The sequence below is a fragment of the Dreissena polymorpha genome, chromosome 2 (assembly GCF_020536995.1).
Source record: "Dreissena polymorpha isolate Duluth1 chromosome 2, UMN_Dpol_1.0, whole genome shotgun sequence".
NCBI lineage: Eukaryota > Metazoa > Mollusca > Bivalvia > Myida > Dreissenidae > Dreissena > Dreissena polymorpha.
This window is the reverse complement of record NC_068356.1, coordinates 53,939,357-54,516,072: the sequence shown is the minus strand read 5'-3', so window position 1 is coordinate 54,516,072 and position 576,716 is coordinate 53,939,357. Positions and strand designations below refer to the sequence as shown.

Below are 576,716 nucleotides of genomic sequence, written 5' to 3'. Positions count from 1 at the left end.
AATAAACATGATGGCTAAGATGGCCCTAGATCGCTGACGTAATGGGGCATGGCCAGATTCGTACCATGGGACATGATTTGAGCATTCTTGTAAAGGACCACTATACCATGTCTCGTTCCTAATAAAACACCTCTTGGAATTGTTCTTTTAGATAAGATTTTTAATCGAATGTCGCAATGAAAGACTTCATTAATAGTGTGAACCCGGTGAGGAGACCGCTTTAGACTCCAGGGGCATGATTTGAAAGATCTTTTAGGCAGTCTACCATGCGATTTTACATCTCAAATAGTACACCTCAGTACATTATTGTGTCTGATCTTTTCAAGCTTTTTACAATAGAATTCTTTATAAATCACGTACACCCTGGGGCCTGGTCAGTTTAAACCCCTACGGCATGATTTGAACAAACTTCTTAGGAGTCCGTTCCGCGATGTTTTCACATAAAATATATAACTCATTACCTGTGCAGTTTCAGAATTCAAAAAAATAAACATAAATTGTAAGTGACATACATCTGCAGTTGATTGGAATTATTTAAACAGCTTTGAAAGAGGGTAAACCAAAGATCATTGGTGTAATATTTCGTGAAAATCTGCATTGCAGTTAATGATGAACAGTTAACATATAACGGGCGATGTAGGACGGACAAAAGTTTGTTTAAAGGGCTTACCATGTAAACCTTGCACACAAGTAATCGAAAAATAAAACACATGATGAAACATAAATATGCTGGGAACCCAAATGAGACATGTTGACATCCTCAAAAAAGAAGGAATCAGCACAACTGTCGCTCTGACCTTTCAAATACATTTGTATCTTACAAACGCAACCTGATACATCGGGCCACCAATCACAGCAAATTAAATGCATCCTGAGTATATAGGATCGAACACAAATTATCATTTCATTAAATATTTTTAGGAGTTTTAACAAACATTCTAAAGTAATAAAAAATATGGTATGAAGTGGCAAAAGACGCGTAAGAGCCATTCTCACTGCTTCGAAACAAGAACCTTTCCACAAATTTTTGTAAAAGTATTCACAGATCAGACGCCTTTATAAGTTAGTAATGTCATAAGGAAAACATCACTACAAAAAATTGGTCAGTGAACAAAAAGTTAGTCACTGAAAACACTCAACTTATTATCTTAAATATGTTTAATAATATAATGAAATTATAATAATGGTTTTATAAAATAAGGAACGTTTTAAAGCAAGCGAAAATGCATGGTATATATCATATGTTTGTAACACCATCCATGAGTTTACTTTGCTATTTCCTATGCATGTTTCACATCTCGCATGCCGCAGAATATAATATAAAAAACCACTCTAAAACATGATGCATAACGAAATGTTATGTATAACACAATACACAATGCATATCAAAGTATAAAAACGTTTATATTGCAGAGCATGTTAACAGATCATATTTTATTCCATGTAACTTTAAACGTAACACGCTCGAATGGATGCTAATTCAAGATGGTAACAAACCATTAATGAGTACATGTATATCATGAATCTCACGTGCGGCTTGGTGAGCAATGGGACATTTCATTGAAACATGTACTACATGCATTTATATGAATGAAATATGTTGGAATAGACGCTTGCTATGACATGCCACACTAACATACATTCAACACACACTTACATACTAGACTAGTAGGCAATCATTGGCCATATCAGGGTAGGTCATTTATGTAAATGCTTTAGCTTTAATATGAGACGATACTTACATGTAATTTGCATTATAATCAATATGAAATGAACATATTATATTCTCAGTATGTCCCATCGGCATCAATACTGTTTCAAACTGGAATGATTTTTGTGTTACATTATCATGCAAGTTCAGTTAGACAACGCCACAAATATTTTTTTCACTTTGAACAATGTATATATATATATATATATATATATATATATATATATATATATATATATATATATATATATATATAGCTTGCACATACAATTTATTTATCATGGGGTAGCCAAACACTGGAGTTTTACTATAAAACAATATATACACCGTTAAATCATAAACAATATGAAATTTTAAACATAAACGAATACACATTGTACAATGGGTGTTGAATACAAAATCACTAACAAAAATAAATAACATAAACAATAATTATTATACAACACAATGCCTGCTTTGTTTGCAAACAAAATCATTTGCAAATACGTAGAAATCTGATATGGTTTTGATTTCTTCCAAAATGCTGCAGTACATTCACTGCACACATTAATATTGTGTTGTAGAACTTATGTAGGTATCAAATAATAGGGTGTCTTACCCTAACCCTAACCCTAGAACCGTTTCAGACTGTTGAGGAGTGTCTTTCGCCGTCACGGACTGTCTATGAGTCTGTATGGCACAGTCGTAGACTGTCTGAGTCGTAGACTGTCTGGGAGTGTCCGGCACCGTAACAGACTGTCTGGGAGAGTGTCAAGCACCGTCGCAGACTGTCTGTGAGAATTGGGCATGTTCACAGACTGTCTAAGAGTCTGTCTGGCACCGTCACAAACTGTCTAGGAGACTGAGCGGAACCGTCGTCAACTGTCTTGGAGTGTCTGGCACCGTCAAAGACTGTCTAGAAGACTGTTTGGCACCGTCATAGACTGTCTACCAGACTGTCTTGCAAAGTCGCAAACTGTTATGCAGTGTCTTTGAGTTAGGGTTAGGGTTAGGGTTAGAATGTAATAGAATGTCAAAGATTTTGTATATTGTCTGTTAGTGTCTGACATTGTCACAGACTATCTAGAAGACTGTCCGGCACCGTTGTAGACTGTCTGGGGGTGTCTGCCGCCGTCAAAGACTGTGTAGGAGACTGTCTGGTACTGGCGTAGACTAAATTGGAATGTTTTGCACAGTCACGGACAATCTTTGAGACTTTCTGGCATCGTCGATGACTGTCTTGGAGTGTCTGGCACCCTTGTAGACTGGCTGACAGGGTCTGGCACCGTCACAAATAATCTAGGAGACTGTTTAAAAACGTCTTAAACTGTCTTGGAGTGTCTGGCGCCCTCTGACACTGTCTGGAAATGTCTGGAACAATCACCGACTGTCTAGTAGCTTGTCTAGCACCGTCTTGGAGTGTCTGGCATCGTCGATGACTGTCTGGGAGTTTCTGGCGTCGTCACACACTTTCTAGGATACAGACTGGCACATCCAAGACTCTCTAGGACACTGTCTGGCAACTTTGTTGACTGTCTGGGAGTATTCGGCACCCTAAGAGACGGTCTGATAGTGTACGGCACCGTCACAGACTATCAACGAGTCTGTCGAGCACCGTTGTTGACGCTCTGAGAGTGTCTGACACCGTCACAGACTGTGTACGAGACTGTCTGGCACCGTCGTTTTTACCGTAATAGACAGTCTGGGAGTGTTTAGCACCATCACAGACTGTCAAAGACACCCTGTTGAGCCTTCGTTGACTGTCTGTCATGTTCACGGACTTTCTATGAGACTGTGTGGCACCGTCGTTTACTGTCTGAGAATATATGTTATGTTCAGAGACTGTCTAGTCGACTTTCTTGCACAGTCACAGACAATCGTGGAATGTTTGGCGCCGTCACACACTGTCGCTGCAATTATCTGGCACCGTAGTATACTATCTGGGAGTGTCTGGTACCGTCACTGACTGTCTAGAGGACTGTCTGTCACCATCAAAGACTGACTGTGAGTGTCTTGTACCGTCACAGACTGTCTAAATGACTGTCTGGTACCATCGTAGATTGTCAACGTTGCAAATTGTGTAGCAGACTATCTGACACCTTCGTAAACAGTCTGCGAGTGTTTTGTATCGTCACTGAATGTTTATTAGACTGCATGGCAACGTAGTAAAATGTCTGTAAATTTCTCTCTCCCTCCGTCACAGGCTGTCTAGGTTTCTGTACGGTACTGTCGTAGACTGTCTAGGGGAGTGTCTGGTACCTTCTGAGATTGTCTGGAGTGTCTGGCACCGTCACAAACTGTCTAGGAGACCGTATATCACAGTTCTAGACTATTTGGGAGTGTCTGGCATCGCCACAGACTGTGTAAGAGATTGTCTGGAACCGTCGTGGACTGTCTGGGAGTGTCTGTTTTCGTAAAAGACTGTATCGGAGACTGTCTGGCACCGTCGTAGACTATATTGGTGTGTTTGGCACCGTCGAAGACTGTCTAACAGACTGTCTGGAACCGTCGAAGACCGTCTGAGCGTGTCTTGCACCTTCAAAGACTGTCTTTGAGACTATCTGTACAGTAGTCGACTGTCTGGGTGTATCTGCCACCGTCACAGACTGTCTGGGTGTGTCTGACACAGTTACAAACTGTCTAGGAGACTGTCTGGTACTGTCGTAGACTATCTGGAAGTGTTTGGCAAGGTCACATACTTTCAAGGTGTATCTAGCACAGTCAACATAAACATAGTTTCACGATGTCCGAAAACCGTTAAAGATTGAATTACGGCCCATCACCGAAATGTCATTAAGCTCGCGTTAACTGAATGTCGTTGAGGGACTTAAGTAGGACGGTTATTCAAGTTTTAATCATTTTATGTTTATTACTGTGATTTATGAACGCTTATGGATAAAAAACAAGAAGTTCCCTCCTGATAAATTTTCTCGATCTTAATAGTTTGCTACATTGAAAAATGTTTGACGCAATGCCAATTTTTCTTTTATGCTATCAAAGTTTAACGCTGAAATAAGTCTTAAATTATCAAACAAAATCTTTTTCCAGTTTAGGGTATATTGCACTGCGTGTTTGGTATATTTGAAATAATCATCAAAAATAAATTGTTGGTAATTTTCTTCACCGACTTTTCTTGTTGATGTCTTACAGACGTTCAAGAAATATATGAATTCTATCTATAATTAAATTCCGATCTTTAAATATTTAAGATATTGGCACTAAGTTATTAGTCATTTAGGTCTGAACAAGCCTCCATCGTATAGAAATTTGAAGAAAGAGCCTATTTCGGTGCTATGTGTAACGTTGAAACGTACGTAATAATCATTCAAGTTACTTTGAAAAGAATGTTCCGCTGCTTTATGTTACGTTAAAAGCAATGTTCCAGAATTAAGTGCTACGATGTGTTGCGTGCATATACAAATAATTCATTCCAAGAGACAATTATCCCCTGCCGAGGTTCTTTTGACCTTAAATCGTGACAGTTAGTCAGCATGATTGACCAATTACTGATGGACATCTTCTGAGTCATATTATCTTCTCATGAAAACCATTCTATTAAAAACAGAAGAAATAAAGGAGAAATTACCAAATGATGTTTAAACTATCGACCTTAAACTGTGACCTTGAGCCGGTGTGACTGACACATGTCCTCTGCACATCTTCCATATAGCAGATGTATTGGAGATATGGAGCATATGGAGCGGACACGAAAATGGATGAACAAAACCTTGTTTTACGAACGTGACCTAAAGCCGGAATCACGGACTCATGCCTATGCCCATCGGCTCAATTCCCAAAAAACTTGATGCAAATTTATCAAATTCCGTCGAAGGTCATAAACGGGACACAACAGTGTTACGATGTAACTGACGGTATTCTGTTTATTCGTCTAATGCATTTCAGCGAGACATTTGAAATACAATGATTGTTGATTTCAATAAAAAATTTAATATCATTGTCAATAACAAGTGGTCTGCTTTATTAAATTTTTCTTTGGTTATTGGTGTAGTTTTAGTTTAAACAGAAAGCAGAGCACAAATAACAAATCGTACGAAAGCTTTAAACATTTAATCCTGTTTAAAAAAATCTAGCATTATAAATTACATTTTGAAAATTGGGTTTTCAAACTATGGCATTGACCTTAATAATAGTAAATAAAAAGCTCAGCTATCTAGAGTGGCATTATGGTAGGTGTTCGTACGATACAAGTTATACATGCCAGCAGTCAATGATAAATAACAACGTAAGATAAATTGTAAAGAACGCTACATGTACATGTTCCAAAGACTGAGGCTGATTTGATATCAAGATCATTTATTTTTATGACAATACAAGAAATAGCACTACGTTACCTGTACATGTACTTAAACAGTCTACTTTGTTTGCAGTTGGTTTCGTTTAAACCTCGAACTATAAGCGCTTAACTTACTTCAAACTTTACCAATTATCATAATTTTGATCTGCTGACGTAATTTTCCATCCTTACATACATATAATTTTCCGTTATAGCAAAAACATTGTCATTCCTAATAACCTTTGTTAATGAAACTCACTGTATTTGTGATTCAAAAGTTGATTGAAAGTGAACGACACAATAAATCAAGTATAACTTAGAAATACACATGAGTTAAGGGATATACATATTTGTGAAAAGAACAAAAACATTTCTTCTACGAAGCAATTGAATTCACAACTGAGAATCTACTGATTTCGGTTCACTGTTTGGCTGAGGCTGGGGTGTAGTCAGTGAGTTGTATATCTCTTGATTCCTATAAAGAGCAACTAATATATATCTCAGTTGATGAGGTATTATCTTAAGGTATTATTGTGCTATTTAACAAACATTATTTTAAAAATATGTATTTCATAGTTTTCAACGAAGCTTTAAATCACGTTTGTATATACTTAAAATGTTTAAAATTGTATCATGCAGGTATGTAACATATGCAAGATTGAAATTTTGCAAAACATATTCATTATAGTATTGATCAATATGTTACCTTTCTTACCTGTAGTTTGCATTGTATTGACATGTTTATCCATTACTGATTAATTTGATTGTGCATATGATCACGTATTGCAATTTTTTAATTAACAATAATATGAATCAACGATAATTTACATGCTTATTGACATCATAGTTTAGTAAGTAGATACACCTTGTAATTATTTATATAAAATATTCCCTACATACCTTAAGCACGAATCTGCAATATAAATGTATCAAACCTTCCAGTTAGTTATCCACTGTTTTTATCTTATTTATTAACAGTAAGTGTATCCGTGTTAGACAGTATATTAACGAGCATGTCAGGTTTAGCAAATAAATCAATACAACACATTTCAGAAACGTTGCGTTAATACAAAACAAACGAATTTGTAATAAAAAAGACATTGAGGATTTCTTACCTAATCGTACATACGCTTCTTGGTGTAGCTGATTTATGTTGGTTTCAAAATGTCCTGGTTCAACAACATCGTATTCAGAGTTTCTATCGAAAACATGTTAAATGAAACATCAATATAAAGAAGTGAAACTCCAGCTGCTGGAGCAGTATTGCATTCTCATTATATATAATTAGTTGGTCCTTTATTTAAGGCAAGTGACCAATTGCCAAAACAGTACAAAACAGCATAATACAAAACAACATAAACACATTAAAGAATAATAATTACATAAACACATATAAGAATAATAATTACAAACAAAAACGAATATCTTCAAATATTCAATGTTTTTTTCCGCATTCACTCTTTTATTGTCATGTTTTTAAGATGCATCTTTGAATGGAAACATAACAAATTATCGTATTACCTATCCGCGGTTTGACATAATGGCGTTATAAATTGTTACTTCATTACAGTGCATTACCTGTTTGCATGTAATCCCGCGTACATATCTGAAAGTATTTTGAAAATGTGCAATAAAACAGTATTGCGGTTTGTGTTTAGTTCATTGTGTAAGTCTCTTAAAGTATTCCAAACATGCACATACATAGTGTGATACGTATGAAACTCCAGATACATTAAAAGGAGAGAAATTCACCCGTTTGTCTTATATTGAAGACAAGTGGCCAATAGCTTATACAAAACATTGCAACATTTAAAACACGACATCAAACTTAAAGACGATGAAATCTTGTGTCGCCGCCTTGAAAAGGTCAATAAAAAGCTTTTAAGTATTAAGCTCAGTTGAAAGGCGCGTTTTAGCTCATAAATATTCTCCAAAATGCACGTGTAAAAACATAAACAAGATCTTCTTTTGAATGACGATATTTTTATTTTAAAATTCCATTAATGGAAGTGAATTTTGCTGAATAAATGGTATACGCATATAGTATTGTTTTTCTGTTAATCGTAAATCCGAATAGGTTTCAAATAAATAATGATGTTGACCTGCTTTTGTATTCAATCTTATGTAAAAGATACAGTGAGAAATGTTACATACGTCCTTCTTGGCTTCTAGCGTTCGCGTTTATTCGTGCGTATGTGTCACTATTGTCAGACTGATGACCTATCAACAATAATAAATATTCATTTAGTTATAATTTGTCTCCTTGTCTTAGTTTGAAATAAATATAAATATGAAAAATGCTGATATATTCATACAAAATTCTAATTAAGTACTTTAAATTTGATCGTTAACTATAACACTAAATGCACTATCTGTTATAATGATTATTGTTCCTATTCACAATAATTTAGTTTTTATATACAAAATACATTACCAGTGAACAATTTTCCATAAGCTTAAAAGTGTCAATAAGTGTTACATGAACGAATTCACAATTCAATGAACGTACCAGATTCTTCTCTGCGCTGACACGGGCATGTGACCCGATACCGGCGTCTTAGCACAATAATAACAATAACCAAAGCTACACCAGCGGCAAATCCACCAACTGATCCTCCCACTGCTGCCGCAAGTGATAGCGTGCTATCGTTATGTGTATCAGGATTGTTCGAATTCGTAGAGGACGAAACCGCTAAAACAAAAGTTGTGACATTCATTACATTACAAACATTATTACGGGAATTACAATAAATTCATTGACACAGCTTTCAGATTAAAAGCATGAACACATCTAAATAATTTGTTAGAAAACACGCATACAGATTGTTAAGAATAAAACATAGCGTTGTTTATAAATCTCACGTGTTCGCACGTTCGGTAAGAGATATTACGTTTTACAAACTTATAAAATAGTATTGCAGTTACGGTCTGAAATGCATGACGATTATTTTAATATTTAACTATATGATGACATGTCTCTAAATTGTTTTTATTTAAAAAAAAAAGATGAAGTTGATACCTATTTTAGTTTCATTTTATCCTTTCTCAAAATGTTACTGTTCCGTTGCTTTCTTTCACATCTCAGCATTGAGTACTTTACTGGTAACACAATTGAAATAAATTCTATTGTATTTTTATCAAATTTATATAGTGATGCTAATATGCTAATTTTCATTTTTATTTAAATGTTTTATGAATTACTCTCGGTAAATTGTGTGATTCGGACTTCTTTAAAATCTGTTACAGCCCCTAATGCTGTTTCAAAGATCATTCTGAGGCATTGTCGCAATTGTATTAATCTATGTTTGCTTGTTATGTGTCATTATATTCCATGTTTATGGGTCACATTGTTCTTTCCTTGCCATTAGTACCACGTGCTATATTATCACTGTTTTCCTGCTGATACAGGTAAAATTTCTTTTCACTATATACATATTTGGTATCCAAAGTTATATGCTGAACTAATTATAGCTATGTTAATAAATGTAAATTCAAGGGTAAAAAGTATTTGGTAATGCTTTGAACAAGAGCGACTTTTAATATCAACTCGCTGTAAGAGGGGAGTCCATATCACCTTTTTGGTTGTCAATGTACCTAAAAGACATAGAGAAAAAAACATATGCGGATATTAACCTAGGAACGTAAAACATTTTAAACTTCATGGGGATAATGTTGTGATAATTTAAAAAAACTATTTTAAAAATTCAACCATAGTTTGTTATCGCTAAAAAGTAATTTTTATCGATGGACGTTAGTTGCTAATTGTTCTTTAACAAATATAATGCCTATAAGAAAAGGCCGAAGATTTAAAAAAAAATATGTTTCTTTTTGAAAGGAGATTCAGTAGAGGTTATTATTTATTTTCTACATGTGTGTGGTATTATGTTGAACCCCGATGTCTCATACTTCTCATTTGAATTATTAGCTGGTCGAGCTTCTAAGGGAATTTTACAATTAACGTTTGTATTCTGAAATACCCAACAATAGCAGTTTGATACACATTTGCTAAACTTAACTTGTTTGATATGCCTGTTATGTCACATGTTCAATCTTTTTATTCTAGACCAACTGTCTTCACAATAACCGGTTTTGCAGCCGGCGTCAAAGCCGTCGCGGTGTGGTGAAGACGTTGCAGCTGCTGTTTCTATCGAATCTGAGTTACATGACACGCATCATCTAGCGGTGCAGTCAATGTTGTAGGCTCCAGCTGCGCAGACTCATGAAGTTTTCTTTTGGTCGATCTTTCCATCGTCCGAGGTGGAATATCCGGTAATTGAATTTGCCGAGAACGTGATTACCAAGCGACCAAGCTTAAAGTGTCACACTTCGCGTTTTCTCAGAAACACGCCCGGTATCCGTCGCCCTAAATATCCGTCCAAACATGATACTAACCAAGTTCCGTTTTCTTGGTAATATATTCTGCTATCGCAATCCTCGCATGTGATCTCATTTCGGTATTAAATCTCTGACATGCAGTTCTGCGTATAGCGGTCACGTACACGCTGGCAGTTTGTCAGACATTACATATTGCAAAGTAACAAACATGTTAGTAGCGCGTCATTCTAGGTAGCTTGGTGTGTAAGAAACCATGTGGGCAATGTTCCATACACGTGTTTAAGATTATACCATTAAGACATATATGATAATATTTATATGCAATAATGCCCCGGTGTTTATAAGTTAACGGGCAACCATAATTATTATTAAACCATTCGTATCTCATTCAAGGTGTTTAGGCTTCAAACATTAATATTTAGGAAAATATTAATGCCAAATTCACGTTATAAACAAAATCGATAGAAGCATCCGAATTATTAATGAGTATTATACCTAAAACACAAAACAGATGTATGTCCCCAAAACATGTACTCTAAATTGAGACGCATTAAATTAAAAAAACAACAACAACAGTTTAGCCGTAATTTACACGGATCATGCAACGACCGAAAGAGCACTGAAAAGATTTTGATTGAATATATTATAAGTTTCACAGCTTCTTAATGACCCGGTACGGTGTGATACTTGTTCAGTAAATTTACATTTGTCGAGAGCGAAGATTGCATACGTGTATTGAATATAATATATCATATTTAACCGCGTATCTTTATGTTTCTGTCTCCACAAAAGCAAGGCGTTAGTGTATATGGTTTATACAACTAAATATCTGAATTGTATAACCTCGAACCTGTTCCCGTTTAATCGTTCACAATTTTACAAACATAAAGCTGTTTTCTGCACTACAACTTTTGTACTTTCATCATGACGTTTATGTTGCCTGAACATTATGTCGAGTAGTACAAGAGAAATGCTTCATCTTATACCAACTCGTATGTTCCACAGAAGAAAATTAATGCCGTCGCTCTGGAGAGCGGCGACTAGTATGTAATGCATTTTTTTTCGCTTATGGGAGGAGAGGTTATTTTACGGATCAATGTATATATTTTTGTTTTAAGAATATCTTGCAAAGTGGTGGTTTTTTGTGTAAATTAGTGTAAATAAGTACTGCATGTGTGCCTATTACATTTATTACAACATTTATTACCAGTAATGCAAAGCTAATTGTTTTAATTAATAACTGATCCACAACTGATCACATGGGAAATATCACAGGGACTTGGCAAATACGCGAAGCGTTCTGGTTTTGTATAAAAACAAAACATAATCAAAATATATTTATCTTGTGGTTTTATCTAATTTGCTTATTTAGTGGAGAATCAATGTAGTACGATATTTGACGACCTATCGCGCAAGGAATACGGATACCATATAACCGAAACATACACGTAATTTGGTGGTTGGCATAATAATGGCAACATTATTTTATACATTTTAACATTATTGAAGTGTGTATGTGTAGTTTGCAACAACGTGGTAAAAGTATTGTATTCCGTGAACAAAGGTGTGTATTACGTCATCGAAACTGCGTATCACGTGCCGTTGCCTTTAATTGACTGTCGTTTTGTACAGCAGTTTGTTGATATTTTGTTCGTGTGGCATATGATGAAATTTCAAAAGCAACTAAGGATGTAAAATGATGGATGAAAAGTGATGGACAAAAAGACAGAACAGGACAGAACAAGAGGGATAGTCGTTTTTATTGAGGGGAGACCCGAACAACTTTATTTCGTAGTATTAAGTCGAACAGAAAGATACTCTTTAAAGTATGTACCATAAACTACATCTTACATCCATAGTTTTTGAATGATTTCATACAAAACGCGTATTTAAATAAAGTGAATTAACACACGCTTTATTAGCTTCAGTATTTGTCATACAATTTAATATTTTACGTAAGGGAATATATTTAAAACAATATTTACTTACTTATCTATATTTTTAGTTCGCATACTAATTGTATTCCAATGAGATTACAGATTTGTATTTATATGGAATCTGCGAAAGGAAGACATACCAATAAGAGAATGTGTTATGATTATATATCGTTAATAATTTGTGATCTATCGGAAGCAAAACACGTGCATCGTGCACGTGCATCGTTAGAAAACACTCTGGCTTACACACCACTAATAAGCATTTAAGCTATAGCGAAGACATTGTGAAAGCACATGCAAAACTCTCCTATCAGGCAACATTATCTAACTTAGGATGTTAATTAATGTTAATGTTTACGTATATATGAGTGTCGATTAAAAAACAACAAAGCATTTTACAATCAAACAATTAATTATGATCGGTAAGTACTTCTTTGTAGAAGTTCTATAATTTACGTAATAAAAATATGTAAGCTGAATAACTTAACTATAATTATGCTTAAGTAGCGTAGTTATACATAAAGCCTATTATAATTAAGTGTTATAATTTCTTTTGTTTTTGATATCACTTTTATTGGAAGCTCTTTATCAGCCAATTTAAACAACATAAACAACAAGAGTTGTGTTTGTCAGAAACACAATGCCCCCTATTGCGCCGCTTTCAAGCCATATATTTGATTTTTGACCTTGAATTATGACCTTGACCTTTCACCACTCAAAATGTACAGCTCCATGATATGCACATGCATGCCAAATATCAAGTTGCTATTTTCAATAATGCAAAAGTTATTGCAAAACTTTAAAAGGTTAATATTTTGGAACACACACAATGAATGACAGACAGACAGGCCAAAAACAATATGCCCCCGATATTTCGATCCGGGGGCATCAAAACGACTAAACTAGCTTGCACAAAAAAGCCACGTGTTAAGAAGCCATTGTATTTGAGACCTAGATAATGTGTTTAAAACGTCATAATTGGCCACTTACTTCCGGTTGGACACAGGATACCCGCGTTTGCGCCTTTATCACATTCCGCACATGTCCCAGAGTTGATGTCGCATGTTTTGTCGACACATGTTGACCGACAAATCGCGCCGCATGTCGGCGTATAGAAGCCAGGCTCACAAGCGTACAGGCAATTTCCAGTGGCCTGATTGCAGAGGGGCCCTTTCATATGCAAAGAAAAATTAGTTTATCGATAAGTATATACTGAACAGCACATGCACTAGTTGCTAAAACTGCCCCCGCCCCTCTCCCCCAGCTTCTACCACCCTCCCAAAACCCTTAAAATTGTCCATGTGTGATACACAATATCAATAACAGAAAATATTTTTAAATATTTTTTATAACTTTTTGGTTTGGATATTGTGTATAACAAATGGGCTATTTTAATGGTTTTTGGGAGGGGGGTAGAAGCTGGGAGAAGAGGGCATGTGTTGAATATTTGGCTATTCAATAATTCCAAAATATTTAACCAGTCTAGATGATGGTATATGACGTGTGATGTGAATAGCGAAAGTAAGAATACTGATGCATACTCATATAAACAATATACTATGTTAACATATATTTTACTGTAAACACTAACAACCTTTTTTCTTATAATAGAACAAGTGGTCTACTTGTTTCTATGCTGTGTAATGAAAGCATTATATGCCAAAAGTGTTCCGCCCTAATATCATTATGCTATAAGACAAGCAGCGGGAAGCATAGAACGGACTTTATTTTCTCTCGACATCGGATTCATCCATTTTAATAAGATTTTTAACAAGTGTATAGAAAACACGAGGCTGTGGTTACGCTACTAAGCACCTTAGATTTTTACTTAAACTAAACACTATGCCGACAATAAATAATAAGACATGGAACAAATATATTTGATAATAATAATCTAATGGAACACAGGAAAAATGGAGACAATAATCTTCAAATAGGTAAACGTCCATTGGTAACTCAACAGCCATGTACGATCATAAAAGAGAAGACGAGTGTTAAGATAATTAAGAACATTTCTGGCGATGATGACAAAACAATGAATCGCGAACAGTGAAATGCCATACACTGCAGATTTGTGACATAATGAACACTTTCTATTGAAAAAACGTACCCTTCTCTGTATTTGCGGGACTTCTTTTACAGAACTGGGAACATCCAAGCGTGCATTTCGCTCCGTAGAAGCCGTCCCGGCAACCATACGTGCAATCACCGGAAGTGAAGTTACAGTAAGCGAGGCCATTCGGATCCAAACCGCAGTTAACAGGACAGGACTGGTTACAGGTGTCTCCGTAGAAGCCGCTGTCACAGATGGGGTCCAAACAGGTACCTTTAGTGGAAATACATAAGGGGCACGCGTGTTTTTTTTCTCTTACGGTTTATTCGTCATATCGCAATCCTGTGGTCAGGGGAATTGTGATTGTTATAATTCGACAGCTTATTTGTATTGGTAGTTTGGTATAATCCCATGCATGTAAGTTGTGTTTATGGCATGTTGTGTTCAAATGTGTACAGTTTTTGTCACTTTCTCTCGCTAGTGTTATATTCAAATGCATCCATACATGATCTTGCAAAGTAATGCAGATAATCATGTCTCGAAAAACATGTACGAACTAGATTGATTCTACTCTATAAAATCTTATAAAAGTGATTTTTTAACTCAGTCTACGATCCAACATCACAGGAATGAACAACATGAACGCAATCATATAAGGCAGAATACGTAGAACTGCACCAATACTTCTCTATCAGCGATGTTTAAATCAATTCTGTATTGTTAAGATCTAGACCAGATTTAATATAGTTAGTGATTGTCATACTGTTAATTTCGAGAAGTAATATACTTGATATATTTTCTATAGCATTACGGTTTTTCTTATACTTAATATACGTTGTAATTGTCATTGTATGTCTGCATGATCTTACAATAAGTAAAATTTGCATTAAAATCCTCAAAATAACCAAAATACATGGATATCATTAACACAATGCATGTAATTCTTTTGATATTGCATGTTAAGACCTATAAAACCATAATAACAAGAATGTAAAAAGAAATAGTAAACCAAACATAATCAATAACTTTTAAATCGAATAGAAACATTGATAGTTTTCAGGATCTAAAATTAATTGTTCTGTTAGTAACACTCGTCTAGCATTGTCGACCTCTGGGTTACAAGAGCAAGAACGTCAGATCACTTTGGTAAAAGCGCGATCTCGCATCGTAATCTCGTGTCTTCGCACTTATACGACGCGGTCCAACATCGTTCCATTCGTGTTCTTGTATCGAGATTTTGCTCCGTCGTATGGAGTACTCGCTCTTTTGGACAGGAGATCGATCATTCGAAACACAAAGTGGCCCTAACAAAACACCATATGAAACTGCACACCTACCGGTGGATCTGTCACAACGGTCGTAATCACAGTTCGGACAAGATCCGCTGCAGTCATGCTTGAAGTGGGTAGGCATACAACCGTCTATGCATTTGCCGTCCTGTTAATATAAAGCAATTGTATTATATAACTGTCAAAATCGTGTTACTTCTCTTCAGTATATTGGTTTGGTTTGGTTTTCAGTAGATGAATCTATATTTGTTTATAACTTATTATGTGTATATGTTTAATATTGTATTAGTATTGAATAGAAATGGGCCGTGCTCTGTGAAAAAGCGGTTTGATGCATGTGCGTGAAGTGTCGTTCCAGATTAACCTGTGCAGTCCGCACAGGCTAATCATGGACAACACTTTCCGCTGAAACTGGATTTTTGCTAAGAAAAGACTTTCTGAAAACAAAAAATCCCATTAAAGCGGAAAGTGTCGTCACTGATAAGCCTGTGCGGACTGCACAAGCTAATCTGGAAGAAACTTTACGCACATGAATTAAACCCCTTTTTCACAGAGCACGGCTCAAATATTAAGATTTTCAAGTTTCAAGAGACGGACACTACATGCAGTGTGCGAATCATAACTTTGGCCCAAGACCATCGTGTGTTTCTTAGAGCAGAAGGTCACATAAAAACAGCATATGATATCAGTGCGAGTGGGTGCTTTGTTCTTTTAGTCATTCTCAATCGCTTGTGGTATAAATGTGAGTGGACACATTGCCGTAATAAATCAATTAAAAAACTTTATACTAGCTAAGGTTTCACACATGGCAAGTCGCATTATTTGTAAATTCATTTATAACTTTCGTGCCTTAATTAAACGTCTTCTTTCTGGTAAACACGAAAATTAAAAAACCTACACAGATATACTACTTTTCATGCAGTTTGGAAAAATTATCACAAATACTCAGAAATGACAAGTTAAACATATATGCCATATCGCGTTCGTTTTATGGAGATGACCTTAGAAGCGTTTACTGACTATTCGGCAATATTAAAGCATAACGAATTCATTGCATTCAGTCTCTTATTATATTATGATAATTTGGTACGAATTATCCGTACACTATTTAGTAAGCCATACCGATATATTGCAGTATCTTTGACCACTTGCACCACCCACAGGAACACAATTTACGCCGCACGTGAATTGACAACGGGAACCCCAAAACCCGGGCTTGCAAACAGTGCATCTGTAGGAAAATATATCAGCTTTGCTTGGTTTGTTTTTAACGATGCTGCTTCAGCATCGTCTAAATTATCATACCATGGAAAAACTGTTCACAATGGCGAGCTATGTAAAAGACTGATCCCGTCCGATTGAGATAGTGTCGATTTTCTAATCGGCATATCTCGCTGATTAGCATTGGCAACATTCTCCAGCAGAGTTGTCGTTCGTGCCTCAACATAGGGTACGACTAAAATGCGTATATGACTCATATCGGCGGATATGACTGAAAAGTGCGGATATGAACAGATAATGGCTTTTAAATGTATTTTCCTTTATTTTTGTTATATGAAAATCGTTCTGTGACAAAAATACACGTCGCTTATGTGTAATATTACGATCGAATGAATTTAAAAGCGTTTTTCATTGGCATTTTAATTTCAGTAACTCCAAATTAATATCCGCGAATATGAACGACCAGTCAGACCACCGCTTTTATTAAATTGCTCTATTTTGAGGCAGTCTTAACATATTTATCATATATTTTGAATTTTGAATTCAACAGTGATTTGTTCATAAAAAAACTGCAAAAAACGCATAAATATTGCCTATATTCGTTCATATGCGCACGTTTCATTCATATCCGCGGATATGAGTCGTATACGCATTTAAGACAATACGTATACGCTCAAGGTCATACAACAATGGCCGCGCCCATGAGAGAATCTTCACACTCGTGTCAAAACTTTCTTACAGCATACATCGGCTTGTTTGGCAATTTAGACACTGTCATTTAGGATATATGAGTTATTTATTAACTAAATCTCCGCTAATGTCAACAATTGATTGAATTCGAAGGATACATTCGATGTGAATGCAGGACTTTCTGTATCTTGACAGTTTGACACGGCAAAACTGGTATTTTTAGTTATTAATTTAAGTCACATTTTGCTTTGTAAATTGTATTCGAGCATTTTGCGACTTATTGAATGACTTTGATACCCGATATCAACATATCACATGGGATTTACAGATCACCAAGCTGTCCTGAAAACATTGATTACAAAGTCTTTACTCATATTACGGTTTTGTATTATTTCTTCTTTCTATTTTAGTACAGTCGATTGGTGTATAGCGGATTTTAGTGAGTAACGGATAGAATAAAAGTTTTTTGCAAAATACTTTTATTTATGAAAAGATGTATAGTGTTCTATGAATTGAATACAAAATACCTATCATTGTTCAGTCGATTTATGTTATAGTTGACGTGTGTCAATGTTTCACTTACAATTATTTCTTTTTTCGAAAGCAAAACAAGGTCACGTTATGTACGAATTTTGCAGATTTTGTTTGGTAAATATTATGTTCATTGATGTAAAATTGTAGTATAGTGTGTCCTTTCTAAAAGTAAGAATGCTCAGAAACCAAATTGATGCGTACCACATAAAATAAGCATGAGAGCTGTAACTCGTGATTTAGTGAACAACGGACATGTGGCGACTAAGGGTATCACCTTTATACGTTTAAACGGTCGCGTTCGTGTTTTGCCGATAAACGTTTACAAAATCAGTAAACGTTTAAACGGCAGTCAATATCAACATAATACATTTTAGTTCATTTCGTTACGACGTTGCAAAGCTTATTAACAGCTGCCGAAAAAGACTCATATTTGAATCATGGCCGCCAATGGCCCTTATTCACAATACCGTTAACATAACAATACACCATGTACCGACTAGACGTCTTGAATATTTAACGCGCGTCGGAACGAAGCGCTCGATACATTTTCCCCGCCATTTGTGCATGAGCATGCCCCGAATCGTCTTGAACATTCGACGCGCGTCGGCACGAAGTGCTCGAGGAAATTTTCCCGCCGTTTCTTCATCGGCATTCATGTTTAGAGATATGGCGAACAAGACAGGTCGCGGCAAAAAATCTCCGTATTGGAACTTTTTTTTACTAAAATTGAAGTATGCGGAAAAGAAAAGGTTAAATGTAACTTGTGTTGAGCTGAGTTGGCGTTCAAAGTTGGAAGAACGGGGACCATGGCGAACCACATTAAACTGGTTCACAAGTCTGTGCGACTGGATGCAACTAAAACGTCCGCAGACGATAGTGAGAAACAGCAGCGGAAGCTAACTGATTATGCCAAACCCACGATGCCTCGGCAAAAATGGATAGTTTGCACAGAGAAATTAGCCCTCATGTTTGCGCAAGATCTCCGACCTATTTCCATGGTAAATAGAGAAGGTTTCATTGACTTTTGTCGAGAGCTTAATCCGTCGTATGACGTGCCGGGCCCTAGCACAGTTTCAACTTACTTTACAAAAATGTACGAGTCGGAAAAAAGCGAACTGCTAAACGTATTATCCAGGCAGACTGGCGTGGCACTGACATCGGACCATTGGACTAGCCTTGCAACGGAGGGCTATATTACAGTAACTTTTCACTTCATTAATGAAGGTAAGCACAAACTATAAATGCATTGATATATTTTTAATTACATAAATTTATACCAAATCAGTTTATGGAAACCACAGTACAATGGTACATTAATCATTTAATTATTTGAAATTTGACATTTAATTCGCATACATTTTTATAAATTATAATGAAATAGGACATATTTTAAGTTTCCTGTAGTGATGCAATGATTAAGTAAACAAATATACGTCATATACGAGTTTGTCAATTTGGATGTAGGAAAAAATACCTCATCACGTTAGGGAAATTTGAATGTTGACTTTAGTATAATGCCAAAAATGATAAAGTATCTTGTAAAAAAATGCTAATTTAATCATGTAAGAACTTAATAAGATAGTTTAGGTGTTCCATTTTATGTTTGCAGATTGGAATTACCACAACAGAGTGTTGGCCACTCGAGCTGTCAAAGAGCGACACACTGCAGAAAATACAGCAGCGGAAATCAAATTGATAACCCAGGAATTCGGCATTAAAGATGAGCATGTTTCCGCTATTGTAACCGACAATGCGTCGAATATGGTGGCGTGCGTACAACAACTTCAGTGGACTCACGTAAGCTGTTTTGGACACACGCTACAATTGGTATCCGGACAATCGCTCCCACGGACAGTCGCTCCTACGCAAATTTTCACAAGGCGGACAGTCGCTCCAACGTTGTTTTGACAACCCGGACACTCGCTCCTACATTATTTTGACAACCCGGACAGTCGCTCCTACATAGTTGTAACACCATGGCAATTGGTAATAAGTTATATCCTACAATTAGATGCGAAACCTTAAAACATAGTATACGCCGATCTAAGCCTAACACCTATAATTAGCCGAAAATTAAATTAACATTTTAATTTATAAATGTAAATATGAGCTAATCTCCTTTCTGTACATTCGTGTGCAAAATAAGATAAATACAAGTTAAATAAAGAGCAACATTTCAACTTCTCATGCGTTTTTTATGTTTTATTCCATTCGCAAAAATGGCACTTATTCCAACAGATGTAATGTATTAACGGTTGTCCGGGGTGTCCATATAACGTAGGAACGAATGTCAAAATAATGTAGGATCGACAGTCCGGGTTGTCGGAATAATGTAGGAGCGACTGTCCGGGTTGTCAAAATAATGTAGGAGCGACTGTCCGCCTTGTCAAAATTAGCGAAGGAGCAATTGTCCGTGAGAGCGATTGTCCGGGATTCGCTACAATTGTCCATTCGCGGTGGGTTTGAGTAGTCGAAAACTATCAAAAAGCTACTGGTTTCATGCAAAAGATTAGTAAAACACTTCCGAAAATCCGTTATCGTCTCAAATGCACTCGAAGAAAAACAAAAGCAAATGGGCTCCTAGGAAATCAGCTTAATCATTGACTGTGAAACAAGTTGGAGTTCATCATACGACATGCTCGAAAGGCTTTTCGAACGGCGTTTAACGGTGTATACCGTCTTGCATGACCCAGCCGTAACAAACATGGCTGATGCGCGCTCTCTTAACCTATCTGATCACCAGTTGAAAAAAATCAAGGGTCTGGTCCCGGTTTTAAAACCGCTATATTTTGCAACGAGAACAATGTGTTCAGAGCTTTAACCTACCGTCGGTGGTATTTACCCGATACTTTTCAGAATAATAAACCACCATCTCGCTGAGAATGCCCAAGACACTCCCGCTGTTGCAAAATTCAAGAAACAGGAAAGACGTTCATTCTGATTTGGTGAAAAGGTATCACATTGACAGTGACGAAATCACATCAAGCTTGCCGGTCATTTGCACTTTTCTTGATCCCAGGTACAGATTATTGCCGTTTCTGACGGAGCCCCAGCGGAAACTGGTTCATGAGAGCGTGTTTGAGCGTGTGGACGCTTTACAGTTACCGATGTCTCAACCAACAGCCGATAGCCCAAATATAATCTCTCAACCAGGGCCAAGAAAGCGATCAAAACTTAACTAAGATGACATGGCATTTTTGTTAGGTGGATATTTCCAGGCAACAACCAGTGCTACACCGTCAAATGATGCCAAATAACTTGAGCTTTATCTGTGTGATAAAGCTGTCTCATTAAGTCAAAGTCCATTTCTATGGTGGAAATTGAACATGGGCACCTATCCACGACTTGCAGTTCTTGCGAGAAAATTGACCGGTGTCCCAGCAACTTCCGTACTATCGGAGCGAGTGTTTTCCGTTGCTTGAGCTACCGTTACTTAGCTTAGGGCGTCCCTAGACTCTACAACAGTGGACAAACTGGTGTTCCTCCACAAATCCGGTGACAAGTAGTGAGAAAACTTTTACGGGACGACGCCAGCGAGTTCATTACTGAATACTGATGCAGCCGTTTTAATGTACATCTTGTTCAATAAAACATTGAACATTTTACAACAGGTTTACTCTTATTGAAGAAATGTGGGTTCGATATTAATTCGTCTTTGTTACAAAATAGTACGGCATGTAAGTACACAAAGTGTAACCCAATGGTTCGACAACGACGAGTACAGTTGGTTTTAATATGCCGTCATTGCGCTAATGCGATATGCACTGAATATAACTTCCGGATATAATAAGTATGTGTACCCGTACTAATTTCAGTTTGGAAATGCGATGGCACTGATTTTTTTAAAACGAACATAGGGAAACCGTTCAAACGGTAACGTTTCGTTTAATTCATTTCGTTTAAACGTTTAGCAAAATCTGTAAACGTGATACCCTTAGTGGCGACACATTCGGGAATGTGGGAATTGTCTCAAACTAAATGAAAACTCAATTGAAGTTGTCCAATACACATGTGGGTAGCGCGTGGCTATGATATGTATTATAAAATAATAAAATTATAACGAAAAATCGATTTCTCTGAAAACATAGTTTTCACTATCAAATATATATAACAAGATTTTCAACTCAAAACGACCCGAATATAGGGTGCATCGCTTTGAACAGCCATTACTTCATCAATTGTGCAGCGATTTCCATGAACTCGGTCTTATTAAACGCAGACATGAAGTTCCTTTTCTGGAAATGTACATATCTTGCAATATGTTTTACAAATGCTGGGTAAAATTTCAAGAAATAACACGATACACATGTAATCCGATAAAGACCTAAGCGATCCGGTAATTGCTGAATCAGTTTACCCTGAAATTTGCGCTGTAAACAAAAAATATTTGTCGGAATTTTAAAACCGCTGGCATGTTTCAATAGGAAAGACATTTGTCTTTCAAGGTTTAAAGGTTTAATTACTGAATGCATGGTGTTTACGTTGAAATGAGACTCGAAGTCCTTAGCTATCCGTTATACACCAATCGACTATATTAAATATCGTTTTAAGTCAAATGAACTGTGTCACAGTAAAACAGACATTAAGGCGATTGTGGCCAATTTGGATCCAGATCAGCCTGCAGTCGCTTGAAAGCTGTTTGCTTAAAAGCGGTTTATCATTATTTGCATAAGTCAGAGGTTAATTCCGCCACGCCAGGTCAATAAATACGCACAATATCTATGAGTTAGCGGTCGATAGTCGCATAATTTGGTATATATAATAATAATAATGTTCAATAAATACGTTCAATATCTATTAGTTAGCGGTCGATAGTCGGATAATTTGGTATAAACAATAATAATAGTAATGTTCAATGTCAAATATCTCTAGAAGCAACAGATGTAAGGCGTCTTCTGATTGGCTTACACTCAAGGGTCAGTAAAGACTGAACGTCGAATTAAAATTTTGTACATGGAAGTACAAAAAATGTACTTCGACGTACATATTGTACGTCAAAGTACATTTCTCTTTTCACCTACTAGGTCTTGTTGACTTTCGACCCAAATGGTACGCCATAAATGTGTATTCATACTATTGCCTTCGAGGTACTTATCCGATGTTTGAAGAAAAGGGCCAAGAATGTGCAATTGTGGGTCAAGTTCCCCAGGGGTACCCAATTTTTTGTTCGTATCCAATTTTGTTTTCGTTCCAAAAAAAATTTCGTACCAAAATTTTTTTCGTACCAAATTTTTTTTCGTTCCCAATTTTATTTTCGTACCCATTTTTTGTACTCTAATTTTTTTCGTATTCAAATATTTTTTTTTGCATAATTTGTTCGTTCCCAAAATTTGTGTACCTACTTTTTTTTCGTACCAACATACACAATTGTGATGATGTAGATCAACTTAAATTGATGCTTTTATATATCCATCCTCTTCAAAAGCATCGTCACACCAGTACTGTCAGTACTTTGATTATGGGTCGCACGCACTTGCGCATTTGTGATTCTTATCATTGGTGTCTTGGCAACTTTTGTTATAAACTCACCCGCTTGGGACAAGCAAACAGATATGTCAAATTCAATTGATTAAGACAAACACACTTTCTTTATTAGTTTCACTGTCTATTTGCATTTGAAATATGAAAACAATTCCTTTAGAAACGTATGCACGATTTAGAGCGTAACGGATCGTGTCCGTTTTATATGTATACGACAAATTATTTGTTAGTCTCTCCGTCAAATATTGTTAAATCCAATTTAAAGCTTTTCATTAGTCTTCTTCATTTCTTTTCATAAACAAGTAGCAACGTATGCAGAATCTGTTCTTAACGTAGTAAAATTAAGTGAACCATAAACCTGTATTTACAGCAATAAACCAGTATATAACAGTCTGTCACACAATCACTTACGTAAATTCGTATCTGTTGCACTGAGCACAGTTCGCCAAACCTGATTCGGCGTCACATGCAACGTCACACTTGTCACCCCGGTAACCGGGTTTGCATCCACCCAAGCACGTACCTAGACATTAACCAACAACATATATATATAATATGTCTATTAAAGTAATGTATGTTTCCAACTTAATTCGACAAAACAATTTGTACTTTTATTAAATATGTTAGAAGTTTCTGTTTATCTTTTTGGACTTGCACGTTGTGACGTCATTTATCATCTTTAATCCCGAGCCCTATCTTAACAGCTCTGAAGCATCGAAGAATTAATTCATACTTTCTATATACATGTAGTAGTGGTTGCTATAGCTGAAAAAGTTTAATTCATAAAAGTGACGTATTGTATTTTCAACAAAGACATTATGACCGCTTTTCGTTCTGGTGACGTCTTTTGACTTAATATAGTAGTGTATTTTCTCACCATTGTGTATACATATGTCTCCGGTGTCCCTCAAACAGTTACTGTTGCATGGTGTGCAGTAAGGGCCGTATCTACCAGCAACACAGACAGCGCAGGTCAGGTTATCAGAGGACTCGTTGTAGGTACATGTGTTGCAGCTGTAAGGGAATCAAGGTGCGTATGGCCACCGAATCATATCTTCGCAAATGTGACGTTAATTGCTTACAGTATTGTTGATGAAATGCACCTTAAACACAGAGACTAAATTCCCAAAGTTTTAGATGTAGGATTATTTATCTAACGATTTTATGGAACTATTTAAGGCCGCACGATTAAAAAAAAATTGCACTGACCAACATAGTAGTTGACCTACAAGTATCAAATTTTATTCATTCGAAGCGATGCCATATTGACAAATATTGCGGCAAAAAGAATTGTAGAAACGATGAGTCTGTTTTTACTACGTCTATAATTCAAAATTGTTTATCACATCGATATTTTCCTGAAAAATCATTTGATAAAAAAAAAATTTCCATGAACACATTTGTGTTGTTTCCTTACGTTAATTAAATGCGATGATTATATAGTTTATTAAACATATGTATTATTCGTAATGCACCGTAAAGTGCACATAGGCAAAAAATACTACATCGACACTTTTGTCTTTGGCTTTTTATAAGTTACTTTTTTATTCTGCGGCAATTTCATACTATCTATACAATCTATCAATTTAACTATTATTGGCTGTTTTCTCTGATTTAAGATGCAATTTGATTCAGACGTAAGTACTTAAAAATGCTCAAAATCTTAATTTAAAAAGATCTCTTTGGCTAATTGTGAAGTATAAGCCTTATGTGCGTGTATGAATAGGATGCCAGAACTGTGTTATAAATTTGAAGACTGCGGTAACAAAAAGCCAAGTTACTCGTTGATGGCTTTGCTAGTTGGCCGACAAAAAGCCCTTTTCATGCCACTCTTTTTCAGTGATAAGCAAATGTTGCAATACCAATAATTTTATAAAGATACATCAAACATAACATTAAATACCTTTGACTCGCACATGTTACCTACTAGAGTGATACAAATATAAAAATATATTAACGTCCACACATTTTCAAAGAAAACAAAAGCGAACAGTTGAATTATCCGTGTCATATTGACATATAAACAGCTTACAGATTGGTTATTAATGTTTGTAAACTGATCGCAAGTATGTGTTTGAAACACAGCAACGACGGACGCTGAAGCTACAGTTGTTTTACGAGGTTTTAAAACCAGTCATTGCGCCATGTGATCGCCGCGAAATATGAAACGGAAATTCAGAATTGTTATTCTATAGCGCTTACAAAACGTATACGCAGAGTCCTTCTAATCGCGTCCTCACAGCATTGTCTCATCATCCTTATAGTCTCATATAAAAGCAAACATGTCTCGAAGCGCGCATGCACATTTTTCATTAACAGCCACCGTGCATATGCCGCCCTTATCCGCATCTCTCTTACAGCGTCCTCAAGACAAGAACATGGGGCTAAAATAGATCTTATTGCGCTGAATTTAATCTTATGACGTTGATACAGCGTTCCATCTCGTAGCCGCGGCGTCGTCAGAGTCAAGATGTCAACTGCGCAATAATCGCCACGACATGGCGTTCCAGGCGATGACACGGCACCCCACAGCGTAGTCTCGATGTGGCTTGCGATTTTACAGCGCAATCCTCGGCGTTCTGCTATTTTTTGTGAGAACGCTAAGCAAACGCCCTTACGGTGTGACTATGTTTTAGTGAATTAGAGTCAGAATCCCATTACGAATTGCACATTCAGCTTCTACTGCTAGGGTTTAGTTTTCAAAACTCGCAATGGACTTACGTTTGCGTAAGATTTAACAAATAACACACACAATGCGGCGCATGTTCTCCAAGTGAAAGAACAGACTTTATAATATATGGTATTAGTCTGTTATTGAGTATTACAGTCAATCACGCCATGACGTTATTAAATGGTTTAATGAAATCATTAATTGCGCATGCAATTATTTGTTAAACATAGTGAAACGTGCAAACGAAAAAAAAACAATGGACAGCACTAAAGAGTATTTATTTTTATAAATAGTTATGCTATCTAAAAATGAACTCTTTGTTTTCCAACTCTTATCACTGAATACATATAGGAACGTGTACTTTAAAGTTTAAAAAAATGAAGATTGTATGGGATGATATTGCGCAGGCAAAATATTAAAATACATACCATACTTTCCGCAAAACATACCAACATGGGTTATCATAAGAGCAGGACGAGAAACGAACCAATATGCGTTCAGGCTTTCTTTTACATGATAAACAGATGTATGAGCTGACAAAGTCTATAAAAAGTCGCTATAAATTAGGTTTAAGCCCATGTAAGGTTTCTGTCCATTAAGCGGAGACTCGATGTCATGTTTGGAACATGATACACGTCCATCGTCTTGTTTAACTGGGTGATTATTTTGAACCGTGCAATTTAACTAAAGACGCCAGGTTTCTGTTATAGTTAAATGATTGTCTAAAAACATATTATGAATATTTTATTTAACAAACTATTTAATGTTCTTGTTTCATAGTATATGTGTACCATCATTTTTTGCATATATAAATGCATAGCGATTTAATACAAGAATACAAATTCACGTTTATTTTTTTTTCTTGTTTATTTGCATCTATGTAAACCATACAAGACTTTGTATGATCTTTTGCTCAATAAACGTTTATTACCCTAAAATCCGCATACAATTTGATACCACAGCTTTTATTCATCTGACGACAGGTAAAGTATTCATAAACACTATTATTACTTAAATACGTTGCGAATCCCATCCGTCATGTTGTTTTCTTTCCGGTTTTAGAATTATGTGCAGTCATGCGATGGTTTGGTTCGAAATTGTAAAATGAAGCCTTAAACAACATGAAGAATAGTGGAAAATAGCAACATTTGGAGCAAAGATAGTTATATTAGCCACTCGTTTCAAACATGGTATTGCTAAAATGTATTAAATAAATCATATCATTCATTTGCCATGAAAATCAATCAAACGATATATCTATAAATTCAGAGTAAAATATTTCTTTTTTTTTAACAAAACACTAATGAAAAGGAACGTATTACGTTAAGACGCATTCAAAACAAATAGAGCGATTATATATTAATATAAAGGACAGGAACAACGAAGTAACACACATTCTGACTAACGAATACCACATTGATTACACAACTGTTTACATGCACGCACTCTTGAAAAGCCGAGTTCTCATATTACGGCGTTTACTAATCCACGATTGATTAAATCTATACTCGACAACAATATCTTGAATTATACTTATTCGACAACAGACGTGCGCATCTCAGACCGTCAAGTGATGATTATGACATACGGTATAAACTAAATACCTGGTAGACATACTTAGGTATTATTTGTATTGGGAAATATCGAAATACATGTAATAAAAATATGTGTAAGACATGTAGTGGTTCAGAGAGATTATATTGTGTTATATGATAAACATATCATTTTTGTCTCGTTTTTGAAAGTTTCATTTTATTCTTCTTCATCTGGTTTGTACCGAAAGCGGCATGTAAGTCTCCTGCATACGTTGAAAATAAGTTATGAAAAAGTTGCTTAAAATATCTTAGCCAAGCAGCAACCAATATAAATGAGTGAAACTCCAGCTGCTGGAGCAGTATTGCATTCTCATTATAAACAATTAGTTTGTCCTTTATTTAAGGCAAGTGGCCAATTGCCAAAACAGAACGAAACAACACAATACGAAACAACATACACACATAAAAGAGTAAAGCAGGGGTCACATTGGGAAGCTGGGAAGCATTTAACGTATTTGGGACTGTATTGCTTAAACATACTTGGCTAGGTTGCACAGTCGTTGACACTTTCTACCGTGGTAGTTTGGTTGACATCCGTAGTAGCAACTACCTGTAACCGGGTCACATCTGTAAATATACAAACATTTAAAAAATACAACAGCACCCAAGTGATAAGCTAGTTAAATCCTAAAGGTTTTTAGATAAATAAATATTTTAAACACGAATTACAAGCTGTTTAATGTTAATATATGATAAAAAATAAATCATTATTAAATATGCAACTGACCTTGCCGTTCCATTTGGTGGTGATACACAAGTGGTTCCACACTGGTCACATGAATTCTGGTAGAGAAACCAACCTGGCTTACAGGCAGAGCAAAATTCATCTGAAATATTTAATACGCAGCAGATTGATATTCAGAATGATTCATTCCCAATACACCATTTTGAATCTTATATATTAACAAAAGTATATAAACTGGCACTTGATGAATATTGAATGTCCGAAAGATGTTTTAAATTGTTAAGAATTTTTGTATCAGCTGTATGAAGCCGGACAGAAAACACATACTATCTGTAAATGACATAAAACTAGTGAAACACGCGCTCTAACCTAATATACATGAGAAAAATCCGGTCTTATATATCATACACATTTCAGAAAGTAGTGTAAACGTGTCCCATCTGTAACTCGTACAAATCGTTTTTATCAGATTTTATTTAAGTAAGGACGGTTGGTATGATTTGTGATTTAAGCGGATTTAATGTGGGTCCGCTTGGTTTGTACCAGAATATTTGTTTATATCCCATACTTGAAAACATTCCAGAGAAAGTGTGATAGAACTATTTGCCAACAGTATACTTTTGTTCATTAAAATTATGTCTTTTCTAGATTAACTGACAAAAACAATTCACGGTTTTACCTCTGAAGCAAACAAATAACCTCAACGTATCAAAGATACCGTTTATAAAAGATTTAGCTATAAAACATGAACAAACGCATATAACTTTTAAACATGCGCATTGTTCCCATGATCTTCTCGCAAACAGAGCGTTTACAATCAATTTGATTTTAAATAAGTACACCAAGATTCCAACGCTTTTCGATCGGTTCTTGGAAGACACTTACAATCAAATGATCGAAGCGTACTACGATCGGGCAATAACTGACACACCGTTCAGTGCATATGTCTTCTAAAAGCATAGAAGACGTTAAATTTTATTTTCATTTGTATTGATTTAATTAAATTTACAAACAAAATGTTTCCCCCATTGACGTTTTTTTACTCAGTATAGTGTTTTACATGTGATTGAAGTGCTGGTCTGGAAGCCCCAGGCATTTATTTGTGTGGGGGGGTTAAATTTTTTAAATCTCAAAATCTTTTATATTTCAAATGATAACTTTAATATATAATCACATATCCTCAATACATAATATGCAGTGTCTGATTTTCTTCTTATAACCATCTATAACGCACACAGACTTTATATAATTGCAAATGTTAAGCATTGAACATATTATTGACTATTTAATTATAAGTGCATATGCGCTTTTAGTCTAGTCTTAAGTATGTTCCGTTATCATTTAAGAATATGCCAGAATAGACAAAAGAGACAGAATTTGTCGAAAATTATTGTTGACTTCATATTTGCCACATGAATGATCTTACGTTGAGGGTTGGATCAGGTTAATATTTCCACACAGTACTTACTATTTGTTCCAGAGCACAAGTCGCATCCTGAGTTGCTACAGCACTGCGTCCGGTCTGTTGTACGATAATATCCCCTTCCACAAGTTATACATTCTATCTTGGAAGATCCTGCCAGTTCACGACAGTCGTCACACTTCTGAATTGAAATGGTAACAAATATATTAACTCTTCATCTATATATATGCCTTCGAACAACGTTATGAAACCCAATCATATGCAAAACCTTTAAAATGAAACAAACAATATTAAGCCCTAAATATAACGACTTTAAATATATATTAACAAATCGGTAACAAGTGCATTGGGAAAACGTTGTTGCAAAACACACTTGTATAAACATTGACATAAACTTTATTGAACGGAATACGTACCGGAATTGATGATTGACATGACGTGCATTTGGTACCAAAGAAACCGGTCATACATCCATCGTAGACACAGGTTTGGTTGACGTAACAGGCCTGATATCCCAAAGAGTCCATATAGCAACCTGAAAATAGTCATAAAGCGTTCTTACTTTTAATTCAAAGTACGGTTTTCTAAAAAAAAAACAAGGACATTTAGGCTACACATATATTTAATGTGTAAAATGTTGTGTGTTTTTTATTATGATTGAACAGTTATTTTTGTCTGGTCCTATTACATTTGAAATAAATGATGATTATTGTTTTCTATGTAATATAAATTAAATTGAAAGAAACCTATTGTTAAATAATATCTACTTTGTTTTCGTCACCGAAATGCTCATCAAACTGTAGCAACGATTAAAACATGTCTATATTTAAGACATTGATAACCCTATTTTAATTTTGTTAACACGAATCGTGCATCTTTAAAAACGACAAGTCACTAAGTTTCTTATCCTTGTACAATGAATTATTGTTTTTATAATAAACTAAAGCATCTGAACGAATCAAATATATATATATATACCTACCATCACTACAACACGCTGTCTGACCGACGTTTATTGCAGAGCCAACCTGGCATGTGAGGCATTTGTAAGCTCCAGATTGAAAAATACACGTGTTGCAGTTGTTAATCTGGCCACATTCTAGAAACAAACACAAATAGTACCATGGCATGACATATAGGATCCGTCTCTCTGACATAAAAAACTGAAACAAACTTGCTGGGGCGATCATCCATAAAAGAACGCGACACAGACGCATAGACAAATACTGAAGACGAATGGAAAAAACAAAAATCTTTTAAATAAATTGTTGAATGGGTTTTTCAAAGACAATTGTTTTTGTCATGATTTGGAGGATAGCCGTTTCACCAGTGTACACAATTTGGTTTTGAAACACAAGGACTGGACTACTTTTTGACGTGTTGTATTTAATTAAAGTTTGCGTTTCTATAAACATTACAGTTTGTGAGTTGTGCCCTACGTTGTGCAATAGCGAACATTTCGGTGCATTTTGAGTTTTTGAGTTATTACTAAATATGATCTTTCATCATTAAAAGGTAGAAATAAAATAACTTTATATGGTTCGATATACAAAGTGTGTCTTCAGATTTGAAGATCATGTGTCATATTATTATTTTCAATCACGATCTTCTGTTAAGGGTGTATGAAATAATAATTTCGATTATTAATATAATTAAGGGGTGCAGAGTTCTTTAACTGGGTTGGTAAGGGTGTCTGAAACCATGTTTGTAGACAATTTTCGACCGACAGCCATATGTGAATCTTGTATTGAAATAAACTAACATTCACATTTTTAAGGATGTACGCGGCAGTTTAGTTTAACGCAAATTTGTTTTGACTGTAACACCGGTTGTGCAATAATTGTATGCTTGTTCGAATATTCGAAATAAAACGGGATGCATATTCAATAAGGGATTAATACCAAGGAAAAATGTTTTATGAAGTTAAGAAAATTGATAAACAATTTGTAGCCCTTAAATAACTCAGTAGGAATCAACCATCATTCCTGCGGCTACAAAAAAAACATTTTTTATCGCGTGTTTGTAACAACAAGCCATAATCTCATTACGGAAATTAGCCAATACTTACTTATAACTGAATATGTTTGTGTCGCAAGTACGACTTGTTTAACATGGATTGCTTTCCTTCAAATTAAGCAATTTGTCATTGAATCATCATATATTTAAAACATGCCATCAAAGTATATGTGTTATATATAAAATATAATCAAAATTGTTATGTACGTTTCATATTATGGTTAAAAATAAATCGGAAAACTTTAATTTCTCAAACAACGGCTAAAGATATCAACTTTTATGTAGTGTTGTTTGATATAATTTACTACATAGAATGTCTGATTAAATAAAATTATTCAACCACGACGCTCTGATACTTCTGAATCATGTGCGGATGTTGGTACATCTTGCAGCACGTGTATATAAAACTTGCATATTTATGTATTTCTTTCGCTGAATTTATTTCTCTCTGACCAATATGATTCGAAAAAATAACATTGTGTTTATTTTTGGTAAGCAATTGATTAAAAAACACATACAGGCTGGTCAATCGTTAAGCAAAGTATGTGAACGTTCGCCGGTACCGCACCTGCAACCCATTTATGATACACACATAACGTCATATTACACGAAACCAATGCAATCCAAATCTTTCTACCTAAATATAGTGAAATCCTTTTCTTTTTTTTGCGACACGCTGAAATACTTTAGACAAGACATGTGATCACGTGAAGCATAGGGGAATTTGATAAGGCCTGTATTCTGGAATGGGAAATCATCAGCCTTTTATTATATATTATAATGGATTCTCAATAAGATAGATTCTTCTACCATTTAACAGAACAATGATCCTCATTATATTGTGAAAACAGGATTGGATATTTATTTATTTAGTGCAATTTCAGTCGTTATTTGTTGGAACTAAGCATTTATTGTTTTACTGCGAGTTGTATTTTATATTGTAATTGTGAACAAAAGAGCCTGGTGACTTAGTAAGGGCCTTGTCCGTCCGTACGTCAGTTCGTCCGCCCTTCTGTCACAAACAAAAGGTTGCGGGGGATATCAATTCAACGAATTTGCTGGTTTATCTGTTTTCTTATTTATTTTTGATAACCCACGAGTAATTTGGGTAAATTGTTATGAAATCTATATGCGGGAAGGTATTAACAGTTGAAAGTAATAAATTATATATTTTTTTAATTTTCCGATTAAATTTGCTGATATCCATTTGATGTTTTATAATATTTAATAAAAGTGTAATAATAATTATAAATGGACACAGAAAATTACATTATTTTCAACAGTTTTGTTCAACTGTGTGCTCAGATTTGTTCTTTTAAGGCATATAATTGAGGTGAACTCACACGTTGAAATAGTCGTTTAATTCAAAGCTCAGTAAAACAAATAAGAACATCCGTCACCCTCGAGTTTTATTTTATTTTAATATCAGCAAAATGGATCTATCAAACATTATGCTATATGTAAAAAAAAAATTACCGCGTACGTTCTTAAAATGTATTCAGTACTTTAAAATATCTGAGTCATTGTAGATTTAAAAACAAAATACTCATTTCAGTATTATTACATTACAATGGCGTGTCAACAACTAATAGATTATTATAATTATAAAAAAAAATATAGATAACGAAGTTAATGTAGGTAGTGAATGATTGCTTTACATATACGCCATAATTGCCTTCTGTAGTATCTCTATTCACATGCAAACTTGTTTGTAGCATGTAAACGTTTTCCTAAAAATGCAATACTTGTGTTGGATTAGATTCTTATCGTACACGAACTGTGAAGATAAATTTGTTTTTCATATATATTTTCCTAGCAATTTCAATAATATGGTTCTGCGTTTATATACACACATGATATGCCGTGAATTGGTTAAGTCATATCAAGAATCAAAATTAATTCCGTTGATATGCACCTTTAAGTGTTTTAAATACGTATTGTTTTTAATTAAACAGTTAACTTAATTAACCTAATGTAAAAAAAAAAAATCTTAAAAAATTAATTTCTTTTATTTGAAGTAGCGAATACATGTCTCCGATAGATAAATGTTTAAATCTCGTATAAATCATAACATACAAGCAGACGACAATAAACCATGCGTGAAATCGATTTCAGTAGTGACTGTCTGACGTCACTAATACGGTATATATGCTCGAGTTTCACGTATCTCGTTTCTTTTGGGGGCTGTTCGGCTAGCGCACGCTCGCTTCTCACCAAGGCAACCCGGGTTCGATTCCCGTTCCCGGCGCAAGTAAGTGTGGTTGGTGGTCACCATACCGGACAGGTGGGGTTTCCTCCGGGTACTTCGGTTTCCCCCCACAGCACAAGACCGCCTCAAAATTAAAAATCTTTCAATAAACAATAAATAGCTGGAAATTGCAGCTATCTTCAAAATTCGTCCCAACTTTCGTGAGTCTAACATCTGATTAGGAAGGAGTGCTGGGACACACTCCGGGTCCTCACATAATGCAGCCTCGGGCGCGGAGGGACCTCATAAACATGGCAATACACACACACACACACAAATCTCGTTTCTTTTGCGAAATAGCTTTCACTGAGAAACTTGTGTTTACACATCCATAAACTGAAATCTACAATGTCGGTAAGAGGTCGTAGCGTGCGAAGACGGGTGGGGCAAGCCGTAGCGAAACAGAGACAGAGAGAGGGACGGGGGATGCGGGCGGCAGTTGAACCGGACCCGGCGAAGGAACAAAGGGCCAGATGCGTAGAAGAAATGCGGCGGAAACGGCGCCGGTACCAGAGCCAGCATCATCTCCTGTACCTGGACCAAAGCCAGATGCGGAACTCGCAGCAGCGCCACCTTCAAAACGTAAATGCGCAGACGATAACGCCGCAAATGGTGAGGTTGTTGATTTCTGGGATATTTTTCGCACAGCCGATGGGCTACCACGTGGTCACAACGTGGGTAAGCACGAGGCACTAGCGTGCAATGCAAACGAAATCTCACCTAAGTAAAGTCTGTCTAGAATGGATAATATTCAAAAAATTTATATATTGCCTAGACAAACTAATGATGAGGTATCAATTTATGTGTCCGCGTCGCTTACACAGCGTCATGTATTTGTTGTGGCGAATATGTTAATCTTGCATTTTTGCTTAAAACCGCCCGAGTTGATATTTCTCACAACAATTTGGTTATCTCAACTGACCAGAATTGATAGTATTCGTCAGAAACATTCTAAAGCTTAAAACTCTTCCATACTGATTTTCGCAAAACTTGTGCCAAAAAATGGTAATAGCATCAAAAATATGAAACCTAATCATGAACATAACGGAATCCTCAAGACTATTATTAACCTGTAACGTATGCACGCTCTGGGTAACGTGAGCTCAAAACAAAGAAGAACTACTAAATAACACAATCAGTGTGTTTGTGTTTGGATCTAAATCCATTAATTTTAATATTTTGCACGTTTAAATACATATTTTAAGTCATTTCCTGTACACTAGCAAGTTATCTACATTTATAACATATACGATATCAATACGAAACAAACATGGCTGCGTGTGTAAAAAAAATGCATTACAACTGGATATACACGACACACTATACACGAGCTTAAAATAATCAAGTCAATGACATGTACAAATAAAGATGGCTGCGCCCATGAATTAAACGTTAACGAGCATTTTATATTGACAGGGTTAAATAAATCATAGCTGACGATAAAAGGGGTATCGGTAGAGATTTAAACCTGAAATTTGAACTACGTGAAAACAAGCGGTCGATAGTAAAGTTATTATGGGGCGGGTTAAACGAGTATTGAAAATGTAGTCATAAAGCAGACGGTGTGTATTTACGAATTAATCGGCACTAATCAAACAACATAATGTGAACATGATTTAAACGAAATGTGCATGTGTAAGACAGCATATATTTAAACTGGTAATGACATTATTATTCATCATTCATGCAAATGGCGTTGTTAACAAATTATGCAATGGTCACGTGGTTAGAGCGTTTTCGGAGACTGTATCCGTTTGCGGACACGGCAGCAACTCCAATGCCGGCTTATCTATGGAATGTATTCAATATAGAGCTAAATAATTGGAACTCGCAGGCATTTCTAAAAACACGCATTAAGCATATATAACGGCGATATGTTCATTTATTAAATTGAGGGAGTTGTATAGGTTAGCTGTAGTATGGCCATCTCTTTAAAGCCATGTTATTTTGTTGGTTTAGTATTGATTTGAGAAGCATTATTCGCCGTCTTCTATAACTACAGTTCGGGGTTGTCATTTTATCATAGGATAACGTTTGGTACTGCATTTCGGACATATTTTTTGTAAGCGAAATACATCAGGGCTGTCACAGGCAAAGGCCTGTCGTGGATAAAAGAGCCCCATATAACGATTTCTTTGATATGTTCTGCCTATGGTCGCTCATGATAAACTTGAATCTGTATTGGTCAAGAATATACCTACGTTGGCATTTATTATTGTTTATTCAGAATCAGAGAATTAGAATCCATTGAATGTATTAATAGGGCATTTCCGGCGAACATGATAGTATGGAAAAACACCAGGTTTTTCAGAAATGATGGCGTTCACTTATCTTACGTCGGACTCGAAATATATATTTAGATTCGTTGCGCGAGTGTTTATTAACATTGTTCCCTTATGTTTGAATGCCTAATTCTCCTCTTAAATCAGATGTGCTCAACATTAGCAGCAATTTCAACTTATTCATCAGCGGAATGGTTTCAGTCAAACGCACTAAATGTTCCCCGTTTTTTTTAAATATATACTAAACGATATAAAGTAGACATTTTATATAGCGTGTTTAAACAAAATCTGGTTTTAAAAGAAAAATAAAATACGCAACTTAATTATTAATGAATAAGATTTTCGTTTAGAAGAGACTTTCTATGATCGAAAAATTTCAATAAAGCGAAAAGTTTCGGTACTGATTAGCATGTGCGGACTTCACATGCAAATCTGAAGCATTCTGTCACTAAAGTAGAAATGCTCTTTAATTATAAGGAAACCACTTAAGTTTACAGAATATACATAACAGAATTTAAATACAAAAATACAGAGTTTTGTTAAGATATAAACATCAAACTCGTTTTTGAAGATCAAAACCAACATTTAATAAAAACAGCTTTTTTTGTTCTACCCAATTCTGCTCTAATCTAGATGTGCGATAGTGCAAATACGCGACTATCTCAAAATCTGTCGTTCAAGATTACGCAAATAAGTGACATAACTGTTTGATAAATTGTGAAATACACAATTCATGTCATGAATGTAATTACAGATCAGACAAATAGCGTTTGAATTATAGTCGTTTGTAAACTTGACTGAAATTTCAAGTTAGCTTAAGTTATTGCAAATTAAATGTACCAACACCTATTTAATTTATCAAAAACATATTAATAATGCTCATAAATTTAATTGACTTGATTTTAACCGCGTTCTGGGAAAACAGAGCTTAATGCATGTGCGTTAAGTGTCGTCCCAGAATAGCGTATGCAGTCCAAACAGGCTAATCAGGGTCGACACTTTCCGCCTGAATTGAATTTTCGCTAAGAAAATGCTTTCTTTTTACGAAAACTACAAGTGGGGAAAGTGTCGTCCGTGATCAGCCTGTGCGGACTAACTGAATATGCATATGCATTAAGCTCCGTTTTCCTACAGTGTGAGGTTTAGATTTTACAGATTGGAGTTCTGTTATCGGTTGATATAAAATAAATATATAAATAATGTAAGTGTAGGTCTTTAAACGAAGATACAAAAAGAGATAGCATCATGCATTTTTAGCAAATATACTGCATTTATCAAATGTTATAAATGATGATGATGACGATGAGGCTCATTATAAAGGTAAATGAATACGTTAAGCAAAAATGTTGTGCAATAGTACAATGATTGACGATGACATCACTTGTGTTTTGTGCTTAGATAAAAACACTATAATAATGCAATACAAATGAGAATCATGCTTGATGATTTTGATTATGATTATGATAGACTAGCATGGTGACAAATAATAAAGATGAGAAACATTCGATGACAATTATCACAAGAATACTAACATACGACGAGAAGAAGGTACTGATGTCGATACTTAAGGGAACATGCGTTTGCGATGTTAAAAATAATGCTTACTAGATCATGATAAAACAGTAACCATACTTACGTGCTTGAGAAGGTACGACAAGCGCCAACAGCGTAGAAACTACGATTAGTAGAAGTGGCTTCCACATGACCGTATATTTAACTGAAGAAACCTCTTGATATAATCTAAAATATTCAATATTTGGCATCATTGAGAAAGTAATTGTATTTTCAAAGCAGAACAGTTTATAGTAGTACAAGTAGTTAATGTCTTATTATAAGTAGTGGCAGTAGTTGCAGTAGTAGTAGTAGTAGTAGTAATAGTAGTAGACGTAGTAGTAGTAATAGTAGTAGTAGTAGTAGTAGTTGTAGTAGTAGTAGTAGTAGTAGTAGTAGTAGTAGTAGTAGTAGTAGTAGTAGTAGTAGTAGTAGTAGTAGTAGTAGTAGTAGTAGTAGTAGTAGTAGTAGTAGTAGTAGTAGTAGTAGTAGTAGTACAAGTAGTAGTAGTAGTAGTAGAAGTAGTAGTAGTAGTAGTAGTAGTAGTAGTAGTAGTAGTAGTAGTAGTAGTAGTAGTAGTAGTAGTAGTAGTAGTAGTAGTAGTAGTAGTAGTAGTAGTAAAAGCATATTAGTAGAGTTAGTAGTTGGATATTGCAACCTACAGTGAACGTGTTGGAATTCTGCACCTTAATGCATAGGTAACAGTACATTGATTTTGATTCACTCTCAAAGCGAAACCAAGTATTATCAACGTTCCATGACTCTTGGAATGCTTTAGTTGTTTGTGTTTTATTTTTGTTTGTTTGTTTGTTCAGACTCATTTTCGTCCAAAGGACGCTTTAAGGTTAAAGAAGCCATGTTAGCGACTGTACGGACAAAGTGGTTGCTTCCATTTATATTGTAGACAATATGAATTACTCTTCCTATGTGTTACAAATGTGTAACTTTGATTAGACTTTAATTGCAATTAAACCGCGTGTGTTTTTTCACGTTTTCCTTTGATTAAAATACGCCGCTGTTAGTTAGCATAGTGTGTGAGTAAAACGATCAAATTAATTAATTATCACCTTTTCATTTCAATCGAAAATCGGCAGAAAGTTGTAACATCAACGACATAGAACTATTTATTTAATTATCACTCTTTAATTTAGATCGATAGTCAGCTTGGAAATAATTAATTTATTGTCACGCTTATTTTCATGTTTAATCTTATAATACGACATTTGTGACCGGCCACTATTTTGTTTGCAGACGACAATATTAACTGTTATTTCAAAGCTCCACCCATTTTTACGTTTCATTCAACAACGTCATTTCATGTGTAAGGGAGCTCAGTTTTGATTGGCCAGCTACCATGTGCACTTCAATAACAATAAGGTCAAGCGATGTCTCGCTACAGGTGCAGACCGGTTTTCGTTCACTGTTCAAATTGCGAATAATTTCATTGAAACAAAGAGAAAAATATAGAAAATCAGTTTCGGGTTAAAATGGCGGCTGTTTTCAATGAAATTTTACGAGATTTTAACATTTTCTCAAATCGGATTTTTCTTGAGCCAAATTCTCAATATTTTCGCAAATGGCTCAAGTGGCGAACGACAGCGCGAGCCCTGAACTGTAATAGAAGTAGTAGTAGTAGTAGTAGTAGTAGTAGTAGTAGTAGTAGTAGTAGTAGTAGTAGTAGTTATAGTAGTAGTAGTAGTAGTAGTAGTAGTAGTAGTAGTAGTAGTAGTAGTAGTAGTAGTAGTAAAAGTATATTAGTAGAGTTAGTAGTTGTAGTAGTAGTAGTTGTTGTAGTAGTAAGAGTAGAAGTAGTAGTAGGTATAGTAGTTATTGTAGTTATTGTTGGTATTGAAGTAATAGTTGCCGTAGTAGTAGTTTTTTTATCGGTAGTAGTAGAATTAGTAGATAGAAGTAGTAGCAGCAGTATAAGTAGTTGTTGTTTCTGTAGTAATAGTAGTAGCCGTTGTAGTAGAAGTAGTAGATGTAGCACTATAATTTGTAGCAGTAGTAGTACCTGCATGTTAAATCCATACGCATACGGATACACTTTCAAACAATAATAAGTTGCAGATTTTAAAGCATTAAAAACGCGTAGTTTTCAGCAAATAATAAATACAATAAAAAACAATACTCCTTTCGCGAATGTTCCAATTCGATATTAATGGCTTGCAAAAAAGTCTATACTTTGCGCTCGCGTTTAAACATTGTTCGCGATATTTGGCAAATACAACTATTGTGCGGTACGGTACACAGTTTTCATGTCGCCTAGTTTATAGGTGTAGTAATTAGGAAATTTGAAACCTTTCCTTATTGTGCCCGCGAGCTCGTAAACATTCAGTTGATTTAAAGACGACGATTTTATGTCATTGTGACCACTTTTGTAAAACAAATTCAAACGCTTCTTTAAGAATTGATGTAATGTTTTACTGCGCTAACAATTGTATTCGAACATTATATTTTAAAACAATATTATAAATCAAACAGTTACAGTAGTTTTGTAAATCAATAGTGACAACATTGAAAGTTAAATTCGATCGCCTTTTCAATTAGGTCTGGAGTATGGAAGCAAAGATGAAACGAATAGTTTTCTGTACAGCATCCTATGCGGATTCACATGTTCCGGCCAAATATTTTATCTCAGGCGTTGACGGTTCGTTCATACCTGAAGTGTGAGTTAAGCCGTTTTTTCGGCTTCTTTGCGGGGTGACTTTGGAGACTACACGAGGTGGAATTTCTTGTATAATCAATTAAACCATGTACGCAGTGGAAATATTGTCACATGTTCTAGTCTGGAAAGGTGATGACGACTGTCGTCTGGCTGTTTAGCTCTGAACAAGCACTTAATTATGATTTACCTTTCTTGTATAATGACGCTGTGCTCCTACCGCTTTCAGCTTTGCCATTCTGTCGGCCTCGCCATGTACATGTTTTTTGTTATGGAAGGGGATCCATTGGATACAGTTCTAAAGCACTCAATGTTTTGTTGTTTGTTGACATTTGATATTTACATCATTGATGCATACTTCAATCTCAGCTCTTTAGTTTGTGCTGTTGAGGACTGTTGGTATTGTCTCTGCCTGCCTCACTCCGTCTGGACACTGCACGATCGTCCCAGTCACCCTTCGTGTTTTGTGGTGAGATATAGGACGGTGGTACAGACGGTGATGTTTCTGTTGTTTTTATTTTACCAGGGAGCGGGGGGTCGTCAGTACGTTTAATCGGATCCACCACTGCTTGCAGCTGATCCAGGGAGCGGGGGATCGTCAGTACGGTTAATCGGATCTACCACTGCTTGCAGCTGATCATGATGTATTCGCGGACAAAGCTAGATATTTTCATTCCCACTTCACAATGCAATACATCTGGTGATTCTCTTAGAGCATGGCTTTAAAATGGGCAATAATGAGTTTGATGAGTGAAGAAGGAAGTGAAGCAAATATACCATATTGCCCATAGCTCCAGGGTACGGATGCCAGAAAACACTTTCTACCTGTGCTAACAGGGTAAGACATCTGACCATGAGCTCATGGTATGGTTACACTGGTAGAGTCTTGAAGACGGACTTACCATGCTTCAGAGCGTAATCCAACCAACCATTGTACTACGCAGCAAAGCCCAAACATGATATTTGAGCACATAAGTATCAATATGAGAAAAGAAGTGTAATGTGTATTTTATAACCTCCTATTTGTTTACGTGTTTTATTGACACTTGCAGCAAAGGAATCCTCATATAAACATCTTAATATCACCTGTTTATAAGTATATACATGAATATTTTAATAATAATTAGTAGAAAAATGATACTTTGCGAGAAGAGTAAGTTAGATTAGTGGATGCAAACAACTTAAGTCTTGCTTGGCACTATTCGTCGTTGCCATTGATAAGCTTATAAGTTACTTCATGACACTTGTATTGGTCTTGAATGTTTGCAGAAGATTGTCATTTTGCTATTTTACAATTTGCAGTTATGTTTGAACACCTCTGCACGTGCATGTTTTATTGAAATATTCACTATCTGCTATTACTGCATCTCTGTAAAGTACTCTTTATCAGAGCAAAAAAAAAACAACAATAATCCGTGTTATTTTATTAAACGAAGTCTGCCTCCGTTCACATGATATAGGCTGCCTATTTCATAAATGCACAAATACACATAGAACGCTTATTGAATATAAAACATTAAAACCCACTCTTTACAAAGGCCAGGGCCGACTTTGACCACATTGTCATATTGCCCATCTTGCAATTGTTGTTTCAGATATGATTTTAAAGTGATATCGCTATAAGAGTTTACATACAACATGTTACCCCTTGCGCGTGGCAAGTTTTCACTTCAAAAGATTATTTGAAATAATTTTGCTTCAGAACAATTAACACAGTAAATGTTTAACTTCTGAATCTGAAAGATTAAGAAAAGAAAATATTAGAAACGTGTAGTACTATGTACCTCTATTTAAATCATGTTTGATTCCAGGGTTATTATTTGTACATCCGTGGATGAGTACTACTATCTGATATCACATAGGTGATATTTAAGCTTTATGCCTTGTAGTTTTAGAGATAATTTTAATTTCTGAGAACATAAAAAATTAGTTTGCTAAATAACATTGTATAAATCATGTGACCCACACGGCGGGGAATTTGTTAAATCAAGGATCATTATTTGAACAAATATGAAGAGGGCACATATGATGTTACATGCCAATTACCTAACCTCTGGATATTTCTGTTTCAAAATAATATATAATACAGGTTTTCGTTATAACAATATAAGGAAAACTAACAAACCAAGGGCAGAGTAAATTTGTACGATGTTTAACACAAAAGCAAAGCTTCAGTTTCAATACGCACAAAACAACATTTGATTATGACGCATGATAAGCAGCCTGTGTTTTGTTTTCGATGCATCTTGTTTAAGATCAGACACCGGAAAAAATAAGGAAGTGGTATTTCATCAACACGCAACTATACTTTAAGAGCACCCCAAATCTTCATATTCCAATGCATTTTCGAGTGAAGTGCACGAACATTATACAGGAAATAACCACAAAAGGCATATCTGCGATTGGTGGATCATTTCTATATCATTAGAAAAAGGGAACTAAAAAAGGTATTTTTTTCACCACGGATGCGCCACATGTGATCAACAACACGCTATTAGTGATGTATATGCGACATTACACTAGTCCCAGTTAGGGTTCGGGAAAATGGAAAGAACTTGTATTGAAAACTTGAAAAGCACAGACAGTGTACTGCATAAGAACATACAGGTGGGGGGGGGGCATAATTCAGCTAAATTTAAGGCCAGACTTTTGGAACTTGGTCAATGACCCCCCCCCCCCACACACACACACATACCCGAACACGCGCGCACACCTGCATACACAATTACCCTAACATCTGTGAACTTACGATTTAATACCTGTAGTAAAAACAGTGATATTGATATATTGCAATTTTACCTTATTCAATTGTTAGTACAAAAAGAGGTATAATTCTGCTTAACTGCATGTCAGAGTTATGGAATTTGGGTCAGTGACCTCGCACAATTTCCCCGAAAACATGTGTGAAGATTTGATTTAATAACATCATTATAAACAGTGATATGTCAAGTTGTCCCGTTTACTTTAACCGTTATTCAAATACCAAAAAGGGTACAATTCGGCTAAATTGCAAGTCAGAGTCATGGGGATTGTTCAATGACCTCAAACAATAACACCAAACCCATTCGGGTGCGTAGTACAGCTTTAAAGTGATATTATGCGCATTTTTCATTCCGAGTTAGTGAAAATGTGGTTACTTACCAATTATCTGCAACTCATCTTGCTACCAGTTGTTTATAAAACAAATATATTATATTCGATATTTTATATGACTGTACAGTCCTCTAAGCCGAGCGGAACTGTACTTTATTAGGATCGGAGTTAGTGTTCGTGTGTCGTATGGACGAATCTGCACTACAACTAAATTTAGAATCACATCGTACATGCATGATCAGTTGTCAAACGAAAGTACGGTTGATGTTCAAATGCATTATTTGTCTCTTTTCGAGATATTGTTTTAGTATATTGATGCTGCATTAACAAACATAAGTTTTATGAAGTGAAAACACCAAAAATAAACAACGGTTGCGATAGACACCTATAATCATAGCATATACATGTACTGTTAAATGCGCATAATATCACTTTAACTATTCCTCTTACTATTTGGTAAGTATTTGAGTCGAGTGTTCATGCGTATTTTGTTAAACAACATTTGAACATTGATAAATATTAGTTCGTAGTTCGTTTTGAATAATTTGAGTAGTGATAAATATAAATGCGTATTTTGTTTTACAACATTTGAATATTGATGAGTTTTAATGCGTATTTATTTTACAACACTTAAATATTGATAAATATAAATCCGCATTTTGTGTTATAACATTAAAATATTGACAGATATTAATGCGTGTTTTTTTACATTATAATATTAATACATATGTATTTGTTATTTTGTTTTACATTTAAAATAATCTTCGCTGAGAACCTTTTACAGAATTTACTAAATGTCAAAAGCGTTAATGTCTATTCTTGTTCATTTCCAAATACGGATGAATGCATGCGAACGTGAATAATTTAACTTGAAACTTTCCGAAAAGTATCATCATATGAGACGTATGTGGATATTGTTTCCGTTAGTCGCAATGTCAATAAAACAAGACGGCCATGGGCGCTACGGCGTTCTTAGACCCGGATGAAGTAAACTATTCGTAGAAGATTGAGTTCAGAATAATAAAACGTTTAATTTAGATTTGACTAGAAATGTATCTTCTAGATGTTAGCAAGCTTTTTTCTTTAATTTTATCCAGTGTCCTAATTTTATCATAAATGACCAAGTTTCAAACTTAATCAAGATTCGCTTGGGACACATGTTCTCACCATTTTTCATGAAGTTTTGACAACACATGTGACGTATGTAGGGTCAATAAGGTTTCACTATAGCCATATAAGTAAAACTGCCCCGCTACATGGCGGCCATACATTTCAAAAGATCGGAACCATTATCGACTCGGCTCAGATATCATAAGGATAAATCCTGTAGATTATACTACTTCTAGAGTATGAACAAGCTTTTACTATAGCCATTCAATGTATGTAAGGAAAACTGCCCCGCCGACGGGTGGCCATATTTTTCAACGAATCGCAACCATTTTCAAACTCCGCCAAATATCATTAGAACACATGTTTCACCCATAAACATGAAGATTGCACTATAAATGAGACTTCTAGATTGTTATCAAGCTTTTACAATATCCATTTAAGGAACATTGCCCCACCCTGCCGTCATGCTTTTCAACGCACCGGAGCCAAACTAAATAAATGTTCTGACCAAATGACATGAAGATTGGACAAAAAATGTGAGTGTTAACCAGTTTCACTTCAGCAATATAATACAAATTACCCCCCCCCCCCCCACACACACACACGCGCGTTTTAAAGAGATTCGAAACCATTCTCGAACTCTGACAGTCATTAAAACAAATGTTTCTGACGACGTTTCATGAAGATTGGACTATATATATGACTACACAAATTTTTATATTTTCCTTCAATTTGACCTGGTGACCTAGTTTTTTTTACCTCAAGTGACCCAGTTTTAAACTGGGCCATTATATAATTGGGACAAATCTTATGACCTTGTTTCATGAACATCGGAATTTAATGGGACTTCTAGAGTATTAACAAGCAAATGTTAACGACGTACGACGGACAAAAAATCGATCACAAAAGCTCATCATGAGCACGGTGTGCGCAGGTGAGCTAAACATTGCATTCAGTTATGTAAATAAAGCACTGTCATAAAGCAGCATCCTACTTATGAAGAAGTGCTAAAATTGAACTTCATATCTCTTGCGACTACAGGGATGGAAAAAATATATCATAACGCGCTCAAAAAATAAGTTAGCCCTTAGTGTGTAAAACTGTAAACCGCATGCGCAGAAGAACGGTTGATTGCGTGTGCCATCTGTCGAAATAATTCGACAAAGAATCAATAGGGATAGACATAGTAGATCTACACCACTGCAGTACAATTCCAATTTTCCAGATTCTTATTTTTGTCGCTATAGTTTTGTTGTTGAGATTGTAACTTAAAAGGATTTTGGAGCGCACAAATAACAAACTATGTGTAAGCATTCGAATTTTAATTCTGTTTCAAACAAAATCCAGCAAAATAAATTACATAAAAAATTGGCTTTGCAAATGGCGTTATGTACATGTACAATAATAATATTTAATAAAAACGCAACATTGCGCATTTGTCTAAAGATTGCCAATAACTCTAAACAAGTAACAAATGCCATAGTGATTGTAAAACAATAACATATGATATATATTGAAGAGACAAAACACGTTAAAATTTAACATATATCCCAAGAACGTAATTCGTGTGTGTTATACAAGTATATGCATATTATATGTCAAAGGCTGGTGGAATGGAGTTGCAAAATGCACTAGGGAATACAATTCTTCTTTAACGATGGAATGGCTGTACTTAAAACCATAACATTAGTAGGCATAGCCTCAAGCTAGTGATAATAATATTGTTTTGTAAACAGGAACATTCATACAATCAATTAAGTTTTTTTTGCTATTATCAAAAGCAACAAAACGTTTTAACAAACAATGAAACAATTACCATAGATGTGTTTTGATTGCTTTAATTTACATAAATTGTATTACATTTTAATAGGAAATTTAACTTGAAAATCAATTAAACAAGATGGTTTAATCGCCCGGAGATTGCCCACCTGTGTAATTGGGCATGGCCAGTTTAAACCCAGGGGCATGACTTTAACAATCTTCGTAAAGGACAACTATATCATGTCTTGTGCCCAATAATACACCTCTTGAAATTGTTCTTTCAGATAAAACATTCAATCTTATGTCACAATGAAAGACTATATAAATAATGTGAACCCCGTGGCATGACCGCTTTTGACTCCAGTGGCATGATTTCAACGATATTTGAGGCAGACTACCATACGATGTTACATCCCAAATAGTTAACTTGTGTGCATTATTGTGTCAGAGATTTTCAAGCTATTTACAATAGAAATCTATTTAAATCATGTAAACCCTGGAGCCTGGTCAGTTTTAACACGTACTGATTTGATCAAACTTCTTAAGCCATTCTGCGATGTTTTAACACAAAATATAAACTCCTTACCTGTGCAGTTTCAGAATTTTAAACAAAATAAAAATACATTTTAAGCTCGAGTGACATACATATGCAGTTAACTGGAATGATTTAAACAGTTTTGAAAGAGAGTAACCCAAAGATCATTTGTGTAAAATTAATTGAAAATCTGCTGAGCAGTTTAGGATGAACTGTTCACATACAACGGACAACACAGGACGGACAAAAGGTTGTTCAAATACCTTACCATACAAACTTTTCGTACAGGTGAGCTAACAATGCAACACATGATTAAACATCACAAAAAGCTTGAAACCAAAGTGAGACACGTTGACATCCTCAAACAAGAGCTCTCTTCATGATATGACATGTGCCCCCGAAAAACACTTTTTTCGAAACCTAAACGCAGATTTCGAAACCTTAACACGGACCCTAAGTTCAAGGTCAAGGTCAAAGGTGTCAACATTTTTGTGCGTATGGAAAGGCCTTGTCCATATACACATACACACCAAATATGAAGGTTACATCTGAAGCGACATAGAAGTTATGAGCATTTTTCGAAAAACCTAAACGCAAAAGTGTGACAGAAAAACAGACAGACAGTTCGATCACTATATGCCCTCCTGCGGGGCATAAAAAGAAGGAACCAGCACAAATGTCGCTCTTACCTTTCAAATATCTTGCAAACACAACCTGAGACACATGTCCACCAATCACAGCAAACTAAATGCATTCTGGGTATATAGGATCTGACACAAGTTTTCATTAAATTAAATATTTTAATTTATCCAAAACATGGTATGGAGTGGCAAGATGGGTAAAAGCCATTCACACAGCTTGGACACAAGAACCTTTGCACAAAAACTTGATATATGAAAAAGTGTTCACAGATCTCTAGCCTTTATAAGTTGATGATGTCACAACTACAAACAAGAGCACCGCATAGCGGGTGTCAATGCTCGGCTGTGGGTGCAGTTTTGAATAAATGAAAGCTTGTCAGAAGTTTTATATTAGAGGTCACAGTGACCTTGACCTTTGACCCAAAAATGGGTGTGGCGTGTAGAACTCATCAAGGTGTATCGACATATGAAGTTTTAAAATTGTAGGTGGAAGCACTTTGATTTTACAGCCTATGTGAAAGTTTTATAATAGAGGTCACAGTGACCTTGACCTTTGACCTAGTGACCCAAAAATGGGTATGGCGTGTAGAACTCATCAAGGTGCAGCTACGAATGAAGTTTTAAAGTTGTAGGTGGAAGCACTTTAATTTTAGAGCCAATGTTAAGGTTTTAGCACGATGCGGACGGCGGACAACGAGCTGGCTTTGACAATACCTCCGGTTTTCTCTGAAAACAGCGGAGCTAAAAATTGGTCAGCGAATAAACAGCTAGTCACTGAAAACACTCAACAAATTATCTAAAATATGTCTGAGATAAGAATTATTTTAATGGCTTTATAACAAGGAACGTTTTAAAACAGGTGTCAATGCATGTTCTTCATCATATGTTGGTAACACCATCCAATAGTTTACATTGCCATTTCCTATACATATATCACATCTTGCATTCTGCAGAATAGCTGCATAAATAACACTCTAAAATTTGGTGCATAACAAAACATTATGTACAACACAATACACAATGCATATTTAAGTATTAAAACATTTACATTGTAGAGCACGCTCACAGATCAGATTTTACTCCACGTAACTTTAAACGTAACATTTTACTTCTAGACCATAACAATTTACCCAGTTTAACAATACATTTGGAAAACATATATAGCTTTCAGATTTGTATTTCAATATATCTGGAATGATTGATAATTAAAATGTGATTTAATAAAATGTCAACCTTTCTAAGGGATACACTTGCTAGAATGGATGATAATTATTGATGTGAACAATCCATTCATGAGTACATGTATGTCATGATTCTCACGTGCGGCTTGGAGAGCAATAGGACATTGCATTGAAGAATGTACTTCATGCATTTATATGAATTAAATATGTTGGAATGGAGACATGCCACTCTGCCATACATTCAACACATAATGACATGCTAGACTAGTATTGACCATATCAGGCAAGGTCACGTATGGAAATGCTTTAACCTCTATATTAGACGATACTTAAATATAATTTTAATTACAATCAGTATTAAATAAATATTATATTCTCAGTATGCCCCATGGGAATCAATACTGTTTCAAACTGGAATGATTGGTGTGTTACATCATCATGCAAATTCAGATAGATAACGTCACAAATAATATCTTCACTTTGAACAATATACGTGTACCTTGAACATACAGATTATTTCTCACGGGGAAACCATACACTGGAGTTTTACTATACTACAATATATACACCAGAAAGTCATTAACAATATGAAATTTTAAACCTAAGCAAATACATATTGTACAATTGGTGTTGAATACAAAATCACTAACAAAAATAAATTACGTAACAAATATTTATTATAAAACACTATGCCTGCTTTTTGCAAAACAACATTTGCTAATAAGTACAAATCTGATATGGTTTTGATTTCTTCTAAAATGCTGCAGTACATTCACTGCACACATGAATATTGTGTTGTAAAACTTATGCAGGTATCAAATAATAGACTTATAAATAAATAACTGAAATATTAAACTGATCTTAAAAAGTGAATAATAGTGAATAATATGTAGAAAAGTATAAGTTGTGTACATCTATTACAAAATGTAGAAGAATCTCTAAACATAACAAGGGCTGTTTGTAAAACATGCATGCCCCCCATATAGGCTGTCAGTTGTAGTGGCAGCCATTATGTGAATACGTTTTTTGTCACTGTGACCTTGACCTTTGACCTAATGTAAGTTATCATCCTGAAACCATTGTACTATTTCGAGTCACTGTGACCTTGACCTTTGACCTAACAAGAGCTGTCAGAGGACAGCACGCTCGACTATTCGAGTGCTAGACAGTATAACGTAAGCCATCATGGGGAAATTGTTCATATTCAATAATTAATTTGACGATCTTTCAAAAATAAAAAAATAAAAAAATAATAAAATTTGGGGGGTGTAGGGGGGGGGGGGGTAGGGGGGTGAGAGGGGGGTATAATGTGGGGTGGGGTAATTTATTAGATGTTTAAAAAAAAATAGGGGGTCGGGGGAAGTGAGAGGGGGGTATAATGTGGGGTGTGGTAATTTATTAGATGTTTAACAAAAAAAATTGGGGGGGGGTGGGGGTGAGAGAGGGGTATAATGTTTGGTGTGGTAATTTATTAGATGTTTAAAAAAAAAATGGGGGGGGGTGAGGTTTGGGGGGGGAAGGGATTCTGGTAGGGGTGTGGGGTATTGTTTGTGTGGAATCCATTGTGGTATACAGGTAAGTGTTGTTTTGTCAAAGAGTAATAATAAAATGTGATCATAAATAAAGAAGTTATGGCAATTTAAGCAAAATGTTCAATTATCTAAGTGTAAAGGGGGCCATTATTATTTCAAAATGCTTGATACAGTGATATGCTCTTGTTTATAGGTTGGGGTCATGTTGGTAAACAAGTATGCAACATATAAAAGCAATATGTCAAAGGATATAGGAAATATTTGGGGTAGTACGCAAACTTTAACATAGATTTATCAAAGATATGCATATTCTAAGTATAAAAGGGGCAATAATTATGACAAAATGCTTGATAGAGTTGTCTGCTCTTGTTTATAGGTTGGGGTGATGATGGTAAATAAGTACGCAAAATATAAAAGAAATATGTCAAGGGACAATGAAAAAAACAACAAATGATCTCACACTGACATAAACAAATATCCTCTATTTATTAAACATGAAAATTAAACTTATTGCATTTGTTTCCCCTGTATATAAGAAAGATATAATAGTGTTTTACCTCCCCTGTCCTGCTTATATTTATATTAATCAACAAAATTAAACATTAACACAATATTTAATATACAAAATATACACACAAATCTCATATTCTGATAATATTTTTACTGATCCACTTTATTTTACTCAAATGATGATGTTTCATTGGACTGATAATTATAGATTTAGGATTACAGACCAGTTGCTTCAGTTATATTGTTCAGAGTTCGCCCTGTTGGCCGCGTATGCGTTCTTGAGTTACCATCCAAAAACCATTTGACCATTTCGAGTCACAGTGACCTTTGACCTAGTGACCTCAAAATCAATAGGGGTCATCTGCGAATCATGATCAATCTTCCTATTAAGTTGCATGATCATAGGCCCAAGCGTTCTTGAGTTATCATCCGGAAACCACCTGGTGGACGGACCGACAGACATGTGCAAAGCAATATACCCCTCTTCTTCGAAGTGGGGTATAAAAATACACCATACAACATATCCATGCATACCCCTTGGTACATAACATTTGTAGATACTTAACAATGTTGTGACGTTTGGCAGAATATATAATAATATAAGAATAAGTTGCCCAAGGAGTGTTCCCAGGCTGCAGCTAACACCTAACAACTAGTTTTGCTATATTAAGCTGTTCTGGCACCTCAATGGTCTCTAGGGCGATACTGGAAGGGTTGAAAGGGAAGGTAACAGAGTACGAGAACTTGAGGTCCATGAGGAGCGAGGTATCAGTGCTCTCCCTTTCCTTTAACTTTTGCTGGATCTTGCGAATGAACGAGATCGGAACACGTTCTTCAAACTCGTCTACTGGCGTGTAGAGGTTCAAAATCTTAACAATCTGCAATAGAAAACAACAGCATGAATTGTAATCCATCAATTAAGCCACATCCTGGGAGAACTGGGCTTAATGCATGTGCACAAAGTGTCATCTCAGATAAGCCTATGCAGTCCCTATAGACTAAACAGCACAAAACTTTCCTCCAACGCTGAATTTAAGCTGAGACCACCATTAAACAAAAAATAACATAAAAGCAGAAATTGGTCCCTAATTGGCCTGGGCAGACTGCGCAGGCTAATATAGGACGACACTTTAGGCACATTCATTTAACCCAGTATTACAAAATCAGATTTCAATTATCAATAATGACAATCAGAAATCAATCAAAAGTTCTCAACGCCTACCTGTGGTACTGTTAGTTTGGAGCACATATCACACACGCTGTCTACGTCTGAGTCTGTCTTGCGGGCCTGCAGCAGCTGGGAGGCCTGGATGATCGGCTCTAAACTGGAACCAGCGCCAGACTCCTGCAGCTTGTTGTCACGCAACCACTGCTCCATGTGGGACAGGTTGTATCTGGAATAGAGGGAAACACTGTTTGACAGTTTGTACAGGGTAATCATACTACACTAGGCCTAGACTGGATTTTTCTTAACAAGAGACTTCCGTTAAACCAAAAATACCATAAAAGCTAAGAATTGTCCCTGATAAGCCTATCTGGACTTCACAGGCTAATCTGGGACAACACCTTAAGCACATGCATTAAGCCCAGTTTTTCCAGAAGGAGGCTCATATACATGGAGTCTTGTGTATTACATAATTTGCATGCCCTTAGACCAGTTGCACATGTCCTTTATTACCTGATTTGCATGCCCTTAGACCAGTTGCACATGTCCTTTATTACCTGATTTGCATGCCCTTAGACCAGTTGCACATGTCCTTTATTACTTGATTTGCATTCCCTTTGACCTGTTGCACATGTCCTTTTTTACCTGATTTGCATTCCCTTTGACCAGTTGCACATGTCCTTTTTTACCTGATTTGCATTCCCTTTGACCAGTTGCACATGTCCTTTATTACCTGATTTGCATGTCCTTGAACCAGTTACACATGTCCTTTATTACCTGATTTGCATGCCCTTGGACCAGTTGCACATGTCTTTTCTCAGCAGGAGGTTGTTAAGGGCGCTTGCTCCCAAGAAGTAGTAGACCTGTCTGAAGATCTGCTTGATCAGTTCAGGGTCCACTGCATGCTGTGTCAGCACCCGCAAGAACAGGTTCATCTGGAATGGAAGGAGATCTGATATGTGGAACATTTCTAAGTGTTAACATGTGCATGTTCAAATCAATAGCAAAAATAAAATAAACAAGAGATTGCCAAGCAATATGGTCCTCTACCGGTGAAACTCCACTATTTTCAGATTTTTTAAATATTTTATTTGTTGCCATAGAAACCATATTCTTTAGGTAGGAACAAAATGAAATGATGTGCATAATGTCCTAATTGCCATCTGTCCATGTTGCAAGTTTCATGAAAAAATATGAAGAACTTTTAAAGTTATCGCAGGATCCAGAATAGTGTGACAGACTGACTGATAGACTGACAGACAGAGCGCAAACCATAAGTCCCCTCCGGTTTCATCGGTAGGGGACAAAAATGTCATAAATGTGGCACTAGAGGGTTAGGGTTAGACCAAAACAAGTGGTTAGACCTGGTGCCATGTTTTTGGACATACATGTCGCAGCCACATTTTTCAACAAATGGGAACCATGTTAGGAACTTAGACTTGATATCATTAGAATACATGTTCTGTGCAACTGTCATGAAGATTGGACAAATATGACTACAAGAGTTTTCACAAGAAGTTTCGTTCATTTGAACCTGTAGTGACTTAGTTTTTGACCCCAGTGTCCCAAATCCAAACTTGGCTGAGATTTCATGTCATCACCAACTTACAGGAAGACAAGGCAAAAATGTCGAATTTTCAAAGGGTAAATGTTAAACTTGAAAAAGGGACAACAAACAACTACTGACATACAACATGTTATCACAAAAGCAGGTCAGGCAAGTAAAATATAATGGATGTCATACAGACAATATATATTTGTATTATATATATACTATCGGCGAAGTACATACAGATTTCATGAGACTGTCCAGTGAGTATTCTGGTGTATCCTCTGCTCTACTGGAACTTCTACCTCTCAGACCGCTAGGTTTGCTACCTGTCAATCCAGCAATGGCCTCGTGTTCCAAAACTGCAGGCACTGGAGGAGAGATTCAACAGAATGTGAGCCGTGAGCATAACATCAGATCAAAATGCTAAAATAATGTATGATTACAAGTAAAATGATACACATGCAAGTCAAATGGCCAGGCCAGGAATCGAACCAGCAATTCTCATATTTGAAGCCTAGTGCTCTACCAACTGAGCTAGCCAGTCTACATTTCCAACCTTACCTATAGACGGCTGTATGGTAGCCTCCATGTTTTTGATCAACGTCTGATATATCCACACGGCAAGGTCACTGAACACCTGTCTGTACTCAGAGAGGTCAAAGTTTCTCAAGCAGTGCTCGTTCTGTCTCGGGGTGTTCTCCGTCTGGAACTGTTTCTCTCCGCTGTACTGCTTCAGGGTGTGCAGGAACCGGCATGTGTTGGCCAGCCAGAGGGTCACACGCTCTACATCATCATGGTGTTTCTAGGATATAAGAAAGTTAATTGTTTACAAATGCTATGTGAAAATTGTTTAGAAAGTTAACCATTTAAATCTCAGATACTGATGCGTTTGAAGTCTCTTAGAAAATCCAATTAAATTAAAGACCCATCTCACTCAATTCAAGTGTGTATGCTTCATTTCCAACCCTTAGATACTGATGCGCAGAAAACAGCATAAAATCTTAATAGACTGTGAGTGGCATATAGCAATTTTCACTTCGCTATTGAGAACAAACATATTCACATCATAAAAAAAAGGTTTAGTTTTTAAGTATATTCTATATTGTACATCAGACATCTAACTAACCTGTTCTGATGCTTATTCACAGCAATTCATGTTGTTATTGTTGCACTTCAAATACTACTGGTGCAATCATTCTAGCTTTACGAACATTGACTTTATGTTATACTTTTTTTTAATTTGATTACTTTATTGATGTAAACAGATCTATCTTATGTGGTTACAAATATATGGAGGAAATTTGTAACTGTCTGGGCTAAAACAGAGTTGTGCTCTCACATGTTGTTGTGAGCACAGAGCATTACCTTGACGACCTTGTTTCTGTTGATAGTTTTGAAAGTTAAACAGATCTATCTTATGTGGCTACAAATATATCAGGGAAATTTGTTACTGTCTGGGGTAATACAGAGTTGTGTTCTTGCATGTTGTTGTGAGCATTACCTTGACGACCTTCTTGATTCCATTGATCGTGCTAGTCAGGAAAGACCTGACTTTCTCATCATCGTTGATGAAGTCAGTGTGTCGTACACACATGAACAGTAGGTAGGCAGGTAGCCCTGGCAGGAGACATGTGGCCACCTTAGGCTTCAACTCTTTAATGACAAAATAGATTAAGAAACAAGTATTAATTATTTCATTCGAGTCCATAGACAAACAAAAATGGTGGGTAGTATAGTGGCAATTCTGCAATTACAGCTTTGCTGAAAAAAATGTCTAGTCAAAGTAGTATTGAAAATGAAATCACTATCTTGAGGTAAAATAAACCACATTTAAACTTTGTTCAAATGCATGACACATTTGTTTCTAGTTTACCCAATAAACTTTATGGGGTCATTAACATTTGCAAAGGACTTTTTAGAACTTTAATGCCCTGTTTGTATGCATTAAGGTGCTAACTTATTTTAGTCGCCTCTGCAAAACATAATTGACCTCATAAAAAACACCTTTTCATGAAAAAAAGATTTTTTCTACGAACTTCAGCTTTTAATTAACCATAAGCTCTTTACTACGACAGGTGTCTTACCAAGTATAAGAGCCTTGACTACAGGTGTCTCCTCCTCCTTCTTGTACTCCAGCATACCCATGTAGTTTCTCTCCCGATGTCGAATGTGGGCCACGTTCTCCACACTCTTTGTCTCCTCCTTCTCCAGCTCTGCCTGGATTTCTGCCGCTGTAAATGTAAATGACAACTGTACAACAAAGGGAGATAACGGAAATAAAGCAAATGGACATTATATCAAAAAGGAAAGCAAATTAATTTATTAAAAAACAAACTTAGTATTAAGTTAAAGAACTAAATTTATTCACACAGCTTAGAGCAGCAACTGATGTTATTAAAAGAACAAAGAAGAACTGAACTATTAAAATAGCAATTTTCAAAAAAAGGAAAATACTAGAAGTCCTTATTAAACAACAAATTATTTTGGATACAAAACAAATTAATAGGTAAGTGAAAAAGTTGAGGACATTCTAATGATTAAGGGATTTTGGAAATGGTCTAATGGCAAATTTACTGCAAACAGAGACAACTAAATTCATTTATATCAAATTACAAATTATAGCTTAGAGTAAACACTAAATGTATTTATAGAGAAGTTCAGAAGGAAGACAATTTATCAATAAAGTGTAACATTTAAAGCAAAGGGAGACTACTGAAGTCATTTACATTACAAATTTACTGAAAATAAAGCCAGCTATGAAGGAAGTTATCCAATTTTAAAAGTAACAGATTTTTGGAACAACTAAAGAAATTCAGTTAACATCTTAATTCTTAAACCATGTGTGATTTTTATGGACTCTCTGCATTTTTATGTCTTATGTTAATTTAATTTATTCATCAAAAACAAAATCTAACAACATGTCACTGGCTACATATTCATGCTTTAATTTGGGGCACTTGTGAAATAACGGCCACAAAAATGCAATTACTCACTGTACAATAAGAAATAATTATAAACCATAACTATATTCTAGTTATCAACTATAAAGTAAAAGCACTTTTGCCCTTAAATCATGCACACACACTATTTTCCCTACTTTATACGATATAGGTTGACACAAAATACACTACCTGATGTCGTCAATGTAGCAGGTATTTAATAAGGACACAGACGGAACAATATAACCCATTAGTATGCGATGTCATGTAAATGTTAAAGATTGTCATCAACAAACAGCGAGTTGGCATAAGTGAGATAAGCATGGTGTGCTGTAACTTGTAGCCATTGTATATCTAGAGATAAACAAAAAACTTGTTATTTAACCCTACACATATAAACTTCCGGCTGTGGGTTATTGACAATAGACTGTAACCTTCATGCATTATTTCTATTTAAACATGGTTTAAACTGAATAAAACTATGCTTGATTTCCTTATTTGTTCATATGTAAGTTTGCACATTAGAAAATTGGGCAACAGTGAATTTAAGAGATATACTCTATCTTTAAAAAAAACTAGAGCTTTGTCACAGACGTGACGAATACTCCCACATGCCGCATTGACACATAATATTTTGCATGTCGTCTTCACAAAAAACAGCCGACACCATGCTCAATTTTTAAAACACACTTAGTGACCCCTTGACCTAGTTTTTGACCCAGAAAGGCCCATGTCCTAACTTGGCCTTAAGATCATCTCCATAAAACTTCTGACCAAGTTTGGTGAAGATCGAATGTAAACTACTTGAATTAGAGAGCGGACACCATGCTGAATGTTAAAAAAAGCACTAAGTGACCCCGTGACCTAGTTTTAGGCCCAGAATGGCCCATGTTCAAACTTGTCCTAGAGATCATTCAGATAAAACTTGTGACTAAGTTTGGTGAGGATTGGATGAAAACTACTCAAATTAGAGAGCGGACATGGCGAGGTTTAAAACACACTAAGATACCCTGTGACCTAGTTTTTGACCCGGCATGACCCATATTCAAACTTGACCTAGACATCATCTAGATACAACTTCTGACCAAGTTTGGTGAAGATTGGATGAAAACTACTTGAATTAGAGAGCGGACAACATTGTGATGTTTAAAACACACTAAGTGACCCCGTGACCTTGTTTTTGACCCGGCATGACCCATATTCAAACTTGCCCTAGACATTATCAAGATACAACTTCTGACCAATTTTGGTGAAGATTGGATAAAAACTACTTGAACTAGAGAGCGGACAGCATGGTGAGGTTTAAAACACACTAAGTGACCCCGTGACCTAGTTTTTGACCCGGCATGGCCCATGTTTGAACTTGACCTACACATCATCTAGTTACAACTTCTGACCAAGTGTGGTGAAGATCGGATTTAAACTACTTGAAATAGAGAGCGGGCACCATGTGACCTGTGACCTTGTTTTTGATCTGGTATGGCCCATGCTCGAATTTGGCCTTCAGATCATCTAGATAAAACTTCTGACCAAGTTTGGTGAAGATCGGATGAAAACTACTTGAATAAGAGAGAGGACACCTGATGCTGAATGTTAAAAAAAGCACTAAGTGACCCCGTGACCTAGTTTTTGACCCGGCAAAGCCCATGTTCGAACTTGGCCTTAAGATCATCTAGATACAACTTCTGACCTAGTTTGGTGAAGATCGGATGAAAACTACTTGAATTAGAGAGCGGACAACATGCTGAATGTTTAAAACGCACTTAGTGACCCCGTGACCTAGTTTTTGACCCGGCAAGGCCCATGTTCGAACTTGACCTAGACATCATGTAGATACAACTTCTGACCAAGTTTGGTGAAGATCGGATGAAAACTACTTGAATAAGAGAGCGGACACTTAATACGGACCGACAGACAGACCTACCGACCAACAGACAAGTTCACTTCTATATACCCCCTTAAACCTCGTTTGTGGGGGTATAAAAACACCATGTATCATATTAAAGAAACAAATATTTGCACACAAAAAACACATACACACAAAACTAAAATACGTATAAATGTACTTATACAAGTATGGGCAGAAAACTACCACATCAAAGCCTTGCTCTGGTTAAACCAGGCTTAATGAATGTGCATTAAGCGTTGTTCCATATTCATCTGTGCAGTGAGCACAGGCTTATCAGGAGCAATACTTTCCACCTAAACTGGATCAATGCTAAGAGGAGATTTTCTTTAACCAAAAAATTCTATAAAAGCTAAAAGTTATATCCCTTATTAGCTTGTGCAGACTTAACAGGCTAATCTGTGATGCATTTTTACGCACATGCATTAAACCTGGTTTCCCCCAGAGTGAGGTAAGATGCACAGGTCCCTATCTTACCCGTAGTGGGACTGAGGGACATTGATGATGTAAACAGAGGTCGGTATGGTCGCCAATGTCCTGACATAGCAGCAGGGATACAAACAAGACTGGTTACCATAGCAGCAGGGGTACAAACAGTTTTGTTAACCATAGAGATGTTGGTTACCAGGGGCAAGATTGTGGTCAACTAGATTTTAAATCAAGAACTACATTGCAACCGGACAATAAACTGATTGCATAATAACTATACAGATATCAACTGTAATGAAGCAGAATCTAGGTCAAAATGAGATTATGGTTATTATTATTCCTTTTCCTTATATATTTTTCTTATCAAAAAGTTTAAAAGTTAAAGAAGCTTCTTTCATTAATAGTATCAAAGGTTTTTATACATTCAGATAGATTGTTGCATAACAATATTTAAACTTTGGCATGCACAAACTGAGACTCAGCTTTTCCCTGTTCATTTCATATTGAGACTTACAAACTAACTGTAGTTTTCTTATACAACTCACCTTCCCTACAATTTCCTTCAACAAACTTGCAAAATATTTAATGGGAAACAAGATTAATTCCATATTAACACACAATATCCAAACACAAGTTACCACAGTACTGCATTCACCATCTCCTTCCCTTTGTCTCTTTGCAAGGACTTTCAAGATCTTCAGTGCGAAAAAAAAGACTAACTCTATACTACAACACAATTACATGACCACAGCATTGCACTCACCCTCCCCTTCCTTCAGTCTCTTTGCATAAACCTTTAACATCTTCTTCAGTTTTCTGATCTGCTCCTCTTGCTGATCTACCTTCTCTCTGAGGTCCTGTAGCAACATAGACAGCAAAGTTAACAACTACACGTTCTGTAACAACATAAAGACAGCAATATTAACAATTAACTTGGTTTAGCAATTAGCAAATACTCTGAAGATTATTCTCATTAACCATACAAACAAGAGGGCCATGGGCCCTAAGGCACTCACCTAAGACCCTAAGAAACTTAATTATTCTGAAAAGGTGTTGTTTAAAATAATGAAAGTACTCAATGAAACATAAATATTAATTTATATGCCCATGTTTTATTTTAAAACTCAGCTGAGATATTTTATGATAACAAATGTTCTAACCACGGGTCATGTAGATTAGAAAAAAAAAGTGACTTGTAGAGTATATACATGCTTTTTTATTTGACCTAGTCGACTTTTTTTCTCACATCACTAAGTTTAAAAGTTTTGTGAAAAAAATGTTCTGGCCTAGTTTTATGAAGATAAATGGCCAATAAATGTGGCCATTAGAGCTTTCTTAAGGTTCAACTACAGTCATATAAGGAAAACTGCCCCACCCCTGATGGCCATGTTTTCCAACAGACCTGACCCAGTCCTTTACCCAGATATCATTAGAACAAATGTTTTGACCAAGTTGCATAAAGATTCCAAAATAAATGTGACTTCAAGGGTGTTTACAATCTTTTACTTCAATTTGACATACTGACCTTTATTTAACCTCACGTGACCCAGTTTCGGCAAACATATCATTGGGAAAAATGTGATGACCAATGACCAAGTTTTATAAAGTGGGACAATAAATGTGGCCACTAGATTGTTAAAAAGGTTCATGTCAACCAGGATGATACACTGCAGTGACGGACAAATAAGCAATCGAAAAAGCTAATTTCTGCTAAGGTGAGCTAAAACAACAAACTTATAATGAAAATTTCACAAGCACATTATTTTAAAGCAATTGAGAATTAAATCATTACATAATAAATCAATAGACTTTGCATATAAAATTAGTAAAAGTGATTTCATTAATCATAAACTTAAAAAACACATTTTGCAAATAAAACAACACTTTTTCAAACGTTTATATTAAACAAATAAAAAGGGTTTAAAAACAATTACAAATGGTTACGTCATTGACTACTTAAAGCTTCATTTCATTTATGTTCTGATCCAGCAATTTCACTTGTGAGACAAAAAACATTAATTAAAAAGGTGACTTGTATGTACAAGTCAAGTGTTTAAAAAAATTCTCAAACTTTTAAATTGTAAATTAGCCTGTCTCTGGGAAACTGGGCTTAAAGCAAATGCATAAAGTGCCCTCCCAGATAAGCCAGAGGTAAATTATGCGCAACCCTTTACACTTCAAAAGTATTTTTTGTTTTAAGTTAGTCTCATTTTAGCAAAAATCCAGTTTAGAATGAAATTGTTGTCCTAAATTAGCCTCAGGAGTGGCTTATTAAATCATTCACTTTTGGAAATGTTAATAGTAAATATCATTTGCCAATACTGTGGGTTGTCTACCATATATATATACAGACCAGGTTTTCTGAGGTAAGTCTCGTGATCTCATGCTGCATTGTAGCCTCTATCTTGGCTTCAGATGTGAGGGACAGCGACTGGAAATATACCAGAAAGAAAACAATTTAACCAAACGAAAATATTTCAACCAAAAGAAAAGTCATTTAAAGTATGCATTTAACAACAACTTTAATACTTAACCACTTTCCATGGTGTTGACAAATAAACCAGCAACTAGAATGACTCAAGCTTGTAAAATATTTTTTTTTGTTATATGCTGAACATACTGAATTCAAAGTAAATACCGAAAAAAACACAACAATTTACCAAATATTTCTCTGTCATGAGAACAATGTGTTGATTAATTTGAGTGCGTTTTTTTTTCTATGGGAACTTTTTTGTTAATTCCAGAGGTAACACATTCATGCCAGATATGACAAACTATATAAAGCTATTACTAAAAAAACTTAATAAAAAAAAAAACAAGAATATCTGTGACACTGCTGGACATGCCAATGATGCGCTTTATCAATATATGAATAAACAAGAGTTCCGCGGTCGGAGATGACCGCATTGAAGCCGGATTTTTTATTTAAATGACAGGAAAGTACCTTTCGTGTTTTTGTCAATGCAATACTTAAATTACTGAAATATTGTTCAAAGGTCAAAATGAAATGTAAGTACTTTTCAAGGCATGAGCAAACCTTGTGTTATGTTTTGAATGCATGCATTACATCCAAGGTCACAGTGACCTCGACCTTCAAATGAATGACCTTGAAATGACCAGTGGTCATCTAAGTGTGCTTGCAAACCTTTACGTCAAGTTTGAGATTCTAGGTCCAAGCATACCAAAGTTACAACAATTTTAACATTTTAACATTTAAGTTCACAGTGACCTTGACCTTCAAATGAATGACATTGAAATGAATGACCTTGAAATGACCAGTGGTCATCTAAGTGTGCTTGCAAACCTTTACGTCAAGTTTGAGATTCTAGGTCCAAGCATACCAAAGTTATAACAATTTTAACATTTTAACATTGAAGGTCACAGTGACCTTGACCTTCAAATGAATGACATTGAAATGAGCAGTGGTGATCTTCTAGTACTGGCCAACCTTTATGTCAAGTTTGAAGACTCTAGGTACAAGCATACCAAAGTTATAACATGGAATAAGAACTTTAACATTTTTACCTACCAAAGTTATAAGAACTTTAACATTTTTACATTCAAGGTCACAGTGACCTTGACCTTAAAATGAATGACCTTGAAATGACCAGTGGTCATCTAAGTGTGCTTGCAAACCTTCATGTCAAGTTTGAAGACTCTATGTCCAAGCATACCAAAGTTATAACAATTTTAACATTTTAACATTTAAGGTCACAGTGACCTTGACCTTCAAATGAATGACATTGAAATGACCAGTGGTCATCTTCTAGTACTGGCCAATCTTTATTTCAAGTTTGAAGACTCTAGGTACAAGCATACCAAAGTTATAACATGAAATAAGAACTTTAACATTTTTACATTCAAGGTCACAGTGACCTTGACCTTCAAATGAATGACCTTGAAATGTCCAGTGGTTACTTACTAGTTCTGGCCAACCTTCATGTCAAGTTTCAAGACTCTAGGTCCAAGCATACCAAAGTTATAACAATTTTAACATTTTTACATTCAAGGTCACAGTGACCTTGACCTTCAAATGAATGACCTTGAAATGTCCAGTGGTTACTTACTAGTTCTGGCCAACCTTCATGTCAAGTTTCAAGACTCTAGGTCCAAGCATACCAAAGTTATAACAACTTTAACATTTTTATATTGAAGGTCACAGTGACCTTCACCTTCAAATGAATGACCTTGAAATGACCAGTGGTCATCTGTTAATCCTGGCCAACCTTCATGTCAAGTTTGAAGACTCTAGGTCCAAGCATACCAAAGTTATACCATGAAATAAGAACTTTAACATTTTTACATTCAAGGTCACAGTGACCTTGACCTTCAAATGAATGACCTTGAAATGACCAGTGGTTACTAACTAGTTATGGCCAACCTTCATGTCAAGTTTCAAGACTCTAGGTCCAAGCATACCAAAGTTATAAGAACTTTAACATTTTTTATATTGAAGGTCACAGTGACCTTGACCTTCAAATGAATGACCTTGAAATGACCAGTGGTCATCTGTTAATCCTGGCCAACCTTCATGTCAAGTTTGAAGACTCTAGGTCCAAGCATACCAAAGTTATACCATGAAATAAGAACTTTAACATTTTCGAGCACGCCGCCACCCCGCCCGCCCGCCCGCCCCCCCGCCCGCCCGACAACATCAATCTATAAGCCGAGATTTTTTCGAAAAAAATCCGGCTAATTAAAAGCACAAGAACATTTGGAATTGAGAAAATAACTCTATGAAAGACCAAAGATCAGAACCATGATAGTGAACTCACATTGGAGTGGAATAAGACAATACCTGCATGTCCAGCCTATATTATACCTATTTGTTCAAACTTGAAACATAAACAACCAAGAACACATGCAGAAACAAATTATAACTCAAATGTCAATAAGTCCTTCAAACATCACTAATGCAGAATGACCCAACAATATGGGCACATCCTAAAATATTACCACACGTAAACTTTCAATAAATTCAGATCAATAGTTTGTGACATCTCAGGCATAAACATAAAAATCATTAAAAGATGTTTTATTACAAGCATGCAATAACTGAAAATGAGTTGCTAACAATGACTTGTCACTTGCGCACAAAGGCCATATAGTAATGCTGCTTAAAAAGTTTCATCAAATCACGATTCAATGTGTTCCAGACATTGTGCATCAGGGGCAATAACTCACAACTGACTCAATCCATAAATAATTGACAGATTGATATTCAAATAACTACCTCAGAAATCATCAGATCGGACCACCCACACAATTATTTCCATGTCCACCTTATGATCATATCATATAATTAAGGATTATAAGTGTCTGAGATTTCGCGCAGAGTGGGAGAAACTTATAAATTAGCAAAGGGAAATAACTCCCTGACAAATCATTGGACCCGAATTACCTATCAATGATTCAATTATTATGAGCATGACCAATGGAAGTTAATTCATTTCAGTCCCGAGCAAACTCAATAAGATCATAATTAGAATTTATAAAACATGCTAACATCTACAAACTATCATTTTAAACTTTGAAATGGAAATATTTTAATAGAACAACATACATGCACCTACAAATTGTTTCATTCACTTATTAAATTATGTAATACAATACTTTCTTTCTTTCATTATCAAGGCACTTCATAGCAAAACAAACAACACAAAAATCAAAGGAAACATGCCGTAAAAAAAATCCATAAAAAATTAATAACTAATAGTTTTATGCACAAAAATGCATCATATTTCCCCAAATTATAAACAACCTATATTTGTTTTTAGTATCAAAACCATAACAAGTATAATATTTCAATATGCTTCACACATTTCATTCCAAGAAACAGCTAGGTCCCACTTACCCGCATTCTGTGTTTATTCGTTGATTTCTGAATCATTATCTTATCCATAAATATTTAAGGATAATGTATATTATGGTGGTGAAAGAGTTACACCATAAAAAATCTATAATGATTTATCAGGAAGTTTTGTTAGTATTTTTGTTTTTTCTATTTTGCAAACCAACTTATTACTATGGTGTTTACAACAAAGTAACATTTTTGACATTGTATCCCATTTTTTCTTGAATACATGTTTCTTATATCACTAATATTTGGTTAAATAAATAATGCCTTTATTTTGTTCATAATATCCAAACTTATATGAACTGATCAATCATGATTTAACTTCAAGCATATAAAATAATACCAGACTTTTCCCATGTGCTACAACATTTTTGATACATTTTATAGATGTTTTAGCATTGATTTGAGAAAAGTGGGCTTAACACATTTAAGTCTAGTGTCATCCCTTGTTCGCACAGGCTAATCAGGTACCGTAGGTTTCCGCTTTCATAGTACTTTATCTCAAGGAAATCCCTTCTTATCAAAGTTATCCAATCAGTTTGGGTGGAAAGTGGCATCTCTGATCGGCCTGTGCAGGCTGTAAGGTAATCAATCTGGGACGACACTTTACACCAGACTGTAAGGTAATCAATCTGGGACGACACTTACCACACATGCATTAACCCTTTCAGTGCCGGAACCGAATTTTGAAGGCCTTTGCAAACAGTTTGGATCCAGATGAGACGCCACAGAACGTGGCGTCTCATCAGGATCCAAACTGTTTGCTATTCTGATAATATTCTTTGAAAAAAAATGAAGAAATTGCTAATTTTAGAAATTCAGCAGACGACATTTTAGCAGACGACAAATTTCCAGCATGCAAAGGGTTAAGCCCAGTTTTCCCACAGCAAGGCTCATATTATTTATTTAGATTTTGTTCTTATACTTCTTTACCTTTGCCACCAAGTTCAACCAATGAAAACTGTTGATATACATGTATTATATGAATTATTTTCATATTAGCAAAATTGTTTATAGAATAAACGTTAAGGTTTTTAAACAAACTTTTGATGAAGTTTCTTTCATTATGCAAACATTAATTTTGATCTGCTGGCCACATTGACCACTGGGGCATTGTCACATTGAATAAAGGGCCAACATTGTATATTATTTATCTCAGATGACAACCAAGTAAGAAAATATATCAACTGGATATTTATCTGTGCCAGTGATATTTACATAATAAATGCCTCACTCAGGGCTTTATGCACGAGCATAAAGTGTCGTCGCAGTCTGCACAGGCTAATCAGGGACAAAACTATCTGCCAGAACTTGACCCACATACATTAAGCCTTATTTCCTCAAAGACAGACTCATATGTCTGCTATTATTCTTTTCAAGGGATAATGAAGGGAGGCTTATTTGTCTGCAGCAATTAAAATGTTTAAGCATTTAATTTACTTGTTAGAAGTAAATACTTTCAATATTTTTTTTATATTTATTGTTTCATTTCAAACTAATTTTGAAAATACTGAAATAAAGTTCAATAAAACATTGATTGAAAAATGTACTTTCAACATAACATATTCACAACAACCATGATGGTTTCACAAACTGGCAAACAACAACAACAAGTTCAACATACTGCTCTGATATCACTCAGCTGCCATTTGTAAACAAACAGTTCCATGACAACAAATACTTCTCCATGACAACCAAAACTAGTGTCACTTTTACAATTTGTTTAATACATATTTGTTTAAATCACAAACACAGACTTTAGCCAGTTCAATAAAATGACAAGCATATATGATATAGATACCTAAAAATACTAAACCAGTGCTTCCACTAGCTTTCAAAAGTTGGAAGTCCTGACTTCCAAGCCTTAAATTTTGGACGTCCCAGATAATACAGTTGGAATTCCCCATTTTTTTTCAATGAATATTTTAGTAAACTATTTTGTGATGTTGGAATATAACATCAATCTTGGAATTAACTGTGATTTTCACCAGTTTATTATATGAAGTTTACATTTTGTATTTAATAATTTTGACAAATTATAAGTAAAAAGGACACTTCTATATTTAATTGCATCATTTAAATTGATTTTACTGCAATACTGAATGTTTCATTGACTTTAAATCCTCAACAAATGAAAGTGTGTCCATGTCAGAACACAGCTTAAAAATACATTTAAAATTTTTATAAAAAAACAATCACTCTTAATTAAAAAGTAATTTAACAAGGTTTATTATACTATAATCATAGACACAAGATTACAAGCATACATTCGGAACATGAAATGAACAGTTTTATGTAAGAAAATCACCAAAATGATGCCCATTCCAAGTTTAATGTCTTATTCCAAATTCACATAATACAGTGTTTTAGTCAGATATGTTAAAATCTGATTTATCATAATTACAGTATTATTTGTTAAACTTAAATACTGTGTCAATCTTTTTAAAAAATAAACCACAATGTGTTATATAAACTATTACACCTCCTGAGAGATACTTCATACAAGCAGATGAATTAGGTGAACAATTACACTAAGAGTCAAGGTCACCTATTTGTGTCTTTAGAGTAAGTACAGATTTTCATCACGAGGTATAACATCACATGCAGCATAAGGTGTTGCCACAATTGTCATAATTCATGAGACTCACATTGTATATTAAACCCCCTCACCATGATAGCAATTTATTATTATACATAAAAACAATCAGTCTGTATTAAATCCTTCATTTTACTCAATCAATTTGCAGTATAAAGTTGCATAAAATGTTTTATCAACTTCTTAGGGTGTCTGAATACTTACATTGTATGACACAACACCAACGTATTAGACTCATATAATGCACCTTGTTAAAAAAAAGATCCATGTGAAGTTTACAAGGGAATTTAAGGTGTTCAAATATAAATCTTTTGCAATAAGATGTTTTAAGTGTCAATCAAAGTAAAAGAGAACAATCAAGAAAAAAAATTCAGGTATATTTTATTTACATTAAACTGGCAGTGGAATATCCTTATAAACTGTAGATTTACACAAAGCACTTAAACAATCATTTACTGGTACCTGTATACTTAAATGGTTTCTTTTAATTAAACCTGATAAAAACAAAACAAAATGCCTTTGTCAGCTTTTAAAACAATTAATCCATCTTATAGATTATGAAACTATGGAAACCATCTACTTAACGTTACAGTGCACTACAAATATTAAGGCCAGAGCTATTCAAGACTAGTTGCTTAAAACAAATGTTATGGTTAATGCTATTATTAATAACTTAGGTGACTTCATTTTACTTGTGACTTATTTCTCATTTCTAATGCTAATACTTTTAGCCATTTAGTTCCAGTTATGTCAATCACAGTTAAAGAATAAGAATTTCATAATGGGTTAATAATTCCTTGTAAATTAGCCATAGTCCTGTAACAAGTAAAAATGAAAAAAAACACACTCACATATTGTTGTTAGACTTGTAATGCTCATTTATGTAGTCTTTCACATGTTGTAATAGATGAATCAATCAAAAACTGTTTTTCATAAGTTAGTTAGAAAAAAAGGGTACTATTTTGTGCGTTACTAAATAATAGTTTTGTTCAAGGATATTTAGTACTTACATGTTTGTATATATTCATCATTGTAAATAACAATTACAGTAAATGGCAGTTGTGAACAAATGTTGTTCATAGGAAAATATTGTGATTAAACAACAATTTTTTTATCACAGAATTCGAATTTTCCATCACCAATATAATTGTATATTCCACTGAATATATATATATATATATATATAAGAGCCTCGTTCTGGGAAACAGGGTTTCTTGCAATGTGTATCCGCACAAGCGAATCAGTGATGACACTGTTCGCATTTTATAGAATTTTTTGTTCAAAGGAAGTCTCTTCTAAATGCAAATGTAGTAAAGGTGGAAAGTGTTACCCCTGATTAGACTGTGCAGATAACACAGGCTGATCTATGATATCACTTTAAGCACATGTATTAAGCCCTGTTAACCAACAGCTAAGCTCATATTTAAGAGCGGTAATTATGGTATTCCAATGAAAAGCATATATATTAAAGCTTCACTCACATGTTGTATGAGTTTGTTCTGCTTGTCATTCTCCCTCCTCAAGTCCTGTAACTCAGCCTCATACTCTGATGTGCGACTCTTCAACTCCTTCTCTGTCTTCTGCAACTGCTGCTCCAACAATCTGGGGGAAAGAGACAGAATGATCAGACAGAAAACAAAGCAAATAGGTAACATTCCACTACCACAATAATCCACCAAAAAACTTAACAAAAGAAACATATCTGTAACAAAGAAATAGAACGGAAGGAGAGTAAAAATGTCCAGCTCACTAAACCTAAATATTTGGTTGAAAGAAATGCAATTGAAACACAAAAAATGAGTATAATTTCAGGGCATTCCAAATCTACCTAAAAGTTTGCAGGAAAACCAATTCCGGGACATTAAGCTCAATTTTATGGGATATTTGCCAATTTTATGGGACATGTATATATACATAAAGCTATATATATATAGACATATATGCATTTTTGGTACGCATTTTTTTTCACATCGTAAATTGAGTACATTACTAATCAATATGTTGTTAGGAGCTCAAACGATTTTATGCATTGTTGATTATCACAGGCATTTCATTAATCTTTTTTAAGTGTATGATCTCCATCGTTAATTCAATCTTTATTTGCCATATTTGACGAGTCACAATTAATTTTCTTTAAAGTCTGCTAACTTGTTGAAATGATGTAAGAGGAAGGTGCGCCTAGCAACGTAAAATCGTGTAATATATTCACCTAATAAGCGATGCGCATTTTGTTTAATTAGTATACGTTACAGTAATTGTTACAATAATTAATTATTTTAAAGACAATAAAGATACACATTGTTTGTGTGTGTTTTTTTTTAAATTTCATCTCGCGTAAAAATAAATGTTTTGATATAACTGAATTATGCATGAAATGCACAATTTCCACGAGGACATTACATCGATGTTTTCATCAAAAGTCTCCGAAGTAACTGCCCACGATTTTATCGTGGAGGAGTATACAATATGGTTCAATAAATGTGCTTGGTGTAACAAAGCCACTGAAACTATAGATTGATATTGACACAGGGTAAATTCATGCATGACTAATACACAACCACACAGCAGATGTGTGAACAACTCCTTTGCCCTTACACAGAGGGAAATTAAAATGTAGTATATTAAAGCCAATTAACAACCACATTAAACAATGCCACCTTTTGGTTTGACTGCGAGCGTGAGACAATCGATATGATAACAGGACCCCTGTTAATTGATCAATTTTGACACATAGCGTAGTCACCTATTCGGGTAGGCATTGCCATGGAGACGCTGCAGATTAGTGGGAACACAGATTCGAGGTGCAGTTAAGCCTAAGATAAGGTACATAGAGGATATTTGTTGGAATCCATGGAATATCGAGTTTATTTCACGAGTGATCGTATAAAATATGTATTTTTTATGATCACGAGTGAATAAAAATTGATATTCCATAAAATCCAACAAATTTTCTATTTATTTTATGCTTTTTTTATCGTTAATTTACATTGTAAAAGAGTTTAACTGGATAATGTCGCTGGATTTATAACGTCATTTCGTCGAAAAAATGACGTCATTTCTCAGTAATAAAACAGTGAAAAATATTGATATTTTTCACTGTTATTTTTCACTGTTTAAAACAGTGAAATACCAGTTTTCTTTCACTGATATTTCTCTATAAACCACAGGAAAGCATAAAATAAATGTATATATTGATTTTGTAAAAATCCTGGACATTTGACAGATTTCCGGGACTGCGGGACACATTCTTCATTTCCGGGACAATCCCGGACATTTCGGGACGTATGGCATGTATGGAATAAAGTGTATTAAATAACCATTTAACTCAGTGGTTATGGCATCATGTGATTTCTGTATTTAGTGTGCATTTATCAAATGTAACAGAAACCTGTTTTTCTGCATTCTTACAGCATAAATACACTTAAGTATTTTTTCCTTTTTAAACAAAAAAGCAACACCTTACCACAAAATAAGTAAGCTTACATATGTAAGTGCATTTTAAGAACGTGTTAGGAATATTTTTCAGTGTATTCAAACATATTTTGGTAAAAAGTGCACATAAGGTACAGACAAAATAGACACATGTATTAAATATGCAGGAAATATGGTGTCAATGCCACAGCTATTCATGCAAATTGTATACACTTTTTTGAATCGCTACTAATTTTCCACCAAAACTGAACAAATAGTAACATGAACACATCAAAGGAACACAGTAGCTGACATTCTATCCTTCCCAATGTTTCTCTGGTAATCTAAATAACTAGACACAAAATAACATCTATAAGAATCCAAAGAAAAGAGGCAACACATTTTAACTTTTTCTATATGTTCCCATCAAAATGGACAAATGATAACACAAAAAAGGGTGACATAAAACAAGAGACCTTATAGATCCTGACCACAAATTGCTGGTAGCACCAACATGTAACATAATCATAGTAAAGATAATAGGTTAGACCGCATCTTACCCTGACTGCTTCTCCAGTAAACTGAACAAAACAAATAAAAAAATAATTACAAGATAACATTTTCCCTTTCCTATTGACCTTTCTTTAGGCATATCAAAAGTATGTTAAATAACTAAATGAAGGGAAACAACAAAGGTGACCCTACAGCCCTGTACTAAAGAATAACAAGGGACAAAATTGTCACAAAACCAGGTTTTCATTGTGAAAAAAAAATCTGATAAAGGGAGAAAACTCAAACTGAACTTTTGAAATGAACAAAAAAAATTAACCCCCTTAGTAATTTTTTTTTTTCTTTTAAATCTATTTTTAGTCGTGGCGACCTTGACATTGGAGATATTGACGTGATTCTTTCGTGCGACACACCGTCCCATGATGGTGAACAAATGTGCCAAATGATTTTAAAATCTCACAATGAATGACATATAGTTATGGCCAGGACAAGCTAATTTATGGCCATTTTTGACCTTTGAACTCAAAGTGTGACCTTGACCTTGGAGATATCGACGTAATTATTTCGCGCGACACACCGTCCAATGATGGTGAACAAATGTGCCAAATGATTTTAAAATCTGACAATGAACGACATAGTTATGGCCCGGACAAGCTTGTTCCGCCCGCCCGCCAGCCCGCCAGCCAGCCAGCCAGCCCGCCCGCATTCGCCAATCTAATAACCAGTTTTTTCCTTCGGAAAACCTGGTTAAAAATCTGCCAAAAAAACAAATTGAACTACACAACAGAATAAAGACATGAAAATTAACAGCATTCTGTATCTTAACCTGCAACACCATTTTGCATAAAGAAAGTGAAAATATTACATGTAAGTCATAACATTATAAAAACATATGGAAAGTGTGATCATCAACATGAAATGGGTAATTAGATCTAGGGACTAACCCTACTTACCTCAGTGCCTATTGAAGATGAAATGTTTGCCTATGCTGATCATGAACAGCTTTAAAAAAATAATACTTACTTTCTGGGGCATTGGAGGTATATGTCTTCGTATGACATCCGTTTCAACTATTGTATCACTGACTTATTTGAGAAATACCCTTTTAAAATCCTGACAGGAGTATTCTTCGTTAACATTTGAGGTACAGTAAACTAAATAGTATAAAGATTGCATGACACCAATCCAATAAAGCGATAAGTCATACCTACATGATGGCTCCTTATTTTATAAGAATAAAGATGTTTCTTTTATGTGGATGGTAACCATGGTTACTGACCTGTTGATCTGGGCCTGCTGAGACATAGAATGTTGCGTGGGTGGGGTCTCGGTACAGTTCTCACACAGACATGCCCGGTCTTCCTCTACCTGACTGTCTTCCCCTGAGTGCACACTCCCCTCCCCCACCCCTACCCCCATCCCAACCCCTGGGGAACAGGTATTGGTTGTATCTCCGCCCCTAGGGGTAAGGTCGGTTGTCATATCCTCAGTCAGTTTGGATCTGTTTGTAGACATTACTCCAAATCCTAGTGAACTTGTTCTTACATTATCCTCACCTATTGATAATTTTGTGTGTTCCCCACCCCCTTGGGTTTCACTACTAACGTATCTGTTACCCACTTCTGTAAGAGCTACACTGTCATGTATTGTACCATCAACCATATCTACTGATGAAAGACCTTGACCTTTCACAAACTTGGTCAAGTGTTCCCCACTGTGGTTCACTTTATTTCCCATTGTAACACAATCTTGAACTAAATTATGCCCATCTAATAGTATGGTATCACATCTTAAATCTTTGAAATTGTGATTATTTGTCAACGTTTTGCAACTTTTTTCTAATTTAATTTCCTCACCATCTGCTAAGATTTTGGTATCACAACTTCCTGCACTGCTCTCCAAACTTTCTAGCCTACATTCTATTGCACTATTCCTGGCCACTGTGTCCGTCCTAGAACACTCTGGTGAGTTGGCAGACTCAACTTGGCTAATATATTCACTGTCACAGTCATCTGAATCACTTTTTAGCACGTCCTCATCAAGGGAGCTAAGTGTTGAACTGTTTTCTAAAGACTGACAAGAGTTGTCTTCCTGGTCAGAAGATGCTTCAGAGTTGTCTCCCTCATTCAAGGGAGGTAACATCCCAAACCCTCCCACTCTTGTCCTCCCACTTTTCTCCTCTTTCATCAGCAGCGAAATCTTACGCAGCTGTCGGATGTCATTTTTCATTAAATCTTTTGGGGTGGCAAGAGACATTGACCTTTGACCCTTGAACAAGGGTCTGTAACTTCTGCTCTCAGGTGTGTGACCTTCAACTTCCAATGATGACCTCTGCTGTACGCAGTCTTCACACTTACACTGGTCCAGCGCACCAATGTTGTTGTTGTTCTCAAACGACTCATGGTTTCCATGACCATGGTGCTGTTGCTTGTGCAGGTTGGCATAGCGACACTGGTCACACTGACAGGTATAGTCTGGCTCCCTCCACCTAGCAATGCACTCCTCGCAGTAGCAGGTCACATCTCTGGGATCAGATTTCACATCCCCAGGGTCAAAGGTCACATCCCTGGGGTCAAGGTCAAGGTCACCCTTAAGCTCCTCCAGACATGCCTCACACTGACAGGGGACATAATTAGTTCCAGTGACACACTCCTCGCACGCACAGGACATGTTTGCTTTGCTGGATTGTTCAACAGAATCCATTGAAGAATACATTTGATTTATTATTGTCTGTCCTCCACTTATTCCAGTTCTGTTGACAGCAACAGATTCGCCATTGGTTTGTACAACTTTAGGCATGATGTACACATGGTTGGAGAAACGCTCAGAAATTGAGTCCTCATCAGAGTCATCTCCCTTTGCAGACAAGTTTGTAATCTCCCCACAATCCTTAAGGAAATCAGCATAATGAGAGTCAACTCCCTTGCCCATATCCAGGTCTCCAGCAATATCAATCTTAGCCCCATGTTCGTGTACAAGCTTGCCTTGTTTTTCCCCTCCAGGTTTTATTGGTTTGAAATGCCGCACATCTATATCGTAACCCGTCAGAGTGAATTCTCTTGACAGACCCTTCTCATCTGTTTGCGCAATATCTGCATCACTTTCATACAATTCAAAGGAGTCTTCATCATATTCTGCATCAGCATCAACATCATCTACATTTTCATCCAGAGCATGTTCAAGGTTCTCAAACAGTTTGTCAGTCTCTGCAGTGTTTGCTTTCACAGACCTTTCCAACTTCTTCCAGATTTCTTCAATGTTTGCCATGTCTTGTATTACACTTTTTGTTTGATATCAGTTGTGTAAGTTATTTTGTAAATTTTAATTATATTCATTTGTTTTCATCCTTGCCAGGAATTTGCTAGGTCACAAATCTGAAACAAATGCAAACAATCTTGTATTCAACAATTATTTAAACTTGAGAGTCTCTCGAAGTATACTATCATAATAATAATAATATAATCATTGTGTTAAATACTTATAGCATGTATAAACATAATGGTCTCCAAGATGGTGAGGCATTTCACAAACAGCACTTAAAAACACAAGCAAATTCGTAGAATTGATATCCCCTGCCATTATACTTCTGAACACAAAAGTTTTCTGGGCGGATGGACAACGCCAACGTGCATCATCCTCTTATCCATATATATACTCATACCAAGTTTCGATGAAATCCGTCGAAGCACTTCCAAGATATGGGTCCGGACACACACACAAAGCATTTTTTCAAGATACAAAGGGCCATAACTCCGTTATTATCCGATGGTGTATAATGCCCGACGGACGGACGGAAGGACAGACAACACCAAAACAATATCCCTACGCCTTATGGCGGGGGATAATAATCGTGGAAATATTGATTATATAATTTTATATATGTATGTGAAAATCTTTGAGGAAACCCAACCCCCCACCCTAGCCCTGATTTCAGGTCAGTAGCAGGATATTTAATGTGACCACAGATATCAGTCACTGGCCCTGACATATTTACAGCTGACCATTCCCAACAATGTGATAATAGCTGGGGTAATTGACAACTTTGGACCAATATCTTGTGTAAACAATCTTCCGTGAAAACAAAACTTGTGGAACACATAACACTGAATTGTTGTATCACCAGGAATATAAAATTAAACTATGAGATACTGATAAAATCTCAGTATATATTCAAGCTAGCAACAAGCACATTGTAGAACTATTGGTTCATTGAAACTAAAATGATTTAAATGAATACTAAACAGAGGCAAACTAACCCCATGAAACAAAAACAAAACATGTTAAACTAGTATATTCCATCTCCCATATTCCCTAAATGATAGTAAAAACATTGATCATATATAGTTATTTGTTGTAAGCTAACAAATCTATCATGTCTTATATTAATCATGATACATCACGCCATGAGCCATCATAGTTTTGATCAATGTTTAGTAATACTTCTACAAATTGCTGTTGAACTATATAATTTAACCCTTTGCATGCTGGGAAATTTGTCGTCTGCTAAAATGTCGTCTGCTGAATTTCTAAAATTAGCATTTTCTTCGATTTTTTCAAAGAATACAATCAGAATAGCAAACAGTTTGGATCCTGATGAGACGCCACGTTCTGTGGCGTCTCATCTGGATCCAAACTGTTTGCAAAGGCCTTTAAAATTCGGTTCCCGTACTGAAAGGGTTAAAGACCTTTTTCAAAACAATGTGCAGCTACATGTACATTGCCAGGTGTCAAGTCAGTTAATCCTATATTCAACTTTATGATTGAACAAACAAATCACCACAAATATTGGGTCAATACACTTTTAACACAAAATTAATCATAAACATTTAAGCTAATATTTTTAGTTCAATAAATAACATAGTTCAATGTATATTTTCTTAAATAATTTAAGGTAGAATAACTACATTAATAAAAATATTTTAAAACTATTTGAATTAAAAAACAACCTTACTAGATCTCCCAATTTATGTGCCAAACAGCAAATAATGAAATTACCAACAAAACAGTCACTGTACTTCAAATCTCTGCCCAATTTAACATCAATAGCACTCATTTTCAATTAGCATATTGGTGTGGCAATTAAAATTCAAATGAATGGATGCCTAACAAGTTTTGTGTAGCCACTAAACACTGCTTTTTATAGCATTCAAAGGAGGGCTAGAGTGAATTGTTTTTGTATTTCCATACCCAAATAATGTCTCAATTCTTCAGTTTATAAAAGCCACGTTACATAAAACAGTTATAATATTTACAGTATTTAATTCTACCATAAGTATTACATACACATATACTTTTTCTTTATTATAAAACAAACAACATGTTTACACATTTATAATAAAACAATTACATGAACTTGTCTTTTTCTTTTCTAATACAATTTTAATATCATGAATAATAAAACAAACTTAAAAATTTATAAATTGAAATAAATATACTGCAACAAATAGATTGGATTTATGTTTACCTTTTCTTCAGGAGTTCAGAAGAAATACAACAAAACAAAAGTATAAACTAGCAAGTATTTTTTTAATAGAAACTATACAATTTAAGGATAAACTAAAATACCAAAAAATTACCTTCAAAACAAACAAGTCTAATCTGTTAGCTCAAGAGATAAAATATTTCCTTTTAAATCCAGTTTTGATTAACCACAGAGAAATGTCATCTAGATAATTGTCACTCTTTCAAGCTCAACATTTGAATGACAAAATGGCTCCATCAGATAAACCAGTCAAGGATGAAAGAAAGAAATTAGATACACAATATTTGTGTGAAAACTTAAAGTTACACTGTCATTGAAAATTAAATACAGTGTAATGCCTTATTTCTGGGAGTAGCCATGATATAATTGATTGAGATAAACTGATTAAAGCATTACCATTTTTACCTGATACCAGTGAGTGACCATAAGATCCAAATTGAATGCTTGAATTACTTTGTTAATTTCTCTTGAGTATTTAATGGGAACAAAGTTTGGTCTTTGTGTAATGTTTTATAACCTCATCTGAGCAAAAAAATCATTTGTTTTATGATCATGCCATACATGCTTGTAGGTCATTATCATGTCTATATATTTGACAGTGTTTATGTTTTCTATCTTGTCATTGTGACATCCAACTGTGTTGCCAATCATGACCTGTCATTATCATCCAATAAGTGCAATATGCATGTACCATAGCTATGAAAATACAGTCTTAACTGGCTACGAAAGAATTTGATAGAAATTTTTGAAAAGAAAAATAACAGAGATGTGTTTGTCAGAAACACAATGCCCCCCTAATGCGCCGCTTTGAACTCTTTTTTTTACCTTGAAGGATGACCTTGACCTTTCACCACTCAAAATGTGCAGCTCCATGAGATACACATGCATGCCAAATATCAAGTTGCTATGTTCAATATTTCAAAAGTTATCCCAAAACTTTAATCACGGTTAAAGTTTTGGGATAAAATGACAGACAGACAGGCCAAAAACAAAATACCCCGATCATTCGAACCGGGGGGCATAAAAAGCCACAAGCATTTGTGGGGTATTTCTGGAGTATTCAAACCATATCTCTAGCTGGTTTCAAAGGGATACACAACTAATACATGGCTACACAAATATAATTTTTCTCTAAAAAATGCCATTTTTATAAGAAACTTAATTATATTTTATACAAATCATTAAATAAATAACTTTATTAATATTTATATCTTCTAGCAGACAATGTATGAGATTAACTATACCTCCTTTTATATTAACCATTTTTACAACCATGCCATGTTTCTTTTGGAACAATCATGCCTCCCCTCTTGTCTTGTCATTATGCTATTTAAGAAGGTTCTTTTATAATCTTGTTATTTATTTTCTGCCGACAATAGCTTAGATATTAACTGTTTATGAAATATAATATATAAATAAAATGTTGTATCTCAAAGTTTTCATGAGATACTCCAACTGGATACTTTAACTTGATATATTTAAATAACTGTTAACTACAAACATTTCCACAAGAAACAACCATGAATTCTGATGAAATCAATGGAACACTGATTTCAATACGTGAAGTTTGTTTTCGTGTACAGCTCACAAGAATATTAAGAAACATGACAGGTCTTAAAAAACATGACAATTTTTGAAGACATAATGATAATGCATTATTATTATTGTATTTTTTTAAGGGAAGTTTTTCATAGTGAAAATCCACACGCTAATCTGGGAAGATTCTTTACGCACATGCATTTAGTCCATTTTTCGCAGAACGAGGCTCCTAAAGTCAGGTGGAAATTGTTACATAATTTCCTTAAATGACTTTTATTTTAACTTTTTTGAAAACTTTGTGATTTAAAAATTAAATTTAATCAGAAGTTTACTGATTTAAAATGTTAGTTATATACCATTGATAAAATAATTTTAAAAGACTTATCACGAAATATGATGTCTACAAAGTAAAATTGATTAAACAATAAAACATACCTCTTATCATGTGACAATTACTCCATCAGGTTCATGATAACAAAACAACATCCACACAATTTCAGGAAATTAAACTACCATAAATTAGCCTTATTAAGGTTAAAACACCAAACACACACAGGTAAACTGGATATATCTTCCTTCTTCGATATCATGTATAAATCCCACTAACATTGACAAACATAAGAAATACAGCCACATCTAGATGTCATTGTGTAGTCTTGATGTCTACAAAACCAGTGTTAGGGGATTATGCAATGAAAAGATTACTTTGACACCCCCTGTAATTGCATTGATATATAAGATCATAAAGTTGTACTCTATATTACAAGGTGTGAACAACAAGCTCTCTTTAATTTAGACTGGCTACCGCAGAACAAATAATTGTAATAATTTAGACTGACTCCTCCCAAAAACATTTTATTTAAACCAATGGCCACATTACTTTTTTATTTACAGGTGGCACCAAAAAATATACAAGAACTGCTTTAACAGCTGATTATGTGCATTCTAATAACTGCTTTAACAGCTGATTATGTGCATTCTAATAACTGCTTTAACAGCTGATTATGTGCATTCTAATAATTGCTTTAACAGCTGATTATGTGCATTCTAATATATACAAGAACTGCTTTAACAGCTGATTATGTGCATTCTAATATACAAGAACTGCTTTAACAGCTGATTATGTGCATTCTAATATACAAGAACTGCTTTAACAGCTGATTATGTGCATTCTAATATACAACTTGTTCTAGATTATACAACTGATTATTTTGTGTCCCCAAGTTAACATTTTTTTAAATGCCTAAGATAATAAAAAAAGATTTGCTGTGCTTTATACCTTAAACAAAACGCATCAAGAAATATTCAGAATGTTCCAGTGAATGTAGAAAGCCTCATGTTTTTATTACTCCAACATCTGTCTGCATAATTGTATAAGCTAGTGGTGATGATATTTCATGTACTGGTTTATATTCTCAGACATTTTAGCCAAGTTCTAGGAAAACTGGGCTTAATGCATGTGCGTAATGTGTCATCCCAAATTAGCCTGTGCAATCCACACAGGCTAGTGTCACACAGATGACACTTTCGCCGTACACTGATTATTTGCTAAGAAGAGACATCTTAAACATGAAAAATTGCAAAGCGGAAAGTTGTGTCCCTGATAAGTATGAGTGGACAGCAGAGACCTAATCCTGGAAGACACTTAACCCTAAAAAATTTGCATGCTGGGTAATTTGTCATCTGCTAAAATGTCATCTGCTGAATTTCTAAAATTAGCATTTTCTTCGATTTTTTTCAAAGAATACTATCAGAATAGCAAACAGTTTGGATCCAGATGAGACGCCACGTTCTGTGGCGTCTCATCTGGATCCAAACTGTTTGCAAAGGCCTTCAAAATTCCGTTCCCGCACTGAAAGGGTTAACACACATGCATCAATAATTTTTTCTTAAAGTGATGCTCACTTAGATCCATGAAACATATTTTTATGCCCATATGTTGGTAATCCTGTCGAGCTAAATCCCATGTTATTGTGACAACATCAGAATAAGTGCTTGTTCACCCACAGTCCATAATTCGTTCATGTGATGATTAAATGTGTTCAGACAAAGTAAAAGACACACTACCAATATAAAAAATTTAATATTTGTTGCATCTACTTAAACATATTCAACAGACACATCTAAAAATCCACTGTGTTTCATAATCCCTCTTTGTCAATGCTCTTAAAAAAACACACAAACAAAACTCCATTTTACCAGTGAATATGTAGAAGACTTTAAGATACATGTAAAAGTAAAATGAACATGCTGTATTCAGATGCGAAGATCCAATTTCACAGATATTTAACAATAATTGACTGCAAGGTTTGTTGTTTGCATTGAGGACCAGTCAAGCGTACCACAGACGACATATAAAGTAGAGGATGACTGGGCGTGACACGAGCGTACCTCATATAGCAACATTAACCATTTGCATGCTGGGAAATTTGTAGTCTGCTAAAATGTCATCTGCTGAATTTGTAAAATTAGCATTTTCTTCGATTTTTTTCGAAGAATACTATCAGAATAGCAAACAGTTTGGATCCTGATGAGACGCCACATTCTGTGGCGTCTCATCTGGATCCAAACTGTTTGCAAAGGCCTTCAAAAATCGGTTCCAGCACTGAAAGGGTTAAGCTGATATACAGTTTAGAACACAACCCTCCCACTGTCCCCTATACATCATCACACGCTTTGTTGAACCAATACGTCTTACCTCAGTTTCCCATTTTTAACCCATTTATGCCCAGTGGACTCTCCCATCCTTCTAAATTGGATCAATTTATTTCCAAAATTAGGGGTGTCAAGTATATTTATTTCTATATTTAGAATATTTCATAAAGAAATTCATTTAAGCAAACAGCGCAGACCCAGATGAGACGCCACATTATTTTTTCAGGACGCTAGGCATAAATGGGTTAAATACAACAAAAATTACAGATATTTTCATTGTTGCTGACAGTTTTCATGCTGTAATGCATGGTAAAAGACCTAATTGCAATTTTCAGTGACTTGATGGAAACCAATTTACAATCTGTCATCTTGTTACACTGCTGTTACATACACCAGTACTTTGTTAAAATGAACAGCATGATTAATACATATGAATTAAAGTAAGTTGGCTATAACATATAAAATAAAGTATATGTCTACAGAAAACCATACATTAAGCATGTATGTTCTAACAATAAAATTGAAAGGGTAAAATCCATTGTATTTTCCGTAAATCTAAACACATATTAAAATTATTCATTTTTATAATTCTCACTCATTATTTATCGAAACAATTATAACTGAATTAATGAAATATTTGTTTACAATATAATACTGAATTTGTCTTTGATATGCCCCTTTAAATATAAGCTTTTGAATGACTACTGTACAACAGATTAAATACTATCTGCACTTCACGCTAGATTAAGTAAACCTTAGGATTGTGTTTTGTGTTTTGGTGAATTGCAATGGAATGAGTGTAACATGAATCATTTTGAAATGGCAATTTAATTTCTAAATATTTACAAAACTACTTAAGATCCTTTGAGAATATGCATACCAGCTGGTTTAATTGAAAAAAAAAATGCTCAACAAAAAGCAATTAGGACAGAGTTAAATCGCTGACACATTTGGCAATTAGTTTCAAGGAATTGAGTGTACAATAATATACAACACTGCATGCCTAGATGTACTTCCCTTTGAACACTGACCTCTTGTAAGGGCAAGAACATGGCAACTTTTGTTGGAAAATTAAAAGCTCAGACAAACAGCTTCTAGATAGAACATTTGTTTCTTTTCACACCATAAAAATAATCTCACTGCATTAAACCATATAACACTTTTAATGTCACATATTGAAAGTATATTTCAGGCAATTAAAATACCCTTTCAAGTACTTGAATGAACGCAGTGAATATTTTCTTCAAGAAATCATCAGGCAACCTATTTGTACCTTAGCATTTTAAATTGTTTACCAATGATGATTAGGTTTTAATGTGGATAGTTTATTTGTTTGTCTGCTTCTTATTAAGCAAATTTATGCACAATGTTCATGCAGTTTTGAGGAAATGTAGAACAAGAGACAAAATATTTTCTTATGATCCACACCCTTGTCTGAAAGGAGGAATATATTTAAAGGGGCCTTTTCACGTTTTGGTAAATTGACAAAATTAAAAAAAGTTGTTTCAGATTCGCAAATTTTCGTTTTAGTAATGATATTTGTGAGGAAATAGTAATACTGAACATTTACCATGCTATAAAATATCCATTATATGCATCTTTTGAAGATTTGAAAACCTGAAAATTATAAAGCGTTGCAACGCGAAACGATTTACTAATTTGGAAAGTTCTGTTGTCGTTATATTTTGGGAAACTATGAGGATTGCTCATATAGGTAAACAGGAGCTGTCACCATAGGATGACTTATGCCCCCTATAAACGCTTGATAGGAGTTATGAGCTTTTTTCAAAACCTAAACACAGATTTCGAAACCTAAACGCGGACCCTAAGTTCGAGGTCAAGGTCACAGGGGTCAATATTTGTGTGCTTATGGAAAGGCCTTGTCCATATACACATGCATACCAAATATTAAGGTTATATCTCAAGGGACATAGAAGTTATGAGCATTTTTTCAAAACCTAAACACAGATTTCGAAACCTAAAAGCGGTCCCCAAGTTCAAGGTCAAGGTCACAGGGGTCAAAATTTTTGTGCGTATGGAAAGGCCTTGTCCATATACACATGCATACCAAATATGAAGGTTATAACTCAAGGGACATAGAAGTTATGAGCATTTTTCAAAACCTAAACGCAGATTTCGAAACCTAAACACGGACCCTAACTTCAAGGTCAAGGTCACAGGCGTCAAAATTTGTGTGCGTATGAAAAGGCCTTGTCCATATACACATGCATACCAAATATGAAGGTTATATCTCAAGGTACATAGAAGTTATGAGCATTTTTCAAAACCTAAACGCAGATTTCGAAACCTAAAAGCGGACCCTAAGTTCAAGGTCAAGGTCACAGGGGTAAAAAAATGTGTGCGTATGGAAAGGCCTTGTCCGTATACACATGCATACCAAATATGAAGGTTATATCTCAAGGGACATAGAAGTTTTGAGCATTTTTCGAAACCTAAACGTATAGTGTGACGGAAAGACGGACAGACAGACAGACGGACAGTCAGATCACTATATGCCCCCTTTTCTTTGAAAGGGGGCATAAAAATACATCCCCTCATTGCATGAGCATGGATGGTCAAGTGGTCTAAGCGGGAGACTTTTTACTCCCAGACTCGAAGGGGTCAGTGGTTCGAGCCCTGTTGAGGGTTACTTCTTTTTCCTTTTTTTAATTGTATTGTTGATTTTTTTACTGGAGATTTTTAGGTCCAATGTTTAAATTTATCAATATAAAGCATTTAATGACAAGCTTCAATACATGCCAAAATCTGTGAATTGGCCCCTTAAAGGTTCTTAATAATAGGGAAATATGACACTTAAGGTAACACTTCAATGAACAATTCACAGCAATTTCAAGGACATTTGTGAAACAGTCAAACTGTGCCCAGAAGTGGAGGGATGATTTTGTAATGTTTATCCAAGGCCAATTATATAACTGAGACGCGCTTGAGTAAAACGCTTTAACCCTTTCAACTCAGAGCCAGAGTGGAAATGGCTACGTACTAATTATAGCATAAAACCAGAATAGCCGGTGAGTAACTCACAGTTTGTTCAGGTTTTTATGTTGTTTGTTGCTCATCATTTTCTAAGGTTTGTAGATTAAGCCTTAAAAACTTGAATCTACTAAAAAAGGTACTAAATTTAATATAACTTTCTAAGGGACTACAAATGCATGAAAATACATATCTAAGTGGTAAAGGATTAATGCATGTTGAATGGTAATTTTTTGTTTGTAAAGAGAGTCTCTTCTAATCGAAAATTAGTTCAGACAAAAAGTGTTGTCCCCAATTCATCTATGCAGACTTCAAAGGCTAATCTGGAATGACACTAAACTCACATGCATTAAGCCCCATTTTCCCAGAGTGGGGCTCATATATTCTATAAATAGGAATATTACATGGCTGGTGGTAATCCTGTGATTTGTAGCACATATGTTTGATTGTGTGACATGTGTTTCATGATGATGCAGCACAAGTTTAATATAATTTAACACAATAAAATAGCACAGTGCATGATTACATTATTTTACAAACAATGCTGTCCTATTTTATCCCTTAATGATAATTGCGTTTAGATAATAAACAGCTAAATTGTTAAAATATTAAATAAATGAATGAATGAAAAAAAGATAATTATTTATTATGTACAGCGCAGTTAAAGTGGGCATAGTACTGCTGACACAATTGTTTAAGACAAAAAAGTACTAACTCCTATACTCTTATTGTTTTTGTTTATATTTAGTAATAATTAACAAATTAAAAGTTATATCACACAACCTACTGATAAATCATGTCAGCATATGCTTTTTATCATTTTTTAATTTAACTACATAGGACTATCTTAATGAACAAAGATACTGTTATCAGAGCCCATGGCCATTTCACACAGTCAGTTAATTAACCATTCAAAATTTATTCAGGAATGCAAAAATGGTCTGACATATATCAGTATCTTTTATGCAAATGTAATAACGGCTTTTCCATTTAGTACATAAATAAAACCATATTCTGGGAATACCGGGCTTAATGCGTGTGCATAAAGTAACATCCCTGATTAGCCCGCACAGTCTGCACAGGCTTATCAGACTTGTTGCTTTTATGGTATATTGATTTTAAAGGAAGTCTCATGAAAATTAAAAGCTAGTCTATGCAGAGGTGTTGCTCCTAACTAACTGTTGTTGACAGCACAGGCCAATCTGGGATGACACCATGCCCACATGCATTAAGACCCGTTTTTCCACAGCAAGGCTCTTTTTTCATTGTTTTCAGTACATAAACTTGGCGCACATATTTTGGTTGCATTATGTTTTACAAAGTTTTATATTACACAAAGTATACAAGTACTACAATTATACAATGTGTTCTTAATTTGGAAAAGAAATGATCAAGCTGTGATGATAAACATTATGTTTACTTCAAACTAATTTATTTTAGCTAGCTCTTGAGTCAGTTCCCCCAAAAAACCACTATCAGATGTCTATGTTTAGATCCCTAGAAAGATCCCTAAGTAAGGATCAAACCCAGAACATTCTGGAACATGTCTTGAGTAAGGATCTAACCCCGGACCGCCCAGTCTCAAAGTAGACACTACTTCACCATTGCAATCAACATGTATGTTCAAAACAGTCAACACTACATAACAGTTGCTTCAAAAATAAGTGTGTATTTATATAATTAACAAAATTATAGAAATATTACTCACCTTGATTTAATTCTATCCATTTCAAGTTGTAAGTTTTGGACTTGAATCCTTCATCCATTATGCCTGGTTCTGTCTCACTGCCTTCATTTTTGGTTGAAAAACTATATATATGTAGCAGATAATTCATCCTCCAATTAACACTTTGCTATTCATCATCATGAATCCATAATTCATTGCAGTAAATCTTGTTTATATTGTTTCAGAATATGTCTTCATGCCCGTGTATATATTTTGTTACATCCATATATTTTCCCCACATCATTCAACTTCTGGTGATTTTAAGCCACATTTTTGTTGTCACTGTTGTAGTTGTGCTTCTTTTAAGCAGATATGCTATGTTGTTCAACACTTTGCTGCTATCCAATTCAAACTGGTGACCACTAGCTAATTTACATTTGACTAAACCATTGGCTGACCAAATTATGTCCTCTAAATTCAATCATACAAATGCATCGATACTGGCATCAGTTATTCTGTGCCACAAGCCATATGGAGTAAGGGGTATAGAGGGATAGTGTGAAATACCAGAATTATCAGTCTGATATTTATTTCCGATATCCAAAGTAGAACACATATCAATTGAATTTTTATATTGCTTTTTGTACAAAACTATCTTACCCTTTAATCCCTATAGGTTTCATACAGAAATATGAGCCGCATTAAGAAACAGTAGACCTAAGGACATATTCAGCCAATGCAGCTCCAGATATACTTATGCATCCATACACTCTGATAAAGGACATAATGACCCCTAGTGAAAACAAAAACTTGCAGGACTGTATAGGAAATAGGGAACTTCCCGACCAGACTCGCAAATGTGCAGGCGTGTCTGGAGCTACGCTGGCTGCAAATGGCATAATATCCATTTTCGCTTGACCTGACTTATATTGTTCATGCTGTTGCATCACTTACCTTCAATATGCTGGACAATATGTTTCAACCATTCAAGGGGTACTAAAGAGGTGAATGATTTTGCACATATTGCGACACTTCTGGAAATTTCCAGATGTAGAAATTACTCTTAAAGATGCTTTGTGAACGCCACAACTTAATACAGCCAGCAACATGTTCACTGACCTTGTCACACTGATACAACATGACCACAATGATCTGATGATTTCCAGTTGTTGACTTTTAGACCATAGTAGGTTCATGATGACCATACAGATCTGATGATGTTTGATTGCGCCTTGTAAGCCATAGTGAGTTCATGACCACACTAACCTGATGATGGCCCGTTGTGAATTGTAAGCCATAGTGAGTTCATGACCAAACTGACCTGGTGATGTACTATTGCGCCTTGTAGGCCATAGTGAGTTCATGACCACACTTACCTGATGATGTCCCGTTGTGACTTGTAGGCCATAGTGAGCTCATTGTCCTCGTTGACCATCTCGTCCTGACCTCCGTACGACTGCTTGGCAACAGCGTGGGTGGAGATGCTGCGCTCTGCAAGTAGGGACCTCAACTGCAGGCATTCCTCACGTCTACGCTCCAGCTCATCTGTCATAGCCTCAAACTGGTCTGTAAAGGGAGGTAAAACTGTAGGGTAACATGATTGTATGAAGGGAGGTAATTCTGTGATAATATAGAATAAAACCTTAAACTGGTCTTCAAATGTTCATAAAACGTTGCTATAACAGAGTTAAATAAACCTCGCCATGGGAAACTTGCGTTAAAAGCATGTGTGAAAAGTGTTGTCACAGATTAACCAGTGCAGTGCTTACAGGCCAATCAGGCACAACACTTATCGTTTAGGGGAAGTTTCTTCCCAACACAAAAAATCCAGTTCACACTGAAAATATTGTCCCTGATAAGCCTGTGCAGACTGCACAGGCTAATCTGGGACAACCCTTCACGCACGTGAATTTAGCCCAGTTTTCCCAGAACATGGCGTATATAAACCAAGGTAATTCTGTGATGTCACATGATCTCACCTGATCTTTGAAAAGAGGTAATTCTGTGATATCAAATAAACAGTAAAGAGGTAGGGTGTTTTCATATATAAAGGGAGGTAACATCATCAATTGTGCATGATATGTAAAGTAAAAACATATTTTCATTATTATAACTACAATTGTTGGCATTTTTTGTAGATGGAGATAATGGGAGATAATACATGCACTTACTATGGGCTGGAATGGGACTTTCTTCATATGTATTACATCATTTGCTAAGTAAGGCTATGATTACTTATTATGTTAAGTAGTAATTAACCAGTTGACAGCAATTTAACGTGTGCCTTTTGGTTGTTTATTGAAGGGTTGTTTGTGGTAGTTTGGACCCAATGGAGGTGTTTGTGCATTGGTTTATTGAAATGTAGATAGGAGATGTGAAGACTGGGTATATAAAAGTAGAACTTCTTTTTTTAAACTATCAAGATGATGAATATGTAGAAAGACAACATACAAGGCATAAGTATAATGCATAGAAGGCAGGTAATGCTATTTTTGTTACATGTGAGCCAAAATGCAAATTTAATACAATTTTGTTTGTTATCAATAACAAAATTCAAATATTTTCTCCATGAGGGGATGCAACAAACACAAGGACATGTGTGTGTGTAAATATTCAAGGAGAGAGAGATATATTAAATGCAGAGGAGACATACATGTATACATATTTTTGGTGAACATGTATAACTTTTATGCAGCCAGGAGGGACAGAGGGCTTAATTGTGTCTACCGTGAAATGTCTTGGCTGCTTCTTCTTCCTGTTTGTCTGGTTTCCTGCGCATACTGAGCTTACGAGCTGGGAACCAATACACATTTACAGATTTCATATGAGCCTTGAGATGGCAAAATGAGGCTCAATATATATGTGTAAAGTGTCATCTCAAACTAGCCTATGCAGTCTTCACAGGCTTATCAGGGACGACACTTTACGCACATGCATTAAGCCCAGTTTTCCCTGAGCAAGGCTCAAATAATGTTTGTCCCACGAAATCACTATGGAATGAAAACAATTAAGCAAAATAATTATGAACATATTGAAATTATGTTAACAAAGTTTGGTAAAATGAGTAAAATGACCATCAAAAATAACATACCACACAGTGTTAATGAAATAATGAGCCTGAGACCATTTAAACATTCTAACCCAACATTGTGCTCTTTTGTTGTGTTAAGCATACATTGCAACAAAAGAAACGGATTGACTAAACACTAAGTAAATCTGACTCAGTTGTCAAATTGGTAAAGTTCAATAGGTCAATATGAGGTCAGCTGGTCAAGGCAATTTATAACCTTAAAACCCGTTGCCATCTACCAACCACTTTTTCCATAAAAAGTCATTCAAATTTACAGAAAGGTCAAGTGGTCAGTATGACCAAGTTTGTCAAGAGGTCAAGGGGTCATTGGTTACCTAGGAATTCCTTGCCAGCAGGTGTGGACTTGGCTCCCTTGTTGAAGTTGGTAGTCTTGGCAATGGACTCCATCAGCTTGGCAACCTCTCTTTTCAGCTTGTCATTCTCATTCTCAAGCTCCTGCATCTGAGGGTAGGAGATGACTTGTTAGGCTGAGGTATCGGCATAATCAAAATGCTGAGAGCATTGAAAGTCAGCTGACATTCTAAGAAAACTAGTCTTAAGGCTTGTGCCTTAAATTTCATCCTAGATTAGCTTATGCAATCATAAACGTTACTTAACACTTTTATGAATTTTTTGTTTCAAGGAGGTCCTTTCTAAACAAAAATCCAGTCTAGGCGGAAAGTATTGTTCTTGATTAGCCTGTGTGAACTGCACAGGCTAATATGGAATGATACGTAATGAGTTTGCTTCAAACCCTGCATTTGGTGAACAAGGCTCTTATAGGCATAATCAAATTGCTGATGGCAGTTATTGTGATAATATTTAGCATGAGAAAATATATGGAAGACATCTGAAAATATTTTGTTTCAAATGTAAAACAGTAGCATATTTCAAAAAGGATAAGATGTAGCCAAAAAATACAAAAGGTCAATACACATATGAATGAGTTTATCAAGAAAACATTTTTTTAAATCAATGCCTCACTATAACTTTGTTTCCTACAAAGTAAAATTCAAATACAAATTATTTTTTTGAAATTAAATATTGAAACCCTTTCCGCAGTACAGACAAGTTTGTGAGGTCTGCATTTTAACTTAATAATGAAGCATGATTTCAAATAGTTTAAATACTTATTGAACACATAACATTGCAAATATTTGTAAAGCAAACTATTACATGTAACTGTATTTATTATGTACAAAAGTGAACTTGTCAATCTGCAACTGATAAACAATGTTGTTAATAATTTGTATGCACAAATGCCTCTTAAATATCCAATAATCTCATATAATGTGAAGTAAAATTGAATATATTTTTGTAATATTATTAAAGAAATAATTATAACACGTGCAATTATTTTCTACATGTTACCTAAGCATTAGATATGATAATTGCTGATGTACAATTAGAGCCCACTATGTTAAGTATTAAGCATCTATGGGCAATTCACTGATCAAATAACATTTTAGCAGGTATATTATCAGCAGTTGTGTATTTATAAATATGGGCAGAAAATGCAAGTAGTCCATTAAATTCTTTTCGAAAAACAAATAAATATTTTGAACCTTGATGTTTTAGGTGTAATCCAAACTAAGAGAAACAAGAAACCGTTGGAGACGGGTAATGCTCCCAAAGGTTTTTTTTGTCACAATATTGCACTATATATTCAGATAAAAGGAAACGTCCGACCAGAACCCGCTGATAATATGCACATCTCATCTTGGTAGTGAAGCTTCCCATAAAGTTTCATTGAATTCCGGTCATTAGTTGCTGAGAAATAGCCCGGACAATAATTGTACTATATGTACAGTTAATGGAAAATTTCAAAGGGCCATAACTCTATGAAAAATCATCCGACCAGAACCCGCTGATAATATGCGCATCTCCTCTTGGTAGTGAAGCTTCCCATAAAGTTTCATTGAATTCCGGTCATTAGTTGCTGAGAAATAGCCCAGACAAAAATTGTGCACGGACGGACAGACAGACAGACAGACAGGTGCACACACGGACAGACGAAGCGGCGACTATATGCTCCCCCAAAATAAATTTTGGGGGAGCATAAAAAATGAGCCCCAAAAAATGGCCAGAAAAAGTTAATAAATGCATATTTTTAAACGCAACTTTTGTTGTTGAAGTATGTGTCCTTTATTGATTGTATGCCCCATATTGTTGTTACTTATTATGGCAATAATTATTACATATTCAAAATCTAATAATGAAAAAGTATAACAAATTCAAAATTTACACTTCGTCACATTCCTCTCATAAAGCAAAACAAATGGGCCCTTATCCAATTCACTAAACATAGACGCACAGAAGAAAGCTTCTACTATAGACCCTACTGCAACACAGAACACATCAGGCCAGTCATGCAAGCAGACACATGTACAGAACTAATCTGTCAGCCAAAATCAGTCAGTTTAAGATCACAAAACTTTATAACATTTTCTGCCTAACAATATTTGATAGGGATAGTGATGCTGCTGCTGGTGATTGTTTTGATAAAGAGAATAATTATGACATTATTGACAGTTTTATCTTCAATATATATTTCCGAATAAATTATCCGCTGACATACAATATCCGATAAGCAATATTCTAGTTATTTCTCGATAAAGTTATTATAATAATTAATGCTAAAATATAATTTATATTGTTTTAAATAAAATCTTTTAACTGGCTAATGCTGATAACTTGGTGTGTCCACAGAGTACAACATTCACCATTGTACACAAAAATACCCAGAGAGTTCACATGGCCTTGTTTTTTTATTTGAAGAAAACAAAAATTGAGAACCTTCTCAATTTAAAATATAATAAAGCAATTCTTTAACATGTTTTATCTCTTAACAACAATAATTAGTCTTGATATAGAAATATCTGATAAAAATACAACCATAAGCCTTGTTCAGGGAAAACTGGGCTTTATCCATGTGCGTAAAGTTTCGTCCCAGATAAGCCTGTGCAGTCTGCTTAGTCTTGTTAGTGATTAAACTTTCTAATTTATGGAATTTGTTGTTTAAATTAAGTCTCATCAAAGCAAAAATCAAGTCAAGGCAGAAAAGTGTCATCCCAGATAAGACTTCGACAACCTAAAAGGCTAATCTGGGAGAACACTATGCAAACATGTATTAAGAGTTTTTTTTGCAGACAAGACACAAATAAGGTGTAGTTTCTGTGTCTGGGCAGTAACTGTTTACCCCCCGGCCCTTTTGTTATGATTTGCCTTAGAAATACTGTCTACAAGCAAAACCATGAGATTCCTCGCGGTTACCCTGGTTACTAAAGCAGACATCACTGTTACCATGGTAACTAGAGAAGATAACTGTCTATACTATTACCATGGTAATTACAGCAGACATCCAACTTAACTGTTACCATGGTAACTAGAGCAGACATCTGTCTATACTGTTACCATGGTAACTTAAGCTGACATGACAAAATACAGTTATCCTGGAAACTAGAGCAGACAGCACACTATACCAAATTACCACGGAAACTTCAGTTAATAGTTACGATGGTAACAAAAGTAGACAACACACTTCCTTTACCATAAAAAAAAAACTAAAGTTAATATATTTACCAAGTTAACTAGAGGAGACATCAGACTATACCAAGTTACCATGGAAACTAAAGTAAATATGGTTACCATGGTAACTAGAGCAGACATCACACATTACAGTTACCAAGGTAACTAGAGCAGGCATCACTCTATACCAAGTTACCATGGGTTATGGTTGCCATGGTAACACGAGAATACCTTACAGTTACCACAGTATCTATAGCATATTTCACACTATACCTACCGATAGGGAGAAGTAGGCATTCTCCTAAGGAAGGGAGAGAACACAGAACAATGAATGACATGCACAAAATGTTGAAATGTATGATGTTGCATGACACGACCAAGTCATGTGACTCACGTGAGCTTCAGAGATGGGTTTGAAGATGGTGTCAAGTTAAAAAACCCTGTAAAGCTGATCTTATCAATTTCCAGCAATTCAACAAAAATATATCCCAGCAAGATACCTTTCATACACAAAAGCAATCAAATAAATAATCAAGCAAGCCTCGTGTCCAGTGAAATTAAAAACTGATATCATTAAAATAGTAATGAAAATAAATAAAAGTAATAGTATAGGTAATAGGTATAAGAATAAGTAATAGTAATTGTGCATGGAAATGTAGCACTGCTAAATGAATCTTTATTATTCTCTATTTCCAAAGGTAATAAAGTGCATCCAAAAATGATTGTTTAAAAAGATGTTACATCATTTATAAGGATCTTTAGACATTTTTAATGTTAACACTGTTTTTGATCCTCAGATGGGAGAACATTTAGCAAGAGTGAAAGTAACAATTCATTCTTTAGTTATCTGTATTTTGTGTATGTACCTTAAAACTTAAAAAAGATAATTTCTGATATTTACAATCACACGAAATTTACTTATGTTATATTAAACAGACAATTACAAAAAATCACAGTTTTTAAAATCATAAGACATTTTAAACATAAATTACATAAATCTAAAGGAAAAAGAATGTCCAACAAACTAAACATGCAAGATACACAAGCAAGTTAAATCAATTTGTTTGAGATCTTATACTTAAGGTTGAGTGAGACAGCCTCAAATCTGTGTTCTGGGTTAAACCCATTTACAGTTTTATGACTATCTGAAATGTATTCAGACCACATTTACAAATAAAGACACACTCAAAAATTACCACAACCTGACCTATAAAATGACCCCACAAAGAAATAGCACATACCCATAAAACATATTACACTTTTAAATAATAAACAATCATGAAACATGAAAATTAAAAGATTTCACTTTAAATGTTTCTGTGTGATGTCCAAGAGAAAGTATGTGTTAACAAGATACATGCTAGTGATTTAGCGATTAAAATTGAAAACTGTACTTTTTTTGTTTGTATTCTTAGGTTTGTATTCTTAGATTCACGATTCTCAATTACATACATATGTTGTTTTTTTAAAGCTTAATCTATTACTACCAGAAGACTGTGTTTATTATATCTATATTTATCATTTAACCCTTTCAGTGCTGGAACCAAATTTTGAAGGCCTTTGCAAACAGTTTGGATCCTGATGAGACGCCACAAAACATGGCGTCTCATCAGGATCCAAACTGTTTGCTATTCTGATAGTATTCTTCGAAATAAATCGAAGAAAATGCTAATTTTAAAAATTCAGCAGACGACATTTTAGCAGACTACAAATTTCCCAGCATGCAAAGGGTTAAAAGAAAGAAAAAACACCTGACTACTCTTTGCAACATAATGGAGATGATGGGAGTCAGTTGTCTAACAGATTAGAGGCTACACATGGATATACAGGAGGATTTCCCCAAACATACAAATAAAGATGTTATATAAGTGTAAGAGAATTTGTTACTCTGTTCCCTTGGATACCTTCAAACTTTCATAAGCGTTGCTGCCAAGTAACAAACTGTTCTGGTCTGTTAACATTTGCTATAAAAAATACATTACAATCAATGCAAACTTAAATAGCCCAGACAACAACAGTAACGTCACAAAACAAGAGAGCCATGATAATCTTAAAGTGCTCACCTGATTTCAAGGTACGCATATTGTCAAAGATTCTGGCTGTCAACCTAGATTTTGACCTCACTTGACCCAGATTCAATCATTGCCTTGACATTGCCAAGACAAACATTCTGACCATGCTTTCTCATTGAGTACTAAATGTGGCTTCTAGAGTGGTAGTTTTTTCTAAGAATTGACCTCAGGTGATTCTTTGTTGTTTGTTCAGGAGTTTGTGGATGCTAATGACACAGATTCCAACTCTGCCTAGATATTTTCAAGATAAACATTCGGACAAACTTTCATCAAGGTTGAGTCATAAATTTTGACACTTGAGTGTTAGTAACAAATGTGGTCCCCAGAGTATAACGAGGAAAAAGTTGACCAGCGCACCACTCATCACACAGTACATGAGATGCTGAACAAAGACTGATCACAATTGCTCACCTGCAGCACATCTGCTCAGGTGAGCTAAAAATGTAATAATTCTACTTTTATCAACATAGTTTAAAACTGTCACATAAAAATGTATTAAAAATGAATGACCTAGAAATATTGATCATGCACAAATATTTAAAACAAAAAATGCACTAACAGCAACAGCAAATATGTGCTCCAATTTGGTACTATATTTAAGTATGTCAATACAGTTGAATTACGATTTCTTTTATAAATACACCAGATTATGTTTAACTGTGTTGCATAATTACTGTATTGACTACATTTTTATTGACATTGTCTCTCAAGTCTCATGCAGTGTTACTTTAGGTTTTTTAATATTTGTATGTCTTAAACAGGTTAATATTACTAGGATGAATTATATTTCAACCATTTGTAAGCAGAAAACATCTGATTGCTTACAGAAAACTTGATCTGAACATTTCAGTTCAGAGCAATTTTACTTAATATTACCCAAATTAGCTTTGTGAATATTGGTCCTGATCGATTTTGAAGCAGGTTTGAATGTTTTTAGAAGTGTGATAATCGCAATTCTACTGTAAAACACACACATAATCTCTGTACAGTACCATTGCAAACAAGTGTGTCATACTGTAATCAAGGGGACTAAGGTTGCTAGGTTACTAGGTTGCTATGCTACCTTGAGAGATTTGAAGGCTGAGTCCCCAAACCCAGTCCCCTCCTTGGCCTGTTCTTCAAGGGCTTCAAACTTCTTCCTGGGAAACAAAAACAAACAAGAATGAGACACACTCTGGGAAAACAGGACAAGAATGAGACACACTCTGCGAAAACAGGACAAGAATGAGATACACTCTGGTAAAACAGGACAAGAATGAGACACACTCTGGGAAAACAGGACAAGAATGAGACACACTCTGGAAAAACAGGACAAGAATGAGATACACTCTGGAAAAAACAGGACAAGAATGAGACACACTCTGGGAAAACAGACAAGAATGAGACACACTCTGGGAAAACAGGACAAGAATGAGACACACTCTGGGAAAACAGGACAAGAATGAGACACACTCTGGGAAAACAGGAAAAGAATGAGACACACTCTGGGAAAACAGGACAAGAATGAGACACACTCTGGGAAAACAGGACAAGAATGAGACACACTCTGGTAAAACAAACAAGAATGAGACACACTCTGGGAAAACAGGGCTGCACAGGCTAATCAGGGACAGCTCTTTCTGCCTAGACTGGATTTTAATTTAAAAAACAAATCCTATAAATGAAAAATTCCGTAAAAAAGGAAAGTGTCGTCCTTACTTAGCCAGTGCTGACTGCTTAGACTAATCTGGGACAACACTCCATGCACATGCATTAAAGGGATTTTCCAAAAGCATGGCTCAAATGTATAATGTTGATGGAACCAAGATAGCCCAGATTTCCCTCGCTTATTTTCAAGATTGTAAATTATAAATAATGCACTTGTTGTTATTGCAATGTTCACTAAAGACTGCTGATATATAGTGTGAGTAGAAGTCACATTGGATATAAAGTGTGCCTTTTGTCAGTATTGAATTGTGTGATTTTGTAAAAATACAAGTATCATCAATAAAGAAAATATACTACATCAGTAAATAGGGCAATATAAAATTCAATATTGGTTGTTGATTTGTAATAACTCTTCAGAACTCTCAAATATCTACCTGATTGTATCCCTCTCCTTCTCCAATGATTTCACCAGTCTCTGCAGTTTGAGAATCAAGGCCACATCAATATCAGCGGGCGGCAATGTCTGAATGAATGGAACTCGGTAAAACATTTGACTTCACTGCTCTTCCATCAAATATACAAAGCACACAATTATCATTTAATAATGGTTAAGATGCCCTCAATCAGTGCAAACAATTGTGAGTAATAGTTCTCCTCACTTTTTTCTTTAAATGGAACAAATAGTCAAATTATCATGATTTTTTATCTTAGTTTCATTAATCCTTTCTGATATTTATCAAAAGTCATTACCTGTATTTGAATTAAGCAATTTGAAACAATTCTTAAAATTGTTTCATGATGTTCTTGAGTCGATCTGTTTTTATCAAAAAAATGTTGTCTTTTTTTTTAAATGTACTAAGGAGTTTAACTCAACTAAATGAAACATTGCAATACAAAACTCTTAACTATGGATAAGGATGTGTGTCATACATAACTTAATAATGATTGCCTATTTGAAACATTTTAAGGCATTTGACCGATCAAACAAGCTGAAATGAGCTTGAAAGGATTTGTTTTACCGTCCCCAGATTCAATGGGACATCCTATCTTTTTATGCAACATTGGAGCCTCGTTTTTGGAAAACTGGACTTAATGCATGTGCGACAAGTGTTCTCCTAGATTAGCCCTCTCCCACTCAGAAGCAAAGTGAAAATGGCTATGTGCAAACAGCATAAAACCAGAACAGCCAGTGGGTAATTCGCAGTCTGTTCAGGTTTTATGCTGTTTGCTGCTCATCAGTATCTAAGGATTAGAAATGCAGCCTTTTAAACTTGAATTTAGTAAGAAAGGTATTTCATTATATTTAACTTTCTAAGGGACAACAAATGCGTTAAAATACATATCTAAGTGGTAAAGGGTTAGTCAAAGATGTCTGCGATAGCTAATCAGGGATGATACTTTCAGCTTGAATGGTATTTTCAGTTTAAAAGAAGTCTCTTCTTAGCGAAAATTAATTTAGATAGAAAATGTTGTTCCTGATTAACCTGTGTTGACTGCATAGGCTGATATAGGACAACACTTTATTCACATGCATTAACCCTTTGCATGCTGGGAAATTTGTCGTCTGCTTAAATGTCGTCTGATGAATTTCTAAAATTAGCATTTTCTTCGATTTTTTTCAAAGAATACTATCAGAATAGCAAACAGTTTGGATCCTGATGAGACACCACGTTCTGTGGCGTCTCATCTGGATCCAAACTGTTTGCAAAGGCTTTTAAAATTCGGTTCCTGCACTGAAAGGTTTAAGCCCAGTTTTCCCAAAGCAAGGCTCACTATGTCAGCACCTTTTCTGCATCCTCTTTTTCAGGGATACTGTCGGTTGCCAATGGAGACGGTTTGGCCTCTTTCATCTGTTTCTCCATGGCAGCAGCAGTGGGTGGGGTAGGGGCCTGACGTTTCTTCTTCTCTGTGCCATAGCCCTGGTCCTGCATAAAGAAAACACTTAATGTAACAATGACTCTGGCCCTGATTTTGAATATGAAAAATATATATGAGTGTATGGTTCACCAAGGCAATGTTACAGTTCATGGAGATCACAAACGTTTTCATTTCTTCAACTCTATTACACTATGAAAACTATAATATCATACCACTACATCGATATCTGCCTGATATAACGCTCCTTGATACATATTTTTGTTATATCACATCAACAGGAAGTTGTTTTATCAGTTGCTGTGTGAAGGTAGTTCATATTACTTGGAATCGACAATAAAGTCATCTGTTTTGGTAAAATAGAATCAGACTTAACCAAACAAATAATTTGATTCTAAGATGTAATGTATTTTAGACACAAACAAGGGACAAAATTGTCACAAAACCAGGTTTTCATTGTGAAAAAAAAATCTGATAAAGGGAGAAAACTCAAACTGAACTTTTGAAATGACCAAAAAAAATTAACCCCCTTTGTAAGTTTTTTTTTTTTTTTAAATCTATTTTTAGTTGTGGCGACCTTGACATTGGAGATATTGACGTGATTCTTTCGTGGGACACACCGTCCCATGATGGTGAACAAATGTGCCAAATGATTTTAAAATCTCACAATGAATGACATAGTTATGGCCAGGACAAGCTCATTTATGGCCATTTTTGACCTTTGAACTCAAAGTGTGACCTTGACCTTGGAGATATCGACGTAATTATTTCGCGCGACACACCGTCCAATGATGGTGAACAAATGTGCCAAATGATTTTAAAATCTGACGATGAACGACATAGTTATGGCTCGGACAAGCTCATTTATGGCCATTTTTGACCTTTGAACTCAAAGTGTGACCTTGACCTTGGAGATATCGACGTAATTATTTCGCGCGACACACCGTCCAATGATGGTGAACAAATGTGCCAAATGATTTTAAAATCTGACAATGAACGACATAGTTATGGCCCGGACAAGCTTATTCCGCCAGCCCGCCAGCCAGCCAGCCCGCCAGCCAGCCCGCCCGCATTCGCCAATCTAATAACCAGTTTTTTCCTTCGGAAAACCTGGTTAAAAACATCAAAAGGCACACACAATACACTTTTTACATATATTAAACGCACATGCTCATGATGTCATTATTAACATGTCAAACTTTTATAAGTCATTTTAATTCCCGTCAACGTAGAGGTATGCTAATTAGAACAAGACCTGTGTTTGTGAAAAACAATGCTCCCATCTGCGCTTTGAAACCGCACAGCAGCTATTATAAAGAAAATTGTTAAGTCCAAGGCCCATAACTTCGCTAAAAATCAATTGACCAGAACAAAACTCATGGACCAGAACAAAACTCATGGACCAGAACAAAACTCATGGACTGGAACACAACTCATGGACTGGAACACAACTCATGTACTGGAACACAACTCACACTTCATCTGTAAAATGTAGGTAAACTCACATACCAACAATCAGCTAAACATCTGAAAGCGATTCGTAAAAAAAAATTAGGAAAATGGTTTTTAGTCCATGGTACATAACTTCTCCAAAAATAAATGGACAAGAACAAAACTCACACTTCAACTGTAGGTCATGTAGGTAGACTCAACATCTTAATATCTGAAAGCGTTGTGTAAATAAAAATAAAAATCCGGATGTACAGATGGACTATATGTCATCCTTCCTTTATTTTATTCTTAGCCTCCCCTGATGTAATACAAAATGATCAGACAGTAACCTGTCATTCTTTATATAGCATTACAGTAGCTAAGACAGTAACCTGTTATTCTTTATATGGCATTACAGTAGCTAAGACAGTAACCTGTCATTCTTTATATAGCACTACAGTAGCTAAGACAGTAACCTGTCATTCTTTATATAGCATTACAGTAGCTAAGACAGTAACCTGTCAGTCTTTATATAGCATTACAGTAGCTAAGACAGTAACCTGTCATTCTTTATATAGCATTACAGTAGCTAAGACAGTAACCTGTCATTCTTTATATAGCATTACAGTAGCTAAGACAGTAACCTGTCATTCTTTATATAGCATTACAGAAGCTAAGACAGTAACCTGTCATTCTATATATAGCATTACAGTAGCTAAGACAGTAACATGTCATTCTTTATATAGCATTACAGTAGCTAAGACAGTAACCTGTCATTCTTTATATAGCATCACAGTAGCTAAGACAGTAACCTGTCATTCTTTAATAGCATCACAGTAGCTAAGACAGTAACCTGTCATTCTTTATATAGCATTACAGAAGCTAAGACAGTAACCTGTCATTCTTTATATAGCATTACAGTAGCTAAGACAGTAACCTGTCATTCTTTATATAGCATTACAGTAGCTAAGACAGTAACCTGTCATTCTTTATATAGCATTACAGTAGCTAAGACAGTAACCTGTCATTCTTTATATAGCATTACAGTAGCTAAGACAGTAACCTGTCATTCTTTATATAGCATTACAGTAGCTAAGACAGTAACCTGTCATTCTTTATATAGCATTACAGTAGCTAAGACAGTAACCTGTCAGTCTTTATATAGCATTACAGTAGCTAAGACAGTAACCTGTCATTCTATATATAGCATTACAGTAGCTAAGACAGTAACCTGTCATTCTTTATATAGCATTACAGTAGCTAAGTCAGTAACCTGTCATTCTTTATATAGCATTACAGTAGCTTAGACAGTAACCTGTCATTCTTTATATAGCATTACAGTAGCTAAGACAGTAACCTGTCATTCTTTATATAGCATTACAGAAGCTAAGACCGTAACCTATCATTCTTTATATAGCATTACAGTAGCTAAGTCAGTAACCTGTCATTCTTTATATAGCATTACAGAAGCTAAGACAGTAACCTGTCATTCTTTATATAGCATTACAGTAGCTAAGACAGTAACCTGTCATTCTCTATATAGCATTACAGTAGCTAAGACAGTAACCTGTCATTCTTTATATAGCATTACAGTAGCTAAGACAGTCATTGGACACAACTCACATCCTTCTCCTCCTCCTCTTTCTGGTCAGGTGACACCGAGCTTGCAACAGACTCCATGCTCAGTTGGCTGATGTCAGACGGTGTCCGCTTGTGGCCCTTAGTGGGACTGGTCAGCATCTGCAACATTCAGGAATAACATCTGAACCTCGCTCTTGGAAAAAGGGCTTAATTCATGTGCAAAAAGTTTTGTCCCAAGTTAAACTGTGCAGTCCCCACAGGCTTATCAGAGATGACAATTTATGCTTCTATGGTATTTTCGTTTAAAGAAAGTCTCTTCAAAGCAAAAATAAGAGTTTAGACAGAAAGTGTATTCCCTGATTAGACTGTGAAGACTGATATGGCTAATATTGGCAACACCTTAGGCACATGCAAGGCTCATATAAATAACAGCCAACTAGAATGATAGTAAGAATGGATGTCCATATAGTGCAGTGCTTGGTACACATGCTTTACACCTTGGTGACCCTGGTTTAATCTCAAGTAATTTTCGGTTCAAGTTCAGCATAAACAAAGAACAAGCACATCACCAAGAACCCCCAAATTAGAATTGACTCACGGAAAATGAAAGATCCAGAGAAAGCAGATGCATTTCAAGCGCAGTAAGTTTGCAGCCCTGAACAAAGTAGCCAATGACATTGACACCATCACCAACAACATCAAGGATGTCCTGCTGTCATCAGAAGAAGAAGTTCTTAGGAAAGAGAGAAGGAAGAACAAGCCATGGGTGAAGACCAAGGTCATGGACCTCTGGGACCAGAGAAGACAGCTGAGCATGAGAAGTACACCAGCCAGGAGTCTAGGACAGAATACCAGAAAGCAAACAGGGAGGTAAGAAATAAGATGAAAGAGGTCAAGGAGGAGTGGATTGAGGAGCAATGTATCAACATGGACAAAGAGATAGCCGCAGGCAGCAGTTAGAAGGCCTAACGCACTCTCAAGACCCTCACAAAGACCAGTCAGCCAAAGGCCGTTTCTATAGCAGACGCTGTTGGAAACCTCCTCACCTAAAATGTCACAGTAATGTACAGGTTCAGTGAATACTGCAGTGACCTCTAAAAATACCCCCTTTTACCAGACCCCAGTCTCTTTCAGAATGATCCCAGACCAGAAGGGGACAACGACAGTCCCTCCATACTAAAGACAGAGGTGAAAGAGGCAATACGCAGTCTAAGATATGAAAATCTCAGGGAGATGACAACAGCCCTTCTGAAGTGATTAAACATGGATGAGAAGCAACAACTGCAGCAATGAGGGAAGAACAAGAAGTGGCCCAAGAGTTGACCCAGTCTCTGGTCATACCCCTACCTAAAAAGGGTTATCTGAAGCTAAGCCAGAATAACTGCACCATCAGCCTTATCAGCCATCCCAGCAAAGTAATGCTGCACATCATCCTCAACTGATTGAAAAGTAAAGAAGAAGAACTGCTGGCAGAAGAGCAGACTAGATTCAGAGCTGGGCAAAGCAAAGTGGAACAGACCTTCAACTGCAGAGTCATCATTGAGAAACCCCTGAAACATTGTGAACACCAGTGACTCTGAAGACTGGTCTGCATCTCATACCTGTAACACAATACCAACAAGTATGTCGAAAACATGACAGGGGCGCTTTTAGGCCCACAAGATTCCCTACTGGCCACCGTCAAACAACAAAAGCTGGACATGTCACCAGACACAAATCACTGTGCAAGACTGAGCTCCAGAGATTCTTCGAGTGAGGTAGCCATCTAAGCCGTGATAAGAAAAGCTGGATGGCCAATGTGAATGAGTAGATGTCACTTCCAATGAAAGAACTTCTCATAGCAGCAAACATAAGACCTGCCTGGGGCTGGATCTCTGTGTCCTTGTCTCTCATTTTTCCCCAACCGCCAGACCGGTCAAGGGAATGATGATCATGATATTGTTTGGTTGGTAGTAACCATAAAAATACTTACAAAAATCAAATTATATATAACACACAATCTGAGTGGTTAGTACTTTCATAACAATTTAAGACGAGCATTGTGATTGGTCAACAGTCAGCTGCAGCTCTCCCTGCATCTACTCATATTCTTGGAGCCAAAGGTCGTTAAATAATATGGGAAAACAAGATATGTGTTTGTCAGAAACACTTTGTCCACTTTTGCGCCGCTTTAAAGCTATATATTTTACCTTTGACCTTGAAGGATGACCTTGACCTTTCACCACTCAAAATGGGCAGCTCCATGAGATACACATGCATGCCAAATATCAAGTTGCCATCTTCAATATTGCAAAATTTATTGCAAAATGTTAAAGTTTGACCAAACAAACCAACCAACCAACAAACCAACAGACAGGGCAAAAACAATATGTCCCCACTATAGTGGTGGGGGACATAAAAATGATTTGTAAATATCATTATGGCTTTAAGAGACAAGCATTCTGTTTGGTCCTAACTCACCTGCATCTCCCCTTGCATGTTTTCAAATCTCTGCAGAAGCCGGTTGTGTTCCTTGACCAGCCTTTGATGGTGTTGCCTCTCTGACTCCATCTCTGCTATCAGCATCCGTCGCTGCTCCTCCCACTTCTCATTGCCACCTATAACAAGCAATCTCAGGAACTTTGAAACCAGCCATCATATTGGTCAAGAACAAACCATCTTATTGACAAAGAACAAGCCAACTCTTTGCTACAAGGATATTGATTGGACAATGCCAGTTCTCACTCACTACTATATCAAATCGCATTTGTCAAGAACTTTGCTACCAGTAAAATTAAGGACTGAACAACCAAATTCTCTCTGCTTTCTGTAACAAGTAATATCATTGGTCAAGAACTTTGCTACCAGGATAGTGACAAGACAATGCCAGTTCTCAGTGTCTGCTGTAACAAGAAATGTCATTGGTCAAGAACTTTGCTACAATGATATTGAGTGGACAATACCAGTTCTCACTGCCTACTTTAACAAGATATCTCATTGGTCAAGAGCTATGCTACAAGGATAGTGACTGGACAATCCAAGTTGTCACCCTCTGCATTAACAACATATCTCAATGATCAAGAACTTTGCTACAAGGATAGTCCCTGGACTATCCAAGTTCTCACTGCCTACTGTAACAATATATCTTAATCATCAATGAATTTTCTTAAAGGATAGTGATTTGACAATGCCAGTTTTTACTGCCTTATGTAGGAAGACATCTTATTGGTCAAGAACTTTGCTACAAAGATAGTTCTCACTGCTTCCTGTCGCAAGCCATCCCATTGGTCAAGAACTTTGAAGCAAGCAATCTCATCTCATTGGTCAAGAACTTACTTTGAAACAAGCCATCTCATTGGTCAAGAACCTTGAAAGAAGCCATTCAATTGGTAAAAGACCTTGAACCAAGAATAGTGACTGGAAAATGGAAGTTCTACCTGCCACCTGTAACAAGCCATCTGATTGGACAAGAACTTTTAATCAAGCAATCTGATTGGTTGAGAAACTTTTCTTGAAGGATAGTTACTAGACAATGCCAGTTTCCAATGTCTCCTGTAACATGCTTTCAGATGAAAAGGAGATGTTTCATCTTATTATTAGATATAAGTGTCCAATATAGCCCCTGAAGTTTGAAGAAAAGAAAAACTGACAATTCAAACCAATGATAGCGCTTACATTTCAATATCATTGCAGTCATAACATTGAAATCCCATCGCCTTGCTTACATTTCAATTATATTGCAGTGCTAACATTTTAATCCCATTGCAGTGCTGACACTTCAATCCCATTGCAGTGCTAACACTTCAATCCCATTGCAATGCTAACATTCCAATCTCATTGCAGATCTAAAATATAAATCTGACTGTAGTGCTTATTTTTTAATCTGATTGCAGTGGAACCATTTAAATATTGCAGTGTTAACATTTAAATCCCATTGCAGTGCAAACATTTAGATCTGATTGCAGTGCTAACATTTAAATCTGATTGCAGTGTTAACATTTAAATCCCATTGCAGTGCAAATATTTAGATCTGATTGCAGTGCTAATATTTAAATCTGATCAGAGCTATCATATCGATTCCTTTGCAGTGCTATCTTATACCTACCGTCAAAAACATGAACAGCTACAAGGGCAATTTTTTTAACATTAATTACATTTATGCTTTCTGAACTTTTATTCATGCAAAATCAAAACATTTTGATTGTTTGATTTGGCTAAATGTGAATAGTAATAGTTTTATGTATACTGCTTGTATGACACATTAGCCTTTACAAATCAGATACGCATTTTGACACTTTTAATGTTACTTAGAAAATCAAATTAAATTAAAGAACTTTCTTGATTGATTAAAGTTACTCGAAGTCTGTTTATTGTTTTATGCTGATTGCATATAGTAATTTGAACTTTGCTTCTTAGAGTGATAACTTTTCTTTAAACCTGTGGTTGCGGATATTTTCATTTGTTCCTGCAGTTTCCTATTGGCAGCATCCAGTTCTTCCTTCATCGAAGAGTTTTCTGCTTTGAGTACACCCACATCCTACAAAAAAGAATGATAAAATGCAGTAACATACAAAGGATCAATCACCCATAGAAAATGTTTATTTCATTATAGCTAATTATTGTTATAATTATAAAATCTAGTATATGGGACACTTTTGTGGTAGTGGGAAAATAAGTAATATTAGTAAACTCTTCATAAATTAAGAACTGCAATACATATGCACACTAGTATTAATTTTGAAGAGTGAGAAAAATAATAAATTTAACACACGTCTTTTTTTATGTGGAAAAACCATCAATACCAACAATTGGCCGCTTTAAACCTTTAGAGAAACCCTCTAAATACATTTTCTTGCTTGAATCATATCATTATACAAGTTGATTCCTTTTATTGAATAATAAAACAGTAATAAGTTTCTCAGGCTCTCTTTCCCCACCTGTTCGTATTTCTGTCTTAAGATCTCCTTCTCTGACACCAGGTCCTGTTTCTCTCCCCTTTCTCTCTCGAGCTCAGCGCGTAGTTGTCTTAGCTCGTTCTCGAGTTCAGCCAAGCGGTTGGACGCCTTCTGTCCCTCAGTGCTGCTGATAAGCAGTCTGTCTTTCTCTGCCTCCAGAGCTTTGATTGCCGAGTTCTGTTTCTCAACCACGTCTTGATTTTCTTTTTTCTAAAATATTCACCATCATTAAAGACAGAATAATGACTGGAAGGCACATAACCTAGGCCTATATTCACCAACCGATTTCTGAGACTTAAATAAAGAATATTTGTAAAAACTTTGATTGAAAGACAAGAAAAGCATGGCAGCTAACACCTCTAAATGTATAATTCTTCATTACAAACAAAGTGTTAATGATATAAGGACCATGTTTAGACTGTATACATGCAAGCTCTGAGGTATATCTATTGAGTCTTGGACTACTCTGAGGTATATCTATTGAGTCTTGGACTACTCTGATGTATATCTATTGAGTCTTGGACTATTCTGAGGTATATCTATTGAGTCTTGGACTACTCTGAGGAACATCTATTGAGTCTTGGACTACTCTGAGGTATATCTATTGAGTCTTGGAACTCTGATGTATATCTATTGAGTCTTGGACTACTCTGATGTATATCTATTGAGTCTTGGACTATTCTGAGGTATATCTATTGAGTCTTGGAACTCTGAGGTATATCTATTGAGTCTTGGACTATCCTGAGGTATATCTATTGAGTCTTGGACTACTCTGAGGTATATCTATTGAGTCTTTGACTACTCTGAGGTATATCTATTGAGTCTTGGAACTCTGATGTATATCTATTGAGTCCTGGACTATTCTGAGGTATATCTATTGAGTCTTGGAACTCTGAGGTATATCTATTGAGTCTTGGACTATTCTGAGGTATATCTATTGAGTCTTGGGCTACTCTGAGGTATATCTATTGAGTCTTGGAACTCTGAGGTATATCTTTTGAGTTTTGGACTATTCTGAGGTATATCTATTGAGTCTTGGACTATTCTGAGGTATATCTATTGAGTCTTGGACTACTCTGAGGTATATCTATTGAGTCTTGGACTACTCTGAGGTACATCTATTGAGTCTTGGACTACTCTGAGGTATATCTATTGAGTCTTGGACTATTCTGAGGTATATCTATTGAGTCTTGGACTACTCTGAGGTACATCTATTGAGTCTTGGACTACTCTGAGGTATATCTATTGAGTCTTGGACTACGCTGAGGTATATCTATTGAGTCTTGGACTACTCTGAGGTATATCTATTGAGTCTTGGACTACTCTGAGGTATATCTATTGAGTCTTGGAACTCTGATGTATATCTATTGAGTCTTGGACTATTCTGAGGTATATCTATTGTGTCTTGGAACTCTGATGTATATCTATTGAGTCTTGGACTATTCTGAGGTATATCTATTGAGTCTTGGACTATTCTGAGGTATATCTATTGAGTCTTGGACTATTCTGAGGTATATCTATTGAGTCTTGGACTATTCTGAGGTATATCTATTGAGTCTTGGAACTCTGATGTATATCTATTGAGTCTTGGACTACTCTGAGGAATATCTATTGAGTCTTGGAACTCTGATGTATATCTATTGAGTCTTGGACTATTCTGAGGTATATCTATTGAGTCTTGGACTACTCTGAGGTATATCTATTGAGTCTTGGACTACTCTGAGGTATATCTATTGAGTCTTGGACTATTCTGAGGTATATCTATTGAGTCTTGGACTACTCTGAGGTATATCTATTGAGTCTTGGAACTCTGAGGTATATCTATTGAGTCTTGGAACTCTGAGGTATATCTATTGAGTCTTGGACTATTCTTTATTCTTTAGTTTAGAACAGGTTGATGAATACAAGCACATGACTTTGTTCTTCTCTGGAAGCTGATGATTGTTCAACAGACTTTTAAAAAAAATCATACAAAATCCTGAGTAGCTGATTTTGGAGTTGAGTTGTTGTAAAGAACTACTCACCTTGGAGTCAGGTTGTTGTAAACAATTACTCACCCTGGAGTCAAGTTGTTGTTGAAGCTGGATGATCTTGTTTTCCAGACCCTTGTTCACGTTCTTGATGTTCTCCATTGAACGAGCCTCGATCTGAAAGCACAAAATGCACAATCACTTTTGGATCTCACAAAAATACATGGAGGATATTTGTTGGATTCGATGGAATATTGATTTTATTTCACAAGTGATCATATAAAATAATATTTTCACGAGTGGCACAGCCACGAGTAAAAATATGTATTTTTTATGATCACCAGTGAAATAAAATCGATATTCCATCAAATCTAACAATTTTTTTTTTTATTCTATTATTTTTTTCACTGTTTATTTACATTGCAAAAGAGTTTAACTGGATAATTTTGCTGGATTTATGAAATCATTTCGTCAAAAAAATGACGTCATTTCACAGTTAAACAGTGAAAAATATTGTTATTTTTCACTGTTATTTTTCACTGTTTAAAACAGTGAAATACCAGTTTTATTCCACTGATATTTCTCTATAAACTCTCTACCACCGGAAAGCATAAAATAAAATCACCCATTAATAATTATATTTTACAAAATTCAATCCATAACTTTGACAGATCTCTTACAAGATTAAATTGCTTCAAATAATAATCTCTTACATCTCTAATAAATTCAAAAACTGAATAAAGATATCCTCTGCAGAAAATAAATCGCTTGTTTACGTATATGCTAGGCATGCATAGGAAAACAATAAAGAACTATACAGATTATAACATGATTTCCTAAATAAGTGCACATCTGAAATGCAAACTAAGTTTATTAAGCAGTGTCTGGGTAATATATTTCATTTTGCATTACTAACGTGCGCAGCTTTACAATGGGATTTTTGTTAAATAAAATGTTCAGGACGTAATCCTCCACAAATGTCTCACCTTCAGAAGCCTAAGCTCCTCCTTTGCTTTTCGTCGCCTGAAGTGACCTTGAACCTTGACAATACCATATAGTACCTGCAAGATGGAATATGGAGATAGGATACATAGAACAGAGTTAAAGGTCATGGTCAGTGACCTCACACAATGACCTTAGACACAAGCAAGAAGTTTTAATTAAACACCTGTAGAAAAAACAGATTTGGAGATGTTTTAACCAGATCATGATGCTGATGACTACAACAAGGCTGACATTTAGGTAAAAAAGTACCTTTAATGCAAATTCTACACACACAAATTGTTAAGCCAAACAAACAACCTCTCAATAGGTAATGCAATTCAATACAACTTCATACTTACGTCATGAACTTTGGTAAAGTATTGCAAACACTTTAAGCCACCAAAAAGCTTATAAAATACATTTTTTTTATTATTTTTTGTGAGCCCAATATAACCCCCAATCTATGGTTTACTTATGCAATGATGTCAAGTGTAAATGAACCAATATAACCCCCTATTTATGGTTTACTTATCCAATGATGTCAAGTGTAAATGAACCAATATAACCCCCTATTTATGGTTTACTTATGCAATGATGTCAAGTGTAAATGAACCAATATAACCCCCTATTTATGGTTTACTTATGCAATGATGTCAAGTGTTAATGAGCCAAATATACCCCCCTATTTATGGTTAACTTATGCAATGATTTTAAGTGTTAATGAGCCAATATAACCCCCTATTTATGGTTTACTTATGCAATGATGTCAAGTGTTAATGAGCCAATATAACCCCCTATTTATGGTTTACTTATGCAATGATAAATGTCAAGTGTGCCCAATATAACCCCCTATTTATGGTTTACTTATGCAATGATGTTAAGTGTAAATGAACCAATATAACCCCCTATTTATGGTTTACTTATGCAATAATGCCAAGTGTTAATGAGCCAATATAACCCCCTATTTATGGTTTACTTATGCAATGATGTCAAGTGTAAATGAACCAATATAACCCCCTATTTATGGTTTACTTATGCAATGATGTCAAGGGTTAATGAGCCTCATTCTGGGAAAACTAGGCTTAATGCCTACTGCATAAAATGTCATCCCAAATTAGTCTGTGAAGTCCACACAGGCTAATTAGGGATGATACTTTCCACCTAGAATGGATTTTTTTAAAGAAGAGACTTTCTTTACACAAAAAATTCAATATAAGTGGATAGGGGCATCTCTTATTAGCCTGTGCACACTGCACTATTAGCCTGTGTACACTGGACTGGCTAATCTGGGATGACACTTTACACAAATGCATTAAGCCCAGTTTTCCTAGACCCAGGCTCCACTAAGTCACTTTGAGTACCTTCTGGAACTGTTTGCGTGCCAGGAATGTTCTGACTCGAGACTGGATGACTCTGGTCTTGTACTCGTACAGACGCTTCTGGAAGGCACGACGACCAAAGAACCCTCGCACAGCGGCCTGGGGACGGGAGAATCAACATGGAAACATTGACACACACACATAAACAGACATGCATCATTTTCTTTTAAAAGGTTAAGGGGTTTGAATTGTCTGCTAAAAAAAGCATTCAATAAAAACCAGAAAACACCAAAAAAGCATAAGCAATAATACAAAATTGAATTTAAACATTGTAATTAAACTACTGATTCACTATGTTAATTTTTTAAATCTCTGACAGGATTCACATATACTGGAATCTTCAATACAATTGAAACTGATTACACAAATTTATATACTTTGCGTCTTCAATTATCATGTTAAAATGTAACAACAAATCTCCCTGAACAATTATCTGATGATTCTATTAACATTAGTCAAGAACTATCTTCAGACAGAAACAGAAAATATACGTGAAAGATTTTTTAAAATATCTGAGCATATTGAGTCGCTAAAAAATAATAGTTCAAAATAACAATTTCAACACATTTAACTAGAAGGAAAGCTGTGTTTGTAAAACACAATGCCTCCTACAGTACTTTGAAGCTGCACACAATGCCCCCAACAGTACTTTGAAGCTGCACACAATGCCCCCTACAGTACTTTGAAGCTGCACACAATGCCCCCAACAGTACTTTGAAGCTGCACACAATGCCCCCTACAGTACTTTGAAGCTGCACGCAATGCCCCCTACAGTACTTTGAAGCTGCACGCAATGCTCCCTACAGTACTTTGAATCTGCACACAATGCCCCCTACAGTACTTTGAAGCTGCACACAATGCCCCCTACAGTACTTTGAAGCTGCACACAATGCCCCCTACAGTACTTTGAAGCTGCACACAATGCCCCCTACAGTACTTTGAAGCTGCACACAATGCCCCCAACAGTACTTTGAAGCTGCACACAATGCCCCCTACAGTACTTTGAAAGCTGCACACAATGCCCCTACAGTACTTTGAAGCTGCACACAATGCCCCCTACAGTACTTTGAAGCTGCACACAATGCCCCCTACAGTACTTTGAAGCTGCACACAATGCCCCCTACAGTACTTTGAAGCTGCACACAATGCCCCCTACAGTACTTTGAAGCTGCACACAATGCCCCCTACAGTACTTTGAAGCTGCACACAATGCCCCCCTACAGTACTTTGAAGCTGCACACAATGCCCCCTACAGTACTTTGAAACTGCACACAATGCCCCCTACAGTACTTTGAAGCGGCACACAATGCCCCCTACAGTACTTTGAAGCTGCACACAATGCCCCCTACAGTGCTTTGAAGCTGCACACAATGCCCCCTACAGTACTTTGAAGCTGCACACAATGCCCCCTACAGTGCTTTGAAGCTGCACACAATGCCCCCTACAGTACATTGAAGCTGCACACAATGCCCCCTACAGTACTTTGAAGCTGCGCACAATGCCCCCTACAGTGCTTTGAAGCTGCACACAATGCCCCCTACAGTACTTTGAAGCTGCACACAATGCCCCCTACAGTGCTTTGAAGCTGCACACAATGCCCCCTACAGTACTTTGAAGCTGCACATTAGCTATTTTATAGAAAATTGTTAAGTTCAAGGCCTGTAACTTCATTGAAAATCAATGGACCAGAATGAAACTCAAATTTAATCTGTAAGTCATGTAGGTAGACTATCACAAAAAAAATGTAGGTAGACTATCACAAAAAAATCAGTTGATTATCTAAAAGTATTTAGACAAAAATTAAGAAAAAAGGTAGTTGTTTTTTTAATTCCAAAGTACAAGGCCAGTGAGTGTTAAAAATCTATGGACAGGAAAGAAACTCCAACTTGATAAGTAAGCCGTGTAGGTTAATTCACGCACCAAAAATCAGGTGTTTATCTGGAAGCATTTAGAAACAAGAGCTGTATCCATATGATGACATATGTCCTGAAAAACGCTTTGATAGAAGTTATGAGCATCTTTTGAAACCTAAACGCAGATTTCGAAACCTAAATGCGGATCTTAAGTTCAAGGTCAAGGTCACAGGGGTCAAAATTTCTGTGCATATGGATAGGCCTTGTCCATATACACATGCATACCAAATATGAGGGTTACATATCAAGCGAAATAGAAGTTATGAGAATTGTTCTAATCCTAAACGCAAAGTGTGACAGACAGACAGACAGACAGATGGACGGACATTGCATTCACTACATGCCCTCCAACGGGGGCATAAAGAGTCTAAGGCCGGTAATATCACACAGCTCTATGGGAAACCCTCTGAGAAAATGGGGCTTAATGCATGTGCGTAAAGTGTTGTCCCAGATTAGCCTGTACAGTCCACACAGGGTAATTAAGGATAACGTTTTCTCCGTGTATGGTATTTTTGTTGAAAATAAGTCTGTTCTTAGTCAAAATCTAGTTTAAGCGGAAAGTGTCGTCCCTGATTTGCCTTGGGGACTGCACACGCTAATCTGGGATAACACTTTAGGCACTTGCATTAAGCCCCATTTTCCCAGAGCAAGGCTTTAATGGTACCTGTATTTTGACGACGGCGTGTTGTACGGAGTGGAATGTACGTCGAGTCTTGTATCCCCGCCAGTGCTTCTGAATGGTGGTGGCTGCACGGGTCTCACGCAGGTACTGGGCGTATCTGGAACACAGACAACCATACAAATGTTGAAGACTTTTTATGATCTACTAATATACCATGTATTATGAATGTGCTTAAGCTAATAAAAAATATCATGAAACAAATATAATAATAACATTTCACAAACCTCAAAAACAGGTTCACATTTCAAAACCAATTACTCGTAATCCCATTTTCCCATTCCATTTTCTTGCTAAATTAATTCAATACAGAGAAGATTTTACATCTGAAACATCTAAAACAATAAAACATTTTTTTATTTAAACTCACTTGAAGTTTATCAGATATTATCATCTGTCACATTTGAATATTACCAAGTATTCATTTATTTTATCACCAATGCAATAAAATACCCAACAAAAATTATCTATGATCTTTGATCATTTGTAAAAATTTACCATAACTTATCAGCATCATGAGCTGTGTATATTTCAATACAATTTAAACATGCTATATGCCACTTGTTGAGTTCTGGATTGTAAACAAATCCATTTGATAACAAATAAACCCTAAATTATAGTGTATGACTGTAAATGAAATGTGGACTAATACAGTTTTATACTCACCTTCTAGCCAGTTTCCCACTTACCTTCTAGCCAGTTTCCCACTCACCGTCTAGTCAGTTTCGCCCTGTCACCCACTTTCTAGCAAGCTTTCCCCTGCTTGCTCACTTTCTAGCCAGTTTCTAGTTTTATCCTCACTTCTAGCCAGTTTTCCCCTCACTATATAGCCAGTTTCCCACTCACCTTCAAGCCATTTTCGCCCTGCCACCCACCTTCAACCCAATATCCCCCAGGCATATCTCTCTACACACCCACCTTATAGCTAGTTTCCCACTGCCATATCTCTAAACACCAACCTTCTAGCCATTTTTCCCCCCTGCTATATCTCTACACACGCACCTTCTAGCCAGTTTCCCCCTATTATATCTGTCTACACACATACCTTCTATCCAGTGACCCTGCCAAATCTCTACACACCCACCATCTTGCAAGTTCCCCCCCACCCCACTTGCCATATCTCTACACACACACCTACATAGTTTTCCCCTGTCACACACCTTCTAACCATTTTCTCCTCAACTTCTCGCAAGTTTTCCCAGCCCATATCTCTACACACACCTAGTCAATTTACCCCTACCATATTTCTCTACACACACACCTTCTTGTCAGTTTTCCCCTATAACACACCTTCTAGCCATTTCCCCTCACCTTCTAGCCATTTTCCCCTGACCTTCTAGCCAGTTTCCCCTCACATTCTCGCCAGTTTCCCCTCACCTTCTAGCCAGTTTCCCCTCACATTCTAGCCAGTTTCCCCTCACCATCTAGCCAGTTTCCTCCACCTTCTAGCCAGTTTCCCCTCACCTTGCCAGTTTCCCGTCACCTTCTAGCCAGTTTCCCGTCACCTTCTAGCCAGTTTCCCCTCACCTTCTAGCCAGTTTCCCCTCACCTTCTAGCCAGTTACCCCTCAGCTTCTAGCCAGTTTCCCGTCACCTTCTAGCCAGTTTCCCCTCACCTTCTAGCCACTTACCCCTCACATTCTAGCCAGTTTCCCCTCACCTAGCCAGTTTCCCCTCACCTTCTGGCCAGTTTCCCCTCACCTTCTTGCCAGTTTCCCGCGGCCATATCTCTGCACCCCCAGGGCTGCAGTCCTCAGTCTCTTGTACTTGTTCTTCATCTGCCAGCCTCTCACATGTTTCTGGATCATAATACCGCAGGCACGCAACTTGTCGGCTCTCAACTTCTCCAGGTAGGCCACCTGACCCGCCCGGAAAAATATCTTTGTCTTCCCAAACCGATACTTGTCTACATCCTGCAAGTAGATTGAAGTGAAAATACAGAACTAGAATAATTATGATTTAAGTATACATTAAAAAGGTTTATAGAATAAGGAGATTATTATTTAAGTGAAAATAAAAAAGGAGATCATTGATTAAGTGACAATAAAAAGGAGATTATTATTAAAGTGAAAATAAAAAGGAGATCATTGCTAAAGTGACAATAAAAAGGACATTATTATTTACGTGAAAATAAAAAAGAGATTTTTGTTTAAGTGAACAGTAAAAAGGAGATTATTATTTAGGTGAAAATAAAAAGGAGATTATTATTAAAGTGAATATAAAAATGGAGATTATTATTAAAGTGAATATAAAAATGGAGATCATTATTTAAGCAAAAAATAAAAAGGACATTATCATTTAAGTCAAGTCAAGTCAAAAACCTTTTATTTCAACTCAATTCATGTTTGACATGAATACATGAGCAAAAAAGTACATAAATGTATATACAAGGCGTGCAATATTAAACATAAAAGATGGATTACATTACATATGGTATGGTTCTTATCACATATTCTTTCTTGATTGTATATATACATTATAGATATATTTCAAGTAGCGTCTTATTACACGTTCTTTCTGTGAAATGTATCTCCTTCTGGCAAAAAAATGCATCCACTTATTCTGCCCAATCACTTTATTATTAATAATAAATATAAAGTAAACAAGAGCACCACTTAACGGGTGCCAACGCTTGGCTTCGGGTGCAGTTTTGAATAAATGAAAGCTTGTCAGAATTTATTTTTTAAAGAGGTCACAGTGGCCTTGACCTTTGACCTAGTGACCCAAAAATGGATGTGACGTGTAGAACTCATCAAGGTGCAGCTACATATGAAGTTTCAAAGTTGTAGGTGGAATCACTTGGATTTTAGAGCCAATGTTCAAAAGGTTTACAAAATGTTTAGGTTTTAGCACGATGTGGACGGCAGACGCCACGAAATGACAATCTGGCTATGACAATAACTCAGGTTTTCTCCGAAAACAGCCGAGCTAAAAAAAAATTAAAATTTAAAAAAATCTTTGAATGCTTACACCATGCCAGTCCCCAAAAAGTCTGTCAGCTCTAAGACAAAACCAATGAAAATGCATGAGGTCCTAGAACAAAAGATGTGTTTGTCAGAAACACAATACCCCCTAATGCGCCACTTTTTTGTAACCTTTAACCTTGAAGGATGACCTTGACCTTTCACCACTCAAAATGTGCAGCTCTATGAGATACACATGCATACCAAATATCAAGTTGCTACGTTCAATATTTCAAAAGTTATTGCAAAACTTTACTATATTAAAGTTTTAAATTTTTTACCTATAACCTTGAAGGATGACCTTGACCTTTCACCACTCAAAATGTGCAGCTCCATGAGATACACATGCATGCCAAATATCAACTTGCTATGTTCAATATTCAAAAGTTATTGCAAAACTTTACTGTAAGGCTAAAGTTTTGGGACAGAATGACAGACAGAAAAAAAGAAAGACAGGCCAAAAACAATATACCCTCGATCTATCGATCGGGGGGAATACAAATTTGGACCTTCATGGCCTTGATAACAATTCAGGTCAAGTACCAATTTGCAGTGAATTTGAGCCAGTTATAGATAAGAAATCATCATATGAGACCTTTTGGACAGTAATAAGTCTCATTCTTGGAAAACAGGCTTTCATGCATGTGCATTTACCCATTTATGCCTAGTGGACTCTCCCATCCTTCTAAATTGGATCAATTTATTTCCAAAATTAGGGATGTCTAGTATATTTATTTCTATTTTTAGAATATTTCTTACAGAAATTCCTTTAAGCAAACAGCGCAGACCCAGATGAGACGTCGCATTATGCCGCGTCTCATCTGGGTCTACGCTGTTTGCAAAGTCCTTTTTTCAGGACGCTAGGCGTAAATGGGTTAAGTTTCAAAGACTAATCCGGGAACACTTTCCGCTATTATGGAGTCTTTTGTTTAAAGGAAGTTTTCTCTAAACAACACTCCAGTTAATCCAAAAAGTGGGGACTGCATAGGCTAATTTTGGACAAAATTTTAAACACATGCATCAAACTTAGTTTGGTCCTAAGCATGCCCAAATAATTATGTGTATGCCCAAAAGGTTACCTGTATCAGTTTTGGAAGCACGACTGTGCAGGATTTCTTGAAATCTTTCCTGTTGATGTCTCGAGACAATGCAAGCACCCGGTATCTCTGGAAGAACTCTGGGTAGGTCCAGCGAGACGGGAATCCTGCGGCGCTGATCCGGATTGTCTCCAGGACTCCACAGGCACGCAGCTGCTCCACGGCTCTCTTGGGCTCAAACCTGCACAATATTCAGTACAGTGATATTTCTCACCATTTTGAAAATGTGCCTAAGGCTGTTTGCATTGAGAAAAATCATGTCATTTTGACTTAAATTGTTTTTTGCCAATAAATACTTTTAAATTGAGAATAAAAGTTATTTAATTGGATAACATTTACTTAATTCATCTAATTCAGATAGATAAGGAGATCAACTAAAAGATGACTTTTTCTTTAAAATTTTTGTCACAAATTCAATTGGGAATTTTAAATATTCTTGATAATAGTAATATTAATTAAACAAAACAGCTAATGCGATTATAAGTGTATCTATTTGTATAATTCTTATTTGACGGTACTTACACAAATGAGGCCTTGAGATCATTGGGTTTGATACATCGGATGTAGTGAGGTGACGTGGAATTGAGTGTCTCCATTAGCAATGTCAGCGACTCCCGGAACTGAAATAAACATAAGAAATATAAGTGATAAAATGCCACTTATTAAAGAAATCTGTCAAATAATTCAGCATTAAAAAACCTTTCACCCATATTATAAACATAACAAGCAAGTGTAGTCAACTATATATCACAATCAGTATTTTTACAATCACCTCCTGGAGATGTGTAATTTGGACTACATGGTACATAGTAAAAGATGGCCATCACCGTAGAAGACTTCATGTACAGATGCATTAACTCTGAGACCCCTGGATTATCAAAGTACACTTAACTCACCTGAGATCCGACTGTTTTCTTCATCTGTTTAGAGGAACCCCTTGGCCCAGTCTGTAAAGCTTGTACCCGGCCCTTCCCAGTATCCTCTGTGAGGTCCACAAACAGCTCTCCTACCAGCTCAAACTGAAACAAGAAGGGGTGAACATAGCATCAAGTGCAAATCAAGTGGCAATTTAATTAAGTGGCCATTGCCAACTGACAATCGAATTCAGTGAAATGTGTCGAGCAGGCCCATGACCAATCTTGCTGGACTTACTTCTAGCATATCCCCTTGAAACTATGCTTGTAACCAATCTTACTGGGACTACTTCTAGCATATCCTCTTGAAACTAGGCTTGTAACCAATCTTGTTGGGACTAGTTCTAGCATATCCCCTTGAAACTAGGCTTGTAGCCAATCTTGCTGGGACTACTTCTAGCATATCCCCTTGAAACTAGGCTTGTAACCAATTTTGCTGGGACTACTTCTAGCATATCCCCTTGAAACTAGGCTTGTAACCAATCTTGCTGGGACTACTTCTAGCATATCCCCTTGAAACTAGGCTTGTAACCAATCTTGCTGGGACTACTTCTAGCATATTCCCTTGAAACTAGGCTTTTAACCAATCTTGCTGGGACTACTTCTAGCATATCCCCTTAAAACAAGGCTTGTAACCAATCTTACTGGCACTACTTCGAGCATATCCCCTTAAAACAAGGATTGTAACCAATCTTGCTGAGGCTTGCAACTATACAATGCCCTTCAAGTTAGATATTATATGACCAGCATTTCTTGTACCTCAATCAAACATACGCCAATCTAGCAATATCTTTTATGACAGTAAAAATCATTCTGGGACTCATTTTGGGACTGCAATATGTAATTTGCTCTTTATGCTAGCTCTTCAATAAGCAAAACATTGTGGGTCTGCAATCTAGCATAATCACTTTAAGCCTAGTTTTACAAAACCAATCATTCTGTTTCTGCACTTTGCTACCCACCTCAGAGGCCTTCATGATGTTCACATGCTACCCACCTCAGAGGCCTTCATGATGTTCACATGCTACCCACCTCAGAGGCCTTCATGATGTTCACATGCTACCCACCTCAGAGGCCTTCATGATGTTCACATGCTACCCACCTCAGAGGCCTTCATGATGTTCACATGCTACCCACCTCAGAGGCCTTCATGATGTTCACATGCTACCCACCTCGGAGGCCTTCATGATGTTCACATGCTACCCACCTCAGAGGCCTTCATGATGTTCACATGCTACCCACCTCAGAGGCCTTCATGATGTTCACATGCTACCCACCTCAGAGGCCTTCATGATGTTCACATGCTACCCACCTCAGAGGCCTTCATGATGTTCACATGTTCTACCCACCTCAGAGGCCTTCATGATGTTCACATGCTACCCACCTCAGAGGCCTTCATGATGTTCACATGCTACCCACCTCAGAGGCCTTCATGATGTTCACATGTTCCTACCCACCTCAGAGGCCTTCATGATGTTCACATGCTACCCACCTCAGAGGCCTTCATGATGTTCACATGCTACCCACCTCAGAGGCCTTCATGATGTTCACATGTTCCTACCCACCTCAGAGGCCTTCATGATGTTCACATGTTCCTATCCACCTCAGAGGCCTTCATGATGTTCACATGTTCCTACCCACCTCAGAGGCCTTCATGATGTTCACATGTTCCTACCCACCTCAGAGGCCTTCATGATGTTCACATGCTACCCACCTCAGAGGCCTTCATGATGTTCACATGCTACCCACCTCAGAGGCCTTCATGATGTTCACATGCTACCCACCTCAGAGGCCTTCATGATGTTCACATGTTCCTACCCACCTCAGAGGCCTTCATGATGTTCACATGCTACCCACCTCAGAGGCCTTCATGATGTTCACATGTTCTACCCACCTCAGAGGCCTTCATGATGTTCACATGCTACCCACCTCAGAGGCCTTCATGATGTTCACATGTTCCTACCCACCTCAGAGGCCTTCATGATGTTCACATGCTACCCACCTCAGAGGCCTTCATGATGTTCACATGTTCTACCCACCTCAGAGGCCTTCATGATGTTCACATGCTACCCACCTCAGAGGCCTTCATGATGTTCACATGTTCCTACCCACCTCAGAGGCCTTCATGATGTTCACATGTTCCTCAGATACAGCATCACGATTCTTGTCCAGGAATCCAGCCGAGGTGTACGTCACCTACAAGCAAACATTAAAACTAAGATTGAGAACATGTCTAAATTCTCTAAATTCTTTTTTGAACTTGTCCAACATTAGCAAAATGACATTTAAAATAAGATTGATAGCAGTTCTGCATTTTCAGCAAATCCTGTTCTAAACTTTTCCAACATTGGTCAACATATTGCAGCTGCTAAATCACAGATTGGGAAAATGATAACAATGACAGAAAATGATAACAATGACAGAAAATGATAACAATGACAGAAAATGATAACAATGACAGAAAATGATAACAATGACAGAAAATGATAACAATGACAGAAAATTATAACAATGACAGAAAATTATAACAATGAAAAATATTGTTTCAAATCCATTAAAACAAGATATTATTTAAAAGACCTGCAATACGATAGAGCCCATGGGTACTGACCTGATCTGCAAAGTGGTTAATGATAAACGTGTCCATGCCAATCTTGGGTTTTTGGAAGTGGGAATGTTTCATGTGCTTGCCATACAACTTCTGGCACCAGTTAGAGTCAGAACCGTTCGGCACCTGTAAGGAAAAACAGAACCAAGTATAAAGTAACTGTTGGGATTCCCAGCCATTTGGTAACTGTAAGGGAAAGATCACTATCACATGGTTTGACCAAGGGAGATTTAGGTACCTGTTTGTTTTATTAAGAATTTTAAGGGTGCAATATTTTTCAAAAACATTAGCTTGGTAACCACTTTTTGTTACTGGTTAACTCAGTGGTGAAACCAATACCTCAAAATGTTAAACTGACATTTTAAAACTGTATATTGTAAGTACATGTACTCTCTTCAAAACGAAACTAAATGTATAGGCCACTTATGTGTGTAACATTGTAACAAAACAAAGAAGGTGACTAAGAAGAAAGTGACTGCAGACAACTTCATAAGATAGATAAATACAAAAGAGGGGTAATCAAAAGGGAGTTAAAAACAAAGACGATCAATTACAAAAGGGTGTGAACTATTCAAGGGAGCTAACTGCTGTCCTCACCTTGCACTCTTCATCTAGGAGATCTAGAATGCCCAGTTTGGCCTCAATGAGGTCAATACATGGCTGGTTGTCATAGTAATCAATGAACGACCATTCTATTGCCTCCTTCACATACTCCTCCTGCTCCAGCTTGAACACGTGCTGAAAATATACAAGGGACATAACTAGTACATGGTGAAAATATACAAGGGACATAACTACTACATGCTGAAAATATACAAGGGACATAACTAATACATTCTGAAAATATACAAATGACATAACTAGCACATGCTGAGAAAAAACAAGAGCCATAACAGATGAAAATAAACAAGGGCCATAACTATCACATGCTGAAAATAAACAAAAGTCATAACTAAAATATGCTGAAAATAAACAAAGGTCATAACTTTAGTTATGTTTAGAAACAAATTACCCAATATACCTATTTGCGAATAGTATTGCATCAATACTTAAGAGTAACACAGGAAATAAACAAACCAAAAGGCAGACGCAAGAAAGGACAGAAATCCCCCCCCCCCCCAAAAAAAAAAGTGAAAGAAGGAGTGTAATAATATGAAGTGATTGTTTAGTGTGAACATGTTGTATCTGTTAAACATTTTTATAAGTTAAGTTAGAATAGTTTTGCAGACACAGCAAAACATCATCAGTCTGTCGGATGTTGCTGACAAATATGTCAAAAGGCGGACTGTGCAATGAAAAATTTCCATGGCTGGTTCTTGAGATTTCCGAACATTAGATCAACTGATTTTAGTCAAAATATAAAAGAATTCATATTTTTATTTCTTTTTCAAGTAAAATAGGTTAAAAGAATATCTAAAGTCAGAAAATCTCCTTTGTTATTTATGTGAATATTGGAATATCAATAATATTTGTCAGTAAAGTTGCCAATAAAGATCAATAACTATTTTTTGTTGAACAGTAAAAACTAAATGATATTTAACACAGGAAAAATTGAGATCAGTGTAAATTACAACTCGCAAGTTTTCCATCTTAGTAGGACAATTTGGCCAAGAAAGTTGTGCATGTCTTTTGCAATGTGTACTTTTGCGCTCAATAATAGATAAAACACCTCTTTTTTTCAAATTTGAACACATGTTCTTTTTCAGATAATAATTCAAATCTTCAATTGTATCATATTGTAAATCAAATTAACACTGGTTCAAGAAGGTTGTATTACAATATTGCACATTACTTAAGCATTTATCAGAGTAACAAGGATTGTTCAGCCTTACCATATTAAATATTTGCTGTAGTTTTTCGTTGGCATAGTTGATACAGAACTGCTCAAAACTGTTCTTCTGAAAGGTCTCAAATCTGAAATGGGAAGATATCTCTTGTCAAACTTGAACAAAACAGGATCAATGGGCAGATAACTATTGTCTGTCAAACAGGAACATAATTGATCAATGGGCAGATAACTATTGTCTGTCAAACAGGAACATAATTTGATCAATTGGAAGATAACTATTGTCTGTCAAACAGGAACATAATTGATCAATGGGCAGATAACTATTGTCTGTCAAACAGGAACATAATTTGATCAATTGGAAGATAACTATTGTCTGTCAAACAGGAACATAATTTGATCAATATTAAGATAACTATTGTCTGTCAAACAGGAACATAATTTGATCAATTGGAAGATAACTATTGTCTGTCAAACCAGAACATAATAGGATCAAAGGGAAGATATATTTAGTCTGTCAAATATGAACACAACAGGATATATGAGAAGATATTTTTAGTATGTCAAATATGAACACAACAGGATATATGGGAAGATATTTTTATTCTGTAAAATATGAACACAACAGGATAAATAGAGTCTCTGTCTGGAAAAACTTGGCTTAATGCACATGTGTAAATTGTCAGCGTGACCAGCTTGTGCAGTCTGCAGGATCAACATTGTCCACTTTCATGGTATTATTTGTTTGAAGGCGGTCTCTTCTATACAAAAATCAAGCTTAGGGGACAGTGTCGTTCCTGATTAGACTGAGCTGACTGAACAGGCAAATCTGGGGCGGCACTTTACGCATTGAGCATTAGGCCCAGTTTTCGCAGAACGAGGCATATATGTTACAGAATATGAGTAACAAGGGAGGTAATTTAGTGTTCAAGGGAGTTAACTTACCCATATATATCCAGCACCCCAATGAACCTGTGAGTCTTCGTTTGACTGTGTAAGGCCTTGTTGATCTGGGTTACAATCCAGTCAAACAGTTTTGAGTAGATAAACTTGGACAGGGCGTCCTGTGCAAACATCGCCTTAAATGTGACGAAATAATTAGTAATATTTTTCTATACAAAATAGAATATCAAAAGGGTCCCTAATATCCCCACAACTATGTCAGCTGTGTCCAAAGGAACATAATTCAGGAATTGGTGGATCATTTTGCATGAAAAAACAATCTTGCACATCTACATTACATGGCAAAAACATTTTATTAATAAGTTTAAAATTAAACACTTGAGAAATAAGGAATAAGTTCACTCTTAAACTTATAACAATTTATTAAGATTCATTGACCAATGGACCAACATAGTGACTGATAGGCTCCATCTCATACTTCACCTGCAGGCATATAACTACCGGTATGTTTTTTTTTTATTGAATACTAGTTAAGAAAAGCTGTGGGCAAGACTAATAACCAAAGAAAAATCACACACATTAATGTTTGAAAGTCTAGCAGAAACAAGAGCTGTGATCGTGAAACACAATGCACTCTACTGTGCAGCTTTGAAGCCATATATTTGACCTTTGACCTTGAAGGATGACCTTGACCTTTCACCAATCAAAATGTGCAGCTCTATGAGATACACATGCATGCCAACTATCAAGTTGCTATCTTCAATATTGCAAAAGTTATGACCAAGGTTAAAGTTTTGGGACAGACACATACATACAATGACACACACATACAATGACACACACATACAATGACAGACAGGCCAAAAACAATATACCCCCGATCATTCGATCCCGGGGCATAAAAATAACATCTTCAAAACAATAGAGAAAGTAATACAGCCATTGATTTAAGACTGATAAGAGCTGATCCCTGGCATTGTATCCCAGCCTTTCATACCAGTATTATATCCCAGCATTGTATCCCAGCCTTGCATACCAGTATTATATCCCAGCATTGTATCCCAGCCTTGCATACCAGTATTGTATCCCAGCATTGTATCACAGCTTTGTATTACATAATTGTGTCCCAGCTTTTTATCTCAACATTGTACCACAGCATGGTATCCAAGCTTTGCATCTCAGTATTGTATCCCAGGGTTTGTAGCCTAGAGTTTTACCATCTGAGCAAGATGGAACATATTCAGTATAAACTAAAACCAGCAAATATAAACCGTGGTATACCTGTGCCTTGGTGAGAGGCTTGGTGAGTGTCTCCCCCACTGTGGTGATCTTCTTGTTACAGATCCAGGTCCTCATCTGACTCTCGTCCACACCAAACAGGCGGCACGCCACCCCAATAGACGGGTCCTTGGGCTACAAGAAAACAGGGAACAGTTATCATGAACTGATAGGTGTTTGGCTACAAGCACACAGTGAGGATGAAAGGAAAGAGTCAGAAGTACATACAAGCCACTACATTTATTGATGGATTCTTACAATAGCCCATATCATTCAGGGTCTGCAACACTGAACACAGACATTCCCCAAAGACATTTTGGCTTTGGGCAGAATAAGATTCATGACAACTTCATTGTTTAACACTGCACACACTTATCTGAAAACTGAATTTTTTATATGGATTTCCTTTTTGTAATGCAGGGGTTAAAAGACACTTTGGCTGTTTCAAAATAAAGGCATCAATATTTTAAGGGAATTTCCTTAAAAAGTTCAGAATTTTGATACAGAAAGCTTCCAAAAAAATCCATAATGACTTTTATTAAACAACAGCAAAACAATATATATTTTAGAAAAACAAACTGATTAATTCTAAAAATTGTCAACTGATTTGACTTAATTTTATTTTGATGATGCTATTTTTCCGAAACAATGTCATGTGATAGGTCAGTCAAAGAAAATGTGACCAATGCAAAAGGCTATAAGTTATGATCATATGTTTTAGATAAGAATATTCTAAATGGTTGTATAAAGCAGAAAAGAATGTATAGCATGGGATAAATACCGGTAGTATAATAAAGATCTTATTAAATACTCTCCCTAGTTTGAAAACAGTCTCAGCTCAAATTACCAGATGTCAAATTCCGTCTTATGGCTATTTCCAAGGGTTTTATGATGTCTTCCGCAAAATGAGGTTATTTATACCCATTGGATAAATTGGCCTTAGGCTTTGTATATAAGCCCTGAAATTGTGTTTACAAGTCCGTGCCATGCAATGAACAGTCATGATAATTATGCAAGCAGTGATCAGGATATCTTGGGTTGTTAAATGCATAGATAATTATTGCTTTGAAAACATTATGTTTACATTCAGTTACTGTTAGCATGCCTATGAATTTATTGCACCAAAATACTTATTTCCAGCTGTTAAACATTGCATAACATTTGTCTCATCAATTCTTAACCATATACATGTATCATTGTTCTTTAACCCTTTGCATGCTGGAAAATTTGTCGTCTACTAAAATATTGTCTGCTGAATTTCTAAAATTAGCATTTTCTTCGATTTTTTTAAAAGAATATTATCAGAATAGCAAACAGTTTGGATCCTGATGAGACGCCACGTTCTGTGGCGTCTCATCTGGATCCAAACTGTTTGCAAAGGTCTTCAAAATTCGGTTCCCGCACTGAAAGGGTTAAATCTTTAAATGGTTAATGAATACTTTTCTGTAAAGCATATTCCATCCCATTGGCACCTCAAATAAGAGAAATCTTCGTGCAGCCTCTGTTTGAATAATTTTCAACAATTTAAACAGTATAACTTTTCTCATTATACCACAGCTAATTATTACTGAGACTGAAACAAAAAATTAGTGTTTGTTTCGCCTCCTACGCCCATGATATAAAGGTTTGGTTTCAACATTTTTTTTTCTGAAATTGTTTGTACACACAAATCATTTTGTTATATTGTCTTTCTCTCATCATGGTATTTTGAAAAAAAGAGCTGCGCCATGAGCGCATGATACGCCCGTCGTTCGCCAATGAAGTAGTAAGGTAATAAATAACCCTTTGAATCATTTTTTTACTTCAGTTTATTTGTATTTGAATACATGGTTTATTTTATAAGTACATGAGCATGGAGCGCCGTCTCCTTGACATTCAACAAAGTCCCATAACTGTGGAACAACAATTCAGAATTCCGTCAAAAACGAAAGGGGATCAGGGTTTATCAATATTAAGATTGTGTTGAAATTTGAAAAAAATCCATCGAAGGATATTTGAGCTACGGTAGGACATTCAATGAAATAACGAAATTTTGACGAACAAAGTCCCATAACTCTGGAACGACAATTCAGAATTCCGTCAAAAACGAAAGGGGATCAGGGTTTATCAATATTAAGATTGTGTTGAAATTTGAAAAAAATCCATCGAAGGATATTTGAGCTACAGTAGGACATTCAATGAAATCACGAAATTTTGACGAACAAAGTCCCATAACTCTGGAACGACAATTCAGAATTCCGTCAAAAACGAAAGGGGATCAGGGTTTATCAATATTAAGATTGTGTTGAAATTTGAAAAAAATCCATCGAAGGATATTTGAGCTACAGTAGGACATTCAATGAAATAACGAAATTTTGACGAACAAAGTCCCATAACTCTGGAACGACAATTCAGAATTCCGTCAAAAACGAAAGGGGATCAGGGTTTATCAATATTAAGATTGTGTTGAAATTTGAAAAAAATCCATCGAAGGATATTTGAGCTACAGTAGGACATTCAATGAAATCACGAAATTTTGACGAACAAAGTCCCATAACTCTGGAACGACAATTCAGAATTCCGTCAAAAACGAAAGGGGATCAGGGTTTATCAATATTAAGATTGTGTTAAAATTTGAAGAAAATCTGTCAAAGGATATTTGACGTAGCGTACGACATTAACAGACGGACGGACAGACGGACGCGGGGTATACCATAATACGTCCCGTCATAGACGGGCGTATAAAAATAAAATAAGTTATTGTTCCTTGGTCTACAAATTGTTTTGGGCTGCAGATTTTGGTAAGTTGGTCTTCAAATAAAGTACTTTGACTTTTTTGTATTTTAGGCCTGAGCAATGGCTACACATTACTATGCACTGAAATACTGATTACATTGTTCCTAACCAGGCTACCCACAAGCAGAACATTGGTTACTCTCCATAATTGATTCCGACACATTTCATCAAACAATGCGCATCATACTAGCATTGTGATAATGACTTACGCAAGAGACTCATTGATTGCAAAAACTTTACTTATTATGTAGCAATTGGAAATACAATTACATGAAACATGATAAACTTATTACATGCTACAGGAACAAAACTTGTAAGTACAAGAGTAAACATGTTATGACTCATTCACAGGTCTTGGTAGAAACTTAGTAAATTAAGCTTGCATTTTTTGGAAAATAAAAGCTTCCGATATTGCTGTACAAAAATTGCTGGTTTTCCAAACAAGAATGACTGTATTCAGTAACAAAAACCAAAAATATTGAAATTTCAAACTACATCCTACACTTATTGAAAATTTGAGTAATATGCACTCAACATATTTTCGATGTTAAACAAATTAAAAGTTTAACAATATTTGGCATTATTAGGACCAACTAATATTGGAGCAAATATGTAACAATACAAGGCTTACTTCCCATTCTTCAAGAACAAAAGGCATTAACTGCTTGCCAGTCTTCACAGAGTTTGCTATGATTAATCAGAGCCTCACCAGTCTTCACAGAGTTTGCTATGATTAATCAGAGCCTCAACAGTCTTCACAGAGTTTGCTATGATTAATCAGAGCCTTGCCAGTCTTCACAGAGTTTGCTATGATTAATCAGAGCCTTGCCAGTCTTCACAGAGTTTGCTATGATTAATCAGAGCCGCACAAGTCTTCACAGAGATTGCTATGATTAATCAGAACCTCGCCAGTCTTCACAGAGTTTGCTATGATTAATCAGAGCCTCAACAGTCTTCACAGAGTTTGCTATGATTAATCAGAGCCTTGCCAGTCTTCACAGAGTTTGCTATGATTAATCAGAGCCTCACAAGTCTTCACAGAGTTTGCTATGATTAATCAGAGCCTCAACAGTCTTCACAGAGTTTGCTATGATTAATCAGAGCCTCGCCAGTCTTCACAGAGTTTGCTATGATTAATCAGAGCCTCACAAGTTTTCACAGAGTTTGCTATGATTAATCAGAGCCTCACCAGTCTTCACAGAGTTTGCTATGATTAATCAGAGCCTCGCCAGTCTTCACAGAGTTTGCTATGATTAATCAGAGCCTCACTCAGTCTGGGAAAATGTGCTTAGTGCATGTTAACCCTTTACCACTTAGATACATATTTTTATGCATTTGTTTTCCCTTAGAAAGTTAAATTTAATTAAAGACCTTGCGTACTAGATTCAAGTTTTAAAGGCTTCATTTCCAACACTTAAGATACTGATGAGCAGCAAACAGCATAAACCTAAACAGACTGCGAGTGACTCGCAGGCTGTTCTGGTTTTATGCTGTTTGCACATAGCCATTTTCTCTTTGCTTCTGAGTGGGAAAGGGTTAAGTGTTGTCACATATTAGCCTGAGCAGTCTGCATTCCTTTAACAAACAAATCTGTTAAAGAGGAAAGTGTTGTTCCTGATAAGCCTGACCAAACTGCACAGGCTAATCTGGATGACACTTACCAGAGCAAACTGCACAGGCTAATCTAGATGACACTTACCAGAGCAAACTGCACAGGCTAATCTAGATGACACTTACCAGAGCAAACTGCACAGGCTAATCTGGATGACACTTACCAATAAATTGAGCCCCATTTTCCTAGAGCAAGGTTTGTTTGGTTAATAGGACAAAAAACTTAATATGTAATGGTCTTCATTGTTTTACAACCTAAGAATTCAACAATATATTTTATGCTTTCCGGTGGTTTATAGAGAAATATCGGTGAAATAAAACTGGTATTTCACTGTTTCGAACAGTGAAAAATAACAGTGAAAAATATCGATATTTTACACTGTTTTACTGTAAAATGACGTCATTTTTTTCGACGAAATGACGTCATAAATCCAGCGAAATTATCCAGTTAAATTCTTTCACAATGTAAATAAACGGTGAAAAAAGGCATAAAATAAAAAGAAAATTTGTTGGATTCGATGGATAATCGATTTATATTCACTCATGATCATAGAAAATATATATTTTCACTCGTGGCTGCGCCACTTGTGAAAATATTATTTTATATGATCATTCGTGAAATAAAATCGATATTCCATCGAATCCAACAAATATCCTCTATATTTTTTTTAGATTTTTGTTTCATTTGAAAATAAAATTGAGAAATTTGCTGAGGAAAGAAAATATTTTATGTCATTTCTATGTTGAAAAGAATTTTGATTTTCAGATTAAAACACACTGATCAGTATAAATGTGATAAAGAAGCATTGTAAATTTAAGTTATGTAAAGAAGATGTGCACTCTAAGGAAAAACATGTGCATTTATTACCATTTTTCAAAATGAAAACTAAAATAAATATTTAAAAAATGAAATGTCAGCAAAATGTTAATTTAGTGAAATGTAAAGCCTCTTGCTTGCTTACTGTTTGGATCAGTTCATTGAATTTCCTCTTTTTACTTACAGAGAAACAATCACAATAAGATTCAATGAAAACAAAACCTCAGTTTTCTCAGTTGATAATGGCTTATAATGCACATTATCAACTTACACTGCCACCGCAGCTTCAAAGCCTGTAATATATTTGAAAATGAGCCTTGTTCTGGGAAAACAGTGATTTATATGCGTAACCTAGGCTTACCACAGAGATTTATATGCGTAACCTAGGCTTACCACAGAGATTTATATGCGTAACCTAGGCTTACCACAGAGATTTATATGCGTAACCTAGGCTTACCACAGAGATTTATATGCATAACCTAGGCTTACCACAGAGATTTATATGCGTAACCTAGGCTTACCACAGAGATTTATATATGCGTAACCTAGGGTTTCCACAGAGATTTACATATGCGTAACCTAGGGTTACCACAGAGATTTTTATATGCGTAACCTAGGGTTAAAACAGAGATTTATATGCGTAACCTAGGGTTACCACAGAGATTTATATGCGTAACCTAAGATTACCACAGATATTTATACATATGCGTAACCTGTCCTCACAGATTAGCCTTTGCAGCCTAGACAGGCTCATCAGGGACGACACTTTCCACCTAGACTGGATTTTCATTAAGACGAAAGTTCCTTTAAATGAATTCCATAAAAGTGCAAAGTGTTATCCTTGATTAACCCATTTATGCCTAGTGGACTCTCTCATCCTTCTAAATTGGATCAATTTATTTCCAAAATTAGGGATGTCTAGTATATTTATTTCTATTTTTAGAATATTTCAGAAATTCTTTTAAGCAAACAGCGCAGACCCCGATGAGACGCCGCATTATACACGTTACGCACATGTACTAAGCTCCATTTTCCCCGAGCAAGGCTTCAATGTGTAGCAGATTCCAGCATAATGAATGAGAAAAAAAATGCACTAAACAAAGCCAATAACTAGAATACAAAATTAATACATAAACAAGCAAGCAAGCACATTTAGCATTAATAAAACAAGGCAAATATTATGTAAAATAAAACACCGCATTCACCATCCCACGGGCGCAAGCATTCTCACAAGTTAACACGCTTCAAAAATAAGTGTGAAATTTCACAGCTTGTGAGATAGTCTTCAAATGAAATACTCCTGAGTTAGTGCAAGTTTTCACACACATTGATTAAGTGTGAGTTTTTACACACATTGAATTCATGTGAGTTTTTAAAAACATTGATTCACTGTGATGTTTTAAAATATTGATTTAGGGCGAGATTTCACACAAATTGATATAGTGTGATATGTTGTGCACATTTGATGTGAGATTTCACAAACACTGATTAAAATTAAAGTGCACACACATTTATTTAATGTAAGTTTCACAGACACTCTCACTACCAGGAGTATATATGAGACTTCATTCTTCACAAGTACAACGTGAAATAACACACTTTATGAGTTAGCGTAAAATTTCACAACTCGGTTGAAAGCAGAAACTTACATGAACAAAACATCCCTGATCCTGACCTTCCTGTTAGAGTACACATTAACAAGTGATGTCATAACAAAGAATTATGCCATACACAGAAAATGATGACCTCGTAGGCATAAATTCATGCCATAGGCATGCAATTGTGATGTTATACACAAAGTATGCTATGATAGTAAGAGAGTATTGAAGTCAAACACAGAAAGTATGCTATGATAGTAAGAGAGTATTCAAGTCAAACACAGAAAGTGAAAATGATGAAGATACATATTTTAGAAAATGAATTGTTAAAATAAAAATCTTATATAATAAATTATATTTAAGGGCTGCCAATCTGCTACTTTATGCAGGTGTCATTACAAATAAATACCAGTATTATGACTAAGGTGCAGTGAAACACAGTGTCTGGTGTAATGAAAAATAATAAACTATATCTAGGGCACACAAGTTCAAGGATAAATTTTTTTCAATTTTCTTTACCATTTTCTGTTATTGTTTTTTTTTATTCGTTACAATCACACTAAACCTGTTTATCCAACAGAATGACAACCATTTGATGAGTTATAACCAAAACATGCTTTACAGATCACAACATATTAGTTTCAAATTAATAAAACAAGAGCACCGCATAACGGGTGCCACGCTCGGCTGCGAAAGCTTGTCAGATTTTTTTTTTTTAGAGGTCACAGTGACCTTGATCTTTGACCCAGTGACCCAAAATGGGTGTGGCGTGTAGAAGTCATCAAGGTGCATGTACATATGAAGTTTCAAAATTGTAGGTGGACGCACTATGATGTTAGAGGCAAAGTTAAAGTTTTATATTAGAGGTCACAGTGACCTTGAACTTTGACCTAGTGACCCAAAAATGGGTGTGGCGTGTAGAAGTCATCAAGGTGCATGTACGTATGAAGTTTCAAAGTTGTAGGTGGAAGCACTATGATGTTAGAGGCAATGTTAAAGTTTTATATAAGAGGTCACATTGACCTTGACCTTTGACCTAGTGACACAAAAATGTGTGTGGCATGTAGAACTCATCAAGGTGCATGTACATATGAAGTTTCAAAGTTGTAGGTGGAAGCACTGTGATGTTAGAGGCAAAGTTAAAGTTTTATATTAGAGGTCACAGTGACCTTGACCTTTGACCTAGTGACCCAAAAATGGGTGTGACATATATAAGTCATCAAGGTGCATGTTCATATGAAGTTTCAAAGTTGAAGGTGGTAGCACTATGATGTTGGAGGCAAAGTTAAAGTTTTATATTAGAGGTCACAGTGACCTTGACCTTTGACATAGTGACCCATAAATGGGTGTAGCGTATAGAACTCATCAAGGTGCGTGCACATATTAAGTTTCAAAGTTGTAGGTGGAAGCACTTTAATTTTAGAGCCAAGGTAAAGGTTTTAGCACGACAACGCATGGCGGACAGCGGACGGCGGACGACGAGGAGGCTATGACAATACCTCAGGTTTTCTCCAAAAACAGCTGAGCTAATAAAGCTTATGTTACATACATGCCTCACAACACATCTGTTGTATTTTAGAAACATTTTATTTCAGAGAGAGCTTAAGCAATAAAATGCTGCGATAGATTGACCCAAATTTTACATTCAAAAGCGAAAAAACATCAAGTCATCAATGCAAGTCATGAAACCAAATCAGTTAAATACAAAATGCATTATGTCATTGAGATGTGATTAAGATGTGATTGAGATGTGATTGAGATTTGACTGAAATGTGATAGAAATGTGATTGAGATGTGACTGAAATGTGATAGAGATGTGATAGAGATGCGATAGAGATGTGGTTGAGATGTGACTGAACTGTGATTGAGATTTGACTGAAATGTGATAACAATGTGATTAAGATGCCACTGAAATGTGATAGAGCTGTGATTGAGATGTGACTGAAATGTGATAGAGATTTCATTGAGATGTCACTGAAATGTGATATAGATGTGATTAAGATGTGATGTGATAGAGATGTGATTGAGATGTGACTGAAATATGATAGAGATGTGATCGAGATGCAACTGAAATGTGATAGAAATAAGATGAAGATGTGACTGAAATGTGATAGTGATGTGATTGAGAAGTGACTGAAATGTGATTGAGATGTGACTGAAATGTTATAGAGATGTGATTGAGATGTGACTGAAATGTGATAGAGATGTGATTGAGATGTGAATTAAATTGTAAAAAGATGTGCCTGAGAGTTGAATGAGGTGTGATTAAGATGTGACTGAGATTCAGAAGTGATATTGCTCAACAACCGTGCCTTGATTGTGACAACATTATACGCCTCCATGACTTTGAACATCATTTAGCTCAGCTGAGTTTTAACAATCAAATATCAACCCCCAAAAAGCAATCCTTAAGTGTAACATGGCTTTTCATTGGTAAATAATATAAGTTAAAACTACCATGATTGAGGTATACAATTTTAAAATGTAACGGCCAATATTTTAATTTCAGACTTCACTTGAGGTACACAATTTAAAAACTAAAAAGCATTGAATTGGGTCAATTTGTTGCAATTGAGATAAACAGTTTTCATTGTCATGGGGCGAAATCTGATTCTTGTCATACCATAGCAACAGATACATACAGCCATTTCAGAACTTTCTCCATCCTTTGCGTTGATTTTCACATTTCCAAAGTGAAGAATGCCAGCAAATATCTGGAAGATCATGGCGATGTCTTTCTCCTGGAATCCTGTGCAAGATATAAGGTATTAAAAACTCATAGAAAAACAAGTAAAACATAGCTTATTTTTATGACACATGACATATTATGATGCATGACTTAAACAAAACTGTTGGTAGATTTTTTTTCTGTTATTGTTGGATAATATATCTCTTTATCATTCTGAAGCATGTATGCTATTTCACAATTAAAGCTAAAACCTTTGTAGTATATTGCTTACTTATTACAACGACTAAGTGCTGTTTATACGTGAAACAACGATTAATAGAAAATAAGCTTTGCTCTGTGAAAACGCAGTTCAATGCCTTTTCATAAAGTGTCGGCACAGATTATCCTGGGCAGTCCGCACTGGCTAATCAGGGATGACTCTTTCGGCCCTTATTGTGTTCTTTGTTTAAATGAATTTTCTTCTTAGCAAAAATGTATTTTAGCCATTAAGTGTCATCCCTGATTAGCCTGTGAAGATTTCACAGGCTAATATGTAAATACAACTTACACACATGCATTAAGCCTTTTTTTGTCCAGAGCGAGGCTTAAATCTTACCCAGCAGTTTCATGGAGTCCTTCACCTATCTTACCCAGCCGTTTCATGGCGTCCTTCACCTATCTTACCCAGCAGTTTCATGGAGTCCTTCACCTATCTTACCTAGCAGTTTCATGGAGTCCTTCACCTATCTTACCCAGCAGTTTCATGGCGTCCTTCACCTATCTTACCCAGCAGTTTCATGGAGTCCTTCACCTATCTTACCCAGCAGTTTCATGGCGTCCTTCACCTATCTTACCCAGCAGTTTCATGGCGTCCTTCACCTATCTTACCCAGCAGTTTCATGGCGTCCTTCACCTATCTTACCCAGCAGTTTCATGGCGTCCTTCACATATCTTACCCAGCAGTTTCATGGCGTCCTTCACCTATCTTACCCAGCAGTTTCATGGCGTCCTTCACCTATCTTACCCAGCAGTTTCATGGCGTCCTTCACCTATCTTACCCAGCAGTTTCATTGCGTCCTTCACCTATCTTACCCAGCAGTTTCATGGCGTCCTTCACCTATCTTACCCAGCAGTTTCATGGCGTCCTTCACCTATCTTACCCAGCAGTTTCATGGCCTATCTTACCCAGCAGTTTCATGGCGTCCTTCAGGCTCTGGTAGTCCTCAGCATCATCCACACCGTCTATGGAGATGTTCTTACCCTGACTGGTGTAAAAAAACTTGTCTGCACCCACTGAAAATATAGCAGGAAAGTGATAGAACAAGGGACAAAATTGTCACAAAACCAGGTTTTCAACTCAAATTGTGACCTTGATCTTGGATATATTGACGTAATTCTTTCGCGCGACACACCGCCCAATGATGATGAACAAACGTGCCAAAGATTATAAAATCTTACAACGTTTGACATAGTTATGGCCCGGACAAGCTCATTTATGCCATTTTTGGCCTTTGAACTCAGTGTGACCTTGACCTTGGAGATATTGACGTAATTCTTTCGCGCGACACACTGTCCAATGATGGTGAACAAATGTGCCAAATGATTTTAAAATCTCACAATTAACGACATAGTAATGGCCCGGACAAGCTTGTTCTGCCCGCACGCCAGCCCGCCCGCCGACATTCGCCAATCTAATAACCAGTTTTTTCCTTCGGAAAACCTGGTTAAAAACTTTTCTGCTCCCACTTGAAATACAGCAGCAAAATGAGTTGCACTATTTATTTAAGTGATCTCCCGATTGGGTTGTGTCCCTTATTACTCCGAGAATTAAAATCGGTTATTGCCCATAATTTTATTTTATAAACACATTATAATGAATGACTGTTCCACATAACAAAAAACTGACCTGCATGACATATTATATATTAAATGTTGTTTGTTTTTTCAACAAACCAATTTTCCTCCACAGATTGTTTCATTCATACTGATTGTGTCAGTCGTCTACCTTATTAGTATTCTAAATATCACGATTCCATGCAAAAGTGCAATCATGATTAATGCGGTCTGAGTAATTCTGCAGACCATTTCCCTCCAACAGAAATGCTAATTATCAAATATGTTGAGTTTATGACAGATAAGTGTTCCCCTGGCATATACAAGCTTTATCCCACTGAATATCTTATTGTCCAGACAGACATTAACATAATCATGTGTGAAGATAGCCACTTCGCCAAATCTTACTTCATTATGGGCAAGGACAGAATTCAGAAGTAATACATTAAACGCTGAGCTGAATTTGCTGTCCACAACTGACAGGAAGAACTTGTGATTCTATGCACTACACAAGACTTGAAACCTACATATTAATGAAATAATCCTTAATGAACTGTACCCAATATTTGAGGAAAAACTTTAACCAGCATTTGCTAATAACATTTATACAAAATTATTCGAGCACAGACTCAAAAGTTTCAACCAATATTTATTTTATGTACCAAAATCATGCCTCTACTTACCTTTGTAGCACAATGATACAACAAAGAGCAGAACAAAATAGCATAAAAGGTCCTGCACAGCTAATGTGAATATTTACAATAAACATCTTCAATTAAGAACTTATTTAATATCAAAATGAGCCTCGATCAAGGAAGCAGGGTTAATGCATGTGCGTATAGTGTCGTCCTAGATTAGCATGTGTAGTCTGCACAGGCTAATTAAGCACAACACTTTCTGACTCAACTAAATATTGGCTAAGAGAAGAAATCCTTGAAATGAAAAAGACTATAGAAGCAGAGAGTGTAGTCTTTGATTAGCCTGTGCTGGCTGCACCTGCTTATCTGGGACACCACTTTACACGCATGTATTAAACCCTGTGTTTCTGGAGGGAAGCTCAAACGTTATCTTCAAAATTCTTACTTAAACTAAATTTCTTCAACTCTGGAAGTGCTGCGGATGCACAGAGTTGATAGAAGACGTGATAGTTACGCTCATCCTTCGTTTGGTACACCACCCTGGAATACACAGAAATTTATGATGTAATACACAGGATACACATAAATTGATAATGTAGAATTTATAGAGTACACAGGAACTGATGATGTCATACACAGACTGCATAGAATCTGTTGCTGTCATACACAGAATGTACAGAAGCTCAAGTTATACACAGAATGCAGTCTACCAGAAAGTCTACAGGAACTTATGATGTCATATTTTGAATGCAGAGTATTAAACTGATGATGTCATGCACTGAATGCTCTATGTCATACATTTGATCATCTAAACTTCATATGTGTAAGTCCAAACCTTTTAGAGGAAACATAAATTATTACTCCCATTTTACTCAAAACATTGAGTATGCAAGTAGGCTCATTAAATTGAAACTTAAACTGGGAAAATGGGACCTAATGCATATGCATGTCTTCCAAGATTAGCCTGTGCAGTGTACACAGGCTAATCAGGAATTACAATTTCTGCTTTTATATAATCCTTCATTTTAAGGACATGTTTTCTAAACAAAAATTAAGTCTAGGCGGAAAATGCCATCCCTTAATAGCCTGTGCAGACTGGGATGACACTTAACGCACATGCATTAAGCCCCATTTTCCCACAGCATTGCTCAAAATTGCTTTATAAGGCCTCACCTGGATTTCTCTAGCAGGTAAGTTCTCATGTGAGCCCCGACGATCTCATTGCTCCGGTTGAAGCTGATCTCGATGTACTTGCCAAACCTACTGCTGTTGTCGTTTCGGGTCGTCTTCGCATTACCTATAGCCTGAAACATTGTCTTAAATGATGAGGTGCTTTACTTTGTGACTTTTAATATGTGTGTGCATCAAGTATGTACATTAACCCTTTCAGTGCGGGAACCAAATTAAAAAAGGCCTTTTGCAAACAGTTTGGATCCAGATGAGACGCCACAGAACGTGGCGTCTCATCAGGATCCAAACTGTTTGCTATTCTGATAGTATTCTTCGAAAAAAAATCGAAGAAAATGCTAATTTTAGAAATTTAGCAGACGACATTTTAGCAGATGACAAATTTCCCAGCATGCAAAGGGTTAAGTATCATCACAGATTAGCCTACGCAGTCTGAACAGGCTAAGATGGGATGACACTGTCTGTTTAAAAGAGGTCTCTTCTAAACAAAAATCTGGTCTAAGCTGAAAGTGTTGTCCATAATTAGTACATGTATAAGTAAACTGCACATGCTAATCTGGGACAACAATTAACACTTTGCATGCTGGGACATTTGTAGTCTGCTAAAATGTCGTCTGCTGAATTTCTAAAATAAGCATTTTCTTAGATTTTTTTCAAAGAATACTATCAGAATAGCAAACAGTTTGGATCCTGATGAGACGCCACGTTCTGTGGCGTCTCATCTGGATCCAAACTGTTTGCAAAGGCCTTTAAAATTCGGTTCCAGCGCTGAAAGGGTTAACACACATGCATTACGAGGATCAAATAGTCTAATATGCTGAAGTGCTCAATAATATCTCTGTATTTATTTATTCAGTACTATATTGGTTATTAAATTGCTTTAAACATGCTGTTGGTAAACTTTCTTACACACTTCACTAGAACAAAATATATTGGAATGGCACTCTGGGATAACGGGACTTTATGCATGTGTGTGAAGTGTCACCTAGATTAACCTGTGCAGTCCACACAGGCTTATTATGACAACACTTTCAGCTTTTATGGTGTTTTTTTTAATGAAGTCTCTTTTTAGCAAAAATAAGGTTAAGGCAGAAAGTGACACCCTTGATTAGCATGTGCGGACTCCATACCCTAATCTGGGACGACATTTCAATGTCTGTTTTGCAAAAATAAAAGTCCGTTATCATAGTATGGCCTGGTATTAACAACATTTGTAAGCTTAGCGTTGTTGTTGACACCTCATACCTTCTTAACAACCTCACAGAGAGTTGCATTTAGCATATCAAATTCAGTAACTGCAGTCAGATTGTTTAGCTGCAAAGTAAACGCACAAAATATGCGAGGACATCAGAGATAAGAGACAACAATGAATGTTGATTTAAGTGTTTATTTTCGCACCGCAAAATGACTGCCTTATAACCACTGTACACAGGTGAAAATGGCTTTCTGAGTGAAATATACTGGCTATTGGCCGCTATAGCCAGGGGACTGTTATACTCGGGTGAAATATAGTGATTTTCAGGGGTATCTAGACTGATCACTGTAGGCAGGTGACAATTGTTCTCAGGTGACCACTAAGTCAGGTTACACTGTGTGTAATTTCTTTTGTTTTCTTTTAAGAATTAATAGTTCAAAAAGGTACTATAAATAAACAAGAAACCGTCCGAGACGGGTGATGCTCCGCAAAGGTTTTTTTAGTCACAATGATGCACTATATATTTAGATAAAAGGAAACGTCTTGAGGGCACAGTAGTTGGGGGACAATAATTTTTTTATAGAAAATTTCAAAGGGCCATGTGAAAAATCATCCGACCAGAACCCGCTGATAATATGCACATCTCCTCTTGGTAGTGAAGCTTCCCATAAAGTTTCATTGAATTCCGGTCATTAGTTGCTGAGAAATAGCTTGAACAAAAATTGTGCACGGACGGACAGGCACACACACGGACAGACAAAGCGGCGACTATATGCTCCCCCCAAAATAAATTTAGGGGGAGCATAAAAACTACTCATGTATTATGTTACAAGAAGCCATGTTGGATACCACTCACCTCCATGATTGGATTGGAGGCCAGCACTTTCTTCTCGACCTGAGTCTCGGCCTGGGAGCCCCCGACCATAGCAAAGTAGCGCATGGCAAACTTGGCTGACACAGTCTTCCCCGCACCTGACTCACCACTCACAATGATGGACTGGTTCTGCTCAAATCTGAAATAGGCAAATGTGACATTATTGACTGGTTCTGTTCAAATCTGAAACGGGTAAATAGCATATAAGATATTATTGACTGGTTATGCTAAAATCTGAAATGGGAAATAAGAAATTATTGACTTGTTCAAGTTTTGTTTATGATTTGACCTGATGACAAAATTCCACAAAAATGTGATCCTAATTCAAACTCAGCCTAGATATTTTCAAGATCAAAACTTCTAACTAAATTTACTTCAGATTAAGTCATAAATTGTTCTTGTAAAGAAAAAATAAGGGTTTTCTCAGATTTGACTTGGCGTCCTAGTTTTTAACCCTTTCAGTGCGGGAACCGAATTTTGAAGGCCTTTGCAAACAGTTTGGATCCAGATGAGACGCCACAGAACGTGGCGTCTCATCAGGATCCAAACTGTTTGCTATTCTGATAATATTCTTTGAAAAAAATCGAAGAAAATGCTAATTTTAGAAATTCAGCAGACGACATTTTAGCAGACGACAAATTTCCCAGCATGCAAAGGGTTAAATGCACATGACCTAGACTCGTGATCTACATTTGTTCAAGATTTACATTTTGACCAAGTCTAATCATGATTGAGTGACAACAAAGTTTGTATAAGATTTGCCATAGTGACCTAGTTTTAAAATGAATGTTGCCCAAATTTACACAGGGCCTTTAGAGGTTCATGACACTGACATTTGAAACTGAATAAACGTTAACATCTTTACGTTTGAAAAGTAGTTATTTACACTTATCTTTGAAACATAATTACCGTACATAATTTTATAGGCCATGGTTACCTTGAAATAAGTTTCCATGGTTACCTGGACATGCGTTTGTAGGCCTCCTCTGCCACTGCGTAAATGTGGGGGTCCATGGCCCCCATATCCTGTCCACTGTAAGCCTGAATGATGTCATTGTTGTAGATGTCCAACTGCTCATAGGGGTTGATGGCTACCAGCACAATACCTGTAATTTGTTAGAGGGTTAGAGTTAGCCAAATTTTAGAAACAGTAGCCAAATTATTAACCTTGATTATTTGGGACTGCCTGTTGCAACTCTAGAATTAGACAGAGACATATATTTGTTTTTATACCTTGCTGTATAAGAGCACTAGCCTTGGTATATATGTACAATATACCACAACTTATGACATTTGTACATTTAATTAAAAATTAATATTATTTCAACAACTGAAGACAAAATTAGTCTTTTCCTTTATTTACTATGCGTTTTTACTTTCAAGTTTTTGTGACGAAGATTTTCTGAAGAAAATGTGTGTTCCTGTTTGTTCTATATATTTTAGGAATCAATATTTATGAATCAAATTTACTTATAAATGTGATAAAATACCAGTAACCTATCATTAAATACAGGAGCTTCTCTCTGGGAGAACAGGGTTTAATGCATGTATGTAAAGTGTTGTCCCTGATTAGCCTGTGCGGATTGCACAGGCTAATCAGGGATGAAACTTTAAGCACATGCTTTAAACACCCTTTTCCCAGAGCGAGGCACACATGTCTGCAGATGAATTTCTGACAATTTACATTCAGACCAAAATGGTCAACCTTATTCCCCACTGTCATACTGACGGGCCTGTGGTCATCTGTCCAAACTGTAATTGCTAACAAGACAATAATTGCAGATTTATTGAGTGCTATGTGTCAACTATGTAGCTCATTAACCACACGACAAAACACCTGTCAGCCAAGGTCATCCATCAAACCCTTGTTAAGCCTTTACTCCTCAGATACATATACTGACCTATTTGAGTCGCGTTCTGAGAAAACTGGGCATAATGCATGTGTGTAAAGTGTGGTCCCAGATTAGCCTGTGCAGTCCACACAGGCTAATCTGGGAGGCCACTTTCCGCCTAAATTGGATTTTCGATAAGAGACTTCATTTAAACGAAAAATGTCATAAAAGCCGAATGTGTCGTCACTGATTAGCCTGTACGGATTGCACAGGCTAATCTGGGACGACACTTTACGCACATGCATTATGCCCAGTTCTCTCAGAACACAACTCAATTGTATTCCTTAATAAAATCAAATTAAATTTAAGGCTTTTTTTACTAGATTCAAGTCATAAAGGCTTTGTTTCCTGTAAGATATTGATGAGCACCAAACCGAGTAAAACCTGAACAGACTGTGAGTTACTCGCAGGCTTGTTCAGGCTTTATGCTGGCTTTATATAGTCATTTTCATCCATCTTCTGAGCAGGACAGGGTAAACTATGATTTACCTTACTCCTTCGTTTCTTTCAATATACTAGCATCTGATCTCTTATATGTCTTTAATTTTAATGCACCAATACATTTGACAAATTTCCAACTTTAGTAACAAAAGTTTGTTTAAGGCTTCAAATTACTATGGGGACTATTTTATGTCTGCATACAATTAATTATTCTAACAGTATCCAATTATTTGGCTACATGAACACCAGACACACTTATAATTATTACAGTGCATGTTTCATTATGACTCACAAGGAAACTGTCTGACTATCTAGTGTAGTCAATTTGTTATCATACTGAATGTGATAACATTTAGCCTTAGAGAGGATAGTAAACTTGAAATGAAAAGCAATAACAATATAAATATGTCACCATGATAATGTAGATACAACAAAGTTGCAATAAAACGAAGCCACAAGGTTAAAGCAACAATAACATGTTACTTAAGAATGACTCAATAACTATCACTGGTTATTCACACACATTTCACATGTTATATACCATCATCTTATCAAATTAAGAATAAATGTGGCTATACTATGGAACCTCACTTTCAAACTTGTCACAAAAATTTCACATGCATTATCCAACATACTTACCACAGTATGTATAGATGATGTTTCGTTCGGCAAACCTGACTTTCAAGTTGTACAGGACTGAAACACAAATAACAACAATACATCTTCTGGGCGGTAATTATTTCATAAAAGAGGAACATAAAAACATTTAGTCCGTTATAGACAAAAAAAAATGCTGGATATTTTTTCTTCTGAGGGGGAAAAATACCTGTAAAAACACCTCCTATAAAAGGATAAAGTTTTGTTTTGATATATGTGCCGTTCTCTGTGAAAAATGGGTTTAATTCATGTGCGTAAAGTGTCGTCCCTGATTAGCCTGTTGAGTCCGCACAGGCTGATCAGGGACGTCACGTTCTGCTTGTATGATATTTTTGTTTCAAGAAATTTTCTACTTAGCAAATTTCAAGTTTAGGTGGACAGTGGTGTCCCTGATTAGCCTATGCCTACTGCACAGGCTAAATCTGGGACGACACTTTATGCACATGCATTAAACCCCTTTTTCACAGAGCACGGCTCATATAGAGATTACCAATGAAATGGCAACAAGCTTCACCAACCTTCTGGTTCATTGAGGTAGCTGAGAGATGTCAGGTCATTCTCTCCAATCAGGATCTCAGGGTTACGTAGGTGGGGCAGACTGGTCTTGTCCTTGACCTGGATCTCAGACTCCTGTAACCACGGCAACAAGATGTACAATTTGCATGATTAAAGGTTTATTCAACCAACCATCCGACCATCCAACCGACCAACTGACCAACCAATAGGTCTAAAGCAATATATGAGCCTTGTTCTGTAAAATCTGGGCATATTACATGTTCCTAAATTGCAGCCCACAAAGGCTTATCAGGAATGAAAGTGACCACCTAGACTGGATTTTTGTTTAGTAAAGAATCTCTTTAAACAAGAGACTTCCCATAAAAGTGGAAAGTGTTGTCCCTTATAAGCCTGTGTGGACTACATAGGCTTATCTGAGACAAGACTTTAAGAACAGGGATTTAGCCCAGATTCCCCAAAACAAGGTTGAAATGGTGAAAGGAACAATTCAACTGGGAACCATTCAACTGACCATCTGACTGAATGATAGGGAACCATTCATTACTGACCATCTGACTGAATGATAGGTCTGAAGCAATGTACTGTACCTATTTCTTAGAGGATGCAATATAAGAATACAAGTAATTCAATATAGTACAGAGAAATCATTGTTAAAGATACTGCAATCCAGATGTGAATAATACAAATCATTTTCATATTTAGGCTTCAACAGTTTTACATGCTTCAAATCATAACTATGTGTATAGAATAAGACCTAGTATTTTCATTAAACTGTGCAATATATTTTGATTGAAAATGTGAAATAAACATTAAGGCAAGCAAAATAAAAATAGAATGTATTCAAGCTAGCATTGTACATGATTACGTTTCATACATAAACTAATAAAATGCAGTTTGAATTCATGGCAAAAACTAAGCATTAATAGGAAAGCGAAGGGGTAAAACAGCTACAGTATAGGATACAGCATGGGGTAAAACAGCTACAGTATAGGATACAGCATGGGGTAAAACAGCTACAGTATAGGATACAGCATGGGGTAAAACAGGAAAACTGCTAAAGAAGACAGCACGGGGTATAACAGCAAAACTTCTAAAAACAGGGGTTTTTTGCACTGTCTGCGCCTCTGGAAAACGGAGGCATTCCCAAAGCAAACGGACCCGATCCCAAACCATAATTATACAACAAGGGACAAAATTGTCACAAAACCAGGTTTTCATTGTGAAAAAAAAATCTGATAAAGGGAGAAAACTCAAACTGAACTTTTGAAATGACCAAAAAAAATTAACCCCCTTTGTTAGTTTTTTTTTTTTTTTAAATCTATTTTTAGTCGTGGGGACCTTGACATTGGAGATATTGACGTGATTCTTTCGTGGGACACACCGTCCCATGATGGTGAACAAATGTGCCAAATGATTTTAAAATCTCACAATGAATGACATAGTTATGGCCAGGACAAGCTCATTTATGGCCATTTTTGACCTTTGAACTCAAAGTGTGACCTTGACCTTGGAGATATCGACGTAATTATTTCGCGCGACACACCGTCCAATGATGGTGAACAAATGTGCCAAATGATTTTAAAATCTGACGATGAACGACATAGTTATGGCTCGGACAAGCTCATTTATGGCCATTTTTGACCTTTGAACTCAAAGTGTGACCTTGACCTTGGAGATATCGACGTAATTATTTCGCGCGACACACCGTCCAATGATGGTGAACAAATGTGCCAAATGATTTTAAAATCTGACAATGAACGACATAGTTATGGCCCGGACAAGCTTATTCCGCCAGCCCGCCAGCCCGCCAGCCAGCCCGCCAGCCAGCCAGCCAGCCAGCCAGCCCGCCCGCATTCGCCAATCTAATAACCAGTTTTTTCCTTCGGAAAACCTGGTTAAAAAAAATCCCAATTTAAAAAAAAAAAAAAAATTTTTTTTTTTTTTTTTGGAAAGAAGTGTCTTATGACTTATGATTATTAGATTATGAAAAAAAGAAGTGTTTCATGACTTATGATAATTAGATTATTATTAACCTGCTGTGCTCCCCATACCACACAAACCAAACTTACTCATCTGATGCTTACACTTTGTACCTGCATTGAAATTCTAGACCTGAATGACAAAACATTGGAGGAGCTGTATGATGCTTTCAAAAACAGAAAGCAGAACAAAATTATGCTGTAACTTGTGTGACTAACCAGTGTTTGTTTTGGTCAAAAATGTCTGCTATAAGTTTTTAACTGTACAGTTCTTATCTCAGAGTGTAGCTGAAACTAAAAGACAAAATTGCAGTACTTCAATAAACATTGAACATGCCCAATATTGCATGTGTTTATATAAAAAAAGAGGAAATAACAAATAAAAACAAGTTTGTTTGTTAAACCACTGACTTATTTAAGCATGATAAATTCACAATGTTTTCCCAAAATGAGCCGTTTCATAGAAGCAAAAATTCCCAAAATTGACAATTTTGTCGATAAAAAATTTCCAATTTGGTCAGACTCCTTTTCCCAAAATAGGCAGAAAAAAAAACTGAAAAAACACAGCAAGGGGTAAAACAAGAAAACAGCTGAAAAAGACAGCACAGGGTAAAACAGAAAAACTGCTGAATAAGACAGCACGGGGTAAAACAGAAAAACCTCTAAAAAAGATAGCATTTAGGGGTAAAACAAGAAAACAGCTGATCAAGAAAGCACAGGGTATAACAGAAAAACAGCTGAATAAGACAGCACAGGGTAAAACATGAAAAAGCTGAAGAAGAGTCCTGTGCTGTACGACATAAACAGGAAAACAGCTGAAGAAGACAGCACAGGGTAAAACAGAAAAACTGCTGAATAAGACAGCACGGGGTAAAACAGAAAAACCTCTAAAAAAGATAGCATTTAGGGGTAAAACAAGAAAACAGCTGATCAAGAAAGCACAGGGTATAACAGAAAAACAGCTGAATAAGACAGCACAGGGTAAAACATGAAAAAGCTAAAGAAGAGTCCTGTGCTGTACGACATAAACAGGAAAACAGCTGAAGAAGACAGCAAGGGGGTAAAACAGGAAAACAGCTGAAGAACACAGCACAGGGTAAAACAGGAAAACAGCTGAAGAACACAGCACAGGGTAAAACAGGAAAACAGCTGAAGAAGACAGCAAGGGGGTAAAACAGGAAAACAGCTGAAGAAGACAGCAAGGGGGTAAAACAGGAAAACAGCTGAAGAACACAGCAAGGGGGTAAAACAGGAAAACAGCTAAAGAAGACAGCAAGGGGGTAAAACAGGAAAACAGCTGAAGAAGACAGCAAGAGGGTAAAACAGGAAAACAGCTGAAGAAGACAGCAAGGGGGTAAAACAGGAAAACAGCTGAAGAAGACAGCAAGGGGGTAAAACAGGAAAACAGCTGAAGAAGACAGCAAGGGGGTAAAACAGGAAAACAGTTGAAGAAGACAGCAAGGGGGTAAAACAGGAAAACAGCTGAAGAACACAGCACAGGGTAAAACAGGAAAACAGCTATAGAAGACAGCAAGGGGGTAAAACAGGAAAACAGCTGAAGAAGACAGCAAGGGGGTAAAACAGGAAAACTTCCTGAGTAGACCGAGGGGTAAAAGAGGAAAACTGCTGAAGAAGGCAATGTTATGCATGATTTGGTTTCAGCATTCAATGTTAGACTGTATACATCTAATATATAATGTTAACAGGTTAGAATCCAAAGATCTAGCATACTTAAAAGAAAATGTTAGAATTTGGTTATCTATCATTTATATACAAACACTCAGACTATATACATCTACAGTATTATACATCTTTTGTAAGAATGCATACATTTAGCATATATGTAACACACAAAAATAAAAAAGCTATACTGTGAAAAACTATTAACATTTACAACACAGAATAGCCAAGAAATTCAGTGGTTTGAACTCACTGCAAGCAAGAAAAAGTTGTTTAACTTAGAATGTCACAAAACAAAGAAAGCTTTCTTAAAGTATTATTGTACTTTTTGTCCACATGGTTTCCTCAATGACTTTGTAACCCTCCATGAAATGTTCGATGTCGATCTGACCATCTTGTCTGGCACAAATAACTTCAAAAAGGGTACGAAATCTATTCAAACTCTTTAAAAATGCCTAAATTAAAATGTAATTAACATTTTGCTAAACATTTTTTTTTAAACACCTCTAATACTTATTTAAGATTTTAAAAAAGAAAATATATTTAAACCTCATTTGCTTTAAGTAAAATACCCATTTAAGGACCACACTGAGTGATATGGGAAACCCTGTGAACAAACTGATATAGATCAAGCCACTCCATTAGCAGCACACGTGAAATCCCAAACACCATCCAGGCTTTACCGTGTCCTTCCTTTCTATTTTACGATGCAAATGCATCGAGATCTGTGATGGCGCCTGTGAAATTGCAATAATAAGATGTCACAATAACTGCTGACACTTGAAAAATACACAATATATATATATATAAAATAAATATATTTCCTAGAACTATGTACAATATTTACCACATGGACAATATTTAGCTAGCAAATCAACGATTTTTTAAGGCTTATTTGGGGCTTAAATAAATAAGAATAAGAAATTGTATAACAGTGCTCCAGCTAGGCCTACAATGTAATTTATGGAAGGGCACCCCATCCTGTCCTTCCGAAGCCCCGCCCTGCCCTCCTGAGGCCCCGCCCTGCCCTCCTGAGGCCCCGCCCTGCCCTTTTGATAAAAATAAAAATAACAAGAGATGTGTTTGTCAGAAACACAATGCCCCCTTATGCGCCACTTTTGCTTTTTTTTTACCTTTGACCTTGAAGGATGTCCTTGACCTTGACCTTTCACCACTCAAAATGTCCAGCTCCATGAGATACACATGCATGCCAAATATCAAGTTGCTATGTTCAATATTTCAAAAGTTATTGCAAAACTTTAATGTAAGGTTAAAGTTTTGGGACAGAATGACGGAATGACAGACAGACAGACAGGCCAAAAACAATATACCCCCGATCATTCGATCCTGGGGCATAAAAAGAATTAAAATTGGGACATATTATAATTTTTTAATTTCTCATTACATTGTTATTAATTTATTCATCATTGTAGACATTTTATTTTCATGGTTTAATAATAATTATGGAAAAAAAATATTCTAACAATTATTAATAATATAAAAATTAATATGCAACAGGGAGCATTCCTCATACGACCCCATGCTTGAAAGTACCCTTTTGACAAAATACAAAATAGTCCCCCCTGCCAAGAGCTCCAGATAAGGTTTTGTGAAATTCTTAACGTTACTACCAGATTTTAAAAAAGAATTCTTAAATCTGAAATTTTATTTTTAACATTACTACTAAGTTTTGAAAAATAATTCTTAACTTTTCTAATGACCTAAAAATAAATAATAATGGTTATTTTCATGCAAAAAATCAAAATAAACATACTAGCAACTTCATTGATATGAGTTCAACAGTGTCTATTCAGTATTATACTTTTAAATACCTTCATATGCCCAAACTGTGCTTAGATTGCATGCCTTCGATGAATTTTTACATATTTCACAATTAAAACGGGTCTCCCCTTCAATCTTTTCAACAATTAGCCACGGGAATTTTCCCTTCCACTCGTTCAATGTTGTTTTTTGTTTAAGTTTGGACCCGTCGTGTCGAGTTTTTTTTAGCTTTTCCGACTGTGTCGGCAACTGAACAAACAGCATCGTATAAGATCTTTTCTATAATGTCTTTCTTAACATTCAACTTCGGCTCACTTTGCTTACAATATGTTAAAAGCGTGTTTTTGCCATTGTTTTTTGACAGATAGACTGTACACGCCGCTTTTATTGGAAAAAAATGCGCTTTGTTAAACAAACCCGATAACATTCTATATAAGCACCGAAAAGATCTTTTATACGCGAAAAGAACTCAATAAAAATCAATACGAACCGATGTAAAAATAATATTCATAACTTGATTTTGTAATTCTTAATGGTACGACAAGATTTTTAAATAAATACGTAACGGACTTGAAAATAATTCGTAATTACGAAAATACGACCCTTATCTGGAGCTCTGCCCCTGCCCTTTCCAAATCCTAGCTGGTGCACTGTATAAATAATAGAATTGGTGTTCGTGTTTCCCCAACATTTTACTGTGTCCCTTGCAGTAAACAATCTTTTTCCAAATTCACTTTTCCTAATGCATCAACAAAAATTGCTGCTAGAATATCAGTAGGAATAATGTCCACTAATAAAAACAACAAGGCAACCACACAACACCTGCGTACATAATTTGCACATTTCATAAGTAAAATTAAAAACATTCCACATGACTGACAACAGGCATATGACTGGGCTTACTTTCCATACCCCCTGAGCATGAAAAGAATTACAAGTAAAAGGTTCTTTGAACATGAACTATATATAACCTGAATTCACAAACCACAATACTTTGTGCTTACGTAAGTTATGGTAATTATAAATTCAATTTAACTTCTGCGTCTGGTTAAAAATTCAATTTGTATTTTTAGTAGTGTGTAAGCTAGAATTGCATTTTGCACTATTGCTTATTATTATGATGTCTTTAATCTAATTATTAAAGCAAACATGTCAAACATATTGATGAGTGAATTTCATGAAAAATACACTTTTTTGATAGCTTACAGCTTGCTCAATCATGATGCTTAAAAAATTGGAAGAGACATATAATTCTAAAATGAATATTATAAGCACACCCATGAATATGAACATTATCTCAGTTGTTTCAGAATTTATAGTCCTTACACACCTGAGGCTGTTTTATGTGAGACTGTATTTTTACTCCAAACAGCATTTGGTCATTTTTATTATAAATTTTAACACATTTTGACAATTAATCGGGCAGTAATCTATGTTAAGCATCACTTTTCACCATGACAACCCTAGTTACATAGTAAATAATCTCTTGTCACCTTGACAGCCCTGGTTATCATAGTAAATATTTTCTTGTCACATTATAACTCTGATAACCATAGTAAATATCCTCCTGTCACTGTGACAACTCTGGTTACCATAGTAAATAATCACTTGTCAAATGACAACCCTGATAACCATAGTAAATAACCTCTTGTCACTGTGACAACTCTGGTTACCATAGTAAATAATCTCTTATAACCATGACAACCCTTATTACCATAGTTAATTATCTCTTATCACCTTGACAACCCTGGTTATCATAGTAAATACTGGCTTGTCACATGATAACTCGGATAACCATAGTAAATAATCTAATGTCACTGTGACAAACCTGGTAAATATAGTAAACAAACTCTTGTCAACAAGACAAGACTGATTACCATAGTACTTAATCTATTGTAACCATGGCGTGGTAAACATAGTGAATAATCTCTTGTAACCATGACAACACTGGTAAAAATACTAAATAATCTCTTGTAACCATGACAGCTATCATTACCATATTAAATAATTTCTTGTAACCACGACAACCATGGTAACCATCATATATATAACCCAGTGTCACAGTGACAAACATGATAACTATCATAGATAGTTTCCTTTTCCATGACATTCCTTGTAGCCATCAAAATTAATTTCTTTTCACCATGACAATCCTGGTAATCAAAGGACCAATATCACGAACATCCTCAATTTTTAAGCTCACTCAGAAGATGAGACATGAGTTTCCACTCAGCTGAGTATTGAAAGTGATGGTCAGCCCATAAACAATCTCACATCTCAGCTGTACAATATGCCCATCATAAATCTCCTTCTATCTCAGGGTAGAGTCAGACTCAAAACTCAAGAAAACTCCTGTCAACCACAAATTGAACATGATGGCTTGAAACACATCTAACAAATTAAGAAACAACTTCAAGTTGAGTCACATTACTGGCTTCAGTTCATTTGTGATACTAAGCCATGGTATCGTACCTCCGCCTCCTCATACTGTACACGCAGCGTACATGGCTCGCCCTTGTAGTCTTGAAGCAGCTCAGCACCCCGCCAGACCAGCTCTGGGTCCGGCAGCCAGATACGGGCACCCTGGAAACATACAGAATACATGTATACAACGGATGCAGGGTTAACATGTTTACATGGGCTAACATAGTCACAGGGCTAACATGGTTAACAATTGGTTACAGGAAAAACATGGTAGCAGGCTTACTATGGTTACAGTGTTAACATTGCACTATTAAACACGATTGGCTTTCTTTCGCAGATTTTTGTTTCACAAGTTCCTTTCTTACTTTGATGATTGAGTGATAATAAAAAATATAATTTTGTTTACCCCCCCCCCCTTTCTCTACCCAATTCTGACTTATGACCAAATATATGCTTTGTGTAAGTTTTTATATGTTGATTTTAAAAATGTTTGAATTTCACTTCAGAGTTAAAATCATGTGTATGTCAGAATAATGTCAATTCAAAGATTCTCTAAGATTGTTCAAGATTTTAGAAGCAAAATGTGTTTATTTCATACTGTAATACGTTTTGGTCGCAAAGTTCAGAAATAAAGTATATAAATACTTAAAAGGTTCCACACTATAAATTGGAGTGTGTTTAATATGATTGTATATTATCAGTGTGTAAATTTTCATTGATGAAAAAGATCATAGAGAAATAAAATGATAAATTAAGCATATGTCCCACTTCATATCACAGAAGTGTTATAATACAAATAGTTATGTTTTTCACGGCTACCTTTCTGTAACATTGTTTGGTGTCCTCGTCATTAAATCCAGTCTGTACAAAGAAACGCTGATAAATGTCGGCCAACACGTTCATAATTGTTTATACTTCAGTGTTTCCACAAAATGTCTGTTATAATCAAATATAAACACTGACCACAAATAAACAACAGTTGTTCTGTTTAGCAGCAAAAAAATAGAAAGAAAATTAAATTATCCGTCTCAATGTTCATTGTCTTTTCACACTTCCAAAGTTTGTTATATGTAGATCTCAATATATGAAATGTTAGAACATTATATACTGTATTCAGAGACCGAGTCATGATTCAGAACTGGAATTGACATTTTATATTATGTGTATTTCTAGTACTTCTAACGATTTTTTCCATAATTACAGGATAATTTGCCAAACAAGTGCCTTGCTTATGTATAATACAGTTATGTATTTATGAAGGCCTGTTATTCCATAACCACTTCAAAACTCAAGCTATAAATGTAGACACTTTAAAAAAAAATCTTATAAAATTAATTTGTTGAAATATCGTTAAAAATGATCTGGATTTATTTTTGACATACTGATTATAAAAAATATATACCAGTACCATCATATTACATTTGATAAGGTAAGTTATAATTAAGCCATGATATTCAAATGTTTTTTATTAATTTCATTATTTGCATTATTTATTTCTTAATTTTTTTGTTATTTATATCTTACTTCCAATTTCCAAAGCCTTAGACTTTAACGGAAACAAAAAATATGTAAAAATATAATGTGCAATATTTGAATTAAACAACGAAAACAAATCCATATATGGTTTTATCACTAAAAATCACATTCGAAAACTGATTTATTTAGTATTTACAGTATATTCACTTTTGTACAAACTATTGTTTTAATGTCACAAATGTTCTGTGGTTTCAAAAGCAACAAATACCTAACTAGGTTTTACATAGTTTGTTTTTTTTAAGTAAAAGGATGTTCAGTGCAAGAAACATGTAACCTGTATGTGTTGTATGGTGCAGATATGTTCATACTGCGCTGTCCAGTGAACAATATCACCAGATGGCACCACTGCATTGAAACTAACAACTGATAACATATTTTATTGTCAGTTAAAAGTTTCAAAGCAGCTTGGTCCCTCTACATGGGCTCCTCTCTAGGACAATGGTGTTAAATGCATGTGAAGCGTAAAGTGTTGTTCCAGACAAGCCTGCGCAGTCTTCATAGGCTAATCAGGGATAAACATTTCAGCATTTTTCAGATTAAAAAAGAAATATCTTCTTAGAAAAAATCCTGTTTACACGGAAATTTTCGTCCCTGATTAGCCTTTGTGGACTGCATAGGCTTATCTGGGCGACACATGCATTGACCCCAATTTTCCAACAGCAGGGCTCATTTATTAACCTGACAGAAGCCATGCAATCACCCAGATAGCAAAGGACTACATCAGTTATTGTCAATTGTCGTGTACAACATTGGTATACTGTCAACCAGTGTCTTCAAAGGATACGGTGGCATAAAGGGGACATGAGAAATATTTTATTACATAATAGCTATTGCATGGTAACATAATAACTTACATGTGTGCATGTAATTCATACGGCTGAAAAAAAATCCATTTGTTCTTAAATGCCATCTTAGTTTGGCCCCAAAATGGTGGAGGAAATCATGGTAAAACTCTTAACTGTTGACTTTCATTACATAAATTTGTTTTTCACATTTTATAGTAACTATATGCTTACAGATAAATGGGAAAAACATATACAACTTTTTCAAATATTTTTTACCATTGCATTGCCCCACATTCCCCTTGATTGATTTCAATCCTTTAATATCATCACAAGTATTCAACGGATAGAGAACAAAAGGCGATGCCTTGTTAGGCCGAATTTTTATGACCAGACACAGCCTGACATGTTACCTGAAGTTATTTGTGTTAAATCATAGCTTGCCATGAAATAATCTGTCAAATATTGATGTCAACATCTTCTAAAGAATCTAATACTTCATCATCCTTTACAAACCTGTATAATGAGTGTCTGTATGCTGTCACAGTTTCAAGGTCAAGCCTGATAGGCCCAGTTGATAGAGCACTGGACATTCATTGTGGGGTTCACATGATGGACATTCAGTGTGGGGTTCACATGATGGACATTCATTGTGGGGTTGACATGTTGGACATTCAATGTGGGGTTCACATGATGGACATTCATAGTGGGGTTCACATGTTGGACATTCATTGTGGGGTTCACATGATGGACATCCATTGTGGGGTTGACATGTTGGACATTCATTGTGGGGTTGACATGTTGGACATTCAATGTGGGGTTTGCATGTTGGACATTCATTGTGGGGTTCACATGATGGACATTCAATGTGGAGTTCACATGTTGGACATTCATTGTGGGTTGACATGTTGGACATTCAATGTGGGGTTCACATGATGGACATTCATTGTGGGGTTCACATGATGGACATTCAATGTGAGGTTCTTATGTTGTACATTCAAAGTGGGGTTGACATGATGGACATTCATTGTAGAGTTCACAATAATTGTTGGACATTCAAATTGGGGTTCCAGGTTTTTTTTCCTTCTTTGTGACCCACCGAAAAACGGCCCTTTCCCTTCAGATTTTTTTCCCCTCAGCAGGTAAATTTTCCCCCAGGTAAATTTTTTTTTTTAACTTTAAATACATAAGACTTTCCTTATTTCCCCCAAAATCTGACGTTTTGAGCGATTTTTTTCCCCTCAAAAAAGGCCAGGCCCTTTCCCTAAAATCAGATAAAAACCCCTGGGTTCTCATGTTGGACATTAAATGTGGGGTTCACATGCTTGATAATCAATGTCGGGAGTCACATGTTTGACATTTAATGTGGGATTCATGTGTTTTTCAGCAACATTTTTTTTTACAAAAGTTAAAATGTTTGAATCAAATATTCAAAAATGTCTTTTTTTGTGTTAGTGCACCTCTGCATTTGCAGCTTTTTTGGGGCTGGTAAAGGTGTGTGTCAATGAGGCATTTTTCGTGGGTAACGGTACATGGATTTCTTAGTGTTTTCCAGTTTGGTCCAAATTGTTTGCACATTCATTGTACATCACATTCACACCTGTGTAGTGAAACAAACATTTACCCCACTTGTCCAACATAATAGATGAACAGCTTTACTTCAATAATGACATATCTCAGCACTTTAGCCCTGTCTCCCATGCGCTACAAAGTTTTTATTCATTATTCAAATTTAAAGCCCTTGCTTTCCTTGAGAAAGAATGACATGATGTACTTGAATTCTTATTTTCACATGCTTTACACAAAATGCATGTGGATGGTAAATCTGTTGCTAGAAATTACAAAATTGTCAGAAAAATATAGTGCTATGCAACCCATACTCTTTATCACAATGACGCTTCCTCTTTCGAATGCAAAATTAAGCTTTCCAATGACCTGGATTATTTGATTGCGAAATAGTAAAATGGCAGCCATTTTCGGTTTGCTTTGCTAGCTTTTTTGGCTTGAGATCATTTTTTGTTCATTTTTTAATGATGTGCACACAATGCATAGGGATGCCCTATAAACGACAACTTACGGTTATTAGTAGGATAACAGACTGATACATAAGGAACACTGTTAAATGTGGCAAAATAATAAAATAAACAAATAACATGTAATAAACCCATGAACCCATGCTTGTACAGAAACTAGGAAATAAAGTTCTTGAAATTTTATATTTTCAATGTTACTCAAAAGAACATTTTAATTGAATGATTATTATAGTTATTATACATCTAGAAGATTAACGCCAATTCATTAATTTAGAAATAAGACCAGTTCATTATGATCTGTATAGTAAGATGTACAAAACGTTACGCCATAACATCATTATCATCATGAAAATTAGACACATGTAATTCGCATAACATTTTTAAGTGACCCATATGGGCTTCTGTAGTTTTTAGAAAACAAACAAATGGGACTGGCCTATGAAAATGAACAAAATCAAAGCCACAACAATACACATATTGTAAAATGATTGTAAAATGCACTTACATCGTGAGGGAGAAGCAGTTTGAACGAAATTTCGTTGACTTTAACAACCCAGGAAAAACTGTGTTTATAATGACAAGATTACTACTAAGGGACACAACTTCTCAATTATAATGCATACAAACTACGCTGCACAATAAAACCGCAAAGCGTATGCAGCACAATAGTGGTCATCTGTCTACAAAATACATGTACACATGTATAAAAGTTTGTCATATAAACTTCTTTTCAGCTGTGTTCTGGGAAAACGGGGCTTTATGCGTGTGAGTTAGGTGTCGTCCCAGATAAGCCAGTGCAGTCCGCACAGGCTAATCAGTGACAATATTTTGCGCCTAAACTGAAAAAATATCATAGAAGCAGAAATTATCATACATGATCAGCCTCTGCACATTGCACAGGCTAAACCAAGACGACACTTCACCCACTGGCATGAAGCCTCTTTTTTTCTAAGCCAGGCCCAATGTACTGAAATGTAAAAGTCTTTTAGATTATACAGCCTAAGACATTGGCAAATCTCCTGTTCTTATTCCACTGAGTACACATGCTAGGAATGAAAATCAATCAGCTTGCAGTTATCTGGAGAAGGCTTCCAACAAAATTGCAGAATATTGATGATCATCAACCATGTGAACTGCCTTTAGATGGGACTTTATATTTCTGGGCTTCTATTCAGAGCTTGAGAAAACACTTATTAGATAGTTAGGGTGGGCACACAAAAAATAAAGCAAAAGCACAAATGATGTTTTGGACAGATTCTTGACTAAAAAATTCAGCCATATTCCTGTCAGCTTAAATTATCAGGGCTTTTTTTTAGAAAAAGGGGAAGACGCTGGACGCTGGGTAAAAGGGGAAAATGGAGCGCGAAAGAGACATATTTGGGGAAAAAATAAAAACTGTTCATTTCAATGTCTAAAACTCACCTACAGACTTCAGTTTTTTTTTCAAAAGAGGCATGTCTCTGACCTTTTTGTTCTTAAACACATGAACATGTATGATATTAAAGTCAAAGTCCTAAATAAAGTTGCAGGTGTAGATCTAATAAAGGGAAATGTTTTCAACTGGGGCCGGGGAACGATGTCAATTTCATGATGAATGGGTTGACGATCTAGATCTGCTACAGTATTGGAAGGGAAAGGTGCGGCAGCTGCCGATTGTCTACTTTCACTTTCACAATAATCCGACAGTATTAATCGATGTTGATTACATGTACCTCCGAATCCTGCTGGGTTTCAACGGTTTTTGATGATTCATTCTTAAAAAATGCGTCAACGCAATTAATATTTTCCGAGTCCGAACGTTTTATTTTGTTCGTGTATGAACGCCAATTGTGAGACTTTATTCTGTTTTAACGTTTCTATCTTGGCTTTCACATAACCCGGATGAAAATTCGACTGGTTTCCGGTAATTAATTGACGAAACACCCTTCTCGTGCAAGACCAGAATCCAGTAAAATAGTCATATGATTAATACGATTAGTTGCCCGGTTTAAATGACGTAATTTAAGAGCTATATATAGAATCACTGGGATTCCCAGATTTGAGTGTTCGTCGGGAGAGAGAGAGAGCGAGATCGTTTTACATGGTACAAATTGGATAAGTGTCGACTTCCCAAAAGAAAAAAAACATTTCTTTGAGGGTAAAATATTATATTTTGGTGAAAAATTATACTTTGGAGGGGAAATGGTATTTTTAGGGGAAAAATTCTGGTAGGGGAAGACGCCGAATATCGGCGTCACTTTCTTAGTAAAAAAAACCCCTGATTATATATTCCAACCACACCCCAAGCTTCTATTTGAACTAATTGATTTCTTATAAATATGCTTTTTAAGAATAGCCCACTATATATTTTCACTATGATATATATTTACAGTAACTAGACATTAATTATTTTAAGCATTATTACAAATATTCTTAAATTCCTACTTGTATGGTTATCCAATATAAATCCTTTCCTACGCTGGAACCCCAAAAGGGCTCTGGCCCCTTTCCACATAAGTGAAAGTATGCCATAAAGCATACATAACTATTCTTATTATCCCCACGCTTTTTGAAAAGCGTGGGGATATTGTGGTTTTCTCCGCTGTCTGTCCGTCCGTCCGTGTGTCCGTCCTGGCCACTATCTCCTCCTACACTATTAGCACTAGAACCTTGAAACTTACACACATGGTAGCTATGAACATATGTTCGACCCTGCACTACTGTGAAACCATTTATTTTCGTCAGCACGAAATTTTGTCATCTTTATAAAAATGACTTTTGTCAGCACTTAAATTTGCCAATTCCTGACTTTGAAAAAAAAGCTTCAGTCAATTTCCGATTTGTTTGTCCGAAATATATCGCGGTTGTGAAAAATCGTAGTGGGGAAAGAGGGAGTACACTTGAGTCGCTTGCAGGAGATGGGCCTGTTTGTCACATGTCAATATACTAGTCTTTTGTTATCAGCTGATCAGTAATTGGCCCCCATTAGTGTATCATTATTATGATTAGCGGATTAGTGGGACTAATTAACCATTAACAAGTGTTTTTAAACAGTGAAGCCAATTGCCAATTGGTCTTATTTATTTATTTATTACCAAACTACCCAGATAATGACAATGTTACCTTTATTGGCGCAAATTAGAGAAGGTGCGAAGATTATTGGTTAAATTTAGTGTTAGCAAAGTATTTGGTCAGTTTTCAATAAAGTTTCAAGAGTTTGACATTGTAAATTTGATCACTTTAAGTACAATAATTTTCTGAAGTGTAAAATTAACAGTGCATTATGGGACAGTTGTTTCATAGGGCACAGTTCAGATTTAATTGAAACAACCAATGAACGAATGCGTTTACATAAGATTGAATGCAATAGGATACAAAGCAATGTTTTATTGCGTCATGATCAGTCATTCGAAAAACGTGCTTTTCGGGGATTTCAGCAAAAATAAAAGTGAATTTCTGTAAACAATTACCCTACGTTTAGATGGAACTAATCGTCATGATTGCAAATTTCTCTTTACCTGTAACGTTTTCAATTGCTACAAGAAACAATGATTTGAAACATGTATTGTTCAACTTGTCAAAGCTGTCGATGATTAAAACATTGATCGCCCATAAACGAAGCACAAGTTATGTTTACACCTTTTTAGTAGCAAACAACCAAACACAAATCAATATGTTTGTATTAATTTGTAATCAATTCGGAAAATGTATATAAGTCAGGTGTTGATCACACATCATTATCTTTTAATTTCGTTAATTGTCTTTGATCCGAATCCTCTGCGTGGAAGCTGTATTACTGTGAAACCATTATTATTCGTCCGACTTTAATTTTCGCCTTTTTCGTCCTTCGACCGAAGGACAAATTCAAGATCCTAACGAACAATCATGTCCCATATTTAAAACAAATAAGACTGAATTACCGTAGGCATGAGGCATTTAAATCCAGCGTAATCCACGCATATACACAGGGCTCGAAATTAACACTCGCATACTCGCAAAATGCGAGAAAAAAAGATTGCAAGGTAAGTTATAAGCCACTAGTATTTTCTGCAAATAAAGAAATAGTGGAAAAAAAACGAGTTATATTGCTTAATGCGTTCGACGGCGTGAACGCTAAACCGTAGGTCAATTTTTTGAACGTCCGAATACCCATATGCGAAAGCGCGCACCTTGTTTGTTGACTGGTATACTTATAATACAGATACACATTGATACAAAGAACATGAAACAGTCGACTATTCACACTCAAGTTAAATCCGGTTTTGACACAAAGGGGTGTTCATTATACAGTGTACTGACAACTGACATTTCCTGTAAAACGCAAATGCAATAAGGCTGTATCGAATGCTACGACTTCGTTGAGTTATATAAATGTTGATTAGCGCTAATTGTTAACAACTTTATTACCCATTGTGTGTATTGTGTTTTTCAGTGGTGTTGCAGATTATACAGCCTACACGCGGCGAATCCGGATTAAAGACAATACTATTAAACGCAATTAAAATATGACGATGTGTGATCAACACCTGACTGAAATATATTCTGCGCTTTGTTACTAATTAATAAAGAACATTTTGATTTGTGTTTGGTTGTTTGGTTTTAACTGCATCTACTATTTTTGTACATATACACAAAAACCCGTACCTTTGCTTTTTTTTATAACAAAAACATTTTTTTTCATAGATTTAATATTGTTGTTTATCAATAAATGCAGCGTTCCATTCAGAAAAAAAAAACACATAAAAACTAGATCCTCTTTCGTATAATAGAACAAGTTTCGCACCTTCTCTAATTGGCGCCGATAAAGGTAAGATTGTTATCAGTTTGACCGTGATAGTAATGGAAAAAGACTAATTGGCAATTGGCTTCGTTGTTTAAAACACTCGTTAACGATTATTCAGTCCCACTTATCCGCTAATCATAACAAAGAACGTGCCAATGACATAAAATAATAAGGGACAGTTACTATCACCTAAAATAACAGACTTGCTAATTGGCATATGCCAAACAAGGCCCACCTCTTGCAAGTGACTACCAAGTGTCACCTCTCTTTGCCCAGCACGATTTTTTTCGCAACCGCGTATTACATGTATTACAAACAAAACGGACGTTGTTTTTTTTTCAAAACCAGAAATGGGCGAATCTAAGAGAGGACGAAATAGTCATTTTTATGAAAAGGGCGAAATTTTGTGCCAACGAAAATAAATGGTTTCACAGTATCTGCAACACTGAAAAACACAATATACACAATGGGTAATAAAGTTGTTAACAATTAGCGCTAATCATAACTATTCTACCTAAACGAAGTCAACGCAGTCGTTACAGCTGTACTGCACTCGCGTTTTAGTGCAATGTCACGTGTCAGTTAAGTACACTATGTAATCTATACCCTTATAACAGACGGAGTATGTATGCGTGGATTATGTTGGATTTTAGTGCCTTTGGTAATTCAGTCTTAATTTGTTCAAATATGGGACATAATTGTTCGTTAGGATCTTGAATTCGTCAAACCGTCGACTGACGTAATACACGAAAATTAATGCCTGACGGTTAATAATGGTTTCACAGTATTTGGATTTTGATCTGACCCTGTGTCAAAAGTTATGGCGGTTGGGGTGGGGCAGCGTCAGAGATTTTCACTCATTTTTTTATGTTATTCAACATCAACTTCTTCATTTCTACACCGATTTACTTCAAATTGATACTGAACCTCTCTTATCACAATTAGGTCAATCTCAACTATGCATGGCCCCATTACCAGCCCTGGGCGCCCCCTGGGTAAAACATGCGGTGTGGGGATACGCGTCGGCCTCTGCTGCACCATTTCTAGTTCAAGTTAAATTTGTTTTCTTGGGTTCATATAAGTTATATATTTTAACATCGCTAAAACAGTCAGCTCCAAGTGATTTTTCCATTAAATATTCTAAGTTCAGTATAATACATGTATTATGTTTCCACATAATGTAAAAATTAGGCAAAATTACTAATGATTATTTTGTTTCAATTATGTTTACAAACGTTTTCCAGTGGCCAAATGTATTTCAATCCAGATTAAAGAAAAACTGTACATTTTGCATTAATAAACATGTTGCCATTGAAGAATTTTCAGAAATAATATTCTTTTACTTGGTGGATCCCTCTAAGTTTCCTCTTTTTTTCAAGAATAAAGTCTTGAACTTAAACATAAATAACATTTGGTACAAGAAAAATATCAGATGCTCTGCCAAACCATTAACAAAATGACAATCTTGATATCTGTTTGAAACTAATTATATGCATTATTAAAATTTAACATTCACCCCCATATCTCAAGGAGTTTATTAACCCATCTACACATGTACTGTCTGAGAGAGGCAAATCATTTGCACCTTATGTTATCTGTAAACAAACACAGGGATGTGCTCTCAACCTTTGTTAATTAGAAGAATAAGTAGCAAAAGTGGTCAAGTTATCATGCCAACTGACAAATTGGACACCGTAAATACTCAGTAAAAAATCTAGCAGTATAAATTACACACAAAATTTCATACTACATTAAATAGACTACTTTGCAATTCGAAAAGAGATGAATGGAAACATTATTTGATTCCCATAATGGGAATAAAACTTAAACAGCTTGACTGTTCTAAAGAAATGAATGTTCTGTTCTGGTATTTTTCAGACAAGGATACACTCTAGATTAATCAAAGTGAGGTAATGAAGGCATATCATAAGTAAATACTGCCCTAAAATTAAATGACTTTATGACTTTATTACCATGTATGCCAAGTATAACATTGAATGGATGACAAACAGTTTTGTTGCATAACATTTATCTCTGACATGGCTTGAATTTGATCAATTAAGAGGAGAACTTGCAGTCTGTTAGTTCAGCCAGGAGAGTCTGAGAGCAAAAGGCCCTCATGTTTGAGACAATATACTAACTGCAGAAAGGTCTATACACCGTAATATCAATATAACACGGGGTCTATTAGCCACAAGACATCTATAAACAGTTTCACAGTGTATGTTTTTAGCTCATTCATTCATAAATTATTCCAAGGTTGACTTGTCATTCGCCAATACATGCATATAAACCCTACCATATCAAGAACTGTATACATACCGCTTTTCTAATGTACATATATATCTGATAATCCTATATAATAACCACATCAATTAAAACAATGGACAAAATTGTCACAAAACCAGGTTTTCATTGTGAAAAAAAAATCTGATAAAGGGAGAAAACTCAAACTGAACTTTTGAAATGACCAAAAAAAATTAACCCCCTTTGTAAGTTTTTTTTTTTTTTAAATCTATTTTTAGTCGTGGCGACCTTGACATTGGAGATATTGACGTGATTCTTTCGTGGGACACACCGTCCCATGATGGTGAACAAATGTGCCAAATGATTTTAAAATCTCACAATGAATGACATAGTTATGGCCAGGACAAGCTCATTTATGGCCATTTTTGACCTTTGAACTCAAAGTGTGACCTTGACCTTGGAGATATCGACGTAATTATTTCGCGCGACACACCGTCCAATGATGGTGAACAAATGTGCCAAATGATTTTAAAATCTGACGATGAACGACATAGTTATGGCTCGGACAAGCTCATTTATGGCCATTTTTGACCTTTGAACTCAAAGTGTGACCTTGACCTTGGAGATATCGACGTAATTATTTCACGCAACACACCGTCCAATGATGGTGAACAAATGTGCCAAATGATTTTAAAATCTGACGATGAACGACATAGTTATGGCTCGGACAAGCTCATTTATGGCCATTTTTGACCTTTGAACTCAAAGTGTGACCTTGACCTTGGAGATATCAACGTAATTATTTCGCGCGACACACCGTCCAATGATGGTGAACAAATGTGCCAAATGATTTTAAAATCTGACAATGAACGACATAGTTATGGCCCGGACAAGCTTATTCCGCCAGCCCGCCAGCCAGCCAGCCAGCCCGCCAGCCAGCCAGCCCGCCCGCATTCGCCAATCTAATAACCAGTTTTTTCCTTCGGAAAACCTGGTTAAAAATCTGATCATGTTTGACGATAAATGTGTTTAATAATTTCAATAACACAAACATACACCATTTTTCAGAAGTGCAAAGTGTACAGTACATTATGGAACAGCAGTTTGATGGGGCACTGTTCAGATTAAATTGCAACAACCAATTGACAAGACTTAGTGAGTTGAAATTTTCATTGAATGCCATTAGATACAAAGCAATGTTTATTGGGTCATACTAAGTCATGCAAAAAACCTGCTTGCCGGGTACTTCCTGAAAATCGCAAAAAAATGAAAATGAATTTCTGTAAACAATTACCCTGCGTTTGGATAAAACTAATCGTCTTGATTTATTTTATTTCTGTTTGACTGTTACATTGTCAATTGCATTTATGCAGACAATATTTAAATAAATATTATCAACAAATAACAATAAAGTAAAACTTGTCAAAACTTGGATGATTCCGAAGATCGATAGCACTTAGTAACATCATAAAAACATGAAACACATGCTATTTTCACACCTGGATTGCACCAAACAATATATAATCACACTTTACCTGTCAAATTCCCAGTAATAGTTAGTCTCTAATCAATTATAATTGATCCATTATGCAAATCGGACGCAGCCACATTTTGAATTTCAAGAAAATGCTCTAGACCGAAATAGAAGGTTGTAGAAAAAAACAAGAGCCAAGACCCATCAGCAATTTATCAGATTCAGCGTTATACCGGAGTGTGTTATATTGGATCTTCAGTGTATTTTTGAAAAACTCACTGTTATTTGCTAACACATTAAAACTTTAAAATAAACACATCATATAGGCCGTTAATAATTGAATGAATATATCTTTCGTGAATACAATTTAATTGTTTGAAATTCCATAAGATGGATTTTCCAAAATTGTGACATGTGTGGCCTGTATGACTATGACTTCAACTGGGCATCCCTTGTGAGGTCAGGGGTTAATAAATGAAAAACTATTCCTATTAAACTGAGAGTGTAAGCATGTCATGGCATGAACTTGATCACTAAAGGCGAGAGGTTAAGTATGTTTTCACTTGCTTGGTGAGCTCATTTGTTATAGCCAGATAGCATTAGGTCCTGGGTCAGAGTCCTGGACTGGCTGCACAATGTTCTTGCTTTATGATATTAATATGCGAGATAAATGCAAAAAAAATGTACACATCATAAATAGAGACACAATCTTTCTTGACGGACAATCATACATTCATTTTTAACATGCATTTTTGCTGCATGCATGATACATTATCATATGATACATGTATGCTTAGAACTTTGTTAAATTTGTGTGCAATTTCTTCATTTTTTTCTAATATTTATATATTAAACACACAGTCTTTTGCAGTATTTGTTACAGAACCAAACTTTTGAAATCAATTGCTGCCATTCGATACAACAATAGCATACACCTTACCAAGGGCTGTCACCCAACTTTTATTGCCATAATCGTCTGATCGTGACAATTATGACTTCAATAAAAGATTTGACACGCGCTAATTGTTCTGCAGTGTTCTCACCTTCGTATATAATTCCGTCGCTGTCATGTTGTGTACGTTATTTCGCCATTCAACTGAGGTATTATTCCATTCAGAATTTATCACCTGCACGTTGGTAAAACAAGTATTTCCTGGATTAAACTTCGATGTTTATCGCCATTAATTTTTACGTACTCCCACCTGTAATAAATCCTGGACTGGTTACTTATTTATTTATTTTGCCGTATGGAAAGCATCTTTATTTGACAATAACTGTGTACCAGTCAAAATCACTAATTAACGTTTAAACGCTTGCATGTCAAACTTTGTCGATAACGAAAAGCGCCTGAGGGAATATTTATGGTGTACCATACCGGGCATATTTACCAAACGTATCACTGGTGTAAACAGGTCTTTATCGGTGTTTTACTAGAAATGTTGTGCACAGAAAATAACTTAATATCACACTAAAAGGAACTCAAAATGATATAATGAAAAGAAAAAACATCATTTATGCTAATATTTATGACCCGCGTCATGCGAAAATGGATCATATACCGTATTCGTTAGATAGGCCTTTTCACAGATTTTGGCATGTTTTGAAGTATGTCATTAAATGCTTTATATTAATAAATGTAAACATTGCATATAAAAAGCTCCAGTAAAAAATCGAGAATGAAATTAAAAAAAGAACAAAGGTAACCCTCAGCAGGACTCGAACCACTGACCCCTGGAGTCCTAGAGTAAAGAGCCTACCGCTTAGCCCACTCGGCCATCTTTCCGGATACAATGCCAGATGTATTTTATACTATATATAGGCAATCCTCGTAGTTTCACAAAATATAACGACACCAACAGAACTCTCCAAGTTATGAATTCGTTTCGCGTGGCAACGCTTTATAATTTTCGGGTTTTCAAATATTCAAAGTATGCATATAATGGCTATTTTAGAGCATGGTAAATGTGCAGTATTACAGTTTCCTCACAAATATCAAAACTAAAACGAAAATTTGCGAATCTGAAACAACTTTTTTTTCAATTGTGTCAATTTACCCAAACGTGAAAAGGCCCCTTTATTCAATTAGTGTACATTTCATATCATCAAATAAATGTCTATTGGCAATCTGAAAATAAAATACACGACTTTCCCAAAACACAAGTCTTAGCATGCACACCAAGCTCCGCATCTTCAAGAGCAACGTGCTGAGCGTCCTTCTATATGGGTCTGAGTGCTGGAAGACCACTGCTACCATCGAGCGCAAACTGGAAGTCTTCCAGAACAAGTGCCTGCGCCGGATCATGAAAGTCTTCTGGCCAAACATGATCACGAACATGGAACTGCGTGAAAGAGCTGGCGCAAACAGCATCGCTGAGACCATCGCTTTGAGGAGATGGAGATGGGCCTAAATAAAATGCTGCGTCTGCAGAATGCCACCCGACTCGCTACCCAGGGTGGCACTGAGATGGACTCCACAGGGTAAAAGAAACCGTGGACGACCGAAAGAGACGTGGCGCCGAACCGTGGAGCGAGGGCTCAAGAACAGAGGCCTCACTCTGCAGACAGCACCCGCAACAGCAGCTGACAGACCAAAGTAACGCTCCCTTGCCGTCGCCTCAAGCACCAGACGGCGCAGAGAGGATTGATGATGATGATGATGATGATGATGATGGTGATGATGATGATGATGATGATGATGATGATGATGATGATGATGATGATGATGATGATGATGATGATGATGATGATGATGATGATGATGATAACATGTAATCATTGACATGCGTCCGTTGCTATTTCGAAGACAGAAAGACTTGTTATTTTTTTATATTGGTGCTGTATCAGATAGACACAACAGGCAATGATTTGTTGGGTCCCTTGGAATGAATATTTGCGTCCCTGGAAATGCTTTGTTGCATATCTGGCAATGCTATGTTTCGTCCGGGAAATGTTTTGTTGCGTACCTAGCAATGTTGTTTTTTTGCGTCCATGACAATGTTTGTTGCGTCCCTAGCAATGATTTGTTGCGTCACTGGCAGTGATTTGTTGCTTCCCTGGTAATGTTTTGTTAGCAAAACCATGGCATAATTAGAAACGTTTACAACTTTAACTTGAACGCTAATTTACAAAATAGGTAAACATTAAAAAACAACTTTACACAATATAAATGAGAAGAAATATAACCTACGATAATTCGCCGTTCAATAACATTGTCAATGTTGTAAGGAAAGTGTATAGAATTTTTTCATTAAATACATAATTCCTTAACGAAGCAAACGGCAACGTAAAATCGCTTAATGTTGGATTTATAACTGATATGTGGAAATGCACACAAAACACAGATTTACCAGTTTACTTGCATGTGATGTGGAACATGCATTCGTATAAGGCGTCACCACACTCAAAATACCTCTTTTAAAGCAATACTCGGCAATCAGGAAATCATAATTTCAACCAAAAATGCAATAAAATACTAGTACGCTAATGTCAATAAAAGTAACATTTTTATTTGTATAATTATGTCCCCAAGGTTGCATCGTTCTAGCAGCATTTTATTTAGTAACGCTAGACGCAATTTAACCCATTTATGCCTAGTGGATTCTCCCATCCTTCTAAATTGGATCAATTTATTTCCAAAATTAGGGATGTCTAGTATATTTATTTCTATATTTAGAATATTTAGTACAGAAACTCTTTAAGCAAACAGCGCAGAGCCAGATGGGACGCCGCATCATGCGGCGTCTCATCTGGGTTACGCTGTTTGCAAAGGCCTTTTCTAGACGCTAGGCACAAACGGGTTAAGCTATTATTGTATAAACGGCTCTTATTCCATTTTTGTTTACCAAATTTGAACCCAAAACCAAATTTATAAGTTACATGTTGCCATTGCTGATTTAAATGCTTGTAAACTATTTCACTGTTTTCAGCAGGGTGTTTGAACGTAAGTGCAAAGCAAGTTCAAATAATTTTATATTTGAGCCGCTCTCTCTAATACCGGGCTAAATGCATTTGTATAAGATGCACAAACACTTTTCGCCTAAACTGGATTTTCAAATTCAGTAAAAGTGGAATGTATTTCCCTGATTCGCCCGTGAAGACAGCACAAGCTAATCTGGGTCGATACTTTACGCACATGCATTAAGCCCTGTTTTCCCAGGCGAGGCTCATTTCTTTATAAAAAAAAGACGTTATTCTAACGCGTGACACAAACAAATTCGACTGACGGACAATATGTTTATCACCCCTCAATTTCCAAATTCGGTATTATTTAGTGCAGTTGAATTATCCGAAGGGATATTAAAAAATTATAACTCTCTGATTATACTCCTTTAATTGACGTTTCGGCATAATGCCTTTATCAAAACATTGGAAATTATATGTTAACTACATTTTTACGTCTTTTGACTGCACAATTTAAATAACAAAGAAAAATGTTTTTAAACGTCAAATGACGTTGTACATGATGACGTCATAAATGGCGTTATATAAAATGGCGCCAAAAAATTATTATTATTATTATTATTATTTAGTGGTCAATTTCCTCATAAATCAGGATTTCGCAAGATTTTTAATACGTATCTTGATATTGGATAAGGTTTTTGCTTGTATGTTACGTTTAAATACCGAGTTATTCAAAATATGTTATGTGGTTTTCTGTTCAGTGTTAAATCAATTCAATAGTTTTTAGCTCGGCTGTTTTCGGAGAAAACCCGAGGTATTGTCATAGCCAGCTCGTCGTGTCGTGTCTTTCCGGCGTCCGCCGTGCAAAAACCTTAAAATTGTCTCTAAAATCAAAGTGTTTTCCATCTAAAACTTTGAAACTTCATATGTGGATGCACCTTGATGAGGTCTACACGCCACACCCATTTTTCGGTCACTAGGTCAAAGGTCAATGTCACTGTGACCTCTTAAACAATAAAAAATTCTGACAAGCTTTCATTTATTCAAAACTGCACCCGCAGCCGAGCGTTGGCACCCGTTATGCGATGCTCTGGATTTAAAAGGTATGGTTATGGGGGTCTGTTTGTGCAAAATGTTGGCTTTATTTTCACTTAAAAGTTTAGCTTTTTGTTGTAATCGGCGTGAGAGAATCAAAGTAATTACAGATGAGATCAATTCTAAGCAAAATATTTTATGGAATAACGCATCACGATCGGTCTATGTCGTCTAACCCCCACCGTATTTGTAATCGCGAAACAATTTCAGATCATTCTGGATATTTGAAGACACAAGCGACACTGTATAGTTTGTTTCCCGCTCAGACAACTTATGCGTAACGCACATGTCAACGCGGGAAAAGGACAGTGATTGGATCCAGTATTGCGCACATTGCGCGAGTCTTAAGACGATGACGTCATGTATTCGGGTAACCACCATTGACTCAATGCTACAAATTAACACCGATTGAAGCAGTTCTAACAGCATAGACCTACGAAATCTCTTAGTTGATTTCTTAAGAATGACATCGAAAATCGCTCAGAATACGAAAGAAAACGGACGATTGTAATGACGATTGGTCTGCAGTCCTACGCTGTCGCCATAGATACGTCCCAGGGTTCCCATCCAAAATAACATGGTGTTGACGGGACAAGTGTCGGGTGTCAGTGGGGCGGTGTCGCGTATCAGAGACCAGCTTGTATTGTATGCTGAACTTTCTGGGAAATATGCCAAGATTATAAGTATTCATTGACAGTATTGGTAGACTATTTGTTAAAATGAGGTTGTTATGCAATATAGAATCACTATCGATTTCTTAGAAAATAATAAAATATAATTCCATTTTAAACTTTAAGTTGAACCTTTAATTCTTCTTTACGGATCACTTTCAATTAATAGTTGTTTGTAACTGACAATAATAGGAGCTGATAATTGGAAGTTACTAAAAAGCAACGGGCACGATTAATTGTTTTCTTTCCATGAACATAATCTACGTCTTTGTATAAAACACATGTATTATTGATAGGAAGGGCTAGAAAGCGGTGTTAACATATGAACATACAAACATATGAACCAATATATAACTTGCGCACCTAGTTATGTTCGTTCAGTTTGTTTCGCCACCAACGGAGTAGATCTAATTGTCGTTTGTAGCAAAAATATGTTTTTTTTATTTGTGTCGCGTGGTACTTACAACTTGTTGCTGCTCTTGATGAAATTTTACCAACATATTAACAGCTTTTGAACTGCTAAACTGTGCATTTGGGGGGAATTGTTTCGATGTCAGTGGAATTTTGAGAAAAAAAGCAATACGGAAACTGTGTCAATTTGCTTAGATAGTCACATTGTCTCTTCGCAAAGCGGGTACGTGGACATGCAGCGTCCATACAATGGTATACATATATCATATATCTCACATAATTGGAAGACGCGGCTATAATATATATAATAAATCTTACACAATGCATTGCGACTTAAGTGCCGTTGTAATTTAAATAAGAATTCTAACACGGACCGCGCTAACTTATATATAAAATAATATAATAAACCATTGGATTCTGCAATAATTGTGAGCGGAGCTAACACATTTCAAGCACGCACATTATGTACACAACGGGTCATTTAAACTTTAATAATCTTAACTTCTGGCAGTTAGTTATTTGACAATAAACTATGAACTTCAAGTAGTGTTTCTTAAATAACGTTCGAATCATCGTTGTTTATCGTTACCCTGAATAGTTCAATAACCAAGCATCAGCACGATACATAGGAGCGTATCCAAGCACGATACCTAGGAGCGTGTCCAAGCACGATACATAGGAGCGTATCCAAGCACGATACATAGGAGCGTGTCCAAGCACGATACATAGGAGCGTGTCCCAGCACGATACATAGGAGCGTGTCCAAGCACGATACATAGGAGCGTGTCCAAGCACGATACATAGGAGCGTGTCCAAGCACGATACATAGGAGCGTGTCCAAGCACGATACATAGGAGCGTATCCAAGCACGATACATAGGAGCGTGTCCAAGCACGATACATAGGAGCGTGTCCCAGCACGATACATAGGAGCATGTCCAAGCACGATACATAGGAGCGTGTCCAAGCACGATACATAGGAGCGTGTCCAAGCACGATACATAGGAGCGTGTCCAAGCACGACACATAGGAGCCTGTCCAAGCACGCCCACGGGCGTGTTCAAGCACTCCCACCTAATATACTTACTAGGCTCACGAAAGTTCCGACGACTTTTTCAATCATAGCTGCAATATCCAGCTTCAATGTAATTAGTTTTTAATGAAAGATATTATTTTATTTTGATGTGGTCTTGTGTTGTGGGGGAGGGGGGGGACCACAGTTCCCAAAATAAACTCTACTAGTCTGGTATGGTGACCATGTACCAAACCCATGTTCGCCGGAAGTGGGGATTGAACCATGGTCGCCTTGGTGTACCAACTACTACGATAAGCAGAAAGACAAAATCATTTCGATAGGGACCACACGCCTATGTGTTTCTACGCATGCGCTTTCCACAGTTTAAATAGAAACTAAGGCTATCTATGTGTCACTATTGACAAATAAATTTGGTTGGTTCTGTGTTTCTTTAACTGTTTAACTCCACATCCCGCATTTGAGTCTGGGGCCGTAATCATTGAGCTCTCACGAGCAATCTTAAGATAAGATAACATTTTCGGATGAAATTTTCTATGTTAAATTAAATCCAATATTATTTTCCGTACAATAGGATAGATAACCATCATTTTAACAATATTTACTTATTTAAATCAGCTTAATAAGTAATACCGGAAAACAAAATAATCTTACGGAAATGTATGAAATTTCTCAAGTTTTCCTGAGCAGATGCGCGAAGACGGACCCTGATGATAGTACAAGTACTACATCGGACAACCTGCAGTCGTACATATAGTATGTTAGATTGTTCAAATTTGAATATAATTATGTTTCCGGTTATTATTTCGCTGAGACAAGTACAGGCGTATGTAAAGTCGTGTAAGAAAAATAAGTAATTTTGCTCTGTAATGGAGTTTCGTATGAGATTATTGAGTGTTACATATGTTCGTTGAATATGCATATCTCATTTATTCTTTTTATACATTAAGGCAACCCTTTTGGTAAAAATAAATAATTTATTTGAATATATTTTTTTTATAAAAAATGTAGTGTATATTGCCTTTGCCATGGCACGTATTAAAAACTAAATCGAGGAACAATGTTCACAAATTAGTTATTGCGGTTTGTCCTAGGTCTCGATGCAAGGGCACATACTGGGCCAGAACACTTTCGATTGCTCAACTGGCTACCAGTCAATAAACGTGTAGACCAGATTGTTCTTGGCCATGTGTTTAAGATTAAAAATGGATTGGCCCCTGACTATATGGGAGAACAGGCTTCTATTCATTCATACAGGACCAGGTCAACTTAAAAAGGTGCATTTGCTGTTCCCAAGGTCAAAGGTTTCGGGTCTAAGTCCTTTCGTTACACGGGATGCTCTTTATGGAACAATTTACCCTCCAGTATAACACAGATTGATAGATTGTCTGTTTTTAAGTCGTCTTTAAAAACTCATTTATTAGAAAATCTCTAACTTTTTATGTGTATTGTTTGTTCTTTCGGATAAAGGAATCATTTCTAGTCAGCAAGTGCCACTCTATGTCATGCCACCAGCACAAGGACCACAATGGAAATATGGGTTTACTCATTTTTGTGTTATCCTTGGTGTTGGTGTGTATGTCATGGTATATTTATCTTCATGTATGTGATATTTTTATATATTGTACATGTCGTAAATGCCCATGTATGCATTCCTTGCCGAAATAAATCTATCTAATCTATCTATCTAAAAGTGCGTTCATCGACGTACCAATACATCAGCACGGGTGAATATCGCATTTTGTCAAGAGCTCGGTGATGTCCTATTTCATCATCCGTGACTCGTGCATGTTACCGGACGAGTGAGCTTCAGACAAAATCCTGAAAATGAACCTCATTTTCTTCTTCTCGATTTTCGCTCCACTGGATGTCTTGAGGCAAGTCTGAGACGGGTGGCTTTCCTTAAGAGTCTTCATTCGTCCTTACAACTGCTCCTGCAGGCTCACATGTTCCGGTCATACAATTTCCTGCAGGGTTGGTGGTCATTGCATTCTTAGAGGATCTGTTAAGTCGTTTAGTCGTCTTTCCTCAATGGCACTTTGAAGAGGGAAGGAGGTGGATCTCTTGTTCATGTGGTGGTTTAGTCTTTCGTGCTCTGTTTGCAGTCGGACAGTGATCACCCGCTCTAGTCTGGACAGTGATCACCCGCTCTAGTCTGGACAGGGTTGGTCGTTGTAAAAGCTGCTTAACCCTTTGCATGCTGGGAAATTTGTCGTCTGCTAAAATGTCGTCTGCTTAATTTCTAAAATTAGCATTTTCTTCGATTTTTTTCAAAGAATATTATCAGAATAGCAAACAGTTTGGATCCTGATGAGACGCCACGTTCTGTGGCGTCTCATCTGGATCCAAACTGTTTGCAAAGGCCTTCAAAATTCGGTTCCCGCACTGAAAGGGTTAAAAGACCATGTGAGCTCACTCGAAAATGATCCGCGTACGCTACTATACGCGTCAATGACATAGTAATAAGCTATGCAATCAACTAAGTGCGACCTTTGATACGGTCCTAATTGTGCAGGAATCAATATTGCCCATATTACTATTGAACAATATTGGCGACTGGAATCTTAAAAAGAAATCGTACTTCTTCGTCAGCGTCGGATTGTTAAACACAAATCCATTTATCAAACAGCGCTATTTATAGATTCAAAATAGCTTTAATTCATCAAGGTCAAAATAACTTATTGACCAGAATGGCGATGGTGATGAGACATCAACATTCTGTTGTAAGATCGCCACAGTACAAGAGCAGTGTTATCAGTTCCTTTGTGTTAATTAATCCATTTACAATAGAGATGTGATCAGCGTACATTAAATTATCTTCATACACTAGTAGAAATTTGCTGTCGGCCAGTGCCTCATACAAATCACCGCGATAAATAGGCAATCGAAAAAATCCCATGGGTCTGAGGTTATAGTCCAGTCACATGTCACATTGAATACATTATTAGAAGGCTACGTTTTTAAAACGGGATGTTCGTTTTCATTGTAACGTCATATTAAACATCATGATGTCGTTTGTAGTAAAGACTCGGTACTAAAACTTAAAAAGCTAAGATAGTGTAATCCTAACCTAATATTCTCAATGAACATTTTTCAAAATCATATAAGCAGCTCAGTCCCCAATTTTTGTTATGAATAGTTATCCGATTCATCCATATTTTGAAATTTTAAATTAAGACGCTTTAAACAGTTAACAATTTGCATACAAAAAGACATAATAATCCTTTCAGAAGTATGTTTATAGTCAAATAAACAGAATACAACAGAGTGAAGTTTTTTTATTGAATGTATTGTATGATAAGGATTGTACATTTCATACTCATACACCAAATTTCAAATAAATAAATAATTAATAACATTATAGGTCAAGCCAAGAAACAAATGACATAAATATGAGCCACGCCATTGGAAAACGGGGCTTAATGCATGTTCGTAAAGTTGTGTCCATATAAGGCTGTGCACACCGCACAGGCTTATCAGGGACAACACTTTCCAACTACACTGGAATTTGTTTATGAAATGACCTCCTTTAAACAAAAAATTCCATAAAAGCGTTGTCCTCCCTGTCTAGCCTGTGCATACCACACACACTTTACACACATGCATTAAGCCCTGTTTTCCCAGAATGCGGCTCAAATCACAAAATAACAAGTATTATGCTTTGACAGAACTTGTTAAAATGAGTCATGTTCTTAGAAAACTGGGCATAATTCACGTGCATAAAGTGTCATACCAAATTAGCCTGTGCAATCCGCAAAGGCTAATCAGGGACAACACTTTCTGCTTTTATGACATTTTTGGTTTAGATGAAATCTCTTCTTAGCAAAAATCCAATTTAGGCGGAAAGTGTCGTCCTTGATTAGCCTGTGTGGACTGCACAGGCTAATCTGGGACGACACTTTACGAACATTCATTGAACCCCCTTTTCACAGAACACGGCCCAAATGTTCAGCAGTATTCTGGCAAAGAATTGCAATGTGTTCTGAATTCGGAATGGATTCTTATAAACTTTTACAATTACAAAGCGTATATTCTCAATCCGGGGGCATGGGGTCATGTACCTTTTATGGTGCGAATAGTTCCATGGATTACCTAGACAGGGGAATTGAAGACTTATAAATGTAGTAAAAAAAATAAGAAATTGAAATCTAGTTACCGTGAAATAGAAACTCAGATATTTGACATACCCATACATACATTGTTAGAAGCATACAGAATTTAAATACCTGTTTTACAGACATTAACTTAAATTAAGAAATTGCACCTTTTTTATGTGTATGGAAAAATATTTACTTTCTGATTGGGGGATTAGAGTCGAGTTTCCACAACAGAATTTGATAAAAACATGCTCCGTTACATGTAAACGAGTTATGAGCAAAATGATAATTTCTATTACAAATTTAAACAGATTGAATTCATCATTTTTTTAAATTAATACTCATGAATTCATAGCATCATTGAACATATTAACACATTTTATATACTATCACCATCAATAATATCTTGATTTAAAATTGTCCTGTTCGGTAAACCAGTTCTGCCTATATATATTTCTGCTATGTCTGTCTGTATATTTTGCAGTCTGCGCAGGCTAATCAGGGACAACACTTTCTGCCTTAACTGGATTTTCTGGGATGACACTTCGCGCACATGCATTAAGCCCCATTTTCTCAGAGTGAGGCTGAAATATCAATACTTCCATAATTTCACATCGTCAATGCTCCTCAAACAAACTCCCCCCATTTTCCACACTCTCCCCCTCCACATTGTCCTGCCCCACATTCCCCTCTTGTGACCCGTCCCCTGAATGTTCCCCCTCTATAAGTTCTGGCCCCTGTTTTCCCTCTCGCAACCCACTCAACACCTTCTCCACCAGTCTACTATAACTATCCATTGTCACTATCCCACCCTGACTCTGCGCTGGTGCACTCTGTTTAACCGCGCCGTGTTTCACCTGATGATTCTCCAAGTCCCATTTACGGGTAAAACTCCTACTGCAGTAGCTGCACTTGTACGGCTTTTCCTTTGTATGGGTACGTAGATGGCGCTTCAAGTCGTGTCGGTCGCGTGTCATCAGTAGACATATTGGGCACTGGTAGCACCGCACGCCGACCTTCGCCGCGTCCAGAAGAGCAGTTTCAGAAGTGTCTTCATCCTGTGCTGGACTACGGAACAGTTTGCTGGGTGGCCTTGTGGTCCCAGATATTGCCATGGAAAAAGGGAGTGAGCTCAGTGGCGGGAATGGTTTGGCCTGGAATATATCATTTCAATTGCCATATCAGTTCATAAGAATTTCTACCAGCCAAATATTCTAATATAGCTATAGCTGAAGCCAAATTAATCAATTTATTACAGATGGAGCAATCACACACAGAACTTCTAACAGAGCAATACAAATAAATACAAAACAACTAGCAATATTAAATGGAATGCATAGCACAGCGGGAATATCATAACGGCATTGATACCTCAGTATCTGTTGCCGCGGTAACCAGGTCTGACATGGGAGCCTCGCCAGTAACTAGTCTCATGTGTCCCTCACTGGTCAGTGTGGTGCGTGCTGACAGGAGGCAGTCCGGCTCTGTGTGAACAATCATTGAAATATGAGCCTCAATCTGGGAATATGAGCTTAAGGTATGCATGTGGGAAAATGGGGCTTAATGCATGAACATAAAGTGTTGTCCTAAATTATCTTGTTTAGTCTGCGAGGAAGTCTTGGAAGAGAGTCTTTTCTTAGGTGAAAAGCATTGTCCTTATTTAGCCTGTGCAGATTGCAAATGCTAATCTGGGACAAAACTTTACACACATGCATCAGGCCCCATTTTCAGAGGACAAGGCTCATTAGAGCCATAATTCGTACCAAAAACAGCACAGGAGTAACAGCTTTACAAAAAATAGAACACACTCAGGTGGCAAAGTCAGACAAAAATTATAATTAAAATATGAGTCTGTCACTCTGTGCGGACTGCACAGGCTAATCTTGCAGACACAACGCACATGCATTAAGCCTCATTTTCTCAGCGGGGGGGCTCATATCAGACAAATAACCAAATAACTAAGTTAATTGGCAATATACTGCAACCTGACAAAGTTAAAAGAACTATGAACTGGAGTCACCGTGATTAAGAGTAGACAGAAAAATTCTGACAGGAATTTCTTTCAATGTTTGAAATTATCTATAAATGTATCAACACATTTCCCTCAAATTAATGTCTGACAAAAATTAACAGTTTCACAAATGAGCCTTGTTCTGGGAAAACTGGGCTTAAAGCATGTATGTTCAATGTAAGCCCAGATAAGCCTGTGCAACGTGCACAGGCAAATCAGGGACAACACTTTCGCATAGACCGATTTTTTTTACTAAGAAGAGACTTCCTTCAAACAAAAAATCCGTGAAGGCTGAAAGCGTCGTACCTATAAGCCAAAGTGGACTGCACTTTACACACATGCCATGTACCCCTCTTTTCCTGGAGCGGGGCTCAAATTTAAATATTACACCCCACCTGGTTCCTGTTTAATGCCTGCCTGTAGGTCAGAGTCCTGGGTCCCGTTCTGGAACGACTTCCGTGCGGTCTGCTTCCCAGCAGACTTGCATTTCCTTATTGGACGTTTTGAGGCAGAAGGTGTTATAACGCTGTTGGAAAACGAGGGGGGAATTGCGCTTAAAGAAGGAGATTTGGCCCGTGACGATGATGAGGTCCCCTGTGATAGGAATGCTAGATGTGGAGGAATATGCTGCCCCAGTGTGGGTGGGGTAAGGGAGTCATCCTCGATAGGCAACGTGGGGAAATGATCCGGCATTTTCCATGACAACAATGATGATTCTGACAAACTGTTTCCTGAATCTGTAAGATCTTCCTCCTCTAATGCTTTATTGTCTGTTTTATGTTCACTTTGAACACTTCCTCTTCTATCTACACTGTGAACACTTTGTGTCATAGCTTCACTGTGAACACGTTCTGTTCTATATGCACTGTGAACACTTTCTTCCACTCTGGAATCGGATGAATTTAAACTACACATACTAGAATCAAGCTGTATTGCATTTAAACGCTCACTACTGCAGTTATCAGAACCAACTTTTAATCTCACAGATCTGTTACCCGCCAGGGAAGAAGATTTCTGTTCAAATTTTGCTGATTTATTGTCCATTGACTGGTTCTCAAGGTGATCTGTTAATTTAGACTGGTTATTAACCCCAAAAATTTCCTGGCACGGTATGGTGTCATGCCGGTCATTGTCAGACACATCCGAGGAACCTGTATTCATGAACTCCTGGGAATTGGCTGAAATCAGACATTCTGTGAAACAGTTGCCACACAAGTTGTTTTTAATGGTTACAATATATTCCCATTTTCTAGGTCATAAACAAATGGAATGTAATAATGAAATAATTATTATCTAACCTGTTAATTCTTTTGTACATAAGACCACTAGCAAATTTAGAAATTTAATTATTTATTATATGGACAAAGGTGGCATCTGAAATTCTGAAGTTGAATTCCTTGATGTTTTCCAAACAAAAATAATTTATTTGTCTATTCCTTTGTCGCCAAGTAACAGTAATAAAGCTGAGCAAAGTGGTCATTTTGTGACCACCAACAATCAACTTTAATCATAGACACAAGATGGAATTTTTATTGTTGTATTTTCAAACTTATTATTTGTAATTAGATACCCAGTATTCAATCCTTCATCTTATCCTTCTGATTTGTATAAACACTTCTAACCAGAATTTTTAAAAATTAGCAAACAGTTACCACATTTAGAAAAACCAATACCTGAGTCAACAAGTCTTCCATTCTGATGTGAAGGTCTCTTGTGTGGGAGCGAGTTACAGGACTTTTTTCTCTTTCTGTTGACTGAAATAAAAATTTGCAAGGACATCAATATTATGCCTTTCATCTGTTCTTTCTCAAAACAAGCCGATTTATTAACGTTGTTTGGTGCGTCAATAAAGACTCTGAATCTGCCAACAAAACCATGAAGCCTGTGAGACATTAATATCCCATCCATTATAGTACGTTTTTAAGCAAATTGAGACAAGGCCATGGGTGAGACAAAAAGAACATGAGCAGTTTTTGTGATATTTGTGTAAGAAATGTGAATTTCTACCTTGCTCTATACCCCTAATTTCATGATCTTTCGATTGACATAATTTATTAAAGGGCGGACCAAGTTTAATGATGATTAGGCAAACAAGATGGCTTGTAATTGGCCATTTAAACATTATCGGGTTGCTTACAAGTATTGTAGACTCTTTTCGCTTTTATGCAATTTTATGTATAAAGTAGGTGTCTTTTAAACGAAAATCCTGTCTAGGCAGAAAGTTTTGTCTCTGATTAGCCTGTGCGGACATTACAGGCTTATATGGCACAACAATTTACGCAAATAAAGTTTCAAAACACAGCAAACATTTGTCATTACCATTCCTGTCAGAAGACTTGTGTGTCTTTATACTTCTGCCTTGTTCTTTCGAACATTCTGAAATCATCAGAAAAACAGTAAGGCCCACATTAGAAAACAAACATTAAACTGTTTAAAGTAAGCTCACAATGGAGAACAAACATATTAAACTGTTTAAAGCCATGCCTATTTTGAAAACAAAGATATTAAACTGTTTAAAGCCATGCCTATTTTGAAAACAAAGATATTTAACTGTTTAAAGCCATGCCTATTTTGAAAACAAAGATATTAAACTGTTTAAAGCCATGCCTATTTTGAAAACAAAGATATTTAACTGTTTAAAGCCTTGCCTATTTTGAAAACAAAGATATTAAACTGTTTAAAGTAATGCCTATTTTGAAAACAAAGATATTTAACTGTTTAAAGCCATGCCTATTTTGAAAACAAAGATATTAAACTGTTTAAAGCCATGCATATTTTGAAAACAAAGATATTAAACTGTTTAAAGTAATGCCTATTTTGAAAACAAAGATATTTAACTGTTTAAAGCCATGCCTATTTTGAAAACAAAGATATTAAACTGTTTAAAGCCATGCCTATTTTGAAAACAAAGATATTAAACTGTTGAAAGTAATGCCTATTTTGAAAACAAAGATATTTAACTGTTTAAAGCCATGCCTATTTTGAAAACAAAGATATTTAACTGTTTAAAGTAATGCCTATTTTGAAAACAAAGATATTTAACTGTATAAAGCCATGCCTATTTTGAAAACAAAGATATTAAACTGTTTAAAGCCATGTCTTCTTTGAAAACAAATTTATTAAACTGTTTAAAGCAATGCCGATTTTGAAAACAATGATATTAAAATGTTTAAAGTAATGCCTATTTTGAAAACAAAGATATTAAACTGCTGAAAGTAATGCCTATTTTGAAAACAAAGATATTAAACAGTTTACTGTTAGGCCCACATTAGAGAACTAAGAAAATATGAAACTGTTTAAAGTCCCACTTTCTTATAATAGGCTTTGCAGAAATAGTTGGTAAATGAAATCTTGAAACAAAAACCTCGAATCCATATCTAAATCTGTCAACCAGGACCCAAAAATTCCATTTGTCCACTCATATTGGCAAGTAAAATCTTAAAGGGACGAGTGAATTTCCTAAAAGCTGTCATCCTACAAGAAGAGAGATAAAATGTGATGCGAAAACATGTTTTTTCTAACCAGTTGGACTATTTTTCATTGAAATGAATTCCTTTTCTAAAAGCAGAAAGTAGAACTCAACCTCTTTTTTTCACGCACTTTAATTTTCTGTACAATCCAAAATTCATAGCTAAATCCAGTTTGGTCAAGATGTGTGCGCAATCATTGTTAAACACATAACGCTTGCGTAGTGTGACAAACTATAAGCCCACTTGCCCAACATCAAAGACATTATGCCAGCTGTCAATCACATTCTTTCTTAATCAGATCAGCCAATCAGCGCTCAGGCAGTCGAATACATGCTGTCAGTCCCAAAGTGCATGATGAAATGTACCGGTATACAATAACATGTACATCTCACTGATTGATACTGAGACCAATATCATCGACCGTAGCGCTGTAGAGAACTTGAGAACAATTTTCCACATTAAAAAAAATGCATCACCATTTTGAATAACCAATAGTAAAGATCTCAGGAATCTCTGTGCTACCAAGTTTGTATTCAGCAATAAAATATTAAAGCCTACGCTTTCCTCGAGGAAGAATGACTTGATGTTGTACATAAAGCTTAATTTTCAAATGCTTTCCGAGATATGATGGAACTGTTGTGTATTGACATTCCAACAAAAGTTTAAGTAATACAGAGTTTTTCTCCTATGTAAAAAAGGCCGTAAAACGGATCCGATCCCATACTGAAGTTCTCAATTTCCAAAATAAAAATTTTTTTTTTTAGAAAGAAGTCTTATAACTAATATTATTAGACTCTATATCTCATTTTTTTTTTCAAACAACCTACAAAATATATAACCATAATTTATATGATTTTTATCAAAAATGGCCAGGAAAAGACCTGTTGTGTCAATATGTGTTGATAAAAAAATCCCAATTTGGTCCTTTTTGTTGATAAAAAATTCCCAAAGTTGCCCCTTTTATTGATTAAAAAAATCCCAATTTGACCAGACTCCTTTTCCTAAAATAGCTGGAAAAACCCCTGTAATATCAGCCCCTTGCAATCTTTTTCACACATATTTGAAGGACGAGTGCATGCGAGTGAACATTGTAAGGCGTTTGTCCTGCAGGACTAGTGCATTATTGAAATATTTTTGTCCCCTGTGTCAACAAATAACAATTTTAGAATCACCACCATTAGTCCAGAGGCATCATTAGCTATAATGTGTATACATGTAGAAACAATAACCAAGTATCATCATTCAGTGCCAACGTGTTGAATTATGAAGTGTGATGTTAAGACAACCATGATTAAAGGCAAATATCCCAATGCCTAAGGTGATTTACCCAAACTCTTCAATATTAAACAGATCCATTGAGTTAAGAATATTTGTTAAGCAATCTTGGCATTCAAAAGTAAAAAATCAATTGACAGGTGGAGAGGTCGGGAGGGAAAACCACACCAATAAATATTTTCTACTGCCTTGAGCTTTAACTGTCCTACTAATGCATACCTGTACAGAATTCCACAAATCTTGACTTGACACTGTCAAGGTCACTGGTGTCCAGAAATCCCTGAGCTAACGGTGACCCCAGAAGGTCAAGGTCACGGTTTTCAAGGTTGACTGTAAGCAGGAGAGTTTCCTCCCCAGTGGCTGCTAGGCGCTCCAGCTGTAACCATAGAAATAAATGCTGTTAAGTAAACAGTTGTGCCCTCATCTATTGTATAATCAATCGTGGGATAAAGTGAGCTGCATTCTTGCATTCTTGCATGTGCATAAAGATGACTGAACAGGAAGGACAGGGAATCCGGGAGGACACTTACCACTTTTATTGAAATTTTTGGTTAAAGGAAGTCCCTTGTAAACAAAAATCCAGTTTAGGCCGAATGTGTCATCCCTGATAAGCATGTGGGCATTGCATAGGCTAATCTTGGACGACACACAAAGCACATGCATTTAAGGGTATCACGTTTACAGATTTTTCTAAATTTAAACGAAATGAAATAAACGAAACGTTACCGTAAAAACGGTATTCCTATGTCCGTTTAAAAAGCATCAGTACCATCACATTTCCAAACTGGAAAATAGTAATTATTTCCGGAAGTAATATTCAGTGCAAATCCCATTCGCACAATGATGTCATATTAAAACCATAACATATTATAAACCAGACCATGCGTATCACCACATGTGTATTCGTCATTCTATAAAAACAATTTAAAGAACGTCGAAAATAATGTAAAATCAATGAAAAATACTGTATCCGAAAACGACACTCCGAAACAAATGTACGTATTTTGCACATGAAATACAATGTGCATATCGTTTGAACGCAGAAATTGAAAAACCAGTTAATTAGCAAAAGCGTAATCAATATATAATTTGGTTAAAATATTGCTTTTCAACATGCTAACGCAGTGTTTTACTTTGCTAATCAATCACTTACAATATTTAAGATGGCGGCATATGCACTGTTTTGTTGCTAAGATTTTCGGAAAGTAGCTAAGATTTTCCAGTAGTTTCCATTCATGTCTGTGCCATCCGCTAACCAATCAGAAATAAAATACTGCAGAATTCGGTAGCCCGGATTTACCGCAAGTACTTGGATTTCGCAGTTCGTCATTGAGATACTTCGTTCGGCTAGTCGGCTACGTTATTTGCACCCTAATATTTATTATATTGATATTGACTGTCGTTTAAACGTTTCCTGTCTTGGTAAACGTTTTTTAGCAAAATACAAAACATGACCGTTTAAACGTGATACATGTACCCTTACATGCATTAAGTTCTGTTTTCTCACAAAGAGTCTCAAATATTAATCTTGGTGAAGATTGAAGTATAAACTGTGTGATTCTGGGAGTGGAAAGGCATTTTTTATTTTGTTATGATCAAGGGCCTAAACTCTACCATTACTCACCAGATGCTGAATCTCCCATTTGAGAACTGCTCGGAGGCAGCTGGTGCTTTCTTGGGTGTCCCAGTTAACAGACATGATAATCAGGCGTTGTGGTGACCCCACTTCTTATAAGTTACAGAGGTCAAGTTTATTCCACCTTGTTTTATTATTGATGCTGTAAAATGGTCGTCAGAATACAATAAACATACAGGTAACATTTGTATTCAATTTAACCCATTCATGTCTAGTGGACTCTCCCGTCCTTCTAAATTGGATAAATTTATTTCCAAAATCAGAGATGTCTATTATATTTATTTCTATATTTAGAATATTTCTTACAGAAATTCCTTTAAGCAAACAGTGTAGACCCAAATGAGACGCCGTATCATGCAGCGTCTCATCTAGGTTTACGCTGTTTGGCAAGGCCTTTTTTCTAGACGCTAGGCATAAATGGGTTAACAGCAAACATTTTGTTTACTACTCCTTAGCCGCCAATATGTGACTCAAGAGCTTACTATGAAGTCTGCAGTCAAATATTCTAAGATACTTAACCCTTTGCATGCTGGAAAATTTGTCGTCTGCTAAAATGTCGTCTGCTGAATTTCTAAAATTAGCATTTTCTTCGATTTTTTTTCAAAGAATACTAACAGAATAGCAAACAGTTTGGATCCTGATGAGACGCCACCTTTTGTGGCGTCTCATCTGGATCCAAACTGTTTGCCAAGGCCTTCAAAATTTGGTTCCCGCACTGAGAGAGTTAATATCAAGATTTACAGTTACAAACTTACAATACAGTATTACTTATACAATAATAAATTCAAAGGTGATGTTCTGTTATTTATAACAAAAATCATGAATAACAAAGCAGTTAACTGGCAATTTATTGTGATAAAAGCGACATTGTACTTGAAGTGGAAAGTAATCAAAAGTGAAATGTAAATTGCCATAACATAACTTGTGGCTACAAATTGATAAACCCGCAAAGTATGCATTTAAAGAAAATGTGGGAATGAATATTGGAAAATGACTGAATATTGATTGGCATCATAAATTGCGATTCAAATATTATATTTTTATCTTAAGACACTTTTAAACAATGCATAAGAGCAAAGTCACATTCTTGGTTTAATGCAGAAGACTTTTGTGTAACAGTTAATGTTTAGATAACAGCAGCAAACAATTCACGCAATAATATTCATGTGAATGATGGGCAGACAGTTGTTATTTGAACAAATACGTACATTTTTGGAAGATGGATTAACCAATCTGCAAGTACAGTTATTTTGATCGATTTATTTATTTTTGTGATCCTACAAAACTGCCTGAATCAGAAAATGAGTTTTTTCGAGCTTTTCAGAGTTTAATTTCACAAAATGAAATATTTTTTGTGCTCTTAATAATCAAATTAAATCAAATCATTCTGTATTTGTGTATACTTTACAGCATGTATTGCAGCCTACATCTTGTACATGTCGCCGGGTGGTGAAAAGTGTGCGGCCAGTCCAGGACTCGAACCCGGGACACCTCTCTTACTGGGCGAATGCTCTCCCAACTGAGCTAACCGGGCCGCCACACATCTTTTCACCAATCCCGCTTAAGTTCGGTACCGTGACAGATAAAACAACTTAAGACACTACAACTCCACAGATAAATGTATATGTACCCTCCCATATGAAGTGTCACAAAAGCCTTATAGATAATTTTTTACCCATGGGGGTAAATAACCCCATTTTTCAAATCATGGGGGTATATGGTCAAATTTTGCCTTGCTTGAAGAGTAATTTGCTAAAAGTAAAACAAGAATATAGCCAGGGTACAGACACACTTTTTTAATCATGTTAAACACAATAAACCATTAACTATGTGTATTCGTTCATAGCAGTAGGTTTCTTAAAGTGTTTTTTGTTTTTTAACTGTCCTTGGTTTATAGGCCCGTGAGCCACGGAAAACTTTCTTGCCAACAGTTGTTTTCTTAGCGTTTAAGTGTGTCCTTTTTTATTTGAAAACACAGGTTATTAAATCATTCAGTATTGGCAGTAAAATGTTTTTACTCGATACAACTTTTGCCCTATAAAAATAATAAATTTTACATTGAGAAGTAATTTGTTTTGGCTTTGAAGAAGCCATGCTGACCTTTTCATGTTAATAAACACATAAGCGCTTGACTGTCTGTTAAAAAATCAATACTAAATTTACCATGCGTCTAGATGATACAGAGTATACATACCGACTGGCTAACTATTTCTACAATCCAGCGCACAAATTAGCTTTAATTTTACGATAACCAGCCACATATTTTGGCCAAAAGACAATCAGCTGTTTATATATTTTGTTTACATTGAACGCAGAGAATTTACATCATTTGCGTAAGTCCAGATTGGCTTGCTTAAATGTACACACGGAAATGATAAATTTAGCGTATCTTTATATTTCTAATGCGTATATTACACTGATACACAGCTTATCTTGAATGCTGGACAATTGAGTTAACCTTGAGAGGTTTTGTTAAAGTCACTCAACTATGAGGAGGGTCAATACTATGAGAATAATCATGGCTGCTCAATACACCCATAGTTTAAATTGTAGTATCTTTATTAATTTAGCAATACTTTAAGAATATGTTTAATATGATTCACACCAAATTGTTGAAATGACCGTGTTATAAACAAAAGGGCCATGATGGCCCTGTATCGCTCCACTGCTGAAAAAAGGCTAAAACAAATATTCTCTGCATGCGCAAATACTTAAATATAGGCCCTATTTAAGCACATGTACACTTTTGTGACCCCCTGGGCTTGGTCAAATTTAACCCCAGGGGCATAATTTGAGCAAAGTTTGTAGAGGACTACTATATCTCACTACATGTACATACAAAATATGGTAGCCCTAGGTCCTAGAGTTAAGGAAAAGAATATTTTAAAAGTTTTCACAAAATAAGCAAGATATAATTTTGTGACCCACGGGTCAGGGTCAAGCTTGACCCAAAGGGCATAATTTGAACAAACTTGGTAGAGGACTATAAGATGTTACTGCATACCAAATTTGGTAGCCATAGTCTGAATGGTTTTCAACAAGAAGATTTTTCAAGATTTCACAAAATAGGCGCTTTATAAGTGTTTTTTCAATTTTGTGACCCCCCAGGGCAGGGTCAAAAATGACCCTAGAGGCATTATTTGAACAAATTTGGTAGAGATTTATTAGATGTCACTACATACCAAATTTGGTAGCCCTAGGCCCAATGGTTATGGACAAGAAGATTTTTAAAGTTTTCACAAAATAGGCCCCATATAAGCGTATGTTCAGGTTTGTGACCCCCCGGGCAGGGTCAAATTGACCCCAGGGGCATAATTTGAACAAACTTGGTAGAGAACTGTTAGATGTCACTACATACCAAATTTGGTAGCCCTATGCCTTATGATAAGGACAAGAGAATTTTTAAAGTTTTCACAAAATAGGCACTATATAAGCATATAATTTATTTTGTGGCCCCCAGGGCAGGGTCCAATTTGACTCCTGGGGCATAATTTGAACAAACTAAGTGGAGGACTATACAATGTCACTACATACCAAATTGTGTAGCCCTAGGCCTAATGGTAATGGACAAGAATTTTTTTAAGTTTTCACAAAATAGGCAATATATAAGCATATGTTCAATTTTGTGACCCCCGGGGCAGGTTCAAATTTGACCCCAGGGATAAAATTTGAACAAATTTGGTACAGGACTATAAGATGTCACTACATACCAAATTTGATAGCCCTAGGCCCAATGGTTATGGACAGAAAGATTTTTTCACAAAATAGGCCTTATATAAGCAATTGTTCCATTTTTTTTTTGATCCCCTGGGCCAGGGTCAAATTTGACCCTAGGGGCATAATTTGAACAAACTTGGTAGAGAACTATAAGATTTCACTACATAACAAATTTGGTAGCCCTAGGCCCAATGTTTATGGACAAGAAGATTTTAAAAGTTTTCACAAAACAGGCCTTATATAAGAGTATTTTCAATTTTGTGACCCTCGGGGCAGGGTCAAATTTGACCCAAGGGGCATAATTTGAACAAACTTGGTAGAGAACTATAAGATGTCACTACATACCAAATTTGGTAGCCATAGACCAAATGGTTATGGAAAAGAAGTTTTTAAAGTTTTCACAAAATAAGCCCTTTATAAGCATATATTCAAATTTGTGAACCCCGGAGCAGTTTCAAATTTGACCCCAAGGGCATAATTTGAACAAACTAAGAAGAGAACTATAACATGTCACTACATACCAAATTTGGTAGCCCTATGCCATACGTTTATGGACAAAAAGATTTTTAAAGTTTTCCCACAATAGGCCTTATATAAGCATATGTTCAATTTTGTGACCCTCGGGGCAGGGTCGAACTTGACCCCAGGGGCATAATTTGAACAAACTTGGTAGAGGACTATAAGATGTCACTACCTACCAAATTTGGTAGCCCTACCCCCTATGTTAATGGACAAGAAGATTTTGAAAGTTTTCAAAAAATAAGACCTTTATAAGCATATCTTCAATTTTGTGACCCTCGGGGCAGTTTTAAATTTGACCCCAGGGGCATAATTTGAACAAACTAAGAAGAGAACTATTACATGTCACTACATACCAAATTTGGTAGCCCTATGCCATACAGTTATGGACAAGAAGATTTTCAAAGTTTTCACAAAATAGGCCTTATATAAGCATATGTTCAATTTTGTGACCCTTGGGGCAGGGTCAAACTTGACCCCAGGGGCATAATTTGAAAAAAACTTGGAAGAGGACTATAAGATGTCACTACATACCAAATTTGGTAGCCCTTATGCCCGATGGTTATGGACAGAAAGATTTGAAAAGTTTTCACAAAATAGACCCTATATAAGCATATGATCAATTTTGTGACCACGGGGCAGGGTCAAATTTGACCCCAGGGGCATAATTTGAAGATATTTGGTAGAGGACTATAAGATGTTTCTACATACTAAATTTATTAGCCCTAGGCCCAATGGTTATGGACGAGAAGATTTTGAAGGTTTTCTCAAAATAGGCCTTATATAAGCATATCTTCAATTTTGCGATCCCCGGGGCAGGGTTAAATTTGACCCCAGGGGCATAATTTGAAGAAATTAAGTAAAGGACTATTAGATGTATCTACATACCAAATTTGATAGCCCTAGGCCCAATGATTATGAATAAGGAGATTTTGAAAGTTTTCACAAAATAGGCTTTATATAAGCATATGTTCAATTTTGTGACCCAAGGGGCAGGGTCAAATTTGACCCCAGGGGCATAATTTGAAGAAATTTGGTAGAGGACTATAAGATGTCTCTTCATACCAAAGTTGATAGCGCTAGGCCCAATGGCTATGGACAAGAAGATTTTGAAAGTTTTCACAAAAAAGGCCTTATATAAGCATATGTTCAATTTTGTGACCCCGGGGCAGGGTCAAATTTGATCCCAGGAGCATAATTTGAATAAATTTGGTAGAGGACTATTAGATGTCTCTACATACCAAATTTGATAGCCATAGGCCCAATGGTTACAGACGAGAAGATTTTGAAAGTTTTCACAAAATAGGCCTTATATAAGCATATGTTCAATTTTGTGACCCCCTGGGCAGGGTCAAATTTGACCCCAGGGGCATAATTTGAATTTTTTTTGTAGAGGACTATTAGATGTCTCTACATACCAAATTTGACAGGGGCATAATTTGAAGAAATTTGGTAGAGGACTATTAGATGTCTCTAGTACATACCAAAGTTGATAGCCCTAGGCCCAATGATTATGGACGAGAAGATTTTGAAAGTTTTCACAAAAAAGACCTTATATAAGCAAATTTTCATTTTTGTGTCCCCCGGGGCAGGGTCAAATTTGACCCCAGGGGCATAATTTGAACAAATTTGAAAGAGGTTCACCCCAGGAACATTCCTGTGGAATTTCATCAGAATTGGACCAGTAGTTTAGGAGAAGATGTTTTAAGGAAAAGTTAACGCACGCACGCACGGACACACAAGGGACACAGGACCATGATATAAGCCCCGCTGGCCTCTGGCCAGTAGAGCTAAAAACTTATTTATGTGAAAAAATTCAGTGTACTTCAATTCACCAGATAATTTGAGTAAGGTATTGGAAACTTAACGTTTGACTAACTATATATTTATATCAACTTATTTGGTTTTCTGTGCGACAGCATCAGACACTACCAGAGGCCGCCAACCTCAAAATACCAAGGGCAGAACTACTAGATCTACACCTTGGGTACTCCGATAAGTCAACGTGGATCTTACAACAACAACAACATGGCACGCATGGGGTTAAATATATTTAAAACAGTTAAATATAAGTGTATAGATTTGCTGGACCAGCAGCAGAGTCAAATGCAAAAGGTTATTTATAATGTACCGGAAGTAATAAGGCATGAATTGAAACCAAAAGCAACATGTATCTATCCAGTATTTTAGATTATTCTGGCTTGTTTTGTAAACATATTGTAGTGTTAATACAAACTCAAAGTTAATATTATTTAAAACTACCTGATTCACTCTGAAATCAGTATTATAATCTACCAGACGTAAGTTGTTAATCACAAACAATTGAACTGCAATGGGTACCCGAAATATCCGATGATATTGGATCCTACTTCAGATTCCCGGGTACGGACCCACCCCTGGAAATTTCGGTTCCGAATATTTATTTTTATAGTTGTATGTAACCTAGCGCTGTTTTCACGAGTATTGTTTTTTATACAGACTGTCTCCATTTAAAAGATAAAAGAAACATATAATAGTCGATATTTATTGACGTGTGACAGTCAAATAGCAGATCATTCGAGATCCTTCGGCTTTTATTGTATAAGAGAGTCATTTGCAACAAAGCAAAACTAATTCGAAATCATGGAGGATTTACACATTACAAATGCAATTCATAATGGCAATAAGTAAGTTTTCAATCCTTATTGTCTTTCTGAGTTGTATTAAAAACAACAGTAATGGATCCAGTGTGTCTGAAATGTTATTCAGGTAAATTTTGCATAATTTCGCGACCTGTCAAATTGAGTTCCTGAATCATGTAAATTGTAATGTCTTGAAAGCATCATCTACTTAGTTTAAATGCTATCTTGTGATGCAAGGAACCTCAGTGCACAGCAGGAGATCCCGCCAGTGCTCATAGGGCTTGCCTGGACCCGGACAATGTTGAAATGCTAATTTTTGTGAAAACAAAAATCAAACCGTATGAACAGTGAAAAGCATATGTTAACAAACAAACTATTAAGTGAATAATTGTTAAGGTTTCGTTTTATTTTGACATTGCTACAATGTTAAACGAGAACTTTGTTATGTTTTTTTTGTTACTAAATGTTTAATGTTTTTTAGTCAAATCATACTTCTAAAACCATTGATTTCTTTAATTTAGACAGAAACTTCTAATTTTCTCTTATATGAGGGATCCGGATCTGAAAAACTGTAAGAAACCATATTTGGATTCGGATCCGAACAAATTATTTGGATTCTTTGCAGCCCTACAAATAATAATTTTAGAAAACGAAAGTAATGTTTACAATTTCAGCATAAAATGTCAAGGTCGATCCGAAAGTATCCAAATGAAAACTCATCACGTGACAAAGCGACAATGGCGTCTAAATTGTGAATTTCAGACTGATGAGAGTTATTTTCATGTATTGTAAGATGCATTTAAAACATTTGAACCTTAAAATATTCCTTGATGCAGTAATTTATATTCATTCACCAATATATGTAGAAATGTATCCAAGAAAATGAGCATTCTTTGATTTATAGCGTGACATAAATATGTTACGACTCTGGTTGACTTTCGATACGGGGTTGGCTTCAGCGTACAGGTATGTCAATACTAAATAAACTGTACGCTGAAGCCTGAAGTTTCTTTAGTTAACACTTTATCCAGGAAAAACAGATAGGGACAAATTTAAAGTAGATAATTCGCATTGATCAAACGCAAAATATTTAAAGAACCGAAAAGATCAATAGTTTGCTTTAATCAAGGCAATGGAACCCTTTTTCTGGACAAGATCAACCATAAAAACGATAACATCCTAGACCTCGTGTTTACAAACAACCCCTCACTGGTTAAAACATCCACATCAGTACCAGGTATTAGCGACCATGCTATGATTGTCACAGAATTTAATATTATCCCCCATGTGATCAAGCAACATCCTCGAAAAATATATCAATACTCTAAAGCGAGTTGGCCAACCATATCTGAAGCCACAAAGGAACTATCATCCACCATATTAGCATCTAACCCATCACTACCAATTGAAAACCTATGGGAAACATTAAAGTCAGGAATTCACAAAATTGTAGACAAACATGTTCCATCCAAAATGTGTAAACACCGGAAGTCCCTACCCTGGTTCAAGAAAGATCTACACAGGATGACAAAGCGCAAAGCAAGACTTCACAAGAAAGCCAAGATAACCAACAATTGGGACACCTACAAGCGATACAAAAAACACTGCAAGAAGGCTTTTAAAAAGGCTGAAATTGATTACATAAACAACACCATACAAAGCGGACTAGACGAAAACAACACAAAGCCATTCTGGAGATATGTTAAGTCACGCCGCCAAGACAACACAGGCGTAGCACCGCTTAAAAAATTGGGTCAACTTATGAATGATAGCAAAACAAAGGCACAGATACTATTAGACCAATTCAGCTCAGTTTTCACCAAAGAAGATAAAGATGGGGTGTTACCCAACCTTAACAAGAAAACAAGTTCAATACCCCCACTACACATAACAGAGGAAGGCATAAAGAAATTACTTGCTGATTTGAACATTTCCAAAGCTAGAGGCCCAGACAGTATCCCAACCATTGTTCTCAAGAACGGTGCAGCTGAACTAGCCCCAGCCATGCAATATATCTTCCAGAAATCACTGGACCAAGGGACGCTACCAAGTGACTGGCGGAATGCAAACATCGCCCCTGTCTTAAAAAAAGGAGATGTTCACTTGGCAGAGAATTATCGACCTGTATCTCTAACTTCAATATCATGCAAACTTCTCGAACACATAATCTGCAAACACATACTTAACCATCTAGAACAGAACAAAATACTTACTTCACTCAACCGCGGCTTTAGATCTGGCTATTCCTGCGAAACGCAACTTATTACAACCATCCATGACCTCCTAATTAACTACGACAAGGGAAGCCAAATAGACATGGCCGTACTCGATTTCTCGAAAGCGTTTGACACCGTCCCACACGAGAAGCTCCTGAATAAACTTTCCGGTTATGGCATCGATGGCCCACTGAATACATGGCTAAGAGATTTCCTCACCAATTGCAACATGCAAGTTGTCCTAGAAGGAGAGAAATCCACAACCGCCCATGTTGACTCAGGAGTACCCCAAGGAACCGTCCTCGGCTCCCTCTTGTTTTTGTGCCACATAAATGACCTCCCTGACACAGTTAAGTCACAAGTACGACTGTTCGCAGACGATTGCCTCTTGTACAGGCCCATACGATCCATACAAGTCCACATAGACGACCTGAAAGCGTTGGAAATCTGGGCATCTTCATGGGGAATGCATTTCAATGCCAAAAAATGTTACATCCTGAGCATTAACAACAGATCATCTCACTTTTATGAATTAAATAAACACATCCTCCAACAGGTCGAAGAAAATCCATACCTAGGCGTCACAATATCCTCCAACTTAAACTGGGACACCCACATCAATAAAATAATCAAGAAAGCTAACTGTACCCTAGGATTCATACGTAGAAACCTCAAACACTGCCCGATCACCTGTAGAAAAACAGCTTACTTAGCGTTAGTCATTTCAACACTTGAGTACAGCTCTGTGGTATGGGACCCACATCTAGCAAAGCATATTGACAAGATCGAGCGCATTCAAAGACAAGCGGCTAGATTCATCACAGGGGATTACCGCTCGCGGGACGAAGGCTGTGTATCTTCAATGTTGAAAACACTGGAACTCTAAAGCCTACAGGACAGACGAAAGACCAATCGACTCACCTTCCTGTACAAAGTTGTCGGGGGGAAGGTGTCAGCCTTACCTTGTCATGACATACTAACACCAGCAAGAAATAAAAGAAACGTTAAACCTAAATTATTTAATGACTATCAAGCTACAAACATTCTAGAAAACCAAGTGACAAATAATACGAAGTGCTTTAAAACTTTTGTGTGTAAAACCGAACAATTTAAAAACTCCTTCTTTCCCAGAACTGTATTAGACTGGAACAAACTTAGTGACAGTGTTGTGTGCGCGGCTTCCGTCAATAGTTTAGGACTGCGCTGCTTAATCCACAGTTGGACTAGTCTCTCTCCCGTTGCGACCTACGCCCTACAAGGCCCTGCAACGTATCGATTCAGATTCAGATTAAAAATTACCAAATCCTGCTAGTCTGAAAATCCTCCAACAAGAAGAGTATTCGCCAAAGTCAATTCGGTCACAGTTCATAACGGAATTGAATATATTGACCGTTAAAGGTCACACATTTTTAAAAACATGTTAGGTTGTAGTAGATCTATAGAAAGTTGTGACCTTTTAAAGAATACTTGACGGATATAATAACATGCGCATTTTGATTTATTTTGAACAAACGAAAGGTTGGCTGACCACGGAAACTTCGAAATACACACACACCTAATAAAAAAGCTATTTACTTAAGTTATTAACAACACTCGTTGATGCAATTGTTCTAATTTTAAGGATTAAAAGTTAAGTTTATTTGACATGAATCAAGAATCTTAGTGTATATATAAATCAAGCATTTACTGGAACTCTGTCATAAAAGCTTTTGAACGTGTTTAATCTGCTGTATTTATATATGAGCGTCGCTCGGGGAAAAAGTGCTTAATGCAATTGCGGACTGCTCAGGTTTATCTAGGATTACACTTTACGCACGTGCATTTAGCCCCGATTGCCAAAAGCGAGGCTAATAGGTGTTTATTAAAAGTAGTTAAAACAGTCAATTGCTGTTCGTATTAACACCAGCTGAAATAACAAAACGAAGGTTCTCAAAACTTGAATATTTCAGACGATTTTGTATTGCCTTTAAAATAAATCTATACTAATAATGTTAAATTATTAAGTTAAAAATTGGTAAAACATCAACCATTTAACGGATATATACAAATTTTTTAATACAAATTTAAGTGAAACGGACCCGTACTTAAGAAAATAAACGTTAAAAGCTACAAAGGTAAGGAACTCAAAATAACAAGTAGAATTTTATATTTTGAAGTTTGCGGTGAACTCTTAGTTCACCTTATTTAAGAGGCATTTGCCAGAAGAGCTAATTTAAAACCAAAATTACGCACTACACATCTGTCCAATTTAACCTGACATAGGTAATCAAGCTATGGCCTTCGGTTTCCAAAGTAAAAAATCAACATATTAACAAATTTTCCACGTTAGGTCAGTCTGTTCAACCACATAGTCATCCGATAGTGCCAGGTAAAGTCTGTTCCTTATCGACTCACGATGATTGTTCCAGATAAGGTATGTTCAACGTCGACCTATGAGCAGATAGTACCAGTTCGATCCCACAAAACATATGATCTATGGTTCCAGATGAGGTCTGTTTACCACCACCTTGTAATCTGATGGTTCTAGCTGAGACATATTCCCCACCACCGAATGATGGTTCCAGGTAAGGTCTGTTACACACCACCTGGTGATCTAATTATTTCAGGTAAGGTCTATTTCCCACTACATAGTAAGGTCTTTTCAACACCACCTAGAGATATAATGATTTTAAGGAGGTCTGTTCCCCACCACCCAGTGATCTGATAGTTTTAGGTATGGTCTGTTACCCACCACCTGATGGTTCCAGATAATGTCTGTTACTCATTACATAGTGATCTGATGATTCTGGGGAAGGTCTGTTCTCCACCATCTAGTGATCTGATGGTTCCTGGTAAAGTATTTTTCCCACCACATAGTAATCTGATTGTTCTAGGCCATGTCTGTCTGTTCCCCGCCATCTAGTGATCTGATGGTTCAAGATAATCTCTGTGACTTATCACCTAGTGAACTGATGATTCTGGGTAAGGTCTTTTCCCTACCCTCTAGCGATCTTACGGTTTTCGGTAAGTTATGTTCACCACCACCTAGTGATTCTATGTAAGGGCTGTTCTAAACTATTTAATGAGCTGATGGTTCAAGGTAAGGTCTCTTCTCCACCACCTAGTGATCTGCTGGTTTTATGTAAGGTATATTTCCCACCACCTGTGATCTGATGGTTCTTGGTAAGGACTGTTCCCCACCACATAGTGATCTGATTGTTCTAGGTAAGGTATATTATCCATCACTTAGTGATCTGATGATTTAAGGTAAGTTCTGTGTCCAACCACCTAGTGGTCTGTGGTTACAGGTAAGATATGTTCACCACCACCGTGTGATCAAATGGAACCAGGTAAGGTATGTTACCCACCATCTAGTGATCAGATGATTCTCAGTAAGGTTTATTCCCCACCAACGAGTGATCTGATGGTTCCAGGTAAGTTCTGTTCCCCACCACCTAGTGATCTGAATTCAGGTAAGTTCTATTTCTTATTACCTAGTGATATCATGCTTATAGGTAAGATCTCTTTCCAACAACCTAGTATTCTGATGGTGCAAGGTCAAGTCTATTCCCCATAATATTGAACTGATGGTTCCAAGTATGGTATGTTCTCCACCACAGTGTGATCAGATAATGTAAATATGGTCTTTTCACCACCACCAAGTGATCTGATGGTACTATGTAAGGTCTGTTCTCAATTATATTATGATCTGATTGTTCCAGGTAAGGTCTCTTCCCCATCACCTAGTGATCTGATGGTGTAAGGTAAAGTCCCCATAACACGTGTTCTGATGGTTCTACGTGAGGTATGTTTCCCACCATATAGGGATGGTTGCAGCTGGTAACGTCTGTTCCCCACCACCTAGTGATTTTGATGGTTCTAGGTAAGGTCTTTTCCTATCACCTAGTGATCTGATGGTTCTCGGTTAGGACTGTTCCCCACCACCTAGTGATCTGATGGTTCTAGGTTAGGTCTGTTGCCCACCACATAGTTATCTGATGGTTGACTCTGATGGTTATCCCTGTATTGTGAAAACGCTGCGTTATCACTAAGCACTTGATATAAACACGCAAACCATGTATGGCGCAAACAGTGCGTCACCACCAATATATTATTGCAAGGAACTATATTGTTGCACCATTGATGAATTGCTTGCAATAATAATTGATCTCGTTGAGGATATATTGAGAGCGTTTATTTATGATTGTCCTGCGTGTATGGTTAACGGCATTGTTTCTTTGATTGTCAAAATATAATGTGATTTCAAGCTCTGTGCATTGATCATTTTCGACTCTTTGCAAATGTTAAGGAATAGACAACAGGGAATTGATTGAAGCAAACGTTCGCATTCTTTCAAAGACGCCAGCGTCTTGATTTATCACTTTTATCTCAATCTTTGTATTAGAATATTTATAAATGAAAGTTTCATCCAAAACATTTGCTTGTGTTAAATAAATATTTTAATAAGCAAGCATGGTCAAATACCATTATGCATTTTTTAACTAAAAAAATGCGTTTAGCCGTATATGTTATTGAATACTGAAGAAACGGCTTCTGTGAATGTGCATACATGAATCAATTCACCTCTTTAAAGTGTAAAAGTCGTTATTTTATTAACGCATATATATTTGAAATATTCTTTCCACCTATCAAGTTCTACTCGTCTCTACGACTGCTTACAAAATGTCAAAAGCAATGATCCGCATTAAAACGATTTGATTAGCTCAAAGGTAAAAAAACACCTACATTTATCGCGTTAAATGTCTCAATGTGTTTTCTTATTCCGTCAGCATTTGTATTATATTTGTAATATACACCAACATTTATGTTTCAAATAATTTTGAAACAGAAAGTCCACGCGTGCAGTGATGATTCAAATACATTTTTAAAATTAAAACGAAAAAACGATACATGTATACACTCATAAACACATGAGTGAGATGAGCAATATGCGTCATTTTATAAAAAAAAACGGTATTGTAATCAAAATATAATCATTTAATTGAATTGCGAGAACTAAATTTAAAAAAAAACAACAATATACAGATTCCTTGCGTTAAAAGATACTTTTGAGATTTAATTATGATACTTTCGTTACTAGTGTTTTTCCCAGGAGGGCAAAGGGGCATGGCGCATTACTTTCAAAAAGGGCATTTTAGCGCGCAGTTTAGGCAAAAAAGGGCAAAAACGTTCCCGGAATACCTGAATTACGGGGAAACATGTAATCGCATCAGAAGCAGTTGTGGAAAAAATAACATATAAACAAGCACATTTAATGGTAATAGATGTATTTAACTTACTATGATTTATATTAATATATTTACCTTGAAATGTACATTTAAGTTCCATGCTGTTTCAATAAACTGTACAGCACGACAAACATAATAAAGCAATATATGCATATGAATCTGATTATACACAGATCCACTAACATATAAATGAAACCATGTTTGTCTTATCCCATTTTCTAACAATAATCTTGACAGATGTTTAAAATAACATTGCGAGTAAAGTGATCGCTAACAATATGCAAACACTCGTTTCCGTGACATACATCCACCGAGTAGATAACAAATAAATAAATAAATAATGTTGTTGCTATCTAAAACATTTTAATGCATCGTTGATTATCGACGTCGACGTCGATGTCTACGTAGTGGATTTTGTCGAGTACCCCCGTTGAAGTTGAAGTTATCACAGACATTTCATCAATTCCTTCTTAATGTATTATCTCCATCGTTAATTCGATCGTTTACGACGTTATTTGCCATTTTTGCCGAGTCACAATTTAATTCTGTATAGTTCGCCATGTTGATAAAATGTCAAATGATGTAAGCGACAGGTGCGCATAGCAACGTTTAATCGTATACGCGATTCGCATTTTGTTATTTTAGTATACGTCTCAGTAATTATTTTAATAATTAGATCTAATTATGTTAAAGACGAAAACGATAAAGAATAAACTTGTTTGTGATTTTAAATGTAATTATGCGTAAAAATATATGTTTTGATATAACAGAATAATGCATGCAATGCACAATTTCCACGTGAATAAACATCGAGTTTTTCATGAAAAGTCTCCGAAGTAATGATTTTATCGTGGAGGAGTACACATTGCCGACCGAAAAGTGCGCTTGGTATAGCATAGCCTCCGGCATTATCGATTGATACTGACACATGGATATTCACGCATGACTAACTCACAGCTTTGGAGCAGTCAGTTTGACTACCTATAAATCGAGCACTGTTATAGATCGATTAATGTAGTCGATTAGACGTTGACGTCTCTCGAGTAAATCAAGCACAGTTGGAGCGTCACAGACAATCAAGGAAGCTGATTTTGCGGACCAAGTTAGATCGTAAGGTAATAAAGATGTTATCGATAAGGGCGCGTGGCGAAATTTGCCTTAGAAAAGAAGGGCGCGTGGCGAAATTTGCCTTTGAAAAGGGCAGAGTGGCGATCCGGAATGGCGGCGTGGCTTTTCGCCACGCTTAAATGGCCTGGGAAAAACACTAGTTACTGTTTCAGATGGTGAAGCTCTTGTTCGCTGTTTTAGGTTTGCTATTATCTCGCTTCACTCGCGTACGTACCAACATAGTTCATCGCCGCTCACAATTTTATTGATTGTTTAATAAGTTGAGAGTATTTTCTCTTCGCACAAATTATATGATCTATATTCTTTCAAAGTACAAACACGCTAGTTATGCAACATTTAATATGTATGTTAACAAAATACATAAAATGTAACAAGTACCCAATATTTGATGGCAAAAAACTATTTAACTTTGTAGTTTTTGTTCGTTGCATGGGAAACCTATTAACTTTTCAAAGAATGAATTAGTGATAAGTTTAAAACAATACTGCAGTTGAATGGTGACCTTGTTAAAATCAACTGAAATTTTTCGTAATCTGGACCAAAATGTACGTGCAATTCAATTAAATAAGGCAAATAGAAAATTATTGCTCATATCGAGGTATTAAAAGTATTCAAATATAATGGTAACAATTGTGATATAGCAATATGCAATTTCTTTTTGCCATAGAGTGTGGGGATGGGGCAACCGCACATTGGTTTTTTATGATTGCACATGACTAAATGTAAATGTCAGTGAAATACTTTCCGCACCATCTTGTTGGGAGAGTGGGAAACTGCGTTACAATAATAACTGTACAAATTAATCAAGAACAAACTCTTTAACCGGTCAGGGTTTCAGAAAAGAAAAGAGACATACTTCTTCAAGTATTGTTAAGCTGAGTTTGTACTTCCGACATCACTTAGTTTCAATGAAACACTTCTCATATGAATAGAACATCTGTCTAAAATCTTCCTTCTTAAGGAGAATACTTACAATAATAAAGTAGTGGTTGAAGTGTGCATGCTTGACTCAGCAATTAAACCATTGCAAACATTCTATAGACTTCCTTCTCCAGTTTGTAGGAGTGAATGATGAATTTTAAAAATGGGATTTTAAAAAGACCAAAAGAAAATATTCAACTACATTTGTGTAGATTGTACAATTTCTACGTACACAATTCATTAAAATATTACCTTAAAAAGTTCGTGTTATTTCGATTGTATTTACGTATTGGTACATTAACAGTCATAGGTTATCAAAACATCCATGTTAGGCCTAAATTAAAATTAACTTTGTTTGCCCTTTACCGACCGACCCACTTTTTACCCCCCGACCCAACAATTTTTTATCGCTATTTCTGGAAACGTATTTTTTATTTTCGTATTCGCCGATCATAAAAGAGCCGACTGCAATATTTATTTGTGCACGTTATCCCTGTCCATTCTTATCGCCCCTGACCGATCTAGGTCGCTGCGATGGTCGGAATTTCATGTGCCCCTATAGACAATCCCAGAATCCATAAATTGACGACCGCCATATTGGCTATTACGTCACCCGCTACTGAAAACGGTACTGAAGAATTCGGCAGATTACAACTTTATCATAGTGTACACCCGCTTTATTCCAATAAACAGTACTTAAAGACCGAGGATGGCTTTTTTATTGAATAGTACATATCTTTGTTTGTCTAAACAGTTACCATTTCGTTATTAATATTTCCATTGTAAGTGTCATTTTAAAGGTAATATACACATCTATAGCCGAAATGAAGTTTGTGATTCTAAAATTGGTCCTGAAATATTTATTAGCGGAACTCTGTAAGATTTCAGGTATAGTTGTTTTTTTTTAATTAAAATTATGTATCTAGTTAAGTCTAAAACTAAAGAAGTTTTTAGCAATCATTTATTTAAAAATCGCTTTCAAGCTAATACAAAAATATCTAGCCGGAAATGAATTTTGTGATTTTAAATGAACAAGTACCGGAGTTATTCGTTTGCAAAACTGTGTAAGATGTCAGGACATGTCATACTTTTTTATTGAAAAGGACATATCAGTTTTTGTCTATAACTTTCTTATTTGTTTTATTTAAATAACGTTTTTCATGAAAAATCAAAGTTTATTGCCTGAAATAAACGTTGTTTGTGCTGTTCTCAATATTTACTTAACTGATTTAATTATTTATTAAATTTTCTTAATAACATCTTAATTCACGATTGAAATGTTCAACATGAAAAATAATGAGCCTTAAATAAACTTAAATAGCTCCAATTGTATTCTCTAGATTTCTCTTAACGTATGTCTTTATTAAATATTCATGCCAGGGACGTACACAAATAGGTCCATGTCCATGTTGTGTTAATATGTGTGGAAATATGTTTAAAAGTACGCCGGAGTATGGCCGGGTGCCTTTAAGCGTATTCTCCGTACCCGGGGTACATGGTAGTATACTTCAGAGTACCCGGGGTACTTTTAAGTAGTACCTGAGCCTACAATTACCAATTAAGCAAAAAAAGTTGGCAGGTGAAAGCTAGATTACCTTGGGGTTATAGAGCACATAAGTACAAAGTTTTCGTATAGTTAGTCCAACAGAAAATTTCACTCACATAGCCAAACATGATGGTAGGTAGGTCGACTAAACGTTAGTTTTGTTTTCTAATTGTTTCTTTTACGATTGATTACCCTTAATAAGAATATGCCATGACATGCAGAAATCTTGCCACTCTGTATTTAACATTATATTTATATGGTTTTGGTCAAATTGAAGTCAGTTAAGTAAAGTTGATCGATTGTTTTTTTTATGTTATAGTTATTTTAGTGCATATGATCGAAAACTAATATTGCAATACCGAAAATCAGGGTGTGGTTCGCACAAACACGTAGGGACGTTAGTGCAATTGGGTTGGTGAAAACAAACAACTTTTTTACGCCTTTTTTGTTTAGGCAAGTCCGAGGATCTGACTGTCAGCAATATCTGACATTAGACAATTCTTGGTGGTTTTTAGATTATGTTATATGGGTATTCGTTATATTCACGGACATGCAAACATCGGCTTTAACTACGGGCGGCCAAGATCTACGCTGTCCGCTATAATGTCACCTAAGGTTTCGTGGTCTCATTAGCGGATTGAGTATCGCCTACCCAGACTGCGCAAATGCGCAGGTAGATCTGAAGCTACGCTGGTCGCATATGGCATAAGACCAATTTTCTCATGACGCGAGTCAATTAAGTTAATTTGAATCGTTTATTATTGTAAGCTCTTACTAGAATGCATTTCGAGTGAATACTTTATTAAAAGGTAATAATGTGTACGTCAAGTAATTTCTTATATTTTTTAATGAATGTGTGAATTTACAATTAACCACATATATAACTGAGTATAATGATAAATGTTTTGACCATCATTTCTTTGTCGTTCGCGGTGGGTTAAGTACGTTTTATTAAAACATGTGTATACCAACTTCTAGTAATTTGCAATATGGACACTTCTTGTTGGCAGGAAAACGTTTTTGAATAACGATATAAACACTCAGCTAAAACTAAAAATACACCATTCGTGGAAAAAGAACAGTGAGTCAGTGAGTCATGAATTAAGGACAATAATGTTGTTATTGTTTCAGCAAGCGACGGTTTCCGTTTTGAAGTGGCCGCCGCATAAAACGGATATGATAAATCTGTATATATTAAAGGGGCTTGTTTACTGATTTTTTACCTGGTTTGAAGTTTGTAATTAAATGCTTTAAATTGATAAATGTAAACATCGGAACTAAAGAGCTCCAGTATAAAACAAAAATCCTTACCTGGACCCGAACCACTGACACTTGGAGTAAACGTCTAGCGCTTTAACAGTTCATGGCATATTACATACTTTGTATAAGCATTCCTCGTAATGTCACAAAATATAACGATATCAATTCAACTTTCCAAATAATGCAATCGTATCGCGTTTGTAACTCTTTATAAATTACAGGTTTTTTAATTGCCAAAAGATGCATATAATGGATATTTAATGGATATTTACATAATATGTATAATTTAGGCTTCATATAAATAAACTAACACTTCATTTGAAATAACATTACAAAGAATAAAATAAATTTTAAATTAGTTTTCAAAAGAAATTGCAAATAAAAAGAAAAGTCGATGCCGTGTTGATTTTATTATATGACGAAGACACGTGTTTCTAGATTAACAAACACGTTGATTTCAGACACATAATCATGTGATGAATGTAATGGCGTGTATCACGCACGAATATGAATATTTAAGTAAGTGCTACAACTATTCCAAACATGCCTATCTCACTGAAAAATGTACTTTATTTTATATTCTGTTATTTGCCTGTCAAAAATGTTTTAACAGTTCTTTATACGTAGCTTTTTATGTGTGTATTTCATATAATAAAGTATCATTTTATATCGGTGACTATATCACTGAGAGATGAATTTTCTTACAAAGGTCATGATTTATCAGAGAATAACAATAATCTTAATTGATACCGATTTTTCGCAAAACATATACTGAGCTATTGAAAGTGTATACATATGCTTTTTTACGACGAAACATTATCAAACTATTCACCAAGGTTATCTTCTAAACCAGGTAAACGGTTACCACTGCATTCATAAGTAAATATTTCCATCAAGTCTGAAACGATTTCTAGTATGAAGAGTTTTTGTAGTGTATGCCTTTCAGTGCTTTTTTCATTCCATACTTAAACCTTTACTACATATTTGACAGTCCAAATTATATAAAGGAATATAAATATATATTTGTGTCAAAACAATTTACGTTTAATAACAATAATATTCTATCAACCATCATGACGTGTTGTATTTTTGTAGAAGGAAATTGGTACGAGCTACGCACAGGTTGAAACAATATAGTGTCTTAAGTTACCACTTGGAAACGTTCGTCTGATTTCGAAATGTTTACTTGAAGCGAACGATTGGTGTTGTGATAATTTAAAACTTATCTTTGATTGTGTTTGTATTGTAAAGATTTATAATTTACGCGTAAGAATTTTACTTGACATGGGAAGGTTTAGCGAGAGTTAAATATATCTCTGTTAAACTCAATTTATATTTTGAGATCGAAAGTGACTTAATCTTATTGCAAAAGGATCATAAAATGTGTTGCTGTAAAATGGTATATGTTAATTGTGTGTGTAATCGGATAACAAATAGTGTGATTATTTTGTAATGCGTGTATTCAAATGCAAAAACGCTTCCTACTTCAATTTATTCTCCTCATGTGTTTTCATAAATAACTGAATTTAATTGTGTGGAAACTTGTGTTTGAGTAGTACAATTGACTGGAGTAATCGTTCATAATTTATCGTTCATTTTATGAGCGTTAGCATGTGCACGAAAATGTGTTTGTCTTTATAAAACTGCGATCCGACTTTAATTTCTGTTGAAGTTTGCATGCTTATTTCATATATCGGTAAGTAAACGATAGCTTTAAAGCTTCGTCTTGTTTCTTAATGCCAAAGTCACCTTCGCAATAATTGTACTAGGTTATATGTGATGTCATCAACAGAAATGGGTAAGGTTCATCCAGTTAATATTATTGATTCTTTTCAAGTTTAGAAAAATAGCAAAATGTATCCCAGGGTTAAGGCACTTCAGTAATTTCTATTGCGTATTTTTCAACATTTTGCTTTTTTATAGAGCTTCGCAAGTTGAAATCAAACATATCAAACACCAAAAGTATATTAAAAGGTTTGCAAATCGGAAAAATGAATGTCAATGTGAATAAAAATAAAAACAAAACAAAGGATGTAGCAATCTTGCATGGAGACCTAGCTTTGAAATGTATTTCGTGTCGCGTATTGGATAGAAACTTAATTGAAATATGGCTTACTCTCAATTATTTGAGTTTGGATGGAAGTATTGCACTTATCCTGTGTGTAGGTAGATTACACGCAGACGTAGCTGTTGATTGCAGCTTGGGTAAACAAGATTAATGTCAAGGTTACTCTGACTAAAATAGAAAATGGTTTCCGGTTAATCACTTGAGTTTGGTTGGAGGCATTGAGCTTACATTTGTGTGTAGGATGTTTATGTGCAGACCGAGCACGTGAGCTCATTTTAATCATGCAGATTAAGTTGTTACAGGCACAAGCGGTTTCTGCTCAATAACTTAAGTTTAGATTGAAATATTGCGCTGAAATATAGTGTTTATTATCTTGCATGTATGCCTTGCTTGGTATGTTATTTGGGATTTTTTGGTCAACATAGATCTAAGATACTGTCTCTAAAAAACTAAACCTGTTTGCTCTCAATAATTTTAGGGTATCTTTTATTATCAAATAAATAGTTTATGGTGGTAGCTAACATGCAGGACAAACAATACCAAATTGCTTTTGGGACCAATTCGATGAAGGTCGACGTAACTGTACATCAAAATTGAAACATAATGTACAATCTAGTACGTGAGTTTGGATAGAGATATTGCGCATACTTTTTTTGTTTAGGTAGCTTTAATGCAGACCTAGCTTCTAATGGCACAATTATTTAAATTAGAAACACAATGTTGAAAACCTGATTTCTTGGCGTCGTAATGTTTATTGGTAAAAAAAAACACACTTTAGTTCAGCCTACACGGTACTGTGTACTCTACCAGTGGCGATGTGCTTTCTTTTATAAACAGGTTAATACGACACTAACATATGATGGTCCCTGTCGTGGAGCCTATAAGAAGGGCTATTGGCAACCTCAACAAATACATTTATTTAGTCAACGGCACATTTTAATGATTATACAGCATGACACCGGGGAAAATATAACGAACATAATACAAAATATTAGACATACATTTTAAAAATATAAACGAATTATATCTGCACGTTTTAATATTTTTCAGAAACATGTTAATGATTTCATTTGGCATATCCTCGAAAAAAACGCACACATAAATACATATACATTCATGCCACTGTTCAGATATTGCCATTATGTTGCAACTTCTTTGTGAAAATTACACGTTTGAAAAGATTGATGACGTCTGCCGTTTGGTTTGGACAAACTGTTTTACATCAGGTTTAGATATCAACAATAGACAAGTACGAATATTGTTACTAGAAAGTTATTATAACTGTTATGATATACGTTTCAAAGTCTTCGTTTCAATTAGCTGATTTCGTGATTAAGGACAGTCTAATTTTATATTTGCTCAAATATTTCTTCTTATTATCTTTTTTTTCTTATTAGGTATTCTGAATATACTGAGCATTTTGAAGAAAATCAGCAAATCCTTGATTTAACCTGTTGCTCGTTGTCAACGGCAATATCACATCAATCAATTTGCGAGACAACAGTTTCCAAACTTCCGCCATGGAGAACAACCCTATATAGTGATCGGTCACGCAGAAAGTATGATCTTTTCTGTAATTGTATAAAGTAACATAATCATAACGATACCATCATTCAACATATTCTTTATTCAAATGTATTTCGATATGTTATACCATAGCTTATAAAAATAAAAGGCAAAAACATTCAATACAACTATATGCATCATGTAAGCACACATCTAAGCAAGAAATGCCCCGACAATCGTATTTTAATTGTAGTTCAACGCCTCTAAATCACCCCGTACGGTGCATTACAGGATAACTTAACATTCAATAAAAAATTAACTACAATTTTTAACACCGATTTGGATCTTTAAGAACTGTTGAACTGTTGTTTGATCGAGTATCAAAGATTTGCCATCGTCAACATAATTACGGGACAATTCTAAGGTAAATGTAGTTAACGACAAAATATTGTTGAATCCGTAACGTCATTAACTTCAGTGCATAGATATGAAAAGCTACGGACCATATAAGGAAAAATACAATGTCAGATTATGCTCTGGCATAGAAAATAAAGAGAGTTTTATGTTTAAGGTAAGGCATCTTTCGTATAATCGTATCTGTAATAAGAGAGACCGCCATCTGATGTGCATCTTTTATTGAAAAGCAATGAAGGCAAATTGGCCAACTAATATTATTTTTGCAATACTGCAACACATTTAAGTGCTGATAACAAGGCATTGATGGTATGTTGGAAGTAAGTTGATAAGTCTTCCTTAACGTGCAAGTATTATTTAGAAAATCAGTAGTTTATGACAATGAACTGAACAATGTCATTCTTGTCCATACTAGTACTATTATATACCAATAGGCTTTCAAGCGCTTAGATCTCACTGCTTCACTTAAAAGATGGCTGAAGGTGGCGCACAAACTGATGAACCAGAAGGGTTCCTTAAACCGGGCAGTGTGTCCAGCCGACAATCCTTGGTAAGATTATCTGTCGTGTGCAGTCTGTTTCTTTTAAGAAGGGCATTTAAGGCAGTTTTTCCACATACAGAAATAGGTCCCTCCTTATGATATTACAATAATACATTGTGTGAACCAAAATAGTTTAAGTTAGTATAATTAAGAAGGGTATGTGATTAAACACGGCAATACCATTAACCGCATGATTCATAGAATGCATTGCTACCAAATAACTGCTAATCTTTTATAATGAGCATACCACAAATAAAACTTCGAGCATTATGTCATAGCTTTCTACAGAATGACGACTCAGACATTGCTTTTTATCGGACATGAAATTGGCTTTGATATATTCATTTAATTTTCTTATCTACCGTCTTAAGGTCACAATTTTGTCGATTGTTAAAATCATAAGAGTACCACTTAAGTATCAAAATGTTTTCTTTACCAAAATAAGTTTTCAAATTAAAAGTTACATGATTAATTACGCAGCAACATTTAATTAATATTCAAATGCATTTAAATAACTGATAAAGATAAATGTTTTGTTATAACTATTTCAGACAATGTAGATTAGTTCAGTATGTGCTTCTACTATATTTTCAGGAATACACAAACTCTTCGTTTGTTGTCGTTTATTTGCTCAGGTGTCTTCATGTTAATCCTTTTAATTTAATTGACTATGGTTGGCAATCAATAGACCCCATTTTTCATCAATTACCTTATTATTGAAATTGCGAATATACATATTATTATTTAAGTCTCCTTTCACAATTTATCGCTTTGAAATTGATGACTCATCGGTTATCAGATGAAGGGTCATTGTGCAAGTGAGGGATCATACCTTATGTAAAGTAGTTTACATCAAATGCGTGTAAATTTGGTATTTTATATTAGATATAAATTGCAGTTCACTTATAATTTCATATATGTTTATTTATTCAAACCAATTGTATGTATCGAATTGTTATTATTGTTTATTTATTAGACGACCCTCAATATCATTTCATTTTTTTGACATATAACATGTTTCCATTTAATTAAAAAACATTTCAGGTTCAGTGGAAAAATGCCTCGATAGAGACATCCTCTGTGCTAAACTGGCTCGGATATGGGCCAGAAATAAGACAGGCACGTATAGACGCCTACAGGGAGTTTGGCAGGCTGTGGACTGCACGGCGCAGAGGAGGAACGATAACATTGATTATTACAGGAAGCAAGGCTGAGGGACTGAGCCGCTGGCTTGAAAGTGATATGGATAGAATGTTTGTAATCAATAAAGTGATATGTTTAGAAGATGGTGTTAATGCTAATAACTTTCCTCGTGAGATAACCGTGCTGAGATCATATAGCCTTATGAGTTACGCCGGACACTGTAGGCTGCTACTAGAAAGACGCGGCACAATGATTCACCCGTACGTAGACGGTGCGTTGTGTGATGATGGATATGGTCGCGCACTCTTGAGCAGTGACATGTTTGTTCATAACTTTTCAAAATATCATAAATATAAAGATGCTTTACACGTGGTGCGGCATGACCGAGCTGGACCGTCAATACCCGCTACAGCGATCGGAGTTTACCACCTTGACGCAGTACCTGCATTACGTTACTACTGCCCCAACATTCTGTCAAAATGGGCCGCAAGACCTCGCCACTGGCCGCCACCGGAAGTCGTTCAGCACGTCGTATCACTTGGAGCATTTCTCACGCCTGTTGGATTTAAAGGCAGTGAATATCAACATGTTGAATGGAGAGTTTGTTTTAACGCCGGGGAGATCGAAATAGTAAACAATCTTAATAAAACTCAAATAAATCTGTATGTTTTATTGAAAATGGTGAAGAACGATGTATTAAATCCACGTAAAAAAGAAGTTTCATCGTACACATTAAAAAACATTATATTATGGATAGCGGAAAATAATCCTCAGTCCTTGTTTCATGAAAGAAGTCTGTTATACTGGTTTCTTGAAGGATTGAATGCACTTAGAGTCGCGTTGGTAACCCGAGAGCTGCCATACTACATGATTCCAGATAGAAATCTGATGGCAGCCAGTGGACTTGAGGAGGAACAGCAGCGTACATGGATATCAACGATTACAGAAATGATTAATGAAGGTCCTAGGGTGATACTAAGACTTCCAAAGATACGACAAGGCATCGTAGCTCACCCTGACAAGCTATTCCGATTGTACTGCGGGACGAAAATAGAGCTTGAAATGCTGATTCTCAAGCGGGTTAAAAGAGAGGGCTGCTGCACAGATGAAAACTTTGTGGTTGACGAGTCTGATGTTACTCTGTTGGCAATAGAAAGACGCATACAAACGATTATGAAAGCAGTTCACATTATGATGGCTTTGGAAGGGAGTCGAGATATCAATATACAGGATGTTTTTCATAGACTGATGATGTAAAACGATTACACTCATCAATTGACCAATTACTATGCGCGGACAATCCTTATTTATAAAGTGTTTGTCCGTTCATGCTTTGAAGTATCAAAGTGCATAGTTAAGCAGCTTATGATACTTTATTGACTTGATGAAATTATTATTTGTTCAGTCATTGATTTTGAACTTGTAGACTTACATTGCGAATGGTAGCAAACGATCTAGTTGATAGACGGCTATAAACAGTTCCAGGTAAAAAATATTAGCTCAAATTCTTATTTCCAAAATTTCAATCTTCTATGTAACTGTGTTTTCAAATAAAGTTATATTACTTCTATATTGCTTACGATCGCAGGAAACAAATTAATATGTCGCTGTGTGAAACAAGCGGTATCATTTCACGTTTTACTTCCTTTTAAAATTGACTGCAGTTACAATTTTTATGCCCCCCTTCGAAGAAAAGGGGGTATATTGCTTTGCTCATGTCGGTCTGTCGGTCGGTCGGTCGGTCCGTCCACCAGGTGGTTGTCAGATGATAACTCAAGAACGCTTGGGCCAAGGATCATGAAACTTCATAGGTACATTGATCATAACTCGCAGATGACCCCTTTTGATTTTGAGGTCACTAGGTCAAAGGTCAAGGTCACAGGTGAAGGTCACAGTTACTGGAAATAGGCATTTTAAGGATTTAGCATGGTTCAAACAAGGGAAACAACTACCGTTTATGCATGTTATTTATGTTACAGCATTTGCCTCCCTTGTAATATATTTTAATTTTACCAAATGTAAGGCTAACTGCATTTTTGTAATGCATGATACTACTACTACTACTACTACTACTACTACTACTACTACTGCTGCTGCTGCTGCTACTACTACTACTACTACTACTACTACTACTACTGCTGCTTCTACTGCTACTGCTGCTGCTGCTGCTGCTGCTGCTGCTACTGCTGCTACTACTTCTACTACTACTACTACTACTACTACTACTACTACTACTACTACTACTACTACTACTACTACTACTACTACTACTACTACTACTACTACTACTACTACTACTACTACTACCACCACACTAACACCACCACCACCACCACCACCACCACCATCACCACCACCACCACCACCACCACCACCACCACCACCACCACCACCACCACCACCACCACCACCACCACCACCACCGTTCACAGTGACACAAAACGTATTCACACAATGGCTGCTACTACAACTTATAGCCCATATAGGGGGGCATGCATGTTTTACAAACAGCCCTTGTTAGATAGGTAGTAAGGCGACTATTGTGTAATTGTGAAAGCATGTTTAGAAATAAATAATATCCTTATAAATTTCCTAAATAAAGGACCATTTTTGTGCTGGTGCAGCAAGAACTGCACTTTGGTTAAACTTGTGTATGGATAGGGTATTAATTGCTGATATCTTACATATGTTATACTTATAATATAACCGCATCAAATTTATCAATAGCATTCGTGTTGATTTAGCTGAAAAAAAACACTGTTTTAGTGATACGCAACATTATCAAACACGTATTTAACACATTAAAGGGGCCTTTTCACGGCTAGTAAATTGACAAAATTGAAAAAAGTTGTTTCATACATGTATTCGAACAGTTTTGTTTTAGTTATGATATTTGTGAGGAAACCGTAATACTGAACATTTACCATGCTCTACAATAGCCGTTATATGCATCTTTTAACGATTTGAAAACCTGAAAATTATAAAGCGTTGCAACGCGAAACGATTGCATAATTTGGATAGTTCTGTTTTTGTTATATTTTGCGAAACTTCGAGGATCGCTTATATGAAGTATAAAATACGTCTGCATGTATAAAAGGAAGGATGGCCGAGTGGTCTAATGCGCAGTTTTTACTCCAGGACTCCAGGGGTCAGTGGTTCGAGTCCTGCTGAGGGTTACCTATTTTTTTCTTGTAATTTTTGTCATGATTTTTTACTGGAGCTTTTTAGATCCAATGTTACATTTATCGATATGAAGCATTAAAGGACAAACTTGAAAACAAGCCAAAGTCTGTGAAAAGGCACCTTTAATGTTGCACTAATCGACACAAATAGCGTTTGTATGTGTAGTATGCTGCTTTTGACATTTCTTTAATACCGTAATTGTTGCATCCATATCATACATAGTTGAGTTGAGTATTGTGCTACTTTACAAGTGAATACATTTTTACTCTAACACGTTAAAAAACCCTTAATATATTTGATGTGGAATTATTTTAACACATGGTAACAGTAATAGTTTCGTTTGCAGTACATTTATTTATACTGTTGTTTGGGTGTGCATCGTATGTCTGCGTTTGTACATCTGTTGTTTATTTGTTATTATCGTTTTGCTTAAATATGGCTAATTCATTGGTGTATTTCGGTTATGTACTCTTTTATTCTGTTTGCGCCCTATTACATCTATATAAAATGGCACAGGTATTAAAAGCGTTTTCGCTTCTGTCGCCTTTATGTTGAACAAAATATTCGATAAATGTATAGATAGGTTTAGTTTAAATGTCGCTTTCATATAACTGGTGGACATTATTCAAATTCAATTTTATTTGCACCATTAATCTGTGCAGGTAGTTGTAGTGTTAATAATTATGTCGCTGCGAATTTATCGATCCAAGTCACTGCTGGTTTAATGATACACATATTGTTCGCTTTAAGGCCTTTAGTCGTTTAAGATTCGTTTATTCATAAACTATTTATTTTTGAATGACCATTATAAGCGATATGTTCGTAATTGTTGGCGTTGGTTTATCTATTAATAACTGTTTATTTATTGAATTGGTGATATTGTTGTAACTTAAAAGGTCATATTTACTTTCTCTTTGAATATTGTTGTCCAGTTGATTACCGTTTTACTACTGTCGCTGTTGCTGTAATTGTGGTTAAGTTACCGTTACGGAAGAATACATTGTCTGTATGTAAATCTATTGATAAAGTACGCGTTATTGTCGCTTTACATTAATTGATTTATTCACATTATGGATGTATCGTTCAACGTATTTATTCAGTGAGTGATACTTTCGCTTTGAATTTTCTGATTCGATTATTGTCCTTTTTCATGAATAATTTGTATTTATCATTTCAGTTATTGTCGATGTTAATTAAATGATACTGTTATATGTGCTATTTCAGTGAACGGAAAAAGAACATTAGTGAATGACTTTTGCCGCCCTGATTGTATTTTGAACTATGCCGCCCTGATTGTATTTTTGAAGACTATTAATGATTCCATAGGGTATATTTGTTCATGTCCATGAAAGATCGTTTGTTATTTCACGGGTGGTTATAGATGAGTAAAATAACAAATTATCTTACACGGACATGAACAAATTTTCTGTTTCTTGTATGCCCCCTTTTCAAGAAAAAAATTAATAGCTGTTTCCCTTTCGCTTAAATGTAACCCTTTCTCCTGTGGCGTGCCTCAATACATTTCAGTACTCAAAATTACGTCATTATACCAGCAAAATTCTTCGGTTAAACTCTTTTACAATGTAAATAAACGGTGAAAAAAGCAAAAAAGAAAAAGAAAAATTGCTGGATTCGATGGAATATCATATATGATATTATAATCTTAAACTAGAAAAAGTAGTTCCGAAAATTTGTTATTTTCACCGGTGAAAAAAAAACAATTTGCTTATTTTCACTGCTGTTATTTCCCTGCAGAAATGTCATATTTTATCATAAGGTATTAAAGAAATGACTATCTTTATAACACTGATTTTATAACACTGAAATATCTGCTTGAAATACAGTTTAAACTAACAATGTCTTGATTTTATTATACATTCCAAACTGTGGGCAATATTGTGGAACGGCATAGACATATACTTGCCACTTTATTGATATACAAGTCTACATGTCATTGATTCTTATGTATCAACCTCTTTATTTCTCTGTGGATCAAATGAAACACCGTCGCACTATGTTTTAAACGAATACATAGTGCATATTCGCGAAAAACGTACACACGCTATATCCATGCCCTAGGTATTAAATCTATTTTATATGGAGATGACACACTCTTAACAACAAAACCGATGCCGCAATAGTTGATGCAGTTCATACATTTATTAAACGATCAGATACATATATGTTTAATGGATGTGTCGTTGATACATTGTAGGTAACGATAGTAAAAGCTGTGTTACTGCGTTGTTAATGGTATTATTAGTAGCTGTAGTGTTGTTTTCGATGACAATGGTTGTGTATGCGGAAGCGTTTAAGAAAGGGATTGTAGACGGGTTGTAGAATTAGCTCTGTTGATGATGAGGATTACAATAATACTGATACAACTATGTTGTTTTTGCGAAAGGAACATATTGGAGAATCTTTATATTCATAATCAATGGAATGTAGTCAGCGCCAATAAGTATGTCAGTTATTATGGATTGAAATAATGGTTAGTTCGAATCGTTTTATATTATATTATAAAAGGCCAGCTGAAAAATGTGTTCCATTCTTTCACTTAAATTTGTTTGTTCAGTTTTCGAGACAATGTTTCTTTACATGCCAGGATCGCAGTATTTGACTTAAATATAGTGTATGTTAGCTTTGTTTATAATGCGTTATCAAACATTAATTTGAGCTATTGTGGAAGAAATGACTTGAAAAAAGCAATGTGCTGCATTTTTGACAGCGTTGATAACAACCAGGAAAGGAAGACGTTGATAGTTTATGTCTAGTTAAGTGCGCTGAATGTCACAAAGGTTTCGTCTCGGGTAAGAATATCACCAATGCAGATAATGCCTGAGTCAAACAATGATTGAAAATAAAAACTTTGTTTAACTATAAAAATTGTGGTTATAAAATAAATATAATTATAAATTCTATAACATCAAGTTAAGGTTTGCTACAAGATACCGTAAATGCTTTCAAAACAGCTGGCCAACAACGTTTTGTCATTGTATTGAAAGTGTTACTGTTAATGCTTGCCTAAATGCATACTTTGCCGAAACAAATTACGATTAAGCTAAGCATCTCCAATTATTATCGCTGGTGCATAATCTCTTTAGCCGCTTTAATTGTATAGAAAAATTTAAAATAATGAATAGCAATCGTTTAAAGGGATCTTTTCACGCTTTGGTAAATTGACAAAATTAAAAAAAGTTGTTTCAGATTCGCAAATTTTCGTTTTAGTTATGATATTTGTGAGGAAACAGTAATACTGAACATTTACCATGGTCTAATATAGCCATTATATGCATCTTTTGACGATTTTAAAACCTTAAAATTATAAAGCGTTGCAACGCGAAACGATTGAATAATTTGGAGAGTTCTGTTTTTGTCGTTAAATTTTGTGAAAGTACGAAGATTGCTTATATAAGGTATAAAATACATCATATATGTGTACTCGGCGGTATAGCTCAGTAGGTTAAAGCGTTTTTACTTCAGGACTCTGGCAGGACTCCAGGGGTCACTGGTTCGAAACCTGGTCCGGGCAATGTTCTTTTCCTTTTTTTAATTTTATTCTTGATTTTTTACTGGAGCTTTTAGGATCCAATGTTTACATTTATCGATATAAAGCATTTAATGAATAAGTTAAAAAATGCCAAAATCTGTGAAAAGGCCCCTTTAAAGTATACATTCATAATAGTCTTTTGTAAGAACGCTTTTTTCTTTAAGACAAATCGTGCCATATAAAATAAAATAAAAGATTAATAATAATGTTAACAATTTTTTGTTAGTGGATTAGGTAGCATTATAAACATATGGTTTAATATAGAAATTACTTAACTTTTTATGACAGTAATTTTTAAAGAGGAGTCAAAGTTAACCACCTCACACTTTTCCGGGGTTAGCCGGTTAACCAGTTCTAAGTCATAGACAGTATATATGCAAGTAACCTACTACTGCCGCAGTTGTCTTCAAGATATGTTGTTTTGGTAAAAACTTGTCAATTAAAAGATAAATAATGTGCATGTACCAAAAATATAAATTCTAAAACGACAGTCCATTAAAAAAAGATGACCGACATAGCGAACTGTTCATATACATAGGATCTGGCACGAGTTTTCATATCATACCATATTTTATTAAACGAACTCAGGAATGTTGTTAGTAAACGAGCCTTTGGCGAGCTTACTAACGAATTTCCTGGACGAGTTTAATAAAATATTGTATGATATGACAACGAGTGTCAGATCTTTTTTATCACATGCTTTTAAATGAGCAAATTAAATAAATATTTACGCAAACATAATAATAAATCCCGAATGTTGTTTACATTTCGTGACGTCATTTGACGTTGCAACGTCAGTTCAGCAACATAACAAAATGCGATTGGTCAATAAACGCAAACTAAGCCAATGAAAACGCTTAAAAAGTATGTTACACATGTGTAAGATAAAAATATTTGTAATGGTTATATTACAATGGAAACAGAGTATGGCATGTGATAACTAGCTATTCAAAACACCGAAGCAAAAAATATCCAGCTAATGCTTGTGTTTATGCTTTTGGAATTATAATATAACTCAGAACCGCATTTTAATAGTAATATTTAAGTACATACATGTACAACACATAAGGCAGGTCTTATAAACTAAAAGTTATGAGGATTATGGCAACGGAAAGGATTCCATCACCCATAATAACACAAAATATGCACAGTCTGATAAAGACGCCTCACCCAATATATTAAACTTATAATATTAACCCAGAAACATCTCGAGCACGTTCAGAAACACAAAGCCGTCTGGCTGCTGATTTATTACTTCCGACAATTTTCGATACATACGAAAGTAATCCTCTCGAAGATAATTGCCAATTAAACTCAGCAATACCAAATGCTTTCGCCAAAGTGCTCTCTGTTGGATTCGTTTCCGCACCCACGCTGATAAAACCAATAATTTACCTTCGTCCGTAATAAAAGGCGAGCGCTGTGTTATATTCTTGGATGTTCGGAGGTTTTAGTTCATGATGTTGCAATATTTCGGTATGGTTCGGAATGCAATCGGGCTTATTTGTATCAGACAGCGCTTTGGATGATTGTTTTTACGACATATCGTTGATTCAATGGATTTCTCTTAGGAATCAGTATACTAACTCAACTCGAGTATGAGAGATTTCAGATGTATTTGTGTTTGGATATTTATATTTCACCATTTATACGGTAAGTTAAACGTTATTTTTAAATTGCTTTAATCTGGTTAAGTGCTCTATGTATCAGGTACACGCGAGTGATGAAGTGCTTTACGAGTAATAATAACTGGAGAAGAAGCAATGCGAGTATTATTTCAGCAGTACATGATCTGATCGATTTAATCAAATGTTATGAGATCTATCCAAATGTGATGTAGTTAATCCAAATGTGATCAAATTGACCCAAATGTGATCGCATTAACCCAAATGTATTCGAATAAACCTTATGTGATCGAGTCAATTATGTGGGATCGAATGAACCCAATTGGATCGAATTAACCCACATGGTAGTGAATTAACCCACATGTGATCGAACTAACCCACATACGATCGAACTAACCCACATGTGATCGAACTGAACTAACCCGCATGTGATCGAACTAACCCACATGTGATCGAACTAACCCACATGTGATCGAATTTATTCACATGTGATCAAACTAACCCACACTTGATCGAATTAACCCACACGTGATCGAATTAATAAAAATCGCACTGAAGCGTCCTATTGAGTATAATTTGCAGAAAGTTGTGAACATTGTTTAAAAACCTGGTAAATAATAAAACCCACATGAAATGCAGTTACTTTAAAAGAAATATATCGTCGTAAGAATGATTCTGTTACACTTAAAACGCATTTATACATGACAAAAGCGTGTCAATTACATCTATACTGCCTTAATGTTATATGATTATTTGCACAAAGCTGTGGAACATACACACCACAAATTCAGCGCTGTAAAGGACCAGTTGTAGCATTCTATATTTCACCCAAGCCCCAGCACCAAAATCCCGATTTAGATCCCTTTATGTTGATAGCAAGTTGTGGCCATGACTCTTTTCAACGGTGATCAATACACATACGCGGAATAACGTGCTTTACAATATTGTTACGTCAGCTGAGATCAAATGATCCGCGTTATGAGAAAACTGATATTTAAGGGACCTTTTCACAGATTCTGGCCTGTATTGGTTTTTGTCATTAAATGCTTAATATTGATAAATGCAAACATAGGATCTAAAAAAACAAGAATAAAATTTAAAAAAGATTTAAAAAAAATCAACTGGGCTCGAACCACTGACACCTGGAGTAAAAGTATATCGCGTAGGCCACTCGGCCACCAGTGCTCATGCAATGAGTGGTGTATTTTATACTTTATATAATCCTCGTAGTATCGCAAAATATAACGACAACAACAAAACTCTCCAAATTATGCAATCGTTTCGCGTTGCAACGCTTTATAAATTTCAGGTTTTAAAATCGTCAAAAGATGCATGTAATGGATATTTTAGAGCGTGGGAATGTTCAGTATTAATGTTTCGTCACAAATATAATAAATACAACGGACATTTGCGAATCTAAAACATTGTTTTTAATTTTACCAAAACGTGAAAAGGCCCCTTTAATTCATGTGCGTAAATTGTCGTCCCATAAAAGCCTACGCAGTCGGCATCAGGGACGACATTTTCCGCTTCTATGTTAATTGTTCGTTTAAAGGAAGTTACTTCTTAGCAAAAAGCGTATCTTTGTGGAAAGAGCCTTCCCTGTTTAGCCTAGATCTTTAACCGCTGGCTTATTTTACTTCCGTCAACATTTTTTTAATGGAAACAAAGAGCGCAATCGTTTATATCGTATTTATGGAATACGTTAATTATTTTTTCTTACATAAGACTTTCACAGTTCACTCCCGCTGAACTACGTTACAATGAGAGGTGCGTCTGTACGACAACGCGATACGGCGTCATAACTACAACGGTTACGGCGTCTTTCCACAGTTTGTTGACGATACGGGACGTTGTTAAAATAAATGGTAAAGAACGGTAATTTTGAATAGTTTTTGTATGTCTAAGGCAATGTTTATTTAAATACGGATATTGTGTTCCTCTGTCATAGCTTGCCATATGTAATTTATTCTTATGTTATCGATAAAATGGCAGTTTTACAGACCTGTATAGACAACTCATAAAATCATTGGATTTGAATTCAAAGTCTGACATTAAACAAGAAATTGCAAACGTAAGCAAGAAAGAATATTGAATCAATCTTATCACGATCTGTCTCAAAATTAAATGCATGTAAGTGTAACGAGAGAATTTTTGATGAATTAAAATGTTACGGCGTCTTACAGAGAGTGTTACAGTGCATTTACTACAACATGTTTAAGGTTACGGTATAGTATCGACGGATACTAGAGGTTTCGGTAAATAACAAGTTCGGTATATTGTATTTATATAGTAAATGGTGTGGAGGTTTCGGTTCTTTAGTGAGGTATACCTACAATGAGGTGTAAATAAAACCTATTATTGGCTTACATCAGGGGCATATATTTGAAAACTGGTGATTAATTTTTAATTGATTAATTAATGCAATGCATACAGTAAATAATTAAGGGGCATGAATGAGCTACCACTGAACTTTTTAAAAAGAATAATTTAAGGTACCAAACACAAAAATGTAGATTAAATTTAAAATGTAACTTTATTGAAAGTAAATTTACGATTTAAATAAATCAATACTATTTTTTTAAGATTTGGTGCATTTATTTAAAAACAAATAGTAATAATACATGTTGATATAAATATTGAATCAATAGAAGATCTTCAATTTGAGTTTAATGCTACTAACAAATGTTCAAAGTCTTGTAAAATAATGTAGTACTGTTTTATTTTTCAAACAAAAAATCATAAACAAATATTAAGGAATTTGCAATTCTAGGATTAATTTATTTTTTAATTAAATATTTTACTATTGTTTTATCTAAAAATAAATGGTAATTTTTTTAAATTGTATTATTGATTTGAAAAAACGCCAGAAAGAAATACAAATAAATTTTACCCAAATGAAGTCTTGCATTTAAATGACCTTAATATGTTATTGAAATCCTCACTTCACATGTGTGAAATATTTTCTACATTCCTGTTAAATTCTTTATAGTCATTGAAGTAATAAGTAACTGAGTAATTATGTTAATGATTTACTCAATTGTGAAAATTGTGCATGAAATAAAATAAACTCATGATTCTTTTTATTATTTTTTTTAATTTTTATTCATACATATATACATTTACATAAAGTAACAACATGCACTAATTAACAGTAAAGAAACATTTCAATAATATCAGTCAGTTTTATTCTTTTGTTTAATGTTTATACATATATACATTTACATAATTTACAACGTGCAATATATAACAGTGAAGAAACATTTCAATTACATCAGTCAGTCACATAACATTATTTCAAATTTCATTTAATATTTGCATTTTATAAACATTTACATAATTTGTAATACATACATTTAGCACAAAACAAGCAGATTTTAAACATACAAGTACACGAAGAAACTTATTATATTATTCACTGTCACACAGAGTTAAGTTCAATATCATTTAACAGTTCATCATAACGTCCAAAATGCTACTATCTTAGGACGAAATCTCCCTGTTTATAAATTTGACTTCCTGCATGCGCTGTAACGCTGTAAAGAAGACACCGTTAAATGTCTTAGTCGTAATGGGAAGATACCGTAACATGTACACGAGGTTGACATGCTACAACTATTTTGCTAAATCCGATAGAAATCACCAATAATAGTAAACACATGGGCATCACACGTTTGTAAAAGATTTAACATGATACAAATCATTGAAAATAATCATCGTGACAGAAACTGCAAGCCAGAAACAACGAATTAATTGGATTTTCTATGTTATGAGCTTGAACTTATTTCTTTTATCATGCTTTCACGCTAGAAAATGTCTCGATAGCTTATGTAGAGAGTAAAGAAACATTAATCAATGAAAATAAATGTCATAACCCGTTTTACGTTAAAGTTTGAACAAAGAATTTACCTGTGTAAACGCGTGTATGTCTATAACACGCTGTAACCGTTGTAGTAATGACGCCGTATCGCGATGTCATTGTAACGTAGTTCATCGGGAGTGAGTTATCAGTATCGTACATCGGTATACCTGTACTGTTGAAATTCAAAGCTTAGGTAATCACCTCCCCTTCGGGACTCTTTTCGATCACAGAAATCTCTTCAGAGGCGAAAGAGTCACGAGCGAAATTTCGGAAATTCGGAAAATTCCCGGTTTATTTACTATTTACTATTACTATGTTTCAGATTCGCAAAATTTCGTTTTAGTTATGATATTTTTGAGGAAATAGTAATACTCACCATTTACCATGCTCTTAAATATCCATTATATGCATCTTTTGACGATTGACATCCTGAAAATTATAAAGCGTCGTGCGACGCGAAACGATTGAATAATTTGGAAAGTTATGTTGTTGTAGTTATATTTTGGGAATTTATGAGGATTGCTTATATAGGTAAAAAATCCAACATTTGATTGCAAAATAACTTACTAATTTTACCACTATTCAAGACATAGTGACGTCATCCGCCCCGAATGTATAAATAGATTGGGCGCGGGCCTTGTCCTCGAGGAAAATACGTGTCACGTGGCGCACAATACCGGAAGTGACGCAAGAGGAGGCAGTCCAGTATGTGGTCAAGTAGGTTCAATTAATTTATTTTGCGCTCTTTGAAAACGGGGCTTAATTCACGTGCGAGACGTGTTGTCCCAGATTAACATGTGCCAGCAAAGGCTAATCAGGGAAGATACTTTTTTTTCTTTTATGAACTTTTTCGTTCAAAAGAAAGTCTCTTAAAAGACTATTATACACGAAAATCCAGTCTAGGCGGACTGCACAGGCTAATCTCGGTCGACACTTAACTGTGTACGGCCGTTCCCCTACCTCTGATGAAAGTAGGGCAGTTGACAGTGTATTGCATATGTATGTGCAATAGCTACTCCAGATAATTCAGGAAAAGTGTGAGTTAGTTTACTGATCGCCGTAATATTGTTGGAATAGTAGTCAAAACTGTGAAACACACAACAACCAGACAAAACATACATTAAAGGGGCCTTTTCACAGATTTTGGCATTTTTTAACTTATTCATTAAATGCTTTATATTGATAATTGTAAACTTTGGATCGTAAAAGCTCCAGTAAAAAATCAAGAATAAAATTAAAAAAAGGAAAAGGACATTGCCCGGAGCAGGTTTCGAACCAGTGACCCCTGGAGTCCTGCCAGAGTCCTGAAGTAAAAACGCTTTAGCCTACTGAGCTATTCCGCCGAGTACATATACTTGACGTATTTTATACCTTATATAAGCAATCTTCGTAGTTTCACAAAATTTAACGACAAAAACAGAACTCCAAATTATTCAATCGTTTCGCGTTGCAACGCTTTATAATTTTTAGGTTTTAAAATCGTCAAAAGATGCATATAATGGCTATATTAGACCATGGTAAATGTTCATTATTACTGTTTCCTCACAAATATCATAACTAAAACGAAAATTTGCGAATCTGAAACAACTTTTTTCAATTTTGTCAATTTACCAAAGCGTGAAAAGATCCCTTTAAGTTGATTCTCGCTAAAGGAAAACGGGTATTAACGCATGTGTTTGTATTGTCGCCCATGATTAACTTGACCAGTCCGCACAGGCTAATCAGAGACAATACTTTCCGCCCACACTAGATTTTCGCAAAGAATGAACTTCTTTTAAACGAAAAATTCCATAAAAGCGGAAAGAGTCGTCCCTGATTAGCCTGTGCGGACTATACTGGCTAATATGGACGCCACTTTACGCACATGCTTGAAATCCCGTTTTCCCAGAACGCGGCTCACTTAAAGGGTTAAAATGATACCATCATATTAACACTGAATTCAATTAATCAATATTAATCCATCGAATTGTAAATGTTTCTACTTGATTTATATAAAATATTCAACTATTTCTATACATCAGTTTAACAATTGAATCATGATAAATATTGCTCCTATGTCAACGTTTTATCATTTGAATAATTATAAATATTAATCCTTTTCTATCAACGTTGTTTGTTTATTCATTTGAATTATAGTAAATGTTTACCTATATCTATATCAACGTTGTTTTTCTGTTTTATTTAAATGATAATAACTATTCACCTATTTCTGTATCAAAGATGTTTTATTAGTATATTAAAGATAATAAATATCCACGAATTTCTATATCAAAGTTGTACATTTTATTTATGATAAACATAAACATAAACCTATTTCTCTTTTAACGTTATACATTTGAATGATACTATTCACATTTATAATATTTTTATTTTTTAAATATATGAATGAAAATATATATGCAATTTATTTATTTAAGTTTGACATGTACACAATTCATGGACTTTAAGTGTCGTCCCAGATTAGCTTGTTTAGTCCGGACAGGCTAATCAGGGACGACCCTTTCTGACTAGAATAACTTTTCGCCAAGGACAGGCTACTTTAAAACCAAATATACGATAAAAACAGAGGATATCGTCAGTGATTAGCCTGTGCGGACTTCACAGGCTCATCTGGGACGACATTTTATGGCCCTGATATCCCAGAGCGTTGCTCATTACATGTAAATTCAAACCTGATTCTTTACATACCTGGCTTATCGAAGGATGTGAACCTAAAGTGTCGAAACACGATGGATCTAAATTCAAACATAAAACACCAAACCTGAGTCGTTGGTTTGTAAAGCTTTATTTTAATGAAACTTATTTCATTTTAAGTTACATTTATTTCTCAGGTATAAGCCAAAAGGTTCTAAACATCCCCAAAGGGCGACAACTACAGTTGGGGTTCTCACTTTGCGGCAACTAGACCCGAATACTCTGTACATCGTCAACGTGCGGGCTATTGTCGGTAGTCATATAGGGGCGTGGTCGGACAGAGAGCTCGTGAAAACTCCAGAAAAAAAGCGAGCGGTCAAGCAAGGTGTGCACATAAATAATATATATGTATAATTCATAGAGTTTTACAATTGTTCACGTGACCAACTTATTATGGCATCCTTCGCTTTTGATAATGATGATATTCGACTGTACTGTGCATTGATGTCGAACTTAAAATTGAGTCGTGTTTTGAGAAAACTGGGTATGATGAATGTGAGTAAAGTGTCGTCCCAGATTTGCCTGTGCAATCCGCACAGGCTAATTAGGGACGACACTTTTGGCTTTTATGACATTTTTCGTTTAAATGAAGTCTCTTCTTCGCAATCATCCAATTTAGGCGGAAAGTGTTGTACCTGATTAGCCTGTGCGGACTATACAGGCTAATCTTGGACGACAATTTACGCACATGCATTATGCCCAGTTTTCTCAGAACGCGACTCAAATGTTCCTCGCTCTGGGAAAACCGGGCTTAAATCATGTGCGTTAAGTGTCGAACCAGATTAGCATGTGCAGTCCGAACAAGAAAATCTGGGACGACACTTTCCGCGTAAACTGGATTTTCTTTAAGAAGCGACTTCTTTTAAACAAAAAAAACATTAAAACGGAAAAAGTCCAGATTTTACAGAACGAGACTAAATTTTCTATCGAATTATTGTATTATCATCAGATTCTGATGAGCAGGAAGACATCCGGGTCACTTACAATACCCAGCATTCCGCGCGACAGGATGACATCCGGGTCACTAACATTACCGAGCATTCCGCGCATAAGGAAGACATCTGGGTCACTAAGATAACCCAGCATTCCGCGCGACAGGAAGACATCCGGGTCAGTAACATAACCCAGCATTCCTCGCAAAAGGAAGATATCCGGGTCACTGACATTACCCAGCATTCCGCCAGAATTGTGTTTAATATCTCAGAAAGAAAGCTTAATGTTGACAATTTCCGAGGTAATATATTTACTAGCGCTCCATTTATTACACAGCAAAAGGTGGTGTAAAATACATTTATTTTTGGTGAAAAAGTAGAAATCCTATTATAAAAACTTTTCATGTTTGTAAATGTATTTGTGAAAATTAGTAAATTTGAAAAGCCGACACTGTTGGCATGGTCATCAAAACGTCAAGTACGTACGTATATGTATACATGGCAGTATTACGTTTGTTACGTATAGGCTATACGATGCAGTATTACGTTTGTTACATATAGGCTATACGTGGCTGTATTACGTTTGTTACTTTAAGGCTATACGTGGCTGTTTAACGTTTGTTACGTATAGGCTATACGTGGCAGTATTACGTTTGTTACGTATAGGCTATACGATGCAGTATTACGTTTGTTTCGTAAAGGCTATACGTTGCAGTATTACGTTTGTTACGTATAGGCTATACGTGACAGTATTACGTTTGTTACGTATAGGCTATACGATGCAGTATTACGTTTGTTACATATAGGCTATACGTGGCAGCATTACGTTTGTAACTTATAGGCTATACGTGGCTGTATTACGTTTGTTACGTATAGGCTATACTCGGCAGTATTACGTTTGTTACGTATAGGCTATACGTGGCAGTATTACGTTTGTTACGTATAGGCTATACGTGGCTGTATTACGTTTGTTACGTATAGGCTATACGTGGTAGTATTACGTTTGTTACGTATAGGCTATACGATGCAGTATTTTACGTTTGTTACGTATAGGCTATACGTGGCAGTATTACGTTTGTTACGTAAAGGCTATACGTGGCAGTATTACGTTTGTTACATATAGGCTATACGTGGCAGTATTACGTTTGTTACGTATAGGCTATACGTGGCAGTATTAAGTTTGTTACGTAAAGGCTATACGTGGCTGTATTACGTTTGTTACGTATAGGCTATACGTGGCAGTATTACGTTTGTTACGTATAGGCTATACGTGGCAGTATTACGTTTGTTACGTATAGGCTATACGATGCAGTATTACGTTTGTTACGTATAGGCTATACGTGGCAGTATTACGTTTGTTACGTATAGGCTATACGATGCAGTATTACGTTTGTTACATATAGGCTATACGTGGCAGTATTACGTTTGTTACGTATAGGCTATACGTGGCAGTATTACGTTTGTTACGTATAGGCTATACGTGGCAGTATTACGTTTGTTACATATAGGCTTACGTGGCAGTATTACGTTTGTTACATATAGGCTATACGTGGCAGTATTACGTTTGTTACATATAGGCTAAACGTGGCAGTATTACGTTTGTTACATATAGGCTATACGTGGCAGTATTACGTTTGTTACATATAGGCTATACGTGGCAGTATTACGTTTGTTACGTATAGGCTATACGGTTTACTTTGTCCAGTCACAACGAAATCAATTAAATGAATGTTGAAGTTTCAATCGTAACAAAATCTTGAATGTATATATCCTTTCTTATGTTTGTATAATTTGCAATATAAGAAATGCACGTTAAGAACTTCTCTTTTTGTAAAAAGACATGCAGAGACAAACATTCTTATTAGCTTCGTTATTAAGTCGTCTTCAGATTTTATCGTAAGCTGGACAGATCGGATTGGCCATACTTTTAGTTTTATTATACCATCCAACTGCGAGTAAAATCGGGTTTAAATCGTAGATCGTTAAAAAAAACTATTAGAATAATGTAATTCGCAATTTGTTTCCCCCGACTTGCTATCAGTAACGGATTCCCTGTTAGGCAACTGTCTATGGTCCGAACGATTTTAAGAGGCCCCATGAGACCGTTTTGCAAAACCGTATTCAAGTTGGCCGACAAGGCGCCTCGGTCGTGGGCAACAAAAGTTTAACAATTTTGGCCTCCATTGTGCTTAATCAGGGCTAGCGCTGGCCCAAAAAATGTTTGAGCCACCCAGATGTAGGGGTGTCCGGGGCATGCCCCCCCCCCCCCCGGAGATTTTTTGGATCCTAGATTGTCTGTGGTGCGTTTTGGGCCTATTGCCAACCAGTTTTCGTTTGTTTCAAATAACAATATATACTATAGATTTTTCATATTTCTTTTAATGACAACAAGCACATGTCACATATTATAATATACATCACATCACAATTTTCATAGTAATAGAGATATTTTAATACAGCGCATTTTTAACAACATGATGAATGGCATGTAAAATACAAGCATACATTTCATTCACAAAATACATTGTTTTGCTGCTTTACTGCTTGCTGGCATCGACGGCATGAGTGTGAAGAAAAAACATAGTCAATCTGCATATATACATATAGTTAGACTATAGCATTTCAAAGTAATTTCAAATTAAAATTCCTCTCATCTTCAAAATCTTACCTTTAGACTTCGCATGTTTCGTCACCGAGTCTTTTTTCAGGATATTGCAACCTACAGTGAACGTGTTGGAATTCTGCAACTTAATGCATAGGTCACAGTACATTGATTTTGATTCATTCTCAAAGCGAAGCCAATTATTATCAACTTTCCATGACTCTTAAAATGCTCTAGTTTTTGTGTTTTAATTATTTTGTTTGTTTGTTCAGACTCATTTTCGTTCAAAGGACGCTTTATGGTTAAAGAAGTCATGTTAGCGACTGTACGGACAAAGTGGTTACTTCCATTTATATAGTAGACGACATGAATTAGTCTTCCTATGCGTTACAAATTCGTAACTTTAATTAAATTTTAATTGCAATTAAACCGTGCTTGTTTTTCACGTTTTCCTTTGATTAAAATACGCCGCTGTTAGTTATCATAGTGTGTGAGTAAAACGATCAAATTAATTTCATTTCAATCGAAAATCGGCAGAAACTTGTAACATCAACGACATAGAACTAATTATTTTATTATCACTCCTTAATTTGCATACCGTTTTTCAATTTATTGTCACGCTTTTTTTCATTTTTAATCTTATAATACGACATTTGCGACCATCCGCTATTTTGTTTTGCAGACGACAATATTAACTGTGTATTCATAGCTCCACCCATTTTTACGTTTCATTTAACAACGTCATTTCATGTGTAAGCCAGCTCAGTTTTGATTGGCCAGCTACCATGTGCACTTCAATAACAATAAGGTCAAGCGATGTCTCGATACAGGTGCAGACCGGTTTTCGTTCACTGTTCAAATTGCGAATACTTTCATTGAAACAAAGAGAAAAATATAGAAAACCAGTTTCGGGTTAAAATGGCGGCTGTTTTCAATGAAATTTTACGAGATTTTAGCATTTTCGCAAATCGGATTTTTCTTGAGTCAAATTCTCAATATTTTCGCAAATGGCTCAAGTGGCGAACGACAGCGCGAGCCCTGGCCTAATCCGTCACTGCTTGCTAGTCATTGTTATCTAGTTAGTCTGATAAAATAACGATAATTCTGGCAATCGTGTCTTCTACAAAATAGGTAAATGCAAGCGCAAGTTATATCGTTTAAGTTTTGTAAATTCTGTTTTAACAAATAACAGGGATGACGCTCATGTTTTTCGCTGCTTTATTCAAGCTTTTCAGATCATTGTAAAAAGTACCGGTTTCAAAAAAGACTGGCAGACGCTTTATGATGACGTCCTTTCCTCCGATTTGACGCCAGACACGGAGTACACAGTAAATGTCTACGTAATCGATAATAGAGGTAATGTATATTCCGTATACTGAAGGAGATACACTGTATGATGTATCTACGGTGGCATAGAAGTGATATTCACTCACCTTTAAATAGAAAATACTCCTAAAATTCTAAATTTTAAAAAATCTCCCTCTTTAGTGTAATGCTACCCCCCTTTATTTACTGCACTGTTATCTAGTATTTTATTGAACCCCGTTCTAAGTGTGCTTAATTTATATGCGTTAAGTGTCGTCTCAGACGAGTCTTTATGTACAGTCTGCACATGATAATCAGACACGAAAATTTTCGCCTTGAATCGTTTTTTTTGTTTTGTAAAAATCTGATTAATACTATTTTTATCGAATTTCTAGTTAAAGCGGAAGTGACGTCCCTTATTATGCAGGGCATTAACCCCAGTTTTCCAAGAATGCGACTTAGATATTATTGATTTCAGTATATTTCATAAGTGTCACAATTGCAGTATATGGCTTAGGAACTCTCATAAGTGTCACAATTGCAGTATATGGCTAAGGACCTCTAATAAGTGTCACAATTGCAGTATATGGCTTAGGAACTCTCATAAGTGTCACAATTGCAGTATATGGCTATGGAACTCTCATAAGTGTCACAATTGCAGTATATGGCTATGGAACTCTTATTAGTGTCACAATTGCAGTATATGGCTATGGAACTCTCACAAGTGTCACAATTGCAGTATATAGCTTAGGAACTCTCATAAGTGTTACAAATGCAGTATATGGCTAAGGACCTCTAATAAGTGTCACAATTGCAGTATATGGCTAAGGAACTCTCATAAGTGTCACAATTGCAGTATATAGCTTAGGAACTCTCATAAGTGTCACAAATGCAGTATATGTCTAAGGAACTCTCATAAGTGTCACAATTGCAGTATATGGCTAAGGACCTCTCATAAGTGTCACAATTGCAGTATATGGCTAAGGAACTCTCATAAGTGTCACAATTGCAGTATATGGCTAAGGAACTCTCATAAGTGTCACAATTGCAGTATATGGCTATGGAACTCTCATAAGTGTCACAATTGCAGTATATGGCTAAGGAACTCTCATAAGTGTCACAATTGCAGTATATGGCTATGGACCTCTCATAAGTGTCACAATTGCAGTATATGGCTAAGGAACTCTCATAAGTGTCACAATTGCAGTATATGGCTAAGGAACTCTTATAAGTGTCACAATTGCAGTATATGGCTAAGGAACTCTCATAAGTGTCACAATTGCAGTATATAGCTTAGGAACTCTCATAAGTGTCACAATTGCAGTATATGGCTAAGGACCTCTCATAAGTGTCACAATTGCAGTATATGGCTTATGAACTCTCATAAGTGTCACAATTGCAGTATTTTGCTAAGGACCTCTTATAAGTGTCACAATTGAAGTATATGGCTAAGGACCTCTTATAAGTGTCACAATTGAAGTATATGGCTAAGGAACTCTCATAAGTGTCACAGTTGCAGTTAATTGCTAGGGAACTTCCATAAGTGTCACAATTACAGCATATGGCTTAGGAACTCTCGTAAGTGGCACAATTGCAGTATATGGCTTAGGAACTCTCAAAATTGTCACAATTGCAGCATATTGCTATGGAACTCTCATAAGTGTCACAATTGCAGTTAATGGCTAAGGAACTCTCATAAATTTCACAATTTCAGTATATGGCTAAGGGACTTTCATAAGTGTCACAATTTAAGTATATGGCTAAGGAACTCTTATAAGTGTCACAATTGAAGTATATGGCTAAAGAACTTTCTAAAGTGCTGTTTTTATTTCTGTTTTAGGTCAGAGCACAAACCTAGGGCGCGTAAAGTTCACAACTCTTGATGACGTCACGTTAGACTCCCCGCAGAATCTCCGCGTTAAGTCAGTCTCGGACAACGTGAGTATCCGCAATTGTCAAATGATTGTTTAAGCTTGCACATAATGTATATGTTTTGCATCCCACCTTACTCTCGAAGATTATATTGCATAAACCTTTTATGTAAGCTCGATTGAATTGACAGCTTCAAGTTATTGAAACGCTCATTGAGCTCGTTTCCCAGTGCAAACCAATACTTGCTATCTTCGGGGGAGATCTAAATAATGCTCCCAAATTTGAGATCGAACCCGTGACCTCCCAGTCGATAGGCAGACATCATAAGAATTGTAATGACTTTGACTTTTTAATTTAAGACGTTTGTCGTCAAGTGGAAGCCGGTTACCGATGCCGACCAATATCTGGTGGAGTATACAGACGATATCTGGTCGTCGGCGGCGTTCTGTTCTTTTCGAACAAAGAACAGCACAAAGTCATTGAAAATAAAAGGTGTGGGTATGAGTCTAGCTAAATGAAGCATTGAACAATATCGAGAACAAAATGAGACGCGATCTGGGAAAATTGAGCTTAAAGCACGTACGTTAAGTGTCGTCCAAGAAAACCATGTGTCTGTCTTCTTAACCTAATTCCAGTCTAGGCGGAAAGTGCCACTTTGCACTCATGCACTAAGCCCTGTTTTCCCACAGTGCGGCTCAAATTTTATAAAACGTATAAGTATACCAAGTAGCTAGGTTTCCTGTCCCTCAGCCCAACAGTCAAAATGGCAACAGGAATTCTGGTTAAAGGAGAAAAAAGATTTACTTATTTGAGCCACCTATATATGTGTGTATTGCGTTATTGCTCTTCTAACATGCATTGTACTTGGTTTTTTGGCAACGTTTACTGGTATTGCATAAGCAAAATATATATTGCCATCGATGCATAATTAATATGTTTTTTTTTGTAAAAGCAACTTTTGAATTGCTTTATGGTCTTTTACCCGATACGACCTATTTCGTAAGAATTGCGTCATCTGTCAATCAAAAGCTAAGCGAGTATTCTGATTGGCTGAACGTGACCACGGGGAGCCCGGATGTAGAAAGTGGGCGGAGTCAACTGCGAGTATACAACATATCGTCCGACAGCGTGTTGGTGGCTTGGCAGGCGGGAACATCTGACAAATGGTCACTTGAAGTGTACGAAGAAGGTCATAAAGGTTTGTCATTATTCTGAGATAACCGGGCGTAATGCATGTGCTTTAATCGTCGTCCCAGATTTGACTGTGTAGTCCTCATAGGTTAATATGGGACGATACTTTAAACCTTAACTGGAATATCGCTTAGATGAGACTTACTTTAAACACAAAATACCATAAACGCTGTAAGTGTCGTCAATGATTAGCTTGTGAACAGGTTAATGTGGGACGACACTGTACGCACATGTATTACACCCAGTTTTTATAGAACGAAGCTCGTTATGTTCATTGGTTATGGCCGGCAACGCGCCCCTTACGATCAATCTGTACCCAGAACCCTAAACCCTTTGTTAAAAAACTGTTCATTTATTATACTCCATGAAGTTTTATTATTTTAAAGACCAACATGTTAGTGATTGAAAGACATTGTCGTCTTATGCTGGTGTATCACGTTCAATTTTAGAGTTTTAACTTGTAACAGTTACTGCTCGACGCAAGCTTAACATGGAAACACTTTACATTATAAAATCGGTATTCTAGTAGTAAATGCATGATATGCATACACCTACGTATTTTCAATCTTACAAATGATACAATTCCCTGGCCTTTTAATTGTTTAAATGACTTGCGGTATAAATATTGCAGATCCAGTTCAGCATGAGACAAATGAGCCAACCCACAATGCACCTGAAATGCAGTATCACATGATATCCGGTCTGAATTCTGCTACCCTGCATCGCATCGTTCTCATATCCAAGAACCAAGAAACCGGATGTCCTGAACACGCATTCACGCAGTTCTATACCGCCTCTTGTAAGTGGATATGTATTGATGTATTTGCACGTGATAATAATATTTTAATGTACTTAAATATTCAATAATAAAAACAATTAAATATACATTGATATAATGCACGAATGATAATAATAATAATAACAATATACTTTATAAAAAGTGTCGTTCCTTTTTAGCCGGTGTGGACTGCATACACTAAGACAGATCAAATATGTAAAAAAAGACAAAAATGACATGCGTACAACAATTGGAATATCGCGTTGTTTATATATATATTTAGATCAGCCTACTTTTTTGCAGCAGCCATCGATCCCGAGTGCTCTCCCTTGCCGAGTCACGTGGACACTCGACTGCGCATGCTCACACTTCCAGACGACACTCACCTGATCACGTGGTCACCTGCGTTCGAGGAACACCAGAACAACAGCTCCGAATTCGTCACCGTGGTGAGAATTTTAGGTAATGGATTTACATTTGATTGAAAATTAGCCAGATTAATGTATTGATGCATTTTTCTTCAGTAATATCCTGGTTATGCTTCATTTGGTAAATATTTGCCGTTATTTAAATACAGTATGCCAAAGTCGATACACAATGTTTAGTGTAAAAAAACCCTGTACTAAAGGTAACACATGTGTTGCTCTGGTAAAAGTTAAGCCATGGGTTGTAGAATTGATATTTGTTCATTAATTGGTATGTGAAATGAATTGCAATAGTGTACTGCAGTTTGACGGTTATTTAAATTTGCGTGAATTGTCTCTTTATTCGTGCTTCTATATAATATGCGGTCTGTATTTATGTTTGTCGTATGCAGTTTTGTATCTATGGATTTTATGTAAATCGAACGAAACCTGTTTGTTTAAATGCGCATAAAAATCTTCAGGTAAGTTCATTAGTATATAAACCATTTGTCTTTTTTTCAAAACTAAGAGCGCCTCTGTCCAAAATATGCCAGGAAACGTGCCGATACATATCTAACAAACCATATATGAAATGCCACTGCGATGTTATCAAAGCTCGTCTTCGTTGTACAGGACCCCCATTTCTTCATCCCATCTCTTTCCAAGTGATCCCACGTGACACGTGGTTTCTGCACGTGACCGAGTTTGATATCACAAAGCGGCAACTTATTAATATCATGGTGTTCCATGCAAATGATGGCAGTCGACCGGAAATCGACGAGAAGTTGCTGTTTCTACCCTCCGATGGTAAGCTTTGATATATGTAAAATATAGTCGGTGGTAAATTCAAGCGTTTTATATTTATATCTTCTAAACAATAAATACGAATTCAACTGTGCATGTGCAAAACTAAAAGTATATTGGAACATAAAGTAGATCATACTTGTATGCGATTTTTTAAAGTTCGGTTTTGAACACGTTTGTCAAACGGAAACTCTGAATTTGTTATCATGTAATGTCCTTAACTAGTAATCATTGTTGCTGTAAAAACTCGTGTAATACTTATGCTATTAAAGAATGTATATGTTATCAAATTATTCCAGTAGGTTTTACGTCGTTTGAAGCACTGGTTCTCGGTATTTGTGGTAAGCGCCCCCACCACTGCAACCTCCCTTTCCCCTATTTTTTTGTTTTCTTATTGTGTATAATAAATTGACGATTGATGGTTTTCGGAGGGGGGGGGGTGGGGGTAGCAGATGGGGGTACGGGATAGCAGCTCATGCCGGGTGCCTATGGTTTTCAGCCGATATTGTAATAATATCGAATAGCGGTTCACCATCGGCATGCATACATTATTTAGGAAAACGTATTTTAGTTTTTCATGGTAATTTATCACTTTATGTTTAAGAAGAAACGATTTCAAAATATACAAATTTATTTGCAGACGAAAGCTTGCCTACAACGACTGAACACATTTTCGGAACAAGTCTAGATCATGTCGTTGAGGGCATTGTGGGAGACACAGATCCGGATGTACATCACGTGATTTCTAAAAATAGCAACTTCACAATCGTGTCATTGTGGAGCCCTATTGACATTAAGGAGCAGCCCGCCTTAGCTCCTCCAAAAATAGGTAAGACATGTACACATAATAAAGTTTTGTATCCTGTTATAGTTTCTGTTAAACAGATTGGCCAACCTAGGAAGCTGTATTTTTTTATCACGCAAAGAAATTTAGAAGCGAGTAAGGTCGAAATATAGCAAATATTAATACGACAAAACACGCTAATCACTATCTTGCTGATATAGCTGGAAAGTTGGCGGCATTGAAATTTGTTATTGAAAGTAATAAAATGTATTAAACGGCGAAATATACCGGTCTCTGCAAGGACGTGTGTATCTTGATCGTCACGTGATTACCCATTCTGTTAGAATGTGAACAATATCTTAAACACTGTTTTCTCATGGTTGCCGTTTACTTAAATACCGCAGAAACTTTAAGTGGTATACGTAATGTTTGCAGACATAATGAGCCCAAAGGCGGTCACAGAGGGTGAAAGGCTAGACCTGCGATGTCGCACAGTAGGTGATCCATACCCCAGCATCCTGTGGAGAACCAACACCCTGAGTGACCTGGTGAACCAGGGTGACAGCGAAAACAACATCATAGCGGTACGGACATCTGGTAACTGGTTCATATTATTTCATGGATATCTGATACGTTAGAAATTATTAGTATTGAAATCATTGTATTTCGAGTGTTTGCTTTTCCAGATATCCACACAGAGGTTTGTCAGCGCAAACCGGAAGTCCGGTTCAAGCTATCTGGGAGCCACAAGCTATCTGACCATCAATCCGGTGACGCACGATGATGAAGGCGTATATACGTGCCTGTCGACGAACGCTGGTGGAAATGACGTCAGTGAAATCAACGTCATTGTACATCGCACGTGTTCATGCATTAAGAATCATTTTATTAGAGCTCAAATGGATTAAACTATGAGTCGCGATCTGAGAAAACTGGGCATAATGCATGTGCGTAAAGTGTCGTCTTAGATTAGCCTGTGCAGTCCGCACCGGCTAATCTGGGACGACACTTTCCGCTTTTATGGTATTTTTCGTTTAAGGAAGTCTCTTCTACACGAAAATCCAGTTAAGGCGGAAAGTGTCGTCCCTGATAAGCCTGTGCGGACTGCAAATGCTAATCTGGAACGACAATTTACGAACATGCATTAAGCCTGGTTTTCTCAGAACGCGACTCAATTATAAAACGTTATACACCAATATTTATTGACCTATTTATTTAACTCTTCTATTACAAAATATTATTTGAATCTGTTACCTTCCTCCCGCTTATGTTTATATGAACGTTTCATCATATATCTTTTCCCGATGCCTAAAAAATATAAATAAGCTCTGTCAATATGTTTATGTTATGTTCTCTGTTCAATGATTAAATAAAACTCGTTAAACGCACATTTCAGCAAAACCTCCAGGAACTATTCAAAATCTTCGCGTTTTGACGGCGTCGCCATTTTTACTCAACGTTACGTGGGACGCACCAAAAATAAAAACAAGTCATCCACGTGGTCATGTTACGTCATACACGTGTCGTCTTTCGGAACTGAGTGGATACAAAATTCTGGAATACAATGTGACGGAAACACACGTGGCTTTTAAAGACCTCTTGCCGGAAACAACGTTTAATGTAAGCTTACTATCAACAAGACAAAAAGGAAAAAGCTTTATAATTACTATACACAGGTACCTCAAAATGAGAGGTTGAGCAGTACTGCTATGTGTTTTCTTGAGAACTTCTTCTTCGTTGAAAAAAGACTTCAATTCCGAATGCTATGCTGCAAATCGACTGTAGCATTTGTTCGTCATTAACTGTTGTCCGTTATCATTTTGTCGTAAATCGGTCTTTTGTCACATAAAAAGAGCCTTATAAGTGATGATAAGATTTCTTCCCTGAGTCTGCGACTCGAATGTCATTTAGATACGCTTTATTAACAGCCAAGTTCATTGTACATATAGTGGAGTGTCATTTAGATAAGCTTTATTAACAGCCAAGTTCATTGTACATATAGTGGAGTGTCATTTAGATAAGCTTTATTAACAGCCAAGTTCATTGTACACATAGTGGAGTGTCATTTAGATAAGCTTTTTTGAACAACCAAGTTCATTGTACATATAGTGGAGTGCAAATTAGATAGGATTTTTTAACAACCAAGTTACATAAAGTAAAGTGTCATTTATATAAGCTTTTTAGCAGCCAAGTTCATTGTAAATATAGGGTATAGTGTCACTTAGATATACTTTCTTAACTGCCAAGTTCATTGTACCTGTTGGGGAGTTTTGATCTTTAAAAATTAATAATAATTCATACTTCTATCACCCAAACGTGTATAGTATTGAAGTAATTTAAGGGCAAAGATGCCGTTTTAAGCGATCTGTTCAAAGGTCATATCAAAATTCTTCAACATGTTCATGTCATGGATTCTTCTTTTGCATGTATATTTAGGGAGTTGAATATACACTCACATTCAAAATGTTCTGGTGTTGCCACTGACGCCGTTACGTCCAGTGAATGCATCTACGTATTGCATGTTTCTATAGTTTATCTTAAACTTAAACGATATTTTATGTTTCAGGTCATAATTATCGCTAACAATAAGGGCGGGCAAGGGGAGGAGTCACGAATGCAAATCAGCACACGCCCCATACCGAAAATGACCCCTCCCTCCCATCTGGAACTCGTCACATTGAACTCTACAGTAAGACCGCTGGGTATTAATATTAACACCATAATGTTGAACGCTACAGTAAGACCGCTGTATATTAATATTAACAATATAATGTTGAACGCTACAGTAAGACCGCTGGGTATTAATATTAACATTATATACATTAACAATAGCAAACGATTCGATAAATAGACTTGCTACAGGACGTCCATTACTTTCTTACTTCTTACTTCTCGTCTACAAATATCAGATGCTATATGCACATGTGTGTAATTATTGCATGTTATTCTGTCCATTCAGCTTTTTTGTTATTCCAATTGTCTCTACATTATAATGTATTCATTTTCTATATTATTTATCTACTGTTATTCTTTCAATTCTCATGCATGCTTCAAATGCTACTATAGTCTTATATGTTTTCTTTTTTTTTTATTATTCGCACTTAACGCATCTGTCTTACTTTTTTTTGTAAACCAACTATGTCCGCATGACGACATACACTGTATATTATACTATATGGAGAAGAACTAAATAAGATAACATCTTTCGTTCTAATCCTTTTCAAACATGTATTTACTTAAATGGTGTATACATTGTTTTTTGTGCAAATATATTCTTGTTCGAAATAAATATGTTTAAACAAACACCATAATGTTGAACGTTACAGTATGCCCGCTGCATATTAATATTAACAACATAATGCTGAACATTACAGTAAGATCGCTGGGTATTAATATTATCACGATTATGTTGAACGCTCCTGTAAGACCGCTGTTTATGAATATTAACACCATTATGTTGAACGTTACAGTAAGACCGCTGGGTATTAATAGTAACACCATCATGTTGAACGTTACAGTAAGACCGCTGGGAATTAATATTAACACCATTATAATGAACGTTACAGTAAGACCGCTGTTTATTAATATTAACAGCACACTGTTGAACGCTACAGTAAGACATATGTTTATTAATATTAACACCATTATGTTGAACGCTACTGTAAGACCGCTGGGTATTATTATTAACACCATTATGTTTAACGCTACAGTAAGACCGCTGGGTATTAATATTAACACCATAATGTTGAACGCTACAGTAAGACCGCTGGGTATTATTATTAACACCATTATGTTGAACGCTACTGTAAGACCGCTGGGTATTATTATTAGCACCATTATGTTGAACGCTACAGTATATCCGCTGTATATTAATATTAACACCATAATTTTGAACACCACACCCTAATGTTGAACGCTACAGTAAGACCGCTGTTTATAAATATTAACACCATTATGTAGAACGTTATAGTAAGACCGCTGTTTATTAATATTAACACCATAATGTTGAACGTTACAGTATGTCCGCTGTATATTAATATTAACACCATAATGTCGAATGCCACACCATAATGTTGAACGCTACTTTATGACCGCTGTTTATTAATATTAACACCATTATGTTGAACGTTACAGTAAGACCGCTGTTTATTAATATCAAAACAATAATGTTGAACGTTACAGTATGTCCGCTGTGTATTAATATTAACACCATAATGTTGAACGCCACACCATAATTTTAAACGCTACAGTAAGACCGCTGTTTATTACTATTAACACCATTATGTTGAACGTTACAGTAAGACCGCTGTTTACTAATTTTAACACCATAATGTTGAACGCCACACCATAATGTTGAACGCTACAGTAAGACCGCTGTTTATTTATTTTAACACCATTATGTTGAACGTTACAGTAAAACCGCTGTTTATTAATATTAACACCATTATGTTAAACGCCACACCATAATGTTGAACGCTACAGTAAGACCGCTGTTTATAAATATTAACACCATAATGTTGACCGTTACAGTAAGACCGTTGTTTTTTATATTAACCCCATTATGTTGAACGTTACAGTAAGACCGCTGTATATTAATATTAACACCATAATGTTGAACGCAACACCATAATGTTGAACGCTACAGTAAGACCGCTGTTTATTACTATTTACACCATTGTGTTGAACACTACATTATGTTCGCTGTTTATTAATATTAACAGCATACTGTTGTACGCTACAGTAAGACAGCTTTTTATTTATATCAACACCATAATGTTGAACGCTACATTTAGTTCGCTGTTTATTAATATTAACACCATAATGTTGAACGCTACATTTAGTTCGCTGTTTATTAATATTAACAGCATATTGTAAAACACTACAGCAAGACCGGTTATTATCAACATTCTGATGAAGGCAATCGCTGTTTATTAACAGTTTTATGAGCAGTTTTTAAAAAATTGTACATTCCATTCTAGTATTGTTTTATTAAAATTATTAGTCCATAATAATTGTGCTGTTATTTTGCAATTGTTGTTACAGCTCATTCAATTCTTTATTTATCATTAAATTGTTGCAACACACCATTCAGTTGTTGTCACATATCATTTAGTTCTATTACAAAACATTCATTTTTTATGACACATCAATCACTTGTGACACATCATTCAGTTGTTGTGACACATCATTCAGTCATTGTGACACATCATTCAGTTGTTGTGACACATCATTCAGTTGCTGTGACACATCATTCAGTTGTTGTGACATATCATTCAGTCGTTGTGACACATCACACTTCAGACGATGCTAGTTTCGTGGCGGTCTCCTCGCGAAGTCCTTGACGGTCAAGTGCGCATGCGCGCGTTCATTTTTCACTACCGGAAGTTGGGAGAGAGCAAAGTGGACGAGATACGCATTGGCAAAATGTTCACCAACGTATCCATGATAGGTACATGAGTTCAAATATTTACCTCTTAAGTCGTTCGCTGATTGGATGTGTATATTCAATAATGTGTATTGTAACAAATAATTTTATAATCTTGAAATACCTACACGCTGAAACCTTCAATACCATACTTAAAGATAAATTTGTGTCTTTTTTTTAAATCGATGACTTAAATATGAGGAGAACTTAACCTTACTTTGTTGAAGAATGAGATTTACAATTGTTTGACGAGAAAGGACCACTTTGTGTCTTCCTTGGCGACCAAATACACAGGTCTATCTTCAGTTTGTTGTCAGTTTAGTTCCATTACTTATAATCTTCAAAACTTCAACACAACTCATTAAACCATGCAAGCCAAAGCAGTCATAAACCGAGGTACTTATCCGTACATTAAGTTTATGTATTGCCACAGTGCTATTACGTATAATTAGTTATGTAGCTCGAATTCATTTTATAGCGTTGACTTTCCTTTAAGATATTTTTATTAAAAAAACAAACATATCATGATGATGTTTGCAGCATAAGAACGTCATATCAAAGACGGTCACTGAACATCGGGAGATTAATACGGTCAGTGCAAACCATATGAAGATTAGGACGGTCATTGCAAACCTTTTAGGGATTAGGAAGGTCATTATAAATTGGAATATGAGGACGGTCGTCGCATAGTGAGAGACTATGAGGGTCATTGCATATTTGGGGATAAGAAGGGTCATTGAATATTAGGGGATTAATACGGTCATTCCATACTGGGAGAAAAGGACGGCCATTGTAAACCATTTGAAAATTAAGATGGTCATTGCATATCGTGAGATAAGAACGGTCAATGCAAAGTATATACAGATTAGGACGGTCATTGCAAACCATTGGGGATAAGTACGGTCATTGTAATTGGGAGATGAGGACGGGCATTGAAGATAGGAAGATTAGGGCCTTCATTGCATATTGGAAGATAAGGACTGTCATTGTTAATCATTGGGGAATAAAGACGGTCATTGCATATGGCGAGATTAGAATAACCAGTTCAATCCATTGACGAATTAAGACGGTCATTGCATATTTAGGAATAAGAACGGTCACTGCAAACTATTTAGAGATCAGGACAGGCAGTGTAAACTATTGGAGGATTTGGACTGTCATTGCAAGCGTTTGGGAGATTAGGTCGATCAATTAAAATTGATTTGGAGATTAGAACGGACAAGGTAATAATGGGAGATAAGGACGGTTTCTGAAAACTATTTGGAGACTAAGAGAACTGTAAATCATTGGGAGATTAGGACAATCCCCCTAAACAATTGAAAATCATCGTGACGCCTAGCCTCAAACGGTTCCCGAAAACATTCATTTATATGTACACACGCTTTTATTTGATTCGAATACAATAGACAACACGTACTCTATTAAAAAAATGTGGATAACTTTGATAATTAATTTTTTAACGCGCAGGATTACAGCAGGACCAGAGGTACGAAGTTCAGGTTGTGGCGCTGTCAGAGGACGGACAGAGGTCGCAGTCAGGATGGGTTGAGGGCAACACCAGTCGAGAAGCCTATATGAACGGTACGTATATAATATTGACTGAGTAGAGAGGTCGCAGTCAGGATGGGTGGAAACAAGAACAGTAGAGATGCCTATATGAACGGTATGTATAGGATATTGACTGAGAAGAGAGGTCGCAGTCAGGCTGGGTTAAAAACAACAACAGTAATGCACCCTAAAATACATGGTTTGTATTAGATATTGACTGAGCTTAGAGGTTGCAGTCAGTCAGGCCAGGTGAAAATCAACACCAGGAGGCAAGTTTGTATGCGTAGCATGGTCATGCAACGTTATTAGTTCAACCAAAATCATATTTGCTATGTACATGTATTTCAGATACAAAACTATCTCTCTTTCACGAGAAGGTCAGGTAAATTAGAAATTCAATTTATTAACACTGTTCAAATATTTCTGCTGGTACACACATATTGTTTAATGCATTGGTCAAACAGTTGTCGTTTATTGTTTTCCCGACAGCTAAAGCAGCCCAACGACACTTTATTAGTTGACGTAAGATAACTTTTGATTCTTTGTGATTGCTTTACAGTTTTGACCGTTTATCGAATCCAAATCCAATTAAACATTTGTGCTAGAAAAGTAACAACGTAAGTCAGTTATTCTGTTGAACATTCTGCAAAAGTTTACACGTACAAATGAACAGCGTGCTAGGAAAACTGGGATTAATGAATTTGCGTAAAGTGTCATCCCAGATAAGCTTGTGCAGTCCGCGCAGGCTAATCAGGGATGACACTTTCCGCCTAATATTTTTCGTTTAGAAAATACTTCCTTTAAACAATAAAGCCCATATAAGAGGAAAGTGGCGTAACTGATTAGCCTATGCGGACTGCATAGGCGAATCTGGGACGACACTTTGCGTTCATGCATTAAGCCACGTTTTCCCAGAACGAGACACAAATAGACGTAATGGTGGAGTTGCATTAGATCACCAATGTTGTGTTCATAGAGACAGTACCGCCACCGCCCCCTCAGAACGTGTTTCTCAGAGCTGAGGATGAGAATATTCTGGTGTCGTGGTTACCACCTCAACCGGAAGCGAACGTACTCGTGCGTGGTTACGTCATCGAGGTGTTACGAAATAAGGAGAGATGGGAGGTGATGCAGGTTGGGTACAAGGAAAGCAGCGTGATCGTCTATGAAGTCGGTGAGTGAAGGAGTAATCAGTAATAAGCAACCGCTTACAATTGGGCCTCGCTGCGGATAATAAGCTGCTTATTGCGTGTGCGTAAAGTGTTGTCCCTGATTTTCCTATGCCGTCCGAACAAGCTAATCAGGGACGACACTTTCCACTTTTATGGACATTTTCATTTAAAGGAAGTATTTTCTAAACGAAAATCCATTCTAAGAGGAAAGTTGTATCCCTTTTAGCAAGTTCGGACTGCACAAGCTAATATGGGGCAACACTTTACGCACATGCATATATCTAAAAAATAAAATCCGGTCGCGTCTTATGTAATTGTAAACAACAACGTTTTAGAGGTAAATGTACATTTGTGATAACACTTCTTAAAAACATAAACACGCACAAATAAACATCAGTGGAATTAATGCTTGTACGCTTTCTTTGAAAAGTCAAGTTTACAACTTGTTTGATGGTTCGAAAGTAATCTATGGTGCGTTTGTAATGTGGCGCTTCTCGACTGTTTGTTAAGGATTGTTTATACATTTCTTTCAGGTATGGGATATACATATCAGATATCAGTAAAGTCGTTTAACAGAGCGGGAGAGAGTGTTGACCGTTGGGAAGAAGTAAATATTCCCGTAAAAAGTGAGTTTAATGGAGTGTAGATAAGTTGGAACATGAACAAATAATGAACATTCCCGTATATGTTGTGTTTAATTGAGCAGCAGAGAGTATAGATCATTAAAAAAAGTGCGTAAACTCGTATAAGGTGAGTTTAATGGAACGGCAGATAGTGTAGGCTGTTGGGAGGAATTAAATATTACCGTACATCGGAAGGAATTACATTTTCCAATATATAGTGAGTTTAGGAAAAAATCAGAGTGTAGACCATTTGGGAGGAAGTATACCTATATTTTTACACAAGGTGAGTTTAGTGGAATATTGAAGAGTGTAGACTGTTTGGAGAAGACAATTTTTTCGTATGAGGTGAGTCTAATGGAGAAGTATATATTGTAGAACCATGCTATGAAGTTATTGTAATGATCCGTGTATTGAGAGAGAGCAAGATGCTGTAGACCATGGGAAGGCATGGGATATATCAGTACATACTGAGTTTAAATGAGAAGAAAATGGCGTAAATTATCGGTAGGAAGTAAATATGGGCATACAGGTTTGATGCATAAGTCCTTAGTTAGTTGATTATTCAGTAGTGTTGAACACTGTCATTTTCAAATTATTGGCATTGGCTATATGCGGATTTCGGATTCACTTACTGTTTCGAATGTGTTTACATTTTGTTTAACTATGTCATAGTAAAAATATGCTTGTCATGTCGCAAGTTAAAATAATGTAATATATAGTACCCATTCAGTAAAAAAAAAAAATTAAGAAAAGATCTAACGTTGAATTAATCTGAAAATACTGATTGAACCACAAAAAATGAGCAAAGCTTGTCTAATCTAAAGGTCTAATTATAACGTTTGACTGTTGTTCCAGCGGTCACCACTGAGCCAGTTCGTAACTTCAGCGGCACGCCTCTGTCCTCTACACAGCTGTTGTTACAATGGGAACCGCCGGGTTCGGGACGCTACAGCGGGTACGAGCTGTCCTACACTCTGGCCGGGAAGGAGAGGCCGGACCTGCCCGGAACTGGGTCCCTTCCAGCTAATATCAGCAGCTATGTGGTCAGGTAGGCGTGAACTGTCCGGGTTATGCGCAGTTTGATGTGGTTTGGAGAAATCGCACATTTTTTGTACGTAAAGTATTAATAACTTTAAAACTGTGTAGCCGCTGTTTGTGTCCATTTGCAGGTCTCTGGAGCCGTACACCGAGTACGTTTTCAACATCACCCCTATTTTACGTAACGTCAAGGGCCAAACCGCCAACGTCATCGTCAGAACGTTGCCTGATAAGCCCGGCGCCCCGCCCTCCAACGTTTCTCTGAACGTCATCAACTCCACCGTAAGTGCAACACTTTCATTGTGCGTTTGCATTGCATTTATGCATGTGCGTTAAGTGTCGTCCCAGATTAGCCTGTGCAGTCCGCACAGGCTGATCAGGGACTACACTTTTCGGTTTTAAGGCATTTTCGTTTAAAGAAAGTCCATTCTTCTGTATTGAAAATCCGGTTTAGGCGGAAAGTGTCGTCACTGATTAGCTTATGAGGACTACGCAGGCTTATCTGGGACGACACTTAACGCACATGCATTAAGTCCCGTTTTCCCAGAGCGAGGCTCTTATAGTGTCGTTTTTGCAAGATGCTTTGTAAACATAAATTACGTTATAATAAAGGTAATCGCACACATGAAATTCAGAAACACGAAAACACGTATTTTTATTATCATTGTAAATCAACTCCTTTTCTTCCTACTTTAATTTTCCAGACTATTCGTATACAGGCGTTACCACCGGGAGTTCAGAGGAACGGGCCCATCGTGCAATACCGGATATCATACCGAAGTCACGAGGCTCGCGATTCTTTCATCGTTTCTGCCGAGGCTTCCGAGAACTTGGACTACTTCCTGTCAGGTTACATTGCACAATATGTATCGGGGTATCAAGTTACGGTACTCAGTCAAAAACAGTGGAGTTGTCTACATCGATGTATAAACATCAACGAAATGTAGAAATAAACAAGAGATGTGTTTGTCAGAAACATTATACTCCCTACTGGGCCGCTTTGATTTTTTAATTTGTTTTTATTATATCCCTTTAAAAAATATAATTTCCCTTGTAAAAATGATCTGTACCGTCCAAATGATAAATATAAATTATCTCCCTTTAAAGCTTGTTACTTCCATTGGATTTGTTTTTTGGACCTTTGACCTTGAAGCATGACCTTGATATTGACCTTTCACCACTCAAAATGTGCAGCTCCATGAGATTCACATGCATGCCAAATATCAAGTTCTATCTTCAATATTGCAAAAGTTATGGCCAATGTTAAAGTTTTCGGACGGACGGACGGACAGACAATTCAAATGCTATATGCCACCCTACCGGGGGCTTAAAAACAAGTTTAACTAAAGATGCATGAACAACTTGCACAACAGGTTAAGTTGATTCTTCCACACAATGATTTATCGTCGCAATTCTGCAGAAAATCTATAAGAATGTATGCAACTTGTTAATAATCAATGGCTTATCAATAAGCATAGTGTAACCAATGAATCAAGTAGCCTCGTTCAAGGAAAACTGTGCTTAATGCAAGTGCGTAAAGTGTCGTCTTAGATTAGCCTGTTCAGTCCGCACAGGCTAATCAGGGACAACACTCTTCGCCTACTAGAGTTTTGTTTAGAAGAAACTTCCTATAAACCAAACCGTCCATAATCAAAGCGCTGAAGGGACTGAAGTTGTTCGCTATTGCATAATTTAAGACTCAACTCATTTTTCAAAATTAATCGCAAATTTGAAATGAACACACGCCATTCAAATTTATAAAGAGTGTCTCATAACGCACGGATTGAGATTTGAGTGCACTTTTTATCATCATATTTATTTTATAGAGATATCATAGACAAAATAACAACAACATGACCCTTTTTGGACGGTCTGAAAGCATAGAAAGTATGATGAAAATGGTAATGAGAACTGAATATAAAGACAATTTGCAATCACCATCATATACAAATGAATATTGTTGGAATATCGAATACCTATCTCACTAAAAATATAATTTTATGATGAAAAATTCCCTGTACAAAACTTTTGATTTTTGACACCATATACAAATTAAAATATACAATAAGATAATTGATGAAAATAAATAAAAAATAAATCTGCGAGCAATACTTTTTACTCACAAATTAGGTAGTCATAAAGACATCCTTGTTGACCCGTTCTTTGTTGTTTATGCAATACTTGTTACCCTAGCAGTTCACACGGTGTTAAAAACTCTGACCTAATCATAGGTATAGAGCACTAATGCGCTTTTTCGGCAAAGCTGTTTTACCAAGCTTTTCACCTTTAATGACTTTTACATAACGCCAGCAGACACGCGTGAATATTTTCGAATATTTCATAGACTCGATTCATGATTCGAGATAAAACGTCTGACCTTTGGCTACATCCCCGTGTCTGTGCTCAGCGCAAAGGATGTAGCACTGTTCAGTGTAAGGAATGCCGGACTACTCTCTGTATGTTCAAACGACACAAATTGTCGACCAGTTACAATTACGCGTTAAAACCCATCTCGCAGAATTTCAGGGTCAGTACTCGTTCACTAAATCGTCCGGGGAATATATAATTAACTATCGATAAACACAGTTTTGCTTTCAAGATGAGAAAACAAACATTACCGAAATAGTATAGTGTCACGGTAAGAGGAAAATCGTTTAATTATCCAACCACAATGTTTTTCGTACTCGGTCAGCACGTCTGGAAATCGTTCCTGAACACCTTGATAGGCTGCCCGTATTTACAAGCTTGCTATATTGAATTCAATTTTGAAAAGCATTGTTCAAAAATGTGCCATTAACAATTCGCAATGATATTTTTAATGACTATCGTCATGCAAAAATGGGTCTAATTCCATATGAGCCCATTATATATATAGCCCATTCAGTCTGCGCATCTCTCAGTCTTGACAGGAGATAATAGTGAGTCCATAACACATTGAGTGATTTTATAGCGAACAGTATCGCCTCTGTCCAGACTGCGCAAATGCACATGTTGGGTTTAAGATACGCTGGCTGAAACGCATAAGACCCATTTTCGCATGACGCGGCTATGAAAGTGTGATTTAAATGTGTCGAAATAAAACTGCGTTTAAATTAAATATTAACATACGATATATTTCGATAGCGAAGAAATATACTCATAATAAGGCATGTGAGGACGCATATGATGTGCACTCCCGTTGTATAATTTTTTATCTACTGACACTAATTTGTGGTTCGACAATGATAACACACATTTCATGCGGTGAATATGCGACTTACAAGTGAAAAAATCACACAATAGTTTAACTTTTGTTTTCAGTTTATTTATTTAGAAACGTAAATTGCAAACTTCATTTCAAAGTCAGCATATACGCCGACTACCTTTTTAAAAGATATTTCTTGTTATATTTAGTTGTTTTTTTATAGTCGGTTTTAGCGATTATAAAGCATTTTTGAGGTTGTCTATAGAATACCTGTAGTAATTGGTGAACTCATGTTCAACGTTTTATAAATTGAGAACTGTGAATATAAACAAGCTTAACCTTCTACTATTGCGTTGTTAGCACCAGTAAATACAAAAGATCGCCGCTATCTGTTGAGAACAAAAGAACGTTTCCCAGAAATATCAAATGTAACCCCGCTGTAGAAGCATGAACGAGATTAAGACACAAACAATTCTTGTTATATTTAATTGTTTTTTTATATTCGGTTTAAGCGATTATGAAGAATTTTGTTGTTGTCTATCGTATTCCTGAAGTTATTGTTGAACTCATGTTCAACGTTTTATAAATTGAGAATATAAACAAGCGTAACCTTATACTATTATTCTGTTTTCCAGAATCTATAAATAGCCTCAGATTATGAATGACCTGTACTACGTCATTAAGACGCAGCAGATAGTTGACTATTTTAATCATTCATAAATAATTTCTTCCACGACACGTATAATACAAACATTGGTTATTGATTCTTTTCTATATAAGCTCCGTTCAAAAATATTCCATTTAACACGATATTCACATAATGTTTCCATTTGTGAATGAACAAAGTTGGAGAACTCAAACCTCTTGCATAAATTATACAACACTTTCTCGCGCGGATACGGCATGTGTGGCGAGTAGTAGGCTTTCCGTAGATAAGCCGAACTGACTTGAAATTTTCAGTGACAACATTAGTTGTTTGCTACGCGAACAACTAAAAACGAAAACTGTCGTCCCTGATTAGCATATGCGGACTGCACAAGCTAATATGGGATGACACTATACGCACATGTATTAAGGCCCGTTCTCCCAGATCGAGGCCCAAATGAATAACCAAAGTTTTTATCACATTGAGTGAAAAATATCGGTTTGTAAATTGGTCATATTATTTGAGCGAAATGTTCCTCTATTTAGACCTTATGCCGTCCACTGTGTATGAGATACGACTGCGATGTCTGACAGTGAATGGTTCAGGTCCCTGGTCCCTTTGGCTCCAAGCGAAGACCAAACAACGAGGTACCGGTCTGTAAAACAGACTTTTCGTGTATTTTAAGACAGCTAATTTGACAAACAGTAAGATGATCGCGTTTGAACGATGTTTCTAAGAAGTTGTTGAAATCATATAATAGCCATCAAAATGCATGAAAGGCGACTGATTAGCACCTTTGCTGATTTGTTTACGAGAATAAAATAACAATTTAGGACGACGTTTCATTATGTTTGGGTATTTTGTCCGTCAACATACTTCTAATATGAACTGTATAACTCATATTGTATGACCACACCATGCCGACACACACGTAAAAGAGAATCGTGTATGTGAGTACATATAAATGTATAACAAACTTGTTAATTGGTATTTAACCTTGTAGAGCCCATATTGCCAAAGGTTCCTTACAATTTAACAACAACTGTAACCTTTGACTGGTGACCTTGACATGGTTTCCTCCAAACCAACCAATCAAAGACGTGACCGGATACGTGGTTGGTATAGGGAAATTTATACCGGAAGTGCAGAGGGTTAGCCTGACCAATCAGGAGAGTCAACACACGTTTAGGAAACTTGGTAGGCATTGTGAATTGATGCCTGTCTAAATATTTATTTTATTATGAAAATCAATGTACAAAATATTTAAGTTGTTAGTATTTTCTTACTGTAACATTATTAATATTTGTCGGCATAAAGTTGCGTGTGTTTTTTTTTCAAAAAATATTTATTCGTCAATACGTACATTTGTGGATTTCTGATTTTGGTGAAACAAATATTCGAAACCTGCGTCGGTCATTTTCCGCTGTGTTTGTGTTAGATGTGTGGATCGGTTAACACGAAAATAAATGTACCACGAATACAAATGATTGTACAGTATTTTGAATCCGAGAAGACGTTACATGTTTTAACACACATACGGTTGTATCGAATGTTGTACTACATAGAGATTTAATACGACTGGTTATTGTTCATATACATGTTGTTTTGTTTTACATGGGTGTCTTTATTGTGAAGTTCGTTTTAATTGCAGATCCAGGGACCTTGTACATTGTCAGGGTTCGATCATTCAATGAGTTTGGAGAGAGTACCGCAGTATTTGAACTCGTGACCACTTTGTTCTAACCTCGCCTAGTTTGGGAAAAAAACGGTGTGATAACAATGGCTAGCATTCGAAGTTGTTATACATGTATGCATATGGATAGTGGAACTTGCAAAGAAACAAGTTCCGCTGGTTACATGTATTTTAACGTGTAAACTGGGACGTTGGTAAAATTCCGTGTTTAACAACGTGTCAACGTTAATAATGATTGTGACGCTGGATTCTATTTCGTTTATACATGTTTTCAAAATATTAGACGCTATGGAAAATGGTCATTTACCTCAATACTGACTTTGTGAAATGGAACTAATCGAAGCTGGCTTGTGTGTATGATATGAACCTTGTACCAGAAACCTGGTATTAATGCATATGCGTAAAGAGTCGTCCCAGATTAGCCTGTGCATTCCGAAAAGGCTAACCAGGGACGACCCTTTTCGCCTGAACTGGATTTTCGGTAATAAGAGACTTATTTAAACAAAAATACCATATAATCGGAAAGTGTCGTCCCTGATATAATTGTGAGGACTACACAGGCTAATTTTGGACGACTCTTTACGCACATGCATGAAGCTCCGTTTTCCCAGAGCGAGACTTATATTTGTGTCGGTACTGTTGTCGATTTAAATCGATTTAAGAGTACGTCACTAAGTATCCGGTTAAGTCATCAATTATGAATGTAACTGTAGAATAAATCCACGCGTATAGTTTATTCTTGCGTTCATGAGTGCCAAGTAATGTTGTTGAGCTATATTTGCAAAATAAGAACACAAAGAAAATATCCATTACGTATATGTACACCTATATTTTTACTGCACAGGTGTGTACGTAGATAAAATTATACATTATGTATTTTACATTAGCATGTTCTTCTCGATTGAAATATATGGTATTGTTTCACTTGGATTCAGTTTTCTTTTCACACATTCAAATCATACATTTATATAAAAAATCATCAAATTGCGTTTTGTACAAGTTAAATCAAAGCACTAAACGTTTCGACACACAACTGGAATCTGACCGTGTTAGAACTGAAATCTGACCGTGTAAGAACTGGAACCTGACCGTGTTATAACTGGAATCTGACCGTGTTAGAACTGGAATCTGATCGTGTTAGAACTGGAATCTGACCGTGTTAGAACTGGAATCTGACCGTGTTAGAACTGGAATCTGACCGTGTTATGTTTAGCAAACGGATTGAGGTCGGCAGCCTATTGTGTGAATAACCAACTATAGGATATAACTTTTTGTTAGAATATCAGGATAGGTAAAAAAGGGTAATAGCAATAAGTAAATGATATACAACCTGTGATTGCGCTTAATTCAATATGAAACAATCTGTTTAAAGCGAGATTATACGATTTTTTATATTTGTTTAATTGTAATATATTGATAAAATATATTACAATAAAACAAAATAGGCAAGAAAAAAGTATCCATTGAAGACAAATTTCATAAAATGCAGCAAAGATAAAATTAGCGCCCCGAGCCGATTGTGGCGAAGATATTTCGTACATATTTTCCTACAATAACCGAAGCATTCGTGTTTTAAATTAGCGTTCGTGTGTCGAATAAATAGATTTCGTTGCAGGAATTAAAAATTAACCATTAAACTAAATTTAGATTCACATCGTACATGCGTGATTTACATGTTGTCCAATTCGACTGCACAGACGTTTTCGATTTCAGAATTAAATATCTGGCTTATTTCGCATTTTTCGACACATGTTCTTCTTAACCTTTATTTTAATTTATATTGAAATATATATTTAATAATTTGTTTACACAGTTTATATAAATTAATACATAATTGACAAAATCGTATAATCTCGCTTTAAGCCATTTATGCGTCAAGAAAAAATGCCTTGGCAAACAGCGTAGACCCAGATGAGACGCCGCGTGGTGCGGCGTCTCACCAGGGTCAGCGCTGTTTGCTTAAGGGAATTTCTGTAAATATACTAGACATCCCTAATTTTGGAAATAAATTGTCCCAATTTAGAAGGGTGGGAGAGTCCACTAGGCATAAATGGGTTAAAGTAAATGCACTCTGGGTAATATAAAGGGACACGCACACAATCGACTGATTTTTGGATTAAAGTGTAAAACTAGTGTACCTGTTCAATATTTTAATATATGGGACACGTTAGCTTCCCACCCCATATTTGTCTAGCATCGCTACTCATCGCAAAGCTGCATCCCTATGATTTTTATTTTGTCATTGCATTATTAATATTTTTTATTCATACGGATCTACTGGCGGGAAATTTCTGCAACATTGTGTTGGCTGTTGGCAAATTTCAAGACAGTAAAGACGTATACCTTGAGCATATCGACTCATTTGTCTAACAAACGCATTGTTCAGACCAATACTTATCCTCAAACAAGGTCAAAAAACAACAACGGCGGCTCTAAATATAATATAAATAAATAGGTTTCAACATAGAATTTGATTGTTGTTGTTATTGTTTCCGGCGGTAGCGCCGCGTTGCTGCACTCGACTAAGCGCCGTCTGCAGGGCGGATGCTATTACCGAGGGTCAATACCACCGGTGGAATAAGTCCCCTGGCTGGGCACACTGGTGGAAGGAGCGGCATGGGCGCCACTTCCGATTGGCTGAACAGCGGCTGAAACGACTGCAGCTGGGAGCGCGGACTGGGGAATTCCCGCTGAAACGAGGCCAGCAGGGTTTGAACTCCTGGCACGCCTGCGACACTCGGCATCATACTTCCGGTCGCCACAGAAGCACCGGCGGCGACGCCCGTCGCTACGCCCGACATCATCTTGCGATCAGGACGGTCGAGCATGTCTTCTAGCGTGTCATAAGACACGAAGGGCATTCCCATGACCATGACCCCATATCCATCCCTCCCATTGCGCCCATGATGGCTGACATCGGATCAATCGCCCCCATCATGCCTGCAAACAAGATATACGTGTTACATTCATGCACTTTTAAAACCAACATTTATAAGACACACATTCTCAAAATATGATTCAGAAAAGCTGAGACGGACATGGTCACGTGTTTATGAATTGATGGCAATTAAATGTATGTGTATTTCATGCGTCAAAAATGCAAGTTCCTTAATGTAAGAACATACGAGCAGCACTCTGAGAAACGTGGTTTAAAGGGACCGTCAACCACGACGACGAAGAAAAGAAAAGTTGTAAAATACCGCATTTTTTACAATTAATAGTTTATATTGATTAAAATATCATGACTGGTACATTACATTACTTGAAAAAAGTTGATCAGTTTTCATATTCACAGTCTAACCAGGGACGACACTTTCCTCTTGTATGGAAAATTTCGTTTAAAGGAGGTCTCTTCTAAAAGAAAATAATTCAGTCTATGCGGAAAGTGTCATCCGTTATTAGCCCGAAATGCAAAATACTGGTTGTTTGTCGACTTTAAATAATCCATCACTTTACCAACTGAAACAATGATTGAGTCCATAAAAATAGAAGTAACACGTTCATGTTGTTATACTTAAAAGTAAAAGTGAAAGTCAATGTCTTAAAAAAGTTCGTTCTAATGCGGACTTAATCTAAGTGTGTGCTCTACTCCAGAGAGTCCGCATAGAGATTGGACGAATGCAGTGACGTCTCATCTATATAAATAGAACGGCATAAAATAATTTTAATTTCGAAATATAGCCTCTATGTTTTTTTACGGATACCTACCTCCCGTAATTAGCATGCCTGGCATACCAGAAAACGAATGTTGTTGTACTGGCGCATGCTCAAAGTGCTGCTGACTTGGTGCCTGCTGAAACATGACCGTCTGGACTGGTTGTTGGACAGGCGCCTGTAACAGATATGGCGTACACACATTGTAAAAAACCTGGCGTATACACATTGTAACACACATGGCGTCCAGACATTGTAACAAACATGGCAGACACACATTGTAATAAAACATGGCGTACACACATTGAAACAAACATGGCGTACACTAATTGTAACAAACATGACGTGCACACATTGTAGCAAACATGGCGTACACACATTATTACAAACATGGCGTACACGCATTGTAACAAACTTGGCGTACACACATTGTAACAAACATGACGTTCAGACATTGTAACAAACATGGCGTACACACATTGTAACAAACATTGCGTACACACCTTGTAATATAAATGGCGGAAACACATTTTAACAAACATAGCGTACACACATTTTAAAAATCATGGGGTTCAGACATTGTAACAAACATGGCGTTCCGACATTGTAAAAACATAGCGTATACACATTGTAACACACATGGCGTTCAAACATTGTAACAAACATTGCGGACACACATTGTTATAAAACATGGCGTACACACATTGAAACACACATGTCGTACACACATTTTAACAAACATGTCGTACACACATTGTAACAAACATGACATAAACACATTGTAACAAAGGTGTAATTATTTTTATACAGTACCGGATCTAACGTTATTAACTACATGGCGAGCTGGTTGCGAAGTGTGGACATAATAAACGCATGTATGGGTATGGGTGTTCAATGGAATGATGTTGAACACATTCTAGGTGAAAATTATTACATCGTCTAGACAATGAGCCTGAGCGAAAACGACCAAACTAAAGTAACACACATCCAGAAAAAAGGTAACATTCGCTAATATTTCAATCTTATAAGTGTATTCTAATAGTGTATATATAACCGACTAGTGTTGCCACGAAGAATGGCACGTATAGGAGACATGGTATCAGTGATTTTTCTTTAAGTATCGGGAAAATACGAGCGGACACGAGAACAAATTCCCGCTGTTTTTACAACTTCAATCTTCTATCAATTTAGTTTAAGCATGCCATTATTTTGGTTGCGTTGAAGTGAACTTATTATGTTCAAAATGTGCACAATACGCAATTATGAATATTAATGCGTTGCATCGTCAACGGAAGCGGTTGTCATTGTATTTCCGAAAATAGGCGCTTTTGTAAAATAAAGGTTATTTCATATTCATTATTTTATAAAGATTAAATAATGTGATAACATAAAAACGTCAAACATGTGTATAGTCTCTTAGAAAGCGTGCTTTATGTGTGAAATCTTCTTGTGTTATCTCGTGTTTATCACGTTAACATGGAAATGTTAAAGTATTGCTCGTTAAACTAATACATGTGTACGTATATTTGTTATTTGAATATTTGAGCGAACATTGTGGACAAATATGTCCGTTCTGTAAGGATAGTCATGTTGTAATATTATATGGCTAAGAGATTTGTTTTCACAAAATTTAATAAACACTAAAACATGTCAGCGGACACCTCCAAGTTTGACTCGAAGAATCAAGTTTCGTTCGCGCCTTCATATTCTCTAAACGGGAAGTAAGCCGAACGGTATAGCCAGTGTTCATGTGAACGTGCTTTTGTTTATACTGTTTTGGTCATGATACTAGTTATTGTTTTAGTGTCATTTGTGTTTACGGCGGTTGTTTTGACTGCAGGCTTTCTGCTAGTTGTAATCGAAGTGTGAGTTGCGCTGTTGGAGAGAGGATGACGACGACAACAATAATTCGGATGATATTGATTAACGGTTTACATTTGAAAATTGTCTGGCCAATATAAAAGCCATTACGTCATTGCATATCAAATATATAAAAAAACACAACATGTACTTTACAATACGGCCATTTGTATTACCATTATGTGGTGTAGAGCTTCTTACAAACCAACATCAGTTGCAACAACAGAAAAACATTCAATAACACATATTCATTAAAGGGTGCAACATAGCGTGAACACTTTACACACAACATCAGCAGAACATCAATTATTTAAAATATTCACAAATGAATGTGCAACTGTAGAAACAGAATTATTTAATATCTGGACGTTTGTATTTATTCTAGCACTGATAGCATAGACTAAATAAAGGCTTCATTTTTTACAGATCGGACAATTCATGATAATGCTTCTCTTCTGGATCTTTAGTTGAAATATCTGAAATAGTTCGTACATAATACATATCGTGTTGAAAACATAACGCTCACATAAAAGTTTTCGTTCATTTGAATGTTTTATAATTAAGAAATAGAAAACCTTACCGAGTGCCCTATAGCAGAATAGTGACCAGCCAGGCAGCCCCAAATAGTATATGGACATCAGCCTTCGGCTTCGGTCCATATACTATTTGGGGCTGCCTGGCTGGTCACTATTCTGCGATTGGGCCTGAAGTAAGGTTTTCTAACTCTTATATTATACCGCACAATTTTGTGCAGATAAATGTTAATAGAAATAAAAATAAATAACACAATATAAATTCCATAAATATTTATCAGTTACTATTAAAACTATGTACCGTATTATTGGTGGTGCGCGAGTTGTTTCCCTGCAAAAGTTGGACACGGAAAAATTCGCTTCTTTATACAAAATTCATTTTTATTGTAAAGCATTTGACATATTGAGATACATTTTATATAAAGATAACTGCTTATATCACAGACAACATGTTGCAAAACATTGATCCCAAATATCGCACATATTTTTTTTGTATTTTTTAAGATGTGATTAATAATAAAAAACACACATTCGTGACCTGCCAAACGAATTGTGACTATTAATAATATTTACGGTATTATTGTTGTACGCGAGATGTCTCCCTGCAAAAGTTGGACACGAAAAACTCGCTTCTTTATACAAAATTCATTTTTATTATAAAGAATTTCACATATTGAGATACATTTTATATACAAATATCTGCTTTAATTACAGAAAACATGTTGCAAAACATTGATTCCAAATATAGCATTTTATTGTTGCATTTTTAAAGATGTGATTTATAATAAAAAACACACACTTGTGACCTGCCAAACGAATTGTGCGTTAACCCTAAGTATAAAAAGCAAAAATCTCTGCGTCGTGAAACTTTCACAAATGTTACAAATAACCATTCTAGCGGGCATCTAGTCAGCGGGCGCTATTCAAAATAACGGACCTGTGTAGTTTATACACGCAAAGAAGAAACAAATTTATGTGAGGTATAATATTGCTATTTGAGACTTTTCAGGCTTATATCTCGTGTCAGGCATGGTCAGAGTAATAATCAACAATTTGAATGAGACTTGTTACTAAACCAGCTGTATATACATCGAGTCGATACGATAGAGTGAATAACGTGTTATTATTTGGGTTATCGTTTGAAACAAATACAATAGCTTATTATGAGACTTATTATACTTAATTATAATAATCTCACTAGAATTTCAGTTTGTTATTCAGTGATTTACTTTATTTACTCTGCATACTGAACATAGCTAATTAATGTGAACAATATATAGCTTAAATGTTTGCTCAGTTATGATATTTACAAATCAATATGTTTTCGATTGTATTGTATATTCTTATAAATAATTAAGTATAAATATTGATATTGCGCTTTAATTTTCATAACGAGCATCTCCTTTAGTATTCAAAGATGAGGTATGGTTTAAGTAAACTAATAGCACGACCAAAACGGTACGGAGCTTATGGTAATCGTATCACAGCCAAAGTGAATGGTACATTGAATTAAGTTATCTCCAATGTACCGCTGCTGAGTTATATTAAAATCGGTAATGCGTTACCCTTGCCACAGTCTGATTTTTGTATATTTGACTCATAATGTAGGTAAAGGTGGGTTCCCACTGCCGATCCGATCAACTCGATCATCCCGATCACCGAAATTTCCCGACCAAACTCGACCAAGCTCGACTAAAAAGGGTATAAACGACTTCTTCTCGACCTTTTGTCGATAACACACGACCCCCACACGACTCATTCACGACGTCCACTCAACCATCTTTCCGATGTCCGACCTATACGCGAGCCCTTTACGATCTCAGCTCGACCAAGTGGACCTCAGCTCGATCGCCACCAGATATTAACACGACCAGATCGTGATGGTCGTACTACAGTCGTACAAAGCGATCTAAAATAACTCGGGTAGAGGACGAGCGGATCGGGTACAGATCTCGAGTATGGTCGAATAGCAATCGGGAAGTGATCGTGTACGGTCGAGTAGCCGTCGGGTAGCAGTCTAGTAAATCTGTACATCAAATCGAATAGAGGTCGAGTGAATGGAGTTGCGATCTAAAATAACTCGGGTAGAGGTCAAGCGGATCGGGTACAGATCGTGTAAAAGATGTCAATCCGATCGACACACGATTGCTTCACGATCAACTCGATCTGCTACTCGACTAATACACGACCACTTCCTTAGCGCTTCTCGATCCATTTCCTACTCGACCGCTACTCGATATTTTTTGACTTGTCAAAAAATATCGGGTAGGAAGCCCGACCAATGCCGACCTACCTGACCGCCCCGACCACTAATGCCGACCGAACCAGACCAGTACCCGACCGCTTGGTCGGGCTTGATTGAGTTGATCTGATCGGCAGTGGGAACACAGCTTAAGCTTGACAAGTTTGTGCTGCAGATCACCTTTGGACAACGTAGTAATTTAAAGCTAAATCAATAATCTAAGTTGATTTAACGTTAAGAGAAATTATTTGTTGACCAGAATAATAATGATAATAGTAATAGTAATAAACAACAAAAACAACAACAACAACAGTAACAACAACTACTACTACAACTACTACTACTGCTACTACTACTACTACTACTACTACTACTTCTACTACTACTACTACTACTACTACTATTACTACTACTACTACTACTACTACTTCTACTACTGCTACTACTACTACCACTTCTACTTCTACTACTGCTAATAATAATAACACTTATAAATATTAATTATTATAATCATTATTTCTATTACAATTTTGGTTATTATTATTCTTTGATAATTAGTATTATAAATATTATAATTATACGTATACTAATATAAATTATAATGATAATAATCATGATTGTTATTATTATTATTATTACCATCATGATAATGATCATCATTATAATTATCATCAACAACATCGACTTCGTTGTCATCATCGTAACCATCAGAGCAAGCAACAGCAGCTTACTCAGCAGCAGCATTTGCAGAAACAACAACAACAACAATATTGTCAGCATCATATCAATTATAAGCAGCAGCCGCCTGTGCGTTATCATATCAGCATCGGCAGCATCATATTATCATCATGTTTATATCATCATCAGCAGCAGCATCAGCAGCGTAGGCACCATTAAAATATCACCAGCATCATCCGAAACAATATCATCACTATCATAAAACATGATACAGTTATAAAAGGGAAATCATTTCGTGATAGGTTAAAATCAAATAATGCATATTTGACGTCTAACAAAATATCGAATGCTTTTATGAATGTGAAAACACTTGCATAATAAAAACAAACAAATAGATTTCATATATTTAATTTTTTGAACTTGCTAGAGTTGTACGCTTAAAAGACAATCCTTTTCTTATAGTTTTTCACTCAGATGGAAGCGCCATGTTTTGTTGTAAACTCTAGATGTTTCTATTTGTAAAAATTAAACTGCTTTGTCACTTTAGTTGTGTACTCAGTTTAGACTCTTGGTAACATTTCATATTCTGACCAATGGGAAATATTTCAATAAAACTATACATATTTACTCAATATCATCGTCTATTACATTTAACATTGACACTTTATGAGAAACTTAACTCATAGTATCAGATAACAGTAAGGGTGTATACGTATTACACGTTCTCTATGTGAGATAGACGCGCATACCTACCGATTGATAAAACTCCTGCCTAACGATTCAACTTCTTCCTTAGTACTATCTTGAAATACAGTCGCGTACATCCACTCACTTTTTTTATATATACAATTTCACAAGGAAAACAAATCAAACGAAGATTAACTATGTTTTGTTTACAGGAAATCAACTACTCGAACGCGTTAGGCGTCTGATTTATATCGGTGTGTACATAGCCAATGGCACTCTTTCAAAGTTTTGTACGACGGTTACATAACATTTACCTCTGTGTCTGGCTCCGAAAGTAGTTTGTTCCGAGGCATGGGATTCAAGTAACAGGATCAACACTTTCTCCTGCTCTTTCATAGAATCTGTTGGTGAGATCTTGAAGTGAACTGCTGGTACCACCCATGCGGTCAATGCCATAAGCGGATGTCAAGTTAGAGATGGGTCTTCCACCGATGAAGATAGAGGTGTGGAGAGTCTCCTCCATTATCTTCTCAAGAACAAGGTTGAACATGACGGGATAAGGAAGACAACTCTGATGGACGCCCACTGATGTCATGAAAGAGTCACCCTTCTGTCCGTTGAGAAATACTGCGCTTTAAACAAACAACGACTATATACAACCTTTGTTTGTATGTTCAACTTTTTTTATTTAATTGATAAAGGTAAACTGACTATTGTTTTCATACCTGTAAACCTTTATATAGGTTTTAGCTTATTGTTAAGTTATTTAAATTATTGCTAACTGTAATTTGACTTATAGCACACTTTTTGAAGACAAAAAGCAAAAATCAAACATCCTAGATCAGTCCTAACTCGTTGTCATATGGAGATTGGTGTTGAATGTTAAAAAAATAGTACAATGTATATGCAATTCTCTTTAAGTTGTTCACCAACAGGTCACATATTTTGGAAGTGAATCCAAAAAGGCCAAGCAAAATACAAAATAAAACAGTTGTATTAAAATTAACCATCCAATTTACACTGTTCAGATCCTTGAAGTGTTTTTGCACTTTGAAAAAGCGCAAATCTAAACTATAAATTCTTGAAGTATTTATATATAAAAACATAACACACTTGACAGTCACTTTGATCTTTAAAAAAAGACTAAATCCTGAAATGAATTGATTGTTCGAGGCCTAGGTATCTGACACAATGACCCAATGAACATCCTTTCAAACTCGTAAGGATAACACCTATTCAGTTAGTATTAATTCACAATAATGAATTAACGCGGATATTGTCGTTATATGGGTAATTTGACTTATTATTAATACTACTTTTTACTAAATTTTCATCATTATTTAATTTGCGTTTTCTATTCTCAATTGACGTGAAACCTAGAATAAATGTTGTATGGCCTTGTTTTAAAATGAGGTAATAGTCGATATGCCCTTTACAACTCTGCTGACATGGGGTCTATTACAATTGTGTCTGCAAATATGTCTATAATTAAACGCATAATGTCGACTTAAAGAATCAGTGTTGTATATTTGAATTTTATGTTTAAGTACGACTGTTATGGTAGCTATGAGGTTCGTGTGGCAACATATACCATATGCGTAAGCCTATGGTTTGGTCGATATTATTTCGAAATCAATCAATCCATATCGTACCGACACAATTTATGTCTACCGAAACAAATATGTGACATTTTACCATAACGATTGCTGCATGTTTAGTGTCCAAAACACATCGACACATAAGATAAGCATCGGTACAAATGTGCTTGTATTCAGATTGTCTTTAATGCACGGTGAGGTTTTAGAATGAAAAAAAAATCGTTTTGGCAATTAAGTGCTGTATAGTGACTGTTATTTAAATTTGACCTTTTCTTGAAGGTTACAATGTGGTTTGTGCGCATCGTCTAACAAATGTGATTATTATGTTTCTTGAAAACCGTTCTTTGTATGTCCTAGTTATAAAGCCAGCATACTCTACATTGACATTTAAGTTCTGCACTTTGACTATTGACAAACACAAACGTTTCACATTTACCTTAAAGATAACCACGTAGACTTGCTCGTGACGCACTGTCTGATACAGATTAACCCTTGAGGAAAATTATTTGTAAATAGTTTGATGCATCCTTGCACGTTTAAGTCCGACACAAATTGCAGGACAGAAGAGAGGCACTTCAACTTATGGGAAAAAGTTATTATCTACCCCCTTTTCCTACTACCTACTAATTGTGGGGTTAAAATCATTCTGTAAAGGTCAATGCTTGTGTAGTTATCCAGTTCTAAATAATGACAATGCAAAAAACGGTGCAAAACTTACAGTTAAATGAAATAAAGACTTGACCAAAATACTACTGTTTTAACAAGGATCGAGTGCCCTTAACAAAGCAAATGTTTGTTTTATATGTCATTCAGATCAGACATTAGCAATGACAAGGCTTTTAGGTATGTTTTGTTGAGTATCACTCACAATTGTTAATGTGATGGGCTACCCTGATAACAATGTAGTAAACACACATTTCGGGAAGCTATGTTTTCTCTAAAAATAATATGATCAGTACAGCTAGGGAAGTTATGTGTCTTCCTAATAATGTTAAAAACTCAAAACAAAACAGAAAGGTTGTGATGTGTCTTTTGCAAGACTTAGAACGATAGAGATCTAGAAATCTGAAAATGCAATCTTAACGAGCATAACACACGAAACAAAAACTGCTAAACTTTCCCAAACATAACATCTTTTACAAAGTTATATCTTAAGCATCAGGAAGTAAACACAAGGTTTTGCAATCTGATATGTGTGAGAGCAAACACACTTAAATGTACACTCACTTACGCGAGAGGCTTTGATAAATGAAAATATTGCTTTAGGAAAGATATTCTTGACCATGGGTTGGCCATTAACCTCAATTCGTGAACTTAACCTTATACCCATGGACCAGGCTCTTGTGGATACCATGGCAACGCTAAATGCTAAATGCTTGCCGTTCCATGCATGTTTTGTTTGGAAACCCACCACTGCAGGACGATGCTATGCACTGGCCAATCTCTGCCTTTCTCTCTCTGTCTCTTTCTATCTGTCTGTCTTGTCTCTCTGTCTGTCTCTCTGTCCCTCTGTCTGTATGGCTTTCCCTCTCTCTCACTCTCCCTAGGGACCCATTTTTTTGTTTCGCACCCATTGTACCAATAACAAGTTACTTCAAAAATCAATACATGATGTACAAAGTGTTATTTTATATTTCATTTATTTGAACATTACTTTCCCTGTTAACCTGTACACTTGCCTGTATGTTCAAGTAATCGTTTCAATCCTGCAGAATGCCATCCATGGATTCTGGACAAGGTTGGAAAAAGTTTAGATGTGAGATTTCATTTAATGACTTCAAGTTCTGGTTATGCATCACGTCTGCACTTAATACTGCACTATGCGGTTTAAAAATGAACACATACTTACCAAGAATACAGTTATTTTCTTGCGAATCTCCGATTATAGCCCTCTGTTTTTGATATTTGAAAAAATATATGTTACCCAAGTTTGACTTTCGACCTTAAATTGTGACGTTGACCTTTGAGACCGGGTTTATGCGCACGACATTTGTATTGCCTATCTCATTTGCCAAAATATGTTTATATTCGTCAATAGTGAATGCCATACTTTTCAGAACTAAACGATAAAACAGTGATGAACGTACATTGACTCTGATCATGGACTTAGTGGGCTGGCGTCATTTTTCTCACATCTGCAATGTTATAAAAACGTGTTTTTAACCACTTGTTCACGTTTCAAACTCGGCCTCTAGACTGCTCACGGGTGTTTTTTTATTGACCCAGGAAGATAGTTTTAGACACCACTTGATCCAAAGTCAAACTCGGTCGAGTTACGATAAGGAAAATAGTGTTTACGATTTGTTATAAAGATTGGATAAACAATAAACTTAGTTATTGACCACACGTAACCCACTTTCAAACCCCATCGCGTGTTAGAGATCTGATCAATATTTATTAATATAATGCAATAAGTGTGGCTTCTAGCATGTTCACAGGCTATTCCTTTATATTGATCTTGTGTTTTACCCCACATACACCAGTTTCAAACTCGGTAGAGATATCATTTTGGTAAATGTTCTTCGCAAGTTTCATGAGGACTGGGCAATACATGGTACCTCAAGTGTCTTTAAAACGTTTCACTATAGCGGTTTTTGACTATGTACGACGCATGGAAAACGAGGAACGACGAAGGACAGACAAAAGATGACTACACAAGCTGCCTTATTTAACTGAAAAGTTTATGCATGTTTATAGTAACTACCTGTTTCATCCCTCGAAACAGATTTCGTATACGCGCTTTGTATCTACGTATCGTTGACAAATTGTTTTTGTTCAATAATCTAACAAAATCTAATCTAACATCAGCTAGACCACACCACTGGTGAAAAATAACAAGCGTAACCTTAAGAACCCAAATGCGAATGTTCGCTCGGCACCACTGATCTTTAGGCAGACGTTTTTTTCAAGCTATATATATATATCGTATTACACGCACTTTATATTGCGTACAGCAAATCGATGCAACTATTAAAATAATAATTTTTAAGAGTTTTACCTGGACCTGTTCCACTGAAATTATAAGCATTTGCTGATTTTGAACTGTGTTCGTGCTTCCCGTTACTGGCAGAATTTTTTTCAATTTGTTTGAATTTAAAATGTATACTTATTTAGCGATTGTATACTTCAATCTAGCATCAGTATCGTAAAGATTTAGATAAACGCTAACCAATTCTGATCTTAATTGTCTGAACATTATATGTGTTTGCTTGTTAAATGTATTTGTATCGGTATTATTTGAGCATACAATGAAGTGTTTAATTGAAACAATAAATTAATTTCCATGCTCTTCGTCATCTTCCTCAACGCAATGTGCATTATCTTAATTTTAAATGTATGACTGATTTGTCTCCTTATATGATAGTATACACTCAAAAGTTTAAAGCGTTGTTTTAAAAAAACTAAGAGGAATAGTCCGTTTTTTTCAAACAGTTATAAAATTCAAGAGACAAACGTTATCATCTTTAAAAACACTTTTATAAAGTTGTGTATGTATACCCAACATAAAATTTACCTTTTGGTAAAAGAGTAACATTTAAAACCATACAATTCAGTATTTCGTTGAAGTGTTGCTTGTCCTGATCGTGGAATTCAAATAGTCTATGTTCGTATTTTTATGCGTAATTTTAGTATATTGAAGTGACATCTCAAAAGGAATATTATCGCATACAAACATCTTCATAAGGATTATGAACAGGTAAACTCATCCATGATTATGAATCGACTCTTTCATAGAAACAACATATTTTACGCTAAGTGCAATTTATTACAATTAATGGCGATTACCTAGAACTTAAGCGCCATTAACCCGAATACATCGTAAGTATTGGACATATAAAGTAAAATATTCTCCTTATATTAGCAACATGTAGAATTTCGCTGATTATGTTCGTCCGATGTTGTTGCACATAAACAACTACAATGACACCCTTCTGATATCATCTTTGCGTCCCGATAAATTGCGTTCGTCTTATTATTTGAACAAGTTTACCCTAAACGGATATACCCTAAATCATTGTATCAACATTCATTACTAAAAAAGCATATTACTTTTAAAATAATAAGCACGAAAAAGCAAGGTCATAAGAGAAATGCATTATTGTTAGAAAATGCTCAGGGTTTATAAAACTAAAGGAGCTTTTTTAATGCCGTCCAAGTTAATCGATAGTAAAATAACCATTCACATTTAAATGAGTTTAATGGAAACACAATTATGTAACATGTCATCGGGATTTTCCTATATTTCCCGTTTCTGTTAGTCATTGGTTTGGTTTGTTTTCCAGTTTTGTTAACCGATATTTCTAGTTTATCGTCTCGATCTGCTGACTGGTATCGTGTATCACAGGTAAACACGGATTGTGAATAATGGTTTTCATGACGAGTCATGTACTGAAAGAATGCCGTCTCGTTGGACAAAACAATCATATCTCGCTGAACAAAACAATATTCCCCGCGTACTTGCGCTTGGAAATTTAACACTTCAACAACTTCATTAAATGGACTCGTTCACAGATTGTCAAAATTAAAATGTAAAATAAAAGCCACATTGATTCAGAAATGAAGGTACTCGGTATTTTAACACGAAACACACACTTTTGACCAAGGAAAATGTAAACAAAATTGTTTCCATAATGAATGGCCATCATTTATTAATAGAAATCAGACCAAATGCTTTTGTGTAACATATTTCGATATAAATTAAGGCATTTTTGTTATTGTTATTGCAATTACATGTATAATTAAAATCCCTTTTTTCCAACGAGCAAACAATCAAATGCTAACATTGTAAGCATATTACGTCTAAATCCAGCGATTTGAAATTTCAAATTTGCCTATGACGTCACATTGAAGTCTCTATGTTAAAGAAGCTTAATGAAGTCACTATGTGTAAGAAGCTCTTGAAAGTCACCATGTTTAAGAAGCTCATTTTGCTCAAAATCAGACGTGTCCCGAAAGAGAGTATGTATTCATTTAATGTCATGCATTGAAACGAATGGTTTGACATGATTTATCATAAAAGCCAGACATAAATCCTTTAAAATGTATTATGATTTAAAATGATATTTGTCTTAGCTACTGAGGCGTTTTGCGGAGTCAAAGGGGTGTCTGATCTGCTCGATGAAAAATAGCAAGTAGTTTAAACCAATTACTTTGGATAAATGATATTAAATTCAATGGTTATTTGGTTCATCTTCATCTTAATAATCAGAAATACCCTTACAACAAAAATGTCTTTTGGCCGCAAGTAAATGTCCTTAATCTATTTTGGAAATAAGGAAAAGTAGTCTCTTGTGACCGTTAATACTACTTATTGACTTTACCCATTCAAATAACAGCTGTATCATAAAACGCCCCGTGTATAATTCTGTGATTAAAAATGTGTGTTGACACAACAATAGACGTGCACTTAAATGATATATTTATTTCCATTATAAGTGTTATATTTGCCTGTTCGATGACATGTGTTTAGGCATGGATTAATTTTAAATTATTGTCAGCTTTATACCATGCATTTGTATGTTACATAACTTTAATATAAGTTGATATTGACATGCACAATTTAAAGCAGTTATTATAACTTCTTCACATTGTTAACTTACATGAAATACCCGTTATTTATATTTTGTTAAATGTATTACACTCGTGTACGGCAACTTTAAACAGACAAAATGCATGTTTACATAATGTAGTACTAACAAAAAATGGCTGATCATATTACCACCAGATCGCAGTTGATTTAAATCGGGTGTAGCTTGTAACTATGCGATTGCAATATGGTTCTCCTGCATAGAGCAGTGTAACCTGTCATTTAAAAGTATGCACCGCTTTCAACAGTATTTACCAGCCGCATGTGGTGCCCGGTGTGAACGGTTTATGGAGAAGAAGGTGAGTCGCATAAGACTATTCAATTTTTATAATAATAATAATTATTAGTATTAATATTAGTAGTAGTAGTAGTAGTAGTAGTAGTAGTAGTAGTTGTAGTAGTAGTTGTTGTTACTGTTGTTGTTGTTGTTTTTGTTGTTTATTACTATTAGTATTATCATTATCATTTCCTCTATGTGTGTATGTTGTTCCGTATTTTGCTGTTTCGTACTGTTTTGGCAATGGATCACTTGCCTTAAATAAAGGACCAACTTATTGTATATAATGAGAATGCAATACTGCAGCTGCAGTTTCACTTCTTTATATAAACACTAGCTAGTGCATTTCACAAATAATGTTAATGTATTTTATGGAACATGACGTTGCTAAATTGCATCGGGTTTTTTCTATGTTTTCGGTTTCTGTTAGTCATTGGTATGGTTTGTTTTACGATTTGTAAAACGAGATTTCATGTTTATCAACTCAATCTGCTGACTGTTATCTTGTATCACAGGTAAACACGGTGTGTGATCAATGGTCTTTTTGACGAGTCATGTAACCTGTAGAATGCCGGTATCGTTGAACAAAACATTTTTGCCCCGCTTAGGTGCGCTTCGAAATTTAACACTACAATAATAACATTCAATGGACTCGTTCAAAGATTGTCAAAATTCAAACGTACAATAACAATGGCATAAATTCAATCAGGACGTAACTCGGTATTTTAACACGCAACATACACTTCTGACCAAGGAAAATGTAAACAAAATCGTTTCTTTAATGAGTGATCATCATGAATTTATCAAAATCAGACAAAATATGTATGTTTTTGTGTAAAGTATTGTGAATTTCATGTTTAACTTACGTCGGGTTTAAATAGGATTTACCACGGCGATTATTTTAACAATACCAGCAAAGTCACAGAATCGTACGTGTTCCAAGAGAGCGTGTGTATTTATCGAATGACATGCTGTGAAGTGAACCGTTTGACATGATTCATAATAAAACCAGACATGCATTGTGATTTCAAAAGCCATATATCTTTTGTTATGAGGCGCTATAAGGAATCAAAGGGGTGTCGGATCTGCCGGATGAAAAAATAGTAAGTAGATTAAACCAAAATACTTTTGGTTTATAGGTATTAAAGTCAATGGTTAATTGGTACTTACTAATCCTAATAATCAAATATGCCCTTTCAAAACATTGCATGTGACCCCATGTGTGCACGTAAATGCCTTTAATCTATTTTGGTAAAACTGAAAAGTCGTTTATCGTCTAGTAATTATATTTATCGACTTTATCAAATCAGATAACAATTGAATCATTAAAAGCAAACGACCCGTGTATAATGTAGCCATTAAAAGTGTGTTCACTAACAGTAATAGGCGAACAATTAAGTAATATGTTCATTTCCATTATAAGCATTATTTACGCCTTTTCACCTGTTAGGGTATTTGTGTTAAACGTACTTGTTAGGGTATTTGTGTTAAACGTACATGTTAGGGTATTTGTGTTAAACGTACCTGTTAGGGTATTTGTGCTAAATGTACATGTTAGGGTATTTGTGTTAAACGTACCTGTTAGGGTATTTGTGTTTAAACGTACCTGTTAGGGTATTTGTGTTAAACGTACCTGTTAGGGTATTTGTGTTAAATGTATTAGACCTATGTAAGGCAACTTTAAACAGACGCACTCCTGAAGGACATAACATTAGTATCACACATAATTGCTGATCATATTACAAGACCGGAGTTGTTTTAAATCATGTATAGCCTTTGACCATAATAGTGCAATGTAAATTTTCATATAAACTTGCGGCAGTGTAGACTTTCATTAACTAGTTTGCACCCATTTCAACGGTAGATAACAGCTGCGTATAGAAACCAGTGTGAAATGTATATGGAGTAGAACATAAAGGGTAAGTCGCCTAATACTGTTTACTTTGATACAAAATAAGTATAAAATTATAATTAATGTATTATTATTATTATTATTGTTATAATCATAGTATTATTATTATTAGGATTATAATTTGTATTAGTATTGGTATTATTTGTATTAGTATTATTATAATTATAATTGCAATAATAATTGTAATTATTATCATTATAATAATTATTGTATTCACTTTGATGCACTTTATTATAAATACTAATTTTATAATACTGATGTATTTAAATACGCCCTATTTTTAAATTGTGAAATCTTATCTTATCAAAAACGCCAAAAGGGGACAATTATATAAATACGTTTTAATTTTAATATTCTTGCTTTTTTGTCTGCTGTTCATTTTATAATATTGTTTGTAGTATGTTTATGTTACAGTATTCAAGTACAATTATGTAAGTCATAATTGTACCATTTACATCAAAGCGTGGAATGCACTGATGTTTTACGCTAATGAGCAACACAGGGCCTACTGACGTATTTTCAAGCTCATTTATCATTAAAAACAAATTAAATATTCAAATTATGTGATATGATATATTGACATCAAGTTTAGCAGTTAAAGCATTGTATTTTGGTACGCATACCATTATTACACTATGTGCACGCATGTTAAATATAACATACCTTGGAACTAAGTCCATAAAGTAAATTGAATCGTCTCAATGACAGCTCAATTTGAACGCTAGTCATACGGCGCGTTATGATGTAGCAGGCAGATTCATGAGATTGGTTCACAAATATGTTGAAATGTGTGTTATAATTCAGCATTCAATTTGTTTATATCAACAAGACCAAGTTATATCCTAAAAGGATGGCTATTTCATTTGTTTGGAATGTATCTCAATAGCTAAACGGAAATTGCCCAGTAATACTCGTGGATCGGATATATCATATAGAGACAATGAAATTGTTACTAAAATCCATGTTGAATATTCATTGCATACTAAAGTCTTAATGTATAAGATATACAGTTTACTACAAAAGAAGGCGAATGATATTTTATGATGAAACGCTATACGACTTCTTTCATTCAATAGTTTAACTATAAATACAGTTTTATAGTCAGCAATGTAAAATTACTGAACAGAACATATCTCTATTTTGTTTAATAAGTTACTAAATAAATGACACATATATTATGACAACGGGTGAGCATATAGGTCACAAACATTTATATTAAAAAAGTTCGAATAAACCACAATGAAGTACATATTTTTGGATAAGGTGATCAGAGCGTTCACTATTGGATTGTTTTAACAGTATCAATCAGTATAATTTGCGTTAGTTATGGATTTTATAAAACATAGACATCATATAGAGGGAGCATACGTGTAATCAAAATAAACATGGCTTTATTGGTCTGGTCTACCAGATGATTTTTACACTGAAAAAGTAAATATTACTCTTAAGTATTCGTATTCTCTAACTGTTTAAAGTGGTTGGTCGTTAAAGTACAATTGATAGTTACTTGGATCATTAGTTTTATCGTTATTAAATGGTCAATTTCCATTTTTGGCAAAAATTAAAAAAAATAATAAAAATAAAAACTTTTAAGACTAGCATTAAAACTGCCTCATTTTAACCGAATAATGTTGAGTCGTCTGCATCAAGCAATACATGTGAAAAAGTAGTTTTGAAAAGTAGGTAGTGTTGCCAATAGGTATTTCAAGATTTACTCCAGAGCAATGTTGTTTAAGGTTATCTTCAAGGTCGTTCATATGCATATTGGACACGATAGAGGATATATTATTTCTTTATCGCACGAAACATGTGCTGTGAAAATACATTTTGAATACATTTGCATGAATATTTTTTAAAACGTCAAAACTCTTTCCTGTTATACCCAGTTTGAAAATTGTGTGCCAGAGACAAGCTGTCCAGACAAAATCAAAGGCAACTGAAAAGTCTATAAATGAGCAAAATATTTTACTACTTTGTATCTTTGTTTTTTTATTAATACATTAATTGCAAATAAATGGTCATTTACTGACCAGCCAGATCGAAATTAATCTTGGTTTTTGTTAAGTTAATTGTTTTCATTTAGAAATAAATTTATTCTTTGATTGATAACTGCAGAAAAGAATTTACCAGCTGATTATTGTGATAGGGCCATAGTTTCTTGGTCCGCTTTTTAAACATTTATTTTTATAAATTAGTTTAATTTTGAAGATAAGCCATGTATCTGATAATATTCCGGTGTTTATAATTATGTTAAACAAACTGCAATACACTGGAAGCATGGTGGTCGACGTACTTTTAATACTTTCATTTATAATGTTGTCGTATTCGGATGACGCTAAGCCGTTCTTCAATTTAATCAAAGCGCTGAAGGCACTGAAGTTGTTCGCTGTTGTCGTCCTTGATTTGCTTGTGTGCATTGCACAGGCTAATCATCGTGTAAATGCTAATCTTATTTGACATGCATTAAGCCCCTTTTTCCCTGAAAGCTGCCAATATGTACAGATTTCAATGATATACACTAGACTGGCCAATGTCGTCTTACAAGCTGGTATATGCACTCACTGCAGAAGTAGAACAGAGGCATTTGTCGTCTGCAGTGCAGACAGGCAGCGGTAATCGTTCATAGCATAGTGAGTTGCGATTCTTACCGTAGCTAAGGCATCTAAGCACATACTGATTTGCAAAATATGCTCTGTAAATTTAGTCGGCCGCTAACGCGACCAACTAAAAATCACTTTTTAGATTTCTTCGCTTGTTATTAGTCTATTTAAGGTTTTGACTGCGTGAGTGGAAGGCGTGAATTTGTCGTCTATTTTCAGCGGATATTTGTTTATATGACTGTTTGAATTGTTGTTTTTGAAGAGTGTATACACTCGCTCAATAGACGAACTTTTATCAGTAGATTTTTTATTTAGGGTGTTGAAATATATTTCCAGTAGTTTTTAGGTCGATTTTAATGCCCGTAACGTTATATTTTTCAGCAGTTTATGTTTGTTAACGAAGAAAGGAATAAATGTGTGCAGCACGTGTCTATAGTACCGACTGGCTGAGTTAAGCATGTTTTCATTTTGATTGGTTTTATTTATATGATACGCTTTGCAAAACCAGGGTTTGCGTGTAATGTTATCTTTGGTGCTTGATATTTTTATTACAATTTTGTATTGGTGTCGATGAGATCTAAATGATTTGTCTGTAGAGTCTTTGAAAAAGTTAGATATCTTATCGGAAACATAGTTAATACTGGTATTTGGAAAGTTGTTAAACAAACTTGTTATTTCAATTAATTTTGTTTTGTTCAGATTATTTACGAATTCATCACTTTGTTCACCATTACACTCAGGGGGCTTACAATAGTGTTTACTTCCTTGTTTCTGTTTAATACTTTAATTCAATGTAACCATCAGAGAAGAGCTCATCAAGTTCAAATATTTCAAATGCTTTTCATTGGTGAAATCTTTTAATTTCCGTTAATGTGTAATCAATAGCAGTAGTATTTCGAAATGTGTATCTACCGATACTTGAGTCTTTGCCTATAATTCCGTTAGGATTATAATGTAATTTTATTAACATATTTCAAGCAGTTTTGTTCCGGTTATATTAACTATTGTGCACTGGGTTAAACGAGTAATAGAAAATAGTTTGTGTAATAACATTCGTTTCATAACACTAATCTTTAAATCACCCATCATGAAGTGGTGTGCAGTGGTGGCATGAATTTGTTACGAGCTACGCGGAGGTTGAAACGTTGAATGGACTGAGTTTTAGAAGTGTCTTACCTCTCTGATATGGAAAGTGGAGGTAACCACTTGGGAAATATATTTATATTTTTAAATGTATAGTTGACGCTAACGATTGATGTTGTTTGTGGTAATAAGTTATACTTAACAGGTAAGAATTCTTCGTGAAACGCAAAGGTTCTGAATTAGGTAAAATGTATCGCAGTTAAACTTGATTTATATGTTGAAATCTAAATTGACTTGTTTGTAAAGGCAACATTAATATATGTAGGTGTAGTGGGATTGCTTTGTAAACTATTTGTTAGATGATGTAATGTACACACCAATATTAGCAATTTCTTACATTTGAATATGCTTTTCTACCTACAACCGTATCTCACTTCAAGAGAATTCCCCCAATAGGGTATTCTTCAATAATTGAATAGAAAACATTGCGATTATTGTTTGACTAGAACAAATGATTTGTGTTATCGATCTGAATACGTTGTGCATTTTAGACTGGTTGACACTAATATGTGCACGTAGATTTTATTTTCTAAGCCTGCGTTCCGACAAACATATTTGTATATATTCGAATGCATGTTTCATGTAATGATGTGTTCATGAAGACATTAAAACAGCATTTTGTTTCTGAATGCAAGTTTATATTAGTGATTCTGTTCCAAAGCAATAGAATTGTATGGCATATACAAGGGCTAAAAGGCATTTCAATTATCTCCAATATTTTCACATTTTTTGCTAAATTTTAATAGACCAGCGCAAGTTTAAATTTTAAATAACATACTCCAAAAGTATATTGAAAGTTTAGCGAATCGAAAATATGACTGTAAAATATTTAACATTTTTTCCTGCTTTGAATGTAACGGACTTTACCTTAAATAGTCACGGCACTAACCGGTACGATTCAATATGTATTGCGGATCAGTTGGCAAATGTGTAAAAAACATTAAGATGCAGGTGAATAAAAATACCAAATTGAATGCAGTCATCTTAAAACAAATAGTCGCAATCGAGTCTCATTAAATCAGGAATGCTTTGTGGGTTAAAAATTAACATATGTTAGCTATACACCAACTAATAAATATTTCTATGTTTGATAAAACGATCTAAAAATAATAAACGAGACGGATAAAGTTTATGATTGATTAAATTTGTTATAAAACCATCGCATTACCTCACATAAAATGTGAGTAAGCAGGTAAACACGAATGAAGTCATATTACATATATTTCTTTTTAAATAATAATTTTATTAATTAACAATGCGCGCATTTTGTTTTATGCATATATATAACCATTTCACAAGCATTGTCACTAGGCGCCATTGTTTGAAACAGTGAATATTAAATATTGATTATATTTTTCAACATCTTGTTTGCTATTTTAACAAATATATATAAATATATAAATATATATATATATGAAATGGTACTTCAGTTATGTATATGTATTAAACAAGTACATCATGATCGGTCGTACCTAAACTTCAACAGGACTATAAGAATTGCTATATTGTTTATTATGAAACATTCCATTTTGCAATTAAACATATTTCTTTGATCATTCAACTTTTTTATTTACATACAAGTGTCGTTAATGCTCTGATCACCATTATCATGCCTAGTTGTGCATGATAGTTTTCGTATTTATACTGAGTAAAAGGACATTCCTAAAATGAGAATACTGTTTCAAATCTAACCTAGACCACAGCCATAGTCCCATGTATGCCTCGCTCTACTACGTCGCCTATAAGGTAATGTTTTAAAGAACGAATTTTTATTAACAGAGCATAAATGAGGAGTTTATTTTAATTTTTAAGTCTATATGACTATAAAACGAACATTCTCTCGTGTTGAAAACATACTTACCATAGACGTATCATTTTGCATCCCGATTTAAAACAATAAACGGAACTTGAAAGATTATTAAAACTTATTTTTTATTGTTTTGATTATTTGAAAATATAGGTTTGCATTGTGCTCTGTATCGCTTTCATTTTGATCGTATTTTGTTGCAAGCCTTATTTGTTTTGTTTATTTGTTCATGCAGTTCTCTAGTCTTCATGTTAAGTTATTGCAACATTAATGTAGAATTCAATGATACCGTAACGGCTATGTTGTTTGTATTTGCGAAAAAGGCCGTTGATTTTCGTGTATGGATAGTTATGTGTATATGCAGTTAATTGTTTTCTATATTGATCGGTGTTGTGTGAAGTCATTGCTGATGCTTTATAATCAATAAGTTTTGTCGCCGTTCGGTTTCATTCAGCGATTGGTATTGTCTTTTAGAATGACACACTGTTTGTCTTTCATTATGCCTTGTATTGAACACATTGTGGTTGGTTGTTTACGTTCGACCGACATTCTGTAAAGTATTATTTTATTTTAATGTTATGATCATTGTACATGTAGTTGAAAAGTTATGTCGCTGTGTATTAATGGATGAAGTTGCTGCTGTTATTTTACGGTTAAAATTGTATCTGTACGACTGATAACAGTTGAATGTTGAATCATTGACTTAAGTTTGTCATTACATGATTTAAACTAAAATGTTTGTATTATTTAAGCCTGTATCACTAATAATATATGTTATAAGTATTGTCAATACGAGTTCATTGATGGCATTTTTGTTGCTGTTGAAACTGAGTTCCATCTGATGATGTTCCAGTTGTCAGTGTGATAAATTCATGCATAATAAGCATATGGCTATATTTATTTGAGTGGGTTTAATATTTATTGATGTCGCTTTGAATATAATGCACTGCCACTGTGAGTGAATGGGGTGTATGGCTAAAATACAAGCTCCGTTTTCTACATACTGTTGTACATGAATCTTGTGCAGAGGATCAGCATGCACGCTCTTGATATAAAAATGCACGTACATTGATATACAAACACAGTTAATAACATTAGCCATTTGATTGTTTATCAGAAATTAAAGTGAATGTATAATAATTATGTGTAAAGATATATGCATGCATATAATATAAACATACACATAAAACATAAAAAACTTAAACTGTATTATGTTTACTATATCAGTCATTATTTTGTTTATAAAATTACAATGTCCCATCCTGAATTAATGTATATTTCATTATATTGACATTTATGGCTGATTTATTTTTAAATCAAATTAAGCGACGCATTGAACTCAATTTCTTTTCTTATGCACCACTTATTTGTATATCCCATATTTAACATGTTGTATTTAATTACTAATCAACGAGAATCATAAAAAATTAAACGTTTTAAACTAAGTTATGTGTTAGCAGCCACCTCACTTTTTAGTACAATCGATAACCTATGTATGGGAGAACATCATGCTAGCAATGACTCTGTATTAAAACAAGTCGAACAAACGCTCCCCCTCCCAAAAAGAAAAAAAACATAATTTTTTTGCAATATTGCATTTCATTTAAAATCATGAAAACTGCACCAGAACAAGTTTCGGGTCCTTAAAAAAGTATTAATATAAAACTAAGGTAGCGAATACACAAGATGATCAATACAAAAATATAATTAGGTAATATGCTTTTGCATCAATTCCATGAAAAATAAAATGGCCCATTAAATAGTAAAATGAAAACTAATAATCGGGCGTTGAAATTAGGTTTCCGTGTTTTACATCGCGTGTTGGTACAGCAGTAAGATCCAAATTATAGTATATTTTATAAAATCAGCTTAGGTACGAAAGAACTTAATAATACTTAATGTCATAATTTTAAAAAGGTTAACACATTCGAACGATCAACTAATTTTGCCATTGTTATAGTTTACGCCGAATTGTATTCATATATTCGCACGAATGCATTAAAAACTTCAATATTAATAACCTGTTTTTTTATGTATACGATATTTTATGAAAAATATACACTATGCCGGAGTTGAAATAACCCGTAATCGTACAAACTCGGCCTATCCCAGCGATCCGAGGTAAAATGCTAATCTAAGTCGGTCGAATTGATAACAGTGAACGAGCATGTGACGAAGGGACGAAGTCCACCGGTACACCCCTCTTTTAAATGCTCATACGTACTCTGGATAATGATGTGTTATGTCTGATGAACAATAAAATGTAATTACTATATCACTTATTACATGGTGATTAAAAGATTGTTGATTGATTTACGTTTATATAATTATTTGAAATCAAGTCATAAAATTTCTCGTCATTTCTGGTTGATATGTAAGTGAATATATTTAATCTGACAATACCGATACTCCATCTTTGATGTTTCATGACGAATATAATGTTGTCACGGACGCAAATACATGCCACGATTACCTCTGTCCTAAACCGTGTATGGCAGCAATTAAACTATCTTTGCTTTAAAAATATCAATGCGTTTCAAAATGAAACTATTATCACAGCACAAGCCGAGAATACTTTTTTTCGTGTTAATTTGTAGATATCCCCAGTTGCCGCAAAGGTATACGTAACAAAATGTTACGCATTTGTTTAACCGCTCTTTAGCAAATCTATCTCTAAAAGTACATACCCTTTAGAGGTCACTGTGATAAAACTTATGAAATTGGATGAACAATCTATTACATCCCTTTAAAGATGTAAGTCTGTCATTTATTTAGCTGGCAAATATTTTGAGCGTGCTATTTATACATACATATATAAATAAAAATACATACTAGCATATTGATATGTATAAACACGTATGTCAATTATTCGATTAAATAAAGTATAATGGTATAGTATATGTAGACATTGGAAAGGCCTTTAATCGAGTTTAAGTTTGGAGCCATTTGAATATATGATCAAACTATTAATTGTACGAAGTAATTTTAGAACAGAAATCAAGAGGTATGTGTCCTTTCTTTTTGCCAGCAAAGGATGTTCATGCTGGTGTACCACAGGGTTCGATCCATTATTATTTTGAATTCACTTTATTGGTATATCGGACGACAAATAAACTTTAATCACACAGATAGTTTAAGAGACGTCTTTTGCATGTGTTTTACACAATTGAAGGACTACTAAAAAGCGACCTGTTTGAAATCAACGAAAGGGGAAAACGATGGCTTGTTAATTTTAAACATTGTCACACTGATGTGGGATTGTACACCCTCTAAAATATTAAATATTATTATTATTAATATTTTATTACAATGTTCATTATAATCTTATCTGTTGTGAACGTTTCATCATTTACTTACTTGCTGACAAATCTTTATCATCATCTAAACAGTTGCGCACGCTATATCATCAACTAAGCCGTTTTACACAATTTATCATCTACTAATTTTTTGTGTATGCTTCAACATCTATTAACATGTACGTGATGTACTTTTCATTAGAGACTGGAAATAAAAAGTGACGGACCATATATATGGACAAAATGAATTGTCAGCATTTGTCCAGTCCTAGCAAATAAAACCAAGTATTGTGTTCAATGTAAGCATTGTTTCGTAAAATCGTATGTATAGTACAAGCGGGCGCCACCTGATAAATATTTTTAATTGAAAAGCAATTAAACAATATTAGCTTTCATATTTACATTCGCATTACTTCAACTACGTACTGCCAACATGCATTAAGGACATGTTTGAAGCATACACATATGTACATGTTTGAAGAATATGCATAAGTTTGTTTAAACATTCACATATTATTCAGCATTTTCATTTAATGACAATGCACTGTACTATAGCGTTATTTACCTTACTATTAACATGACTACCTAAATGTGTTTTAGGTTACGAAAATCGTTGCTCCTTAAAGATGGCTGAAGGTGGTGCAAGATTTGATGAACCAGAATGGTTCCCTAAACAAGGCAGTGTGTCCAGCCATCAAACCCTGGTAAGATTTAATATCGTGTTCACTTTGTTTTAATAAAATGTACTTTTAAGGCAGTGTTTCAACCAACAGAAGTCGGCCCCTCCATATACTATTCCAATATATACAATTAATGAAGTATCGTAAGTATAATTATAGATAGGAATATGTTAATACAAACTAATACCATTAAACGCATGATTAATACTTGTTCCAAATTGAATACATCTCTTAAACAAGATGAATAAAACACACCACAGATAGGAATCTTCAAACATCAGCTTATCGCTTTCTACACATTGACAACTACGACACTCCTTTTTTTAGAACATACCTAAATACCTGACTTCAATATCTCGATTTAAATTTCAAATATACCGTCCTTGAAAAAAAAGAACTATTTAATTTGTACTACTATCCAAAGGTAGCTTCTCAAATCTAAACGTTGGATGTTTATTTCTGCAGTTAAAATAAAATATATTCAGAGTCATACCAAATTAATCATTGATAAATAAAAATGTTTTGTTGATCAAATTTCTGATCATAGAGAATTATACAGTACAAATTAATGAAATTTCAGGAATATATCAACTGTATTGCCTTATATTGATTCAAGTGGCTTCCTGTAAATCCTGTTAATGTAAGCGTGATATGTCGTGTGAAATCAACGGACCCTTCCATTCATTGAATACCTGAATAATTGAACAAGCGAACTTTAACATGATCATTTGGTATACGATCACAACGTATTGCATTACAATTGATGACAAATCGGGTCTCAGATACAGGCTCGCTGGGCAATGACGAGATCATATCTTATGTGGAGAAGTTTTATGTAAATGAAATGTGTGTTAATTTAGTGTTTAAATTGAATACCTGTATAATTGAACAAGCGAACTTTAACATGATCATTTGGTATACGATCATAACTTATTGCATTACAATTGATGACAAATCGGGTCTCAGATACAGGCTCGCTGGGCAATTATGGAATCATCTCTTATGTGGAGAAGTTTTATGTAAATAAAATGTGTGTTAATTTAGTGCTTAACAGTAGACTGTCATTGCAGTAAAATAATCAATTAATATCCGTTTATTGAATTATTGGATCAACTCATGCAAATGTATCTAAATGTTCTATTTGCCTACGTACTTGACGATGTTCAATTTTGTATCATGTCCATGACAAACATCAGGTTTCTGTTTTATTGAAAAATATTTCAGATTCAGTGGGAAAATGCCTCGATAGAGACATCCTCTGTGATGAACTGGCTTGGATATGGGCCAGAAATAAGACAGGCACGTATAAACGCCTACAGGGAGAGAGGAAGGCTGTTGACTGCACAGTGCAGAGGAGATGCAACATTTATTTTTTACAGGTAGCAAGGCTGAGGGGCTGAGCCGCTTATATGAAAGTGATACAGATAACATGATTGTATTCGATAAAGTGATATGTTTAGAAGATGGTGTTAATGCTAATAACTTTTCTAGTGAGATAACCGTGCTGAGATCATATAGCCTTATGAGTTACGCCGGACACTGTAGGCTGCTACTAGAGAGATGCGGTACAATGGTTCCCCCGTACCTAGACGGTGCGTTGTGTGATGATGGATATGGTCGCGAACTCTTGAGCAGTGACATGTTTGTTAATAACTTTTCAAAATCTACATATCGGGCATACGTGGTGCGGCATGACCGAGCCGGACCGTCAATACCCACTACATGGGGAGGAGTTTACCACAATGACAAGGTATATGCATTACGTTACTACTGTCCCAACATTCTGTCAAAATGGGCCGCAAGACCTCGCCACTGGCCGCCAGCGGAAGTCGTTCAGCACGTCGTATCCCTTGGAGCATTTCTTACGCCTGTTGGATTTAAAGGCAGTGAATATCAACATGTTGAATGGAGAGTTTGTTTTAACGCCGGGGAGATCGAAATAGTAAACAATCTTAATCAAACTCAAATAAATATGTATGTTTTATTGAAAATGGTTAAGAATGATGTATTAAATCCACGTAAGAAAGAAGTTTCATCGTACACATTGAAAAACATTGTATTATGGATAGCGGAAAATAATCCTCAGTCCTTGTTTCGTGAAAGAAGTCTGTTATACTGGTTTCTTGAAGGATTGAATGCACTTAGAGTCGCGTTGGTAACCCGAGAGCTGCCATACTACATGATTCCAGATAGAAATCTGATGGCAGCTAGTGGACTTGAGGAGGAACTGCAGCGTACATGGATATCAACGATTACAGAAATGATTAATGAAGGTCCTAGGGTGATACTAAGACTTCCGAAGATACGACAAGCCACCGTAGCTCACCCTGAGCCATTCCGATGGTACAACGGGAGGAGAATAGAGCTTGAAATGCTGAACCTCGTGGCAGATATCAGAAGAACAAATCTCTGCGAAGATGAGAACTGGGAGATTGACGAGTCAGATTTTACTCTGCTGGCAATAACAAGACGCAACGACGTGATTGTGACGGAGGTTGGCCTGGTGATGATTTTGGAAGGGAGTCGAGTTATCAATAAAGAGGATGTTTATGATAGAATGTTGATGTAAAACGATTACATTCATCAATTGACTAGTTACTATGCGCGGACAATCCTTATTTATAAAGTGTTTGTCAAAGAGCATAGTTGAGCAGCTTATGATACTTGATTGACTTCATGAAATTATCATGTGCTCAGTCATTGATTTTGAACTTGTAGACGTGCATTGCAAATGGTAGAAAACTGTCTAGTTGATAGACGGCTATAACAAGTACCAGGTCAATAATATTTGATAAATTTTTTTTTCAAAAATTTCAATCTTCTATTAAACTCTGTTTTCAAATAAAGTTATATTACTCCTATATTGTTTACGATCCAAGTAATCGAATACATGTGTCGCTGTGTGAAATAAGCGGTATCATTTCACGTTTTGCTTCCTTTTATAATTGACAGCAATTACCAGCGTTTTTTCTAGAAAGGTAGTAAGCCGACGTTTGTGTATTTGTGATAGCATGTTTTGAGATAAATTGTATCCTGGTAAATTACATTTTCATAAATAAGGACTACGTGCTATGATATTTGTTATGCTGGTGCAGCTAGAACTTCGCTTTGGTTAAACTTGCTATTGTTTATGGATAGGGTATTAATTGCTGATATCATACATGTATAAGATATAATAATAATAGAATCGCATCACATTTATCGATAGCATTCGTGTTGATCTGGCTGAAAAAAAAACCTGTTATAGTGATACGCAACATTATCAAACACGTATTTAACACATTTATGTTGCACTAATCGATACAAATAGCGTTTGTATATGTAGCATGCTGCTTTTAACTTTTCTTTAATACCGTAATTGTTGCATCCATAGCATACATAGTTGAGTTTTTTTATTAAAGAATGAATTGTGCTACTTTACAGGTGAATACATTTTTACTGTAACACGTTGAACAAACCTTTAAAATACGTATGTGTATCTTAAATTTAGATTGGCGGGTATATATAATGTAATTGTTGATATGGTGTGGAATTATTTTAAGACATGATAACAGTAATAGTTTTGTTTGCAGTACATTTATTTATACTGTTGTTTGGGTGTTCATCGTATGCATGCGTGTGTACTGTTTCGTTTCCGTTGTTTATCTTTTAGTATCGTATTACTAAAACGTGGCTAATTAATTGGTGTATTTCGGTTATGTACTCCTTTATTCTGTTGGCGCCGTATTACAGTTATATAAAATGGAACATGTATTAAAAGCGTTTTCGCTTCTGTCGCCTTTATGTTGAACTAAATATTCGAAAAACGTATAGATAAAAACACGTTTAGTTAAGTCGCTTTCATATAACTGATGAACATTATTCAAATTCAACTTTATTTCCACCATAAATCTGTGCAGGTATTTGTAGTATTCCTAATTACTCGCTGCGAATGTATTGATCCAAGACACTGCTGGTTTAATGATACACATAGTGTTTGCTTTAAGGTCTTTAGTCGTTTAAGATTCGTTTATTCAGAAAATATTTATTTTTGAATGACTATTTAAAGCGATATGTTTGTAATTGTTGTCGTTGGTGTATCTATTAAGAACTGTGTATTTATTGAATTGGTGACATTGTGGTAACGTAAAAGGTCATATTTGCTTTCTCTGTGAATATAGTTGTCCCGTTGATTACCGTATTACTACCGTCGCTGTTGCTGTAATTGTGGTTAAGTTACCGTTACGGAAGAATATATTGTCTGTATGTAAACCTATTGATAAAGTAAGCGTTATTGTCGCTATACATTAATTGATTTATTCACATTATGGATGCATCGTTCAACGTATTTATTCAGTGAGTGATACTTTCGCTTTGAATTTACTGATGTGATTATTGTCGCTATTACTTAATAATTTGTATTTATCATTTCAGTTATTGTCGATGTTTATTTCATTATACTGTTATATGTGATATTTCATGAACTGTAAAAGGACATCAGTGAATGACTTATGTCGCCCTGATTTTATTTTGAACTACGCCGCCCTGATTTTATTTTGAACTATGCCGCCCTGATTTTATTTTTATAAGACTATTAATTAATCCATAGATGATATTTGTTCATGTCAGTGTAATATCGTTTGTAATTTCACGGGTGATCATAGATGTGTGAAATAACAAACTATCTTACACGGGCATGAACAAATTTTCTGTTCTTTTATGCCCCGTGTTCAAGAAAATGATAAATAGCTGTTTTTCTTTCGCTGAAAAGTTACCCTTTGTCCCGTGGCGTGCCTCAATACATTTCTATACACAAAATGACTTCATTATATCAGCGAAATTTTTCGGTGAAACTCTTTTACAATTTAAATAAACGGTGAAAAAAGCATAAAATAAAAAATAAATTTGTTGGATTCGATGGAATATCATAAAAAATATAAATCTGGAAGTAAATCATAATTTGATAATCTTAAAATAGAAAAGTAGTTCCGAAAATTTGTTAGTTTCATCAAATAATCTGTCTGTCTGTTTACATGAAATATTTGCTTGAAATAAAGTTTAAACTAACAATGTCTTGATTATATCATACATTTTAAACTATGCCCAATATTGTTGAACGGCATAGACATATACTTGACCCTTAATTGATATACACGTCCACATGTCATTGATTCTTATGTATCACCCTCTTTATTTCTCTGTGGATCAAATGAAACACTATGTCGCACTATGTTTTGAACGAATGTGGTAAGTGCATATTCGCATATTCGCGTACAAACGCTTTATCCATGCCCTAGGTATTAAATATATTTTATATGGAGAAGGCACACTCTGAACAACAAAACCGATCCCTCAATAGCTGATGCAGTTCAGACATGTATTAAATGATCCAATGTGTATATGTTTAATGGAATTGTCGTTGATTCATTGTAGGTAACGATGGTAAAAGCTGTGTTACTGCGTTGGTTATGGTATTATTAGTAGATGTAGTGTTGTTTTCGGTGACAATGGTTGTGCATGCGGAAGTGTTCAATAAAAGGGTTGTAGAATTATCTCTGTTGGTGATGTGGATTACAATAATGCTGATACAACTATGTTATTTTTGCGAGAGGAACATACTGGAGAATCTTTATTGTCATGTTAAATGGAATGTAGTTAGTGCCAATAATTATGTGAGTTTTTCTGGATTTTAATAATTGTTAGTTCGTATCGTTTTATATTATATTATAAAAGGCCAGCTGAAAAATGTGTTCCATTCTTTCACTTCAAATAGTTTGTTCAGTTTTCGAGACCATGGTTCTTAACATGCCTGGATTGCAGTATTTGACTTAAATATAGTGAATGTTAGCTTTGTTTATAATGCATTATCAAACATATATTTGAGATATTGTGGTAGAAATGACTTGAAAAAGAAATGTGTTGCATTTGTTTGACAGAGTTTATAACAACCAGGAAAGGAAGACGTTGATATAATAATTTATGTCTAGTAAAGTGCGCTGAATGTCACAAAGGTTTCGTCTCGGTTAAGAATATCACCAATGCAGATAATGCCAGAGTCAAACCATGATTGAATATAAATACTTTGTTTACCTATAAAAAGTGTGGTTATAAAATAAAGAATACAATTTCAAAGCTTTAACATTAAGTAGAAGTTTGCTACTAGATAACGTAGAGGCTTTCAAAACAGCTTGCCAACAAGGTTTTGTAATTGCATTGAAAGTTTTTCTGGTTAATGCTTGCATTAATGCAAACTTTTCCGAAACAAATTACGATTAAGCTAAGAATGTCCAATTATTATCGCTGGTGCATAATCTCTTAAGCCGCTTTAATTGTATAGAACAATTTAAAATAATGAATATCAATCGTTTAAAGTCTACCTTCATAATAGTCTTTTGTAATAACGCTTGTTTTCTTTAGACAAACCGTTCCATATAAAATAAAAGCTTATTACAAAACAGTCATAATTTTAACAATTTATTGTAAGTGGATTAGGTAGCATTATAAACATATGGTTAAATGTAGAAATTACTTACCATGTTATGACAGTAATTTTTAAAGTGGAGTCAAAGTTAACCATCTCACATTGTTCCTGGGTTAGTTGGTTAACCAGTCCTAAGTCATTGACAGTATATATGCAAGTAATCTACCACTTCCGTAGTTGTCTTCAAGATATGTTGTTTTGGCTATAGAAAAACAATTCATACCCCATAATCAAAAACGATATGTAACATGGCGGGGAAAATAGCCTGTAATCATCGAAGTTTTAGTCCGGCCATCTTACAACTATGCTAGCAGACCTGGTAAAAACTTGTCAACTAAAAGATAAATAATATGCATGTACAAAAAATAAAAAATATAAAACGACAGTCCATTAGAAAAAGATGACCGACATAGCGAAATGTTCATATACATAGGGTCTGGCACGGGTTTTCATATCATACCATATTTTATTAAACGAGTTCAGGAATTTTGTTAGTAAACGAGCCTTTGGCGAGCTTACTAACGAATTTTCTGGACGAGTTTAATAAAATATGGTATGATATGACACCGAGTGTCAGATATTTTTTATCACATGCTTTTAAATGAGAAAATTAAATAAATATTTACGCAAACATAATGATAAATCCCGAATGCTGTTTACATTTCGTGACGTCATTTAACGTTGCAACATCACTTTAGCAACATAACAAAATGCGATGTGTCAATAAACGAAAAACTAAGCCAATGTAAACGCTTAAAAAGTATATTAAACATGTGTAAGATAAAAATATTTGTAATGGTTATATTACATGGGAAACAGGGTATGGCATGTGATAACTAGCTATTCAAAACACCGAAGCAAAAATATCCAGCTAATACTTGTGTTTATGCTTTTGGAATTATAATTTAACTCAGAACCGCATTTTAATAGTAATATTTAAGTACATACATGTACAACACATAAGGCAGGTCTAATAAACTAAAAGTTATGAGGATTATGGCAACGGAAAGAATTCCATCACCCATAATTACACAAGATATGCACAGTCTGATAAAGACGCCTCACCCAATATATTACACTTCATAATATTAACCCAGAAACCATCTCGAGCACGTTCATAAACACACAGCCGTCTGGCTGCTGATTTATTCCTTCCGACAATTTTCGATACATACGAAAGTAATCCTCTCGAAGATAATTGCCAATTAAACTCAGCAATACCAAATGCTTTCGCCAAAGTGCTCTCTGTTGGATTCGTTTCCGCACCCACGCTGATAAAACCAATCATTTATCTGCGTCCGTAATAAAAAGCGAGCGCTGTGTTATTTTTGAGATATTCGGCGGTTTTCGTAAATGATGTTGCAATATTTCGGTATTGTTCGGAATGCAATCGGGTTTATTTGTATCAGAAAGCGCTTTGGATGATTGTTTTTACGACATATCGTTGATTCAATGGGTTATTCTTAGGAATCAATATACTAACTCAACTCGAGAATGAGAGATTTCAGATGTATTTGTGTTTGGATATGTTTATTTCACCATTTATACGGTAAGTTAAACGTTATTTTGTAATTGCTTTAATCTGGTTTAGTGCTCTATGTATCAGGTACAGGTACACGCGAGTGATGAAGTGCTTTACGAGTAATAATAACTGGAGAAGCAATGCGAGTATTATTTCAGCAGTACATGAACTGATCGATTTAATCAAATGTTATGAGATCTATCCAAATGTGATGTAGTTAATCCAAATGTGATCAAATTGACCCAAATGTGATCGCATTTACCCAAAATGTATTCGAATAAACCTTATGTGATCGAGTCAATTATGTGGGATCGAATGAACCCAATTGGATCGAATTAACCCACATTGTAGTGAATTAACCCACATGTGATCGAACTAACCCACATGCGATCGAACTAACCCACATGTGATCGAACTGAACTAACCCGCATGTGATCGAACTAACCCACATGTGATCGAACTAACCCAAATGTGATCGAATTTACTCACATGTGATCAAACTAACCCACACTTGATCGAATTAACCCACACGTGATCGAATTAATAAAAATCGCACTGAAGCGTCCTATTGAGTATAATTTGCAGAAAGTTGTGTACATTGTTTAAAAGCCCGGTAAATAAAAAAACTCACATGAAATGCAGTTACTTTAAAAGAAATATGTCGTCGTAAGAATGATTCTGTTACACTTAAAACGCATTTATACATGACAAAAACGTGTCAATTACATCTATATTGCCTTAATGTCATATGATTATTTGCACAAAGCTGTGGAACATACACACCACAAATTCAGCGATTTAAAGGCCCAGTTGTAGCATTCTATATTTCACCCAAGCCCCAGCCCCAAAATCCCGATTTAGATCTCTTTATGTTGATAGCAAGTTGTGGCCATGACCCTTTTCAACGGTGATCAATAAACATACGCGGAATAATGTGCTTTACAATATTGTTACGTCAGCTGAGATCAAATGATCCGCGTTATGAGAACACTGATATTTAAGGGACCTTTTCACAGATTCTGGCCTGTATTGAAGTTTGTCATTAAATGCTTAATATTGATAAATGCAAATATAGGATCTAAGAAACAAGAATAAAATTTAAAAAAGATTTAAAAAAAATCAACTGGGCTCGAACCACTGACACCTGGAGTAAAAGTATATCGCGTAGGCCACTCGGTCACCAGTGCTCATGCAATGAGTGGTGTATTCTATACTTTATATAATCCTCGTAGTATCGCAAAATATAACGACAACAACAAAACTCTCCAAATTATGCAATCGTTTCGCATTGCAACGCTTTATAAATTTCAGGTTTTAAAATCGTCAAAAGATGCATGTAATGGATATTTTAGAGCATGGGAAATGTTCAGTATTAATGTTTCGTCACCAATATAATAAATACAACGGACATTTGCGAATCTAAAACATTGTTTTTAATTTTACCAAAACGTGAAAAGGCCCCTTTAATTCATGTGCGTAAATTGTCGTCCCATAAAAGCCTACACAGTCGGCATCAGGGACGACATTTTCCGCTTCTATGTTAATTGTTCGTTTAAAGGAAGTCCCTTCTTAGCAAAAAGCGTATCTTTATGGAAAGAGTCTTCCCTGTTTAGCATAGATCTTTAACCGATGGCATATTTTACTTCCGTCAACAATTTTTTTAATGGAAACAAAGAGCGCAATCGTTTATATCGTATTTATGGAATACGTTAATTATTTTTTCTTACATAAGACATTCACAGTTCACTCCCGCTGAACTACGTTACAATGAGAGGTGCGTCTGTACGACAACGCGATACGGCGTCATAACTACAACGGTTACGGCGTCTTTCCACAGTTTGTTGACGATACGGGACGTTGTTAAAATAAATGGTAAAGAACGGTAATTTTGAATAGTTTTTGTATGTCTAAGGCAATGTTTATTTAAATACGGATATTGTGTTCCTCTGTCATAGCTTGCCATATGTAATGTATTCTTATGTTATCGATAAAATGGCAGTTTTACAGACCTGTATAGACAACTCATAAAATCATTGGATTTTAATTCAAAGTCTGACATTAAACAAGAAAATCCAAACAAACGTAAGCAAGAAAGAATATTGAATCAATCTTATCACGATCTGTCTCAAAATTTAAGTGCATGTTAGTGTAACGAGAGAATTTTTGATGAATTAAAATGTTACGGCGTCTTACAGAGAGTGTGACAGTGCATTTACTATAACATGTTTAAGGTTACGGTATAGTATCGACGGATACTAGAGGTTTCGGTAAATAACAAGTTCGGTATATTGTATTTATATAGTAAATGGTGTGGAGGTTTCGGTTCTTTAGTGAGGTATACCTACAATGAGGTGTAAATAAAACCTATTATTGGCTTACATCAGGGGCATATATTTGCAAACTGGTGATTAATTTTTAATTGATTAATTAATGCAATGCATACAGTAAATAATTTAGGGGCATGAATGAGCTACCACTGAACTTTTTAAAAAGAATAATTTAAGGTACCAAACCAAAAAATGTAGATTGAATTTAAAATGTAACTTTATTGAAGGTAAATTTACGATTTAAATAAATCAATACTATTTTTTTAAGATTTGGTGCATTTATTTAAAAACAAATAGTAATATTACATGTTGATATAAATATTGAATCAATAGAAGATCTTCAATTTGAGTTTAATGCTACTAACAAATGTTCAAAGTCTTGTAAAATAATGTAGTACTGTTTTATTTTTAAAACAAAAAATCATAAACAAATATTAATGAATTTGCAATTGTAGGATTAATTTATTCTTTAATTAAATATTTTACTTTTGTTTTATCTAAAAATAAATGTTCATTTTTTTTAATTGTATTATTGATTGATTAAAAAAAACGCCGGAAAGAAATACAAATAAATTTTACCCAAATGAAGTCTTGCATTTAAATGACCTTAATATGTTATTGAAATCCTCACTTCACATGTGTGAAATATTTTCTACATTCCTGTTAAATTCTTTATAGTCATTGAAGTAATAAGTAACTGAGTAATTATATTAATGATTTACTCAATTATGCAAATTGTGCATAAAATAAAATAAACTCATGATTCTTTTTATATTTTTTTTAATTTGTCTTCATACATATATACATTTACATAAAGTAACAACATGCACTAATTAACAGTAAAGAAACATTTCAATAATATCAGTCAGTTTTTATTCTTTTATTTAATGTTTATACATATATACATTTACATAATTTACATCATGCAATATATAACAGTGAAGAAACATTTCAATTATATCAGTCAGTCACATAACATTATTTCAAATTTCATATAATATTTGCATTTTATAAACATTTACATAATTTGTAATACATACATTTAGCACAAAATAAGCAGATTTTAAACATACAAGTACACGAAGAAACTTATCATATTATTCATGGTCACACTGAGTTCAGTTCAATATCATTTAACAGTTCATCATAACGTCCAAAATGCTACTATCATGGAACGAAATCTCCCTGTTTATAAATTTGACTTCCTGCATGCGCTGTAACGCTGTAAAGAAGACACCGTAACATGTCTTAGTCGTAAGAGAAGATACCGTAACATGTACACGAGGTTGACATGCTACAACTATTTTGCTAAATCCGATAGAAATCACCAATAATAGTAAACACATGGGCATCACACGTTTGTAAAAGATTTAACATGATACAAATCATTGAAAATAATCATCGTGACAGAAACTGCAAGCCAGAAACAACGAATTAATTGGATTGTCTATGTTATGAGCTTGAACTTATTTCTTTTATCATGCTTTCACGCTAGAAAATGTCTCGATAGCTTAGGTAGAGAGTAAAGAAACATTAATCAATGAAAATAAATGTCATAACCCGTTTTACGTTAAAGTTTGAACAAAAAATTTACCTGTGTAAACGCGTGTATGTCTATAACACGCTGTAACCGTTGTAGTAATGACGCCGTATCGCGTTGTCGTACAGACGCACTTCTCATTGTAACGTAGTTCATCGGGAGTGAGTTATCAGTATCGTACATCGGTATACCTGTACTGTTGAAATTCAAAGCTTAGGTAATCGCCTCCCCTTCGGGACTCTTCAGAGGCGAAAGAGTCACAAGCGAAATTTCGGAAAGTTCCCGGTTTATTTACTATTTACTATTACTATGTTTCATATTCGCAAATTTTCGTTTTAGTTATGATATTTTTGAGGAAATAGTAAAACTCACCATTTACCATGCTCTTAAATATCCATTATATGCATCTTTTGACGATTTGACAACCTGAAAATTATAAAGCGTCGTACGACGCGAAACGATTGAATAATTTGGAAAGTTATGTTGTTGTAGTTATATTTTGGGAAACTATGAGGATTGCTTATATAGGTAAAAATACAACATTTGAGTGCAAAATAACTTACTAATTTTACCACCATTCAAGACATAGTGACGTCATCCGCCCCGAATGTAGAAATAGATTGGGCGCGGGCCTTGTCCTCGAGGAAAATACGTGTCACGTGGCGCACAATACCGGAAGTGACGCAAGAGGAGGCAGTCCAGTATGTGGTCAAGTAGGTTCAATTAATTTATTTTGCGCTCTGTGAAAACGGGGCTTAATTCACGTGCGTGACGTGTTGTCCCAGATTAACATGTGCCAGCAAAGGCTAATCAGGGAAGATACTTTTTTTTTCTTTTATGAACTTTTTCGTTCAAAAGAAAGTCTCTTAAAAGACTATTATACACGGAAATCCAGTCTAGGCGGACTGCACAGGCTAATCTCGGACGACACTTAACTTTTTACGGCCATTCCCCCTACCTCTGATGAAAGTAGGGCAGTTGACAGTGTATTGCATATGTATGTGCAATAGCTACTCCAGCTAATTCAGGAAAAGTGTGAGTTAGTTTACTGATCGCCGTAATATTGCTGGAATAGTAGTCAAAACTGTGAAACACACAACAACCAGACAAAACATACATTAAGTTGATTCTCGCTAAAGGAAAACGGGTATTAACGCATGTGTCTGGATTGTCGCCCATGTTTAACCGGACCAGGCCGCACAGGCTAATCAGAGACGATACTTTCCTCCTAAACTTGATTTTCGCAAAGAATGGACTTATTTTAAACGAAAAATTCCATAAAAGCGGAAAGAGTCGTCCCGGATTAGCCTGTGCGGACTACACTGGCTTATATGGGACGCCACTTTACGCACATGCTTGAAATCCCGTTTTCCCAGAACGCGGCTCACTTAAAGGGCTAAAATGATACCATCATATTTACACTCAATCCACATTATCAATATTAATCTATTGAATTGTAAATATTTCTACTTGATTTATATAAAATATTCAACTATTTCTATACATCAGTTTTACAATAGAATCATGATGGATATTGCTTCTATGTCAACGTTTTATCATTTGAATAATTATAAATATTCATCTATTTCTATCAACGTTTTTTGTTTTTCATTTGAATTATATTAAATGTTCAGCTTCATTGTATTTCTATACCAACCTTGTAGTTTTTTTCTCATTTGAATGAGGCTAAATATTCACATATTTCTATATCAACGTTTTTTTGTTTGTATAGGAATGATAAAAAATATCCACGTATTTCTATATCAAAGTTGTACATTTTAGTGATGACAAATATATATAAACCTATTTCTCGTTTAACGTTATACATTTGAATGACACTATTCAAATTTATTTTTTTTTTTAATATTTGAATGAAAATATATATGCAAATTTATTTATTTTAGTTTAACATTTACACACTGTATGGACTTTAAGTGTCGTCCCAGATGAGCCTGTTAAGTCCGGACAGGCTAATCAAGCGACCCTTTCTGCCTAGAATAACTTTTCGCCAAGGACAGGCTTCTTTAAAACCTAATATACGATAAAAACAGTGGGTATCGTCCGTGATTAGCCTGTGCGGACTCTTCACAGAATTATTTGAGACGACATTTTATGAGCATGCATTATCCCAGAGCGCTGCTCATTTCATGTAAATACAAACCTTATTCTTTACATACCTGGCTCGTCGAAGGATGTGAACCTAAAGTGTCGAAACACGATGGATCTAAATTCAAACATAAAACACCAAACCTGAGTCGTTGGTTTGTAAAGCTTCATTTTAATGAAACTTATTTCATTTTAAGTTACATGTATTTCTCAGGTATAAGCCAAAAGGTTCTAAACATTCCCAAAGGGCGACAACTACTAATCAGGTTCTCACTCTGTGGCAACTAGACCCGAATACTCTGTACATCGTCAACGTGCGGGCTATTGTCGGTAGTCATATAGGGGCGTGGTCGGACACAGAGCTCGTGAAAACTCCAGAAAAAAAGCGAGCGGTCAAGCAAGGTGTGCACATAAACAATATATGTGTATAATTCATAGAGTTTTACAATTGTTCACGAGACCAACTTATTATGGCATCCTTCGCTTTTGATAATGATGATATTCGACTGTACTGTGCATTGATGTCGAACTTAAAATTGAGTCGTGTTTTGAGAAAACTGGGTATGATGAATGTGCGTAAAGTGTCGTCCCAGATTAGCCTGTGCAATCCGCACAGGCTAATTAGGGACGACACTTTTGGCTTTTATGACATTTTTCGTTTAAATGAAGTCTCTTCTTCGCAAAAATCCAATTTAGGCGGAAAGTGTCGTACCTGATTAGCCTGTGCGGACTATACCGGCTAATCTTGGAAGACAATTTACGCACATGCATTATGCCCAGTTTTCTCAGAACGCGACTCAAATGTTCCTCGCTCTGGGAAAACCGGGCTTAAATCATGTACGTAAAGTGTCGAACCACATTAGCATGTGCAGTCCGAACAAGAAAATCTGGGACGACACTTTCCGCGTAAACTGGATTTTCTTTAAGAAGCGACTTCTTTTAAACAAAAAATACATTAAAACGGAAAATTTCGTCCCCAATTAGCCCGTTCTATCATGCATACAAGTCCAGATTTTACAGAAAGAGACTAAATTTTCTATCGAATTATTGTATTATCATCAGATTCTGATGAGCAGGAAGACATCCGGCTCACTTACAATACCCAGCATTCCGCGCGACAGGATGACATCCGGGTCACTAAGATAACCCAGCATTCCGCGCGACAGGAAGACATCCGGGTCAGTAACATAACCCAGCATTCCTCGCAAAAGGAAGATATCCGGGTCACTGACATTACCCAGCATTCCGCCAGAATTGTGTTCAATATCTCAGAAAGAAAGCTTAATGTCGACAATTTCCGAGGTAATATATTTACTAGCGCTCCATTTATTACACAGCAAAAGGTGGTGTAAATACATTTATTTTTGGTGAAAAAGTAAAAATCCTATTATAAAAACTTTTCATGTTTGGAAATGTATTTGTGAAAATTAGTAAATTTGAAAAGCCGACACTTTTGGCATGGACATCAAAACGTCAAGTACGTACGTATGTGTATACATGGTAGTATTACGTTTGTTACGTATAGGCTATACGATGCAGTATTACGTTTGTTACATATATGCTATACGTGGCTGTATTACGTTTGTTAGGTAAAGGCTATACGTGGCTGTATTACGTTTGTTACATATAGGCTATACGTGGCTGTATTACGTTTGTTACGTATAGGCTATACGTGGCAGTATTACGTTTGTTACGTAAAGGCTATACGATGCAGTATTACGTTTGTAACGTAAAGGCTATACGTGGCAGTATTACGTTTGTTACGTAAAGGGTATACGTGGCAGTATTGCGTTTGTTACGTATAGGCTATACGATGCAGTATTACGTTTGTTACATATAGGCTATACGTGGCAGTATTACGTTTGTTACGTATAGGCTATACGTGGCTGTATTACGTTTGTTACGTATAGGCTATACGTGGCAGTATTACGTTTGTTACGTATAGGCTATACGTGCCAGTATTTCGTTTGTTACGTAAAGGCTATACGTGGCTGTATTAAGTTTGTAACGTATAGGCTATACGTGGCAGTATTACGTTTGTTACGTAAAGACTATACGATGCAGTATTACGTTTGTTACGTAAAGGCTATACGTGGCAGTATTACGTTTGTTACGTAAAGGCTATACGTGGCAGTATTGCGTTTGTTACGTATAGGCTATACGATGCAGTATTACGTTTGTTACATATAGGCTATACGTGGCAGTATTACGTTTGTTACGTATAGGCTATACGTGGCTGTATTACGTTTGTTACGTATAGGCTATACGTGGCAGTATTACGTTTGTTACGTATAGGCTATACGTGGCAGTATTACGTTTGTTACGTAAAGGCTATACGTGGCTGTATTACGTTTGTTACGTATAGGCTATACGTGGCAGTATTACATTTGTTACGTATAGGCTATACGATGCAGTATTACGTTTGTTACGTATAGGCTATACGTGGCAGTATTACGTTTGTTACGTATAGGCTATACGATGCAGTATTACGTTTGTTACATATAGGCTATACGTGGCAGTATTACGTTTGTTACAAATAGGCTATACGTGGCAGTATTACGTTTGTAACGTAAAGGCTATACCTGGCAGTATCACGTTTGTTACATATAGGCTATACGATGCAGTATTACGTTTGTTACGTATAGGCTATTCGTGGCAGTATTACGTTTGTTACGTAAAGGCTATACGTGGCTGTATAACGTTTGTTACGTATAGGCTATACGTGGCAGTATTACGTTTATTACGTATAGGCTATACGATGCAGTATTACGTTTGTTACGTATAGGCTATACGTGGCAGTATTACGTTTGTTACGTATAGGCCATACGATGCAGTATTACGTTTGTTACATATAGGCTATACGTGGCAGTATTACGTTTGTTACGTATAGGCTGTACGTGGCAGTGTTACGTTTGTTACATATAGGCTATACGTGGCATTATTAAGTTTGTTACATATAGGCTATAAGTGGCAGTATTACGTTTGTTACATATAGGCTATACGTGGCAGTACTACGTTTGTTACGTATAGGCTATACGTGGCAGTATTACGTTTGTTGCATATAGGCTATACGTGGCAGTATTACGTTTGTTACATATAGGCTATACGTGGCAGTATTACTTTTTTACGTATAGGCTATACGGTTTTCTTTGTCCAGTCACAACGAAATTAATTAAATGAATGTTGAAGTTTCAATCGTACAAAAGTCTTGAATGTATATATCCTTTCTTATGTTTGTATAATTTGCAATGTAAGAAATGCACGTTAAGAACTTCTCTTTTTGTAAAAAGACATGCAGAGACAAACATTCTTATTAGCTTCGTTATTAAGTCGTCTTCAGATTTTATCGTAAGCTGGACAGATCGGATTGGCCATACTTTTAGTTTTATTATACCATCCAACTGCGAGCAAAATCGGGTTTAAATCGTAGATCGTTATTAGAACTATTAGAATAATGTAATTCGCAGTTTGTTTTCCCCGACTTGCTAGCAGTAACGGATTCCCTGTTAGGCAACTGTCTATGGTCCGAACGATTTTAAGAGGCCCCATGAGACCGCGATGAAAGATTTTTTTACTTACTTAGTCTTATCTAATGACTTGAGAAAGCCAATTATTTCATAGCAGTGTTATGTTCCGATTAAAGTATTGACATTGTATTTCCAAGTGACAATCATTTATAATTTGCAAAACCGTATTCAAGTTGGCCGACAAGGCGCCTCGGTCGTGGGCAACAAAAGTTTAACAATTTTTGGCCTCCATTGTGCTTAATCCGTCACTGCTTGCTAGCCATTTTTATCTAGTTAGTCTGATAAAGTAACGATAATTCTGGCAATCGTGTCTTCTACAAAATAGGTAAATGCAAGCGCAAGTTATATCGTTGAAGTTTTGTAAATTCTGTTTTAACAAATAACAGGGATGACGCTCATGTTTTTCGCTGCTTTATTCAAGCTTTTCAGATCATTGTAAAAAGTACCGGTTTCAAAAAAGACTGGCAGACGCTTTATGATGACGTCCTTTCCTCCGATTTGACGCCAGACACGGAGTACACAGTAAATGTCTACGTAATCGATAATAGAGGTAATGTATATGCCGTATACTGAAAGAGATACACTGTATGATGTATCGACGGTGGCATAGAAGTGATATTCACTCACCTTTAAAAGAAAATACTCCTAAAATTCTAAATTCCTGCACTGTTATCTAGTATTTTATTGAACCCCGTTCTAAGTGTGCTTAATTTATATGCGATAAGTGTCGTCTCAGACGAGTCTCAGACGAGTCTCAGACGAGTCTTTATGAACAGTCTGCACAGGATAATCCGACACGAAACTTTTCGCCTAGAATCGTTTTTTTGTTTTGTAAAAATCTGATTAATACTTTTTTTTATCGAATTTCAAGTTAAAGCGGAAGTGACGTACCTTATTACGCATGGCATATAACCCAGTTTTCCAAGAATGCGGCTTAGATATTTTTGATTTCAGTATATGGCTTAGGCACTCTAATAAGTGTCACAATTGCAGTATATGGCTTAGGCAACCTAATAAGTGTCACAATTTCTAAATATGGCTAAGGAACTCTCAAAAGTGTCACAATTGCAGCATATGGCTATGGAACTCTCATTAGTGTCACAATTGCAGTATATGGCTAAGGAACTCATATATAAGTCACAACAGTATATGGTTAAGGACCTCTAATAAGTGTCACAATTGAAGTATATGGCTAAGGAACTCTCATAAGTGTCACAATTGCAGTATATGTCTAAGGAACTCTCATAAGTTTCACAATTTCAGTATATGGCTAAGGAACTCTCATGAGTTTCACAGTTTCAGTATATGGCTAAGGGACTCTCATAAGCTTCACAATTTCAGTATATGGCTAAGGTACTCTCAGTAGTGTCACAATTGCCGTATATGTCTAAGGACCTCTAATAAGTGTCACAATTTAAGTATATGGCTATGGAACTCTCATAAGTGTCAGAATTGCAGTGTATGGCTAAGGAACTATCATAAGTGTCACAAATGAAGTATATGGCTAAGGAACTCTCATGAGTGTCACAATTGCAGTATATGGCTAAGGACCTGTAATAAGTGTCACACTTGAAGTATATGGCTAAGGAACTCTCATAAGTGACACAATTGCAGTATATGTCTAAGGAACTCTCATGAGTTTTACAATTTCAGCATATGGCTAAGGAACTCTCATAAGTTTCACAATTTCTGTATATGGCAAAGGGACTCTCATAAGTTTTACAATTTCAGAATATGACTAAGGAACTCTCATAAGTGTCACAATTGCAGTATATGGCTATGGAACTCTTATTAGTGTCACAATTGCAGTATATGGATAAGGACCTCTAATAAATGTCACAATTGAGTTATATGGCTAAGGAACTCTCATAAGTGTAACAATTGCAGTGTATGGCTAAGGAACTATCATAAGTGTCACAATTGAAGTATATGGCTAAGGAACTCTCATAAGTGTCACGATAGCAGTATATGGCTAAGGGACTGTTATGAGTGTCACACTTGCAGTATATGGCTAAGGAACTCTCATAAGTGTCACACTTGCAGTATATAGTTAAGGAACTATCATAAGTGTTACACTTGCAGTATATGGCTAAGGAACTCTCATAAGTGTCACAATTTCAGTATATGGCTAAGGAACTCTCATAAGTTTCACAATTGCAGTATATGGATAAGGAACTCTCCTAAGTGTCACAATTGCAGTATATGGCTAAGGAACTCTTACAAGTGTCACGATTGCAGTATATGGCTAAGGAACTCTCATAAGTTTCACAATTTCAGTATATGGCTAAGGAACTATCATAAGTTTCACAATTGCAGTATATTGCTTAGGAACTATCATAAGAGTCACAATTGCAGTATATGACTAAGGAACTCTCATAAGTGTAACAATTGCAGTATATGACTAAAGAACTTTTAAAAGTGTCACAATTGCAGTATATGACTAAGGAACTCTCATAAGTGTTACAATTGCAGCATATGGCTAAGGAACTCTCATAAGTGTCACAGTTGTAGTATATGACTAAGGAACTCTCACAAGTTCACAATTTCAGTATATGGCTAAGGAACTATCATACTTTTCACAATTGCAGTATATGGCTAAGGAACTATCATAAGTGTCACAATTGCAGTATATGACTAAGGAACTCTCATAAGTGTCACAATTGCAGTATATGACTAATGAACTCTCATAAGTGTTACAAATGCAGTATATGACTAAGGAACTCTCATAAGTTTCACCATTTCACTATATGGCTAAGGAACTCTCATAAGTTTCACCATTTCAGTATATGGCTAAGGAACTCTCATAAGTTTCACCATTTAAGTATATGGCTAAGGAACTATCATAAGTGTCACAATTGCAGTATATGGCTCAGGAACTCTCATAAGTGTCACAATTGCAGTATATGAGTAAGGAACTCTTATAAGTTTCACAATTTCAGTATATGGCTAAGGAACTCTCATAAGTGTTCAATTGAAGTATATGGCTAAGGAACTCTCATAAGCGTCATGATTGCAGTATATTGCTAAGGAACTCTAATAAGTGTCACACTTGCAGTATATGGCTAAGGAACTCTCATAAGTGTCACAATTGCAGTATATGGCTAAGGAACTATCATTAGTTTCACAATTGCAGTATATGGATAAGGAACTCTCATAAGTGTCACAATTGAAGTACAGTCGAAACTGACTTAACGGCCACCTGAATTTACCGGTTAACTGCAGACAACGGTCAGTCTGGAATCCCCCCGACGAAAAATACTCTATATTACACCTGAATTTAACGGCCACCTGTCCATAACGGCCAACGGCCACTATATTCAACCCCGAAATTCATGTTTGAACTGAAATCATCGGTCACGCGTCAGTCGTCTCGAGTCGCGAAAATTAAAAAAACTGCACATTATTAGTCCGTCTATTTTGCGGTTAAAGCGTTTGATTGCGGTAATTGCCTTTGATAATATAAAAGCGGCCCGCTGCGAGTAAATACATAATAAGGTGTTGAGAAGGTTTGTTTTCCGGGGATAATTGTGGGGGTTTCTTCAACAGAAAATATGTCAGAGTTTTTGACACGTTTAAAGTAATAATCGCTAATTAAATGACCGCTAAATAGTACATTGTACTTACATCATTGAGTATCGATTTGAAAATAACATTTTCGGATCACTCTTTAAAAGAGCTTTCTAGCGTTCACAACAATTTAAAAAGCAATCGGAATAATAAATTACGGAATAACAATGAGTGGTAAACGTAAGTTCCTCACATTAGAGGAGCGAGTCAAGTGTTTGAAACTGTTTGAATCTGGAAAAACTTCGCGTGTAATGGCAAGTGAGCTCTGTGTTGGACGTACGCAAGTGCAGAGTGTGCTTAAGCGTAAGCGAGAAATTATGGAGGAGTATGAATCGAATGCAAATGTGTGTTTGAAGCGTTGTATTTTGCATGACGTTTTTTAATTAAAATGCTTTTTGTTTGATGTTTGCGTACGAATAAATTTTAACAACCTTTATGCGTCGTTTTCTTTGAATTAGAACGGTACAATATCACCGTACTATCGGTTTATGAAAGCGAATCTGCTTTTTAGACTTATACGGACGTGACGTAAACGGCACGTGACAAGTTTTATTAACTGAATGATCGAGATGCATGAGTAAACAATTATACTAGCGTTGCTAAAGTAACTGCTTTAGTTTAATAACGATATGAAATTATATCAATCTATAAGATATTATTCTTTATTATTCAATGTAAGTAAATTATGATATTATGCTTAGTTAGCGGCAATGAGCATTTGTTTAACACTGTATGCAAACGACTGGGTGGGTCAACGACGTAGCAATACTACCAACTGACAAACCATCTTAAAATTGTGATCCGAATTCAACGGTCACCTGTGGACAACGGTCACTTTGGTCATTCCCCTTGAATGACCGCTGAATTCAGGTTTGACTGTATATGGCTAAGGAACTCTCATAAGTGTCACAAATGCAGTACATGTATATGGCTTAGTAACTATCATAAGTTTCACAACTGCAGTATATGGCTAAGGACCTCTAATAAGTGTCACAATTGAAGTATATGGCTAAGGAACTCTCATAAGTGTCGCAAATGCAGTATATGACTGAGGAACTCTCATAAGTGTCACACTTTCAGTATATGGCTAAGGAACTCTCATAAGTTTCACAATTGCAGTATATGGCTAAGGAACTCTCATAAGTGTCACACTTGCAATTAATTGCTAAGGGACTCTCATAAGTTTCACAATTTCAGTATATGGCTAAGGAACTATCCTAAGAGTTACAATTGCAGTATATGACTAAGGAACTCTCATAAGTGTCACAATTGCAGTATATGGCTAAGGAACTCTCATAAGTGTCACAATTGCAGTATATGACTAAGGAACTCTCATAAGTGTCACAATTGCAGTATATGACTAAGGAACTCTCATAAGTGTCACAATTGCAGTATATGACTAAGGAACACTCATAAGTGTCACAATTGCAGTATATGGCCAAGGAACTCTCATAAATGTCACAATTGCAGTATATGACTTAGGAACTCTCATAAGTGTCACAATTGCAGTATATGACTAAGGAACTCTCATAAGTCTTACAATTGCAGCATATGGCTAAGGAACTCTCATAAGTGTAACAATTGTAGTATATGACTAAGGAACTCTCATAAGTGTCACGATAGCAGTATATGGCTAAGGGACTGTCATGAGTGTCACACTTGCAGTATATAGCTAAGGAACTCTCATAAGTGTCACACTTGCAGTATATAGTTAAGGAACTATCATAAGTGTTACACTTGCAGTATATGGCTAAGGAACTCTCATAAGTGTCACAATTTCAGTATATGGCTAAGGAACTCTCATAAGTTTCACAATTGCAGTATATGGATAAGGAACTCTCCTCAGTGTCACAATTGCAGTATATGGCTAAAGAACTCTCATAAGTGTCAAAAAATGCAGTATATGGCTTAGGAACTATCATAAGTTTCACAACTGCAGTATATGGCTAAGGACCTCTAATAAGTGTCACAATTGAAGTATATGGCTAAGGAACTCTCATAAGTGTCGCAAATGCAGTATATGACTAAGGAACTCTCATAAGTGTCACACTTTCAGTATATGGCTAAGGAACTCTCATAAGTTTCACAATTGCAGTATATTGCTTAGGAACTATCATAAGAGTCACAATTGCAGTATATGACTAAGGAACTCTCATAAGTGTCACACTTTCAGTATATGGCTAAGGAACTCTCATAAGTTTCACAATTGCAGTATATGGCTAAGGAACTCTCATAAGTGTCACACTTGCAATTAATTGCTAATGGACTCTCATAAGTTTCACAATTTCAGTATATGGCTAAGGAACTATCATAAGAGTCACAATTGCATTATATGACTAAGGAACTCTCATAAGTGTAAAATTGCAGTATATGGCAGAGGAACTCTCATAAGTGTCACAATTGCAGTATATGACTAAGGAACTCTCATAAGTGTCACAATTGTAGTATATGACTAAGGAACTCTCATAAGTTTCACAATTTCAGTATATGGCTAAGGAACTATCATAAGTTTACAATTGCAGTATATGGCTAAGGAACTATCATAGGTGTCACAATTGCAGTATATGACTAAGGAATTCTCATAAGTTTCACAATTGCAGTATATGACTATGGAACTCTCATAAGTGTCACAATTGCAGTATATGACTAAGGAACTCTCATAAGTTTCACCATTTCAGTATATGGCTAAGGAACTCTCATAGGTTTCACCATTTCAGTATATGGCTAAGGAACTCTCATAAGTTTCACCATTTCAGTATATTGCTAAGGGACTCTCATAAGTTTCACAATTGCAGTATATGGCTAAGGAACTATCATTAGAGTCACAATTGCAGTATATGACTAAGAAACTCTCATAAATGTCACAATTGCAGTATATGACTAAGGAACTCTCATAAGTGTCACAATTTCAGTATATGACTAAGGAACTCTCATAAGTGTCACAATTGAAGTATATGGCTAAGGAACTCTCATAAGTTTCACCATTTCAGTATATGGCTAAGGGACTCTCATAAGTGTCACAATTGAAGTATATGGCTAATGAACTCTTATAAGTGTCACACTTGAAGTATATGGCTAAGGAACTTTCTTAAGTACTGTTTTTTTCTGTTTTAGGTCAGAGCACAAAGCTAGGGCGCGTAAAGTTTACAACTCTTGATGACGTCACGTTAGACTCCCCGCAGAATCTCCGCGTTAAGTCAGTCTCGGACAACGTGAGTATCCGCAATTGTCAAATGATTGTTTAAGCTTGCACATAATGTGTATGTTTTGCATCCCACCTTACTCTCGAAGATTATATTGCATAAACCTTTTATGTAAGCTCGATTGAATTGACAGCTTCAAGTTATTGAAACGCTCGTTGAGGAGCTCATTTCCTAGTGCGAACCAATACTTAGTATCTTCGGGGGAGATCTAAATAATGCTCCCAAATTTGAGATCGAACCCCTGACCTCCCAGTCGATAGGCAGACATCATAAGAATTGTAATCGCTTTGACTTTTTTTAATTAAAGACGTTTGTCGTCAAGTGGAAGCCGGTTACCGATGCCGACCAATATCTGGTGGAGTATACGGACGATCTCTCGTCGTCGGCGGTGTTCTGTTCCTTTCGAACAAAGAACAGCACAAAATCATTGAAAATAAAAGGTGCGAGTATGAGTCTAGCTAAAAAAAAGCCTTGAACAATATCGAGAACAAAATGAGACGCGATCTGGGAAAATTGGGCTTAATGCACGTACGTAAAGCGTCGTCCCAGAAAACCATGTGTCTGTCTTCTTAACCTAATTCCATTCTAGGCGGAAAGTGCCTTCTCTGATAAGCATGTGCGGACTGCACAGGTAAATCTTGGACCACACTTTGCGCTCATGCACTAAGCCCTGTTTTCCCACAGTGCGGCTCCAATTTTATAAAACGTATAAGTATACCAAGTAGCTAGGTTTTTTGTCCCTCAGTCCTACTGTCAAAATGGCAACAGGAATTCTAGTTAAAGGAGAAAAAAAGATTTACTTATTTGAGCAACCTATATATGTGTGTATTGCGTTATTGCTCTTTTAACGTGCATTGGACTTGGTTTTTTGGTAACGTTTATGGCATAAGCAAAATATATATTGCCATCGATGCATAATTAATATGGTTTTTTTTGTAAAGCAACTTTTGTATTGCTTTAAGGTCTGTTACCCGATACGACCTATTTCGTAAGAATTGCGTCATCTGTCAATCAAAAGCTAAGCGAGTATTCTGATTGGCTGAACGTGACCACGGAGAGCCCGGATGTAGAAAGTGGGCGGAGTCAACTGCGAGTATACAACATATCGTCCGACAGCGTGTTGGTGGCTTGGCAGGCGGGAACATCTGACAAATGGTCACTTGAAGTGTACGAAGAAGGTCATAAAGGTTTGTCATTATTCTGAGATAACCGGGCTTAATGCATGTGCTTTAATCGTCGTCCCAGAATTGCCTGTGTAGTCCTCATAGGTTAATATGGGACGATACTTTCAGCCTTAACTGGATTATCGCTTAGATGAGACTTACTGTAAACACAAAATACCATAAACGCTGTAAGTGTCGTCAATGATCAGCTTGTGAACAGGTTTTGTGGGACGACACTGTACGCACATGTATTACACCCAGTTTTTCTAGAACGAGGCTCGTTATGTTCTTTGGTTATGGCCGGCAATGCGCCCCTTACGATCAATCTGTACCCAGAACTCTAAACCATTTGTTCTAAAACTGTTTATTTAGTATACTCCACGAAGTTTTATTATTTTAAAGACCAACATGTTAGTGATTGAAAGACATTGTCGTCTTATGCTGGTGTATCATGTTCAGTTTTAGAGTTTTAACTTGTAACAGTTACTGCTCGACGCAAGCTTAACATGGAAACACTTGACATTATAAAATCGGTATTCTAGTAGTAAATGCATGATATGCATACACCTACGTATTTTCAATCTTACAAATGATAAAATTCCCTGACCTTTTAATTGTTTTAATGACTTGCGGTTAAAATATTGCAGATCCAGTTCAGCACGAGACAAATGAGCCATCCCGCAATGCACCGGAAATGCAGTATCACATGATATCCGGTCTGAATTCTGCTACCCTGCATCGCATCGTTCTCACAACCAAGAACCAAGAAACCGGATGTCCTGAACACGCATTCACGCAGTTCTATACTGCCTCTTGTTAGTGGATATGTATTGATGTATTTGCACGTGATAATAATAAATTAATGTACTTAAATATCAAGAATAAACATAATTAAATATACTTTGATATAATGCACGAATAATAATAATAATAACAATATACTTTATAAAAAGTGTCGTTCCTTTTTAGCCGGTTTGGACTGCATACACTAAGACAGATCAAATATGTAAAAAAAGACAAAAATGACATGCGTACAACAATTGGAATATCGCGTTGTTTATATATTTTTAGATCAGCCTACTTTTTTGCAGCAGCCATCGATCCCGAGTGCTCTCCCTTGCCGAGTCACGTGGACACTCGACTGCGCATGCTCACACTTCCAGACGACACTCACCTGATCACGTGGTCACCTGCGTTCGAGGAACACCAGAACAACAACTCCGAATTCGTCACCGTGGTGAGAATTTTAGGTAATCGATTTACATTTGATTGAAAATTAGCCAGATTAATTTATTGATGCATTTTTCATCAATAATATCCTGGTTATGCTTCATTTGGTAAATATTTGCCGTTATTTAAATACAGTATGCCAAAGTCGATACATATTTTTTTAGTGTAAAAACCCCTGTACTAAAGGTAACACTTGTGTTTTCTGGTAAAAGTTAAGCCACGGGTTGTAGAATTGATATTTGTTCATTAATTGGTATGTGAAATGAATTGCAATAGTGTACTGCAGTTTGACGGTTATTTCATTTTGCGTGAATTGTCTCTTTATTCGGGCTTCTATATAATGTGCGGCATGTATTTATGTTTGTCATATGCAGTTTTGTATCTATGGATTTTGTTTTAAATCGAACGAAACCTGTTTGTATAAATGCGCATACAAATCTTCAGGTAAGTTTATTAAAGTATAAACCATTTGCCGTTTTTTTTCAAAATCTAAGAGCGCCTCTGTCCAAAATATGCCAGGAAACGTGCCGATAAATATCTAACAAACCATATATGAAATGCCACTGCGATGTTATCAAAGCTCGTCTTCTTCGTACAGGACCCCCATTTCTTCATCCCATCTCTTTCCAAGTGATCCCACGTGACACGTGGTTTCTGCACGTGACCGAGTTCGATATCACAAAGCGGCAACTTATTAATATCATGGTGTTCCATGCAAATGATGGCAGTCGACCGGAAATCGACGAGAAGTTGCTGTTTCTACCCTCCGATGGTAAGCTTTGATATATGTAAAATATAGTCGGTGGTATATTCAAGCGTTTTATATTTATATCTTCTAAACAAAAAATACCAATTCAACTGTGCATGTGCACAACTAAAAGTATATTGGTACATAAAGTAGATCATACTTGTATGCGATTTTTAAAGTTCGGTTTTGAACATGTTTGTCAAACGGAAACTCTGAATTTGTTATCATGTAATGTCCTCAACTAGTAATCATTTGTTGCTGTAAAAACTCGTGTAATACGTATGCTATTAAAGAATGTAATATGTTATCAAATTATTCCAGTATTTTTTTACCTCGTTTGAAGCACTGGCACTCGGTATTTGTGGTAAGCGCCCCCCCCCCCCTACCACTGCAACCTCCCTTTTCCCTATTTTTTGTTTGTTTTCTTATTGTGTATAATAAATTGACGATTAATGGTTTTCGGAGGGAGGGGGGGGGGGGTAGCAGATGGGGATAGGGGAGAGCAGCTAATGCCGGGTGCCTATGGTTTTCAGCCGATATTGTAATAATATCGAATAGCGGTTCACCATCGGCATGTATAAAATATTTAGGAAAACGTATTTCAGTTTTTCATGGTAATTTATCACTTTATGTTTAAGAAGAAACGATTTCAAAATATACAAATTTATTTGCAGACGAAAGCTTGCCGACAACGACTGAACATATTTTCGGAACAAGTCTAGATCATGTCGTTGAGGGCATTGTGGGAGACACAGATCCGGATGTACATCACGTGATTTCTAAAAATAGCAACTTCACAATCGTGTCATTGTGGAGCACTATTGACATTAAGGAGCAGCCCGCCTTAGCTCCTCCAAAAATAGGTAAGACATGTACACATAAAGTTTTGTATCCTGTTATAGTTTCTGTTAAACAGATTGGCCAACCACGGGAGCTGTATTTTCTATCACGCAAAGAAATTTAGAAGCGAGTAAGTTCGAAATATATAGCAAATATTAATACGACAAAAAACGCTAATCACTATCATGCTGATATAGCTGGAAAGTTGGCGGCATTTTAATTTTTTATTGAAAGTAATAAAATGTATTAAACGGCGAAATATACCGGTCTCTGCAAGGACGTCGGTATCTTGATCGTCACGTGATTACCCATTCTGTTAGAATCTGAACAATATCTTAAACACTGTTTTCTCATGGTTGCCGTTTACGTAAATGCCGCAGAAACTTTAAGTTGCATACATAATGTTTGCAGACGTAATGAGTCCAAAGGCGGTCACAGAGGGTGAAAGGCTAGACCTGCGATGTCGCACAGTAGGTGATCCATACCCCAGCATCCTGTGGAGAACCAACACCCTGAGTGACCTGGTGAACCAGTGTGACAGCGAAAACAACACCATAGCGGTACGGACATCTGGCAACTGGTTCATATTATTTCATGGATATCTGATACGTTAGAAATTATAAGTATTGAAATCACTGTATTTCGAGTATTTGCTTTTCCAGATATCTACACAGAGGTTTGTCAGCGCAAACCGGAAGTCCGGTTCAAGCTATCTGGGAGCCACAAGCTATCTGACCATCAATCCGCTGACGCACGATGATGAAGGCGTGTATACGTGCCTGGCGACGAACGCTGGCGGAAGTGACGTCAGTGAAATCAACGTCATTGTACATCGTACGTGTTCATGCATTAAGAATCATTTTATTAGAGCGGGGCTCAAATGGATTAAACTATGAGTCGCGTTCTGAAAAAACTGGGCATAATGCATGCGCGTAAAATGTCGTCCCAGATTAGCCTGTGCAGTCCGCACATGCTTATCTGGGACGACACTTTCCGCTTTTATGGTATTTTTCGTTTAAAGGAAGTCTCTTCTACACGAAAACCCAGTTAAGGCGGAAAGTGTCGTCCCTGATAAGCCTGTGCGGACTGCACAGGCTAATCTGGAACAACACTTTACGAACATGCATTAAGCCTAGTTTTCTCAAAACGCGACTCTATTATAAAAAGTTATACACCAATATTTATTGACCTATTTATTTAACACTTCTATTACAAAAAATTATTTGAATCTGTTACCTTCCTCCCGCTTATGTTTATATAAACGTTTCATCATATATCTTTTCCCGATACCTTAAAAAAATATAAATAAGCTCTGTCACTATGTTTATGTTATCTTTTCCGTTCAATGATTAAATAAAACTCGTTTAACGCACATTTCAGCAAAACCTCCAGGAACTATTCAAAATCTTCGCGTTTTGACGGCGTCGCCATTTTTACTCAACGTTACGTGGGACGCACCAAAAATAAAAACAAGTCATCCACGTTGTCATGTTACGTCATACACGTGTCGTCTGTCGGAGCAGAGTGGATACAAAATACTGGAATACAATGTGACGGAAACACACGTGGCTTTTAAAGACCTCTTGCCGGAAACAACGTTTAATGTAAGCTTACTATCAACAAGACAAAAAGGAAAAAGGTTTATAATTACTATACACAGCTACCTCAAAATGAGAGGTTGAGCAGTACTGCTATGTGTTTTCTTGAAAATTCTTCAAGTACTTCTTCTTCGTTAAAAATAGACTTAAATTCCGAATGCTATGCTGTAAATCGACTGTAGCATTTGTTCGTCATTAACTGTTGTCATTTATCATTTTGTCGTAAATCGGTAATTTGTCACATAAAAAGAGCCTTATAAGTGATGATAAGATTTCTGCCCTGAGTCTGCGACTCGAGTGTCATTTAGATAAGCTTTATTAACAGCCAAGTTCATTGTACATATAGTGGAGTGTCATTTAGATAAGCTTTTTTGAACAACCAAGTTCATTGTACATATAGTGGAGTGCCATTTAGATAAGATTTTTTAACAGCCAAGTTACATAAAGTGAAGTGTCATTTATATAAGCTTTTTAGCAGCCAAGTTCATTGTAAATATAGGGTATAGTGTCACTTAGATATAATTTCTAAACTGCCAAGTTCATTGTACCTGTAGGGGAGTTTTGATCTTTAAAAATTAATAATAATTCATACTTCTATCACCCAAACGTGTACAGTATTGAAGTAATTTAAAAGGACAAAGATGCCGTTTTAAGCGATCTGTTCAAAGGTCATATCAAAATGCTTAAACATGTTCATGTCATTGATTCTTCTTTTGCATGTATATTTAGGGAGTTGAATATACACTCACATTCACAATGTTCTGGTGTTGCCACTGACGCCGTTACGTCCAGTGAATGCATCTACGTATTGCATGTTTCTATCGTTTATCTTAAACTTAAAAGTTATTTTATGTTTCAGGTCATAATTATCGCTAACAATAAGGGCGGGCAAGGGGAGGAGTCCCGAATGCAAATCAGCACGCGCCCCATACCGAAAATGACCCCGCCCTCCCATCTGGAACTCGTCACATTGAACTCTACGGTAAGACCGCTGTATATTAATAGTAACACCATAATGTTGAACTCTACATTTAGTACGCTGTTTATTAATATTAACAGCATATTGTTAAACACTACAGCAAGACCGGTTATTTTCAACATTCTGATGAACGCAACCGCTGTTTATTAACAGATTTATGAGCAGTTTATAAAAATTGTACATTCCATTCTAGTATTGTTTTAGTAAAATTATTAGTCCATAATAATTGTGCTGTCATTTTGCAAGTGTGGTTACAGCTCATTCAATTCTTTATTTATCATTAAATTGTTGCAACACATCATTCAGTTGTTGTCACATATCATTTAGTTGTATTACAAAATACATTCAGTTTTTATGACATATCATTCAGTTGTTGTGACACATCATTCAGTTGTTGTGACACATCATTCAGTCGTTGTGACACATCATTCAGTCGTTGTGACACATCACACTTCAGACGATGCGAGTTTCGTGGCGTTCTCCTCTTGAAGTCCTTGATGGTCAAGTGCGCATGCGCGCGTTCATTTTTCACTACCGGAAGTTGGGAGAGAGCACAGTGGACGAGATACGCATTGGCAAAATGTTCACCAACGTATCCATGATAGGTACATCAGTTCAAATATTTACCTCTTAAGTCTAGCGCTGATTGGATGTGTATATTCAATAATGTGTATTGTAACAAATACTTTAATAATCTTGAAATACCTACACGCTAAAACCTTTATACCTGAGTCAGTTATAAGTCACATTTATTAATAAATGTACATATATTGAACACTGTACACATGCCATTTCTCTTCCAGACAGGGGCAATACAATACTTAAAGATGATTGTGTCTTTTTTAATCGATGACTTAAATATGAGGAGAACTTAACCTTACTTTGTTGAAGAATGAGATTTACAATTTTTTGACGAGAAAGGACCTCTTTGTGTCTTCCTCGGCGACCAAATACACAGGTCTATCTTCAGTTTGTTGTCAGTTTAGTTCCATAACTTATAATCTTCAAAACTTCAACACAACTGATTAAACCATGCAAGCCAAAGCAGTCATAAACCGAGGTACTTATCCGTACATTAAGTTTATGTATTGCCACAGTGCTATTATGAATGATTAGTTATGTAGCTCGAGTTCATTTTATAGCGTTGACTTTCCTTTAAGATATTTTTATGAAACAAACCATATCATGATGATGTTTGCAGCATAAGAACGTCATTTCAAAGACGGTCACTGAAAATCGGGAGATTAATACGGTCATTGCAAACCATAGGAAGATTAGGACGGTCATTGCAAACCTTTTAGGGATAAGGAAGGTCATTATAAATTGGAATATGAGGACGGTCGTCGCATAGTGAGAGATTATGAGGGTCATTGCATATTTGGGGATAAGAAGGGTCATTGAATATTGGGGGATTAATACGGTCATTCCATACTGGGAGAAAAGGACGGCCATTGTAAACCATTTGAAAATTAAGATGGCAATTGCATATCGGGAGATAAGAACGGTCATTGCAAAGTATATACAGATTAGGACGGTCATTGCAAACCATTGGGGATAAGTACGGTCATTGTAATTGGGAGATGAGAACGGGCATTGAATATAGGAAGATTAGGGCCTTCATTGCATATTGGAAGATAATGACGGTCATTGTTAATCATTGGGGAATAAAGACGGTCATTGCATATGGCGAGATTAGAATTACCAGTTCAATCCATTGACGAATTAAGACGGTCATTGCATATTTAGGAATAAGAACGGTCACTGCAAACTATTTAGAGATCAGGACAGGCAGTGTAAACTATTGGAGGATTTGGACTGTCATTGCAAGCGTTTGGGAGATTAGGTCGATCAATTGAAATTGATTGGGAGATTAGGAAAGTAATTTCAAACCATTTGGAGATTAGAACGGACACGGTAATAATGGGAGATAAGGACGGTTTCTGAAAACTATTTTGAGACTAAGAGAACTGTAAATCATTGGGAGATTAGGACAATCCCCAAAAACCATTGAAAATCATCGTGACTCCTAGCCTCAAACGGTTCCCGAAAACATTCATTTATATGTACACACGCTTTTATTTGATTCGAATACAATAGACAACACGTACTCAATTAAAAAATGTGGATAACTTTGATAATTGATTTGTTAACACGCAGGATTACAGCAGGACCAGAGGTACGAAGTTCAGGTAGTGGCGCTGTCAGAGGACGGACAGAGGTCGCAGTCAGGATGGGTTGAGGGCAACACCAGTCGAGAGGCCTATATGAACGGTACGTATATAATATTGACTGAGTAGAGAGGTCGCAGTCAGGATGGGTGGAAACAAGAACAGTAGAGATGCCTATATGAACGGTATGTTTAGGATATTGACTGAGAAGAGAGGTCGCAGTCAGGATGGGTAGAGGGCATCACCTGTCGAGAGGCTTATATGAACGGTACGTATAGGATATTGACTGAGTAGAGAGGTCGCAGTCAGGATGGGTTGAGGGCAAAACCAGTCGAGAGGCCTATATGAACGGTGCGTATATAATATTGACTGAGTAGAGAGGTCGCAGTCAGGATGGGTAGAGGGCATCACCTGTCGAGAGGCTTATATGAACGGTGCGAATATAATATTGATTGAGTAGAGAGGTCGCAGTCAGGATGGGTGGAAACAAGAACAGTAGAGATGCCTATTGAACGGTATGTATAGGATATTGACTGAGTAGAGAGGTCGAAGTCAGGCTGGGTTAAAAACAACAACAGTAATGAACCCTAAAATACATGGTTTGTATTAGATATTGACTGAGCTTAGAGGTTGCAGTCAGTCAGGCCAGGTGAAAGGCAACACCAGGAGGCAAGTTTGTATGCGTAGCATGGTCATGCAACGTTATTAGTTCAACCAAAATCATATTTGCTATGTACATGTATTTCAGATACAAAACTATCTCTCTTTCACGAGCAGGTCAGGTAAATTAGAAATTCAATTTATTAACACTGTTCAAATATTTCTGCTGGTACACACATATTGTTTAATGCATTGGTCAAACAGTTGTCGTTTATTGTTTTCCCGACAGCTAAAGCAGCCCAACGACACTTTATTAGTTGACGTAAGATAACTTTTGATTCTTTGTGATTGCTTTACAGTTTTGACCGTTTATCGAATCCAAATCCAATTAAACATTTTTGTTAGAAAAGTAACAACGTAAGTCAGTTATTCTGTCGAACATTTTTCAAAAGTTTTCACTTAGAAATGAACAGCATGCTAAGAAAACTGGGATTAATGAAATTGCGTAAAGTGTCATCCCATATAAGCCTGTGCAGTCCGCGCAGGCTAATCATGGATGACACTTTCCGCCTAATATTTTCGTTTAGAAAATACTTCCTTTAAACGATAAAGTCCATATAAGAGGAAAGTGGCGTAACTGATTAGCCTATGCGGACTGCACAGGCGAATCTGGGACGACACTTTGCGTTCATGCATTAAGCCACGTTTTCCCAGAACGAGACACATATAGACGTAATGGTGGAGTTGCATCAGATCACCAATGTTGTGTTCATAGAGACAGTACCGCCACCGCCCCCTCAGAACGTGTTTCTCAGAGCTGAGGATGAGAATATTCTGGTGTCGTGGTTACCACCTCAACCGGAAGCGAACGTACTCGTGCGTGGTTACGTCATCGAGGTGTTACGTAATAAGGAGAGATGGGAGGTGATGCAGGTTGGGTACAAGGAAAGCAGCGTGATCGTCTATGAAGTCGGTGAGTGAAGGAGTAATCAGTAATAAGCAACCGCTTACAATTTGGCCTCGCTGCGGATAATAAGCTGCTTATTGCGTGTGCGTAAAGTGTTGTCCCTGATTTTCCTATGCCGTCCGAACAAGCTAATCAGGGACGACACTTTTAACTTTTATGGATATTTTCATTTAAAGGAAGTATTTTCTAAACGAAAATCCATTCTAAGCGGAAAGCTTTGTCCCTTTTAGTAAGATCGGACTGCACAAGCTAATATGGGGCAACACTTTACGCACATGCATATATCTAAAAAATAAAATCCGGTCGCGTCTTATGTAATTGTAAACAACAACGTTTTAGAGGTTAATGTACATTTGTGATAGCACTTCTTAAAAACATAATCACGCACTACTAAACATCAGTGGAATTAATGCGTGTACACTTTCTTTGAAAAGTCAAGTTTACAACTTGTTCGATGGTTCGAAAGTAATCTATGGTGCGTTTGTAATGTGGCGCTTCTTGACTTTTCGTTTAGGATTGTTTATACATTTCTTTCAGGTATGGGATATACATATCAGATATCAGTAAAGTCGTTTAACAGAGCGGGAGAGAGTGTTGACCGTTGGGAAGAAGTAAATATTCCCGTAAAAAGTGAGTTTAATGGAGTGTAGATAAGTTGGAACATGAACAAATAATGAACATTCCCGTATATGGTGTGTTTAATTGAGCAGCAGAACGTATAGATCATTAAAAAAGTGCGTAAACTCGTTTAAGGTGAGTTTAATGGAACGGTAGATAGTGTAGGCTGTTGGAAGGAATTAAATATTACCGTACATCGGAAGGAAATGCATTTTTCAATATATAGTGAGTTTAGGAAAAAATCAGAGTGTAGACCATTTGGGAGGAAGTATATCTATATTCTTACACAAGGTGAGTTTAGTGGAATATTGAAGAGTGTAGACTGTTTGGGGAAGACAATTTTTTCGTATGAGGTGACTCTAATGGAGAAGTATATATTGTAGAACCATGCTATGTAGTTATTGTAATGATCCGTGTTTTTAGAGAGAGCAAGATGCTGTAGACCATGGGAAGGCATGGGATATATCAGTACATACTGAGTTTAAATGAGAAAAAAATGGCGTAAATTATCGGTAGGAAGTAAATATGGGCACACAGGTTTGATGCATAAGTCCTTAGTTAGTTGATTATTCCGTAGTGTTGAACACTGTCATTTTCAAATTCTTGGCATTGGCTATATGCGGATTTCGGATTCACTTACTGTTTCGAATGTGTTTACATTTTGTTTACCTATGTCATAGTAAAAATATGCTGGTCATGTCGCAAGTTAAAATATTGTAATATATAGTACCCATTCAGTAAACAAAAAAACAAATTAAGAAAAGATCTAACGTTGAATTAATCTGAACATACTGATTGAACCACAAAAAATGAGCAAAGCTTGTCTAATCTAAAGGTCTAATTATAAAGTTTGACTGTTGATCCAGCGGTCACCACTGAGCCAGTTCGTAACTTCAGCGGCACGCCTCTGTCCTCTACACAGCTGTTGTTACAATGGGAACCGCCGGGTTCGGGACGCTACAGCGGGTACGAGCTGTCCTACACTCTGGCCGGGAAGGAGAGGCCGGACCTGCCCGGAACTGGGTCCCTTCCAGCTAATATCAGCAGCTATGTGGTCAGGTAGGCATGAACTGTCCTGGTTAAACGCAGTTTGATGTGGTATGGAGAAATCGCACATTTTTTGTACGTAAAGTATTAATAATTTTAAAAATGTGTAGCCGCTGTTTTTTGTCTATTTGCAGGTCTCTGCAGCCGTACACCGAGTACGTTTTCAACATCACCCCTATTTTACGTAACGTCAAGGGCCAAACCGCCAACGTCATCGTCAGAACGTTGCCTGATAAGCCCGGCGCCCCGCCCTTCAACGTTTCTCTGAACGTCATCAACTCCACCGTAAGTGCAACACTTTCATTGTGCGTTTGCATTGCATTTATCCATGTGCGTTAAGTGTCGTCCCAGATTAGCCTGTGCTGTCCGCACAGGCTGATCAGGGACTACACTTTTCGGTTTTAAGGCATTTTTGTTTAAAGAAAGCCCATTCTTCTGTATTGAAAATCCGGTTTAGGCGGAAATTGTTGTCACTGATTAGCTTATGAGGACTGCGCAGGCTTATCTGGGACGACACTTAACGCACATGCATTAAGTCCCGTTTTCCCAGAGCGAGGCTCTTATAGTGTCTTTTTTGCAAGATGCTTTGTAAACATAAATTACGTTATAATAAAGGTAATCGCACACATGAAATTCAGAAACACGAAAACACGTATTTTTATTATCATTGTAAATCAACTCCTTTTCTTCCTACTTTAATTTTCCAGACTATTCGTATACAGGCGTTACCACCGGGAGTTCAGAGGAACGGGCCCATCGTGCAATACCGGATATCATACCGAAGTCACGAGGCTCGCGATTCTTTCATCGTTTCTGCCGAGACTTCCGAGAACTTGGACTACTTCCTGTCAGGTTACAGTGCACAATATGTATTGGGGTATCAAGTTACGGTACTCAGTCAAAAACAGTGGAGTTGTCTACATCGATGTATGAACATCAACAAAATGTAGAAATAAACAAGAGATGTGTTTGTCAGAAACATAATACCCCCTACTGGGCCGCCTTGATTTTTTTTTTATATTATATCCCTTTAAAAATATACTTTCCCTTGTAAAAATGATCTGTACCTTCCAAATGATAAATATAAATTATCTCCCTTTAAAGCTTGTTACTTCCATTGGATTTGTTTTTTGGACCTTTGACCTTGAAGGATGACCTTGATATTGACCTTTCACCACTCAAAATGTGCAGCTCCATGAGTTTCACATGCATGCCAAATATCAAGTTGCTATCTTCAATATTGCAAAAGTTATGGCCAATGTTAAAGTTTTCGGACGGACGGACGGACAATTCAAATGCTATATGCCACCCTACCGGGGGCATAAAAACAAGTTTAACTAAAAATGCATGGAAAACTTGCACAACAGGTTAAGTTGATTCTTTCACACAATGATTTATCGTCGCAATTCTGCAGAATATCTATAAGAATGTATGCAAATTGTTGTTTATCAATGGCTTATCAATAAGCATAGTGTAACCAATGAATCAAGTAGCCTCGTTCAAGGAAAACTGTGCTTAATGCAAGTGCGTAAAGTGTCGTCTTAGATTAGCCTGTTCAGTCCGCACAGGCTAATCAGGGACAACACTCTTCGCCTACTAGAGTTTTGTTTAGAAGAAACTTCCTATAAACCAAACCATCCATAATCAAAGCGCTGAAGGCACTGAAGTTGTTCGCTATTACATAATTTAAGACTCAACTCATTTATCAAAATTAATCGCAAATTTGAAATGAACACACGCCATTCAAATTTATAAAGAGTGTCTCATAACGCACGGGTTGAGATTTGTGTGCACTTTTTATCATCATATTTATTTTATAGAGATATCATAGACAAAATAACAACAACATGACCCTTTTTGGACGGTCTGAAAGCATAGAAAGTATGATGAAAATGGTAATGAGAACTGAATATAAAGACAATTTGCAATCACCATCATATACAAATGAATATTGTTGGAATATCGAATACCTATCTCACTAAAAATATAATTTTATGATGAAAAATTCCCTGTACAAAACTTTTGATTTTTGACACCATATACAAATTAAAATATACAATAAGATAATTGATGAAAATAAATAAAAAATAAATCTGCGAGCAATACTTTTAATCACAAATTAGGTAGTCATAAAGACATCCCTGTTGACCCGTACTTTGTTGTTTATGCAATACTTGTTACCCTAGCAGTTCACACGGTGTCAACTCTGACCTAATTATAGGTATAGAGCACAAATGCGCTTTTTCGGCAAAGCTGTTTTACCAAGCTTTTCACCTTTAATGACTTTTACATAACGCCAGCAGACACGCGTGAATATTTTCGAATATTTCATAGACTGATTCGAGATAAAACTTCTGACCTTTGGCTACATCCCCGTGTCTGTGCTCAGCACAAAGGATGTAGCACTGTTCAGTGTAAGGAATTCCGGACTACTCTCTGTATGTTCAAACGACACAAATTGTGGACCAGTTACAATTACGCGTTAAAACCCATCTCGCAGAATTTCAGGGTCAGTACTCGTTCAATAAATCGTCCGGGGAATATATAATTGACTATCGATAAACACAGTTTTGCTTTCAAGATGAGAAAACAAACATTACCGAAATAGTATAGTGTCACGGTAAGAGGAAAATCGTTTAATTATCCAACCACAATGTTTGTCGTACTCGGTCAGCACGTCTGGAAATCGTTCCTGAACACCTTGATAGGCTGCCCTTATTTACAAGCTTGCTATTTTGAATTCAATTTTGAAAAGCATTGTTCTAAAATGTGCCATTTACAATTCGCAATGAGATTTTTAATGACCCTCGTCATGCAAAAATGGGTCTAATTCCATATGAGCCCATTATATATATAGCCCATTCAGCCTGCGCATCTCTCAGTCTTGTCAGGAGATAATAGTGAGTCCATAACACATTGAGTGATTTTATAGCGAACAGCATCGCCTCTGTCCAGACTGCGCAAATGTACATGTTGGGTTTAAAATACGCTGGCTGAAACGCATAAGACCCATTTTCGCATGACGCGGCTATGAAAGTGTGATTTAAATGTGTCGAAATAAAACTGCGTTTAAATTAAATATTAACATACGATATATTTCGATAGCGAAGAAATATACTCATAATAAGGCATGTGAGGACGCATATGATGTGCACTCCCGTAGTATAATTTTTATCTACTTACACTAATTTGTGGTTCGACAATGATAACACACATTTCATGCGGTGAATATGCGACTTACAAGTGAAAAAATCACACAATAGTTTAACTTTTGTTTTCAGTTTATTTATTTAGAAACGTAAATTGCAAACTTCATTTCAAAGTCAGCATATACGCCGACTACCTTTTTAAAAGATATTTCTTCTTATATTTAGTTGTTTTTTTATAGTCGGTTTTAGCGATTATAAAGCATTTTTGAGGTTGTCTATAGAATACCTGTAGTAATTGGTGAACTCATGTTCAACGTTTTATAAATTGAGAACTGTGAATATAAACAAGCTTAACCTTCTACTATTGCGTTGTTAGCACCAGTAAATACAAAAGATCGCCGCTATCTGTTGAGAACAAAAGAACGTTTCCCAGAAATATCAAATGTAACCCCGCTGTAGAAGCATGAACGAGATTAAGACACAAACAATTCTTGTTATATTTAATTGTTTTTTTATATTCGGTTTAAGCGATTATGAAGCATTTTTGTTGTTGTCTATCGTATCCCTGAAGTTATTGTTGAACTCATGTTCAACGTTTTATAAATTGAGAATATAAACAAGCGTAACCTTATACTATTATTCTGTTTTCCAGAATCTATAAATAGTCTCAGATTATGAATGACCTGTACTACGTCATTAAGACGCAGCAGATAGTGGACTATTTTAATCATTCATAAATATTTTTTTTCACGACACGTATAATACAAACATTGTTTATTGATTCTTTTCTAAATAAGCTCCGTTCAAAAATATTCCATTTAACACGATATTCACATAATGTTTCCATTTGTGAATGAACATAGTTGGAGAACTCAAACCTCTTGCATAAATTATACAACACTTTCTCGCGCGGATACGGCATGTGTGGCGGGTAGTAGGCTTTCCGTAGATAAGCCGAACTGACTTGAAATTTTCAGTGACAACATTAGTTGTTCGCTACGCGAACAACTAAAAACGAAAACTGTCGTCCCTGATTAGCATATGCGGACTGCACAAGCTAATATGGGATGACACTTTACGCACATGCATTAAGTCCCGTTCTCCCAGATCGAGGCCCAAATGAATAACCAAAGTGTTTATCACATTGAGTGCAAAATATCGGTTTGTAAATTGGTCATATTATTTGAGCGAAATGTTCCTCTATTTAGACCTTATGCCGTCCACTGTGTATGAGATACGACTGCGATGTCTGACAGTGAATGGTTCAGGTCCCTGGTCCATTTGGCTCCAAGCGAAGACCAAACAACGAGGTACCGGTCTGTAATACAGACTTTTCGTGTATTTTAAGACAGCTAATTTGACAAACAGTAAGATGATCGCGTTTGAACGATGTTTCTAAGAAGTTGTTGAAATCATATAATAGCCATCATAATGCATGAAAGGCGACTGATTAGCACCTTTGCTGATTTGTTTACGAGAATAAAATAACAATTTAGGACGACGTTTCATTATGTTTGGGTATTTTGTCCGTCAAAATACTTCTAATATGAACTGTATAACTCATATTGTATAACCACACCATGCCGACACACACGTAAAAGAGAATCGTGTATGAGAGTACATATAAATGTATAAAAAAACTTGTTCGTTTGTATTTAACCTTGTAGAGCCCATATTGCCAAAGGTTCCACACAATTTAACAACAACTGTAACCTTTGACTCGGTGACCTTGACATGGTTACCTCCAAACCAACCAATCAGAGACGTGACCGGATACGTGGTTGGTATAGGGAAATTTATACCGGAAGTGCAGAGGGTTAGCCTGACCAATCAGGAGAGTCAACACACGTTTAGGAAACTTGGTAGGCATTGTGAATTGATGCCTGTCTAAATATATATTTTATTATTAAAATGTACAAAATATTTAAGTTGTTAGTATTTTCTTACTGTAACATTATTAATATTTGTCGGCATAAAGTTGCGTGTGTTTTTTTTTTTCAAAAAATATTTATTCATCAATACGTACATTCGTGGATTTCTGATTTTGGTGAAACAAATATTCGAAACCTGCGTCGGTCATTTTCCGCTGTGTTTGTGTTAGATGTGTGGATCGGTTAACACGAAAATAAATGTACCACGATTACAAATGATTGTACACATGTATAGTATTTTGAATCCGAGAAGACGTTACATGTTTTAACACACATACGGTTGTATCGAATGTTGTACTACATAGAGATTTAATACGACTGGTTATTGTCCATATACATGTTGTTTTGTTTTACATGGGTCTCTTTATTGTAAAGTTAATTTTAATTGCAGATCCAGGGACCTTGTACATTGTCAGTGTTCGATCATTCAATGAGTTTGGAGAGAGTACCGCAGTATTTGAACTCGTGACCACTTTGTTCTAACCTCGCCTAGTTTGGGAAAAAACGGTGTGATAACAATGGCTAGCATTCGAAGTTTTTGTACATGTATGCATATGGATAGTGGAACTTGCAAAGAAACAAGTTCCGCTTGTTACATGTTTTTTAACGTGTATACTGGGACGTTGGTAAAATTCCGTGTTTAACAACGTGTCAACGTTAATAATGATTGTGACGCTGGATTCTATTTCGTTTATACATGTTTTCAAAATATTAGACGCTATGGAAAATGGTCATTTACCTCAATACTGACTTTGTGACATGGAACTAATCGAAGCTGGCTTGTGTGTATGATATGAACCTTGTAACGGGAACCTGGTATTAATGCATATGCGTAAAGAGTCGTCCCAGATTAGCCTGTGCATTCCGAAAAGGCTAACCAGGGACGACCCTTTTCGCCTGAACTGGATTTTCGGTAATAAGAGACTTATTCAAACAAAAATACCATATAATCGGAAAGTGCCGTCCCTGATATAATTGTGAGGACTACACAGGCTAATTTAGGACGACCCTTTACGCACATGCATTAAGCCCCGTTTTCCCAGAGCGAGAATCATATTCGTGTCGGAACTTGAGTCGATTTAATCGATTGAAGAGTACGTCAATAAGTTTCCGGTTAAGTCATCAATTAAGAATGTAACTGTAGAATAAATCCACGCGTCTAGTTTATTCGTTCATGAGTGCCAAGTAATGTTGTTGAGCTATATTTGCAAAATAACAACACATAGAAAATATCCATTACGTATATGTACACCTATATTTTTACTGCACAAGTGTGTACGTAGATAAAATGATACATTATGTATTTTTCATTAGTATGTTCTTCTCGATTGAAATATATGGTACTGTTTCACTTGGATTCAGTTTTCTTTTCACACATTCAAAGCATACATTTATATAATAAATCATCCCATTTCGTATTGTACAAGTTAAATCAAAGCACTAAACGTTTCGACACAGAACTGGAATCTGACCGTGTTAGAACTGAAATCTGACCGTGTTAGAACTGGAATCTGACCGTGTTAGAACTGGAATCTGACCGTGTTAGAACTGGAATCTGACCGTGTTATGTTTAGCAAACGGATTGAGGTCGGCAGCCTATTGTGTGAATAACCAACTATAGGACATAACTTTTTGTAAGAATATCAGGATAGGTAAAAAAGGGTAATAACAATAAGTATATGATATACAACCTGTGAGTGCGCTTAATTCAATATGAAACAATTTGTTTAAATCGAGATTATACGATTTTGAATATTTGTTAAATTGTAATATATTGATAAAATATGTTACAATAAAACAAAATAGGCAAGAAAATTATCCAATGAAGACAAATTTAATAAAATGCAGCAAAGACAAATTAGCGCCCCGAGCCGATTGTGGCGAAGATATTTCGTACATATTTTCCTACAATAACCGAAGCATTCGTCTTTTAAATTAGTGTTCGTGTGTCGTATAAATAGATCTGTTGCAGTAATTAAAAATGAACCATTAAACTAAATTTAGATTCACATCGTACATGCGTGATTTACATGTTGGCGAATTCGACTGCACAGACATTTTCGATTTCAAAATTAAATATCTGGCTTATTTCGCATTTTTCGACACATGTTCTTCTTAACTTTTATTTTAATTTATATTGAAATATATAGTTAATAAGTTTGTTTTTACACATTTGATATAAATTAATACATATTTGACAAAATCGTATAATCTCGCTTTAATCCATTTATGCCTAGCGTCAAGAAAAAATGCCTTGGCAAACAGCGTAGACCCAGATGAGACGCCGCATGGTGCGGCGTCTCATTAGGGTCTGCGCTGTTTGCTTTATGGAATTTATGTAAGAAATATTCTTAATATAGAAATAAATATACTAGACATCCCCAATTTTGGAAATAAATTGACCCAATTTAGAATGGTGGGAGAGTCCACTAGGCATAAATGGGTTAAATTAAATGCACTGTGGCTAATATAAAGGGAGACGCACACAATCGACTGATTTTTGGATTAAAGTGTAAAACTAGTGTACCAATATATGTGACCCGTTAGCTTCCCACCTCATATTTGTCTAGCATCGCTGCTCATCGCAAAGCTGCATCCCTATGATTTTTATTTTGCCATTGAACTAGTAATATTTTATTCATACGGATCTACTGGCGGGAAATTTCTGCAACATTTTGTTGGCTGTTGGCAAATTTCAAGAAAGTAAAGACGTATACCTTGAACGAAGCAACTCATTTGTCTAACAAACGCATTGTTCAGACCAATACTTATTCTCAAACAATGTCATAAAACAACAACGGCGGTTCTAAATATAATATAAATAAATAGGTTTCAACCAAGAATTTGATTGTTGTTGTTTCCGGCGGTAGCGCCGCGTTGCTGCACTCGACTAAGCGCCGTCTGCAGGGCGGATGCTATCACCGAGGGGTTAATACCACCGGTGGAAGAAGTCCCATGGCTGGTGGAAGAAGCGGCATGGGCGCCACTTCCGATTGGCTGAACAGCGGCTGAAACGACTGGAGCTGGGAGCGCGGACTGGGGAATTCCCGCTGAAACGAGGCCAGCAGGGTTTGGAACTCCTGGCACGCCTGCGACGCTCGGCATCATACTTCCGGTCGCCACTGAAGCACCCGCGGCGACGCCCGTCGCTACGCCCGGCATCATCCTGCGATCAGGAAGGTCGAGCATGTCTTCAAGCGTGTCATAAGACATGAAGGGCATTCCCATGGCCATGGCCCCCATACCCATTCCGCCCATCGCACCCATCATGGCTGACATCGGGTCCATCGCCCCCATCATGCCTGCAAACAAAATATGCGTGTTACATTCATGCACTTTTAAAACCAACATGTATTAGACGAACATTCTCAAAAAATGCTTCAGAAAAGCTGAGACCGAAATGGTGACTTTTTATGAAATGATTGCAATTAAATGTATGTGTCTTTTCTGCTTCTAAAATGCAATTTCCTAACTGTCAGAACATACGAGCCGCGCTCTGAGAAACTGGGTTGGATGCATTTGCTTAAAGTGTTAACCCAGATTAGCCTATGCAGTTCTCACGGGCTATCCAGGGACGACTCTTCCCTTGTGTAAGGAAAGTCACGGGCTAACCAGGGACGACACTTTCCTCTTGTAAGGAAAGTCACGGGCTAACCAGGGACGACACTTTCCTCTTGTACGGAAAGTCACGGGCTAACCAGGGACGACACTTTCCTCTTGTAAGGAAAGTCACGGGCTAACCAGGGACGACACTTTCCTCTTGTAAGGAAAGTCACGGGCTAACCAGGGACGACACTTTCCTCTTGTAAGGAAAGTCACGGGCTAACCAGGGACGACACTTTCCTCTTGTAAGGAAAGTCACGGGCTAACCAGGGACGACACTTTCCTCTTGTACGGAAAGTCACGGGCTAACCAGGGACGACACTTTCCTCTTGTAAGGAAAGTCACGGGCTAACCAGGGACGACACTTTCCTTTTGTAAGGAAAGTCACGGGCTAACCAGGGACGACACTTTCCTCTTGTAAGGAAAGTCACGGGCTAACCAGGGACGACACTTTCCTCTTGTAAGGAAAGTCACGGGCTAACCAGGGACGACACTTTCCTCTTGTAAGGAAAGTCACGGGCTAACCAGGGACGACACTTTCCTCTTGTAAGGAAAGTCACGGGCTAACCAGGGACGACACTTTCCTCTTGTAAGGAAAGTCACGGGCTAACCAGGGACGACACTTTCCTCTTGTACGGAAAGTCACGGGCTAACCAGGGACGACACTTTCCTCTTGTAAGGAAAGTCACGGGCTAACCAGGGACGACACTTTCCTTTTGTAAGGAAAGTCACGGGCTAACCAGGGACGACACTTTCCTCTTGTAAGGAAAGTCACGGTCTAACCAGGGACGACACTTTCCTCTTGTAAGGAAAGTCACGGGCTAACCAGGGACGACACTTTCCTCTTGTAAGGAAAGTCACGGGCTAACCAGGGACGACACTTTCCTCTTGTAAGGAAAGTCACGGGCTAACCAGGGACGACACTTTCCTCTTGTAAGGAAAGTCACGGGCTAACCAGGGACGACACTTTCCTCTTGTAAGGAAAGTCACGGGCTAACCAGGGACGACACTTTCCTCTTGTAAGGAAAGTCACGGGCTAACCAGGGACGACACTTTCCTCTTGTACGGAAAGTCACGGGCTAACCAGGGACGACACTTTCCTCTTGTAAGGAAAGTCACGGGCTAACCAGGGACGACACTTTCCTTTTGTAAGGAAAGTCACGGGCTAACCAGGGACGACACTTTCCTCTTGTAAGGAAAGTCACGGTCTAACCAGGGACGACACTTTCCTCTTGTAAGGAAAGTCACGGGCTAACCAGGGACGACACTTTCCTCTTGTAAGGAAAGTCACGGGCTAACCAGGGACGACACTTTCCTCTTGTAAGGAAAGTCACGGGCTAACCAGGGACGACACTTTCCTTTTGTAAGGAAAGTCACGGGCTAACCAGGGACGACACTTTCCTCTTGTAAGGAAAGTCACGGTCTAACCAGGGACGACACTTTCCTCTTGTAAGGAAAGTCACGGGCTAACCAGGGACGACACTTTCCTCTTGTAAGGAAAGTCACGGGCTAACCAGGGACGACACTTTCCTCTTGTAAGGAAAGTCACGGGCTAACCAGGGACGACACTTTCCTCTTGTACGGAAAGTCACGGGCTAACCAGGGACGACACTTTCCTCTTGTAAGGAAAGTCACGGGCAAACCAGGGACGACACTTTCCTCTTGTAAGGAAAGTCACGGGCTAACCAGGGACGACACTTTCCTCTTGTACGGAAAGTTTCGTTTAAAGGAGTTCTCTTCTAAAAGAAAAGCCTGTCTATGCGGAAAGTTTTGTCCGTTATTCGCCCGAAATGCGTAATACTGGTTGTTTGTCAACTTAAAATAGTTCACCATTCTACCAACTGACAAAATGATTTAGTCCATGAACATAGAAGTAACACTTTCATGTTGTTATGCTTTTAACCGAAAGTGAAAGTAAATGTCTAATTTCATACCCGGTATTTGAAATTGAAAATGGATTGTAACATACACCATAATGCTTTGCGGTAAATAACTTAGTTCAGTATTACTACGTGTATGCAATTAAACCAAAGTGTATTTCAGGGTATGTGTCATTATCGTAGTTTTAAAGAATGGTTCCCGAATAATTCGCAGTATAATGGAAGTAGAATCTAAATAAAAACGCAAGTACATGCATTTTTATTGCACATACTGACAAACAGGTATTAAGACACTGTTTCTGGCGTTCGAAGTTAATACAATGATATCGTTATCACGTTCAAACATGGTTTAAAAATAAAAAATAAAAAATTAATGTTTGATTAAAAATAATTTGCGTTATATTGCGGACTGTATCTTAGTGCGTGCACATGTCAACAGAATCCGCATAGAGAGCGGACGAATGTAGTGACGTCACACATCTATGCATAGAAAAGAATAGAATGATGTTAATGTCGAAAACATAGCGTCTATGTTTTTTCACGGATACCTACCTCCCATCATTGGCATGCCTGGCATACCGGAAAACGAGTGTTGTTGTACTGGCGCATGCGCAAAGTGCTGCTGACTTGGGGCCTGCTGAAGCATGACCGTCTGGACTGGTTGCTGGACAGGCGTCTGTTCCAAACATTGCGTACACACATTGTTACAAACATGGCGTATACACATGGTAACAAACATGGCGTACACACATTGTAAAAAACATGGCGTACACACATTGTAACAAACATGGCGTACACATTGTAACAAACATGGCGTACACACAGTGTAACAAAAATGGCGTACAAACATTGTAACAAAAAATGGCGTACACACATGGTAAACAACATGGCGTACACACATTGTAACAAACATGGCGTTCACATATTGTAATAAACATGGCGTACACACATTGTCACAAACATAAAGTACACACATTGTAACAAACATGGCGTACACACATGGTAACAAAAATGGCATACACACATTGTAAAAAAACATGGCGTAAACACATCGTTACCTGTTGGAAGGCGTGCTGTACCGGGGCTGCTTGCTGAACTACAAACTATAATAGCCTTATAGGGACGTTACCTGTTGGAAGGCGTGCTGTACCGGGGCTGCTTGCTGAACTACAAACTATAATAGCCTTATGGGGACATTACCTGTTGGAAGGCGTGCTGTACCGGGGCTGCTTGCTGAACTACAAACTATAATAGCCTTATAGGGACGTTACCTGTAGGAAGACGTGCTGTACCGGGGCTGCTTGCTGAACTACAAACTATAATAGCCTTATAGGGACGTTACCTGTAGGAAGACGTGCTGTACCGGGGCTGCTTGCTAAACTACAAACATATGGACGTTACCTGTTGAAATACGTGCTGCACCGGGGCTGCTTGCTGAACTACAAACTGCTGCTGTTGCTGCTGCGGTTGAATTATAATGCCCTGGGGTTGTTGTTGTTGTTGCTGGTAAATAGGTTGGATCAAATGTTGTTGTTGTTGTTGCTGCTGCTGCTGAACCACCGGGACGTGTACCGCATCTGGGCTACTTCTAATACCTGTAAGTACCAGAAATGACGTCAAACATTACTTACCGCTAGAGTATTTTTTTAGCTTCCAAAGCAGTTGTATATATCTAGTCAAACTTTTTAAACATTTTTCAACTTTTAACAAAATAATTAAAAACATATTTTATTGTCTGCATATGTGTATATCTTTATAATGATAAAAATATTTTTGTTTAAACACCTTGTACACAAAAGTAAAATGTATGTAACCAAATAAGTTAATTAAAAACTTAAAAGTTTCTGGCAGTAACGTGACAACCTCCTCAGTATGGGCTGACTCAAACCTTTCTATTCACAAACTTAAACATATCACGTACCTTGACCGGAAGTGTGGTGGACCATCCTGCCGGACCCTGACTGGATACCGGTCTGAAGGAATGCTGACGTACCGGAATGCCCCAATGGAACAGGGATTCCTGCATGGCAACGAAAAAAAGAGCGAGTTTGATATGTGGGCTTTTTTGGCCGTTTTCCGTGATAGTTCACTTATTTAAGTATGATTTATTAACATGCTTTTATTGCACACAAAAAAACCTGTTCATTTCAATTAATGTGTAATAAACAAATACGAAAAAAGGCAATTGATTAAGGTAGGAAAACTGAGAAACCATTGGGTTGCATTACAACATGATAAGTTCTACCATAACCTGCTACACAACATGACATGTTCTACCATACCTTGCTACACAACATGACAAGTTCTACCATACCCTGCTACACAGCATGACATGTTCTACCATACCTTGCTACACAGCATGATAAGTGTACCATACCCTGCTACACAACATGACATGTTCTACCATACCTTGCTACACAACATGACATGTTCTACCATACCTTGCTACACAACATGACATGTTCTACCATACCTTGCTACACAACATGACATGTCCTACCATACCTTGCTACACAACATGACATGTTCTACCATACCTTGCTACACAACATGACATGTCCTACCATACCTTGCTACACAACATGACATGTCCTACCATACCTTGCTACACAACATGACATGTCCTACCATACCTTGCTACACAACATGACATGTCCTACCATAACCTGTCGTTTAAAGGAGGTCTCTTCTAAACGAAAAGCCTGTCTATGCGGAAAGTGTCAAGTGTCGTCCGTTATTAGCCTACCATGTATAATATTGGTTGTTTGAAAAGTTAAAATAGTCCATCACTCTACCAGCTGAAAAAAATGATTTAGTCCATGAACATAGAAGAAACACGTTCATTATGTTATGCTTCAAACCGAAAGTGAAAGTACATGTCTTATTTCATATTGGAAATTGAAAATTGCTTGTAACATACCCCATAATGCTTTTCGGTAAATACCAGTTCAGTATTACCAATTCAAATAGCTATCACGCATGGATAAATTGTGACAAAAAGCACTCATATATGTCACAACGAAATCCAAATTGTTCATGATAATAAACCGTATTTAGCTTCTCACATAAGTTTGCATATATATATTTAAAAGAACCCTTCTAAAATGAGAATCCTGTTTCAAATCTAACCCAGACCACAGCAATAGTCTCATGTATGCCTCGCTCTACTACGTCGCCTATACGGTAATGTTTTAAAGAACGATTTTTTATTAACTAAGCATAAATGAGGACTTCGTCTTAATGTTTAAGTCTATATGACTAAAACGAATATTCTCTCGTGTTGAAAACATACTTACCATAGGCGTATCATTTTGCATCCCGATTTAAATCAATGAACGGAACTTAAAAATATTATTAATACTAACCTATTGATTTTTTTTATTATCTAAACATATAGATTTACATTATGCTCTGATACACATACATTTTCCGCTTCATGGTTGATATTTAGTAATGATGCATTATTGAATGAGATTTCAAAAATAAGAGCTATGTTCACATCTTCAGCAGCCTGCTAGTTCCATGCAAATATTGTAGATAATGAATAACGTGCGCATATGAATATGTTTATAGCATACATGTATGCCAAACGATAATGCTCGTTTTACAGTTCTTGTATATCTACTTACTGCTTTACGTGTGAATTTATTTGTCATTGTATCGCTTTGATTTTGATCGTATTTAGTTGCAAGCCTTATTTGTTTTATCATTCATGCAGTTCTCTAGTCTTCATGTAAAGTTATTGCTACATTAATGTAGAATTCAATGATACAGTAACAACTATGTTGTTTGTATTTGCGAAAAAGGCCGTTGATTTTCGTGTATGGATAGTTATGTGTATATGCAGTTAATTTTTTTCTATATTGATCGGTGTTGTGTGAAGTCATTGCTGATGCTTTATAATCAATAAGTTTTGTCGCCATTCGGTTTCATTCAGCGATTGGTGTTGTCTTTTAGAATTACACACTGTTTGTCTTTCAATATGCCTTGTATTGAACACATTGTGGTTGGTTTTTTACGTTCGACCGACATTCTGTAAAGTATTATTTTATTTTAATGTTATGATCGTTGTACATGTAGTTGAAAAGTTATGTCGCTGTGTATTAATGGATGAAGTTGCTGCTGTTATTTTACGATTAAAATTGTATCTGTACGACTGATAACAGTTGAATGTTGAATCATTGACTTAAGTTTGTCATTACATGATTAGTACTGTTTGGGCAATCGGTCACTTGCCTTAAATAAAGGACCAACTAATTGTTTTTAATGAAAATTCAATACTGCTCCAGCAGCTGGAGTTTCACTTCTTTATATTGGACTAAAATATTTGTATTATTAAAGCCTGTATCACTAATAATATATGTTATAATTATTGTCAATACGAGTTCATTGATGGAATTTGTGTTGCTGTTGAAACTGAGTTCCATCTGATGATGTTCCAGTTGTCAGTGTGATAAATTTATGCATAATAAGTATATGGCTATATTTATTTGAGTGGGTTTAATATTTATTGATGTCGCTTTGAATATAATGCAATGCCACTCTGAGTGAAAGGGTGTATGGCTAAAATACCAGCTCCGTTTTCTACATTCTGTTGTACATGTATCTTGTGCAGAGGATCAGTATGCACGCTCTTGATATATAAATGCACGTACATTGATATACAAACACAGTTAATAACATTAGCCATTTGATTGTTTATCACCAATTAAAGTGAATGTATAATAATTATGTGTAAAGATATATGCATTCATATAATATAAACATACACATACAACATAACAAAAACATAAACTGTATTATGTTTACTATATCTGTCATTATTTTGTTTATAAAATTACAATGTCCCATCCTGAATTAATGTATATTTCATGATATTGACATTTATGGCTGATTATGTTTAAATCAAATTTAGCGACGCATTACACTCAATTTCTCTTCTAATGCACCACTTATTTGTATATCCCATATTTAACATGTTGTATTTAATTACTTATCAACGAGATTCATAAATAATTAAACATTTTAAAATAAGTTATGTTTTAGCATCCACCTCACTTTTTAGTACAATCGATAACCTATGTATGGGAGAACATCATGCTAGCAATGTCTCTCTATTAAAACAAGTCGAACAAACGCTCCCCCTCCCAAAAAGAAGAAACCCATATATTTTGCAATATTACATTTCATTTGAAATCACGACAACTGCACCAGAACAAGTTTCGGATCCTGAATAATTATTAATATAAAACTGAGGTAGCGAATACACAAGATAATCAATACAAAAATATAATTAGGTAATTTGCTTTTGCATCAATTCCATGAAGAATAAAATGGCCAATTAAATGGTAAAATGAAAACTAATAACTGGGCGTTTAGGAAAAGACTCACGAAGTGGTCGTTGAAATTAAGTTTTCGTGTTTTACATCGCGTGTTGGTACAGCAGTAAGATCCAAATTATAGTGTTTTTTTATAAAGTCAGCTTAGGTAGGAAATAACTTAATAATACTTAATGTCATTATTTTAAAAAGGTTTACACATTCGCACGATCAACTAACTTTGCCATTGTTATAGTTTACGCCGAATTGTATTCATATATTCGCACGAATGCATAAAATAATTAAATATTAATTACCTGTCTTTTTTATGTATACGATATTTTATGAAAAATATACACCAGAGACGTAGATAACATCTACGTCTCTGTATACACTATGCCGGAGTTGAAATAACCCGTAATCGTACAAACTCGGCCTATCCCAGCAACACGAGGTAAAATGCTAATCTAAGTCGGTCGAATTGATAACAGTGAACGAGCATGTGACGAAGGGACGAAATCAACCGGTTCACCCCTCTTTAAAATGCTCATACGTTCTCTGGATAATGATGTGTTATGTCTGCTGAACAATAAAAGGTAATTACTATTTCACTTATTACATGATTATGAATAAAAGATATTTGATTGTTTTACGTTTATATAATTATTTGAAATCAAGTCATAAAATCCTCGTCATTTCTGGTTGAAATGTAAGTGAATTATATTTCATCTGATAATACCGATACTCCATCTTTTATGTTTCATGACGAATATAATGTTGTAACTGACGCAAATACATGCCACGATTACGTCTGTCCAAACCGTGTAAGGCAGCAATTAAACTATCTTTGCTTTAAAAAAATCAATGCGTTTCAAAATGAAACTATTATCACAGCACCAGTCGAGAATACTTGTTATCGTGTTTATTTGTAGATATCCCCGGTTGCCGCAAAGGTATAAGTAACAAAATGTTACGCATTTGTTTAACCGCTCTTTAACAAATTTATCTCTAAAAGTACATACCCTTTAGAGGTCACTGTGATAAAAGTTATGAACTTGGATGAACAATCTATTACATCCCTTTAAAGATGTAAGTCTGTCATTTATTGAGCTGGCAAATATTTTGAGCGTGCTATTTAATTATATACATGTATAAATAAAAATATATACTAGCATATTGATATGTACAAACACGTATGTCAATTATTCGATGAAATAAAGTATAATGGTATAGTATATGTAGACAGTGGACAGGCCTTTAAACGAGTTTAAGTTTGGAGCAATTTGAATATATGATCAAACTATTAATTGTACAAAGTAATTTAAGAAGAGAAATCAAGAGGTATTTGCCCTTCCTTTTTGCCTGCAAAGGATATTCATGCTGGTGTACCACATGGTTCGATCCATTATTATTTTGAATTAATTTTATTGGTATATCGGACGACAAATAAACTTTAATCACACAGATAGTTCAAGAGACGTCTTTTTCATGTGTTTTACACAATTGAAGGACTACTAAATCGCGACCTGTTTGAAATCAACGAAAGGGGAAAACGATGGCTTGTTAATTTTAAACATTGTCAAACTGATGTTGTATTGTACACCCTCTAAAAATATTTAATATTATTATTATTTATATTTCATAACAATGTTCATCATAATCTAATATGTTGTGAACGCTTTATCATTTACTTACTTGCTGACAAATCTGCATCATCATCTTAACAGTTGCGCACGCTATATCATCAACTAAGCCGTTTGACACGATTTATCATCTACTAACTTGTTGTGTATGCTTCAACATCTATTAACATGTCCGTGATGTACTTTTCATTAGAGACTGGAAATAAAAAGTGACGGACCATATATATTGACAAAATGAATTGTCAGCATTTGCCCAGTCCTAGCAAATAAAACCGAGTATTGTGTTCAATGTAAGCATTGTTTCGTATAATCGTATGTATAATACAAGCGGGCGCCACCTCATAAATATTTTTATTGAAAAGCAATTAAAAAATATTAGCTTTCTTATTTACATTGGCATAACTTCAACTATGTGCTGCCAACATGCATTAAGGACATGTTTGAAGCATATACAAATGTACATGTTTGAAGAATATGCATAAGTTTGTTTAAACATGCACATATTATTCAGCATTTTTCATTTAATGACAATGCACTGTACTATCGCGTTATTTACCTTACTATTAACATGACTAACTAAATGTGTTTTAGGTTACGAAGATCGTTGCACCTTATAGATGGCTGAAGGTGGTGCAAGACTTGATGAACCAGAAGGGTTCCCTAAACAAGGCAGTGTGTCCAGCCATCAAACCCTGGTAAGATTTAATATCGTGTTCACTTTGTTCTAATAAAATGTACTTTTATTTAAGGCAGTGTTTCAACCAACAGAAGTCGACCCCTCCATATACTATTCCAATAGACACAAATAATGAAGTAACGTAAGTATAATTATAGATAGGTATGTGTTAATACAAACTAATACCATTAAACGCATGTTTAATACTTGTTCCAAATTGAATACATCTCTTAAACAAGATAAATAAAACACACTTACCACAGATAGGACTCTTCAAACATTAGCTTATCGATTTTTACACATTGACAACTACGACACTACTTTTTTTAGAACATACCTAAATACCTGACTACAATATCTCGATTTAAATTTCAAATATGCCGTCTTTAAAAAAAGAACTATTTAATTTGTTCTACTATCCAAAAGTAGCTTCTCAAATCTAAACGTTGGATGTTTATTTCTGCAGTTAAAATAAAATATATTCAGAGTCATACCACATTAATAATTGAGAAATAAATATGTTTTGTTGATCAAATTTCTGATCATAGAGAATTACACAGTAAAAATTTAAGAAATTTCAGGAATATATCAACTTTAGTGCCTTATATTGATTCAAGTAGCTTCCTGTAAATCCTGTTAATGTAGACGTGATTTGTCGTGTGTTATCAAAGGACCCTTCCATTCATTGAATACCTGTATTATTGAACAAGCGAACTTAAACGTGATCATTTGGTATACTTTCACAACTTATTTGTTTATAATTGATGACAAATCGGTTCTCAGATACAGGCTCGCTGGGCAATGATGGGATCATATCTTATGTGGAGAAGTTTTATGTAAATGAAATGTGTGTAAATTTATTGTTTAACATTATGCTTACATTCCAGTAAAATAATCAATTAATATCCGTTTATTGACTTATTGAATCAACACATGCAAATGTATCTATACGTTATTGTTGCTTACCTATTTGACGATTATCAATATTATATCATTTCCATGACAAACATCATGTTTCTATTTAATTGAAAAACATTTCGGTTTCAGTGGGAAAATGCCTCCTTAGAGACATGCGCTGTCATGAACTGGCTCGGATATGGGCCAGAAATCAGACAGGCACGTATAGACGCCTACATGGAGTGGGGCAGGCTGTGTACTGCACAGGTCAGAGGAGCAGTAACAATTATTATTACAGGTAGCAAGGCTGAGGGGCTGAGCCGCTTCTGTGAAAGTGATATGGATAGAATGTTTGTAATCAATAGCGTGATATGTTTAGAAGATAGTGTTTATGCTAATAACTTTCCTAGTGAGATAACCGTGCTGAGATCATATAGCCTTATGAGTTACGCCGGACACTGTAGGCTGCTACTAGAGAGACGCGGTACAATGGTTGACCCGTACGTAGACGGTGCGTTGTGTGATGATGGATATGGTCGCGAACTCTTGAGCAGTGACATGTTTGTTAATTACTTTTCAAAAACTCAATATGAGGCACACGTGGTGCAGCATGCCCGAGCTGGACCGTCAATACCCACTACATCGAAAGGAGTTCACCACAGTGACACAGTATGGGCATTACGTTACTACTGTCCCAACATTCTGTCAAAATGGGCCGCAAGACCTCGCCACTGGCCGCCAGCGGAAGTCGTTCAGCACGTCGTATCACTTGGAGCATTTCTTACGCCTGTTGGATTTAAAGGCAGTGAATATCAACATGTTGAATGGAGAGTTTGTTTTAACGCCGGGGAGATCGAAATAGTACACAATCTTAATAAAACTCAAATAAATCTGTATGTTTTATTAAAAATGGTGAAGAACGATGTATTAAATCCACGTAAGAAAGAAGTTTCATCGTACACATTAAAAAACATTGTATTATGGATTGCGGAAAATAATCCCCAGTCATTGTTTCATGAAAGAAGTCTGTTACACTGGTTACTTGAAGGATTGAATGCACTTAGAGTCGCGTTGGTAACCCGAGAGCTGCCATACTACATGATTCCAGATAGAAATCTGATGGCAGCCAGTGGACTTGAGGAGGAACAGCGGTGTACATGGATATCAACGATTTCAGAAATGTTAAATGAAGGTCCCAGGATGATACTAAGACTTCCAAAGATACGGCAAGGCATTGTAGCTCACCCTGAGCCATTCCGATGGTACAACGGGAGGAGAATAGAGCTTGAAATGCTGGTGCTCATGTGGCAGATCAGAGAACTCCTCTGCATAGATGCGAACTGGAAGATTGACGAGTCAGATGTTACTCTTCTGGCAATAAAACGACGCGAGAATGAGATTGTGAGGGAGGTGTGCATGAGGATGATTTTGGAAGGGAGTCGAGATATCAATATGCAGGATGTTTATAATGGAATGTTGATGTAAAACGATTACATTCATTAATTGACCAGTTACTAGGCGCGGACAATCATTATTTATAAAGTGTTTGTCCGTTCATGCTTTGAAGTATCAAAGAAAATAGTTGAGCAAAATAGAATACTTTATTGACGTGATGGAATTTTTATTTGTTCAGTGATTGATTTTGAACTTGCAGACGTACATTGCAAATGGTAGAAAACTGTATAGTTGAGAGACGGCTATAACAAGTACCAGGTCAGTAATATTTGCAAAAAGTCTTATTTCAAAAATTGCAATCTTCTATTAAACTTTGTTTTCAAATAAAGTTATATTAGAATACTCCTACATTGTTTCTGATCCAAGAAAACAAATAAATGTGTTGCTGTGTGAAACCAGCGGTATCATATCACGTTTTGCTTCCTTTTAAAATTGACATCAGTTACTAGCGCATTTCTAGATAGGTAGTAAGGCGACTATTGTGTATTTGTGAAAGCATGTTTAAAATTAAATTGTATCTTTCTTAATTTCATTTCCATATATAAAGGACTACGTGCTATGACATTTTTTATGTTGATGCAGCTAGAATACCACTTTGGTTAAGGTTGCTATTGTGTATGGATAGGTATTAATTGATGATACATATGTTACATAAGTTATATTAACATTATGATCGCATCACATTTATCGATAGCATTCTTGTTGTTCTGGCATATAATCGTATTGCTAAAAAGTGGCTATTTCATTGGTATATTTCGGTTATGGTCTCCTTTATTCTGTTTGCGCCCTATAAAAGTTATATAAAATGGCACATTTATTAAAAGCGTTTTCGCTTCTGTCGCCTTTTAGTAAATGTTCAACAAAATATTCGGTAAATGCATAGATACGTTTGGTCGCTTTCATATAACTGATGGACATTATTAAAATTCAATTTTATTTTCACCATAAATGTGTGCAGATATTTGTAGTGTAAATAATTATGTCGCTGCGCATTAATTGATCCAAGTCATTGCTGGTTTATAATGATACACATATTGTTGGCTTTAAGGTATTTAGTCGTTTAAGATTCGTTTATTCATGAACTTTTTATTTTTGAATGATTTTTATAAGCGATATGTTCGTAGTTGTTGTGGTTGGTTTATCCATTAATAACTGTGTATTTATTGAATTGGTGATATTGTGGTAACTTTAAAGGTAATATTTGCTTTCTCTGTGAATAAAGATACCCCGTTGATTACCGTATTACTTACTACTGTCGCTGTTACTGCAATTGTTGTTAGGTTACAGTAATGGATGAATACGCTGTTTGTCTGTATGTTAATCTATTGATAAAGTAAGCGTTATTGTCGCTATACCTTAATTGATTTATTAACTGATTCGATTATTGTCCCTAATCATGAATAATTTGTATTTATCATTTCAGTCATTGTCGATGTTACTTAAATGATACTGTTATATGTGATATGTCAGTTAACTGTAAAAGGACATTGGTGAATGACTTATGCCGCCTTGATTTTATTTTGTCTTATGCCGCCCTGGTTTTTTTTACTTATGTCGCCCTGCTTTTATTTTGACTTATGTCGCCCTGATTTTATTTTGACTTATGCCACCCCGATTTTATTTTTTCTAAGACTATTAATGGTCCCATAACTAACTATTCTGTGTGTCTGTTTACATAAAATATTTGCTTGAAATAAACTTTTAACTAACAATGTCTTGATTATATTATACATTTCAAACTGTGGGCAATATTGTTGAACAGCATAGATATATACTTGATCCTTTATTGATATATAAATATACTTGTCATTGATTCTTATTAATCATACCACCGCATTGATATCTGCCTGATATAACGTTGCCTGATATATTTTTTATATCATGGTCAAAAGGAATTTTTTATATTAGTCAATTTGATTACGTCGGATTTGACATAAAGTCAACAATATCTACCAACACGAATCAAGTTCAATAAAACAAACAATTTGATACCAAGAACGTACATATTTTATTCTAGTTTAATGTCATAAATCACAAAAACGTTTATTTCTTTAGATCACCACAGCCCGCACTACAGAAGTTAAACGACGTCATCAATGGGACAATAAATCTTAAATATCGATATAGTAATTGCACTCGCAAGGGTTTCACAGAAAGTCAAGACAAAATTTTAACTGTATGCTAATCATCAACTATTTAAACAAACGATTTAAAACGCTAATATCAATATTGACACAATCATCAAAATGTCAATTTCAATACACATCTCTAAATTGGCGTCTCCAAACTATTCGGTGAATTGTGTTCTTTTATTACATTTGTCGCTTCAGTCCATTCCTGATCTCCAATTTAAGACGTTTATAAATATAGCGGTTGTACTCTTCCCATTTGTAGTGCAAACACCTTTTTTTCTCTATACAATGTTTAAAAGAAGCGATTATTCGTGTCGTCTTTTCGAACGCTGTTGCTACATGTATGTCAACGTGTAAGAGCCGGATCAGCAAAATCAGCGGGGATACGTGCATTTTAAATACAAAAAAATGGATTGTTTTGAAGATTTTTAGGAAAATGTGGTTTGATTAACAGAACAACAGGTTATTGTCCCATCGTTTTGTAATATATCAGGCTCGGCACAAATAAAATAACGGCTCACCGTTATATTATTCTAGCCCTCTTTATTTCTCTGTGGATCAAATGAAACAACGTCGCACTATGTTTTGAACGAATACGGTAAGTCCATATTCGCATATTCGCGAAGAACGTTCAAACGCTTACATGCCATAGGTAATCTATTGTATAATTATGAAGAAGACAATCTTGAACGATGCCTCAATAGTTGATGCAGTTCAGACCTTTATTAAATGATCCAATGCATATATGTTTAATAGAGTTGTCGTTGATTCATTGTAGGTATTAATGGTGAAAGCTGCGTTACTTTGTTGGTTATGGTATTATTAGTAGATGTAGTGTTGTTTTCGTTGACAATGGTTGTGCATGCGGTAGTTTTTAATAAAGGGGTTGTAGAATTAGCTCTGCTGGTGATGTCAATTACAATAATACTAATACAACTATGTTGTTTTTGCAAAAGGAACACATTGGAGAACCATTTTTATGTTAAATGGAATGTAGTGTCAATAATTATGTGAGTTATAATGGATTGTAACAAGTGTTAGTTCGTATCGTTTTATATTATATGATAAAAGGCCAGCTGAACAATGTGTTCCATTCTTTCACTTAAAATTGTTCGTTCAGTTTTCGAAAACATGTTTCTTTACATGCCAGGATCGCAGTATTTGACTTAAATATAGTGCATGTTAGCTTTGTTATAATGCATTATCAAACATTAATTTGAGATATTGTGGTAAAAATGACTTACGAGTGTTTTATGTTCAAACTATTTCACAAGAACTTTCACAAACTTCATCATATTGTGAGTACAATAAGACACTTAATGAAATTATTGCCGACCATATTGCCCAATGCAAAAAAAATAAATGTAATAGTCAATATTACTGACAAGAAATTGCCATCACTTTTCTGGCTACCTAAAATACATAAGACGCCATATAAGAAGTATTATCGCTAATTCAGTGTCTTGTACCACCAAACAATTATCAGTGTATCTTACATCTGCAGTGAGTGCTATTAGATATCATATAGCTAAATTTTGTAATAAAGTTTATGAAAATAGTAATATTAACATATTTTGGTCAATAAAAAACTCCTTAAAAGTTATTGATAAAATTGAAAAGAAAAAATATAAGGTGTCACAGGTAAGTACTTATGATTTTTTTACACTATATACAATGCTTCCTCACGCTTTAATTAAATCCAAACTTGTTTCTTTGATTGAAAAAACTTTTGCTTGAGAGAAGTGTTTGTATCTAGCTTTAAACACTAAAACAGCTTTTTTTACTAATCAGATATTAGATAATTACATCATTTGGACTGGTCTTGACTTTTGTGCAGCACTTACTTTTCTTCTCGATAACTTGTTTGTTGAATTTTATGGTAACATATTTAAACATATTATTGGCGTTCCTATGGGTACTAATTGTGAGCCACTTATAGCTGACCTTTTATATTTTTATGAAAGCGAATTTATGTTAGAATTATCTAAAACTAAGCAAGTATATTTGATTAATTGTTTTAACCTTACTAGTAGGTACATTGATGACATACTTAATTTAGATAATCCATTATTTGAACAATATATTCACAAAATCTACCCAAAAGAACTAGTCTTAAACAGATCGTGTCTATCCAATACAGGCGCAGCGTGATTTGACTTACATTTAACTATTAATAATAATTTGATCAAAACTAGTTTATACGACAAACGGGACAATAACTTTGTAATTGTGAATTTTCCGTTCCTAGATGGCAACATCCCTAAAGGACCTTCCTATGGTATTTAAATTTCGCAGTTGAAACGTTATGCCAGAGCATGTTCATGTATTAAAGACTTTAATGATCGTAATCTGATATTAACAAAAAAAATGCTAAAACAAGGCTTTTTGTATCATAACCTAAGAAGTAAATTCGCTAAATTTTACTCTAAGTATGGTGATTTAATTTCAAAATATAATGTTTCTTTAAAATGGCATTTAAATAATGGAATTTCCCATCCATCATTTTATGTAGATGTTTTGAAGCGTGTCCGCAAATTAAAATATGTTAAACCAAATGTTCTTATTAAACTTTTCAAGTTAATTAACTTGTTTTTATCAAAAGGATACGATGCTTATGTACAAAAAAACGCGTGCTAGATGGTTTTCGATTCACTATAATCTTTCTTCTCTTAAAATTTGGAATCATTAGTGATATTATAGGCATTTTTCACTATTGAACAAAAGTTTGTCTTTGTGTCGTATGCACAAATCTGCATGAAAACTACATTTGGACTCACATCGTACATCAAATCATTTCTGTCGTCAGTATTCAAAACACCTATATACTGTTTGATTCCAATAATGTCGCTTTAATGGAATTACCATTTTTATACATTTCATTCTTAATATTTAATCAACTAAACTTGTTTTTCAATTGTAGTTCAATTTTGCAGTAGCCCCCCCCCATTAATAGTTTTATTATTACTTTACAGTATTGTCCCTGGATTTTGTTCACGTCATTGTGCCTTCGCTTGTCAATTACGTCATAACTCTTTCTCTGTTCCATGGTGCATTGATTTTTTTTTACGTCACACAATCAACTTTCCAGTTGTAATCTACATGCGTAGGTCACTGGGTTTATAACGTTCACTTTTATTTATATTTTCTCTCTGATAGGCGTTTCTTGTTTGATTTAAATATTATTATTTTATTTTTTTTAGCAGTCACATAAACTACCAAGCAATGTAATATGGAATGTTAAGACCCATTATTGCTGCTTCTTCATGTATTTCCGCAATGATTATCTGAAATATTAACTTAATGACGCTACATTCTTAAATCGTTTTCTATAAAGAAGGAATGTAGTTGACACTTGTTTGTACTTTCATTTGATCGTTCGTCAAAAAGTTGTAACTCTGTTGCTCTGGTATCTTCAATACCATCTAGTAATTAAATTGTAATTAAATTGAATGCGTTTTAATTCCCTTTTATTTTTGTTTAATTTGAGTTACAATGCTATGACGTTAAATTTTATTTACACTTAAATGTATTATGAATATTGCTTGGCCAAGTGTGAGGTTGAGCGCTCTATAACCGGTTTAAACCCCCAATGCTTTGCATTGACCGTTCCAAGGCGGTGACCCCAGCTTTATGAATTCATATTTTGTGTAAATGTTGGATTGTATTGTGCTGTATTGTGCTGTTTTGTACTGTTTGGACAATCGGTCACTTGCCTTAAATAAAGGACCATTTAATTGTTAATAATGAGAATTCAATACTGCTCCAGCAGCTGGAGTTTCACTTTTTTATATTGAAAAAGCAATGTGCTGCATTTTTAACAGCGTTGATAACAACCAGTAAAGGAAGACGTTGATATAATATGTGTAGTCAAGTGCGCTGAATGTCACAACGGTTTCGTCTCGGTTAAGAATGTCACCAATGCAAGTAATGCCTGAGTCAAACCATGATTGAAAATAAATACTTTGTTTACCTATAAAAATTGTGGTTATAAAAAAGAATGTAATAACAAAGCTTTAACATCAAGTAATCGTTTGCTACGCGATAACGTACATGCTTTCAAAACAGCTTGCTTACACGGTTTTGTAATTGTATTGTTTTTCTGCTCAATGCTGGCCTAAATGCATACTTTGTTGAAACAAATAACGATTAAGCTAAGCATCTCTAATTAGTATCGCTGGTGCATAATCTCATAAACCGCTTAAATTGTGCAGAAAAATTTAAAATAATAAATATCAATCGTTTAAAGTCTACCTTCACAATAGTCTTTTGTAAGAACGCTTTTTTTCTTTTAGACAAACGTATGAAAAAAATAAAAGCTTATAAATTATGTTAACTTTTTTTGTTAGTGGATAAGTTAGGATTGTAAACATTTGGTATAATGTAGAAATTACTTAATTTGTTATGACAGTAATTTTTAAAGTGGATTCAAAGTTAACCACCTCACACTGTTCCTGGCTTAGCTGGTTAACCAGTCCTAATTGCACAGGCAGTATATATGCAAGTAACCTACTACTGCCGCAGTTGTCTTCAAGATATGTTGTTTTGGTCAAAGAAATAAATTCATCCCCCAAAATCACAAAAAAATATATGACAGGACGAGAAATGGACCTCGTAATCCTCTGATTTTTATTCCATCTAACAACTATGCTAGCTGACATGTTAAAAGTATGTCAACTAAAAATAAAAAACATTCATGTACAAAAAATAAAAATTCTAAAAAGAAAGTCCACTAGAACGAGACGACCGACATAGCGAATTTTTCATATATAGCTATACAAAACACCGCAGTAAAAAATATCTAGCTAATACTTGTGTATATGCTTTAGGAATATAGTTCAGAACCGCATTTTAGTAGTAGCATTTGAGTATATACAATACAAGAGGCAGGTGTAACATATTTAAAGGTATGAGGATAATTGCAATGGAAAGGATGTCATCACCCATAATCGCACAAGATATGCACAGTCTGATAAAGACGCCTCACCCAATATATTAAACTTCATAATATTAACCCAGAAACCGTCTCGAGCACGTTCATAAACACACAGCCGTCTGGCTGCTGATTTATTCATCCCGACAATTTGTTTTCGATACATATGAAAGTAATCTTCGCGAAGATAATTGCCAATTAAACTCGGCAATACCAAATGCTTTTGCCAAAGTGCTCTCTGTTGGATTCGTTTCCGCACCCACACAGATAAAACCAATCATGTACCTGCGTCCGTTATAAAAAGCGAGCGCTGTCTTATTTTTTGAGATATTCGGCGGTTTTCGTATATGATGTTGCAATATTTCGGTATGGTTCGAAATTCAATCGGGCTTATTTGTATCAGAAAGCGCTTTGGATGATTGTTTTTACGGCATATCGTTGATTCAATGGGTTATTCTTGGGAATAAACATACTTAATCAACTCGAGTATGAGAGATTTCAGATTTATTTGTGTTTGGATATTTATATTTCATCATTTATACGGTAAGTTAAATACTATTGTTCGATTTCTTTAGATAGATCTGGTTAAGTGCTATATATACCAGGCATATCGTTGATTCAATGGGTTATTCTTAGGAATAAACATACTTAATCAACTCGTGTATGAGAGATTCCAGATATATTTGTGTTTGGATATTTATATTTCACCATTTATACGGTAAGTTAAACGTTATTTTCTAATTGCTTTAATCTGGTTAAGTGCTCTATGTATCAGGTACAGGTACACGCGAGTGATGAAGTGCTTTACGAGTAATAATAACTGGAGAAGAAGCAATGCGAGTATTATTTCAGCAGTACATGAACTGATCGATTTAATCAAATGTTATGAGATCTATCCAAATGTGATGTAGTTAATCCAAATGTGATCATATTGACCCAAATGTGATCGCATTAACCCAAATGTATTCGAATAAACCGTATGTGATCGAGTCAATTATGTGGGATCGAATGAACCCAATTGATCTATCCCGGAAAAGCACGAGTTTAGAAAAACCCACTAATCACCCCGGTACAAACAACGCTGGTCCATTAAATCAACCAATGATAGCTTACTTTAAATTATAACGGTTGATACGGTGTGTGCTTTTGAAAGGATTATAAATGGCTCATGTTTATTTGTACCAGCAGATTAGTGGGTATTTCCAAAAAGTTGTTTTTTTCCGGGATTCATATATTGGATCGAATTAACCCACATGGTAGTGCATTAACCCACATGTGATCGAACTAACCCACATGCGATCGAACTAACCCACATGTGATCGAACTGAACTAACCCGCATGTGATCGAACTAACCCATATGTGATCGAACTAACCCAAATGTGATCGAATTTACCCACATGTGATTAAACTAACCCACACTTGATCGAATTAACCTACATGTGATCGAATTAATAAATATCGCACTGAAGCGTCCTATTGAGTATAATTTGCAGAAAGTTGTGAACATTGTTTAAAAACCCGGTTAATAAAAAAACCCACATGAAATGCAGTTACTTTAAAAGAAATGTTTCGTCGTAAGAATGATTCTGTTACACTTAAAACGCATTTATACATGACAAAAACGTGTCAATTACATCTATATTGCCTTAATGTCATACGATTATTTGCACAAAGCTGTGGAACATACACACCACAAATTCAGCGCTTTAAATGCCCAGTTGTAACATTCTATATTTCACCCAGGCCCCAGCCCCAAAATCTCGATTTAGATCCCTTTATGTTGATACCAAGTTGTAGCCATTGTGCGGTGACCCTTTTCAGCTGTGATCAATACACATATGCGGAATAACGTGCTGTACACCAGTGTAACGTCAGCTGAGATCAAATGCTCCGCGTTATGAGAAAACTGATAATAAAGGGACGTTTTCACAGATTCTGGCCTGTTTTGAAGTTTTTCATTAAATGCTTAATACTGATAAATGTAAACATCTAAAAAAACAAGAATAAAATTTAAAAAAAGATATAAAAAAAACTCAACTGGGCTCGAACCACTGACACCTGTAGTAAAAGTATATCGCGTAGGCCACTCGGCCACCAGTGCTCATCGAATGAGTGGTGTATTTTATACTTTATGTAATCCTCGTAGTATCACAAAATATAACAACAACAACAGAACTCTCCAAATTATTCAATCGTTTCGCGTTGCAACGCTTCATAATTTTCAGGTTTTAAATCGTCAAAAGATGCACGTAATGGATATTTTAGAGCATGGGAAATGTTCAGTATTAATGTTTCGTCAAAAATATTATAAATACAATGGAAATTTGCGAATTTGAAACATTTTTTTCAATTTTGTCAATTTACCAAAACGTGAAAAGGCCCCTTTGATCTGCTTTGATTCGTGTGCTTAAAATGTCGTCCCATAAAAGCCTACGCAGTCGGCATAAGAGACGACACTTTCCGCTTCTATGTAAGTGTGCGTTTAAAGAAAGTCACTTCTTAGCAAAAAGCGTATCTAGGTGGAAAAATTCTTCCCTGTTAAGCTTAGACCTTTAACCGATGGCATATTTAACTTCCGACATTTTTTAATGGAAACAATGGAGCGCAATAGTTTATATCGTATTTATGGAATACGTTCATTATTTTTTTACTTTGATTAAACATACACAGTTGTTATCAGTATCGTATATCGGCAAACTGTTCAAATTCAAAGCTTAGTTTATCGCCCCCCCCCCCTTTTTGGGCCCCTGGGACTCTTTTCGGTCACAGAAATCTCTTCAGAGGCGAAAGAGTCAAAATTTCAAAAATTCGGAATGATCTCGGTTTATTTATGATTTACTTAGTTCGTTTGCGATTAAAACACATACACAAATATTTTAATATTGACACTACTATGTTTGGCTGAATATGCTTCACTCGTTCATAATACCGTTTTAGAGCATGTCATATAATTATTTTAGACGTACAATTTGGCAATGTTTGCTAAGGTTATCTTAAAGGAACTTATTTTAGACTGGATGAATTTATTTACGAGAATTTTGGTAATCGAAGTATATCTGGCGAATGACAGTGAAAACACGAGAACATGTGTTTGCTCGCGAGTACCACACCAGAATTACAAGTTGTTTTATTTTGTCCCACACAATAAGATGCGTGGATAATGCAAACTAATACAATGATATAATTTTTTCAAATAAGTATATCATTACATGCACTTCATTTTTTACAAACCAAATAGTACGTGCTGCTTATAAAATACCGTCCTTTGCCCATACTTTTATTTCTTCACTTCACACCATTGCGATAAAACACATACACGTATTTTGTTGCAAATATTTGATTGCAAAATTAAAAGAATAATTTTACCGCCATTCAAGACATAGTGACGTCATCCGCCCCGGATGTAGAAATTAATTGGGCGCGGGCCTTGTCCTCGAGGAAAATACGTGTCATGTGGCACACAAAACCCGAAGTGACGCAAGAGGAGGCAGTCCAGTATGTGATCAAGTAGGTTGAATTAATTTATTTTTCGCTCTGGGAAAACTGGGCTTAATGCATGTGCGTGACGTGTTGACCAAGATTAATTTCTGCCAGCACAAGCTAATCAGGGACGATACTTTTATGAACTTTTGTTTTTAAAACAAAGTCTCTTATACACGGAAATCCAGTCTAGGCGGACTGCACAGGCTAATCTCGGACGACACGTAACTGTGTACGGCCGTTCCCCCTACCTCTGATTGAAGTAGTGCAGGTGACAGTTTATTGCAGATGCATGTGCAATAACTACTCCAGCTAATTTCGAAAAAAATTAAGTTAGTTAACTGATCGCCGTTAAATTGCTGGAATATTAGTCAAAACGGTGAAACACACAACAACCACACAAAACATACATTGATTTGAGCCTCGCTAAGGATAAACGGGTATTTACGCATGTGCTTAGTTTGTCGTTCAATATTAGCCGGACCAGTCCGCACAGGCTAATTAGAGACGATTATTTCTGCCTAAACTAGATTTTCGCTAAGAATTAACTTATTTTAAACGAAAAATTCCATAAAAGCGGAAAGAGTCGTCCCTAATTAGCCTGTGCGGACTACACTGGCTAAATAGGGACGCCACTTAACGCACATGAAATCCCGTTTTCCCAGAACGCGGCTCACTTAAAGGTCTACAATGATACCATCATATTAACATTGAAATCACTTAATCAATAGTAATGTATTGCAATGTAAATGTTTCCACTTGACTTATATAAAAATATTGAACTATTTGTATACATCAGTTTTACAATTAAATCATGATACATATTGCTCCTATGTCAACGTTTAATCATTTGAATAATCATAAATATTCATCGATTTCTATCAACGTTGTTTTATTTTCATTTGGATTATAGTAAATGTTCACATATTTCTAAATCAACGTTTTTTTTTCATTTGGATGAAACTAAATATTCACATGTTTCTATATCAACGTTACTTTTATTTGAATATTAATAAATGTTCATCTATTTCTATATCAACGTTGTTTTGTTTTTTCATTCGGATGATAATAAATATCTATTCATTTCTATATCAAAGTTGTACATTTTATTGATGATAAGTAAAAATCTGTTTCTCTCTTAACGTTACACATATGAATGATACTATTCACATTTATTATATTAAACTTTTTAATTTTTGAATGAAAATATATTTGCAAATATTTATTTAAGTTTAACATTTACACACTGCATGTACTTTAAGTGTCGTCCCAAATTAGCCTGTTCAGTACGGACAGGCTAATCAGGGACGACACTTTTTGCTTAGAATGGCTTTTCGCCAATGACAGGCTTCTTTAAAAACAAATATAAGATAAAAACAGATGGTATCGTCCGTGATTAGCCTGTGCGGACTTCACAGAATTATTTTGGACGTCATTTTATTTAGATGCATTAAGCCCTGATATCCCAAAGCGCTGCTCATTACATGTAAATTAAAACCTGATTCTTTACATACCTGGCTTATCGAAGGATGTGGACTTTAAGTGTCGAAACATGATGGATCTAAATTGAAACATTAAACACCGAACGTGAGTCGTTAGTTTGTAAGCTTAATTTAAATGAAACTATTTTTTTAAGTTACATTTATTTCTCAGGTATAAGACAAAAGGTTCCAAACATTCCCAAAGGGCGACAACTTCGGAGCAGGTGCTCACTCTGCGGCAACTAGACCCGAATACTCTGTACATCGTCAACGTGCGGGCTATTGTCGGTAGTCATATAGGGGCGTGGTCCGACACAGCGCTCGTGAAAACACCGGAGAAGAAGCGAGCGGTCAAGCAAGGTGTGCACATTGATAATATATGTATAATTCATAGCCTATTCAAATTGTTTACGTGACTCGCTTATTATGACATCATTCGCTTTTGATAATGATGATATTCGACTGTACTGTGCATTGATTTCGAACTTAAATGTTCCTCACTCTTTAAAAACCGGGCTTTATTCAGTGTCGAACCAGGTTAGCATGTCTAGTCCGCACAAGAAAATTTGGGACGACAGTTTCCGCCTAAACCAGATTTTCTTGAAAAAGAGACTTATTTAAACAAAAAATCCATTAAAACGGAAAATGTCGTCCCTAATTAGCCCGCGCGATCATGCATACAAGTCCAGATTACACAGAACGAAACTAAAATTGTTTATCCAATTGTTGTTTTATTATCAGATTCTGATGAGCAGGATGACATCCGGGTCACTAACATAACCCAGCATTCCGCGCGACAGGAAGACATACGGCTCACTAACATTACCCGTCATTCCGCGCAAAAGGAAGATATCCGGGTCACTGACATTACCCAGCATTCCGCAAGAATTGTGTTCAATATCTCAGAAAGAAAGCTTAATGTCGACAATTTCCGAGGTAATATATTTACTAGCGATCCATTTATAACACTGCAAAAGATGATGTAAAATACAATTATTTTTATGTGGAAAAGTAGAAATCCGATTACAAATACTTTTCATGTTTGTAAATGTACTTGTGAAAATTAGTGAGTTTGAAAAGCCGACACTGGTGGCTTGGTCATCAAAACGTCAAGTACGTACGTATGGGTATACGTGGCAGTATTAAGTTTATCCTGTCATACCGAAATTACTTAAATGAATATTGAAGTTTCAAGCATGCATTAGTCTTGAAAGTATATATATACTTTCTTGTATAATTTGCAATATAAGAAGTGCACGTTTAGAGCTTCATTTTTTGTAAAAAGACATGCAGAGACAAACATTCTTATAAGCTTTGTTATTAAGTCGTCTTCACATGTTTATCCTAAGCTGGAAATATCGGATTGGCCATACTTTTAGTTTTATTATACCATCCAGCTGCGAGTAAAATCGAGTTTAAATCGTAGATCGTTAAAAAACTATTAGATTAATTTAATTCGCTGTTTGTTTCCCCGACTTGCAATCAGTAGGGTTAGGTAACGGATTTCCTATTAGGCAACTGTCTATGGTCCGAACAACTTTAAGATGCCCCATGAGACCGCGATGAAAGATTTGTTTTACTTACTTAGCCTTATCTAATGATTTGACAAAGCCCATTATTATAGTAGTGTTATGTTCCGATTAAAGTCGTAACTTTGTCTTACCAAGTGACAGTCATTTATTATTTGCAAAACCGTGTTCAAGTTGGCCGACAAGGCGCCTCGGTCGTGGGCAACGAAAGTTTAACAGCCTATTGACCGCCAAGGTGCTTAAACCGGCACTGCTAGCTAGCTATTGTTATCTAGTTAGTCTGATAAAATAACGATAATTCTGGCAATCTTGTCTTCTACAAAATAGGTAAATGCAAAAGCAAGTTATCTCGTTTAAGATTTGTAAATTCTGTTTTAATAAATAACAGGGATGACGCTCCTGTTTTTCGCTGCTTTATTCAAGCTTTTCAGATCATTGTAAAAAGTACCGGTTTCAAAAAAGACTGGCAGACGCTTTACGATGACGTCCTCTCCTCCGATTTGACGCCAGACACGGAGTACACAGTAAATGTCTACGTAATCGATAATAAAGGTAATGTATATTCCGTATACTGAAAGAGATACACTGTGTGATGTATCGACGGTGGCATAGAAGTGATATTCACTCACCCTTAAAAGAAAATACTCCTAAAATTCTAAATTCTAAAAGTCTCCCTCTTTAGTGTAATTCTACCTTCCTTTATTCACTGAACCGTTATCTAGTATTTTATTGAACCTCGTTCTAAGTATGCTTTATTCATGTGCGTAACGTGTCGTCTCAGACGAGTCTTTATGTACAGTCTGCACAGGATAATCAGACACGAAACTTTTCGCCTTGAATCGTTTTTGTTTAAAAATCTGATTAATACTATTTTATCGAATTTCAAGTTAAAGCGGAAGTGAGGTCCCTTATTACGCAGGGCCTTAACCCCAGTTTTCCAAGAATGCGGCTTATATATTCTTGATTTCAGTATATGGCTTAGGCACACGAATGCGTTTCACAATTGCAGTATATCTATATGGCTTAGGCACCCTAATAAGTGTCACAATTGCAGTAGATCTATATGGCTTAGGCACCCTAATAAGTGTCACGATTGCAGTATATGGCTTAGGCAACCTAATAAGTGTCACAATTTCTATATATGGCTAAGGAACTCTCATAAGTTTCACAATAGCAGCATATGGCTATGGAACTCTCATTAGTGTCACAATTGCAGTATATGGCTAAGGAACTCTTATATATGTCACAACTGCAGTATATGGCTAAGGACCTTTAATAAGTGTCACAATTGAAGTATATGGCTAAGGAACTCTCATAAGTGTCTCAATTGCAGTATATCTCTAAGGAACTCTCATAAGTGTCCAAATTGCAGTATATGGCTAAGGAACTCTCATTAGTGTCACAATTGCAGTATATGGCTAAGGAACTCTCATAAGTTTCACAATTTCAGTATATGACTAAGAAACTCTCGTAAGTGTCACAATTGCAGTATATGGCTAAGGAACTCTCATAAGTGTCACAATTGCAGTATATGGCTAAGGAACTCTCATAAGTGTCACAATTGCAGTATATGGCTAAGGAACTCTCATAAGTGTCACAATTGCAGTATATGGCTATGGAACTCTCATAAGTGTCACAATTGCAGTATATGGCTAATGAACACTCATAAGTGTCACAATTGCAGTATATGGCTAAGGAAGTCTCATAAGTTTCACTATTTTAGTATATGGCTAAGGCACTCTCATAAGTGTTACAATTGCAGTATATGGCTAAGGAACTCTCATAAGTGTCACAATTGCATTTTATGGCTAAGGAACCATCATAAGTGTCACAATTGCAGTATATGGCTAAAGAACTATCATAAGTGTCACAATTGCAGTATATGACTAAGGAACTCTCATAAGTTTCACAATTGCAGTATATGGCTAAGGAACTCTCATAAGTGTCACAATTGCAGTATATGGCTATGGAACTCTCATAAGTGTCACAATTTCAGTATATGGCTAAGGAACTCTCATAAGTGTCACAATTGCAGTATATGGCTATGGAACTATCATAAGTGTCACAATTTCAGTATATGACTAAGGAACTATCTTAAGTGTCACAATTGAAGTATATGGCTAAGGAACTCTCATTAGTGTCACAAGTTCAGTATATGGCTTAGGAACTCCCATAAGGGTCATAATTGCAGGATATGGCTATGGAACTCTCATAAGTGTAACACATGCAGTATATGGCTAAGGAACTCTCATAAGTGTCACAAGTGCAGTATATGGCTATGGAACTCTCATAAATGTAACACTTGCAGTATATGGCGAAGGAACTCTCATAAGTGTGACAATTGCAGTTTATGGCTAAGGAACTCTCATAATTGTCACAATTGCAGTATATGGCTATGGAACTCTCATAAGTGTCACAATTGCAGTATATAACTAAGGAACTATCATAAGTGTCACAATTGAAGTATATGGCTAAGGAACTATCATAAGTGTAACAATTTCTATATATGGCTAAGGAACTATCATAAGTGTCACAATTTCAGAATATGACAAAGGAACTCTCATAAGTTTCACAATTGCAGTATATGGCTAAGAAACTCTTAAAAGTGTCACACTTGCAGTATATGGATAAGGAACTCTCATAAGTGTCACAATTGCAGCATATGGCTAAGGAACTATCATTAGTGTCACAATTGCAGTATATGGCTAAGGAACTTCCATAAGTGTCACAAATGCAGTGTATTGCTAAGGTACTCTCATAAGTGTCACAATTTCAGTATATGGCTAAGAAACACTTATACGTGTCACAATTGCATTATATGGCTAAGGAACTCTCAAAAGTGCAACAATTGCAGCATATTGCTATGTAACACTCATAAGTGTCACAATTTTAGTATATGACTAAGGAACTCTCATCAGTTTCACAATTTCAGTATATGACTAAGGAACTCTTATAAGTGTCACAATTGCAGTATATGGCTAAGGAACTCTCATAAGTTTCACAATTTCAGTTTATGGCTAAGGGACTCTCAAAAGTGTCACAATTGAAGTATATGGCTAATGAACTCTTATCAGTGTCACAATTGCAGTATATGGCTAAAGAACTCTCATAAGTTTCACAATTTCAGTATATGGCTAAGGGACTCTCATAAGTGTCACAATTGAAGTATATGGCTAATGAACTCTTATAAGTGTCACAATTGCAGTATATGGCTAAGGAACTCTCATAAGTGTCACACTTGCAGTATATGGCTAAGGAACTCTCATAAGTGTCACAATTGCAGTATATGGCTAAGGAACTCTCATAAGTGTCACAATTGCAGTATATGGCTAAGAAACTCTCATAAGAGTCACAATTTCAGTAAATGGCTAAGGAACTCTCATAAGTGTCACAATTTCAGTATATGGCTAAGGAACTCTCTGAAGTGTCACAATTGCAGTGTATGGCTAAGGAAATCTCATAAGTGTCACAATTGCAGTGTATGGCTAAGGAACTATCATAAGTGTCACAATTGCAGTATATGGCTAAGGAACTCTCATAAGTGTCACAATTGCAGTATATGGCTAAGGAGCTCTCATAAGAGTCACAATTACAGTATATGGCTAAGGAACTCTCTGAAGTGTTACAATTGCAGTGTATGGCTAAGGAAATCTCATAAGTGTCACAATTGCAGTGTATGGCTAAGGAACTATCATAAGTATCACAATTGCAGTGTATTACTAAGGAACTCTCATAAGTGTCACAGTTGCAGTGTATGGCTAAGGAACTCTCATAAGTGTCACAATTTCAGTATATGGCTAAGGAACTCTCATACGTGTCACAATTTCAGTATATGGCTAAGGAACTCTCATAAGTGTCACAATTGCATTGTTTGGCTAAGGAACTCTCATAAGTGTCACAATTGCAGTGTATGGCTAAGAAACTCTCATAAGTGTCACAATTGCAATGTATGGCTAAGGAACTCTCATAAGTTTCACAATATCAGTATATGGCTAAGGAACTATCATAAGTGTAACAATTGCAGTATATAGCTAAGGAACTATCATAAGTGTCACAATTGAAGTATATGACTAAGGAACTCTCAAAAGTGTCACACTTGCAGTATATGGCTATGAACTCTCATTAGCGTCACAATTGCTGTACTAGTATATGGCTAAGGAACTATCATTAGTGTCAAACTTGCAGTAAATGGCTAAGGAACTATTATAAGTGTCACAGTTTTAGTATATGGTAAAGGAACACTCATAAGTGTCACAATTGCAGTATATGGCTAAGGAACTCTCATAAGTTTCACTATTTCAGTTTATGGCTAAGGAACTCTCAAAAGTGCCACAATTGCAGCATATTGCTATGGAACTCTCATAAGTTTCACAATTTCAGTATATGAATAAGGAACTCTCATCAGTTTCACAATTTCAGTATATGACTAAGGAACTCTCATAAGTGTCACAATTGCAGTATATGGCTAAGGAACTCTCATAAGTGTCGCACTTGCAGTATATGGCTAAAGAATTCTCATAAGTGTCACAATTGAAGTACATGGCTAATGAACTCTTATAAGTGTCACAATTGAAGTTTTGGCTAAGGAACTTTCTTAAGTGCTGTTTTTATTTCTGTTTTAGGTCAGAGCACAAAGCTAGGGCGCGTTAAGTTTACAACTCTTGATGACGTCACGTTAGACTCCCCGCAGAATCTCCGCGTTAAGTCAGTCTCGGACAACGTGAGTATCCGCAATTGTCAAATGATTGTTTAAGCTTGCACATTATGTATATGTTTTGCATCCCACCTTGCTCTCGAAGATTATATTGCATAAACCTTTTATGTAAGCTCGATTGAATTGACAGCTTCAAGTTATTGAAAAGCTCATTGAGCTCATTTCCTAGTGCGAACCAATACTAAGTATCTTCGGGGGAGATCTAAATAAGGCTCCCAAATTTGAGATCGAACCTGTGACCTCCCAGTCGAAGGCTGACATCATAAGAATTGTAATGGCTTTGACTTTTTAATTTAAGACGTTTGTCGTCAAGTGGAAGCCGGTTACCGATGCCGACCAATATCTGGTGGAGTATACGGACGATCTCTCGTCGTCGGCGGCGTTCTGTTCCTTTCGAACAAAGAACAGCACAAAATCATTGAAAATAAAAGGTGCGAGAATGTGTCTAGCTAAAAGAAGCCTTGAACAATATTGAGAACAAAATGAGACGCGATCTTGGAAAATTGGGCTTAATGCACGTACGTAAAGCGTCGTCCAAGAAAACCATGTGTCTGTATTCTTAACCTAATTCCAGTCTAGGCGGCAAGTGCCGTTTTTGATAAGCATGTGCGAGCTGCACAGGTAAATATTGGACCACACTTTGCACTCATGCACTAAGCCCTGTTTTCCCACAGTGCGGCTCAAATTTTATAAAACGTATAAGTATACCAAGTAGCTGGGTCTCTTGTCCCTCAGTCCAACAGTCAAAATGGCAACAGGAATTTTAGTTAAAGGAGAAAAAAGATTTACTTATTTGAGCCACCTATATATGTGTGTATTACGTTATTGCTCTTCTAACATGCATTGTACTTGGTTTTTGGGTAACATTTATGGCATAACCAAAATATATATCGCCATCGATGCATAATTAATATGTTTTATTTGTAAAAGCAACTTTTGAATTGCTTTAAGGTCTGTTACCCGATACGACCTATTTCGTAAGAATTGCGTCATCTGTCAATCAAAAGCTAAGCGAGTATTCTGATTGGCTGAACGTGACCACGGAGAGCCCGGATGTAGAAAGTGGGCGGAGTCGACTGCGAGTATACAACATATCGGCTGACAGCGTGCTGGTGGCGTGGCAGGCGGGAACATCGGACACATGGATGCTTAGAGTGTACGAAGAAGGTCATACAGGTTTGTCATTAGCCTGTGATAACCGGGCTTAATGCATGTGCTTTAATCGTCGTCCAGGATTTGCCTGTGTAGTCCTTATAGGTTAATATGAGACGATACTTTCAGCCTAAACTGGATTATCGCTTAGATGAGACTTACTGTAAACACAAAATACCATAAACACGGACAGTGTCGTCCCTGATAAGTCTGGGAACAGGTTAATGTGGGACGACACTGTACGCACATGTATGACACCCAGTTTTTCCAGAACGAGGCTCGTTATGTTCTTTGGTTATGGCCGGCAATGAGCCCCTTACGATCAATCTGTACCCAGAACCCTAAACCCTTTGTTACAAAACTGTTCATTTATTATACTCCATGACGTTTTATTATTTTAAAGACCAACATGTTAGTGATTGAAAGACATTGTCGTCTTATGCTGGTGTATCACGTTCAATTTTAGAGTTTTAACTTGTAACAGTTACTGCTCGACGCAAGCTTAACATGGAAACACTTTATATTATAAAATCGGTATTCTAGTAGTAAATGCATGATATGCATACACCTACGTTTTTTCAATCTTACAAATGATAAAATTCCCTGGCCTTTTAATTGTTTTAATGACTTGCGGTATAAATATTGCAGATCCAGTTCAGCATGAGACAAATGAGGCATTCCACAATGCACCGGAAATGCAGTATCACATGATATCCGGTCTGAATTCTGCTACCCTGCATCGCATCGTTATCACATCCAAGAACCAAGAAACCGGATGTCCTGAACACGCATTCACGCAGTTCTGTACTGCCTTTTGTAAGTGGATATGTATTGATGTATTTGCCCGTGATAATAATATATTAATGTACTTAAATATTCAATAATAAAAATAATTAAATAAACTTTGATATAATGCACGAATAATAATAATAATAATAATAATAATTATAATAATAACAATATATTTTATAAAAAGTGTCGTTCCTTTTTAGCCGGTGTGGACTGCATACACTAAGACAGATCAAATATGTAAAAAAAAAGACAAAAATGACATGCGTACAACAATTGGAATATCGCGTTGTTTATATATTTTTAGTTCAGTCTACTTTTTTGCAGCAGACATCGATCCCGAGTGCTCTCCCTTGCCGAGTCACGCGGACACTCGACTGCGCATGCTCACACTACCAGACGACACTCACCTGATCACGTGGTCACCTGCGTTCGAGGAACACCAAAACAACAACTCCGAATTCGTCACCGTGGTGAGAATTTTAGGTAATCGATTTACATTTGATTGAAAATTAGCCAGATTAATGTATTGATGCATTTTTCATCAGTAATATCCTGGTTATGCTTCATTTGGTAAATATTTGCCGTTATTTAAAAACAGTATGCCAAAGTCGATACATAATGTTAAGTGTAAAAACCCCAGTGCTAAAGGTAACACTTGTGTTGCTCTGGTAAAAGTTAAGCCATGGGTTGTAGAATTGATATTTGTTCATTAATTGGTATGTCAAATGAATTGCAATAGTGTACTGCAGTTTGACGGTTATTTAAATTTGCGTGAATTGTCTCTTTATTCGGGCTTCTATATAATGTGCGGCATGTATTTATGTTTGTCGTATGCAGTTTTGTATCTATGGATTTTTTTTTAAATCGAACGAAACCTGTTTGTATAAATGCGCATAAAAATCTTCAGGTAAGTTCATTAAAGTATAAACCATTTGCCTTTTTTTTCAAAACTAAGAGCGCCTCTGTCCAAAATATACCAGGAAACGTGCCGATACATATCTAACAAACCATATATGAAATGCCACTGCGATGTTATCAAAGCTCGTCTTCGTTGTACAGGACCCCCATTTCTTCATCCCATCTCTTTCCAAGTGATCCCACGTGACACGTGGTTTCTGCACGTAACAGAGTTTGATATCACAAAGCGGCAACTTATTAATATCATGGTGTTCCATGCAAATGATGGCAGTCGACCTGAAATCGACGAGAAGTTGCTGTTTCTACCCTCCGATGGTAAGCTTTGATATATGCAAAATATAGTCGGTGGTAAATTCAAGCGTTTTATATTTATATCTTCTTAACAATAAATACGAATTCAACTGTGCATGTGCAAAACTAAAAGTATATTGGAACATAAAGTAGATCATACTTGTATGCGATTTTTTAAAGTTCGGTTTTGAACACGTTTGTCAAACGGACACTCTGAATTTGTTATCATGTAATGTCCTTAACTAGTAATCATTTGTTGCTGTAAAAACTCGTGTAATACTTATGCTATTAAAGAATGTTATATGTTATCAAATTATTCCAGTAGGTTTTACGTCGTTTGAAGCACTGGTTCTCGGTATTTGTGGTAAGCGCCCCCACCACTGCAACATCCCTTATTTTTTTGTTTTCTTATTGTGTATAATAAATTGACGATTGATGGTTTTCGGAGGGGGGGGGGTGGGTAGCAGATGGGGATAGGGGATAGCAGCTCATGCCGGGTGCCTATAGTTTTCAGCCGATATTGTAATAATATCGAATAGCGGTTCACCATCGGCATGCATACATTATTTAAGAAAACGTATTTTAGTTTTTCATGGTAATTTATCACTTTATGTTTAAGAAGAAACGATTTCAAAATATACAAATTTATTTGCAGACGAAAGCTTGCCGACAACGACTGAACACATTTTCGGAACAAGCCTAGATCATGTCGTTGAGGGCATTGTGGGAGACACAGATCCGGATGTACATCACGTGATTTCTAAAAATAGCAACTTCACAATCGTGTCATTGAGGAGCACTATTGACATTAAGGAGCAGCCCGCCTTAGCTCCTCCAAAAATAGGTAAGACATGTACACATAAATAAAGTTTTGTATCCTGTTATAGTTTCTGTTAAACAGATTGGCCAACCTAGGGAGCTGTATTTTTTTTTTATCACGCAAAGAAATTTAGAAGCGAGTAAGGTCGAAATATATAGCAAATATTAATACGACAAAAAACGACAATCACTATCTTGCTGATATAGCTGGAAAGTAAGCAGCATTTTAATTTTTTATTGAAAGTAATAAAAGGTATTAAACGGCGAAATATACCGCTCTCTGCAAGGACGTCGGTATCTTGATCGTCACGTGATTACCCATTCTGTTAGAAACTGAACAATATCTTAAACACTGTTTTCTTATGGTTGCCGTCTACGTAAATACCGCAGAAACTTTAAGTTGTATACATCATGTTTGCAGACATAATAAGCCCTAAGTCAGTCACAGAGGGTGAAAGGCTAGACCTGCGATGTGGCACAGTAGGTGATCCATACCCCAGCATCCTGTGGAGAACCAACACCCTGAGTGACCTGGTGAACCAGTGTGACAGCGAAAACAACACCATAGCGGTACGGACATCTGGCAACTGGTTCATATTATTTCATGGATATCTGATACGTTAGAAATTATTAGTATTAAAATCACTGTATTTGGAGTGTTTGCTTTTCCAGATATCCACCCAGAGGTTTGTCGGCGCAAACCGGAGGTCCGGCTCTAGCTATCTGGGAGCCACAAGCTATCTGACCATTAATCCGGTGACGCACGATGATGAAGGCGTGTATACGTGCCTGGCGACGAACGCTGGCGGAAGTGACGTCAGTGAAATCAACGTCATTGTACATCGTACGTGTTCATGCATTAAGAATCATTTTATTTGACCGAGGCTAAAATGGATTAAACTATGAGTCGCGTTCTGAGAAAACTGGGCATAATGCATGCGCGTAAAATGTCGTCCCAGATTAGCCTGTGCAGCCCGCACAGGCTAATCTGGGAAGACACTTTCCGCTTTTATGGTATTTTTCGTTTAAAGGAAGTCTCTTCTACACGAAAATCCAGTTAAGGGGAAAGTGTCGTCCTTGATAAGCCTGTGCGGACTGCACAGGCTAATCTGGAACGACACTTTGCAAACATGCATTAAGCCTAATTTTCTCAGAACGCGACTCAATTATAAAAAGTTATACACCAATATTTATTGACCTATTTATTTAACTATTCTATTACAAAATATTTTTTGAATCTGATACCTTCCTCCCGCTTATGTTTATATAAACGTTTCATCATATATCTTTTCCCGATACCTTAAAAAAATATAAATAAGCTCTGCCAATATGTTTATGTTATGTTTTCCGTCAAATGATTAAATAAAACTCGTTAAACGCACACTTCAGCAAAACCTCCAGGAACTATTCAAAATCTTCGCGTTTTGACGGCGTCGCCATTTTTACTCAACGTTACGTGGGTCGTACCAAAAATAAAAACATGTCATCCACGTGGTCATGTTACGTCATACACGTGTCGTCTGTCGGAGCAGAGTGGATACAACATACTGGAATACAATGTGACGGAAACATACTTGGCTTTTAAAGACCTCTTACCGGAAACAACGTTTAATGTAAGCTTACTATCAACAAGACAAAAAGGAAAAAGCTTAATAATTACTATACACAGCTACCTCAAAATGAGAGGTTAAGCAGTACTGCTATGTATTTTCTTGTAAATTCTTCAAGTTATTCTTTTTCGTTGAAAATAGACTTCAATTCCAAATGCTATGCTGTAAATCGACTGTAGCATTTGTTCGTCATTAACTGTTGTCCGTTATCATTTTGTCGAAAATCGGTCATTTGTCACACAAAAAAGAGCCTTATTAGTGATGATAAGATTTCTTCCCTGAGTCTGCGACTCGAGTGTCATTTAGATAAGCTTTATTAACAGCCAAGTTCATTGTACATATAGTGGAGTGTCATTTAGATAAGCTTTTTTGAACAACCAAGTTCATTGTACATATAGTGGAGTGCCATTTAGATAAGATTTTTTAACAGCCAAGTTACATAAAGTGAAGTGTCATTAATATAAGCTTTTTAGCAGCCAAGTTCATTGTAAATATAGGGTATAGTGTCACTTAGATATAATTTCTTTACTGCCAAGTTCATTTTACCTGTAGGGGAGTTTTGATCTTTAAAAATTAATGATAATTCATACTTCCTAAACGGGTAGTATTGAAGTAATTTAAAAGGACAAAGATGCCGTTTTAAGCGATCTGTTAAAAGGTCATATCAACATGCTTAAATTTGTTCATGGATTCTTCTTTTGCATGTATATGTAGGGAGTTGAATATACACGCACATTCACAATGTTCTGGTGTGGCCACTGACGCCGTTACGTCCAGTGAATGCATCTACGTATTGCATGTTTCTATCGTTTATCTTAAACTTAATCGATATTTTATGTTTCAGGTCATAATTATCGCTAACAATAAGGGTGGGCAAGGGGAGGAGTCACGAATGCAAATCAGCACACGCCCCATACCGAAAATGACCCCGCCCTCCCATCTGGAACTCGTCACATTGAACTCTACGGTAAGTCCGCTGTATATTAATAGTAACACTATAATGTTGAACGCTACAGTAAGACCGCTGGATATTAATATAAACACCATAATGTTGAACGCTACAGTAAGACCGCTGGGTATTAATATTAACACCATAATGTTGAACGCTACAGTAAGACCGCTGGGTATTAATATTAACACCATAATGTTGAACGCTACAGTAAGACCGCTTGGTATTAATATAAACACCATAATGTTGAACGCTACAGTTAGACCGCTGGGTATTAATATTAACACCATAATGTTGAACGCTACAGTAAGACCGCTGTATATTTATATTAACACTATAATGTTGAACTCTACGGTAGATCCGCTGTATATTACTATTAACACCATAATGTTGAACGCTACAGTAAGACCGCTGGGTATTAATATTAACACCATAATGATAATTCACTCGACTTCAACACAAACACAAAAATTGTTGATGCAGTACACAGATACATTATCAATAGCAAACGATTCAATAAATAGAGTTGCTACAGAACGTCCATTACTTTCTTACTTCTTACTTCTCGTCTACAAATATCAGATGCTATATGCGCATGTGTGTAATTATTGCATGTTATGCTGTCCATTCAGCTTCTTTGTTATTCCAATTGTCTCTACATTCTAATGTATTCATTTTCTGTTTTATTTATCTACTGTTATTCTTTCAATTCTCATGCATGCTTCAAATGTTACTATAGTCTTATATGTTTTCATTTTATTTTTTTTATTATTCGCACTTAACGCATCTGTCTTACTTATTTTTTTTTGTAAACCAACTATGTCCGCATGACGACACACACTGTATATTAAACTATATGGAGAATAACTAAATAAGATAACATCTTTCGTTCTAATCCTTTTCAAACATGTATTTACTTAAATGGTGTATACATTGTTTTTGTGCAAATATATTCTTGTTCGAAATAAATATGTTTAAACTAACACCATAATGTTAAACGCTACAGTATGCCCGATGCATATTAATATTAACAACATAATGCTGAACATTACAGTACGATCGCTGGGTATTAATATTAACACGATTATGTTGAACGCTCCTGTAAGACCGCTGTTTATTAATATTAACACCATTATGTTGAACGTTACAGTAAGACCGCTGTTTGTTAATATTAACACCATTATGTTGAACGTTACAGTAAGACCGCTGGATATTAATAGTAACACCATTATGTTGAACGTTACAGTAAGACCGCTGTTTATAAATATTAACACCATTATGTTGAACGTTACAGTAACACCGCTGGGAATTAATATTAACACCATTATATTGAACGTTACAGTAAGACCGCTGTTTATTAATATTAACACCACACTGTTGAACGCTACAGTAAGACATATGTTTATTAATATTAACACCATTATGTTGAACGTTACTGTAAAACCGCTGGATATTATTATTTACACCATTATGTTGAACGTTACAGTATATCCGCTGTTTATTAATATTAACACCATAATGTTGAACACCACACCATAATGTTGAACGCTACAGTAAGACCGCTGTTTATTATATTAACACCTTTATGTTGAACGTTATAGTAAGACCGCTGTCTATTAATATTAACACCATAATGTTGAAAGCTACAGTAAGACCGCTGTTTATTATATTAACACCATTATGTTGAACGTTATAGTAAGACCGCTGTCTATTAATATTAACACCATTATGTTGAACGCTACAGTAAGACCGCTGTTTATTAATATTAACACCATAATGTTGAACGCTACAGTAAGACCGCTGTTTATTAATATTAACACCATTATGTAGAACGTTATAGTAAGACCGCTGTTTATTAATATTAACACCATAATGTTGAACGCTACAGTAAGACCGCTGGGTATTAATATTAACACCATTATGTTGAACTCTACAGTTAGCCCGCTGTTTATTAATATTAACACCATAATGTTGAACGCTACAGTAAGACCGCTGGGTATTAATATTAACACCATAATGTTGAACGCTACAGTAAAACCGCTGTTTATTAATATTAACACCATAAAGTTGAACGCTACTTTATGACCGCTGTTTATTAATATTAACACCATTATGTTGAACGTTTCAGTAAGACCACTGTTTATTAATATAAAAACCATAATGTTGAACGTTACAGTATGTCCGCTGTGTATAAATATTAACACCATAATGTTGAACGCCACACCATAATTTTGAACGCTACAGTAAGACCGCTATTTATTAATATTAACACCATTATGTTGAACGTTGCAGTAAGACCGCTGTTTACTTATTTTAGCACCATAATGTTGAACGCCACACCATAATGTTGAACGCTACAGTAAGACCGCTGTTTATTTATATTAACACCATTATGTTCAACGTTACAGTAAAACCGTTGTTTATTAATATTAATACCATTATGTTGAACGCTACAGTAAGACATATGTTTATTAATATTAACACAATTATGTTAAACGCCACACCATTATGTTGAACGCTACAGTTAGACCTCTGTTTATTAATATTAATACAATTATGTTAAACGCCACACCATAATGTTGAACGCTACAGTAAGACCGCTGTTTATAAATATTAACACCATAATGTTGAACGTTACAGTAAGACCGCTGTTTATTATATTAACACCATTATGTTGAACGTTACAGTAAGACCGCTGTATATTAATATCAACACCATAATGTTGAACGTCACACCATAATAATATACGCTACAGTAAGACCGCTGTTTATTACTATTTACACCATTATGTTGAACGCTACATTAAGTTCGCTGTTTACTAATATTAACAGCATACTGTTGAACGCTACAGTAAGACAGTTGTTTATTAATATCAACACCATAATGTTGAACGCTACATTTAGTTCGCTGTTTATTAATATTAACACCATAATATTGAACGCTACATTTAGTTCGCTGTTTATTAATATTAACACCATAATGTTGAACGCTACAGTAAGACCGCTGGGTATTAATATTAACACCATAATGTTGAACGCTACATTTAGTTCGCTGTTTATTAATATTAACAGCATATTGTTGAACACTACAGCAAGACCGGTTATTATCAACATTCTGATGACCGCAATCGCTGTTTATTAACAGTTTTATGAGCAGTTTATAAAAATTTAACATTCCATTCTAGTATTGTTTTATTAAAATTATTAGTCCATAATAATTGTGCTGTCTTTTTGCAATTGTTGTTACAGCTCATTCAATTCTTTATTTATCATTAAATTGTTGCAACACATCATTCAGTTGTTGTCACATATCATTTAGTTGTATTACAAAACATTCAGTTTTTATGAAACATCAATCACTTGTGACCGATCATTCAGTCGTTGTGACACATCATGCAGTCGTTGTGACACATCATTCAGTCGTTGTGACACATCACACTTCAGACGATGCGAGTTTCGTGGCGCGAGTTTCGCGAAGTCCTTGGGGGTCAAGTGCGCATGCGCGCGTTCATTTTTCACTACCGGAAGTTGGGAGAGAGCAAAGTGGACGAGATACGCATTGGAAAAATGTTCACTAACGTATCCATGATAGGTACATGAGTTCAAATATTTACCTCTTTAGTCGTGCGCTGATTGGATGTGTATATTCAATAATGTGTATTGTAACAAATAATTTTATAATCTTGAAATACCTACACGCTGAAACCTTCAATACAATACTTAAAGATGAAATTGTGTCTTTTTTTTAATCGATGACTTAAATATGAGGAGAACTTAACGTTACTTTGTTGAAGAATGAGATTTACAATTGTTTGACGAGAAAGGACCTCTTTGTGTCTTCCTTGGCGACCAAATACACAGGTTTATCTTTAGTTTGTTGTCAGTTTAGTTCCATTACTTATAATCTTCAAAACTTCAATACAACTGATTAAACCATGCAAGCCAAAGCAGTCATAAACCGAAGTACTTATCCGTACATCAATTTTATGTTTTGCCACAGTGCTAATACGTACGATTAGTTATGTAGCTCGAGTCCATTTTATAGCGTTGACTTTCCTTTAAGATATTTTTATTTAAAAAATCATATCATGATGATGTTTGCAGCATAAGAACGTCATTTCAAAGACGGTCACTGAAAATCGGGAGATTAATACGGTCATTGCAAACCATAGGAAGATTAGGACGATCATTGCAAACCTGTTAGGGATTAGGGAGGTCATTATAAATTGGAATATGAGGACGGTCGTCGCATAGTGAGAAATTATGAGGGTCATTGCATATTTGGGGATAAGAAGGGTCATTGAATATTGGGGGATTAATACGGTCATTCCATACTGGGAGAAAAGGACGGCCATTGTAAACCATTTGCAAATTAAGATGGTCATTGCATATCGGGAGATAAGAACGGTCATTGCAAAGTATATACAGATTAGGACGGTCATTGCAAACCATTGGGGATAAGTACGGTCATTGTAATTGGGAGATGAGGACGGGCATTGAAGATAGGAAGATTAGGGCCTTCATTGCATATTGGAAGATAAGGACGGTCATTGTTAATCATTGGGGAATAAAGACGGTCATTGCATATGGCGAGATTAGAATTACCAGTTCAATCCATTGACGAATTAAGCCGGTCATTGCATATTTAGGGATAAGAACGGTCACTGCAAACTATTTAGATATAAGGACAGGCAGTGTAAACCATTGGAGGCTTAGGACTGTCATTTCAAGCGATTAGGAGATTAGGTCGATCAATTAAAATTGATTGAGAGATTAGGAAGGTTATTTCAAACCATTTGGAGATTAGAACGGACACGGTAATAATGGGAGATAAGGACGGTTTCTGAAAACTATTTGGAGACTAAGAGAACTGTAAATCATTGGGAGATTAGGACAATCCCCATAAACCATTGAAAATCATCGTGACGCCTAGCCTCAAACGGTTCCCGAAAACATTCATTTATATGTACACACGCTTATTTGATTCGAATACAATAGACAACACGTACTAAATTAAAAATTGTGGATAACTTTGATAATTGATTTTTTAACACGCAGGATTACAGCAGGACCAGAGGTACGAAGTTCAGGTAGTGGCTCTGTCAGAGGACGGACAGAGGTCGCAGTCAGGATGGGTTGAGGGCAACACCAGTCGAGAGGCCTATATGAACGGTACGTATATAATATTGACTGAGTAGAGAGGTCGCAGTCAGCATGGATAGAGGGCATCACCTGTCGAGAAGCCTATATGAACGGTACGTATATAATATTGACTGAGTAGAGAGGTCGCAGTCAGGATGGGTGGAAACAAGAACAGTAGAGATGCCTATATGAACGGTATGTATAGGATATTGACTGAGAAGAGAGGTCGCAGACAGGCTGGGTTAAGAACAACAACAGTAATGCACCCTAAAATACATGGTTTGTATTAGATATTGACTGAGCTTAGAGGTTGCAGTCAGTCAGGCCAGGTGAAAAGCAACACCAGGAGGCAAGTTTGTATGCGTAGCATGGTCATGCAACGTTATTAGTTCAACCAAAATCATATTTGCTATGTACATGTATTTCAGATACATAACTATCTCTCTTTTACGAGCAGGTCAGGTAAATTAGAAATTCAATTAATTAACACTGTTCAAATATTTCTGCTGGTACACACATATTGTTTAATGCATTGGTCAAACAGTTGTCGTTTATTGTTTTCCCGACAGCTAAAGCAGCCCAACGACACTTTATTAGTTGACGTAAGATAACTTTTGATTCTTTGTGATTGCTTTACAGTTTTGACCGTTTATCGAATCCAAATCCAATTAAACATTTTTGTTAGAAAAGTAACAACGTAAGTCAGTTATTCTGTTGAACATTGTGCAAAAGTTTTCACGTAAAAATGAACAGCGTGCTATGAAAACTGGGATTAATGAATTTGCGTAAAGTGTCATCCCAGATAAGCCTGTGCAGTCCGCGCAGGCTAATCAGGGATGACACTTTCCGCCTAATATTTTTCGTTTAGAAAATACTTCCTTTAAACGATAAAGTCCATATAAGAGGAAAGTGGCGTAACTGATTAGCCTATGCGGACTGCACAGGCGAATCTGGGACGACACTTTGCGTTCATGCATTAAGCCACGTTTTCCCAGAACGAGACACAAATAGACGTAATGGTGGAGTTGCATCAGATCACCAATGTTGTGTTCATAGAGACAGTACCGCCACCGCCCCCTCAGAACGTGTTTCTCAGAGCTGAGGATGAGAATATTCTGGTGTCGTGGTTACCACCTCAACCGGAAGCGAACGTACTCGTGCGTGGTTACGTCATCGAGGTGTTACGTAATAAGGAGAGATGGGAGGTGATGCAGGTTGGGTACAAGGAAAGCAGCGTGATCGTCTATGAAGTCGGTGAGTGTAGGAGTAATCAGTAATAAGCAACCGCTTACAATTGGGCCACGCTGCGGATAATAAGCTGCTTATTGCGTGTGCGTAAAGTGTTGTCCCTGATTTTCCTATGCCGTCTGAACAAGCTAATCAGGGACGACACTTTCCACTTTTATGGACATTTTAATTTAAAGGAAGTATTTTCTAAACGAAAATCCATTCTAAGCGGAAAGTTTTATCCCTTTTAGCAAGTTCGGACTGCACAAGCTAATATGGGGCAACACTTTACGCACATGCATATATCTAAAAAATAAAATCCGGTCGCGTCTTATGTAATTGTAAACAACAACGTTTTAGAGGTAAATGTACATTTGTGATAGCACTTCTTAAAAACATAAACACGCACAAACACACGCACAACTAAACATCAGTGGAATTAATGCGTGTACACTTTCTTTGAAAAGTCAAGTATACAACTTGTTTGATGGTTCGAAAGTAATCTATGGTGCGTTTGTAATGTGGCGCTTCTCGACTGTTTGTTTAGGATTGTTTATACATTTCTTTCAGGTATGGGATATACATATCAGATATCAGTAAAGTCGTTTAACAGAGCGGGAGAGAGTGTTGACCGTTGGGAAGAATTAAACATTCCCGTAAAAAGTGAGTTTAATGGATTTAATGCATTTATAACCTGTGATTGCGCTTAATTCAATATGAAACAATATGTTTAAAGCGAGATTATACGATTTTTTATATTTGTTAAATTGTAATATATTGATAAAATATGTTACAATAAAACAAAATAGGCAAGACAAATTATCCATGGAAGAAAAAATTCATAAAATGCAGCAAAGACAAATTAGCGCCCCGCGCCGATTGTGGCGAAGATATTTCGTACATATTTTCCTACAATAACCGAAGCATTCGTCTCTAAAATTAGTGTTCGTGAGTCGTATAAATAGATTTCGTTGCAGGAATTAAAAATGAACCATTAAACTAAATTTAGATTCACATCGTACATGCGTGATTTACATGTTGGCGAATTCGACTGCACAGACATTTTCTATTTCAGAATTAAATATCTCGCTTATTTCGCATTTTTCGAAACATGTTCTTCTTAACTTTTATTTTAATTTATATTGAAATATATATTAAATAATTTGTTTACACATTTTATATAAATTAATACATAATTGACAAAATTGTATAATCTCGCTTTAATCCATTTATGTCTAGCGTCAAGAAAAAATGCCTTGGCAAACAACGTAGACCCAGATGAGACGGCGCATGGTGCGGCGTCTCACCAGGGTCTGCGCTGTTTGCTTAAAGGAATTTCTGTAAGAAATATTCTTAATGTAGAAATAAATATACTAGACATCCCTTATTTTGGAAATAAATTGACCCATTTTAGAAGGGTGGGAGTGTCCACTAGGCATAAATGGGTTTAAGTAAATGCACTCTGGCTAATATAAAGGGACACGAACACAATCGACTGATTTTTGGATTAAAGTGTAAAACTAGTGTACCTGTTCAATATTTCAATATATGGGACACGTTAGCTTCACAACATGTTTGTCTAGCATCGCTACTCATCGCAAAGCTGCATCCCTATGATTTTTATTTTGTCATTGCATTAGTAATATTTTATTCATACGGATCTACTGGCGGGAAATTTCTGCAACATTTTGTTGGCTGTTGGCAAATGTCAAGAAAGTAAAGACGTATACCTTGAACGAATCAACTCATTTGTCTAATAAACGCATTGTTCAGACTAATACTTATCCTCAAACAAGGTCATAAAACAACAACGGCGGCTCTAAATATAATATAAATAAATAGGTTTCAACCAAGAATTTGATTGTTGTTGTTATTGTTTCCGGCGGTAGCGCCGCGTTTCTGCACTCGACTAAGCGCCGTCTGCAGGGCGGATGCTATCACGGAGGGGTCAATACCACCGGTGGAAGAAGTCCCATGGCTGAACACGCTGATGGAAGGAGCGGCATGGGCGCCACTTCCGATTGGCTTAACAGCGGCTGAAACGACTGGAGCTGGGAGCGCGGACTGGGGAATTCCCGTTGAAACGAGGCCAGCAGGGTTTGGAACTCCTGGTACGCCTGCGACGCTCGGCATCATACTTCCGGTCGCCACTGAAACACCCGCGGCGTCGCCCGTCGCTACGCCCGGCATAATCCTGCGATCAGGACGGTCGAGCATTTCTTCTAGCGTGTCATAAGACATGAAGGGCATTCCCATGGACATGGCCCCTATACCCATTTTTCACATGGCACCCATCATGGCTGACATCGGGTCCATGGCCTCCATCATGCCTACAAAAAATATGCGTGTTACATTCATGAACATTAAAAACCATCATTTATAAGACAAACATACTCAACAAATGTTTCAGAAAAACTGAGATCGAAATGGTCACGTTTTTATTAATTGATAACAATTTAATGTATGTGTATGTTCTGCTTCTAAATTGCAATTTCCTTAATGTCTGATCCTATGAGCCGCGCGCTGAGAAACAAGGTTTGATGCTTAAAGTTTTACCCAGATAGGTATATGCAGTTATCACATGCTAATCAAGGGCGATACTTTCGTCTTGTATGGAAAGTTTCGTTTTAATGCGGTCTTTTCTAAACGAAAATCCAGTCTATGCGGAAAGTAAAGTCCGTTATTAGCCCCAAATTGCATAATTCTGGTTGTTTGTCAATTTAAAATAGTTCATCATTCTACCAACTTACAAAATGATTTGGTCCGTGAACATAGAAGTAACACTTTCATCTTGTTATGCTTTAAACAGAAAGTGAAAGTAAATGTCTTATTTCATATTGGAAATTGAAAATGGATTGTCACATACCCCATAATGCTTTTCGGTAAATAACAGTTCAGTATTAACATGTTAAGAAGATATCACGCATATATAAATAGTGACAAAAATTACTCATATATGTAACAACGAAAACCAAATTGTTTATTTATATATAATACTATATTAGTTTCCCTGATATACCTTTATTCGTATTAATATCGGATAAAAAGGGTATGGAGATACATATATTTAAAGTGGGAACCCCATAGCCTATTTCTAAATCAGAGACCCCGTTACTGGCCATATGTGTGAATATATATATATATATATATATATATATATATATATATATATATATATATATATATATATATATATATATATATATATATATATGTGTGTGTGTGTGTGTGTGTGTGTGTGGCCGGGTCGACTTTCTCCCGATTTGTTTAGTGTTTTATAACCTATACCTATTATTTTAACATTATGTTTTCTTGATTGTCGTCACATGATCAAATCGGAGGGAAAAGGTTGCAGACTAATCTGAACGCATCGGACAGTGGGCTACACCACACCGTCTCTCTGATGTACGTAGGCGGCCGTTATATTGAATTTGGAACTACTTTAGAAAACAAGATGGCGGCCCCCTCGTAAAGAGGAACAATTTAAATGTGTGTTTTAGCTCGTCTTTTTCAAGATTACAAGTAATATTTTTTTAGAAATAAGTTATTGTAGATCTGTGAATTCCCACAACGTACTTAAAAACTTGTTAAAATTGAAAGATGCCATTACTGACATACTGATAGGAGTACTTATAGTATTGACATCGAATAAATTTAACAATTAAATCGACTGTTTTCGTTATATTTTGTGAGATACGAGGATTGCTTACATAAACGTGATGAAGTATGAAACACATCACTCATTGTATGTGCATGGATGGCCGAGTGGTCCAAACGGTAGACTTTTACTCCATGGGGTCAATGGTTCGAGCTCATTTGAAGGTTACTTTTATATTTTTATTCAATTTATTTTTATTTTTATTGCAGCTTTTTAGATCCAATGTCAGCATTTATCAATATAACGTAGAGTCTATGATGAAAAAATTATTTGGGGAGTTCTTATTATGTTATAGTTAGATTGTGTGACATTACAAGGATGGCTTATATAAATTATAAAATAAACCACTGACTAAATGGGAGCACTGATGGTTTAAGCTTTTACTCCATGGGTCAGTGGATCGAGCCCAGTTAAGGAAGACTTCCTTTCTCTTCTTTTTATTGAGGTACTCGCTCTAATGTTTACTTATCAATTTAACGTATTTAATAACAAACTTCAATACATGTCTTATTTGTGGAAACGTCTCTTTGAAATTGCTAGTTTTCCTCTTACATGCCCTTGTTTTTTAAGATAGAATACTTTCCTCTCCAGAGGAAAGAGGTATGGGTTTGATTCCCATCGGCGGCTTCAGAGGATGATTAATTTTGAGACAAATGTTAATATTTGCTTTAGTGTATCCCAAAATTAACCTAATATTAAATATATAACTGTGAAAGATAATTCAAAATAATGTTTGTTTCTATATACATTGTGATCCATGGGCATGAACATTCAATTATGCAAGAAACATGTATGATTTGAGGGAAGAATACGACAGCAAACTTAGAATGGACATTCATTTTAGATTGTTAAGTAACTAAAACTATAAATGTTGTAAAGATTGTGTATGATGTCCTTGCTTCTGGACAGCAGAACAGTTTAGGCATAAATGATTATTCTTTTTCTTTATAATCGACATTGCTGCTTTATTACTTAAGCAAAGTTGAACTTTTTTAAAAACTCGATGAATTGGGAACTGAATTTTTTATGTTCGTTGCTTGCAATTTACCAGTACTGAACATAATGTTACTGGTGAACAAATGCCTTCTCTCTTTACACTTTACAGGGAGATGGTGTTTTTCATAAATATCCAGGTTAATTTGTTTAAATACCGGGTAAGGCCTCGTATCATATTTATATACATGTAAGCTATAAATTTAAAATATTGACTTTTTTTTGTTTCGCTGTAAATTTACAGAAAAAATATACTACAGCCTCATGTCACCAGAGTTGTTAAAAGGGCATTTGGACAGTATTGTCCCTGACTTTTGCCAATTTTGACATATTCTTATGAACAAGAGGGCCACGATGGCCCTGTATCGCTCCACTGCTGAATTAAAGGCTGAAACAAATATTTTCGGCATGTGCGAATACTTAAATATAGGCCCTATTTAAGCACATGTACACTTTTGTGACCCCTGGGCTGGGTCAAATTTTAATCCCAGGGGCATAATTTGAGCAAACATTGTAGAGGACTACTATAGCTCACTACATACAAAATGTGATAGCCATAGGTCCTAGAGTTAAGGATAAGAATATGTAAACAGTTTTCACAAAATAAGCAAGATATAAGCGTATATAATGTTCAATTTTGTGACCGCGGGTCAGGGTCAAATTTGACCCAAAGGGCATAATTTGAACAAACTTGGTAGAGGACTATAAGATGTTACTGCATACCAAATTTGGTAGCCGTAGTCCGAATGGTTTTCGACAAGAAGATTTTTTAAAGATTCCACAAAATAGGCGCTTTATAAGCGTTTATTCAATTTTGTGACCCCCGGGGCAGGGTCAAAGTTGACCCCAGATGTATTATTTGAACAAATTTAGTAGAGGATCATTGGATGCCACTACATACAAAATTTGGTAGCCCGAGGCCCAATGGTTATTAACAAAAAGATTTTTAAAGTTTTCACAAAATAGGCCCCATATAAGCGTATGTTCAGTTTGTGACCCCCCGGGCAGGCTCAAATTTAACCCAAGGGGCATAATTTGAACAAACTTGGTAGAAAACTATAAGATGTCACTACATACCAGATTTGGTAGCCCTATGCCTTATGGTTAAGGACAAGACAATATTTAAAGTTTTCACAAAATAGGCACTATATTAGCATATAATCGATTTTGTGGCCCCCAGGGCAGGGTCAAATTTGACCACTTGGGCATAATTTGAACATACTAAGTAGATGACTATAAATGTCACTACATACCACATTGTGTAGCCCTAGGCCTAATGATTATGGACAAGAATTTTCTTTTAAGTTTTCACAAAATAGGCATTATATAAGCATATGTTTAATTTTGTGACTCCTGGGGCAGGCTCAAATTTGACACCAGGGATAAAATTTGAACAAATTTGGTAGAGGACTATTAGATGTCGCTACATACCAAATTTGATAGCCCTAGGCCGGATGGTAATGGACAAGAATATATTTGAAGTTTTCACAAAAAAAGGCCTTATATAAGCATATGTTCAATTTTGTGACCCCCCCCCCCGGGGCAGGGTCAAATTTGACCCAAATGATAAAATTTGAGCAAATTTGGTAGAGAACTATAAGATGTCACAACATACCAAATTTGGTAGCCCTAGGCCCAATGTTTATGGACAAGAATTTTTTTAAGTTTTCACAAAAAAGGCTCCATATAAGCGTATGTTTAATTTTGTGACCCCCAGGACAGGGTCAAATTTGACCCCAGTAGCATTATTTGAACAAACTTGGTAGAAGACTATAAGATGTCACTACAAATTGGTAGCCCTAGGCCCAATCGTTATGGACGAGAAGGTTTTAAAGTTTTCACAAAAATTAGCCCTTTTATAAGCATATATTCAATTTTGTGACCCCCGGGGCAGTTTGAAATTTGACCCCAGGGGCATAATCCAATGAGGCGTGTAAATGAACGCCGAACGGGAGAGTCCGTGTTTGTACAGTGTGCACGATTTCCGCAAGCAAAAAAGAAATGTACTTTTTGTAAGTGTGACAAAACTGTCCAACATTTATTTATAGATTGTTTGTTTACATCCCCCTTAAATAACACTGTTTTATATTTAATTGATATACTTAAAATGTTGGGCAGTTTCGTCACAATTACAAAAAGTACATTTCTTTTTTGCTTGGTTAAACTTTTTATCATATAAATATTTATTTACATAGACAACAGAATGCAATTTATTTCCTGGTGTCTGTATACCATTTATATTGTTATCATCTTGAATTATTTTAGCAAATGGTTCAAGACAAAGAACATATAAAAGAGGTGATAATGAACAACCTTGACGAACAGAACGAAGTAATGAGAAAGGATCAGATATATGACCATTAACAATTACAGACGATTTAATATCCTTATATAAAATTTTAATCCAAGTTATGAATGTATCTGAAAAACCAAATGAAACACGTGTATTATAAAGATAGGACCATGATACTCTGTCGAACGCCTTCTCCTGGTCTAAACAAATAAAGGAAGCATTTATATTCTTTTGCTCAACATAATCAATAATGTTTCTAATTAAATGTACATTGTCAAAAATAGTACGACCTGGCACAGAACATGTTTGAGAAATACCAATGATCGAGTCTTAAACCTTACCTAATCTATTTGCTAATATTTTTGATAAAAAATTTCAATCAATATTTAAAAGAGAAATAGGTCTTTAATTTTTAACTGATGTTTTATTAGTTGGATCTTTGCATAATAATGTAATATAAGATATTTTTTTGTGATTCAGACATATAGCCTAAATCAAAACATGTATTGTATAATTGTAATAAAATATTGCCAAATAAATGGAAGAATTTATTGTAAATAAAGGAAGTTAAACCATCACTACCTAGACTTTTTGTGTGATCCATATCTTTTAAAGCTAATTTAATTTCATCTAATGATAAGGGGCTATTTAACATATTATTATCATCATTTGATACTTAGGGTAAATTATTAAAAAATGTATCATTAAAGGATGCATCTACTTGCACTTCTGTATACAGTTCTTTATAAAATGTTTTAAATGAATTTAAAATGTCATCAGTTGATTTTTTATCAACTCCACCATCAATAATATGGTGTATAATTTTGTTATTACCATTTTTAAATTCCTTGTTATGATTAAATGTACTAGAGTTTTCATTATTATTTTAAATATGTATTTTATTTCTTATGTATGCTCTTTATATAAATTGTCTTGAAATTTATTTAATTTATCTTTAATATCGATTTTTTTTCCGAAATATCAATACAATGTTTCTATTGTTTAACTAGTTTTTTGATTTCATGAAAATATTTTTTATTTTTAGACTTGCTATAATCAATACAGAAGTCTTTAATTTGTGTTTTTTAAATGTCCCACCACTCTAAAGTTATATTTTTAGTTATATTGATAATTTTAAAAAAATATTCAAAAGCAGAAACAAAATCTTCATCTTCAAAAATTGAATTGTTTTATTTCCAGTATGATTTACCAATGTTTATGCTATTAGTTGTATTATTATTTTCCAAATTTATAGTTAAACTTACAAAATCATGATCTGAAAATGGACATGGAATAATATCTACGTTTTTTCATTGTTCAATAAGTGACTTTTCAATATAAATTCTGTCTAAACGACATGCAATAGATTCTGTTAAACATTTCCTACGCCAAGTTGTTATTACTTTATCTGGATTAAGATGTCTATAAATATCTGTTATTTTAAATGTTTCAACTATTTGTTTGAAAACTTTACAACCTTTAATTGTATCAATAAATGTTCCTCATAATTTATCTAAGAGTGGGTTTAAAATGAAGTTAAAGTCTCCTAAAATAATTAATTTGTTTGATGACACTAAATAATGTTTTATTGATTCAAAAAATTTATTTCTGTCACCTGGTTTATTCGGTGCATAAATATTACAAATTTTAGAATAATCATTTAAGTATTGTAAATCTAAGGAAATGAAACGACAATCAAAATCAATTTGAAATTTAGAACATTTAATATTCGTATCATTTACGATTATACAACATCCGCAAGAAAGGTTATAAGAAAAATTCCATACATAAAGGTATTCTTTTGATATTAAATTTTCTATTTGTTTCGACATTTTGTAATCATCTACATGGGTTTCTTGTAAGCATAATATACTTATTTTATTAATTGAAATATAGTCTTTAATGAAAGTTTGCTTTTGTTTGGATCGAAATCCGTTTATATTTATAGTTTCTATTTTTAACTCCATGTTCTAGTTTGTAACTCAGGTTGTCAGGAAAAAGAAAAGATGGCGGCGTCCATGATTTAGGGGGCAGGGGATATATTTTTGACCAAATTGCGAGTTCCGAAAGGCCGCAAACAGTCAAATCCATTGCATCAAAACAGAAAGTGACACAATAAAGCCTTTTTGTGTCAGTGCCATAGCATAGGCAATATACATTGAAAATACAACCAAAGACAAGGCTGGCTTCTTCACTTGTGAAACTATGGCCCTTGATCTGTACCCCCACCCTACTCATTTTTAATGAAAAATTGAGAAATTTGACCCATTTCATGGCATGCACAGAACATTCAAACAGAATGCAATCCTAGTTTTGGCTACATTACTCATTAATTTCATCCCTGTGCTTTGTTTATTTACCTTGAAAAGTGTCTCCCATACGTTTAGATTTTTCACAATTTACCTTCAAAGTTTTGTTCTGTTTCTGCAGCGTGAAATATTGACTTCAGACAAAAGTGAAAACCTCCTTTTTGAAGATTCAAAATTTCCTTGCTAGGGAGCTGTGGCTAGTTTTAATGTTTTTTTTCCAAAATTTTGAGACATTCTTTCTACAACCTAACACAAGAAATACATCTTATAAATACCTAATTGATTTTAAAAGACCACAGGTAACACCTACCCTAAAGATATGTAATTTTCATGGACCCCCCTTTCACTGATATATATTCCCTGCCACCTTTAGTGTTAGGATAGAAATACCGATAATATTGTTTAAAATATTTAAGCCAGTTAAAAAAGAGACTAGGCTAACGATTTTGTAAACTCGCTGTAATGAGTGTACTACGTACCAAAGTAATGTTGGAAATAGATAAATGCGCTCACATTTACCACGAGGATATTGGAAAAGGATTAAAGATGTACTGTTGCTGATTATTGTGTTAAAAAAGGTGTTTTGTATAAGATATAGATTGAGTATATATAACAGTGAATAGTGTCTAAACACACTGGCATATGAACGTAATTTGTACGTTTACATGAAAAAAGAACCTCATTTATGTCGTGTAAGATATGTAAGTAATGTTTTTAATTGTACATATATACATACTGCTATTTACATAGATTTTATTTATACATATATAATGTTTTAATACAAAAAGTGCACTATTTACTAAAAATATAATGTGAAAACATGAATTTTTAAATATGCGAATATATCGGTCACGCAGAATGTCTATGTGATCGGTATATATGCCGACATTATAATTTAATACATAAAATATAATTATAAATTTATATACACTTGTACTATTTACATTATCAGTAATTGGTAATTTTAAAAATGAGTTTATGAAAAAGGTTATTAGATTTTTGGAATAAGGGAGTCTATTAAATACAAGTTGAATTATTCAGTGGGGGTCATAACAAGATCTTGAGAATATAAATCAATCACTAATCTGTGTTTTTCTAAATCATCTGGGTATGTTTCTAGCACTTTGCATCGATTTTTTGGCAAGGGGGTCAAGTCTTTATTTACATTGAGCGAAGACTGCTTTTCTTTTTTCTTTTTCATAAATTGAGCGAAGACTGCTTATTCATTAAGCGAATGAATTAATAATACTAGCTGAACTCGCCCTTTCGATGAGTTTATATTTTAAATTTTTATATACATATAAAACACCAACAGATACTAAATATGATATAACATAAGTTTTATATCACAAATTGAACACTATTATTGGATTTAATTGATTTTAAACAGAGTTTTACACAATTAATGTTTATCAAGGGAGTTAGTACAAACAAAATATTCGGTTGTGCCAATTCTGTGCGATTAGAGGTCGGCAAAGGCTTATTAAGGACGACACCTACAGTAATGCCAAAATGGATTTTTGCTAATAATAGACTTTTTTAAAACGAAAAATATATTAAAAAATAATAAATATCGTTGTATAAAAACTTAAAAATACATAATTATGCTTTTTGTTCAACATAACCTCAGGAACAATAAACAAATATACGTGTTTGATAAAAACCTTGCTTTTGCTGAATCAATGATAATATCATATAATGATAATTACATCCTAACATTTAATCAGTGTTGATAATTATTTGTATAATGCAGTGGCATGTATAATTATATAATTAGAGTAACACGTGAAGTTTACACGAGACCGACAATACATAACTGAATGTCCACTGGCCCGACGTTATGTTTCAGTAGGCCTGAACAGTCAGGCAGGTAGCCATGGGGTCTGTTTTAGTAAAATATGTTTAATAAAAGATATAAGCCGCGATCTGTGAAACGGGGTTTTATGTATTTGCGTTAAATGTCGTCCAAGATAAGCCTGTGCACAGGCGAATCATGGACGACACTTTCCGCCTAATCTATATTTAAAAAAAAGAAGACTTTCATGAAACAAAACATATTATAAAAGCGGAAAGTGTCGTCCCTGATTAGCATGTGCGGACTGCACAGGCTTATCTCGGACGATACTTTACGCACATGCATGTAACCCCCATTTTCACAAAGAGAGGCTCATTTCTGTTGTATGTAAACCGCTATGTAGTTAAGCTTACTCAAACAGGTAGATCAATTCATTAGTCTTCTACATACGTCAGTGTCAAATAAACATTATTATATATGTTTTAATGAATTTAAAATGGAAACAGCGTACGAAAATTTTGAACTGAAGCTCTATGTAGCAATCAGGGAGTGGAATGTATCTTTTTATGAACGTTATACTCAAGGGCTTCATATTTTCTCAAATAACCAATGTTTTATTGGATAGGATTATACCTTTTCAATATTATATACATGATAAAAGATCATATGTTTTGTGTACGAATGAATGTATTGACACAATTATTACCCGTAATAAGTTTTTTATTCGTTGTGTTTTGCTTAAGTGATCAAAAGTGGATCACGCATTTAAAAAAAATAACAATAATACTTAATAATTCACATACTGTGTTGTTTCTTAAGGCATGGCTTTGGTAGCTTTGATGCAGCAGCGGAAACGCTGGGTCTTTCGTAATATACCGAGACTGACGTTTCATATCAGAATGACGCACTTGTAAAACATTCCCTCAAGAAAATTGCATTAAAGCATATTTTTAAATATAACATTTACCACAAAAGGCATATACTTACTATAAAGCGACAAAACCCACCAATGGCAAACTTTCTATACAAATATAACGATCTGATATATATGTCATTTTCAATAATTTTGAAAGAAAAACAAAAAACAATAAAACACATCCCATGTACCATTTGATACAAACATCCATTAAGTCATTGACTCGTTGTTCCTGATTATCAACGCGATTATTTTGAGCATACATAAACATTGAACTTAAAACTTGCAATATTTTTAAGGATCCAAACAGGTTTGCATGTGTAGCGGGCAGTTTTGACGAGTAACATGATCGCCGGTTTCTCATTTGTACAACAGATAATTATACATTTTATTCATATCAGTTGTAAAATACGTGTGTATTTTTCATAGCTGGCGAGTTATTAAGTGTTTTATTCCAAAAACTCGAACGTTTGACGTTATTAACATATGCGAGTCGAATATTTTAATGATTCACTTATTTGTATCGATTTTAGAAAATGTTTGGTAAATCAGTCATTTACACAAACATGCATTTATAATAAGCATCATATATTGATCATAGCGTTCTGAAAACAGATGCATATAAATATACATGTAAGTAATGCCACACATAACACTGCCGTGTGTATAGTCATCTTTGATTTCTTAAAAAACGTTTAACATATCAGAAAGTATTATGTGGTCATCTATGAACAACTTATCTGCTTCTCTATACAATACACAATGTTCACATGCAGGGCTTTCAGATGAATACAAGCAAGATAAAAATGTTCCAAGACGAAAGTAAAAGTTAATTTTCATTTACGAATTCAGAGGGTTGATTCGATAATCTGCATGTGAAATGCTTTGATTTGTTTAGAATAAACAATACCTTAATTTTAATGAAGTGGATGTAACGTACAAACATCGCAATCGGGTAATAATACCCGTATATGCACGTACCGCGTAAAAGTTAAACGTGATTAATATTGCGATATCGAATAGCGTTGCATGATTTGCACACACTGTGTAAGCATATGTGAACCTCGACGTGAAAGCGTCGACTACCAAACATTAACGTTTAGATCGAATAATAGGTTAAATAGGCACACGCACAGTTGAAGACATGCATACTGTGAACAAAGCGTGAGGAATATCTTTTGAAACATTCCACACGACAGACATAGTGTGAACAAACCCAATTTAAAAAAAAATCAAAGACAAATGTCAAACCGGCTAGTTCCGCACCAAATATGTAACCTGAAGTGAAACAGTTGGACTTACTACACCTGTATATAAGTGCTTGCTTAAGATGGTTTTTTTTAATTTGCCCTGCCGGAATGTTTCTTTTCGATTTAAAGAAAGAGCTACATCATTTAATCGGTTATACACATACTTTAATATTGACACAACATGCAGCCTGTCATTTATATATCACTCATAATTGTCTTTGAAATAAGACTATCTTGTTATACGGTATTTATCTCATTCGAATGCCCAAAGTGTTTGCGCTGAATGGAATGTTATGTTTTTCCTGTCCCTATAATACAAATAATGTTATTGTTTACTTTGCAGGAAAACAGTTAAACTAGAGTGAATTAGCAATCATCGCACGGGTAAGAACGAATAAGTTACTTTTAAAATGAAATACAAACAACAGTCTTAGTCATTACCAAAGGCGTAGAGCGGAACGAATGTTCTCACTTGTATCATTACAATAGTGACATTCACTTAAACGACTGTAGACGAAGAAATTAATTATCACACAGATTTTACGTCGCCGGTAAACAATGGGTCAATGTAGCTATACGAGGAAAAAACACATATGCTTTTAGAAGCTATGATTATGTTATTGTTGCATTAAACACATATACGCATGATTAGCAATGTGTGAATGATATAATTACCCCCAAAACAGCTAATGTTTTCTTGCATGCGTGTACATTGTATAGTATACAGTGCCCAGATAATTATTTCTGAAATAGGGTTTTTACCCATTGAATTTAAAAAATAGGGTGATTTAGTTCTTGAAATTAGTTATGAAAAATCATACCTTAACCCGTTTATGCCTAGCGTCCTGAAAAAAAGGTATTTGCAAACAGCGTAACCCAGATGAGACGCCGTATGATGCGGCGTCTCGTCAGGGTCTGCGCTGTTTGTTTAAAGGAATTTCAGTAAGTTATATTCTAAATATAGAAATAAATAGACTAGACCTCCCTAATTTTGGAAATAAATTGGTCCAATTTAGAAGGATGGGAGAGTCAATTTGGCATAAATGGATTAAAATCATTGCCGCTTTCCCCGTTGAATAAAAGCCAATCTTGGTCATTTCAACCTATACAATCAGATTCAGATCACTTCTGTTGAAGCTGCACACTTGTATTGATTCAATAAAACTGTAAACAATTACAATTAACTTTACTAAACTGATGTTTCATAACATCTTTAATTCTGTAAACTGTTAATAATATAAACTTTAAACTTAAAAATCGATAACACGAATGATTTCTCACGTAATGGCTTTTGCTTTCTTGTTTAAAAAAGTTTGCGATCAATTGATATTAAGGCGCAAAAATCGCGGACGCTTTCCCGCGGACGCGGACCTCTCTTAGACATTTTTATTTCGCATCGTTATACAAACTGAAAGAGCAGACGCTTTAAAAATACATGCACAATGAGTTATGGATTAAATCAGATTGAAAACGCATGCATGTCGTAAATAATTTGGTCAGATAATGTAATTATCAATGAAATCTAGTCCGCAGTGCGTTTGAATAACTTTGATTGATTTCCTGCTCCTTCATACAGACGCTTGCTGAATAAATGCGACGACGCATGACGATACTAATTGCAAAGAGGATCCGATGTACCGAAAATGAGCAAAGAATTTTCGATTGAAGATATTTTATCGTACGCATGGAATATTAGGAATTTGCGTAAAAGTCAAATTGGTTGCGTTTTCAATACGCATGATATTGTATTTCTTTGCGTTTTTAAACATTTTAATAGGATGAAAGACGCAGATACGCAGCTTATCTGGGGCACTGATAGTATTTGCTTTCATATTTTTACATTTTGACGCAAGCAAATTGAGATTGATTAGTTTTTGACAAAATGTACCCCATAAGTCAACTTGACCCAATAGAATCCGGACCAAAAGAGTCAACATCAGTGCATTATAATTACCAAAATATGCAACCGTTTACATCAAACGTGTGTATTTAAAAAAAAACTCTTGATTGGATGGATCCATAGGACGTCGTTAATGTTATCTCCATTGCATTCACGTCGCCAAAAATAATCATTTAATGGGAGGATAAAAATAATGTTTCTCTATTCTTTATAACACTCTGGGCGCAATATTGGTTTTAATTTTTCGATCATTTCACCGTTCAACATTATTTGTCGACATATAGTACACATAACAAACCTAAAATTATTCCATTATCCACTTACAGTGTTTGAATCTATAAACAACATAAAAGAACTCTCAAAAGCTAACAACTTAAATAGCCCTGCCTATTGAATTCATTTTACGGTCCCTATCAAATATCCGATTGCTTTGATTAAATCAATACCATAGATATTTCAAAATACTTTGGATAGCGTTATTCCATTCTTACTGGCTTTATCAATACACCCCTTTGTATTTAAACACAACTATCAAGTTACCAGTCTTACGTATATAGCCTGAATCAATAATCGTTCGTCATATTTGTTTGGTATTTCAACTCAAGTATGATCGCATTATCACAGTCTGGAAATCGGCTGCGTAAATGTATCTTGGATTTTCGAAAGGCAATTGCGTTTAACACATAAACAAACAGGTATGCGTTTTAAACGAATACATTTGCATTAATAACTAGAACTTTCTATTGAAGAAATCATGTTTGGTTATGCCATTATGTCATTATGTCAGGAAACTTAAGATTTTTAGATTTTTTCAAAAGGAAACAGACATTTATCATAGCATATCTTACGTGAGAAAAAATATGTAATGACGTATTTGAAACTGCTTTTATTTATAACTTACGCTAGATTATCAATCCAAATAAAAACTACCAAAATGTCGTAAACACATTATAATGATTGATGTGTTTTCATAATAATAATTATACATGCTCATTAACATAAAATGTTCAACTAATAATTTCCTTGTTATGTGTGCGCAAATGATCAATTAAGTAAATTGTAGGCTAAGCTATCGTCTTGTAAATGACATGTACGATATGTCAATCTATTGAATGATCATATATTGAAATAACTTGAATACTGTTTTAAGGATTGTTTATAACCGAAATGTGAATCAGTGTCTTCGGTAGATTATTGATATAGTGATCGGATTCATAATTGTTTTATTTTTAAAAGAAGAACCGAAACTTCATCCTGCCTCTGTTGCAAACATTGACCTTATAAAGTAGGGTCGGATAAACTATTTGATCTCCGGCAGTACCACACGCAGGGGCGGATCCCGGATTTCTGGTTAAGGGGGGGTGCGGGATATTGAAAGATTTGCTGGGGGTGCAGGGGGCCGCTAGTATAATGCCAACAAGTGCATGGTTTATCGATTAGGGGGTCCAGGTGGGGGGGGGGGGGGCGAAGTCCCCCGGAAGCTTCACGATTTTAATGATTTTGAAGGCCTTGACAACCACTTCTCGAGCATGTCACGCCTTATATACTTTAATCAAAGTACAAAGTTGAAAAGGTGATTTAGATCTAGTTTAGTGTGAAACATCGAATGAATTGACTACACTTTGGTGATTTTAGGGAGGGGTCGTACGCCGCGTCCGCCCCCCCCCCCCCCCCGAAGCCGCCTATGATTACGTCACCGCGATATAACCGTAAGTTTGTATTCCTACGCGGCGATTAACATGTTCTAATATTTGACCTTTGAAATTTATTGGGAAGTTTCATAAATGGTATCGTTATATTATATATAATCCTTTTTTTACTTCTTTAAAATATAAAACCGAACCAGCTTTCCGTTTTTATCATTTTTATTTACTTGATTACGCAATTTATGACGTATCTAGTGTGACGTCATTTCTCAGACGAAACATACTAGAGTCAATGCGGCTAATTCCGTACGGGCGTCTTATTTCGTACACTATACATTTATTGTTTATATCTTCTTTGTTTGGTTACACAATACTTAATTACGCCATATCGATTATAGTCCGATTTTCGCTTGTTTAAATGAGCGCTTCGTGAAATCGAATGTCGATGACGTAACTGTCTAAATCTGATTGGTCGCATACGTATTTAGCGCGATAGTTTACAATTCCCGCTTTCTCCCGCATCATCAGCAAGCGCGCAGAAACCGCAAGTTCAATCGAATTACGATTATCTTTCTTGTTATGAATTTTGTGCGAGGTTTTAGGGTCAAAAACTAGGTCACTAGGACAAATAATAGAACAACATTGTAAACACTCTAGAGACCACATTTTTTGCTTCAGCATTCATGGTATTTTGTCAAAATGTCAAGTTTAAATATGGGCCGTGTGAGGTCAAAAACTAGGTTTCTAGGTCAAATAATAAAAACACCATGTAAACATTATAGTGGCTACATTTTTGCTTCAATCTCAATGATCTTGGGTCAAATTGTTTATCTTGATGATTTTAAGGTCAGGTATGAATCTTGGTCATGTTGGGTCAATAACTAGGTCAGTAGGTTAATATAGAAATAACTTAGAGACATTATAGTGGCTCCATTTTTGCTGTAATATTCATGATCTTTGGTCAACTTGCTAATTTTAATGATATAAAGGTATTTTGGGTCAAAAACTAGGTCACCAGGCCAAATGATAGAAAAAGCTTGTTAACACTCAAATTTCTATGTCAAAACACTTGTTGCGGTGGCATTGCATTTTATATATGCAGTATTTTTGATGTTAGATTTTCACATTAGTACAAACACTTTTATTAGTGTAAATAAACAAAACATCAATGCTTTTTTAGGATCCTGGAGTGTCTGTCATCAACATTTTCTTTAAGCAATATCTTCTCCTAAACTATTTGATTTATTTTGACCAAGCTTCACAGCAATAATCCATGGGCGGTCTTCTACAAAAGTTATATAAACCACTGCGATTTCATGCATTAATAGGTCACAGAAGCTTAATATAGTTTTTCATAAGAAAAACTTTAACAATCTTCTTTTTTAAAAAACTGCTAGAGCCAGAGCTTAGGTTTGTTATGTGAAGGATTGTCTAGTGGTCTTCTGCAAAAGTTATATAAAGCATGTCGCTGGTATTAAAAATTATCTCCCCTCCTCCAGGTAACTTATTCTCTTGCATATACTTATATAGATAAACCTTTAAAAATCTTCTTGCCAGGAAACTATTAGTCCCAAGGCTTAGATATTGTCTATGGCGCTCTTTAAAAGTTATGCTCATAGGGTAAAAAATTGCCCCGCCCTAGGATTACTGGTTGTCTTACATAGACTAATATAGGAAAAACTTTATAAATATTTTAGTCAAGTCTCAAAGCTTAGATATTTAGTATGTAGTTTGTCTAGTGGTCAATCTTTAATTTTGTTCAGGCCTGCTAGGAGGCCTGTGCGCTTCAGCCTTGAAATTTGGTTCACTTGTACACATGACATTGCCTTTTAATTGATGCAAACAAGTTCTCAATGCCATGAATCATGAGTAGGCTGATTCAGGTGAGCGATCTAGGGCTATCATCGCCCTACTGTTTCATACTAGCTTGCTTTCTTTGAAACATGCAAGTTTGCAAATGACCAACTCAAAGTATGCCACCATTACAATATATCAACATTCATTGAAAGGACAAAGAGCAGTAACATGGTCATGGCAGTGCTGATTTATGATTACAACCTAATATATATATATATATATATATATATATATATATATATATATATATATATATATATATATATATATATATATATATATATATATATATATATATATATATATATATATATATATATATATATATATATATATACTGTTGTTCTAATAAGTCATCAATAAAGTATTTGTAGGTACATTTAAATGTGATGACAAGATAGTAGTATACATTGTGTAACTAATGCTTTCTAATAATATATGCTACTTATTATTTGATCTCAAGACTATAGTCAAGACTATAGTCTTAAGTTTAAATTAATGATGTTTGTATGCGTATTAATGCCACCATTTTTGTACATTTTCCACCCATCTATAGGGCCCCATTGGAAATAAGTTGCAAACCTTTCATGGGACATCCTGTGTGGTATATATATCATGTCTTGATTTCAACATCTTGTAACTACTTGTTATTTTAGATCTCTGCCAAATACACTGACTATTTACTTGAAACTGAATTTAAATGATAAACATTGACCGTGATATTCAAAATGTGATATATCAATGCATTGTGATCCAAAACCTGTGATAATTGTTTTCCAATTGTTAAATGCTGTAAATTGACTGTATTGTATGATCTGTACTTGTATGACATATATATATACATATGCATGAATAAATCAATATTTAGAAACGTGTGACTGACACTGTTTCCAGACATATTACAGTTAAATTACTTCATGTCGGTAATGGCAGTCAGGGATGGAAAATATATTTTTACAATTGTTGCCTGCACTGTCAACCATTTTAGTGTTTTTGTTTCCCATCTAAAGAGTGCCGACCCAAAACCGTGGGCATGCCTGTGATATGTATCTTAAAGTTTCTTAAAAGATAAATAATATTAATTTTAACAACACCACTGCTCAGTTTTAACATTTCCAATACAGTATGTCTTATTTTGAGAGGCCATTCTTAATTGAGTTCATTTCCAACGGCAAAGTTATGCCTTAATATATTAATATTACCAAACTGAACATTGTTACACTGTCCCTAATTTTAATGGCACTGGATTGTTTAAGGCTTTGAAAAGCTAGTTGCCTGGCCGGGATTATAACAACATCTGGAGTTAAAATGCCTAGGATAAAATATAAACTATATCTGCCAGAAGTACTGTATGGTTGCCATCATCAAATGTACAGAAAGAATCGTTTTTCTAAGTAAATCAAGCCTCACTCATTCCATTCCATGAAACCTTTCAGGTGTCTCAATACTGATAATAGCCCCACTGAGGGCCGTATGGCTATGGTCCATGTACAGTTTGTGACTGCCTGGCTGGTCACTATAATGCCATTGGGACCAACGTGGAGTTTACTATATCTTATATTACATCGAAAGGTTTTCTCTGTACCACTGTACAGTGTTGTACGATTGTTTATGATATAGAACATTAACATATTGATTAAATCTCAAAGTGTGTCGCCTGCAGCCGAACATCAGCAATGTTGCAATGAATACAATTTAAGAAATGCTAATTCTTTTAAGTTTGAATAATGTTGATGTTTTCACTTCAATAAACAACTAATTGACTTTTTTAACATTTTATTAAAATTTGAATATTTTGCATGCAATAATATCTAATTTTAAACAATAACATTAATACATATTCTATTATATTACTCCTTAAAGATATTGGTCCTTATATATCTATATTATCGGTTGATTTAGTGCAAATTTATTGGTGTGTAACCCGAACTATATTTTCGGTGTAATATCTTCCGCCTAGAGGCCTTAGACATACCCTTCCACCAAATACACCCAAGAGATGATCGCCTTTATGGCGGAATTGTCCGTGGAGTCCCGATTGGTGGCAGACATTTGTTTCTAAGCTAAAAACTTGAGTTCAAGTTCACTCTAGTGCACCAGTGTGTTGAAAGGAGAGAGACGGATGCAAAGAGAAAAGTGACTAAATTCCTTTAAATGATCCTGTCAGATTTACTCTGGGATTGACTGCGATTTTAATATTCGTATTCATTATTAAATAACATTTATATGATTATAGGTGCTACCTTATTTACGGGCAAAAGCTTTTAAAGTTTTTTTGATAACCATGTATTTTTAATAAATATATGGACATGGACAGGTATCTGGCAGGATTCTAATTTTCTTTCGCAAACAATTGTTGAATAAGTTAAATTTTGTCGCCACTAAAAAACGAGCCATTTTGTAGCAATTCTTAAATCACAGTCTAAACTGCATACACTTAGCTCTATAGTTACAATTTTAATGCAAATATTAGAATGCATTATGTTATATCATCCATATTTTTTATTTAAACATTCAAATGACACATAGCACAGTACATATATAAAAAGGTATGTGGTATTGTGTGGAGATACAAATCGATTATTAAAACTAATACTTTTATTGTTTTGATTATTTGAAAATATAGATTTGCATTATGCTCTGATACACATACATTTCCCACTTCATGGATGATATTTAGTAATGATGCATTATTGAATGAGATTTCAAAAATAAGAGCTATGTTCACATCTTCAGCAGCCTGCTAGTTCCATGCATACATTATAGATAATGAATAACGTGCGCATATGAATATATTTGTAGCATGCATGTATGTCAAACAATAAGGCTCTTTTCACAGTTCTTGTATATCTACTTACTTTTTTACGTGTGAATTGATTTGTCATTGGTGTTGTGTGAAGTCATTGCTGATGCTTTATAATCAATAAGTTTTGTCGCCATTCGGTTTCATTCAGCGATTGGTGTTGTCTTTTAGAATGACACACAGTTTGTCTTTCATTGTGCCTTGTATTGAACACAATGTGGTTGTTTTTTTACGTTCGACCGACATTCTGTAAAGTATTATTTTATTTTAATGTTATGATCGTTGTACATGTAGTTGAAAAGTTATGTCGCTGTGTATTAATGGATGAAGTTGCTGCTGTTATTTTACGTTTAAAGGTGTATCTGTACGACTGATAACAGTTGAATGTTGAATCATTGACTTAAGTTTGTCATTACATGATTTAGACTTAAATGTTTGTATTATTAAAGCCTGTATCACTAATAATATATGTTATAATTATTGTCAATACGAGTTAATTTGATTGCATTTTTGTTGCTGTTGAAACTGAGTTCCGTCTGATGATGTTCCAGTTGTCAGTGTGATAAATTCATTCATAATAAGTATATGGCTATATTTATTTGAGTGGGTTTTATATTTATTGATGTCGCTTTGAATATAATGCACTGCCACTGTGAGTAAACGGGGTGTATGGCTAAAATACAAGCTCCGTTTTCTCAACATTAACTTACACATAAAACATAAAAAAAACTTAAACTGTATTCTGTTTACTATATCTGCCATTATTTTGTTTATAAAATTACAATGTCCCATCCTGAATTAATGTATATTTCATTGTATTGACATTTATGGCTGATTTTTTTAATCAAATTTAGCGACGCATTACACTCAATTTCTCTTCTAATGCACCACTTATTTGTATATCCCATATTTAACATGCTGTATTTAATTACTTATCAACGAGATTCATACAAAATTAAGCATTTTAAAATAAGTTATGTTTTAGCAGCCACTTCACTTTTCAGTACAATCGATAACCTATGTATGGGAGAACATCATGCTAGCAATGTCTCTATATTAAAACAAGTCGAACAAACGCCCCCCCCCCCCTCCCAATAAGAAAAAAAACATATTTTTTCAATATTACATTTCATTTAAAATCATGAAAACTGCACCAGAACAAGTTTCGGATCCTGAATAATTATTAATATAAAACTGAGGTAGCGAATACACAAGATGATCAATACAAAAATATAATTAGGTAATATGCTTTTGCATCATTTCCACGAAGAATAAAATGGCCCATTAAATGGTAAAATGAAAAGTAATAACTGGGCGTTTAGGAAAAGACTCACGTAGTGGTCGTTGAAATTAAGTTTCCGTGTTTTATATCGCGTGTTGGTACAGCAGTAAGATCCAAATTATGGTGTATTTTATAAAATCAGCGTAGGGACGAAAGAACTTAATAATACTTAATGTCATAATTTTAAAAAGGTTTACACATTCGCACGATCAACTAACTTTGCCATTGTTATAGTTTACGCCGAATTGTATTCATAAATTCGCACGAATGCATTAAAAAATTAAATATTAATTACCTGTATTTTTTATGTATACGATATTTTAGGAAAAATAAACACTATGCCGGAGTTAAAATAACCCGTAATCGTACAAACTCGGCCCATCCCAGCGACCCGATGTAAAATGCTAATCTAAGTCGGTCGAATTGATAACAGTGAACGAGCATGTGACGACATCCCTCTTTAAAATGCTCATACGTAATTCATTTTGCCTATTAGGTAAGCACCTTAGGGCGTATGGTCCTCTTTTGATACTGTTCATATAACTAATTATCTTTAATGTAAACCAATTACATGTATTTCTTTTTGATTTTAACAGAGAACATTCATCGCAATTTATAAGTCCAATATTGGCCTGTTATCAAATTGAAGTACATGGAGTTCATAGATAAACATACTTGTTGATTCTCATGTTATCAAGTTGGCCTCGTTGCTTTATTGATTGAGTTGCGATACTTCCGCTTTGTATGCACACATAAACTAGTTGTTTAAGCTCTGTGGGCCAATATGGTTTTATCTTACCCATGTCACATGACTGGTGACATTAACACTTTGTTTGCTGGAGATATAAACTTGCCAACAAACCGAAGTTATGTCTGCTGAACAATAAAAGGTAATTACTAGTTCACTTATTACATGGTGATTAAAAGATTGTTGATTGATTAACGTTTATATAATTATTTGAAATCAAGTCATAAAATCCTCGTCAGTTCTGGTTGAAATGTAAGTGAATTATATTTCATCTGATAATACCGATACTCCATCTTTGATGTTTCATGACGAATATAATGTTGTAGCGGACGCAAATACATGCCACGATTACGTCTGTCCTTAACCGTGTATGGCAGCAATTAAACTATCTTTGCTTTAAAAATCAATGCGTTTCAAAATGAAACTATTATCACAGCACAAGCCGAGAATACTTGTTATCGTGTTTATTTGTTGCCGCAAAGGTATAAGTAACACAATGTTAGGCATTTATTTAACCGCTCTTTAACAAATCTATCTCTAAAAGTACATACCGTTTTGAGGTCACTGTGATAAAACTTATGAAATAGGATGAACAATCTATTACATCCCTTTTAAGATGTAAGTCTGTTATTTATTTAGCTGGCAAATATTTTGAGCGTGCTATTCAATTACATACATGTATAAATAAAAATATTGATATGTACAAACACGTATGTCAATTATTCGATGAAATAAAGTATAATGGTATAGTATATGTAGACATTCGAAAGGCCTTTAAACGAGTTTAAGTTTGGAGCAATTTGAATATATGATAAAACTATTAATTGTACGAAGTAATTTTAGAACAGAAATCAAGAGGTATTGGCCCTTCCTTTTTGCCTGCAAAGGATTTTCATGCTGGTGTACCACATGGTTCGATCCATTATTATTTTGAATTAACTTTATTGGTATATCGGACGACAAATAAACTTAAATCACAGAGATAGTTCAAGAGACGTCTTTTTCATGTGTTTTACACAATTGAAGGACTAATAAATAGCTGTTTGAAATCAACGAAAGGGGAAAACGATGGCTTGTTAATTTTAAACATTGTCAAACTGATGTGGTATTGTACACCCTCTAAAAATATTTAATAGTATTATTATTAATATTTTATAACATTGTTCATCATAATCTAATCTGTTGGGAACGCTTTATCATTTACTTACTTGCTGACAAACCTTCATCAGCATCTAAACAGTTGCGCACGCTATATCATCAACTAAGCCGTTTTACACGATTTATCATCTACTCACTTGTTGTGTATGCTTCAACATCTATTAACATGTCCGTGATGTACTTTTCATTAGAGACTGGAAATAAAAAGTGACGGACCATATATATTGACAAAATGAATTGTCAGCATTTGCCCAGTTCTAGCAAATAAAACCGAGTATTGTGTTCAATGTAAGCATTGTTTCGTAAAATCGTATGTATAATACAAGCGGGCGCCAACTCATAAATATTTTTAATTGAAAAACAATTAAAAATATTAGCCTTCTTATTTACATTGGCATTACTTCAACTACGTGCTGCCAACATGCATTAAAGACATGTTTGAAGCATATACACATGTACATGTTTGAAGAATATGCATAAGTTTGTTTAAACATGCACATATTATTCAGCATTTTTCATTTAATGACAATGCACTGTACTATTGCGTTATTAACCTTACTATTAACATGACTAACTAAATGTGTTTTAGATTACGAAGATCGTTGCACCTTATTGATGGCTGAAGGTGGTGCAAGACTTGATGAACCAGAAGGGTTCCCTAAACAAGGCAGTGTGTCCAGCCATCAAACACTGGTAAGATTTAATATCGTGTTCACTTTGTTCTAATAAAATGTACTTTTATGGCAGTGTTTCAACCAACAGAAGTCGGCCCCTCCATATACTATTCCAATAGATACAATTAATGAAGTAACGTAAGTATTATTATAGATAGGTATGTGTTTATACAAACTAATACCATTAAACGCATGATTAATACTTGTTCCAAATTGAATACATCTCTTAAACAAGATGAATAAAACACACTTACCACAGATAGGGATTTTAAAACATCAGCTTATCGCTTTCTTCACATTGACAACTACGACACTACTTTTTTTAAAACATACCTAAATACCTGATTTCAATATCTCGATTTAAACTTCAAATATACCGTCTTTAAAAAAAACACTATTTAATTTATTCTTCTATCCAAAAGTAGCTTCTCAAATCTAAACGTTGGATGTTTATTTCTGCAGTTAAAATAAAATATATTCAGAGTCATACCACATTAATAATTGATAAATAAATATGTTATGTTGATCAAATTTCTGATCATAGAGAATTATACAGTAAAAATTAATGAAATTTCAGGAATATATCAACTTTATTGCCTTATATTGATTCAAGTGGCTTCTTGTAAATCCTGTTAATGTAGGCGTGATTTATCGAGTGTAATCAACGGACCTTTTCATTCATTGAATACCTGTATTATTGAACAAGCCAACTTAAACAGGATTAAGGTATACTTTCACAACTTATTGCATAACAATTGACAAATCGGGTCTCAGATACAGGCTCGCTGGGCAATTATTTGATCATTTCTCATGTGGAGAAGTTTTATGTTAATGTATTGTGTGTAACTTTATTGAATTATTAAACCAACTCACGCAAATGTATCTTAACGTTAGTTTTGCTTACCTATTTGATGATTATCAATATAATATCATTTCCATGACAAATATCATGTTTCTATTTAATTGAAAAACATTTCGGTTTCAGTGTGAAAATGCCTCGATAGAGACATCCTCTGTGATGAACTGGCTCGGATATGGGCCAGAAATCAGACAGGCACGTATAGACGCCTACAGGGAGATTTGCAGGCTGATGACTGCACTGTGCAGAGGAGCAATAACATTGATTATTACTGGTAGCAAGGCTGAGGGGCTGAGCCGCTTATATGAAAGTGATATGGATATAATGGTTGTAATGAATAGAGTGATATGTTTAGAAGATGGTGTTAATGCTAATAACTTTCCTAGTGAGATGACCATGCTGAGATCATATAGCCTTATGAGTTACGCCGGACACTGTAGACTGCTACTAGAGAGACGCGGTACAATGGTTGACACAATAGTAGACGATTCGTTTTGTGATGATGGATATGGTCGCGAACTCTTGAGCAGTGACATTTTTGTAAATAACCTTTCAAAAATTAAACATGGGGCACACGTGGTGCAGCATGACCGAGCTGGACCGTCAATACCCACTTCATTGCGTGGAGTTCACCACAATGACATGGTATGTGCATTACGTTACTACTGTCCCAACATTCTGTCAAAATGGGCCGCAAGACCTCGCCACTGGCCGCCAGCGGAAGTCGTTCAGCATGTCGTATCACTTGGAGCATTTCTTACGCCTGTTGGATTTAAAGGCAGTGAATATCAACATGTTGAATGGAGAGTTTGTTTTAATGCCGGGGAGATCGAAATAGTAAACAATCTTAATACAACTCAAATTAATCTGTATGTTTTATTGAAAATGGTTAAGAACGATGTTTTAAATCCACGTAAGAAAGAAGTTTCATCGTACACATTAAAAAACATTGTATTATGGATTGCGGAAAATAATCCGCAGTCATTGTTTCATGAAAGAAGTTTATTACACTGGTTACTTGAAGGATTGAATGCACTTAGAGTCGCGTTGGTAACCCGAGAGCTGCCATACTACATGATTCCAGATAGAAATCTGATGGCAGCCAGTGGACTTGAGGAGGAACAGCGGTGTACATGGATATCAACGATTTCAGAAATGTTAAATGAAGGTCCCAGGATGATACTAAGACTTCCGAAGATACGGCAAGGCATTGTAGCTCATCCTGAGCCATTCCGATGGTACAACGGGAAGAGAATAGAGTTTGAAATGCTGTTGCTCATGGGATTGATGAGAGCATTCCTCATGGATGAGAACTTGGTTCCTGACCAGTCAGATGTTACTATGCTCGCAATAAAAAGACGCAGTGACGAGATTGCGGCGGTGGTTTACCTGAGGATGATTTTTGAAGGGAGTCGAGATATCAATATGCAGGATGTCTGGAATGGAATGTTGATGTAAAACGATCATCAATTGACCAGTTACTATGAGCGGACAATCCTTGTTTATAAAGTGTTTGTCAAAGAGCATAGTTGAGCAGCTTATGATACTTTATTGACTTCATGAAATTATAATTTTCAGTCATTGATGGAATTATCATCTGTTCATTCATTGATGGAATTATCATTTGTTCAGTCATTGATGGAATTATCATTTGCTCAGTCATTGATGGAATTATCATCTGTTCAGTCATTGATTTTGAACTTGTAGACGTACCTTGTAAATGGTAGAAAACTGTCTAGTTGATAGACGGCTATAACCAGTACCAGGTCAATAATATTTGCTCTTTTTTTTCAAAAATTTAATCTATTAAACTTTGTTTTCAAATAAAAGTTATATTACTGCTATATTGTTTACGATCCAAGAAATCAATTAAATGTGTGCTGTGTGAAACCAGCGGTATCATTTCACGTTTTGCTTCCTTTGACTTTTATAATTGACAGTAATTACTAGCGTTTACTAGCGTTTTTCTAGAAAGGAAGTAAGCCGACGTTTGTGTATTTGTGAAAGCATGTTTAGAAATAAATTGTATCTTGGTAAATTTCATTTCCAAAAATAAGGACTACGTGCTATGATATTTTTTATGCTGGTGCAGCTAGAACTTCACTTTGGTTAAACTTGCTATTGTGTATGGATAGGGTAATAATTGCTGATATCTTACATAAGTTATAATAATAATAATATAACCGCATCACATTTATCGATAGCATCTGGCTTAAAAAGACTGTTAGAGTGATACGCAATATTATCAAACACGTATTTAACACAATAATGTTGCACTAATTGATATAAATAGTGTTTGTATATGTAGCATGCTGCTTTTAAGTTTTCTTTGATACCGTAATTGCTGCATCCATAGCATACAAAGTTGAGTTTTTTGTTAAAGAATGCATTGTGCTACTTTACAGGTGAATACGTTTTTACTCTAACACGTTAAAAAAACTTTAAAAAACGTATGTGTATCTTAAATTTAGATTGGCATGTATATATTATGTAATTGTTGATATGATGTGGGATTATTTTAAGACATGATAACAGTAATAGTTTCGTTTGCCGTACATTTATTTATACTGTTGTTTGTGTGTGCATCGTATGCCTGCGTGTGTACTGTTTCGTTTTCGTTGTTTATTATTTATTATCGTATTGCTAAAACGTGGCTAATTCATTGCTGTATTTCGGTTATGTACTCCTTTATTCTGTTGGCGCCGTATTACAGTTATATAAAATGACACAGGTATTAAAAGCGTTTTCGCTTCTGTCGCCTTTATGTTGAACTAAATATTCGGTAAATGTATAGATAAGTTTAGTTTAAATTTCGCTTTCATATAACTGATGAACATTATTCAAATTCAACTTACTTTATTTCCACCATAAATCTGTGCAGGTATTTGTAGTGTTCATAATTACTCGCTGCGAATGTATTGATCCAAGACACTGCTGGTTTAATGATACACATATTGTTCGCGTTAAGGTCTTTAGTCGTTTAAGAGTCGTTTATTCATAAACTATTTATTTTTAAATGACTATTATTAGCGATATGTTCGTAATTGTTATCGTTGGTGTATCTATTAAGAACTGTGTATTTATTGAATTAGTGACATTGTGGTAACGTTAAAAGTCAAATTTTTTTTCTCTGTGAATATAGTTGTCTCGTTGATTACCGTATTACTACTGTCGCTGTTGCTGTAATTGTGGTTAAGTTACCGTAACGGAAGAATAAATTGTCTGTATTTTAACCTATTGATCAAGTAAGCGTTATTGTCGATATAAATTAATTGATTTATTCACATTATGGATGTATCGTTCAACGTATTTATTCAGTGAGTGATACTTTTGCGTTGAATTAACTGATGTGATTATTGTCCCTATTAATGAATAATTTGTATTTATCAGTTCAGTTATTGCCGATGTTTATTTAACTATACTGTTATATGTGATATTTCAGTGAACTGTAAAAGGACATCAGTGAATGACTTATGTCGCCCTGATTTTATTTTGAACTATGCCGCCCTGATTTTATTTTGAACTATGCCGCCCTGATTTATTTTTATAAGGCTATTAATGATTCCATAGTGTTCATGTCAGTGTAAGATCGTGTGTTATTTCACGGGTGATCATAGATGAGTGAAATAACAAACTATCTTACACGGACATGAACAAATTTTCGGTTTCTTTTATTCCCCGTTTTCAAGAAAAAAATAAATAGCTGTTTCTTTTTCGCTGAAAAGTAACCCTTTGTCACGTGGCGTGCCTCAATACATTTCAATACACAAAATGACGTCACTATACCAGCGAAATTCTTCGGTTAAACTCTTTTACAATGTTTATAACGGTGAGAAAAGCATATAATAAAAAGAAAATTTGTTGGATTCGATGGAATATCATAAAATATATAAATCTGGAAGTAAATCTTGATATAATAATCTTAAAATAGAAAAGTAGTTCTGAAAATGTGTTATTTTCATCAAATAATCTGTCTGTTTGTTTACATGAAATATTTGCTTGAAATAATGTTTAAACAAACAATGTCTTGATTATATCATACATTTCAAACTATGGGAAATATTGTTGAACGGCATAGACATATACTTGACCCTTTATTGATATACAAGTCTACATGTCATTGATTCTTATGTATCAACCTCTTTATTTCTCTGTGGATCAAATGAAACACCGTCACACTATGTTTTGAACGAATTCGAAGTGCATATTAGCGAACACGTACACACGATATATCCGTGCCCTAGGTATTCATTCCATTTTATATGGAGAAAACACACTCTTTACAACAAAACCGATGCCTCAATAGTTGATGCAGTTCAGACATTTATTAAATGATCCAATGCATATATGTTTAATGGAGTTGTCGTTGATTCATTGTAGGTAACGATGGTGAAAGCTGTGTTTCTGCGTTGGTTATGGTATTAATAGTAGATGTAGTGTTTTTTTCGTTGATAATTGTTTTGCATGCGGAAGTGTTTAACAAAAGGGTTGTAGAATTAGCTCTGTTGGTAATGTCGATTACAATAATAATGATTCAACTATGTTGTTTTTGCGAGAGGAACATATTGGAGAACATTTATTGTCATGTTAAATGGAATGTAGTTAGTGCCAATAATTATTCGAGTTATTTTGGATTGTAATCATTGTTAGTTCGTATCGTTTTATATTATATTATAAAAGGGCAGCTGAAAAAATGTGTTCCATTCTTTCACTTAAAATTGTTTTTTCAGTTTTCGAGACCATGTTTCTTTACATGCCAGGATCGCAATATTTGACTTAAATGTAGTGTATGTAAGCTTTGTTTAAAATGCATTATCAAACATTAATTTGAGATATTGTGGTAGAAATTATTTAAAATGTGCTGCATTTTTGACAGCGTTTATAACAACCAGGAGAGGAAGACGTTGATATAATATGTCTAGTTAAGTGTGCTAAATGTCACAAAGGTTTCGACTCGGTTAAGAATATTACTAATGCAGATAATGCCAGAGTCAAACCATGCTTGAAAATAAATACTTTGTTTACCTATAAAAATTGTGATTATATCATAAAAATATAATTTCAAAGCTTTAACATGAAGTAGAAGTTTGCTACAAGATACCGTAAAGGCTTTCAAAACAGCTTGCAAACACGGTTTTGTTATTGTATTAAAAGTTTTGTCCTGGTTAATGCTTGCCTAAATGCATACTTTGCCGAAACAAATTACATTTAAGGTAAGCATCTCTTATTATTATCGCTGGTGCATAATCATTTAAGCCGTTTTAATTGTATCAAAAAATATAAAATAATGAATATCAATCGTTTAAAATCTACCTTCATAATAGTCTTTTGTAATAACGCCTTTTTTCTTTTAGACAAACCGTTCCATATAAAATAAAAGCTTATTACAAAACAGTCATACTTTTAACAATTTATTGTAAGTGGGTTAGGTAGCATTATAAACATATGGTTTACTGTAGAAATTACTTACCTTTTTATGACAGTAATTTTTAAAGTGGAGTCAAAGTTAACCACCTCACATTGTTCCTGGGTTAGTTGGTTAACCAGTCCTAAGTCATAGACAGTATATATGCAAGTAACCTACCACTGCCGTAGTTGTCTTCAAGATATGTTGTTTTGGCTATAGAAAAACAATTCATACCCCATAATCACAAACGATATGTTACATGGCGGGAAAAAGAGCCCGTAATCCTCGAAGTTTTAGGCCGGCCATCTTACAACTATGCTAGCAGACCTGGTAAAAACGTGTCAACTAAAAGATAAATAATGTGCATGTACACAAAATAAAAATTCTAAAACGACAGTAAATTAGAAAAGGATGACCGACATAGCGAAATGTTCATATACATAGGATCTGGCACGAGTGTTCATATCATACCATATTTTATTAAACGAACTCAGGAATTTTGTTAGTAAACGAGACACGAATTTCCTGGACGAGTTTAATAAAATATGGTATGATATGACAACGAGTGTCAGATCTTTTTACCACATGCTTTTAAATGAGCAAATTAAATAACTATTTACGCAAACATAATAATAAATCCCGAATGTTGTTTACATTTCGTGACGTCATTTGACGTTGCAACGTCAGTTCAGCAACATAACAAAATGCGATTTGTCAATAAACGCAAACTAAGCCAATGAAAACGCTTAAAAAGTATATTACACATGTGTAAGATAATTTATGTGTAATGTTTATATTACATGGGAAACAGAGTATGGCATGTGATAACTAGCAATTCAAAACACCGAAGCAAAAATATCCAGCTAATGCTTGTGTTTGTGCTATTGGAATTATAATATAACCCAGAACCGCATTTTAATAGTAATATTTAAGTACATACATGTACAACACATAAGGCAGGTCTAATAAACAAAAAGTTAGGAGGATTATGGCAATGGAAAGGATTTCATCTCCCATAATAACACAAGATATGCACAGTCTGATAAAGACGCCTCACCCAATATATTAAACTTCATAATATTAACCCAGAAACCATCTTGAGCACGTTCATAAACACAAAGCCGTCTGGCTGCTGATTTATTCCTTCCGACAATACTCGATACATACGAAAGTAATCCTCGCGAAGATAATTGCCAATTAAACTCAGCAATACCAAATGCTTTCGCCAAAGTGCTCTCTGTTGGATTCGTTTCCGCACCCACGCTGATAAAACCAATACTTTACCTTCGTCCGTAATAAAAGGCGAGCGCTGTGTTATATTCTTGGATGTTCGGAGGTTTTAGTTCATGATGTTGCAATATGTCGGTATGGTTCGGAATGCAATCGGGTTTATTTGTATCAGAAAGCGCTTTGGATGATTGTTTTTACGACATATCGTTGATTCAATGGATTTCTCTTAGGAATCAATATACTAACTCAACTCAAGTATGAGAGATTTCAGACTTATTTGTGTTTGGATATTTATATTTCACCATTTATACGGTAAGTTAAACGTTATTTTGTAATTGCTTTAATCTGGTTAAGTGCTCTATATATCAGGTACACGCGAGTGATGAAGTGCTTTACGAGTAATAATAACTGGAGAAGAAGCAATGCGAGTATTATTTCAGCAGTAGATGATCTGATCGATTTAATCAAATGTTATGAGATATATCCAAATGTGATGTAGTTAACCCAAATGTGATCGAACTAACCCACATGTGATCGAACTAACCCACATGTGATCGAACTGAACTAACCCGCATGTGATCGAACTAACCAACATATGGTCGAACTAACCCAAATGTGATCGAATTATAAAAATCGCACTGAAGCGTCCTATTGAGTAAAATTTGCAGAAAGTTGTGAACATTGTTTAAAACACGGTTAATAAAACCCCCCACATGAAATGCAGTTACTTTAAAAATATGTCGTCGTAAGAATGATTCTGTTACACTTAAAACGCAATTATACATGGCAAAAACGTGTAAATTACTTTGATATAACCTAATTTAATTTCATATATGATTATTTGCACAAAGATGTGGAACAAACACCACAAATTCAGCGCTTTAAAGGCCTAGTTGTAGCATTCTATATTCCACACAAGCCCAAGCCCCAAAATCCCGATTTAGATCCCTTCATGTTGATAGATTAAGTTTTAGCCATTGTGCAGCAACGGTGATCAATACACATACGCGGAATAACGTGTTGTACACCATTGTTACGTCAGCTGAGATCAAATGCTCCGCGTTATGAAAAAACTGATATTTAAGGGACCTTTTCACAGATTCTGGCCTGTATGGAAGTTTTTTCATTAAATGCTTAATATTGATAAATGTAAACATCTAAAAACAAGAATAAAAATATAATTAACAAATATATTATTAAAACATATAAAAAAACTCAACTGGGCTCGAACCACTGACACCTGTAGTACAAGTATATCGCGTAGGCCACTCGGCCACCAGTGCTCATCGAATGAGTGGTGTATTTTATACTTTATGTAATCCTCGAAGTATCATAAAATATAACCACAACAACAGAACTCTCCAAATTATTCAATCGTTTCGCGTTGCAACGCTTTATAATTTTCAGGTTTAAAAATCGTCAAAAGATGCGCGTAATGGATATTTTAGATTATGGGAAATGTTCAGTATTAATGTTTCGTCAAAAATATCATAAATATATAACTTTGTGGTTATTTCTCTACTTAACCACACAGGAGGAAGATAACTCAAGACTGTCTAGTTTTATGTTTCAATATAATTAGACTATTTGATTCACAGATATCTCAAGAGCATCAAACGTCAAGGCTCCAATCTGTAAAATATACAAATACACATATTAAGACATATGATTAATAATAATTTCTATAATATTATTATTAATATAAATAGCCTAGAATTAATAATAACATTTATAATATGTCTTGTTCTATTGGCTTTACAATTGCTCCTGAACCTTAAACATTATTTTGCAATACAAATAATAACAAACATACAAAGCAACAAACATATATCACATGACAAGAACATTGCATAGTACACAACACACAGTTTAATTACCAATTTGTGGAACTGAATGGATTTCACTTGCTTGCTCCTTCTTCCCACGCTTTTTGTGACTGCTGCAAGTTAATCATGCACAAACATTATTAAGTGTATTTATTAGTAATGAGTTAAAACAATTCAAGATATTAAAATATCAAAAGAAAGAATTGTATCCATTGTGCAACCATTTCAACAACCGCGAAAATATATGACTCAACATTACCAACATGTCAAATCCTTCTTTAAATACAAATGAAACAGTAACCATGGATTGAATGCAGTTCAATACAACCAAATACAACATACTAATCAGTAGAAGTCCTGATTAACCATGTATTACTCAAAACATTACACGAAGAAAACCTCTGTGTTTGTTCAACAGTTTCCCTCCAAAGACTGATAAAATCATTCCAATAGTAAGAGAACTGACCACAAGAAATAGGTTACACATAAGTAAAATAGGGTTAAAAACCACTCGGGTACAAATACAATGGACATTTGCGAATCTGAAACATTTTTTTTTCAATTTTGTCAATTTACCAAAACGTGAAAAGGCCCCTTTGATCTGATTTGATTCATGTGCTTAAAATGTCGTCCCAATAAAACCTACGCAGTAGGCATCAGAGACGACACTTTCCGCTTCTATGTTAGTGTGCGTTTAAAGAAAGTCACTTCTTAGCAAAAAGCGTATCTAGGTGGAAAAATTCTTCCCTGTTAAGATTAGACCTTTAACCGATGGCATATTTAACTTCCGACATTTTTTAATGGAAACAAAGAGCGCAATAGTTTATATCGTATTTATGGAATACGTTCATTATTTTTTTACTTAGATTAAACATACACAGTTGTTATCAGTATCGTATATCGGCAAACTGTTAAAATTCAAAGCTGAGTTAATTGCCCCCCCCCTTCTTGGGCCCTTTGGACTCTTTTCGATCACAGAAATCTCTTCAGAGGCAAAAGAGTCAAAATTTCAAAAATTCGGAATGATCTCGGTTTATTTTTGATTTACTTAGTTCGTTTGCGAGTAAAACACATACATAAATATTTTAATATTGACACTACTATGTTTGGCTGAATATGCTTCACTCGTTCATAATACCGTTTTAGAGCATATCATATAATTATTTTAGACGTACAATTTGGTAATGTTTGCTAAGGTTATCTTAAAGGAACTTATTTTAGACTGGATTTTTACGTGAATTTTGGTAATCGAAGTATATCTGGCGAATGGCAGTGAAAACACGAGAACACGTGTTTGCACGCGAGTATCACACCAGAATTACAAGTTGTTTTATTTTGTCCGACACAATAAGATGCTCGGAGAATGCAAACTAATACAATGATATATATTTCAAATAAGTATAACATTATATGCACTTCATTTTTTACAAACCAAATAGTACGTGCTGCTTATATAATAGCGTCCTTTTCCCATAATTGTATAACTTCATTTCACACAATTGCGATAAAACACATACACGTATTTTGTTGCAAATATATAATTGCAAAATTAAAATAATAATTTTACCGCCATTCAAGACATAGTGACGTCATCCGCCCCGGATGTAGACATTGATTGGGCGCGGGCCTTGTCCTCGAGGAAAATACGTGTCACGTGGCGCACAATACCGGAAGTGACGCAAGAAGAGGCAGTCCAGTATGTGATCAAGTAAGTTGAATTAATTTATTTTTCGCTCCGGAAAAACTGGGCTTAATGCCTGTGCGTGACGTGTTGACCAAGATTAACCTGTGCCAGCACAAGCTAATCAGTGACGACACTTTTATGAACTTTTTTTTTTAAAACAAAGTCTCTTATACACGAAAATCCAGTCTAGGCGGACTGCACAGGCTAATCTCGGACGACACGTAACTTTGTACGGCCGTTCCCCCTACCTCTGATTTAAGTAGGGCAGTTGACAGTTTATTGCAGATGCATGTGCAATAACTATTCCAGCTAATTCCGGAAAAATTTAAGTTAGTTAACTGATCGCCGTTAAATTGCTGGAATATTAGTCAAAACGGTGAAACACACAACAACCACACACAACATACATTTATTTGAGCCTCGCTAAGGATAAACGGGTATTTACGCATGTGCTTATATTGTCGTCCAAGATTAGCCGGACCAGTCCCGCACAGGCTAATTAGAGACAATTATTTCTGCCTAAACTTGATTTTCGCTAAGAATTAACTTATTTTAAACGAAAAATTCCATAAAAGCGGAATGAGTCGTCCCTAATTAGCCTGTGCGGACTACACTGGCTAAATAGGGACGCCACTTAACGCACATGGAATCCCGTTTTCCCAGAACGCGTCTCACTTAAAGGTCTACAATGATACCATCATATTAACATTGAAATCACTTAATCAATATTATTCTATTGCAATGTAAATGTTTCCACTTAACTTATATACAAATATTGAACTATTTGTATACATCAGTTTTACAATTGAATCATGATAAATATTGCTCCTATGTCAACGTTTTATCATTTGAATAATAATAAATATTCATCGATTTTTATAAACGTTGTTTTATTTTCATTTGGATTATAGTAAAAGTTTACATATTTCTAATCAACGTTTTTTTTTCATTTGGATGAAACTAAATATTCACATGTTTCTATATCAACGTTACTTTTATTTGAATATTAATACATGTTACTCTATTTCTATATCAACGTTGTTTTGTTTTTTCATTCGGATGATTATAAATATCCATTCATTTCTATATCAAAGTTGTACATTTAATTGATGATAAGTATAAATCTGTTTCTCTCTTAACGTTACACATATGAATGATACTATTCACATTTATTATATTAAACTTTTTAATTTTTGAATAAAAATATATATGCAAATATTTATTTAAGTTTAACATTTACACACTGCATGTACTTTAAGTGTCGTCCCAGATTAGCCTGTTCAGTCCGGACAGGCTAATCAGTGACGACCCTTTTTTCTTAGAATGGCTTTTCGCCAATGACAGGCTTCTTTAAAACCAAATATAAGATAAAAACAGAGGGTATCGTCCGTGATTAGCCTGTGCGGACTTCACAGGATTATTTTGGACGTCATTTTATTTAGATGCATTAAGCCCTGATATCCCAAAGCGCTGCTCATTTTATGTAAAACAAAACCTGATTCTTTACATACCTGGCTTATCGAAGGATGTGGACTTTAAGTGTCGAAACAGGATTGATCTAAATTGAAACATTAAACACCGAACGTGAGTCGTTGGTTGGTAAAGCTTCATTTAAATGAAATTATTTTTTATTTTAAGTTACATTTATTTCTCAGGTATAAGACAAAAGGTTCCAAACATTCCCAAAGGGCGACAACTTCGGAGCAGGTGCTCACTCTGCGGCAACTAGACCCGAATACTCTGTACATCGTCAACGTGCGGGCTATTGTCGGTAGTCATATAGGGGCGTGGTCAGACACAGCGCTCGTGAAAACACCGGAGAAGAAGCGAGCGGTCAAGCAAGGTGTGCACATGGATAATATATGTATAATTCATAGCCTATTCAAATTGTTCACGTGACTCGCTTATTACGACATCATTCGCTTTTGATAATGATGATATTCGACTATACTGTGCATTGGTGTCGAACTTAAATGTTCCTCACTCTTTAAAAACCGGGCTTAATTCAGTGTCGAACCAGGTTAGCATGTCTAGTCCGCACAAGAAAATTTGGGACGACAGTTTCCGCCTAAACCAGATTTTCTTGAAAAAGAGACTTATTTTAAACAAAAAATCCATTAAAACGGAAAATGTCGTCCCTAATTAGCCCGCGCGATCATGCATACAAGTCCAGATTACACAGAACGAAACTAAAATTGTTTATCCAATTGTTGTTTTATCATCAGATTCTGATGAGCAGGATGACATCCGGGTCACTAACATAACCCAGCATTCCGCGCGACAGGAAGACATACGGCTCACTAACATAACCCAGCATTCCGCGCAAAAGGAAGATATCCGGGTCACTGACATTACTCAGCATTCCGCAAGAATTGTGTTCAATATCTCAGAGAGAAAGCTAAATGTCGACAATTTCAGAGGTAATACATTTACTAGCGATCCATTTATAACACAGCAAAAGATTATGTAAAATACAATTATTTGTATGTGGAAAAGTAGAAATCCGATTATAAATACTTTTCATGTTTGTAAATGTACTTGTGAACATTAGTGAGTTTGAAAAGCCGACTCTGGTGGCTTGGTCATCAAAACGTCAAGTACATACGTATGGGTATACGTGGCAGTATTAAGTTTATCCTGTCATGAATATTGAAGTCTCAAGCATGCATTAGTCTTGAAAGTATATATACTTTCTTGTATAATTTGAAATATAAGAAGTGCACGTTTAGAGCTTCTCTTTTTGTAAAAAGACATGCAGAGACAAACATTCTTATAAGCTTTGTTATTAAGTCGTCTTCACATGTTTATCGTAAGCTGGAAAAATCGGATAGGCCATACTTTTAGTTTTATTATACCATCCAGCTGCGAGTAAAATCGAGTTTAAAACGTAGATCGTTAAAAAACTATTAGATTAATCTCATTCGCAGTGTGTTTCCCCGACTTGCAAGCAGTAGGGTTAGGTAACGGATTTCCTATAAGGCAACTGTCTATGGTCCGAACAACTTTAAGAGGCCCCATGAGACCGCGATGAAAGATTTGTTTTACTTACTTAGCCTTATCTAATGATTTGACAAAGCCCATTATTATAGTAGTGTTATGTTCCGATTAAAGTCGTAACTTTGTCTTACCAAGTGACAGTCATTTATTATTTGCAATACCGTGTTCAAGTTGGCCGACAAGGCGCCTCGGTCGTGGGCAACAAAAGTTTAACAGCCTATTGACCGCCAAGGTGCTTAAACCGGCACTGCTTGCTAGCCATTGTTATCTAGTTAGTCTGATAAAATAACGATAATTCTGGCAATCGTGTCTTCTACAAAATAGGTAAATGCAAGCGCAAGTTATATCGTTTAAGTTTTGTAAATTCTGTTTTAACAATTAACAGGGATGACGCTCCTGTATTTCGCTGCTTTATTCAAGCTTTTCAGATCATTGTAAAAAGTACCGGTTTCAAAAAAGACTGGCAGACGCTTTATGATGACGTCCTTTCCTCCGATTTGACGCCAGACACGGAGTACAAAGTAAATGTCTACGTAATCGATAATAGAGGTAATGTATATGCCGTATACTGAAAGAGATACACTGTATGATGTATCGACGGTGGCATAGAAGTGATATTCACTCACCTTTAAAAAGAAAATACTCCTAAAATTCTAAATTTTAAAAATCTTCTTCTTTAGTGCAATGCTACCCCCCTTTATTTACTGCACTGTTATCTAGTATTTTATTGAACCCCGTTCTAAGTATGCTTAATTTATATGCGATAAGTGTCGTCTCAGACGAGTCTTTATGTACAGTCTGCACAGGATAATCAGACACGAAACTTTTCGCCTAGAATCGTTTTTTTTTGTAAAAATCTTATTAATACTATTTTTATCGAATTTCTAGTTAAAGCGGAAGTGACGTCCTTTATTACGCAGGGAATTAACCCCAGTTTTGCAAGAATGCGGCTTAGATATTCTTGATTTCAGTATATGGCTTAGGCACCTTAATAAGTGTCACAATTGCAGTAGATCTATATGGCTTAGGCACCCTAAAAAGTGTCACAATTTCAATATATGGCTAAGGAACTCTTATAAGTGTCACAATTGCAGTATATGGCCTAGGAACTCTCATAAGTGTCACAATTGCAGTATATGGCTAAGGAACTCTCAAAAGTGTCACAATTTCAATATATGGCTAAGGAACTCTCATAAGTGTCACAATTGCAGTATATGGCCTAGGAACTCTCATAAGTGTCACAATTGCAGTATATGGCTATGGATCTCACATTAGTGTCACAATTGCAGTATATGGCTAAGGAACTCTCATAAGTGTCACAATTGCAGTATATAGCTTAGGAACTCTCATAAGTGTCACAAATGCAGTATATGGCTAAGGAACTCTCATAAGTGTCACAATTGCAGTATATGGCTAAGGACCTCTTATAAGTGTCACAATTGCAGTATATGGCTATGGAACTCTCATTAGTGTCACAATTTAAGTATATGGCTAAGGAACTCTTATAAGTGTCACAATTGAAGTATATGGCTAAAGAACTTTCTTAAGTGCTGTTTTTATTTCTGTTTTAGGTCAGAGCACAAAGCTAGGGCGCGTAAAGTTCACAACTCTTGATGACGTCACGTTAGACTCCCCGCAGAATCTCCGCGTTAAGTCAGTCTCGGACAACGTGAGTATCCGCAATTGTCAAATGATTGTTTAAGCTTGCACATAATGTATATGTTTTGCATCCCACTTTACTCTTGAAGATTATATTGCATAAACCTTTTATGTAAGCTCGATTGAATTGACAGCTTCAAGTTATTGAAACGCTCATTGAGCTCGTTTCCCAGTGCGAACCAATACTTGCTATCTTCGGGGGAGATCTAAATAATGCTCCCAAATTTGAGATCGAACCCGTGACCTCCCAGTCGATAGGCAGACATCATAAGAATTGTAATGACTTTGACTTTTTAATTTAAGACGTTTGTCGTCAAGTGGAAGCCGGTTACCGATGCCGACGAATATCTGGTGGAGTATACGGACGATCTCTGGTCGTCGGCGGTGTTCTGTTCTTTTCGAACAAAGAACAGCACAAAGTCATTGAAAATAAAAGGTGTGAGTATGAGTCTAGCTAAATGAAGCATTGAACAATATCGAGAACAAAATGAGACGCGATCTGGGAAAATGGGGCTTAATACACGTACGTATAGTGAAACCACGTGTCTGTCTTCTTAACCTAATTCCAGTCTAGGCGGAAAGTGCCGTCTCTGATAAGCATGTGCGGACTGCACAGGTAAATCTTGGACCACACTTTGCACTCATGCACTGAGCCCTGTTTTCCCACAGTGCGGCTCAAATTTTATAAAACGTATAAGTATACCAAGTAGCTAGGTCTCTTGTTCCTCAGTCCAACAGTCAAAATGGCAACAGGAATTCTAGTTAAAGAAGAAAAAAAGATTTACTTATTTGAGCCACCTATATATGGGTGTATTGCGTTATTGCTCTTTTAACATGCACTGTACTTGGTTTTTGGGTAACGTTTATGGCATAACCAAAATATATATTGCCATCGATGCATAATTAATATGTTTTTTTTGTAAAAGCAACTTTTGATTTGCTTTAAGGTCTGATACCCGATACGACCTATTTCGTAAGAATTGCGTCATCTGTCAATCAAAAGCTAAGCGAGTATTCTGATTGGCTGAACGTGACCACGGAGAGCCCGGATGTAGAAAGTGGGCGGAGTCGACTGCGAGTATACAACATATCGTCTGACAGCGTGCTGGTGGCGTGGCAGGCGGGAACATCGGACTCATGGATGCTTAGAGTGTACGAAGAAGGTCATAAAGGTTTGTCATTAGCCTGGGATAACCGGGCTTAATGCATGTGCTTTAATCGTCGTCCCAGATTTGCCTGTGTAGTCCTCATAGTTTAATATGGGACGATACTTTCAGCCTTAACTGGATTATCGCTTAGATGAGACTTATTTTAGACACAACATACCATAAACGCTGTAAGTGTCGTCAATGATAAGATTGTGAACAGGTTAATGTGGGACGACACTGTACGCACATTTATTATATACCTGTTGAATGCTTTTAACAAAATACAGGTTGTATCAATCGTTGAAATAGAAAATCCCGTATTACGCTACTCGCTGTTTCCAATTCCGTATTACCATACTACTATTTTTAGTCTAGACGGACAACTTTTTTGACCCATTAAATGACGTCACAGTATGCGCACCGAAAATAGGAAACCCCCTTTTTAAATATTCGACCCATTTAATGACGTCACACTACGCGTAGCGAAAATAGGAAACCCCTTTGTGTAGTATTATTAGATACGTCGTCTGCAGTTTGACCAGAGAGTAAATATGGCCGAATTTTCGACCATGGAAATAGCGGAATGGTCATCTATCGGTTAATTTGACTTAATTGACGATAGTTTTTTTTTAAATGAACTATTTGAAACGGCTGTTCATAATTCTGGAGAGAATGAAAATGTCAGTAGCACTGAATATACTGAAACAAGTGCAGTGTCCACTCTTTTTGAAGCAGGTGTCCAGCTGCCCAATGAAAGTAAGTCTGATCTGCATCAAAATATAGATTTAAGTTCACAAGACCAAAGAAATCAAATGGAAAGATGAATTTAAATAGTCATGCTCAAGGTGAAACACGTAAACAACCAACATTTGTACATGTAACAGAAGATGAAAAGACAAATTTTGTTCAAAGTATGAAAAATGTGAACACTAGCCGCAAAACTGAATTATGTATGCGCCATTTCCAACGCTGGCTATCAGAACCACCACGCAATGAAACAAGATCTGTCTGTGACATCATGACCACTGAACTTGACAACTACATAGGTTCATTTCTCCTGTCCATCCGTAAAGCCGACGGGTCTGAGTATGAGCCTGACACACTCACAAGCTACCATCGAGGCATTGACCGGTTTGTAAAAGAAACTCGTATTTATTCACCAAAAACATAGTAGAATAAAGTGCTCAGTGTATAAACAATCAACATTGAATCGAAATAGTATTGCAGTGATGATCATGCAATGTTGTTGTAGTACTGTATTACTCACTGCTGTAGAGATAGTATAAACCTATATATTTGAGCTTGATTCTATCGAAAGCCTAAGGCTTATATAAACACTCTACAGTCCATTTTCTGGGCTTAGAACACTTACTATGTGTCTTTGTGAGAGATCTTAAGAACGCTTGCACGGTGGGGATCGAACCCATCACCTGCCAGTGGCTAGGCGGACACCCTATCCATAAAACATTAAAACATGTCGACCTTGCTGTAGAGTTAATTTACTACATCCAACAAAAAGTGATTAAATTAAAATATTTAAACAGCATGAAATATTATAGCTGTGTAATTATGCTTTATAGTTGTTATGTTAATCTGATTGGTTATTGCACACATCTATGAAAATAAAATTTAATTAAGTGGTAAATGTATAATAGTTATTAAACAAAACAATATGTAAATTGAATATAACCCGCACACATTATATTAACGGTTTAAGAAACAAGAGCACCGCCTTGCGGGTGCAGACCGCTCATCTATTTTCTTTTTAAAGGTGAAGGGACTCTCAATTTCAATCACAAAGGAGGGAGGGGTGGAGTGAAGAGGGGTGTATAGTGTGGGGTTGTGGACATTTATTACATTATCTTCCAAAAATGCGGGAAAAAAAAATGCAAAAAAACAAAAAAAAAAAATCGGGGGTGGGTGGGTCGGGGGGTTTCTTGGGTGCGATGGTTGGACGGTATTTCAAACATAAAATAATAGAAATAAATATTTGTGTTTTTTAACCATTTCAAAAAGAAATTTGGGGGTGGGGTGGGGGGTATAGTGTGAGGGTGTGGTGGTCATTTGTGAGAAAATTTGTGAAAAAAAAATTAGGGGGGCATTCGTGGGGGGGGGAGGGGGGAGGGCACGGGGGATGGTTTGGGTGGAGTCTATTGTGGTATGTCAGGTAAGAGTAGTTTTGTCAAAGTATCAATCAAATCTAATCATAAATAAAGAAGTTAAGGCAATTTTAGCAAATTTAATAATTTGACCTTGAGAGTTAAGGTCATTCAAAGATCAAGGTAAAATTCAAATTGCCAGGTACAGTAACCTCATGATAGAATGAAAGTATTTGAAGTTTGAAAGCAATAGCCTTGATACTTAAGAAGTAAAGTGGATCGAAACACAAAATTTAACCATATATTCAAAGTTACTAAGTCAAAAAAGGGCCATAATTCCGTAAAAATGACAACCAGAGTTATGCAACTTGTCCTTTTACTGTACCCTTATGATAGTTTGCGAGTGTTCCAAGTATGAAAGCAATATCTATGATACTTTAGGGGTAAAGTGGACCAAAACACAAAACTTAACCAAATTTTCAATTTTCTAAGTATAAAGGGCCCATAATTCCGTCCAAATGCCAGTCAGAGTTACATAACTTTGTCTGCACAGTCCCCTTATGATAGTTAATAAGTGTTGCAAGTATGAAAGCAATAGCTTTGATACTGTAGGAATAAAGTGGACCTAAACACAAAACTTAACCAAAAGTTTCAATTTTCTAAGTATAAAAAAGGCACATAACTCTGTCCAAATGCCAGTCAGAGTTACATTTCTTTGCCTGCACAGTTCCCTTATGATAGTTAGTAAGTGTTGCAAGTATGAAAGCAATAGCTTTGATACTTACGGAATAAAGTGGACCTAAACACAAAACTTAACCAAAAGTTTCAATTTTCTAAGTATAAAAAGGGCACATAATTCTGTCAAACTGCACGCCAGAGTTATCTAACTTTGCCTGCCTAGTCCCCTCATGATAGTTAGTAAGTGTACCAAGTTTGAATGCAATAGCATTGATACTTTCTGAGAAAAATGGACCTAAACGCAAAACTTAACCAAAATTTTCAATTTTCTAAGTATAAAAAGGGCACATCATTCTGTCAAAATGCACGCCAGAGTTATCTAACTTTGCCTGCCCAGTCCTTTCTAGATAGTTAGTAAGTATACCAAGTTTGAATGCAATAGCATTGATACTTTCTGAAAAAAGTGGACCTAAACGCAAAACTTAACCGGACGCCGACGCCAACGCCGACGCCGACGCCGACGCCGACGCCAAGGTGATGACAATAGCTCATATTTTTAAAAAAAAAATAGATGAGCTAAAAATAATATCTCGAACAAAATGTAAATAATGCCCATAATTTTCAAATTATGTCCAGTTAATTTTTTTTAAATAATTCTGTACATGGGTCAAGTTAAAAAATTAAAAGAAAGAAAATTAATTGTTTTAATATGATTTTTTTCCAGATATTTAAGGGAAATATATATTCCCACAGCATTTTGGATGACAGAGAGTTTGAAACTTCTCGAAAGGTTTTGGCTTCCAAAAGAAAGGAACTGAAGCAAAAAGGAAAAGGAAACAGGCCCCATGCTGCTGAAGCCATTACCTATGAAGAAAGAGGGATTTTAAAACAAAAAGCGGTAATTGGACTTCAAAGCCCAAGACAGCTGTTGAATCAAGTTTGGCTAAATAATTCAACATTGTTCGGTATTCGTGGTGGAACCGAAAGTCACAACCTTAGATGGGGCGACATCAAACTGAAAAAAACTGATCAAGGAAGAGAATACCTTGAATACAATGAACGGTTGACCAAAACACGTTCATCGGAAACAAAGTCGGATCAAAGGACCTTTCCACCTAAGCAGTTTGCTCATACCAACAAAGACTCATGCCCTGTTGAAGCGTACAAGGAGTTTGCTCATCACACCAAAAGAAGCTCTACATGATGATGCCCCTTTCTACTTGTGTATAAACTATAGTCGACATGCTTGGTCAGACAAGTGGTATAAATGTCAGCCCATGGGTGAAAACTCCTTGAGGTCAATAATGAAAACGATGGCCGAGAGGGGCGATCTCACAGGTCGAAAGACAAATCACAGTGCCCGAAAAACAACCTGTATGACTCTCTTGCATAATGGGGTTGCTCCAACAACGATTCAACAGCTAACTGGACACAAAAATGTGCAAAGTGTTAACAATTACGCAAAGACTTCTCTCGAAATGCAAGCAGCCATGTCCGACATATTATCAGAAAATCCTGACCAACAACAAATTATTCAATTTAACCCTAGACCTACCTATGGTTCTGTCATCCCGGCATCGGTGCGAAACACATCTATGTCAAGCAGCAACAAAAACACATCCAACGCCGCCATTGATGATTCCCACGATAACACAAATCTAAAAGGTGCACAATTATTTCGGTGTAACGTAACCATCAACAACTACTATGCACACTCTCCATCGAAGAAACGCAAGAGAATATGCATAGTAGAAAGTGACAGTGATTAACTGTTGGTGAATCCAACAAAATGTGCTTTCAACACGCGAAGATTAAAACCTGTGTTTCCCCTGTTCAAACGTGTACACATTAGAATAATTTGCATAAACTGTATTCATGCGCGTGTTATATAAACTATGGCGTTCCGTTTGTATCATTGTGTTGTCTGTTTTGTTAAAGCAAAAAATACAATTGTTAACTGTGTTCGTTAGTTGTTGTATATAATAAATGGAATATTACGCTAGTCAATTGTTCCAAGAGTTTGTATTCAGTCTCGTGGCTTGTGCTATTTCGCAACACACTCGAGGCTCCGCCTCTCGTGTGATACGTCATCACACAAGCCACTCGACTGAATACAAACTCTTGGAACAATTGACTAGCGTAATATTCCGTATGTATTACACCCAGTTTTTTCTAGAACGAGGCTCGTTATGTTCATTGGTTATGGCCGGCAATGCGCCACTTACGATCAATCTGTACCCAGAACCCTAAACACTTTGTTAAATAATCATTTATTATACTCCATGAAGTTTTATTATTTTAAAGACGAACATGTTAGTGATTAAAAGACAATGACGTCTTATGCTGGTGTTTCACGATCAGTTTTAACTTGTAACAGTTACTGCTTAATGCAAGCTTAACATTGAAACACTAATACATTATAAATTGGTATTCTAGTAGTAAATGCATGATATGCATACATCTACTTACTTTCAATCTTACAAATGATAGAATTCCCTGACATTGTAATTGTTTTAATGACTTGTTAAAATATTGCAGATCCAGTTCAGCACGAGACAAAAGAGCCAACCCACAATGCACCTGAAATGCAGTATCACATGATATCCGGTCTGAATTCTGCTACCCTGCATCGCATCGTTCTCACATCCAAGAACCAAGAAACCGGATGTCCTGAACACGCATTCACGCAGTTCTATACCGCCTCTTGTAAGTGGATATGTATTGATGTATTTGCCCGTGATAATAATATATTAATGTACTTAAATATTCAATAATAAAAATAATTAAATATACTTTGATATAATGCACGAATAATAATAATAATAATAATAATAATATTAATAATAATATTAACAATATCTTTTAAAAAAAGTGTCGTTCCTTATTAGCCGGTGTGGACTGCATACACTAAGACAGATCAAATATGTAACAAAAAGACAAAAATGACATGCGTACAACAATTGGAATATCGCGTTGTTTATATATTTTTAGTTCAGTCTACTTTTTTGCAGCAGCCATCGATCCCGAGTGCTCTCCCTTGCCGAGTCACGTGGACACTCGACTGCGCATGCTCACACTACCAGACGACACTCACCTGATCACGTGGTCACCTGCGTTCGAGGAACACCAGAACAACAACTCCGAATTCGTCACCGTGGTGAGAATTTTAGGTAATGGATTTACATTTGATTGAAAATTAGGGAGATTAATTTATTGATGCATTTTTCATCAGTAATATCCTGGTTATGCTTCATTTGGTAAATATTTGCCGTTATTTAAATACAGTATGCCAAAGTCGATACATAATGTTTAGTGTAAAAACCCCAGTGCTAAAGGTAACACTTGTGTTGCTCTGGTAAGTTAAGCCATGGGTTGTAGAATTGATATTTGTTCATTAATTGGTATGTCAAATGAATTGCAATAGTGTACTGCAGTTTGACGGTTATTTAAATTTGCGTAAATTGTCTCTTTATTCGGGCTTCTATATAAAATGCGTCATGTATTTATGTTTGTCGTATGCAGTTTTGTATATATGGATTTTTTTTAATCGAACGAAACCTGTTTGTATAAATGCGCATAAAAATCTTCAGGTAAGTTCATTAAAGTATAAACCATTTGCCTTTTTTTTCAAAACTAAGAGCGCCTCTGTCCAAAATATGCCAGGAAACGTGCCGATACATATCAAACAAACCATATATGAAATGCCACTGCGATGTTATCAAAGCTCGTCTTCGTTGTACAGGACCCCCATTTCTTCATCCCATCTCTTTCCAAGTGATCCCACGTGACACGTGGTTTCTGCACGTGACCGAGTTTGATATCACAAAGCGGCAACTTATTAATATCATGGTGTTCCATGCAAATGATGGCAGTCGACCGGAAATCGACGAGAAGTTGCTGTTTCTACCCTCCGATGGTAAGCTTTGATATATGCAAAATATAGTCGGTGGTAAATTCAAGCGTTTTATATTTATATCTTCTAAACAATAAATACGAATTCAACTGTGCATGTGCAAAACTAAAAGTATATTGGAACATAAAGTAGATCATACTTGTATGCGATTTTTTAAAGTTCGGTTTTGAACATGTTTGTCAAACGGAAACTCTGAATTTGTTATCATGTAATGTCCTTAACTAGTAATCATTTGTTGCTGTAAAAACTCGTGTAATACTTATGCTATTAAAGAATGTTATATGTTATCAAATTATTCCAGTAGGTTTTACGTCGTTTAAAGCACTGGTTCTCGGTATTTGTGGTAAGCGCCCCCTACCAATGCAACCTCCCGTATTTTTTTGTTTTCTTATTGTGTATAATAAATTGACGATTGATGGTTTTCGGAGGGGGGGGGGTAGCAGATGGGGATAGGGGATAGCAGCTCATGCCGGGTGCCTATGGTTTTCAGCCGATATTGTAATAATATCGGATAGCGGTTCACCATCGGCATGCATACATTATTTAGGAAAACGTATTTTAGTTTTTCATGGTAATTTATAACTTTATGTTTAAGAAGAAACGATTTCAACATATACAAATTTATTTGCAGACGAAAGCTTGCCGACAACGACTGAACACATTTTCGGAACAAGCCTAGATCATGTCGTTGAGGGCATTGTGGGAGACACAGATCCGGATGTACATCACGTGATTTCTAAAAATAGCAACTTCACAATCGTGTCATTGTGGAGCACTATTGACATTAAGGAGCAGCCCGCCTTAGCTCCTCCAAAAATAGGTAAGACATGTTCACATAAATAAAGTTTTGTATCCTGTTATAGTCTCTGTTAAACAGATTGGCCAACCTAGGGAGCTGTATTTTTTTATCACGCAAAGAAATTTAGAAGCGAGTAAGGTCGAAATATATAGCAAATATTAATGCGACAAAACACGCTAATCGCTATCTTGCTGATATAGCTGGAGAGTTGGCGGCATTTTAATTGTTTATTGAAAGTAATAAAATGTATTAAACGGCGAAATATACCGGTCTCTGCAAGGACGTCGGTATCTTGATCGTCACGTGATTACCCATTCTGTTAGAATCTGAACAATATCTTAAACACTGTTTTCTCAAGGTTGACGTTTACGTAAATACCGCATAAACCTTAAGTGGTATACGCAATGTTTGCAGACATGATGAGCCCAAAGGCGGTCACAGAGGGTGAAAGGCTAGACCTGCGATGTCGCACAGTAGGTGATCCATACCCCAGCATCCTGTGGAGAACCAACACCCTGAGTGACCTGGTGAACCAGTGTGACAGCGAAAACAACACCATAGCGGTACGGACATCTGTAAACTGGTTCATATTATTTCATGGATATCTGATACGTTAGAAATTATTAGTATTGAAATCATTGTATTTCGAGTGTTTGCTTTACCAGATATCCACACAGAGGTTTGTCAGCGCAAACCGGAAGTCCGGCTCTAGCTATCTGGGAGCCACAAGCTATCTGACCATTAATCCGGTGACGCACGATGATGAAGGCGTATATACGTGCCTGGCGACGAACGCTGGTGGAAATGACGTCAGTGAAATCAACGTCATTGTACATCGTACGTGTTCATGCATTAAGAATCATTTTATTAGAGCTCAAATGGATTAAACTATGAGTCGCGTTCTGAGAAAACTGGGCATAATGCATGTGCTTAAAGTGTCGTTCCAGATTAGCCTGTGCAGTTCGCACAGGCTAATCTGGGACGACACTGTCCGCTTTTATGGTATTTTTTCGTTTAAAGGAAGTCTCTTCTACACTAAAATCCAGTTGAGGCGGAAAGTGTCGTCCTTGATAAGCCTGTGCGGACTACACAGGCTAATCTGGAACGACACTTTACGAACATGCATTAAGCCTAGTTTTTTCAGATCGCGACTCAATTATAAAAAGTTATACACCAATATTTGTTGACCTATTTATTTAACACTTCTATTACAAAATATTATTTGAATCTGTTTATTCCTCCCGCTTATGTTTAAATAAACGTTTCATCATATATCTTTTCCCGATACCTTAAAAAATATAAATAAGCTCTGTCAATATGTTTATGTTATGTTTTCCGTCCAATGATTAAATAAAACTCGTTAAATGCACATTTCAGCAAAACCTCCAGGTGCTATTCAAAATCTTCGCGTTTTGACGGCGTCGCCATTTTTACTCAAAGTTACGTGGGTCGCACCAAAAATAAAAACAAGTCATCCACGTGGTCATGTTAAGTCATACACGTGTCGTCTGTCGGAGCAGAGTGGATACAAAATTTTGGAATACAATGTGACGGAAACGCACGTGGCTTTTAAAGACCTCTTGCCGGAAACAACGTTTAATGTAAGCTTACTATCAACAAGACAAAAAGGAAAAAGCTTTATAATTTCTATACACAGCTACCTCAAAATGAGAGGTTGAGCAGTACTGCTATATGTTTTCTTGAAAATTCTTCAAGTACTTCATCCTCGTTGAAAATAGACTTCAATTCCGAATGCTATGCTGTAAATCGACTGTAGCATTTGTTCGTCATTAACTGTTGTCCGTTATCATTTTGTCGTAAATCGAACATTTGTCACATAAAAAGAGCCTTATAAGTGATGATAAGATTTCTTCCCTGAGTCTGCGACTCGAGTGTCATTTAGATAAGCTTTATTAACAGCCAAGTTCATTGTACACATAGTGGAGTGTCATTTAGATAAGCTTTTTTTGACAGCCACGTTCATTGAACATAAAGTGGAGTGTCATTTAGATAAGCTTTTTTGAACAACCAAGTTCATTGTACATATAGTGGAGTGTCATTTAGATAAGCTTTTTTTGACAGCCACGTTCATTGTACATAAAGTGGAGTGTCATTTAGATAAGCTTTTTTGAACAACCAAGTTCATTGTACATATAGTGGAGTGTCATTTAGATAAGATTTTTTAACAGCCAAGTTACATAAAGTGAAGTGTCATTTATATAGGCTTTTAAGCAGCCAAGTTCATTGTAAATATAGGGTATAGTGTAACTTAGATATAATTTCTTAACTGCCAAGTTCATTGTTTCTGTAGCGGAGTTTTGATCTTTAAAAATTAATAATAATTCATACTTCTATCACCCAAACGTGTATAGTATTGAAGTAATTTAAAAGGACAAAGATGCCGTTTAAAGCGATTTGTTCAAAGGTCATATCAAAATGCTTAAACATGTTCATGTCATGGATTCTTCTTTTGCATGTTTATTTAGGGAGTTGAATATACACTCACATTCACAATGTTCTGGTGTTGCCACTGACGCCGGTACGTCCAGTGAATGCATCTACGTATTGCATGTTTCTATCGTTTATCTTCAACTTAAACGATATTTTATGTTTCAGGTCATAATTATCGCTAACAATAAGGGCGGGCAAGGGGAGGAGTCACGAATGCACATCAGCACACGCCCCATACCGAAAATGACCCCGCCCTCCCATCTGGAACTCGTCACATTGAACTCTACGGTAAGTCCGCTGTATATTAATATAAACTCCATAATGTTGAACGCTACAGTAAGACCGCTGGGTATTAATATTAACACCATAATGTTGAACGCCACACCATAATGTTGAACGCTACAGTAAGACCGCTGGGTATTAATATTAACACCATAATGTTGAACGCTACAGTAAGACAGCTGGGTATTAATACTAACATTATATACATTATCAATAGCAAACGATTCGATAAATAGAGTTGCTACAGAACGTCCATTACTTTCTTACTTCTTACTTCTCGTCTACAAATATCAGATGCTATATGCACATTCGTGTAATTATTGCATGTTATGCTGTCCATTCAGCTTCTTTGTTATTCCAATTGTCTCTACATTCTAATGTATTCATTTTCTGTTTTATTTATCTACTGTTATTCTTTCAATTCTCATGCATGCTTCAAATGCTACCATATGTTTTCATTTTATTTTTTTTATTATTCGCACTTAACGCATCTGTCTTACTTATTTTTTTTGTAAACCAACTATGTCCGCATGACGACACACACGGTATATTATACTATATGGAGAAGAACTAAATAAGATAACATCTTTCGTTCTAATCCTTTTCAAACATGTATTTACTTAAATGGTGTATACATTGTTTTTGTGCAAATATATTCTTGTTCGAAATAAATATGTTTAAACTAACACCATAATGTTGAACGTTACAGTATGCCCGCTGCATATTAATATTAACAACATAATGCTGAACATTACAGTACGATCGCTGGGTATTAATATTAACACGATTATGTTGAACGCTCGTGTAAGACCGCTGTTTATGAATATTAACACCATTATGTTGAACGTTACAGTAAGACCGCTGGGTATTAATAGTAACACCATTATGTTGAACGTTACTGTAAGACCGCTGTTTATTAATATTAACACCATTATGTTGAACGTTACAGTAACACCGCTGGGAATTAATATTAACACCATTATATTGAAAGTTACAGTAAGACCGCTGTTTATTAATATTAACAGCACACTGTTGAACGCTACAGTAAGGCATATGTTTATTAATATTAACACCATTATGTTGAACGCTACTGTAAGACCGCTGGGTATTATTATTAACACCATTATGTTGAACGCTACAGTAAGATCGCTGGGTATTATTATTAACACCATTATGTTGAACGCTACAGTAAGACCGCTGTTTATTACTATTTACACCATTATGTTGAACGCTACATTAAGTTCTCTGTTTATTAATATTAACAAAATACTGTTGAACGCTACAGTAAGACAGCTGCTTATTAATATCAACACCATAATGTTGAGCGCTACAGTAAGACAGCTGCTTATTAATATCAACACCATAATGTTGAACGCTACATTTAGTTCGCTGTTTATTAATATTAACACCATAATGTTGAACGCTACATTTAGTTCGCTGTTTATTAATATTATCAGCATATTGTTAAACACTTCAGCAAGACCGGTTATTATCAACATTCTGATGAACGCAATTGCTGTTTATTAACAGTTTATGAGCAGTTTATAAAAATTGTACATTCCATTCAAGTATTGTTTTATTAAAATTATTAGTCCATAATAATTGTGCTGTCATTTTGCAATTGTTGTTACAGCTCATTCAATTCTTTATTTATCATTAAATTGTTGCAAGACATCATTCAGTTGTTGTAACATATCATTTAGTTGTATTACAAAACATTCAGTTTTTATGACACATCAATCACTTGTGACCCATCATTCAGTTGTTGTGACACATCATTCAGTCGTTGTGACACATCATTCAGTCGTTGTGACACATCACACTTCAGACGATGCGAGCTTCGTGGCGGTCTCCTCGCGAAGTCCTTGAGGGTCAAGTGCGCATGCGCGCGTTCATTTTTCACTACCGGAAGTTGGGAGAGAGCAAAGTGGACGAGATACGCATTGGCAAAATGTTCACCAACGTATCCATGATAGGTACATGAGTTCAAATATTTACCTCTTAAGTCGTTCGCTGATTGGATGTGTATATTCAATAATGTGTATTGTAACAAATAATCTTATAATCTTGAAATACCTACACGCTGAAACCTTCAATACAATACTTAAAGATGAAATTGTGTCTTTTTTTAATCGATGACTTAAATATGAGGAGAACTTAACCTTACTTTGTTGAAGAATGAGATTTACAATTGTTTGACGAGAAAGGACCTCTTTGTGTCTTCCTTGGCGACCAAATACACAGGTCTATCTTTAGTTTGTTGTCAGTTTAGTTCCATTACTTATAATCTTCAAAACTTCAATACAACCGATTAAACCATGCAAGCCAAAGCAGTCATAATCCGAAGTACTTATCCGTACATCAATTTTATGTTTTGCCACAGTGCTAATACGTACGATTAGTTATGTAGCTCGAGTTCATTTTATAGCGTTGACTTTCCTTTAAGATATTTTTATTAAAAATAACCATATCATGATGATGTTTGCAGCATAAGAACGTCATTTCAAAGACGGTCACTGAAAATCGGGAGATTAATACGGTCATTGCAAACCATAGGAAGATTAGGACGGTCATTGCAAACCTTTTAGGGATAAGGAAGGTCATTATAAATTGGAATATGAGGACGGTCGTCGCATAGTGAGAGATTATGAGGGTCATTGCATATTTGGGGATAAGAAGGGTCATTGAATATTAGGGGATTAATACGGTCATTCCATACTGGGAGTAAAGGACGGCCATTGTAAACCATTTGAAAATTAAGATGGCCATTGCATATCGGGAGATAAGAACGGTCATTGCAAAGTATATACAGATTAAGACGGTCATTGCAAACCATTGGGGATAAGTACGGTCATTGTTATAGGGAGATGAGGACGGGCATTGAAGATAGGAAGATTAGGGCCTTCATTGCATATTGGAAGATAAGGACGGTCATTGTTAATCATTGGGGAATAAAGACGGTCATTGCATATGGCGAGATTAGAATAACCAGTTCAATCCATTGACGAATTAAGACGGTCATTGCATATTTAGGAATAAGAACGGTCACTGCAAACTATTTAGAGATCAGGACAGGCAGTGTAAACTATTGGAGGATTTGGACTGTCATTGCAAGCGTTTAGGAGATTAGGTCGATCAATTAAAATTGATTGGGAGATTAGGAAGGTTATTTCAAACCATTGGAGATTAGAACGGACACGGTAATAATGGGAGATAAGGACGGTTTCTGAAAAGTATTTGGAGACTAAGAGAACTGTAAATCATTGAGAGATTAGGACAATCCCCATAAACCATTGAAAATCATCGTGACGCCTAGCCTCAAACGGTTCCCGAAAACATTCATTTATATGTACACACGCTTTTATTTGATTCGAATACAATAGACAACACGTACTCTATTAAAAAATGTGGATAACTTTGATAATTGATTTTTTTAACACGCAGGATTACAGCAGGACCAGAGGTACGAAGTTCAGGTAGTGGCGCTGTCAGAGGACGGACAGAGGTCGCAGTCAGGATGGGTTGAAGGCAACACCAGTCGAGAAGCCTATATGAACGGTACGTATATAATATTGACTGAGTAGAGAGGTCGCAGTCAGGATGGGTGGAAACAAGAACAGTGGAGATGCCTATATGAACGGTATGTATAGGATATTGACTGAGAAGAGAGGTCGCAGTCAGGCTGGATTAAAAACAACAACAGTAATGCACCCTAAAATGCATGGTTTGTATTATATATTGACTGAGCTTAGAGGTTGCAGTCAGTTAGGCCAGGTGAAAAGCAACACCAGGAGGCAAGTTTGTATGCGTAGCATGGTCATGCAAAGTTATTAGTTCAACCAAAATCATATTTGCTATGTACATGTATTTCAGATACAAAACTATCTCTCTTTCACGAGCAGGTCAGGTAAATTAGAAATTCAATTTATTAACACTGTTCAAATATTTCTGCTGGTACACACATATTGTTTAATGCATTGGTCAAACAGTTGTCGTTTATTGTTTTCCCGACAGCTAAAGCAGCCCAACGACACTATTAGTTGACGTAAGATAACTTTTGATTCTTTGTGATTGCTTTACAGTTTTGAACGTTTATCGAATCCAAATCCAATTAAACATTTTTGTTAGAAAAGTAACAACGTAAGTCAGTTATTCTGTTGAACATTGTGCAAAAGTTTTTTACGTACAAATGAACAGCGTTCTAGGAAAACTGGGATTAATGAATTTGCGTAAAGTGTCATCCCAGATAAGCCTGTGCAGTCCGCGCAGGCTAATCAGGGATGACACTTTCCGCCTAATATTTTTGTTTAGAAAATACTTCCTTTAAATGAAAAAGTCCATATAAGAGGAAAGTGGCGTAACTGATTAGCCTATGCGGACTGCACAGGCGAATCTGGGACGACACTTTGCGTTCATGCATTAAGCCACGTTTTCCAAGAACGAGACACAAATAGACGTAATGGTGGAGTTGCATCAGATCACCAATGTTGTGTTCATAGAGACAGTACCGCCACCGCCCCCTCAGAACGTGTTTCTCAGAGCTGAGGATGAGAATATTCTGGTGTCGTGGTTACCACCTCAACCGGAAGCGAACGTACTCGTGCGTGGTTACGTCATCGAGGTGTTACGTAATAAGGAGAGATGGGAGGTGATGCAGGTTGGGTACAAGGAAAGCAGCGTGATCGTCTATGAAGTCGGTGAGTGTAGGAGTAATCAGTAATAAGCAACCGCTTACAATTGTGCCTCATTGTGGAATATAAGCGGCTTATTGCGTGTGCGTAAAGTGTTGTCCCTGATTTTCCTATGCCGTCCGAACAAGCTAATCAGGGACGACATTTTCCACTTTTATGGACATTTTCATTTAAAGGAAGTATTTTCTAAACGAAAATCCATTCTAAGCGGAAAGTTTTGTCCCTTTTAGCAAGTTCGGACTGCACAAGCTAATATGGGGCAACACTTAACGCACATGCATATATCTAAAAAATAAAATCTGGTCGCGTCTTATGTAATTGTAAACAACAACGTTTTAGAGGTAAATGTACATTTGTGATAGCACTTCTTAAAAACATAAACACGCACAACTAAACATCAGTGGAATTAATGCGTGTACACGTTCTTTGAAAAGTCAAGTTAACAACTTGTTTGATGGTTCGAAAGTAATCTATGGTGCGTTTGTAATGTGGCGCTTCTCGACTGTTTGTTTAGGACTGTTTATACATTTCTTTCAGGTATGGGATATACATATAAGATATCAGTAAAGTCGTTTAACAGAGCGGGAGAGAGTGTTGACCGTTGGGAAGAAGTAAATATTCCCGTAAAATGTGAGTTTAATGGAGTGTAGATAAGTTGGAACATGAACAAATAATGAACATTCCCGTATATGGTGTGTTCAATTGAGCAGCAGAGAGTATAGATCATTACAAATGTGCGTAAACTCGTATAAGGTGAGTTAAATAGAACGGCAGATAGTGTAGGCTGTTGGGAGGAATTAAATATTACCGTACATCGGAAGGAATTACATTTTCCAATATATAGTGAGTTTAGGAAAAAATCAGAGTGTAGACCATTTGGGAGGAAGTATATCTATATTCTTACACAAGGTGAGTTAAGTGGAATATTGAAGAGTGTAGACTGTTTGGGGAAGACAATTTTTTCGTATGAGGTGAGTCTAATGGAGAAGTATATATTGTAGAACCATGTTATGAAGTTATTGTAATCATCCGTGTTTTGAAAGAGAGCAAGATGCTGTAGACCATGGGAAGGCATGGGATATATCAGTACATACTGAGTTTTAATGAGAAGAAAATGGCGTTAATTATCGGTAGGAAGTAAATATGGGCATACAGGTTTGATGCAGGAGTCCTTAGTTAGTTGATTAATCAGTAGTGTTGAACACTGTCATTTTCAAATTCTTGGCATTGGTTATATGCGGATTTCGGAATCACTTACTGTTTCGAATGTGTTTACATTTTGTTTAACTATGTCATAGTAAAAATATGCTGGTCATGTCGCATGTTAAAATAATGTAATATATAGTACCCATTCAGTAAAAAAACCAAATTAAGAAAAGATCTAACGTTGAATTAATCTGAAAATACTGATTGAACCACAAAAAATTAGCAAAGCTTGTCTAATCTAAAGGTCTAATTATAACGTTTGACTGTTGTTCCAGCGGTCACCACTGAGCCAGTTCGTAACTTCAGCGGCACGCCTCTGTCCTCTACACAGCTGTTGTTACAATGGGAACCGCCGGGTTCGGGACGCTACAGCGGGTACGAGCTGTCCTACACTCTGGCCGGGAAGGAGAGGCCGGACCTGCCCGGAACTGGGTCCCTTCCAGCTAATATCAGCAGCTATGTGGTCAGGTAGGCGTGAACTGTCCGGGTTATACGCAGTTTGATGTGGTATGGAGAAATCGCACATTTTTTGTACGTAAAGTATTAATAATTTTAAACTGTGTAGCCGCTGTTTGTGTCCATTTGCAGGTCTCTGGAGCCGTACACCGAGTACGTTTTCAACATCACCCCTATTTTACGTAACGTAAAGGGCCAAACCGCCAACGTCATCGTCAGAACGTTGCCTGATAAGCCCGGCGCCCCGCCCGCCAACGTTTCTCTGAACATCATCAACTCCACCGTAAGTGCAACACTTTCATTGTTCGTTTGCATTGCATTTATGCATTTGCGTTAAGTGTCGTCCCAGATTAGCCTGTGCTGTCCGCATAGGCTGATCAGGGACTACACTTTTCGGTTTTAAGGCATTTTCGTTTAAAGAAAGTCCATTCTTCTGTATTGAAAATACGGTTTAGGCGGAAAGTGTCGTCACTGATTAGCTTATGAGGACTGCGCAGGCTTATCTGGGACGACACTTAACGCACATGAATTATGTCCCGTTTTCCCAGAGCGAGGCTCTTATAGTGTCTTTTTTGCAAGATGCTTTGTAAACATAAATTACGTCATAATAAAGGTAATCGCACACATGAAATTCAGAAACACGAAAACACGTATTTTTATTATCATTGTAAATCAACTCCTTTTCTTCCTACTTTAATTTTCCAGACTATTCGTATACAGGCGTTACCACCGGGAGTTCAGAGGAACGGGCCCATCGTGCAATACCGGATATCATACCGAAGTCACGAGGCTCGCGATTCTTTCATCGTTTCTGCCGAGAATTCCGAGAACTTGGACTACATCCTGTCAGGTTACATTGCACAATATGTATTGGGGTATCAAGTTACGGTACTCAGTCAAAAACAGTGGAGTTGTCTACATCGATGTATGAACATCAACGAAATATAGAAATAAACAAGAGATGTGTTTATCAGAAACATAATACCCCTTACTGGGCCGCCTTGATTTTTTTTTTATTATATCCCTTAAAAAAATAAAATTTCCCCTGTAAAAATGATCTGTACCTTCCAAATGATAAATATAAATTATCTCCCTTTAAAGCTTGTTACTTCCATTGGATTTGTTTTTTGGACCTTTGACCTTGAAGGATGACATTGATATTGACCTTTCACCACTCAAAATGTGCAGCTCCATGAGATTCACATGCATGCCAAATATCAAGTTGCTATCTTCAATATTGCAAAAGTTATGGCCAATGTTAAAGTTTTCGGACGGACGGACGGACAGACAATTCAAATGCTATATGCCACCCTACCGGGGGCATAAAAACAAGTTTAACTAAAAATGCATGAACAACTTGCACAACAGGTTAAGTTGATTCTTCCACAAAATGATTTATCGTCGCAATTCTGCAGAAAATCTATAAGAATGTATGCAGAAAATCTATAAGAATGTATGTATTGTTGTTTATCAATGGCTTATCAAAAAGCATAGTGTAACCAATGAATCAAGTAGCCTCGTTCAAGGAAAACTGTGCTTAATGCAAGTGCGTAAAGTGTCGTCTTAGATTAGCCTGTTCAGTCCGCACAGGCTAATCAGGGACAACACTCTTCGCCTACTAGAGTTTTGTTTAGAAGAAACTTCCTATAAACCAAACCATCCATAATCAAAGCGCTGAAGGCACTGAAGTTGTTCGCTATTGCATAATTTAAGACTCAACTCATTTTTCAAAATTAATCGCAAATTTGAAATGAACACACGCCATTCAAATTTATAAAGAGTGTCTCATAACGCACGGATTGAGATTTGTGTGCACTTTTTATCATCCTATTTATTTTATAGAGATATCATGAACAAAATAACAACAACATGGCCCTTTTTGGACGGTCTGAAAGCATAGAAAGTATGATGAAAATGGTAATGAGAACTGAATATAAAGACAATTTTCAATCACCATCACATACAAATGAATATTGTTGGAATATCGAATACCTATCTCACTAAAAATATAATTTTATGATGAAAAATTCCCTGTACAAAACTTTTGAGATTTGACACCATATACACATTAAAAATATACAATAAGATAATTGATGAAAATAAATAAAAAAATAAATCTGCGAGCAATACTTTTACTCACAAATTAGGTAGTGATAAAGACAGACCTGTTGACCCGTACTTTGTTGTTTATGCAATACTTGTTACCCTAGCAGTTCACACGGTGTCAAAAACTCTGACCTAAACATAGGTATAGAGCACTAATGCGCTTTTGCGGCATAGCTGTTTTACCAAGCTTTTCACCTTTAATGACTTTTACATAACGCCAGCAGACACGCGTGAATATTTTCGAATATTTCATAGGCTGATTCGAGATAAAACTTCTGACCTTTGACTACATCACCGTGTCTGTGCTCAGCGCAAAGGATGTAGCACTGTTCAGTGTAAGGAATTCCGGACTACTCTCTGTATGTTCAAACGACACAAATTGTGACCCAGTTACAATTACGCGTTAAAACCCATCTCGCAGAATTTCAGGGTCAGTACTTGTTCACTAAATCGTCCGGGGAATATATAATTCACTATCGATAAACACAGTTTTGCTTTCAAGATGAGAAAACAAACATTACCGAATTAGTATAGTGTCACGGTAAGAGGAAAATCGTTTAATTATCCAACCACAATGTTTGCCGTACTCGGTCAGCACGTCTGGAAATCGTTCCTGAAAACCTTGATAGGCTGCCCTTATTTACAAGCTTGCTATTTTGAAATCAATTTTGAAAAGCATTGTTCTAAAATGTGCCATTTACATTTCGCAATGAGATTTGTAATGACCCTCGTCATGCGAAAATGGGTCTTATTCCATATGAGCCCATTATATATATAGCCCATTCAGCCTGCGCATCTCTCAGTCTTGTCAGGAGATAATAATGAGTCCATAACACATTGAGTGATTTTATAGCGAATAGCATCGCCTCTGACCAGACTTCGCAAATGCACATGTTGGGTTTAAGATACGCTGGCCGAAACGCATAAGACCCATTTTCGCATGACGCGGCTATGAAAGTGTAATTTAAATGTGTCGAAATAAAACTGCGTTTAAATTAAATATTAACATACGATCTATTTCGATAGCGAAGAAATATACTCATAATACGGCATGTGAGGACATATATGATGTGCACTCCCGTAGTATAATTAATTTTTATCTACTTACACTTATTTGTGGTTTGACAATGATAACACACATTTCATGCGGTGAATATGCGACTTACAAGTGAAAAAAACACACACTAATTTAACTTTTGTTTTCAGTTTATTTATTTAGAAACGTAAATTGCAAACTTCATTTCAAAGTCAGCATATACGCCGACTACCTTTTTAAAAGATATTTCTTGTTATATTTAGTTGTTTTTTAATATTCTGTTTTAGCGATTATAAAGCATTTTTGAGGTTGTCTATAGTATACCTGTAGTAATTGGTGAACTCATGTTCAACGTTTTATAAATTGAGAACTGTGAATATAAACAAGCTTAACCTTCTACTATTGCGTTGTTAGCACCAGTAAATACAAAAGATCGCCGCTATCTCTTGAGAACAAAAGAAAGTTTCCCAGAAATATCAAATGTAACCCGCTGTAGAAGCATGAACGAGATTAAGACACAAACAATTCTTGTTATATTTAATTGTTTTTTTATATTCGGTTTAAGCGATTATGAAGCATTTTTGTTGTTGTCTATCGTATCCCTGCAGTTATTGTTGAACTCATGTTCAACGTTTTATAAATTGAGAATATAAACAAGCGTAACCTTATACTATTATTCTGTTTTCCAGAATCTAAAAATAGCCTCAGATTATGAATGACCTGTACTACGTCATTAAGACGCAGCAGATAGTGGACTATTTTAATCATTCATAAATAATTTCTTCCGCGACACGTATAATACAAACATTGTTTATTGATTCTTTTCTATATAAGCTCCGTTCAAAAATATTCCATTTAACACGATATTTCCATAATGTTTCCATTTGTGAATGAACATAGTTGGAGAACTCAAACCTCTTGCATAAATTATACAACTCTTTCTCGCGCGGATACGGCAGATGTGGCGGGTAGTAGGCTTTCCGTAGATAAGCCGAACTTACTTGAAATTTTCAGTGACAACATTAGCTGCTCGCTACGCGAACAACTAAAAACGAAAACTGTCGTCCCTGATATGCATATGCGGACTGCACAAGCTAATATGGGATGACACTTTACGCACATGCATTAAGTCCCGTTCTCCCAGATCGAGGCCCAAATGAATAACCAGAGTTTTCATCACATTGAGTGAAAAATATCGGTTTGTAAATTGGTCATATTATTTGAGCGAAATGTTCCTCTATTTAGACCTTATGCCGTCCACTGTGTATGAGATACGACTGCGATGTCTGACAGTGAATGGTTCAGGTCCCTGGTCCCATTGGCTCCAAGCGAAGACCAAACAACGAGGTACCGGTCTGTAAAATAGACTTTTCGTGTATTTTAAGACAGCTAATTTGACAAACAGTAAGATGATCGCGTTTGAACGATGTTTCTAAGAAGTTGTTGAAATCATATAATAGCCATCAAAATGCATGAAAGGCGACTGATTAGCACCTTTGCTGATTTGTTTACGAGAATAAAATAACAATTTAGGACGACGTTTCATTATGTTTTGGTATTTTGTCCGTCAAAATACTTCTAATATGAACTGTATAACTCATATTGTATGACCACACCATGCCGACACACACGTAAAAGAGAATCGTGTATGAGAGTACATATAAATGTATAACAAACTTGTTCATTTGTATTTAACCTTGTAGAGCCAATATTGCCAAAGGTTCCACACAGTTTAACAACAACTGTAACCTTTGACTCGGTGACCTTAACATGGTTACCTCCAAACCAACCAATCAGAGACGTGACCGGATACGTGGTTGGTATAGGGAAATTTATACCGGAAGTGCAGAGGGTTAGTGTGACCAATCAGGAGAGTCAACACACGTTTAGGAAACTTGGTAGGCATTGTGAATTGATGTCTGTCTAAATATATATTTTATTATTAAAATCAATGTACAAAATATTTAAGTTGTTAGTATTTTCTTACTGTAACATTATTAATATTTGTCGGCATAAAGTTGCGTGTGTTTTTTTTTCAAAAAATATGTATTGATCAATACGTACATTCGTGGATTTCTGATTTTGGTGAAACAAATATTCGAAACCTGCGTCGGTCATTTTCCGCTGTGTCTGTGTTACATGTGTGGATCGGTTAACACGAAAATAAATGTACCACGAATACAAATGATTGTACAGTATTTTGAATCCGAGAAGAAGGTACATGTTTTAACACACATACGGTTGTATCGAATGTTGTACTACATAGAGATTTAATACGACTGGTTATTGTTCATATACATGTTGTTTTGTTTTAAATGGGTGTCTTTATTGTGAAGTTCGTTTTAATTGCAGATCCAGGGACCTTGTACATTGTCAGTGTTCGATCATTCAATGAGTTTGGAGAGAGTACCGCAGTATTTGAACTCGTGACCACTTTGTTCTAACCTCGCCTAGTTTGGGAAAAAACGGTGTGATAACAATGGCTAGCATTCGAAGTTTTTGTACATGCATGCATATGGATAGTGGAACTTGCAAAAAAACAAGTTCCGCGTGTTACATGTATTTTAACGTGTATACTGGGACGTTGGTAAAATTTCGTGTTTAACAACGTGTCAACGTTAACAATGATGGTGACGCTGGATTCTATTTCGTTTATACATGTTTTCAAATATAAGACGTTATGGAAAATGGTCATTTACCTCAATGCTGACTTTGTGGCATGGAAATATTCGAAGCTGGCTTGTATGTATGATATGATTTTTGTACCGGGAACCTGGTCTTAATGCATAAGCGTATATAGTTGTCCCAAAATTGATTGTGCCTTCCGAATAGGCTAATCAGGAACGACCCTTTTCGCCTGAACTGGATTTTCGGTAATAAGAGACTTATTTAAACAAAAATACCATATAATCGGAAAGTGCCGACCCTGATATAATTGTGAGGACTACACAGGCTAATTTGGGACGACTATTTACGCACATGCATTAAGCTCCGTTTTCCCAGATCGGGACTCATATTCGTGTCGGTACTGGAGTCGATTTAAATCGATTGAAGAGTACGTCACTAAGTATCCGGTTAAGTCATCAATTATGAATGTAACTGTAGAATAAATCCACGCGTATAGCTTATTCTTGCGTTCATGAGTGCCAAGTAATGTTGTTGAGCTATATTTGCAAAATAAGAACACATAGAAAATATCCATTACGTATATGTACACCTATATTTTTACTGCACAAGTGTGTACATAGATAAAATGATACATTATGTATTTTACATTAGAATGTTCTTCTCGATTGAAATATATGGTACTGTTTCACTTGGATTCAGTTTTCTTTTCACACATTCAAATCATACATTTATATAAAAAAATCATCAAATTGCGTATTGTACAAGTTAAAGCAAAGCACTAAACTAAACACATAACTTGAATCTGACCGTGTTATGTTTAGCAAACGGATTGAGGTCGGCAGCCTATTGTGTGAATAACCAACTATAGGACATAACTTTTTGTAAGTATATCAGGATAGGTAAAAAAGGGTAATAGCAATAAGTATATGATATACAACTTGTGATTGCGCTTAATTCAATATGAAACAATTTGTTTAAATCGTGATTATACGATTTTTTATATTTGTTAAATTGTAATATATTGATAAAATATGTTACAATAAAACAAAATAGGCAAGAAAAAATATCCATTGAAGACAAATTTTATAAAATGCAGCAAAGACAAATTGTGGCGAAGATATTTCGTACATATTTTCCTACAATAACCGAAGCATTCGTCTTTTAAATAAGTGTTCGTGTGTCGCATAAATAGATTTCGTTGCAGGAATTAAGAATGAACCATTAAACTAAATTTAGATTCACATCGTACATGCGTGATTTACATGTTGGCGAATTCGACTTCACAGACATTTTCGATTTCAGAATTAAATATCTGGCTTATTCTGCATTTTTCGACACATGTTCTTCTTAACTTTTATTTTAGTTTATATTGGAATATATATTTAATAAGTTTGTTTTTACACATTTGATATAAATTAATACATATTTGACAAAATCGTATAATCTCGCTTTAATCCATTTATGCCTAGCGTCAAGAAAAAATGCCTTGGCAAACAGCGTAGACCCAGATGAGACGCCGCATGGTGCTGTGTCTTATCAGGGTCTGCGCTGTTTGCTTGAAGGAATTTCTGTAAGGAATATTCTTAATATAGTAATAAATATACTAGACATCCCTAATTTTGGAAATAAATTGATCCAAAGGGTGGGAGAGTCCACTAGGCATAAATGGGTTAAATTAAATGCACTCTGGCTAATATAAAGGGAGACGCACACAATCGACTGATTTTTGGATTAAAGTGTAAAACTAGTGTACCTATTCAATATTTTAATATATGTGACACGTTAGCTTCCCACCCCATATTTGTCTAGCATCGCTGCTCATCGAAAAGCTGCATCCCTATGATTTTTTTTGTCATTGCACTAGTAATATTTTATTCATACGGATCTACTAGCGGGAAATTTCTGCAACATTTTGTTGGCGGTTGGAAATGGAAACTTTCAAGAAAGTAAAGACGTATACCTTGAACGAATCAACTCATTTGTCTAGCAAACGCATTGTTCAGACCAATACTTATCCTAAAACAAGGTCATAAAACAACAACGGTGGCTCTAAATATAATATAAATAAATAGGTTACAACCAAGAATTTGATTGTAGTTGTTATTGTTTCCGGCGGTAGCACCCCGTTGCTGCACTCGACTAAGCGCCGTCTGCAGGGCGGATGCTATCACCGAGGGGTCAATACCACCGGTGGAAGAAGTCCCATGGCTGAGCACGCTGGTGGAAGGAGCGGCATGGGCGCCGCTTCCGATTGGCTGAACAGCGGCTGAAACGACTGGAGCTGGGAACGCGGACTTGGGAATTCCCGCTGAAACGAGGCCAGCAGCGTTTGGAACTCCTGGCACGCCTGCGACGCTCGGCATCATACTTCCGGTCGCCACTGAAGCACCCGCGGCGACGCCCGTCGCTACGCCCGGCATCATCCTGCGATCAGGAAGGTCGAGCATGTCTTCTAGCGTGTCATAAGACATGAAGGGCATTCCCATGGCCATGGCCCCCATACCCATTCCTCCCATCGCACCCATCATGGCTGACATCGGATCCATCGCCCCCATCATGCCTGCAAACAAAATAAGCGTGTTACATTCATGCACTTTTAAAACCAACATGTATTGGACAAACATTCTCAAAAAATGCTTCAGAAAAGCTGAGACCGAAATGGTGACTTTTTATGAAATGATTGCAATTCAATGTATGTGCCTTTTCTGCTTCTAAAATACAATTTCCTAAATATCAGAACATACGAGCCGCGCTCTGAGAATCAGGGTTTGATGCATTTGCTTAAAGTGTTAACCCAGATAAGCCTATGCAGTTCTCACGGGCTAACCAGGGACGACACTTTCCTCTTGTAAGGAAAGTTTCGTTTAAAGGAGGTCTCTGCTAAACGAAAAGCCTGTTTATGCGGAAAGTGTCAAGTGTAGTCCGTTATTAGCCTACCATGCATAGTATTGGTTGTTTGAAAAGTTTAAATAGTCCATCACTCTACCAGCTGAAAAATGATTTAGTCCATGAACATAGAAGTAACACGTTCATGTTGTTATGCTTCAAACCGAACGTGAAAGTACATGTCTTATTTCATATTGGAAATTGAAAATGGATCGTAACATACCCCATAATGCTTTTCGTTAAATAACTGTTCAGTATTACATGTTAAATAGCTATCACGCATGTATAAATAGTGACAAAAAGCACTTATATATGTAACAACGAAAACCAAATTGTTCATGATAATAAATCGTGTTTAGCTTCTCACATATGTGAAAATGTTTGCATATATATATTTAAAAGGACCCTCCTAAAATGAGAATCCTGTTTCAAATCTAACCCAGACCACAGCCATAGTCTCATGTATGCCTCGCTCTACTACGTCGCCTATACGGTAATGTTTTAAAGAACGAGTGTTTATTAACAGAGCATAAATGAGGACTTGGTGTTAATGTTTAAGTCTATATGACTAAAACGAATATTCTCTCGTGTTGAAAACATACTTACCATAGGCGTATCATTTTGCATCCCGATTTAAGTAAATGAACGGAACTTAAAAAAGATTATTAATACTAATCTATTGATTGTTTTTATTATCTAAAAAATAAAGATTTACATTATACTCTGATACATATACATTTCCCGATTCATGGTTGATATTTAGTAATGATGCATTATTGAATGAGATTTCAAAAATAAGAGTTCACATCTTCAGCAGCCTGCTAGTTCCATGCATATATTATGGATAATGAATAACGTGCGCATGAGAATATGTTTATAGCATGCATGTATGCCAAACGATAATGCTCGTGTCACAGATCTTGTAGATGTACTTACTGGTTTACGTGTGAATTTATTTGTCATTGTATCGCTTTGATTTTGATCGTATTTAGTTGCAAGCCTTATTTGTTTTATCATTCATGCAGTTCTCTAGTCTTCATGTAAAAATATTGCTACATTCATGTAGAATTCAACGATACAGTAACGGCTATGTTGTTTGTAATTGCGAAAAAGGCCGTTGATTTTCGTGTATGGATATTTATGTGTATATGCAGTAAATTTTTTTCTATATTGATCGGTGTTGTGTCAAGTCATTGCTGATGCTTTATAATCAATAGGTTTTGTCGCCATTCGGTTTCATTCAGCGATTGGTTTTGTCTTTTAAAATGACACACTGTTTGTCTTTCATTATCCTCTATTCCTATAACTTCGTGCAGCTCTATAAGATCGTGTACTTTTTTATGACGTAAACTTCTAAGCAACATTCGAACGCACGTGCCCGAAAACTATTCACTTTTGTAACGCGAGAATTTCCACAGCCGATAAGACAACAATCATGAGGAAAAAACAATAAATATGATATAAATTGTCCGTTTTTCTGACCTCGGTCCAAAGACAAAGCCTAAAAAATGTTTAAAATCTGCACTTTTCCTGCACCAGACGGCTATGTTTGTCAATGTTTTGATCGTAAAATGTTGTAAGAGTAGTTTCCCTTGGAGGCCCGTCTCGAATTTATATTGCGCTCTCTGTACTTTGCATTACAATACGATTAAAGAATGCTGTGTATGCGGAAAATTTTACCCCTAAATGATTACAGGAGGTCATACGTTAAGATCGTGACCGGCCTTAAATAAAGGTTCTCGCTGCGTCAATTTGGGATTTTGTCACAAAACAATTGTCATTAGAAGGGGTGACAGCCTTTTATGCCCCGATTGTGAATAGAATTTTATTAAGCTATTTTCTGTTAGTAAATACACTTTATCTAGACCTCTGAATACAGTTATCACATTCCATATTTTGTTTTTATAAAGACCAGTATTATTTAAACCAATATTTTCAATACAGTTTATTCACGAAATTCGTCTAAAACAACACATATTTAATACAAATAAACACTTATTCACAAAAACATGTATCGGTTATTAAAAACACATGCCAGGGCCCCGCTGTGACGTCATCAAAATCGATGCACGATCTTATAGGGTAATTTTGTGTGACGCAGACTACGATATACATGAATGTTCAAAGGTACGTTACTCCATTATTATTATTATCAACCAACATATTTCAATCTTTATTTGTTAAACAAAAGATAAATCATAAAGTATATATCAAGTTTAGTTATTGTCTAATGATTTTTCATGAAAGATATGCCTTTGAAGTTTAAGGTGCACGAACTTATAGGTTTAGAGGCTATGCCTTGTATTGAACACATTGTGGTTGTTTTTTACGTTCGACCGACATTTTGTAAAGTATTATTTTATCTTAATGTTATGATCGTTGTACATGTAGTTGAAAAGTTATGTCGCTGTGTATTAATTGATGAAGTTGCTGCTGTTATTTTACGTTTAAAGGTGTATCTGTACGACTGATGACAGTTGAATGTTGAATCATTGACTTAAGTTTGCAATAACATGATTAAGACTTAAATGTTTGTATTATTAAAGCCTGTATCACTAATAATGTATGTTATAATTATTGTCAATACGAGTTCATTGACATTTTTGTTGCTGTTGAAACTGAGTTCCATCTGATGATGTTCCAGTTGTCAGTGTGATAAATTCATGCATAATAAGTATATGGCTATATTTATTTGAGTGGGTTTAATATTTATTGATGTCGCTTTGAATATAATGCAATGCCACTCTGAGTGAAAGGGTGTATGGTTAAAATACCAGCTCCGTTTTCTACATTCTGTTGTACATGTATCTTGTGCAGAGGATCAGTATGCACGCTCTTGATATATAAATGCAAGTACATTGATATACACACACAGTTAATAACATTAGCCATTTGATTGTTTATCAGAAATTAAAGTGAATGTATAATAATTATGTGTAAAGATATATGCATTCATATAATATAAACATACACATACAACATAAAAAAAACATAAACTGTATTATGTTTACTATATCTGTCATTATTTGTTTATAAAATTACAATGTCCCATCCTGAATTAATGTATATTTCATAATATTGACATTTATGGCTGATTATTTTTAAATCAAATTTAGCGACGCATTACACTCAATTTCTCTTCTAATGCACCACTTATTTGTATATCCCATATTTAACATGTTGTATTTAATTACTTATCAACGAGATTCATAAACAATTAAACATTTTAAAATAAGTTATGTTTTAGCATCCACCTCCCTTTTTAGTACAATCGATAACCTATGTATGGGAGAACATCATGCTAGCAATGTCTCTCTATTAAAACAAGTCGAACAAACGCTCCCCCTCCCAAAAAGAAGAAACCCATATATTTTGCAATATTACATTTTATTTGAAATCACGACAACTGCACCAGAACAAGTTTCGGATCCTGAATAATTATTAATATAAAACTGAGGTAGCGAATACACAAGATGATCAATACAAAAATATAATTAGGTAATTTGCTTTTTGCATCAATTCCATGAAGAATAAAATGGCCAATTAAATGGTAAAATGAAAACTAATAACTGGGCGTTTAGGAAAAGACTCACGAAGTGGTCGTTGAAATTAAGTTTCCGTGTTTTACATCGCGTGTTGGTACAGCAGTAAGATCCAAATTATAGTGTTTTTTATAAAGTCAGCTTAGGTAGGAAATAACTTAATAATACTTAATGTCATAATTTTAAAAAGGTTTACACATTCGCACGATCAACTAACTTTGCCATTGTTATAGTTTACGCCGAATTGTATTCATATATTCGCACGAATGCATAAAATAATTAAATATTAATTACCTGTCTTTTTTATGTATACGATATTTTATGAAAATATACACCAGAGACGTAGATAACATCTACGTCTTTGTAAACACTATGCCGGAGTTGAAATAACCCGTAATCGTACAAACTCGGCCTATCCCAGCAACCCGAGGTAAAATGCTAATCTAAGTCGGTCGAATTGATAACAGTGAACGAGCATGTGACGAAGGGACGAAGTCAACCAGTACACCCCTCTTTAAAATGCTCATACGTTCTCTGGATAATGATGTGTTATGTCTGCTGAACAATAAAAGGTAATTACTATTTCACTTATTACATGATTATGATTAAAAGATATTTGATTGATTTACGTTTATATAATTATTTGAAATCAAGTCATAAAATCCTCGTCATTTCTGGTTGAAATGTAAGTGAATTATATTTCATCTGATAATACCGATACTCCATCTTTGATGTTTCATGACGAATATAATGTTGTAACTGACGCAAATACATGCCACGATTACGTCTGTCCAAACCGTGTAAGGCAGCAATTAAACTATCTTTGCTTTAAAAAAATCAATGCGTTTCAAAATGAAACTATTATCACAGCACCAGCCGAGAATACTTGTTATCGTGTTTATTTGTAGATATCCCCGGTTGCCGCAAAGGTATAAGTAACAAAATGTTACGCATTCGTTTAACCGCTCTTTAACAAATTTATCTCTAAAAGTACATACCCTTTAGAGGTCACTGTGATAAAAGTTATGAACTTGGATGAACAATCTATTACATCCCTTTATAGATGTAAGTCTGTCATTTATTGAGCTGGCAAATATTTTGAGCGTGCTATTTAATTATATACATGTATAAATAAAAATATATACTAGCATATTGATATGTACAAACACGTATGTCAATTATTCGATGAAATAAAGTATAATGGTATAGTATATGTGACATTGGACAGGCCTTTAAACGAGTTTAAGTTTGGAGCAATTTGAATATATGATCAAACTATTAATTGTACAAAGTAATTTAAGAAGAGAAATCAAGAGGTATTTGCCCTTCCTTTTTGCCTGCAAAGGATATTCATGCTGGTGTACCTCATGGTTCGATCCATTATTATTTTGAATTAATTTTATTGGTATATCGGACGACAAATAAACTTTAATCACACAGATAGTTTAAGAGACGTCTTTTTCATGTGTTTTACACAATTGAAGGACTACTAAATCGCGACCTGTTTGAAATCAACGAAAGGGGAAAACGATGGCTTGTTAATTTTAAACATTGTCAAACTGATGTTGTATTGTACACCCTCTAAAAATATTTAATATTATTATTATTTATATTTGATAACAATGTTCATCATTATCTAATATGTTGTGAACGCTTTATCATTTACTTACTTGCTGACAAATCTGCATCATCATCTTAACAGTTGCGCACGCTATATCATCAACTAAGCCGTTTGACACGATTTATCATCTACTAACTTGTTGTGTATGCTTCAACATCTATTAACATGTCCGTGATGTACTTTTCATTAGAGACTGGAAATAAAAAGTGACGGACCATATGTATTGACAAAATGAATTGTCAGCATTTGCCCAGTCCTAGCAAATAAAACCGAGTATTGTGTTCAATGTAAGCATTGTTTCGTATAATCGTATGTATAATACAAGCGGGCGCCACCTCATAAATATTTTTAATTGAAAAGCAATTAAAAAATATTAGCTTTCTTATTTACATTGGCATAACTTCAACTATGTGCTGCCAACATGCATTAAGGACATGTTTGAAGCATATATAAATGTACATGTTTGAAGAATATGCATAAGTTTGTTTAAACATGCACATATTATTCAGCATTTTTCATTTAATGACAATGCATTGTACTATCGCGTTATTTACCTTACTATTAACATGACTAACTAAATGTGTTTTAGGTTACGAAGATCGTTGCACCTTATAGATGGCTGAAGGTGGTGCAAGACTTGATGAACCAGAAGGGTTCCCTAAACAAGGCAGTGTGTCCAGCCATCAAACCCTGGTAAGATTTAATATCGTGTTCACTTTGTTCTAATAAAATGTACTTTTATTTAAGGCAGTGTTTCAACCAACAGAAGTCGGCCCCTCCATATACTATTCCAATAGACACAAATAATGAAGTAACGTAAGTATAATTATAGATAGGTATGTGTTAATACAAACTAATACCATTAAACGCATGTTTAATACTTGTTCCAAATTGAATACATCTCTTAAACAAGATAAATAAAACACACTTACCACAGATAGGACTCTTCAAACATCAGCTTATCGCTTTTTACACATTGACAACTACGACACTACTTTTTTTAGAACATACCTAAATACCTGACTACAATATCTCGATTTAAATTTCAAATATGCCGTCTTTAAAAAAAGAACTATTTAATTTGTTCTACTATCCAAAAGTAGCTTCTCAAATCTAAACGTTGGATGTTTATTTCTGCAGTTAAAATAAAATATATTCAGAGTCATACCACATTAATAATTGAGAAATAAATATGTTTTGTTGATCAAATTTCTGATCATAGAGAATTACACAGTAAAAATTTAAGAAATTTCAGGAATATATCAACTTTAGTGCCTTATATTGATTCAAGTAGCTTCCTGTAAATCCTGTTAATGTAGACGTGATTTGTCGTGTGTAATCAAAGGACCCTTCCATTCATTGAATACCTCTATTATTGAACAAGCGAACTTAAACGTGATCATTTGGTATACTTTCACAACTTATTCGTTTATAATTGATGACAAATCGGTTCTCAGATACAGGCTCGCTTGGCAATGATGGGATCATATCTTATGTGGAGAAGTTTTATGTAAATGAAATGTGTGTAAATTTATTGTTTAACATTATGCTTTCATTCCAGTAAAATAATCAATTAATATCCGTTTATTGAATTATTGAATCAACACATGCAAATGTATCTATACGTTATTGTTGCTTACCTATTTGACGATTATCAATATAATATCATTTCCATGACAAACATCATGTTTCTATTTAATTGAAACACATTTCGGTTTCAGTGGGAAAATGCCTCCTTAGAGACATGCGCTGTCATGAACTGGCTCGGATATGGGCCAGAAATCAGACAGGCACGTATAGACGCCTACATGGAGTGGGGCAGGCTGTGTACTGCACAGTTCAGAGGAGCAGTAACATTTATTATTACAGGTAGCAAGGCTGAGGGGCTGAGCCGCTTCTGTGAAAGTGATATGGATAACATGCTTGTAATCAATAGAGTGATATGTTTAGAAGATGGTGTTAATGCTAATAACTTTCCTAGTGAGATAACCGTGCTGAGATCATATAGCCTTATGAGTTACGCCGGACACTGTAGACTGCTACTAGAGAGACGCGGTACAATGGTTCAACCGGACGTAGACGGTGCGTTGTGTGATGATGGATATGGTCGCGAACTCTTGAGCAGTGACATGTTTTTTAATAACTGTTCAAACACTCAATTTGGGGGAGACGTGGTGCGGCATGACCGAGCTGGACCGTCAATACCCACTACATCGAAAGGAGTTCACCACAGTGACACAGTATATGCATTACGTTACTACTGTCCCAACATTCTATCAAAATGGGCCGCAAGACCTCGCCACTGGCCTCCAGCGGAAGTCGTTCAGCACGTCGTATCACTTGGAGCATTTCTTACGCCTGTTGGATTTAAAGGCAGTGAATATCAACATGTTGAATGGAGAGTTTGTTTTAACGCCGGGGAGATCGAAATAGTACACAATCTTAATACAACTCAAATAAATCTGTATGTTTTATTAAAAATGGTGAAGAACGATGTATTAAATCCACGTAAGAAAGAAGTTTCATCGTACACATTAAAAAACATTGTATTATGGATTGCGGAAAATAATCCCCAGTCATTGTTTCATGAAAGAAGTCTGTTACACTGGTTACTTGAAGGATTGAATGCACTTAGAGTCGCGTTGGTAACCCGAGAGCTGCCATACTACATGATTCCAGATAGAAATCTGATGGCAGCCAGTGGACTTGAGGAGGAACAGCGGTGTACATGGATATCAACGATTTCAGAAATGTTAAATGAAGGTCCCAGGATGATACTAAGACTTCCGAAGATACGTCAAGGCATTGTAGCTCACCCTGAGCCATTCCGATGGTATAACGGGAGGAGAATAGAGCTTGAAATGTTGGAGCTCATGCGGCAGATCAGAGAACTCCTCTGCATAGATGCGAACTGGAAGATTGACGAGTCAGATGTTACTCTGCTGGCAATAAAACAACGCGAGAATGAGATTGTGAGGGAGGTGTGCATGAGGATGATTTTGGAAGGGAGTCGAGATATCAATATGCAGGATGTTTATAATAGAATGTTGATGTAAAACGATTACATTCATTAATTGACCAGTTACAAGGCGCGGACAATCATTTTTTATAAAGTGTTTGTCCGTTCATGCTTTGAAGTATCAAAGAAAATAGTTGAGCAAAATAGAATACTTTATTAACGTGATGGAATTTTTATTTGTTCAGTGATTGATTTTGAACTTGCAGACGTACATTGCAAATGGTAGAAAACTGTATAGTTGAGAGACGGCTATAACCAGTACCAGGTCAGTAATATTTGCAAAAATTCTTATTTCAAAAATTGCAATCTTCTATTAAACTTTGTTTTCAAATAAAGTTATATTAGAATACTCCTACATTGTTTCTGATCCAAGAAAACAAATAAATGTGTTGCTGTGTGAAACCAGCGGTATCATATCACGTTTTGCTTCCTTTTAAAATTGACATCAGTTACTAGCGCATTTCTAGATAGGTAGTAAGGCGACTATTGTGTATTTGTGAAAGCATGTTTAAAATTAAATTGTATCTTTCTTAATTTCATTTCCATATATAAAGGACTACGTGCTATGACATTTTTTATGTTGATGCAGCTAGAATACAACTTTGGTTATGGTTGCTATTGTGTATGGATAGGTATTAATTGCTGATACATATGTTACATAAGTTATATTAACATTATGATCGCATCACATTTATCGATAGCATTCTTGTTGTTCTGGCATAGAAAAAATAACCTGTTATAGTGAAACGCAACAATGTCAATATTACGTATTTAACACATTAATGTTGCACTAATCGATACAAATATTGTTTGTATTATGCTGCTTTTGACATTTCCTGTATACCGTAATTATTGCATCGATAGCATACATAGTTCAGTTGTTTTTTTAACAATGAATTGTGCTACTTTAAATGTAAATACATTTTTACTATAACACGTTACAAAAACTTTGAAATACGTATGCGTATTTTAGCTTTAGATTGGCAGGTATATATTATGTAATTGTTGATTTGATGCGGTATTATTTTAACACATGCTAACAGTAATAGTTTCGTTTGCAGTACATTTATTTATACTGTTGTTTGGGTGTGCATCGTATGCCTGCGTGTGTACTTTTTCGTTTTCGTTGTTTATTTTGTATAATCGTATTGCTAAAAAGTGGCTATTTCATTGGTATATTTCGGTTATGGTCTCCTTTATTCTGTTTGCGCCCTATAAAAGTTATATAAAATGGCACATTTATTAAAAGCGTTTTCGCTTCTGTCGCCTTTTAGTAAATGTTCAACAAAATATTCGGTAAATGCATAGATACGTTTGGTCGCTTTCATATAACTGATGGACATTATTAAAATTCAATTTTATTTTCACTATAAATGTGTGCAGATATTTGTAGTGTAAATAATTATGTCGCTGCGCATTAATTGATCAAAGTCATTGCTGGTTTATAATGATACACATATTGTTGGCTTTAAGGTATTTAGTCGTTTAAGATTCGTTTATTCATGAACTTTTTATTTTTGAATGATTTTTATAAGCGATATGTTCGTAATTGTTGTGGTTGGTTTATCCATTAATAACTGTTTATTTATGGAATTGGTGATATTGTGGTAACTTTAAAGGTAATATTTGCTTTCTCTGTGAATAAAGATGCCCCGTTGATTACCGTATTACTTACTACTGTCGCTGTTACTGCAATTGTTGTTAGGTTACAGTAATGGATGAATACGCTGTTTGTCTGTATGTTAATCTATTGATAAAGTAAGCGTTATTGTCGCTATACCTTAATTGATTTATTAACTGATTCGATTATTGTCCCTAATCATGAATAATTTGTATTTATCATTTCAGTCATTGTCGATGTTACTTTAATGATACTGTTATATGTGATATGTCAGTTAACTGTAAAAGGACATTAGTGAATGACTTATGCCGCCTTGATTTTATTTTGTCTTATGCCGCCCTGTTTTTTTTTACTTATGTCGCCCTGCTTTTATTTTGACTTATGTTGCCCTGATTTTATTTTGACTTATGCCACCCCGATTTCATTTTTTCTAAGACTATTAATGGTCCCATAACTAACTATTCTGTGTGTCTGTTTACATAAAATATTTGCTTGAAATAAACTTTTAACTAACAATGTCTTGATTATATTATACATTTCAAACTGTGGGCAATATTGTTGAACAGCATAGATATATACTTGATCCTTTATTGATATATAAATATACTTGTCATTGATTCTTATTAATCATACCACCGCATTGATATCTGCCTGATATAACGTTGCCTGATATATTTTTTTATATCATGGTCAAAAGGAATTTTTTATATTAGTCAATTTTTATTACGTGGGATTTGACATAAAGTCAACAATATCTACCAACACGAATCAAGTTCAATAAAACAAACAATTTGATACCAAGAACGTACATATTTTATTCTAGTTTAATGTCATAAATCACAAAAACGTTTATTTTTTTAGATCACCACAGCCCGCACTACAGAAGTTAAACGACGTCATCAATGGGACAATAAATCTTAAATATCGATATAGTAATTGCACTCGCAAGGGTTTCACAGAAAGTCAAGACAAAATTTTAACTGTATGCTAATCCTCAACTATTTAAACAAACGATTTAAAACGCTAATATCAATATTTACACCATCATCAAAATGTCAATTTCAATACACATCTCTAAATTGGCGTCTCCAAACTATTCGGTGAATTGTGTTCTTTTATTACATTTGTCGCTTCAGTCCATTCCTGATCTCCAATTCAAGACGTTTATAAATATAGCGGTTGTACTCTTCCCATTTGTAGTGCAAACACCTTTTTTTCTCTATACAATGTTTAAAAGAAGCGATTATTCGTGTCGTCTTTTCGAACGCTGTTGCTACATGTATGTCAACGTGTAAGAGCCGGATCAGCAAAATCAGCGGGGATACGTGCATTTTAAATACAAAAAAATGGATTGTTTTGAAGATTTTTAGGAAAATGTGGTTTGATTAACAGAACAACAGGTTATTGTCCCATCGTTTTGTAATATATCAGGCTCGGCACAAATAAAATAACGGCTCACCGTTATATTATTCTATCCCTCTTTATTTCTCTGTGGATCAAATGAAACAACGTCGCACTATGTTTTGAACGAATACGGTAAGTGCATATTCGCATATTCGCGAAGAACGTTCAAACGCTTACATGCCATAGGTAATCTATTGTATAATTATGAAGAAGACACTCTTGAACGATGCCTCAATAGTTGATGCAGTTCAGACCTTTATTAAATGATCCAATGCATATATGTTTAATGGAGTTGTCGTTGATTCATTGTAGGTATTGATGGTGAAAGCTGCGTTACTTTGTTGGTTATGGTATTATTAGTAGATGTAGTGTTGTTTTCGTTGACAATGGTTGTGCATGCGGTAGTTTTTAATAAAGGGGTTGTAGAATTAGCTCTGCTGGTGATGTCAATTACAATAATACTAATACAACTATGTTGTTTTTGCAAGAGGAACATATTGGAGAACCTTTATTTTTATGTTAAATGGAATGTAGTGTCAATAATTATGTGAGTTATAATGGATTGTAACAATTGTTAGTTCGTATCGTTTTATATTATATTATAAAAGGCCAGCTGAACAATGTCTTCCATTCTTTCACTTAAAATTGTTCGTTCAGTTTTCGAAAACATGTTTCTTTACATGCCAGGATCGCAGTATTTGACTTAAATATAGTGCATGTTAGCTTTTTTATAATGCATTATCAAACATTAATTTGAGATATTGTGGTAAAAATGACTTACGAGTGTTTTATGTTCAAACTAGTTCACAAGAACTTTCACAAACTTCATCATATTGTGAGTACAATAAGACACTTAATGAAATTATTGCCGACCATATTGCCCAATGCAAAAAAAATTAAATGTAATAGTCAATAATACTGACAAGAAATTGCCATCACTTTTCTGGCTACCTAAAATACATAAGACGCCATATAAGAAGTATTATCGCTAATTCAGTGTCTTGTACCACCAAACAATTATCAGTGTATCTTACATCTGCAGTGAGTGCTATTAGATATCATATAGCTAAATTTTGTAATAAAGTTTATGAAAATAGTAATATTAACATATTTTGGTCAATAAAAAACTCCTTAAAAGTTATTGATAAAATTGAAAAGAAAAAATATAAGGTGTCACAGGTAAGTACTTATGATTTTTTTAACACTATATACAATGCTTTCTCACGCTTTAATAAAATCCAAACTTGTTTCTTTGATTTAAAAAACTTTTGCTAGAGAGAAGTGTTTGTATCTAGCTTTAAACACTAAAACAGCTTTTTTTACTAATCAGATATTAGATAATTACATCATTTGGACTGGTCTTGACTTTTGTGCAGCACTTACTTTTCTTCTCGATAACTTGTTTGTTGAATTTAATGGTAACATATTTAAACATATTATTGGCGTTCCTATGGGTACTAATTGTGAGCCACTTATAGCTGACCTTTTATATTTTTTATGAAAGCGAATTTATGTTAGAATTATCTAAAACTAAGCAAGTATATTTGATTAATTGTTTTAACCTTACTAGTAGGTACATTGATGACATACTTAATTTAGATAATCCATTATTTGAACAATATATTCACAAAATCTACCCAAAAGAACTAGTCTTAAATAGATCGTGTCTATCCAATACAGGCGCAGCGTAATTTGACTTACATTTAACTATTAATAATAATTTGATCAAAACTAGTTTATACGACAAACGGGACAATAACTTTGTAATTGTGAATTTTCCGTTCCTAGATGGCAACATCCCTAAAGGACCTTCCTATGGTATTTACATTTCGCAGTTGAAACGTTATGCCAGAGCATATTCATGTATTAAAGACTTTAATGATCGTAATCTGATATTAACAAAAAAATTGCTAAAACAAGGCTTTTTGTATCATAACCTAAGAAGTAAATTCGCTAAATTTTACTCTAAGTATGGTGATTTAATTTCAAAATATAATGTTTCTTTAAAATGGCATTTAAATAATGGAATTTACCATCCATCATTTTATGTAGATGTTTTGAAGCGTGTCCGCAAATTAAAATATGTTAAACCAAATGTTCTTATTAAACTTTTCAAGTTAATTAACTTGTTTTTATCAAAAGGATACGATGCTTATGTACAAAAAAACGCGTGCTAGATGGTTCTCGATTCACTATAATCTTTCTTCTCTTAAAATTTGGAATCATTAGTGATATTATAGGCATTTTTCACTATTCAACAAAAGTGTGTCTTTGTGTCGTATGCACAAATCTGCATGAAAACTACATTTGGACTCACATCGTACATCAAATCATTTCTGTCGTCAGTTGTCAAAACACCTATATACTGTTTGATTCCAATAATGTCGCTTTAATGGAATTACCATTTTTATACATTTCATTCTTAATATTTAATCAACTAAACTTGTTTTATTAGTAGTTCAATTTTGCAGTAGCCCCCCCCCCATTAATAGTTTTATTATTACTTTACAGTATTGCCCCTGGATTTTGTTCACGTCATTGTGCCTTCGCTTGTCAATTACGTCATAACTCTTTCTCTGTTCCTGGGTGCATTGATTTTTTTTTACGTCACACGATCAACTTTCCGGTTGTAATCTACATGCGTAGGTCACTGGGTTTATAACGTTCAATTTTATTTATATTTTCTCTCTTGATAGGCGTTTCTTGTTTGATTTAAATATTATTATTTTTATTTTTTTAGCAGTCACATAAACTACCAAGCAATGTAATATGGAATGTTAAGACCCATTATTGCTGCTTCTTCGTGTATTTGCGCAATGATTATCTGAAATATTAACTTAATGACGCTACATTCTTAAATCGTTTTCTATAAAGAAGGAATGTAGTTGACACTTGTTTGTACTTTCATTTGATCGTTCGTCAAAAAGTTGTAACTCTGTTGCTCTGGTATCTTCAATACCATCTAGTAATTAAATTGTAATTAAATTGAATGCGTTTTAATTCCCTTTTATTTTTGTTTAATTTGAGTTACAATGCTATGACGTTAAATTTTATTTACACTTAAATGTATTATGAATATTGCTTGGCCAAGTGTGAGGTTGAGCGCTCTATAACCGGTTTAAACCCCCAAATGCTTTGCATTGGCCGTTCCAAGGCGGTGACCCCAGCTTTATGAATTCATATTTTGTGTAAATGTTGGATTGTATTGTGCTGTATTGTGCTGTTTTGTACTGTTTGGACAATCGGTCACTTGCCTTAAATAAAGGACCATTTAATTGTTAATAATGAGAATACAATACTGCTCCAGCAGCTGGAGTTTCACTTTTTTATATTGAAAAAGCAATGTGCTGCATTTTTAACAGCGTTGATAACAACCAGTAAAGGAAGACGTTGATATAATATGTGTAGTCAAGTGCGCTGAATGTCACAACGGTTTCGTCTCGGTTAAGAATGTCACCAATGCAAGTAATGCCTGAGTCAAACCATGATTGAAAATAAATACTTTGTTTACCTATAAAAATTGTGGTTATAAAAAAGAATGTAATAACAAAGCTTTAACATCAAGTAATCGTTTGCTACGCGATAACGTACATGCTTTCAAAACAGCTTGCTTACAAGGTTTTGTAATTGTATTGTTTTTCTGCTCAATGCTGGCCTAAATGCATACTTTGTTGAAACAAATAACGATTAAGCTAAGCATCTCTAATTAGTATCGCTGGTGCATAATCTCTTAAACCGCTTAAATTGTGCAGAAAAATTTAAAATAATAAATATCAATCGTTTAAAGTCTACCTTCACAATAGTCTTTTGTAAGAACGCTTTTTTTCTTTTAGACAAACCGTTTCGTATGAAAAAAATAAAAGCTTATAAATTATGTTAACTTTTTTTGTTAGTGGATAAGTTAGGATTGTAAACATTTGGTATAATGTAGAAATTACTTAATTTGTTATGACAGTAATTTTTAAAGTGGATTCAAAGTTAACCACCTCACACTGTTCCTGGCTTAGCTGGTTAACCAGTCCTAATTGCACAGGCAGTATATATGCAAGTAACCTACTACTGCCGCAGTTGTCTTCAAGATATGTTGTTTTGGTCAAAGAAATAAATTCATCCCCCAAAATCACAAAAAAATATATGACAGGACGAGAAATGGACCTCGTAATCCTCTGATTTTTATTCCATCTAACAACTATGCTAGCTGACATGTTAAAAGTATGTCAACTAAAAATAAAAAACATTCATGTACAAAAAATAAAAATTCTAAAAAGAAAGTCCACTAGAACGAGACGACCGACATAGCGAATTTTTCATATATAGCTATACAAAACACCGCAGTAAAAAATATCTAGCTAATACTTGTGTATATGCTTTAGGAATATAGTTCAGAACCGCATTTTAGTAGTAGCATTTGAGTATATACAATACAAGAGGCAGGTGTAACATATTTAAAGGTATGAGGATAATTGCAATGGAAAGGATGTCATCACCCATAATCGCACAAGATATGCACAGTCTGATAAAGACGCCTCACCCAATATATTAAACTTCATAATATTAACCCAGAAACCGTCTCGAGCACGTTCATAAACACAAAGCCGTCTGGCTGCTGATTTATTCCTTCCGACAATTTGTTTTCGATACATATGAAAGTAATCCTCGCGAAGATAATTGCCAATTAAACTTGGCAATACCAAATGCTTTTGCCAAAGTGCTCTCTGTTGGATTCGTTTCCGCACCCACACAGATAAAACCAATCATATACCTGCGTCCGTTATAAAAAGCGAGCGCTGTCTTATTTTTTTAGATATTCGGCGGTTTTCGTATATGATGTTGCAATATTTCGGTATGGTTCGAAATTCAATCGGGCTTATTTGTATCAGAAAGCGCTTTGGATAATTGTTTTTACGGCATATCGTTGATTCAATGGGTTATTCTTGGGAATAAACATACTTAATCAACTCGAGTATGAGAGATTTCAGATTTATTTGTGTTTGGATATTTATATTTCACCATTTATACGGTAAGTTAAACGTTATTCTGTAATTGCTTTAATCTGGTTAAGTGCTGTATGTATCAGGTACAGGTACACGCGAGTGATGAAGTGCTTTACGAGTAATAATAACTGGAGAAGAAGCAATGCGAGTATTATTTCAGCAGTACATGAACTGATCGATTTAATCAAATGTTATGAGATCTATCCAAATGTAATGTAGTTAATCCAAATGTGATCGAACTAACCCACATGTGATCGAACTAACCCACATGTGATCGAACTGAACTAACCCGCATGTGATCGAACTAACCCACATATGATCGAACTAACCCAAATGTGATCGAATTAACCCACATGTGATCAAACTAACCCACACTTGATCGAATTAACCCATACGTGATCGAATTATAAAAACCGCACTGAAGCGTCCTATTGAGTATAATTTGCAGAAAGTTGTGAACATTGTTTAAAAATCCGGTTAATAAAAAACCCCACATGAAATGCAGTTACTTTAAAAGAAATATGTCGTCGTAAGAATGATTCTGTTACACTTAAAACGCATTTATACATGACAAAAACGTGTCAATTACATTTATATTGCCTTAATGTCATATGATTATTTGCACAAAGATGTGGAACATACAGACCACAAATTCAGCGCTTTAAAGGCCCAGTTGTAGCATTCTATATTCCACACAAGCCCAAGCCCCAAAATCCCGATTTAGATCCCTTCATGTTGATAGCAAGTTTTGGCCATTGTGCGGTGACCCTTTTCAACGGTGATCAATACACATACGCGGAATAACGTGCTGTACACCAGTGTTACGTCAGCTGAGATAAAAAAAAATCCGCGTTATGAGAAAACTGATATTTAAGGGACCTTTTCACAGATTCTGGCCTGTATTGAAGTTTTTTCATTAAATGCTTAATATTGATAAATGTTAACATATAAAAAACAAGAATAAAATGAAAAAAAGATATAAGAAAACTCAACTGGGCTCGAACCACTGACACCTGTAGTAAAAGTATATCGCGTAGGCCACTCGGCCACCAGTGCTCATCCAATGAGTGGTGTATTTTATACTTTATGTAATCCTCGTAGTATCACAACATATAACGACAACAACAGAACCCTCCAAATTATTCAATCGTTTTGCGTTGCAACGCTTTATAATTTTCAGGTTTAAAAATCGTCAAAAGATGCATGTAATGGATATTTTAGAGCATGGGAAATGTTCAGTATTAATGTTTCGTCAAAAATATCATAAACACAATGGAAATTTCCGAATCTGAAACATTTTTTTTTCAATTTTGTCAATTTACCAAAACGTGAAAAGGCCCCTTTGATCTGCTTTGATTCATGTGCTTAAAATGTCGTCCCATAAAAGCCTACACAGTCGGCATCAGGGACGACACTTTCCGCTTCTATGTTAGTGTGCGTTTAAAGAAAGTCACTTCTTAGCAAAAAGCGTGTATAGGTGGAAAAATTCTTCCCTGTTAAGATTAGACCTTTAACCGATGGCATATTTAACTTCTGACATTTTTTAATGGAATCAAAAAGCGCAATAGTTTATATCGAATTTATGGAATACGTTCATTATTTTTTTACTTAGATTAAACATACACAGTTGTTATCAGTATCGTATATCGGCAAACTGTTCAAATTCAAAGCTTAGTTAACCGCTCCCCCCCCCCCCTTCTTGGGCCCTTGGGACTCTTTTCGATCACAGAAATCTCTTTAGAGACGAAAGAGTCAAAATTTCAAAAATTCGGAATGATCTCGGTTTATTTATGATTTACTTAGTTCGTTTGGGATTAAAACACAAATATTTTAATATTGACACTACTATGTTTGGCTGAATATGCTTCACTCGTACATAATACCGTTTTAGAGCATGTCATATAATTATTTTAGACGTACAATTTGGCAATGTTTGCTAAGGTTATCTTAAAGGAACTTATTTTACACTGGATGGATTTATTTACGGGAATTTTGGTAATCAAAGAATATCTGGCGAATGACAGTGAAAACACGAAAACACGTGTTTGCACGCGAGTACCACACCAGATTACAAGTTGTTTTATTTTGTCCCACACAATAAGATGCGAGGAGAATGCAAACTAATACAATGCTATATATTTCAAATAAGCATAACATTACTTGCGTTTAATTTTTTACAGACCAAATAGTACGTGCTGCTTATAGAATAGCGTCCTTTTCCCATAATTTTATTACTTCACTTCACACCATTGCGATAAACACATACACGTATTTTGTTGCAAATATTTGATTGCAAAATTAAAATAATAATTTTCCCGCCATTCAAGACATAGTGACGTCATCCGCCCCAGATGTAGATATTGATTTGGCGCGGGCCTTGTCCTCGAGGAAAATACGTGTCACGTGGCGCACAATACCGGAAGTGACGCAAGAGGAGGCAGTCCAGTATGTGGTCAAGTAGGTTGAATTAATTTATTTTTCGCTCCGGGAAAACTGGGCTTAATGCATGTGCGTGACGTGTTGACCAAGATTAACCTGTGCCAGCACAAGCTAATCAGGGACGACACTTTAATGAACTTTTGTTTTTAAAAGAAAGTCTCTTATACACGAAAATCCAGTCTAGGCGGACTGCACAGGCTAATCTCCGACGACACGTTACTTTGTACGGCCGTTCCCCCTACCTCTGATTTAAGTAGGGCAGTTGACAGTTTATTGCAGATGCATGTGCAATAACTACTCCAGCTCATTCCGGAAAAATTTAAGTTAGTTAACTGATCGCCGTTAAATTGCTGGAATATTAGTCAAAACGGTGAAACACACAACAACCACACAAAACATACATTGATTAAACGGGTATTTACGCATGTGCTTAGATTGTCGTTCAAGATTAGCCGGACCAGTCTGCACAGAATAATTAGAGACGATACTTTCCTCCTAAACTTGATTTTCGCAAAGAATAAACTTTTTTTAAACAAAAAATTCAATAAAAGCGGAAAGAGTCGTTCCTGATTAGCCTGTGTGGACTACACTGGCTAATATGGGACGCCACTTTACAAGCATGCTTGAAATCCCGTTTTCCACGAACGCGGCTCACTTAAAGGGCTAAAATGATACCATCGTATTAACACTAGATTTACTTAATCAATATTAATCTATTGAATTGTAAATATTTCTACTTGATTTATATAAAATATTCAACTATTTCTATACATCAGTTTTACAATAGAATCATGATGAATATTGCTTCTATGTCAACGTTTTATCATTTGAATAATTATAAATATTAATCTATTTCTATCAACGTTTTTTTTTTCATTTGAATTATATTAAATGTTCAGCTACATTGTATTTCTAAACCAACCTTGTAGTTTTTTCATTTGAATGAGGCTAAATATTCACATATTTCTATATCAACGTTTTTTTTGTTTGTATTGGAATGATAATAATTATCCACGTATTTCTATATCAAAGTTGTACATTTTAGTTATGACAAATATAAACCTATTTTTCTTTTAACGTTATACATTTGAATGACACTATTCACAGTTATTATATTATTTTTCTTAAAATATTTGAATTAAAATATATATGCAAATTTATTTATTTAAGTTTAAAAAAAACACACACTGTATGGACTTTAAGTGTCGTCCCAGATTAGCCTGTTAAGTCCGGACAAGCTAATCAGGGACGACCCTTTCTGCCTAGAATAACTTTTCGCCAAGGACAGGCTTCTTTAAAACCAAATATACGATAAAACAGAGGGTATCGTCAGTGATTAGCTTGTGCGGACTCGTCACAGGATTATTTGGGACGACATTTTATGAGCATGCATTAAGCCCTGATACCCCTGAGCGCTGATCATTACATGTAAATTCAAACCTGATTCTTTACATACCTGGCTTATCGAAGGATGTGGACCTAAAGTGTCGAAACACGATGGATCTAAATTTACACATTAAACACCGAACATGAGTCGTTGGTAGTAAAGCTTCATTTTAATGAAACTATTTTTATGTATTTTAAGTTACATTTATTTCTCAGGTATAAGCCTAAAGGTACCAAACATTCCCAAAGGGCGACAACTACAGAGCAGGTTATCACTCTGCGGCAACTAGACCCGAATACTCTGTACATCGTCAACGTTCGGGCTATTGTCGGTAGCCATATAGGGGCGTGGTCGGACACAGCGCTCGTAAAAATACCGGAGAAGAAGCGAACGGTCAAGCAAGGTGCGTCCATTGATAATATATGTATATATTTCATTCATAGCGTATTACAATTGTTCACGTGATTTACTTATTATGGCATCCTTCGCGTTTGATAATTATGATATATGACTGTACTATGCTTTGATGTCGAACTTAAATGGTCCTCGCTCTGGGAAAACCGGGCTTAATTCATGTGCATAAAGTGTCGAACCAGATAAGCATGAGCAGTCCGCCAAAGAAAATTAGGGACGACACTTTCCTCCTTAACTGGATTTTCGTTAAGGAGTTACTCCTTTGAAACACAAAATTCGATTAAAGCGGAAAATGTTGTCCCTAATTAGCCCGGGCGATAATGCATACAAGTCCAGATTACACAGAAAGAGACTAAAATTGTTGTTTTATCATCAGATTCGGATGAGCAAGATGACACCCGGATCACTAACAATACCCAGCATTCCGCGCTACAGGATGACATCCGGGTCACTAACATTACACAGCATTCCGCGCGACAGGAAGTCATCCGGGTCTCTAACATAACCCAGCATTCCGCGCAACAGGAAGACATCCGGGTCACTAACAAAACCCAGCATTCTGCGCAAAAGGAAGATATCCGGGTCACTGACATTACCCAGCATTCCGCAAGAATTGTGTTCAATATCTCAGAAAGAAAGCTAAATGTCGACAGTTTCCGAGGTAATATATTTACTAGCGATCCATTTATTACACAGCAAAAGGTGATGTATAATACAATTATTTTTATGTGGAATAGTAGAAATCCGATTATAAATACATTTCTTGATTGTAAATATATTTGTGAAAATTAGTGAGTTTGAAAAGCCGACACTGGTGGCATGGTCATCAAAACGTATACTACGTACGCATGGCTGTACGTGGCAGCATTACGTTAGTCCAGTCACACCGAAATTACTTAAATAAATATTGAAGTTTCAAGCATGCAATAGTCTTGAAAGTATATATACTTTATTATGTTTGTATAACTTGCAATATAAGAAGTACACGATAAGAACTTCTCTTTTTGTAAAAAGACATGCAGAGACAAACATTCTTTTTAGCTTTGTTATTAAGTCGTCTTCAGATTTTATCGTAAGCTGGAAAGATCGGATTGGCCATACTATTTGTTTTATTTTACCATCCAGCTGCGAGCAAAATCGGGTTTAAATCATAGATCGTTAAAAAAACTATTAGATTTATCTAATTCGCAGCTGGTTTCACCGACTTGCAAGCAGTAACCTAATAGGCAACTGTCTATGGTCCGAACGATTTTAAGAGGCTCCATGAGACCGCGATAAAAGATTTTTTTTACTTACTTAGCCTTAGCTTATGACTTGACAAAGCCAATTCTTTCATAGCAGTGTTATGTTCCGATTCAAGTCGTAACTTTGTCTAACCAATTGACAATCATTTATTATTTTCAAAACCGTGTTCAAGTAGGCCGACTAGGCGCCTCGGTTTTGGGCACCAAAAGTTTAACAGCTTATTGGTCTCCATTGTGCTTAACCGGCTCTGCTTGCTAGCCATTGTTATCTAGTTAGTCTGATAAAGTAACGATAATTCTGGCAATCGTGTCTTCTACAAAATAGGTAAATGCAAGCGCAAGTTATATCGTTTAAGTTTGGTAAATTCTGTTTTAACAAATAACAGGGAGGACGCTCCTGTATTTCGCTGCTTTATTCAAGCTTTTCAGATCATTGTAAAAAGTACCGGTTTCAAAAAAGACTGGCAGACGCTTTATGATGACGTCATCTCTTCCGATTTGACGCCAGACACGGAGTACACAGTAAATGTCTACGTAATCGATAATAGAGGTAATGTATATTCCGTATTCTGAAAGAGATACACTGTATGATGTATCTGCGGTGATATTCACTCACCATTAAAAAGAAAATACTCCTAATTTTCTAAATTTTAAAAATCTCCCTCTTTAGTGCAATGCTTCCCCCCTTTATTTACTGCACTGTTATCTAGTATTTTATTGAACCTCGTTCTAAGTGTGCTTAATTTATATACGTAAAGAGTCGTCACTCACCTTTCAAAGAAAATACTCCTAAAATTCTAAATTCTAAAAGACTCCTCTTTAGCGTAATGCTACCCTCCTTTATTCACTGCACCGTTATCTAGTATTTTATTGAACCTCGTTCTAAGTGTGCTTAATTTATATGAGTAAAGTGTCGTCTCAGGCGAGTCTTTATGTACAGTCTGCACAGGATAATCAGACACGAAACTTTTCGCCTTGAATCGTTTTTGTTTAAAAATCTGATTTAAACTATTTTATCGAATTTCAAGTTAAAGCGGAAGTGAGGTACCTTATTACGCAGGGCCTTAACCCCAGTTTTCCAAGAATGCGGCTTAGATATTCTTGATTTCAGTATATGGCTTAGGCACACGATTGCAGTATATCTACATGGCTTAGGCACCCTAATAAGTGTCACAATTGCAGTAGATCTATATGGCTTAGGCACCCTAATAAGTGTCACAATTGCAGTATATAGCTTAGGAACTCTCATTAGTGTCATAATTGCAGTATATGGCTAAGGAACTCTTATATATGTCACAACTGCAGTATATGGCTAAGGACTTTTAATAAGTGTCACAATTGAAGTATATGACTAAGGAACTCTCATAAGTTTCACAATTGCAGTATATGGCTAAGGAACTCTCATAAGTGTCACAATTGCAGTATATGGCTATGGAACTCTCATAAGTGTCACAATTTCAGTATATGACTAAGGAACTATCATAAGTGTCACAATTTCAGTATATGACTAAGGAACTATCATAAGTGTCACAATTGATGTATATGGCTAAGGAACTATCATAAGTGTCACAAGTTCAGTATATGGCTTAGAAACTCCCATACGTGTCATAATTGCAGGATATGGCTATGGAACTCTCATAAGTGTAACACGTGCAGTATATGGCTAAGGAACTCTCATAAGTGTCACAATTGCAGTATATGGCTATGGAACTCTCATAAGTGTAACACTTGCAGTATATGGCGAAGGAACTCTCATAAGTGTCACAATTGCAGTATATGGCTAAGGAACTCTCATAATTGTCACAAGTGCAGTATATGGCTATGGAACTCTCATAAGTGTCACAATTGCATTATATAACTAAGGAACTATCATAAGTGTCACAATTGAAGTATATGGCTAAGGAACAATCATAAGTGTTACAATTTCTATATATGGCTAAGGAACTATCATAAGTTTCACAATTTCAGTATATGACAAAGGAACTCTCATAAGTTTCACAATTGCAGTATATGGCTAAGAAACTCTTATAAGTGTCACACTTGCAGTATATGGCTAAGGAACTCTCATAAGTGTCACAATTGCAGTATATGGCTAAGGAACTATCATAAGTGTCACAATTGCAGTATATGGCTAAGGAACTTTTATAAGTGTCACAAATGCAGTGTATAGCTAAGGAACTCTCATAAGTGTCACAATTTCAGTATATGGCTAAGAAACACTCATACGTGTCACAATTGCAGTATATGGCTAAGGAACTCTCAAAAGTGCAACAATTGCATCATATTGCTATGTAACACTCATAAGTGTCACAATTTCGGTATATGACTAAGGAACTCTCATCAGTTTCACAATTTCAGTATATGACTAAGGAACTCTCATAAGTGTCACACTTGCAGTATATGGCTAAGGAACTCTCATAAGTTTCACAATTTCAGTTTATGGCTTAGGGACTCTCAAAAGTGTCACAATTGAAGTATATGGCTAATGAACTCTTATCAGTGTCACAATTGCAGTGTATGGCTAAGGAACTCTCATAAGTGTCACACTTGCAGTATATGGCTAAAGAACACTCATAAGTGTCACAATTGCAGTATATGGCTAAGGAACTCTCATTAGTGTCATAATTGCAGTATATGGCTAAGGCACTCTCATAAGAGTCACAATTTCAGTATATGGCTAAGGAACTCTCATAAGTGTCACAATTTCAGTATATGGCGAATGAACTCTCATTAGTGTCACAATTGCAGTATATGGCTAATGAACTTTCATAAGTGTCACAATTGCATTTTATGGCTAAGGAACTCTCATAAGAGTCAAAATTTCAGTATATGGCTAAGGAACTCTCATAAGTGTCACTATTGCAGTATATGGCTAAAGAACTCTCATAAGTGTCACAATTGCAGTGTATGGCTTATGAACTCTCTTAAGTGTCACATTTGCAGTGTATGGCTAAGGAACTCTCATAAGTGTCACAATTGCAGTATATGGCTATGAAAGTGTCATAAGTGTCACGATTGCAGTGTATGGCTAATGAACTCTCATAAGTGTCACAATTGCAGTGTACGGCTAAGGAACTCTCATAAGTGTCACAATTGCAGTATATGGCTATGAAAGTGTCATAAGTGTCACGATTGCAGTATATGGCTAAGGAACACTTATAGTTGTCACAATTGCAGTATATGGCTATGGAACTCTCATAAGTTTCACAATTGCAGTATATGGCTAAGTAACAATCATAAGTGTCACAATTGCAGTGTATGGCTAAGGAACTCTCATAAGTTTCACAATTGCAGTATATGGCTAAGGAACTCTCATAAGTGTCACAATTGCAGTATATGGCTAAGAAACTATCATAAGTTTCACAAGTTCAGTATATGGCTAAAGAACTCTCATAAGTGTCACAATTTCTATATATGGCTAAGGAACTATCATAAGTGTCACAATTGCAGTGTATGGCTAATGAACTCTCATAAGTGTAGCATTTGCAGTGTATGGCTAAGGAACTCTCATAAGTGTCACAATTGCAGTATATGGCTATGAAAGGGTCATAAGTGTCACGATTGCAGTGTATGGCTAAGGAACTCTCATAAGTGTCACAATTGCAGTGTATGGCTAATGAACTCTCATAAGTGTCACAATTGCAGTGTATGGCTATGGAACTCTCATAAGTGTCACAATTGCAGTAAATGGCTATGAAAGTGTCATAAGTGTCACGATTGCAGTATATGGCTAAGGAACTCTTATAGTTGTCACAATTGCAGTATATGGCTATGGAACTCTCATAAGTTTCACAATTGCAGTATATGGCTAAGGAACAATCATAAGTGTCACAATTGCAGTGTATGGCTAAGGAACTCTCATAAGTTTCATAATTGCAGTATATGGCTAAGGAACTCTCATAAGTGTCACAATTGCAGTATATGGCTAAGAAAATATCATAAGTTTCACAAGTTCAGTATATGGCTAAAGAACTCTCATAAGTGTCACAATTTCGATATATATGGCTAAGGAACTATCATAAGTGTCACAATTTCAGTATATGCCGAAGGAACTCTCAAAAGTTTCACAATTGCAGTATATGGCTAAGGAACTTTCATAAATGTCAATTGCAGTATATGGCTAAGGAACTATCATAAATGTCACACTTGCAGTATATGGCTAAGGAACTATCATAAGTTTCACAATTGCAATATATGGCGAAGGAAATCTCATAAACGTCAATTGAAGTATATGGATAAGGAACTCTCATAAATGTCACACTTGCAGTATATGGCTAAGGAACTCTCATAAGTGTCACAATTGCAGCATATGGCTAAGGAACTCTTATAGTTGTCACAATTGCAGTATATGGCTATGGAACTCTCATAAGAGTCACAATTGCAGTATATGGCTAAGGAACAATCATAAGTGTAACAATTGCAGTGTATGGCTAAGGAACTATCATAAGTGTCACAAGTGCAGTATATGGCTAAGGAACTTCCATAAGTGTCACAAGTGCAGTGTATGGCTAAGGAACTCTCATAAGTTTCACAGTTTCAGTATATGGCTAAGGAACACTCATACGTGTCACAATTGCATTATATGGCTAAGGAACTCTCAAAAGTGCAACAATTGCAGCATATTGCTATGTAACACTCATAAGTGTCACAATTACAGTATATGACTAAGGAACTCTCATCAGTTTCACAATTTCAGTATATGACTAAGGAACTCTCATAAGCTTCACAATTTCAGTTTATGGCTAAGGGACTCTCAAAAGTGTCACAATTGAAGTATATGGCTAATGAACTCTTATAAGTGTCACAATTGCAGTATATGGCTAAGGAACTCTCATAAGTGTCACACTTGCAGTATATGGCTAAAAAACTTTCATAAGTGTCACAATTGCAGTATATAGCTAAGGAACTCTCATTAGTGTCATAATTGCAGTATATGGCTAAGGAACTCTCATAAGAGTCACAATTTCAGTATATGGCTAAGGAACTCTCATAAGTGTCACAATTTCAGTATATGGCGAATGAACTCTCATTAGTGTCACAGTTTCAGTATATGGCTAAGGAACACTCATACGTGTCACAATTGCATTATATGGCTAAGGAACTCTCATAAGTGTCACAATTGCAGTATATGGCTATGGAACTCTCATAAGTTTCAAAATTTCAGTATATGGCTATGAAACTCCATAAGTGTCACACTTGCAGTGAATGGCTAAGGGACTCTCACTAGTTTCACAATTGTAGTATATAGCTAAGGATTTTTTAAAAGTGTCACAATAGCAGTATATGGCAAAGGAACTATCATAAGTGTCACAATTGCAGCATATGGCTATGGAATTCTCATAAGTGTCACAATTGCAGTATATGGCTAAGGAACTCTCACAAGTGTCACAATTGCAGTATATGACTAAGGAACTCTCATAAGTTTCACAATTGCAGTATATGGCTAAGGAACTCTCATAAGTGTCACAATTGCAGTATATGGCTAAGAAACTATCATAAGTTTCACAAGTTCAGTATATGGCTAAAGAACTCTCATAAGTGTCACAATTTCTATATATGGCTAAGGAACTATCATAAGTGTCACAATTGCAGTGTATGGCTAATGAACTCTCATAAGTGTAGCATTTGCAGTGTATGGCTAAGGAACTCTCATAAGTGTCACAATTGCAGTATATGGCTATGAAAGGGTCATAAGTGTCACGATTGCAGTGTATGGCTAAGGAACTCTCATAAGTGTCACAATTGCAGTGTATGGCTAATGAACTCTCATAAGTGTCACAATTGCAGTGTATGGCTATGGAACTCTCATAAGTGTCACAATTGCAGTAAATGGCTATGAAAGTGTCATAAGTGTCACGATTGCAGTATATGGCTAAGGAACTCTTATAGTTGTCACAATTGCAGTATATGGCTATGGAACTCTCATAAGTTTCACAATTGCAGTATATGGCTAAGGAACAATCATAAGTGTCACAATTGCAGTGTATGGCTAAGGAACTCTCATAAGTTTCATAATTGCAGTATATGGCTAAGGAACTCTCATAAGTGTCACAATTGCAGTATATGGCTAAGAAAATATCATAAGTTTCACAAGTTCAGTATATGGCTAAAGAACTCTCATAAGTGTCACAATTTCGATATATATGGCTAAGGAACTATCATAAGTGTCACAATTTCAGTATATGCCGAAGGAACTCTCAAAAGTTTCACAATTGCAGTATATGGCTAAGGAACTTTCATAAATGTCAATTGCAGTATATGGCTAAGGAACTATCATAAATGTCACACTTGCAGTATATGGCTAAGGAACTATCATAAGTTTCACAATTGCAATATATGGCGAAGGAAATCTCATAAACGTCAATTGAAGTATATGGATAAGGAACTCTCATAAATGTCACACTTGCAGTATATGGCTAAGGAACTCTCATAAGTGTCACAATTGCAGCATATGGCTAAGGAACTCTTATAGTTGTCACAATTGCAGTATATGGCTATGGAACTCTCATAAGAGTCACAATTGCAGTATATGGCTAAGGAACAATCATAAGTGTAACAATTGCAGTGTATGGCTAAGGAACTATCATAAGTGTCACAAGTGCAGTATATGGCTAAGGAACTTCCATAAGTGTCACAAGTGCAGTGTATGGCTAAGGAACTCTCATAAGTTTCACAGTTTCAGTATATGGCTAAGGAACACTCATACGTGTCACAATTGCATTATATGGCTAAGGAACTCTCAAAAGTGCAACAATTGCAGCATATTGCTATGTAACACTCATAAGTGTCACAATTACAGTATATGACTAAGGAACTCTCATCAGTTTCACAATTTCAGTATATGACTAAGGAACTCTCATAAGCTTCACAATTTCAGTTTATGGCTAAGGGACTCTCAAAAGTGTCACAATTGAAGTATATGGCTAATGAACTCTTATAAGTGTCACAATTGCAGTATATGGCTAAGGAACTCTCATAAGTGTCACACTTGCAGTATATGGCTAAAAAACTTTCATAAGTGTCACAATTGCAGTATATAGCTAAGGAACTCTCATTAGTGTCATAATTGCAGTATATGGCTAAGGAACTCTCATAAGAGTCACAATTTCAGTATATGGCTAAGGAACTCTCATAAGTGTCACAATTTCAGTATATGGCGAATGAACTCTCATTAGTGTCACAGTTTCAGTATATGGCTAAGGAACACTCATACGTGTCACAATTGCATTATATGGCTAAGGAACTCTCATAAGTGTCACAATTGCAGTATATGGCTATGGAACTCTCATAAGTTTCAAAATTTCAGTATATGGCTATGAAACTCCATAAGTGTCACACTTGCAGTGAATGGCTAAGGGACTCTCACTAGTTTCACAATTGTAGTATATAGCTAAGGATTTTTTAAAAGTGTCACAATAGCAGTATATGGCAAAGGAACTATCATAAGTGTCACAATTGCAGCATATGGCTATGGAATTCTCATAAGTGTCACAATTGCAGTATATGGCTAAGGAACTCTCACAAGTGTCACAATTGCAGTATATGACTAAGGAACTCTCATAAGTGTCACAATTGCAGCAATTGGCTATTCAACTCTCATAAGTGTCACAATTGCAGTATATGGCTATGGAACTATCATAAGTGTCACAATTTCAGTATATGACATAGGAACTCTAATAAGTTTCACAATTGCAGTATATGGCTAAGGAACTCTCATAAGTGTCAAACTTGCAGTATATGGCTAAGGAACTCTCATAAGTGTCACAATTGCAGTATATGGCTAAGAAACTATCATAAGTTTCACAAGTTCAGTATATGGCTAAAGAACTCTCATAAGTGTCACAATTTCTATATATGGCTAAGGAACTATCATAAGTGTCACAATATCAGTATATGCCTAAGGAACTCTCAAAAGTTTCACAATTGCAGTATATGGCTAAGGAACTCTCATAAATGTCAATTGCAGTATATGGCTAAGGAACTATCATAAATGTCACACTTGCAGTATATGGCTAAGGAACTATCATAAGTTTCACAATTGCAGTATATGGCGAAGGAAATCTCATAAATGTCAATTGAAGTATATGGATAAGGAACTCTCATAAATATCACACTTGCAGTATATGGCTAAGGAACTATCATAAGTGTCACAATTGCAGAATATGGCTAAGGAACTATCATATGTGTCACAATTGCAGTATATGGCTAAGGAACTCTTATAAGTGTCACACTTGCAGTATATGGCTAAGGAACTCTCATAAGTGTCACAATTGCAGTATACGGCTAAGAAACTATCATAAGTGTCACAATTGCAGTATATGGCTAAGGAACTTCCATAAGTGTCACAAGTGCTGTGTATGGCTAAGGAACTCTCATAAGTTTCACAGTTTCAGTATGTGGCTAAGGAACACTCATACGTGTCACAATTGCATTATATGGCTAAGGAACTCTCAAAAGTGCAACAATTGCAGCATATTGCTATGTAACACTCATAAGTGTCACAATTACAGTATATGACTAAGGAACTCTCATCAGATTCACAATTTCAGTATATGACTAAGGCACTCTCATAAGTGTCACAATTGCACTATATGGCTAAGGAACTCTCATAAGTTTCACAATTTCAGTTTATGGCTAAGGGACTCTCAAAAGTGTCACAATTGAAGTATATGGCTAATGAACTCTTATAAGTGTCACAATTGCAGTATATGGCTGAGGAACTCTCATAAGTGTCACACTTGCAGTATATGGCTAAAGAACTTTCATAAGTGTCACAATTGCAGTATATGGCTAAGGAACTCTCATTAGTGTCATAATTGCAGTATATGGCTAAGGCACTCTCATAAGAGTCACAATTTCAGTATATGGCGAATGAACTCTCATTAGTGTCACAGTTTCAGTATATGGCTAAGGAACACTCATAGGTGTCACAATTGCATTATATGGCTAAGGAACTCTCATAAGTGTCAAAATTGCAGTATATGGCTAAGGAACTCTCATAAGTTTCACAATTTCAGTATATGGCTATGAAACTCCATAAGTGTCACACTTGCAGTTAATGGCTAAGGGACTCTCACTAGTTTCACAATTGTAGTATATAGCTAAGGATTTCTTAAAAGTGTCACAATAGCAGTATATGGCTAAGGAACTATCATAAGTGTCACAATTGCAGCATATGGCTATGGAATTCTCATAAGTGTCACAATTGCAGTATATAGCTAAGGAACTCTCACAAGTGTCACAATTGCAGTATATGACTAAGGAACTCTCATAAGTGTCACAATTGCAGCAATTGGCTATTCAACTCTCATAAGTGTCACAATTGCAGTCTATGGCTATGGAACTATCATAAGTGTCACAATTTCAGTATATGACATAGGAACTCTCATAAGTTTCACAATTGCAGTATATGGCTAAGGAACTCTCATAAGTGTCACACTTGCAGTATATGGCTAAGGAAGTATCATACGTTACACAATTGCAGTATATGGCTAGGGAACTCTCATAAGTTTCACAATTGCAGTGTATGGCTAAGGAACTCTCATAAGTGTCACAATTGCAGTATATGGCTAAGGAGCCTTCATAAGAGTCACAATTTCAGTATATGGCTAAGGAACTCTCTGAAGTGTCACAATTGCAGTGTATGGCTAAGTAACTCTCATAAATGTCACAAATGCAGTGTATGGCTAAGGAACTATCATAAGTGTCACAATTGCAGTGTATTACTAAGGAACTCTCATAAGTGTCACAGTTGCAGTGTATGGCTAAGGAACTCTCATACGTGTCACAATTTCAGTATATGGCTAAGGAACTCTCATAAGTGTCACAAATGCAATGTATGGCTAAGGAACTCTCATAAGTGTTACACTTGCAGTGTATGGCTTAGAAACACTCATAAGTGGCAATATTGCAGTGTATGGCTAAGGAACTCTCATAAGTTTCACAATATCAGTATATGGCTTATGAACTTTCATACGTGTAACAATTGCAGTATATGGCTAAGGAACTATCATAAGTGTCACAATTGAAGTATATGACTAAGGAACTCTCAAAAGTGTCACACCTGCAGTATATGGCTAAGGAACTCTCATTAGTGTCACAATTGCTGTACTAGTATATGGCAAAGGAACTATCATAAGTGTCACACTTGCAGTATATGGCTATGGAACTCTCATAAGTGTCACAGTTTTAGTATATGGTAAAGGAACACTCATAAGTTTCACTATTTCAGTTTATGGCTAAGGAACTCTCAAAAGTGCCACAATTGCAGCATATTGCTATGGAACTCTCATAAGTTTCACAATTTCAGTATATGACTAAGGAACTCTCATCAGTTTCACAATTTCAGTATATGACTAAGGAACTCTCATAAGTGTCACAATTGCAGTATATGGCTAAGGAACTCTCATAAGTGTCACACTTGCAGTATATGGCTAAAGAACTCTCATAAGTGTCACAATTGAAGTACATGGCTAATGAACTCATATAAGTGTCACAATTGAAGTTTTGGCTAAGGAACTTTCTTAAGTGCTGTTTTTATTTCTGTTTTAGGTCAGAGCACAAAGCTAGGGCGCGTAAAGTTTACAACTCTTGATGACGTCACGTTAGACTCCCCGCGTAATCTCCGCGTTAAGTCAGTCTCGGACAACGTGAGTATCCGAAATTGTCAAATGATTGTTTAAGCTTGCACATAATGTATATGTTTTGCATCCCAACTTACTCTCGCAGATTATATTGCATAAACCTTTTATGTAAGCTCGATTGAATTGACAGCTTCAAGTTATTGAAACGCTCATTGAGCTCATTTCCTAGTGCGAACCAATACTTAGTATCTTCGGGGGAGATCTAAATAATGCTCCCAAATTTGAGATCGAACCTGTGACCTCCCAGTCGAAGGCTGACATCATAAGAATTGTAATGGCTTTGACTTTTTAATTTAAGACGTTTGTCGTCAAGTGGAAGCCGGTTACCGATGCCGACCAATATCTGGTGGAGTATACGGACGATCTCTCGTCGTCGGCGGCGGTCTGTTCCTTTCGAACAAAGAACAGCACAAAATCATTGAAAATAAAAGGTGCGAGAATGATTCTAGCTAAAAGAAGCCTTGAACAATATTGAGAACAAAATGAGACGCGATCTTGGAAAATTGGGCTTAATGCACGTACGTAAAGCGTCGTCAAAGAAAACCATGTGTCTGTCGTCTTAACCTAATTCTAGTCTAGGCGGAAAGTGCCTTCTCTGATAAGCATGTGCGGACTGCACAGGTAAATCTTGGACCACACTTTGCGCTCATGCACTAAGCCCTGTTTTCCCACAGTGCGGCTCAAATTTTATAAAACGTATAAGTATACCAAGTAGCTAGGTCTCTTGTCCCTCAGTCCAACAGTCAAAATGGCAACAGGAATTCTAGTTAAAGGAGAAAAAAGATTTACTTATTTGAGCCACCTATATATGTGTGTATTGCGTTATTGCTCTTCTAACATGCATTGTACTTGGTTTTTGGGTAACATTTATGGCATAACCAAAATATATATTGCCATCGATGCATAATTAATATGTTTTTTTTTGTAAAAGCAACTTTTGAATTGCTTTAAGGTCTGTTACCCGATACGACCTATTTCGTAAGAATTGCGTCATCTGTCAATCAAAAGCTAAGCGAGTATTCTGATTGGCTGAACGTGACCACGGAGAGCCCGGATGTAGAAAGTGGGCGGAGTCGACTGCGAGTATACAACATATCGGCTGACAGCGTGTTGGTGGCTTGGCAGGCGGGAACATCTGACAAATGGTCACTTGAAGTGTACGAAGAAGGTCATAAAGGTTTGTCATTATTCTGAGATAACCGGGCTTAATGCATGTGCTTTAATCGTCGTCCCAGAATTACCTGTGTAGTCCTCATAGGTTAATATGGGACGATGCTTTCAGCCTTAACTCGATTATCGCTTAGATGAGACTTACTGTAAAAACAAAATACCATAAACGCTGTAAGTGTCGTCAATGATCAGCTTGTGAACAGGTTTATGTGGGACGACACTGTACGCACATGTATTACACCCAGTTTTTCTAGAACGAGGCTCGTTATGTTCTTTGGTTATGGCCGGCAATGCGCCCCTTACGATCAATCTGTACCCAGAACTCTAAACCATTTGTTCTTAAACTGTTAATTTATTATACTTCACGAAGTTTTATTATTTTAAAGACCAACATGTTAGTGATTGAAAGACAGTGTCGTCTTATGCTGGTGTATTATGTTCAGTTTTAGAGTTTTAACTTGTAACATTTACTGCTCGACGCAAGCTTAACATGAAAACACTTTACATTATAAAATCGGTATTCTAGTAGTAAATGCATGATATGCATACACCTACGTATTTTCAATCTTACAAATGTTAAAATTCCCTGACCTTTTAATTGTTTTAATGACTTGCGGTTAAAATATTGCAGATCCAGTTCAGCACGAGACAAATGAGCCATCCCACAATGCATCGGAAATGCAGTATCACGTGATATCCGGTCTGAATTCTGCTACCCTGCATCGCATCGTTCTCACATCCAAGAACCAAGAAACCGGATGTCCCGAACACGCATTTACGCAGTTCAATACCGCCTCTTGTAAGTGGATATGTATTGATGTATTTGCACGTGATAATAATATATTAATGTACTTAAATATTCAATAATAAAAATAATTAAATATACTTTGATATAATGCACGAATAATAATAATAATAATAACAATATACTTTACATTTATATTTTTAGTTCAGCCTAATGTTTTGCAGCAGCCATCGATCCCGAGTGCTCTCCCTTGCCGAGTCACGTGGACACTCGACTGCGCATGCTCACGCTACCAGACGACACTCACCTGATCACGTGGTCACCTGCGTTCGAGGAACACCAGAACAACAACTCCGAATTCGTCACCGTGGTGAGAATTTTAGGTAATGGATTTACATTTGATTGAAAAATAGCCAGATTAATTTATTGATGCATTTTTCATCAGTAATATCCTGGTTATGCTTCATTTGGTAAATATTTGCCGTTATTTAAATACAGTATGCCAAAGTCGATACATAATGTTTAGTGTAAAAACCCCTGTACTAAACGTAACACTTGTGTTGCACTGGTAAAAGTTAAGCAATGGGTTGTAGAATTGATATTTGTTCATTAATTGGTATGTGAAATGAATTGCAACAGTGTACTGCAGTTTGACGGTTATTTAAATTTGCGTGAATTATCTCTTAATTCGGGCTTCAGTATAATGTGCGGCATGTATTTATGTTTGTCATGTGCAGTTTTGTATCTATGGATTTTTTTTAAATCGAATGAAACCTGTTTTTATAAATGCGCATAAAAATCTTCAGGTAAGTTCATTAAAGTATAAACCATTTGCCTTTTTTTAAAACTAAGAGCGCCTCTGTCCAAAATATGCCAGGAAACGTTCCGATACATATCTTACAAACCATATATGAAATGCCACTGCGATGTTATCAAAGCTCGTCTTCTTTGTACAGGGCCCCCATTTCTTCATCCAATCTCTTTCCAAGTGATCCCACGTGACACGTGGTTTCTGCACGTGACCGAGTTCGATATCACAAAGCGGCAACTTATTAATATCATGGTGTTCCATGCAAATGTTGGCAGTCGACCGGAAATCGACGAGAAGTTGCTGTTTTTACTCTCCGATGGTAAGCTTTGATATATGTAAAATATAGTCAGTGGTATATTCAAGCGTTTTATATTATATCTTCTTAACAATAAATACCAATTCAACTGTGCATGTGCAAAACTAAAAGTAGATTGGTACATAAAGTAGATCATACTTGTATGCGATTTTGTAAAGTTCGGGTTTGAACAAGTTTGTCAAACGGAAACTCTGAATTTGTTATGATGTAATGTCCATAACTAGTAATCATTTTTTTGCTGTAAAAACTCGTATAATACTCATGCTATTAAAGAATGTTATATGTTATCAAATTATTCCAGTATGTTTTACGTCGTTTGAAGCACTGGTACTCGGTATTTGTGGTAAGCGCCCTCACCACTGCAACCTCCCTTTCCCCTATTTTTTTGTTTTCTTATTGTGTATAATGAATTGACGATTGATGGTTTTCGGAGGGGGGGGGGGGGGGTAGCAGATGGGGATAGGGGGATATCAGCTTATGCCGGGTGCCTATGGTTTTCAGCCGATATTGTAATAATATCGAATGGCGGTTCACCATCGGCATGCATACATTATTAAGGAAAACGCTTTTCAGTTTTTCATGGTTATTTATCCCTTTATGTTTAAGAAGAAACGATTTCAAAATATACAAATTTATTTGCAGACGAAAGCTTGCCGACAACGACTGAACACATTTTCGGAACAAGTCTAGACCATGTCGTTGAGGGCATTGTGGGAGACACAGATCCGGATGTACATCACGTGATTTCTAAAAATATCAACTTCACAATCGTGTCATTGTGGAGCACTATTGACATTAAGGAGCAGCCCGCCTTAGCTTCTCCAAAAATAGGTAAGACATGTACAAATAAATAAAGTTTTGTATCCTGTTATAGTTTCTGTTAAACAGATTGGCCAACCACGGGAGCTGTATTTTTTTATCACGCAAAGAAATTTAGAAGCGATTAAGGTCTTTTGTTTGTTTGTTTTATGTGTGCATACATGTAGAACAATTTACAATTCAAAGCAATCAAGGCAATAAATAACGTATTGATTGCATTATTATCATATTCAGAAACATGCATTACATGAATGGTGCCATTTGTCACAGATCCAAATAAGATTTCGACATGATGTATACACAGGATAACCCGTAAAGCTTAGACATGTAAACATAAAAAAGCTTATTTCCAACGGGGTCCCTGGATTTAGTCGAACAGATCTTATAAGTGACTATAAATATATTGTTTTATTCAGTTCTTAATATAAAATCGACATGATCCTACCCATTATTTCTTCTACAAATGAGGTGAATCTTTCAAAAGTTGACATGATAATACACTGACACAAATAAATAACATAAAAAATAATGAATTACATAATATAAAACAAATCTAAAAGTAAAAATATATGGAATTCTCGTCTACCTTCATATCATTTAATAGATGTGTCTTAACAAGTTTCTTAAAAGTAAATTTCGATTCGATGGACTTTATATTATCGGGTAATGCATTCCAATCCGTAATACCATTGTAGTAAAATGAAGAACTAGTAAAGCCATCAACTTGAGGTACATACAAATTAAATCGGGATCTATTCCCATACTGATGGACATCTGTACATTTGACAAAATTGTCTTTCATATAGCTTGGACATTTATTGTAGAAAATCTTATGGATGTGGTTAAGCCGAAGTTGCTTGCATCTTTGCTCAACGTTCAATAAACCAAAATCTTCAAAATGCGATACAACAAGTGATGTCCTACAATGGGAATTTTTAATAAAACGAACCATTTTATTTTGGACTATATGTAACTTGTGCTTAAGCTGTTTCGTGAGTCCACAATACCACGAAGAGGATACATAATCTAAATGACATTGTATTAAAGAATTACATAAGCTTTTTCTAAGACTTTTATTTAAAAAATCACTTTGTCTATATAAAAAATTAAGTCTAGAGTTAACCTTCTTGACGATGTTATTTACAATAGAAGTACCGGACAAATCAGCATCTAAAATAGAACCAAGATATTTTACATACGTCTGAGATTTTATAACATGATCATTACATTGTATATGAAAATTGTCCACCTTGGTGAGTTTACGTTTAGAACCAAAAATAATACATTCTGTTTTGCCTAGATGGAGGGATAGCTTATTGTCAATTAACCACTTACTACAGGACTCGAGCTCTTTGCCCAAAACTTGACTGATGGTACTTGGATCTTTATGTGAATACAAAATTGCACTGTCATCAGCATAGAGTATTAATTTACAGGTCGAAATATATAGCAAATATTAATACGACAAAACGCTTATCACTATCTTGATGATGTAGCTGGAAAGTTAGCGGCATTTTAATTTTTTATTGAAAGTAATAAAATGTATTAAACGGCGAAATATACCGGTCTCTGCAAGGACGTCGGTATCTTGATCGTCACGTGATTACCCATTCTGTTAGAATCTGAACAATATCTTAAACACTGTTTTCTCATGGTTGCCGTTTACGTAAATACCGCAGAAACTTTAAGTTGTATACATAATGTTTGCAGACTTAATGAGCCCAAAGGCGGTCACAGAGGGTGAAAGGCTAGACCTGCGATGTCGCACAGTAGGTGATCCATACCCAAGCATCCTGTGGAGAACCAACACCCTGAGTGACCTGGTGAACCAGTGTGGCAGCGAAAACAACAGCATAGCGGTACGGACATCTGGCAACTGGTTCATATGATTTCATGGATATCTGATACGTTAGAAATTATTAGTATTGAAATCACTCTATTTCGAGTGTTTGCTTTTCCAGATATCCTCACAGAGGTTTGTCAGCGCAAACCGGAAGTCCGGTTCAAGCTATCTGGGAGCCACAAGCTATCTGACCATCAATCCGCTGACGCACGATGATGAAGGCGTGTATACGTGCCTGGCGACGAACGCTGGCGGAAGTGACGTCAGTGAAATCAACGTCATTGTACATCGTACGTGTTCATGCATTAAGAATCATTTTATTAGACCGAGGCTCAAATGGATTAAACTATGAGTCGCGTTCTGAAATTAACTGGGCATATTGCATGCGCGTAAAATGTCGTCCCAGATTAGCCTGTGCAGTCCGCACAGGCTTATCTGGGACGACACTTTCCGCTTTTATGGTATTTTTCGTTTAAAGGAAGTCTCTTCTACAGGAAAATCCAGTTAAGGCGGAAAGTGTCGTCCCTGATAAGCCTGTGCGGACTGCATAGGCTAATCTGGAACGACACTTTACGAACATGCATTAAGCCTAGTTTTCTCAAAACGCGACTCAATTGTAAAAAGTTATACACCAATATTTATTGACCTATTTATTTAACTCTTCTATTAAATAAAAATATTTGAATCTGTTACCTTCCTCCCGCTTATGTTTATATAAACGTTTCATAATATATCTTTTCCCGATACCTTAAAAAATATAAATAAGCTCTGTCAATATGTTTATGTTATGTTTGCCGTTCAATGATTAAATAAAACATTTCAGCAAAACCTCCAGGAACTATTCAAAATCTTCGCGCTTTGAAGGCGTCGCCATTTTTACTCAACGTTACGTGGGACGCACCAAAAATAAAAACAAGTCATCCACGTGGTCATGTTACGTCATACACGTGTCGTCTGTCGGAGCAGAGTGGATACAAAATACTGGAATACAATGTGACGGAAACAAACGTGGCTTTTAAAGACCTCTTGCCGGAAACAACGTTTAATGTAAGCTTACTATTAACAAGACAAAAAGGAAAAAGCTTTATAATTACTATACACAGGTACCTCAAAATGAGAGGTTGAGCAGTACTGCTATGTGTTTTCTTGAAAATTCTTCAAGTACTTCTTCTTCGTTGAAAATAGACTTCAATTCCGAATGCTATGCTGTAAATCGACTGTAGAATTTGTTCGTCATTAACTGTTGTCCGTTATCATTTTGTCGTACATCGGTCATTTGTCACATTTTTTAACAGCCAAGTTACATAAAGTGAAGTGTCATTTATATAAGCTTTTTAGCAGCCAAGTTCATTGTAAATATAGTGTATAGTGTCACTTAGATATATTTTTTTAACTGCCAAGTTCATTGTACCTGTAGGGGAGTTTTGATCTTTAAAAATTAATAATAATTCATACTTCTATCACCCAAACGTGTATAGTATTGAAGTAATTTAAAAGGACAAAGATGCCGTTTTAAGCGATCTGTTCAAAGGTCATATCAAAATGCTTAAACATGTTCATGTCATGGATTCTTCTTTTGCATGTATATTTAGGGAGTTGAATATACATGTACACTCACATTCACAATGTTCTGGTGTTGCCACTGACGCCGTTACGTCCAGTGAATGCATCTACGTATTGCATGTTTCTATCGTTTATCTTAAACTTAAACGATATTTTATGTTTCAGGTCATAATTATCGCTAACAATAAGGGCGGGCAAGGGGAGGAGTCACGAATGCAAATCAGCACACGCCCCATACCGAAAATGACCCCGCCCTCCCAGTTGGAACTCGTCACATTGAACTCTACGGTAAGACCGCTGTATATTAATATTAACACCATTACGTTGAACGCTACAGTAAGACCGCTGGGTATTAATATTAACACCATAATGTTGAACGCTACAGTAAGACCGCTGGGTATTAATATTAACACCATAATGTTGAACGCTACAGTAAGTCCGCTGTATATTAATATTAACACCATAATGTTGAACGTTACAGTAAGTCCGCTGGGTATTAATATTAACACCATAATGAAAATTCATTCGACTTTAACACAAACACAAAAATTGTTGATGCAGTACACAGATACATTATCAATAGCAAACGATTCGATACATAGACTTGCTACAGAACGTCCATTACTATCTTATTTCTTACTTCTCGTCAACAAATATCAGATGCTATATGCACATGTGTGTAATTATGGCATGTTACGCTGTCCATTCAGCTTCTTTGTTATTCCAATTGTCTCTACATTCTAATACATTCATTTTCTGTATTATTTATCTACTGTTATTTTTTCAATTCTCATACATGCTTCAAATGCTACTATAGTCTTATATTTTTTTCATTTATTTTGTTTTATTATTCGCACTTAACGCATCTGTCTAACTTTCTTTTTTTTTGTAAACCAACTATGTTCGCATGACGACATACACTGTTTATTATACTATATGGTGAAGAACTAAATAAGATAACATCTTTCGTTCTAATCCTTTTCAAACATGTATTTGCTTAGATGGTGTATACATTGTTTTTTGTGCAAATATATTTTTGTTCGAAATGAATATGTTTAAACTAACACCATAATACGCTACAGTATGTCCGCTGCATATTAATATTAACAACATAATGCTGAACATTACAGTAAGATCTCTGGGTATTACTATAAACACGATTATACTGAACGCTCCTGTTAGACCGCGGTTTATGAATAGTAACACCATTATGTTGAACGTTACAGTAAGACCGCTCTTTGTTAATATTAACACCATTATGTTGAACGTTACAGTAAGACCGCTGGGTATTAATAGTTACACCATTATGTTGAACGTTACAGTAAGACCGCTGTTTATTAATATTAACACCCTTATGTTGAACGTTACAGTAACACCGCTAGGAATACATATTAACACCATTTAATTGAACGTTACAGTTAGACCGCTGTTTATTAATATTAACAGCACACTGTTGAACGCTTCAGTAAGACATATGTTTATTAATATCAACACCATAATGTTGAACGCTACTGTAAGACCGCTGGGTATTATTATTAACACCATTATGTTGAACGCTACAGTAAGACCGCTGTATATTAATATTAACATCATAATGTTGAACGCTACAGTAAGACCGCTGTTTATAAATATTAACATCATTATGTTGAACGCTACAGTAAGACCGCTGTTTATTAATATTAACACGATCATGTTGAACGTTATAGTAAGACCGCTGTTTATTAATATTAACACCATAGTGTTGAACGTTACAGTAAGACCGCTGTTTATTAATATTAACACCATAGTGTTGAACGCTACAGAAAGACCGCTGTTTATTAATATTAACACCATAATGTTGAACGCTACAGTAAGACCGCTGGGTATTAATATTAACACCATAATGTTGAACGCTACAGTAAGACCGCTGTATATTAATATTAACACCATAATGTTGAACGCTACAGTAAGACCGCTGTTTATAAATTTTAACATCATTATATTGAACGCTACAGAAAGACCGCTGTTTATTAATATTAACACGATCATGTTGAACGTTATAGTAAGACCGCTGTTTATTAATATTAACACCATAATGTTGAACGCTACAGTATGTCCGCTGTTTATTAATATTAACACCATAGTGTTGAACGTTACAGTATGTCCGCTGTTTATTAATATTAACACCATTATGTTGAACGTTATAGTAAGACCGCTGTTTATTAATATTAACACCGTAATGTTGAACGCTACAGTATGACCGCTGTTTATTAATATTAACACCATTATGTTGAACGCTACAGTAAGACCGCTGTTTATTAATATCAAAACCATAATGTTGACCGTTACAGTATGTCTGCTGTGTATTAATATTAACACCATAATGTTGAACACCACTCCATTTTTTGAACGCTATAGTAAGATCGCTGTTTATTAATATATACACCATTAGGTTGAACGTTACAGTAAGACCGCTGTTTATTAATATCAAAACCATAATGTTGACCGTTATAGTATGTTCGCTGTGTATTAATATTAACACCATAATGTTGAACGCCACTCCATTTTTTGAACGCTACTGTAAGACCGCTGTTTATTTATATTAACACCATTATCTTGAACGTTACAGTAAGACCGCTGTTTATTAATATTAACACCATTATGTTAAACGCTACAGTAAGACCGCTGTATATTAATATTAACACCATAATGTTGAACGCCACACCATAATGTTGAACGCTACAGTAAGACCGCTGTTTATTACTATTAACACCATTATGTTAAACGCTACATTAAGTTCGCTGTTTATTAATATTAACAGCATACTGTTGAACGCTACAGTAAGACAGCTGTTTTTTAATATAAACACCATAATGTTGAACGCTACAGTAAGACCGCTGGGTATTAATATTAACACCATTATATTGAACGCTACATTTAGTTCGCTGTTTATTAATATAAACACCATAATGTTGAACGCTACATTTAGTTCGCTGTTTATTAATGTAAACACCATAATGTTGAACGCTACATTTAGTTCGCTGTTTATTAATATAAACATCATAATGTTAAACGCTACATTTAGTTCGCTGTTTATTAATATTAACACCATAATGTTGAACGCTACATTTAGTTCGCTGTTTATTAATATTAACACCATAATGTTGAACGCTTCATTTAGTTCGCTGTTTATTCATGTTAACACTATAATGTTAAACGCTACATTTAGTTCGCTGTTTATTAATATTAACACCATAATGTTGAACGCTACATTTATTTTGCTGTTTATTAATATTAACAGCCTATTGTTAAACCCTACAGCAAGACCGGTTATTATCAACATTATGATGAACGCAACCGCTGTTTATTAACAGTTTAATGGGCAGTTTATAAAAATTGTTCATTCCATTCTAGTATTGTTTCAGTAAAATTATTAGTCCATAATAATTGTGCTGTCATTTTGCAATTGTTGTTACAGCTCATTCAATTCTTTATTTATCATTAAATTGTTGCAACACATCATTCAGTTGTTGTCACATATCATTTAGTTATATTACAAAAAACATTCAGTTTTTATGACACATCAATCACTTTTGACACATCAATCACTTGTTGTGACACATCATTCAGTTGTTGTGACATATCATTCAGTCGTTGTGACACATCATTCAGTCGTTGTGACACATCATTCAGTCGTTGTGACACATCATTCAGTCGTTGTGACACATCACACTTCAGACGATGCGAGTTTCGTGGCGTTCTCCTCGAGAAGTCATTGAGGGTCAAGTGCGCATTCGCGCGTTCATTTTTCACTACCGGAAGTTGGGAGAGAGCAAAGTGGACGAGATACGCATTGGCAAAATGTTCACCAACGTATCCATGATAGGTACATGAGTTCAAATATTTACCTCTTAAGTCGTGCGCTGATTGGATGTGTATATTCAATAATGTGTATTGTAACAAATAATTTCATAATCTTGAAATACCTACACGCTAAAACCTTTATACCTGAGTCAGTTATAAGTCACATTTATTAATAAATGTACACATATTGAACACTGTACACATGCCATTTCTCTTCCAGACAGAGGCAATACAATACTAAAAGATGAAATTGTGTCTTTTTAATCGATGACTTAATATGAGGAGAACTTAACCTTACTATGTTGAATAATGAGATTTACAATTAATTAATTTTATGTTTTGACAAAGTGCTATTACGTCCGATTAGTTATGTAGCTCGAGTTCATTTTATATCGTTGACTTTCCTTTAAGATATTTTTATGAAAATAACCATATCATGATGATGTTTGCAGCATAAGAACGTTATTTCAAAGATGGTCACTGAACATCGGGAGATTAATACGGTCATTGCAAACCATATGAAGATTAGGACGGTCATTGAAAACCTTTTAGGGATAAGGAAGGTGATTATAAATTGGAATATGAGGACGGTCGTCGCATAGTGAGAGATTATGAGGGTCATTGCATATTTGGGGATTAGAAGGGTCATTGAATATTGGGGGATTAATACGGTCATTCCATACTGGGAGAAAAGGACGGCCATTGTAAACCATTTGAAAATTAAGATGGTCATTGCATATCGGAAGATAAGAACGGTCATTGCAAAGTATATACAGATTAGGACGGTCATTGCAAACCATTGGGGATAAGTACGGTCATTGTTATAGGGAAATGAGGACGGGCATTGAAGATAGGAAGATTAGAGCCTTCATTGCATATTGGAAGATAAGGACGGTCATTGTTAATCATTGGGGAATAAAGACGGTCATTGCATATGGCGAGATTAGAATTACCAGTTCAATCCATTGACGAATTAAGCCGGTCATTGCATATTTAGGGATAGGAACGGTCACTGCAAACTATTTAGAGATCAGGACAGGCAGTGTAAACTATTGGAGGATTTGGACTGTCATTGCAAGCGTTTGGGAGATTAGGTCAATCAATTAAAATTGATTGGGAGATTAGGAAGGTTATTTCAAACCATTTGGAGATTAGAACGGACACGGTAATAATGGGAGATAAGGACGGTTTCTGAAAACTATTTGGAGACTAAGAGAACTGTAAATCATTGGGAGATTAGGACAATCCCCATAAACCATTGAAAATCATCGTGACGCCTAGCCTCAAACGGTTCCCGAAAACATTCATTTATATGTACACACGCTTTTATTTGATTCGAATACAATAGACAACACGTACTCTATTAAAAAATGTGGATAACTTTGATAATTGATTTTTTAACGCGCAGGATTACAGCAAGACCAGAGGTACGAAGTTCAGGTAGTGGCGCTGTCAGAGGACGGACAGAGGTCGCAGTCAGGATGGGTTGAGGGCAACACCAGTCGAGAAGCCTATATGAACGGTACGTATATAATATTGACTGAGTAGAGAGGTCGCAGTCAGGATGGGTGGAAACAAGAACAGTAGAGATGCCTATATGAACGGTATGTATAGGATATTGACTGAGAAGAGAGGTCGCAGTCAGGCTGGGTTTAAAACAACAACAGTAATGCACCCTAAAATGCATGGTTTGTATTAGATATTGACTGAGCTTAGAGGTTGCAGTCAGTCAGGCCAGGTGAAAAGCAACACCAGGAGGCAAGTTTGTATGCGTAGCATGGTCATGCAAAGTTATTAGTTCAACCAAAATCATATTTGCTATGTACATGTATTTCAGATACAAAACTATCTCTCTTTCACGAGCAGGTCAGGTAAATTAGAAATTCAATTTATAAACACTGTTCAAATATTTCTGCTGGTACACACATATTGTTTAATGCATTGGTCAAACAGTTGTCGTTTATTGTTTTCCCGACAGCTAAAGCAGCCCAACGACACTTTATTAGTTGGCGTAAGATAACTTTTGATTCTTTGTGATTGCTTTACAGTTTTGACCGTTTATCGAATCCAAAATCCAATTAAACATTTTTGTTAGAAAAGTAACAACGTAAGTCAGTTATTCTGTTGAACATTGTGCAAAAGTTTTCACGTAGAAATAAACAGCGTGCTAGGAAAACTGGGATTAATGAATTTGCGTAAAGTGTCATCCCAGATAAGCCTGTGCAGTCCGCGCAGGCTAATCAGGGATGACACTTTCCGCCTAATATTTTTCGTTTAGAAAATACTTCCTTTAAACAATTAAGTCCATATAAGAGGAAAGTGGCGTAACTGATTAGCCTATGCGAACTGCACAGGCGAATCTGGGACGACACTTTGCGTTCATGCATTAAGCCACGTTTTCCCAGAACGAGACACAAATAAACGTAATGGTGGAGTTGCATCAGATCACCAATGTTGTGTTCATAGAGACAGTACCGCCACCGCCCCCTCAGAACGTGTTTCTCAGAGCTGAGGATGAGGATATTCTGGTGTCGTGGTTACCACCTCAACCGGAAGCGAACGTACTCGTGCGTGGTTACGTCATCGAGGTGTTACGTAATAAGGAGAGATGGGAGGTGATGCAGGTTGGGTACAAGGAAAGCAGCGTGATCGTCTATGAAGTCGGTGAGTGTGCTTATTGCGTGTGCGTAAAGTGTTGTCCCTGATTTTCCTATGCCGTCCGAACAAGCTAATCAGGGACGACACTTTCCACTTTTATGGACATTTTCATTTAAAGGAAGTAGTTTCTAAACGAAAATCCATTCTAAGCGGAAAGTTTTGTCCCTTTTAGCAAGTTCGGACTACACAAGCTAATATGGGGCAACACTTTACGCACATGCATATATCTAAAAAATAAAATCCGGTCGCGTCTTATGTAATTGTAAACAACAACGTTTTAGAGGTAAATGTACCTGTGTGATAGCACTTCTTAAAAACATAAACACGCACAACTAAACATCAGTGGAATTAATGCGTGTACACTTTCTTTGAAAAGTCAAGTTTACAACTTGTTTGATGGTTCGAAAGTAATCTATGGTGCGTTTGTAATGTGGCGCTTCTCGACTGTTTGTTTAGGATTGTTTATACATTTCTTTCAGGTATGGGATATACATATCAGATATCAGTAAAGTCGTTTAACAGAGCGGGAGAGAGTGTTGACCGTTGGGAAGAAGTAAATATTCCCGTAAAAAGTGAGTTTAATGGAGTGTAAATAAGTTGGAACATGAACAAATAATGAACATTCTCGTATATGGTGTGTTTAATTGAGCAGCAGAGAGTATAGATCATTTAAAAAGTGCGTAAACTCGTATAAAGTGAGTTTAATCGAACGGCAGATAGTGTAGGCTGTTGGGAGGAATTAAATATTACCGTACATCGGAAGGAATTACATTTTCCAATATATAGTGAGTTTAGGAAAAAATCAGAGTGTAGACCATTTGGGAGGAAGTATATCTATATTCTTACACAAGGTGAGTTTAGTGGAATATTGAAGAGTGTAGACTGTTTGGGGAAGACAATTTTTTCGTATGAGGTGAGTCTAATGGAGAAGTATATATTGTAGAACCATGCTATGAAGTTATTGAAATGATCCGTGTTTTGAGAGAGAGCAAGATGTTGTAGACCACGTGAAGGCATGGGATATATCAGTACATACTGAGTTTAAATGAGAAGAAAATGGCGTAAATTATCGGTAGGAAGTAATATGGGCATACAGGTTTGATGCATAAGTCCTTAGTTAGTTGATTATTCAGTAGTGTTGAACACTGTCATTTTCAAATTATTGGCATTGGCTATATGCGGATTTCGGATTTACTTACTGTTTCGAATGTGTTTACATTTTGTTTAACTATGTCATAGTAAAAATATGCTTGTCATGTCGCAAGTTAAAATAATGTAATATATAGTACCCATTCAGTAAAAAAAACAAATTAAGAAAAGATCTAACGTTGAATTAATCTAAAAATACTGATTGAACCACAAAAAATGAGCAAAGCTTGTCTAATCTAAAGGTCTAATTATAACGTTTGACTGTTGTTCCAGCGGTCACCACTGAGCCAGTTCGTAACTTCAGCGGCACGCCTCTGTCCTCTACACAGCTGTTGTTACAATGGGAACCGCCGGGTTCGGGACGCTACAGCGGGTACGAGCTGTCCTACACTCTGGCCGGGAAGGAGAGGCCGGACCTGCCCGGAACTGGGTCCCTTCCAGCTAATATCAGCAGCTATGTGGTCAGGTAGGCGTGAACTGTCCGGGTTATGCGCAGTTTGATGTGGTATGGAGAAATCGCACATTTTTTGTTCGTAAAGTATTAATAATTTTAAAACATTGTAGCCGCTGTTTGTGTCCATTTGCAGGTCTCTGGAGCCGTACACCGAGTACGTTTTCAACATCACCCCTATTTTACGTAACGTCAAGGGCCAAACCGCCAACGTCATCGTCAGAACGTTGCCTGATAAGCCCGGCGCCCCGCCCTCCAACGTTTCTCTGAACGTCATCAACTCCACCGTAAGTGCAACACTTTCATTGTGCGTGTGCATTGCATTTATGCATGTGCGTTAAGTGTCGTCCCAGATTAGCCTGTGATGTCCGCATAGGCTGATCAGGGACTACACTTTTCGGTTTTAAGGCATTTTCGTTTAAAGAAAGTCCATTCTTCTGTATTGAAAATCCGGTTAAGGCGGAAAGTGTCGTCACTGATTAGCTTATGAGGACTGCGCAGGCTTATCTGGGACGACACTTAACGCACATGCATTAAGTCCCGTTTTCCCAGAGCGAGGCTCTTATAGTGTCTTTTTTGCAAGATGCTTTGTAAACATAAATTGCGTTATAATAAAGGTAATCGCACACATGAAATTCAGAAACACGAAAACACGTATTTTTATTATCATTGTAAATCAACTCCTTTTCTTCCTACTGTAATTTTCCAGACTATTCGTATACAGGCGTTACCACCGGGAGTTCAGAGGAACGGGCCCATCGTGCGATACCGGATATCATACCGAAGTCACGAGACTCGCGATTCTTTCATCGTTTCTGCCGAGACTTCCGAGAACTTGGACTACTTCCTGTCAGGTTACATTGCACAATATGTATTGGGGTATCAAGTTACGGTACTCATTCAAAAACAGTGGAGTTGTCTACATCGATGTATGAACATCAACGAAATGTAGAAATAAACAAGAGATGTGTTTGTCAGAAACATAATACCCCCTACTGGGCCGCCTTGATTTTTTTATTATTTTTTTTATATATCTCTTTAAAAAATATAATTTCCCTTGTAAAAATGATCTGTACCTTCCAAATGATAAATATAAATTATCTCCCTTAAAAGCTTGTTACTTCCATTGGATTTGTTTTTTGGACCTTTGACCTTGAAGGATGACCTTGATATTGACCTTTCACCACTCAAAATGTGCAGCTCCATGAGACTCACATGCATGCCAAATATCAAGTTGCTATCTTCAATATTGCAAAAGTTATGGCCAATGTTAAAGTTTTCGGACGGACGGACAGACAATCCAAATGCTATATGCCACCCTACCGGGGGCATACAAACAAGTTAAACTAAAAATGCATGAACAACTTGGACAACAGGTTAAGTTGATTCTTCCACACAATGATTTATCGTCGCAATTCTGCAGAAAATCTATAAGAATGTATGCAAATTGTTGTTTATCAATGGCTAATTAATAAGCATAGTGTAACCAATGAATCAAGTAGCCTCGTTCAAGGAAAACTGTGCTTAATGCAAGTGCGTAAAGTGTCGTCTTAGATTAGCCTGTTCAGTCCGCACAGGCTAATCAGGGACAACACTCTTCGCCTACTAGAGTTTTGTTTAGAAGAAACTTCCTATAAACCAAACCATCCATAATCAAAGCGCTGAAGGCACTAAAGTTGTTAGCTATTACATAATTTAAGACTCAACTCATTTATCAAAATTAATCGCAAATTTGAAATGAACACACGCCATTCAAATTTATAAAGAGTGTCTCATAACGCACGGGTTGAGATTTGTGTGCACTTTTTATCATCCTATTTATTTTATAGAGATATCATAGACAAAATAACAACAACATGACCCTTTTTGGACGGTCTGAAAGCATAGAAAGTATGATGAAAATGGTAATGAGAACTGAATATAAAGACAATTTGCAATCACCATCATATACAAATGAATATTGTTGGAATATCGAATACCTATCTCACTAAAAATATAATTTTATGATGAAAAATTCCATGTACAAATCTTTTGATTTTTGACACCATATACAAATTAAAATATACAATAAGATAATTGATGAAAATAAATAAAAAATAAATATGCGAGCAATACTTTTACTCACAAATTAGGTAGTCATAAAGACATCCCTGTTGACCCGTACTTTGTTGTTTATGCAATACTTGTTACCCTAGCAGTTCACACGGTGTCAACTCTGACCTAATCATAGGTATAGAGCACAAATGCGCTTTTTCGGCATAGCTGTTTTACCAAGCTTTTCACCTTTAATGACTTTTACATAACGCCAGCAGACACGCGTGAATATTTTCGAATATTTCATAGACTGATTCGAGATAAAACTTCTGACCTTTGGCTACATCCCCGTGTCTGTGCTCAGCGCAAAGGATGTAGCACTGTTCAGTGTAAGGAATTCCGGACTACTCTCTGTATGTTCAAACGACACAAATTGTGGACCAGTTACAATTACGCGTTAAAACCCATCTCGCAGAATTTCAGGGTCAGTACTCGTTCACTAAATCGTCCGGGGAATATATAATTGACTATCGATAAACACATTTTTGCTTTCAAGATGAGAAAACAAACATTACCGAAATAGTATAGTGTCACGGTAAGAGGAAAATCGTTTAATTATCCAACCACAATGTTTGTCGTACTCGGTCAGCACGTCTGGAAATCGTTCCTGAACACCTTGATAGGCTGCCCTTATTTACAAGCTTGCTATTTTGAATTCAATTTTGAAAAGCATTGTTCTAAAATGTGCCATTTAAAATTCGCAATGAGATTTTTAATGACCCTCGTCATGCAAAAATGGGTCTAATTCCATATGAGCCCATTATATATATAGCCCATTCAGCCTGCGCATCTCTCAGTCTTGTCAGGAGATAATAGTGAGTCCATAACACATTGAGTGATTTTATAGCGAACAGCATCGCCTCTGTCCAGACTGCGCAAATGCACATGTTGGGTTAAAGATACGCTGGCTGAAACGCATAAGACCCATTTTCGCATGACGCGGCTATGAAAGTGTGATTTAAATGTGTCGAAATAAAACTGCGTTTAAATTTAATATTAACATACGATATATTTCGATAGCGAAGAAATATACTCATAATAAGGCATGTGAGGACGCATATGATGTGCACTCCCGTAGTATAATTTTTATCTACTTACACTAATTTGTGGTTCGACAATGATAACACACATTTCATGCGGTGAATATGCGACTTACAAGTGAAAAAATCACACAATAGTTTAACTTTTGTTTTCAGTTTATTTATTTAGAAACGTAAATTGCAAACTTCATTTCAAAGTCAGCATATACGCCGACTACCTTTTTAAAAGATATTTCTTGTTATATTTAGTTGTTTTTTTATAGTCGGTTTTAGCGATTATAAAGCATTTTTGAGGTTGTCTATAGAATACCTGTAGTAATTGGTGAACTCATGTTCAACGTTTTATAAATTGAGAACTGTGAATATAAACAAGCTTAACCTTCTACTATTGCGTTGTTAGCACCAGTAAATACAAAAGATCGCCGCTATCTGTTGAGAACAAAAGAACGTTTCCCAGAAATATCAAATGTAACCCCGCTGTAGAAGCATGAACGAGATTAAGACACAAACAATTCTTGTTATATTTAATTGTTTTTTTATATTCGGTTTAAGCGATTATGAAGCATTTTTGTTGTTGTCTATCGTATCCCTGAAGTTATTGTTGAACTCATGTTCAACGTTTTATAAATTGAGAATATAAACAAGCGTAACCTTATACTATTATTCTGTTTTCCAGAATCTATAAATAGCCTCAGATTATGAATGACCTGTACTACGTCATTAAGACGCAGCAGATAGTGGACTATTTTAATCATTCATAAATAATTTCTTTCACGACACGTATAATACAAACATTGTTTATTGATTCTTTTCTATATAAGCTCCGTTCAAAAATATTCCATTTAACACGATATTCACATAATGTTTCCATTTGTGAATGAACATAGTTGGAGAACTCAAACCTCTTGCATAATTTATACAACACTTTCTCGCGCGGATACGGCATGTGTGGCGGGTAGTAGGCTTGCCGTAGATAAGCCGAACTGACTTGAAATTTTCAGTGACAACATTAGTTGTTCGCTACGCGAACAACTAAAAACGAAAACTGTCGTCCCTGATTAGCATATGCGGACTGCACAAGCTTATATGGGATGACACTTTACGCACATGCATTAAGTCCCGTTCTCCCAGATCGAGGCCCAAATGAATAACCAAAGTGTTTATCACATTGAGTGAAAAATATCGGTTTGTAAATTGGTCATATTATTTGAGCGACATGTTCCTCTATTTAGACCTTATGCCGTCCACTGTGTATGAGATACGACTGCGATGTCTGACAGTGAATGGTTCAGGTCCCTGGTCCCTTTGGCTCCAAGCAAAGACCAAACAACGAGGTACCGGTCTGTAATACAGACTTTTCGTGTATTTTAAGACAGCTAATTTGACAAGCAGTAAGATGATCGCGGTTGAACGATGTTTCTAAGAAGTTGTTGAAATCATATAATTGCCATCAAAATGCATGAAAGGCGACTGATTAGCACCTTTGCTGATTTGTTTACGAGAATAAAATAACCATTTAGGACGACGTTTCATTATGTTTGGGTATTTTGTCCGTCAAAATATTTCTAATATGAACTGTATAACTCATATTGTATAACCACACCATGCCGACACACACGTAAAAGAGAATCGTGTATGAGAGTACATATAAATGTATAAAAAACTTGTTCATTTGTATTTAACCTTGTAGAGCCCATATTGCCAAAGGTTCCACACAATTTAACAACAACTGTAACCTTTGACTCGGTGACCTTGACATGGTTACCTCCAAACCAACCAATCAGAGACGTGACCGGATACGTGGTGGGTATAGGGAAATTTATACCGGAAGTGCAGAGGGTTAGCCTGACCAATCAGGAGAGTCAACACACGTTTAGGAAACTTGGTAGGCATTGTGAATTGATGCCTGTCTAAATATATATTTTATTATTAAAATGTACAAAATATTTAAGTTGTTAGTATTTTCTTACTGTAACATTATTAATATTTGTCGGCATAAAGTTGCGTGTGTTTTTTTTTTCAAAAAATATTTATTCATCAATACGTACATTCGTGGATTTCTGATTTTGGTGAAACAAATATTCGAAACCTGCGTCGGTCATTTTCCGCTGTGTTTGTGTTAGATGTGTGGATCGGTTAACACGAAAATAAATGTACCACGAATACAAATGATTGTACACATGTATAGTATTTTGAATCCGAGAAGACGTTACATGTTTTAACACACATACGGTTGTATCGAATGTTGTACTACATAGAGATTTAATACGACTGGTTATTGTCCATATACATGTTGTTTTGTTTTACATGGGTCTCTTTATTGTAAAGTTAATTTTAATTGCAGATCCAGGGACCTTGTACATTGTCAGTGTTCGATCATTCAATGAGTTTGGAGAGAGTACCGCAGTATTTGAACTCGTGACCACTTTGTTCTAACCTCGCCTAGTTTGGGAAAAAACGGTGTGATAACAATGGCTAGCATTCGAAGTTTTTGTACATGTATGCATATGGATAGTGGAACTTGCAAAGAAACAAGTTCCGCTTGTTACATGTTTTTTAACGTGTATACTGGGACGTTGGTAAAATTCCGTGTTTAACAACGTGTCAACGTTAATAATGATTGTGACGCTGGATTCTATTTCGTTTATACATGTTTTCAAAATATTAGACGCTATGGAAAATGGTCATTTACCTCAATACTGACTTTGTGACATGGAACTAATCGAAGCTGGCTTGTGTGTATGATATGAACCTTGTAACGGGAACCTGGTATTAATGCATATGCGTAAAGAGTCGTCCCAGATTAGCCTGTGCATTCCGAAAAGGCTAACCAGGGACGACCCTTTTCGCCTGAACTGGATTTTCGGTAATAAGAGACTTATTCAAACAAAAATACCATATAATCGGAAAGTGCCGTCCCTGATATAATTGTGAGGACTACACAGGCTAATTTAGGACGACCCTTTACGCACATGCATTAAGCCCCGTTTTCCCAGAGCGAGAATCATATTCGTGTCGGAACTTGAGTCGATTTAATCGATTGAAGAGTACGTCAATAAGTTTCCGGTTAAGTCATCAATTAAGAATGTAACTGTAGAATAAATCCACGCGTCTAGTTTATTCGTTCATGAGTGCCAAGTAATGTTGTTGAGCTATATTTGCAAAATAACAACACATAGAAAATATCCATTACGTATATGTACACCTATATTTTTACTGCACAAGTGTGTACGTAGATAAAATGATACATTATGTATTTTTCATTAGTATGTTCTTCTCGATTGAAATATATGGTACTGTTTCACTTGGATTCAGTTTTCTTTTCACACATTCAAAGCATACATTTATATAATAAATCATCCCATTTCGTATTGTACAAGTTAAATCAAAGCACTAAACGTTTCGACACAGAACTGGAATCTGACCGTGTTAGAACTGAAATCTGACCGTGTTAGAACTGGAATCTGACCGTGTTAGAACTGGAATCTGACCGTGTTAGAACTGGAATCTGACCGTGTTATGTTTAGCAAACGGATTGAGGTCGGCAGCCTATTGTGTGAATAACCAACTATAGGACATAACTTTTTGTAAGAATATCAGGATAGGTAAAAAAGGGTAATAACAATAAGTATATGATATACAACCTGTGAGTGCGCTTAATTCAATATGAAACAATTTGTTTAAATCGAGATTATACGATTTTGAATATTTGTTAAATTGTAATATATTGATAAAATATGTTACAATAAAACAAAATAGGCAAGAAAATTATCCAATGAAGACAAATTTAATAAAATGCAGCAAAGACAAATTAGCGCCCCGAGCCGATTGTGGCGAAGATATTTCGTACATATTTTCCTACAATAACCGAAGCATTCGTCTTTTAAATTAGTGTTCGTGTGTCGTATAAATAGATCTGTTGCAGTAATTAAAAATGAACCATTAAACTAAATTTAGATTCACATCGTACATGCGTGATTTACATGTTGGCGAATTCGACTGCACAGACATTTTCGATTTCAAAATTAAATATCTGGCTTATTTCGCATTTTTCGACACATGTTCTTCTTAACTTTTATTTTAATTTATATTGAAATATATAGTTAATAAGTTTGTTTTTACACATTTGATATAAATTAATACATATTTGACAAAATCGTATAATCTCGCTTTAATCCATTTATGCCTAGCGTCAAGAAAAAATGCCTTGGCAAACAGCGTAGACCCAGATGAGACGCCGCATGGTGCGGCGTCTCATTAGGGTCTGCGCTGTTTGCTTTATGGAATTTATGTAAGAAATATTCTTAATATAGAAATAAATATACTAGACATCCCCAATTTTGGAAATAAATTGACCCAATTTAGAATGGTGGGAGAGTCCACTAGGCATAAATGGGTTAAATTAAATGCACTGTGGCTAATATAAAGGGAGACGCACACAATCGACTGATTTTTGGATTAAAGTGTAAAACTAGTGTACCAATATATGTGACCCGTTAGCTTCCCACCTCATATTTGTCTAGCATCGCTGCTCATCGCAAAGCTGCATCCCTATGATTTTTATTTTGCCATTGAACTAGTAATATTTTATTCATACGGATCTACTGGCGGGAAATTTCTGCAACATTTTGTTGGCTGTTGGCAAATTTCAAGAAAGTAAAGACGTATACCTTGAACGAAGCAACTCATTTGTCTAACAAACGCATTGTTCAGACCAATACTTATTCTCAAACAATGTCATAAAACAACAACGGCGGTTCTAAATATAATATAAATAAATAGGTTTCAACCAAGAATTTGATTGTTGTTGTTTCCGGCGGTAGCGCCGCGTTGCTGCACTCGACTAAGCGCCGTCTGCAGGGCGGATGCTATCACCGAGGGGTTAATACCACCGGTGGAAGAAGTCCCATGGCTGGTGGAAGAAGCGGCATGGGCGCCACTTCCGATTGGCTGAACAGCGGCTGAAACGACTGGAGCTGGGAGCGCGGACTGGGGAATTCCCGCTGAAACGAGGCCAGCAGGGTTTGGAACTCCTGGCACGCCTGCGACGCTCGGCATCATACTTCCGGTCGCCACTGAAGCACCCGCGGCGACGCCCGTCGCTACGCCCGGCATCATCCTGCGATCAGGAAGGTCGAGCATGTCTTCAAGCGTGTCATAAGACATGAAGGGCATTCCCATGGCCATGGCCCCCATACCCATTCCGCCCATCGCACCCATCATGGCTGACATCGGGTCCATCGCCCCCATCATGCCTGCAAACAAAATATGCGTGTTACATTCATGCACTTTTAAAACCAACATGTATTAGACGAACATTCTCAAAAAATGCTTCAGAAAAGCTGAGACCGAAATGGTGACTTTTTATGAAATGATTGCAATTAAATGTATGTGTCTTTTCTGCTTCTAAAATGCAATTTCCTAACTGTCAGAACATACGAGCCGCGCTCTGAGAAACTGGGTTGGATGCATTTGCTTAAAGTGTTAACCCAGATTAGCCTATGCAGTTCTCACGGGCTATCCAGGGACGACTCTTCCCTTGTGTAAGGAAAGTCACGGGCTAACCAGGGACGACACTTTCCTCTTGTAAGGAAAGTCACGGGCTAACCAGGGACGACACTTTCCTCTTGTACGGAAAGTCACGGGCTAACCAGGGACGACACTTTCCTCTTGTAAGGAAAGTCACGGGCTAACCAGGGACGACACTTTCCTCTTGTAAGGAAAGTCACGGGCTAACCAGGGACGACACTTTCCTCTTGTAAGGAAAGTCACGGGCTAACCAGGGACGACACTTTCCTCTTGTAAGGAAAGTCACGGGCTAACCAGGGACGACACTTTCCTCTTGTAAGGAAAGTCACGGGCTAACCAGGGACGACACTTTCCTCTTGTAAGGAAAGTCACGGGCTAACCAGGGACGACACTTTCCTCTTGTAAGGAAAGTCACGGGCTAACCAGGGACGACACTTTCCTCTTGTAAGGAAAGTCACGGGCTAACCAGGGACGACACTTTCCTCTTGTAAGGAAAGTCACGGGCTAACCAGGGACGACACTTACCTCTTGTAAGGAAAGTCACGGGCTAACCAGGGACGACACTTTCATCTTGTAAGGAAAGTCACGGGCTAACCAGGGACGACACTTTCCTTTTGTAAGGAAAGTCACGGGCTAACCAGGGACGACACTTTCCTCTTGTAAGGAAAGTCACGGGCTAACCAGGGACGACACTTTCCTCTTGTAAGGAAAGTCACGGGCTAACCAGGGACGACACTTTCCTCTTGTAAGGAAAGTCACGGGCTAACCAGGGACGACACTTTCCTCTTGTAAGGAAAGTCACGGGCTAACCAGGGACGACACTTTCCTCTTGTAAGGAAAGTCACGGGCTAACCAGGGACGACACTTTCCTCTTGTAAGGAAAGTCACGGGCTAACCAGGGACGACACTTTCCTCTTGTAAGGAAAGTCACGGGCTAACCAGGGACGACACTTTCCTCTTGTAAGGAAAGTCACGGGCTAACCAGGGACGACACTTTCCTCTTGTAAGGAAAGTCACGGGCAAACCAGGGACGACACTTTCCTCTTGTAAGGAAAGTCACGGGCTAACCAGGGACGACACTTTCCTCTTGTAAGGAAAGTCACGGGCTAACCAGGGACGACACTTTCCTCTTGTACGGAAAGTTTCGTTTAAAGGAGTTCTCTTCTAAAAGAAAAGCCAGTCTATGCGGAAAGTTTTGTCCGTTATTCGCCCGAAATGCGTAATACTGGTTGTTTGTCAACTTAAAATAGTCCATCATTCTACCAACTGACAAAATGATTTAGTCCATGAACATAGAAGTAACACTTTCATGTTGTTATGCTTTTAACCGAAAGTGAAAGTAAATGTCTAATTTCATACCCGGTATTTGAAATTGAAAATGGATTGTAACATACACCATAATGCTTTGCGGTAAATAACTTAGTTCAGTATTACTACGTGTATGCAATTAAACCAAAGTGTATTTCAGGGTATGTGTCATTATCGTAGTTTTAAAGAATGGTTCCCGAATAATTCGCAGTATAATGGAAGTAGAATCTAAATAAAAACGCAAGTACATGCATTTTTATTGCACATACTGACAAACAGGTATTAAGACACTGTTTCTGGCGTTCGAAGTAAATACAATGATATCGTTATCACGTTCAAACATGGTTTAAAAATAAAAAATAAAAAATTAATGTTTGATTAAAAATAATTTGCGTTATATTGCGGATTGTATCTTAGTGCGTGCACATGTCAACAGAATCCGCATAGAGAGCGGACGAATGTAGTGACGTCACACATCTATGCATAGAAAAGAATAGAACGGTGTTAATGTCGAAAACATAGCGTCTATGTTTTTTCACGCATACGTACCTCCCATCATTGGCATGCCTGGCATACCGGAAAACGAGTGTTGTTGTACTGGCGCATGCGCAAAGTGCTGCTGACTTGGTGCCTGCTGAAGCATGACCGTCTGGACTGGTTGCTGAACAGGCGTCTGTTACAAATATTGCGTACACACATTGTTACAAACATGGCGTATACACATGGTAACAAACATGGCGTACACACATTGTAAAAAAACAGGGCGTACACACATTGTAACAAACATGGCGTACACATTGTAACAAACATGGCGTACACACAGTGTAACAAAAATGGCGTACAAACATTGTGACAAAAAATGGCGTACACACATGGTAAACAACATGGCGTACACACATTGTAACAAACATGGCGTTCACATATTGTAATAAACATGGCGTACACACATTGTCACAAACATAAAGTACACACATTGAAACAAACATGGCATACACACATGGTAACAAAAATGGCATACACACATTGTAAAAAAACATGGCGTAAACACATTGTTAAACATATGGCGTACACACATTGTAACAAACATGACATACACAAACTTAACACACATGACGTACACACATTGTAATACACATGGCGTACGCACATTGTAACAAACATGGCGTACACACATTGTAACACACATGGCGTACACATATTGTAACACACATGGCATTTTAACACACATGACGTACACACATTGCAACAAACATGGCGTACACACATTGCAACAAACTTGGCGTACACACATTGTAACAAACATGGCGTACACACATTGTAACAAACATGGCGTACACACATTGTAAAAAACATGGTGTACACACACTGTAATACACATGGCATACACACATTGCAATACACATGGCGTACACACATTGTAATACACACGGCGTACACACATTTAACAAACGTGGCGCACACACGTTGTAAAAAAAATGGCTTACACACATGGCGTACAGAAATTGTAACAAACATGGCGAACGCACTTTGTAATAGAACATATTAAATTTCTAATCTGGTTTCGTCCCGAACACTCCCTTCCTACTTTTACACTTTCCTGCTTTTATGGAATTTTTCGCGTAAACGAAGTCCCTTCTAAATGAAAATCTAGTCTAGGGAGGTAAGTGTCGTCCCTGATTAGCCTGTGTGGAATGCACAGGTTAATATGGGACGGTACTTTACATACATTAATAAAGCCCAGTTTTCCCAGAACGCGGCGCAAAAAACAGCCTTATAGGGACGTTACCTGTTGGAAGACGTGCTGTACCGGGACTTCTTGCTGAACTACAAACTATAATAGCCTTATAGGGACGTTACCTGTAGGAAGACGTGCTGTACCGGGGCTGCTTGCTGAACTACAAACATAGGGACGTTACCTGTTGGAAGACGTGCTGTACCGGGGCTGCTTGCTGAACTACAAACATAGGGACGTTACCTTTTGGAAGACGTGCTGTACCGGGGCTGCTTGCTGAACTACAAACTGTAGGGGCGTTACCTGTTGAAAGACGTTCTGTACCGGGGCTGCTTGCTGAACAACAAACTGTAGGGACGTTACCTGTTGGAAGACGTGCTGTACCGGGGCTGCTTGCTGAACTACAAACTGTAGGGACGTTACCTGTTGGAAGACGTGCTGTACCGGGGCTGCTTGCTGAACTACAAACTGTAGGGAAGTTACCTGTTGGAATACGTGCTGTACCGGGGCTGCTTGCTGAACTACAAACTGCTGCTGTTGCTGCTGCGGTTGAATTATAATGCCCTGGGGTTGTTGTTGTTGTTGCTGGTAAATAGGTTGGATCAAATGTTGTAATTGTTGTTGCTGCTGCTGTTGCTGCTGCTGCTGCTGCTGCTGAACCACCTGGACGTGTACTGCATCTGGGCTACTTCTAATACCTGTTAGTACCAGAAATGACATCAAACATTACTTACCGCTAGAGTAATTTTTTTTTTAGCTTCCAAAGCAGTTGTATATATCTAGTCAAACGTTTTAAACATTTTTCAACTTTTAACAAAACAATTAAAAACCTATGTTATTGTCTGCATATGTGTATATCTTTTTAATGATAAAAATATTTTTGTTTTAACACCTTGTACACAAAAGTAAAATGTGTGTAACCAAATTAGTTAATAAAAAACTTAAAAGTTTCTGGCAGTAACGTGACAACCTCCTCAGTATGGGCTGACTCAAACCTTTCTATTCACAGACTTAAACATATGACATACCTTGACCGGAAGTGTGGTGGACCATCCTGCCGGACCCTGACTGGATTCCACTCTGAAGGAATGCTGACGTACCGGAATGCCCTAATGGAACAGGGATTCCTGCATGGCAAAAAGAGCGAGTTTGATATTTGGGCTTTTTTGGCCGTTTTCCGTGATAGTTCTCATTTAAGTATGATTTATTAACATGCTATTATTGCTCACAAAAAAAACCTGTTCATTTCAATTATGTGTAATACACAAATACGAAAAAAAGCAATAGATTAAGGTAGGAAAACTGAGAAACCATTGGGTTGCATTACAACATGATAAGTTCTCCCATAACCTGCTACACAACATGACATGTTCTACCATACCTTGCTACACAAGATGACACGTTCTTCAATTACTTTCTACACAACATGACATGTTCTACCATAAATTGCTACACAACATGACAAATTTTCCGATAACCTGCTACATAGCATGACATGTTCTACCATACCTTGCTACACAAGATGACAAGTTCTCATGTAACCTGCTACACAACATGACACGTTCTTCAATAACTTTCTACACGACATGACATGTCCTACTATTACTTGCTACACAACATGACATGTTCTACCATAACTTGCTATACAACATGACACGTTCTACCATACCTTGCTGCTGGCCCGACGAACTAAACTGACTGGGACCCTGAAAAATACAAAAACAAAATGTTGAAAATAATCAGCTTTTGGTCTTTTTGAAATTGACATATTCAATACTGAAGAGCGTATTACATTTCCTTCTAGAATATTTTTTTTCAAATCAAAGGTAGGAAGGTCAATTAATAAAAATGCCCACGCAAGTATAGGTCTCGTTCTAGGAAACTAGGCTTAATGCATGTGCGTAAATGCCGTTAGAAAATGGACTGTGCAGTGAGCACAGGCTGATCATAGACGACACTTATCGCATTAACTCGATTTCCCTTAAGAATAGATTTTGTTAACACGAAAAATTCCATAAAAGCGGAAATTGTCATCACCGACCAGCCTATGCTGAGTGCACAGGCTAATATGGGATCACAATTTACGCAGATGGAATTAGCCCCGTTATCAAAATGAAAAGGAGACACAAGTTTCATACAATTATATCAAGACTCCTTAAAAAAATAAGCTCTTATTAAGAATTAGTAAATGGTATTAAGTGGTAGGCTTTTTAGATTGCAATCTAATTAACGTACACGTTTAAAAATAGTAAATTATAATTAATATTAAATTACAAAAATCTCCTTTCTGTGGTAAAAACAACAACAGTACTTCAAATTGCCACTGCGATGCAGATTACTGGCACTCCTCTGTACAATCTAGACTAGAATTTACCAAACGGACACGGCAAAACGAAAAGACTGATTCGAAATAAAATAGAGAATAATAGGTTAGTGTTGATTATAGATCAGGTTTATCATGCGAGGCTTAGAAAACAAAAAGCACGAGCCTTGGCGAGTGCTTTTTCGTTTTCGTGCCGAGCATGATAAACCTGATCTATAATCAACACTAACCTATTATTCTATTTATCCCACTTTTTATTTTGTAAACCTTTTTGTTTAAACAAAATTAGTTTGACTGGATAATGTCGCTGGATTTATGACGTCATCTCGTCGAAATATTGACGTCATTTCCTGCCTTTGATTATAGATGATATTTAATCAACGGGGCTTTAAAGGGGCCTTTTCACAGATTTTGGCATTTTTTAACTTATTCATTAATGCTTTATATCGATAAATGTAAACATTGGATCGTAAAAGCTCCAGTAAAAAATCAAGAATAAAATTAAAAAAAGGAAAAGAACATTGCCCGGACCAGGTTTCGAACCAGTGACCCCTGCAGTCCTGCCAGAGTCCTGAAGTAAAAACGCTTTAGCCTACTGAGCTATTCCGCCGTGTACTTATACATGGTTATTTTATACGTTATATAAGCAATCTTCGTAGTTTCACAAAATTTAACGACAAAAACAGAACTCTCCAAATTTTTCAATCGTTTCGCGTTGCAACGCTTTATAATTTTTAGGTTTTAAAATCGTCAAAAGATGCATATAATGGCTATATTAGACCATGGTAAATGTTCAGTATTACTGTTTCCTCACAAATATTATAATTATAACGAAAATTTGCGAATCTGAAACAACTTTTTTCAATTTTGTCAATTTACCAAAGCGTGAAAAGATCCCTTTAATCAACCGAATTCGCTGTAAAAGTGGGATAAATAAGCCTCTCTCTGGATAAAAAGGGCTTTATACATGTGCGTAAAGTGTCGTCAAGGTTAACCTGTGCAGTCCGCTTTTATGGTATGGTTTGTTTAACAGAAGTCTCTTCTTAGCTCACCGGTTAAACCAGTTTAAGCGGAAAGAGTTGTCCCTGTTCAGCATATGCGGTTTGCACGGTCCCATTTATAACGTCACTTTACGCTCATGCATTGAGTCGTGTTCTAAGAAAACTGGGCATAATAAATGTGCGTAAAGTATCGTCCCAGATTAGCATGTGCATTCCGCAAAGGCTAATCAGGGACGACACTTTCCGCCTAAATTGGATTTTTGCTGAGAAGAGACTTCATTTAAACGAAATATGTCATAAAAGCGGAAAGTGTCGTCCCTGATTAGCCTGTGTGGACTGCACAGGCTCATCTGGGACGACACTTTACGCACATGCATTAAGCCCAGTTTTCTCAGAACGCGACTGCATTAAGCCCACTTTTCCCATATCGATGCTAAAATTTACTTTTTTAACAGGCTATTTTCTTGAAAATTATTTTAAAAATTATGAGAACGATCCATGTCAGAGCCATTTTCAGACTGGATTAGTATTCAACTGTCATTTATATCAATTTGCTTTAATTTTGAAAAAAATAGAGCGTGTCTGTCAAAATAGCTCTATTTTAAGTTTATACAAACGATAAGTTATCTGTAGATAGGCCGTTACTTACAAATCTCTGACAGTCTATGGCAACCATGGAAACCAAGAGCAGCGCAATTTTAATTGTCCAGCCCATGATTCTATCCTGAACGTGTCCTTGCGCGTAGATGTAAAATCCAAGTAAAAACTTCTTCGAACAAACGCCAACAGCCACCCAATGAAGGTTCTGTCAATTATGATTGAAACTGTACGAGAGTTCAAAAATCTTGTTTGATGTTTATAAAGTACGTGACGTCACTTTATGTTGACCAATGAAAATCGCTTATTAGCGAAGGCCGAGAAAAAACCTCAAGCCCATTTGAATAAATATTTTTTCTACCAATGGTTAACCCTGATTTATAGTCAGCGTATTGACAAAATAAAAACACTGTTAATTGTCCGTTCTGACTTAGATAAGTTGTTGACGGGTAAATTAGTGCTTTTGACACATTGCGATGCATGAATCAAAAGACGCTCGTCATTTTCGTGATCTCGAACACTCGAGCCCTCTGACGACTGTCAGAAGTCTTGATGAAAATGTAACATTGATATATTTATGTGTCAACCGGGCCGTGATGTTTATTTACAAGTAATTAACTGTGCGGATGCAAAACTTTATTGTATTGTCTACGGTAAAACAAAAGATGTTTGATGATTCAGTATAATTATATATTTATGTATTTATTTTAAGCAAAACTAGCGACGCAAAACAAATGAATGCGTTCTCAAATAGTTCACATTTCCTGGCATTAACAATCGTTATTTAGTATCTCTCATTGGATTTCGATTTAAATAAAATAAAGGTCCCCAGTATTTCTACAGTTTCCATTTAAGTTTTCTATAAGTGTAATAAATGGGAAACAAACTACATAAAAATAGCTGTCCCAAATTAAAAAAAAAAAATTTGCTAAGATAAGTTTATATAAATATTGAATTGTATGCAATTGGCATGTGTTTATAAATAGACGCAAAGTTTTATTTTTATTTTTATGCAAGTGTCAATAAATTTCAGAAGGCATTTGCAACTTAACATGTTTTGTGACAGTTTTATTGCAGCATCATATTCATATTAGAAACCCAGTCACAATCACAAACCACTCCTGTATAGAAAATTGCCTGAAACATTTGCAAAACAATATGTCATTAATGTCGGACTGTAAGTGCAATCGCAGGGCTTAATCATAAACACTTCTTGATGGAGATGCCCACTCAGAAATCATCCATTTTAAACTTGTTGACATGTACAAATGGGGCTTTTGACAGTGGATCGTTAACATCACAAAAATGACCTGTCAGTCAGTTCGATAATTGCGCAATATCGAACTTATGTTGCAAAGACTAATATTGTCTAATTTAAGACTAATACGAAATAAAATACAACAAGTGATATTAAAAATGATGTGCATTAAAATGTTCATAATTTTAATTTTTGAAATTAACTGTGGATTTATTCTGGTGAGTATTGATATTTGAACGATGTGAGAGTGCTTCATGCATTTCGTTACGTCGAATTACGCCAGAGTATTCATATCAGTTTGTTATTTCAACCATTTTAGAAAATGTTATACGTCTGTTTTATTTACATGTATTCTGTGTGAAAATTGATGCAACATATTAGGAATTTTACCAGAATAGAAAGAATGTGTGAATAAATATACAAGCTGTATATAAATCAATATATGTTTATATTTCACAGTAAATCGATACGGTATATTTATACTCCTTAGTAAATCAAATTCATGCAAATAAATAAAAAACAATTAATTATATGGTTAAGGTTAATTTTGTTTTATTATTATACTTTATGTTGCAAATAAAAAATAATACAAAAAATGCTGTTTTATGTTTAATTTAAATAAAAACAAAATTAGTGTAAGACTACGTAATTATTTTTTATCTGCCTGTTTGGGAAAATTCTTTCGTCGGTTGTAAAAGACAATCAAGTGTTCTTACCTTTAACTTATATCGCAAATTAAAATATTAACCCGTTTCAAAGACAAAAAAAATGAGAATAGTGATCTTAAACTTTTTAATTTTCTGAGAAAACGTTTGTTTTATTGTTTAATGATTTAAAAGTAAAGTAGTATTCGCAAAGTTATGAAATACCTTGTTTTCGAAAAAATTGAGCTATTAGGCAGAAATTCCTAAATCATTTTTGCGTCAAAGCGAAGACAGTCATTTTAAGATTTTGTAAAAAGAAAGATAGCAGTAAAAAAAGTATTGATAAATAATAAAATGCGTTGCTTTAAAGTTCTTTGTACACAAATTATTTTTCAAGCGGTAATAACATTACATTTACATTATACGAACAAACACATTTGTTTCTTTGCACATTTCGGACAAACACACGTTCGGTTATACTGTTGTATACTGTTATATTTATTGTAAAGCATTGGCTAAATTAAAAATTACCATTCGCAATCTACTTTATTGTTGGCGGTTTTAATTCATATAAATTAATACGCCATTTACAGATATGATTGCGAGCTTGCTATTCTTCATTTGAGAACAAAACAGAACATAATAATTTATTTCGACTTAAGCATATACAGCTCATCGTCATAAACATACATATACAATAACAGCATGCGTTTCAATTAAAATACAAAACATACATCATTTCGAAGAAAGATCAATTTAAAAGAATGGAATTCAATATGTTTTCGTAAGAATGGAACAAAGTTGAGGTAAATACATAATGACCACATAATCTAAAAACGTAGTTCACTAATTGCAACAAGTATTACATTTTTTCTGCGCTTGTTGTCGTTGTGAGAAATATATTTATTTAATATAACATATATAAGACATTTTCTTGCATTTTGACTCATTTTGAACAAAACATGGCTATTTTTTTAACACTAGTTAGTTTGAACTATTTATTGGTTCGATAAACTTGAACACATTTGGGCGAGAACTATAATACTTTGGAATAAATGTATTCCTAACATCGGCATAATAAGGACATTTTAGAGCAGTCACATTCACCCTCGATATCACTTAGATTGCACCGCACATATATATATATATATATTCATTCAAATTCCAGGTCTCAGCTCAATTCCAGTTTAATCCGAATCGGAGGTGGTCTCCAATTGTAAGCGCACCGGAAGTTCAAGTATCCAGACACCAGGTCTCGGGTGAGTTGAGGCCCTTTATGTAGGTAACGTTTCAGTAAACCGGAAAAAAACTTCAATTTTAAGTTGTCAGTCTTTAACATGTGCATATGACATTTCATAGTTATGCGGAAGTAATTTGTGTATTTTGAAAAATTTCGTATGAGCAAACACTTTGATAAATTGAGGTTCAGGAGTATTTGGACTATCTGGAAAACAGAAGCTTACTGCATTTGCGTTAAGTGTCGTCCCAGTTTGTCATGTGCAGTCCGCGCAGGCTGATCAGGGACGACACTTTCCGTATAGTCTGCGGGACGACACTTTCCGTATCAGGGACGACACTTTCCGTATAGACTGCATTTGTGGTTTAAAAAGACCCAACACGAAAATATCCATAAAAGCGGCAAGTGCCGTCCCTGATTAGCTTGTGCAAACTTCACATGTAAATCTTCAATGACACTTTTCGGACTTACATGTTTGATCTCCGTGTAACCCTAATCTACTTACTAGTCCTTCGCACGAGAAAAAAAACGAGTGCTTCACGCCGCACTTATAACTATTTGTCTATTATGTATGTATGGACCAAGTGTATAATTTGTATAAAAATGTCATGCTTTTGGAAAGAAAATACGTATAGAGTTATAAAAATGATGCATACAGGCTAGAACAGGGCGTCTCTGGAATCTTGTCTCCCTAGAATCCCAACAAACTCGATTTCCATAATTATGGTATGTGCACACGATCAAATGTACGTACACAATGATATTAGCCCCGTTATTGGAAACTGGGCTTACTCATTTGCATGTCCGTAAAAAGTCATCCCAGTTTAGCCTGGGCAGCCCGCAAGGCTTATCAGGGACGATACTTTCCGCCTAAAGTTGATTTCAGTCTAGAGGAGACTTCCTCTAAATTAAAAATCCCAAGCAACTGATTATTCTATGCGTACAGCACAGGCTTATTTGGGATGACACTTTACGCACATGCTTTAAGCCTAGTTTTGCCAGAACGAGACTCATATATATGCGTGGTTTGTTGCAGTGTCTAGATTTCCATCTCACAATATCAACTCCCAGAAAGATGTCACGATAGCCACCATGGCGTCTTTTGATGACCGCTTCAGTCTTGATGTCAAACCAGTGCGCATGTCCGCGCGCATGCCCATTACCGCTCAAAAAATGACCGGCCCTCTCCATGCATCGGTAAATTCAGATTATATTCAGATCTGACAAAATAATTTAGCATTGGAAATGATCAGCTATTTAATACCGTAATTACTTCACATGTTAAGACACTTTAATGTTGTAACAGAGGGACAAGTTAAAATCAGATGGAACATAAGTGTTGCCATGACTCTACGTTTGACATTTACGATTTAAACAACGAGGAAGAGTTTCCCTAAATTAAGTTTATTTTGTAAAGAATAATTCTGTTTATTTTTTGTTGCGCGAAATATTACTGTTGCCTGTATAATTGTTTTAAATAATTACGGTACTAAAAAAACTAAGAAAAAACCTGGATTTTCTCAATTGGATACCAACAGATAACAAACCGAAATGTTTCTATAGAATTGAAGGCCTATTGCACTACTAAATACAGGATACAAACTAGCAGAAATTACTTTAAGCAAACAGCGCAGACCCTGATGAAACGCCGCATCATGCGGCGTCTCATCTGGGTCTACGCTGTTTGCCGAGGCCTTTTTTCTAGACGCTAGGCATAAATGGGTTTAGATATATTGAACAAAACTTCGATCCCCTATGTGAATTACAATGTATATGGAAATAAATTAAACTGCAGGGTAAATTATGATGATATATTTCGAAAATACTGTTGATACCGTATATTGCATTGCATTTGAAATAAAACGTTAGACGTTTGTCAATTTTGGGTCAAGTTTTTAGCGTTGTGCTACGATTTTCTAAGCAAAAGTCATAAATAACAGCTACACGGAACTATGTGACGTTTAAAGCCATACGTCAGAAGCGTCACCAAGAGCTCTTCATTCATAGGGAAATTCTATAGATGCTTACAGGATAAGGCACGTTTCTTTTTAAATTGAATTGCCGCTTAAAGTGTACATTCTACTTTGTGTGCATCGTGCATTTAATATTGTGTAAATAGTGTTCTTGCTTTTTGTTGGTTCTGGAAATATCAGCATTATACAGTTTGAATCCAAGTTCTCTTTCGGAATATATGTGTCTGTCTCATAATCTTATGTTATTGTCCAGGCGAGTCGACACGCCATCAATGCACAATTGCCTGACGTCGTGCTCCGCAAACCAAACAGCGGAAGTTCCATATTACGCATGCGCGTACCTCTGCGAAGACCAGGTTCCGGAAAGTCCTCTAGCGAACATATGCCGAACGCCGTACTTCAGCGACAACCATTGGTACTTGCTCGATCTCGTCTAAACACCGTCCCTTTGTTGGATAACAACAACAAAAACAACAATAATAACAACATTAATAGTCGAGGTCCTCTTGGTAAAGTACATATTACTAGTCCAAGAACATCGAACAACGTGCATAGTAGTCAGAATAGCAACACACCAAACAACTTAAGCAACCATCCAGACAACAACTCAAACATCGTGACCTCATCTTTGGTAAACAAGCTCGGTAGCCTGCCAGACGTGATACACGTTGCACCATTGTCCGTCGTAAACACCGTCGCTGGTGAACCAAACACAAACGCCGTTCAAGCAGCGTCAACCGTTAATACCGTCGCTGGAATACCAAATGGAATCGTCGCAAATTCGAGCACTGATCCATTCTTTCACGAATTAGTCCACGAATTAGTGAATATTCTGGATCCCTCAAGTTTAATCCACACCCATCCCGGTAACGCAGCTGTTCAAACACAAGGAATGACCAGTTTGTCCCAGGGTCACACTCTGGGACATCATCACGCTGTACCATCCCAGTCCGTCTTTGGTCCAGTCCAAATGTTAGCTTCTAATGCCGTTCCGGTCAGCAACTTTCACGCTCAGATGGGGTTTGCGCACGCGCATACCGGGATGTTTGGTGGGCCATTAGGAGTTCACCCGTGGTTGATGGATCCGTCTTTTAGACAGGAAATGATGTTCGGCGACACTACGGACCCACCGGAGCCGGTTCATACAACGACGGCGGCCCCTAACCTGGTAACCACGTCCAAGCATCCCAGCGTTGTGACAACCCCCACAACACTGACAGTGTTGCCCGTTGCCATAACAACCGAGGAGGCGGTGGCAAGCCCGTCTGTTATAATGGAAACCAGCACTACAGTTGAAAACTTGCAACCGGTCGAAAGCGCAAATGCTGTCTCGAAAGCGAAATCAAAATTAATCGTGGAGAAACCTCTAAGCCTAAAACCAGAAGAGCAGAACAATACCATGGTAAAGGTAGAGGTCGCTAAGCCGCAGGCCAACAAACAAGCACCCATCAATAACGATAATGTGAAGGTAGAGGTCGCTGACACGCAGATCAACAAGCAAACCTCCTTCAGGACTGACACAGTAAAGGCAGAGGTCGCTAACACACACGTCAACAAACAAACACCCATCAATGAGGACTCGGTTAAAGTAGCGGTCGCTAACATGCCGATCAGCAAGCAAACTCCCATCAAGGCCGACACGGTTAAAGAAGTGGTCGCTAACACGCAGGGCAACGAGAAAATGGTGACTGATATCGAAGGGATGTTGTCGAACTCTCAACTGGACAAGACGACGGTGATTGCAGCCATAAAGCTCGTTGCTAGACAGCTGGGGGAACTTCCGGCTGCGTTGCAGACCATTGCGGGGCAGCTGGGAATCACACTTGAGTCGGCTGCCGTCACTACGCCCGCCACCAGGCATGAGACGCTGCCGTCCATTGAGCAGCTTGGTATCTGGGCTGGCGCCACTACCGGAAATGTCTCCCGGAGGGAGATCGTAGAGCAGCTGAAGGGCGCCACGCGTGGAGTGGTCGTGTATCCGCCGACCACCCAGGCAACAAGACAAGCTGCTAATCCAGATGTACCGACATTAATAGTCGAGACAATCGTTTTGGGATCGAAACATGAAAACAAGACACACGTGAATGTTACTAAGCCACTTCCGGTCGCCGCCGCGCAAATTCAACCATATCCTGCACAACCGGAAGTATACCAAACGCTAAGAACTATTCTGGATCACAACCCGAGAGCTCTGATGAAAGTGATTGCCGAGGCGCCAACTGTGCGCGGGACACCATCAGACAACCCCGAGGTATCTGTACATAGTCTGGTAGACGGGCCCGGTGCAGGGGTTCAGGACTTGAAGGCCATACTAAACAACATGTCCAAACACGCAACCGGAAGTCAGTCAGTTGAGACGTATATTCATCTTTCGCCGTATACGACAGTTTCAAGCGTTGCATCGGAGGTAATAAAGAACACTCAAATACCGGTTTTAAAATCGATGACCACGGTAGAACTTTCTGTACCACAGCCCACAGTTATAATTCCAAAATTAGCGAATTTTGAAGGTGTCCCCGTAAAAATTACCGATATCTCTGTGGAGAAAACAACGTCCAATGACCCAAGCGGCGTGGGGACCATACTAAATGAGAAAACGGGGACCATTGCTTCCTCTTCTGGGAAACACGAGGCGCTAATTTCGGAAAAACTGTCCAATCCGGAGTTCGTAGCCGCTTTGAAACGCGTGCTCACCAGAATGCTTGCCGAAAACGCAACTCTTCCATCTGTGACGTCACGTGGCGATGTGATGACGCAAACGTCTACGTTGATAACTACGTCACTCCCCCTGATAACGACAACGGAGGAAATAGAGCTGGAAGACGTTCTCACAGTGACACCTACAAACATACCGACCACGCCGGAACCGTGAAACTTTCCTTGATATCCCGAGAGTTTTAAGTCCAAATTTAAAGTTTATCATAAAAGCCTCGTTCTGTGAAAATGGGGCTCAATGCATGGACATTAGGTGTCGTCCTATTCCACACAGGCTTATCATGGATTAAACAATCCGCCTAAACAGTATTTTCGTTTAGATGAAATTTCTTTAAACGGAAAATTCCATAAAGCGTAGTGTGGTCCCTGATTAGCCTGTGCAGTCATGCATTAAGCCAAGTTTTCCAAGGACGAGACTCACATGTTGTAATTTAAAAAAAGATGTATAACAAACATTATTCGTGAAAGCAAACAAATACCATGTATTGTTTGGGTCAGAAAGTTCATGGTCCCGTCTTATAAAGTTTCGACATCATTTGCTGTTTAAAAATGTATTGTTACACTCAGTCTGTTCCAAAACTCCATGACGAGTCACACATTCTCATGATACATATAGAAATAATGATCAATGATCAATTATGAGTCATGCTCTGTGAAAAGGTGGTTTAATGCATGTGCGTAAAGTGTCGTTCCAGATTAGGCTGTGCAGTCCGAACAGGCTAATCAGGGACGATATTTTTCGATTTTATGATATTTTCTGTTTAAGAAAATCTCTTCTTAGCAAAAATCTAGTAAAGGCGGAAAGTGTCGTCCCTGATTAGCCTGTGTGGACTGCACAGACTAATCTGGAACGACACTTTACGCACATGCATTCTAAAATGTGTGGTTGTTAGCAAAGTTGTCGCAATCTGAATGTGTCAGAAGAAGGTTAAGAAGACCCATAGTGTTCTTTTCATTTTATTGTTATTTATTATTATTTATGATTTCCATCATTTCATTATCATTTTACCTAAAGCTGCGTTATGTTTATTATACGTTTTGATAGTCTGTGGCTTTTAATTTTAGACCGACCTTATTACGAATAAATAATTATATTTTAAGTATTCAACTTGATGGCAAACAAAGAAAAAAGATCGTAATATATTTTTATTGAACAATATTGTTCATTCTGCCATAAATTCCTACATTTAAACGTGTAATTTTAAACACTATATTCCTACATTTGAATGTGCATTTAATTAAGAAAGCCATCCAATTTACGATATGTTTCGATTCGAAACCATAATGGCATTCAAACATTACGCAATTCCTTTTGCAAACATATATATATATATATATATATATATATATATATATATATATATATATATATATATATACGAAGAAAGTATTGATTCTCGACCTGGGAAAACTGGGCTTAATGCATGTGCATAAAGTTTCGTCCAAGATTAATCTGTATAATCCGCACGGGCTGACCAGTGACGTGACTTTTCGCCTTCGTGGGATTTTCATAAAAAAAATACTTCATATAAACACAAAAATAAAAAAGCAGAAAGTGTCGTTCCTGATTAACCTGTGCGTTCACAGGCTTATATGGGACGACCATTTACGCACATGCATTAAGCCCTGTTTTCCGGAACGCAGCTCAAATGGTACAAAAGGGTTAACTTGATAAGCTGTCAAACATGTATACGAAATGTCTACTTGCACGTGTTATTTTATGATATCATGGACTAAGTATATATCAATACAAATAAACATAATTAGTCTTCGTTTTTTTACCTGCTGAACGCAAACATTCTGACAGCTGATATATAATCAAACTTAGACAGGTAATGCTTTTCTGTTTCACATTTTTTAAGTGTTTGTTATTAAAACCGTGACCGCGACCGTCTTGACTTAATACACATTTGTCTCCCTTGAAAAAGCTCTTGAATATTGGGATTTGCATGTTTACAATTAGCATTCAGTCGTGTCGCATAGAAGAATTTCACTGATTACTTCTTCCCGATGTATGTATACTTACTGTTTAAGTATTAGTTAAGTGAACTAATTGGTAAAGAACACGGTTTTAAACTCTTAAAATTTGTAATACCAAATCTATCAAGCAACATCTGTCTCGACTTTCGGTTTGTTTGTGTACGTCATTACGTGGTGGTTTTGTGTACGTAGTGGTTTTGTTATCGTGATTATTTTGTGAACGTTGGTGTTGTTTAACTTTTATATATATATTAATTTAAAAATATGGCAAGGGTTTGTTCGTATGATGCTTATGCCATACTAGATTTGTCATTAATCTTAATTAATTATTGAATTCCACATGCATTAGTCATCAATCAATATTTATTGATTGGACAATGGCTGACAACGCATGTTTTGATGGAAATAAAGCTACCTTTTAATGTCTGGCCCATGTTTCTACCCTTTAGGCGTAACAAAAATAATTGTTTGTTTCCGGTGGCCCGACCCTACCAAAATTTTTGCCGCCGGTCCTAATCTTTTTTGAGCCCAATATTAAAAAAAAAAAATCGGACCGCGTATTTTTCGGCGACGCTCTATAAACTTGTCTACATTATCCGCATATCATTTTTATTGTTATTGAAGTGCACTTGGTAGCTGGCCAATCAGCAATGAGTTTGCTCACACATAATATTGGGTCATTCATGCGCAGACACTGTACACTTGGAAAACACAGTCAGTTGATCTTGTCGTCTGCCAACAATATAGCGGCCGATGGCAAACGTCGTATTTAAAGATTAACAAATCAAAAGAAGCGTACCAATAAATAAATTATTTCTAAGCTGATTACTTAACACCTTTCTCCCGACTATCGATCTGAATTAAAGGATGATAATTAAATAATTAGTTCGATTTCGGCAATGTTACACCTTCTTTTCCGATTATCGTTTGAAATTAAAAGGTGATAATTAAGTTGTTATTTACCCACAAAAATGCTATTGTAAAGCAATATGTCAACCAATTTGTATATTTGCTAGGTTTTGCAATGTCTGCAGTCAAACGATATGCACATTTTATTTAATGTGGCATACACGTATAACATACATGCCATAATTTTTCAGACCAATTCCGGGACATTGAGTTAAATTGTCCGGGACTTTTGCCGATTTTCCGGGACATGTATAAAATGTAGCGATATTTATAGACATATGCATTTTTGGTATGTTTTTTTTGTTGTTTCGCATCATTAATTGCAAAAGTTCGAAAGCCTATCCGAAATACACTTGATCTATTAACGTCAAATTAAACATTACTACTTCCGTTACTAGATACAAGCCACGTGTTTTCAGTGTAAGCGTTCTAAACATGGATGGTGACATCACTGCGTTATTGTTATTAAGACCAGTGTGTAACGCGTAGTTGTTGATACGCCTTTATTCATTTACGCTGGGCGTTTTGACATGGCAAACGCAATTCAAATTCACTTATTATTTTTAACGTTATGTTTACTCGGGGTTTAGAACAAGACAATAATAAACCTAGTGAGAATGATGTTTTTATATGCTTACTTTTTTACTCAATTTCTTTGTCGGTTAAACGTACGCACATAAACTGCTTTTAATTTTTTACGATACTCAGCGATGTTGGACTTCAGATGTGTGAATAACTATCCTTTGCCCTTACGCAGCGGGAAATAATGACGTAGTAGATTCAAGTCAATTAACAACCATATTAAACAATGTTCGACAATCGATATGATAACAGGACCCCTGTTAATTGATCGATTTTGACACTTAGCGTAGTCTGCCTATTCGGGTAGGCATTGTCATGGAGACGCTGCAGATATACACAGATTCGAGGTGCAGTAAAGCCTAAGATAAGGTACAAGTATGTATGGATTGTGTAAATTCCGGGACATTTGACAGATTTCCGGGACAGCGGGACAAGTTCTTCATTTCCGGGACTGTCCCGGACAATCCGGGACATATGGCATGTATGCGTATAATTTTTCGGACTGTCGTTTTCGGATACATTATTTTTCGTCGATTATAATTTATTTTTGAAGTTCTTTATAGAAGAAATAGAATGACGAATGCACATGCGGTGATACGGACAGTGTGGTTTATAATATTTTAAATTGTATTCACCCGAAAATACAATTGGAAAGACTCTTAAAAAGAACAATAAGTTAGCTCTGGATGGGGTGGGGAGGCTGCCCTTTATTCCTGTTGGATTCCTGCGGCTGCGGTTCCAAGACCCCCGGCCTAATTTTCAGGATTTCAAATTTGGAACAATCGACACCCCTTTAAATGTTCTCTATAAAATAACTTATGTTTGTACTTTGACAAGTACCATACTAATTATTTCTATATTGAATAATGTTACATTATGATATGTGATATGCCTTTGTTGTCATTAAAAAAAATATAAACAAGTTGATAGTAAATGTATATATAATTATTTCAAAACCAGTTTTCGCGCATCGAAAAACAAACACCTGGTTGGCTCAAAGAAATGTTGGGACAGCGCTAGCCCTGGTAGATAGACCCCACGACACCAGTACATAAGATAATCTGAAAATGTGGTCCTTTGGAAGCATGAACTGCATCCAAAAAATATAATAGCACACCCAGTTTGATTGGGTCTGTTCATGGCGATAATGTTTCATGCAACACCACTCGCGTCCCCAGGGGTGGCGAAATCAAATGTCCGAGTTGCCCGAGTCGTACATTTGCTTGTCTGGGCAACTGATTTTTTTCAATTAAGTTGTCCGTGGACAACAAGTTTGTTATAAGTCGGGTCCAGGTATACAAAAAAATACATTGTATTAAAGCCGTAATTAAGTTTTACAAAACCGGATGTTGACATGCGATTACATTGTCAGTGCTATTTGCGGAGCAATCAAGCTAAAATACGGGCACTCTCCTGCGCAGTGATCTCCCGTATTCTTTAAGAGACCAGGAGCATGCTGCATTTTAAACATTCGGCCCGACCGTTAGACAGTGTACAGACTGGTTTCTTTATTTTTACAATCAGACAGAAATAAAAAGTATCAAAGTAAGATAATCAAAACACGGTCTACCTTGTTATTTAAGACGACTTTTTAGTTTTTTTAAATCTTCAACAACGGAGCAGAAACCCGAAGCTTTGAGCAGTCCACCTCCCCAAAACCTAAGAAAGATTATGATAAACAATATGATCTACGTATACGCACCAGAACTTTACAAGAAACTTGGCTCACAGATTTTCAATGGTTACCAGTTGATGATAATCAAATTGCTACCAGTAGCGGCGCAGAGCCTCACCCTGATGAGGTCGACATATTGGATTAGTTTAATTTGTTAAGATTACGATGTACTTATGTTCAACACATGTTTTAACACTAGCTTTTCAAGATTAAAAGTTTTAGAAAGTCTTTATATTGTTTATAATATACTGCTATAATGAATGTACTATTGAAATACAACTATAAACAAAACTAGCAAATCATACTCATGTTGGTATATTCCACATTGTTTTACATTAATCAATAAATGCGTTTATTATTTATATGAACATTAACGGACAAGTGTAGTTCAGCAACGGACAAGTTAAATTTCCTAAATGGTTGTCCGTGGACTAGTATAGTTTTTAGAGATTTCGCCACCCCTGGTCCCCCTAGCATGGCTTTTGGGCTATTTAATATATAATAAATTATAAATAATATAGTATATACTCCATGATCCCAAAGGAACAGAAAGTATAACAACACTGAATCCCTATAGACACTGAGGGTCAAGCTTACTGGGACTTTAGTTATGCCTTTTATTGGTCATAAAATAGACTACTGTGAAATCATTTATTTTCGCCAGCACGCAATTTATTACCGACCAATTGACGAATTCAAGATCCTAACCAACAATTATGTCCCATATTTGAACAAATTAAGACTGATTACCAAAGGCATGAGGCACTAAAATCCAACGTAATACACGCAAAATGTGCAGCTTCATGAGATACACATGCATGCCAAATATCAAGTTACTATCTTCAATATTGGAAAAGTTATGGCCAATGTTAAAGTTTTCGGACGGACAGACGCCATATATTTGACATTTGACTACAGTATTAAAGCCGTTGCCAGAAGTCAACAATAAACTCGGAAATAAGGAAAGCAACAAATGCAAAATTAATGAACAGCAAGTTTTTATTTCATTAAAGCATTTAAATAAAGCCATATAGCATAACATACATCATCAAATTTATTGTACATACAGTTGTACACAAAAAAATGAGAAGATGCATCATGTAGGACATTTTCTAAAAAAAATAAATTTTTTAAATAAAATTATTTGCCTACCTACCTACCCTAATTTTTTACGCCATGTCAGTGGAAACAAACATATTTTTTTGTTAGGCCTTACATAACATAAAATCAGTGATTTATCTCGTTTATACCCTTTAAAGGTACCATACCAATTCTGGAACAAATATCCAATTACCTTACGAACATTCCCTAAAGGACAGAAAGTTGCATCTATTCATTGCTAAAGCGCACTTTGCATGTGAACAAGTAATATGAGCACTGAATTTAAACATTTCTGCACAGGTTTTTTTTTGCCTTCTTTAACTAGTACTGGGGAACGGTACCTTTCCCAAAGCCTACCGGAGGCTTCCCAATTTTAGCACCGGACCTTTCCCTATCTCCATATCTACAGTTCCCAACAAAACTAAGTGCCTTTCCCAATCGCCAGTGCCTTTTATTTTAGCTGGAAATATCTTTCGAAATCGCCGAGCCTTTCATTTTCGGCCATTTATTTTCGCCGGACATTGTTGCGTAGAAAGTAAACAAAACTTTTCAAAGGGGCGCAACTCTAACCGTTGTGTAAAATGTGACTGGATTACATAACCGCGACCAGTGATTGATTTTTCGAGTGAAAGAATTCTATCGTAAAGACCAGTCTTCCTCACATCAATAAAGTTTCTCAACACTAATTTTTGTTGACATTAAAAAAAAAAAATAACCATATTGAGTTAAATGCCATACATGCCATAATTTTTCAGACCAATTCCGGGACATTGAGTAAAATTGTCCGGGACTTTTGCCGATTTTCCGGGACATGTATAAAATGTAGCGATATTTATAGACATATGCATTTTTAGTACGTTTTTTTGTTTGTTTCGCATCGTTAATTGCAAAAGTTTGAAAGCCTATCTGAAATACACTTGATCTATTAGCGTCAAATTAAACATTACTACTTCCGTTACTAGATACAAGCCACGTGTTTTTAGTGTAAGCGTTCTTAACATAGATGGTGACGTCACTGCGTTATTGTTATTAAGACCAGTGTGTGACGCGTAGTTGTTGATACGCCTTTATTCATTTATAACATTAATATGATAAAAAATACAACAATACAGTACCGTTAGATCGTCAACTCAAATCAATTCACAATACATACAACCAATCACAATAAAACAAATACAACAAAACAGTACCGGTAGACGTTTTTATATGCTTACTTTTTTACTCAACTTCTTTGTCGGTTAAACGTGCGAACATAAACTGCTTTTAATTTTTTACTCAGCGATGTTGGACTTCAGATGTTTGGACAACTATCCTTTGCCCTTACGCAGCGGGAATAATGACGTAGTAGATTAAAGTCAATTAACAACCACATAAAACAATGCCGCCTTTTCGGTTTGACCGCGAACGTGAGACAATCTATATGATAACAGGACCCCTGTTAATTGATCGATTTTGACACGTAGCGTAGTCTGCCTATTCGGGTAGGCATTGTCATGGAGACGCTGCAGATATACACAGATTCGAGGTGCAGTTAAGCCTAAGATAAGGTACATGTATATATGGATTTTGTAAATTCCGGGACATTTGACAGATTTCCAGGACAGCAGGACAAGTTCTTCATTTCCGGGACTGTCCCGGACAATCCGGGACGTATGGCATGTATTTAAATGCTCATATTACTTAAGATCTATGTATAGTTTTTTAAGTGTCGAATCCGGACAGAAACTATTCAGATACGGATGTAAACAACTTAAAGTTTAACATCAAATTAAAAATAATGAGACGTGTGTAAAATACTATAGTTTTTACAACATGTACATTAGCATTTAATGACAGATGATCTTAATATCTTATTTGATGATTTGAAAAAACAATCAAAACAAAATACAGAGCTCCAGATAAGGGCCTTACAGCCGTAAATACGCCTTTTTAATGGAGATTTACGCCTTTTTTTTATAAACTGGACGTACAATTACGACATTAATATCCATTTTACGCATTTACGAAAAAAATCTGGCCGTACCGATACGTCTGCGTTGGCGGGGCGTGATTTGTTGGTCTCTTACCTAACAGCGCTTTTCGTTAATTTAAATTACCCAAAAGTTGTAGACTGGGTTCATATATTATTGTCTAATCTGTCGCGTGATTTCCTGTAACTTGTAAATCCGTCAAAAACAATATGTCTGCGCGCAATTGAATGCCGGCTTAACCGAAAGCGGCTCAAAACAACACTTTGTTGTCATATAATGACTACATACGGTGTCTTCTAACCATCCTGACATTAAATCTGTAAACCCAGAAAAAGACATTGTCGCCCCGATATTAAACGATTTGATTGCATCCGTGGCGTAAAACGTTAGAAAGCACGATGGGAAACGGAGGAGAAACAGTGAAATACGTGTTCATTTACTTAGCTTACTAGTTGGCTTGTGTTTTCTTGTCAAGAAAAATGAAGAAATAGTATAAGTAATGAGTTTTAATGTGTAGTTGTATTAGCATCATAATTCAGAATGGAAAACCTAATACAGTAACTGTTTAAGAAGCTGCATATATTTATTATAATTGCTGCAAATGTTTCTGTAAAGTCAGTTATACACCCTTTAATATCCAAGAACAGGGGTAGTACAGTACTACCTGTATTTTTGGATATGGTAGTACAGGTACTAATTGATTTTAAGGTTACCTCTTTTCTTTCTGTCAGTGGCAGTACCGTTACTAATTTCACAAATCCTTATCTAAAGCTCTGAAAATATAAGACTAACCTTTGATAATAGTTGTTAAAGCATTCCACTCTAAAAACTCATTTTGGTTATGTGCCTTGAGTGGCTATTCTCACTGTCTATTGTTGAAAGATTTCAAACCAGTTCCTTTGTTGTTGTTTTTTTTGTTTTTTAAGTTTTTAATTTAACTCACATAAAACATTGCAGGGCTTGTGAGACTTTTAAGGGCTGAAACAAAATTATTAATATTATTTTTTATGCAACCTCAGTGATTACATGATATGTATGCCCATCACTAGATTTTTTTTTCATTGACAGGCACATTCTTACTGGAGTGGCAATAAAACAGTTTTCACATGACATGATATGATTGTCCAAATATCATCACTAGTAGTTTTTTTGTTAAAACCTAGAGCTTAAAATGCTTTGTGATGCAGAATATAGCCCCTAATGATAGATAAGATGCATTTTAAAGATTCCAAATTCATCAATTTTGCTACTCGAATTTTCCCCATTCAATGATTGTGCAACTCATTTTTTCCCAATTTGAAGATTTCATGACTCGAAAAATTCTCAATTGTAGGGGTACAGGTACCTTTCCCCTTTGGGGAAAAAAACGCTGCAGCATAACTGCATTTAAAATAACATTAAGATGGGTTTGTGCAATTATAATGCAATTACCAAGCAATTTAAAAGACCCATAATTTCTAATCTGAAGGTTCATGATGTAATTTTTCTTAATTTTAGGGGATTTCGGGCTTATTTTCCCAATGGGCGTGGTAACTATATGTTTCCCTATTGGCCCTCTAAAAATACCACTGAAAACTAAAACCATACCATGACCTTTTATTAAATTACCACCCATCTGAGCTAAACCCATATGATATGCCTAGATCTTTTTGTAGGAAGAACCAGCTGCCAGGTTACCTTAATTGGTTAAGCATCATGTTGTTGTTAGGCAGACTATGGTTCCACACCCAAACCTTAGTCCTGTCACTTCTGGAATAAATTGCCCGTATTGACTCCGTTCGGAAAATTAACTGTCGGGATTTGTGAAGGTCAGACATATGACAGTCCAGGCAATCAATCTTTCCTTGTAAAGAATTTTACTCTAAATTAAAATTAAAATTGTAATACATGCAGTGTAAACCCGTTGCTGACATGATTGTTCAATTTATTGAATGATCCAATATTTGTCAAACCCAAATGCCAACTAGAATGTTTATTTATTAATGCTCAGCCTACCTAGTAACTAGTAGTTGACAAATTTTAAACAATCACATGAAAATCATGTAATTCATTTCACAGGTACAAATTGACTCCAATTTAGCAGTCACTTCAAAGACACTTTTGCTTTTACTGACATTGTTGCTGAGGTAAGGCAAATTTTAAGGGCCTGGCTTAATAAATTAAGTCCAGGGTCTCACTAGGATTTTAACCCTTTGCATGCTGGGAAATTTGTCGTCTGCTAAAATGTTGTCTGCTGAATTTCTAAAATAAGCATTTTCTTCGATTTTTTTTCAAAGAATATTATCAGAATAGCAAACAGTTTGGATCCTGATGAGACGCCACGTTCTGTGGCGTCTCATCTGGATCCAAACTGTTTGCAAAGGCCTTCAAAATTCGGTTCCCGCACTGAAAGGGTTAAAACAGGAGTCCTTGGACTCCTTGCTTGGAAAATGTAGGAGTCCAAAAGGAAAAAGTAGGAGTCCCAAGAGGAGTCCCATTGAATATTGCACATGACTTCACATTTTCTGAAAAAAATCAAATTAAATACAGAATAAATATACAATTAATACATTATATAATTGGTTGTTTCATTATTAAAAACCAATATTGCAATATTCCTTACTTGAATGTCCAGTTTTAACTCTTCACTTGTTAATACCCCTCATTACACCTTGCCCATAATAATTTAATCAGAAACAACTCACATTTGGCTGTTTGGGGCACTTAAGTCATAATGTTGTGTTATTGGTGTATTTAACTGAGCTTTATTAATATATTTAACCTTTAACCTGCTATGTATGTAAAAACTGATAAGCCTCATTACTGCTGAAATAATTTCTATAATAGAGGCTGAAATGGGTGGTCCAGTTTAACACGCTCCATTTAAATTATTATAAGACATAAGTAAATATAACCTATATTTTTATGCCCCTGGTATGGTGGCATATAGCAGTTGAACTGTCTGTCAGTCCGTCCGTCCGTCTGTCTGTCCGTCCGAAAACTTTAACATTGCCCATTATAGCAACTTGATATTTGGCATGCATGTGTATCTCATGGAGCTGCACATTTTGAGTGGTGAAAGGTCATCCTTCAAGGTCAAAGGTCAAGTATATGGATTCAAAGTGGCACAGAAAGGGGCATTGTGTTTTTGACAAACACATCTCTTGTTATTATTTAGCATTGATTGTAGATTATGACAGCAGTGATTCCAAATCTGACCAGTAACTGAGCCCCATATTTATTGCCAGTGCCAGGAAAATATTTATTTCAGCAGAGATTACATTACCTCTTCCCATTTTCTCATTCTTGAGTGTTGTTTTAACGGGCCATTTAACCTTGCAGAAGCAAAGTTGAATACAATGTATCATTAGGCACTTGGCAATTAATCAAGGCATCATCTACACGTATAAACAATTTCAAGAAGTCTAATGGCTCCTGTCTGACCATTTCAATGTTCTACTTTGCATGACCTGTAAATGGGGTATCTAATTCAACAGACCCTTAATTGAAAACTTTGGAATCTGGCAACTGGATACAAAGCAATGTTTGATTGTGCAATACCCAGTTATGCAAAAAGGTGCGTCCCTGGGACTCTCAGTTGGTTTCAGATAAGCCTCATTTGTCAATTTTATGCATACAATTAAATACGCTTAATTAAGCGTTTCCGAGAGCCCTGAAGTCCTTCTTTCAGACTTTTCAGTTGGACAGTTTTTTTCCAAATATTGTGTTTTTGCATATTTAATTATTTGTTTCAATTGGATATATTATTCATCATATTTGAATGCTTTCATCACTTTGTTTAGAAAAAAAACATGGTTGATATTTATAGTGACTCTGGTTATAATGTATAGCCACTAATTTTTCAGAATCAAAATTTAGGATGAAATGGTGTACTTCTATAACCTGGCTTTTTATGTGTAATTTCAATTTGTATTTTAATCTGTTTTTCTTAAAAGGTAATTATGTAAGGGTACATGTTTCTGTTATTATATCTGAAATATTCCAGAAAGCACATACCAAAACAACAACAAAATTCAGTTAGTAACACCAACTGATATTAAAACACAACAGCTGCAAATTTGTCTGTTTTTTGTTAAAGAAACTGAGTGTATTTAAAGTGTCAAAGTATAAAATTTGTCACTCATGAGACAAGCTTAAGTCTTTTACTTCTGAAATGAATTGCCTATTTAAAGAGATGTTACAGATTTGGAACTACATAATATGATATGTATATAATAAGGCTAATTGGGACAAACTTAGTTTTGTTGCATACGGGACAAGTTGCAAGTAACATTTATTAAATTAACAAGAACTTTGCTTGCTAAATTTAAGGTTTGTGAGTGAGGCAAGTGAGAAAGGATGACCACAGATCTCAAGAACATCTACAAGGCCATCCTCAGATGTGTTCTCAAGGATCAGATACAGCTGCTGGTAATGATAATATTGATAACCAATGCAAAAGCCTTTGGAACTCTGACATATCCGATAAAATTTGCTGAGGTCCGATAATATTTCCGTAATTGTCCGACCTCGTGTCCAAAAAAAACAAAACAATATGTAAAACTTTGGTTAATAATGAACACAAAACTAGGAATATTTAAACAAAATACGGACCTCTTTATTTTACTTTGATATATTATTTAACTTTATAATAAAAACGGATTCGAAAGGCTATCTTTTCTGGTGACGTAACAAACTCCACGCACGATTCTTTAAAATTACATCTCCCGCTTAGACACTTTGTAGCGAGTAAAAAAGATATATAACAGGAATATTAATACGTTATAAACGCTTATCACTTTCTTTCTATAATTGCTGGAAACTGATCAGCATTTACAAATTAAACAAGTGTAACAAAAGGTGTACAACGGTGATAATACCTGTTTCGGCATGGACCTCCCCATTTTGATTGTCACTATGAGAGTACTAGTGTTTTATATTGCTGTTTAAAATGACTTGAAATGTATATAAAAAAACTTAAGAAAGCTTTCTTCACTTTCAACTGAAAGTTTTACCACATGTTTTCATATGGACCTCATGTAAATGTTTCAACAGACTGCACCAATATCATTTGCTGTGGGAAATTTGTTAAAAGCTCTTAAATACTTGAAATCAAAGAATATTTCAAGCAGTATTTTGAGAAATAAAGTTACGGTAACACCTACAATTAAAAAAATCAATGATCCTTATAGCAATAGCCACAATTTCAATGCTAGATCACACGGAAAAGTCTCGATTTTTTTTACTATATACTTTATATACTAACTATATATACTATAGTATATAATTAAGAAAATTGAGACTTTTCCCTGTGTGCTAGATGTAGTCTGGTAGCATAGATTAAACACGATACAAAATGCTCGTTCTTTATTTTTTGTGTCACAATATATTCCATGTGAATTTTCGGCTACGATATCCGAACATTTACAAGCAAATACAAGATTGGCCTCGAGCAGCTTCAGAAGTACGAGGTAGTTCTCATGAATACATTGTTATTCTGACGCAAAAAAAGAGTGTCAACCAACTGCATTAAAATCATTAGCTGTTGGAAATTAATAAATTGATTGACTAATGATATCATAAGCCTAGGGAATTCGTTTGACTGTCTGCTTGGATATCATTAATATGAAATAATTTAATTCTGTAAAAAAACCTGAAACATCTCAACAATGCAAAACTCACTCCACTTTCCTCCATATTATTTTTATACCTCAGTATTTGCCATGTTTCACTCCACAATTGTCCATGTTACACTCCAACCTTTCTTCTGGTAACACTGTACTAATCGTCAGGTTACACTTAACTTTTCTCCAGTTACACTTCACTTTAATCCAGGTTACACTCCACAATGCTCCAGGTTTCACTCCACTATTCTCCAGGTTCCACTTCAATTATTCTGCAGGTTCATCAGCTGTCAGAGCACACAGGAGATGAGACGGCGGTGATCACTGCCAACGTGACAGAGCGTTGTCATGGTAACCTGGGCTCCACCCCCGGTAACAAGTTCCTCCAGCAGAACACCTGTTTTAAAGAACAATTCCTTAACTTCTGTCTGGGACACCATGACGGTAACTATAGTGATAAATATTCCACATTGTCCATTTTGTCAGCTCTGTCAACTTTTTGTGATTTTACTTTCCTTCATACCACTAGCCTCACAAGGGTTAGGCTCGATATATTTATGATCTGGCTTTTGAACATTTTTGTCGTTATTATATATGAATAATGATTCTTTACAGGATTTTGCAGGAATTGTTTATTGAGTGTGGTTTGTTTTGAAGTATGACTAATTCATTTCTAGGAAACAAAGTTGTAGTAGGTAAAATAATGTACTTATAGTTTCATTAGAGCTTTTTTATGTTTTGCATTATGTAGACTGGGTCCTAAACAATATATATACTAAAAATATTCTTACACAATTTTAAGGCACAACAAAAGTACTAAATAAAAAAAGAATTGTTGCATGTACATGTCCCACAGTAAAATAAACCCCAACCATTCATATTCTGACAAAATCCTGTACCTTACCAAACATTTTTTTTTTTTTAAATAAATAAGCATATATTTTATATATATCCCAGGATCGAGTCGTTTTGCACATCACCCACCCAGCCAATCTCCTGGAAATTTATCTGCTCAAATCGCTAGCAAGTTGAAACCTGACAAGGGGAAAACCACCACGCGCAGCGGTCCTTACTCAAAGAAAACCACCCGACGGCAACTGAAACCAAAACCACAAGCAAAACCTCATGAGGCAAAAGGTCACATGTTTGAGAACAAGTCTGAAGTTGGTCAGATTGTAAATGTGCCTGTGAATGAGAATACTGTCAAGGTAAATGTGAGTTCTACTGTCAGTCAAGATCAAGGAAAAGGTCAAGGTCACGAGGCAGAGGGCAGAGGTCATGATGTGGATAATGATAGAGAACTGACAGAGAGCACTGGCTCTCCATTGATGGATGCTGCAGGTAAAATCCCTGTGATTAATATCTGTTATTGTACTATTGAATAGAAGCTTTAGACCCAAATCTCCTCTGAAATGCCATAACAAGTGGAGTTTTAACAAGTCTCAAACTCATCTGCTTTTTGAAGTAACAAAATGAAAAGCAGATACACAAGCTCTAACTTGACAAGACTCTGTACCAGTATCATTCTGTTGTACTCAACAACTGTAAACTCTTTATTATTCATGGCGCATATTTTGGTTGATTTTGCGGGTAAACTATCTAGGAATTTAACACAAACGCATCAGAACTTCTCCTTTTTTCCCCCAAAATCAGACATCCTCAATTTATCATGTCCACAATAAGTCTTTTTAGCTCACTTGAGCACAACTTGCTCATGGTTAGCTTTTGTGATCGCTTTTTTCCCGTCGTCCGTCGTGCGCCGTCAACATTTGCCTTGTTAACTCTCTAGAGGCCACATTTATTGTCCAATCTTCATGAAATTTGTTCAGAAGATTGGTCTCAATGATATCTTGGATGAGTTCAAAAATGGTTTCGTTTGCTTGAAAAACATGGCTGCCAAGGGGCGGGGCATTTTTCGTTATATGGCTGTATATGGCTATAGTAAAATCTTGTTAACACTCTAGATGCCACATTTATTGTCTGATCTTCATGAAACTTGGTCAGAAGATTCATCCAAAGAATATCTTGGACGTGTTTGAAAATGATTCCGGTTGGATGAAAAACATGCCGCCAGGGGGCGGGGCATTTGTCCTTATATGGCTATAGTAAAACCTTGTTAACACTCTAGAGGCCACATTTATTTTCAAATCTTCATGAAACTTGGTCAGAAGATTTGTCCCAATGATATCTTGGATGAGTTCAGAAATGGTAACCTTTACTTGAAAAACATGGCTGCCAAGGTGTGGGGCATTTTTCCTTATATGGCAGAGCTCCAGATAAGGGTCGTATTTTCGTAATTACGAATTATTTTCAAGTCCGTTACGTATTTATTTTAAAATCTTGTCGTACCATTAAGAATTACAAAATCAAGTTACGAATATTATTTTAACATCGGTTCGTATCAATTTTTATTGAGTTCTTTTCGCGTATTAAAGATCTTTGCGTGCTTATATAGAATGGTTATCGGGTTTGTTTAACAAAGCGCATTTTTTCCAATCAAAGCGGCGTATACAGTATATCTGTCAAAAAACAATGGCGGCGCCCAGAGAGCGTCCTAAAAACTGCAAAGCGTTCAAAAACACGCTTTTAACATATTGTACGCAAAGTGAGCCAAAGTTAAATGTTTAGAAAGACATTATAGAAAAGATCTTATACGATGTTGTGTGTTCAGTTGCCGACACAGTCGGAAAAGCTAAACAAAAACGCGACACGACGGGTCCAAACTTAAACACAAAAAATAACATTGAACGAGTGGAAGGGACAAGTCCTGTGGCTAATCGTTGAAAAGATTGAAGGGGAGACCCGTTTTAAATGTGAAATATGTAAAAATTCATCTAAGGCATGCAATCTAAACACTGTTTGGGCATATGAAGGTATTGGAAAAATAAAATTGTATAATACTGAAAAGACACTGTTGAACTCGTATAAATAAAGTTGCTAGTATGTTTTTTTTTTGTTTTTTTGCATGAAAATAACCATTATTATTTCTTTTTAGGTCATTTAGAAAAAATAAGAATTATTTTCCAAAACTTAGTAGTAACGTTAAGAATAAAATTTCAGAGTTAAGAATTCTTTTTGAAAATCTGGTAGTAATTTAAGAATTTCACAAAACCTTATCTGGGGCTCTGTATGGCTATATATGGCTATAGTAAAATCTTATTAACACTCTAGAGGCCACATTTATTTCCAATCTTCATTAAACTTGGTCAGAAGATTCATCCCAATATGATGTTGGACAAGTTTGAAAATGATGCCGTTTGGTTGAAAAACATGGCCGCCAGGGGGCAGGGCATTTTCCTTATATGGCTATAGTAGAACCTTGTTAACACTCTAGAAGCCACATTTATTTTCTGATGTTCATGAAACTTGGTCAGAAGATTTGTCCCAATGATATCTTGGATGAGTTTGAAAATGGTTACCTTTGTTTGAAAAACATGGCCACCAAGGGGCGGGGCATTTTTCCACAGCCTATATATTGCTATAGTAAAATCTTGTTAACACTCTAAAGGCCACATTTATAGTCCAATCTTCATTATACTTGGTCAGAAGATTCATCCTAATTATATCTTGGAAGAGTTCAGAAAAATGCCCTTTGGTTGAAAAACATGGCCGCCAGGGGGCGGGGCATTTTTCCTTATATGGCTACAGTAAAACCTTGTTAACACTCTAGAGGCCACATTTATAGTCCAATCTTGATTATACTTGGTCAGAAGATTCATCCCAATTATATCTTGGAAGAGTTCAGAAAAATGCCCTTTGGTTGAAAAACATGGCCGCCAGTGGGCGGGGCATTTTTCCTTATATGGCTATAGTAAAACCTTGTTAACACTCTAGAGGCCACATTTATTGTCAAATCTTCATGAAATTTGGTCAGAAGATTGGTCTCAATGATATCTTAGATGAGTTTGAAAATAATTATGTTTGCTTGAAAAACATGGCTTCCAAGGAGCAGGGCATTTTTCCTTATATGCCTATAGTAAAATCTTGTTAACTCTCTAGAGGCCACATTTACTGTCTGATCTTCATGAATCTTGGATCAGAAGATTCATCCCGATAATATCTTGGAAGAGTTAAAAAATGATGCCGGTTGGTTGAAAAACATGGCTGCCAGGGGGCGGGGCATTTTTCCTTATGGCTATAGTAAAACCTTGTTTACACTCTAGAGGCCTCATTTATTTTCCGATCTTCATGAAACTTGGTCAGAAGATTTGTCCCAATAATATCTTGTTATCTCAGGTGATCGACTTTGGGCCTTTCAGGCCCTTTTGTTTTAAAAGTCACAAATTTTAAGCCGACAATTATATGTGGTTTTACAGTACTTGTCCAGGCTGCACAATTCATAGAGTTAGCATGTTGTCAATATTAAAGTTCTTCCTATAGCTGGCCTGAAAGTCAGGACTGTTAACAATCACTAACCCCAATTCCAATTTACTGGCAGGTCAACCACAAATAAGTACCAAAACCTGAAATTTTGTAGAAACTGATCTAACCAACAAATAGGATATGTACAAGATTGTTTCATTAGAGTTTAAGGTATGCCAGGATATTTACTTCACAGTATTAAAACTAACTAGTAACTTGTTTGTTAAAAAAAAGGCTCTTAGCAGCACATATACATGCAGTGCTCCAGCTAGGCCTAAATCGAAGGGCGCCCCGCCCTGCCCTCCCGAACCTCCGCCCTGCCCCCCCCCCCCCCGAACCTCCGCCCTGCCCCCCCCCCCCCTCAAAAAAAAAAAAAAAAAAAAAAAAATTTTTTTTTTTTTTTTTTTACATATGATAATTCATAAATCTTTTATTACATTGTAATTAGTTTAATCCTCATTGTAGACATTATATTTGAATGGTTTGATAATAATGGGAATAATACAATTATTTATAACTTATAAATTAACATGCAATAGAAAGCATTCCAGAAACACCCGCGCGCTCGAACGTGCCCTTTTCACAAAATACTGCGCGTCGAAAGTGCCCTTTTCACAAAATACTGCGCGTCGAAAGTGCCCTTTTGACAAAAAAGCCACCCTGCCCTTTTCAAATTCTAGCTGGAGCACTGTACATGGTCCTGTCACCACATCTTTAAGTTTAAGTACTCTTATCAGTGTTGCTTCTAATCACACAGTTGTTTGGGGGTGGGGGTAGTTTCATCAGGGTGTTAGAATAAACCAGTTAATATTTTGTTGAAACATACGCACCCAACACTAACAGTTTGTACAGTACATGTATCACGTCACAAAAAAGATTAGGTATGTCAAGATAGAAGTATATACTACTCTATTTTACCTGTGTACATCTACCTTTTTATTAATCTGTTGTTCTTCACAATAGTAAATTCCAAAAAAAATTAATGGGGTGATGTCAAAAGATCTTTTAAAAACAACACTTTGGTACTTTTAAAAACCCTGAAATGGACTCCTTAGGGTTTAAATACATTTGGTTTTAATATGTACATGTAATGTTATATATGTAGGCTTGTATAAAGCAATCTTGATTCATCGCAATGTCTTGATAAAATTGTATCATGAAATATTGTTCCAGACCAGCTAGCTGTTCCCATGACAACAAACTCCTCTGCAGCGGCTAGGAATAGCAAGCGCAAGGCAGCAGTGCCATTCAGACGCTACCACGACCCCTACGATCTAGGGGCCACAGCTTTGTCATCCAATCAATCAAGGGATACAAATGAGTCAGTCAGCCAACCAAGGGCCACAACCATCTCATCCAGTCAATCAAGGGACACTACTATGTCCTCCAGCCATTCAGGGGACACAACTCTTTCCTACAATTACACATTGGACTCATCTCTGTCTACCACACACTCAAAGAACTCAACTCAGTTATACAGTGATACAAGGGCCACAACTCTGTTCCCTAGCAACGTGAGTGCCTCAACTCTGTTCCCAGGCAACGTGAGTGCCATAAATCTGTCATCCAGCTATTCAAGCAGCACAACTCTGCCATCAATTAACTCAGGAGCCCCAACTTTGTCAACCAGTATCTTAAGGGTACCAGCTCCGTTACCTAGCAACACAAAGTCTTCAACTGAGTCTACCAATGATGCAAGGGCTGTAACTCTTCCCCCTGGGTACATCCAACAAATCTCGAGTCCTTCCTCACTTCTTGGAACCATTGAACTTAAAACAGAGCCAGAGGGAATCCTTGACCTGTCAACAACTGAAACAAGGGAGGTTATCCAGTCCCCTGGCTACATCAAACTAAATTACATCCCTTGTCCAGCAATGGGGGTCATTGTGCCAAAATTGGAACCACTGTATACAACTGAAATGTCAACTGATGATGAAACAACATCAGCTTCATCCCTGGGCCGAATCCAAAGGAATTCCATCCGTGGTGCCCCACCCATGGCAACCATGGAATTGAAAGTGACCCCAGAGACATCATCTATGCTGCTACCAGGTAATTATTGAAGCCACAATCTGGGAACACTGGGCAAGGTCCATGTGCTGAAAGTGTCGTCAGAGATAAGCGCGTACATGCTAATCATAGACCGCGCTTTCTGATTTTACAGGTTTTTATGCCTCCGAAGGGTGGCATATAGTTTTTCAATTGTCTGTCAGTCCGTCTGTCTGTCAGTCCGTCCGAAAACTTTAACATTGGTCATAACTTTTGCAATATTGAAGATTGCAACTTGATATTTTGCATGCTGACTATCTCATAGAGCTGCACATTTTGAGTGGTGAAAGGTCAAGATCAAGGTCATCCTTCAAGGTAAAAAGTCAAATATATGACTTTTAAGCGGTGCAGAAGGGGGCATTGTGTTTCTGACAAACACATCTCTTGTTTTGTTTAAAGGAAGTCTTTTCTAAACAAAACTTAATTCTAGACGGAAAGTGTCATCCCTAATTAGCCTTTGTGGACTGCACAGGAAAGTGTCATCCCTAATTAGCCTTTGTGGACTGCACAGGTTTATATGGAAAGTGTCATCCCTAATTAGCCTTTGTGGACTGCACAGGTTTATATGGAAAGTGTCATCCCTAATTAGCCTTTGTGGACTGCACAGGTTTATATGGAAAGTGTCATCCCTAATTAGCCTTTGTGGACTGCACAGGTTTATATGGTAGGAAAGTGTCATCCCTACTTAGCCTTTGTGGACTGCACAGGTTTATATGGTAGGAAAGTGTCATCCCTAATTAGCCTTTGTGGACTGCACAGGTTTATATGGTAGGAAAGTGTCATCCCTAATTAGCCTTTGTGGACTGCACAGGTTTATATGGTAGGAAAGTGTCATCCCTAATTAGCCTTTGTGGACTGCACAGGTTTATATGGTAGGAAAGTGTCATCCCTACTTAGCCTTTGTGGACTGCACAGGTTTATATGGTAGGAAAGTGTCATCCCTAATTAGCCTTTGTGGACTGCACAGGTTTATATGGTAGGAAAGTGTCATCCCTAATTAGCCTTTGTGGACTGCACAGGTTTATATGGTAGGAAAGTGTCATCCCTACTTAGCCTTTGTGGACTGCACAGGTTTATATGGTAGGAAAGTGTCATCCCTACTTAGCCTTTGTGGACTGCACAGGTTTATATGGTAGGAAAGTGTCATCCCTACTTAGCCTTTGTGGACTGCACAGGTTTATATGGTAGGAAAGTGTCATCCCTACTTAGCCTTTGTGGACTGCACAGGTTTATATGGACGGAAAGTGTCATCCCTACTTAGCCTTTGTGGACTGCACAGGTTTATATGGTAGGAAAGTGTCATCCCTACTTAGCCTTTGTGGACTGCACAGGTTTATATGGGTGTCATCCCTAATTAGCCTTTGTGGACTGCACAGGTTTATATGGTAGGAAAGTGTCATCCCTAATTAGCCTTTGTGGACTGCACAGGTTTATATGACGGAAAGTGTCATCCCTAATTAGCCTTTGTGGACTGCACAGGTTTATATGGTAGGACACTTAACACTCATTCATTTAGCTAAGTTTTCCCAGAACGGCGCTTATTATCCCCCGCCATAGGCGGAGGGATATTGTTTTGGCGTTGTCCGTCAGTCTGTCTTTCCATCCGTCCGAAGCCATATCTTGGAAGTGCTTTGGCGGATTTCATTCAAACTTGGTATGAGTATATATATATGGCTAACAGAATGATGCACGCCAAATGGCATTGTACACAATCCGTTAATAACGGAGTTATATAGCCCTTTGTATTTTGAAAAAATGCCTTTTGAGTGTCAAATACTAGCGCCGTCGAACGCATTAAGCCATATAACTCTTTTTTTCACTATTTCTTTATTTGCAAAAAATACTAGTGGCTTATAACTTACCTTGCAATCTTTTTTTCTCGCATTTTACGAGTGTGCGAGTGTTCATTTCGAGCCCTGTGTATATGCGTGGATTACGCTGGATTTAAATGCCTTATGCCTACGGTAATTCAGTCTTATTTGTTTCAAATATGGGACATGATTGTTCGTTAGGATCTTGAATTCGTCCATCGGTCGAAGGACGAAAAAGGCGAAAATTAATGTCGGACGAATAATAATGGTTTCACAGTATAACACTTTTTTGTCCAGAAACATATAGGTGGGGGATATCAATTCAACTAATTTGCTTGTTTCTTTTTATGAGAGAATTCGAAGACAAGTTGAATACAAGCAATTAAGCTCAATTGTATATCCAAACAAAGAAAGATACAGTTGGCAATATATAATTTCCCAACAAAGAAACGAATTCTTTGTTTGTTCCTCGATTTAATTTTCATGTTTTTTATCCTGCTTTAAGGGCATACCAGAGCATTTAGACATTTCTAATATAGTTCATATCATGTTTCCAGGTTACCAGGAATGATGATTTTACATATCCTGTTACCAGGACTACTGTTTTTCATATCTGTTTCCAGACAGGCATGAATGATGTTTTACACAATCCTGTTTCCAGGTTAAAGTAAATCATGTTTTTTTATATCAATTTTCCAGTTTACCGGGAAAGCATTTTCCCTGAACAAAGCCCATCGTCCATGTCGAGCCCATCCCGGTCACAACAGTCTTCAGGCGATTCTACACCACAGGAATCCAATTATCCTGACGGACGACTTGTGTCACGCGGTGATGAGCGTTTTGAAAAACTCATTGACTGCGAAATTTGTGGGAAAATGTGCCGAACCAGTAATATGGCGCGACACAGAAAACGGTACTGCCTGCTGTCAACTTCAAGGCACGAGCTATTGGAGGACAATAGTCCCGGTGTACAGGGGTTTTGTTCAGAATCGGAGGAAAATTCCTGGTCTATCTATGGAGGAAAAGGATTACAAGAAAAGTCGCAATAAAGCAGAAAATATAAGACTGTTATAGGCAGTTTAGGTGAAAATATAAATAATTATAAACAAAGACACTCTAGTGATATTGTTTTGTTTTAGAGGTATTTAACTTAGTTAGTTGAAATAAATGTTTTTAATGTGCTTATTTTGACTATATCTTCTATTCATTAACATGCCATCACAACAAACTATAAAGAGTGACAAATATAATAAGAACAATTGTGACGTAGTTAAAAATCTGTATCTGTAGTACATTGTACATTTAATCATTTAAGTGCGTACTTTCATTTTATCTTTTAATACATACATTCATCAACCCATTAGACGGGATTTAAATCAGGTACAGGGTCAGTCCATTGCAGGTATTGATTTCTCGCGTCCATAGGATATTATTGCATAACCTGTTGGTGGAAAAACATGTGCAGCTGTGTTGAGCATCATGCTAAGTTGACAGGCCTGAACTCGATGTATTTGCCAACAGATGTTTGGGCAGAAATGCTTCTGATCAGCTTTAAAGTATAACAAGCAAGCACAATTTGTGTTTTTAGTTCAGCCCATATTTACCCATTTATGCCTAGCGTCTAGAAAAAAGGCCAAGGCAAACAGTGTTAACTCAGATGAGACGCCGCATAATGCGGCGTCTCATCAGGGTCTTCGCTGTTTGCTTAAAGGAATTTCTGTAAGAAAAATTCTAAATAAAGAATTAAATAAACTAGACATCCCTAATTTTGGAAATAAATTGACCTAATTAAGAAGGATGGTCCACAAGGCATAAAAAGGTTAAGACTGATTATTTTATTGGACTTAATTCTTACAGTAACGAGGCCTCCCGTATGGGGGTTTTGCCTTATCCTCTGTTAGGCTAAAAATGTCCTGTAGATCAACACAATAAATTTTTAATGAAAAGTTGTTTTATTTTGAGAATAAGATTTATTATGTTGAAATTTGAATCTTATGATGGGTATAGTGATATTTGGTAAACAACATGTTAACGTTCTAAATAAATGATATTGGAAAATTACAACAACTCATCTGCATTTCTGGAAGAAACATTATGTCAGAACATGACATTTCAAGATCATAATTAACATATAGCATGGGGACATCATCTTGTACAGCTCTCAAATGAAATGCTGGGTACATGTTGTCGGAAGAATCAAACTTTTGTTTTGATTTTTAAAAATATGGTTAAATGGACAACACTAAAGGTGGACACAATAAACCATGAACGTTGATTGGGGGGTTCAACTGTTGACATGTGTGAATAACACATCCGAATATTTAATGAGTTTTCTCAGCACCTTACATGGAATACTGCCATTGTTAACATTTTGAATGCTTTGTTCCCACATGAAAATTCAATGATAACAGTGAATTCAGCATGCCAAGTTTTGAAATAGCATGACATAGTAACAACGACGTGAGCGTTATCATTATCCACCGAAGAAATTACCAATAGCATCATCGCCAACTCCGACAACACCAACTTTATCATCGTCAACTTAATTTAGCATCATCACTGCCGATTGTGACGATGCAGACTTCATCATAGATTCCGTCTGAACCAATTTTGATTTATATACATGTATAAATAAACGTGAAATTTATTTTATTTCACCAACTCTTATTATCAAGTATTGTTAAAAAATTGTAAACAATATCAACTCATTAGCATAATAAATATTACTGCAAACTTATCAGAAAAAATAATCAAATAATCATAATTTCATGATTACTTACAATTACTGTTAAGTATATGTTTTCGTTAGTTATATAATTGTTTAATTGATTTTTGTTATACATAAATCTTGGTTTAACAATAGTCTTAATAAATGTAGTTTGACGATCAAATCACCATTCTAGTCCTTACATCAGTGCCTATCACCATTAGGCTATCTCAAGGATTGCCAACTCATGATAAGATGTCGGAAATTTGTTTGCTACTCACGGTTCTAGGAAATTGTCGCGCAAGATTTGGATCTGCAAATTTGTAGCTCTCATCTCTCTTAACCCTTTTAGCGCTGGAACCAAATTTTAAAGGCCTTTGCAAACAGTTTGGATCCAGATGAGACGCCACAGAACGTGGCGTCTCATCAGGATCCAAACTGTTTGCTATTCTGATAGTATTCTTTGAAAAAAATTGAAGAAAATGCTAATTTTAGAAATTAAGCAGACAACATTTTAGCAGACGACAAATTTCCCAGCATGCAAAGGGTTACCATTAGGAATACAAGCAGCATGGCTCTAGGCCTGATATGATAAACAGGTCCTATTATACCTATGCATCCTCAAATTAGCTGAGTCATACGCAGTTGCCTATTATGACTAATGGTAATCCCGGACTGATCATGACTGAACATCTCTAGGACTGATCATGACTGAACATCTCTAGGAAAACCTCCATTGGTTGTAGGAATGGGAGCGGACTGATCATGACTGAACATCTCTAGGAAAACCTCCATCGGTTGTAGGAATGGGACTGATCATGACTGAACATCTCTAGGAAAACCTCAATCGGTTGTAGGAATGGGACTGATCATGACTGAACATCTCTAGGAAAACCTCCATCGGTTGTAAGAATGGGAGCGGACTGATCATGACTGAACATCTCTAGGAAAACCTCCATCGGTTGTAGGAATGGGACTGATCATGACTGAACATCTCTAGGAAAACCTCCATCGGTTGTAGGAATGGGACTGATCATGACTGAACATCTCTAGGAAAACCTCCATCGGTTGTAGAAATGGGAGCTCTGTGGAATGTTTTTCTACCTTGAGAAGGGCGCTCTTCAAAGCTACATCCTAAAATACCATACACTTGCAGGGCTCGAATTTAACTTTTTTTTCTACTTGCAAAACATTGCCAGCAGCTTTAATACCAACTCGCAAAATCAAAAACATTCTCGCAAATTTTGCTGGAAATATAATTTATTTTCGTTTTTTTATTCAACAGTTAACTTTGCTTTATCTTTCGTATTGTTATTTCCATCTGTGGGCAAAAAGAAACTAGTTATTTTTCGCTTCGACGCCATGTCTATTCAAGTTCAATGAACACATGTGAATTAGTCGACTGTTTAACGTTCTTTGTACCAATACCATCCTCGTATCTGTACTATAAGTATACTAGTCTATATACAAGGTGCGGGCTTCCGCATACGGGTATTAGGATGTTCTATGACCTATGGTTTAGCGTTCAGGACGTCAAACCCATTTAGCAATATTACTGTATTTTTTTCACTATTTCTTTACTCGCAAAAAATTACTAGTGGCTTAAAACTTAACTCGCAATCGGTATTTTTCACTCGCATTTTGCGAGTGTGCGAGTGTTAATTTCGAGCCCTGCACTTGCAAGTGAAGAAGCATCAATGTACTTCGGGGTGACAAAGGACATATATTGGAAGCCACTTATCCAGAATATAACATGGGAAGGAAACAGCACACATGGATACCACCGCAGGAATCTTAGGAAATGCAATGAGGATGTCAAAAAGTGCTGCTTAGGTTTTCCTTGTTCGTCTGAATCTGGAATACTGTTGCACTCTATAGAATCCAAATCAAAAGCATCAGATTTATGGATATGCCAGTTGAGGTAAAACTTCATGGAAGCCACCATAGCCGGAGATAAATAAGGGGTCGGAATCTGAATCGACATGTTGCAGGGCGTTGTATGGCGTAGGTCGCAACGGAAGAGAGATTTATACAACTGTGGATTTATTAGCGCTGTCCTGAAACGGTTGACGGTGGCCACGCATACAACACTGTCATTAAGTGTGTTCCAGTACAAAACAGTTTTAGGAAAAATTAAGTTTTAAAATTGCTGAGTTCTACATGAGAAAGTTTAAAAACACTAATTATTATTAGTCGCTTGGTTTTCTACAATGTTTTAAGCTTGGTAGTTATGATATGATTTTGGTTTAATGTTTCGTTTTTTTTCTTGCTGGTGTTAATAATTATGTCATGACAAGGTAAGGCTGGCACCTGCCTCCCCACTACTACTTTGTTCATGAAGGTAGGTCGGTTTATCTTTCGTCTGTCTTGTAGACTCTAGTATATGAAGCATGGGTGAAACAGCTTTTATCCTGTGAGCGTATCTCCTGTGATAAATGTGGCCGTTTGTCTTTGGATGAGCTCGATTTTGTTAGATGAGGGTTTCAAATTACAGAGATGTACGCAGGTGTCGATCTGACTAGAGCTAAGTACGCTGGTTTTGTGAAGGTGATCTGGCAGTATTTGAGGTTTCTTATGTAGGATAGGTCACTCTGTGTTATTGTATGTGTCTATGTCTTATGTATTAGGTTTTATGTCCCTTGTCTTGTATGTGTTTATTTGCTTCTCTTGTGAGATTCAGTCCCTTGTCCTGTGTGCGTCCAGCCATGTACTGTGATGTCATACTTGTTTTGTCCAGTGAGAATGTGAATTAACAAATAAACAAGATTTGTATTGGTCAGTTCCAAAACCCTTGTAAAATTCAGTGGCAATTACTGACCATGCTTTCCTTTGCTCTTAGGCTGTCGAAAGACACACTTGTCTTAACACTATTGCTGTGTTCACTTTATCTACCAACCTGGTGAGTTTGAAATTATTTGTATTTGCATCTATTTATTTGTCTGCATTGCAAATGAATCTTATTCATATGAAATAATGTATTTGTGTTTGTAAGGTCAGTGGCGTGTTGTAGTTCTGTTATTTTGTTTGTACTTGTAGGTTTCTGTATTATATATATAATTCCCGATATACTTTTGGGCTCATAAACATCTGAACCTTGGATGGGTGTTAGTTATTTCCAACCCCTACCCCAAGTGGTACACTTATGAATCTTATGAATCCAGATTTATGAGTATCAATAACCTTACTCAAACCAGGTTGACTGTGACCGTCATGACTTACCACACAGTTTTCTCCCCTGAACAAGCTTTTCAATTTAAGTAAACTTTTCAATATAAAAGTAACCTTTGTTTGGTCTAAAACGAAGAAAGAATTTCACTGACTTTTGTCTTCCAGTGGTATGTATTCTTATTGTTTAGTAACTTATCAAGCGCAAATGATGATAACTAATTGGTTAAAAACATGTTAATAAAATAATAAAAAAGTGAAACGCAGCAGTCATCACGCATCACTTTCGTTTTTAAACAGTGTCATTTAAGTCGTGTTGTTTTTTTACCTTCTAGGTCACAATATACCTACCGTAATAACTATAAGTTTTCGTACACTCTAAGTTTTCGGATAAAACATCTTTTTAGCCAAAATAATTATTTTAAGTCAGAGCTCCAGATGAGGATCTGTGAAATTAGTAACGGTACTGCCACTGACAGAAAGAAAAGGAGTAACGCTTAAAATCAATTAGTACCTGTACTACCATATCCAAAAATACAGGTAGTACTGTACCACCCATGTTCTTGGATATTGAAGGGTGTATAACTGACTTTACAGAAACATAAAAATGATTTGCAGCAATTATAATAAATATATGTACAGGGCTTTCCTTTGACCCGAGCTCCAGGGTTTTGACACTTGAAAATTACAGAAGACCCCTTTTTGACTCTTGAGAAAATTATGTTATGCGTCACATTTGACCCGGGGGAATATACCTACTTGCGTCAACGAGATATAAAGTTGTTAAGACTAAGCGACAATTGGCTCGGGGCGGAGTATCTCATTTAGTAGAAGCTAATCGTTAACGCCCGTTTCCAATCATCGAAGCACAAGTCCACCCAGTAGGCGGAGTTAGGTTAATTGAGAAATCTAATATTGACCAATTAAAACACTGCTGGTTCGATGACGCGTGTATTAACTTTCCATTATCATAGCGTTTGTCATCAGCTGTTTGCAGATATGTACTGTCTACAACGTCAAATTACACGCTTTGCATCAAAGTTGCTAAAAATAACTATATCCGATATAACTGACCATGTGGCAAAGTGACAATTTTTGCATGTGCTAATTGATTCCAAAATACATGTAGGCGTAATAATTGACCGTTTGAGAAGGCATAGAAAACGGCGTGTTTGTCGCACGTCTTCAGTGAAGATGGCACATGAAATAATTAAAGGGTGTCCAGTGTTTTTTTTCAGTTTTTGGGGAAAGGGGGTCGGGTCCCCTGACCGGGGGAAAATTTGGGCATAAAAGGGGAAAAGGGGGAAATTTCTATGCTTACATGTAGCTAGTAACAGCACAAAATCAAGTTTTAACACTATAATTCACCTATTCAAACTCTTTTATTCATAAACATGTTATGTTGATGTTCAAAGTTCAACATTTCTGGGCTTTTCAGCGAATTTATCAATTATTCTGGTGACCTCCTTTTCACCAAGTCTCTCCGTGTGCAGACAAAGTCTGATCAGGGACTCCAGTGTAGCTTCCCCATGCCTGTTTCTCTGTGGCGTGCAAAGCAGGTTGAGCAAACTTAAAACAGTCTTTCAACACTCTGTTGACCGGACGTTTCTGGCGTTTCACTGCCGGTATTTGAAGAAGACTGACTTTTAAGTTGTACTTGTTTGAAAAGAATATCAATTTAAAACAGATTTGTCAATTTTTTTTACGATAGCTTTTGTTGTTGTGCGACATGTTGGAATACGTATGGTTTGCAGTAGATGTCGTAAAGCGAAAGTCGTGATAGTGAACTACGTACGGTTTGCGGTAAAGGCTTAAATAAAGTAAACACGCGGATGCAGTTCAGGAAAATTGTAGTAAATTCGTAAGGAAAGACGTATTTAAATGAGGTATTGATTAAAATTGAATAACACTTCCGAGAAGGGGAATTTTAAAAATATTTTGGGGAAAAATATATACTCTAAAGATGGGGGAATGGGGCCAAACAACGCCGATTATTTCATCCAAATAAAACACTGGTGTCGGAATTTTTGATGGGATTAAATATGGAGGCACCTTTATCGGTGAGTAGAAATAATTATAGGTTATTAGACGTTTCACTGTACAATACGGAGATATATTTGGACGAGCACACAGTTTGACGTCATAATATGACTTCAAACTGTGTGCGAGTCCAAATATATCATGTATTGTACAGTTTAAACGTCTAATAAGCTTTTTATTCTATATCCCTTTCTTCAGCTCCTGTTTCATTTTAATTTTGATTTAAAAATGCTTTAATTGCATCTATGCTAATTTCAAGACAAGCGCCTGTGTGAGTCGATTATAGTACATTCGGATAGTTTTTCTCTGTAGCGGCTTTTATCGTTATAAAACAATTGCTTAGTGCACTTAATTGTACTCAACTGTCCAATATGGAAAAAATACAGACTTTTTTGATCCAATACTGGAATATATTGGACAGTCACGTGGTACATATGAAGAATGCCGATTGGATGAATTTATTGGATATAGAATAATTTCCTTTTATACTAAATTATAGTTTACCGATTTATATAGGCTATTGTTTTATGGTGCCACCCATATGTTTTTTTTGTGATAGCCAGCGGAAATGTTTTTTTTAACATTTTGTATTTCATTCTTAATTTAATAGCCACGCGAAACGGTCAAACAAAGTTATTGGATCCCAGAATCTGTTATTCCATCCTAGAATGTGCTGCGCAGGTTTCAGGACATGTGCAAGAGAAGAAAGTGATAGTTTGCTTGTTTTATGCTAGTTGTGTGTAGTCATAGTGTTGTAAACTTTTCTTTACTAGGGCACCCATTTGAGATCACTCTTTAAATGCATGAATGATTTATTTATTTGCTCAAATGATTGTTAGTTTGTAGGACATATGACATATTGTTTTGCTGTATACACGAAGTAAATGTTGTATTAGAATACATATTTTGTATGTAATCTTTGAGATGTTTTGTAGGACATATGACATATTGCTCTATGAGATGTTGTGTAAGACATGATATGACATATTACTCTTTGAGATGTTGTGTAAGACATGATATGACATATTACTCTTTGAGATGTTGTTTAGAACATATGACATATTACTCTGCTGTATACATCAAGTAAATGTTGTATTAGAATACATGTTTTGTATTTATTAATCATTGAGATATTGTGTTAAAATGCATAGTGTTGTAGTGACAGTACAATGTAAGAAATAAATGTTAACATATCTTTTAATTTGTTGCTTTTCATATATTATATCTCAGTAATTTGCTTAAATTGCAAAAAATCATTGACTCTCCTGCGTTATTATTAGGACTCTTAGAAGTTTGATTTTGACTCTTGAAAATATGGTCCCAAGAGTCCTTGACTCTTGAGATTTGAGGTCTAAGGAAAGCGCTGTATGTAGCTTCTTTAACAGTTACTGTATTAGGTTTTCCATTCTGAATTGTGATGCAAATACAACTACACATTAAAACTCATGACTGATACTACAGTCCAACCTGCCCGAGCGACCGGCTGTTAATAGCGACCAACAGTCAATAACGACCACACGGATTTCCTCCCGAACGATTACACTATATATTGAACCTGCGAATAAAGCCCACCTGTGAACAAAGACCAACGACCACCCTTTTACATTCCCAAATCTCCATTTTGATAGCTTACAACGACCACTGCAATCATAAAAATCAACGATTTCGCAACTTTCAAAAAACAAAATGACCGCCAGGATGCTGCGTAGTCACGTGATACACATCTTACCAGTTGACTCGTCGGTCGCTATGGAGATATTGGCAAGTGACAGTTTATTGCACTCGATAGCGTGTTAAAATAGATTGTTTATTTTACATGCATTGCTAATTGGTAGTTGCCTGCCTCTTTTATGCATTTGACAGTTTGTCAAAAGTGTACAAATTTGCCTTTGTATTTAAGTGACTCGCGATTAATGTACTTATTGCCGAAAATATCAAAGACAAATTTGGGGCTTTCATAAACTCATTAAGGAAATTAACGGTTTCATATCATTTACGATGCCTATTAAAGACAAACATTTTGATAGTCATTCTCTTCTTAAATTTCTCCGTAATAAGACGTTCATAGATTATGGAAAAGTAAATTGTCAGTTCAAGTTAACCATCATGGCTTCCAAGCGTAAGTTCTTGACGTTGGAAGAACGCGTTAAGGTCATTAGCTTGTATGGTAAAGGACACAGTTGTAGATGAGTGGCTAGTGATCTTGGTGTAGGAAAAACTCAAATTCAGAGCATTTTAAAGCGAGGGTCGTAGTGCTTTTTGTGTTTTGTTGTTTCTACTGGTACGTTGAGTATCTGTCTGGAATCTTATTCTTGGATGTTTTCAGTCTTATATAAATATCAGATGTCATTTATTGTCCATATTGTGTAGTAGTGATTAATGTATTTCATGCAAAAATGTTTGCTATTTTATGTGTATTTTGTACTTTGTTCTTTGTAGAATTACATGTACATGTATGTATACATGTGTATGTCAATAGTTATTTATACAGTATATGATAAATTAAATAAATAATAAAAACATAATGGAATAGAAATACAACATGTAATAAATATACAAATGTAAAACAAAACTGTGTTTTCAATCCTTTATTTCATTATACATGCATAAGCATTCAAACATTTAAACAATAGGGCACATACATAGATAAGGTACCTGTTAAAAAACTACTAGCATATTTTGCAAAGTTTCGATCGAGTCTGCGAATAAAGACCACCTGTGAACAAAGACCACAACGACCAAATCCCTTGAGTGGTCTTTATTGACAGGTTGGACTGTATTTCTTCATTTTTTTTGACAAGCCAACTAGTAAGCTAAGTAAATGAACATTTTCACTGTCTCATCCGTTTCCCATCGTGTTTTCTAACGTTTTAAGCCACTGATGCAATCAAATCGTTTAATATCAGGGCGACAATGTCTTTTTCTGGGTTTACAGATTTAATATCAGGATGGTTAGACGACACCGTATGTAGTCATTATATGACAACAAAGTGTTGTTTTGAACCGCTTTCGGTTAAGCCGGCATTCCATTGGGCGCAGAAATATTGTTTTTGACGGAATTACAAGTTATAGGAAATCACGCGACGGAATAGACATTAATATATAAACCCAGTCTACAACTTTTGGGTAATTTAAATTAACGAAAAGCGCAGTTAGGTTAGAGACCAACAAATCACGCCTCGCTGACGCAGACGTATTGGTACGGCCAGATTTTTTTCGTAAATGCGTAAAATGGATATTAATGTCGTAATTGTACGTCTAGTTTATAAAAATAAATGCGTAAATCTTCATGAAAAAGGCGTATTTACGGCTGTACGGCCCTTATCTGGAGCTCTGTAAGTGAATCTAAATTTGGGACATACAGGTTTTCGTCCTCTTAAAGAGGCCTTTTCACAGATTTTGGCATGTTTTGAAGTTTGTCATTAAATGCTTTATATTGATAAATGTAAACATTGGATCTAAAAAGCTCCAGTAAAAAATCAAGAATAAAATTTAAAAATAGAAAAAAGTAAACCTCAGCAGCGCTCGAACCACTGATCCCTGGAGTCCTAGTCCATATTAACGGACTCCCAGAACCTTTGATAATTTTCGCTATGGCGGCTCTGGGAGTCCATATGCACTCCTTCATACACATTGGTGCAGTTCAGCGCACGGAATCCGTGCGCTTCAATAAACAGAGTTACAGACGTCGTTCAAGACATATTGAGGAAAATAATGAATAAACTTCATAACCATGTTAAATTTACCTGAATGGAAACCTACAGATGTTATCCTTTGCATGCGTCCGATAAAAACACGATGATGTTTCAACACACTCTGACATTGTTATGTTTAAATTTGAAACAGTGTATTCTGTATCAAATACCACATCGTTATCAATTTTTTGGCTCCAACACATAACGCGACGTACAAAATATTGGTGTAATGCGGCCTGACCTATATTGGGTCAATTTTCCAATATGGCGGATACAGCGTACAAAACAAAACCTTAGTCAATACAAATAAATCATTTCTTGCTTCAGTCATTGAAATTCAGATTTAAATCTACAAGCAAGTCGGGCTAGTACTATGGGAATTTGAACAAGCCCAAGTCAGATTTTACTAGCCCAAACATTTTTGTTAAAAATGCAGATAAACATAACATAAAACATCCAAAGAAGCATTCATTTATTCAATCTTTAGAATACAATACAAATCTCTTATTAATTTCATCCTCATCCAAGTTAGCTTCCTCGTCATCTGAGCAAACCTCTTTCGGATCATGAAATAAGAAGAAATTAATTTCACACACAGATTTCAATCAAATCACAATTATAATTATATACATAAAGTTTAGGTAAAAAATTAGCAGAAATGTATCCCATATATCCATGTGAAAGAGAGAGCAAACCTGAACCACCAGAAAATATATAAGCAATTAAGTGCCAGGTTATTGTACAAAAAGCCAGTTGACAAATGCGTCAATCACAGTTACCTCAGATTCGTATTCCTCAACGACGTACTTGAATGACAACTGTTCGGCCATTACTCTCTGTGTCTCGAACGCAACGCACAACATTTATTTTACATAATAGTAATCCGGGAACCACAAAACCATGCGCTTTATGCGCAGTAATGCCCCGGGGGTCACAAAAATGAAAATATAAGGCCTATTTTGTGAAAACTTTCAAAATCTTCTCGTCCATAATCATTGGGCATAGGGCTATCAAATTTGGTATGTTGAGACATCTAATAGTCCTCTACCAAATTTCTTCAAATTATGCCCCTGGGGTCAAATTTGACCCTGCCCTGGGGGTCACAAAATTGAACATATGCTTATATAAGGCCTATTTTGTGAAAACTTTCAAAATTTTCTCGTCCGTAACCATAGGGCCTAGAGCTATCAAATTTGGTATGTAGAGACATCTAATAGTCCTCTATCAAATTTCTTAAAATTATGCCCCCGGGGTCAAACTTGACCCTGCCCGGGGGATAACAAAATTGAACATATGTTTATATAAGGCCTATTTTGTGAAAACTTTAAAAATCTTCTCGGCCCTAACCATTGGGCCTAGGTCTATCAAATTTGGTATGTAGAGACCTATAATAGTCCTCTACCAAATTTCTTCAAATTATGCCCCTGGGGTCAAATTTGACCCTGCCTCGGGGGTCACAAAATTGAATTTATGCTTATATAAGGCCTATTTTGTGAAAACTTTTAAAATCTTCTTGTCCATAACCATTGGGTCTAGGGCTACCAAATTTGGCATGTAGAGACATCTAATAGTCCTCTATTAAATTTCTTCAAATTTGACCCTGCCCCGGGGGGTCACAAAATTGAACATATGCTTATATAAGGCCTATTTTGTGAAAATTTTCAAAATCTTCTCGTCCATAACATTTGGGTCTAGGGTTATCAAATTTGGTATGTAGAGACATCTTATAGTCCTCTACCAAATTTCTTCAAATTATGCCCCTGGGGTCAAATTTGACCCTGCCCTGGGGTCACAAAATTGAACATATGCTTATATAGGGTCTATTTTGTGAAAACTTTTCAAATCTTTCTATCCACAACTATTGGGCCTAGGGCTACCAAATTTGGTACGTAGTGACATCTTATAGTCCTCTACCAAGTTTTTTCAAATCATGCCCCTGGGGTCAAGTTTGACCCTTCCCCGAGGGTCACAAAATTGAAATATGCTTTTATAAGGCCTATTTTTTGAAAACTTTCAAAATCTTCTCATCCATAATCATTGGGCCTATGGCTATCAAATTTGGTATGTAGAGACATCTAATAGTCCTCTACCTAATTACTTCAAATTATGCCCCTGGGGTAAAATTTGACCCTGCCCTGGGGGTCACAAAATTGAACATGTGCTTATATAAGGCCTATTTTGTGAAAACTTTCAAAATCTTCTCATCCGTAACCATAGGGCCTAGAGCTATCAAATTTGGTATGTAGAGACATCTAATAGTCCTCTACCAAATTTCTTCAAATTATGCTCCCGGGGTCAAATTTGACCCTGCCCCGGGGGTAAAAAAATTGAACATATTTTTATATAAGGCCTATTTTGTGAAAACTTTCAAAATCTTCTCGGCCCTAACCATTGGGCCTAGGTTTATCAAATTTGGTATGTAGAGACATCTAATAGTCCTCTACCAAATTTCTTCAAATTATGCCCCTGGGGTCAAATTTGACCCTAACCCGGGGGTCACAAAATTGAACATATGCTTATATAAGGCCTATTTTGTGAAAACTTTCAAAATCTTCTCGTCCATAACCGTTGGGCCTAGGGCTACCAAAGTTGGCATGTAGAGACATCTAATAGTCCTCTACCAAATTTCTTCAAATTTGAGCCTGCCCCGGGGGTCACAAAATTGAACATATGCTTATATAAGGCCTATTTTGTGAAAACTTTCAAAATCTACTCGTCCATAACCATTGGGCCTAGGGCTAATAAATTTAGTATGTAGAGACATCTTATAGTCCTCTACCAAATTTCTTCAAATTATGCCCCTGGGGTCAAATTTGACCCTGCCCCGGGGTCACAAAATTGAACATATGCTTATATAGGGTAAATTTTGTGAAAACTTTTCAAATCTTTCTGTCCATAACCATTGGGCCTAGGGCTACCAAATTTGGTATGAAGTGGCATCTTATAGTCCTCTACCAAGTTTTTTCAAATTATGCCCCTGGGGTCAAGTTTGACCCTGCCCCGGGGGTCACACAATTGAACATATGCTTATATAAGGCCTATTTTGTGAAAACTTTAAAAATCTTTCTGTCCATAACTGTATGGCATAGGGCTACCAAATTTGGTATGTAGTGACATGTAATAGTTCTATTCTAAGTTTGTTCAAATTATGCATCTGGAGTCAAATTTGAAACTGCCCCAGGGGTCACAAAAATGAACATACGTTAAATAAGGCCTATTTTGTGCAAACTTTAAAAATCTACTCGTCCATAACCGTATGGCATAGGGCTACCAAATTTAGTATGTAGTGACATCTAAAAGTTCTCTAACAAATTTGTTCAAATTAAGCCTCTGGGGTCAAATCTGACCCTGCGCCAGGGGTCACAAAAATGAACATAATCTTATATAAAGCCTATTTTGTGCAAACTGTGAATATCTTTTTGTCCATAACCGTAGGGCTTAGGGCTACCAAGTTTGTATGTAGTGACATCTAATAGTTCTCTACTTAGTTTGTTCAAATAATGCCCCTGGGGTCAAATTTGACCCTGCCCCGGGGTCACAAAAATGAACATATGCTTATATAAGGCCTATTTTGTGCAAACTTCAAAAATCTACTTGTCCATAACTGTATGGCATAGGGCTACATTTTTGGTATGTAGTGACATCTAATAGTCCTCTACCAAATTTCTTCAAATTATGCCCCTGGAGTCAAATTGGACCCTTCCCCGGGGGTCACAAAAATGAACATATGCTTATATAAAGCCTATTTTGTGCAAACTTTAAAAAGCTTCTTGTCCATAACCGTAGGGCTTTATAGGGCTACCAAATTTGGTATGTAGTGACATCTAATAGTTCTGTACTTAGTTTGTTTAAACTATGCCCCTGGGGTCAAATTTGACCCTGCCCTTGGGGTCACAAAAATGAACATACGCTTAAATAAGGCCTATTTTGTGCAAACTTTAAAAATCTACTTGTCCATAATCGTATGGCATAGGGCTACCAAATTTGGTATGTAGTGACATCTAATAGTCCTCTACCAAGTTTGTTCAAATTAAGCCCCTGGGATCAAATTTGACCGTTCCCCAGGGGTCACAAAAATGAACATATGCTTATATTGGGCCTATTTTGTGCAAACTTTAAAAATCTTCTGTCCATAACCATTGGGCCTATTTCTACCAAATTTGGTATGTATTTAAATCTTAAAGTTCTCTACCAAGTTTTTTCAAATTATGCCCCTCGGGTCAAATTTGACCCTGTCCCGGGGGTCTTAAAGATGAACATATGCTTAAATAAGGCCTATTTTGTGCAAACTTTAAAAATCTTCTTGTTCATAATTATAGAGCCTAGGGCTACTAAATTTGGTATATAGTGACATCTTATAGTCTTCTACCAAATTTGTTCAAATTATTCTCCTTGGCTCAAATTTGACTCTGCCTCAGGGGTCACAAAACTGAACATATGCTTATATAAAGCCTCTTTTGTGCAAACTTTAAAAATCTTCCTGTCCATAACCAATGGGCCTAGGGCTACCAAATTTGGTATGGATTGACATCTTATAGTTCTCTACCAAGTTTGTTCAAATTATGCCCCTGGGGCAATTTTTTATATAAAAATGATCGTCCTTCCAACTTTAAGCGCCCAGTGGGACGAGGGATAGAAAGAGAAAGTCACATGCTTGAGTACATTTCAACCCATGCACACTGCACGCTTTTTTCGCATAAAAACAGTGGAGCGATACAGGGCAATCATGGCCCTCTTGTTTTAAAATTTTACGTGTCAATTCACGTTCTGTGGTGCGTTATAACTCAAAGAAAAAAAGCGTCTAAAGACGTCATTTGGTGCGCTATGATTCTCCAAGAAAATCCTTCTGTTATTTAAAAATATATATGTAAGTTTTTATATTGTTTAATTGTTTTAAAGCTTTCCCGCACAGATAGTAAAATCCCGACTCGAACGATTCCCCAATACATCCGTTTCAACCCCACTATTACTGTATACTTACTACTTTTCAAGTTTCTATTTATTACCCAATAATCCCGTTTTTATAAATCACTTTCTGGTAAATATAAACGATAAAAGCTCTCAATTATTTCTTTAACACAAACCCTGAAATATTGCCTCTGAACATGCGTCAATCCCCTTACGTGTTGTGTGCTTGTTAAAACGCTCAATACACGCACGCTTTCTATGGAAATGACGCAACGTTGTACATGCTGCATAATTTTCGCGCTCTTTTTAATTGAGAAAAAGATTCGACACAAAATAAATGTGCACTGCTAATTTGAAGCAAGAATAGTTTTATGTTGCGGTAACATTTACATTCGGAAGTGTGTTTCGGATTAAATTACGGGAATGGGTTTCAGATTACAAATTAATTATTTCCATTTGAGATTTCAACAAATAATTAGCAGTTGCATTATGAATTCAACAATAATTTGTTTAAACACTTTACGAGTCGAATAAATGTTTTGACGGAATTATGCATGAAATTCACGTTGTCCACGAGGATTACGGCCTATTGCCATCATCAGTCTTCTAAGTGTCGATTATCAGATGAAACATTTACAAGTGTGTGTAATTAATTCAACGGAAATTTGTTAAAGCGCATTACGTGTCGAATAAATGTCAGTAAAACGAGTAAATCAGTTCTATAAATGAACATGATGAAATATACATGTACTGGAATTAAATTGTTACCGCATAATTGTAACCGGGAGTTATTTGCACAACTTACTCGCTATAAGTAATTAATTGTTTATCACTTGCAATTAATTTCTCGTATTAATTATGAGTCATAGGTAACACTTGCTTTCAGTAATAAGGTGTGATGATGATGCCCGAAACCGTCTTTAATGTACTGTACTAGTTACCGGTTTAATATTACGTAAATGGTACAACTTCTTGCTAATCAAGCTGCGATAACTCGTGCCCGACGTCAATAAAAAATAATGGTCGATAGTTAACCCCGCCCTCATAAGCATTCGCGTAACCGATTGGACGATGAACATCACAGTTTGACGACTGGAAAGTTACCTGATACATCCTTGCCAGCACTGTGTAATATGGCTAGAATAATCGATACGCGCGTCATGCTATTCTCTATCAGTGGATTATCCATGATCCCATGTGGTGTTTATGGCGATTATTTGTGAAAGAAGGTACCGAGTGCTCTTTTAAAACGGGAATGTTGAATCACTGATAGAAAAACCTTGAATTTTATTTTGACCGTCTCCACTTTCTTTTACTGAAAAATACACTGATCGGACAATTTCAAGCGCCCCGCCATCTTGAACTTTTATTGATTTATTGGCGAATTAAAGCATTGCAATATATATCAAATTTTAAAATAATATGTCAACCAAATTATATATTGATTGCGTATTTGCTTGGTTACTTAATTTTTGCTGGTTTTCATTTTCGGCAGTCAAACGATATGCATATTTTATTTCACTTGAAAAGACATATCTTAATATGTTTTCGGACAGTCGTTTCTGGATACGGTATTATCTGTCGATTTTAATTTATTTTTGACGTTCTCGTTTAAAAAAAATATATAGAACGATGAATACACATGCGGTGTAGCAGATGGTCTGGTTGATAATTTTTTACATTGTACTCACCAGAATTGGGCATAGAAAAACTATTTAAAAAAAAACAATTAGCTAGGGGGAGGGGACACTGCCCTCTATTTGCTTTATCATACGGCCTCTGACTCTCGGCTTAATATTTCGGATTTCAAATTTGGGACAATTGACACCTAAAATAATTTACAGACTGGATATAACCTTTGCATCTTGACTGCATGTTAGGTATTGATTGACGAGTACCTTCATACATATTATAATCGTATTGCGTCATTGAAATATTATAATAACATTTCCAGTTAATTTGGATGAACTGCTATTTGCAATCCTTATCAATTACACCCTGCCTTCAATAAAAATTATTCAGAACTGTCAAAAATATAAACTTCTTTTAAAAACTTGTGATAAACAGTTTGGGCTAGTAAACTTTGGTTCGGGCAGTGAAAAATTCCATCTGGTAGCCCGAACAGGCTAGTGGTTTCAAAAGTGAAATTCGCACACTGTATTTATGTCTCTAAATTTTCAGATACCTGTAATTTTTAAATTTTTTGTATCTTAATTTTTGGACACGTATAAAATTTATTATTTTTAAGTGGCCAAAAATTTAAGTGATTATGGTATGTCAATCCATGTATAATTTAATAGGAATAAGTAAAACACACTACAACAATTAGTTTCCAATAAACAATTTGATCTATTTTATGTAAGTTTCAGAGAAACTTGGTGTATTACAATTGTTTGATTAGTCAGGAGATCTATCTTGCGAAGGATTCAGGATAAAATAAATTGCGTATTTTTTTATTCGGAATACTTGGCCTTGGCTTTTTCCGTTGCAAAAACTAACACATTTTCATGAAAAGTTGACGTGTTTGCAACTTTGTATTAATGGCATTACTAAGCGAGCAAACCATATCACTTAAGTTGTTTAAATTTGCGCATTAGTCATATTTATAAGATCTGTTAGTGTATATTCATGCCAAAAAATACTTAATGTTGCTAATATTACCGATTAAAGTGCCGCCTGGATTCCGGGCGTATCTATGAAATATGAGACAGGACCAAAAAACGGCCCTTTCCCCTACAGATATTTCTTTAAAATCATGCATTTTTTCGGCGACCAGGATAAACTATAAATATTTAAATGGTTTCACTATATTTATAAAAAAACTTAAGAGGCAAAAACAGTAGACTTGAAGCTGTTAACCATGATGCAAATTTAACTGTTTTTTTCCAATATGACTTTATTGAAGCATGGCTATTTTAGCCAGAAATACAACTCTAACTGGGAATAAATGGTGGCCAACAAGAAATAAACAGGTCAAGCACAGGTTACGAAAAACATTTCCGTTTAGAATATCCAGGGACGGCTACTGTTGAAACGTTGGTTTACTTTAGCCGTCGCCTGCTTGCCTGTGCCAGTTTTAAAGTTGAAGATACCTACTATTTCAAAGTTTATTAGATCAATATGAAACTGAGTTTGGCCCATTACTTTTTAGATGTGACCATGTGATGTCCGGCGTCCGTATGTGTGTGCGTGTGTCCATCAACATTTTGTTTGTGTAGACAGTAGAGGTCACCGTTTTCATCCAATCTTTATGAAATTTGGTCAGAATGTTTATCTTGATAAAATCTGGGTTGGGATCAAATTTGGGTCATCTGGGGTAAAAAACTAGGTCACTAGGTCAAAAACTAGGTCACATAATAGGTCGAATAATAGAAAAACATTGTGTAGACAATAGAGGTCGCAGTTTTCATCCAATCTTTATGAAATTTGGTCAGAATGTTTATCTTGATGAAATCTGGATTGTGATTGTATTTGAGTCATCCGGGGTCAAAAACTAGGTCACTCGGTCAATTAATAGAAAAACCTTGTGTAGACAGTAGAGGTCACAGTTTTCATCCAATTTTAATGAAATTTGGTCAGAATGTTTATCTTGATAACATCTGGGTTGGGATTGTATTTGGGTCATCTGGGGTCAAAAACTAGGTCACTAGGTCAAAAACTAGGTCAAATAATAGAAAAACATTGTGTAGACAATAGAGGTCGCAGTTTTCATCCAATCTTTATGAAATTTGGTCAGAATGTTTATCTTGATGAAATCTGGGTTGGGATTGTATTTGGGTCATCTGGCGTCGAAAACTAGGTCAATTAATAGAAAAACCGTCAACAATTTGTTTGTGTAGACAGAAGAGGTCACAGTTTTCATCCAATCTTTATGAAATTTGGTCAGAATGTTTATCTTGATAAAATCTGAGTTGGGATTGTATTTGGGTCATCTTAGGTCAAAAACTAGGTCACTAGGTAAAACACTAGGTCACTAGGTCAAATAATTGAAAAACCTTCTATAGACAATAGAGGTCACAGTTTTCATCTTATCTTCATCAAATTTGGTCAGAATGTTTATCTTGATGAAATCTGGGTTTGGATTGTATTTGGGTCATCTGGGGTCAAAAACTAGGTCACTAGGTCAAATAATAGAAAAACCTTGTGTAGACATTAGAGGTCACAGTTTTCATCAAATCTTTATAAAATTTGATCAGAATGTTTTTCTTGATTAAATCTGGGTTGGGATTGTATTTGGGTCACGTGGGGTCAAAAACTAGGTTACTAGGTCAAATAATAGAAAAACCTTGTGTAGACAAAAGACGTCACAGTTTTCATCTAATCTTTATGAAATTTGGTCAGAATGTTTATCTTTATGAAATCTGGGTTGGGCTTGTATTTGGTAAGTCAGGTGAGCGATTCAGGGCCATCATGGTCCTCTTGTTTTGTAGTTAGAACCTGCTTCCTGGTCCACTCAATTGGTTGAGCCTTACCTTATGTTCCTGAAGACTGATTCAATCACAACAACTTTGTCTGTTAACTTCTCAGTTTTTTTTCCACACCATTTATGCTGGCCTCGTTTGACTGGGAAAAATCTTGTCAATTAAACTAATATTGAGAAATTGGTACTTTTTTTTTTTGCTTACAAATATTTTAAGATTGAGATATAAGAGTTTTCAATATTATATTCACTAAGGTTCAACTAAAAGAGCTAGATTTAAAAATGAATTTAATTTTGCTACTAAAAAAAGTATTTTGTAAACCTTCAATAGTTTTTTTAGAGTCATTTGGGACAAATATATACTTTTTATGTCCCCCACTACTTTAGTTTTTGCCCTGTCTGTTGGTTGGTTGGTCTGTTGGTTTGCGCCAACTTTAACATTTTGCAATAACTTTTGCTATATTGAATATAGCAACTTGATATTTGGCATGCATGTGTACCTCATGGAGCTGCACATTTTTAGTGGTGAAAGGTCAAGGTCATCCTTCAAGGTCAGAGGTCAAATATATGTGGCCCAAATCGTTTATTTTATGAAAACTTTTGCAATATTGAAGATAGTAACTTGATATTTGGCATGCATGTGTATCTCATGGAGCTGCACATTTTGAGTAGTGAAAGGTCAAGGTCATCCTTCAAGGTCAGAGGTCAAATATATGTGGCCAAAATCACTCATTTTATGAATACTTTGCAATATTGAAGATAGCAACTTGATATTTGGCATGCATGTGAACCTCATGGAGCTGCACATTTTGAGTGGTGAAAGGACGAGGTCAAGGTCATCCTTCTAGGTCAAATATATGGGTCAAAATTGCTCATGTAATGTAACTTCTGCAATATTGAAGCTAGCAATTTTATATTTGACATGCATGGGTATCTCATGGAGCTGCACATTTTGAGTGGTGAAGGGTCAAGGTCAACCTTCAAGGTCAAACATCATATAGGGGAATAGTGTTTCACAAACACATCTTGTTGAGATTGGTATTGGGGTTGGAATCAACGAGACCAATTGAACAACAGATTGTTATAAAGTTGCATAACGGACAAAATGCAAGTAATTTGTGTAACTAATGAACAAGAATTTTCCTTTTCACATTTCAGGGTTGCCCATGAGAAAGAATGACCACAGATCTGGAGGTGTACAGGGACATTCCGGGCTACAAAGCTATCCTGAGATCAGTGCTGAATAGTCAAATACAGCTGCTGGTAATGCTTGTTTTTAGATTCAGATCAAAAGTGTGTGATTTTAAAACACACTTTATTGTTAACTTTGTCAATGTTTGGTTTGCATGAAAAGAAAAGCCCTTCATGATTCAGAAAAAGAAAAAGCAAAAGATTTTACAGTTGTATTTCATTATTAATTGTATGGTCACATGGCTTTTTTTATTATTAATGAATGTTTTTTCCCACAATTTTGAGAAGTTTGTGACACAAATTAACACTGTTATTAGAGTTCCAAAAAGTTTTACACTGGTGTTTTCACAATTTTGAACAGTGCGCGACTTTTTTGTTCACAATTTTGAACAGTTTGGGACTATTTTTTTCACCAATTAAAACACTATACTATTTTCCAGCTCACACTCCACTTTTCTGTAGGTAACTCTCCACCATTCATCAGGTTACACTTCACTATTTTGCAGGTTCATCAGCTGTCAGAGCACACAGGAGATGAGACAGTGGTGATCACTGCCAACGTGACAGAGCGTTGTCATGGAAATATGGGTTCCAGCCCTGGTAACAAGTTCCTTCAGCAAAACACCAGCGTCAAGGAACAGTTCCTGAACTTCTGTCTTGGACACCATGATGGTAAGAAAGTGACCATAGGTAAAGAGCGGATGTTGTATCATGCTTACCATTGACTCTGGCCTTTTTCTGGCAATTTTTGGAAAAATGCAATTGTGGGATATTGAACTTTTTACATCAATGTATTGGGAAAAAAATCTTTAACTTTATAATTATTAAAGCTATATGAACAAGACATAATTGAAACTAAACGGAGATATAATAATCATAACACATTTCTTTAAAAAAAACTACATTTTTTTAAATCAGATTTTTCTGATATGGTATTTATACTATTTGCTTTAATGGGTACGTTTAACGGACATGTAGATAAACCAGGAAAAGGCCAGAGTACAGATAGGCTGGGACTTATGACATGCAAATTTAGTGATATTGAGTCGCATTCTGGGGAAACTGGGCTGAATGCATGTGTGTAAAGTGTCCACACAGGCTAATCAGGGGAATGACACTAATGGCTTAGACAGGATTTTCGTGAAAGAGAGACTCCATCAAATAAAATATTTTTGTAAAGGGGGAAAATTTAATTCCTGAATTCTTAGAACGCATCTTAGACGATGGTCTGGCATCAGAAACATTTTATTATTTAAGCTGGATAATAAAGATTTAGTGATTCCCTTCCAGTGCCCTCTCTTGTCGCTAGGGAAGCCACCCACAGCCCTCATGAGGGAGAATTTCGCGTCGTTTTGGGCGAAAAGGGGAATTTTAAAAGATCTTTTCACCAACCATTCAACACCTAAAATTGCTATATTTTAATGTGATTTACATAAATTTACATTTAATCAAAGGTTAGTAGCACCATACCAGCTGCAAACAAAGGTATGAAAGTAAAAAAAAAAATATTTTGGAGGGGGAATTTTTAGCTGAAAAAGGGGGAAAAAGTATACTTTTTTTCATGGGGGAAGCCGCCGATATTCGGCGGTAAAAACGTCCAAACGAGGGCCCTTCCTCCTGCTACCCACATGGACCATTAAAAAATCTGTGAAAAACCTTTTAATTTGATATTTACTTTTGCTAACTTTCTATGGCAAATGTAATTATTACAGCGTTTATTTTCCCCAATTGGGAAAGGTACCTGTACCCCTACAATTGTGAATTTTTTGCGTTGTGAAATCTTCAAATTGGGAAAAAAGAGTCCCAAAATCAATGAATTGGGAAAAATTCGAGTCGCAAAATTGATGAATTGGGAATTTTTAAAATGCATTTTATCTATCATTAGGGGCATTACAAAGCATTTTAAGCTCCAGGTTTTAACAGAAAAACTACAAGTGATAATATTTTGACAATCAATGATAAAAATAGTGTTGAGAAAGTTTATTTATGTTAGGAAGACTGGTCTTTATGATTGAATTCTTTCACGGAAAAAATCTATCACTCGTTGCGATTATGTAAACCAGTCACATTTTTACATGACGGAAAGAGTTGCGCCCCTTTGAAAAGTTTTGTTTACTTTCTACGCGACAATTTCTGGCGAAAATAAAGTGCCGAAAATGAAAGGCTCGAAGACTTCAAAAGATATTTCCAGCGAAAATAAAAGGCACTGGTGATTGGGAACGGCACATAGGATCGATTGGAACGGCAGATATGGAGATAGGGAAAGGTCCGGTGCTAAAATTGGGAAGCCTCCGGTAGGCTTGGGAAAGGTATCGTTCCCTGGTACAAGTTAAAGAAGGGAAAACATGCTGTTTTATGATAACAAACTGCATTTATACGTTTCATACTATGAAATAAGATGATGTATCAGTTTATAAGGAAATGTTAATCAACTGGTCTGGTTTTCAATCCACCCCCTTTTATCAGCACTTTTTCCCCCTTCTATCAGCACCATGCCCCCTTTTATCAGTACCCTCCCCCCTTTTAACAACATTCTTACCCTATCAGCTGCCTTCCTCTTTATCAGCATTCTGCCTCTTTGATAAGCACCCTGTCCCTTTAATCAGCACCCTGTCCATTTGATCAGTTCCCTGCCCTTCTGATCATCACCCTGCCCCTTTTATCATCACCCTGTCCCTTTGATCAGCACCCTGTCCCTTTGATCAGCACCCTGTTCCTTTGATCAGCACCCTGTCCCTTTGATCAGCCGCCTGCCCTTTTGATTAGCCCCCTGTCCCTTTGATCAGCACCCTGCCTCTTTGATCATCACCCTGTCCCTTTGATCAGCACCTTGCCCCTTTGATCAGCACCCTGTCCCTTTGATCAGCATCCTGCCCCTTTTATCAGCACCCTGCCCCTTTTATCAGATCCCTGCCCCTTTGATCATCACCCTGTCCCTTTTATCAGCACCCTGCCCCTTTGATCAGCTTCCTGCCCCCTTGAACAGCACCCTGCCCCTTTGATCAGCTCCCTGCCCCTTTGATCAGCACCCTGCCCCTTTGATCATCACCCTGCCCTTTGATCAGCACCCTGTTCATTTGATCAGAACCCTGCCTCTTTTATCAGCACCCTGCCTCTTTGATAGCTCCTTACTCCTTATATCAGCACCCTGCCCCTTTGATCAGCTCCCTGCCCCTTTTATCAGCATCCTGTCCCTTTTATTACCACCCTGCCCCTTTTATCACCACCCTGCTGTTTGATCAGCTCCTTGCTCCTTTGATCAGTTCCCTGCCCCTTTAATCAGCACTCCGCCCCTTTTATCAGTACCCTGCCTCTTTGGTACGCTCCTTACTCCTTGTATTAGCACCCTGCCTCTTTGATCAACTCCCTGCCCCTTTAATCATCATCCTGCCCCTTTTATCAGCACCCTGCCCCTTTGATCAGCACCCTGCCCCTTTGATCAGCACCCTGCCCCTTCTATCAGCTTAATGTGTTATCTTTCTTTCTGGTAGTCATTTGCTCAAGATTGGTACCAATTAAAAAATGCTTTAAATAAACTAAACTAAAAGTCCTTTTTTCCAGAGCATGGTTCATGTACAATTTTTTCAAGTTTATGTTTTTATCTAAGGAACCAGTCGCTTCACCCAGCAACCATCTAGCCAATCACCACGAAAATCCTCAGCTCAAAACTTATTCAAGTTGAAGCCTGATATCTGGAAATCCACCCTGCGAAATGGGCCTTACACACAGAAAACCACAAGACGGACGCTGAAATCTCCAGCAAAACCTTCCGGATCAAAAGGTCACATGTTTGAAAACCTGACAAATGTAAATCACAGTGTTAATGAGAACATTGCCAAGGTTGTGGTCGATGCAAGTCCAAATGAAAGTCCGAGGTCACACTCTAGGTTTGACCCCATGATATCAGGTCAAGGTCACAAGGTCAAGGAAAGAGGTCATACATATGACATGAATATTGAGGAGGGACTTAGGCATGCCAATGGCTCACCAATGATGGATGCTGAAGGTAAAATCCATGGGTTTTATTTAAACATTGTCACTGGAAAACTTGGCTTAATGCATGTGCGTAAACTGTTGACCCAGATAAGCCTTTGCAATCTGCTTTTATGGAGGTCTCTTCTTAAGAAAAATTCCAGTCTATGCGAAAAGTCACTGTGCTGACTGCTTTGTCTAATCTTGGATGACACTTAACCTAAATGCATTAAGCTCAGTTTTCCCAGTACGAGGCTAAATTTGTGTTATGAGACTGTGTTTCAGCCTGGTAAGTTTGGTGAAGATTTTCCTCAATCATTAAATACTGTTTTTATGCCCCCGGATCGAAAGATCGGGGGCATATTGTTTTTGGCGTGTCTGTCTGTCATTCATTGTGTGTGTCCCAAAACTAACTTGGTTAAAGTTTTGCAATAACTTTTGCATTATCGAAGATAGCAAATTGATATTTGGCATGCATGTGTATCTCATGGAGCTGCACATTTTGAGTGGTGAAAGGTCAAGGTCATCCTTCAAGGTCAAAGGTCAAATATATGTCTTCAAAGCGGCGCAAAAGGGGGCATTGTGTTTCTGACAAAGACATTTCTTGTTTAGAATGCAATACAAAAAGTCGTTATCAGTAAGCAACATTGTCTGTTTCAGTATCATAGTAGGCAGTGTACTTTTATGACAAAGCAAATGTTCGATCAAATTATTGTAATACATGTGCATTGAAAAGCATCATGAACTTAACTAAGGCAGTGACATTAATATTACATTGACATAACGTTGTTTGGAGAAAAAAATGCACCTAACATAGTTTGTGATAATTCCTTGGTATTTTACGAGTACTAAGCAAAAAAAAGGTAAGTAACAAATGGAATATAAGCAAGCGTTCACGGAACATGTATCAATCTCATGGGTTTCGTCAAGTAATTACTTACATTGTCTTCAAGGCTTGACCTTGTGTGTGATACGACTCCACCATTTCTCACTTAGATTAAGAAGCACAGTTAAAATGGTTTCCCGCTTCGAATCAAAGTTAAAATGGTTTCCCGCTTAGAAGCAAAGTTAAAATGGTTTCCCGCTTAGAAGCAAAGTTAAAATGGTTTGATGCTTAGGTTTTATGCTGTTTGCTTAACATCAGTATCTTAGGGTTGGAAATGAAGCCTTTAAAACTTGAATCTAGTAGGAAAGGTCTTAAATTTAATAAGAACTTTTAAGGGACTACAAATGCATTTTGGGACGATACTTTACAAAAATACATTATGCCCTGTTTTCTCAAAATAGGTCACATACTTATTGCTAGAAGTTACTTCAGTTCCATCAAATACTTTGGGAGAATTCTTTTGGCACAATTACCTTTTTCCATCTGTATATTTTGTGTTTACAGGTGAAGGAGCAGAAATTGCCAACACTGATATTTACTTAATGACAGGCACACACCGTAGGTACAATTTGTTGTCATCCCTTTTCAATGAAAAAGCTAAAAAGATAATTGTTTTCTCTTTTTTTAAAGGATAGGTGTTGATTTGTAACATTTTGCTTCCATGTTCACAGCCATCTTTGATTTTATTAAAATGCTGAATGATGACAATGTTGAATCATTTGGTTGCTAAGAATGGACATGTTAGAAAATAATTGTGTGCATATACATTTTCAGAAGGTCAGGTCAATATGTTGCATAAGGCATACTAGCTTATCAGGGCTTACCCTCAAAATTAGCCAATGGCTACACATTGACCTATTTGGCTAAAGAAAATTATATTTGGCTACATCTTTTTCTTCATTAAAACCTTAAAATAGCCAAAAATAGAAGAATTTTTTCGTAGCCTTGATCATCTTAACTAAACAAGGCTCTTTATGTTATTTAATTATAACAGACCAAACACAGGAAGATAATGGTAACCATCCAGCTGTTACTGTGAAAACAAAAACCTCCATAGTGACCAGGAGTAGCAAGCGCAAGTCAGCCATGCCTTCCAGGCGTTACCAGGACCCCTATGCACAGGGGGTCACAACACTGTCATCCAGTCAATCAAGGGACACAACTCAGTCCTTGGGTAACACTAGGGTAACACATCTGTTTCCTAGCAACTCGAGTGTTGTAACTCCATCCGATGGTAACGCAAGTGGCGCAAATCTAGCACCTAGCCACACAAGAGTTCAAACTCTATCATCCAGCCACGCTAGGGGCAAAACTCTGTCATCCAATAACACTCCATCTGTATTTATGTCCCCTGGGTCCAACCCACAGAATTCCAGCCTGGCCATACACATGGTAAAAATGGAACCAGAAGTAGAGCCAGATGAAAAACCAGATCTGACCATCACTGACGTTAGGGATGTAACTGTGTACCCAGGCGTCAACCTACACAAGTCCAGCCCTGCCCCAACCATTGTACTTAAAGTTGAGCCTCAAGACATTACAGATACATCAACAGATGATGAAAGTGTAGCAGCTTCCTCCCATCACAGTTCCAGCCCTGCTCCTCCCCTTGTGGTTATTGAAACAAAGGAGGAGTTGAGTCTGCTGCCAGGTAATGATAACTTATCCTAGGAAGACTATAGTCATACATTTAAGGATTTGTATTCATAGTAAGATATGTTTTCCTGTTGGTAGGTTTCAAGCAGGGACGCAGTGACTATTCACGGTTTTATAGTCAAAACTGACCTAACAGTCTCTTGAGAATAACGGGCAATAGCAGACAAGGGTCAGTCTGAATTCCCCAAGACGAAAATTACTCTATATTACACATGAGAATAATTATCCATAATGGCCAACAGCCAGTATATTTCAATTTGAAAGTCATGTTTGAACTGAAAACAACCGTCACGCATAAGTTGTTTTGAGTCCCGAAAATTAAAAACATAAATGTAACAGGTGCACGTAACAATAAGAATGTGTATTATAGCAATTATCGGCTGCATTCATAACCACCAAGCATGAGCAAGTGACAAAGTCAATAGATCTTTATTGCTGATAAGGTGTTAAAAACAATACTAAGCTGGTGAGTATTGTGATAAGAAGGCGATAAAAAGATTATTGATTGACATTTCTGGAAAAATATACATTGAATTGCAACTTTAATAACAAACTTAATATTTTTAACAAGATTTTGGCGTCTTTTTCTTTGAATAAGAACGATAGAGTTATACTGTGCTTTCGGTTTATGACAGTGAATCTGCTTTTATAATTGTTCAGACGTGACATCATTGACACCTGCAAATCTTTATTTAAAAATACATCCCAATGAATTTAATACAAACGCTCGGATTGACTGAATAAACGAGATCCATGAGTAAACAATAATGATATTGTTGACAAAGTCATAGATTCAGTTTTAAAATAGTAATGAATTTAAATCAATTTATAAGACATTATTCTGTAATATTGAATATAAATTATTTATGTTATTATGCTTAGTTATCCGCAATGAGCGTTTTTTTTTTACACTGTGTGAGAACGACTGGGTGGGGTAACGATGTAGCAATACAACCAACTGACCAACCATTAAAAAAGTGGTGATCCGAGAATAGCGGTCACTGTGACAATGGTCACTTTGGCCATTTCCCTTGACTTACCGCTGTTTTCAGTTTTGACTGTATTTCAAAACATTGAATGGCAAGTACTGTTTTTCTCGTCCTGCTTCTAGAACAATCCAGATTTAACGTTAAATTAACAATTGCTTAAATAACAATGTTTCTGGCATGAATATGTACACATAGTACCAGTAAGCCAGATTATCCAAGAAAAGTGTGAGCAGGTTTAATGGTATGTCTCAAATACTGTCGAAAACAGTAATAAAAAAAACCCAACACACTATATATGCTGCTGTCGGCTGATGATTTTCATAAACTGCTTCACTCTGATGTTTTTAATATACATCTACCATATACTCTTTCCAGGTTATGGTGGAGTTGTCTTTCCTGAACCAAGTGCCGCCCCATTGTCCGACCCATCACGGTCAACACGCCAGCAGGCCTCAGTCACGACACCACAGCTGTCCCCTAATCCAGACTTTATGTTGGTATCCCGAGGTGAGGGACGTTATGAAAAACTGATACACTGCGAAATCTGCGGGAAAGTATGCCGTACCAGCAACATGGCGCGACACAGGAAACGGTACTGCCTGCTATCACCTAAAAGGGAAGAGCTACCGGGGAAAAATAGCCCCAGTGTGATCAAATCTGAAAAGAATTCTTCAAGGTCAAGCAAAGGAGAAGCATATGGAAGAAGCTTATATGGCGATGAAAGCTAACTAGCAACACAATGTTTGCTCAATGCCAAAATGATTCAACAAAGATGTTGTACAATCAGGATAAGAATTTGATGATTCGATTAAAAGTAGCCTATAAACATAAGCTTTCATTTTGTTAGAAGTTATTTATGCCACCCGAAGGAGGGCATATAGTGATCGGACCTTCCGTCTGTCTGTCTGTCTGTCTGTCTTTCCGTCACACTTTGCGTTTATGTTTTGCGTTTAGGTTTCGGAAAATGCTCATAACTTCTATGTCGCTTCAGATTGCAACTTGACATTTTGCATGCATGTGTATCTCATGGAGCTGCACATTTTGAGTGGTGAAAGGTCAAGGTCATCCTTCAAGGTCAAAGGTCAAATTTATGGCTTCAAAGCGGGGCAGAAGGGGCATTGTGTTTCTGACAAACACAGTCATCTCTTGTTAGAATTTATTTTGTGTACCTAGGCATTTACAGAGATTCATGTTAGAATAGAAAATTGTATAACAATTACATGTATATCTTACAGCCAAAACAAAATACAGTGATTTGTTAGGATGATTCTGTTGCTTAATAAAATGTTACGATATATGCTATATGAAAGAGATAATTGTACATGTTTTCATAACTCAATCAACATCTTTATGTATATTTTTGCTATAATTGTACATACAAGTCTACATAATTGTTATACACCACATGCCTTTTATTGTTTATCATTTCTTTTTCATCCAAACATTATTATCTTTTAAGCATTCATTCTTTTTCATATCTTTGAAACTGTTTTTGATGATTTTGAAATCCTATGTTGTTTGTGTTATTGTAAATGAGATTCGTTCTGGAAAGACTGGGCTTAAAGGGGCATTTTCACGTTTAGGTTAATTGACAAAATTAACAAAAAATTGTTTCAGATTCGCAAATTTTCGTTTTAGTAATGATATTTGTAGGGAAACAGTAATGCTGAACATTTCCCATTCTCTAAAATATCCATTATATGCATCTCTTGACGATTTGAAAACATGAAAATAATTAAGCGTTGCAACGCGAAATGGTTGAAAAATTTGAAAAGTTCTGTTGTTGTCGTTATATTTTGTGAAACTACTAGGATTGCTTGTATAAAGTTAAAAATACATCCATACATAGCATGAGCACGAATGGCCGAGTGGTCAAAGCGGTAGACTTTAACTCCAGGGGTCAGTGGTTCTGGCCCAGTTGAGGGTTAGTTTTTTTCTTTTTTTTTAATTGTATTTTTGTTTTTTATGGGAGATTTTTACGTCCAATGTTTAAATTTATCAATAAAGAGCATTTAATGACAAACTTCAATACATGTCAAAATCTGTGAAAAGGCCCCTTTAATGCTTGTACATAGTGACAACCCAGATAAGGGACGTCACTTTCCTCCTGAAATGTTTTTTTGGTTAGAAGATACTTTCTTTAAATGGAAAATTTAATAAAAGGGTACTGCACAGAATTATCTGGGACGACACTTTACGCAGTTGCATTAAGCCAAGAATTCCCAGAACAAGGTTCATATAGTTTTCATGAGTGGTTTAATTTATTTGTGACTAATTTTAGTTTATTGTCCTTTTTTTCGTTGTGTGCATGTTTAACTGGTTTGTTTGTAATATAAACATGTAATAAGCATTATGTCCTTAAGAAAATAATGAAATATTATATATTTCTTTTCGAAAAAAGTGGTCCTATGTTTTTACTATATTTTTTATGTTACTTATTATTTCTTTTTTAAAATGGAACAAAATTTTACCTACCAGTATTGCTTATGTCTATTTTGACATATATGTTCTAGATCTAGTAAGTTTGTTTGAGTCTCGTTCTGAGAACACTGGGCTAAATGCATACGTGTAAAGTGTCATCCAAGCTACATGTAATTGCACAGCCTTGTATGGGGTGACACTGTATGAACATGCTATAATGCTAAGGCCAAACATGATCTATTCTGTGTTTTGGTGTGCTTATCCCTATCTAATACCCAAAAGTTCAGTTTTGAGCAGGGATTGTTTATTTTTGAAATCCAATTTTGTCAGATTTTTTACAAGTCTGTAATGTTTTTTAATATTATGGATAAATGTGTTTGTCAAAAATGTTAAAACATTTAGCCTCGACCGTAGCCATCTTTGTTGTGAACCCCAAATGTGATGTTCCAGAATGTCAGTGGAGATGACTACACAGTTTAAAGAAATTGATATTTGTTTCATACATTTCCCCCCAAAATGTATTGCATTCAGAATCGTTATTGTATATAAATTATACTCATGTATGTGACAAGAATGAATTTCACTTGTATATTTATGCCCCTATGGAGTGTACATAGACATAGTAACTGCACTTGTTGGTCTGTCCATGCGCCTGTCTGTATGTCTAGACACTTGTGTTTTTATCTGTTGAAATGGAATTTCGATGCAATTACTTTTTGCAAAATTATGGCCTTTTGTCTGTTTTATGGCGATTGAATATTAATACCTTAACTGTTGTGTTTAAATCCCCTGTTTAGCCTATGGATGGGAATCGCTTTCACTTTGACAGTTTAATAGCCTGTATGCTTAGATGATGGAAAGGAAAGGAATATTGCCTGTGATGACGTTTTGGAAGAATTATGGCACCCTTTCTTACTTTCCACTCTATAATATATTGTTTAATTTTTTTTAAACCACTTTAACTTCTGGATTAATCTAGCTTAATGTTTTACTGTTGAATTAAATTTATTTTTATTGTAAAGAAAGACATTTCCCTGTTACCAATTTTGGCTGAATTATGGCCCTTTATTTTTTTTGTATATTGTAGAATATAAAAGAAATTTGGTTCAGTGCAAAAAATGTGGCGTGGGAGTATTATTGTCTGTTACACATTTCTAATTGTTGTTATGCTAACAAAGTACTTTGTATATGAACTCATGTGCCTTAAATTTAGTTAATGGTTCGTATAAATCCATGGCAAATTATGCCTGTAAAAATCCCGTTATATATTTACATGTACATTTATATTTGCTTCACTATACAGAAATCATTGCACAAACATGGCTATATAGATATATATATGTCTATCTGAAAATAAAATTTCTACATACATTACTTCAGGTCGTTCAAGTTCCCTTATTATCCCCGCCATAGGCAGAGGGATATTGTTTTTGCGTTGTCCGTACGTCCGTCCGTCTTTATGCCCGTCCGTCCGGAATTTTTGTGTCCGGAGCCATATCTTGGAAGTGCTTTGGCGGATTTCATTGAAACTTGGTATGAGTATATAAATAGATAAGAGGATGATGTACGCCAAATGGCATTGTACACCATCTGTTAATAACGGAGTTATGGACCTTTGTATCTTGAAAAAATGCTTTTTTAAGTGTCAAATATAACACTTTTGTGTCAAGAAGTATATTGGCGGGGGATATCAATTAAACGAGATTGCTTGTTTATTAAAGCTTCTGTTTATCTGGTTATTGCCACATTACGTAGAGTTTATTAATTCGCTTAAACCAGTACTTGATAAGTTTTTAGTGTTTTTGTGTGGGATACATACATTGCATGGAACCATCAGATCACTCGGTATATCCTAAATAGTTGTTTTATTTTGTATTGGTTATAAGAAATGTATTGTCTCATATTTTATGTTGTTTCTTTTCTTTTTTTTAAATTCTGTTGCTATTTGTGTCTATAATATATTGGTGTTAATTCATTAATGTATACCCTAAACCATCTCATGTTAAGATACTAACAGAAACCTGTAAGTTTTCAATGGGATACACTCAACCCGTATTACAACCTATTGATGGGGACAATAACTGAATTGGAAAAAATGCTTAAGTATAATAACAAGACGGTCGGTTAGTAAATACATTAACTGTAACCACGACCATTTTAAGCGAGAAGTGATTATCTTCAAGAAGGAAAATAATTATCTGAATAAACACACAATCAGAGTTTACAAAAAAGACAAAGTACGCAGAATTGCAAATTTACTCAAAAAAGTCAAGTGATGCCATAAAAAACATTTAAAAACGTAATGATTACGTAAGTACACACATAAGCTGATGATGCGGAATAATAGCATCGCACAGTTTAACAAGATAGTTGTATACTCAATGCACTCGTTTTTTTTATAAACAGTTAAGTTTGAGTTTGAATAACTAAGCACAATAGTGCATGGGAAAGAACAAGCATGATCGTTAAATATAACAACGAAAAAAAATTCACCAAAGGAAATGGCGGTTCCATTTTAACTTGAACGTTTTATTTCTATAAGCAATGGCATCAGCAGTATCGTCATAGCCATTACCAACATTGGTATTTTTCCAACCGCTATACTCTGTATCGACAATGTTCCCGCGCCAGCGAAACAGGTAAACATGAAAGAAGCATCTCTCCAATACACTTCATAACTAGAGGTTATAACTGTTGAATGGGGTTAAGAGGTTTTATCAACGATACTGTTAAATGACCATGCTTATCAGCAACGGTATTAAATAATTACTTAACACCACATAATCACAAACGTATGAAGAATTTACCATCTGCAGGTCAAGAACCTGTTTATAGAATATAGTTTTCACACATATAATCAAGATTTAAAAATGGCCACAAGTACAAAATCTTTGAATTGGACTAAAAAACTGAATGGAATTCCTAAGTTTTCGATAATACAAATTTTAGATTATATAAAAGAAAATGGTAAACATAGGGCATTTGATAAAGGGTACAACTTTTTCATAGAAAGTTACATTCATGAGGCTTTTGTTTGCAAAGGTGATAAAACATTCATGGTGAAGGCAACATGTTGTTGGAGTAAAAGAAAAATCGCAGCACCACATACGGTATCTGCTGATATTTGTCTAAGGGACGGCAAAGTTTTTGGTTCACGGTGCAGCTGCATAGCAGGGTAATAATTATGTACTTTATTGTTGCCGTATTTTAGATAAAAATATGTATGTTCAACATTTTTTAATTAAAGAAGAAAAAATAATAAAATAAGCAGATGATTGAATATTATATTTGTGATAGAAAGCATAATACACAATAGGACCTTTTGATGTATACGTATAAACACTATTGTGCTTTGTTTTATTTCAGGACTGGTGGGGTTTGCATTAATATATATACAATTCACTACGCATGCACAATTTGCATTCATTTACCACTTGACGATGATGATCAATCTGCTTTGCGTTATTTATAGTTAACGGGTAGTTACATGTACCCAGTAGCATTTATTACCGAATATACTGAAAATACGAAAGCTTATCGACTTTTTCCAAGTAATGTAATATACCAGTCGTGATATTTTAATCAATATAAACTAATAATTGTAAAAAATACGGTTTATTCAGAACTTTTATTTTTTCGTCAATTGGGTTGACGGTCCCTTTAAGGCCCGGGGGGGGGGAGTAACTTCCTATAAACGGGTATATAGAGGTGTGCCGAAAATATAGGGTGTGTTTTTCGACTAAAGTTATAGATATGGGTATGGTTTTGAGGATCGAAGTATAGATATGGGTATTGAAATCAGAAATTTGCTTGTATATAAATGCATATAGATTTAAAAGTATCAGTATCAAAATGGGTATTATAAATTTCATTTGTTGTATGACTACAATATACAGACATATTTTTAAATGACAAAGTTGAATGATACATATATGAATTTTACAAATAAACATATAATAGCAAATTCAATAAGTATACTGTAGTGATATGATAGAGATAAAATTATAGTATGAAATGTGTCCACTTTATCAAATTCTAGTATCGAAATGGGTCCAGTTTATCAAAATTCTTGTATTGAAATGGGTCCACTTTCTCAATGGTATTGTATACAAATGGGTCTGATTTTTCAAAAATCTTGTGTCCAAATGGGTCTACTTTATCAGGTTCCGGTATAAAAATGGGTCGCATTTCGAAGTCTCTGTGGGACACCCCTACCCTAAATTTGGGAAGTACCCCCCCCCCGGCTTTAAGGCAAGTGACCAATGACTGAACAATACCTGACATGACATACACAACAATATTTCATAGTTCATGATCAAAGGTCACCATCTTTGGAGCGATGCAAAGGGCATTTACACCGGTTAAACGGTATGTCTAAACCTACATCGAGCCCAGAATGGGGCACACACCACACTCTTGTAAAATTGTACAATCAAAACATGATCATCATACCTATGCAATTCTACTAAAACACACGTTTGTATTGTATTGCAATCGAATTACGCGGTCATTTAATATTCATCAGATAAGAAGATTTCAAACGTTCAGAGTTACGTTGTCACAAAGTAAATACGTGGATTCCTTTTTAGTGATACGGTATGAGAACCAAACATCATATTGATACAATATCAGAACACAACATCATACTTATACAATTAAAGACCCTAACATCACGTTGATACCATATCAGAACCCAAAATCATATTGATGCAATATCAGAACCCAACATGATATTGAAAAGTTGTCAGATCAGCGAAACCTTATGAAGAAACTATGCCTTGTTAATATTAATTTCTACACTGATGTTTTATAAACGTTATGTGTGTTCCTTATGCTTTGATGCATTACTAGTTTCCTAGAAGCAATATATTTGGCTTTGTATTATAATATTGATACATATTCCAACTAAATTATAAAACAAAAATTAAATGAAAGATGAATCAAAGGTTTAAAACAAACACACAAGTAGCAATACAAATGTTTATTTCTATACTAATTACGTTAACAATATGATTCACAATCAGAGTGTTTACTCCTGAACAGTTATAGATTTCGTATAGTGAAATGTCTGTAAAGCATATCGGAAATGAGTTCATATTTTTCACTTACGGTCGCGAATTTTTGCTAAACAATTAATTTCAAACTAAACAATGACTTTTTGCTTTAAATCCCAACGCCATTTATGAATACCAAACTATCGTTTAGTCCTAAATTCATTTGTACATGTATTTTAAATTTTATATAACGTGCGCCGTTTTTCGCATATGTAAACCGTGTATAATGTTGATTGTTTCAATTCTAACTTTTTCATTCCTTCTAGAAGTATTGATGTATAACGCTATAATATGACTGCTGCTATTGAAATTTTGGGAATAGATCTATACAAGTGGTATGGATTTTGTACCATACACACATGTACAAAAATAACTTATTAGGTTGAACCAAGATGTTCTCTGTCATAAAACAATCACATCTAAACCCAATACTGGCCATAGAGACACGTTGAAGTGTAATTAACATCCATGCAAAAGTTAAGCTCATGGAATGATTGAAACATTTGTTGATATAAGTGATTCATTTTTCGTATTGGAATAAAGGATTTAACCTTGTTTTATATTGTATACATACGAGTATACAATCGCTTAAACAATTGCTGTCAGTTTTTTAAAACATCATGATGAGTTGATATCATTTTTCCGCAATTTATCCTTCATCCGTTGTATTTTAAAAACTGCAATCATTTCTTGTATCGCGACAAGGTTTAAAGTTACGCAATTAGTAAAGTTAGTAAAGAGTGTCCCTTAGCTTGTATTCCATACTTAAATCCAACACAAGAATACACTCATTTGACATGCAAATTCACAACTATTAAAAAACTCTCACAAAAGATTGTTACTCTTTATTAAGCTTATACAATGTAATTATCCCCATATTATTTTATAATTACTGTTCAACCCAAGACAAACATTAAGTCCTCAGAGTTGTAGATAAACCACCATGCCGCTTACAATAGAATCAACATTGACATTTAAGGAATGATTCAAATGACAATATTGGACATCGCTTTTTAGTTGATCACGCTCGCGAGCAACAAATGTAGATGGAGTTTTGCAAGTCAGTCTGCTGTTAACTATGCTAGGAACGATAACCACCGTATTTACCTGTTTATATTCCACTGGTACACTGCAGACAGCAGAGTATGTGTATGTTATAAAAAGTGTTTAACAGCTTGTGCGATGACATTGGCCAGTCTAGTGTTTAACAGCTTGTGCGACGACATTGGCCAGTTTATCATTGAAATCTGTACATATTTGCTGCTTTCAGGGAAAACGGTGCTTAATGCATGTCAAATAAGATTAACATGTGCACAATGATTAGCCTGTGAAATGGGCACACGCTAATCACGTCGCCACTTTCTGATTTTATGGCGTTTTTCGTTTTAAGAGAGTCTCCGGTATTAGGATGACAATTAATGCATATGCATTAAGCCCTGTTTTCCCAAAATGAAGCTTAATTTTTTTTTGTATTAATAATTTGACAAAAAAGATAAAAGTGATAATTACTTCAATGAAACATCGCTGACAAGGCAAATAAAAAAATTACCTTTAAATCAAATAAACAACCAATGAGTTCTAAATTTTTACCTTGTGTCATTTTTAGTAAATCTAAAAGGGACCTTTCCACAGTTTGCCATCAAATGCTTTATATTGATAAATGTAAACATTGGATCTAAAAAGCTCCATTAAAAACAAGAATAAAATTAAAAACAAAACAAAAAAGTTATCCTCAACTGAGCTCGAAACACTGACCCCTGGAATAAAAGTCCATTGTTTAGACCACTCGGCCATCCTTGCTCAAAGAATGAGAGATGTATTTTATATTGTATATGTATAAGCAATCATCATAGTATGACAAAATATAACGACAACAACAGAACTCTCCAAATTATTTAATCGTTTAATTTTGTCAATTTACCAAAACGTGAAAAGGTCCCTTTAATATCTTCAGACTTGCACATTGAATGAGTTCAATACACTGTCAGATCTTGCAACATGAATAACTTAAATACTGGTTTAGTGGTTGCCTGTTATCCTGGGGCCAGTAGATTGAAGCCGAGGAAACTCAATTTCAAAACTTGGTTTCAGTTGGGCTTAAGAGCAGGGCAACTAGCCTTTTCAAAGCTTGAAACCCTCAATCCAATTAAACATAGAATACAAATTGGCGACTGTGGATCAATTAGGCTTAGGAAATAATTCAATTCCGGCTCACAACATGACAGGATGCATTAAACGTCTGTCATGTCGGCAAACTTGTTGCTCAATAATTTAAATAAAACGGATAAAGTATTAGATACACATAACACAACATGTACATGATTCTAAGCTTGTTATTCTTTAGCAAGGCAACCAAAATTCTAAAGATGGTTGCTCGTGCATCAACCAATTGCGAAAAAAGAGACATATTGTTGTTATTTTGTCTAAGTTATCTCTATAACATAAATATGAGGATACACAGTGTACACACAGCTCTACCTGTGCTTTAAGACACTCTCTTTATAAATTTGAATGGATTATGTTCATTTCAAACTTGCGATATAAAAAGCTATTGTTCCATAATCTAATGAATAGTTAAAGGGACATCACTGTATTATACTTACCTATACTTAACTTTATCCGTTAGAGTTGTCTTTATATATGACTATGCTATACAGTTTGTTAAACACTTGCAGCTTAGACATTACTGAATAAACATGTTGCCGCATAAGGTTAAGGTTCATGGCATGAGTCGTCTCCACTGTTGCTAGGACGGTAAACAGTAATATCAGGACTTTTACATTGTAGACAGCCCCTCCAGTCCCATGATATACTCCCATATTAGATTAAGACACATGCATGTCTATGAATCTTATCAAATTTGTGTCAGAAATTGAACCTAAACATGTTTACACAAGGAACACAGTTGTATCTAAATACTCTAATGTATTTACTGGTCTATGAACTTTTCCAGGGGAATCTGACATTTGCATAAACCAAATGCTGTTTCAGTTATTCACCCACCTATACATGTTCCTGTAGCAATCATAAACACACATAAAAAAGAGTTAAACAGAATGGTTAAGGATGGTGTAATAACCTAAGTAACTGAACCGTCCGAATGGGTCAACAGTATGGTCACTGTTGAAAAGTCCAGTGGTTCTTTGCGGGTGTGTATTGACCTGAAAGACCTCAATGACGCTATAACGAGACCGCACTATCCATCAAGATCAATTGACGACATTTTGCGTGACAAGACTGGCGCGAAAGGGTTTTCAAAATTTGATGCACGTACAGGCTACTGGTTTGTCAAATTGAACAAAAAGTCACCTTTCTTGACAGTGTTCAATACCCCATTTGGGAGATAAACGTATCTGAGACTACCATATGGGATAAACTGCGCACAGGACATTTTTGTTCGGAAAATGGACGAATGTCTTGAAGGTCTACAGGACATCAAGGTCATTGTAGATGATATTGTTTGTTTTGGACGTAACAGACGAGAACATGACAAGAATCTCGAACTGTTGATGGACAGGTGTCGACAGATTGGTCTTAAGCTCAATTCCGACTAAACTGAAGTCGGAAAGACAGAAATTCCATTATTTGGTCATGTACTGACAGAAAATGGACTGAAAATTGATCTTTCAAAAGTAAGGGCAATTCAGGAAATGCCATCTCCACAGTCAAAATTCATCCGCATCCACATCCGTATATCCGCACGCGCAAAAGGCGTCCGTAAAAGAACGCTTAAGTGAGCGTTCTAATGCGGATGCGGACGAGATACGAACGGAATTTAGCACGATGAGAGTAGCTGTCATCTAAAAAATCAACTGAAAAACTATCGAATTTGTGAACAATTACCCGGAATGATACAACCAACGAAGTTCTGCATATCGGGACTCTGATTTTACTTCAAATGTTTGGAAAAGCATAGCCAAGGCACTAAAAGAAGATGTTTCAGGTATTAACCATTTGTATTCTTTTACAGACAGAACGATGATTTGTACCTTATATCTACTTAAATTCAAGCTTAGCGGCTTGTCCTTCGTTATAATTATCTCAATAATTATTATTTTTAGTTTTACCCATATACAAAAATAATGATCCGTTCGACGTATGCGGATAAAAGGACGATAGCGTCCGTATTATGATTTTGCGGATACGGATGCGGATACGGATACGGATGCGGATAGATGGAATACTAGCCTAAGACTGGTGTTGAATCTGTCCGTATCCGCATCCGCATATCCGCAAAAAATAGAACAAGTTGAAATGCACTGCGCTTATTCCATTTATCCGCATCCGCATCCGTATATCCGCACGCGCAAAAGGCGTCCGCAAAAGAACGCTCAAGTAAGCATTCTACTGCGGACAAGTTACGGTTGGCATTTAGCGCGATGAGAGTAGCTGTCATCTAAAAAATCAACTGAAAAACTATCGAATTCGTGAAAAATTACCCGGAATAATACAACCAACGCAGTTCTGCATATCGGGACTTGCAGCTTAGACATTACTGAATAAACATGTAGCCGCATACGCCTTGAGTTGTATTAACTCCACCGGCTAGACTACAACAGCTATAACATAATTTTGAAAACTGAGTTGCGTCTAAGATTATGCAATAGCAAACAACTTCAGTGCCTTCAGCGCTTTGATAAGTAAATGTCAGACCGTCCTTCTACATTCAAGCAACGTCCTCTAACAATGGCCACTAGGTATTTTACACACACAATTGACTGTATATATAGTATAACATCGAGATTCCGCTATTAAACATTAAACACAATCATTTAATTGTGTGATGCGTAACCAGAAATGTATTCAATATTCTTGATTTAAAAGGGCCGTCAACCACGAATGACGAAAAAAGAAAAGTTCTGAATTCCTATTTCTGACAATTATTAGTTTATATTTATTAAATAATAACTGAACCTACAACGACATAAGTCACTCAAATCAACACAATTTGTAGGGCAAAAAATAGAAGAGATTTTATTTTGATCGATGAATAAACAACAACAGTACTAATGCTATCAATAAGATCACATATTGTATTGGAAATACAATAAAATATGATTAATTTTCGTCCGTTATACCAAAGCGACATTTAAACAAAACGTATAAATTCATCTTCTGAAATATAATTTGTTTAGCATTAAACCAATTGCGAGTTCATGGAAAACGTTGCTTAAAACTTGCCATTTTATATAAATGCAATAGGAAGCCAACAGAATAAAGGGGTAAATAACACAAAAAACACCAATGACTTTAGCAATACGGTAATCACGCTATAAAATTAACACAAGCATGCATACGCTTAGAGCAAAAACGAGTTTAACGGTATTACTAGATTATCTATATCTACGCATCTTTAGGTAAAATACAATATATGGGTTTTGATGAGATCAGTTTATCCGTGTTTATTAAAAGTTTACATTAACTTGTTCTGCCAAAACCGCGAGCAATAATAAATGCATATGAGAAGTAATGTACTCGATTTGCAAATAACAACGGCACTATGTTTCTTATATATGGATGCAACAATTGCGTTTTTGAAGACATTGAAGAGGTAGGAATGAACACAGATATCAACATTTTTAACGATAACTGCATCTTTAATGTGTTCAATACGCTGTCCACAATATTGCCGATCACAATAACTGCTAATTATCAACGAGAAAAACGAGAATGCTATCTTTACATGTACTTCGATTACTGCGATTAGAACATTTCAAGTGGACTACCAGAAACACATAAATTGAATAAGTACAAATGCGTAAACAATACCAACCAAAAAACAAGTGCAAATGAAGCTCGAAAGACGGAAATACGACTAATAAAAAAACAATTTATTTTCTAACACGCATACTCAAATAAACACAAGTCGCATAACTACATAAATAGACAAAATGCTAGTAAATAATATCAGTTTTAAATAGATTCATTTGCAAACACTGATATGATACCGCTAGTTTCCAAAGGTGATGCATGCATATTAGTGTACGATCATATAAAATGTAGCAATTATACAGCGTTATATTACAACCTATGATTAGCTAGAAGATTGAAATTTTTTTGATAAAGTATATCAAAAGTATTGTTGTGGTCAAGGTTACAGCCGTCTGTAAACAAAGTATATCGAAAGTATTGTTGTTGTCAAGATTACAGCCGTCTGTAAACACTTTATATCAAAAGTATTGTTGTTGTCAAGGTTACAGCCGTCTGTAAACAAAGCATCTGTAAAACAGTTCACATTTTTAAAATGTGAAACGTACGTCTGCAAGTCAAACATCAATTACTGAAGAAATCACTATTACGATAAGTCGTTGAATTATCACGTTATTTTCAACAATACTCATCGATACTTCAAAGATTAAATGTACTCAAAATTTATGAATAAGTGTTTTCCGTTCCTCGTTAATGATCAATTGATCGTCGTTAACGTTTTACATCATAATTCTATCAGAAATGGCAGCCGCGTTGATAACTCGACTCCCTTCCATTCTCATCCTCACGCAAACCTCTTGTATAACCTCGTTCATTCGTTTGTATAATGCCTGTAGAATCGCATTTGTCTCGTCAACCTCCCCGCTATCATCCCCGCAGAGGATCATTCTGTTATTGTTCATGAGCATCAGCAATTCCAGCTCCATTCAGGATGAGCGATTAGGGCTTGTCGTATCTTCGGAAGTCTTAGTATCATCCTGGGTCCTTCATTAATCATTCATGAACTTTGCTGTTCCCTGATCCAGTTCAGACGCTGCCATCAGATTTCTATCTGGAATCATGTAGTACGGCAACTCTCGGGTGTCCAACGCAACTCTTAGTGCATCCAATGCTACATGCAACCAGCGCAACAGACTTCTTTCATGAAACAAAGACTGAGGATTATTTTCCGCTATCCATAAAACAATGTTTTTTCAACGTGTAAGATGAAACTTCTTTCTTATGTGGATTTAAAACATCGTTTTTGACCATTTTTAATAGAAAATACAATTAAAATTGAGTTTCATTAAGATTGTTTACTAGTTCGATCTCACCGGCGTTGAAACAAACTCTCCATTCAACATGTTGATATTCACTACCTTTAAATCCAACAGGCGTAAGAAATGCCCCCAAGTGATACGACCTGCTGAACGACTTCCTGTAGCGGCCAGTGGCGAGGTCTTGCGGCCCATTTAGACAGGATGCTGGGGCAGTTATAAAGAAATGCATCTACTATGTCGGTGTGTAATGTAACGGACAATGTATTAGGCATTGACGGCCCCGAGCGATCATGCTGCACTATGCCTTTCATGAATTTACATTTCCTACAGTTATGTAAAAATAAGTCACTGCTCAGGAGTTCGTGACCATGCCCATCATCACACAACGCATCGGTTACGTTCCAGTCAGTCGTTGTACCGCGTCTTTCTAGTAGCAGTCTACAGTGCCCAGGGTATCTCATACGACTGTATGATCTAAACACGGTTATCTCTCTAGGAAATTTATCAGCACTAACACAATCTTCTAAACAAACGAAATTATTGCGTACAAACATGATGTCTATATCACTTTCAAGGAAGCGGGTCAGCCCCCCCCCCCCCCGCCTTGCTACCCGTAATAATAGTCGTTATTGTTCCATTTGCCCGTGCAGTCCTCAGCCTGCAGTGCTCCCTGTATGCGTCTCTCCGAACATGTATAATCTCCAGACCATAGCCGAGCAAGCTGATCACAGTGCATGTTTCAACGGAGGCATTTTCCCACTGAACCTGGAATATGTTTAAATTAAATATAATGTCATATGTCATAAATATGAAAATAGTTTCATTGTCCTCAAATAAATAAAAAATAATAACATTTGGATTCATTTACATGAGTTGATTCAATAAACGGACATTACATGATAAGTGTACTGGAATGTCCATGTATTTAAATACCAATACATATTGCATTTGTATAAAGTTTCTTTACGTAAGATATAATTGCATAATTGCACAAGAAGACTGTTTCGGATACCCAATATGCCAGCGTTTTTAAAGTATAAATTGTGAAAGTTTTACTTATATGTCTATTTGTATGTTCGCGTGTTCTATAATCCGGTATTCGATGTATCGTGTGAACGATAATCGAGTAAAATAATTATTTACATAAATGAAGATACTCGAGAAAAAAAAATCAACACACGAAAAGTTGATTCATTGCTGAAATTCTTTCGTTAGTACATGTACATACCATGTTAATCTCTATTTTCTCACGTTGTTACAGAAACAAGTAGTGAACATTTATTGATATGCATCTGACTTTTAATTAATTGAAGCTGCATAATTAAACGTATTATTTTATTACTTTAAGAATTTGTTAGGTGAACAAAGTACTTAACACTTACATAGCACTTCAATGATTTACAAAATCGGATGAAAATGTGATTCTAAGAACTGAACATTTGAAATTTAAATGAAGACACCAGCGCCAAAGGCATGCTATAAAACAAAGTATTTTTAAAGTTGTCAATATAAGGAAAGCGATAAATTGTAAGTTTTAAGTTTTAGTATTTACTATTGGAACTAAAATATGCATACGTTTAATGGTATTAGATTTAACACATACCAGCCTTTATTAAACTAATGTTACACCATATAGATTCGTAAAATGTATGTGTGTAATACCATAGGGAGGGACCAACTTCATGTTGGTCGAAACATTGTCACAAATGTGCTTTTCATTTGTTAAACAACAAATGTTTCCATATCTGAAAGCTGTTGCAAAAAAATATAAGGAAAAGAGTTTTTGCTTTAGAGAAATTGGTTAATTCCAAGGCCCGTAACTTCGTAAAAATCACAACCTGAACTTGATCTGTAGATCATGTTGTATGACTCACATAACAAAGAAGTCAGTTTCTGAAAGCGTTCCTGAGAACATTCTTGAAAAGTATTATTTTAAAGAACATTTCTCAGTCCAAGGCACGTACCTTCGTCAAAAATCAATTTACAAAAGCGAAACTCAACTTTGACATGTAAGTCATGTTGACAGACTGAAACACTAAAAATAAGTTATATATCTGCAAGCGTCTAGCAAAAAGTCCAATACTAATGTCCATAACTTCTCCAAACATAAATCGAACGGAACTAAACTATAGCTTCATCTATAACTGCTGAGGGTAGACTCACATACAAACAAATCAGGTAAATAGTTCAAAGAGTTTCGGAAACAAAGTCCGAAAACAAGTAGTATTATAAAGAACAATTTCTAAGTGAAAGGCCCCTAACTTCCTCAAAAATCAAAGGACCGGAGTTAAACTCATACTTGATTTGTCAGTAATGTAGAAAGACTCACACACCAACAAACAGGTAAATACCTATAACCGTTTTGTAAAAAGTCCAGAAAACTGTTATTATAGAGAAAATGTATAAGTCTATTAATTTGCCAAAAATAAATGGAACGTAACTAAACTCAAATTTGATCTGTAACTCATGCGTGTAGAATCATATAGTAAACAAGAGGACCTAAAAGGCCCAAAGTCGCTCACTTGAGATACAAAGGAACTGACCTGTTCTGTGCAGTCCAATAATTAGAAGAACAAATCTTCATCAAGTTTCATGAAGAGTGAACTATAAATGTAACTTTTAGAGTACTAACAGGTTTTACTATAGCAATATAAGAATAACTTTCCGCCCTACTTGGGGCCATGTTTCTCAATAGAACGGAACTATTTTGGAACTCATCCAATATATCATTACAACAAATATTCTCACCTGGTTTCACGATGATGGGGCAATAAATGTGACTTTTAGAGAGTAACAAGATTTTACTATAGCCATATAAGGAAAAATTCCCTGCCCCTTGGCTGCAATGTTTTTCAACCAACCTTAACCATTTTCGAACTCGACCAAGATATCATTGGGACAAATCTTCTTTTTAAGTTTCATTAAGACCAAACAAATAGATGTGGACTCTAGAGTGTTTACAGGAATCTACTATAGCCATACATAACCATATAAGGAAAAATGCGCGGCCATGTTTTTCAAACCAGCGGAACCATGTTCGAACTCGTCCAAGATAGAATTGTCGCAAATCTTCTGACCATGAAGATCGGACAATAAATGGATCCTCATGAGTGTTAACAAGGCAAATGTTGACGCCACACGACGGACAAAAGGCGATCACAAAAGCTCAACATGAGCACATGTACTCAGGTGAGCTATAACAGGTTCATATCTCAAAGCGTTAAGGCAAAGCAATTCGGATAACGTAATGCCGGAAGGACAGACAGACAGACGGAATGACATACATATGCCTACCATCCGGGAGAGCTAATCTTACCAGGTCTTGTTGGCTGGACGCACTGCCCTGTCTATGGAACCCTTCTTATTCGTCATGTCTGGTGTCACCTTCAGTCATCTAAACGTGCTGCAGTAAGATCTTAGGCACCTGAAAGCAGTAAGATCTTAGGCACCTGAAAGCCGATTAGTTAAGTAATCGTTTGAACAATAATGAAATAGTACAGTTAATTGTCATGAAATTAGGATAGTTTAATATTTTTTGCACGTTCAGAAATACTCATGCATTTCCTTCAACGTGTCATCATTGCTATGTTTGAAGCACTTACGTTAGTTGCAGTAATGCAAAAGTAATTGAGTTAGCTTTTTTCTAAAAACACTAACATGGGTACGAAATGGCGTCGGCTCGTAATACAGATGCGATTATACGGAACATTTTCAACTTGAATATAATTTTCGTTTTAATTTGCTAAGCTGCCTACAATGTATTTTCTGATACATGATCCGATACTTTTATATACAGACAATCAAGTTAAATGAAGTCAGGGAGAAACCAATACGTTTAGCTCTTAATAACGTTGATTTTGGAGATAGAAGTGTACTCTTTAAGACACATTTATTCCACAGCTTCTTCCTGATCTCAACGGTGTAATAATGGAAGTAACTTGCTATTGAATATTAAGCTACTAATAATGTAATTAATAAAATTACACTCGATCTAGAGGGAAAATTGCTTTAATGAGTGCTTACATATTGTAATCCAATGCCGATCCGACCAATTCAATTATAATATTATTACCAGCAGTTGTATTGAATGCATTGGCATTACGGAATGAAGATTCCACACCTTACTAGATAAGGAAGCGTGAACAACAGGTTACTAGATAATGAAGCTTGCTCAACGGGTAAGCAGATGTTGGGGCGATCGCAACAGGTAAATAAGTATCTAAAAATCGGGGTTTAATATTTTCAGATCGTTTCATCAAACATCGTAACATTAATAGTATTGTCTCTTAAGTGTACGCATGTAAATGGTTAATCACCGCAGAATTCTTTTTTTTGAAAGAGCATCAATCGTGAAATAATTGTTTCAATATGACTACATAAAATTTGGTAATTTCATTTACTAGCTATATCAGTTGTTTTACATATATGTAAACCTTTACGCAATTTATGTCCAATTAGACCAGTTAGTGCCCAGTATATTATTAAGTAAAATCCTTAATACCCATAGCAGGAAAACATCGTTGATAATTGCACATTCATGTTTACTATTTGAAAATATACTTTTAGATAAACCTATGTTTAATTAAAAGTTAAACTATGTAAAATTAAACAAAAATTAAATAAAATGTGCCAAATATTGCATCACTAGAAATAACTAATGCCTTTTAGCCCATGAAAATATCATGTTGATGTATAAATGTCGAACACAACCAATAATATAAAATGGATAAACATTTCCCATATATGTTGATTACAAAACAATGCACACACTCGTCGAATCTGTGTGAGCGTGAATTTCGCATTGAGAAAAAGGTACAGTTTTCATAATTAACGTTCCAATATGTCTAGTAGGCATACGAACTTTAACATATACGTAGGTTGGAACACATTATAATAAAACCAACATATCTTCGTGTACATATTGATGACACTTTGTCTAAAATGCACCATGTATTCTGAGCGATAAAATCAACCCGTCATTTATATTACTCAGCCAATAATCTCAAATGCTTTCACATCAATTATTTAAGAAAAAACAATGCGGTAAATCCCCTTAAAGTGAGAGATGTTTATTTTTAGTAATGAATAATCAAACGTAAGAAATCTCAAATAATGTGTTCTTTGCATCATATAATTAATCTGATTACAGTTCACAAAATAATCACACAACCTATAATTTAATTACAAACACAATGACCATATACTATTATTACGAGCAGGCATGTTTTATGGGTTGTTTAACAAACGCAAGAAGTCACTTTCGATTTCAAAATATAAATATAGTTGCTAGCCAATATATTTTTCTATTACAGAACATTGGCGTTTTTATGTAGAATTATAACGCGTTAATTATAACAATCCTTAAAAATCCTAAAAAATCAACAACAAAATGTGTGATGCAAATTAAATTATAATATCATCAACCTTTCGCTTCAACTTAACAATTCGAAAGCGGAATAACTTGTCTAAGCTGTAAACTTCCCCTATTGATAACAGTAAGGCTAGACACTACTAAAACTCATTCTTTCAAAATTTAAACATCCGAATAGCTAGTATGCATCCCTACCGCCATTACACACCACGTAATGGTGGGCGATTCAATAACAATATAATTGTTTGTAAGCTGTTTATTTATATATATTTTCAATAGTGGGTATACATTTTTATTTATGAATGTAATGAAAACCGTTTACTTGTTTGGGGAAATAACTTTGGCGATAAGTTTGATAATGAAACAGCACGTTAGCAATTGCCATTTATTTCAACATTAAATTGAATTTTAATTAAAAATCAATTGTTTCAAACCCTTGTTATGCTAATTTAAGTGTTATTTTATTAACATGAAACCTTAAATAACATGTATGTATTGGATTAGTTATGAATGTACTATATAAATGTACTAATATGTACATATAATAAGTGTACATACTTTTTGGTAATATAAAAGGTTCACGGACAATATTCTGCTTTAAACGTTTATGGATTAAAATAAACATTTACTAATTTCAGTTAAATAATTGTGATAGCATGCATGTATATATTGCACAACTAGCGATTTCTACTGTAGTGTTTTAATATTTTCAAATACTGAATAACACATAATATGTCCGAAGAGGAAATACTCTTACCATTTTTCACAATCAATACAATTTTGAGTGACGCTGAACGAGTGTGGTCCGTTCGCGAGTTAATCCTGATGATGAGCAAGCATGAAACAGTGAACATAAGTTTAATAGCCTAAAAAATGAATGGAATTATCAGTAATATCATGTAATTAATGAATTATATATATATATCTGTATAAACAATGAAACAGCTATATCGGGTTGTTTTGTTTTCAATTTAGTTATGGCAAGGCTATTAGTTGAACATATTTCAATAGCGCCTTAGAACGTGTACTCTTGCATGAAAAGGGCGTTATGTAAATCCGGTATAATAATAATAATAATAAAAATAACAATAACAGTAATAATAATAATGATAATAATAATAATAATAATAATAATAATAATAATAATAATAATAATAATAATATTTCGAATATAACACTGGGATTTGTGGAATGAAGCCTTTTA

General features: G+C 35.8%; 12 protein-coding genes and 2 long non-coding RNA genes across 49 annotated transcripts; 8 read left to right on the top strand and 6 right to left on the bottom strand.

Moving 5' to 3' along the window:
* Positions 1 to 5,745: 5,745 nt before the first annotated feature.
* Positions 5,746 to 8,981, bottom strand: LOC127867084 (uncharacterized). The gene is made up of 6 exons (XM_052408062.1): positions 8,494 to 8,981; positions 8,139 to 8,204; positions 7,563 to 7,590; positions 7,100 to 7,182; positions 6,885 to 6,897; positions 5,746 to 6,459 (listed from the first exon to the last, which is right to left on the bottom strand). Exons 1-6 carry the CDS (start codon positions 8,699 to 8,701, stop codon positions 6,378 to 6,380), a joined length of 480 nt encoding a protein of 159 aa, XP_052264022.1. The 5' UTR covers positions 8,702 to 8,981; the 3' UTR covers positions 5,746 to 6,377.
* Positions 8,982 to 50,455: 41,474 nt separating this feature from the next.
* Positions 50,456 to 164,955, bottom strand: LOC127867079 (unconventional myosin-Va-like). 29 transcript variants are annotated; one of them, XM_052408031.1, is made up of 47 exons: positions 164,778 to 164,955; positions 150,949 to 151,059; positions 147,378 to 147,431; positions 143,038 to 143,149; positions 142,502 to 142,558; positions 140,491 to 140,635; positions 139,512 to 139,668; positions 137,446 to 137,576; positions 136,718 to 136,812; positions 134,987 to 135,094; positions 133,776 to 133,882; positions 131,185 to 131,214; positions 124,336 to 124,467; positions 123,097 to 123,230; positions 122,198 to 122,279; positions 120,963 to 121,103; positions 120,369 to 120,491; positions 119,870 to 119,953; positions 117,740 to 117,862; positions 117,366 to 117,463; positions 116,826 to 117,024; positions 114,485 to 114,696; positions 112,770 to 112,884; positions 110,175 to 110,291; positions 108,816 to 108,890; positions 107,917 to 108,006; positions 105,842 to 106,069; positions 105,342 to 105,441; positions 103,386 to 103,522; positions 100,968 to 101,084; positions 97,823 to 97,963; positions 96,473 to 96,561; positions 95,455 to 95,530; positions 94,224 to 94,283; positions 89,127 to 89,253; positions 88,449 to 88,514; positions 87,098 to 87,287; positions 68,949 to 69,069; positions 61,368 to 61,445; positions 59,778 to 59,871; positions 55,825 to 55,971; positions 55,242 to 55,393; positions 54,302 to 54,542; positions 53,981 to 54,108; positions 52,966 to 53,123; positions 52,246 to 52,417; positions 50,456 to 51,901 (listed from the first exon to the last, which is right to left on the bottom strand). In XM_052408031.1, exons 1-47 carry the CDS (start codon positions 164,802 to 164,804, stop codon positions 51,662 to 51,664), a joined length of 5,721 nt encoding a protein of 1,906 aa, XP_052263991.1. In that variant the 5' UTR covers positions 164,805 to 164,955; the 3' UTR covers positions 50,456 to 51,661. The 29 variants fall into 29 exon arrangements, with proteins under 29 accessions (XP_052263991.1, XP_052263993.1, XP_052263996.1 ...); XM_052408033.1 differs by lacking the exon at positions 94,224 to 94,283 and adding an exon at positions 92,597 to 92,620; XM_052408036.1 differs by lacking the exon at positions 88,449 to 88,514.
* Positions 98,414 to 99,037, bottom strand: LOC127867083 (uncharacterized). Its single transcript, XR_008043254.1, has 2 exons — positions 98,821 to 99,037; positions 98,414 to 98,658 (listed from the first exon to the last, which is right to left on the bottom strand). It is a non-coding gene; the product is annotated as an uncharacterized LOC127867083 (long non-coding RNA).
* A 9,153-nt stretch (positions 164,956 to 174,108) lies between the features above and the next one.
* LOC127867078 (zinc finger protein 252-like) lies at positions 174,109 to 193,745 on the bottom strand. Of its 2 annotated transcripts, none has more exons than XM_052408029.1 (8): positions 193,705 to 193,745; positions 183,321 to 183,474; positions 181,916 to 182,072; positions 179,271 to 179,327; positions 178,625 to 178,705; positions 177,347 to 178,129; positions 176,312 to 176,424; positions 174,109 to 176,094 (listed from the first exon to the last, which is right to left on the bottom strand). In XM_052408029.1, the coding sequence occupies exons 2-8, from the start codon at positions 183,393 to 183,395 to the stop codon at positions 175,558 to 175,560; spliced, it is 1,803 nt and encodes a 600-aa protein (XP_052263989.1). In that variant the 5' UTR covers positions 183,396 to 183,474; positions 193,705 to 193,745; the 3' UTR covers positions 174,109 to 175,557. The 2 variants fall into 2 exon arrangements, with proteins under 2 accessions (XP_052263989.1, XP_052263990.1); XM_052408030.1 differs by having other exon boundaries at positions 193,560 to 193,706.
* A 9,752-nt stretch (positions 193,746 to 203,497) lies between these two features.
* LOC127867077 (uncharacterized) lies at positions 203,498 to 210,416 on the top strand. Its single transcript, XM_052408028.1, has 4 exons — positions 203,498 to 203,887; positions 205,954 to 206,115; positions 206,911 to 207,026; positions 208,062 to 210,416. The coding sequence occupies exons 3-4, from the start codon at positions 206,949 to 206,951 to the stop codon at positions 209,415 to 209,417; spliced, it is 1,434 nt and encodes a 477-aa protein (XP_052263988.1). The 5' UTR covers positions 203,498 to 203,887; positions 205,954 to 206,115; positions 206,911 to 206,948; the 3' UTR covers positions 209,418 to 210,416.
* A 12,829-nt stretch (positions 210,417 to 223,245) lies between these two features.
* LOC127867071 (neogenin-like) lies at positions 223,246 to 487,014 on the top strand. Its single transcript, XM_052408016.1, has 24 exons — positions 223,246 to 223,399; positions 292,647 to 292,886; positions 295,533 to 295,661; positions 301,793 to 301,890; positions 302,189 to 302,321; positions 302,844 to 303,068; positions 303,692 to 303,859; positions 304,136 to 304,294; positions 304,873 to 305,046; positions 305,697 to 305,885; positions 306,274 to 306,422; positions 306,525 to 306,696; positions 307,243 to 307,466; positions 359,085 to 359,207; positions 419,700 to 419,847; positions 421,316 to 421,429; positions 422,371 to 422,568; positions 479,456 to 479,548; positions 480,399 to 480,591; positions 480,713 to 480,863; positions 481,286 to 481,430; positions 484,943 to 485,044; positions 485,401 to 485,595; positions 486,055 to 487,014. Exons 7-24 carry the CDS (start codon positions 303,739 to 303,741, stop codon positions 486,144 to 486,146), a joined length of 2,742 nt encoding a protein of 913 aa, XP_052263976.1. The 5' UTR covers positions 223,246 to 223,399; positions 292,647 to 292,886; positions 295,533 to 295,661; positions 301,793 to 301,890; positions 302,189 to 302,321; positions 302,844 to 303,068; positions 303,692 to 303,738; the 3' UTR covers positions 486,147 to 487,014.
* On the top strand, positions 239,057 to 320,270 carry LOC127867074 (neogenin-like). Its single transcript, XM_052408021.1, has 10 exons — positions 239,057 to 239,195; positions 310,605 to 310,710; positions 311,983 to 312,180; positions 312,712 to 312,804; positions 313,659 to 313,851; positions 313,974 to 314,124; positions 314,547 to 314,691; positions 318,197 to 318,298; positions 318,656 to 318,850; positions 319,311 to 320,270. Exons 2-10 carry the CDS (start codon positions 310,704 to 310,706, stop codon positions 319,400 to 319,402), a joined length of 1,176 nt encoding a protein of 391 aa, XP_052263981.1. The 5' UTR covers positions 239,057 to 239,195; positions 310,605 to 310,703; the 3' UTR covers positions 319,403 to 320,270.
* On the top strand, positions 266,104 to 283,182 carry LOC127867073 (uncharacterized). Of its 2 annotated transcripts, none has more exons than XM_052408020.1 (3): positions 266,104 to 266,213; positions 277,550 to 277,653; positions 278,854 to 283,182. In XM_052408020.1, the coding sequence occupies exon 3, from the start codon at positions 278,987 to 278,989 to the stop codon at positions 280,196 to 280,198; it is 1,212 nt and encodes a 403-aa protein (XP_052263980.1). In that variant the 5' UTR covers positions 266,104 to 266,213; positions 277,550 to 277,653; positions 278,854 to 278,986; the 3' UTR covers positions 280,199 to 283,182. The 2 variants fall into 2 exon arrangements, with proteins under 2 accessions (XP_052263980.1, XP_052263979.1); XM_052408019.1 differs by lacking the exon at positions 266,104 to 266,213 and adding an exon at positions 267,581 to 268,110.
* On the bottom strand, positions 320,147 to 436,647 carry LOC127867076 (uncharacterized). 4 transcript variants are annotated; one of them, XM_052408026.1, is made up of 2 exons: positions 436,474 to 436,647; positions 320,147 to 322,221 (listed from the first exon to the last, which is right to left on the bottom strand). In XM_052408026.1, exon 2 carries the CDS (start codon positions 322,217 to 322,219, stop codon positions 321,752 to 321,754), a length of 468 nt encoding a protein of 155 aa, XP_052263986.1. In that variant the 5' UTR covers positions 322,220 to 322,221; positions 436,474 to 436,647; the 3' UTR covers positions 320,147 to 321,751. The 4 variants fall into 4 exon arrangements, with proteins under 4 accessions (XP_052263986.1, XP_052263984.1, XP_052263983.1 ...); XM_052408024.1 differs by lacking the exon at positions 436,474 to 436,647 and adding an exon at positions 388,555 to 388,673; XM_052408023.1 differs by lacking the exon at positions 436,474 to 436,647 and adding an exon at positions 388,312 to 388,671.
* LOC127867072 (uncharacterized) lies at positions 330,190 to 336,094 on the top strand. Its single transcript, XM_052408017.1, has 3 exons — positions 330,190 to 330,316; positions 331,955 to 332,058; positions 333,087 to 336,094. The coding sequence occupies exons 2-3, from the start codon at positions 331,981 to 331,983 to the stop codon at positions 334,419 to 334,421; spliced, it is 1,413 nt and encodes a 470-aa protein (XP_052263977.1). The 5' UTR covers positions 330,190 to 330,316; positions 331,955 to 331,980; the 3' UTR covers positions 334,422 to 336,094.
* A 1,034-nt stretch (positions 487,015 to 488,048) lies between the features above and the next one.
* LOC127867075 (uncharacterized protein DDB_G0285291-like) lies at positions 488,049 to 496,427 on the bottom strand. The gene is made up of 6 exons (XM_052408022.1): positions 496,253 to 496,427; positions 493,949 to 493,985; positions 493,308 to 493,406; positions 492,763 to 492,977; positions 491,097 to 491,220; positions 488,049 to 488,965 (listed from the first exon to the last, which is right to left on the bottom strand). The coding sequence occupies exons 1-6, from the start codon at positions 496,316 to 496,318 to the stop codon at positions 488,496 to 488,498; spliced, it is 1,011 nt and encodes a 336-aa protein (XP_052263982.1). The 5' UTR covers positions 496,319 to 496,427; the 3' UTR covers positions 488,049 to 488,495.
* A 9,499-nt stretch (positions 496,428 to 505,926) lies between these two features.
* On the top strand, positions 505,927 to 527,250 carry LOC127867067 (uncharacterized). 3 transcript variants are annotated; one of them, XM_052408013.1, is made up of 7 exons: positions 505,968 to 506,039; positions 514,303 to 514,370; positions 516,556 to 516,654; positions 518,126 to 518,291; positions 518,805 to 519,188; positions 523,383 to 524,261; positions 526,769 to 527,250. In XM_052408013.1, exons 3-7 carry the CDS (start codon positions 516,583 to 516,585, stop codon positions 527,116 to 527,118), a joined length of 1,851 nt encoding a protein of 616 aa, XP_052263973.1. In that variant the 5' UTR covers positions 505,968 to 506,039; positions 514,303 to 514,370; positions 516,556 to 516,582; the 3' UTR covers positions 527,119 to 527,250. The 3 variants fall into 3 exon arrangements, with proteins under 3 accessions (XP_052263972.1, XP_052263973.1, XP_052263974.1); XM_052408012.1 differs by lacking the exon at positions 514,303 to 514,370 and having other exon boundaries at positions 505,927 to 506,039; XM_052408014.1 differs by lacking the exons at positions 505,968 to 506,039; positions 514,303 to 514,370 and adding an exon at positions 514,004 to 514,052.
* On the top strand, positions 524,874 to 526,760 carry LOC127867070 (uncharacterized). The gene is made up of 3 exons (XR_008043251.1): positions 524,874 to 524,913; positions 524,966 to 525,121; positions 525,174 to 526,760. It is a non-coding gene; the product is annotated as an uncharacterized LOC127867070 (long non-coding RNA).
* A 4,742-nt stretch (positions 527,251 to 531,992) lies between the features above and the next one.
* LOC127867069 (uncharacterized) lies at positions 531,993 to 558,799 on the top strand. The gene is made up of 7 exons (XM_052408015.1): positions 531,993 to 532,111; positions 548,163 to 548,267; positions 548,702 to 548,867; positions 551,803 to 552,201; positions 553,558 to 553,611; positions 554,048 to 554,704; positions 556,074 to 558,799. Exons 2-7 carry the CDS (start codon positions 548,181 to 548,183, stop codon positions 556,424 to 556,426), a joined length of 1,716 nt encoding a protein of 571 aa, XP_052263975.1. The 5' UTR covers positions 531,993 to 532,111; positions 548,163 to 548,180; the 3' UTR covers positions 556,427 to 558,799.
* The last annotated feature ends 17,917 nt before the right edge of the window (positions 558,800 to 576,716 follow it).

What these genes read in the sequence shown, in the direction of transcription:
- LOC127867075 (XM_052408022.1), bottom strand. Translation starts at nt 496,318, where the DNA reads ATGGGCTGGACAATTAAAATTGCGCTGCTCTTGGTTTCCATGGTTGCC. An exon ending in TACAGCACGTATTCCAACAG is followed by an intron (nt 491,221 to 492,762) that starts GTAACTTCCCTA and finishes TATTTGTAACAG; the next exon opens with ACGCCTGTTCAGCAACCAGT. An exon ending in AGGCATGCCAATGATGGGAG is followed by an intron (nt 488,966 to 491,096) that starts GTACGTATGCGT and finishes TTTTGTTTGCAG; the next exon opens with GCATGATGGGGGCGATGGAC.
- LOC127867077 (XM_052408028.1), top strand. Translation starts at nt 206,949, where the DNA reads ATGGCTGAAGGTGGCGCACAAACTGATGAACCAGAAGGGTTCCTTAAA. An exon ending in TGTCCAGCCGACAATCCTTG is followed by an intron (nt 207,027 to 208,061) that starts GTAAGATTATCT and finishes AAAACATTTCAG; the next exon opens with GTTCAGTGGAAAAATGCCTC.
- LOC127867074 (XM_052408021.1), top strand. An exon ending in TGAACGTCATCAACTCCACC is followed by an intron (nt 314,125 to 314,546) that starts GTAAGTGCAACA and finishes TTAATTTTCCAG; the next exon opens with ACTATTCGTATACAGGCGTT. An exon ending in CTTGGACTACTTCCTGTCAG is followed by an intron (nt 314,692 to 318,196) that starts GTTACAGTGCAC and finishes TCCTCTATTTAG; the next exon opens with ACCTTATGCCGTCCACTGTG.
- LOC127867079 (XM_052408031.1), bottom strand. Translation starts at nt 164,804, where the DNA reads ATGACAGCGACGGAATTATATACGAAG. An exon ending in GATCTCAAGGCCTCATTTGT is followed by an intron (nt 117,025 to 117,365) that starts GTAAGTACCGTC and finishes AATATTGTGCAG; the next exon opens with GTTTGAGCCCAAGAGAGCCG. An exon ending in GAGACTGAAGGAAGGGGAGG is followed by an intron (nt 55,972 to 59,777) that starts GTGAGTGCAATG and finishes TTACATTTACAG; the next exon opens with CGGCAGAAATCCAGGCAGAG.
- LOC127867067 (XM_052408012.1), top strand. Translation starts at nt 516,583, where the DNA reads ATGACCACAGATCTCAAGAACATCTACAAGGCCATCCTCAGATGTGTT. An exon ending in AGGATCAGATACAGCTGCTG is followed by an intron (nt 516,655 to 518,125) that starts GTAATGATAATA and finishes ATTATTCTGCAG; the next exon opens with GTTCATCAGCTGTCAGAGCA. An exon ending in TCCATTGATGGATGCTGCAG is followed by an intron (nt 519,189 to 523,382) that starts GTAAAATCCCTG and finishes ATATTGTTCCAG; the next exon opens with ACCAGCTAGCTGTTCCCATG.
- LOC127867073 (XM_052408020.1), top strand. Translation starts at nt 278,987, where the DNA reads ATGCAACATTTATTTTTTACAGGTAGCAAGGCTGAGGGGCTGAGCCGC.
- LOC127867069 (XM_052408015.1), top strand. Translation starts at nt 548,181, where the DNA reads ATGACCACAGATCTGGAGGTGTACAGGGACATTCCGGGCTACAAAGCT. An exon ending in ATAGTCAAATACAGCTGCTG is followed by an intron (nt 548,268 to 548,701) that starts GTAATGCTTGTT and finishes ACTATTTTGCAG; the next exon opens with GTTCATCAGCTGTCAGAGCA. An exon ending in GGAGTTGAGTCTGCTGCCAG is followed by an intron (nt 554,705 to 556,073) that starts GTAATGATAACT and finishes TACTCTTTCCAG; the next exon opens with GTTATGGTGGAGTTGTCTTT.
- LOC127867078 (XM_052408029.1), bottom strand. Translation starts at nt 183,395, where the DNA reads ATGTCTGTTAACTGGGACACCCAAGAAAGCACCAGCTGCCTCCGAGCA. An exon ending in ATTTGTGGAATTCTGTACAG is followed by an intron (nt 179,328 to 181,915) that starts GTATGCATTAGT and finishes TGATGATTTCAG; the next exon opens with AATGTTCGAAAGAACAAGGC. An exon ending in CAAGTCTTCTGACAGGAATG is followed by an intron (nt 178,706 to 179,270) that starts GTAATGACAAAT and finishes TTTTTATTTCAG; the next exon opens with TCAACAGAAAGAGAAAAAAG.
- LOC127867076 (XM_052408026.1), bottom strand. Translation starts at nt 322,219, where the DNA reads ATGATGGGGGCGATGGACCCGATGTCAGCCATGATGGGTGCGATGGGC.
- LOC127867071 (XM_052408016.1), top strand. Translation starts at nt 303,739, where the DNA reads ATGCAGTATCACATGATATCCGGTCTGAATTCTGCTACCCTGCATCGC. An exon ending in AATCAACGTCATTGTACATC is followed by an intron (nt 306,697 to 307,242) that starts GTACGTGTTCAT and finishes CGCACATTTCAG; the next exon opens with CAAAACCTCCAGGAACTATT. An exon ending in ACACACGTTTAGGAAACTTG is followed by an intron (nt 485,596 to 486,054) that starts GTAGGCATTGTG and finishes TTTTAATTGCAG; the next exon opens with ATCCAGGGACCTTGTACATT.
- LOC127867084 (XM_052408062.1), bottom strand. Translation starts at nt 8,701, where the DNA reads ATGAATGTCACAACTTTTGTTTTAGCGGTTTCGTCCTCTACGAATTCG. An exon ending in TCAGCGCAGAGAAGAATCTG is followed by an intron (nt 8,205 to 8,493) that starts GTACGTTCATTG and finishes TATTGTTGATAG; the next exon opens with GTCATCAGTCTGACAATAGT. An exon ending in GCGGGATTACATGCAAACAG is followed by an intron (nt 7,183 to 7,562) that starts GTAATGCACTGT and finishes TGTTTTCGATAG; the next exon opens with AAACTCTGAATACGATGTTG.
- LOC127867072 (XM_052408017.1), top strand. Translation starts at nt 331,981, where the DNA reads ATGGCTGAAGGTGGTGCAAGACTTGATGAACCAGAAGGGTTCCCTAAA. An exon ending in TGTCCAGCCATCAAACCCTG is followed by an intron (nt 332,059 to 333,086) that starts GTAAGATTTAAT and finishes TTTCGGTTTCAG; the next exon opens with TGGGAAAATGCCTCCTTAGA.